Here is a 528,444-nt window from a genome sequence, read left to right as displayed (position 1 = left end):
AATCCATCAGGTCCCTTCATCAGCTGTGCTCTTCCTTAGGGGATGGTAAACAACTCCTGATCATGTCCCTCAATCCCCCAGGGCAGCGCCTCGCACCGTCCCACATTACGGGGTGTCAGGTGCCCTCCTTGCAGTGCTTCAGATTGTGAGGAAATATAGAAAAATTCACAAGTTGTCATCAGCATCTTCACACGTCTCCATCAGCAATCTTGTCGATGTCCCACAAATGAACCTTTTCCAGTGTGTTCTTAAGTTACAGCTCTAACACAGTAAATATGTGCTCACAGACAGCATATACTGCAACATACATTGAAATTGTCACTTATTGTACTGTAAGAAGTCCTTTTTCAGTGCCCACTGAAGACTTTACCCTGTGGGAACATGCTGTGTTCTGCTCCAGCTCCTCTGGAAGGGTGTCAAAGGCAAAAGGAGAGGCTGGGTTGGGGTACACGGTGTAAATAAACCCATATAACCAGAGTGGTGGAGCAGTTAATGTCCAGATAAAAATAAATTTTACCTTCCTGAAACAGGAGTTGCAGAATATCCTGAGTTGGAAGGGACTCACAAGGATCAGAATCAGACTGCTGGCCCTGCACGGAGCAGCCTGTGCAGCCCTGCCAGTGGCTGCGACCATTGCTTGGGGAGCCTGGTCAGTGCCCCCCTCCCCTCTGGGAGAAGAACATTTTACTGATACTCCCCCTGACATTCCAGCCATTCCCTGGGCCCTGTCCCTGCTCCCAGAGAGCAGAGATTGGAGCTGGCCCTGCGCTGCCCCTCGGGAGGAGCTGCAGCCCTGATGAATGTCCCCTCAGTCTCCTCCAGCAGAACAACCCAAGTCACCTCAACCACTCCTTTTGCTTCTCGACCTTTCCCCATCTCTCTACCCCTCCTTTTAATTGCTTTATATCTTGTATTGTGGTGCCCAAAACTGCATGCAGAACTTGAGGTGAGACTGCACCAGCTCAGAGTAAAACGGGAAAGAGCCACCCAGATTTATTTTGTTTTTCCCCAGAGCCTTGCTGGGGGTTTGGGCACACCTGCAGCCCAGGGTGGTGGCACCAGGTGTGACTCCAGCAGGTGTCACTCGCAGGCAGCGGCTGCTGCTGATGGTCCCCGTGTAGTGACCTCTAGAGGCTTCAAATCCTCTCGTGCAGGTTCATGGCAGTGTCAGGGTTTGTTGTTGTTTATTGTGCTGAAGCTGAATAGCAGAGTGCTGCAGCGGTAAACAGGGAGCAGCCGTTCCCCCGCTGCCCCTGACAGGTCAAACAGCACCCCGGGATTCCAGGATATGAAATCTCCATCCCACAGAGGACTGGTAGAGCGGATCAGAGATGAAAACTAAATTAAGGACGCTGAAAGGAGCCCACAGGGCTCCCACATAAACACTAATCTCTGCAGCTTTTACTTCTCAGCTCACAGAGTCTTATTCCACACTCCTCCCTCCTGCCACTGCAGGATTCTTGGAGTCTGCAGGGTTGTGTTACCTGGTATTAAACGAGCTGAGGGACTTGTGCTGTCTGAAGATACATGGAACTGTGTCACACATCAGAGGCTGATATCCACGTCTAGCTTCACCTTCTATTTTACCAAAATTAATTTATTTACATTGAATACTTCTATAGCATAGCATAAATAATATAACATCATAACATAACATAACACCATTTAAAAAAAAAGGCAGAAGGAATACATTGCTTGCTGCTTGATTTTTAATTTTCTTTTTCTTATTAACAGAAAGTAAGATTAGGAATGTATAGTGTGTCTGATCACCTGAAGAAAGGGTTCCAAATTTAGACCCTGCTAAATGAGTTTAAAATCCTCTTATGAAATTATCCTTTATTTTATTATTGGACTTTACCGGTAACTGTCGTTTTATGGCTGAAGTGTCCCCTGATGAACTACTATGTGCCCTTTTTACAGTACTTGCAGAAAATCATGCTCCAAACTTGCTTCCCTCATTCTTGCAAGGCAACCTATTGTTTTAAATAGGATTACTCATGCAAGGCAGATTAATTCACCTACAGGAAGAAAGCCAGTGGCGGGGGCCTCGTTTTAAGGAGTTCCCTGCAGAGTAGAAGAGCACATAAAGCTGCTCAAACTGCTTATAGCAAGATCTGGGGAAATTTGGATTGTTAGGGTAAGAATGGACATCCTTAATGAGGATCCATCTCCAATTCAATTAGAGGCAGCAGTGACTCAAGCCTTGGCCTGAGCTGCCCATGCTGGCAGGGTGAGAGGAACAGGGCTGTTCTCTTCATGCCACCTTAACCTGACCCAGCAGGAAGAGTGGAATGGTACAGATGTGCAGGAGGTTTTGCTGCACATTTCCTGCTTTTGACCTGTGCTGCTGGCCAAAACTCAGGGTCTTGTTGGTGGATCCAGATGGGAGGATCTGTGACAAAGAAAGATGTTTCTGATGTGTTTCTGTTTGCTTACAAGAATTCTCGTGGCCCTTTTTTCCTGACCACAGAAGAATTCACACACTGAGAACCAGTTGCCTTGCTTAGAGCTCCACACCTGCTCCCGGCAGCAATGTGACCCCAAATCCTTGTATTCAGTCCAGGTCTTATATCAATGATTGTTCAGGCTCTTTGAAGTTTCCGTTCTCTGCTTGTTTCCACACTCTGTCTCTCTGTCTCTTCCTCCACCTGAACTGTAGCATCCACATGTAACCTTCTTTCCTTTTAATATCCAATCCAAACTGTCCTCCAGAGCCTTCAGGTTCTTGAGCAATCTTGTATTGTGGGTGGCAATAGACTTAATGTCTCCTTCAGCTACCTTAAATAAAGGAATGCAGTTAAACCTACCAATTTCAAGAAGGTTTAACCCAACCTCTAAAAATAAAAGCCTAATGGAGTGTTGCCCTGAGGTTTTCATCTTAGTGAAGACCTCTCTAGATAATGCTGTGAAGTTTGTACATAATGGCATAGAAATAATAGAAGTAGAAATAAAAATAGAAATCAATTCAAAAAACACAGAGCATTTTGCAAAAGATGTCAATGGACACAAAAGAGATTTCCTTTCTCCACTAACAAGGGTAACACATAATATTGCAGCTTTTAGTCCAAAGATTCAGATGTGGCCCAAAAAGTTAAGTCACACTTCATCTGAGTTGCTGAAAAGGAGAAATAAAAAGCAGAACAGCCTCCCTCAGAGGTTGGGATCATGTTTCCTGCTCCATGTGCCACCCCTTGAAGACTCAGGGTCTTACCTGGGTGGTCAGTGGTCCTGCAGGAATATACAGACACAGTCTCTGCAGGTGTGTGAGGTAGCACAGAGTGGCCTTCAAGAAGGTCAAGAAACGAGGATTTACCTAAATGATCCTGTGCCCACTGAAACTGATGACAAAGCACCCAGTGCTTTTAATAAAGGATCAAACCTTCAGTGGTTTGTGGACCAGATACGGTTCTGAAACATGTGGTTTGGCACAGGAAGCCTCTTGGCTCCAAAGCACTCATTTCAATCTGATGAATTCCCACCAGCTCAGGTTAAGGAGCTGCAGCCATCAAGGAGAAAGAGAAAGCACAGGCTACCAGCTCTTGCAGAAGCTCAACAGAGAAATGCACGTTCTATCAGCCAGTAATTTGGAGAAAAGTTATGGCCCCAGGTTACTTCATCTAGTCAGTTATTTTTTAATTGCATGAACAATCTGGTGTGGTGAGAGCAGAGCAGCTGCTGGGGTTTCAGCATCATTCATCTAAAATTGTGCTTGCAGTGGAAACCAGACTCCAGCATTGAATAGGATAAGAAAAGGGTGTGGAGTTTGAAATCTCTTCCATGGCCAGACCTCCTCAGGAAAATGGTGAATTGCCTTGCAGAGATAATAATACCTAGGGATTGACATGGCAAAAGCAGTTGAGAGAATGAACCTGTGATTGCAAGCAGATTGCTTGCTCTGTGTTATTATGGAGCCATTTTCCTTCATCAACCTCAAAACACTTTGCAGAGGAGATCACTTACCAATGATTAATAGTTTAGCATGTACATAGTTCTTTTCTCCTTCACAGCACTTGAGTGTTGATGCATCTTCCTGCTCCTGTGATAAAATGTGTACATTAATGTTATGATTATCTTTTTAAGTGGTGAAATTTGAGCCCTGGGTTTAGGAGTGGGGAGGGGGAATTCCTCCCTCCTCCTTTGGCCCCGTCTTGCTGGCCTTTGCTTGTATCTGGTGTCAGTTGCAAAAGTACCTTATTTTATATCTCTTTGATCAGCCTGGTGGTTAGCTAAATATATACCTGTGGGGAGATAATTACATGCTATCAGTAGTAAAGTGTACTAAAATAATGTACGTTAATTAAAACACTTGCAAAACCAAAGCAGGAATTTTCACAGAGATAAATCTGCTGCAGCAACAGCTGTATCTGAGGCTGCTTCCCAGAGACAAACATGAAAATAGAACCAGGGACCAGTAAAACCCAGTTTCTTCATGCTAAAATGAGAAAAGATATGTACCCAGTGGGAATGGCATGGTGGTATCAGTCCAGAAGGGCAGGGCGATCTGCCTTCATTAGTGGGAGAAGATTGGTGTGATAAATTCCATTTTATCCACGTGTCTGTTTGGCTAAGTGTGAGTGGGCCAGCAGGGGGTATGTACAAATGGGCCTCATATTATCAGGGGAGGATTTGGAGACTAATTAAATTGATGTGACAGACGTTTAAAATAAATCACCTTGTTACCATCTTTGAATCCATTGTCTGTTCCTCCAGCACAATCCTTGTACTTCTCTCTTCCCACATTTATGTCTGATGAAAATAAATGTGGAATTTGTCTCTCTGACCTTCCCAGCTGAAGCAGCCAATGGCTGTTCTCCCTCTCCTACCTTGTTTCTTGGAAGAAGCTCAGTTGCTGACATTGAGCCTCACTCAGACCAAAGACACTGGTGGCTTTGGGACATTATTGCCTCCAAAGCCCTGTGGCACTGGTTGATGATGCTTCCTGCAGATCCCAGACCACAGCCAGTCTCAGCCCAGCACATCTTCCCACTGAGAACTGGAAGGGTTTGTATCCCAGGGTTAGGCAAAGGCTCTTTCTCTAATCCATACATGCAGTTGCTATTGGATTCACAGCTCTGTTGATCACTGGTGAATGAGTTGGTGCTGCTCCATCTATCCCCCTCCATGTGTTTGTTTGCATCATTCTCTCCTGGCACATATCCCTGTGGTTTTGTTGCCATACTTTCTCACAAAAGTGATCCTTTGCATTCCCTCCCCAGCCTGCACCAGATCAAATTCTACCTTTTTCCTAGGTAGTGAAAGTGGCATAACAGATCTGTCTAATCAGGCTTGCCCCATGGCCATGTCATCCTATCTGCTCCTAAAGGAAGGGTGAGAGGGAGATTCCTCTCTAAAGATCAGCTAGAGTCGGGTGGGATTTCAGCCATGAGACACTGACATTCAAGCAGGGCACGTGGACACCCCCCTTCCCTTTGCTCTGCAGGGTGGACTGGGAGGGATCACAGGGGACCAGGACAGGGGAGCCAAGCAGCAGCAGGAAGCATTTAAATGTATTTCATTTCAGGGTGACCTTTAACAGGTGTGGATTTACGGATGGGGAGGGGAGAGGGAAGTAAGCGAGGGATTAAAGGGACTTTACTCTCCCTCCACTTTAAGCACCAGCTTGCACAACATTCCAGGACTGTGAGATGCAATTTGTAGCTGTGTGGCCTTATATCTTCTGCCTCCTGGGTTCCAGACAGGGTCGTGGGTGCCCCTGGGCTTTAGAACTGCTTGGGATTCAATGGAAGGCATTGTGCTGCTGGGTGCCTCAGATACAAACCTGGGGAGCAGGGTGGGGGTGAAAAATCCCCCTCTTCTCTGCAAGAATTGGCATTTAACCTTTCGTGGAAGTGCATGGTTCATGCAAACACAAGGTGTGGGATATATTCCCTGGGTGACTTTGCCTGGAGATGTTCTCTTCTTGATCCAGTGCTGCTGTGTGCTGCTGAAAAGCTGCTTTCCTCTAACCCAGCACCTGCTGCAGTTCAGTGATGGATTAAAGCAGCTCTCCATTTTCCTTATCCCTCTCTGGGGGGAGTTGTAAAGTTTAATTAATTACATTTTGTAAAACATGATGAGATTCTTGGATGATAAATGCTACACAAATGTGGAGTATTTTTTAGCGAGCACTGTATGACGGCTGCAACAAAACGCTTGTTTAATCAAACTGATCTGAGCTGCAAAAAAAATCCTCATCCTGCTGCTATCCAACAGGAATCAAGTACTCTGTCTTTCACGGGCTATTGGTTTTGAGGATCCCAAGACATTTTTCAAAACTTTAGCAAAATAAAAAAGCAAGGAGCATATTTGTGTCTCTATATTTTACAGATCTTTCCCTTTATGTGTGCAGTTATATAACAAACCACTTGGCAACAGGGAAGGATCAGAATGGTGTGGCTGGATGTCATGGCTGTGTGACAGGGTGTGTGTACCTGCTCAGGTATTACTGGGCCACATCAGACACCACACTTCTGGCACTGTATATTTTGTGTTTTAGATGTTTTCCAGTTGTAGTCATGTGAAATCATCCAGGCTGCAGCATCTCTGGTTCCCTCTCCTAAGCAAATAAGGATAAAATGAAGCCTGGGACTGTTGGTCTTCATTGCACATGCAATGTAAACCTTCCCAGGGAACCAGTAGTTTCCATGCTGGAAACTGCAGCCTGGGGTAAGGACAAGAAGGGTGCCATTTAGTTTTTTATCCTGGAATTCTGTTAGGAAAAGAAAGAGTAATTTCTCAAGGTACAAGACCAGTCTTGGGCCACTTGGAGGGTAGAACTTCAGCTTCTTGTGGAAAGCACCTTCTCCTGTTACTGGAATGCTGAAGTGTCAGATCACCAGTGAACAGAGGAGATATGACTTGAAGCAGCACTTAGAGCAGAGCCTGGAAGGAGCAATCTGAGATTTCCATGCTGTGATGACCCAGCCCAGTCCCACAGCCTTGGGGATCCTGGGCTGCTCTCAGCAGAGGTTACTTTGGCTTCTGGCACTGGTGTTGAGGGACTGAAGTGATGGCAGCAGCCAGGCCCTCTGTGTTTCATCCCCACTGCAGTTTCCTTAAAGCTGCTGCTTTCCAAAATTTGCCTTTTCTGGACCTTTCATAATCTCTGCTGCTTTTGGCCAGATGGATTTTTCCTTAAGGGGAGAAGAACAGGAGGAGAATGGCCTTGATATAGATATTGTCTGGCTGTGCTGGGAAGGAAAACGAAGACAGAAGAAATGAGCTGTTGAACCCATGGTGTTATGAGAGGGATGAGTGGGACATTTTAGGGAATAACCAACCAATCAGCCAATCTCACAAGCAATTTGTCTTTCCTCATTAAAAGGCAACACCATAGTGGGAGAAATGTAGAGCCATTCTTCAGAAGATTTATTGCCCTGTAGCATCTGCGCAAGAAAACTCTTAAGTGCTGAGTAGAGCAGGAAATTGGGAGTAGATTGCACAACCTGCAATTCAACAAAGTTCTTGGATCTTCTGTGGAAAGAAAGTGCTGGGATTTCAGAGCTGGCTCTGGCTTGTAAGGCTTGCTCAGTCCTGGGAGAGGCACATTCAGTTAAAGGTGATGGAGGTTTTCTTATTTACTGGTCTAGCTAGTAAGAGCATCCTAGAGTGCTGCCTTAACCAGAACAGATGGAAATACTTCCCGGTGCTGAGATGGATCTAACTGTGCCTATGATTAGTGAACCAAATACACTGATATGAGCTACTGCAGTTCACTGGACCTCTGACAAGAGAGGGGTGCCTGTGTTCCCTGCTGTGAACATATCTCTTTACAGCCCTCTGTATGTACAGCATTTTCTCAGAAACCAGCCTCAGGGACAATTATACATTAATAGCTACTTCTTTCAGAAGCAGCCAGCCCTGCTCCTGAGAAACAGCTATTTTCAGGCAGTCTTGTTCCTGTGGAACTGCTATTTTTAGTGAGTTCTATTTCTGAGGCCAAAAAAAAGAAGAAGAAGCCATTTCTGTATCCCTCCACCATGGCCCAGACCCACTGGCTGTGGTTGACTTGCATTTTGCAATAAACATTTCCTCTTTACATCTCAGTAGCCTGAAGAAAGTGGTTCTCCAGCCATTACAGAAAGCAGCAATCTGAGCTGGGGATAATTATGCAGGGAGGGCTTGTGGGAGGCAAAGCCGTGCTCACATACTATAGATTCCATTAGAAGGAGTAGGGAGATGTAATGGGGCTCTCCTGGGAGATGCAGGACTTTTAGATACCTAATTTGGAAGTCCGTTCTGGTATCCATTTTCAACATCCCAAGAGTAATGATTAATCCTGTACTCCAGGTTTCTCTGAATCAGTTTGTAGCTGTAGTAAATATGGGCTGAACACGATAACGTCACTGGTGCTCTGGGTAAATGACTTGAGGCACGAGGAGCTCAGGGTCCCTGGCCAGTAACTCACTGTGCACCCTCCTCTGGCAGCGACTGCGGCTCAGGAATCTGCCACGGAGATAAAAGAGGCTCTGTCAGAGCTGAGGAATGCGGTGTTTTGCAATATAAGTATCTCATATGCTGAAGGCCCCATAAATGCACCCCAGCAGTGCCGTGTTCTCATTCCTGCAGCATCCCAACAGCTGGGACCTGGAGATCTTCTGTATGTTCTTGTGGCCGTGGCCTTTCAAGGGGTATTTGGTAGATGCAACCACATGAAAATTCCTGTAATACCTTTTTGTTATTTGCGGGTTTAATGCAAATGCTGGTGTCCTGACACAAGGGTGAAGTGAGTCTCACAATGCTAAATCTGTCCTTAATTTCAGCAGTGCCTGAGCAAAGTTCATCTCAGGTGTGTTATGATTTCTTCCCGACAGCTGCTTCTGCCTCTGATCAGTGTGTGGCTGCAGATTAATTTTGTTGCCTACAGAAGCTGTGGCTGCCACATGCTTGGAAGTGCCCAAGGCCAGGTTGGACAGGGCTTGGAGCAACCTGGGATAGTGGAAGGTGTCCCTGCCCATGGCAGGGGCTGGAACAAGGTGAGCTGAAGGTCCCTCCCAACCCAACCCAACCCAACCCAACCCAACCCAACCCAACCCATTCTACAGTTCTGTGGACAGTGACATCAGCAGAGAAACAGAGACTGGAACCACGGCTTGCAGGAGTGTATACACTGGTAGATCTTTTCTTGGCAGGGTGTTGCTTTCTGGATTCAGCAGAATCAGCAGCTTTAGTCTTTGCACAGGGTCACAGCAGTGCTGAAAAGCCCCGCCCGTCCTTGCTCTGGCACCGTTTTCTCAGGGGCTGCTCTCGGAAGACTCTGGGGGTGTGTGTGTGGTCTGAAGGTCACTGTTTCTCGGGAAGAGGCTCTTCTTTCCTGTCTGAATGAGAAGGGGAGGCTGTTGGCAGTTCAGCCTTGTAAGCAGTTTCCCTTCTCTTTTGTGCAGGCAATACTGATGAACTTGGTCTCTATGTGAAGATCATTTATCTTGTTTTTAACCCTCAGCAGGAGAGGAGCTCAGTTGTGTTTGTCCTGTAAAACCAGACACTTCTCCCGCCCTTCTTTTTATAAAATATTCCTACTGTCCTCCCATCTACAGGAAAAGTCATTATCTCTGGACACTTTCTTGAAACCCAATTGCCTTTATATTCTGGTCATAAGCAGAGCATTGTTCAAAGCGTGAGTGAATCGTGGCTGCTTTTATCACAACGAGAGCCCATTACTGGCACTTTTCCCTTTTTACTGCTTCACTAGAGAAAGCCAGGCAAAAAATGGGACAGAAATCTAGGAAATGAAGGGTAATTTACAGTTCACAAAGGAGCAGTAAAAATTAATTAGCTGTCTGAGGATCCGTTCTGACCTGGGCTGTGGAGTTTGTGCCAGCTCTTTGTGTTGCATAAACTGGCTGTGCTGTGCTATGCTGCTGAGATCAGGCTTGTGCTGTGAAATTAAGGCTGTTGCTGAGGTAGAAGCCCTTCAGGGCATGCAAAATGTGTATGCACACCTAATTTGGTGTGCCAAAGAGACATGATGGTGCATATAACTCAGGTCATTACATGCTCAACTGGCTACTTAAGTTGTTCACTATTAGTTGTCACAGTAACTGCTCATGTAAATTACTGATGCAGTTATTCACATAATTTAGCACTGAGCTCCTTTGGAAATCCAGGCCTAATTCCTCCTCTTTTTCCAAGATGGTGTTTGCATGAATGAAACACACTTTACACACCATATCCATATGGTCCAAATCCAAAAAGGGACAGAGCCCCAGAGGGATCAGAGAAGTGACAAGACACTATCCCAGCTGGGCTCTGGGCCAGTTTGGTCCTGCTGTGGGATGCAGGAACTGAGCAATTCCAGCATCTTGCCAATCATGTTGCCAGCCCTCCAGTCAAGCCTGAGATCCCCACCTGGAGAAAGAACTTCACAAATCAGAAATGTCCTAATTTGGATCCTTTTTTGGTACATAATTTTCAAAACTGTAATTTCCATTTGAGAACTATTTGTCCTGATCCTGAGCGTCAGCTGAACTCTTTTTTTTTTTTTTCCCTGTAGTTTAATTTAGGCAGCAGATGCCATCAGAATGTTAATGCCTTCTTAATTCTCACCTACATGCTTTTATTCTTATTAATTTGTTATCTGGGGCTTTAATATTCTATTTTTTTCCTGATTTGATCAGTTGAAATAATTTGATGGCAGCATTTCAACAGGGCTTGCACTGGGGAATGTGTAATGGTGCATCTCCAATGTGTGTTGCTGTGTATCCTGCAGCGTGCTCAGCTGTTGTACTGCCAGAGCAGGAATCATGTGATGGTTTTAGGTGATTATAGATGAGGCCTTACTTATCCCTGCTGTGAACAACTAGAAAGGGAACAAGCTTTAAGGGCAGTTTCCCTGCTTTAGGATTTTGCCCGCTGCAGTCAAGGGTTGGAGATCCGGGAGTGTGATCCCTGTGGAAGCACAACTGAGCTTGGATCCGGCGTGCTTGGATGGCTGCCCAGCCACAGCGGATGCTTTCAGTCAGCACCCTTAAACCACTGCTGTGGGGAGGCCACAGAGCTGCCCCACAGCATTCCCTGTCCCCTCAGCTCAGGGGCTCAGGGATGGCACCTCCAGACTGAGAGCCATGGGGAGTGAGGCAGGGATCATTGCCAGCTGGAGGATGGCACCTCCCAGAACCAGGGCCAGAGAAATGGAGCTGGGTGGGTTCTTTGGTGCTCCCCAGGTGATGCCAGATCCGACTGCAGGGGAGTGTCTCTGTCACTTGGGTGCAGGGAGGCAGCAGGTTTGGCTTCTGAGACAGATTTAGTGAACGTTACCTAGGAAAGGGTGTTCCGAGCTGTCTAGAAGTAACAAAAATAAAGTTAAGGAGTGATAGAGAGAATGAATGGTTTTACTGGTTTAATCAAAACATTTCTGAAAGAAAAAGGAAGGGAAGTGCCCAAGTCCCAGACAGTTTCTCAGTGTGGTTCCCTCCCTCCTGGCAGCAGAGAGAGGGGAGGCCTCAAAAAACTTTACTGCTAATTTGGTACAGCCTCAATAGCCAAAGGAACCCTTGTGCCCTTTAGAGGTTGGGAATGACCCAAATTTACCTACCATGGGGTAAATGAGTGAAGGGAGAGGGGAACTATTTGACCCTTTACCTTATGACAAAGCTCTGCTCATAAAGCATTGGGTTTGGGGTGGGCAGCAGGAAGGTTTTCATCACGGTTTTCATCACGAAATACACAATGAGGTTTTTCTAGAGAGACTCCCATTATGAGAGAAATGACAGAAGAGAAGGAAAGGGGTGAGGATGAATCAACATTTAACTGTGTGGCTTCTCAAGCCCAGTTTCTACAGCATCTTCCCACATGTGCTTACTTAGCACTCCCAGTTGGTGTTTTAACTCTTTTAACTCTTCAGTGTGTCCTAGCAAATCTAATTCTGTGGGTTTGCAAACGCACCTATTCATAATGCCCCTGCCTTAGGTTTGGGAGACAGGAATAAGGATGTGGGATGTGACTTTGTGTTCTTGTTATTGCTTGTTATTTGGGGAATGAAATACAGAATGATAGAATCATGGAATGGTGTGGACTGGAAGGTACCTTAAAGTTCATCTTGTTCCAATCCCTGCCTTGGACACCTTCTACTATCCCAGGGTGCTCCAAGCCCTGTCCAACCTGATCTTGAACATTTCCAGGGATGGAGCAGCCACAGATTCTCTGGGCAGCCTGTGCCAGGGCCTCACTTATGTCTGAGGTTTTCCCTTTTCTGGGGAAAGCAAGGGACCGGGTTCCATTTTATCCCTTCAGTATTTGCAGATACCAGAGGGTCAGAGCAAACATGTCTTTTCACTGAATATTACCTACAGCATGAGGGGTGCATGAAGTTGCCAAAATCACGTGGTTGGCTTTTAGAAGGATTTTAAGGAAGTTTTTAAAGGTGATGTTTGCGTTCAAGCAAGCAGTGGCTGCTTTTGCACTCCCAGATATGTGTCAGCTGAGTCCCACTCCAGATGTGCCTTGTATAGACTGTTTTGAGTAACTGGCTGCTCTGTGTGGAGTTTTACACTGGATCTGTGCTCCAAGCCAGGCAGATTCCAGCCAGTGCTGTGTGCTGGGAAGTTCTGGTGGAGTTTATTGGAGCACAGATCTCTCTCATGCCCAGGCAGCCTGAAGGGTGACTGAAATGGTAACAATCTTCTGAAGGAAAACCTCTGCATTCAGACCAAGGGCTGCATAAGGCAGGGGCCTGGGTAACAGCTGCATCCAGCAGTTTGGTGGGAAAATCTGAGCAGGGTGAAACTGTAGCTTTCATTTGGGCAGATGGAGTCCATCTGTTGATGGGATCAGGGATGGGACAGCATCCTCTGGAAAGCTGGGATTAAGATACTCAAGCGTTGCATGCAAATTAGGCATCAGATTAGGCACATGAGAAGCACAACGATCTTCTGGTATTTTGGTTGGCTTCCAGGTTTGGATTTGGAGTCCTTTATTTCTGGTGCATGAAGGCAGCAGCTGATGTGCTGAGCCTCAAAAGATCCCTCTGCCCGCAATGTCCGGATTCCAGCAGGGCCCGATGGAATGGCAGCACACACCCTGCTCAAGCTGTTCCCCAACTCTCTACCCCTTCCATGGGACAGTGGATCCTTCTGCAAACCATTCCCAGCTTGGACAGAGGTGCCAAAGGACCTTGTGCAGGCTTTGCCCTGCCCATCACGCTGGCAAGGCAGGCCCATTAGGAGGTGACAGCTTTCTGGCTGCTGTGAGGTGCTGCATGACACATCGGGTATTGTGTGCAGGACTTCAAGAGGTCAGTAAGAGCTATCTGAGTCATTCATTACCCACCAAAGTAGGTGAGTGACTGCTGTTGTCCTTATCCTTTTAGAGAAGGATGCTCAAGCACAAACAGGTCAGGATATTTAGTGAAAGTCCAGAAGAAGGAAGTATCACGGCTTAGAAACAGTGCTTGGTGCCGTGCTCAGACAATTATTCTTCACTTTTTTCTCTCTGAAATCATGTACTAAGCATTAGTGTTATTAAGGCTGGTCAGCTCATGCTACATAAACACCATAATGTGAATTTAGTGTTTTCCGCTGTTTTTTGCTTGTCCATGAATCAATCCTGGTTCACCAAACACCTCCCACTGTGTCTGCATGATGAGCTTCCTCTCTTGGTGTTCTGTGAGCTTGGTTCATCCAATTCACTTGGGGTTTTTTTCTCTGATTCTTGTTCAGAGGAACAAGCCTTGCTTTAAAAACAAAGAAACCCTAAATATTTGCTGCTAGTATTCCCACGGGCTGCATGGAAGGATTTATTCTTTGGGCTTCCTGAATGGTTTCTTTGGTTTGCAGGAGCTCTCACATCGGTCCTGAACAATGTTGTTATTTGTGTCATTATTGCATCCAGACACTGGCTTGGGCACCAGTGGTGCAGGTGCTGGACAAACACTGAGCAGCTGGGTGGTCCTTGTCCCAAGGAACTCAGGAAATCAAGGTTTGCAATGTGCTGCAAGTTGGATCTGTCTTCATCCTTCTGGCTCCAGTGCCTTGTGAGCAGTGAAAATCAGAAAGAACAGAGTGAGAAGGTCTGAGATGTGTATTTGAGGCAATCCCAGGATAATGGGGAATAGAGGTATTCATATACATGCACTGGTACTATGTATAAATGAAGGATTTGAAGAGACCTTCTGTCTGTTTGGGAGCAACTAGAATTCCTGCTAAATAAGACTCAGCAATTCGTGTGACAACTAGGGTGGTCTTGATTTTTAACTGATGAAAGAACCAGCCTCTTGATCCTCAGCTTTTCTGCAGTATGTTTCTTTTTCTCCTTTCTTTTCCCAGCCAAATCCTCCAACATACCCAGAAAAGCCTGTTCTTTTCCCAGCTGGCTTCAGCGGGCAGAATCTGTGGCCCTCTCCCATTTCAGGCCCGTTTGACCTTGCCTTGTAACCAGATGTTTCACTGGAGAACATACACTTGGGAGAGCCTGGGTTGCACTCAGCTGCTGGTGACCTCTCTGCCTCAGTCAAGCAGCTGTAAACAAAACCAGCCCAAGAAAAACAAAACCTTTTCTAAACTGAGTTGGCCAAGGACAGAGCTGAATCCAGAGATGCAGATGGCCGTTAATATGTTGATGAGGCTGCAGAGAGAAGCTCATCTGCCATCCTTGTTCCTCCACCATGGGTTTCACTCAGCTAAGGAATTCTTTTTTTGGAGATTACAAGTATTGTTCCCCTGATTGCCAGGAGTTTCGAGATACCTGACACACAGACCCTTTCCAATGATGCCCAAAGCATGTCGTCCTGTCTGCAGCTGTCCATTCATTTGAGTGAATTTTTGACCAACAATATTTAGAAAGTAGTGGCTTGGTGGCCTGAAAGTCTCAGAAGAAGGACTCACAAGAATACCGTAGCAAAATGATGCATTAGGGACATCCTTTCTTTTAGAGGTGTGTTGACATTATTCCCCTGGCATTTTTAGACAGGTTCTCTGCAGAAATGGCTCTGTCTTCTTCACTTGATCAGAAGAAGATGTGAGGAATGTCTTTTGGGGTTAAAGCAGGAGTTTAGATTGTCAGAATGTTGTTCTTCAAAACTGGGAAGTGGCCAACCCTTGGAGCTCCCATTTTGCTCAAGATACACTGGGATATTCATTAGCTGAGATGTGGGGAGAGCCTCACTTGCAAGGGAGCCTCTAGAACAGCATGGGGTCCCCTCATCCTCTAGTGAGAAATTACAGGAGTTGAGAACAGCTTGATTTGGACCCGAGGTTCAGATCTGAGAAGGCTTTTTTCCATTTGATTTGTGCTTGGCAAGATTAGAGAATGGACACAAGATTTGCCTCATATCTCTGAACGGAATTGTTCCCAAGCCAGAGCCATTCTCCAGGAACAGGGTGCATTATCCTGAGCTGAGATCTCTGGGAGAGGGATTGCTTGGCACACTGCGGTACCAGGGGGATGGATGCCTGCGACTGAGCACTGTACACACAGAATTCTGTTGATATCCACATCAGTGATTTCTCCTCCACAAGGGTCAGGCTTGTCTGTCCCTGAACATCTGCTACCACTCAGCAGACATCCACCACTGTGTTATTTATCCAATATTCAGTCTTTTTTCAGAGGAAAATTTGCCATCTCCTGCTCCTATTTGTATACCACTCCACTTTCTACAGCCAAGTACCAGCTTGCTGTAGGAAATGTCGAGGTTGTGTGGCTACAGCCCATGGACAGTTTCTCCTCTGATCCATCTCTGGCACCACAAATAATTTTTAATAACCAGAGTGCTCTTAATCTACTCCAAAGTGGGCTAGACCTGTTTAACCTAATCTGAGTATTAAAACTGGTCACAGTGATATCTGAGCACCTGTGACTTCCTCAGGCCAGCTAGAATTCAGGAATGAGAAGCCAATGGCTTTTCCTGTCCATGCTGTACTGACACATCCCTTCTGGGGTGATTGATACCTTCCAGAGCTGGCATTAGGGTCAGTTACATCGAGGTAAGAAGTGATTAATGGGGCCACAGGGCAGATATTCCTTTCAGATTCCCAAATAAAAGGGTTTTCAGACTCTCCAGACCTTGGCTTCAGAGTCTCAGGGAGCCATTCTTGTTTTGTAAGAGGTTCTGGGAATTGCATTGCTCAGCCAGCTGGGCACAAGGAAAGAGCTGGAAAGAGGAAGGGATCTGCTAACACTATTTTGCCCTCTGTGCTTAGATTGACACTTCGCTATGTTTTAAACATCCGCTTCATCATTCCTGCTGTCCAATATCCCACTATGGCCCCAGCAAGAGCTATTTTAATCCCTCATCATTCATCAGGAGGCCCCTTCCTGTTCCCTTTCTATCTGCTCCTGCATGCATGTGTGTGCATCTCTCCACCAAGAAATCCCCCGGGGTGGCTGTTGTCGGAAAGGTCACTCTGGGATATTCACAAACAGCAGGTGTAAAATTAACAACTGGTGCAATTCCAATCATCTGGCAGGAAGGAAAACATTGGACAATAGGTAGAGCCAGGGTAGAGTTTCCAGCTGAGGGCTCATTGCCTGATATAGGATGGCAGATTGGTGGGCTGGGAACTCTCCTAGGAATGTGAAACCGATAGGGTATTAGCAGCCCCCCTGCCCCTCCAACACAATTGTTTTCAGCTTGCTCAAAAATATTTGGAAATGTTACTGAGTGGGACGTGTGGGCGAGAAGGCATCCTCCAGCCAATCAGCTGGGGAGATTCCAGCCCTCCCCTTGAATTTCAAGCTTTTGTTTTCCCTGATGGAAGGGAAGGTGAATCCTCCATGATTAATTTAGGGATCTTAAAGCATTTTGGATGAGTTCCTGCAGCGCACTAACAAGTGATGCTCTCAAGGATTGCGGAAATTGCTGAGAGATGGCAAGAGAGATGGGTGGATATATGATCAATATGGATTCTGACACCTTATCATTTTTGTTAGTGGAACTGATTTTAGCTGTATGAAACAATGGGAGTTTCACTTAGTAAGGGCATCTGGATGGCACAAATCTTCTGGAGGCGTGAATGGAATAGTAGATCCTGTTAGACCTTGACTAATTTCAGCAACCAGAACGGTGGCTTGAGTTGAGAAGCAGAGGAGGAAGATTTACTGTGCTGTGGATGTGTCCAAGGAAAGCTGGCAGCACTGAACACAGGGAAGACAATGGGGAAAGGCAAAGGCTGTTGAGCAGTTTGGTTTAAATCATGGTGAGCAGAGCTACTCTGCAAGTCTTGAAGTGAGTGCTGTAGCCATTCCCTGCATGGAGAAAGTTTGGATAGAAGTTTTACCTAACACACAGCCTTTCCTCTGCTGGAGTTCAGCATGGACTTCTGGCCTATATGGAGTAAAAGTAAATGTGTGAGTCGCTGCACTTCACAAGCTCATCAGTGCCCACAGCTCTGTGGCTTCTTCAGTCTCCTCTGCCCCTCTCCTTCTCCACCCTCAAAGCTCTCAGTGTGATGTGACACCAGGAACCCTTTGGCAAAATGCTACCACACCACAACCAGAACTTTTAGGCTCCTGTCCAGCTCACACAGTGTCCATCCTCTGTGTAAACTGTTTGGTACAAGCTCTGTCCACCACAACACAATTAGTGCTGGAAAAGTTCTCTCACGGGTCTCAGAGCTTACATTGGGATCCCATTGCTCTCGCTTGGCTGGGATGGCACACGTGGATTGTGCTGATGAAGGGTGCTGGGCTGAGAGGGGCCTGATAAGGCAGTGTGACCCTGACATACGTTGTCAGCAGCGCTGCCATCGCCAGCGGGAGCAGGGGGAGGACTGAAATTCTCCCGTTCAATTGGGCGAATTTGATACCTTCTCGTTCTTGTGTCCTCGTGGCTTGGCCACTTGACATTTCTAAACATTCTCAAGCAAGTTCACTGGAAAACTATCCCATGTCAGGAGCTGGTGATGTCAAGGCTAATAACAGTCCTGGGGTCAAATCCTTCTGATCCTTCAGGCAAGGACCTCAAGATTTGGCTCCAAGTCAACAACAAGGTCTGTCACGTCAATGATGGCTTATTATGAATCCCAGCGCAAGCCTTTCCCAAACAAAGTGCTTTCCTTTGGTTTCCCATGCAGGAAAAGGTTAGCAGTTTCCAAAGGCAGGTTCTCACTTCCTTGAGCAAAGCCAGTGAGCTTGGGACGGGCAACAGCACTTTGCCTTAGAGCAGGAGACAGGTAAATCTTTATCTGGGAAATTCTCTTCCCATTTGGAATGGAACAAGATTATTGTTTTCATTTCTAGGGGTACTGGGAGTTTTTTCCCTGTCTCTGCCCATCATTTGGATGTAACAATATCACTGGGCTGCCTTTGTTAATGTTACAATGGACCTCAGAAAGCCGAACGAGCAGTGCTGGGAAATGCACGGCTGGATGTCGGGGAAGGAGATAGCAGGGATCGGACTGGCTCACACTCTGCTGCACTGAAAAAAGGAATTGTAAATTGACATTCCCTCAGCTATTACTTTATAATCCCAGCACTGTGTTGAGAATGATGCCACTGGAATGGTGTCCAAAGTGATAATTATAACCACTTCCTATTTTTAATTTCTTCTTCATAAGGGACGCAGTGGTCATCATCTGAACGATAACGATTCTGCTCTGCCCTTCCAGATGACAGAACGTTATAAAGCATGGAGTAACAAACACTGATGTCTCTCTACAGACCTTCCTTGTGAACCGAAAACTCTGGTGCTCCCCAGCTGACACACACATACCCCACCAGGTACAAACCTGAGCGCTATGGGAAGTGCTGGACCTGCTTTGCTGTTGGCCTCATTTTGCAAGGGGGTATTTGAATAATGGAAAAATAAAGTGATTTGCTCCATGTCCCTTGGTGAGTCAGTGACAGAGAACAGATCCAGCTGTTTATATCTCCCCATTTTTCTCTGTCAAATGGCCTTTTCTTTCCCTGTATTTTAAGATGCATTTGACATGACGTTCCTAAATACGTAAGCTGGTGTTCAGAATTGCTGAGTCCTCACTAGTTGCCCTCCAGGCAGTACCCAAACAAGAAATCCATGGGGAAAGCTGTCTTGTCTTGAATATCAGCAACTACTAATAGTTATTTCTCTTTATAGACTCATCTATGTTTTTCAGGTGGACTCCAGCTCTGCACACTCATGGAATAAGCACAAGGCAATGAGTACAGCAGTTAGACCCAATTTCCTAAAGGTGACTATTTCCCAGATATTTCCCTCCTAAAAACCTACCTGGTGATAAGAAGTGCTTTGGCTGGGAGGGTTGTGAACATTCTTAGCTGAGGGTAAGCTGGTCCATGTGGTTGGCTGAGTGACCCTGTCCTTCCAAAAAACTCCTGACTCCAAAAAAAAGTGGATTGCTCATTTTGCAAAGCACTTATCTCATGCTGGCTGGCTTCTAGGAAGTTTAAGTAGGATCTTTCTCCACTGAAGGTCAGATTTCACATATCTCCTGAGATCTTAGAACCAGGGTGCTTCTGAAGGAGAAGTAGAAGGCAGAAGACTCTCTGGGGTTAGGAACATCTGAGCAAAACTGCATTTTATGGCTCAGACAGCAATTCCAATTATCCAGCACTTAGGCATTGGGAAGATTGAGATAAGAGGTCTCAGATTTAGCTCCTTTCTTCTCTTTGCAAGTTAATGTGCCACTTTTCTTCATTTTTTTTTTAAACAGACAATCAAATCTATGATAGCAAATTTCAAGTTAAAAGGAAAAAATTGTCTCTGCAGAGAATGGAAAGAACCATTTTGGTTCCAGGGTGAGTTTTGTGATCCACCTGAAGTACGGGTAACTGTCATTGCACACACATTAAACAGAAGCTGGTGAGCTTCTTGCAGGAGGAACTGGATAGAATTCTGTGGGATTTTTTATAAAATTATTTGAGTGCATGATACATACCAAACTGAGCTGCTGTTATGCTTCCATCAGGCTATTTATACACTGTGACAGTGCAGGAACCACGTTTTTGACTTCTGCCTTAAATTGGAAAAGAGTCAGTTGAAAATCATGTAGTTCCTTCAATCCTATGAAAACCTTCACAAAAGCTTTCTGCTCCAGAGCCCCTTCCATTGCAAGGGGCCAGATTTCCAAAGAAAGAGGTGCCATCACCAAGCTGATAGAAGCTGTCTCCCTTCCTTCCCTGGAGTATTTGTAGAGGTCAGTCCCTCTCATCTCCTGACAGATTCCTCAAAGGAGAAATTCCCAGTTTTCCACCTCTCCTCACTGCACAGCCACCCACAAACAGCTTCTCAGTTGTCTGAGTGCTTGTAGATCAGTAGCATATAGCAAAGATTTATGGAGCATGTGCAACCCATACACTAATCCAACAGCACCATGTGGAGGCTTGTGTTTATTTTCTGGGATGGATAATCATCATCTTTTGAAGAGCTTCTTCCTGAGCACCTTGCTCCTGGAAGGTCATCAGTCCAATCCCGAGTCTACCAGAACTATGGCTCAGAACCCTGTTATCCCTCTGTGTGGTGCCTGTGTTTTTCTCACCCCTTCTGGCTACTTCTGGTCACCTGGATATGTCAGCAAAATCTGCAAAGCTGCAGAGACAGCTGGTGTGAGGGTTAGACAGCAGAAAATCTCTGATTCTCAGAGCCTTTGCTATCTGCCCCAGAGCTGATTGAATCTCTCCCCCTGCTTGCCCTTTGTGTTACCCTATGGAGTGGAGAGGAGCAATCCCCTGGATCCAGCGCTCTCCCTGCCCTTCTTTTCCTGCACAAGTTAACTCCCAGCCCTTGCTGCTTCTGCTCCAGCCCCCTTCTGAGCGTGCTCTCATTAAGACCCCAGAGGGAGGAGGTGATGCTCTGAAATTGTCTTAATTGCTCTTGTTTATGCTGGTTACGATGGCAATAAGTTGCCATGCAGAGGAGGCTTTATTCAGATGTGCAGGTTCTCCATTGTTCCATACTTTGAAGGATTGTCTGTAGGCAGCTCCAAGTCATTTACAACAATAGATTAATATGAAGATCAGTAATCCTGGGTGACTCACAGTCACACACATGCGAGACCCGCCAATCGCTGTGACCTGCCACTGGATTTGAGGGGAGGTTGAATGTTGCTGGCATGTTCTTGCAGCATGCTGAGGAGATAATGCTCTGCACTTGCACAGCTTCTGCTCTCCAGGAGCCTTCCAAGCATGAATGGAGAATGCTCTCTTTCTAGGGCAGACAATGACTCTTACACTTGCTGGAAAGCAGGGAACTGGGGCAGAGTGTGTCTTTTGTCCAGTGTAAGTTAACGTGTGCCAAAGTTTAATCGTGGGTCAGGAGTCCTGACTTTTAGTCCCTGATCTCTCTTCTAGGCACTCTGTCACCCAGGGCCTGAGGAGCTTCTTTCATTCATGTTGTGTGCTGCATGTTCTGTGTCCCATTTATCACCCTTGGACACTTCTGTCTCACAGGTTCCTCTCCAGACCTCTGCAGTTCAATGCTGGGATCTTCATTTGGCAGAAACCCACTGGAGACAATGTTGAGACACCTCAGCTGTGGGTTTGTCCCTCCTGTCACACTGTTCACACTTAGAGCTTGTGCTGGGACCGACTGCACTGGACTAGGAGCCCTTTGCTTTCCATTCTTACTTTTCTGGACAATCCCAGCCTGCATCCCACTCTGCCTCACTGATCCACCCTTGACTCAAGAGGTGTGTGTGCCAATTTCCCCCTAAATCCTTGGCTCAGGGATATATGTCCCCTGTATTCTGTCCTTCACCCTGGACCCACCATTCTCCTTCCATGTGCCAGGCACCTCCCCTGTCTCGCTGATCCATCACTCTCCCTGCTGTCAGGGACAATCATTCCCCCATCTTTCCTTTCCCCCATGCCAGGTGAAACAGGAGATGCCTGCTCCTATTTTTTCCCTGTTTGGGAGATACATTATTTAACAGCAGGGAGCACAGGCAGAGCTGTGAGGGAGGGTTGTGCTAGAAGGGATTAACAACTGTCATCAACCTGCTCTTGACTCTAAAGTCCATTACAGAGCCGGGTCAAGCTGTTGAAACTCATCACCAGATTCCTATTTCCTGCCTATTTTCAGTGCTTGGATGCTGACAACAGCCCCATAATTTCCAGTGTCAGGTTTGGTTCTCTGTGTTACCATATTGCACGATCTCCAGCAGACAGACAAGTGCAGAAATTCTTTCCAGCTGAGTGTGAAAAATTGCCTCGCTCAGTCCATCAGTAATGTGCCTTGTTGAGTTGAGCTAATTTTCCTCCCTGTACAAAACAGTGAGGTTTCTGCATAATTTTGTGCATTACAAAAACACCAGATCTCAAGGGCTCCATGGTGGGCCAGGCCCCAAGTGTGTTACTGAGCAATTACTGAGTCTTCACCTGCCTCAAGCTGAATAAAACCTTGAGGGAGCAGCTGAGGACCTGACCCCTGCTTTTCCATATTCATACAAACAGGAGTGAGTTATACTGGGTCAGCAGAGGGCTGATTCAGGATCATGTCCTCTGATCCCAAAAGAAGGTACCTTGAATAGACTAGGAAGCCTTTTCTTCCATAAATATGTATTTAATGTAGAAATATAACTTATATAAATGGCTAGAAGTTCTGTGTAATTAGTAAGCCTCACTGAATTTCTCTTCCACAAACTTTCCCAGGTTCTTAAGTTCACATATATTTTTAGCCTTTTCAGCATCCTGTGGCAAGGAGTTCCTTAGCTTAACCACATCTCCTTCCTTTTGAACCTGAGATCCCCCCCTCTTCCTGGGAGGTTTTGAACCACCCACCTTTCACAGTGGTACACACTCACAAAGATCCTGAATTAGTCATATATTTAGCGTTAATTTGTTTTCTAATATCTCCTTCCCTTTGAAGCCACCATCTGCTGTAAACCTGCCCTGCAGTGTAGGGAAGGAGGGAGGTTTCTCCTACCATTATGGAAGGAGAAACACAAAGAACTTGAAGCTCTTGGGGTGAAACAGTGCAAAGCACCTGCACGAGGTCCCAGTGGCCCCCTGTGGAACAGCTCCCTTGGGGTCACCACGTGTTGCCATCACTGGACGCTGACATCTCCCATCTTTGGAGCAGGCTTGGCTGTGGATCCAGAAGAGGGCAATGGTGACACATCCTCACCGAGGCTCTGAGCACCAAACCCACTGAGGGCAGCCCCTGCAGGAATGGAGCCAGCAGCCAGACCACCTTGGCTAGTGGATCTGCCTGTTCCTGGCTGTTTCGTGGCAAGCAGATTGAAGTGGGAGGCAGCTTTCAGCTACTGTCTCAGGTCAGATGGGACTGTCAGTCAATTGTTAATTATGACTCTTCTTCTTACTAATTTCTCTAACTTCTATCACCATGGCAGCTAACTGCCATGGAAAGACTCAGACAGAAAAAGGAGAAGACAACCAAACTTTTCATAGCAAAGGAACAGGAATGAGCTACAGAGGAAAGGGGGTGGAGGAAGAGATCTGTAAATTGTTTTCCAGGAGAGTCTAACACAATGTTCTGAATCCTAAAATGGCTTTTGTTGAAGGAACCTTAAAGATCATCCTGTTCCAACCTCCCTTCCACAGGCAGGTACACCTCCCACTGAACCAGGTGGCTCCAACACTGTCCAGGCTGGCCTTGGGCACTTCCAGGGATGGGGCAGCCACAGCCTCTCTGGCCAAACTGTGCCAAGGCCTCACCACCCTCACAGGGAATAATTTCTTCACAATATCCCATCTAACCCTGCCCTCTGGCAGTTTGAAGTCATTCCCTTTTTTCCCATTATCACATCTGCTCTGCCCTGACCTGGTCAGTCAATCAGTTTTAATATTTGGTGATGGCTGTGTGTCCAGAAGGGCAAGGGGAGGAAAAATTTAACAGCACTTTGAGCTCTGATTAATTTTTAAACTTCCTGCCTTTCTGCTTATTTTGTAGCTTTTGTTCTGGTGCTGAATGTGTTCTTTTCCCCTTGTGTCACTTCCAGAGGAATACTGTGGAGATGAAATGCCAGCTGGTCATCACAGGGCATTTCACCTGTGGGGGCTGGATGGAAACTCACAGGCTGGGGCCATGCAGAGCCCAGGGACAGGAGGTGACTTCTGTCACTGCAGCAGCTCTCAGGGGCACGGTGACACAGTGCCTGAGTGCATCAATAGCACGGGCAGAGCAGGTTGTGTGGGATCAATAAAACAATGGCCATTTTGTTGCTGTTTTGCACAACGCCACATAATACTCGCTGAAATCACTGGCTGGTCCATTCAGCAACTTTCATTTCTGATTAAGCTTTCCAGCCTGTAGGTATCTTCTCTCACACCTGTCTTACCATTTCCATTTACAAGAGCTTAATTTAGAAACCCATTGTGCTTGGGCCTGCACAGACCAAGCTAATTTATTTTACATAATGCCTCAGCACTTTAGGAATCAGTCTTAAGTCCATCCTGAAGGGAAGGGTGAACTTCTGCTTCAGGTTTTGGATTGAGTTTTGAGAGAAACAGACCCTGTTCTGACAGGGTTCACAGATTTACCGAGACCTTTCCCAAATCACTTACCCTGCTTTGAACCTAACCTTTGAGTCTGGAAAATAATCAATATAACAACTTCCCTTAGCCCTGGTTTTAGGATAAACATAATATCTAGATGGCATCAAAGCCCTTGTGTTCTGTGCTTCAGAAGCAGAATAAAAAGCTGATTTCTGTGCTGGGGGACTTTGGTGCATAAGTGCAAGACGAGGACAGCAGGCAGGTGCAAGTCTGCTGAGAAGGAACGAAACAAGGCAGAGCTGACAGGCAAACAGACCTGGGCACTGCTGCTGTCAGCTTTTCCATCCCATCTCACCGGGGACGTGCAGGGAGAGCGCGAATCTCTCCGTGGGCGTTCGCAGGAAGCGGCCCCCGAGCGCGAGGGAGAGAGGCACGGGACAGGGGCGGCTTGAGAACCCTGGTGGGTGATCTTCCCTGCAAACCTGGGCCACAGGAGACACCCTGAAGGAGGCACAAACGCCCCCCTCCCTCCTCCTTGGCAGAGGACTTGGCGAGATCTGATCTTTTTGTTCGCTTGAGGCTTTTGTTTGTTCACCTAATGCCCCCAGACTTTGCTTCTCGAGTCTCTTCCTTCTCTGTCGTTGTCACTGCCACAGCAACAGGTGAGTTTGAGAAGTCACACGTGGGCAAGATGAGTTGCACTGAGGAAATGACTCAAATCCTCTGCAGACCCCACTGGAGCCAGTAGATCTGAAGGCAGATGCCCTCCATCCACAGAGCTGTGAGCATGGATGAACCATCCAGTGGCTGTGTGCCCTCCAGAGCTCTCATCACCACCAGCCGAGCTCTTCCCCACAGAACAGCAGTGGAGGAAGCTCCAGAAGTGTCGCTCCTTTGTTTCAGTGCTGCCACAGTCACTGACGTCCTCGCTGAGCCTCTTGCAGCAGCAGGCTGCTAATCAAACACTCTGCTGCTGCTGCTGCTCATCAAAACCTCTTTGCTCGCCACTTTGGCATCACTCTGGGAAGCCAACAGAGCGCAGAGATGCTCAATTCCTCCCCCTCCACACACCTTCCATTGTCTTCAGGACTGACAGCTCTGATGTGGAGCAGTGATAGAAGCCAGCTGATGCTGTCAGGGCCTGGTACAATTGCACTGCAGGGAAAAAGGCGACTGGCTCTGAGTCATGGTGGAGCTCAGGATGCCTCGCACACACGCTGTCTCCTGGCACGGCTCAGCACACAGCACTGCACCTCTGGATGCTCCCTCTGAGGAGGGGCTGACCAGAGGGCTTCAGAAGGGCCAAATGCATGGCCAGCCATCCTTTGAGATGCTAGGAAAATTTACAGGGGTTAAAAAAAAAAGAGTTTTTGTAGAATCATAGAATATCCTGAGTTGGAAGAGACTCACCAGGATCATCAGTCCAATTCCTGGCCCTGCACAGACACTCCAACAATCCCACCCTGTCCCTGAGAGCATTGGCCAAACACTCCTGGAGCTCGGGCAGCCTTGGGGCTGTGACCATTCTCTGGGGAGCCTGGGCAGTGCTAAAAGACCCTCTGGGAAAGAACCTTTTCCTGATCTCCAGCCTGAACCTTGGGAGGAGCTGCAGCCCTGATGAGATCTGACCTCTGCTGAAGCCTTTGGTGTGTAAGGAGCAATAAAGGTGTTTGGTTGGTTGTTCCTGTGCTTGACCTGTGATCAGGGGTGCTTTAGCAAAGCATTTGTGCAACTCCTGAGTGGCAATCTAGGAAGCAACACCTCTCATTCAGCTCCTCACATCCCCCATCCTTATGGAATGGGCTGAGTTGCAGTTGAATTTCTGGAAGGCTCCAAAATGAGAGGGATCCAGACTTGAAAATGCGTCAGGAGTGCCAAGCCAAGCCAGGAAGGACATTCAAATAGGGGAAATTGGACTGTGATGTGAACTTCTCAGTGACCTTGAGTAAACTGGCTCAGTGCTGCCCAACCTGCCCAGGTCAGCAGCTGAAATTTCCATTACTGAAAGTAGAAACTCAGGGGTCATTTCTGTTTCATTTCTCACTTTTTCCCAAACATGACATTGAATGAGAGGCATTAGGAGCTCCTCCTATAAATAGGATCACCCCTGTCAAAGCTGGTTAAGTCATACCCAGTGTCAAGCCCATAAACAAGGTGCCTCTCATGCACTGTCTGGAGGGTGCAGAGGGGGTAAAGGGAAGTTTGACAGCTCCCTGTTTGACCACTTTGCATGGGGACATTGCTGTTTGCAAGGCAACAAACATAACCATCCCCAGCTCCCATCTGGAGGACTTTTGGAAGTGGTGCAGAGGCAGAGGAGTTGAGGACCACTGCTCTCTGTTGTAGCAAAGTGAACTCTCCCAGCTCCCAACCCCACAGGTGCTGGGCCCCCCATGGCTGCTGTCATGGCAGGGGTTAAACACCCTGATTTCATCTCTTCCTTCAGGATCTTTCCCCAGTTCTGCCCTAGAAGTCTGGGATGACCTGGAAACCTTTCACTTGTCTCTGTTTCCCTCGGAGGGGGAGCTGCACTTTCCTCCTCCTTCGGAGCGTCCCGGTTCCTCTTCGGCTCCAGGAGAAGCAGCAGTTCCAGTGGCATCTGTGACAAAGCAGCTTTGCCACGTGGGGAATCGGCTGGGGGCACGGCAGCGAGGCCAGAGACACAGAGCAAGGAGGCATCTTTGGAACAAGGGAGGTGTGAGCGTGCCCCCGTGCCAGCTGCAGGGACCCCTGCATGGAGCTGCCTGGGCAGAGCTGCAGGGTCACAGGGCTGTGTGTGGCCGTGCTGGCCCCAGAGCAGAGCACCTCAGGATGGCAGGAGCTGATGGAGGCACCTGAGGCTCCTTTGCTTTCCTCCTCCCCCCGCCAGGAGCTTCTTTCCACCTCTTCACCAAACTTTGTGTGTGTTGCTCTGAGGTTGGGGCTGCTCTGCTGAAGTGATGCAAGTGAATACGTATTTAAAAAAAAAACAATTAAAAAAAAATTAATTTCTGTGGTCTCATTTCCCCATAGATCCACAAGCAGTTGCATCAGTACAGCTGAGGGGGTGGAAAACTGAAGTGGGGGCAGGAAAAGAGAACAAAAACTTTCTAAGTCAGCTTTGAAAATGTTCAGTAACTATGTGGAGACCTACAGCCTCTCCAGTCCCCTCCAGACGTGAAGAGCTGTCTGGTGCTCGTGTGTGGAGACACAGCCAGGGAGCAGAGATGATTTGTTTGAAGCTGAACTGAGAGCAGCTTAGCAGGGGAGGAATCACTACTTGTTCTGAGATAGGCTAATTATATTCTGTGTCCTTGGAAGCCAACCCTTTCCCACTCTGCTTGCATAATAGAGATCCTATAGCTTTGTACAGAAGCACCAGGGTTCCCTCCCATCCCTGCTGCTCACAGCAGCCTGTCCCACTGCCAGCCTCCACCCCAGAAGGATCTGGATGTCAGTCCTGCATTCCCTGGAGGGCTGCTGAAGCACTTTGGATTCCTGGGAGATGGAAACCCTTCTAAAAACGCAGGGTAGAGTTACTCTAATTCCTTGCTGTTGGGGATCAAGCTGAAGCCTGCTGCTTAATGGGGGATAAGTGGATGTAATGCAGTCAGTCAATAACTTTATGCACACATGCAGAGCCCTTTGGATTACTGATTTCCAAAAGGCAGAGTCTTCCTCACAAACCCTGCACCACACTGAGTCAGCCCTGAGCCTTTTGACTTTGTATTTCCTTCTTCACCTGCGCTTTTATTCTTCCTCCCCTTATTCATTTTTTTTTCCCCACTTATTCATTTTCCCCCCTCAGAGAAGTTTTCAGCTTGTCAAATGACTGTCCCTCTCCCTGTCTCTTTTCTCTCTGCCTTTTGCAGTGGGAGGAAAGATAATAATAAAAGGAGCAGTTTTCAAATAAGAAGCCCCACGTGTTACCTGGGAACTGTCTCTCAGCATCCAAATTCCTGCTGGGGCAGAGAGCAATGAGTCCCTGCTGCTGTTTTGTACCCACCAGACACTGTTTGTGTTTTGTCACAAGTTCCTGTCAGGTCTGTCACTTGGTACAAGCAGGACTGACTGGGCCCTTGTAAAGTAGGATTTCCCTTTACACCTCCCTGCTAAGCACTCCTCACTCCTTCCCTTCCTCCTCACAGGGATAATTGCTGCTCCAGCTGCTGCTGTGGTACTTCCCAGGCTGGAGGAATGGCTTTGGGAGTGTTTGTGCTCTAAAATTCTCCTCGTCTTTGGGAGCCCTTTGGTCCTGCCTTATGTCTCTGTGGGGAGGGAAGGCTGAGATGAAGGAGTCACTGAACCTCTCTGCCTTCAGTCCCTGCTCAGCTTCAGGCTGAGCCCTTCACAAGTCCAGCCTTTTTTATGGCCTTATGGAACTGCTCCTAAAAGGAGAAATTTGCAGGAGAATGAGATCCAGACCAAGGAATTCCTGTAAGACCAAAGGACCTGAAATGGCTCCCTTGGGCCCCCCAGATGGGGAGGCACAGGAGGGAATGGCTCACGCTGCTGCACTTATCCCAGGCCTCTCTGCTCCTCCCCAGGCTCCTGCCTAAAAGGATCATCTGACTTTTATGGGGCTGGAGAGACCAAGCAAACAAAGCCTGAGGGTTTAGTCAGCACTGGCGGGTACAGCACGTGCCCTCTCCTTCCTCCCCTCCTTTCTTTCCTGCTGACAGCTCCCCTGATCACTTGTGGAGCCTCTCCTCAGGAATCAGCCTCAGCACTGGGGCAGGAGGGCATTTCTCACCATCCCAAGGGGACGCTGCTTTCTCCTCCCCCTCCAGAATTGTCAATACCTTCTGGACTCTGAGGAAGCTGAGAAAGGCAGGGGAAGAAGGGGAGGGGTGCTGGAAGTGTCTCGGAGCATGGAGATGCTCTGTTGGATGGAGAAGTGACTCGAGCATGAGCCCAAAGGCCTGCAGAAGGACAGGACACTTCCCTCCCTGCTCTTTCCCAGAGCTCTGACTTAGAGCCACAGCCTGTTCCTCCCACACCACCTGTGCTGGGGCTCAGAGGAATTCACAGACCTCAATTTGTGCTCCCCACACCCTCAGGGTCCCCTGGGCTCAGGGTCTGCTGAAAATCTCCTTTCCCTACCCACTGCTGGGTTTTGTTGACTGTAACAAACCTCTCCCTTTGCTGCTGGGTCTGTGCTCTGGGGCTGGGAATGAAGCATTGCTCATCCTGCTCATTCCCTCCTTACAGGAGTTTTGGGAATCTTTGTAAATAAGCCAAGAACATGAGAAAAAGGAATTCCTCCCGTTCCAGGCCCTGCCTGACACTGCACAGATCCTTTGTTCTTGGCTTCTTTCTCCCTCCCAAGGCCTCAGAGAAGTTCTCCCAACAGCACAGCCCCCCTGCTCAGCCTCTTCCACCAGTTAGCAGCCGACCAGGAATAATTCCATCAATCTGCCCATCCCTTGAGGATCTCTTTCCCCAGGTGCTGGCAATGCCACTTAAACACCTGGGGAAAAGGAGCATTCAAGAGCTATAAATATACAGAGATGTTTGTGTAGGACCTCTTTGTTCTTCATAGCTTTGTGGTACTCCTGGTTTCAGCTGGTGCACAGAGAGCTCAGGATCAGCCCTTATTCAGCTTATTCCTTGGAGCCCTGCATTCTGGGCTGTGCTCCCAGAGTGGAATCAGACCTTTCTGGCATCAGTTTTCTCACCTTTTTTTTTTGTGTTTGTTTTTTTGGTTTTTTGTGGTTTTTTTGAGGGATTGTGTGAGGATGCCCCAAAGGCTTTGAAGCCACCCATGGCATCCTGTGATCAGGCCAGGCACGATGGATCCAGGATGGTAAGAAATAGGCTGCATGCGTTGCAAAGGAGACTGTTCAATAAAATAAACATCCTCAAAGGAGAAGGAAAGTAGCAGGAACAAGCAGAAGAAAGGATGTTTTCAACCCTTGAAGGGGAATCTGGAGAAAGAGAGATTTTTTTAAGGTGTAAAATGGTGTCAGTAGGAACACAGTACTGTTACTCCTTTGAAGAGAGCAGTTAGCTGAAAATGGGAGGATGTGGAGTTTTCCCAGTGGTGACAGAGCAGAGGGAGGTTCCTTTGAAGTTTTCTGATCCTACAAAGGAAGAACACACTCCTGCCCACCTGAGCCCAGCAGGAATCAAGCACAGAATCCTAGAATGGCTTGGGTTGGAAGTGACCTTAAAGCTCATCAGGTTCTAACCCCTGCCATGAGCAGGGACACCTTCCATTAGACCAGGTTTCAGGGAATGTGACCATGCTCTGCCCCATCTCTGATCTGGGCCGTGTTCTCAGAGCCCAGCCCAGCTGAGCCTTGCTGCAGGGAAAATTGAAAATTAGGTATACCCAAGTGGAGGACAGTGAAGGGAAAAGGATGTGGTATTCTACTGGCATCTATATTTTTTGCTGTGGTAGCAGGGACTGAGAGCTGGAGGGTTCAGGCTGTGCAGCACCAGGTGGTCTGAGGGGAGCTGCTTCCATCAGCCAGGAAAGGGGTGATGCAGATTTGACACAGAGCTTTTAGTGCTCAGGTACCTTCTGAAAGCTTCTCTGCCCTTTCCCTTTTCACATGGTCACTTATCTCCCCATTCCCTAAGGGAAATGCTGAAGAGAGACCCCAAATCTGGTGAGGGAGCTGCTGGCTCAGTGATGCTGTGCTGGGTTCTGCTCAGGTAGCACAGTGGCTGCAAATTAATTACTGTTAACGATGCCACCTTCCTGAGGAGAACAGCAATTTCTGCAGCGGGCACAAGGCTTGGTTTTGTCGAGTGCCCAGCCTGCAAGGAGGCCTTCTGGCATGCCTGCACTGCCCATGAGCCCATCTGTTCCCAGTGGGAGCCACGGGGCCATCAGGCAGTGCCAGATGGAAGCTTGTTTTGAGTCATGGGTCAGAGAAGTCTATCGTTCCCAGTCGCTTCTTTAATTGACACAGTGAAAGAAGCCACATCTTCCTGTCTGATTCTGACCAGGTCTGTAATTGAATTCAGCTCAACATCTCCGCTTCAGCCCCGCAGGGACTTGTCAATTAATGATGGATTTTTTTTTCTCGCCTTGGGAATTTCTCCTTGCTCCCATTCTTTTTAGTTAATAGGATCCAGTGCTAAACCCAGCAGCAGTAAAATCTCCCACCCCCCGTTTCCTACCTTTCCCAAAGGTGCCTCAAGAAGAAAAGGACTTGGGCATGAAAAGAGAGATGAGTGAACTTCAGGGACTGAAAACATGTGCAGCTTTCCTGTCTTTTGTTCATTCATCCTTCCTCTCGCTCCTCTCAGGTCTTTTGTTTCTCCTTGCCAAAACTGCTTGCGCACACTTCACTCAGGATCTCATGAGACTGTTTTAGAAACTGCAAAGCTGAATTGGATCCTTCTTTTTCCCCCCTTGGAGCACAATGTCTGTTTAACCTTTCTCCCTTGGCATCTGTCTCTCCCAGCAACCTATTTCCAACCCATGGTTGCAGAGGAATCCCAGTGCTGACTGGGTTTGGAGTGGGGGGGTTTGCTGGGGCGTGGGCAGGACTGTGTAATACTGTAGGCTACAATTTCAGGCTGGCTGCAGGAGGCAGATCCATGGCTCTGCCTCAGCCTTGTCTCTCCCAGCCCTGCCAAGACGTAGAGGTTTTGAAAGGCAAATTTGATTTGCACGTCAAACAGTGAGAAAGGACCGGGGTCCTCACTTCTCCGGCTTATTTATCCTCTCCTCATCCCTCTCCCTCTCCCCACACCCCCCACCAGCCTTCCTTTGGCATTCCCAATTGCTGCATTGATGCTCCCAGGCGCCGCGGCAGGGATCTGGGGGTTCCTGGAGTTGCTGGATCCCGTTGAAGATCCTCGCTCAGCCTGGCCCTCGCTGCAGCGTGCGGAGCTGCCCCCGCAGAGCAGAGTTTGCTCCCCAGCTCTCCCACCGGCTCTCCCCCACAGGCACTGACGTACCAGGCTCCCAGGAGGCGGCGAGGGAGGCAGGCAGGGAGGGAGGATGCTGGGGAGAACGTGTCTCCGAGCTCTGACTGCTTGCTGAGTGTGCACGCACGCCGGTGGGCTCGGCAGGGAGAGAGCACAGCGTGTCCCCGCTCCCAGGGGAAGCCCACTGACCTGCTCCTCATCCTCAGCTGCTGGGGATGGGTGGGAGGAAGGGGAAATCCCTCCCTGACCCTCCCTCCCTTGGGTGGACTTCTTGTGCCACTTCTCCTGTGCGGGAAGGGATGAAGTTGCCCAGGATTTAGAGGAGATCTGGGTCTGTTAGGCTTGAGGCCTGCCTGAAGAGCTGCCTCTCCTTCTCATCACTCTGTGATTCTTTCCCAGTTTCCAAAAGCTTTTCTGGTTTGTTGTTGGGCTTGTTTCTTTTCGTTCTTTGATGTTTTTTTCTGCTTCACATGTGGGTCAGACCACACTTCTCTGTGGGGATCCACATTCACTGCCTGGATATTCTGGAGTGGGAGAATGAGGAAGATGCTGATACACAGCTGGGAAGAGCATGTGAACCTCAGGATGTTGCTTCCAGCCAGCTGCTCCTGAGACCATCAGGACAGTACCTCACCTAATGCTGAGGCTGGTTACACCAAGAACTCAGGACAATTCAGCTCTGCAGAGATACCAGTGCTTGCCATGGCTGGCCAGAGGAACAGAATCACAGAGTGGTTTGGGTTGGAAGGGACCTTAAAGCTCATCTCATTCCAACCCCCTGCCATGAGCAGGGACACCTTCCACCATCTAATTCCCTCCTCTGTGTGTGCTGAAAACAGTCCTGCATGCAGGGACAGTCATTCCACCATGTGCTCGTGTCCTGCCACCACCAGCTGTGAGGAGGAGGAGGAGGAGGAGGAGGAGGAGGAGGAGGAGGAGGAGATCCTCATTGTTAGGGTGTGCTGGGACATCACTGGGATCACTGGCTTAGGGACATTTAAGCCTTTGTTTTCTATTCACAGTGTCTCACTTTGCCAGGCCTGGCAGAGAGCAGGGAAGAGTCATCTGCAGCCCGGGCTGAGATCAGTGGGAGCAGGGCTGTCATCCTGCTCCTGTGCAGGGCTGTTCTCACGCCCCATTTCCTTTGTGGACACAAAGAAGAGTTATCAGGAGCCTGCACCTGCTTCCAGCTGAGGAGAGGAAACACTTCTGGAGGGAGCAGAGGGTGGTGGTGGTATCTCAGGAATCCAGGAGGGATCGGGGCTCTGTTGGGCTCAGCACAGCAGAGGTTGATGCTGTGAGCTCGTGGTTGACACTGGAAAAATCATTGCTGTGCGCAGGGGAGGACTCGGAATTGTCATCATCACCCTGATGTTTGTAAAACTGAGCTGCTGGTGGCACTGAGAGCTGCCCCAGGCCACAGAGGATGTGTTCCCCAGCCCATGGGTCAGTGAGGGCTCTCCCTTCCCTTCTTGCCCTCCTGTGCCTGGCTGCTCACTGGTCAGGAGCACCTCGGCCGCTGCTCACTGCCCCATCGCCCTCCCGGCTGCCTTTGGGCTCTCTGCTCCATCCCACAGCAGAGCTTTAGTCCTGGGCACATCCAGTTCTGTCCTGGCTGTGTCCCAAAGGCCCTGGAGAGCCAAAGATGTCCAGGCAGCTAAGCTGCATGGCCTGAGGGAAGGGAGGGCAAATACACCCCAGTTAAGGAGTGATCCTGTTAATGTGGTGCATTAATGAGGAAATTGGAATAAAGGACTTCATCAGAGATGTAAAGTGAATTGGTGGCAGGCTGGAAGTCTCCTAATGAGTGCTCTCCCCTGAGTTTTCTACCCTTTTGTGAAGCCAGAACAAGCTGTTTTGAAACAGTACATTAACTTGAGGCACTAAGAGGCTTCCAAGAGATGGGAGGGGAGGAAGGAGCCAGGAGATGGAAAGGAAGGAGCCAGGAGATGGGAAAGAAGGAGCCAGGAGATGGAGGGAAGCACTGGAGACAGCAATGCTGAGAGCTGCAGCTCAGAGCTCATCTGGTTTCTGAACTCCCCTGTGACTTTGGGCAGGACCAGGAGCCTGGACACCCCAGCACAACGAGATGTTGACTCAGTTCTGGACACCAGCCCAGCCCTTCCCTAACACCAACGTGACCTTGGAGACACCTTCCCACACGAGGAGCTGGGCAACAAGACCAGCAGCTGCCCTCTGGCCAGGGCACCCAGCAGCTGCACTTACCTTTGTGTGATGAGGTTAAATCCCTGCCTCATTAGAGCCCTCAAATGAAGTCCCCACCTTGGTGGATCGATTGCATTTTCCATGATGCACTCGTGACACCAAGGCTGGCAGATGGATTGATGCTGGGAGCCTGGAGCGCTGCAGAGCCAGACCCAGCGTGGGCAGGGCTTGCTGTCAGGGGGAAAAAGGGCAAATTTCCATGGAGAGCAGCATGAGGGCAGGGCAGGAGCTGTGGAGGAGTGGGGGCATGAGGACAGAGTCTACTGGTGCCTCGTGGGGCTTGGTGCTGGCTCCCAGTTCAGATTTCGGGGCTGTTACAGGAGAAGGGTCCTTGTGTGTGAGAAGCCGTGGCAGAAATGGCCTCCTCTCCTCCAGGTGTGTCTGCACTGGGATTAGGGTCTGAAATGGGTTGTTCTTCCTACTGCCCCATTCTCCTTCCCTCTGGGAAGGTCTGGGAGAGGAAAGGCTGAAGGAGAAACCTCCATGGGGTGGTTGCAGTGACACGAGGGTGTCTGGGGCTGCCTGTGCCATGCTGGCCCCTCTGCACAGGGGCACAGCCTGCCCAGCCCAGCAGCCACATGGCACCACTGTCCCCAGGAGCTGCCACCATGCCCTGACTGGGATGGCACCACAAGGACCCTCCAGCAGCCTTGAGCCTTCTGGAAAGATCTTTACAGGTGTGTCCCAGTGGCTCAGCTGGGGACTGGATCCAAGAGAGGAGTGCCCAGGGCCGGGTGTGAGGTGAGCTGGGGACCCCAGGTGCCAAATCACTTCTCTCTGAGCTGCAGCCAGGCCAGGAAAATCTGTGGCCAAAGTGAATCCTGGCAGTCCCAAATCCCAGCTCTGGGATGTTTGTACTTCTGCCAGCTCCCCACACATGGAGGCTTAGAAAGGACCTCTCTGATGAGGACCAGAGACCACCCACCTCACCCCAGCCACCTGCCCCACTCCAGGTGCCAGGGCTAAGGTCACCTCTTCATCTTTCATCCCCATCTCCCTCACCCAGCGCCTTTCCCACCTCCCTCACCCCTCCTTGCCCCTCAGGACCACTAAGCCCACGACCCCCCAGTGCTGGGAGCTTGTTCAGCTGGCTGGAGGAGCAGGCAGGGCAGCTGGTGGGTGGTCAGAGCAGGGGCTACAACCCCTTCCTCCTGCTCTGCAGCTGGACACCACAGGGCTGGGTGATGGGGAGGGGAATGGGACCAGTCTGCTGCATGAACTGGGTGAATTTAACCCTTCCAGGTCAAGCCTGGCTCTCTTGCACAGCTCTATGAAAAATCAGAGCCTTCTGTAGAGCCAGCCTTTCCCAGCCCCCTCCCTGGGAGCAGGGGGATAATTGAGAGGAGCAATCATAGCCCTAAAACCATTCCTCACCCTCCAAACCCAAACAGCTTCTGCCTGCAGGGTGCCCACATTGCTGCCGAACCAGACCTCCTGGGTGCTGGCTGTATTTCCTTCCTAAATCTGTAACAGCACAATTTGTTCAATATATCTGGCATTTAAAAAAATGGGATTTCTCCTGTTAATCCCACTGCAGAATCACCCAGAGGTGACCTGGGGGCTGTCACAGCCTCGTACTCAGGCAGAGGTGGAGGAGTGGGCTCCAGGCAGAGGCTGTGCCCACCCCAAGGCGTGAGGGCTGAGTGGGTGCCTTGGAATAAAACACAAAAGCAACAGGAGGAGGGCAAAGCTGACAAAAATGCCCAGAGCAGCTGTGGCAGTGTGGGCAATGCGGTGACACCACAATTGGCTGTCACTTATTTTGAGGCTTAGCATCTCTGGGTGGTTTAAGAAACCTTGTTTAAGAAACCTTGTTTTTCTGTCCCAAGAGCGCTCTTAGGAGCTGAAGCATTTGTGCAGCCCAAAAGTCTCTGACCTGCTGCCAGCAGGGATGCAGGAGGAAGCCCAGGGAGCAGGACAGACCCCTTGTGAGGAGTCTGTCACATTTGGGCTGAAAAGCGCTGATCTAAAGGGAGAGGAAGGAGGATGCTGTCCTGTGTCTCTGGCTCATACAGGGAGCAGTTTAAGGGGTTGATCCCCACCCTTGTGAGCTCATCCCTGGCCTGGAGAGCAGTGAGAGGAGAGGGCACACTCTGGTGTGGGTGCTGCCAGGGCACTGGGGCTGTCTCTGTGCAGGCAGAGAGCTGAGCTCTTTGTTCATCCCTGCTTCGAAGCAAGAGAAAAACACTCCTGCCGAGTGCATCCAGAAATAACCCAGGCCTCCAGCAGCCAAAAAGCTTCCAAGGGGGAATTTTAAAGTGCTGGGAATTTGGCCTCTCAGCCTGTGCTTGGGGCTCCTCTGCTGTTACAGTGTCCCAGGCAGGGGAAGGCAGACCCTGAACTCAGCCCTGCTCCTGAGGTCCAGGAACCCTGATCTCAACAGGGAACACTCCTGGGTCACCCCAAGGCCCTCTCAAGGTCCTCTTTTCACCCCAGTCTTTTCCAGCACCACCACCACAGCTTCTGTTTGAAAGAACACTGGTGATGGGAACTTTACATGTTGGATATGTTCCAGGGGTCATTGAGCACCAAAATACCTCAAGAGCCCCTCACTTTGCTGTGTGCCTGAAGTGAGGCCTCCTTGCAGGGCCAGCCCTGTTGCTGGTGTGGCCAGGATTTGGGAATCTGGAAGGGGAATGCAATAAGGATGAGAGGTTCCATTGCCTGCAGAAGGGAGGAGCTGGGGGCATTTACAAACAGGCCTTCCCTGTCTCTGGGAAGGACAGCAGATTCCTGCACTGTCCATATGGGATTTGAGTCACATCGCGAAGAGAACGATCCCTCCTGTGACACATGTCAGAGGCTGCAGGGAAGATAATGCTGCTTCATTGCTCTGGCCCCACTGTTTGTTCACCCACAGGGATCTCCTGGCCAGCTTTTCCATGTGTCAGCATCCCCTCAGCACCCCAGAGCAAGGGCATCGTGTGGCAGATGCTCCATGGAGGGACAGACACCTTGTCATGGAGCAGCAGCTCTGCTCCAGCTCCATCCCTGCACCTGGGGCTCTAACCCAGCACATCACTCAGACACAGCACCCACAGGCAGGCTGCAGCTACTGGGGCCCTCCTGTGCCCCTGATCTGATCCTGCATGCCCCAAAGTGCCACTCTGGGGCAGGACACCCACGGGGATGACCTGAGTGCTCTGGGCACACCAGGAGCTCGCTGGAGATGCGTCGGCTTGGCAGGGTGGATCCCCTGGTGGATACAGGATCATCTGTTTATTTTAAGTTTTACAGGGGGCATTTTCCCTTGCCAGGAGTTGGAGAATAGAGGGCCTGGGTACCATCTGCCCAGGGGACTGGTGAATCATCCTATTTTCCAGTTAACAGCACTTGTTTGCTTTGGGAGATCTCCAAGTTAAGGGGGAAGAAAAAGAAAACCCAGCCCATGGATCTTTTCCCACACAATAAGAAAAATGCCTTGTTTTCTTTTTTTTTTTTTTTTCCCTTTTTTTCCCAAAAGCCAGTGTCAACTCTGCTTTTACTTAGCAGTGGGCTGGATAAAAATAGACAGTGAAGTCATGACGCCTTCGGAAGAACCAGGTATGGCCTGGGGAGAGGGGGTGAGAGGAGACAGGCTTTGGGGACAGGGACAAAATCCAGCATGATGCAGGCAGAAAGGCAGGGTTTGTCCCTGGAGAGCTGCTGGTTAGCCCAGAGTCTTGTGATTTCCCTGGCACGTTGCTGGGAAGGGCAGGAGCCTCTCTGGTGGATGCTCCAGAGTTGAAGCTGCTGGGATGGGGCTGCAGCCCAGAGAATTCCAGGAGCTCAGCTCTGTGCAAAGCTGAGGCACTCTGGGAAGCAAGGGGAAGCAGCAGGGAATGGAAGCCAAAGGGTTGTGCTCCTGCTTTCTCCAGGACCATATAGCTGCTGCCTTCTCTCAGTTTTCTGCTCAGATCTGTCTGTTCCTCCCCTTTGATCGCCTTGCCAGGCTGAGAGCACGCTGGGCTCCTTGCAAGGAGCCAGGTCCTTCCTCTGCCTGGCAGAGACTTTGATGTGTCCTACTCAGGGCAGGGGCCCTGGAAGCCACTTGGACACCTGGAGCATGAGGAGATGCAGTTGGAGACCAATTCTTGGTTCTGCTGGTGCTGGTTTCCTGTGGCAAAACCTTCCTGAGGCTGCTTCTGCAGAGCTGGGGCACATCCTGAGCTCAGCCAGGCTGGGGTGGCTGCAAGTAAAGATCCTCTGGGCCAGAGTCTCTGATATTTCAGCACCAAAGGACAAATCAGAGATGTGAAGGCAACTTTCCAGCTACACAAATGGATGTGAGAGCCCAGGGCTTACCACAGAAATGCTGAGTCCCTCTGTAAGCTGGTTTGTCTCAGGCTGAGTGCTGAAGAAGACCCCAAATCACTGACTGCGGTGTCCCCTCTGTCACCACACAGCTCCTGTGCTGTCCTGCCAAAGCCACTGCCCCAGCTTTGGACCTTTCCAACCCAGCACCTGCTCAGGTCACGACTGAAATGAGTTTGGCTGGCCCCAGCACGCCCTGCCACAGGTATTTCTGCACATGCTTGGAAGCACCATGGAAGCTGCAAGGCGATGCCAATTTTACATAGCAAAAAGCTGCTGCCCAGCAGGAACCCTGGGCCCTGCCAGGACCAGGAGAGATGGAGCTTCAGGCTTTATATTTTCAGGATATAATGTGAGAGGGTTTTGTTTTGTTTTGGTTTTTTTTTGCCCTTCTTCTTAAACAAATTCAAACTTTCAAGGAAAAAAAATAATCCCTGTGGAAACTTTAGCCTCGCCCCACAAAGGAACCTTCAATCAACAAGAAAATTCACATGATAGGGAAAAATTCACAAAATAGGGGAAAAAACATGTCCTTTTCTGTTCCACCTGCTCCTGAGCCATGGTTTGTGTGCAGCAGGAGGCTGGAGAGGCGCGAGGGGAATATCTGCATTTCTGTGGGATCAGTCACTGGAACCGGCATTAGCAGGGAACAATGGGCTCAGCCCGGGCCGGCCGTGCCAGGGCGGCTCCACCGCAGCTCCCGGGTTTATTTCTGTCCGGGCTCGGAGCGGGGGCGGCGGAGATCAGGTGACAGTGCCCGAGGAGCGGCTGGCATCGCCTGTCCTGCCACCGTGCGAGCACATGGCACTGGGAGCGGGAGAACAGGGATGGGGAACAGGGAACAGGGAATAGGCAGGGATGGGGAACGGGCAGGGATCAGGGAACAGGGAACAGGGAGCAGGGAGCAGGGAGCAGGGAGCAGGGAGCAGGGAGCAGGCAGGGATGGGGAACCGGGAACAGGGAGGGATGGGGAACAGGCAGGGATCAGGGAACAGGATGAGGGAACAGGCAGGGATGGGGAACAGGGAACAGGGACAGGGAGGGATGGGGAGCAGGGAACAGGGAATAGGCAGGGATGGGGAGCAGGGGACAGGGACAGGGAACAGGCAGGGATGGGGGAACAGGGATGAGGCAGGGATGGGGAACAGGGAACAGGGAACAGGGAACAGAGAGGGATGGGGAACAGGGAACAGGGTCAGGGATGGGGAACGGGTAGGGATGAGGGAATAGGGATGAGGGAACAGGGAACAGGCAGGGATGGGGAACAAGGAGCAGGAAGCAGGCAAGGATAGGGAGCAGGGAACAGAGAACAGGGAACAGGCAGGGATGGGGGACAGGGAACAGGGAACAGGGACAGGGAGCAGGCAGGGATGGGGAACAGGGTACAGGGAACAGGCAGGGATGGGGAACAGGGAGGTGAGTGTGGCACTGCCAGAGGGTTCAGCCCCTGCTGAACATCACCTGGAAACAATCTGCAGCACTGGAGAGTTTTATTTCCCAAGGGGCTGAGAAAAGAGAGGAGCCTGGAGTCAATCAAAGCCTGGGAAGTGTGTGGGAGCAGCTGTGACTGCAGGGAGCTCACAGGGTCTGTGCTGCAGGGGGAGCAGAGCTGCCCTGGGCTCTGGGGGCACGGGGTGCAGAGGGCTGGGGTCTGCTCAGAGCGTGGCTCTGGGGTGGGAACACAGCAACAGGACATTGATTTCTCAGGTGTGGGATGAGGGTGCTGTGCCCCAGCTGGGGGTGCAGGTATGTGTGGCATCACACGTGTGACCACTGTTCAGAGCCCTGAGCAGCATCCCACAGCCCAGGGTGCTGTGACTCCACACACAAGCCCAGCCTGACCTCAATGGGAGCCAAGTGCTCTGTGGCAGAGGCTGGGGCTGTTCCAGCTGTGGTCTGGGAGCCACACACTGCAAACACCCCCACTATGCAGGCCATCCTGCAAAGAATCCCCTTTTAAATCAATCCCAGCACATGGTGCCAGAGTGGAAGGAGCCTGCCCTGCCCCAGCAGGTCATTGCAGGCTTGGCTGAGCTCCTTTCCTCTCGAGGGGATCTCTGCCAGCATCTCGGAAATGGCCCTGGTGGGATCTGCAGCCCCAGCACAGCACTGGCAGTGGAGGAGCTGCAGCTCAGAGCAGCAAATCCCTCCTGCAGCAGGATAAGGATGGATGATGTGGGAGCATGTGGAAATCTGGCAAAGGATGCATTGAGCCTAACTCAGCTTCCAAGGGTCTGACCCTGTTGGTGCCTTGCAGCTGTGTCTCCCTGGATCCCTGGGAGTGTCTGGACATCTCTGATGTTGAGATCAAAGAGCCTGTGTTCATCCAGAGGGCTGGAAACACATGGTAGAAGGGATGCAGGCACAAAGCACTGCCCTGTTCTGTACTCTCAGCACAACCCTTACCTCGCTGTGTGGACAAAGGACACACACACACAAGAGCAGTAAAGCTGTGGGTATCACCTGAGGGGGAAGACTTCCAGACTGCTCTGCTGGGTGATATTCTGCAGACATTTAACAGGAGCTAAATCCAGCTGGGATTTAGCAAGGTCTGATGCATCTCCCCATCTCTGGACTGTCACGGCCAAGGCAATGTGACTTCCTGGGCTGATTAGGGAAAGTGTCAGGGACCTCACAGCCAAGACTGACAGGCCAGGGCTTCTCCTCCCACTCTGCTGTGTTTCACTAATTGCACCTCTGCCTAATTAAAAATCAGTGATGTGGCTTTGGCAGCTGCAAGTCAGGTCCCCAGGTGAGCCCGGGGCAGAGGCTGGGAGGTGGAGAAGGATGGAGCCATCCCTGGAGCCTGGCACATCCCCTGCCATGGCTGGGTGCTGCAGAGGAGCCAGACATCCAGGAGAGTCCTCCTGAGGAGCCACAAAATCAGAGTCCACCTTGCCAGAGAGGTGGGGCAGCTGAGGGTGTCCCTGAGCTGTTGTTGAACAGGAGGGAAATGCTCTGTGCCACTGCAAAGTCCCTTTCCAGGTGGCAGTGGTGGCTCCCGTGCCACGTGGAGCTGGGGCTCTGCAGCAGAGACAGCAAACCCAGGATGCTCTGGTGAGCTGGGCATGCTCTGCCTCTCCCAGGGGACAGGAAGGGCCAACTCCCTGCCAGGCACTTAAAATCAGACAAAATAAAAGCTGGGTGATCTATAGAGGAGCAGGCTCCTCTTGGCTTGTTGGTTGCTGATCTATCAGCTCTTTTTCCTTCCTTATTTCCACATGAGGAAAAAAGTTTTGTTTCAGGTGCCTTCCCATGGGATAATAATGTCTCCAAGCAAACTCACCCTGGGTGAAGGCAGGAGGAGCAGCCAGCCAGCAGCACCAGTGTGCAATGTCAGCAGCTCCAGGGCGATTTCATTAATGAGTTCTTGTGCTCTCCCTGCATCAGTGCAGACTCACAGACACCAGTGAATGTTCCAATCCCCTGCCCTGTTCCACTGGGCCAGGCTGCTCCCAGCTCCATCCAACCTGGCCTTTTCACACTTGTACATGCCCTGTTTGGAAATCCAGGGGTGAAGGGGGTGTCTGTCTGTCAGGATGTCAGATAGGGACAGGACAGGTGATGCTTTGGTTGCCCAGGGAAGCTGTAGGTGGAAACAGAGACCTCAGCTCCTCTCACCTCAGGGGCTGCTGGAGTGAGGTCCTGGGAGAGGGTGAGCTGCACAGCAGCCATGTCAAGGGATGAAATAGGGAGAGTTTAGGAGAGGCAGGACACTCTGATCTCTCTGCTGGGCATGGACATCTTCCAGGAACTGGCGAGCAGACTTTGGAGAGAGGCTGGAAGCCTTCAGTGTGGTGGTCTACAAGAGAGCTGGAGAGAGACTTTGGGCCTGGAATGACGGGACAAGGACAAATGGCTTCAAACTAACAATGGGCAGGGTTAGTTGGGCCATTGGGAGGAAATTCTTGACTGTGAGGCCCTGGCAGAGGTTGCCCAGAGAAGCTGCAGTGTCCAAGGCCAGGCTGGATGGGGCTGGTCCAGTGGAAGGTGTCCCTGCCCATGGAATGAGATGATCTCTAAGGCCCCTTCCAACCCAAATCTCCCCAGGGAAACAGGGAGGATCGTGCCCAGCTCCCCTCTCTGGCCCACAGCCAGGGAGCCCTTGCAGATGGAAAGCTGCTGGCTGGGGCTGGCTGCTCCTGATGGGCTAATAATACCCCTGGGAGAAGGTCAGGTGGGCAGCACGGGCAGCTCCCATTTCAGGCTGCCATCACCACCCTCTGCCGCCAGAACCTCCAGAAAACTTTGGGATGTCCTGGAGGAGAGCTGGCAGTGCCACCCCTCCTCCATGGGTGGATTTCCAGGGAGATGGCAGCAGGTGGCTGCCAGGGGGTATCTGCACCGTGGCACAGAGAATTTAACCCCCAGCACCATCCCTGCCCTGCATCCCCCAGGTCCCCACATCCTCCCCTGCTTCCCCATCCCAGCAGGACCTGGCTGGCGCCGAGCAGGCCCCCGTGCTGTCCCATGGCCACAAATGTCCCAGCAGAGAGGGTTTTTCTTGCTGAAAAGCTGCTTAGCAGCTTATGGAAACAATAAAAGTAGTATTATCTTCAATGGTGAGGCAGATGGTTTGGATGATTGGTTTGACTTTTAAGCTGGATTTGAGCTACGGATATTCTGATTTTTAACAATTTTTGGCTGGTCAGACCCTGGCAGCGTAATCCCCAGATTCCTGCTCCCATAAATCCACCCCTCCTGTGCTGGGGGCTCTGGGATGGAGCCCTGCCCTGGGAGGGGCCCTCAGACACCTGCATGTGAGGGGGGCAGCCAGACCCCCCCACCTGGGCTGGAGCCACCAACTGCCACCCTTTGTCCCCTTGACCTTGGGGGGACAATCCCCCCCTGTGCTCCCATCCTGCGTGGGCAGCTCTGCAAATCCAGGGCTGGCAGGAGCCCAGGCCTGAGCTTCTCCCTGCACATTGTCTTTTGCAGAGAGATTTATTTAGTTTTTCTCCTAATTATCAAGAGCTGGGGACTTCCTGCCACCATCAGTGCTCCTGCTCCTGACAGAGCCTGTTCCTGCTGTCGCCCCCGCACCCGGTGTCAGTGTGGGGTGCTCAGAGGTGACATCCTGCCCACCAGGACCTGGCCAGGAGCCTTCTCCATCCCTTCTGCAGCAGGGACCCTCAGCCACCCAGGGATCCCTCCAGGGCAAAGGGATCTGCCTCGCCCCAGGACCCCCAAGCAGCCCCTGGGGTTGCCCTGGAGCCACAGGTTTGGGAAAAAAGGGATTTGGGAATAAAATCAGTGGGGTTGGGGAAGGCTCCTGTTGGGGCAGCTCCAGACAAATAAAATCCATGTATAAATAATAAAAGACATGCAGCAGTGTCTCAGGTAATGAATTACCTGCCCCAAACCCCACAGCTGCCCCACCTGAGAAGAGCCATTACATCCACAACATCCTGTGTATTAGAATGGTTTTTATTTAGCATGAAAATAAAACTCCCGTAAAACAAGGTTCATCTTTGTGTGTATGTTGAAATTGTAAACTGAAAAAAAGAGGAAGACTTCTACAGAGGTCAAAGGTCACCCAAAACATCCCTTCAAGAGAAATATCATCATTTTTCTGCTCCCACTGTGAGCTCCAGTGCAGGTCAGCAGGTGAAGCAGAGGAGAGGAGGGAAGGAGGGATGGGGACAAAATCTGGGAAATCTTTACCCAGTTTGGTTCAGTCCTGCAACCAAAACTCACCCGGATCATGAAACACCAGGGGGAAATAAACCTGTTGAGGAGCAGCAGGGGAGATTTGGGGTCTGTTTGTGAGAGGCACGGGCGGGTCCCAGGGAGGCGCCAGCGGGGATGGAGACGGGGCCTGGCTGCGAGCTCGGTGCCCGATCCCAGCAGCCTTTCCCCTGCCGGCTCCCGCGGGGCCTGGCAAAGCTCTGTCAGAGCTGCCAGGCTTATCTTTAGCTCTGTTCCCTCCCTCGCCCCCGCGCCCACCTCCTCGCCGCGCTCCGCGTCCCGGCCCCCGCCACAACACGCGTTATGTAAGCGCTGCGGAACCATCTGGGGCTGAGTCAGCCACGAACCCAAACGGACAGCAAGCCCCCGAGGCGGGCATGCCGACCCACGGGGAACGAGATTTTGGGCCCCCCCCCCCGCCGGTGCCACCCCGGAGTGTGAGCAGGGCAGGGGACAGCGAGGGACGCCCCAGGCCGGGGGACGGGAGGGATGCTGGGGGTCGTCAGGCAAAGAGGGGAAGGATTAATTACATCCTAATGAGGTGTTTCCAAAATAAATGTGCCAGCTGCAGGGGAAGAGGAGAGGGAGTGTCGGCTGGCTGGGGAAGGGATGCTGATCTGTCAGCTTGAGCACATCCTCTCCATCCTGATAGCCCACGGGAAACCCTTCTCATTTCTCCCCTCAAATCAGCACCACCGAGCCCAGTTTGATTCCGAATTTATTCATCTGGGGTTTCCCACCAAAGCCCAGGGTCAGGACAGGAGATGTCCTTCACCTCCTTCATAAAAATCACCGAATTTCCCTGTGAGCAGCACCTCAGGAGCGTTTGTGACCTGAACTTTCCAGTGTTGTGCTGATTCACAATGGCTTGTCACAAAAAAACTGCCTAAAAGTGACAGAAAAAGGGACGCTGACTCATGTGTTTGCCTTCCCCGAGTGAGGAGAAATGTGAAAGGTGAACAAAGTACTTAGCGGGTGATAATTACATTCTGCACTGAAAAAAGCCAATCCATATTAATAAGCCAGAGTGTTATTGCTAGTAGAGGCATTTTACAATTAAAAAAAATTAAAGTATTTGAGGTTTTTAACCTTGACAGTGACCTGTTAACAACAAGTGTAAGGAAACCCCTAATTTTGTCCCACTCACAATTAAAAATCTGTGTTAAGGAGAAACTCCAGCTGCTGCCTTCCTGGGCTCCCTGCAGGATGCTGGAGGCTGATTCCCTGGCTGGATCCTGCTTTTAGTGGGATGAAACCTGGTGTGGGATGGAGTGGAAGAGCTGGCCCCTCTGGCAGAGCTCTTGGTATTGCCTTTATGGAGGGGGAGAAAGGAGTTGGAGAGGGTCCACCTTAATGTAGGATGAAAAAGCAAATTGCCAGCAGGAGAGCAGAGATGCTGCTCCGTTACTATGGTTACCCCCAGAGACAACCCAGCATCCCTGGGTATCCGAGGTACCCGAACTGGAATGGCACTGGGGCAACTCCTGGGGCAAGGCACCAGATCTGAGGGGTCTGAAGGGTCTGAGCCTCTTGGAGCAGCCAGGATGGATGGAGAAGCAGCATCTCCAGTGGGGCCAGGGCAAAGTTCCTTGCCTTCATCCCTCTGAGGTGAGCTCCTGGTGGGAATTCAGAGTTCCCAGCCCCTCTGCCCACTCTCTGCCTCTTGATGACAGACTGGCTCAGCCACATTTCGGTGGGTTTGAGCAAAACCCATTCAAGCTGGTGAAAAGACACCCAGCTTTTTGGAGGCCAAAAACCTCTGCAAGGGCACAGAGAGATGCTCTGATCCCCTGAACCTGAAGGGAAAGAGGCAGGAGGGCAGTCAGTGAGAGCTGGTGCATTGCTGAGTCCAGAGAGGGTTTTAGCCCTTAAAGACATCTTGAATATTAGAAGTGGAGGTTGCCAGCTAAGAAACAGCCCCAGACTCATTACACTGGTGCCCATCACTGCTGAAAATGTCCCAGCCAGGCCTGTTAGATGTAAGCAAGGTCATTCCCCTCAGAGGCACCCACTCCTTCCACCCCTCAGTTCAGCTCTCAAACACGAGGATGGTTGGACTGGAAATAAAGCAAGGACCAAACACCCTGGCAGCACATTTCCCGTGGTGTCAGCATCAGCTCAGCTCCCTGGGGATTTCTGTACAAGAAGCAGCCACTGAGGGAGGAACTCTGGAGGCAGTGGGAGCCATCCCCAGGGAGCTGCCGGCTCCTGAATCATTAAATGCTTCCACAAATGAAGCGCTGGGGTTTGTAGTGCAAATGCTGTGTGAGGAGTCAATGCTGTGTGAGGAGCCTCTGCTGTGTGAGGAGTCAATGCTGTGTGAGGAGTCAATGCTGTGTGAGGAGTCAATGCTGTGTGAGGAGTCTCTGCTGTGTGAGGAGTCTCTGCTGTGTGAGGAGTCTCTGCTGTGTGAGGAGTCTCTGCTGTGTGAGGAGTCAATGCTGGGTGAGGAGTCAATGCTGTGTGAGGAGTCTCTGCTGTGTGAGGAGTCTCTGCTGTGTGAGGAGTCTCTGCTGTGTGAGGAGTCACTGCCTCATGGCACAGCAAACCCCAGCAGCAGCGGAGGCACGGCAGGGAGCCGTGGGAAGCTGCTGCACGGGCCCGTGCGTGTCCCCAGGCGATGCTGCCAGAGCATCCCCCACCTCCTCCCTGGCATTTTCCTTGCCGAGATCCATCCCGTGGTTTGGAGTAGAGTTTTTCCCATCTCCTCTCCTCCCTGCCTCTAACAGGCCATTAGTATCCCCGAGAACCCCCCGCTCCTCTCCTCAGCAAGAGAAAAGCTTCCAGAAAAGCATCTGGTCCAGATTTAAAGGCATTAAGAGACAGAGATTGGTGGCTTGTTCTAATAGCTAATCATTATTAAAAGATCGCTCCTTATTTCCAAGATAGATTTGTCTGGCTCCAGCTTCCAGGAAGAGATGGTTATTATGGCTCTCCCTGCTAGATTAAGTTACCTCTTTGTACCAGTGTATCCTCCCCGTGACAAATGCTGTAATCAAGTCACCTCTCAGTCTCCCCCTTTGCTAAATTAAACGGGCTTTGCTCTTAAATCTTGCTTAGCCCCAGCCCCCTCTGTGGTAATTAGAGTGAGTGGCTGGCAGGGATTTTTTTTAAATGAGTAAAAAACTTCCTTATGGAGAATGGGATGGAGCTGATGGGACCCAACAGACCATCACTGGTGGGTGGAAATGATCACCTGAACTGGATTCAGCCCCTGCCCAGCCTGAGGAATGATGATGGATAATTTCCCCAGGTTATCTCAGTACATGAGCCCCGTTCCCTGCGGCAGCCGGGTGTGAAAGCCAGGAGGAAAATCCAGGATGGCAAATGCAGGGGCTGTGTGTCCAGCAGGCCATTAACCTCTCTGTGAATAGCATCTCACACTGTCTCCGCTTTCCTCCAGCCGTGACCATTAAAGACATTCAAACTGTCACTTGGACGTGGTCTGATGTCCCCTGAGGTCCCCACAGGAGGCAGTGCCTGTAGGAAACACATCCTCCAGGGCCCAAGGGGACCAAGGTCGCTCTGGGAAGATTTGTTGGGTCGGTTTTGGATGGCTGGGCTCGTTCTGCCTGACACATTTTCCCATCTCCGGGCTCCCTGCATGGCTGCACTCTGTTCCTGTGGGCAGAGCCACTGGAGCGAGTGCTACCCAGGGAGGGGCTGTGTTTGGGGGGCCTCTGCAGGGCCCCCCCCCGATTCTGAGCATTCCTGCAGCAGGGAGGAAAATGATCCTCCCAAGAAAAATTCAAATGGGTGTTTTCTGCTCCTGCCTAGAGGCAGCAGGATGGATATTTGCTTAAAGGCTCTTAAAAATAATCTCTCTTTGTCGTGCTGGCCCCAGTCTTGCTCAAAGTTTGCTCCACATATCCTGTGTGTGTGACAACTGACAGACTTGGAAACACGTTGGAAGTTGGCTACAGGCAGACACTTCACTATGATCTTTAAAATATACAGCATGACGCGAGATATTTTAAATAGATCAAAATACATTTATTACATATTTATATTATTTTCTCTAGTCTATTTATATCTTTTGGAGACTCTTATATATAATATATATAATATATTTAAAATAACATAAAATTGGCCAGTTTTGTCATCTGAAATACATTTTACAAATATATATATACATTGTCACATATATCTCAAATATATGTGCAATGAGACAGAGAAACACCGGAGGTGGAAAAGGTACAGATCCTTCATTGCATCCCTCAGCTTCTCTACCACCACTGCCCCAGCGAACAGACTCAGCATTTCATCCCTGGGAAACCAGTGCTCCCAGTCGCCAACCTGCCCTGTGAACTGGTGCCAGGCCTCTGTCCCCAAACCCACGTGGGGCCGAGCCTGGGGGAGCACTGGGTGTGTTTGGGGGGAGATGGAGGGGACAAGGTGCCCTGGGATGGGCAGCAGGACAGATGTGCACAGCTGGTGGGCGAGGGGATGGGTGGCATCGGGTTGGGCGCTGCCCCACGTCCTGTCCCCGCTCCTGGATCCTGCCTTGTGCCAACCCCCCCGTGGCAGCATTCCTGAATCGGGGGGTGGGAGAGCAGGATGTGGCCGGAGTGCTGGACACAGCCACAGCTGCCACACGCTCGTTTCTGTGTGCAGTAAATGAGAGGGGACACACACACACACACACACACACAGAGGGGACTCTTTTGGTTGTCAGCACGAGAGGAAAGGGAAGAGCAGGAGGGTTTAAAAATAAACGTATTTGTTCTGCCTTATTAAAGATAGAAAAGGTGGCTCTGAAATCATCTCCTACAAAAGGTTTGAAGGTCAAGCAGGCACCGAATCGCGAAAGGTTGAGCGCTAAGTGATTGTCCCAGCCCTAAAAGACAAAGTGCACTAAATTCGGTGATGAGAAGCTAAGGCTCGTCCCGATGGCCCCCGGCCCCCCCCAGGGCACAGGATGCTCTTCCCAGAGGTGGATTTGGGGTGTGGGGACGCTGCTGCTTGCTGCCCTCACTGGGGAGCTGTTCAGGGTGAGGCCAAACGGGAGCAGGGCAGGTCCAGCCCCGACCCCCGGCTTGGGGAGCTGCTGCTGCTGATCCCCCGAGCCCCAGCCTGGGGCAATCCCTGCGGGATGCTGGCCAAGGGGTCAGCGGCTCCCTCCTCCCCAAGGATCAAGTGTGACACCGGAGTGAACTCCGGGGCTGGAGCTGGCTGGCTGAAGGAAATGGCCGGCGGCTGTTTTTGGTGGGGGGCACATTTCACCTTGCTCCTCTCCCAGCCCCTTCCCACAGGGATTCCACTCCACAAAAACCCACACCCCCAAAGCATCCCTGTGCCTTCCCAGCCCTCTAAGGAAATCAAGGGCTGAACTTGGGCTTTTCCCACCTTTTTTTTGTTTTCTTTTTAATTTTTTACTCCTTTCTTTCACAATTGATGGGATTTAAGCTATGGCTGGGCAGCCTTCCCAATGCTCCCTGGTGGAAGGAAAAAAGACCAGGAGCTCTGAGCTCTCACAGGTAGGCAAAAATAATATTTATACACTATGTACCGGTGTGGTCCATGGTCAGGACAAGGACTATACAGTAGATATAGGACATCTCAGCAGAGCTAGACCCTCACTAGCAGGGCTTGGGGCAGGGCGTGTGTGAACAGGGGCAGGGAAGGTCCAAAATCCCCTCACTGTGCCAGCCACAGGTGTTCCCTGTCCCAGTTCACATCCTCCTACACAGCAGTTTAAAAATACATCTGTATATATTATTCTATTCTCCCAGGTAACACTGTACAATCATAGAAGTTTCTTTAAAAGCAATAATTTACTTAAAGACATCTCTATTTCTCTTTTGTTTTTATACAAATATTTACTGTGATATATATATATATTTATAAAGAAGTTAACCCTCTGAGAACTCTACAGCAGCAAGATGTGCACCTTTTATTTTTTTAATAATTATTATTTATTCAAAAGAACCTAAAACCACTTAAAAGCATTTGTTTTAAAAAAATAAATAAGTAGTGCTCACACAAAATCTCTCTGCCCCCCCCTGCCCCATCCATCCTTCCCACCCCCCAGATGCTGTGGTGCAAAAAGCAGGGGGTAGAAGCATCCCCCCAGGAGCAAAGGGATTGGAGATGGGATGGCATCCACCTTCACTGCCTTAGAAACATAAATGTCATGGCTGGAGCTCAATGGCACCTCCCTACGTGTCCCCACTTGTGGGGACAACACATTTGGGGCACTCAAATGTGCTGAAAGAGCTGCCTCCCAGTGCTGCCCCTGGAGAAGGTTTTCTCCCAGTGGTTTTTAGAGGAAGCCAAGACCAGAGCAGCAGTGTGGGGTGATGGTGACAGACACTGGTGGGAAGAAGCTCTGCAGGGATGATGTCCTGGTCCCCACCGCGGTGCTCGGTGGCACAGGGACACTGGGGGTAGCCCAGAGCCCTTGGCAAGGAAAAGATGGGGATGGGGACACAGGACAAATCCTGCTTCTGCCACCCATGTTTGGACACACCACAGCAAGTCCTGACCCCAAGACACAGCTTCCCTGGTGTGGGCTGTGGGGGAAAAGCACCGGGAGCCCATCCCAGCCAAAGTGCTGTGGAGGACCCCACTGCTGAGCCCTCTCCCCAAGGGCTCCATGCCCAGGGTCAGATGAGGGATGCCCACAGGTACAAAGCCTTTCCCATGGCCACAGGGAGCAGGGAGCCAGAGTTTGGCTCCCAGAGCACCAACGAGCAGCATAGCCAGATGAAGGGACCCACAAACTGCACCTGCCTGACTCCTTCCCTCTGTGGGAGCAGGGCAGGAGCAGAGGGAAGCACCCTTCCCATGCATGGGGTGCTCTGCCCTGTGCCAGAGCCAAAGCTGAAGCAGGTTGTCACCAAGGCCAGCCTGAAAGGCGGTGGATGATGGGATGAGGGTGCTGCAGAGCAAGAGGGGGGATGCAGGATGGGGGCTGTGGAGAAGGGCTGGGACACGGGATGAGTTCGCATCTCTAAGGCACAATCCACCTTGAGGCTGGGACACAAGGATGGGCTGAAGCACAAAATGGGGTGATTTTCTTGACTGGCATCTGTTGTTTTGGGGAGAACATCTGCCTCTGAAGCAGGACTCTCTGGTGGATTGGGAATTCATAAAGCCCAGCCTGGCACGGACACAGCTCCAGGACTGGAAGTGCAGCCCAACAAGATGACTTTCCCATTGATTTCCATGTTTGAAAATATTCTTCAAGGAAGAAAAATACCTAATTGGTCAGAAAAGTGGGGAAATACCCAATTTTGAGAGCTCTCCACTCTCATTTTTGTGCTTTTCACTGTTATGTCCCTGTTATGGTGAACGTTATGAATTCCCCATCAGAGATGTTGGGGGAGACCCAACACTTCAGCAGCTGAAGTTCCAGACCCCATTTCCACCCCAAAATCCAACATTTCCAGAAATTGGCTAATTACCATGTTTACAATGCTTTTTTCTCTCACAGCCCTGCTTATCCTTATTACCTCCTTTGTCAATAATTCCACTACTTTCTTCCACTGCCACGAACCTACAGTCACTTACACCTGCATATGAAGCCATGCCAGTGGTAAAAAACCACCCCAAAATTGGATGCAATCTTAACTTTTAGCTCTTGCATTTACCCAACAAGTCACCCCCCTCAAAGGACCCCGGTGGCTTCTTCGTTCCCTTGTTCATTTTTAAAAAATACTGAATGACTTCTTTCAGATTTAATATTATTATTATTATTGATGTTATAATTATAATAATAATTATTATTATTATTTTGGTAAACAGTCTCCCAAACGGTGCGGTGAAAATATTAAAAACCCTCTCACCTCCCTCCCCCGTTTTTTCCCAAATTAAAAAGAAGTACATTAATGTTGCATGTTATTTCAAGTGTTGTTCTTGTGCAACTGAACCAGACCGCCTGCTGAAGGAGCAATTGTTTTGTTGTTGCTGCTCAGTTAAAAAATAAAAGGAAATGAAATGAAAAGAAGAAAAGAAAAGAAAAAAGGAAAGGAAAGGAAAGGAAAGGAAAGGAAAGGAAAGGAAAGGAAAGGAAAGGAAAGGAAAGGAAAGGAAAGGAAAGGAAAGGAAAGGAAAGGAAAGGAAAGGAAAGGAAAGGAAAGGAAAGGAAAGGAAAGGAAAGGAAAGGAAAGGAAAGGAAAGGAAAGGAAAGGAAAGGAAAGGAAAGGAAAGGAAAGGAAAGGAAAGGAAAGGAAAGGAAAGGAAAAAAGAAAAGAAAAGGAAAGAAAAGAAAAGGAAAAGAAAAGAAAAGAAAAGAAAAGAAAAGAAAAGAAAAGAAAAGAAAAGAAAAGAAAAGAAAAGAAAAGAAAAGAAAAGAAAAAAGAAAAGAAAAGAAAAGAAAAGAGTAAGATTTGTTTCCTGATATTTCCTCTTTTTGGATCTCGCAGTGCTCGGCTCCAGGAAAACGCTGGCGTTTTCCCCACGGGGAGAGCAAAGCCCCACGGGGCCGTGCGTGGTGAGCACCTGCCCACGCCCCACGGACCCTCCTCTCCTCATCCTTCCTTCTGTCCATCCATCCATCTGTCCATCCATCCATCCATCCATCCATCCATCCATCCATCCATCCCCCAGAGCCGTGGGCCCTGCCGCGGGCGCTGGGCGCGGGGGACGCGCCGTGGCCTGCCACCGTCCCCTCTGCAGACCGCTCAGTGGTTATTGCGATGAAACTGAAAACTATGAACGATACTAATTTCTCAAGCATTCCTATGGCACTTGCATTGTTCTGCATAATTTGAGCGGGTTGTAGGGGAAGAGATTAGAGGAGGAAAAAAAATACCCTTGGAAAAGTCAACGGAAGGACCAAGAGTCAAATTTCTGACTCCCTCCTGTACGACCGCTGATCCAACGCTATTGTGGCTTGAAGCCTGTCGAACTCGTGCCTGTTGTCCGGGCTGAGGTCCTCCAGACCCCGACTGTCATCGTCTTCCTCTTCCTCGTCGCGGCTCATGAAGGCCAGCTCGTTCTCGTAGCAGAAGGAGTTGGTGCTGGGCAGCAGGAATTTGTTCTCCACCAAGTCCTTGGCGCTGCAACGGGGCGTGGACGGGACCTCGTAGGTTTTGTGGAAGTGGGAATAGTCTACTTTGTACTGGTTTTTCTCCTCAAACAAGACGGGCTCGAAGCGGTGGCCCCACAGTATCTCACTGGCCAGGTAGGAGCTCCGAGCTTGCGTCGTCATGGCTGTGGCCTCTACCATGCCCTCCAGGATGACGACGATCTCAAAGTCATCTGTCTCCAAGTCCTGGCGGCTGATCCCGAACAAGGGGCTGTCTTCGTTGATCTCGTGGAGAATGGTAATGGGAGACACCAAGAAAATACGGTCCAAGCCTTTATCAAACCCCACGTCAATGTCTATTTGGTCGAGCGGGATGTACTCCCCTTCCTCTGTGATCCTGGGTTTAATTAGCTGAGCTCGTACGTGGGCTTCTACTATGTGGCTTTTCCGTAGGTTCCCAACTCTCCACATCAGGCAGAGTTTTCCATCTCTCATCGCCACTACTGCGTTATGGCTGAAAAGTAATGTCTGGGCCCGTTTTTTGGGCCTGGCCATTTTTGCCATTATTGCACCAATCATGAAAGAGTCGATTATGCAGCCCACGATGGACTGAACCACCACCATGAAGACGGCGAGCGGACACTCCTCGGTCACGCAGCGGAAGCCGTACCCAATCGTTGTTTGGGTCTCGATGGAGAACAGAAAAGCAGCCACAAAGCCATTGACCTGCAGAACGCAAGGCTTGAAAGTATCATCTCCACCCGGGTTTTCTAGGTCTCCATGAATGAGTGCAATTAGCCAGAAAATCAGCCCAAACAATAACCAGGACACCAGAAATGCCAGGGAAAAGAGCAAGAGCATATACCTCCAGCGGATGTCAACGCACGTGGTGAACATGTCTGCAATGTACCTCTGCGGCTTGTCATCCATGTTGGTGAACTCCACGTTGCACTGACCATTCTTCTTTACAAACCTGTTCCTGCATTTCCTTCTGGTGTGGATTTTCCCATTGCCAAAGCCGTTGATACCTGGCATGGTGGTCAACCTCAGCCCGTCTTCCTCGGAGGACACGATGCTGTAAGGGTTGACTCTGCCCGTTGTCATCCCTGAGCCAAGCCCACAGTGAAGGTGAAGGGTCTTGCGACTCCCAGTGTCCCCCTGACCCACCCCTGCCCACCCCCCAAATTCTACTGCGGTGGAAGAGAAGTCCCAAACTTCCACGTCTTGGCTGCCACGTCACCACGTGGATCCTGTGAGAGGCTCTGCAATGAGAAAACAGAGACAGGGCCGTTACCACTCATGGCACAGGGACCCGAGGGGCTGCTTGGCCAATGGTTCTGATGAGTGACAACCTTCTACACTGCTCTAATTCTCCCTTCCTTGGCTGGGCTGCTCTCAAAAAACACACCGAGGAAAGGAGAAGGTGTTAGAGTTTCTTCTTTCATGATACGAAGTGAGTGAACAAATCCTACTGCATTTGTGGGACACTCAACAACTCCAGCAGATGAAAAACCTGGAGAGTTTCTCCACTTCACTTTTCCCACGAGCTCTGCCACCAGAGAGGAAAGCAGAGAGGCTGAGCTGTTCTCCATGGGACACAGATACCAATAAAGGTACTCCTGGAAGCAGCTCCATCAGTTCACATTGCCCGTGCCAGATGGATCAGTGCCCAGCCCAGCGCCGACCTCAGAGCACCAGCTCTTCTGGGCTCGAGGGAAAGCACAGGGAGATGTGGATTTAACCTCTGTCCCCCTGCCCGGGGATGGGAGAGGACAGAGCCAACAAGCATCTGGTTGGAGAAGGCCCCGGGAAGGTACTTGCTCAGGGCAGATCTCCTGAGGAGCAACTTTCCCAACGTATCCATTGGGACATGGAGCCATCCACGGTCACAGATGGGTTTAGCTGGCCAAGTCTCATGAAGGAACAACTGCCACTGGGGAATGGGGAGCTGTTTTGGTCCCTTCTGGAAGGCTCAGCTGCAGGGTCAAGGACCTACACTCAGCTTTGCTTGGGAGAGAGGTGACATGGACATGGGAGAGGCGGCCCAAGCCCGGTGGGCTCCCTGGTGGAGATGAGCATGAGGTGGGGGTACCCACTCTGCCAGGCTGCTGAACCCCCCCAGCCCCTTGTGGGGCTGCATCAGGGAGTGGACAGGACTGTGAAGAAGCCATGTGGCACATCCCAAGCCCCTCAAAGAGATGGCACCACGGGAACTCTCCACACATGACCCCCTGGCACAGGCCACCCTATTATTTAGCGCCATAGGACGCACCACTGAGGCTGGAACTGCCTTGTTGGCGATGAGACCTGCACCAGGGTGAGGGGGGAGTGGGTGCAGAGCCCCCTGTGAGAGCCCAGCTGTGCCTGGAGCACAGAGAAGCCGCCGGGCTGGACAGGCTGTGCCGGATCTGCCGGCCCGATCGATGCGCTCGATTCCTGCAATCAGCTCCAGTGCCCGGGGACACGCTGGGACAAACACACCCTTTCCATTACACCGTGTCCAGGGCCAGCCAGTGCCAGGGAGCACTGCCAGGCACAGCCTGCCTGGGGCTGCATCATGGCAATGATACCCTGCACTGCCTTTTACTGAAATGCTCCCCAAATCCAGCCTGAGAATCAAGAAACCCTCCAGAAGCACTGCACCACAAGCAGGAGCACTAAAGCCTGCCCAAACCTCCCAGATGCTGGACACAGAACCAGGTGGGCCACCACCTCATACCAAACAACACATTTTGTCCTGCTGCAATCAAAATACAACCATTTTTAACCCCAAAGTTGATTTTTTGAGAGCCACAGTGGTTTGTTGGCGTCTCAGCAGACCAAGGGATTGCTCACACATTGAATGAGAGCCTCTCCCTCCTTGGAGCCACAGGGGAGAGTAAAATATGCACAAACAGTTAATATTAATAGTAAATATTTACAATATTATAGTCCCTGGAATTGAAACAGGCCCAAAGTGGCCTTGTAGAGCTGATCTGTCAGGCCAGCTGCCCAGCACCAGCCTGGTCTCCCACCCCGAGTCTTCCTCCTGTCCATCCTGGCTGCATCCATTAATGTTTCTCCTCTTTTTTTAAAATGAGATCTGAGCATTTTGGACCAGAAAAGGCAGCTCTTCTATCACCCCTCTGGCTCGCCCCAGGACAATACACCAAATGCTTTTGCCACAAGAGGAATTTAGAGTTGGGTTTTTTTAATTAATTCTAGATGCATTTGAGAAGTGAACAAAATGCAATGAGCCCCCAGTGACCTGTGAGAGGATTAGCTGGGGTCTGGATTAACTGTGCTGGCAGGGGAGCTGTGCCCGGGTGACTGCAGGGGCAGCAGAGCTGCCCTCACCTGTGGTGGAGTTTCCAGAGTTTCCAGGGACCCTCAGGCTCCTCGTCCCCATCCCTGTTCCCCCCTGCCTGCACCCCCTTCCCCATCCCTCCCTTCCTTCCTTCCTTCCTTCCTTCCTTCCTTCCTTCCTTCCTTCCTTCCTTCCTTCCTTCCTTCCTTCCTTCCTTCCTTCCTTCCTCCCTCCCTCCCTCCCTCCCTCCCTCCCTCCCTCCCTCCCTCCCTCCCTCCCTCTCTTTTTTCCCTTTTCCCCTTCTTTCCCTTTTTCCCTTCTTTCCCTTCTTCTCTTTTTCCCTTTTCCCCTTTTTCCCTTTCTCTCCCTTTTCCATTTTCCCCTTTTCCTTTTTCCCTTTCCCTATCACAGAGTTTCAGGGATCCCTCTGCTGCGGGGTGATGCCAGGACAGACCCCAGGAGCCGACTCTGGTTTGGGTACGGGGACATTCTTGTGACACAGCCCCTTTCCCATCTGGGACCCCACATTCCCGAGCCCTTCCCGGAGCTCCTGGGGGTTCAGACCCTCCCCGTCCCGGGCCGGCAGCGGCAGCCTGGGGAGACAAATAAAGCAGCTAAATAAAGGCAGCAAAGTGGATGTGCCGGAGCAGGCGGCCGCCCGCGGCTCGTCCTTTATTTAGCACAGTTTTGTTTGGAAATACACTTTCTCGACTTCGCTGAAAGCTGAATTTCTGGTTTGGTTTAAATTTGAAGGCTGGAGCCCCACGCTGCCGCTGCGGGAGGCTCGGGCTGGGAGAGGGCTCATGCAAACACACGGGAAGCCGTGGCTGGACGGGCTCTGACAGGGCACCAGCGGGGACAACATCCCCGTGGCCACCCAGCATCTCCTTGGCTCCGGAGCGCATCCTCCAGCACCACCCTGGCACCTCCCCACAGCCAGAACTGCCCCAGGGAGCTGCCAGAGGTGATCTCGGAGCTACATCCCCCTTCCTTTCTGCTTCCCAGGAGTCCCACAAACCTGCCTACCACAATTTTCCCGCACAGGAACAAAAATCAAAGCTTCCCTGCCGATGCCGTTAATCCCAGCCCGGCTCCAGCGCAGGCAAACCCCGCTGGGTGCGGGGCGGGAGCGGGGCCATCCCCCGCTGTCGGTGCCACGCGTCCCGGGCAGAGCTAACAGCGTTAACGTGTGGGAAACAAACCAGGCTCATAATTCGAGTTTCGGGAACTCGCGGGCCCGGCTCCCCGCGGCTCGGAAGGCAGGAGTGCCCCAGCTAATGAGCTGACAAGAGAGGAACAACTCCTGCCACGAAACTGCAGCGACCCGGCTCCCAGCGCGGAGCGGATCCCCGCCGAGAACCCGAGTGTCTCCAGCAATCTGCCAACTGCACACTTAATTTTATTTATTTTACTTTTTGTCTTAAAAGGGGATGTTAAATGTTACAACAATATTCGGGACAGCCAGCACTGCTGGGAAAATGCGCTGGGTGCCGGGGAAGTCATTCGTTAGAGCCGGCTGAATGTGTCAATGCCATTTATCATCACACCTTTCCTCTGGAGAGGACGCGTTTCGGCTGGCACCCGCCTCTCGCACCCTCCCAGCGTGGATTTTCTGTCCCATGGGAGTGTGGCACAGCTCAGGCGGGGCTCGGAGGAGCTGAGTTTGGGGACGCTGAGTTTGCAGGTCCCCCGCTGGAGGGGCAGAGAGGGGAGCGGCGGGGAGGGGATGGCGTGAGCGGGTCACGCTGGGCGCTGCTGCCTGCCCCGAGGCGGAGATAGCGCTGCCCTGCTCCGGCAGATAACGCCGCTATCTCCCGCGGCGATGCCCTTCATGGCCCGGCAGCAGCACAGCAATGTCAGCGGCGAGGAGGGAGCTGTGTGTGCGGCCGAGAGAGCCCAAATATCCCCTGCTCACCCCGTCCCGACAAAGCCACCCCTCACCGGGCACCCACAAACGGAGGGGAGCCAGCTCAGGGGCTGGAGGCCCCCCCAGGCATGCCAGGGCAGCAGCAATGCCTGAATAACTCCCTCCTACAATGCCCTGTCTTTGAGCACTGCCAAAAAATGAAGGGTCAGCACAAGGCAGGCCAGGTCAGGACATATAAAGAATAAATGAGGATAAATGGCTCCCTGTTTCCACTCCACTGCTGGGGAGGACAGGAAAAAGGTTCCCACCACAATGCATCCCTAATGAGAAAAAACTGCTCCATTTTGGCAAGGACATGGGAGGAAAACAGCCACGGGCACACACCCCTCCCCACAACACCCATGCACTCCCTATTTCCAACAAGCAGTTGAGAAATCGCTGTCTGCAAGCCTTGGTGGCACATACAGAAGGGAAACTGAGGCACGTGGGACAAGGAAGGCCCTTGGTGGCAGGACCAGGGTGCCTGGAGAGATGCTGGCTCATCCCTGTCCCCCTGAGCCACGTGTGGATGCCACGGGTACGGGAGCAGGAAAAAGGGCCACGTGCAGCATTCGTCACCACTGGGGCCAGGTGGCCTCTGTGGGGTGATGGGCTTGTGCTTAAGCACCCTAAAACTCCTGCTAGATGTGCCCTGGATCAGAGAGATCCTGGGAAAGAGCCTTTCACAGGCTGTACTGAGCGTTCATTTGGCCCCAAACTCCATGGAGCACCCCAGTCCAGCTGTGTCTGTTCCAGCTCAGCTCCCATCCCTGCTCCAGCTCCCATCCCTGCTCCAGCTCCCATCCCTGCTCCAGCTCCCATCCCTGCACTGACAGGGCCCCAGGGCTCTAAAGCCACCCCTGCTGCCTCTCACTGCTCCTGCTGCAGGACAGTGCCAGGGGGATCTGGGAATGCCACAGCACCCACAGTCACCCCAACCCCCAGCCAGTCCTGCTGCCCCCCAGCTCTTGAAACCCCATCTCGTTCTCCTGGAAAACTCAGGCTGTTTTTCCATCCCCTCACATCCACACACCTGAACAGGGGGACATGGCTGGGGGGAAGGATGAGGGCAAGGGGGTCACAGGCCTTGGCAGGGACCACCTGCACCAGGGGCTGCCAAAGGATGCCCCAAAACCCAGCCAGCCTGCCCTGTCCACTTGCCACCCACCCAAACCTCTGGGGTACCCCCTTTCCCCTCTCCACAGCCCCCTGCAGGCCCCCACAGCCTCCCCAGCTGCCCTGGCTCAGAGTGGGTGTAAATATCCCAGGAAATCAGCCTGGGAAGGGGCAGAGCCCCAGCTCCTCCCCAGGCAGGGGGGCTCAGCCCGGTCCCAGGGGGGTCAGCCCTTACCTGGTGTGTGCCCGGGGGGACCCCGGTGCTCCCCGGCCATGGCTGCAGGGCACAGGGTGCCCCAGGCCCTGCTGCAGCCCGGGCAGCAGACAGAGAGTTTTAATTGAATTTCTAGATTATCCTGGGGGAGAAATTGTAATCTCCTTAAATCCAACCTCTGGTCGAGTCCCATAACCTACTGTCCTGCGCCTGGGAAGGGATTTAGTGAGGGGGAGGGGAGGTTTCCCAGCCTGCTGATGCTCCAGACCCTGCACCCAGCAGGATCTGACCCACAGGACGTCAGAGATCCGCTCCCAGCAGCCCCAGGGCCCTGCAAATTGAAGTTCTGCAGCAGTAATGCCCTGTCCCCATGTCCTGCCATGGTGACAGTGTCCCAGCAGCCTCAGGAGCTGGTGGGGTTGGGGCTCTGGTGATGGAGATGGCTGGGCCTGGGTCAGCAGGGTCTTTGGAGGGTGAAGAGGAGCCCCCCTGGGTGGGACTCCTTGCTGGGGGATGTCCAGGGTTTAGAACTAAAATACTACCCAGCCCAGCCATGCCCAAGGTGCCAGAGGGTTGTACAAGTCCCCAGGCAAATCCTGTTCCCTGCCCAGGCTGTGGTGGTGGCCTCCCTCCCAAAAAGCCATCCCTGGATCTTGGATGTGCTGGTGACCTTGGGGTCTCTCCATCACATGGCCCTGGTCCCTCCTGCATGCTCCCAAATCCGGATACGTGCTGGGCTCCAGCTCCATTCCCAAAGCTGCCAGGACTGGGGCTGAGGCAGATGATGGCAGGGCTGGAATCAGTCGGCCACGCTCCTTCCTGCCATAGCAGGGGTCTCTGCAGGGACACAGATTTCCATTGGGAATGGCAGGTTCCTATCCAGCACATGCCAAGAGGCTCAGGGGAGAGGCAACAGCCCTGCCCCAGCCCTGGCCCTGACCAAGGGGGGAGCATCCAGCTGCTAAAAACCACCGTGGGAAGAAAGGGAAAAGCCAGGCAGAAAGGGCAAATGTCTCCAAGTGGATTTTGTCACCAACCAGACAGAAATGAGCTGAGGGATGCAGTGCTGAGGGCTTCCTATCCTGAAGGTAACACCTGTGGTTGGAGGCATCCCTGGGATATCACAGGCACGGATTATTTCGAGAGCCCTCTCACACCTCAGGGTCAGAGGCAGGAGATGATGGATCTGGATCCATTCATCCTCGTCCAGCAAGACTAACCCTGTACCTCCTGCTTGCCCAGCTCCAGTGGAGGCCTCTTTCCCAAATCCCATCACTCCCAAGGCAGGTTTCAGTTGTTCTCACCTAACACAACCCCCCCACTCCAGGGAAATCGCCGGTGTGGGCAGAGCCCGTGCCCAGGAAATGTTTATCCTGAAGGCACAAACACGGGCAGCTTGGGAGCCACGGAGCTGCCAGCCAGAGCCAGGGGCTGTGGGGAGAGCGATGGCAGCTCCCCACGGTGCCATTCCAGCTGGGAATCTGCTTGGAAAGGAGCGGCATGACCACGAGGACCAGCTCAGGGCACACACATCGCTTCGGGCCAGGAGAGGTGGGATGAAAGCAAGGCTGAGCCATCAGCTGCTCATCAGCACCCTCCACCCTTTTTCGGACCTTAAACCCACTATCGTTCCTGCTCCATCAAAACATTAACAACTGTTCAACTTGGCGAGAAATCCAGCCCGTGTCCCACTGTCCCAGGCAGTTTTCCTGGCTCCATGGCAGTGCCAGGGTAAAGCTGTCATTTCTGAAGTGCCGTGTTTCCAGCTCTGTTTGCCACTGCCTGGGTTACGGCGCCAGCAGAGCCCTAAACGTGACTGGTACCCCCAGGAGGAAGGAAGCGGGGAGGAAGAACATGCCCGGCTCGGGGAGAGCCGCCCTCCAGGCTCTACTTACCCCGCGGTGGCAGCGAGAGCCGCGGATGCTGAGCCCGGAGCCGGCGGCCGAGGGAGCGGCGGGGACTTTGCCGATGTCCTGCCTAATTGCTGCCGAGCTCAGATTACAGCCTCGCTTCTTCCCTACATGTACAGGCGATGGCACCTCGGCCGCGGCCCCGGGGAGCCACCGCCAGCGAGGGGGATGTGCACCTTCAGTGGCATTGCCAAGGGGCAGGGGGGGCAATCGCCGTGCGACAATGGCTGGGAGCCCACGATGCCTCAGCGCTCCAAGGGGCGGTGGAAGAGAAGCAGCCCGGAGGGGATTTCAGAGATTTTTGGGAAGTGAAGGACCAGCCAGAAGGATGAGACGCATTCCAAACTGGTGGATCAGACAGTGGTGTCGGGCAGTCGGTGTTCCAAGGCGAGACCACTTTGTTCTTGCTGTTTAATGATGGCCGTGACACAAACCCCATCTTCTCGGGAGAGGATGAAAAATCACCCTCCTTTTCTGCTGGGGATGTCCAGCTCCCCTGGCACACTCGTGATGCTGTCCAGCATCTTCAAGACAAAAAAGGCCCTTGCACTGTTTTTGCAGCTATTAGTTTTCCTCCAGCACATGGCTCTACCCGCAGCAGTTCATGAGTTTCAGTGTCTTCAAAATCCTGTAAGGGCTCCCTTTAAAGCTCTCATTCCTCAGGCAAAGCCTGGTGGGAGGAAATCGTCTTCCCAGGGGGTAACAGGTTTCTGTCCCAATGTTTCTGCCTTTTCAACGCTTCTTTGCTGTCACTGGAGAGCTGGACAACCCCAAACTTCAGACATGACCCCAAACCCAAGTAGCTGAAGGGCAGCAAAGGCAGGGCAGGGTATTTTGGGGACCATCTTTATCTGCTGCATGAAGATTTAGCACAGGCATTGCGTAACGCTGGGGGGGTCACTGCTCCCGTCCCCTCTCGCTGTCAGAGATCAGAGACTCAATTAATCCTCCCTCATTCCCTGCCCATGGGGACCAGCCATGGGTGCCCTCTCAGCCTGGCCCTGGCAGCAAGAAGTCAAATCTCTGCCCGACGTCAGCATCCGCTGATGTTGGTAGCCCAGAGCCTGGGGGTGATGTGATGTGATGTGATGTGCTGTGGGACACTCCACTGCCACCATCCCAATGGTGGCACCCATTGCCACCACCCAGGGCTCACATTGTTCCTCCCAGGCCACCCACCTTGCTTGGAAAGCCCTGTTCAAATTGAGGTGGCCATGAAGGAACCAGATGGACATCCCTAAAATGATTCATTATTTCTGGGCCCCAGCCTCGGGTTCTGTAGTTAAGGGGCTCAGCAGACACAGACCCTGTGGCAGAGATCTGGGCATTTAAGGCACTTAAAAGGTCATTTTTTAAACCATCAAGGTTTGGTGCACATCTGCCTGTGTTCCCCCTCTGCTCCTATGCACAGAGCAGGTCACTGGTGGGTGGCTCGCTCAGGCACACACTGCAGATCACAACAGCAATGAAGGGATCCCTATTTTTTTTTGGCCAGCCCTAAAATAACAACCCCCACGTGTGTCCTTGTGCAACCCTACAATGAACAAGGCGAGTGCAAAGCCCGGCGTTGGCGAGCCCGGGCACTGCTGTGTGCACACATGGGCTGACAAGGAGAAGGGCACCAGCAGGCAAACCCAAAATGCTGTCACAGGAAGATTTGGGGAGGTAACAGTGGTGTCATGCTGCTGCCACCCAGAATAGACTGCAGAACCCCTGGGGTCCTGGTCCTGCCCACCAGCATCCCTTGGGCAGTGAAAACAGGCATCACACAGCATCCTGGCATGGCTGGGAGGCCGTGCTGGCAATGGGAGGGCACAGAGCAAAAGGACCCCGTGGCTGGGGCAGGGGCCAAGTCTGGTGGCACTGGGGAGGATGACAAGCCTGGTGGCATTGGGACAGGGTGACATGGCCCTGGTGAAGAGCCTCACGGAGAGTTACACAACGCTGCCCTTGGCTGTGTGTGCCGTGCGCTCTCCTATCGACACGGCCCCGGCCGCCCTCCGACACCCCCGGGGGGAACAGAGCCCTGCAAGTGGCACAAATGAGAGTGCACGTGAGCAGGGGACCTGCTCAGCCCCCCCTCAAAGCCTGGGGCTCCTGCAGTGGGCAGCAGCCATGCACCAGCATCCCACTGTCCCCTGGCTGGGCTGTGGGGGCAGGAGGGCTTGGGGAGCAGGGGGAACAGGGCAGGCACCCACCCCCAGCATCCTGCTGGGAAAACACGATGGGTAAGGCACTGCATGACCCCCACCCAGGGACTTTTAGGGCATCAAAGACCAGCAAGAAGGATGCAACAAATTGAAACCTGGGGGATGTGATACCAGATTAGGGCAAGGCAGTAGGTGATGCAGGCAGGGCCTTGGTTCTTTGGTCTTGCCACTTAAGGAAGCCTCTGACCCAAAACCACCCTCAAACCTATTTCAGGAGAGGAAGAAAAAATGCCCCTCTTTTTCTGTTGGAGGGGAAAAACACTCTCTGCTCCCATAGGCAGCAAGGAGCCCTCCCCTCAGCACAGCAGCAGGAGAAGCAGGGATGCTTTTGTCCATAGAGGTGGGGAAACTGAGGCACGGTGTCTGGAGAGGCCTGAGCGTGGGGACTGGCAGCAGCCCTTGTCATCACCTTCCCCCCTGGCTGGCCTGGCCCCAGGTCGAGATATTTATAAAGCCGATAAGGGAGCAGAAAGAATTTTCCAAACGCTGAAGTTACGTAACCTCTCCTCGCCCTCCACGGACATCGCCTTCAGTTATAGGCTTGATCTGGGGGGGAGCCCTCTGTGGTGGGGCTGGTGGGGGGCATGGTCACCCCAAAGGGTCACCCCAAAGGGTCTCATCCTCCTCTCCCTCACCACAGAGAGTCCCCAGGGCCAGGCACCAGCCTGTGCCACCGGGTCACCCTGTGGAGCCCCATGCCTGAGAGACCCTGATGGTTTTGGGGCCAGTCTCCCCATCCTGTGTGGGGACCCCAGGTTTTTGTCTGGGTTCTGGGTGGCTGAGCCCCCCAGGTGTGCACACTCCTGGAGCCTCCACCCCAGCACGCGCTGGATGTCAGGACAGATGACAACCTGAGCACAGCTGGCATTGCCATGGTGACAATCAACGGCTGCTGCTGGGAGGACTCATGTGGAGGTGCTGCCCCAGCACCTGCCCCCCAAAGTGCTGACCCCCACCCCAGAGACTGCAGGCACCCCCTGCCCTCCACCAGCCCCATTTCCACCACTCTTCACCCCATTGCACCTCACAGGCAACTTCCAAACCCTTCTCCATCGCCTCACAGCTGCCTCCAACCCCACCATCTGTGCCTCAGTTTCCCCAGCACTGTGCTTGCTATCCCAGGGGAGGACAGAGCCCCTTCTCTGGGATATTTTCCTGTCGCCCAACTTCGGCCAAGGCTGCGGAGTTGGAGGGATGCTGAGCGAAGGCTCCGTCGCTGTGGCAACCCGCGGCGGCCGTCTCCAGGCGACCGCCCAGGGATGCTGCAGAGATGCTCTGGAGGCAGAGAGAGAGGGACCAGGGCGGTGGGGGATGTATCCATAGGGATGCCACCCCCCTACTCCCCTTCCCTACCCAAACCACAGCCTGGGTCTTTGTCACAGGGTGTTGAAACACCCTGAAAACAGACACTGATTTGACTCAGGCAGCTGGCTGAGCACCGACGAGCTCATGGCAGCACAGGCTGGCTGGTGGGTGCACCAGCAGGATGCTCCCGGGTGGGAGCAGGGCCACTGCACTTCCAGGGACACCTGCAGAGCTGTGGAAACCATTGCTGGAAATAAGCCCGTTAGCTTCTTAACCCTCATTAAGCAGCTTAGGGGGGACACGCGCCCTCCTACGCAAACCCGGAGGCGGAGGAGGCCCTTGCCAGGGCGAAGGGGTGACGGGATCTCGGGGGGTGCTCTGGGGGTGCCACGGGGGGCACGGGCCCGTCCCTCCCCTTGGCGGGAGAGCTGCTCTCCTGCGCCCAGCCCCGCTGCTGCTCCTCGCCAGCCGGACCCATCGGCAGCTCCTGGCGGCGCAGCGCAGCGGGCAGGGATGGTGGGGATGGGGATGGCAGCGCTGAGCAGCGGGCAGGGATGGTGAGGATGGGTGTCACACCCGTGTGACGAGTGTGGGAGGTCTCAGCCGCAGCCCCGCCGGCGGGGGGAGCGGGTGGCGGGGACGGCCCGGCCAGCGCCCGGCACCGCGGCTGCGGGACGGAGCGGGACGTTTCTAATCACTCCACTTGGAAACCGTCCCGTTTTTACATTTGTTAAATTAAAGGATGTCAGCGTCGATGCCAAGCCCAGGCTCCCTCGGAAATTTAAACTAATGACAGCGAAGAAAATGAGCTGAAACCAGAGCACAGGCGCTCCCACGTTATCCAGCCGCACCAGCCATCTCTGTGGCGGGGTTTACATGGCAGCTTCCAGAGCGCCAACCACCACAAAGATCTCAACTTTCTGCCCCAAAATCCAACCTTGCCCACTCTGCTCGGCCAGAAGGTGCAGTAGGGACAGCTGGGCAAGCCAGGCTGTTGTGCTGGGGGCCCCAGAGACCCCCAACCTCCTCCAGCCTCTCAAAGGGCAAACATCTCCCTCCTTCCAGGGTGCCGCTGCCCGGGGCAGTGGGATTTATGGGAGGGGCAGATTAGCGAGTGCGATGTGCGGATTTCTCCAGCTCTGACGATTCCTACAGCCGGCTCCATCCTGCCTGGCCCTGTGCCAGCAGGCAGCGGGGTCCTGGCAGAGCAAGGGGGCCCCTCGCTGCCCCTCTTCCCCACGGAAATACCTGGGCTCAGGCGAGGGCTTCGCTCCCGGCGCTCTCCAGGCTCCGCTGGGATGGTTTTGTGCTGCAGCTGAGTAAAACCACAGAGTGGTGGTTGTATGGGTTGTTGTTTTTTTTTTTTTGGTTTTTTTTTTTTCCTTTTATAATTTTCTCGGCGAGATAAAATTAAACAAACAAGCCCTTCTGGGAGCAGCGCGAGGAAGGGAGCCTGCTTCCCTACAGATGTGCGTGTCCTCAGCTATTACAAGCACCGAATTAAGCTTTCCCTGTGGCTGGGACATTTGCACAATCCCACTCGTTCGCCTCCTGCGGTTTCACTGGTAGGAGACTGGCTCACTCTGCAGCCTCCCTCCCCATGAGGTCATTACCCAAACACCTATTTTTCACAAAAACATTGAGAATGTTGGGTTTTTTTCCTGACCTCACCATCTTGCCATCAAATTAGAGTGGTTTGGAGTGCAAGGCTGGGAGAGATCAGCGAAGCAGAACGTGCTGAGGAGAAATGAATAGAATAGAATAGAATAGAATAGAATAGAATAGAATAGAATAGAATAGAATAGAGATGCAGACAGACATTCCCCAGGGGATGGGGCTGCAGAGGAGGGGGAAAGCTGTCGGTCAGGAGGGGAGTGGGGTCTCCCAGCTGCGCTCCAAGCCCCGTCTGCATCCCCCAAACCCAAAAAGGAACAATGATGGCATAAGACTTGCAAACACACCTAAACATCCCAGCTTCATCTGCCTCAGGAGCCAGCACAGAAGCGTTGCCATAGCTTTGAGGACCACCGGTGGGTTTTGCAGCACAATCTGGACCAGGGATCTATGCAAATCCCCAAGGCAGAAGAAGTCTTTATGGAGGCATATGACAACCGAAAAAGAATAGCGCTCAGTGCTCTACTCCCACACGCCACCCCCCAACTTCACCATCATTTAAATCAGTCTTAAGTTGGAAGAATTCAAATCAACACTGTCGTCACAGAGCCAAGCAGAGAGGTGACACAACTTGGATGCTGCCAGGGAAATTGCCCCCCTGAGACTCCAAACTCATCAGCCCATCACTTTTTTTTTTTTTTTGAAACCCCATCGAGGAAAACAAATGAACTGGCAACTTGCTGCCCCCAGCCCTCCATTGCCTCTTGCCTGGGCTGCTGGAGAGGTTTCCAACCAGCCTTCCCCTGGGATCAACAGGAGATCAACCAGTGGGAGAAAAAAAATCCAAGACATGCTGTTGAGGCTAGAGAGATGCAGTTGGAAAAGAAATCAAAGCTTCTAAAGAGAGAGATGCCAAGGAGATACGCTGTTCCCAAGAGAAACAGGACATTCCTCTCCCAGGGGGGGAAAATGAGGAGGAAGGCTCGTGCCACCTCTTTCAGCTCCCTGGCATAGGTGCTCAGCAGTCTGGGCACAGCTTGTCCCTGCTGTGCCACACTGCAGACACAGATGGCATCACAGATACTGATTTTTTATTTTTTTTTCATGTGTTTTGTTGGGGTTTTTTACCCCAAAAGCACATTTTCATTTGGGGTAAAGGTTGCTGGGTCCTGACAGACCCAAGGCAAATGTGGAGCCACTCTTTGGGTTTCTGGAGACCTCCCTGCCTTTCTGCACCACGCAGAATCATTAGGGTTGGAAAAGGTCTCCAAGACCACCCAGTTAACCCAGCACTGCCATGGCCACCACTAATCCATGTCCCCAAGTGTCTCATCTGCACCTTTAACCATGTGCCCAGACCTGCTGCTGTCTCAGGGCATCAGCAAAATCCTCAGGGCTCTTATGAGAGTCACAAAGAGAAGAAGCCGTGGGGGAAAATTTATATTTTGCTATTGCCAGAAATGCCAAAATCAGATCCTGGCTTAGTCCATAAGGGGAAGGATCATCAGGTTAGATTTTCCTTACAAAACATGTTTGAGTTACACAAGCAATGGGATCAGGCTGGAAGCAAGCAGGTGAGATCATCTCAGCGCAGTCCTGGTTGATCCCCTGAAACCACCCAGTTTGGCTGGTTCAGCACAATTCCTGCAGCAAATTGTTCCTGCAGGAAGTTTTATACCTGTGCCCTTGGGCTAAGCCTTGACAGCATCTTTCACTGGGAACAAGGTGCCTGACTCCTCAAGGCAACACCTGGGGACCTCGGAGGGAGAGGAGAGTGGGAGCAGAGTTGGCCTGGCTATAAATAATCCCATGGAAAGGAAACAGGAGAAAAAGCAGCAAACAGAAACCAATAAATCCAGGGACACAAATTCAGCCACTCTGTGTGAGCAGCTCCTTGTACTCCATGTGATCCCATGGAATCAGGCACAAGAGAAAATGGGATCCATTGCAGCTCAACAGAGCAGGATCCAGCCCAGACATCACCTTTCCATGAGAAACACATGGAAACCAACCCAGAGCCCAGTGTGCAGGATGCAACACATGGCCTGTGGCAAGACCTCATCCACTCTGCTCCATTAGGAAAGATGAAGTTGAGAAAGGGGAGACTTAAATAAAGGAGAGTTAAATTACAGAGAGTTAAATTAAGATGCTTGTTGGACCATGTTAACACAGAGCTGGCCTGGCTCCTGGTGCCACCAGCACTGAACACCCAGCAATCCCTTCCCCAGCAAGCTGGGAAATAGCCTGTGTTTAAGGCAATCATTATTTGCAATCTGTGATCCCAGAGAAAAGGGCAGAAAAAGCAACTTCTCATTTTCACCAATAAAAGAGAAATTGCAGAAGCTCAGCAAGCACAGTGGCCAGCAGGTCACAACCAGCAGTGCAAGAGTGATTCATCCTAAACGAGCCACATTTAGTCAAACTAGCCTAGAATAAGGCAGGGAAAGAGCCCAGAGTTTTCCCTGCTGGTACCTGCCAGTTATTCACCCATGGGAGCAACAGGGCCAGCAAACAGGAGACAGAGCAACATCATCCCCACCACTGCTGTCCCCTCCAGCTCCAGGACAATCAATTAAAAGCTTCAATCCCATCTCCCACACCTGCATACTGCACAAAAGCCCATTAAAGAGGGATTTTTCCCCTCTTTTCCCAGCCTGTCTTCCCAGAGCACATCAATTCCCAAAGGTGCTGGAGGACCAAGGGTCCAGGCACCGCTCCACAGCATCCACCAGGCTGGTTCTCCCCACAAAACCATCTGAGCAGCTTCACTTTGGCTTCTGTGTAACTTATTATTGAAGCTGAGCAAATAATTCAGGGCAAGAGTTCCAGGAGCAACGTTTTGCCTTTTCATTTTCCGCTCTGGAGCTGTCTGCAGTTTTCCCAGAGCTCGGGGATGATTTAAAGACCTGTCTCCGGACGGGAGCGTCTCGCTGCGACGCCGGCTCCCAGTGTTTGATGGCCCGGATTTCACGTGCGTGTTTGAGGACACGCTGGACACATAAGGATGGATGAGCCTTTCCTGGTACCCTAATTAGATGAGCAGCATTTGCAAGTGGGTTCTGGGGATTTTTTTTTTTGTTGTTTTTTTTCTGTGCTGTAGACCTGCAAACACTTCAGCGCAGAGTTAATGACCGCCTGTTCGTTAGGCAGGGCTCGGCTTTGCTTTGTGGTGCCTCATTTTTCCAGCCAATGGTGCCATCCTGGACATGAGAATTCCTTGGAGCATCCTGTTCCCAGCTCCTCTTTACACCCCAAACCACTAAGGATGTGGGAAAGGGGGATGAGACCATGGGCAGAGCCATGGGGCTGCCAGGCTGTGATGGCTCTGACCTTCCAGCCCTGCAGCCATCCCAGGAATTTGCCTCCTCATTAGTGGAAAGGTTAGGGAGAGGGGATCAGCTCTGTGCAAACTCCCCGTGGTGCTCATGTGACACAGGCTGGCAAAGACAGCTTGCCCCTATGCTCAGGCAAGTGCCAGCCGAAAGAAAAGCAGGGAAGAAAAGCAGAGCCACATTCCCAGGCTGCAGAACCCAAATCAGAGGTCCCCATACTTGGAGTAGAGCCTGTTCCCCTGACACCGTCTGCCTGTCCCTGGGAAGCCCATCTGTCCTCAAGGCCATATGAAATGCTGACTCCAAGTGCCTCCACCCTTTTCCTGGAGGAAAGGGCTGCTGTCAGCTGCTCTGTGACCCCAGACTCTCATCAGAGAAGATGAAGGGGCTGAGAAAGGGACACCCCTCCTGAAGATGCAGTGGGAGAGATGGCATCAAGGACAACCCTGTCTCCTTCAGGGGCTTGGCCCTGGAGGAAGGTTTGGGCTCCCAGGATTGGGCCAGGCAGCCGCTGTCACTGAGTTTGCTGCTTTGAGGATGGAGCAAACCGACGCCATTGACCTCCCACTGTAAAACCCCTCAGAGCAGCTCATGTGCTGGACAGAAGGAGCCATTTAATGCCCCCCCAGCACCTGAACATTTTGGGGCCATCCCAGGTGACCAGGCCTGGGGCTCCATTAGTCCTGGTTGGAAACCCCTCTCCGGGCCTGAACAGCTTTCTCCTCCCATTGCGTAATTGCACTTTGTTGAGCAGACCCAGCCTCTGGCAATACATTTTCTCCAGCCTTGCTGCTTTCCTGTAACATTTCCCTTATTCCTTTCACTCTCTCAGGACAGTTGTTGAAACACGTGGAGAGGGAGAGGAGAGAAAAACCCAATGCTTGTCCCTCACGTAAAGCAAAACCCCGGATGGCAAAAGGGGGAAAAAACAGGGAGTGGTGTCAGATACCTCTTCCCAATCCATCCCCTTCCAGTTTGCCTGTGGGGGCTTGACAAAAGTGCTTTTTGTGTGACAAAATGATTACAAGGTGCCGAGGCAGTAAGGTGCACATGGGCTTCTTTCCTGCATTTCAAACAAGGCGGGGACATGGCTGCACTTCTGGAGGGGTCACAGCGATGGGGGTGAGGAAGGAGGAATTTGGGAAGGGGAGGAAGGAGGGGAGGAGAGATATTTCTTCTTGGGAAAAAAGCAAGGATGGAGCAGGTGAGAATGTGTGTGATGAAGCCAAAGGCAGGTGAGGCTGAAGATCCACGATGGGTTTGGGTTTGGGAGGACGCTGGTGGCGGTTTGGGTTTGGGAGAAGCTGCAAAGCGGGGAAGGGAGAAGCTGCAGCCGCTGGTCCCTGAGCAGGGACAGATCCTGTGGCCTTGCTACGAGGTGGGGCAGCGGCAGCAGCGGCAGAGGGAGCGGGGTTCAGCTCCGGAGGGATGGGAGCACGGACCGCACGGAGCAGAGCGCGGGGCCCGCGGCGCGCTCGGACCCGCCGTGCCTGCAGGCGGTGGGTGCTGGGCAGCGGGGAGGAGGAGAGGAGGATTTCAGCTCCCAACTCAATCTGTTGGAGAACTTGGCCTGCTCCCCGTCAAGCTGAAAATAGCACACGTGTAAGGACGTGCACGCAGTGCTGGCTGTGTCCTCGCCCAGCGCTTCCTTCCTGCTGCGCTCCCCGCAGCGCCCGCGCCTCGGACCCCGCAGCGCCCTGAGCCCCCCACGGGGGCCAGAGCCGGGGCACGATGCTCCTCAGGGCATCCTCATGCCACAAATCACGGGCAGCGCACAGATGCAAGATCCTTTCACCTTCAGCTGCTTTTCACGTGTCCGTCCGGCGGCGGCTTCCCCGCCGTTCTCATCTGGAGCGGCTCACGGCGGGAGCTGAGCTTTATTAGAAACTGGCATCTGGCTTCAGCCCTCCCCGCAGCCCCCGGCTCAGCCTTGGCATCGGGATGGGGCAGAGAGCACGCACCAGTGCCCGGGCGGCAGGCAGGGAACTTCCACAAGTCCCCGGTTTTTCTCCTGGTTTTATCTGCGAGCTCGTTATTGGCGATGGGAGAATGCAGCCCCGGCGCTCCGCTGCGGGAGCCTGAGCTGCCCGGCCGGGGTCGGGCCCCAGCCCTCGGAGGGACGGGGAACCAGCAGAGCGTGCTGCAAGCTGGAGGATGGAGATAACCCTGGCGGCAGCCAGAGCTGATTCCTGCAGCGGAGAGGGAAGAAAAGAGGCTGAGCTCCCCACGGACATCAGGCACAGGAATAATGGGAGAGCTTTGTCGGGACGCCGCTGCAGCTCTGAGCACAGCTTGTGCAAAGTGCTGCTCCCCTCCCATCCCTGCTGGGAATACCTCTAAAGAAATGTTCCTCTAAAGGGCAAATACCCCGGGATGGAGGAAATGCAGGAAGCAGCCTTATGGGGCAGTGGCTGAGGGATCTAGGAAATGCAAAAAGCAAATTACACCAGGGCTGGGAAGGGAGATACAGGGACATACACGGATGTACAGGTGATGGAGCTTGGTGCTCGGAAGAGGGAGTTGTTACAAACACACGGGTGGTTCTGTGCTCGGGGCAGTCAGGGTGGGCTGTACACAGCCCGTGGGGTGATGCCCTGTGCAGCAGGAGCCAGCAGCCCTCCAGATTCCAGGCTGTCCCATGTCCCAGGGCACGGCTCCACAGAGCACCCAGCAGGACAGGCACTGCCTTGTGAGAACACCTTTCTTCCCCCACATCTCCACTCTGCCAGGGCTCTGCTTTATGCCAACGGTGGCCTCATGGTGCAGCACTTGGCTGGGGACACCAGGGAATATCAGTGGCTGGGCAGGGACCAAGACCACACTCACAGCACTCCAGATCTGCACCTGGGCATGGCCAAAACCTCTCTGCTTCCCAAAACCCTCTGAGGAGCAGCGTTAGCCAGTGTGCGGTATCAGCTCTGCTGAAACAAAGCCATTGTGGTTGAGGCAGGATCCTTATTAATCCTTTCCTCTCTTTAATTTCCATTTTTTTTCTCAGTTCCCTTCCCCATTGCTCAGGCAGGGCTTGGGTAGGGCCCTGCTGCTGCCAGGCTGTGTCCCTGTGGCACGGTGCCCCTGGTGCTGGAGCTCTGTGGCACAGGGAGGTGATGGGGATGATGGGGGGCTGCATTTGGGGTGGATGGGGAGATCAGAGGCATGCAAAGTGAAGGGAGGCATGGACAGAGCAGAGAGCCCCAGGTGGAGGGGAAGGGGAAGGTGGGGAGCACCCAAATAAAGCCCCATCAGCACCAGGCAGTGGCTGGGAGGGGTGCACAGGTGGGTCCCAGCCCCATCCTCCATCCAGCTGGGGGTGGAGACAGGAAACTGCCACTTATGAACCAGCTTTGGTGAAAGATCCCAACTTCCCCCCAGACACCATTCCCAGGGATGGAGCACAGGGAAAAGAGCGGGACAGGACATCCTCAGCACCCACAGAACACAGAGATCACCTTTCCCACCTCTGCCAGCAGCACCTTCCTCAGCCACCCGCCACCAGCACATCTCCTTTCACCCTTGGGTCATCACCTTCCTCCCCCAGGACCCTGAAAAGCACCATGACCCCATTACAGCCCACATCCAGCACTCCTGCAGTCCCCTCCAGCGCCAGCCCTGCAACACCAATTGCCATTGATGCCACCAGCATGTCCCCAGCTCCCAGGGGACCCCAGGCAGGGCCCAGCACCCAGAGCCAGGGTGGCTCCAGGCCCTCCCACCTTGCCCACCCTTACACAAACACCCAGGCCTGGGACTGTTTGTGTTTGTGCTGCCTTCAGCCCTGTGCTCCTCAATCCTATTTGCATAACAAATAATTAATAACAATTAATGACTGGGAGAACGGTGTGGGTTGCCAGATTGTGCTAATTAGTGAACAAACACCATTGCACCAGGCAGGCATCACAGGGCCCCGTGTCCTCACCAAGTGTGGGATGGGGACACGATGGGGACAGTGTCCTGTGGGAGTCCTGGCCCTTCTGGAGAGGGAGAAGAGGAGGAGGAAGAAGAGGATGAGGAGGAGGCAGCGCTGTGGGTGGTGGTGGGGTGGGTCACTGGTGCTGCCAGGTGGGTGCCTTGACACAGCCCAGCTCTGTGCCCACACATGTGGCACCCCATGGCACCCCACAGCACCCCACAGTGTCCCACAGCACCCCACAGCTTCCTACAGCACCCCACAGCACCCCACAGCATCTCACAGCATCCTACAGCACCCCACAGCAATCCCACAGCACCCCATGGCATCCCACAGCAATCCCACAGCATCCTATAGCATCCCACCACATCCCACAGCACCCCACAGCATCCTACAGCACCCCACAGCATCCCACAGCATCCCATCACATCCCACAGCACCCCACAGCACCCCCAGCTCGCTCTGTGCCCTCATTAGAGCCGGGGACAACACTCCCTAATTGTCTGCCGATGGCGCCGCTGCACATCATTAATGAGCCAGCCAGCACCGGCTCATTAAGGCAAAGCCTTTGCTCCGGCAGCTCCGCAGCCAAACCGTGCTGGGGACACTCTGAGCACGAGGTCCCTTGCAGGTGGCACCCCCTCCCTGGGCCAGGGGCGCTGAAAGCACCAAGAAATTCCCCCCCGTGCCACCGGTGCTGGAATGTGGGGATGTGAGCGGTGGGATGGGATGTTTGACCACCTGGAGCAGCCTCTGCCTGCAGCTCACACACCTGCAGCTCCCGGGGCTGGGAGCATGAAAGGGGAAAAGGAGAGAGAAAAGGAGGAGCAGGGGAAAAAACCAAACCAAACAAACAAACAAAAACAGTAGGGGAAAAGAGAGGAGGGAGACAGAAAAAAAATAAAGGAAAGGAAAGAAGATAGCAAAGAGGAAAGAGAAGGGGAAGAGGGGGAAAGGAAAGGAAAGGAAAGGAAAGGAAAGGAAAGGAAAGGAAAGGAAAGGAAAGGAAAGGAAAGGAAAGGAAAGGAAAGGAAAGGAAAGGAAAGGAAAGGAAAGGAAAGGAAAGGAAAGGAAAGGAAAGGAAAGGAAAGGAAAGGAAATCAGGTTCTCTTGTCTTAGATCTGCTCAAGCACTGAGTGCTGGTCACACATGGGAGCCCTGGGAGCAGTGGGGTGCTGGAGTGAGCTCGTGGGTCTGTGTGGCCAGAGGCAGACGGGGAGCAGGGGATGAAGCAGAGCACAGCCCTCTCTCACTCCCCTCCACGAAACTCTGCAGGTTCCAACTCAATGACCCCAATCCCTGCAGTGTCCCAGACAAGCCCTGGATGCCAGCAGAGCTCTGGGACCTCTCAGCCTTGCTCCCACTGCAGCCCCTGCTCTACCCCGGCAGAGCAGAGCTGGGTGCAGTGATGCCTCACTGCCTCTCCTCTCTCTCTGTAATTCCTTTGCTCTGCTGAATTGCTTCCCCTTCAGCACCACACACAATCCATTGCACTGTAATTACACGGGAATTTTAATATCTGGTGTATTTATAAGATGCACTTAATTCATCAGCCCCTTTAGGCACACTGTCAGTGCAGCCCTCAGCACGGTGGGAAGGATGACTCGCTGTCAGATGCAGATTAGCTGGCCCATGTGTGTGACGAGCTGGAGGGTGTTCTCAGCCCAGCTGAGATCCCAGCCTGGCTGGGGAGCAGGATCCCACCGAGCCAGGTGCCCCAACCCTCCAGGGGATTGTGCCAGGGCTCCCCTGCTCTGCTGCAGGGACAAAGCAGCACAATCCAGAGACTTCTCCCGAACATTTGAATCACCCAACAGGTTGGAATTTGGCAGAAATGAAGGGCCTGCGTTGGGGTGAGTTTCATCCCTACAGCCCAAGCACTGGGGGTTCCCCAAGTGAGGTGAGGGACCCACATTCAGATCCCAAAAAGAAAGTAGCCACTACCGAAGGCTTATTTTTCCTGGCATTTGTTTTGGTGGCTCCTTTCCAGCCACATCCTAAAAGGGAACCAAAGGCCTTTGAGCCTCTTGCAGGGAGCACAATGCAATGATTTTCCCAGCCCAGGCAGGAGGGATGAGCTCACTGGTGTCCTTGGTTCCCCCTGGCCCCGGGGTGTGGGGTCCCTGTGCCGAGCACAGCGTGCGCCCTCCAGGAGGGCACAGGGCACCCAGCAGGATGCTGGGGGTGCTGGGGCTCCATCCCACCAAACCCTGGCAGAAATGCCAGCTGAGCCTGGGAACGAGGGGCAAAGGGGGAGAGAAAAGGGTGGTCTCACTGCCTCGGTCCCTGGGGCCACCCTGGCTGTCACTGATGGATGACACCATGTATTTCACACTGGGATTTCCCACAGCCCTGCAGTGACACACACGCTGCCCTGCCGGGCACCCCTGAGGGCAGGTGGCACTCACAGGTGGTGGCATTGCTATGAGGCACCATGGAGGCACAGCCCAGCTGCTGGTGGCACTGGATGGCCCTGCACGAGCAGGATGGGCCAGGGACCCACCAGGTCCCCACAGCACTGGGTGACCACTGGGACACAAACCCTCCTCCTGCTTGCAGCGAGCTCTGCTGGAGCAGAGCTGGGTCAGAGTGGGACTGTGGTGACATCTCAGCTGCAGAAGGACCTGCAGCAGGTGCCACCTGAGCCCCTGGGCTGCTGTCAGCACCCTGAGCCCACCCACAGCCCCCAGGGCTGGCTCAGATCCCAGGTGCACCCCGGCACTTGGCAGTGGTCAGGCATGGTGACACACTGGTGGCACACTGGTGGCACATTGGTGACACACTGGTGGCACACTGGTGGCACACTGGTGACACACTGGTCCCCTGTCACACCACGGCCTTGGCACAGCCTGGCAGGGAGGTCTCTCCCTGCAGTTCCCTGCTCTGCACCCTGTGGCTTCCGGGGAACTCAAGCTGGGGACACGAAGGGCGCTGCAGCCAGCCTGGTGTCCCCCCATGGCCCTTGGCGTGTCACACACACCCAGAGCTGCCCCTCCCTGTCAGGCTGCTCCGAGTGCCAGCCCTGAGGGGGGACACCAGCTCTGGGGGCTGAGCTTGGGCTCAGCTGGGGCATCTCCAACCCAGGGTTCTCTGAGGAGCTGGTAATTCCCCATCCCCTCCCCATCCAGAGGGTCCCTGGTACCTGCTCCCCACAGGATGTCACAGCCTCCTGCCTCAGTTTCCCCACCTGCACAGTGCTCTCCTGAGAGGGGAGAGGCAGCACTGTGAGTGGCAGGAGGGTGCAGCAGGGACTCCAACCTCACCTCTGGCTTAGGACCAGGGCAGGGCCCTCTCTGCTGTCCCCATCCCCAACCCCTCCTTCCTGCTGCCACCCGGGGGGAACTCTGACCCCCAAGGTCACTGCCAGAAGGGACTGTGAGCAGACACCTCAACCTCACGCTCAGCCAGCCCTGCCAACCACCCCCTCCAGATGCTGGCCACTCCCCAAAGCTCAGCTCCCCTGCAGGTGTCCCCCTCCCTCCCCCCTGTCCCCAAAAAGCAAATATCCAGGGAGCCGGGCTCGCGCTGCAGCTCCGCTGGTGGCACTGGCGCTGAGCAGAGCAGACACTGCAGCACGGCCGTTACGTAAGCCCCAGCCAGCTCGGGGGATGTAGGACACCAGGGTTGTCCCCCGGCCCCCCCCGGGGCTGCCACCCCCACCCCGGGGCTTGGGAGTTTGGGGGAAACCCCCCCCAGCTCGGCCCACGCTGCAAGGAGGGGCTGGGGTGGCCCTTGGGTTGCTGTGGCCCTGCCGTGGGGGACACGGTGGTGGCACCGGGGTGGCACTGGGGGGACAGGAGGGTTGGGCTGCTGTGGGGCAGGGAATGGGGCGTGGGAGGGTGGGATGGGGCTGGGAGGCAGCGGGTGCTGCACTCACATCCCCCTGAGTCCTTCTGGGCTCTCCAGGGCTCACCCGTGCAGGTGAGGGCTCAGGGAAGGAGCCAGGGTCAGGCTGTGCCTCCCGGGCTGTGCCTCCCTTGGGGTGACTCACGGAGCAGGATGCAAAGGATCCAGCCCTGATCCCAGCCTGCTGCATCTGCATCCCCATCCTCACAAATCTGGAGGATCAGCATCCCTAAGGACAGCCTTCCTGGGGCCAGCATCCCTGCCACAGCATCCCTGTGACAGCATCCCTGCCATCAACCTCCTTGGGATCAGCGTCCCTGGAGCAGCATCCCAGAGAGGAACACGCCTGGTGCCTCCAGCACAGGCTGGGGAGCCACAAGCAGGATTTCCCAGAGCTGGAGGGAAAATCCTTCCCCTTCAGGACAGCCCCGGCCCCACCTGCCCTGCATCCCTGCAGGGAAATGGAGGTGAGGGGTGGCACAACCGGCATCTCCCATCCCCAAACACCCATCCCCTGTGCTGGGGCACGGCCAGGGGGCAGGCAGGGCTGGCAGCACTGGGGCTCCCCCAGGATCAGCCTTATCCTGGCTACCAGACCATCGGGATCCCAGCAGCATCCCCGGCCTTGGTGCAGGATGGGGACCCCAAAAGCCCCCCATTGCCCAGTTAGGTGATTTCTCTCTGGTTTTCTGTCAGGCAAGGTCTGGATCTGGCCATTCTGTTTGAGGATGTCAGGGACGGGGAGAAAAAAGCCCAGGCTAAAGGTCCCAGCAATGGGAGATAGCAGAGCAGGAAATTAATGTTAATTAATTCATAATGACGCTGAGATAGTGATACCAGATGCTTCAAAAGTCCAACGGGGGAATCTGAGAGAGCTTTGCAAGAAATCCATCGCCCACCGGCAGTCCTGCCTCACTGCAAGCTGGGAACGAGGGAATGAGCTGGGAACTGGGATCAAGCTGGGACTGCAGGACCCAGCTGGAACCAGGGAACAAGCTAGGAAGGAGCCAGGAATGGCGAAAGAGGGGCACATCCCTGTGAGGTGACAAGCCCACAGTCACCCAGAGCTGTGCAGAGCAGCACTGGGACCCTCCCTGCCACCACACTCCCACCTTTCTCCCTGGCACCCCAACTCAGAAGCTGGAGTGGAGCTGGAGGGATGAGACACCCACCAAGCTCCACTCCCTGGGGCACAGGGGCTTCCCAAGACCCTTAATGCTCTTTTTTTCCTCTCCTTTCCTCCATTTCAGGCACACCAGGGCCAGGGCAGGTGTCTGGGTGTGCACTGGGCACTCAGGGGGATGGAGGGACAGCCTCATGATCTGGGACAGGGACACAGGTCCTTTGCCAACCAGTGTCTCCACACTCATGAGGACAATTTCTGCCTCCTCATCCATGTGAGCCAGCCCTTGCCCTGCACTGCCAAACCCAAAGGGGGCTGGATTTCAGCCAAGGGGTGCAAAAGAGCCCAGAAAGGGGCTTGAGCCTGGTGCCACCTCCCAGGGCTGGGGATGCCAGAGCCTGTGCTGGGAAGGGTGCAGCCATGAACTCTGCAAAACCCCCAGGCAAACCCTGGGCTTGGGGCTGTTTGTCCTGACAGGGGGATTGCGCTCCTTGCACAGTGATCCAGCAGCTCCTGCACCCAGAGGGGACCCTCAGGACAGGGCCTGGCAGTGGCAGAGCAGGGTGGCACGGCCGGGGCACGGCGCTGCCATCACTGCTTACATAAGGTGTCCCCTCCAAGTGCCACACACCTGAGCGGTGACAGGAGAGCAGGACAGGACTGTCCCTCCAGCAGCCCCTGCCAGGGACAGCGCTCCCACTCCTGCTGCAGACAGCACCCCCAAAACTGCCAACCCAGCCTCCCTCCCCCTGCACAGGGGTTGGGTGAGGCTCCCGTGTCTCTCAAGCACATTCCCACCCTAAGAGCCCCTAAAGCTGACAGGACTTGGGTGGAAATTCCAGGTTTCAGCTCGGGGTGCAGCTCCTCCGAAGTTTATCTGCAGCAGGAGCATTTCTGCTCTGCTGCTGGTGGAGCTGCCCCAGCCAGCAGGGACAGGGGAGAACCCCACTGTGACACCACCAAAAACTACAGAGCACCACGGCACCAGAGTCAGGGTGACACCAAAATCCCACCCCAGCTGGTCCCACGGGAATTGCCATAACCCCCCCCGGGTCTTTCCAGCGCTGAGGAAAAAACTGCTTTGACTTCACAGGCAAAGCAACTCTTTTGGGTAAAGAGCAGCAGAGGCAACACAGAATTTCAAAGTGTGTTTTGGATCAGAGGCAAGAAGTAAAGTGGCCTTTACGGTGCCTTCCCCAGCAAAGCCAGAGCTTTATTAAGCTTATCTGGCATGGATGGGAACGCTCGCTGTTCTTCCAGGCCTGAAAAGAGCAGGCAAGGATTTTCTTTTTTTTTTAATTTTTTTTTTTAGTCTTGTTTTCATTATTTTCTGGTGGCTTCATTGCTTTGTGCTCACACAAAGGGAATTTCACCTGCTGTTCCAAACAAAAGGCCCTGGAAAGTTTTGCATAGAAGGGGATGAGGGGAAGAAGGTTTGTAGAAGCAAAACGAGTTGTTGCAGGGATTGTTGTGGATTTTTTTTCACAGTGACCTGTAAAACATCCCCAGCTCTCTGCTGCTTGCAGAAGACCTGGCGCCGACATGTGAGCGCCCTGTCCCCAGCAGTGTCACCCCTGGGATGGGAATGGGGAGGTCTCAGAAATTGGGGTTGATTTGGGGTGCAGAGGGAAGGCAGCAGGACCGCTTCCCATCTTTTTCACGGGCAAAGTCACGCCACGCTTTCTAAGAACAGGAAAGAAAAGAACCCAGCCCTCGTTTGCTGACACCACAGCAAAACAGGTGGTTCAAAATCACAAGTGCAAAGGGGGGGAATCAAATAAACCCTATTTGGTGATTTTGTGCTCATATTCACTGCAAAACTGTCCGGGAATGCTGCTAAATACACACCATTTTCCCTCTCACACTCTTTGCTCTATAATTAAGAGAGACTTCTAAAAATACGAACGGCCTCGAGCACCCAGTGAAGGCGTGCAGGTGCTGCTAACTGGAGGCACTTTAGTACAGCTCATTTTCTGGACAATTTTACTCGCCTGGCTCGTGCTCAGCGCCGATACTATTACAGTGATGCAATTATGCTGCTGCTGCTGCTGCTGCTGCTGCTGCTGCTGCTGTTGCTGCTGCTGCTGCTGGGCTCGGCTCGCTCGGATTTTTCCCTGTGCTTTGCAGTTTGCTTCCCAAATCCCCCCAGCCCTGCAGCTCCCGGGCTCACCCCAAGCGTGTCCCCGCCGGCAGGGCCCGGGGAGTTGGGGATAGGAGGGTCAGGAGCTGTGTGTGTGTCACACCAACATGTGAACATCCCTGTGTGGGCACCGAGGGGCACAACCCCGCGTGGGCATCGCCCAAAACCGCTGCTGTGCAAAAGTTTTGGGTGAGGAAACGAGCTGGCCGGGGGAAGCGAGCAGAGGGGAGCAGGAGCACGGAGAGGAACCCAAAAAGCAGCAGCAATACCCTCAGTGCTGGCTGGGCAGGGAGGGGGCCCCATGGCACTGGCACGGTGACGCCGCTTGGCAAAGCATCCCCCCCCCCCAAAACTGGCATTTGGGGCACAGGGGTGAGGGGGAACTTTCCCCGTGGAGCCGGCGCTGCGAAACTTCCCCGTCTTATTTCTCCATTAGGGCTGCAATAGGTGGAAGTGATTGACTCACTATGAGACTGCTGTTTTTGCCTCTGACTTGGGATTGAGACGGAGCTGGAGGAGCCGTGGTCGGCAGGCACCGGAGCCGGCACTTACCTCTCACTGCATCCAGCCCCTCGGGCCGTGGGGCTGCAGCTCCTGGAGAGTTAGCTGGCAGGGGACCCCACATCCACTCGGGTTTCTCCCAGGACCGACGTTCGGCTGCTGCTGCTTCTTAGGCACAGACCCAACCCCTCCATTCCAACCACAGGGGGAAAAAAATAATCTTCTTCCAAAAGAGAAAAAAAAAAAATTAAAAAAAAAAAAAAAAAAAGGAGGGAGATTAAAAAAAAAAAAAAAAGGGAAAAAAAAGCAAACTCGCTTTTTTTCTTGGTTCGGTTTCCCCGTGGAGAAAAAAAGAAAAATAGATAAATCCCAGCGACCAAGAGATCCAGACTCAGGTGAATTTAGCTTCAAACTCCCTCTGCGCTTTCAGAGCCTTCACCCTCAAATGGGCTCTGGAAGATGCTGGGGGACCCATCGTAGCCAAAGTGTCATCAAATATCCTTCGGGCTCAACTCCGCTCCTGCCCGGGGAGGGTGGACTTCTTCCCTTCTTCCCTGCTTGCTGCGTGCTGTGGAGTTGGCAGGGACCTGCCTGTTCCAGCCTCAGCGTGGAGGGTGGGTGGGTTGGTTGGTTGATGTGGGTTGGTTTTCTCTTTTTTTTTTTTTTTTTTTTTTTTTCTCGCCGCTATTGGTTTCCTTGCTATCTGATCCTGAGCGAGCGCTGCAGCTCGCCGCTTCCCTGCTTTTTCCCCCACCAGCTCCCAGGCTTTTTGACAGGGAATGAAACACAGACACCCAGTGAGACAGGCTCCGGCTTCTACAAAGCTCCACTCCCTCCTGCTGCCTTTGTCCGCGAACAGCAACTCCTCCAACTCTGCCCGTAGACACGAGGGAACCTCTGCATCAGCACTTTCCTAATGGCTGCTTCGCCCCAGCCCTTCGGCCCTTCTGCTGCTGCTTCTTCTTCTTCTTCTTCCTCCTCTCCTCTACCTTGATGGCTTCCGCTGGCTTTTTCTAGCCCAGCCCCAGCTCCGGCACGCACAGAGCCGGGAAGCAACAGCCCCTTCCCGATGGATCCAGCTCAGCTCCCCCGCGCTGCTCGGGGGACAGCAGCCCTGCAGCCCATCCTCATCCTCGCTGGGCACCCTCCATGGAAAATCGATGGTGGGACAGCGTCCCTGAAGGCTTCACTTTGGGCCGGTTTAAGGGGCAGGGGGTTGTGTGTGTGTGGGGAGGGGAGATGGGGGCAGAGGGAGGGCTGAGAATTGGAGCCACTTCTTTTTATTGCGGGCGGGGATTATTTTTATTTTCTTTTCGAAAGGTTGACTGGAGTCCAAGTTTGTTTCTTTGGTGGTGAGCATTATTTTAAGCCTTTCGGGAGGCTTTGGGTGCCTCCAGGTCACACTATCCTTATAACAGCGAGGCCTTTTTGGACAGGGTCAAAGTGAAACCTTCCCCCGCGGAGGGGAGCGGGAGGCACAGGGATGCTGCAGTGGGCTCACAACCTAGGCTGGCTCCCAGCCAGAGGGAGATGCAAACCAGCCACCGTCTGTAATTTTTGCTACACTTCCTCCACACTCGGTCACCCGCGAGATCCCAGGGCTGCTGCCTGCTCCTTTTTTGGGGATTCACAGGCTTTGTTCAAAAAAAAAAAAAAGAAGAAGAAGAAATCACAGCCAGGAGACCTCCAGCCTCGCCAGCGATGCTCGGCGCTGCTCAGCTTGGCTGTCACGAGCTGGCAGGTCACAGAGAAAACATAAAGCCCCACAGAACACGGCACATGAAGAGGCTGCCTCCTCCCCTGCCCTTTGGCAGCCTCTGCCTCACTTTTCCGTGGTTCCCACCACAAGTTTGGGACCAGCAATTCCTCCCTCTCTCCTTCGGCAGCATCCTGGAGCAGCGACTCTCCTGGTGCCCAGCTCCCATCCTCTCCTGAGCTGGAGCATTGTTTGTTCCCTCACTGCTCACAAACACCCCAGAGCACCTCAGGGCAGCGCTCCCAGCGCTGCCTCCGCTCCCCTCTCCACCTTGGCTTGTCCCATCTCACCCCATTCCACAAGCCTCAGAAACACTGAATTTCAACCAACACCAAAATCCCAGGATGAAAAGCACTGCAGGGCCTTGCCCCAGCCCTGATGGATACTCAGTTAACAGCAGGGATTTGGGATTTGCAGATCAAAGGGGACACCAGCTCACACACTGGGCATGGTGGTCCTGTAAAGACCACTCAGAGACATCCTGACCCCAAAATACTGCTGCTTTCTATCTGTCAGGCAGCTTCTCACATGCCAGCTTGCTCCTCCTCTCCTGTCACCCCAGCATGCCCATGGAAAGATTCCCAAATACCTCCCTGCCCCAATGCCCAGCCAGAGGTGCCAGACCAAAGTTCCTGATGCTCCCTTCAAAAATAGATTAAAAGATTGGCTGCAGAGCTGGGGTGGAAGTCTGACCATGAGCCAGGGGCACCCACTGGGTGAGGGGAGCAGCTTCATGGTCTCCAAGAGTGGGGCTGGCTGGGAAGGCTGGGAGGAGCTGGGCAGCCACAACTGGCCAGGCTGGTGTTCCCATCTCCTGCCCATGCTGGTGGCTTATCCCTCTCTCCCAAGTTTGCTACAGGAAATGCAAATGAATAGCCTGGGACTTCCATCCTGGTAAGCCCCAGATTCCCTCTGCTTTTGGGGAGAAGTTCCCCATGTTTTTCCACCAGGGCTGGGGAGAAGCTCGTTGTCCCCTTCTGTCGGCACAGAACCGCAGCCCTGGGGACCCCCATGTCCCGTGGGCTCCCAGCCAGGGAACAGCTCCAGCTCCAAGCTCCCCCTGCCCCAAACCACTCTTTTAGGAATTGTCCAGGTGAGGGGAGGAGGATGAGGGGAAAGGAGGGTGCACCGAGCCCTGGTGAGCGCCTGCAGCGAGCGCGGCTGCGCGGGGCCGTGAGCTCAGAGTCAGCGCTGAGCCATTAGGGCTAATTTAATCAGGATGGATGGCCCGATTGGAGGGCTGCCGTCCATAAATCCCCCCCCTCCCGCTGCATTAATGTCAGGGCTCCCAGAGGAGGAGGCCGAGGGGGAGGCGGGCCTGGGGAAACGTGCTAAGTCACCCATCCTCCTGGTGGCCGCTCTGATCGGGTGCCACCAGCCCGTCCTGCACACCCTGGGGACACAGCCCATTGTCCCCAAGCCCTTCCAAAAACCTAGCAGCTGGGTTGCAAGCAAACTGGGTTTGCTGAGCACCAAAAGGTGCAGGGTTGCTCACAAATGCCGCAGGGCAGGGTGTGCTCCCATGGGCATCTCGCCCATTTGCTCCAATGGGTTTTGCAGCAGGAGGAAGGTGGGGTGCTGGGGGAAATGGGCTTGGAGCCCCATTGAAGGCTCCAGTGTGATAACTGGGACTTGGAAATACAAGCTGAGAAAGCCCCAAGGCTGATGGATGCAACAGCCACCCCAGAGCCCAGCAAAACATGCAGAACTCAAGCCACACCAGATCACAACACCACTGCAGGACACCCCTATGGAATACCAGCTCCTCTCTCCCGGCACCCCACTCCCTTCCCATTTCTGCTCCAAAAAAGGCCATTTGCAGGCTTTTGATGACCCAAAACATGTCCCTCCATCCACTGGGCAGTGAGAGGCACACGTGCCAGCTCAGGAAACAAACCCTCATCCATCCAGGTCAAAAATAGCCCTGAGCTTTGCCACGGCCACGCCTGGCCCTGGCGCTCCAGCCCCATCTGAGCTGGCTCCATCTCTCCTGCCCAGGCTGACCCCCAGCTCCCAGCCTGGGCATGGGTCCGGCTGTGCCATCTGCTCACGGGCATGGGGTGCCCACCCTGCCAGGCCACGCCGTTGGCCAGCAAAGGGAAGCAGGAAGCCAAGTCCTGGTGGGATTTGGGAAGAGAGCGGGCCAGGGGATGCGGCAGACGGAGGGGAGGAGGGATGGCACGGGCTGTGGGCACTGCTCTTGCCCCTGGAGTGCTCTCAGCAGGGAAGAAAGCAGGGGTGAGAGCCCAGGGCAGAAGAGATGTTTGTGTTACCAGGGGATCTCAGCCTGGGAGAGCAGGCAAGGATGTCCAGGAGCAGTTGGATGATGGAGAGAGGGATGCTCAGACCTGCCCTCCACATCCAGAGCATCTCAAGGGCTGTGTTGGCACAGAGGGAGCACAAAAGAGCTCAGGGAGGTTGACCCCAGGGCAGGAGGAGCAGTGAGCTGTGGCACCGCCATGGATTTCTCTGGAAACAGAGGAATGCACATCCCTGTGCACCTCTGGTTTCTGGCTGTGCTTCAGCAAGACCAGGAGGGACAGAGAGCAGGGAAGGAGCCCAGCTGGTGGCAGGAGGAGCACAGCAGCTGAGGTCTTTTGATTGTGGTGCTTTTTTGGCACTAAGAGTGAGGTCTTGGAGGACCAGAAACTGCTGATAGGGACAAGAATTGGCCATTGCCATGCAGGGATGTGGAGCAGCACTCCATAGGTTGGTTGCATCATGACCAGCAGGTCTTGCTCTCTTGGCTCAGCACCTTTGTCTCCACTCACCCAGGAAGGAACAGCAAAAGCAGGATTTGGCCTGAGAAACCATCAGCCAGGAGCAATAATCTGCTCCATGAAAAGCTATGGAGCAGGTGAGCCATTTCTCCCCAGAATGGCTAGCACAGGGGGAAAGAAAACGACATTTGTATTTCTGCCAGTTGACAAAATGAAATGCCACTTGTAGCCAGTGAAACTCTGCAGATTTTGCTAATGAAGGACTGCTCCATCCAGCTTCCAGCTGGATCTCAGCCCCAGCCACAACACGGACACTGGCAGCATCCCCGTCGCATCCCAGCACTGGTGCCACAGCTCAGGCTCCCTGCAAACCCAGGCTCTGCCCCACAGCAGGGACACAGATCCCCCTGCCAGGTTTGCTCCCCTGTGTTTGCCCTGGGGACTGTGCTGCTGGGGTGGCACCGTGTCCCTCGGGAGGCTCTAACACATCCTAGGAAATTTTCCCATTCTACTCAGTTTAATTTCACCCATTAGAGCTTGTTTCAGCAGGGTCCCGAGGGAATGTCACTCCCCAGCATCCTCCTCTGACTCTTCCTCTGCTTCTCTTTTCCCTGTGCACACAGCTCAGCTCGGGATGGCTCAGCCTTGCTCCTCCATGAGCAGTGCTGGTCCAAACAAGCACAACCTCCATAAAACTTGCACCTCCCTCCACAGTCCCAGAGGATTTCCCAGCTGGTCATGATACACATTTAGGAGTTGAAAGGTGCTGACCCCACCCTGCTGCACACAGAGAGGTCAAGCACTTGAGGAGACCTTGGCCAGTGCATTTCATCATGGCCAGAGGTGGGAGCCTGCTCCTTATCCACAACTGAAGAGCAAAAATTGAGCCAGTTTAGGAAAATCGTGCACCCTCAGAATGCCACCACTCCAAGACCAGGCCAGAAATTCCATGACTTGGGATCCTGACTGGAAAAAAACATGAAAAAGCAGGAGGAAGGAAGCTTATCTGCTGCTGTCATGGCCTGCAGTGTTTGGGGGGAGAATTTGGGGCAGCAGGTGGGAATTCCTAGACTTTGTGCACAATCCCAGTGCCAGCTCCATGGCCCGGGCCAGTTGTGATGAGCACAGCTTTGGCTTTTTACCACAGGATCCTCCAAAAGAACAGCAAAGAGCAGCTCCCCTGGGGGCCCACAGCACCCAGGAGAAACCATGGAGCCCTTTCAGCTCTCCTCACTCCACAACCAATGCTCAGCTCCCCTTCCCCTCAACCAAAGGGTGAGGGAGGAGGAAAAAGCAGCAGTGATGAGGTGCTCCCAGCAGAGCCCAGGCTGGACACCCTGTGGGTCAGACAGGCACCTCACACGACCCAGAGGTTTGGCTGCAGCCCCAGAGCCCAAATGGCTGCTTACATAAAGGAGCTGAGGGCAGGCCCTGCAGGACCACCAGCACAGGCAGCAGATGCTCCCAGGGCAAATCCACCCGCCCGGGCAGACGTCACCTAATCAGCACGCTGGCTTCCTCCCAAGGCACTCCTGGGCCACTCTGTAAATATCTTATGTAAGCACCCCTGGCCTGGCTGGAGCCAGCTCAGCCATGTCACAGCCATTCCCTCCTGACAGAGGCACTAGAGGAGGCCTGGGGGGCCTGAAGGGGCTGTCCCCATCATGGACCTGGCAGATCCCCTTGGTGAGCCAGAGGAGGCTCCAGGGAAAACTCTGGTGTGTGGAGAAGAATTGCCCGTCCCCAGAGGCAAAAAAGCACCAGAAGAAGGGGTCAAAATGGCAAATCACTTCTGCCCCCAGGCTATTTGTCCTCCAGGATTTGGTAGCTGAGTGCAGGGCTGGAAGAGCGCAACAGGCCCTTCCTACAAGGGCAGCCCTTCCACAGCTGGCTGGGCCCTAAGTGCCCTCAGTGATGGAGACACCACACCAAGCCAGGAGACTCTGCCAGTGCTCAGCTCCCACCACGGGGGGAATTTCTCATCTCAGTCTCCCCCAAATTTCACAGCACTGCCAGAGACAAGACAGAGAGAGAGAGAGGGAGAGAAATTCCTCTTTGTCCTGAGCAGCCTTCTGGAGACAGCTGGAGTTGGGAGGCTGGAGAGAGCCCATGGATGGACACAGCAGGGGTAAAACCAGCTGGGCTGGGGCATGAGCAGGATGCAGAGGATGGGTAACCTGTGGGCATCTTCAGCACTGAAGCATCTTTCCAGGCTGCTCAGTGAGGTGAAAACCCAGGTGAGGGCTGTGCTGGCAGACACTATTTCCTCCCTCTCTCCGGGCTCTTCAAAGGATTTACCCACAGTGGTTTTGGCCAAAGAAAATCCCAAATGAGTGAGATTTTGCCTTTACCTGTCAGCACCAGCCTTGGGGGACTTGCCCATGCCTGGGACATCCCCTCCTGTGCCAAACCAGGTCACAGCGAGCTCGGTGGGGTCAGACATCAGCTGGAGGATGCTCGGAGGCACAGACAGCGGGAGGCCGAGGGATCAGACAGGACACGACCCGCCCCAGCCTCCTGCTCCCTTTGACAGGTCACTTAAACACTGAAAACCCGCCCTGTCTTTCACAAGAGGCATTTCACACCCGCCCCCGCTGCTAAATAAAGATGCTGCACCTCCCGGGGCCGCGCTGGGCACCGAGCAAGGTTAAATTCATCCCTGCAGAATCAGCACCAGCAGCTCCTCCATCAGCACGGGAGCTCCAGGCTGAGCTGGCCGTGCCACCAGCAGCCCTGGGCTGGGGAGAAAAGAGAGGCAGGCAGAGAATTTGGGTCTGTAGCTGGCAGAGGGGAACATATGCACAAATATTTGTGCTGTCCTGCTCCTGGCAAGGCCTCTGTGCCCGTGGCTGGCAGCTCTCAGGGTTTGGGAGAGGGAAAAGGGGTCCAGGCAGCAGCTGCCCGTGGCAGCCCTGGGATCTGGGTATGGCAATAAAGGTAAAACTTGAGGGATTCCCCAAGTCCTGTCCCCAGGCACGCAGCACTAAGTGACACTGGGCAGCTGCAGGCAGCAGAGCCAAGTGGAATTGGAATTTATAGAGTAGAGAAACAGTCAAAACTGGCACAAACCCCCCAGTTTTCACCCTCTGCTCAAAGCCTTGAGCAGGACTCACAGCAGACACCAGGGCTGTGCCAGGGAAGCCAAGAGGCCAGGCTGAAACAGAGCTGCATTTTGGGATCACCTGCCTGTGATGGCTTTCTGGAGGGTGGAGTCTTAGAAAACAGAGGTTCAGTAGTGCCCAGGGCCAGGGAGATGAAAGGCTGAGCTATTCTTTGGGTTGTGGACCAAAATAAAACCATACATTCATATGGAAACAAATTATTTTTAAGTGAAAGACTAAATTATAAAGGTTTTTTTCCATGAGCCTCAAAGCAGTTTGTTCAATCCAAAGGGCACCAACTCCCCACCAGGTTTGTTGCACTCATTTGTAAATCACAGTTCTCCTGTAGATAATTTAAAAGACGTTTTCCAAAGCAGAAGAGGCAATTAAAAAAAAAAAGAAAAATTAACTCCAAACAGAGCATTCTGACTCTCCCTGAAAATTTCACGTTTCCAAAAAGCCAAGGTAAAGCCCCGTGGTGTTCCCAGTTGTTTCTCTCCCCCATTTTGAGCAGTCACATGTAATTCCTGAGCTCTGCATGAGTTTGGGATGGGTGCCAGGCTCTGCAGTGCCAGTGCTGAGCACACACAGCTGCCAGCACACCCCGGAGCAGAGCCCCAGCACCCAGCAAACCCCAGGGCTGGGAGCTCCTAAAGGGCTGGGGAAATACCCTTTCCCTTTTTTTTGGGGTGTTCATCCCTGTGGGGTGAGCCAGGGAATTCCATTTGGGATGCAGGGGTGGCACAGCAGATCCCATCAGGTGATACCTGATGCTCTGGGGTGCTCCATTGCAGCAGCTCACAGAGGTGACACAGAAGGGCTGAGTCCCACATGGAGCTGCTGTGGGGCTTCCTAAAGCCCTCCTTTTCAGAGGGGAGCTCAGCCCTCTGCAATGCTCAGGTGGCACATGCACCTCACATGGGGATGCCAAAGCAAGGTGAGGTGGGACAGCCAGGCAAGGTGTGATCCAGCTCTCTGGGAGGACAGGAAACTCCTCCTGCTGCTAGAGCAGCCCATGCCTCAAATCCAGTGCCACTGGGATGGGAATTTGGCTGTCAGCAGCTGTAAATGCCCAGGGCAGGGCAGAAATTATTTATGTCCTTCCCTGAGGCCTGCAGCCAGCAGGAGGGCACTGCCTACCAGGCCAGCACTTTGTGCTTCCCAACGAATTTGCTTCTTAAGAATTCCTTTTTTTCTTCCTCTCCTCCTCTCCTTTCTGGATGATGGATGATAAAAAACAAAGCAGCAAAACCTTCCCAGAGCCCAGTCCTGAGTGACCCCCAAGCCCCCACATCTCCCTGGATGTCAGCAAGGTTCCAGTGTAGATTTTTGGCTTGGTTTATCAGGGATCAAACTGTGCCTCTCCCCAGGGGATCTTCCACTTCTTCTCCATTAAGATAAAAAGGAGAAAAGTTTTAAAAGCCCACTGTTTAACAAGGCAGCTGCAGGGAGGCTACTCCACTGATTGAGTTTTTACCTGGTCCTTACAGGCAAGCTCAAGTACTTAACATAGAAATGAGGTTTAGTCACAGCGAGGCATTTGGGATTAGAGCTGGCTGGAGGAACTCTGATGAAACCACGTTCCTTCAGAATATGCACTCTTTTCAAAATTGAAATGTTTTGTGAGATTGAATAGGTTTAGCCAGAAGTTCATTTCCCAAAGAAAATCAGGGAGAGGTTGCAGGAAAATTTGTAGAATGAAAAAAGATGTTCTTTTTCTTTTGAGCCATGCTGAGGTGTAGGTTGTTGAAGAGGATGGATTTTTCTTTTTTGTTGTTGTTGTTGTTTTGAGGGTTTATTTTAAGTCGTGTATTGCTCAGGGAGGAACCTGAAGAACTATTTTCTCTCTAATGACAAGTTTACCCAAACTCAGCAATTCCCTGCTCCCTGCTGGCTCACAGACTGGTGGCCCTGAAGACATTTATGGCTCTGCGAGAAATCCTTGCTACCAGACTCCAAGGACAGCACGACTCAATAAAGATAAGCTATCAAATCCCACCTGGAGTGATCCTGGGGAGGCAAGGGAAACCAGGCAGGACCAGGGCAGGCAGCACAACTGCAAACAGCATCAATGACCTTCACTAAGGTGAGTCCCCAGCAGCAATTGGGAGTTTCTCACCCCAGCCCCACTGAAAAAAAAAAAAGAAAGGATGGGGCACCCCTCAGCATGGAAAGAATGGGTGAGTGATTTCCCTATGGAATGACAGACCGTGGGGGTTTCTGAAAACCTCTTGGTTTCAACTCTCTAACTGTTCTTTTGCCAAAATCTGGCATTGCTGCTGTTGGATAAACCTGTTACCTGACTCTCTTGGTAAAGGTTCACACTCTTGGGTCCAACAGGTAAAACCTCAGGGTCAGGGTTTCATTGGGAAATGAGGATCCACTCGGTTTTTGGGCTCTGGTTTGATCATCAGCTGGGACCAACAATGGCCTGGGCTTCTCCTGCTCTGAGGCAGCATCCTGGAGCACCTGCTTAGCAGGTAGGGGAAGGAGCATTGGGATTTCCCAGTGTTAGAGCCAGCAGCAAGTCCCAGAGCAGCCACACAGATTTTGCACAGCCCTTCCCTGTGATCACACCCAAGGGGCTGCAATCACCTCCAGGCTTATTTAGGATATGCCAACAGCCTCCTCTGCTCAGTTTCAGGAGGCAGGAACTCCAAACTCCCTTAGATTGGCAGCAAGTTGGTGTCTCAGCAGCCCTGCCTGGAGCAGGTAGGCTCAGAGCAGACACTTTCCCAAGGGTAGGAGTAACAGGCAGAGCTGTTGGTGCCAGTCACAACAAGGGATCCCTGTTACAACTCAAACTACAGCCCAAAACATCCTCCCCAGGTTGTTGGGGGGGGATGCCAGCTATACAAGTGGATTTTGGAGAAACAATCAACAGCCCACAGTCCCAAGCAGCAAATTCCCAGTTTTCCTCCAGCCCTGTCACAGCCACTCATCACCATCCGAATCCAAGGAGGGTTTGTGCCTGACCTCAGCCTGGGGGTGTCCAGGAACCCTCTGACAACTGTGCCTGTATCCCCAGCTGTGAGCAAAGCATCCAAACCCAGCAGTACTGGGGGGGCTTTGTTTTTGGGATGAGAGGAGCTTTATAAAAGACTTCCTCTCCCTCTCCCTGCCAAGCGGACATTGCCGGCTCCTGCCGTCACATCGTGCTCTGCACACACACACACACACAGAGATTTCTGCCCTGGCTTAAAAAGAACATTGTTTGCAGAACAGAGCGAACAACACGTGAAAAGGAGAAGAGGAAAAAAAAAATTAAAAAAAAAAAAAAGATCTGTGATGTTTGCTGGAAGAAAAACCCACTCATTTGTTTGGACAAGGATTCTCAGCACGTACAATCTCAGGAACAAAAGGAGATGCTTGCCTTCTGCCGTGTTTGTGGGAAGAGTCCTGTAAATATTATGGGGTGTTTGTGCTGTAGAGATGATCTCCAACCCGCCCTCAGAATCTCCCAGCACCCCCAAAATCCCTGCTGGGGGGTCCAGCCCTCACACAGCCCCACAGATCCGGACCCTGAGCCCTTCCCTTTATATTCAGTAGCAGCCTGTTCCAACAGAAGTAACAGCAACACTGAAATTCCTTTGGGAAGAAGTTTTGGGAAGAAGCACGGCTCCATCTGACCTTGCTGGTACTCAACAAGATGTAGGTCAAATATTTTAATTGCCAAGTCACTAATCCCCCACGCACAGCTCTCCAGTATTTGCACATTGCTGCGGACTTACAGCCTTTGGAAGCCTCGGGGGGGAAAGAAACAGCGGCTGGATTGATGGGGAAGCAATTCCTGCTGAAGCACAGCGCTGGGTACAACTGCTTGGGATGAATGGCTGTGACTGCAGGGAGAAGGGAGAGGAGCAGGGGGGAGTTGCTGCTCCACCAGCTGCATTTCCAGTTGGAGTCAAAGCTCTTCCCACCTTCGCAAGGCAGCATCCCTCAGCATGGGAGCACGACTGTCCCAGCTGCACAGGCAGCACTGAATGCACCCCTGGAGCCTGCCCGCTCCCACTGCTGCTGGGGAACCCGGAGGAAGGCAGGGATTTCATTTGGATGAGAAATCAGAGAGTGAAGCAGCGCGGCGGCGGGAGCGCCTGCAATGCAGCCACCTCCAGGCTGCAGCTCCTGACACCTGAGACTCCTCGGGCAGGCACAGGACCAGCAAATGCCTCCCTGCTCCCCAAGGAGTTTGAAGAGACTGAGTGTAATTGCCCGTGATGGAATTTGACTCACACACACAAAAAATACTCCAGCAGGAATCGCAGCTCCTGGGTTGTGCAGGGACAAGGAAGAGGACCCTGAACTGCCAAGTTCAGACCCCGCCATGCTGCATAATCAAGTTCAGAAATCTGTCCTGGAAATCTTTAAATTAGCACCATTTTCTACCCCTTGCTGCTGCTGGCATCCTGCTCTGGAGCTGCCTCCTGAGGATGCTCCACTCCAGGTGTGCTCGCCTCAGGGTGGGCTCCCCACCTGCTGGGACACACAAAGCCTCACCTTGGGGCTGGTCTCCCAGTCAGGCACCACCAGCATTAGCTCAGTGACAGCATCTCCAGAGAGGAAAGGGAATGGGCACAGGGGAGTGGGATATGTGGCGTGGAAAACCTCCTATTTTCAGGTCAGAATTAAAAAGGCCAATTACATTATCATCTCTCAGGTACAGGAATAGTCTCACCCACTCAAACAGGGCTTAAATACAGGAATAGTCTCACTCACTTAAACAGCAAGACTGGCCCAGAGCAGGGACGTTGCTGCAGCCCTGAGCACAAATGGGAAATTCTGATGAAGGCAGAGGTTGCATCATTAAAATGGAGTGAGGTGGATTCTGCCTGTATATCTGCCCCTGCAAATCCCAGAGAAAAGATTTTCCAGATGAGGTATTCACATTCCTTTCCCTGCTGTCCCATTAAGGAACACACAGTGCCCCTTTCCCAGAGCATCACCCAGGCATGCAAGAGGCAGGTTTAAAGCTTTGGGACCCAGGGCTATCCAGGGAAGGAGATTTCCTGGAGAAAGAAAAGACTCTGGGGCTTTTACCCCCATTTCCTCTATTTTTCAGAGAGGATGTACCTTTGTTTTTCTGTGGCAGAGGGAAAGCTCAGGGTGGGACAGCAGCAGCCCATTGGATTTGATGCACAGCAAAAGGAGTTGGGTGTTTTTCCTTGGCTGCTCCAGGTACTTAAGACACGACCCTGTCTGCTGGGGCATCACATGGACACACTTCATATTCAGTCTCACTTTCACAAATAAGAAGGAAATTTTGATTTTCACTATTTCTCTTCCTTAGACTCAGCCACACAGGAGAGTTATCCCCAGTATGGGGACCCAGGAGCATGGAAGAAGCTGTGGCTGCTGGGGTACAAGGCTCATCCCCCTGCTTTGCTCCATTCCCCCCACATCTGGCCACTGGAAGGGAACTGTTTGTGCAACTACTGCCCAAAGCATGCCCCATGGAAAGCAGGGAACAGGTTGCAGGGGATGCTGGCCTCTGGAGCAGTGCATAAAACTTCAGTGTGTCCCACAGGGACAATTATCAAGTGGGAGAGTCAGTCTTCCCAACCCAAAGCCATTAATTACAAAACAGGGAAGAAGGCTTAAAGCTCTTATGTTTGAACATGTTAGCTCAGCCCTTTAGGGAACTCCTGATGTGCTAGAGCATCTAATCTCTGCAAATCACTTTTATTCAGCCTTGCTCTGGGTTTTCCTTTTTAATCAACTTAATCTTTATTCATGAGGTGTGTTACTGCATTATGGAAACGCCCAGATTCTAAACATCAGGCTCAGGGAACGGAAATTGAGGAAACTTGGTGCTTGCTCCAGTCAGGGCTTAAGGTCTGGAGCAATTTATCTGGTACTCGTGGCAGGCCCTAGAACTCCTCCATGTCCCAGCAGGGAGGAGGAGGAGGAGGAGGAGGAGGAGGGAAATAGCCCAAGTTCTGCGAGGACAAGCACTACACCCCAGGGCTGGCACGCAGTGAGCAGCACGTCTCGTTGCTATATTTAATCAGAGAGGTCCCCACTCACCCAGCCTCGATGATAGAGCCTTTTTCTTATAGACATATAAAAAAATTATAATAAAAGATTCTGTGAAATAAAAGTAATAAATTAAAGGGATCAAAGAACCGAGTGACTGGCGAGTGACAGCAAAGTGAGGCAAAGAATAAAGGAAGCGTTAATGGGATTTCAAGGGGAGAAGGAGGGCAGGAGGGAGGATTTGCTCCAGAGAAAGCAGAGAGCTGTGGTGGCAGGACCCCATGACCTGTCCCACATGGGATCAGATACTTATCCTGATCCATCCCTCCTCAGGCAGAGTCTCATGAGCCATCTGTAAATGGGGATGTGGGCAGAGCAGAGTTTGACAACCAGCACAAGCTCCTGGGAGCAGACTGGGACACAGCAGTGCTGGCACTTCTGTTTCGGGAAGGCAGGAGCAAGTTCAATGTCTGCTTCCCTGGAAGCAGAGGGCCATCATTTGGGGATGGTCTGAGCAGGACCCCATCCCCACAAATCAGAGCAGCCCCAGTTTCCCCAGTGCAGCTCTCAGCAGCCTGGAGTGCCCTCAGTCTCATCCTCTGAGGATCAGCTCCCCCCCATCATGATCCAAAGGAGCTAATGGGATTGTAATTCTTCTAATGAGCTGTAATTAATTAATTACCCTGTTAGCACAAGAGCTTTACATTTTTTGGCAAGCACGGTGCAGTTTTGTAGCTAGAGGGAGGCTCTTCCCCAGCACCATCAGGCTCCGATCGTGGCTGCAGACGAGCTCATTCCCCTCCACTTCAATCTGACACAGTTCCCTTTGGGAAAGAAACTTGGAAGCAGCCACACAGCTCACAGTTCTCTCCCAAATTACAGACAACCAAGGCACAGACATTCATCCAGAGGGATCACAAACATCTCCTCTCTTAGTCCTTCGAGAACATCCATCCCCTCTGGCAAACTTAACCAGACAAACACACCACGGGCAGAGAGCAGGAGATACCGAGACCCTCCGTGGTCCCTGCAGAGCAGGAATATGATGTGGGAAATTCCAAAAAGCACTAAGAATGAAGCCAGAGCAGTGTCTGAGCTGTGTTGCTCAGCACAGCAGCCCTGGGATGCTCAGATCCAGGATGCCCAGGATGCAGGATTGTACCTCTGCACAGCAGCCACCTCTTCCAGCTTGGCTTCTCCATTACCTCCACGTTTAATAATTAAAGCATCAGTGTAAAAGCATTAAAGTTTCAGGGACTGACACGTTCAGAGCAAGATGAAGGGCTCAGGGATAAGTCAAGTGCTGCTGCTGATTCCCCCTGAACAGCTCAGTCCATGAGGAGCAGCTCCCTGCCCCTCTGCCCCCATGGATATGTCCTTTTCTCCTCACAAACCCTTTCTTCCCAGATCTGCTTTCCAAGAGCATCCACTCCAGTCTGTAGGGGAGATTTGCTCATCATCGGGTGTCTCTAAAAAAATCCTAATAGAGGGGGGCCCTTCCCAGGGAGCCTGGCTTTTTATAGAGCGCACGGCTCTGCGCAGAGCCAGCTCCGAGCAAGGGTTACCAGGTACCTTTGGCTGGCTGTGGGGGCGGAACAGGAGGGAACAGGAGGGCTTTCTGCAGGAGCAGATGGAGCTGCCATGCCTGGGAGCCAGCCCAGCCCTGCTGCAGTGACAGACTGTCCCACGCCACCTCCCCCAGAGATGCTGCACCAGGACCCCCTTGAGGGAACTGGGGGAGGCACCGAGGGGCTGAGCACAGGCACAGCTCATCCCACCACCACCACCAGGCCCCACACCAGGCAAGCCTTGCCCAGCATCCAACCCACCCCATTTGTTTCCTCCTATTTATAACCAGCAGGCTGGGAGGAGGATGCCTCTCCTCTCATTAGGTTGAGCTGGGCAAGAGTACACCATCTTCCCTCTAATACTCACACCAGTTAAGCTAATTGCATCCCCCTGAGTAGCTGATGCTGGTTCCCTGATCACACAGCCCAGGGTTCTGGGTCCCTCTGCATTTTGGGGGTTATGAGCCCCTTGAGTGTAGGATGGAATCCCCCCAGATGAAACTCTTTAGACACATTATTTGCTCCTAAAAAACCACTGAATCCAACCATAAGGTTGGGAACAGAGCTCATCCCTCCATGGAGTAGCAGAGATTTGGGGTTGGTGGAGCCCTGCCGATGGAATAGCAGGGCCAGGAGAGGTTTGGGGCTGATAATGCAGGCAGGAGTGCTCAGCCAGCCCCTTCCCTTCCTGCCTCTCCTGCAGAAATGAAATGCAGTTTGCATTTGGAAGCAAGGATGAGCGGGGCCATCTGAGCCCGGGCTGCCACCGGGGCTGGGTGTGCCAGGCCATCAATCCTCTGGTGACACTGCCCGGGCCTGGACACAACTGAGCATTTCCTTGATTAAAAGAGATGGGGGAATGCAGCACTGGGTCCCAGCAGAGCCAGGCAGGGCTGTCCCCCACCATCAGCTCCCCCATCACAGGTGACAGCAGGAGCCTGGCGGGTCCCACCTGCCATCCCACACTCCCAGGGATGGCCCCTCCTTGCCAGGCAAACAGAGGTTGTTCCACCCACTAATCCAGCATCTGCTCCTCTGAGGATGCTCCTGCCATTTCAGAGCTTCTCCTGGTTTGTCCCCTGCCTTTTCAGGCACTGCAGACACAAAAGACCCCGTTCTTTGTGCAGTGCCACCAACCAGGTGCACCAGCCCCCCTGGGTGCAGCCCTGGACTGGGTCTAACAATGCCACAGGTCACCCTCTTCTTTACCCCCAGGTTGTTGTCCCAGTTTCCAGCCTTGTTTCACCACTTTTGTATTTCAAAGAGATTTTTGGAGAAGTTTCTTTCACGGCAATGTTTTCATAGAATTCCAGAATGTTTTGAGTTGGGAGGGACCTTAAAGCTCACCTCATTCCAACCCCTGCCACGGGCAGGGACACCTTCCACTATCCCAGATTTCTCCAAGCCCCATCCAGCCTGGCCTGGGACACTCCCAGGGGTATTAATGTGATGCACAGGGATGTCCTGCTGCAGGGTCACCTTTCTCCCAGACTGGCCCCATTTGTGCTGGTCCCTCTCCTTCACATCCCTGGAAGCTGCAGCCAACTCCCCAGGGACCCTTCCCAGGTCCCTTCTCCCACTTGTGTTGTTCTTGCACCTGCTTTAGTTTGCTCAACACTAAATATTTTATTTATTACCTCTCTGGAAAGTTACTGGGGAGATTTCCCAGAATAGGAAATCATCAGAGCTGTGAGCTGCTCCTGGGGGGTGCACCAAGCCCGGGGATGGTTCCAACCAGCTCCTTAGTTGTGCTTTGAATGTGTTTTTTAATATCATCCTCATCCCTTTTGATTTGGTTCTTTGACCAAGCCATGACTCCAGTGGCACTGCCAAGATCTTCCCAGCCATAGGGAGGGTGGTGATCCCTCCCTATGGAGCTGTTTGTCCATGCTCTGCTCTTTTGGGAATGCGGTGCTCCAAGCAGAGCAGGGGTGGCAGGACCCTGCGGATGCCTGAGGACACCCAGGAGCAGGGATGGCTGCAGGGAGGAGAAGCAAGGCTGCTGTCCCTGAGCGTGGTGGCCCCACAGGCTGCCCAGGCTGCCCCAGTTCCCTGTTCCAGGTGTCAGGATGATAAAGCCCAGCCCAGCTCCCCGGAGCAGGCGCAGCTCCCATAATTAATGGCACCGCCAGCACTTCCCTGCCGGGCCATGAATAAAACATCGCTGCTGAGGACCCAAACTTTGAAAAATCTCTCCTTTTTTGCCTGTTAATTATATTTGTCGGGACACTGTGATTTTTTTTTTATTGTCTCCTCCTGCTTAATCTGGGGGCTGGAAGTGAGTTTGGGGCCCATTCTTTCAGACTGGCACCCCGTTTCCTAAAGGCATGGCATAACTGCCAGGGAGATTTCCCACCCCCCAAATTCCCTGCCCTCCCTTTGGAAAAGGGTTCACCTCTGCATCTTCAAACCTGCTGGATCTCTAGATTTGCTGCAACCATTGGAATTTTTTATGCATTTCTGGGTTTTTCAGCATCCAAGAGCCCCTCCTGGAAACCAGCCTCTCCAGACCCTTTCCAGCTTGCAAATGTTTTTGCTACTTATCCAGGCTATGGACATGGAGCTCTCCATTTTCCTCATGAAGATGGGACTGTACCTTTTCCCTGACCCTTTTAATCCAGAGAAGGAGGGACAAGACAGAGGCACACGTCAGCCAAGGGAGCCCAAGCCCCTCAGATTAATTCCTGGCATGAGTTTCAGCACATCTCCCTGTCTCAGTTTCCCCATTTCTCTATAAAATCCTCAAAAGGCAGTGGAGGTAGGGGAAAACCTCACAGGGCTGGGAACAGCTCAAGGGGAGAGAGGAGGCTGCTTACAGCTCTCAAACCAGACCCTGAACATTTTCCTCTGCTTAGATATTTCCTCCATCCCAACTAACAACTCATCATATCCATCCCTGCCATGCCTGCAGCAGGCAAAGATTTGCACTCCTGAGTGATTTTGGGAGGCTGAGCCCATGTTTGTGCCACGAGGCAATCCTACCCCAGAGAGCAGCTCCCACCACTGCTTGGCTTGGAATGGGAGCAGTGTCTGAGCAGGAGAGAGATGTTGCCTGCACATATCCAAGTCTGAGCATCTCCCTGTGTGGAGAAAGGTGAAATTCCAGCCTGGCTTTGCTGGCTCTGATCCAGGAGCTGCATTAGCAGGGCTCTGTCAGGTCAGAATCAGACTCAAAGCCAGTTACTGCTGTTGCAGAAGTGTCTCAGCCACCCACAGTGCTGCAAGAGAGGATGATTCCCTGCCCTGGAGCCTGGACAGAGGCAGCAGCAGCTGAGCTCAGGGCTGTGCCATGCTGGGACACTGCAGCACAGTCCCTGTGCAGGTGACAACAGCCAGGCCTGGCATTTCCACGATTCCCAGTTGGATTTTAGCTGTGGGCCTGCAGGTCCTGCAGGGCTGGGTCCCACAGCTCTGCCCACACCATCCCCAGACCAGGGGTGTTGGGGAAGATGAAACAGGAAAGCCTTATAAATATGATTGTCTGGCAAAAGATTTGGAGAATATGGAAACTATAAGTGAGATTGAAATGAAAGCAAGCTTTGAGATACTTTAGTTACTGAACAACTGGAAAACAATGGTGTGGCCACTGAAGGTGATCCCCTTTTGATGGAACAACACCCTCTGCTTGCAGACAGCTCCAAGGGGCAGAGCAGACCCTGCCAGCTTGGCAGAAGGGGCCCAAAGAGGAGTTTTTAGGGTTTAAAATGTAACACAGTATGGTAATGTAATGATTCTTATAGGCTGTATGTAAATGCTATAGGATTTGTATATTGTACTAGATTGGTTAGTGAGAATTAGAACATTCAACACAGAAGAAGATTTATTGTACTGGAATGGGAACCTCTCTCTCTTACCCTCTTACTCTCTCATCCTCTCTCCCCCTCTCTTCTCTCAGGCCTGCTCTGAGCTGTGGCTGCAGCTCCCAGCAGGGCCCTGCACTTGGCCCTTTGCAATAAACCCCAAATCCCAAAAGGCCCCTGCACTTGGCCCTTTGCAACAAACCCCAAGTTCCAGACCTGGCTGCAGAGATCTCTGCTCTCCATCCATCCTGACCCGCCTGCCCCCGATGCTCCCACAGAGGGGGATTTGCAGCAGAGGCTCTGGGACACAGCAATTTCCTGCCTGAGCAACAAGCTCTGTGCTGCTCTCTGGATCCTCTGCCAGCCCATTTTCTCTCCCTGGGCTCCTTCCAGCTCGGCCCAGGGATGCAGCCAGCACATCCAACCTGCTTGGGATGGATGCAGCCCTGGCTCAGCCCATCCTGCAAGGTGCCTTCTCCTTCCCTTGCATGTCCCAGGGGGCCTCCTCTGCCTGTCCTGCTGTGCTTCTGTCCTCCTGAAGCTCCTGGGAATGTTCTGCTCCCGGTGAGATCTGTGCTGTACCTTTACAAGCTGGAGTGGAGGTGCTTGAAGTGCTCTCAAAGGGAAGAGCTGGCACCTCTGGCACTGGGAAACAGAGCTGCAGCCACTCCTGAGTGCTAAGGAGGCTTCCTTGGTTATTTAAGAGGGGTCCTGCAGAAGAAAAGGATCTTCTCACAGCTTTGTTGCCACAGTGAAAGCCTAAATCAAGTAAAGGAAATCGATTCTGCCAAGGTGGAGTGGAAGTAAGAGAGAAAAATGACAATAATCTCAATGGGACCACTAAAAATCCCCTGGAGCTCTTCAGCAAAGCAGAGATTAGCAGGAGGATTTGCAGCCATGCTGGAGGCTGGGACTCAGATCTGCTGCTGAGGCTTTGCATGGGTTTATGGGTGAATGGCTTCATCTCATCCCACCCTGTTTCCCTGTCTGGGAAGCAAGGACAGTCTTGATTGCCCAGAAAAAAAAAAAATAAATCTCCATTTCGTGGTGATTGTGAGGCCTTTTGAGATCTCCCAAAGCAGGGAGAGGCCATGGGGAGGCAGAGTGGGACACAACGGGGTGGTGGGGAGCCATGGATGTGATCTGTGCTGCTTCCTGCATCAAACTCTTCCCTCAGGTCCTTTAATCAGCCTCAGTTAATTGCTCATTTGATGTCTCTTGGAGCTGCAGGAGCTTCTGGCCACCCCAGCCCCCTGAGACACCAACCCCCACCAAAAGCAGCCTCATGCCACACACAAAACCAACAGATTCCCTCCTGAGCCAGGGATTTTTATAAGGCAGCGAGACCAGGACCACACACAGGGCACATGAGATGAGTCTTTGTGAAACTGGACCATGAGATGGCCAAGGTCCCACTTCCAGGGATGCCAAGGTGAATCCTTCCCTGCCTCGGGGCCCCAGGGCACCTCCCTCCATCTCCACAGAGATGGAAATCAGCCTTCCCCATCCTAGAGCCCTGGCAAGGGCTGGGCTGTGCTGGGCACTGGCACCAGGAGGCATCAAGCTTTCCCAAGCCCTCCTAACACAAATAAAACACAGGGATTTGAACTGGCCAGCAGAGATGGACCTGAAGCAATCCCACAGGGAGGATATTTTTATAAGCCAGGGCTATGAGAGAAAGGGCAGGAAGCCTGACCCATCACAAATCACTCTGCTGTCACTTGCTGTAATCTAGAAATGCTCTGTTAAAAACAGGAGCAGCCCCAGCTGCAGGCAGTGACCCAGAACGGGAGGAGGGCAGCTCAGGCTGGGATCTGCTGCCAGGGAGGTGAAGTCTCTGAGGCTGGAAGTGCTGCTCTGCTCTGCCGTGGTTCATGGGGCTGCCCGTGGCATCTGTCACCCGCAGCCAGCACAGGGCAGTGGGGCAGATGTGTCCCTCCCTAATGGCTGCCTGGGCTCAGTCTCTAAAGGGCTCAGGACACAGCTCCAGGTTCCCAGTTTGTCCCCAGAAATGCCCTCCCCAGGCAGAGCAGGGGCAGGCAGGGCCCTGAGTGCTCAGTTTGGGTTGGACCTGGCGCCAATGGGGTTGGGAAGTTTCCTCCTCTGCCCTCAGCTGTGGCCATGAGCACCTGTGGCCACCACTGCAGCAAAAGACATCAGCTAACAGGGATTCACCTGAAAAATGAGGTTCTGGGGCAACAGCAGCACTTTGTCAATTCAGCACAAACTGAGGCAATAATTACAGGGGAGCAAAAATTAATTCAAGGGTATTGAAGCTCTTGAGGGCTTCCAAAAGGTTTTTTTCCTTGGGAGATGCAGATTCCCATTTACTTTGAGGTTTTCCAGGTGAGATCTTTGACAGCATTTGAACATTTTCCATGTGAACATTTTCCATTTGAACATTTTCCATGTCCAAACCCAGCTGCTCTGATCACAGGGCATGGAGCAGCTCAAGAAGCCCCTGAGAGAGGAGTGGGAGTCTCCTCCCTCCCTCCTTCCCTGGCTCCATCAGGGTTTCCAAACCACAAAACCAAATGTCCTGGACCACCTTCAGCCCCAAGCACTGGGCAGAAGATCTGGTGATGCCAGGAACATCCTGGACATGGGGAGAGCCTGGAGCAGGGTGTGGTGAGGTGCCCCCACCCCAGGGCCCTGCTGCTCCCTCCTCTGAGGCCAGTGCACACCAGCTTGCTCAAACAAAGCCCATCTGTGCAGATTAATTACCAGATGATGTTTGCTCTGTGGCAGGAGCTGATTGGCTGATGGAAGTTTAAACAGGATGGAGAAGGGAGAACAGAGCACGGTGTCCTAGAGATGGAACAGAGCCCCCGGGTCCCACCCAATGGCAGCAACCCCTGAACCCCGCACGCTGTGAGCACCCCTCTAGCACAGACACAGAGGTGGCAGCCCCAGAGAACCACCAGCCCCAGGACAGCCTGTCCTGCAGGTTGCAGGGACACAGAATGACCTGTCCACACACAGGGAACGAAATCCCCGTCAGTGTCCAAAGGTCCAGGGAGTCCTGTCAGAGACAGCCCAGCAACAGCCCCCAGGAACACCCATGGAAAAGCCTGTGGTGAGATGGGGGAGGACAGAGCAAGGAAATCCCCTTGCAGAAACAGTTCCTACAAAAACAGACTCCAGCTCTGGCCTGGCTGCCCAGCTGGGAAGAAAAGCCCTGTTTGGGGCTGGAGCACATTGCTGCACCCTGAGCTAGACCAGGAAACCACCCTGAGTCCCTCTAAGCACTGAGGTGACCCTCAGACCACCCCATCCACTCTTCCCTTCGCTGCTGGGGGCAGATGAGGAGCCCAGGCAAAAACCCCCAGATTTCCTCCCAACCCTTCCAGGTCCCACAAGAGATGGCTGGTTCACCCCTGAGCCTCTAGAACACTTCCAGCACAGGTGGACTGCTGCAGATCACTGCTTTGAACCTCCAAATGACCCTTCCTGGCAATCAAGGAGCCTTCTGGACCTCAGTGGGAGGTGAAACAAGGCTGGAGCAGCTGCACAGGCTCGCCCATCCTGTCCCATCCCATCCCATCCCATCCCATCCCGTCCCATCCCAGACTCACACTCAGCTCCTGAGATGGCTCCTGGAGCTCTCCTCTTGCTCCTACCTCCCAAGCACTGGTGGAGGAAGGTCTCACCTCTTCTTTGGAGCCAGCCCTCACCGCCCTGTCCTGCTGCTGGAGCCCAGAGGGGACCTCCACACCTCCATTCCTGCCATGGGGAGGCTGAGGAGCCTCGGCAGCTCAGAGAGGACGTTCCCCACGGATGGACCCAGAGCAGGGAAAGGGCTGGGGAAGGAGGAGAACCTCCCTTCAAGCCAGCGACGCTTGCTCAACCACTGGTTAGTGGCTCCACAGGAAACACCTTGCCATGCTCACCTGGAAAGACATGTTCCCAGTGAGGCAGGGCTGGCAGGGCAGGGAGGGACAGGAGGCTGCAGGAGATCCACCCCTTGGCACAGGCAACCTCCTCTTGGCCACAGCTGGTGAGGAGAGGAGGCTGCCAGCAAGGCCTTTGTGCAGGATGGGGTCTGCTGTGGCCATTCCTGAAGGTAAAATGGCTTTGTCATCCAGGACTGATCCAGCCTGGGCTTGCTCCAGTGTAGCTCTGGTGTTCTAACACACCTTTCTGCTCCTCAGTTTTATTTTAGACTGAAGCTGGGAGGTCACACATAAGGCTTTTGGAGAAATGCTTCTCCCTACCCATTCCTGAGCTGCTCCAGGACCAGGACCTACAGGTTGACAGCATGCTCCAAGTCCAGGCTATGGCTGGTAAAAACCAACAGGGCTGAAAAATGGGTGGACTGTGAAGATGTTTCCAAGGCCAGGCTGGACAGGGCTTGGAGCAACCTGGGGCAGTGGAAGGTGCCCCTGCCCATGGTAGGGTTGGGAATGAGATGATCTTTGGGATCCCTTCCAACCCAAACCATTCTGTGGTTAATTCAGCTCCTCTGAAGTTTGCTTGATCTTTAGGGCGTGGACAAATCCTGGGGGTGTCAGGATGCAGAGGTAAGTGTTGGGAAGGACCCCAGGCTTCACCATAAGCCCATCTGGACACCTCAGCACTAGAGAACCTCCCAGGAGAGCTGTCTGAAACTGTCACAAAGAACTGGGAACAGCAGAAACCTGGAGCAGGAGGTTGGGACAACATCGCACCCAAACAGGTCCTGCCTACTTTGTGGAGAACAACCCAAACCCGCCTGTTGGAGTCATGGCAGAGCTGCTGGATGACAAGGAGTAACCACCCAGCCTTGTCCCAGCATGGAGCTCCTCCATGGCCACCTTCTGCTGCCAGTGTCCATGGACACTCTCATGGACAGGTGCTGGATGTGCCTGCCCTGCTCCAGCACACAACGCTCTGCCATGGGCCCCCCTGGAGCACAGGGCATGGTAGAAGGCTCCATTCTCTGTCAGGAGAAGGTTACTCAGAGTAAAAGCATGTGCTCGTGTGTCACCCAAACAAACCCTGTGTCCTCCTCCCACCACAGGCCCCGCAGAGCCGGGCGGGATCTCCAGCGCTCACCACAGCCACGCCAGCCTGTCCCATCACACCCCTCCAAGGAGGCTCCACCACGTCCCTCAGAGCCTGCTGCAGGAGAGGAGCCCTCCCTGGACGTGCCAGGAGCCATCTCAGCCCCGAGGGATGGCTCTCTCAGCTGGCACCAGCCTTACCTTGTGACAGGGCCACCCCTTGCCCTGCTGTGCCCTGCCGGTGACAGATGCTCAGAGCAAAGCAGCACAGCTCCACTGGCATCAGGGACACATCAGAGCAAAGCAGCACAGCTCCACTGGCATCAGGGACACAAAGTCCCTGCCCATGATGAGGGGCTTGGGACTAGATGATCTTAAGGTCCTTCCAACCCAAACCATTCCATGATTCTGTGACTCAAAGCCATTTTCCAAAGGCTGGTCTCACCCTCCCAGGTAATTTCCATGCTCAGACCCCTCTTCAGATGCTGTTTCAAAAGGGCCACATCATCTGCCTTCCCACACCTCCATGAGGCCCCATGCCTGCTCTGGTGCAGAGCCCTGGCTGCTCCAGGCTCAGGAAGGCTGAGACATTAAGTGGGAAAACACAGATTTTTCAAGGGACTGCACCAACACAGGTGAAGCAAAGCCCAGCCTGGGAGAGCTGCAGCTCAGAGCAAGCCAGGAAGAATTCCTCTCCAGCCACACATGAGGGAAGGGGAGGAGGAGACCCAGGTGAAGCTCAGCATGAAGCATCATCTGCTGCGTGGCTTTGCAGGATGTCACCAGTTTTCACAGGCCTGATCAAATGGAGATCTCTGGTTTGTAAACACACAAGGGTGTCTGGTGAAATCAAAGGGCTGTGGGCCCAGGGTGAAACACTCCCATAGCCATGAGTCAATCCATAGCGTTGCTGTGGACAGGAAGCTGGTGAGTCATGGATCACAGCCAGGCTGGAGGTGACCACCCAGAGCATCCCTGTTATTTACAGCCACCACACTGATGTGGGCAGAGAGACCCCAGCAGCTGCCCCAGGCAGGGACAACGTGGGGCATTCCCACCATGTCACCTCCTGCGTCCCCAGCCTGGATTCCCAACCCAGAGCTGGTTCTGGTGTGCTGGATGTGCCCCCTTCACCCAGCTAACACTCTCCATCCAGCAGCCAGCCTGTGCTAAAGCCATTGCTGCCAGATGCCTCAATACAGAACTTCCCAAGCCTCTCCCTCCATGGGCACCACTCTTGGAAAGAAACACATGGAAGAACAAACAGAGTTTGCAGGGGGATTTCTCACATAATTTATCTGCAAATCAAGTGGCACCAAGGAGATGCAGGAACTCTTGGATGAAGCCTTTCTTCCACCTTGAAGGTTTGGCTTTGCTGGCTTTGCCAGCCAGACCCCACCTGGATGGCTCAGGACTTTCCTCCCGTCTCCACAGCCAGCCTTCATCCTCAGACTCATCCTCCAGCCCCATCTGCAGCCTCCTTGGAGACATTTGGGCTGTGCCTCAGCAGCGGGGACGGAGCAGCTGCGAGCACAGCATGCAGAGCTGGGGGCCAGCAGCAGAGCTTGCCAAGAGATCCGAGGAAGGGCTGCTGGTGAGGAGCTGCCCTTTGCTTCGTGCCTCCCTTCCGACTGCCTGGTGAGCTCAGCCAAATACCATTAAAGGTTTATCCACACGCTGATCAACTTATCTGCCTCCAAAGCTGGAGCCAGATCGGCCTCCAAGGGGAGAGGTGGTGGATGTGGCACCATCTTCCAAAACAACAGAGGATGAGCAGGAGCTCCGAGAGATTGGCCAGGACACTCTGGGAAGAAGTGGTGATGCCTTCAAAGTGGAGAATGGGTTGATAAGGGGGGAGTGGGGAGAGACATTTTAGCTCCTACCGGGTAATTATCACCCGTGGAAAGCTGAGGAGTTAGCTGGTGGGAGGGAAATTACAACCTATCATAAAACCAATCTCTCCCAAATCCAGTCTCTTCAGTGCTCAGGAGTGTTTGGTCTGGTTCCAAGGCTCGGCTCCTGGAGGAGTTTGAGAGGTCCCTCGACAGAGCTGCAGCCCTCTGCAGAGCAGACACCACATCCCTTTTGTTCGGAGGAGCGCGGAAACGGGAACGCGTCAGGTGAGGGCCTGGAGGAAAACAAACGGCTTCATTCAGGAGAACCAGTCCTGGGGAGGGGAGAAAGGGACTTAATTACAGTAAGTCCCTTTACAGCAAAACTGCCAGGTGCTAAAAGACTTTTTAATTTAGCAGAGAAAGGCAGATCAACGCCAAGCATCTGGAAGCCGGAGACGGAGAAAATCCAATTAAAAATCAGGCAATGCTGCGAGTAGAGCAAGCCATGAAGTGATGGATTATTCATTCCATGATGTCTTCAATTCAAGAGAGGGGCAGAATAATCGATCCTTCCAGCACTTCCACACTGTTTGTTGATGATGAACACTCCAGCCATCCCAACTTTTGGGAGCGTGCACATTCCACTGCGAGGGCCAGGCCCAGACTTTGGCAAACTGCAAAGTTCCCATGGATGATGGAGGACAATCCACCAGCCCTACTAGGTAAGTTGTTTTATGCTTGGAGGCATTAATAACCCAGAACTAGCAGCCAACTCCATGGAAACCAACTGGTAGTCAGTGACAAGTTCTCCTGTTGCTATAGGAACAGGGCCCAAACAAATAAAAATTACCTATAATTTCTCCTCCCTAAAGTTCTCCCACATTACATTTCCATAGCAACTAATTAGCTCATTATTGATCAGAACCAAACCAGTGGAGGTGAGAACCAAGCCAGTGGACCAGTGGAAGTGCCTGGCTGCCATGGGCAGCTCCATCCTCTCTTGTGGTGAGCTGAGATGAGCCTTTGAGATGGTTTGTGCTGGGTTGGAGAGGAAAAGCTTGAACAGAGGAGCTGGATTCCTCTCAGGGCTGGATTCCTTCATGCCTTCCCCAGGATACCTCTGATACAAATATCACTTGCTCCCTTCTATTTCTAGCTGTCACCTTACACCTCAGGGTTTCTTCCCTCGTTGTTCCTTTCCAGTCTCCCCCCGTCTCCTCCAGGCCCAGAGCTGCTCTGTTGGACACCTGCTTGTCTTGGCAATGTTCTCTCATCCTTCTGGCCAGGATATCTGAGTCTCTTGGCTTGCTGCTACCTCTCCTGGACCAAGCCAGCACACTGCAGGGTCCTTGCAGGAGTCTCTCTTTCCTCATGTACCCCCACAAATACAGCCCTGCATCCTCCTCTGGCCGTTCTCCGTCTTAGATCTCTTCTCTCTCCACCCCTGGAAGTGTCCAAAGACAGGCTGGATGCAGTTTGGAGCAATGTGGTCCAGTGGAAGTTGTCTCAGGGTTGGAACTGAATGATCTGGAAGGTCCCTTCCAACCCAAACCATTCTCTGGTCCAAGGAGATTGGGTGCATTAAACCACAGGGCTGTACCCTGCAGACAGCAAGGAGGTAAATTAGCCACAGCTCAATGGGAAAAGCTGCTGTAGCACCCAAAGCAAGGGAAACAGAGCTGTGCCAGGTCAGGGAGAGCTCAGGCAGAGCAGGAGCACCAAGCCTCTGTGCTGAACCTGCCAACCCAGTGCAAGGTGATCTTGTGCAGTGGCAGCCCCACATCACAGCACTGCAGGGGTTGGGTTGGGTTGGGGGCCCTCATCTTCTCCTCCCCTGGGCGCTGGGGTCAGCAGGAAAGGGGCACTGGAATGGGGCACACGGGTCAGGGTGGAGGATGCTGTTTTCATCCCAGTCTGGGGGGAAATTCCTGCTGTCTCAGCACACCCAAGGCCTCCCCTGCTATGCCCAAGCCCCTGGCAAGGACCAAGGGATGGAGGAGAGGCTGCTGCTCGCTCTGCCCCTCCTGTTTTGGTACCCCCAGATTCACAGACACAACAAACACCCCATGAAGCACTTTGCTGGCAGAAAGGCATCTGGAGCAGAGGGCAGCACAGCTCTGCAAGGAATATCCCCCCATCCCAGGGGCTGCACTTCCAGCTGAACTCATGTAAATCACACATGAATCTCTGTGATTAATTGCTGCCACCACACACGTGGCAGATGTGCAGAGAGCTGAGCACATCCCTGCACAGACTCCAGGCAGGGCAGGGTGAGGCCAGGCTGGGTTCCAGCAGTGCTGGGGATGCTGGATTTGCTCCATCCTGCAGCAAGGTGGAAGGTTTTGCCAAGGAAATTGCCTTTTTTTAACCAAAACCAACACAACCTGCAGGGTTCAACCCCCACAGGGACATTCAGTTAATTTACCCATCCCCAAAACGTGACTGACCCCAGGGTGGACAGAGCCTGGCTGCTGTGTCACCTCCCTGGTGTCTCTTGAGGACCAAGTGGCATCACCCAAGCCCCTGTCTCTCCTCCCTCCTCCACCAGCCCCATTTCCACCTGTCCCATGGGAATCTGATTATCAGCAAGAGCTCTGCCACCGTCAGATGTGATCAAAACCACAATTCAATTAAATGAGATTGGATTGAAAGCAGAGGGTTGGGAGGAGGCAGGCACAAAGACCCAGAGTGGGAGGCCATGCCCCAGGAAAGGAGGCTGGGATCTGCAGGATCTGCAGGATGGTCACCCCAGGTGAAGGAAAAGCCAGGATGCAGCTCTGACCCTGGGATGAACTCCATGCTTTGGGGGCAGGAGCCTTTGCCAAGTCACTCATCCTCCTTCTGGAGGATCCTGGATAGAGTAAGGTGAGCCCAACCTCCTGAAGATGCTTTTAATTCTTTCTCATCTCCTGAAATCAAATAAAATACCAAATAAGAAACTTTGTCATCTGAGCAGTAGAAGAGGGGGGGGAGAAAAAAAACCCAGCCAAACATGCCTGGAGATGAAAGGGAATTGTAGATGGGTTTCATCTCTTGCTCTTGTAAGGAACGTGAACATAAAAAAAAGGGAGAAACAAACAAAAAAATCCCAGACACGGTTAATGAGCTTTGCATTTAAATGTGCCACCAATGTCACTGCACAGACAGCTCCTGCAAGGTCCCACGTTCCTGCTCACCCCAGACAATGGGTCGGAGCAAACATTGGGTGAGATTAAATTCCACTGGTGTTTAGTAAATAAAACATGCATTTCGAGAAATCAGGGAAAAGTTTGTTAAATATTTTAGTACATCTGGTCTCCCCACCCGTACGCGGCCTTACAAAAATGTTTTGCATATTTATTTTAGCATGCACTAGATTTATTTAAAAATAGCATCACCAGCACTGGAAACAGCCCACTTGCTTTTCATCTAGATCTTTGCATTGAATCAATGAATCCAAAATTAAACAAGGTTGGGTGAACTAAATCTATAAAAGGACCTATTTGCTGATCAATACAGGAATGGATGCCTGGGATCTCTTTGCTGGGTGAAATATGAGGACTTACGAGAGAGAAATTGCTTTTGTTATTATATTTTTTAAAAAATTCAGATTTAATCTCCCCACATAAAAAAATTATTTATCGGAGAGATGCTTGGTCCTAAATAATTCATGCTGGTTGTATAGTACCCAGAAGACAGAAGACTCCTGTCTTCCATTCCTAATGAGAGGGAAAAACACCTCAAATACTTTTCTTGGATTCACTTTCATCACTGCAGGGAGATTAAATTCTACTTGGCTTCCAGAGGGTGTCCTCCCCCAGGGGAGCAGAGCCCCCCAAATCACAGAGAAACCACAACGTGCTCTGTGTGGATGGAGAAGAGCTTCAGACACATCTGGAGGCCAAATTTCAGCTGCCAGTAAGAGACACCTGGCTCTGGTGTTGAGGTTCAAGGTATGACTTTGGTGACCAAGGAGCCAGGACAGAGAAGGATCATCCTGAAAAAGCTATCTCAATATGAATAATACAATTTTTTATATTTAAATATATATATATAGTCTATAATATAAATTCATCCTTTCCAAAAGAGGGTGAAGCCACCCTGGGGGCACTGAGCCTCCAGTAAAGCAGAGCTGGAAGAGGAACAAAGTCAACCCAGGCCACCACAGCTGAAGTATGTGGGAAATACAAGCTGTAACTGTCAGTGGAAGTTTCCCCTGGCCAAAAACAGGAACAGAATTTGGGCTGAAGTGTGTGGATTTGGAGAAAAAAAAAAAAAAAAAAAAAAAAAAAAGAAAGAAAAAGAAAGAAAAATAAAAGAAAAAATAAATAATTGGCCTTTTAGCCCATCTTGGGCACAAAACCTGGGGCTGGCTTTGGGAGTGCCTTGCATGGCTGTTTGCTCAGCCAAGTCCTTTTCTCCTAAGCCTGCTGCAGGAATTGATCCACAAAGGGTTGTACCTGCTCTGCTCTGAATAAATCTGCATATCAGCCTCTTCCATGAATGAAAAATGCATGCACCAGTAAATCTGAGGTGAAATAGAAATAATACATCTGTTGTCAGCAGCCTTTTCCTTTTTTTTTCGGCTTTTCTCTTCCACAAGTTTCATTAAGAAGAGACACATCAGCTGAGATAAAGCTGACACCACCAGCTCGCTGATTGCTGCCGACGCTTCCCCGTTGCTGTGACGATGGATTGCTGCAGGAGCGCCCGCCCCGAGCAGGCAGGGAGGGTAAAATCCCCTCCCTGGGCTAATCCTGGGAGAAAACAGAGCAGGAAGGGAGGGTAGAGTCACCTCCCTGGGCTAATCCTGGGAGAAAACACGAGGAGGCTGCGAGGCCATGGCAGGGAATGTCCCCAGGCTGTGGTGAGAATGGGGACACGGGGGTGGCAGGGGTGTCCCCACCTGAGAGGGGCCAATGGGCTTCCTCTGAAGGACAGGGGAATGAGAAACAGCTGCCCCTGGCCAGGCACATCGTGGATCCCAGGGACAAAACTCAAGGAACAGCCCCAGCTCCACCTTCACCTTCATCCACCTGCATCATCCAGCCCTTCTCCAGATCAGGAGCTGGCAAACCCGAACGGCTTTGGGCTCGTTGCACTCGGGCCGTTTTCTCCCTCGCTGGAAGGGCTCCATGGTGGGAAGGTGCAGAGGGACCCAGTGCTTGATCCCCACTCAGCTCAGATGATTTCAGCCCTCACTTCAGCAGGGCAAGGCTCCCAGCAGCCATCAGCAGGTGGGACAGTGACAATGGCAGTGCCAATGTCCCCGTGCTGTCCCCTCACTGTCCCTGCCTGGCCCACACTCAGGCTGGCAGCTCGCAGCACGCTGCAAAGAGGCAACAGCTGCTCCCCGCTGGCCCAGATCGAAGATTTTAATTAAGGAGAAGATTTGGGGGAATAAAGGGGAAGATCTCTCTCAAAGCTGTAATTAAAGAAGCTCAGGGTGGGGCCCGATGATGGCAAAGGACACATCCTGCTGCTGCTGGGGCTGAGGGAGGGCAGAGTCCCCATCATTGCCCCCCTCCCCGAGGGGAAGGATCCCCCAAATGCTGCTCACAGAGGCTGCTCTGCACCCCAAAAACAACCTTCCAGTCTCGGCTGAGGTTCCCACAGGGCTATCAGGTGCTCCAGCCTAGAGCAAACCCAAATTCCTGTGGATCCCACTCTGAGTTATGGCAAAGGAGAGGGAGAGGCTGGAGGGTCCTCAGAGCTGAAGGTCCTGACCCCAGCTCGCCCCCTCTGAGCCAAAAGGGGCCAGGTCAGAGCCCAGGAAAATTTTGGGAAGTGGGATGCAGTCAGCAGAACCCCCAGAGCACTTTTGGGCTGTTTGGAGAGGTTCCTCAAAAGAGGCACAGAGTAAGTTTCCAAAAAACCCCTATGGAAAACAGCGGGGTGAGAAGACAAGCTGGAGGCAGCACTGCCTGAGGAATCCCAGTGCCATCCCTACCCCTCACGCCAGCACAGCCCTGGGAGCCACCAGCACCTCCCCATTCCTCCTGCCTTACCCCAGGCTCCCAAAATTCCACCAACAGCGCTGCCGACCCCTCCCGCCCGCCCGGGGTTCGGGTCCGTGCCCGGAGCGAGCCGAGCCAGCCCGGATCGATTCCCGGCAGCTGCTGGGTATTTGCAGAGCCATTGCGAGCCCTGAGCATCATCCCTGGGGCTGCCTCTGCCCGGGATGGGGCAGCAGCACAGGAACCGAGCACCTCCTGCCGCAGCCAGGGCTCCCCGATCCGCAGGCACACCCTGGGGCATGCTCGGGATCATCCATCAGCTCCGGCGTGGAACGGGACCTGTTGCAGGGATGATGTTCTGCAGAGCCCGAGCAGAGGGTCGGCATGACCCGGGAAATGCTAATTAATCGCTAATTAATTAACTGAGTGGAGCACTGGTGCTCGGAACAGCCGCACACCACTCGTGGCAGCTTCGGACCCGAGCCGGAGCTTTTGTCAGAAACCTCGGGGTTTATTTATGAAATCCCAGCTTCAATCAGGGGAAAGGAGTGTATCCCTCGAGGAGAAACAAGCAGCCCCGAGCGGGGAGTGACACTGAGGAAAACACAGCTGATACCAAGGTTTGCTCATCAAGGTTTGTGTCTCCTGCTCCACCCGAGATGTAAATCGGGTGCAAAAGCCACCGTGGCTCGCCAGGCTCCTCTCAGCCCCCTGCCTGTGTGTGCCTGCAGCTCTGGAGACAAACAGCCTGTTCCAGCTCCGCTTGGCATTTCCACAAAGGTTAACTCAGCGTGAGAGGGGCCACAGCCGCCGCTCCGGGGCTGGAAAAGCTCCGGGAAATCCTCCGGGGGACCGGGGCTCCCTGCGGGGCAGGTGACCCCCCCGGTCACCCCCGGAGCGCTGGCGTCGAGCTTTGATATTTTCAGGCTTTGCGCTGCTGAGGCTTCCTCCTCCCACCCCCACGTTCCCGCCTCGGAAAAATCAATAGGAGCTTCAAGCTGAGAGGGAGGGCTGGATGGAGGCTGGTGTTGCTGGGTGAGAGAGGAGTTTTCCCCCTGGTTTGGGGCTCCAGCAGAAATCACCCCAGCTTTCCAGCACCCTGCTGATGGGGAGTTGGTGTTGGTCCTGTGCAATTCCCAGGGGATGGAGCAGTGAAGCAGCTGTGCATGGATGGGTGGCACAGCTCACTCCATAAGTACACAAACTCTGGGGCTGGGTGTGCAAACCAGGCTGCTGGGACAGGCAGAAAGGGCTTGGAGATGCTTTGTCCGAGCCAGCAGTAAAAACAAAACTTAGAAACAAACTTAGATCAAGCAGGGACGATCAATTATCAGAGGGAAAAGGCAGGGCACCAACACACCTGGATACCAGTGGTTCAACCAAAGTTTGGGCTCTCCTCACCGCAGCACAAGCCACCTACACTCCTCTCTGGAGAGGAGAGTTGGGAGACATCCCCAGCAGCTCCTCATGGGCAGCAAAGGCTTCTGCACCCAGTGCACCTCATTTAAACCCTTCCCTCCCAGCTGGGCTGCACTGGTCCCTCTGGGTGCCGGCTGAAACGATTTTAGAGCCTCTGGCTGGGCCAGGAAAGGCTGATCCATATTCCTGAGGCCTCATTGCTATTCTGCAGCTTCAGCTCATTAGTGCTTAGGTGCTACAAGAGCTTTGGAAGTTTCTGGGTGAGGCAGCTATTAGGGGAGGATTGAACACGTCTGGTACAAACCCCTGGCCTGGCTGAACTCGCTAATTTACACTATCGAGCGACAAGGTGCCCACAGGCCACCCGAACCAAAAAAAAACCACCCCTGTCCTAGATACGGGCTCAGCCACCATCTGAAAAAAAAAAAAAAAAAGGAAAAATTAAGCAAAATAAATAACCCTCAGCCCCAGAAAACTGGCTGCATCATCACACCCCCTGCTAATCCATTAGCCAGCCCTCCTCCGCACACGGCTCTTAGGAACAGCGTGAGCTCCAGCTCAGGAGCTCCTGGAGAGAACCACCACAGAATGGAGGCACAGAAGGGTTTGGGTTGGAAGGGACCTTAAAGATCACCCAGTTCCAACCCCCTGCTATGGGCAGGGACACCTTGCACTATCCCAGGTTGCTCCAAGCCCCATCCAACCTGGTCTTGGACACTTCCAGGGATCCAGGGGCTGCCACAGCTTCTCTGGGCAACATGTGCCAGGGCCTCACCACCCTCAAAGCCAATAATTTCTTGTGTTTCAAACCTTTATTTTCAGTTTGAACCCATTACTCCTTGTCCTACCACAACAGTTCCTGATGAACCACCCCTGCAAAGGGCCAGTATGACCAGTACAAACACCTGCACTGTACTGGGGGAGCACTTTGGGGTCTGCCCTTTTAGAGGGACTGCTTGTAAGGCTTTATAAAGGGAAGGCCTCATAAGATGGCTCCAAGCCTGTTACTTAGGCCAAGGAGAAGGGAGATGTGGGAGAGTGACTGAGCTGGAATAGGGGTACAGAGATGAGAGAGATGAGAGAGACGAGAGAGATGTGACAGATGTGCTGTGTGACTGCCACATGTCCACATCACATCCACTTCATGGTGTATGGTGGTTGGTTGACTTGGGCTTGTTGTGCCTGAAAACCATGTACCCATGTAAACATGTTGTGCCTTAAAACCATAACTGGCTAGCTGCTTAAAAAGGCCAGGGGTTTGGCAGTGAAGAGCCCTCCTTCACACCTGCCTGGGGTTTTTGGCAGTAAAGAGCCCTCCTTCACACCTGCCTGGGGTCTCTGTGTCACTCATTATCACAAAATGCTCCCAACACCTCAGCACAGGGCAGGGAGAGCTGTTGGCCCTTCATCTGAGCAGGACTGAGCTGCTGCAGCCCTGATGCTCCCCATGCCCCTGCCTGTGCTGGATGTGCTGTTTTCCCTTCTCAGCAGCAGGAGCTGTGTCCTTTCCACCCAGGTTTGGGCACTGCCTGTTTGCTTCTTGTGACAGTCCCACGGGGGAGTCACCAGGCAGAAATAACCAAATAACCTCTTTTTGCCTCTGTTTGAGACAAATGGGGGGGGAACACCAAAAACACCTTTTCTCCTAATAAGGGAGCTCAAAGTGATGAATTTTCCACTTCTCCTGAAGTTCTTCCCTCGGAGGCACTGATGCATTTTTAATGGTCTCGATGTAGCTATTAAGCTGGTAATTGGAACAGAGCAGGCTCCAGCTCCCAGCAGGTCGGGTGTGTCCCCACACCACACGGATGGGTGTTCCTGGGGTCCCTGTTCTCCCCAGCACCGCTGACCCCCTCCTGGGCCCCATTTCCAGGCAAAGCATCACCACCAAATCCTGGTGCTTGAGGAACGCGGTGACCCCGACCTGATCCTGCCTGGCTGACAGGGAAAACACTCGGGAAGGGAGCTGTTCCTTCCTCCCAGTGCCCCGCCTAATCTGCAGCTCCATCCCCCATGGGCACGATCCCCCGGACACCCCTGCCCTAATCCCGGCCGAGGGAGGGCTGGGAAGTGCCGAGAGGGGAGCTTGGGATGGAAACGGGGGCTCTGCCGGCTCCCGCCGCCGGTGGGAGCTCATCCCTGCGGATCCAGGCTCATCCCGCGGGGTTCCCATGGTTATTCACCCCCGTGGGTCCAGGCTCATCCCACGGATCCAGGCTCATCCCGGCTGTCCCAGTGGATGTTCACCCCTGTGGATCCAGGCTCATCCCGTGGGTCCAGGCTCATCCCGGCTGTCCCGGTGGATGTTCACCCCGTGGGTCCGGCTCATCCCTGCGGATCCAGGCTCATCCCAGCTGTCTCGGTGGATGTTCACCCTCTCAGATCCAGGCTCATCCCGTGGGTCCCGGTGGATGTTCACCCTCTCGGATCCAGGCCCATCCCGGCTGTCCCGGTGGATGCTCACCCTCTCGGATCCAGGCCCATCCCGCTGTCCCGGTGGATGCTCACCCCTGTGGATCCAGGCCCATCCCAGCTGTCTCGGTGGATGCTCACCCTCTCAGATCCAGGCCCATCCCAGCTGTCTCGGTGGATGCTCACCCTCTCGGATCCAGGCCCATCCCGGCTGTCCCGGTGGATGCTCACCCTCTCGGATCCAGGCCCATCCCGCTGTCCCGGTGGATGCTCACCCCGGTGGATCCCGCTCGGTGCCGGCGCCGGGCGCTGCCTCCCCCTCGCGGCCGCGGGCAGCGCCTGCTGCCCCGGGACCCTCGACTCGAGGGGATCCCCGGTCCATGGTGAGCATCCCCCTGCCCCAGAAGCCACAGCCTCACCCTCCTGCCCGGCCCCAGGAGCAGCAGAGCCCTGCGGGGAGCCCCTGGCAGCGCTCCCGGGGCTGCCACTCCTGGGATGCTGAGCTGGGGTTCCCGGGCTGTGCAAGCCCCAGACTGGAACCAGCAGCCCTCCCTGCACACCCAGGCCCAGGGGGGCTGCTCCAGGGATCCCATCCCAAGGGTCACAGCTTGTACAATCCCCAAATCAGCAGCAGCATCACCCCACACTATAGGGAGAAAGCCAGATTCCCCTCCAAGCTGCTGCCCCAAACAGCCCCCAGCTGATGCTCAAACAGCAAGAGGAGACAAGAATCAGGTTTGAGGGTGAATTTTATTGGAAATAAGGATGGGGGTTGAGGGGTACAGACCATTCCCAAAAATACAAGGGGAGAGGGGCTTCCCATGCGAGTCAAAATCCTCGCCCACCTTAAAGCCAAGCTGGTTCTCACCAGGGAACTGCCACTGCAGAGGGAATGAGGTGGGACAGGGGAGCAGGGAGGTGGAAAGGACACGGGATTTGGACAGGTAAGACCTGTGTAGGATGAAGCAGAGGAGATGGCACAGGGAGGTGTGGTGTGTTGGCCTCCTCAGCAAAGCCTCAGCTCATCCCCAGGGGCCCAAGCCCACCCCAGAGCCATCTCCCCTGTGTTTGAAAGGGCAGATGCTCCCTTATCCCAAAACACAGAAATCAGGACTCTCTCCAGGAGGAGAAATGCAGAAAAAAATAAAAAGCATGCAAAAAAATTTTTTACAAAAATGAACGCCATTCCCCAAAGCACCAAAAAAGGGTGAGATAAAGGAAGGGGAAAAGAATTTAAACAGAGAAGGGAGAAAACCCAGAAGCTTAACTCAAAACAAAAATAATCCAAAGTAACCAACTATGAAAAAAAATTACAATTGTACATCTCAGCAGCAAAGCTGTCAAACCAAGCAGGTACAGGTGAGTGTCGGGTGGTTTGCAGAGCAGGATGAGGAGGAGGGAGACATGGAGAACATCAATCACTTCCTTATTTTCCATCCAGAGGTGGGCTGGGGGGTCAGGGTTGAACTGAAGCTGAACAGGGTTTGTGCAGCTCCACCTGGGCTGGGTTCCTCAGGGCTTGTGGACTCAGGGAGGGGGATCAGAGGGATGGCACAGGAAAAGCCTTGGCTGTGTGATGCATCAAGGGCTGAAAACCATTTTCCCCAGAGCAGCTTCCCCAGGAGCAGCTGGTGGGGATGGATGGCGTGGAGCACCCCAGCTCCCAGGCAGGGGGTCCCCAGCACTGCATCAAACCCTGGACTGCAGGAGGGGGGATAATGAATTTAAGGGAACATCACTCTTCATTGAGGGGGACCCTGAACACTGGAAATTCACCCTGAAATTCAGACCTCCAGGGCATGAATTTCAGGAATAACATTTTTAAAAGATTCAGTTAAAAAATAGATGCATTTCTTTAAAAAAGAAAGAAAAAAAGTCATCTTAGGCCAGAGTGTTTTCTAGTGACCCCTTCCCCACCTGCCCAAATTTAGCCAGAAAAATTGTTATTACGCCAGATCTGCTGGCCACATAGACATCCACACATTCATCATTGATTTAAAAATATATAATATATATAGAGCACACATACACACACACACAAATATATATTAGAAAAGAAAAAAAAAATCCTTCAGAAAAACTCAATTATTAAAAAAAAAAAAAAAAAAAAGAAAAAAAAAATAAACAAAACCAAAATCCACAGCCGGTGCGTTTATCCGTGATCATGTACAGTAGAAGCCAGAAACCCCTCCTGCCCCCCTGGCTCCTCAGGCTGGGAGCTTGGGGAAACACATCAGGTTTTCACAGTGGATTTGTCAGCAGAGAAGGAGCTGCTCCTCCCTCCTCCCACACAGAAAGGGCTTTAATTTATAGCGAGTTAGATCAAACCTAGGAAACACGTTACAAAGTCCATCATATATAGACATCAAATGTACAAGAGCCCCGGGCCAGTCTCTGGGGTTTGGCTCTCGCTGGCACCCGCAGGGGTTGGGGACAGTTTGGGACGCCAGGGGTGCGAGTTCAGCCTCTGGAACAGCGTCACAGTGCGAGGTCTGACAGCAGCTCCAGGCTGGACAGCAGATGGAGCAGAGACTTCTCAGGGAGCCAGGCAGGGTGGAGGCAGCCAGGGCTGAGGAAGGCGATGCCCAGGGCAGGGATGTGACTCCCAGCCCACAGGGAGGACAGGCAGCTGCTGTGTCTCCATCCCCTTGTGCCCCCCAGGGAAGGGATGGATGCTGGGTGAAGCCCCACGGGCAGGTGGGCTGCAGCTTGTGGCACAGCGGGCTCATGGAAAAATGCCTTTTTCTCCCTCTCCTCCTCAAGAGAGCAGCATTGATTGAGGGAGAGGGATGCCCGAGCTGGTGCTGCCTCAAAGGGTCCTTAAGGTGTTGAGCCAGGCATTAAAACATTCCAACAACATTCCTCTGGTGTGAGCAGCAGCCCAGGGAGCTCCATGAGCCCCTAAAGCTGCGTGGGCTCCTGGGGGCAGAGAGCCAGGCACAGAGAGAAGGCAAGGGAGACCAGACTCCAGGGAAGGGGCTTTGGGCAGGCAGGAGAGGAGTGGGAGAAGCACAGCAGCACTGATTCTCTCTGTCTTCCCCTGACAGCAGAGAAACACAACCCCCTGTGCCGTGCTCTGGGTACTGGGGAGGGGAGGTGGCCTCGGGCACCCACTGCTCCTCTCCAGGGACCTCCTGAGCCTTCAGAGTTCCTTGGCTTGGCTGGGAAGGTGCTGGCTTCAAAAGGCTCCTCCCGGGGGATTTTTTTTCCTCAGGGCAAAGAGAAAAGAGATTTTAATGGGGCCAGAGATGCCCCCAGGCCGGGGAGGTGGATCTGTGATTTGTGCAAAGCACCCTGAACTCGAGTCCTCGCTCGCTCTCCTGCGGGGAAGCCGGGATGGAGGGACTGCAGGGAGCTGGGAGCTGGGAGTTAGGAGTCTTCCCCGAGGATCTCTGTCACAAAGGAGGCCATGTCAGTCTCTTTGGTGTCGTGCAAGGTGAAGAAAGGGTGTTCCTGCCAACGAGATCAAAGAAAACTTCAGCTGACACCACAGACCCCGGGGGGATGTCAGGCAGCTGGAGGTGGACTCCACCCTCCTCCCCAGACACCATTCTTCAGCTAAAAGATGAACTTTGGCATTTCTCAGTTCAGCCCCAGCAGGACACCCCACCTTGGCAGCTGTACTGCCATCCTTCCAGGTCTAAACTCTCCAAGAGCAGACAGGACAGAGGGACAAAACAGCTGGAAACCCTGACCTTAACACCCATGAATCAACACACCCTTCCACCCCTGACACACTGCACCCATCCCACTCCATGCCTGAAAAATCACCCATGTGTTGTCCCATTTCCCTGCTGGACCACTGACTTGAGTTTCAAAACTGGGAATAAAGACCAGCAGAAGCAGCTCTGCACTCACCATAAGTTCTAAATAGTTCATTCGCTCGGCTGGGTTCTTCCTTAGGCTGGAACAAAAAAAAATGGGACAGAAAGGCTGTAGGATCTTTTTGTTTTGCTGAACGTGGTCTGTCATAGGGGATCTCCCCTTCCCATGGGCTGCACCCATCCCTCTCCCTCCTTGCCTGAGCAGGTTTGAACCACTAGCAAAGCAGCCAGGCAGGTGACTGGGGAAGGACAACTCAGTGTTTTGCCACAAAAAGCACCAGCCAAGCAGCTCTGCAGTCTGCCCCACACGGAGAACAACTGGGAAGGGGAGGATATGGTTTCCCAGCACCTGCAGGGTGAGCTTGCCCTTGTCTGGCAGCACCCAGGGAGCAGGGGACACCCTGGGGGAGCAGCTTCCCACAAACCCACAAAGCAGCTTTCCCCCAGGGGCTGCCAGCGGGTGGTTCTGGTTTCACTGCCACTTTGCCAGAAAACACCAACATTTCAGCAGCAGCGACAGGAAAAGGGGAAGAGAAACCTCTGCACCTTCCAGCCTGCCTGGGTGAGTCAGGCTGAGAGCAAAACCAGTTTGGGCAGCGCTTCCTGCCATGCTGAGCACCAGGTACAGCGAGGAGGGCAGAAATGGGCTCCCAAAGGACAGCAAAGCCAGCCCCACACTTCACTCCAACCCCCAGAGATCAGGGCTGCTCCTCAGGCAGGCTGGGAGAGCCAGCAGTCCCTGCTGGAGCCTCACCACTGTGCTGTGAAGTCCACAAACTCCTTGGAGAAGCGTTCAGGGGGCAGCTGGGGCGAGGGCTCCTCCACCACCTGCTTGAGCTGCTGGAAGGGCGTCCCCCAGGACTCGTACGGGAAGCGGAGAATGGCCAGCTCAATCTGGGGTGGAGGCAGGGACACGTGAGAAACACACCAGGAACAACCCCACCATGCCCAGACAGCTCAAATTCAAAGGAAAACCCTCTTTCCTTAACATGAGATACACACCAGGAACAGCCCCACCATGCCCAGACAGCTCAAATTCAAAGGAAAACCCTCTTTCCTTAACATGAGATACACACCAGGAACAGCCCCACCATGCCCAGACAGCTCAAATTCAAAGGAAAACCCTCTTTCCTTAACGTGAGATACACACCAGGTACAGCCCCACCATGCCCAGATTCAAAGAAAAACCCTCTTTCCTTAATGTGAGACACACACCAGGCACAGCCCCAGAATACCCAGATTCAAAGAAAAACCCTCCTTCCTTAATGTGAGACACACACCAGGCACAGCCCCACCATGCCCAGATTCAAAGGAAAACCCTCTTTCCTTACAAACCATTTTCAATTTGGGTCATACCACCTTTTTTTCTTTTTTTTTTTTTTAAATATAAAGACCCAGAGGCCAAAAATACTTCCTTTTGAGGTTGGTTCAGCATATTAATGCATTTACAGGAAGTCACAAAAGATATGTAAAATGGGATTATTTAAAAAGATAATAACAGCACACAGTTTCTACACTGGCTTCCAAAGTGCTCTGCTGGCCCTAAGGCAGCCTCTGGGCCTTGGGCTGGCACTGCCTGAGCTAAACACACAAAAAATCCACAAACCCAAGAAAAATTAAGCGCTAGAACATAATTTTGCCAAAACCAGCTCAATTACTGGGTTCTTCCTACAAGTCACCTCTGCTCCATCCCTCATTTAAGCAGGAAAAAGTCTGTCACAGCTCTTGGGTAGTGTCCTCATGCCAAGGATCAGTTCCTGTCTCAAAATGGGCAACAGAACCTTGAGACCTGCCTGGTAGGGTGTGATGAGATGGGAGAAATAACAAACCTGAAAGGACAGAGACTGGGACAGAGCCCAGCGTCCCTCCCTGCCTCTGGCTCAGGCCAGGGGAACTCAGTTCCTGCTGCTTCAAAACTGAATGAAGCCACCAGCCCAGGAAGGCCTGGAACAGCCCTGCAACTCAATGGCCCACAAACTGTCTGGTCTGAAATCAATCCAACTCCTTCATAAAGAAAATAAACCTAAAAAACCCCAGGAAGCCAGCCCAGGAGGAAGACACAAGAAGGAACCAAACATCCTGGGGCTCCATTCAGCTGCAGGCTGGCCAGCTTCCAGCAAGGTGTCCTCTCCCTTCCAGCTTTGGAAAGGTTTGGATATTCCATCACTCAGAGTCTCCCATCCCACAGCTTCCTGCAGCTCAGATGACATTCCTGATGACATTTCCAGTCAGCCAGACCAGCTCTGCCCTGGCATGGGGACACCAGGCAGAGGGGCTTGGGTTTGGCACTTGGGTTTGGATCCCCACGCTGGGGAAAAGGGAATATTTGCCAAGACACAGCATACACAAACATAGGGATGCAGCCCCCAAAACAAAAGCCTAAGAGGGCACAGGAAAAGTTCCTGAAAATAATCCACCCTCAGAGAGAGTCTCCTGGAAAGCAGGAGCTGTTTCCCAGGCAGCATCCCTCGGAGCAGCAGCTGGGATTTCCTTTGTCCACTGGCGCCAGAGGATCTCAGCTGCTTTCTGCAAGATCTGCTTCTTGCAGGAGGCAGATAAACCATCCCAAGCAGCTGCAATTTTGGAACTGAAAGCATTTCCCCTTCCTGTTGGCTGCTCTGAGCTACCCCGCAGGCAGGATTTGCTGCAAACCACACACAGCAGCTCTCACTGCAGCAGGACTGGAATCCCCTGCAAGGCTCTGGTGACTTGGGGGGTGAAGCAGGAAGGCTGAGCCCCAGCTGCAGCAAACCCTGCTCCAGTGACTACCCCTCAGCCAGCAGGCAGAGAGCTGCAGGGCAATTCAAAGCCAGACTCTTGGATACTCAGCGTGGATATTCATTGTTATCCTGATATTGCCTGCTGGGAGCCTGAATTCCCTGGGTAATTAACCTCATTGCCCATGTTCAAATTGAGTCCTGCTTGATGGGCACCCACCCAGCTGCCAGTGCTCCCAGCAGGGTACAGCCCCACCTGCCCAAACCCCATCCCAAACCCTGGGCTGCAGATCCAGATCCCAGCCCTTGGTGTTACCATTGTGATCCCAAGGCTCCAGACATCTGACTTCACGTTGTAGCCCTTCTGGTTCAGCTCAGGGTTTATTCTTTCTGGCTGTAACAGCAAAATGGGAGATGTTACCACTCCTGCTTTCCCAGTGCAAACCCCACAGAGCACATCCCTGGCTGCAAAAGCCAGGCTGGGTGGATTTCCCTGGCTCATGTCCTCAGGGAGGCAGGGTCTGAGGTTAAATCCAGCTCTGATGAAAGCCACATCTTGCTCCACACAACTCACATCAACTCTCCCTCTTTGCAGGGGAGTGAGGCTTGCATGATCCCTCCCCCAGGAGCACACACTTCCCACATGGATGCCACAGCTGGCAAAGGGAAATTCATACTGACTTGAGGATGAAACTAAACAATCCTGCCAAGAAAAGCCTCAGCACTTTCTATCCAACAAGGAGCAGTGCCACAACCAGTTTTGTGTCCTTCTGCAAATGGAAGGGGCAGAGGGAGAGTCACTGTGGGATTAACACAGAGCTGGGCTTAAAGGGAGGCTCTGCTGAGTCAGGGAGAGCAGAGCACTCCTGAGTGGCTTTCATCTCAGGCTGGAGGGGGAACAGGCTGATTTCTGAGCAGCAGCCTCTTACAGGCAGGGCTGAGGCTGCACAGGGGTTGCACTTACAGCCATGTAGGGTTTGCAGCCAGCATCCATGGTCTTGGCAACAGAGTCCACCAAGTAGCCACTGATGCCAAAGTCACACATCTTCACGTGGCCCTCCTTGTTGATCAGCACGTTGGAAGGTTTCACGTCTAAGAGGAAATGCAGGAGGGAAAGTTGAGCTTGTTCAGGGATATTGAAGAGTCTGAGGCAAAAATGGCAATTCCCTGCAGGCCCCAACACAGGGGAAGGGAGACAAAGCCCCTCCAGTCTTATTGCAATAAAAGTTATTCACAGGACAACCGTGTCCTTAGGGAGAACAAGTCCCCTCTCCAACCAGGCAGGTCAAAAGGTTGAAATAAAATGTTGAGGAGTTTATCCCCAGCTCCTTAGGAGAGATTGATGGGCCCAGCACAGCCTTAAAAGCACAGCTCTACCAAATCTTCAGGAGAGTTTGACTCATGCACATCCTGATCTGTCCACAACTACACAAGGGACTTCACCAGGGTGGAGAGCAAGACCTGGGTGTTACAATTCCCATCTGTGATTTTTTAAGGTCTCCTTCAGCCCTCACTTTGCTAAAACTACTCAGCCAGGAGGATTTGGGGATTTTTATCTCCAAGAGCTGCCTTCAAGGCATTTCTGTACTCCAAGAGGGACAGAGATGCTCATAAAATACAGGTGGTGAGGAATTCTGTTGTTACATTCAACCCTTCATCTGGAAAGGAGGAAGAGAACAACATCCTGCAGAAAGGGAAGCATCTCAGGAACAAGCATCTAGATCTGTTCACCACAGTCCTGAGCACCAGCAGATTCCACTTTAGGCATCCCACAGGGACACAGCACACCTGGAAAGGTGCCCTCCCCTAACTTGGATCTCCAACCACACTCCACTAACCCCATCCAGCATTTACCTCTGTGGATCACAGACAGTTTACTGTGCAGGTGCTCCAGAGCTCGTACAATCTGGGGATAAGAGAGTGGAAAAGCACCCATCAGTCACAGGCAGCAGCAGCCTCTCACTGCAAACACACCACAGCCCTCAGCAGAGGCCTCCAGCAGGCTCAGGGGATGCACAAACCCATCTGAGAACCCAAGAGCCACTCACAGACACAGCCATTTTCCCCAAAATGTCTTCAGGGATGGTTTTCTTCTTCTCCAGTACTTTCTTGTAGAATTTATCTAGGGAAGTGTCCATGAGTTCCATGCAGATCCACACGTCACCCTGCGGATGGAGAGAAAGCAGCTGAGAGGGAATTCCCTGGAAACCCAGGGGAGATAAAGGGCTGGGCTGAAGAACACAGAGGGGTGTTTGGGGACAGTTTGGTGCCTCCAGTGCAATCCCACAGCCCCAGGTGGCCCCAGGCACCCAGCAGGTCAGTACCTCACGGAAGAGGGCTCCGTAGAAGGTGACTGTGTAGAAGCAGTCAACTGTCCTCATGGAGATGTCCAGGTCCATCAGCAACCTCTTCTGCTCCTGAGTGTTCACAGTGGCTCGAATCCTCTGAGACAAACATGAAACAACAAGAGTTTGGTGTGAGTGGGGTAACCAGATATCAGATATTCAAACAATGGAAGATATTAGCAGATATTCAAACACTTGGTTTAGGTTGGCTAACTGGCCAATGTGCATGGCTAAAAGCAAGCAAAGCAAAAAGGCATAACTATAACTTCTGATTGAGCTCCTTGAATCCCCCAGCCTGACTCAGGACCTGCAGTCCTGGGGCCAGGGTGTTTTATCCTTATTTTGCAGCCAGCAGCACCCAGGAGGAGACGCCCAAATTGCCTCTGCCAGACAGAACCTTAACGAATGCCAAACCCTTGGCACGCTCTGCAGAGGGTGCAGGGCCAGGCCAGCAGCCTGACAGGCACTGTGCCACGCCAGCCCTGCACTGCAGGCACCAATCCTGGATTCCCAAGCCTGTTAACAACCCCACTGTGCCCAGCCAGTATCAGCACAGAGCCTGCACTGGCCAAACCACACCAGGAATGCCAGAGGCTGCCAAACCTAGATAAACCCACCCTGGTTTTGTCACAACCAGTGGAGCTCAGCAGGTCCTCTGCTCCCTTGGGGCTGTTCCTCGTGGTCCCCAGCCCAGCCAGGTGTCCCAGCCCAGCCAGGTGTGCTCACCTTCACGGCCATGATGGTGCCGCTCTGCGCGTGCCGCACTTTCTCCACCACACCATAGGCCCCGCGGCCCAGCTCTGAAATGCTCACCAGGTCATCAGCTTCCACCTCGAAGTTCTTTAGGGAGAGAGGACAAAATGGCATCAGGGAGAAGCAGGTTTATCAGCAAGGACATCAGCAACACTGTCAGCTCACTGGTGCAGAGCGTTTCGACAATAGAGGACTGCGGAGGCACCACACTTGGAGAGGATGGGGGTATTTTTGGCTCTGTTGAATCACAGCCCAAACCCTCTCACCCCACACTCACCAGGGTTCATTTAATTCCCCCTCTGTAGCTGGAGATCAGGGCTTTCATCCTTTAAGCCCAGGGAACGTTGCCACTACACAGGGCACCAAAGGTTGGTGCCTCACTCCCTGTGGGGGATTACCCACCAAGGGTATTTCTGCAGTTGCTGAACTATCTGCAGGATTTTAACAGCTCCTGTGCCAAAATGGGCAGCTGTCAGGAGCCTCCACCAACAGCCAGGGATCCCTCACCTCTCCCCACATCCCAAAAATCATCAGTCACAAAAACCCCTGTGTGTGTCTAACACCACCTGTGCAAAGCCTCTCTTAGATGGGGTGCACACAGCAACTCCATTTCTAATTACCAGTGAGTTCACACAGGTTTCACCCACTTTCAGTACCTTCTCCTACCACCACAAAGCTGCCAGCAAGGTAAAACCTGAGTTAACACCAAGAAAACAACTACCTAAGCTGTGAAAAAACCATGGCCAGTGCTCAGCCCAGCGAGTGGCTGACACTGCAGGGAGCCAGCGAGCTCCTGCACCAGCCACAAACAAGTTTCCCTAAAGCCACGTTCCCCTCTAATTGCTGCCTCTGCTGGGCAGGGCACCAACCCAGTGACACACGGGCTATTTTTGGATGCTGCATTCATGGCTCCTAATAAGTCACAGCCTCCTTCCAGCCAGCCTTTATCCAGCTTTCCTCCGGTCTCAGGGAACGAAAATAATACCAGGATGCCAAAGTGCCCCAGTGGCCACAAAGGCAGTGAGGGTGGGAAAGGAGCACGGCACAGCTCCGGATACGGAGCTACGCCCTGAGCAGGGAGAGAGGAAACGGCCTCTGGCTGGGACATGTGGCTGCCAGCACTGTCCCCTCAGCACAGGCAGCAGCCACCAGGTCTGCCCGACCTTCCTGCCAGCCCTGGTCCCAGCCAGATGTGGCTGTGGATTGCAGCCAGATGTGGAGGGCTGAGCTCAGCCTGAGCTGTGCCCTGGCCTGCACAGGAAGGTGCCGGCCCTTTCCTGGGCAGGACGTGGATCCTGAAGTGAGGAGAGCACAGGCAGACGGCAGAGGAGCAGAGCAGGCTCGCAGGGGCCTCCAGGAAGGATCTGGTGGTGCTTTTTGGACACGTGTTCTGCAGTTGTTCCTGGTTATTGTGTTTTTCCTTTCCTGGCATTTGCCTCAAGGCTCCCAGCATGCTCCAGGAACCAGCACTGCCCTGCCCAGCAACAAGAGGTGATGGATGCACCCAAGGAGCCCTCCCAGGACAATGGGATGCATGGCATGGCCTGTGCACATCCCAGGGACCCGAGGTCACCACCCACCTCCACTCCTGAAGCTGGGCTCCTGCCCCAGTCCTCTTCTCCACCATGTCACTCCAAAATACCCGGACCAGACCCTTCCTGCAAACACTGGAGCAGGCAAGGAAGTGACTCCAGAGAGTTTTCCCTAGGCTGCAGCACTGTCCCCTTGCACACACAGTGCCCAGGCTGTCACAGAGAGCATCTCTCCCAGAGCTCTTGCTAACTCAACACCAGGCCCAGAAAACAGCACAGGCAGCAGGATTGTTCCCTGGACCCAGCCAAAGCTTCCTCTCCTCAACCCTAATCCTTGCACTGAGGCCAAGGGACCCAGATCCCATCAGCCAAGCCACCTCCCAGCCTGGAAGGGTCCAGATATAGGGCTGATCCAATGCAGGGTATTTTTAGCTCGTTTGCAAACAGCTTCTGCAGCCCCAAGAGAGCCCATAACAAGAGAACGAAATAAAAGAGGGACAGTGGCTATTTCCAGCAGTGCTTTTCATCAGGTCACTAGGAAAGACTGGAGAACCAGAGAGAAACTTTGTGCCCAGCTTCTCCTGGGCCTCAAGCAGCAACACAGGCAGGATAAAGGGACTTGGTTTGGGGCAGTCTGAGAGCTTGGTGAGGCCACCCTCGTTTAGGACAGATGGGTTGGATCATCCTAGAATGGTTTAGATTGAAAGTTGTACCCCAGGAGGCTGCACTCCTGATCTGACAGGTTGCAAGGCACAATCCACAGAGCTCTCCATGCCCAGGGAAAACCAAACTGGAAGGAAGCAAAAAAAGAAACCCCATTGACACGTACTTTATCTCCAATGGTAATGAAGGCCCTGGAGTCCAAGTTCCTCGGGGGCCTGCAAGAAATGAGACAGAGTCAGGAGAAAGCCCAGCTTCATTCACCCTCTTGGCCAGAGCCAGGTTTCACATTCCTTTGAGCACTTTCAGCTGCTGCTTTCCCCCTGTGCCTCGCTGTAGGTTCCAACCAGCCCCCTCCAAACACCCACAAATGCTTAAATCGTGCCAGTAACGCCTCACCCCACACCCACGGGGCACAGTGAGAACCCCAGGGAATCAGCCAGGTGAGACATGCACCAAACCACCAGGCTGTGAAACCATTCCTGCTCAGGAGAGGAGCCTGAGGAGCCGAGATGAGACGTTTCTGTGGCAGAGCAGCTCAGCTGTCATGTTTTGACAGGCAGGTGTTGTACCAGCACAGCCACGTAGCCCGAAACGCACGCGAGGGAACAACAGGTAATTCCTCCCCTGTGAGTCATTTGTGTACACTCTGCTGCCTGTTCCAGGCAGGCAGAGCAGGCAGCACTTTGGTGTCACCCTTTGCACAACACCAGGCAGGTGAAAGTTGTCCTTTATGGCTTTTTTTCCTTATTGCTGCCCACTTCCCATTCTGGGCAGCACGGTACTTTTAGAGCCACCACGAGTGCTCTGCCCCTTGTGCCTCACTTCTGGGTTCTCCCCATCCCCTGGGAGCTTCTAAAGAGCAGTGATTGCCCAACTGGTTTAGTCTCAATTCCCACCAGAGCAGCCTCCAGCTTCAAGGAAGTACTTTGGGCTCTGAGCAAAAGCCTTGCACTGTGCAAATATTTGCACTGCAGCTTGAAAAGGAGGGGAGAAAAGGAGCAGTGGGCAGCTTGCACCAGACTCTGGGCATGCAAAGCCCTGCAGACTCCAGCATGAGGCCTTCTCCAGGGGAAATTCAAACCCTGGCAGGAGCAGAGACAGATGTGCCCGTGGGGGAAGGAGGTGGCTGTCACAGGCAGGGCAGGGCAGGGCTGTGCGAGGCTGCACAGCATCACTGGGGGAGCTCCCCTGCCTCCCTCTTTCTACCTGGGGTTTTCAGCAGTGATCTTTCCCTTTTGGGGACTCCACTGCTCTCCTGGAGTTCTCTAGAACAGGTTTCTGGAGCACACAAGGCTCAGCAGTGGTGATGCAGCCCAAAGTGTTTTGGAAGAGCACCATGGAAGTGGAATTTTAGCAGTCTGCTCTTTGTCAAACCAAGCACAGCTACCCTGGGCTCTCCCCCATGGCATAACAAGCATCAGCAGCTCAAAGCAAACAGGGCAGGGAGAAATTCCAGTGCCCTGAGATACTGCTGGGCACTGGCCCCAAACAGCACAACAGTGCAGGATGTCTGTGTCCTCCTTTTAGCAGGGTAAGGAGCTGCAAACAACTCAAACTAAACCTGATACTCAGGCCGTGTAAAACACTCCCCCAACCTTTGTGCCTCTGGTTTCTGTCGTGGTCCAGCTACCACCATTTCTCCTCCCCTGCATTAAAATTCTTCCCTCAGGCAGATTTACTCTCTCTACCACATCTTTGCCCTTTGGCATTGGCAGAGCCATGGCAGAAAGACTGGGGAGAGCACCCCAGAGGATTCTGAGTCTTTGCCTTTGGGACATTTCCTATCCAAGAGGCACCTCCCAGAGCAACACACGTGTGCAATTCCTTCTCATCACCCACGAGCCCCAGCTTCAGAGAAAAGAACAACTATGCTGATTTTGGGAACCCTTCACAGGCCATTCCCCTTGAGAAGTGCCAAATGCAGCTCTGGAGAAGCTCTAAGCAGCAGAGATCCTTACGTGGTGTTGGCCACGGGTGGTTTGATGGGGACACATGTGATCCTCAGATCCCGTTTCTTCTTGCCTTTCACTGCAAGAGAAGATGCACACGTAAGGTGAGCAAATGGATTTTTGCTTTTTTCCTTCAAGTACCCTTTTCCCAGCAGCCACTAGGCAGGAATGCACGGCTTGGACCCCTCACCATGGTCAGCAAAATGCCAAGAAGGTCCCAGTGACCACCTGCCCAAAATTTCAGGCAAGAGCCAGAGCACGAGTGGGTCTCAATGACACTGTCGAGCATTGCTCTGCAGAAATAGCCAAGGGTGCACTAACAGACCATTTTCCAGGTCTTGCAGCCAAGCACTGTACCCCAAAAGTGCTCTTTACCCTCCATGGCCATTAACAGTCCCCTCTCTTTGGGATTTAAACCCTTTCTGGGGTGAAAGCTGCAATTTCTGCTGGGCACTTACCTGGTTTGTGTGGCTCCAAGGATCCTTTGGAATCTGAAAGAGAAAAATGAGACAGCAGCTCAGCCTCCATGCTGCAGCCAAGGCAGAGAGCAGCCCTGTGCCCCTCATGGCTCATGGACCCAGGAGAGCTCCAGGAGAGGGAGGCAGCTGGGCTTTGGGAGCACAGCCAAGCCTGGCCCCATCCCTGTTTCTCCAGCCACAAGAGGTCCCCACGCCATTAGTGATGTGCAGGGCTCCCAAAAAAGCATTCCCTGTCCAGAGGCTCCTTGACCCCCAGGGCCCCAGCCCCAGCCTGGCCTTCCTGGGAAGAGCCAGAGCTGGATCTGGCATGGAGAGCAATGACCATGAGACATCCAGCAAAAATCCAACAAAAGCACTCCAAAACCCAGCAGAAGCAAGGGGTTGGTCCCAGCAGGAGAGGGGACACCCCATCGACAACAAATGGAAAACAGGGAAAGACCAGACATGAGCTGACTGTCAGCCAGCAGTGAACCCCTCACAAATCTGGGTGTTTGAACAGGCTGAGGCACCAGGACAAGGCACCAGGAGTGACTGGCAAGAGGATGCTCTTGTCCCCCTCCTCCCAGCTCCAAACAGCACTGAGATAACAACACCCACTGCTGCAGAGGGAAACAGGGCTCAGGCAGGGCCAGAAACCTGCAGGTGAAAATTCCATCCCTGAGAAAACAAACTGACCCCAAGGGGCTCAAAGTGCAGCAGCTGAGAGCATGGAGGTCCTGATCCCTCCCAGGAGAGACAAGGAGGCAGCTGCACTGTGCAGCTAAAGCTGCTGTGGCTGCACAGAGCTGGAGGATCCATTAGAGAGCAGGAATACCAAGGTGTGCTCCAGGCATGGGGCTGGGAGCAGACAGCTCAGCGTGGCCTTGGACAGCCTTTCAGAGCAGCTCCTACCTGCCTGGCTGCTGGGAGCAGGCGTGTGGACAAAGTCCAGCACTCCAAAGGCTGCCAGGGAAGGGAGGGGAGAGCGAGGAGCTGGGATTTCAGCAGGAGACAGCACCGTGCAACAGCTCCTGCAGCTGCAGCAGGACAGAAGGGAGACACATGCCCAGCATGTCCCCAGCTCTGACAGCCCCCAGCCCTGTGCCCTGCCAGCTCCAGGACAAAACAGGTGCCTGGGACTCACTTCTCCTGCCCTGTCCTTCCCCAAATGCAAACCTCACTGAGGTTGTGGGTCAAAACTGGTCTGCAGCGTACTGCAAAGGTCCCACCTGCAGGACCATCCCTCCCTGCTGAGGGAATCAGCACAGATCAGCCCACACCCCCACCTTATCTGCCACTTTTCCTGCATCAGAGCTGAGCCAAAGGCTCCAAGACCAGCACAGTTTCCATGATGTGAACTTCCAGCTCAGTGAAACCAGCACACGAGCCACTCCACCCCAAACCCATCCCTCTGGGATGGAAACCACCTGACCATGTCAGAGCAGTCACAAGTTCTAATTTGTGAGCCTGCAGAGTTTCCCTTCCCCACTGCCCACCCAGCAGGGCTGGAAGGGGCACTATGAATAGCCCCACACACCCACGGATGGCACTTGGCAAAATACCCAGTGGAGCAACGACGGGAGCAAACACAAAACGGAGCCAGAGGAACGATCCTGTCCGTGGGTTCAGCAGTGCCTCCCCTTCCCACTCCCAGCTTCTTGCTACTCAGTGTGGGAAGAATCCAAGAACAGAATCTAGAAACTGGGGTCCCCTGAGTCCTTCTGCACTCAGCTGGGGAGTTGCTGTGGGCACCCATCCTATGCCAGGGGATGGATTTAGCCCCGTGCTGAGCGTTTCACCCCCAGGACCTGCTCCAAAACTCAGACTGCTCTCTGCTCCACACACAGCCCCCCCTCAAGCAGTTACCAGCCAGACCTCCACATGAAGCCCTGAAATCCCCCCATGCTGGCTGGGATTCTGCTCCATCTGTTTGCTCTCCCTCTCCCCAATTGCCATAGTAACCCCGCAGAGCCGGCACAAAGCGCCTTCTGTGCCATCAGCAGCTCCCCTGGCACCGTGGCTGTGACTCACAGGGCAGCAGCAGGGTCCCCAGGCACCCAAGCCAGGCCTCTGCAGGATGGCCTGAGCCCTTCCTCAGCCCTTCTGGGGTTGGAGGGAGCAGGGAGCACCCAGTGTGGGGTTGGGAATCACAGGGTGCCTTGTCCAGCGGAGCCCGAGCTTGCAGGCAGGATTTGCAGCATGGGATACCAGGGCAGCAAGGGACACAGAGATTTCCCTGTTCCAAAGCCCCTGCTCTGTACAGGAGAGTCTTTTGATGTGCACTGGCCATGAACTCTGCTGTCACAGGCACCCTGCACACATCCCTGTACTCCCAAACTTCCACCCTTGACTTCCCAGAGGTGGAATCAGCAACCATCCCTTTCCCAGCCTGTCCTGCTTAGCCCCAAAAAGCATTTCCTAGCTCCAGCATGAAAAAGCACTGATTAAAGCAGGGGTATTACACCAGCACTCCCAGACTCTGCCTGGGCCATTTGTGAAGGGCAGAAAACCCAGCTCAGCCCATTCCTGCAGGAATAAAATCACCCAGGATGCTGCCCTGCAGCCAGGGAGCTGAGGCAGAGGTTGGATTCGTTTGTTACAGCTCTCCTAAAATTTGACACAAGATTTCCAGCTCCCAAAGGCTGGCCTGAACTACTCCTTGCTGCAAGCTTCTCCCACTGCTTGTGGCTCCAGTGCCTCTCCCCAAGGAGAGTCCATGCCCCGTTCAGGGTGAATGAGAATGCAGGAAAAACTGGGGAAGGGAATAAGAAAAAAAGGGAAAAAAGAGAGAAGCAGAAAGGCAGTGGGATGGGCATGACATGACCCTGCAATTCAAGCCCTTCAGCCCCCGCAGGCAGCTGCTGTCAGCTCCTTCCCACTGGAGAGTCCCTGGCACTGCCTCTGCTGCCCTTGAGACTCAGCACAATCCCTCCCACATTTGGGATCCCGCGAGGGTCCCCGCAGGAGGAATTGCTAGAATGTGCACAACTGCTTATGTCACCTGAAAACCCTGGAAATGCTCCAGTTTCCCAGGGCACTGGGCTCTTCCAAGAGGGGTGTCTGCAAGCACAAGTTCCCCTCAAGAGATCCCTCTGCAAAGGCCAAAAGGCAGCAGCAGGACAAGGCGATCTGGGGACGTGTCCCGGTTATCCCTGCGAGCTCCAGGGCTCTGCTGCCAGCCCCGAGCCCACGGGATGGCAGGGCACCATTCTGGGCACAGGAAAGGGCTGCCAGCCACAGACACACACAGCACAGTGCCCTGCACCCAGGCAGGGGAAAATTAGCTGACAGAAGTTCCTGGTGCGGATGAAATTGCAACCCACGTGATGCTGCAGGCACGTAACTGCATCCTTTATGCTAAGAAAGGAACCATTTCCTCCTAAAGAGAAAAAAAAAAAAAGCCCAACGAGATTTTTTCTCATGCTATAACCACCACCAGTTAAGAACCACCAGACATTTCCTGGAACTGCCTAATTCAACACCGGAATCCTCATTTTTGCCACCACCAACTTCAGCCCTATTAAGCTGCACCTCTCCACGGGAGGTTTTTCCTTCCCACTCTGCTGGCGTGGGCGGAGAGAAATGAACAGGACAATCTAAAGAACTGCAAATAAAACTATTTGCCTGAGTCGACCTTTGAAATTAAACCTCACCACTGCCTCTCCAGGGCTCTGGTTATAGCCCCAGGTGAAGTCCTGGGCACGGGAGGCTGCTCTGAGAGCTGTGCTGCTTTTGTTAGTGCTGGGGGAAATGTTTTGGATGCATCTCGGTTCTCCTCGATCCAAGGAGGAGAGTCAGATGCCATGGATAGGGCAGAAAGCTGGAGGGTGGATCCCAGCCCTGCTGCAAATAAAGAGCTGGAACACAAAAGCATGAAGGAAAAAAAAAAGAAAAGAAAAGAAGAAAAGAAAGGAAATAAATTGGAGGCAGGGTGCAGAGCAGAGAGGGGAATTTGGGTGCTTGGTCATGAGAGCCAGCTCCTCAGAAGCACACTTTGTGCTGTTTTCCACTGTTGGGAGTGGAAAAAGCTGTCCATGGAAGTGGAAAAAGGGCTCTCAACCTGCTGAGAGCCATCACTCATCAGCCACTGAGGTCCCGCTGCAGAGGGGCTCCCGCGGGTCAGCGCGCTCCGCACTTCTGCAAAACTGCCAGCGAGCAGCAGGAAAAAACCATGCTGCACAAAAAGCCCCTTGCAGCCCCAAAACAGCCTCTCAGCCTGCGCTGAATCAGAGCTGCTGACTGCTGGGGCTGTGGGCACCCACCTTGCCCATGCAACAGGCAGGGGACGGCAACCAAGAGCTGCTGGAAAACCCTGCGTCCCAGGAATGCGACTCCAACCAGAGCCAGAAGCCAGCTTCACCCTCTGCATATTTTCCTTCAGACATGCTGGATTTGATTTTTTTTTTTTTTTTTTTTTACCAATTAAGACGCCAGAGTTTTAACCCCACAAAACATGCAACTTTTCCAGCGCTTTAAAAACAGATCCCCAGCTGCAAAGAGAGACCCCCTGCCCAAGCCAGGAGAAACAAAAACGCGTGGATTGACCCCAGAAAGTTACACAGCCCCTTTTAGCACCAAAACCAGCCCTTTGCTCTCCCCCACCACGTGTTTTGGAAATTGCAACATCTACCTTGCTTCTTGTCCATGGTTTCCCAGAAATGAAGAGCAGCGCCTGCACGCCTGGCACGAGAGAGGGATGGGGGCGGACTGGAGGAGGGAGGGGAAAAAATTCCCGCAGGATCCAGCGCACGGCACTTCTTGCAAGCACCGCTGATTCCTTTCAGTGGGAATGCATGGCCCCAAGCACCCGCTGGCTTCACAGAGCCCTGTGTCCCCAAATCCCAGGGGTCCCCAAGGCTGGAAGCAGCAGCCAAGGCAAGCAGGGGGAATTGGGGAAGGTAGAGCCGCGTTCCCTCATCGGCAGCTGCCGAGGTTGGCCGGACTCAGCTCCGATTACCCTTGAAAGCTCAACAGTTGTAAAAACTGCAGCAGAGAAATAGCAGGTGACGTCAACAGGAAACTGGTGGGGAGCCAAACTCCAGCTCCCGGAGCTGCCGAGGCGCTGGATTGCTAAAGTGCATCCCGGTGGGACACGTTCCCTTCCCACCAATTCAACCATTCCAAGCCAGCCTGCAGGCCCAGGCATCCCAGCGGAGTGACCCTTGCTCCAGGACAGCCCTGGCACCAAGCAGCAGAGCCCAGGCTCGCTGGTTTGGGCACCAAAGGGGTGCTGGGATGGAAAGAGGTCACGTTTCATTGTGCTGCAGGTGACACGTTAATTGCTCTGCCACTAACAACTATTACCACAACAAATAGTAGAAATATTGTTCCATGACAATGCCAGCTCGGAGCTCAGCAGCTATTCCAGGGTGACAACCGAGATGGTAGCAAAATATAAATTGCTGCATGCACTTGGCTGGGAAATAGCAAGGGAGAGTGGGAAAATAAAAGCATTCGTTTCTCTGCAAGCACGTGCAAGAAAAGCCACGGCCAAGAATTGCTGCTCTTGCCCTTTCCCTCAAAGCCACTCCAGCAGAAGCCAAGGCTGATGTTCCTGATCAAAGCCAGGCTCAGCTCTGACAGGCTGGAGTTTTGTTTTCGATTTCCCTGTCAGCCTGGAGGGGAGATACTGTACCAGATTCTTTACCTTAAACTAATTATAGAAAATCTACCAGTGCTTTGCTGCTGAGCTCTCTCCCGACTCCAGGCTGTGCTGGACCAGGCACATTTGCAGGCTGAAAAGTCAGAGGTCAAGGTAAACGCACATACCAACATAATGAGTGGCTCTAATTTTAAATAGTGTTTATGTAAGCCCCAGAAGGACTGCGGAAGGTATTTTCTCAGGCTCATTTCCACTCCCAGGGTATAGTTTCAGGCACAGATCATCAGCACATAAAGGATGCTGACGCAGGAGCTGCTCTTGCAGATGGCACTGAGAGCCACCAGCACCCATCCCCAGCACTCCAGGGGACAGCAGTGCTGTGCTGCCCTCCCATCACTCACTCTATCAACAGCTAATTCCCTCTCACCCAGACACAGACACTCCAAGGATCTTTACAGACACCCACAGAGTCAGAGCTGCTTTGGAGCAGAAAGTCCCTAACCCAGCAGGTGGGATGGGAAAGAAGATTTCCTTTGAATTTGTCCCGTTGGGTTTCAGCGCCTGAGGACCAGGGGTGGTATAAAGCTGAGCTTCCTGACATCTCAAAAGCATCTTTAAAAAGTAAACAAACAAGGGGAAAAAAGTGAAGAAAGAAAAACAAACCCAACCATCCTTTCAAGTCTCACTGTTGGGAACTCTTTCAAAGGTTTGCTGGTGCAGTTGGAATAACCAGGCGTGCACCATTTGCCAGAAATTATCCAGTCCTTTATAGGGCACAGGTAACCCCAGGGGAACAAAAAGCATCAGGTGGTGTTAACAAAGCCTCCCCATGAGGGATGTCACCCCAAAACAGGTGAGGGATGCTGGGAGAGCAAATCTTGGGAAGAATTCAGGTACTTGCACAGGGTTGGGTATGCCAGGGCAGAGCCAGGGACAAGGATGGCTCCCATCCCTCCCAGCAGCCTCCTGCCAGGGGGCTGGCTTGAATAAGGGGAAGAGCACACCCACAAAAACAGCAATGAGCTCAAACAGTGCCCTGCCAACAGCGGGCCCCTCTCCCCACCCTTCCCCTGTGGACACTCAGCCCCTCCCGAGGCCACTTCAGTTAAGGCTGGGTCACCATCACAGCCAGGGAGTGGAGAAAGGGACGAGCTGCTTTGCCATGAGCAGCAGAAGTGTCCCATTTGGGGCTGGAAAGGAGCTTCTTATAGGTGTATTTGGGATAGGCCACAAAATTAAATTACTTCACGTGTCCCCTAAGTAGAGTTGCTGCCTAACCACGGGGACAGTCTGATTTTCATGGAATACTTCATTCCCTCTGCTCAGAGACAAGCCCATGCTGGCTGTCCCATCCCAGCACCACACTGCCTGATGAGCCCAAATCTCCCAGGAATGGCAGCAGCTTCCCTGGTCAAGGCTGCAGTGCAGGCACTGCCCCAGTCTGGGATGTGCTCACTGTCCACACATCCCATGGGAATGCCTCACATGCCCCACTATGCATGGGACACTCAGGCTGGAAACTCTGCTTGAAAACAGAGCCTTTGAACTGAATCCAGGTGGAAAGGGAACAGTGTTATCCTTCTCATCCCCTTGGATGGGGCGTGACATGGTCCATGAGGATGGGGACAATCAGAGCAGGACGTCCCAGCCACAGTGCCACCAGCTCTGGATGAGGCTGTGCAAGGGAGAAGGATGTGACATCCCAGTGTGTCCAGTGAGGAATTTGGGGATGGGCACTTCAGCCTGAGTGTCTGACAAGCAGAGGCACTGGCACAGCCACCTCTGGGGCTCGCAGCCACGCCCGGGCTCTGTGCAGCAGGCAGATAAGGCTGGGGCAGCCCCGGGAGGGAGGATGTCACCGCCCAGCCGCATTCCTGATGTATTTTTAGGTTACCTGCACAACCTCGAGGGCTGGAAAAAAACGTTTGATTTCGTCTCCATGTGTCAGCCTGCCCCGTGACAATGGAACACCAGGGCTCCACTCCCACATGTGACCAGAGGCCAGACTCCCCTCAGGAAGCTGAGAAGCCCCATCTGGCTGACACTGACACGGTGGCATTACAGGACACAACAGGTACATGCCCAGAGTTGTGGTGCTCTGCACCAGAGCTTGTGCAGAAGCCCTGTGCAAAGGTGGGGACAGTCCCAGGGGCAGCTATTCAGAGCAGGCACCGAGCTGGGGTGCAGGCAGAGCATCCTCTGGGACGGCCACTGCCTCCTCTGCATCCCTTGCTCCAACTGGATTTTCTCCAGTGGCTGAGACTGCACCTCTTCAAAACTCAGCTTTGTTCTGGAACAAAGATCTGGAAGGAATCCCAGCCCTGATGCCCTGGGATTGTCAGGGGAAGGCAAAGGAGAGAATGCTTAGGGAAAGCAAAGAACACACTAGAAGAAAAAAAAGCCAGATACATCATCACCTGTGCCCTTCTCCTTGCCAGCAGGTACCAGCATCACCCCTTCCTTTGATTTCTCACCCCGTAGGCTAAGCCATGAAAAAACAAAATCTGCTTGGAATTGATGTGACTGGCTAGTGACAGTTTCCTGATGGGAGAGAAAACTCAAACTGTCCTTGGAATAGATCAGCTTGACAGGAGGCACAGTGGGAAAGGGAATAGTTTGACTTTGTAATTGTCAGCAGTAACTCAACTCCTGCATCAATAGACACTTTTTCTACCCAAACTGGCATCATTCATGTACTTCCAGGTGTCCTTGTAAACTTATCAAGAGAGCAAAGTATTCCCCTCTCTGCTTTTTAAAAAAAAAGAAAAATTAGGGGAAAAAAAAAGATTTCTACCATCCTCCCTCCCATTTGCTTTGGGCAGGGATAGAGTGATGTCATCTCTGCAAATGATGTAAGAGAGTAGACACCTGCTATGAAAATGGAATTTATGGAGGTGAAAAAAACCCCCTTCACATTCCCAGCTGCCTGCTCTGGGAGAGAAGAAGAAACAAGAGACTGACCCAGGTGCTTCCCTGGCCCACAGACTTCAGGCAGGACTTTTGAGAGCAGCATCTGCACTGGGGAACAGCCAAGCAGCTGCTCAGAGGGTTCACAGTGACATTATTCCCCAGGGACCTGGAATGCTTCCCACTCCCAGGGTGCCACCACAGCTCGGGTGGACAAAGCCTGTGCTCCCTCAGAGGAAAACTCCTGACCTCCAGCACTGAGCCAGCACCACATCTCTGAGGTGCAGGAGTGGAGAAAACCTTGGATTATTTCATTTGGAGCGGGGTGCTGTTCCAGCAGCTCACAGCTAGCAGCAGGAGAGTGTTGCAGTACAATTCCCTGCGTTTCCTGCTGTCCCACACCAAATTTTTGCTCTTTTTGGTACATATTCAGTGCCAACCCTCTTCCCTGCCTCTCTCACCCATCCCTTCTCTGCTCCAGGGAACCAGGCAGGAGACACAAATACAAAGAGAGAGCTCAGCCCCACCAAGCTGGACCTGCAGCCTCTTTCCCTGGCATTACCCACACCACCCTTATGACCCATTCCTCCTGCCCTCCCTCCCATCACTGTTCCTCTGCCCCACAGGACTGCATCCACACTCCCAGAACAAACCCCACATCCAGCTGGTCCATGAGAAATCACCTGTGAACACTTCTCTCCTTTGTTCCCTCACACTCCCTGCTGCAAAGCCTAAAAAATGCCCCCCAGTTAAAGGCTGGAACACCAGCACACTGCCAGCCCCACTGCCCAGCATCACCCTGGCTCTTATCAAAGGCTGTACCAGGTCTGTGTGGGGAAAACACTTTTATTTTCTGGTGGATTTGCCCAGTACCCACAGGGCAGCTTTGATTCATGACAAGGAAAAGCTCCACAGGAAACGTGCCCACAGCTCAGCGGTGCTTTGCCACCACAGCTGCTCCTCTGGGTGGGATTGATCTTCTTTCCCCTCCTTCTGTCACTCTCTCATATCCACCCTATCACACTGCACTTTTTCCAGGGTTCAGGGAAGTGAGAGTTGCAGGTTTTTCCTGGTAAGGGCAGATTAAAGAGCTCTCCATCCCAGGAAGGCAGAGGTCTCCACAGCCGGGCTGGTCCCGACGCATCCGGCTCACATCCCAGCTCAAGAGCTCGCAGTGACTCAGCCCAGCCCAGCCTGCAGCTGTCTCGGGGCACACTCAGGGCTTCCAAGAACCATTTCCATTTGAGTAAGAGAAAATCAATTTTTAAGAAACCCCTTTTCTCTCAGAAGAGCAAGCCTCACATCCGTGTTCTGGGGAAAGGAGCAGCGCTCTCTCTGCAGGGTGAGGTGTGGAGAGGAGCTGGAAGGAGATGTGTGAAACATCAAACCTGTCTGAGATCAAGGGAAACACACCCTGCCTCCTGTCCCTGGGATGCTTACACATGGTTTCCCTCACTGAGCTGAGCCTGTAAAACCCCCTGGGGAAACCCACAGTTACCAAACACAAAACCCTTTGTGGATCCAAAATTAAGGGGAAACTCTTGCAGGTACCTGGAATGTACACAAAAACATCACACCTACAGGGGAGCTACTGGAGGAAAAGCTGAGTGGTTTTCAAGCACCTTAGCACAGCACACACAAGGCTGATAAGAATTAGAAATTCACCCACAATTTCTGCTTGGTTATTTCTGGAGGCACCTCCTCCAGCCCTCGCTTCACTCTCGTCACCCTTCAAGAAACCAGGCAGGGACAGGTGTAATTAATACCTGCAAAAAGCTGCTCTTGGGTAAGAAAGCAGCATCAGTAGAGCACAAGAGGCAGCCCCAGCACAGCCCTGCAGGTATCCTGGGCTCTGAGGACTACCCCAACCCTGGCTGGCACCAGCCATCCTCTAGCACCTGATGCTCAAAGCCAAACAATTGCAGGGATCAACCAAAAACCTGAGGGAAACAGGCTGCAGATGCTAACAGGGAGTGAACACAGGGAGCTGTACAAGCAGATCCTCACAACACCCACCACATCCCTCTTTTTAGCAGCCTTAAAGCAGTGTGGAGCTGCTTCCAGACTTAAGGAAAACGGGCGCTGCCAAAGAGAGGCAGACAGAGCTTGGCACAGGGGCTGGTCAGGTCCAGGCTGGTCCTCCAGCAGCATCACCACCCACCAGCACCTTCATCCCTCTTTCTGCACAATTACATCTTATTTTTTATTTTCCTGACCACCACAGGGGTGGCAGTCAGCACCACAGGTGAAACAGGTGAGGATTTAGCACAGAGTGGAGGATTTTAGTTCTGGGGACACCAGGGAAACTCAGAAGTCAGCTGAGCACACGTGCACACACACACGGGTGTCTCACACTGCCCTGCCCCGTGCCAGCAGGGATTTTCTGGGGCTTTTACAAACAGGCACGTGGGGCTGGGCTTGTCACCTACCCCCGAGCACCTTTCAGAGGTGTTTGGAAGGTGACAAAGAGCAGCCAAAGCCACGAATCAGCACGAGATCATCTCAGCTTTGGCCAGGGTGCAAGTTGGCAGCAGGTCAGGAGAGAAACCAAGCGGTGCAGAGCAGCAGGGGATTGTGAACTATGCAGAGCAGCTTTCCTCAAAAGCCCTGACCATGAGCACATCTGGCCCTCAGCACAGGAGCCACGTCACCTTTGGTGACAAGCTGCAAAGACATCCTGGTGTCTGCAGCACAACACAGCCCTGCAGCCATGCCCCCAGCGCTCAGGGCTGATTCAGAGGGGCCATCCCAAGGGCTGCACACTTTGCTGCTTCATCATCTCCCTCTCAAGCCTCAGCTTTCCCACTCCCACACCAAGCAATCCAAGATCTTGGTGCTACAGCAGAAAATTCCTCCATCCTGCAGCGTGTTTGTCCTTCACCAGCTTGAGCAGGGAACAGTCTCTGTTGTGCAGCAAGAGGGAGCATCTGCTCCAGCTGTGCCAAACGCCCTCCAGCCAGCAGGGTCAGGCTGCTGCCATCTCCAAGCTGCTGTTAGCACAGCCCAGTGCAGGCATCCACAGCAGCCAGCCCAGTGCTGTGTCAGCCATCCCCACGGGACCCCAGCTAGGAAGGAATTCTCACACACACTCACACACACACACACCACAGAGCAGTTTCTAACTGGCCTGCAAGCCCAGACAAGCTGACACACCCCAGATAACCCCGTCATCCTCCCCTGAACCACCCCAGCCCATCCACGTAACCAGCCCCGCGTGTCTGTGATCTGTCACACACATGACTGTCACCTGCCAGGCCCTGCAGGACAACTTCTTCCCCTCCTGTCCCTCTGTCCTGCACTGCTGGTCCACAGCCATCACCCACGGATGCTGAGGGAGGATGTGGCTCTTGATGCTGGCAGGACCCCATCCCAGCTGCAGGGATTTATGCATTCCTCATGAGAAAGCTCCAAGATGTTTAGAAATTAAATACAAAAATTAAAAGCTGCTTTTTACACTTCCTAAAAGGCACTAGCACAGCAGGAGAGGAGGCAGCAGGGATGAACACTGGTGACAAGGGGCACTTGGTGCTCAACAGGCAGATCCCAGGGAGAAAAGGGTCCAAGCCATTCCCAGAGAGCTGCATCAGGCACGAGCAGCTTGGCTGATGCCAGTGCCAAACCACAGCTAAGGTTAGCAGCCTCTGATGGGAAATTACTTGTATCGAGCACTCTGGAGGGTTCTTCCTTTCCAAACCCAGATTTGTCTTTGGTGGTGGTGAAGGGGGAGGAAGGGTGAATGCTCCACAAACAACTTCTGGTAAGTGTTGTCTCCTCCTCATCCTGCCTCCTCTTACAAGTTATGCTTTTAGTGGAAATTTATCTTTTAATTTTTTTTAAATAATTTCAATTGAAATGATGAAATTAAGGCTTAGAGCACAGATCAACTCAGCAGTGCCCCTCCCTGGGCACAGTGCAGGCAAGAGGAGGGAGTTTGTGGCAGCTCAGTGGGTGCTGAAGGGGCTCCAGCTCATCCTCACTTCACCCCACTGCAGGTCCCCAGCACAAGGCAATGATTTCCTTCCTCCCCTACCCACTGGGACCCCCAAATCCTGCCCTTCCCCTTGGCCACACCATAACCCACCACATCCCACACAAGCAGCACCTCTGCTCCAGCATCTTGCTGGGCAGAGAAATGGCTGCAAGAGAAAGGAGCACACAGGGAGCCCTGTCCCAGCTCCAAAAAAGGGAGCAGACTCAGATCCAGGGCAAACTGAGGCCCACTGGGGCCACAAGGCAGCACTGTGACATCTGAGCTTGCTGCAGTTGTGCCCAGTAATTCCAGAGTTCCTCAGCACAACAAACACTGGGACTCACAGCACTGCCACAGCAGCACTGCAGCATTGCCCCCACACAGCTAAGAGGCTGTGAGGAGATGAAAAATCTCCCAGGTGGAAAAAACCAACAGAAACTTCCAGTTTCCATCATTAAAAAAAAAAAAATCCTCTCTGCCCTTTCCCCCACTCCAAATCCCTGACTAAGACCTGACCTGTGCTACAGAGGTTTGTCAGCAAGAGGCAGCGGGTAGATCCAGCTCCACATGAACCCACAAGCCATCCTGAGTCATGCCAGCAAAACCCCAAACTTTTTGTTGATAGAGTAAAATCACCTCCCCAGCCAACACAAGTTCCTCTCCCAGCTCTTTGCCCAGCAAACAGCCAGCCCAGGCTGTGCCTTATTAACCAACACAAGCAAAAAACATCTTCTGCCCAAAAACCCACAGAGCCCCACACCTGCAGAGGTGTCCTTTTGGGGCACAAAATCACCAGTACCAGAAAGCTGCTCCCAATGGGAGCCTCTACAAAGCACAGATGAGTTTCTTCCAGCAACAACAACAACCTCTGCAAACAAACTCCAGCTCAGCCCTGGACCACGGCTCAGAGCTGGAAAACAAAGGGATCAGCCTGCAGTGAGACTCATTATCCACTAAAAGAAAAGCAGGGAAGCATCCCTCCAGGGAGGGAAATGGATTTCTGAGGCACAGCTAAATATTTATCACATCCAGCATGATATTTTCCAGGCACCCACCGTTGTGGCAGCAGAGGAGGAAGGCAGGAGCAAAGTGCTGTGTTTGCTCCAGGATCGTTAACAATTAATTGGATTCGAGCTCCAGGATGCTCTAACTCAAATTAAATAATGGCTCCATGGGATCAGAGCTCCCACCTGTCCCAGCACTCACACCCTGGGAACACCAGGCTGGTTGCTGCTCTGCCTGGACAGCACAGGAGCCCAGAGCCAAAGTCCTGCTTCAGCAGGTCACGACCCACACGTGTATTTTTGGCAGGGCTGCCTTTTTTTGGGGATGGCAGCTGGAAAAGTGTGAATGGCAGATGAGACAGTGCTGGATTCACAGACTGAATTGCATAACAGTGGTGTGCTCCCACGGAGGGCACGGCCAGGGCACGGCAGGGACAAGGCACCACCACTTATTTACCCACCCAGAATAGATGTGCCACGAGAACAAGCAGCAGTTCATCCCCAGGCCCTGGCATTTCTCACTGCTGGTTTTTCCAAGCCTCTGTGGTAAAGCAGAGCTGCCTCCCCAGAGGCACAGCCTGGCTCCAGACAGATCCTGATCCCTCTCCCCAGCAGCACCTCTATTCCCAAAGGACAATCTCCCTGCTAAGGAAAAACACTCGGTTTTGAATTACTCAGCCATCGGTGCTGGGTGAGCCAGGACAGGACAAGCAGGTTTCCCTCCAGATCCCACCATGCACTCACCCACCCTCCCTCCCTCCCTGCAGCTGCTTTTCCCAGCAAACCCCAAAATTTTGGGAAACAACTGTTTCCCCACTAGCACGCTCCTGCCTGTCCCTCCAGGAGGGGCTTCCCAGGCATCAGGGGCCACTCAGGGCACAGCCAATAGCCCCAGGGATGGGCACAGGGATTTCCATGTGCAGGGCAGGCAGAAGATACACCTTGAGGCCCAGGGAAAAGGCAACAGCCTGGTTTTGTATCCCCAGAGTCTCAGACCTTGCATCCTCCACTGTGTTTCTGCACCCACACAAAGGCTGAAAATTCCCTGAGGCTTCAATCCCCTCCTGCTTTAACCCTCTGGGATACAACACCCTCCCTACACAGCATCCATTCCCTGAAAAAGGTGGAATCTTTTGGAAAAATCACACCCAGCCACATGCTGCAAGCTGCAGACAGAGGCTGTGTCCCTTGCAAAGCTCTGCAAGGAGGACACAGGGACAGCTCCAGAGCTTTGTTCCCAATCCCTTCCTGCAGTGCCACCCAGGCCATGAGACACAACTCAAGGGAACTTGGGTGACCTGAGAAAACAGGGAGATTTTGCATACATGAGTAAACATCAGCCTCAACAGCACAAGATAACACAGGAGATGCTCTCCCACATACAAGATCCTGTGAGATAACTTGGATCAAGCAGACAGGAGCGATGGGAAGAGGAAGAAAGAAAGCCAAAATCCTCCCTAAGCTCCACAAAATCCCCAGAAGGTGTTTATCTCCCAAGCTATGTTTAGTGCAGAGCAAAGCCCCGGCACAGCACCATTCCTATCGCCGGTGTCACAGCCAGCCACGTGTCCCAAAAACCTCCCGAGGCAGGAGACAGCCCTGTGACTAAACCAAAGTGATGGCAGGTGAGTTTTGGAAGGCATCTGTCACAAAAAGAACCAACCAAGAGCCTCAGCACAGCGGCCTCTGTTTACAACCCTGAGCAACACAAACCCAAGGAGAACCAGCAAGGGAAACCTGAGATTTTTCACTGAAATTCCCTAAGGAAAACCAGGGAAATTCAGCTTTAATTCAGGCTGCCTGAAAGAGAGGGAAGCAGCTGCCATGAGCAGCAGGTGCACACAGCCAGACCTGCGAGCATCCCTGGAAAAACCCCCTGGGAGGCAGGTGCAAGGCAAGGAGAGGCAGGATGAGAGGAGGCAGATGTGTGCCACACACTCAGGATCCACCCTCGTGCTGCTGCTGCTGCTGCCCTGGTGGAAGCAAAGGAGCTCAGGTCACACAGGGACTCGGAGCTGCCAGCACACGTGTGACACCTCGAGCACAGCACACCAGGCTAACTGCATGAATGAACCAGTTCATCACAACCAACAGAAACCTGCACGCACAGAGCAGCTCCAAACCTCCTCTGAGGAGAGCACCGTGCTCCCAGGTGCTCCTCCAGGCATCACCTCTTGCTGCTTCCCCCAAAATCCTCCAGGCTCAGCTTGAGCATCATCTCCCGTGGGGCACAAGTGGTCCCTGGGCCAGGCTCACCTCGTCCCTCCATGCACACATCCGCTGGTCCGGCACAGGCAGCCGAGGAAAGGTGTGGGCTCAGGTGTCCCAGCCTTTTAAGAAGCCTGGATGATCCCTTCCAAGGCTGGATGGCTGGAGGCATGTGCTCCTACCTGTGAGTCAGCAGCTCCACTCAGCAGCTCCGAAAAATCGCTGCTGATTCACCCCCTGCTTACACAGCAAACAGGAAACTCAGGTCCACATTCCCTCCGGATAAGACACGGATCGTTTAAAATCGGGGGGGGAGGAAAAGAAAAAAAAAGTCACGGGAGGCGCGTTCATCTGCTCACATGGCTCCTGACTTCGAGTTTCCAGAGCATCAGGGAAAACCCCTCGAATTTTATTCCGCTGATTCGAGAGGCGGCAGCCACACTCCGAGCGCTCCCTGCTCCGCCCGGTGTGCGGATGGGGCCGGCTCCGGGGAGCACCGGGACACCGGCAGAGCCACTGTCGCCATCCATCCATCCATCCATCCATCCATCCATCCATCCGTCCATCCGTCCCAGCACGGCCACCGCAGGCCGATACCTGCAGGCCGGTGCTCACCTGGCGATGGGGACACCTGAGTCACGGCCGTGCTCCACAATAACCCCGGTGACACACGGTCACGTTCTCCGGCCAGGACCGCGGGAAAGCAGCGAGGCAACCCCGGCACACGCCGGCATCGGCTCCCGGCCGTGCCCCAACACCGACACGAGGCGACACGAGGCGACACGAGGCGACACGAGGCGACACGAGGCGACACGAGGCGACACGGCCCACGCCCGGAACCTCAGCCCGGTCCTTCCCACCCGGCTGAGCCACGGCGAGGGCTCCCAGCCTAGGATTCCCGAGGAGCGGAAGCTCAAGGCAGGGAAAACAAAACTCGCCTGTTTTTATCGCTGTCCCCACGCCAAACGCAGCCTCGCCCCGTCCCCCGCGGCCCCTCCGCGCATCCCCGCTCGCTGCCCCGCGCATCGCAGCTCCGGCCCCAGCGACGCCGCCGGGTTGCGGAACCACCGGGGCCCGCGCAGAGGAAGCCGCGGGGAGCCCAAGCCCGGCGGGTTGAGCACCATGCCCGGCCCCGCGGTTCCCCCCCGGCCCTCCCGAGCCCGCTCGTACCTCTGGGCAGGGACATGGCGCTGTACGAGCCCGGCGGGCCCGGCCCGAGCGGAGCCCGCGAGTCCCGCCCGCCGCGGCCCCGCCGGCAGCCGCCCCGCCGGGCCCGCCCCCGCGCCGCCATTGGCCAGCGCCGCGTAGGGGCGGGGCTAAGGCCCCCGCGCGGAAACGGCTTTGCGGTTCTTGGGCGCGACTGTGAGGGTGAAGTGAGGCGGGCGGGCGCTGCTGCCCCTCAGGAGAGGTGGCCTCGGTGTCACCGTCGCTGGTGTGGCCCCTCCGTAGAACCCGTGGGGTTGGAGCGTGGAGCATCCCCGTCCTGTGCTGCTCCTCGACCCGCGCACCTCAGCTGTCAGCTAAGGATGGCCAGCTCGCCACATCTCCCGTGGGTCCCTCACGGGTGGCAGCGGTGTGTCCGGCTGGGAAATGGACGGGGAGTCAGGGGAGCGGCTGGAGCTGGGCCAGGGAGGGTCGGGTTGGGTATGAGGGAAAAGTTCTACCCCCAAAGGGTGTTCGGGCACTGCCCAGGCTCCCCAGGGGATGGGCACAGCCCCAAGGCTGCCACAGCTCCAGCAGTGCTTGGAAAACGCTCCCGGGCAGGCACAGTGTGGGTTTGGGGCCTGGAGTGGGACTGGGTGACCCCTGTGTGTCCCTCACAGCTCGGGACACTCTGTGACTCTGTGGTTAATTCCTCTCTGAGTCACTGAGGAATCAATCCCTCCTAAACGTGGCACATCCCGGGGTAAGGATGCTCCCACAGCCCCCCGAGCTGGGCTGCAGGCACAAGTGCTGCACAGGATGTGAGAGATGCAGTCAAAAAAGCAAAAAAAAGCAGATTCCAAGTGCCACTTTCTGGCTGGAATTCTTCGTGTGATCCGTAAAGATGCAAAGGAGGGGTTGGAGGGGTGGCAACTGCTGACAGCACTGGTGAGATCACAGCTGCTCTGCCACAGCCAGCTCGCAGCTTTGCAGAGCATTTGGGATAAATTTGAGGACTGGAAAAACCTCCTGCAAGCCAGGCAGTGGAAGGGAATCACTGCCAGAGGGAAGGAGCTGGAGGGGTTGGGATCTGTGGCTGCACGGGTGCCTCAGGCAGAGCTGCGATCCAGCACCAAAGGCACCAGATCCAGCTGCACACTGAAGGTGGAAGAGTTCAAATGGAAAATAAATTACAGGTTTTTAATGGGGAGAGCAATTACCTTCCCCAGAGACGTCGCAGATTCACCACCTTTCAAGTCTTTCAACACAGACGAGGAGGAGTCTTTCCCAAAAAAAAGCCACTGCTCCACAGCCCAGCCACGGGTCATCAGCTGATGCAAGAGCTGTGGGTGTCACTGCAGGGCTGGGCAAGCTGAGGGGCCCTTTCTGACATTTATCCACATCTTGGGTAAAAGATCTTGCTGATCTTGGAATCAGCAGCGGAGTTTGAGCTGATCCACACAGCTCTGGGCTGAGGCAGTGCTTGGGTGTTGGATAATATTTTTTTTTTGGCCCAGAGATGGGGCAACTGAGAGGCATTTGAAAAAATTTTATTCTGTTTTCAGTCTCGATGAGTACTGAGACACAAATGATGTAAAACTCAATGCCATCCTATCAGAAGCTAACTTATTTCTTGGTCACAATACTTTATAAATGTTTTTCAGCCTGTTAGCTTTTGCCACACAATGCTGCTATTACTTTTACCACAAATCACTTGTATTTTTCCCCCACTATGGCCTTCTATTCTATGGCCTTGAATTCTTTACAAATCCCTTTCCCACAGGGCAGCAGGAGCTGAAGGGATGAGTAAACAAAGGCTGAGCTACATGAGATGGTGTTCAGGTGCAGAGAAGCTGCTGGTGAACTATTCTTTATTGTGAATTTAGATGTTGCTGCTTTTCCTGTTGCAGCTGCCAGCACAGCCACCTCAGGCACTCTCAGCTCCTGTCACTGAGAGCTCCGGGGTCACAGATGTGATGTGTATGTGATATGTGATGTGTGTGTGATACATGATGGAGCACTTCTGCTCTGGGAGAGCCAGAGGTGTTCAGCTTGGACAAGAGAAGGCTCCAGAGAGACCTCAGAGCCCTTTCCAGGGCCTAAAGGGGCTCCAGGAGAGCTGGAGAGGGACTTTGGAAAAGGGATGGAGGGACAGGACACAGGGAATGGCTTCCCACTGCCAGAGGGTAGGGATGGATGAGATATTGGGAAGGAATTCTTCCCTGTGAGAGTGGGAAGGACCTGGCACAGGTCCTGGAAGTGTCCAAGGCCAGGTTGGATGGACTTGAAGCAACCTGGTCCCAGAATAACATAGGAGCCATGACCTGGGGCTTCTCCCAGCAGAGCCGGGCACAGGCAGGGCAGAGCACAGGGCACAGGGCACAGCACAGGGCACAGGCAGGGCACAGCACAGGGCACAGGGCACAGGCAGGGCACAGCACAGGGCACAGGGCACAGGCAGGGCTGACCACAGGGCACAGGCAGGGCACAGGGCACAGGCAGGGCACAGGCAGGGCACAGCACAGGGCAGCAGCCTGGGCCCTGCCGCAGAGCAGCCGGCACCGTGGGCAGACCCGGCACAGCGGCCCCAGCCACCCAGAGCAGAAAACCTATGCAGGGCTAGTAAAGGACCAGTAAAGGACCAGTAAAAACCAGTATGGGACCAGTATAGAACCGGTATAGAACCCGTGCAGAACCAGTGCAGGACCAGTACAAATCCCAAGCAAGACCAGTACAGAACCAGTGCAGGACCAGTACAGAACCCGTGCCAGACCAGTACAGAACCAGTGTGGGATCAGTACAGAACCCGTGCCAGACCAGTACAGAACCGGCACAGAACCCGTGCCGGACCAGTACAGGACCAGCACAGAACCAGTACAAAACCAGCACAGAACCCGTGCCGGACCAGTACAGGACCAGCACAGAACCAGTACAAAACCAGCAAAGAACCCGTGCCGGACCCGTGCTGTTCTGGCGGCCGCTGGTGGCGGTGCCCGCCCGCGCGGGGGCGCCGGGCGCTGGCTGCGGTCCCCACGGCGGTGGCGGCGTTGCCCCTTTAAGGGCCGCGCGGCCGTACCAAAACAAAAGCGCGGCGCGGCCATTGGCTGCGGGGCGGGCACGTGCCGCACAGCTGGGGCTTCCTGCGGCCGGGGCCGCGCCGGGCCCGCCCGCGTCTCCGCTCCGGCACCGACACCGACACCGATACCGGAACCGACCGCGGTACCGGCACCGGCACCGGCACCGGGCCGCCATGGCGCACTCGGCGCCGCTCGGCCTCCTGGAGCAGGGCTGCCCCATCCAGGTGGAGCACGATCGCAAGCGGCGGCAGTTCACCGTGCGGCTCAACGGTAAGGGACGGCGCTCGGGGCTCCCCGGGACGTTACCTGCTGCCCTCCGCCCGCGGTTCCGCCTCGCTGGGGACACAGATTCCCGTTCCTTTTCAGTTCTTGCTGTGCCCCCCCTTCGCCCCCCCCCCCCCCGTCTCTCCCCCCTTTTCCCTCCCCGTTCCTCCCCCCCTTTTTCTTCTTGTTCCTCCCCTTTTTCCGGTTCTCACCTATTTCCCCCGCTCCCTCCTCCTCCCGTGCCCTGTGTCCCGCTGCGCTTTCCCCCGTACTCTCCACCCTGCCGCGGTATGACCCCACCAGTGCCCCCCGCCCCCTCCTGCCCCCAGAACCTTCTCCCAGGGGAGGTGCGGGCATCGCTCGGCTCCCTCGGCTCCGGCCGGGCTGTGGAGCCCGATGGTGGCACGGGCAGGTTGGGGGCACTGCCTTGGTGCCCCCAGCAGGTGCCTGTGGGGGATGTGGGGGTGCCAGCTCTGGGGACATTCCTTCAGGGAAACCCCTCGGGAGCTCCAGCAGGGTCTGTGCCGCGGTTCTGTAGGACCAACGACATGGATCCAAGCTGCCACAGCCACCTGTGGAGCTCTGGTGACACGGTGACCCCCGAAAAGCTCTGTCACATATTGGGTGGAGTGAACAAAGGAACAAAAAGTAGATGCCACTAAAATTTCTCTGTGGTGCACTGATTCTTTCCCAGCCTTCATCTTGATGGTTAATTACAGATATTCAACCATCCCAGCATCTCTTTCCCATCCATTTGTTATGATGAGAACTACTCTGGGTATAGAACTACTCTCGATACAGAAGTTGCAGGGTAGCTGCCTTTAAAAAAAAATAAAAATAAAAGTGTAGTTCAGAAATCATAGGGAATGCAGGAGGCTTTGTCAATAAAACAAGAATAGTCCAGATTTTATTTTAGACTTTTCTTCCTCCCCCCCCACCCCATTTTCATTTCAACCACTAATTACAAAGTGCAGGCTGGAGCTCGGCAGTGGTGGAGCGAGGAAGGAGGAGACGGGTGCGGAGAAAACAATTTCACCAACTGCTTATTTCAGCCTGAGATCAAACAAGATCCCAGGTGCCGGGTCCCCACTGCCACCAGCAGAGCATTGTCCCAGCCAGTGAAGTTGGTGTGTGCAGGAAATAGAGGGGACAGCCAAGGGTCAACAATTATTAGGGAGACATAATCTTTTATTGTGGTTTTCTGGATAAAAGCTCTGGCAGCCACACCACGGGCCCAGCAGCATTTGGTGGCTGAGCAGGGATGAGTCGTGACTGGAGAGGGTGAACTTTGAGAGGGAGAAATTCAGCTGTGGGAGTCGTGTGTGAATCAGCACAGAACCTCCTGATTCAGGAGGGGGTCCTGGAGTCACAGAATCCCAGAGTGGTTTGGGCTGGGAGGATCCTAAAGCTCATCTTGTTACAGCCTTGGGCAGGGACACCACCTGTGTGTCCAGACATGGACCAGGCTGCTCCAAGCCCCATCCAGTGTGGCCATGGCCTCACCCAGGTGAATCCCCATGACCAAGGTTGTGTTTTCTCTGGGAGCTCAGGGAGTCTGAGCCCTTTTTTGTGAGTTCAGCCCCGCCAGGCTGAGCAGTGTCCTGCTGTGCTGGTGTCTGTGCTGCTGTGCTGACTAACATCCACGTGGAGTGGGTGACCCACCTCTCCTCCTCCTTGTTAGGCCCTTGCTGGTAGCAGCCAAGCCCTGGAAGCTGCTCAGGAGATAACATCTCTGTGGGAGTGCATGGCTGGGTGTTTATTTCCTGCACTGCTCTTTGTCCCTCCTGGCATGATGAGCATCACTGGTGTGGAATGCCCCGGGAGGTTTTCCCTGCAGCAAGCAGGGAATGACAAGAAATGGGTCAGACACAGATTTTGGCATCAAAGTCACTTCCATGTCCCTCAGAGAGCACTCTTGTCCCGTGTCACTGAGAGATGAGCAGCACTTTGTGGGCTCCAGGGTCAACTTTCCTGTGATGTCCTAATTTCTGCTAAATGTCAAGTGTGGATGATACAGCATGGATGCACCAGGCACATGGACCAAGCAGCCAGACTTTGACAGCTGGTGGTTTATGGTGGTGTGATGCTGGGTAGAAAACTTTGCATGGTGATGAATTTCTGGAAATCCCAGGAGCAGGAGGCTGAGACAGTGAAAGCTGTGAACTGGTTGTGAAAGTGTTCATTTGCAGCATCATCCTGTGTTTGCCTCTGCGCCCCTGTGTGACCTCGTGTCAGGACTTCCTCCTTGTGCACAGGGAAGATGAATTGCACTCGAGTTTTTTCAGTTTTTTGGGGCTTGCCCTGTCTTCCCTTTCTCTGCTGGTTCCTCCCCTCTCTCATTGCTGCAGTAGCTGCTAAATCTCTGGTAGGAACAGCTGCTTCATTTGAACACGTTCCCTTTTCCCCTGCATCCCAAATGAAGGAGCATTTAGAAGCTGAAAGTAAAGCTGATTATAACCAGACCTCACTGAGCCTCGTTATCCCTCGAGAGGAGGGCAGAGAGACGCCCAACTGGATTTGTAATGGGTTAGGATGTGACTAACAGCCTGAGCCAGCCAGAAACCTCCCTGTGCAGAGACTCTCTTGGAAAACATCAATTTGTCAAAGCTAAAAGCTTCCATGGGAATCATATAGGCTGGTTTTGTCAGGAATAGTTGGGTATTTCTTTGGGTCTGAGATGAAATTTCAGCTCAAAACAAGAAACTCAAAGGGACCCCCCTGTGCCAAAGCAGTTGGCTGGTTGGTCCAGCTGCTGGCACAGATGTTTGGGGCAGGGGAAGAGCTTTTAGCAGCAGCTGCTGTCTCTTCTTGATGCCCATCACACCCATCAGGCTCACCACGAGCATGGAGCAGCTCCAGTTCCTCAGGGATGCTCGGGCTTCTCACACATTCCAGCTCCAACACTTCTGCTGGCTGCAGCACACCACACTTCCCAAACCTCCCACTCCTCCCCAGCTGCACTAGGGCAGGATTTTGGCTGGAAGCTCCTGCTTTGCCCACTGCTGATCTGAGTCTCAGGAGCTCCTTGTCCAGGAGCCCAGGCTCAGGTTTATTGGGAAAACTGGAGCAGGTCATGCCTTGGAGCTTTCCTGCCTGATGGGCAGGTGCTTTCAGGAGGGGAGAAGGTGCTGAGTTTGCAGCAGGGACCAGGGGATCTGTAACCAGGCCCTGCATCAAAGACATCCCCACTCCTCCTGTGCCACAGGCACCTCCAGAGAGCTCCTAAACAGGAAACTGCTCCAAGCCAGCCCCCCCTGCTGCCCCTCCTGCCAGGGAGGCCCCTCCACGAGCCCTGTGCTGTCTCCTCTCTGGCTGTTGTGCTCTGTTGTGTTTTCTCTCCCTAGTAACGTGCCAGTAGCTCCCTGGGGAGTGAGGCCAGCCCATGGCAGGCAGAGCTCCAGCCTGGGATGCACGAGCTCCTCAGCACTTCTTGTCCTCTCAGCCCACCCCACACACAGCTCTTGCTTTTTGTTTTTCCCCACTGTTTGGCTCAGCAGCAGCAGACCTGAGCTGCCTCCTGCTCCTGGGAGCTGGGGCTGGCATTTGTTCTGTCCCCCTGCTCCCAGGGAATGGCTTTGAGCAGTGTCCAAAGGGGGCTGGGGCACAGAAATTGGCCTTGCAGGCAGCAGCCAGGCCCTGCCCTGGTCCTGGGCACACAAAGGGGTGTCGTGGGCTGGGGCTGGTGCAGGGGACAGGGACAAGGGACAGCCCTGCAGTGCTGCAGCCTCCCCTTGTTGGGTACTTTGTGGATGCCAGGAGAGGGGGGCAGTGAAGGATGGGCTGGGCTGGGGGGTCTGTGTCCTCCCAGATGCCTGAGGTGTCCCTTCCTCAGCTGGGCTGGGACTGGGCTCTCTGCTGTTCCCCCAGCCTGGGCACTTGTGTCTGGCTTCAGGGCTGAGCCCACCACTGCTCCTGGTGCAAGCAAACCTTCCATGGAGAGCGAGGTTACAGCTGCTCCCTTGCCCAGTTCCCAGCAGAGCTTCCCCTCCCCTGTGGCCCCTGGGAGGGGGTGAGCAGGGCACCAGCTGTGCTGCCATGGCTGCCATCCTGCTCCTCTCTGGCTGTGCTGATTTGCATCGACTCCACTGCCTCAGTGTCACTGAGTCAAACTCCAGGGCAGGCTGTCTGTGCCCAGCTGTGTGCAGGGATAAACTCCTGTCCCAGAGCCCAGGGGTGGCACAGGCTGGCAGGAGGTGTCTCTCATGCCATGTTCTGGGGGGGTTCTGCTTGTGCTCCCTCTCTTTGGGGGGGATTGCACCAAACTGGGGCTGGAAGGGTCAGCACAGCCCCCCCAGCTGCTCTGGGAGCTGCCCCCATGGCCAGGGCAGCACACAGCTCCAGGGTTGGCTCTTCCCAAGCCATGGCTGGGACCTGCAGGGCCCACACCACACCCTGAGGCACGAGGGTCCTTGGTTTTGGGTGCTGTGCCACTGAGGTGTGTGGATGTGATCGTGCACTTGGCTGAGCTGGGATGTTTTTCTGAGCTGGGCCCAGTTTCCAGCAGCACTGACTGTTGTAAAGTCAGGCTGGTTGTAAAATCCTCTCTGTGTGTGTTCATCTGTGCCCTGGTGGCACTCTGCAGCTCCTGTCCTGGCTGGGTGCTGCTGTGGTACAGGGAATATCCAGCAAAAGCCTGTCCAGGACATGTCTGAGATCCTCCAAACACTCCAATCACCTCCTGCTTTAAAATGCATTTGTGTCTTTGATACTTCTAAACAGATCATATATTTTAAAGTGTATTTAAAGAAAAAAGATCTTTTGTTCTGTGGTCAATTTAGTTTTAAACTCCTCAAAGCTTCAGGCAGAGGCTATGGAAAGTTTTAGCCTGGGAGGAGAGTGGGGTGGAAGGGCTGGAACGAGTGAAAGCTGCTGCTATAAGATCATTTTACAGCCTTTGGTGCTGCCAACTCTGCCCTTGCCACCCCTGAGAGCTGCCACCAAATGATCTGTGAGGGTGAGGGCACCTCATGCCCCAGCCTGGGCAGGTTTCCCTCCAGGTCTGTGCTTCACCCGCTCCCTTGGCTTTTTTGGGGTGCCTGGATCCACATGGAGAAACATTGCAGTGCTCCCTCTTTTCTGCCTGGGGGAAACTCAAAGCTTTTTGGTGAGCCAGAGCTGAGAGGGGCAGGACTGAAGCCTAGAAATACTTGGGGGAATGGCAGGGAGGGAAATTATTTATGTCCACCCAAGAACAATGTTGGCACAAGAAGGAGTGGGCAGAAACCAGCAGGAATAAACTCGGGCTGGAAATGTGAAGGTTTCCATCCAGTGTAGGAGAATGGAGTGTCTGCATAAAAGGAGCAGGAATAAAAGCTTGAGCTGCTTCTCTGGAAACACAAAATTCCAATGGGCTCCTTTCTAGTTTCTCTTGAATACAGGGGTGAGGCAAGCTGGGCTGGAGTTGTCAGCTGAAGTGCAGTGAAATGGAGGGTACTGAGCTCAGCTAAAGCTCATCCTGAATGCAGGTGAACTTTGCAGCCCTTCAGCCTTAAAAAAACATCAGAGAGAAGGAAAAGTTCCCATTATTTTAATCAAACTTGTCTCTTTGATTGGGATCTTGCATTTCTGAAACTCACTTTTAAGCACAGAAACTCTCTAGAAATGAAACATTTGCTTTTGCACTGAAGGCTCAGTTTCTGTGGATGAAACCAGAGGGCTGTTCTGACTCCTCTGATTTATACATGAGCTGAAACTTCTTTTTTCCTGTAACTGAGCTGCTGTGAGAAAGGTCAGGCTGTTGAAACAGGAAGCCTGTGTGTGTGTACATGTAAATTTGTGTGCACAGCCCCCCTTGCACACCTGTGTGTGCTTTCCTGTGTGTTTGTGGGATTCATCTTTCCCAAAACATGTCTAGACAATGCTGCAACACCAGGCCAAGGAGTTTTGTCCTGTTTTATGTGCCACAACAAAAAAAAAACCCTGTGCTGGAGGAGAAATTAACTGGCTGTTACCTGGGTCAGCTTTGTTGGTTTTCCCCCTCTTCTTTTTCCTCTCCCCCACCATCAACACATCTCCTCCCTCCCCACAGCTGCTTTCCCACCCTAAACTTGTGTTGCTGGCATCACTGATTCAGAGCTGGGTCAGAAACCTGCTCCTGCTCCAGGGGCATGGAAAGGCCCTGGGGGGACCAGTGAGGACATCCAGGTGTCACTGAAAGAGAAGCCACCACTGAAACCCAGCACCAGAGCCATTCCCGTGGCATGAGGGATGATGTAGCAGTCCCAAAACTGCCTGTCCTGCTGGGGACATCCCAACCCTCAATCCTCTCTTCCATCCCCTGCTGGGGTCTCTCTGGGGACATCCCAACCCTCAATCCTCTCTTCCATCCCCTGCTGGGGTCTCTCTGGGGACATCCCAACCCTCAATCCTCTGTCCCATTCCCTGCTGTGGGCTCTCTGGGGACATCCCAACCCTCAATCCTCTCTCTCATCCCCTGCTGTGGGCTCTCTGGGGACTTCCCAACCCTCAATCCTCTCTTCCATCCCCTGCTGTGTGTTCTCTGGGGACACCCCAGCTCTCAATCCTTTGTCCCATTCCCCACTGGGGTCTCTCTGGGGACACCCCAACCCTGATCCCTCTGTCCCATCCCCTGCTGTGGGTTCTCCAGGGACATCCCAACCCTCAATCCTCTCTTCCATGCCCTGCTGTGGGCTCCCTGGTGTCACCCCAGCCCTGTCCCCTCTGTGCCACCCTCAGGTTGCCACGACAAGGCCGTGCTGCTCTACGAGTACGTGGGGAAGCGGATCGTGGACCTGCAGCACACGGAGGTGCCGGACGCCTATCGAGGGAGAGGAATTGCCAAGCACCTGGCAAAGGTACAGCCCCAGCCCCCCAGAAGGGCAAGGTGCCCATCCTGCTGCCATCCCAGCTGTGGATAAAGATCCTGGCTGAACCAGGCCCTGTCCTGTTGGAATTGTGTGTGTGCCCTGTGGGAATCCTGCTCTGATGGGAGATGGGGTGGCTGGAGGGGCAGATGGAAATCTGGGCTCAGACATTCCTGGGTTTTCTGGCAAGAGGAGCTGGGTAAGTGTCAGCAAATCCAGCCACTCCCCCAAGTTCAGCCCATTCCTCCTCTCAGCAGAAATCCCTTGTGCAGGGGCTGATGGCTCAGCTCAGCTCAAGCTGGACCCCTCCTCTCAGACCTTCACTGCCCTCATGAGCCCTCTGCCTGCTTGGGCTGTGAGGGGGAGCTGGGGAGCCATGAGCACAACAGTGGGGTGCTGCCTTGGGGTCCAGCTGCTCCCTGGCCCTGTAAGCAGGGACAAAGGGATGATGAAGGTGGCCTTCACAGGATGGGCTGTGTCACCTGCAGCACAGCATCCACGGGGCTGGATGTGCTGAGGGTTAAACTGGGGACTCTGTGCTGAGCTGGTGGCTGTGGCAGGACAGCTGTGCCTCTGCCTCCACCTGTCTCACACAGGGGGTACCTGAGGGACTCCTGCTGCTTCCCCCATCTGGGTGAGGGGTACAGGTCTCCCCTGAGGCTGGGGGTGTTGGTTGTGACCCATCTGATCTGCACTGCTTGCAGGCAGCCCTGGACTTTGTGGTGGAGGAGGACCTGAAGGCGCACCTGACGTGCTGGTACATTCAGAAATACGTCAAGGAGAACCCTCTGCCGCAGTACCTGGAACATTTGCAGCCTTAAGGCAGGACTGCTCCCTCACCAGCACACCTGGCCCTGACTGTTCAAGGCGGCCTTGGCTTCTCTGCAGTCTCAGGAACCCCCTTCCCACACTGGCAATTCCCGGTTTTTTAGCGTGTCCATGCGGTGTGTGAGTGTGGGCACCACCTCCTCCTCCTCTGTGCCCACGTGTGAGCATGACCACAGCCCCTGGGCCAGGCTGCTCTGGGCACACAGGGTGCCCACCAGTGCTTTTCCCAAGCCAGGGGATAGAAGAGGGTGAACTTTCCACCAAACTCCATCACAAGGCCAGGGCATGACTTGTTCTGCACCTCATCCTCTCCCCCCTGCTTGGCAACAGCTCTGAACTTGCTGGGGGATGTTGGTTAGGGCTGCTCATGGGCTACCAGCCCCCCCTTGCTCCTGGCAGCTGGGGAGATGCTGTGGATTCAGCTTTGTGGGACAGAGGGAGGTGCTGGAGGAGCCCCAGCCCTGTGTCAGGCTCATCCCCTGCAGCACCTGGTGGGCACCAGGCCATGTCCAAGGCCACCTGCAGTACATACCAGAACGTGTGGACCATGGTGGCACCTCAGGGGCTTTGCTGCCCTGGCTGTGGAGACACTGGGATGGTGACACCCTCGAGGCTGGAGACAAGAGCTGTGTGAGGAGTGGACTTGGACTGCAGAGGCAGTGGCAGAGTCTGTGCAGAGGAAGAAACGTGGCTGAGTTGCAGATGCTGCTCCCTGGAGATGCCAGCTCCTGCCCAGCTTGTGTACACAACCCTGAAGTGGCATCCCAGAGGGTCATGGATGGTTATTCCTGTCTCCCTGCCCTTGGTGTGGGCACAGCCTGCTCGGGAGAAGAGACCAGCCCCCCAGCCAGCCTTGGCCTGAGCAGTGAGGGACATCCCAGGGCACCAGAGGGGTTTCCTGCATCTGAAGAGGAAGGCTCCCTCCATCTCCCTCTCCTCCATCTCTGCATCCCTGTCAGTGCCCCAGATCAGCCCGACCAGGACATCCTGAGAGCAGCAGGGTGAGGCCTCCAGGACCTGCTCCTGGCCTATCTCCAGGGTTCAGTGCTAGAGGTGCTGCATCCCTGTGGATTCCAATGGCTCCTCCTTACAGCCTTTGGGAAGAAGCCCTGGCTCATGGCATTACCTGTCTGCTCAGGGCCCCCTCACAGCTCCAAGCTCAGGGCACTGGCAGCATCGTGGGGACCTTGGCCAGCAGCAGGAACACCCTCATTTCGTGCTCTTCCCTCGGTGGATGATGATTCTGTAGCACAACCCAGCATTGCCACCCTCAGACGTGGAGGTGACACCACGATGGCAGGGCACTGCCAGGCTCCAGCTTGCTGCCAGTCCTGCCTTGCCTGCATTTTCCAGGGCCTGAGCTACACCTCAGAGCATCTCACACTGAGCTCTCAGGATTTTGGAGTGTCCCAAGGCAGAGCTGTGGTGAGGGAAAGATGTTTTCAACACTCCCAGCCCTGAGCAGCCCCTGGGGGCTGCAGCCAGGCAGGACATGGAGAACCTCTCACCTGGAGACCAAACCCAGGCCTTGCTTAGCTCAGCAGGGACTAAAGTTTACAATCTGTGCCACGGAGTGACTGAAGCCCCAGGTGAGAGGCAGCTCAGCCCTTTCCCAGAGCCCAGCACAAAATCCATGGCAGCAAAGGCAAAAACTCCTACAAACTTCTCTCCTGGCTGGGGTGGCCAGAGATGGAGACCCTGTGCCAGGATTTCAGCCTGAGCTGTCCCTGGCCACCAGCTCGAGGGGAACCCTTGCTGCCTGCCCGTGCTTTTGGGCTGCCCATCACCAGCACAGCACAGCCAAGCCCTCTCAGGCTTCCAGAACTCCCAACCTCCATCCCTGCCCTGCACACTGCAGGCTGTGAGACCCCTGCCCGTGCCCACCACCTGTGCCAGGGGGCAGAGCCACCTCTGCCCTGTGCTGCTCAGGAAAGGCTTCAAGCTCAGCCCTGCCTCTGCTTCATTTCTGCCCTCCTGCTGCTTGTTTCACCCAGGCTGTGACCTTTAGGGTGGCTTCGAGGGACTGGGAAAGGGTGACAGGTAACAAACTAAAGGGGCTCAAGAAGAAACGTGGGCTGCTAAATGTTCCTTCTTTAACATGCACAACACACTTCAACACATAGTTACAGGAGCAAGGCTGGCTCTGGTACTGCTGTGATGGCTGAACCATCCCTCCTCTTGATTCCAAGGTGAAGCTGAGCTGTTTTGTCCCCTGGAAGCCAAGATCAGACACTTGTGTCTGTGCCACCGCCGGGCTGGGTGCGATGCTTGAGCTCTGTCCTGCTTTAGTGCTCATTTCCACTGGGTGCAGTCTCCAGCAGCCCCCTGATGTGTCAGCTCAGTGGAGGGTGTGCTGTGCTCACACTCTGGGCAGAGCCCCATGCCCAGCCTGGCTCTGGAGCCCCTGTGCTGCTCTGGCAGGAACCTCGAGCTTCCCTGGATCCCCGCAGCGATCGCTGCCTTAACTCAGCACAGCTCCCGGTTCTGCTGCTGCTTCCTTCGAGGTGCTACAACCCCCTGGTGTCTGAGCTGGCAGAGACCTGTGCCAGTGGCTGTGCCAACCATTTCTCTACTGTGTCCCTGCTCTGTCCCAGCCTCCCCTCCTCCTCGATGCCAGTGAATAGCAATACCCGCAGCTCACCAGCGATGAGCCCACGGTGCTCCTGTGACCCTGCATGGCTGGGTGGGACCTGCCTGGGGGTCCCTCGGTGCTGGGTAACCCTTCCCTGCCTCCCCACCAGCTGCCTTTTCCCAGCTGGTCTCTGCAGAAAGGAGCTTGGAGTCCTGTGCTGCCCCTTGGTGCTGATTAAGCCTGGAGGAGTTTGGGATTTTGGACTCTCCCCGGGCAACAGGAGTGTGGAAGTGGTTTGGTTGAATACTGAGCTCCCCAAACCCGTTTGAACTACAGACCTGTGGTGGGTGGGGGAATGCAGGTGGCTGTCAAACCTGCTTCCACAGCCCCCAACTTGAAACACCCCCTCCCTCATCCGCTCTCCAGCGTTGTCTTCCTCTGTCCAAGGTTTCCGTTCTGTTGGATTCGGTGGTTACGATGTGCCTTTCCTTCTCAGGACCTGTTACAAACGACCTTTCTGCTCTTGTTTATGTTTAACATTTATCTTGATCCCTCCCTCTGTCATACTATAAAACATGAACATAATGCATGGAATACAATACAATAAAAGTGTGGCTTAACTGATCTGCAGTGGCTGTGCTGTGCTGGGGGGACCACATGCTCCCACTGCAAAGGATCAGTAGGTAAGGGGTGAAAGGATTGTGTTTTATTTGAGATCACAGGGCTGGCTGACCTGGTGGTGACTGTGCAGAGCTCAGGGTGAGCAGGATCACAACTGGTTCCTCTCCTTTGCCAGCTGATCCAGCCCTGCTCACCTTCACCATTCCTCCTTGGGATTTCAGGCCAGTCTTTGGGAGTTGTCCTGCAAATGAGCAGACACTCAGTGTTTGTGTCCACTGCTTTAAGATGGATATATATCTATTTGCTGTGCTTGTCCAGAGCAAGGTGGGCAGGCAGGTGACTCAGAGGGACACAAGGCACTTCCCTCCTGGAGCCAGCACTCCCCAGGGCTGGGAGCACAGCCTGGGCACTCAGGATCCTAGCAGGGCATTTGTGTCACTTCCCAGCACTGTGAGAAGGCTGCAGAGGCTGAGTTTGGATAACTCAGATTGCCAGGAAGGTTGGTGTGGGGAGCAGTTATGATTTGATCCAGCGTGACAAGCTGCCCCTGGGCTGCAGCAGGAGCGTGGGGTTTGCTGCTCCCGAGGGACAGCACGGCCGGTTGGGATCTGTGGCCGGGCTGTTGCTGGTAACACACTCTGTTTACATTCCACATTCCACACAGTCCGTGCTCCGGCCTGTCCCAGCCCTGCTGCACGTTCTGCCGGGCTGGGCACGCTTCCCAAACACCTCCTTGTTCCCGTGAATGCAGCCTTCACCTCCCCCGAAACAGCTGCCCCCCAAAACACAGCTGGGAGGGCAGCGCTGGGGGAGGGCCTCGGCATGCCTGGGGAGGTGGAGGCAGCCAGGGGTTTGTTCTTACAGTCACATTACATCACTTGGGAATAATGCTGTCAGAAAGAGGGTTTTGTAGGAACAGGAGTTGCAGAGGCAGCGCTGTCAGGCTGGAGGAGGGCTCTGAGAAAGGAGGGGGTGTGGAGCGAGGAGCTGCTGTTTGATAAGGAAAACTTAAAATTCCTGATAAAAAGGCTCCTCTTCTGGGAGGAATCCAGCCCGGAGCAAGAGGGAGCCCTGCAGAGGCTCAAGCACCCTGGAGAGACCATCCAAGCACAAAACCTTCTGATGGATCCACAGGAGCTGGGAAACCTCTGGCAGTACCAAAGCTACACTGCAATTCTAGAGAAGCGTTTGGTATTAAATGTTATATTGAATTAATGATCTTGAGGTCTTTTCCTAAGTGATTCTGTGATTTATTCCTCCTCAGAGATGCAGCAGGGGAGTCTCCCCATCCACTGCCCCTATTTCGAGATTGATTCAGGGGGCAAAATTCACCCCCAAACCGCACCGCCTCTCCTTCCAGGGAAGTGCTGCAGAGGGGATCCTCCATCCCTAGTCTCTCCAGGGAAGGAGCCCCCTGGGTTTTTGGGATCAGGAGGCGATGCTGAACGGCGCCCACCCTGGGCAGCCACATTTCCTTACGGCGGGGCCGCGGGGCAGGCCGGGACTCGCCGCCGCGCTCCTCCCACGGGCTGGAAGATCCCGGGCGGCGGGGCTGAGCCGAGCCGAGCCGCGCGGAGCCGCTCCGCCGCCGGTGACGGGGCTGTGCCCGGGGGTCTCGCCGGGCTCTCACCGCGGTGCCCGCCTGGCCCCACCGCCCCCGTGCAGGGGACTACACGCCCCAGAGCCCCCCGCGGCCGTGCGGCGGCGCGAGGCACTGTGGGACTTGTAGTCCTTCCGCTGGCTCAGCCCCACCCCAAGCAGCGGCCGCCGCCGCCCCCACGCACTACATCTTCCGTCGGGCATCGCGGCGCGCCCGCGGGCCGCCGGCGGAGACATTTGCGAGGCGAGTGTCTCCAAGATGGCGGCGTGGGGAAGGAGGCGCGCGGGCCCCGGCAGCACCAACAGCGGCGGCGGCCGGGACAGGTGAGGGGCGGCCGGGCGGCGGCGAGGGGCGGCGGGGGCTGCGGGGCCGCACCGCCCGCGGCGGCCCCGCGACCTCGCGGCAAGGGCGGGGGCGCCGCGAGGGGAGCGTGGCCGGGCGGGGCGGGCGCGGGACGCGGCCGCGCTGAGGCGCGGAGGGGCCGGGGGCGCTCGGCGGGGCCGGGCCCAGGGAAGGTCAGCGCGGCCCGCGGCGCGTCCGGGGCAGCGCTGCCCGCGGCGGGATGCGGCGCTGCGGGCCGGGGAGAGGAGGGCCGGCCCCGGGAGGCTCCTTCCGTCCACGGCTATTTTTAAAGGCGGGGAGGGAGCGGCGAGTCCTCCAGGGTGACCTCCTTCTGCCGGGGCCGCGGCGGGCACGGAGCTCGGGACCGCGCTCCGGCCTCTGCCGGCGCGGAGGAGCGGCCGGCACAGGCTGGAAATACCCACGGAGCAGCGGTGGAAGTTTGGGAATCGCAACTTTAAAATGGGGAAAAGAGACGGAGGGATATGTCACGGAATCAGTTAGGTTCGAAAGACCTCGGAGGTCATCGAGTCCAACCTGGGAGCGATCCCCACCCCGTCACCCCGAGCAGAGCGCTCAGTGCCACCCAGTCCTTCCTTAAACACCTCCAGGGACGGTGACTCCACCACCTCCCAGGGCTGCCCATTCCAGTGTTTAATCATCCTTTCTGTGAAGAAATCCTTCCAAATGTCAGTCCTGAACCTCCCCTGGCACAGCTTAAGACAGTGTCTGGTCGAGCTACTTTAAAACCTGTGTGCACAGCCCTCCACCTGCTGAAAATGTCTGGGTTTATCCCGCATTTCCTGACGTTGGCATTTTTCTGTTCTGCCCCAGGGCTGACTGATGTAACCGGCAGCTGCTGAAAGCTGCTGCAGTGTTCTCTGAGTTTTTCTTTGTCCTGCTGCCTCGCCTCGAAACTCTGATATCCCTCTTAATTAGAAACTCTGATATCCCCCTTCATTTGTCTCGTGGCTTTTGCTTCACTTTGTTCCCTTGCTGTGATCCAGCAGCGTTTGCTTTGATGCTGTTGAATCCACCCGGCCAAGGAGAGCCACAAGTAGCCCTGAAAATTCTGGCGCTATTGTGAACTGCAGGAATGCTGCCTATGTTCAGGGAATTCAAAAGTAATTGAACTGGAAGGGCCAATGGAATTCCTGCATCAGCGTGGTTTAAATAAACAGCTAAGAATACCACAGTGGTAAAACTGTCTGCACCCAGGGCTGGCACTGCCCCAGCATGGGAGGTGTGGAGTTTTCATGTGGCAGACGTGTCCTCCCAGCAGAAGGGAAGAAACAGAATATGGAAAAGAACACTTAATAACTTCAATTATTCTTCCAGGGTGAAAATTGACGCAGACTTAAAAGTGAGTTGTTACTGTGTAACTTCATCTGTAACCTGTACAATAATCTAATTGTTGTTTGAGGTGATCTTTTTTTCAAAGCTGTGATTGCTCTTGATCTTATGATCAAAAATACTCCTAAACACGAGTCACTCCATGAACCTGCTGCTTTTGTTATTTTTCCTTTGCCAGTGAGAAGGGTATGGAAGAGAACAGAACAGCACATCCTCCCCTGAGCAGCGTTTCACAATCCCCATCAAAAGCTGGTGGTTCTTTAGGTGTCACCCTGGACAAACGTGGCAGGAGGAGAATTCCACGAGGTGTTGGGTGATGTCAGGGAGGTGCTGCTCCTTCCTGGCAGCTGCAGAGCAGGAGCTGTGGATGACTGGGCCTCTGCCTGTGCCTCAGTGGCTGATCCCAAACCACCCCTGCCTGTCTTGCCAGGCTGCTGCAGCACCGGTTGAGCAAAGGCAGCGCTGACAGACCTGATGTCATCACATGATGACATCTGCTTTTTATAGGCTGAATACAGTTTTCTTACTTGGGCAGGATTCTTGTCCAAAGACACGTTCCTTTGAACTGAATGTGCTGATCCAGTTCTCCTGGTAGCTGAGCTGTTTCAAGGAGGGTTTGTAGTTGTCAGCCAGCCGCTCTAAAAGGCATCTGTGTGTCGGAGGTGGTGTGAGGAGACTCAGTACTGAATCAAATCCTGTCTGCTACGAGAATACAGCAGCTTTCATTTAAAATTATTTAAAAAAAAAAAATAGACCAGCATATCTGTGGAGACTGAGTCCCTTCATAAGTGGCTTTATTGATACTGAGAAAGCTATAATTGGTTAAAAAGTGCTTTCCTTGCTAGGAGTGAATGTAAGGACATTAATTTCAAAGGATGTTGACTGTGAACTCCAGCTGGCTCTAGTGGTGAAATAATAATGTTAAATAAAATAACCAAAACCACTGAAGAGAACCAATTAAATATTTGTTTTTCTTCATTCTGGATAGACTCTTTAATGGAGCCTGTCTAAAGGGAATTGTTAATCTGTAGACCAAAACAACTTTTTCATACAGAACAGACACAGGATTGTGTGGGGTGTTTCTGTACAAAAGGCAGCCTGGTGCCCGCCAGAGCAGTGGACAGCATGTTGTTTGTTCCCCTGGGAGATGTTCTGACAAACTCTGGAAAGAGCAGCTTCCATGTCATCAGCACTGCCTGCACTGGTGCCCTCACAGAGCTCCCCTTTCGCTGCCTGCACTGCTCAGATTTCTGTGCTCTGCTTGCAGCAATGATTGACCTATTTCCATCAGCCTGGCTAATCATTAGTTGACTTAAAATTGACACCTCCTTGTTGTCTGGGGCTGGATTTGTTGTAATGGTCTGGTGATGTTTTCCTTAGAGTTCAGGTAATGTTGTCCCTCCCTAAGGCTGCTTGAAGAGCTTCCCAATGTTCTCCTGTCCTTTTTCCTATTTGAATTAAAGGTGCATCTTTTGAATTCAGGTCTTACTTTATTGCCCTGCATTTCCTGTTCTTCCTCTGCTTGAGTGCCCTTCTTAAAGCCCCAGGCCTGACAGCCCTGGCTGAGGGCTTGAGCCTGGTGGCTTGTGGGGACCTTCAGCAGAGGAACAATTCTCCAGGTGTTCAGGGTGGGATGTGTTTGTGCTTTCTGTGCACCATATCCTGAGTAGAAACATCCACTGGGGAATATGACTGGGAGGTGGAATATTTCCACTGAGAATTAAAGCCAGGCCACAGCTCATTTCTTAATCTTGGAATTCAATTAAATTTCAGGAAGAATTTATGTTGGAGGGAGGGAAGTTTAGTGTTTGGATTTGTCAAGCCTTGACTCTGTTGACTTCCTCCAGCTTGCCTGAGATGCCAGCAATGCTCCCAGACATGCTCTGGCCATCTCTAATGTCCTTTTTCTGAGATCTTGGAGAGCCAGCACAAAACCCCTCTTGCACTGCTGAGCTGGGCTGTGTGTGCTGCTGGTGACCAAGTGTTATCACACTGCTGCAAGCTTCTTCTTTCTAATTTTTTTAACTACTTATCAAACTGGTCTCCATTTTCAGTTAATCTGATTGTTTGGTGCTCTGAGCAAAACTCTTGCCCAGGAGAGAAAACTTTACCAAAACTTGACCTGCGTGTTATGGGAGGGGCTCAAAAGAAGTTTTATTTTTGTCCAGAACTGTACTTGTGCAGTTTAAGATTATTTCCAAGTGTGATTTTGAGCATTTGCAGAACTGAGATAGTTGGATAACTTGAAACCCTCACCAGAAGTCTGTCTGGCAGGTGCCATTAGGCTGAAGGCAGCAAACTCAGGAGGCTCAGTCCTTCTCCCTGCAGGTGGGCAGTGGTAGGAGGATGCTGAGGGTTCTCCCAGGATGTTTTCCCCTGCCTTGTTCCCATTGCTCTGTTCCTTTGTTTCTGCTTTTGCCACTTGGCACCTGGCAAAACATGGCACCTGGCAAAACATTGTGCCTCCTCTTTGGAATGTTTCTTATTTCTTCATCCATAACGACTATCCAACTGAAATTTCCACTTACCAGGCAGGCTGCTGTTTCCAGGAGCCTGCTTCCAAGGTGGAGGCAGAGAAATGGAGCCACTCTGAGGACTGGAACTTCAGAAGAAATTGTTCCCTGTGATGGTGGTGAGGCCCTGGCACAGATTCCCAGAGAAGCTGTGGCTGCTCCTGGATCCCTGGAAGTGCCCAAAGCCAGGTTGGGCAGGATTTGAAGCAATTTGGGACAGTGGAAGGTGTCCCTGCCATGGCAGGGAGTGGAACTGGGTGGGCTTTGAGGTCCCTTGCAACCCAAACCATTTCAGGATTTGATGAACTGCTGGAGCTGCTATTGTTCACCCTCTCCTGGTGCTCTCCCATATTCCCATGTTAGGAAGACAATCCAAATGTAATTTGAAGCTTGCTCTATAGCTAGCAGACACTTCTGCCCCTCCTGCTGCTGCAGCTCTGTTAACAATGGATTCCTTATTTTTAACTTGGGCAATACCAAAATTTGACATTGTTGAGTTTTAAGTGATTTACATCTTGCTGTGCTGAATAGCTGAGAGTTCTGTCACATCCTCCCATCCAGGCATTCATTCAGCACCAGGAATGAGACACTGAAAGTTCTCAGATGTAGAATGCCTGAAACTGCAGTAGAACAAATATTTGGATATAAGGCCTAGAACTATTCCTACAGAAGAGCTCTACAACTTTTTAACTGTGCCCTCTTCTTTGGAGTGGGGAGACAGGTCCTGGAAAATCATTTGATTGAATAATGTTAAGAACTGCTTTTAGGCTCCAGTCTGGTAAACAGCCTATCAGGCTTCTGAACACCTGGCAGCATTTTATGTCTTCTGGCATTAGGTGCTCTCTGGTTATTTACTATTCTTTCAAGTAAAATGGAGTTTATATCAAATCCCCACTCTTGATAAGTGGTGGATGCCAGCTCAGAGTTGCTTGCAGAGCTCTGCAGTTGTGTTTGTCATGGCCAGGGTGGGTGACAAGCTCCAAAAGGCAAACTCCAGAGCCTCCAGTGTTTGAGCAGATGCAGTTGCTTTGACTGGATTTGTTGGTGTGCAGCTGCTGTGCTCAGTGGAAAGGCTGTGTCAGGAGAGTTGTGTCTGTGAAGTCCTCAGCTGAAACCTCCTCAAGCCCACATATCTGAGTCTCTTTCTGTATCATCTGAAATCCAAACAGTTTGCAGCTTCCCATGCTCCAGGGGCAGCCAGTTCTTGTGTGGAAATAATACATGATACCCACTTCCCTGTGCAGAAATTGAGACTTGCTGCCTGCTTTGCTGACTCTTCACATGTCCTATTTCAGCAGATATCTTTTTTGGATTGGCTGTTTTGCCATTTGCAGCTTCAGCACTGTGATAGAGATTTATTCTGATTTTAGAGGACTCATTTGCAGAAGCAGCACAGTTGGAGGGGAGACTCTTTCAGGGATGGAGCCTTTGTGCCGTTCAGTTCCCAATAAATTTTTATTTTTCCCAGCAGAACATACTTGAAATTCTGCTTGTTTTGGCATTGGAGGCCAAGAAAACAAAGCATGTGCTTTTCTCAACTGTATTGTTATAAAGCCCCAGAGCCTGGCAAGCCAGAAAATTCCAGAGGAGATGGGCAGTGCTGCCTCTGGCCAGGCTGTGGGATTCCTGCTGACAGGTGGCTGTTTGTGGTGTGGCTCTGCTTGTGCAGTGATGCTGAAAGGAAAAAAGGCTGTTCAGAGGGAAGAACAGGCAAGACTGAGCAAGGAGAAACGAGGCTGAGGGTTGGTGCCACCTGTCCTGGTGCTGGGCCTGGAGAAATCCCATGTAGGTACTGAATCCTAGAGTTAGAAGCTCAGCTCCCATGGCTCTTGCAGAGGCAGGGAAGGAATGGCCTCACTTCATCCCTGGAATGGCCTCACATCATCCCAGTGGTGACAGGGAGATGTGGAATGACAACTGTGCTGTGCCCAAGCCTCTGGGAAGTTCTCTCTTGAATTTGGATTCTCCTTCTCTATTTTGCCCACCCATCTGCATGTTCCTAGGTATTACAAAACACTGAAAGTGCTCCTTGTTGGGAATATTAATTTTGTCTGGAAAGTTGGGTTAGCAGTGGGTTGGCTTCCAGCTTGAAAATGCCTTTCAGCAATAGCTTTTCCATGAAGTCATTATGCCCTAGTGGTTTCACAAAGTCATGGGTGGTGGTGTGCAGTTACCTTAAGCCTCTCTATGTCTTTTGCAATGAAACTGGACTTTTGATTTGGAAGAAGCTGCACTTGGAGGAGCTGTTATCAGGGAGAAGAATCCTTGGCAGAAACCATGACCAGCTGTGTCCTTGGTGTCAGTGTAACACCTGCTTAACTGGTTTCTTGTTAGAAAATCCTTATATAGATCCTGTTCTTAATTTTTTTTTTCTCTAAATACCTCTCAATTCACTGCAGAACATCAGAGCCCACCACATCCTGTGCTGAAAGGGTTAATGGTAATTTTCCCAACAATATCTAACAACTCATTGCCCTAAAGAAGCCCCCAGCATGCACAGAATTAAGCTGGACTTTTATTTTTCTTTCTACCCATGAACAGGCCAAGGGGGAAATGCACTGCAAGAACTCAATAACTACATTGTAAGTTGAGTTTTCCTTGTAGGTTATATAAATTCCAGCTGGACTTTTAATGAAACTGCTTATGACTCTGCTTTGGGAGAGGGTGGTGCCTCTCAGGTCCTGCTGGTTGGTGTCTGCTGCTGTTACAAACCCAGCCATGTCTGCAACAGCTTGTAATTTAACAATATTCTTGATTACAGCTGGCCACTGCTCAATCCCCTTTGCAGCCTGAGTGGAGCTGCACATTAAGGATAATGTTTGGCAACAGCAGCTTGTGAATGTGTATTTTTCTCCCTTTTTTTCCAGTGCATGCACATAAGTACCAGTGCACTAATGGAGCAAAAAGTGCTCATTCTGTTCTCCACATCAGCAGTGTGTTCCTCCTGATATCACGGGGGTCTGAATGCTGTTGGGATGAGGCTGTTTTGTCTGCTGTGATTAGGTCAGATGTGTGATTTGTTCTCTTTCTGCTAAAGGAATCTGCTAGATATTTTTATCTTTGCTAGGCCATGTGCTCAGTTTTGCTCTGGTTAAGCACAAGTATGCCAGAAATATTCATTTCTGCATAGAAGAGAGGATTTTGCCTGGTTCTGATGGACAGGTTTTTACCCTTTCTCAGAGCAGGTGAACAGTCATAATCCTATTTCTTAGCAGTCTGTACATGAATGTAGCTGCAGATATAAGGTGATGTGGTGAAGAAGGTGGAGGGAAGGTGGAAATTGATGTGACATTAAGTAGCTGAAAGCTGCTGCTCCAATACAAGTTCCCTGAATCCCCTGAGTAGGAAATGTGCTCCCAGGTGAAGTGAGCAGCTCTTTCTTCACTGTTTGAGCAGTGCCTGGGTTAAAAACTTGTTCATGTCTTGCTTTGCTGCATCCCACTTCAGGAGAGGCAGGGAAGCGTTCTGCCACAAACTGAATGCTCTGCTGCCTTCTTCACCTTCCCTTTCAGCAGCGTTCCTTGGCCATCCTTGTTGGATCTACCATGGATTTACTAGGCTGTGTTAATATGGAGGACTAAATAGCAAGCTGCATCAGAAAGCAAATGTATTCATCTGGAGATGTTTCCTCTCTCCAAACCTCCCAGAGCAGCTTGTCCTCCTGATTAGTGAGCTGCTTGTCTTGGTGTCTATGAAAGCTCCTGAAGTCTGTGGGGTTTGTTCAGTGATGTGTCGTGGTCACTAAAGTGTTAGTGACACTTCTGCTTGGGTAACAGTGTGAGAAACCATTTCAGGACTGCTGCAAGACCCTATTTCTCAAATTGTTCTAGGTCCTCCAAGTTAGGAAAAGGTAAGAAAAATACATTGCCTTCTTTCAGGATGAATTATTGTACAGCAGGAGTAATCAGCTGATGTGGAATGAAGCTTGAGTTGAGAAGCTGCTGGTTGTGAAACAGGCAGTGACCTTGAGGGGCTGCCCTCACTTGGGGCGCTTTTGTCCTGCTCTCCCATCCGGGTGGGTGAACAGCCTTGTCCTTCAGCCCTGTAGTTTTAATTCTTCATTTCCCCTCACCAGGGTGACCTTGTCCTCCACGGACTGTTACATTGTGCACGAGATCTACAACGGGGAGAACGCTCAGGACCAGTTTGAGTACGAGCTGGAGCAGGCGCTGGAGGCGCAGTACAAGTACATCGTGATCGAGCCCACGCGCATCGGGGACGAGACGGCGCGCTGGATCACCGTGGGGAACTGCCTGCACAAAACGGCCGTGCTGGCAGGCACCACCTGCCTCTTCACCCCCCTGGCACTGCCTGTAGATTATTCTCACTACATCTCCCTGCCTGCTGGAGTGCTGAGCGTGGCTTGCTGCACCCTGTACGGGATCTCGTGGCAGTTTGATCCCTGCTGCAAGTACCAGGTGGAGTACGATGCCTATAAACTTTCGCGCCTGCCCCTGCATACGCTCACCTCGTCCACTCCCGTGGTGCTGGTGAGGAAGGACGACCTGCACAGAAAGAGACTGCACAACACGATAGCACTCGCTGCCCTGGTGTACTGTGTAAAGAAGATCTATGAACTCTATGCTGTATGACTTCAGCAGGGAAGAGAGAAACCCACAAAGACAAGTGTATTAAGACTCCCACAGTAACATTTTGTTTTTCCTCTTTGAGAAGCGGTGGAGACTGGGAAGGATTTGGTTTGATAGAGCTGTTATTTTTCAAATAACGTATCACTGGTGCACCAAGGTTTTTCAGCTCTTCGTTACACTTGAGATGTGGATGTGTGGTGACTTGAGATCCGTATGTTAGGCCAGGGGAGTCCAATCCAGCAGCAGAATGTCAGTGAAAGAAAGCAATAGAAAGAAGGGGTGTGAGAGCTGCTTTCTTTTTTTTTTTTTTCTTTTTTTTTCTTTTTTTTTTTTTGGGAAACATTTAAGTATATTGTTTAATTGTATTACACAGAACCAGCCAGAAGTTATCATTGACCATTAAAGGATGAGAATTTCAAATGCTCTCGCTCTCTTGTCACTGTTATCAAAGTGATGTCACTTCAAGTGTCCAGGTACAAGCACATTCTGCTCAGTTCTTGTACGAGTTCTTCCTAAGGTGGATACATCTCTGAAATGCCTTGGGGGCTGCCAAGATGGGAGTTCACCTGTCCTACCTTTGTGCTGTGCCCTGACCACACAATTCCACTGCTTTTGCCTGGAACACAGGAGCTGCTTGCTCCTGCTGCAAGGCATCCACGAGTGCACCTTGTTACCTGAAATTTTAGAATTCAGTCCTGTGCATTATTCCATTTTTTAGCTCTAAACTCAAAATCTTGTTCTTAAAGTGGGAAGCATTTACTCTTCTGTGACATCTGCCAGTTATTTTTAAAAGATAGGGGCTTGCTGTCTGTAATCTCCTCCCACCACATGGGGAATAGGTGTGGCTGGCGTTGGCAGGGCCAGCTTGGCACAGCTCCAGGTGTTACATTTGAAATAGGAGAGCAAAGGCCTGCAGTGAGAGCTGCCCGTGCACTGTGTGCTCCCTGCTCCAGTGGGAGCTGCAGCCTGACCTTCACAGCTCAAACACCGACCTTGACAGGGGTCAGGCCCCAAATTCTGCCTTTCTGTCTTTATCTCTCCAAACTGCCACAGCAGGCACCAAGGTCTCCCTGTCCTCACCTCCATGGGCTGTTCTGAGCACGGTTCTGACCTGTGCTGCTCTGCTGGGGCAGTTTTTCTGTGAGCAGGACACACATTTTGTGTGTGTGCTGGGCAGACTGGGATTGCTGGGTGTCCCAGCCTTGAGCACCAGCACAGGCAGCTGTGCCTGACGGGGCTGGAGGAGCTCCAGTGGCACTGAGACATTTCTGGGTGGCAGCAGCCCTTTGTACAGTGCTGAGCTCTCTCCCTCCAAGGTTAAAAGAAGCTGGGATCCAGAGCATCTATTTATAGCAACAATGTACAGTTGTCTTGGCAGAGAGGAGGCAAAGAAACGCAACCACTTCATCTCTCAGTGGTCAGGCCAGGCTGGGCAGGCTGCCCTCCCACCCTGACATGTTTCCAGAGTCCTGCTGGATGGATTTGAAGCCAGTGGCACATCTGCCACAGCTACTGCTGCCTAATGCTACAGAAGGCCCTGAAATACCTTTGTGCTGGCCACACCAAAGGTGTTCCTGATCTTTTTTTCCTCAATGCAGAATTCTCAGAGCTGTTAGTTCCTTTCCTGCATCAGACCTCTGGGGTCCTGGTGCTTTTTTGTGTTAAGCTTCCCCTGGTCTGGAATGATCACTATGGCAGGTTCCTTAAATGCATGGCTGGCATCAGAGACTTGAGTTAAAAATTAGCAAGTTTCCTGGGGTCTCTTATTACAGGAGGAAAGGTGAAAAGTCAGCTTAGCTGTCACAATGGCTAGGTCTGATTGAAAAACACAGCTGTTACTCCATTCTGAGGTGGAGGGGCAGGGGAGCTTGTTTTCCAAGGAATCTCAGTGATAACGTAGCTAAAATGCTTTTTAACATTCTGGTTGTTAGTCAGTCAGGGCTGTAACTGTGCAAGGTGACCTGGGAGAATGAGAGGGGTCTTGAGAGGTATTTTTGTACATGGTGAAAGGGTAAAACAACTTCCAGAAATTCCCATCCATATGGAGTGATGCTGTATCTGCAGTCCCCAGTGCCAGTAGCTCAGTGGAATCATCAGTGGCTGGGGACAAACCTTCCTTCAGAACCCCCACACTTTGCTGTCCCCCCTGCCCGTTGTGGACGTGCTCTGGAATGTGCAGCATTCCCCTCATCACAGAGAGGGAATTTACCTCCAAAGGGAATGGCTGCACTCTCAGCAACCTCTGCCTCGGAGCTGTAGCTCCCACAGGAACTCCCCACACTTCATTTTCCCCTCAGGCCTGATGTGTTTCACCCTCAGTGCCCTGGATGGGAACACAGAAATGCAAAGCAGCCCCTTGGTCCTTCCTGGGTAGCCACGACCTGGAACACCAGAACATGGAGCAGCTGAACAAGCCTGGCAGGAGCACTGTATTTCACCAAGGAACCGAGGAGCTGAGCATGGGAAACACAAAAGGAAAAGCACAACTAACACCAACACTCCCCTTGTGGAGAGGCACAGAAGGTAATGCCTTGCTTTCCTCTCTTAACAGGAAAAAAGGTGTCTACACCTGAAAGCTTCACCTTGTCAGTCCAAGCCCAGGCCTTTCTGTGACACAGGGAAGGTGGCAGAGGATGGATGTCCTGACAGAGCAGCAGCATTGTCACCATTAAACACATCCTGGTTCTCAGAGGTCGTTTATAAATCTGTAGTGGTTAAGAAGAGGCTTTTGGAAGCAGAAGGTCCTGCTGAGCCTGCACACCCATATCAGAGTTTGTGTGACTAATCCTCTGTCTGGATTCACACTGTGCAAGCTAACAGGTCCATAAAGAGGGCTGGGATAAAGCATGTTGTTCTGCAGCTACTACTGGTACAATAGCACCTTGAGGGGTGTAAGGAAAAACAAAACCCTCCTGCTTTCCCTTCCTCTTATGTGCTGTGAGGAGCTGGAGTAGACCAAGGGATTCATTTCATAGCAATGTAATTTATTTGTCATCAGATGTGCACTCCCAGGCAGGACACATGGAAAATGCTGGCAAGTGCATGGAGGGGCAGGAGAGGTCTGAACCTTAGTTCCTACTAGTAGAGTTTATTTCAATTTTAAGATTATTTCTGTCCTCTATCTGTGCAGCAATTCCTTTTTCCTAATGGTGCTGGTATCCCTCACATGAGGAGAAGGGCTGAGGAATGGAACACAGCACCCTTCAGGCTGTCAGGCTCCCTGAAGTGATACCTGAACAGGCAGGTATCATTCCCCAATGGATGTGATCCTAATTAACATCCGTGATTGCTTTAAAGCAGATGAGAACAAAGGGTCTGTCTGCTACACTCTGCACTTGACACACATGGATTCTTCTCTAGTGCCAGAGAGTGCCTGGCATCCACAGGATCACACCTGCTCTGTGCTGCAGGTGGCCCAGGTGTGCTGCTGTCACCTGTGCAGTGTGTCCTGGCAGCAGCTGCCTTGCTGTGCTGTTCTACCTGTTCAGTGCTTCCCTGCATTCCTTGGGCTGGGATCCACAGAGCTGTCACTGCAGAATGAACTGTCCCAGTCCATCAGCAGGGCATGATTCAGACAGGTAAAATGATGCCAAATACACCCAAATTGTACATCAGTTACTTCTTTAAAAGTGGCACTGGACTGAGCTTAATTTATCAGCTGACTTGGCACGTTAACAGGAAGAGCTGTGAAGTTTCCCACTGCAAGCAGCATGTCCTGGATCAGACTGGAAGGAGTGGGAATGAGACACTGATCACGAGAGCTCCCAGCTGAGGACTGTATTTCACAGGGGTGGGGACAGCCAAGGGCTGCTCGTGTGAAGGCAGAACAGGTGGGTTTTATTTGTAGCAGGCCAGTAAAGCTGAGCATGCCTGCAGTGAGGTGAGGAGTCTCCCAGCCAGGGCCTCCCCAGCTGCAGTGTTCCCCTGAGCCCTCCCCTGCACCTCAGCTCTCCCCCATTGTCCAAGCACCTTCCTTCTCCAGCTGAGGTTTAGGTGCTGTCTTCCAGCAGTGTGGGGGAAACCACTTCCCAGTCTCCATGCAATGGTAAACAGCTTTTTGAGGAAGGGTTTTCCTGCAGGAGCACCTCCAGTGATGTCCCAGCCGACTGCAGGGGCTCAGCCTCTCCCTGCTCAGGCCAGCTGAGCTCTAAGAGCCCTTTGCTTTTCTCTCCTTTTTTGCTCTAGATGCCATTAAGGTGAAGAACAGCCTGGGGCAGAGGTTCCTCAGGTAGACAGCCAGGCAGGGGGTCAGGCCAGCCACAAGCACTTCCTTCTTCTTCTGTCCCACTGCATTGAGAACCACCTGAGCCACCTTGGCCGCCGTCTGTCCCTCGGCCGTGGTCTTGTCCATAACTGCCAAGGGAAAGCTGAGTGAGCACCAGCAGCAGCAGCAGCAGGTAAACCCCACTGAGCACCTTTCCTAGGAGTGCTCTAACTGCACGTGGCTGCTTGCTCTGGCTCTCACTCCAGCTGGGTATGGGAGCACAGGCAGCTGTTCCTCATGGCTGGCCCTGAAGGCAATAGTTGCTGTCTGGAAAGGTTCAATTTTGGGGCTTGCTGTTCCTACCCTACATCCAGAGTTGCTTTTTGATCCTTCAGGGCTAACCTGTGGCCCCACCAGAGGCCGTGTGTTGCAAACACACCTTATGATGACATGGAGATGCTTTGGAAAGGGCAGTGAGGGGTATCTCACCTCCATAGCGAGATCCATCCGCCGTGACAGCGTTGAGGGACAGGTTGGTCTGGATGTAGCCAGGGCTCACAACTGTCACTTCAATGTCATACTGCTCCACCTCTGCTCGCAGACAGTCAAAGAAGGCCTGGGTAGCGTGCTTAGAGGCAGCATCTGGAAAACAGGACAAGGACTGTGCACCAAGGAGAGGAGCAGGCTGGAGGAATTTTCATTTTCTGAATGAGATTTTCACTACAATGCAGCCACTCCTCAGCAAGAGCTGCTCTCCAGCCTCTGCCTTTGTTTTTGTTTAGTGAATGGCAGCAACAGGTAGTGAGAGTCAGAGGCAATTTAGGAAGACAAAATGTAAACTCAAGTTCAAAACTGGCTGGGATCCTGAGCTTAATATCACAGCCCTGCCAGAGCACTCCAGAGTGAGCCCAAGCTGCCTCCCAGTCCTGATAAAGGAGACCCAAAGCCTCTGGAAGGCACAGCTGGCTGCCCTGCACGTGCTGAGCACCAGGGACTTGCAGAGCAGGTTCAGGGCTTGGCTGCACAAAGGAAGAGCAGATGACACAGGCAGGCACAGCAGGGAAGCGTGGCCTAGGGCAGGATTTTCCCCCATGAAATGATGGCTGAGTGACTCCTTGTGCTTGGTCACTGCCTGTGGCTGCCCCCACCACACCAGCAGCACCAGAGCCAGCTCAGCAAGGGCTGAGGGCCCTGCAGTGATCCAGGCAAGGGCTGAGCTCCTGCTGCCACATCCACAGGCTCTGGTCCCTGGGAAGCAGCCTGGGAGCTCCTCAGAACACACTTTCTGCAGCTGGACCCACACCACCTGCAAAACCCCATGGCTCAGACATTCCAGGCTCTCCCCTCCTCAGCATCATTCCTGACCCACTGCATGCCATCACCACTCTACTTCTGGTGTTGACTTTCAGTGATTTACAGATGTTTGTGTGTCTGCTCTCATCTTAGTTCATCCATCTTTTAAAAGGTTTTTTTCTCAGTAATCCCACCAATATTTCTTGTCATAACTGATTTACCGTGAAGAGTTTGCTGGATCAAGATTGTTTAGGCTTTTGTTCTGGCATTGTTTGTACCACAGCACTTCATAATTTATTAAAACCAAAAATTCCTGCTTTCTTAGAGGAGATAATGCAGACAAATGACAAGGACAAAATACCATTAAATTATGGAATTATAATGACTCTCAAGATAGGACAATCAAGCTGTTTTCAAAACATATTCTCCATCCCTTAACAACTTTAGGACAGGGCTAAGATTTTGTATTTAAGAGTGCTGTCAGTGGTTTGCAACCCCTCTGAGGGTGATGCACAGCTCTGCCTTCCCTGCACACAGCCAATTCCATGGAGAGCTAAATGTGGAAGCAGGAGCCAAGTATTTATTCAGCCTGGTGCCCCAAATATGTCTTTCCCATCTTCTGTGGAGGTACTTACATGCAGATCTGAAAGGAATGCTTATTTTGCCTTGCACGCTGCTGATGGCCACAATGTGGCCTTGTCTCCTCTTGATCATGGAGGGGAGAAGTGCTAGCAAAGGACAGAAAAGACCCATTCAGACAACACTCCTGCCATTGCTGCTGTCAAGAATCAAAGCTTTCAGAGCACTCAGAGATGCTGAAGGGAATTACAAGATCCCTCTTCAGTGCAGGGGTTGGGACAGTGCTTGGGGCGCCTCTGACTGAAGCTGTGTCTGCCTGGGAGGGTCACCTGTGAGGAGATTCCTTGTGCCAGAGGCTGCACAAGGGCTGCTGTGGTGGCTCTGATCTCCCACACAGTGGGCAGCAGGATTTGCTTTTCTTGCCACCAGAACACCTTCCCATTTCCTGCAGCTGACACGCTCCAGGCTGATCTCTCTGTGTGACCAAAGCTTCCCAGGAAAGCTGCAGCTCCACTGGAACCCCCCACCACATTCTGTCAGGGCAGACAGGATAACTGGACCTCTTCCCAAGCCCCTGCCAGGCTGAAATCAGGAGATGGAACCAGGGATCATCTCCACTGGGGCATTTCCCACACAGTCATGTCCTCAGGCCTGCCCAGAACCCCAAACCTCCCTTCAGCCTGTGCTGTACCAGCCACAATGACATCACAAGCAAAGCTGTGCTCAGCTCTGGTGGTCTGCAGAGGCATCAGCCAAATCCTGTGGGTCACAGGTACCTTTGGTGAGGGCTACAGGTCCAAAGTAATTTGTTTCCATCACTTTTTTATCCACATGCAGCCCTGTGTCCACGATGGTGCCTCTGAAGCTGATGCCAGCGTTGTTGATCAGGATGTCCACGTGACCCAAGGCCTTGAGGATCTCCTCAGCTGCATTCACCACAGCCTTGGTGTCTGAGAGGTCAAACACCACAGTGTGAGGCTCGTGTGGCTGTGAAGAAACTCGAGTTAGCAAAATCCAGTTCAGTGCTGGGTGTGCCAGCTCTGGGATCCCCCAGCTCTGGAAGCACAGGAGCAGGGCCATCCAGACCCTGTTCCACAGGGGGAATTCATGGCACAAGCAGGTTGTGCCCCTGTACCCTGTTCCTTATCCCTGAGCCTAGCAAAGGGACAAGGGAGATCTTCCTCAAGTACTAAAGTTTCCTGTTGTCTTATTAAAGAAAATGCATCTGAAAAAGGCAAAACCTAACCCATGTGTTTTCTGCAGGAGCCAGCAGTACCTTTCTTAGCCACAGTCAGCAGGCATAGGCATAAAAAATAAAAACAGAAATGAAGTCACTTTTCTAGATTTGGTGTATGAGGTGCAGGTGTAAGAGGTCTGGACACTCTGCCCTCGTGTGCTTTCACTTCCATTCCTAGCCAAGCTGGCTTCTTTTAGGGGTTTTTACAAGGAATGACCTGCCAGCTCAGTGTACTCCTGTATCAGCATCCATCCCTAACCACAGCTATTGCTCAAGAGAACAGCCCACAGGCAATTCTGTAACTCCTGTGAGAGCCCAAGCAGAAATCCAGGCCAGGTGAGCCCAGGGCCTGTCCTGGTGCCACACTCACGTTCTTGCGGTGATTCTTGACAGCACAAAGCTCCTGCACCAGCCCCTTCAGCTTCTCACTGTCTCTGCCACACAGCACCAGCCTGGAGCCAGCTGCATGGAAAGCTTTGGCACATTCTGTGGAGAAGCAAGAAGAGAGAAAAGTGGGCATGTGAATATCAGCCAAAGGACAGATCCACATCAGCCCTGGGGACAGCTCAAAGTGCTGTTTGCTGCAGGGTCTTTATTGCAGGTGGCTTTATTGCTGCTGTGTGGTGGCCAGGCTGACTGACAGAGAGGACACAGCCACTCCCACTCTCCTGGGACTGTGACAGACACATGAGGCAGCTGCTGTGCTCACAACATTCTGTGCTGGTCAGACACTCACTGTGCTCTTCACACATCCTCCCCCTCAGCTGGTCACATTTGCCTCTTTGTTTTTGACCACAGTTACCCTGTGTGTGTCATCTAACACAGGTCTTAGGAGTTTCAGCACCTCCAGAGGTTCTGGGAGCCTGGGCTTTAATGCCTTCATCAAGGTGATTCTCCTCATGGGGAAAAGCCTGGAGAAGGGATGCCAGGCCATTGTCCTCCTAATTGCATGTTCCTGTCCCCTCTGGGAGCCAGAGGGACAAACTGCTTGTTTGCACAAGGGGTGACAGTGGATGGCAGTGAACACACAGTAATTAGAGGTGGTCTGGTGTATTAATAACTAGGAGTAAGGGGAGTTGTAGAAGATCTTGCAAATGAGTCAAAAAGGGAGGAAACTTTACAGTACAGTGGTGGAAGTCTCTACACCCCACAGCACAGACAGCTCCAGCTGGAAGGTGTCTCCTGGAATGCTAATTTCCTCTCTTCTTGATGAGAAGTACAAGATCCTTTACCACTCCCACTCTTTGGTTGAGGCAGGCAGAGAGAACCAGTTCATCTCCTTTGGCCAGTTCCTGAACACCCCTGTCCTTAGGGACAAACTCACATGCAAAGGCAGCATCAATTAAAGCTCTATTTGTTCTAGAAATGTACTCATCCTAATGAGAGGCCTTGATAGCAGAGAGCACCTTGTCTTCTCTTCAAGCAGCTTTTAAAGCAATTACTGAAAGCAGAATTAGAGAATGTAGCCACTGAAGCAAAACATAAGTTTCATTTGGAAAAAAATACTCCCTGGTGTTAATAATGCCAAGAGTTTGACTTTAGAGTGGATGGATTTGTACCATGACAGGTACCTTAACTTGAGGGTGAGGGACAAGGAGAAGGAGTGGAAAGTTTTGCAGAGCAGCTGGAATTATGTGAAGGCAGAACACAATTTCTGGGGGGTTTTAAAGAAACAATTTGGCTTCCTGGCTTTTTCAGGATTCAGGGAAAAGACCCCTGACAGCACAAGAACAGCATCTAATTCCTTGTTTGATGAGCTCCAGTTTATACAAGGTGATTTAAATTTTCTGTACCAAATGTTGAGACTTCCTTGCATATACATCTACAAGAAGAATCAATCAAAATTACTGTCTGAAAGGAAGGATGATAATGCACTTTTTTGACTTCAGGGACAATATGTAATGATATGGAAGAATCAATAATTTTATTTACACAAATTAAATCGAAAAATAAACCCCAGAAGAAGGTAGTTTATATCATGGCAGCCTTACTGGGAGCTGTAGTTGGTTCAGAGCTGGAAAAAGCCATTTCAGCCCTTCTTGCCCACCCAGGTGGGGCAGCAAGAGCTGGAGCTTCATGCACAGCACAGCAGTGACCTGAGAGCTGTGCCCAGGCTGCTCTGCTCATTTCCCTGGCATCTCCCAGGTGCTTATTGGAACAGGAATGGTCTCTACCAGGCTGGCAGGTGCTGGCAGAGTTGATTGAAACCAAGTGGTTATGACTCAGGTGGGAGCTGCGTGTCTCAAACTCAGATCAGCAGGAACTTTCAGCTCATTCCTGCTTTGCTCCTGCCACAGCCCCCTGCCTGTGCTGCCCTTGGTGGGCTGTGTGTGTCCATACCTTTCCCCAGGCCAGAGGTGGCCCCTGTGATCACCACCACAGCCTCCTGCAGGTAGGTTCGCATCCGCACCCACTGCAGCAGCCGGAACAGCGCGAAGATGCCCAGGCTGCCGAAGAGCAGCGGGATGATGACAGTGCTGGTGAAATCCATCAGCTTCCCTTTCTCAGCTGTCTTCCTAGAGCCACAGGGTGAGAGGAAAGAGAGCATTTCACCATGAGGAAAATGAGCAAAGGCCTGAAAACTACTTTCAAATTATTCTTCTTAACTCTGCCTTAGACCACCAATAAACCACCAAGGTACCTCTGTGTCTTCAGCAGGTTTTCTCATCCCTTCATTCAGGTTTTGGAAAGTTCACATCAGTCCCCACTTTTAGGCACTGAAACAGTAACGAAGTGAACATCCCAGCAGGACACTTGGTATTGCATCCTGTCAGCTGTCCCATCAGAAACTTGGGTTCAGGGATGCTGTTCCCGTGTTTTGCCCTAAATTCACCCTCTTGTGTGGAAGTTCCTCAGGGCTGGGATATTTCTCCACGTTCTTCTGATTGTATAAAACTGTTCAGATTTCTCTAGAACAGCCAGTACCAGAGTATCTACAAGCCAGAGATCAGTTACTGTGTGTTATCCCAGATGGATATAAGCCAGTCTGTCTTTTGGAGGCTCCAGGTTTTCTCTCTGAGCCAGTAATTTGCTTAACACACTGAAATCTCATCCTGGGATTGGATTCTGATACCAAGGCATAGCCCTAATCTCCTTGCTAAGCCATTCCTTCAAGAGAGTTTATGTGACAGCTTACTAAGGGCCAAAGAGCAAGTGGGACTCCTGTGAAAAGGCCACTAATTTTCCCTCTGTATATCCCTGAGCTTTTATCAAAGCTTGGTGTAAGAGTACAGTTAATTACAACCCCTTCCTGAAATCTTCTGGGTCACACATGAAGTCACAATGAAACATCAGGGTATTTTCCCTTCCCTTCTTCTTTCTCATGCAGGCAGAGTTTGAACTCTTGCAGTCTGAACTGCAAGACAGGCCTTTACTGGGAAGATACTGGGAAATTCTGGGCACACAACTTGTGTTCCTTCAAACACAAGGAGAGCATGAGAAGCAGGAAACAAGAGGTAACTACAATGCTAAGGCAGAATTCAGTGTCACTGAGGGGATGGCAGAGGCTCTGCATGCCATGGAACACAGCTAATGTGGAAAATGTCAGGCTCTTCCAGATACCCATCAGGGGCTTGGAGAGAATTCCTCAAATAGCTGCTCAGTGAACAGCTTGCTGAAATAGTAGTGAACTGAATAAAATAACTATTTCTGGGGTTACAGCTGGAACACAATAAAGTAACATATAAAGACAGCTCTAAATAAACCTGGCAAGGTCTAAAAACAAAACCACCAAGGTAGAACACAAATCTTCTTGGGGTCCTTTGGAGCTTCCCATTCCCAAAGTGACTCCTGTGTGTCTCAAGTCCTTCCTGGTGGGATGCAGTGTGGATCATGCAGGGAGACACCAGAGCAGCAGCTGCCCAGGCACAGGGAGTGTGCCCAGAGTGGGAAAGCAGAAACACCAAAGGAGGATTCAGCTCAGGCACTGCACAGCATCTTATTCCTGCACCCGAGTCTGGGAGTGCACACAGGGTGTGTTTGGCACTGGTCTGCAGCCAGGGACTGGGACAGTTCATTTGGCATAAGATAATGGATCTTCCCTGGAATAATTCCTGTGAAAGAGATGTTCTGACACAAGCCCACTGGATTTTCAGGCTGGATGAAAAGGTTCTCCTGACTGGTTCATGCTCAGCAGCTGCCTTCTCTATGATTTCCCTTTTTTTGCTCTCTCAAAGGTCTCTTGAGATTCACAGCACAAAGTGTGGGCAGGGACAGCAGGTGCTGTGCTGACATTGGGCTTACAGGACATTCTGGAATAAAAAAAAAAATCCCCAGCCCACATTCAGGCCCTTTCATTATTTCCCAAGTGGGAGCTGACAGCTGCACTGGCACTTCCTTCATGAGGCACTGGAAAAATCTGGCCCTGCTGTGGTTTCAGTGAAATGCAGGTGCAAAGGTAACTGAGAAGAGGGGCCTTTCCTGACACCTCTCCTAACTAAAGCACACTGAGATCTGACAAATATTTCTAATCTTTTATTGCATTTCTTTCCTTTTTCTCATGCTATACACAGGAACTGGGCAGATTGTCCATCTCTGCCTGAGGGCTGCAGCAAACCAAGAACCCAGGCAGGAGCAACAGCTGCTCTGGCAGCTCCCAGGCTGGAGCCTGAGCCAACAGGTAACAGCTCTGGGCAGGGGAAAGATGGGATGGGGAAGAGAAGGAGAGGAGCCAGAGAGACAAGGATTTGCCAATCAGAGATGTAAATCCCTCTATATATTTTAATATATAATTTATATATCTTTATCTATATATTTATGTATATTATATATTTAATATATATTATATATAATTTATATATTATATATAAATAATATATTATTTTATATAATATATAATTTAATCTATAATATATAAATATATTAATATATTGGTTATATTATATTATATTATATTATATTTATATTTATATTTATATTTTTGGGGGAATGCAGATGCAGTGCCTTCTTCCAAGGTGCTCAAATGGCCTCTTATAAAAAAACCCCAAAACAAAGAAAATCTCAGATCAGTCAGACTTGAGAGAGAGCACAACCCAGCTGAATAAATCATTTGGGACAGAAAAACTTCTGTAACACTTCAGACCCACAGCAACAAGTTTTGCTTTGATTTCCTGACCTGCTTCTATCACAACCCCAACTTTAGGTGACACTGAAGCAGCCAAAGGCAGCCCAGAGCAGGAAATGCTGTGTCACACTGAAAATGGGGGTGAGGGTGGGGGACACGTGGGGGCCACCCCTCATCTGAGATGCATTCACCATCCCAGGCCTCCTGCTCCAAGGTCTGAGACCCCATCATCACCTCTGTTCAGTAATTTGGGTATTCAGGCTGAAAAACCCCTCTGTTTTTAACAGGTAATGTTTATTACACCAAGTTTCAGCCTGGGAGGAGCCTCTGCTCATTAACTGCAACCCAAGTCCTGCAATTCCCAATTCTCCATCCCAAAGGGCAGGATTGGGACATGCAGGTTACCAGAGAGCAGAAATAAGAACACTGATAATGTCAGCAGATACAGGTGACAGGAGACTTTTTTTGAAACTTTTTAAATCACATTTATCCACTTTAATTGGATTAATGTGATTTATTCCCATAGAATAAATTACAATCATCCAATTAAAAATAAACCCAGAACTTTCCCTTTAAAACAAAACTGGGTGTTCTCCCATAAAAGCCAGGACAGTGGTTTCTCAAAGAACAAAGATTAATGACCTTATTCATTAATAAGGTCAAGGGTGCAAAGATGAGAGCAGATCCTAAAGAACCAAACCCCTGGAAGCTTCCCCAAACAAGGGGGGAATAAAGCTGATTGTGCAGCTCCAGGGTCCCAGAATCACATTGTCCTTTAGGTGACAAGTGGCACCAGCTGGGAGGCTGCAACCCCAAACCCAACGGCTTGAGGGATAAAAGGAAGGGGGGGAAAAACTGGTTTTCCTAAGGAAAAAAGCACAGCCCCTGTGGGCTTGAGTGAGAGCTTTAGTCTGAAGAAAGCACAAGGTCCTACCTGAGAAAGGAAGGGGCTCACCAACAGTGGCTCTGAGCTGGAGCTGCCTCGGTGCTGCCTCAGGACAGCCCCGAGTTAAATGTGGAACTGGCAGCGATCCAAGCAAGTGTCCAATGCCAGCCCAGCCCGGGCTGCCTCTAAAAACAAACCCAGGGAACACAGCCCTGACCTTTCCAGGGCACGGGGAATTCAACCCCCACACCGAGAAAACAGAGTGAGCTCAAACGCTGAAAGCAGTAAAAACTGCTCAGGAGGAATGCAGCAACTGGGCAGAGCTCCTCATCCAAACAGGGAGCAGGAGGAGAGAACAGCCCAGCTGGAATTTCCAAAGAAAGCTGGAATTCCCAAAGCCAGCCAGGCATTACCTGAAGCATCAGCCTCTGCTGGATCTCTGCAGTCCTTCAGTGCATCCTGCCCGAGTTCTTCAACCCAATGTGCAGCAAAAAGGGAAAAAATTTGTTTGCAGCACCCAGAAACCAGCCCGGACTTGAGGAATTACCTGGAATCCCACCTGGTCTAGTGGAAGGTGCTGGCAGGGGTGGAATGAGAGGGGATTTAAGGTTCTTTCAACCCGAGCCAGCCTAGGATTCTATGAAATCGTTTTCTCTTATCTTCCTGCCCCTTTTACTCAGGTACAAAGTGTAATTCCAAAGTGTAATTCCTCCCTCCCTCCCTCCCACACGGAATTCCTCCGTTGGTGTTCGGGACAGAAACAACGGCGGCCTGATCAGAAAACTCAAACATTTGTTGTTCCAGACAAAGCCTTTTGCAGACATTTACCAAATCAAGAGCCACCTAAACCTCCGTGAGACCATGACGGCCGGCTGTCCCTGATTTATCTGTAATTGGGTTTTTAATTTATCTGTAATTGGGTTTTTAATGTCGGTACCAGCGGTGAACTCTGTCCCGGAGAGCGCCTGGCGTCCCTGCGCGCTCCAGCGCCGCCTTCCCCCAAGCTCTCCCGCGCTCCCCTGAGCCCCGCAGCCCCCCGGCCCCTCCCGGGTGTCCCCCCCGTCCCTCCCTGTCCCCTCTGTCCCCACCTGGCCGCCGCCGTCACCATGGCCACCGCCGGAAGTGGGCCCGGGTCGCTTCCGCCCGGACTCCTCTCCCCGTGACGCCAACCGGAAGTGGCTGTGGGAGAGTAGCTGCCCTCACCTGTCCCCCCGCCTGTGCAGCCCCTCCGGAAGCGGCGATGCAATCAGAGGTTCCGCCCTCTCGGGGTCCCCGCCGGGTGGGTCTTGCCCTCAGTCCCAGAATCCCAAAATCCCGAAGGGGTCAGGCTGGAAGGGACTGTGGGGCGTGGGTTCAGCCTCCCTGCTCAGGGCCGTCCCAGAGCACGGAACAGGGTTGCTCTGGAATATGGCCGGTGAGGGAGGGAGGCTCCACAGCCTCTCCCCTCAGAGCTCGGGCACTGTGACATCGGCACAGGACACCCCAAAATCCCCTCCTGAGGGTGACACTGGCACAGGACACTCCCAAAATCCCACCCTGAGGGTGACATTGGCACAGGACACCCCCAAAATCCCACCCTGAGGGTGACATTGGCACAGGACAGGACTGTGCAAGGTGTGACTGTGAGAAACAGCAGTAAATTCCTGTAAGAGAAAATAGACATTTCTGCAGAGCCTTTTTCAAATCTGTGATGGGGAAAAACCCAAATTTTTCTGATTTTCCATGAGCTCTGTGCAGAAATAGGGCTTGGATGTGCAGCTGTAAATCCCCTGGCACTGATAAGGGCACAAACCTGGCCCCACTGATCCCAAAAGCCCAAAGTCCAAATGTGTCAGGATTCTTGCCCTGAGGAAGGAAAGGCACAGGGCATTGCTCTTAGTGAAGGATTTTGTGAGGTTTTTGTGATTCCATTTACAGAGGAATCAGAAATACTGAAATGTTTCCAAGGGTATTTAATCCCAGATGTCTTTCCCTGTGCTCAGCAGAGAGATAAAGGACAGGGTTTTTGCAGCAGTTCTTTGAAAGGTGGTTTTATCATCCATTTTTATGGTAAGTTTTTTCTGCTCATCTCTTCTAATAGGGAAAACACTGAAATTAATTCAAAGCTTCAATGCTGGTTCATGATTAGTAAGGGATCAATATTTCAGGGAAAAAATGAGAAAATAATTCAAAATCTTCCTAAAAAATTCTGTCTGAAAGGAAGGATGATAATGCACTTTTTTGACTTCAGGGACAATATGTAATGATATGGAAGAATCAATCATTTTATTTACACAAATTAAATCGAAAAATAAACCCCAGAAGAAGGTAGTTTATGCCATGGCAGCCTTACTGGGAGCTGTAGTTGGTTCAGAGCTGGAAAAAGCCATTTCAGTCCTTCTTGCCCACCCAGGTGGGGCAGCAAGAGCTGGAGCTTCATGCACAGCACAGCAGTGACCTGAGAGCTGTGCCCAGGCTGCTCTGCTCATTTCCCTGGCATCTCCCAGGTGCTTATTGGAACAGGAACCTGCTCAAATGCTCTCTCCCAGGCTGGCAGGTGCTGGCAGAGCTGATTGAAACCAAGTCCCACAGCAAAAGCTCAGATTGGAGCTGCAGCTGCAAAGTCAGTGGAGTAAAGGTTGACTTTGTTGCTTTGACTGGGATTCAATTTCCTTAGGTTAATATAATGTAATTAGCAAGAAAATCACCTCTGATTTAAAGCTGCTCATTGACACATCATGCACTGGGATTAGAAGATTTACTGATGTCAACATGTCTTTGTTCTCAGAACCACCAGTGAAGACTCTCCCCCAAATCTAGGACTGGTTTGCAGACTGGGCAAGCCCCAACCGGTAAATGTTGGCATCATGTAAAACTATGCTTGTTGGTTTTATTTGCACTCAAATCTCTTTCCTTTCTCATTTTGTCAGGCCACAACTGCAGAGGGCTGGAATCCTTTTAGCATGTTAACACTTCCTTGACAAACATCCTGCTGTTCTGTTGCTGCCCTCTTGCAGTGCAGGAGCTCATTCTTGACGGGGAGAAAAGAAAAAATCTCCAAACTCAAGGATTTGAGTTTGCACTTGTGTTTGGTGACATCTGCAATCACTGAATGCAGATCTGCAGCCTTTTAACCCTAATCTCTAGGGCAGCAATTTTGTGCCCTAGTTCCTGTGGGCTCTTATTTGTCATTTTTTTCTTTTTCCAGGAGTATAAGATGCAGCTTCTTTCTGTAAGAAAAGCTTTGGTTGCTTACCCTAAGAGCAAAGATCTGGGCAGAAATCCCCACAGGGTAACAAAACCCTTCCCCAGGGAAAACATCCTTGAACTAGCTTGAACTGAGAGTTCCCAGTTTCACAATGCCTGTGGCTGGGAGATGTAAATGTTCCAAGGGCTGTGGCAGGATTAAAGATTTTCTTGTCTCAGCCTCTCATAGAAGGGTGCAGACTCTCATCCTCCCCTCCCTGCTCCCACACTGGAGTCAATGAAAACATTCTGGGGTGGTAGGGGGGGGGGGGGAAAGCAGACCTAGGATGGAAAACAGACAAATAAGGGCTTCTCAGGGCTTTTCCAGTTCTTTGCCCCTGCAGCTGTTTGCAGATTTGTCTGTGTCCCTTTCAGACAGTGACCCAAGAAAATGTTCTTAACTTTTGCCTCAGTTGTAGTTCTGGTTTGGACCTGGGCTCTGACTCAAGGACATCAAACTCCTTTCAGAGAACTTTCTGGGTACTTGGTCACTATTTCTCTCAGCTCTTGTCTCTGGGAGAATTTTGCTGCAGGTTCAGTTCAGTTTTTTTCCACCACCTGAGTATTATTTTTCTTTCCCAGCTATTTTCTATAAGGTTTGTTTGTAATTACTGTCTCCTCCAGAGCCTGCACTGCAGCATTTCCAAGCTCAGTGTGAGAACAGTGTAGACTTAGTGAAACTGCATTTCTGATGTGTGATCGTGCTGCAAATCCCCAATCCTTGCAGATAACCCAAGAGCTGGGGAAGAGGGAGAGGCAGCAATCTCCTCTCCTCCTGCAGATCCCCACACTCCACAGCCACTTTAATGGAGCTGAATGCTTCCAGGGGAGAGAGTGATGTTCTGTCACACACAGAAATGGCAAAGCTGAGGCACCATTTCCATAAATAGATGCTAATTGTGGTTGTTTTAATTGATGAGAGAACCTACAGGCCAGCTGTACAGAAGTATTTCCTACCTGCAGCTTCACTGCTCTCACCCAGCCCTGCCCTTCCCTGCTGCCTTTACTTGGTTTGGAGGAGGGAAAGCAGGACCAGGCTGAGGGTTGGGCCCCCCAAGAGCTGTAAAGGTGCAGACACATCTGCAGAGGAGAGGAGAGCCCACCCCTGTCTGGGTTTGGGTGGGTCAGGAAGGAGTTAAATGACAGCAGAGGGAGAGGCTGTGCTATTGTTCAGGCATCCCTGGGTCCAGGGTGGCTGATCTCTATTCCCGGATCTGCCTCTGGCTTCCTGCACGACCTTGGACCGCTCCCTTACCTTTTCTTTTCCTTAGCTCCCAAACTACAACATGGAAATCCTTCTCTTCCTGTGGTGCCTCGTTCCCTGCAGGATTCAGGGGGCTGAGGTTCTCTGGTGGGAGATCAGGGGAGCACAGGAACGCGTTTCCACTCAGAAAGATTTAAGGAGAGAGCAGCAATTTTTGGGGCATGTTCCTGATCGTTCGGATCCAGCACGAGCTGTTCATATTTGGGTGATTTTGGGGTTTTTTAGCAGCAAACTTGTGGTGAAAGGCAAATGTTGGTGCAGCTGCCCAGAGCGCTGCCAGCTGCAAGGAGCCTGTTCTTCACTAGATGGTGCTTTGATCAAAGATTTGGATAACCGCAGTTCTTTCTGCACAGAATTTCCTAATTTTTTCTTCCCCAGTCTCCATTCCTGCCCCTTTTTCTGCCTTTAACACCACGGGGGACACTTAATGATGCTGGATATCGAACAAGGCTAATCTGTGGTACTGCAGGCTCCAAGCACCCACCAGCCCGCCGGGCTCCCGGGCTTTGGGGTTTGAAGTGTGGATCAGCGCTGCTGGGCTGTGGCAGAGAATTGAATTCTTTCCGTGTTTTCTATTCCCATAAGGAAAAGGCTTCAAAGAGCAGGTCCCCTCCCCCTCTCTGCTGGTGAAGGGCATTTAGGGAAGCTGGGAAAGAAATCCAGCCCTGACAGACGCATTTATTTAACAAACCACTGCCTTTCCCTACCTTAGCAGAAAACTGGGTGTTTTTTAAAAAGGTGATTGCTGCTTTTATATCCATTTTTGTATTCAGGAGATGGTTACCTAGCCAAGGTCATTGCTGCTGCATGCCTGGATCGAGCAGCGAGCAGCTCCTCTTCGTGAATGAGCGCTGCTTTCAGTGGGGCTCCCCCAAGGAAAAAATAGGAATTAGGCTTGGATCTGGGCAGCACAAGGTCCCAGGCTGCTGCCGGGCAGAGAAAGCCACAGGAACAGCGTCCCCTTTTCCAACGGCAGCCGAGGGGATGAATGAAGCTGTAATCAAACATTTCCTGTGCAGACATGCACGGGGCTGGGCTGGGCTGTGACAGCCTGTTCCAATCCGGCACACACGGGGAGAACCAGCGGCTGGGCCCCCGCCACGTCTCCCTGGGGCTGTCGCCTCCCTGGGGACGGTCCCTGCAGCCCCAGTGGTGTCGCCAGTGCCTCGGTGCCAGGCGGCTGTGCCAGTGCCCGCGGGCACCCCGGCTCTGCCGGCGGGTCCCATCGCGCACAGCTCCCTCCCCGCTTTGGCGAACGTCGATGAATGGGCTGGGGCTGGGGCTGAGGCTGAGGCTGGGGCTGGGCTGGAGATGGGGCTGGGGCTGGGTGCCAGCTCTGACCCCACAGCCACGCTCAGTCACAGCCCCAGACCTCGCTCTTGCCCCCAGCACCGCCCCGGCCGCTGCTGCCAACGCCAAGGTGGAGGGTTCGATCCCCGGCTGGGCCGATCACGTCCGAGTCGGGCTCGGTGATCCCTGTGGGTCCCTCCCCGCTCGGAATTTCCCGGGGTTCTGTGCCTGCAGAATCCTGTGTGTGCCCGCAGCACCTCACTCCTCACATGCAGGACGTTGCGCTCATGGCAGCGATGTCCCCACAGCAGGGACACAGCGATGCCGAACTGCAGTGGGACACAAAACTCCTCTGGGGACCGGGGCTGACACGGATTTCTGTGCCATTCCCCTGTTAGCGTCCCACTGCACATGCATTTGTTCATCGTTATTAAGATATTGATGCTGACTAAAGCCTGACCCTGATCACACAGAAATTCACCCAGTGAGAAGGGGGGACAGGGCATTTCCTCACATCTCCCATCTGGAGAGCAAACCCCTCTCCCAGTCCCTCCTGCCTGACAGGGAAGGGGTTTGGTGACCCAGGAATTGCATCACTGGCGCGTGCAGATTTTTTTTGTTGTTTTCCCCCTGAAATGTGCTTGTTTTATTGTTTTCCTCCGATGGAATTTGCCAGCGTGTCCCAAATTACGTGGTTCTGAGATGTAAAAGCAACATACCTGTGTGGGGGAGAGAATGAGTGGTTTGCACTGTGCAAGCTGGCTCTTCCTTCCCTCCTCCCTTCTCCCCACATCCCCATGTGCTATGGAGCCAGCTGCTCCCGGAATAGTTTGGGAATGAAATGTCACCATTTGAAACTGGTGAGTCACACTTTTGGGAGGAGGGGAGGAGAGAATCTGAAATCTTGCCGTGTGGCAGAGCGTCTCCTGGTGAGTACAGAGAGATTTTTAAAACCACAGACTCCCTGATGATGGAGTTGAGGGGCTTTGAACAGAGGCTGCTGGGTGTGTCCACGCTGCTTTTTTTTTTTTTTTTTCTTTTCTTTTTCTTTTTTTTTTTTTTTTTAGTAGGATCTCAAAATCTTCTGCAAACTTGAATTTTCTTCCCCAACATGCCCATTGCAGCTGGATGCTGGTGCCTCCTCCAGCGGCCCTGGGTTGTGTCTGTCTGACAACACACCTCCAGTGACTCTCTTAATTAAGTCTCCCGCACTGCTGCGAGGTGTGTAATTACAGCGAGACCTGACTTAAGCATCCACTCGAGGGACTAACAAAAAGAATTCTTAACCAGAGCAGGGAGGAACAGAACTTTACTGAATAAATTTTTTAAAATATATTTTAGGGGAAGTTTATTAAACAAGGGAGGGTAGTTATTTTGGGTTTTCTTTCTCCCAAAATAAGGATGATGCCTTTAATATACTGAGCATTAACAAAATCAGCTTTTCTTTTCCTACCAAAAGCATACTTGATAAATTCTGTGTTTTAACAGAGATTACTATAAAAAAAGTGTCAATTAGTGCAAATGGTGGCAACGATCTTGCAAAATGAACTACTGTTTATCAGAAGCTCAGCAGTTTTCCTCCTCTGCCCAAGCCCAGTGACAGATTATTTTAGTGAAAGGGCAGCCCTCAGGATTGCAGTTTTAGGGTGCTGTAACCACCTGGCAGCTTGGCCTCGCAGGTCCCAAGATCTGTAAGTCTGGAGGTGGCTGTAACACTACTGGTGCCTCCCAAGGAGTGCAGCAGTTCCAGGAGGGTGGATTTTGGCTCTTGCTGGCCCAGCTCGCTGTCAGAGGTGCCAGTCCTGCCCCGAGGTGGCAGCTGGGCTGTGCATCCCCAATCCAAGCCAGCAATCATTTCAGGTTCTGCTGCTATTCCGAGCATTGTGGTGACACGGGGAGATGTGCCACCCATCCTGCAGCCCCAGTGATCTCCAGCTGAAGGCCAAGGAGAAGCTGGAAATAGGAATAGCAGAAATAGCCCCCAGAGGGGCTGTCAACCCTCAGGTCCCACCTTCAGTGGCATTCTGAGTTCATGCTGTGAGTAAAACTCCCAAATTGCTCACCAAGCTTGCAGTCAACTTGGTGGGGATTTTGCAGGCATAAGGCCCTGGAGGGTTTGATGCCATCTCTGCTTTATTTGGAAGACTGAGCTCAGAGCAAGATTTTATGAAGTGTGCATTTCTATCTCAAATTCTAGATAGCTTTAACAAGAAACCCACATCCTCCATTGTCACTGGATTTGACAGAAAACCCTGGCTGCAGAAATTTGCTGCAGAGCCTCAGATTTTCTTTAATACAAAATAAAACAGCCTCAGAGACAGCATTGAAAAGTGAAATCTGGGTTCTATTCCACGTGCATTTTCTCAGCAGAAAAGCCTATTTATTTTCTTAAGTGTATCACTGTTGTCCTTTTTTCTTAAGTCAGACTGTCACAGTGATTTTGCACTGCAGGGCTCCTCAGAGTCCAACCAGCAGCGCTGCAGGAGCTGAAAGTTGCAGCAGCAATGCAGGAGTGAGCCAAAGAGCCAGGTCAGAAAAGAGAACCCCTCTGGGTACCTGCTGCACCCTCAGGTGGGAACTTGGAGCTATTCCAAACCAGCAACTCCTCAGAGATGGGAATGTCAGTGGATTATCAATTCTGAGACATAGTGACACCATTTTAGTGCTTGGTGTTGTCTTACCTATGTTTGTTCTAGCATGGGTGTCTGTCTGCTGGGTTTAGCTCCCCAGATTCCTGCTGGGGATTCCCTTTAGCCTGCAGCTTCCTGCAGATAACTCCCATGATAATGCTGGGAATGATCAGTGCAAATACTCCCTATGGAAAAGCAGCTTGTTTCTCAGAATGAGATTATTGTCCTTTCAAATAGAGTAACAAAAGACAAATTTACTGAGTATACAACTCACTGAAATACTGCATCTTTCAGAGATATGTGATGATTTCTTTAAAACTTGGTGGATTTTTGCCCAAATCAAAGGATTTTGTCTCATCAGCTACAGTGGGATTTCCCAGAGGGCCTGAGACAACACATCCTCAGCCTCTTGGACCTTGGCTGAACTGATACATAATGTGTGGAAGTCTTCCCAACAGGAACAAGCAACCCTAGAAGGCCAAGATTGCCACTGATCTGGTTTTGGGGGAAAAAAAAAAAAAAAAAGACAACTGAAATGACGTTGGACATTCATTAGCAGAGCATTGTCAGAACACAATAGAAGAACAGACAAAAGCCAGTCCAGATTCTGTGGTATTTCCTAAAGGGCTCCCTCTGGCACATGGCTATTCCCTGCCAATCCTTCTGTATTGTTTTTGATAATGAAGAGAAGCTGAACAGATGATTGTTGTATTGTCCACTAAGTGATTCATTTACATTAAATAGTGCTCCAAAAGTAGGCTTTGGGTGGACTTTTTTAGTCACTTCAGTTATTTATTTATACAGTTTAATTACTGTCTTTTAACTCTCCACTGTAATAATTATTTCCTGATTGCTTCAGCTAAATTACTCCTCTGGAGTCAGTGGTCCAACAAGCCCTGACATGAGAGGCAGCATCCATGCATTTTCAAAGGAGCTTAATTTTGAATGGCCACCTCCAGGGAAGTGCTCCTGCTTGGGGAAGGTGCTGAGATTCTTGAGCACCTGCAGGTCCCTGGTGTCCCTGGTGCCTGGCACTGAATGCAGCAGGAACTTTTCTGCATAAACCATCTCAGTTCCATGAATTTCCCTGTTAACCTCTCAACTCCTGCTATATCTTCACCAAGGTTCTTGATTAACCCAGGGCTTCCACTGCAATTTCAGACTTGTCTTACAGAGGTCAAAAGTTTTGGTTTGGTTTGGTTTGCAAATGTGACAGATGTTATGTGCTTGAGGCCATGTTGTTGGAGGAGATCTTCAGTGTGAGAAGATATTTAGCCCCAAATCCACATCCAGGGCTGCATGACCACTAACTGGGATGTACTAATGGGTGGGGGAGAATGACATGTACTGAAGGGCTCTTTGATGGCTTAAGAATTTGAGGAAATCAACACTCCAGGCCTTTTGATCTCCAGTTCTCTGAGAAGCTGCATGACTTTGTTGAGTGGCTGCAGTTGCATCTCAAATTCCCTGATTTTGCAATTTTTCTCTCCTCCTTATTCCATGTACAAGGCAGGGAAGCAGGGACACAGAGAGAGGAAGGGAACAGTCCCAACAGTGTTGAGCTGTCCATGTCATGTGGCCCCAGTTTAAACCTCCCAGGGCAGAGCAAGGCAGCCTTTGCAGGCTGGCATTTCCTCAGTTCCCTCTCCTTCCATTTGGGAAAAACAAACTCGCCAGCCCTGTGCCAAGATCCCAAAGAGAGAACAGAAGTCTGTTTTGATGAGTTTAGATGCCTGTACCTGCCAAAATGAGGCAAGATTGACTTTTTGTAACCAGTTTCCTACCAACTTCTCAGCCAAATGAACACAGAGGACAAGAATATTCCAGTTCCACTGTAGCCTTCCAGCTCCTCACCATTCCCTACTGCTCTGGCTACAGAAACTGGGCAGAAGCTGCTGTGTGACATCCTAAGATTTAGGTTTCTGTTTGTGTCACATTTTTGTTACCCAGCTTCAGAAACTGCCTTTACCTGACCTGTGATTAAAGCAAACTCCCCACCCTCGGCATCTGCCTGAGCTTCAGCCTTCATCTGGGTTATGTGGCATCATCATCAACGAGGAGACTCAGCAGACCCAGAAATCAAACCCTCCCTGCATAAACCCACCAAGCAGTGCCAGGGTTTCCCCTGCTGGCTCCCACTTTGCCCTGCAGCGTTGCTCTCCCCGTGTTCCTGCTGTCCCAGGGCTCCGTGCTCAGTGGCAGCCATGGAATCCAACCCTGCATTAGCAGCTCCATAATAGCTGTGCTCAGTGGAACCCAGCTCCCCTCATTAATCCAGAAAATGAGAGTTGTTTTTGTACATTTGAGAAGCTAATTATTTAAGTGCTGGGAATTAAGGCTCATCAGATGCTGGTGACTGAGTTTGGCTTTGCATCCCAGGGGATGGAAGGAGACCAAGGGAAGCTGGTTTTGCACAGGTGAGCAGTACAGCAGCTCACCAGCTGGGAACAGATCCCTGCCTACCTGATGCATAAAAACCCCTCTCTTTGTACATCTCTGTTCTTCCAGACATCATCCAGTGACTCAGAGAAGCTGTGGATGCCCCATCTCTGAAGTGTTCAAGGCCAGGTTGGACGGGGCTTGAAGCCACCTGTTCTAGTGAAAAGTGTCCTTGACCACAGCATGGGGCTGGAACTGGATTATCTTCAGTATCTCTTCCAAGCAAAATCATTCTATGATCCTGTGATTCTTCCCATTCAAATAAATTTTTCTAATCACCACTGATCAAGTAATCCTATATATAAGATTTCATTTTTTCCTACCAGGAGAAGGTGTGCCCCACTTGAGGTTGACCTAACCTTTATATTTTGCAATAAATCAATATTGCCTTGTCTCAGGTGGGTTTTTAGAAAATGAAATGAGCTCACACCATTTTTTCTCCTATAATCAGTTGTCCTTCAGCCTTACCTTTGACCACCATACTCAGAGAAAGGTTTAGATAGAAATGCTGCTCCCTGACCTATGAAGGGACCTTCCAGTGCCTTGGGAAACAGGAGATGAACTGGGTGAAAACCCCCCTTGTCTGTGAGAAACCACAGATGAGGCCAGATCTGCTGTTCTAAACAAAGTTTTTACAAGAGAATGACTTGCAACAGTACATGGGTGCTTTTGACATTCTTCCCAGAAAGTGACAGAAAATCTATTGATGCTATTGCCAATAACTATAGGCTGAGGAACAGGGACTTGGTTCCTGGATGTCACTGGATGGATCCCCTCTTCATTACAAGCAGCTTGCCAAGGACAAATGTTTCATTTCTTATGGAGATAGCCAATGTCCTGTGTTGTCTTCAGAGGCTGAGGGAGTGAACTGCTCTGTGTGTTCACTTGAAGCCAGATGTTAAAAGTATTGTCTGGATGTAATTGCTTTGACAAATAGCAGGAATGACATTTTAGCTCCATTCAAGTCGGTGGCAAAATTCCTGTTGAGTTCAGCTGGGGCCAAGATTTCACCCTCTGACAGCGCTGACGGGAAATCTAACGAGGGATCTGCAGAAAAATAAGCAGAGGCATTGTGTTTTTCTAGGACTATTTTCAATCCACAGGCCATGAATCCTTGGAGTCTTGTGCACTGCTTTGAAGAGGTCTGCAAAAGATCTCAAAGACAAGGAATTTTAGAGTCAGTACCTTTAAATTTGCTATACGGGGGCCATGAATCCAAAGTCAGCTTTAACCACTGAAATCCACCTGTCTGTGCAGCCCTGGGACTGACAATCATCCTTCTGGCAGGATCTGCTCAGCTGAACCAATCCTTTATCATGGAATGTTGTGGATTCAAGAAACCACTGTGTCCTAAGCTAAGACTGAGCCATGTGGAAATCTCTGCTCTGGCACCTACCAGGTGCCATTACCGATGGACTGGGATGAAAACCAGGCTTTTTAGAGAAGCTGGCATAGCTGGGACTTTCCAACCCCTTTGGTTTTGTAGCAAGGTCAGTATTCCTTCCCCAAGATAAATGACAGGTACCAGTGTTCCCCTACAAACCTTCAGGTGTCTGAGGTAACTCAGCTGAACTTCACAGGGATTCAGAAGCAATCAGCTTCAGGCAGAATCACACAATGGATTCTGCCTCTGGTATCTCCAGAGCTTTTAGCCCTGCAGCCAGACATTCAGCCTCATCTGCTTTAAAGCCTGTGGATTAAGCAATGGCAGTCCTACTTGCATGGAAGTTTACAATGCTTGGATGACAAAAGAGTTGAGCTCAGGGGAAAAAAAAATCCTGAAGATTAAAAATAGGGTAATTTTTAAGAGGTAATAGTGTTATTTTTAGGCTTTGAAATATTTTTCTGTGTGTGTTTAGGTAAGCATAGTAGTTCTGTAAGTTCTTTCCTTTTAGAATGTGGAAGAACTTGTATTTTTAGAGTGCCTGAAAAAAAGCAGGAGAGGTACTAAGGAATCTTCCCATATTCTGTACTGGTTATTAGCATGGAGAGCCTTTGTGCTTGCAGGAGCAAAGCTCCTGAACACCCCCTTTCAATTCCACTTGTGGAGCCAGGGCCTTCAGCCTCTTGCAGGTCCAAACTTAGGCCAGCTCCACTTGTAATCCAGGGTTATGGGAGGAATCCTACCCAAATCCTTGATGCTGCTCACACACCTGGACAAAGGGAAAGGTTCCTGTTTACCTAAGAATGAAACTGGACATTTTAACACATATCATGGCAGAGCATGCCCAGGTGATGAGGTGACAGCTGATTCATGGCTATCTAGAGGAGCCTAGAAGTGCCACCTTGGGATGACATGGATAGAAGAGGCAGTTACTCTGCTCCTCCATGTGAAGAATGCTGCTTCTCCCCAGCTGAGCTATCATGGAACGCAGATGCCTCTCTGGAGGAAGACTTTGCTGCACATTTGCAGTGTGTTTTAGCTACTATCAACATTTATATTCCACTGGCATTTGAGGGTAAGCACTAATTAGCATAATCATCAATGCTTTAAAATTAAAAATTCTTCTAAGAGACACAGGAGAGAATGAAACTGCTTCTTCCCCCCAGAGGCAAATCCTTTCCCAAGCTATCTGCTGCACCAAAAGGTTTTTTTCTAGAAACATTCCCAAGCTATGCCCAAGAGTGAATTAAACTACAGCAAACTTGTAAACTTGTGTGTGTGTGTGTGTGTGTGTGCAGCAAGCAGGCCCTGATTTGACAATTACTACCTGACAAAATGTTGTCACTGTTTTCCACTCCTGTTTTGTTTTGGCTGCTGCTCTGTGCTGTTGTGTCGCCTTTAGTGTGTGGGCTGCAACAAGCAAGAAGTGTTTGTACAGTTGGAAGTTTTTACACTTCATAGGAAAGATTCTGGTGTCTTCACAGGACAGAAAGCAAAGGGTTTAATGACATGTGTAGAGTTTTGCCTCAAGCCCCCCAAATCAGGAGCTGGCCTCAAAAAAATCTCAAAAGCCACTGTTTTCTACACTGTTCCTAAGTGGATTTTTACTCTGGTTCCAATTTACCACAAGAAGCCCAAGTTGAATTTCTAGCATAAGTAAACCCCTTTTATGGAGATAAGGTGCCAAGGGAACCCTGGGGGAGCTTTAAGTTTGAAAGGTAACACCTACACTTTGGAAATGTCCCCTAAGAGTTGATCTTTAAATTTCTACATTGCTGCCTTTGGGAAGTTACAGTGGCTCTCACCAGGTGGGGTCCAGGATGGGTGTCCTCCATGTGGGATCCTCCATGTGGGTCCTTTGTGGCTCAGAGGATGCTCCTCACACCCTCAGCAGGGTCAGAAACCTCCAGGACAAGAGTAGGTAACTGTGCTAATTGTTCTGGAAGTGGCCAGAGAAAGATCAGTATTTTTTCAAAGGTTCTCTCTTTGAAAGAGAACCACTAAAATATGTGTTTCTTAAAGCAATTGTATTTAAACTCACAATTCTTGTTATTTCTGCATAAGACAGCACACCCTAAAGGGAGTAAACACAGGGACTCTGCAAGACAGAGTGGCAGAGAAATCTCTGTGAAAATTTCAGAGTCTGTAGGACCTTGAACATATGTATTGTCTCTTTGGTATCCTGTTTTTTCAGTGAGATGGACTTAAATTTCATTGGCAGAAATTCTCTCTTTTATCTTTATCTCCTGTTTTGATGTGGTAGCCATGGAGAAAAGCCCCAGATTAGTAACAGTAGGTTGGTGCAGAATAAGAATAACTTTCTGCTTGTATTTAGACTGTAGCAGTATCGGAGGCTTTGTTTAATTGGAAATATTCAGAGAATAATTATTAGATGCTGTTAGGACACTAATCACCCATCCTGTTCCCTTCTATGCACCTTGAGCTGGTAATCCTTAACTTCCCTCTTTTCTGAGGGTGGTTTTCTCAGGGAAGGGGCCTGGCTCTGACTCCTGCTTTTGAAAACTGGTTAATTCTCCTGGAAGTTGGGTTAACACGGGAAGGACGTGCAGCACCAATTGCTGTTCCCATTCCAAGGAGCTGTAGGCTGCACTGTGATGACTTAATAGGTCTAATGATTACACAGGGTCAAAGAGAGGGTACAGCCTCCCTCCACATTCCACTCATAATCTTCTGAAACATTCAGTGCAATTTGTGTACACAGCGGGATAATCGGGTCCTCTCCTGGCTCTTGGCACCTTTATTTTTCCACCTGTGGGGCAATTCCAGGTTTATCACTGGAGTATAATCCCCAGACTGGGTGGAAGAGGGATTTCTGGGAGAGGCTAATAAGTAGTGTGAGCCACGAGGAGCAGCAATTACAGGTGTCCCACGCAGAGGGACAGCGTGTCCTGCTGCTGCCTCAGCCTGGGGGCACAAACCCAGCTCTTTGCTCAGCCCTGCTTTGCCACCAAACCTTCTAGCTACGTACAGATCATAAACCAAGCTTCCTACTATTTACCTTGCTTTCTTTTTAAACCAGCAGCACCTCTGGAGGAAACGGAAAGTCCTCAGGTGACTGTCACAAATTTTTGTATTTATTTCTGGCAAGCTGCAGCAGCAGGTCAGGAAACTGGACGCTATGTGGGGATCTGCAAGGTGAAGATTTCAAGGTTGCAGCTTCTGAGGAATGGGATTAGCATGCACTGAAAAATGGGATTGGTGAAATAACGTGGTGGCACTTTGCCACTTATTTCCTTGTTGCACAGCGTTTGCAGTGATTGTCTAAGAAGCCTCTGCAAAGCCTCCACTCTCACTCTTGAGAAACCACGGCATAATTCCCATCCTTTCCCCCCTGCCTCACTCCATTATGTAACCCTATAGTGTGTGTGGCATACGAGCTGAAAACTATGTACAGATCCCAACATTTTTCACTGTCCTCCCATTTCCTTGTATAGGAAAAAGCTGAAATAACACCAGTTCTGGTTATACACCGCTTTTGTTTCTTCCCTGTGGAACACCAGGACGCAGGCTGGCGGTATGGAGGGGCCATATATGGTCCTGGGAGCCGGTCGGAGCGTGGCGCGGAGCCCTCCCAGGAGCCCGGGGATCGCTCTCCCCTCAGGAGACCCCGCTCCCCTCAGGAAGCCACTGAGGGAACGGCGAGAGCGGGACCAGCGGATGTGACAGCAGCGCAGGCCGTTCTGGTATGGACCGCCCCCCTCGCGGACGCAGCCAATCCGCTCTCCGCTTGCAGCGTGACTGACGTCCATCCCAACCAATCATACTGCCGCTCCCAACACATAGACCCCACCCTTTATGTCCGTTGGTCAGATGAGCTGTTAATCGTCCGGGATGTCCCGCCTTTTTCCGGCGGGGGAAATGCTAGGTAGGAAGGGTGGAGGGGGAGAGAAGAAAGGGAAAGGAACCAATGAGACGCTAGAAATGAGTAGATTGACAGGCGGACGGACCAATCGTCGCGCTCCTTCCCCCCGCCGCTCCCACCCTCGCGGGCGGCGGGGCAGAGGGGGCGCTCCTCCCGCACCTTCCCCGTTGGTCTATCCCACTCCGGGCCGGGCGGGCTGGGTTGAGTGAGCGGCTCGGACCATTGCTCGCGGCGGGCGGGGGGGGCGCGGGCGAGGCGGAGGAGGAAGGAGCCGGCGAAGGAGGCGGGGGGGCGGTTTAAAGGGACAAGAGCCGTGCGGGCGCCGGCGGGGGAAGCCGGAGCGGCGGCGGGCGGGGACTCGCCCCCTTCCCCACACACGCCCGCTCTCACCGCGGCCGGGGTCGTCGCCGCCAGCGCCCCCATCCCCTCCCTTCCCCTCCGCCCGCCGCTTCTACAGCGGCCTCTATGAGGTAGAAGGGAGCGGCGGCCACTCCGGGGGCGGCAGCGGCCGCTACAGCCGCCGCCTCCTCCTTCTCCTCGCCTCAGAGCGCCCCATCTTTGTGTGTGCGGGAGAAGGGCGGGAGGGAGTGCGCGCTGCCCGCCCGCCGCGCTTTGTTCGGAGCCGGGGGGCCGTGGCGGAGCCCCGGCTCTATGTGCCAGCGGCTCCCCGGCGGCGGCGGCGTGAGGGGCCGGAGCCCCTGAGGGCGGGGGGGCCCCGGCCCGTGTCGGTGCTGCGGGGCGGGGGAAGGGGCCGGCTCGCTGCCCGCCGGCCCGGCCCGTGTGCGGGCGGATTGATGTGGGGGGGTCTGACATGAGTCCGCCGGCGGCCGGGTGCTGCCATGTGACCGGCTTCAAGGTGGAGAACTGGAAGCAGAACCTGCGGGCGATTTACCAGTGCTTCGTGTGGAGCGGCTCGGCCGAGACCAGGAAGCGCAAGGTACCGGGGGCGGCTCGCATCCACCCCCCTTCCCTTCCCTTCCCTCCCTCCTTCCCTCCCTCCCCGACCCACCCGCCGCCGCCTCGGGGAGGGGACGGGTCCGGTCCCCCTGTAGCCCTCCCTCCTTCCCTCCCCACGGGGCAGGTGGGCCCGAGCTCCCGCACGCGGTCCTGGGGGGAGGGAAGAGGAAGCGCTCGGTGCCTCCGGGATGGCGAGGGGGGGCACCGGGATGGAGGAGGGAAGCAGCCCCGGCGGGGCCTCCCTCCCTGCCACCTGCCCCGGCGGCTTTTCCGCAGCGGGGCTGTTCCGCAGCGCCGCCGCTTCCTCCTCCTCCTCCTTCTCCTCCTCCTCCTCCTCCTCCTCCTCCCGGAGGTTTCCCGGAATACCGGGGGGAGGGGAGGCCCGGGGCACCGGGCACGTCCGGCCTGTGGCGGAGCTTTGTGGAGCCCCGCGGGGCCGCGCCCGAGCCCGGGGGGCTGCGCGGAGCACAATGGCTGGGAGCGGGTCCCGGCGCCGGGGGCTGCGGCTCGCTCGGTTATGTGTGTGGTTTTCCTTAAAAAAAAAAAAAAAAAAAGCTGCTCGTGCTGATAATCCACTTGGAAAAGGAGATTCCTGCTCTGGTGGGGCGTGGGGAAAGGAACTGGCTCAGCCTGGAGTACAGGGAAGGGTAGGAGGGGTTGGCGCCTGGGAAAAATCCCTGTAATCCAGGCAAAAAGCAGGAAGAGTGCTTTTCCCCACCTATCTCCTGTAATAACATCCTTATACACATGTATGCTTCTGGAGGGCTGCTCTATGTACTGTGCAACTAATTACTGTTTTTCCCTAGAATCAACTAGTTTTTACTTCAAAGTGACTTGGCAGATTTCTGTCAGTCGTCGCATTGGTGGCTCAGGAGGGGAAGGCAGCAGCTACACGGAGCAAAACTTGGGGTTTGGGACAGCACGGATTGTGTTTTTGTTGGAACAACCCATTGAAAACTTTGTGATCCCAGTGCTTTGCATTAAGCTGCTCAGCTTATTATTCATAATAGAACTAGAGCATGAAGGATGGACTTAAAGGGTGAGGTGCCAAACCATTTCTCTGTGCTCAGTTCATGTTCTCAGGATAATCCAGTTTCCCAATTTTTTTACCTAAAGAGGAAAAAATGGAATCTGAGAAGAAAAACGTTTTAAATGGATTTAATTACTCGATAGCCTTGCAAGGTATAGCCAGACTTGTTTTAAATACCTTACAATTCCCTACGGGTCAATATTATGGAGTATATTAGTCAAAATCTGGGTTTATTTAGCCTATAGCATGTTAAAATACAAATTGGGATGTAGTTGATGGTGCTTTCAGCTTAAATGGAGAAAAAATAGTGTCTGTGCTGTGGAAGAAAAAAATGGCAAGTGAGGTATGAAGATGTCTCAGACAAATATAAAGCAAGTGCTATGTGGAAGAATGAAAATAAAATTTCATTAGCAGAATTACCTTTTTCTAAATATGGAGCATCCTGTGTAACCTGCATACCTCCTGTGTGCTGCAACAGCTTTTTCCTTCCGAAATCTAATGCAGGGATGTGTTCATCATTGCTTAAGAAAACAGCTGAAAATACAGAATATTCCATTGTAATCAATCTGTTCTCACTTCCTCTTTGCACAGCCAGGCTCGTAAAGCAGAACAGGATTGTTTCAAAATTATCTGTCAGCCCAGGAAAAACACCAGTTTTCCTAGTACATGCTAAAAATGCTTTTCCCCCCGCTTTTTTTTTAAGCAGGTTGCCAGTATGAAAACAATTGGGTTTCTGAATCCAGCCCACCTGAAATATGTGGGTGTACATGATCAGTATGGGGGATCATTTTGGGTAGCTAAATTGGGATTCAATTCCCTATGTTTGTAAGGATTGAAGAAAGTCTATAAATGACATTTATGGTACTTTATTCACTCCTTATGTATATGAACATGAGACCTTCTTCCATGGAATTTTAATTCACTGAAATTCCCTGTACATATGTATGCCTGACAGTTTTACATGTAAAATTAGGAAAAGGGTGTTTTCTGTTTGGTGGTGTATTTATAGTCTAATAACTAGAAATAAAATTACCTAGATAGTCCATATAACTCAAAAGCAATCCTTTGTCCTTTAATAGTTTACATACACATATATTATGTATATGTGTATATATATTTTAGGAGCAAGCTGCGACTGCTTAAGAGCACCTATTCATTGGTGAAGATTCTTCTTAATCCTAATCAAAGAAATGATGAGGCTAAATTAAAGGTTTATTAGCAAGTGATGTTCTTTTTATTGCCTGATCGAGGACAGTCACATTATATGTTTATCACAGGAAACATTCCATATATGTAATTGATCTTTATGGAAGGCACTGGGCAGTTTAACTGCTGCTCAGATGAAGGTAGGTGTAAAAATGCCTTGGCTGTTGGTGAGAGCCAGATGTAAATGGTTCTGGTTCTAGAATGGTAACTACTATCCCTCCTAAGCCTGCCTTGAAAATCCAGGGAGCAGTGGGAACTGCAGGGGGCAGAAAGGGTCCGTTCTCGTGCCGTACCTCCACCGCGTTCTGCCTTGGCAGACCATTTTAGTGCTGTGCTGGTCGGCTTTAATACGCACCTTTTCTGTGAATAAGCTTTTACGAGCTCCAGCTCACGCTTCAGTTTGCTTTACAGCCAGTGCTTCCAGCAGAATGGCTCTAAAGCCTGCTTTATAGTGGGAAAGCTGTCTCCTGAACATGTATTTCAATCCTCAGTCAGAACCAGGAGGTGATTATGTGTGTGTCTTTGTAGGCACTGGGATTCTGGTGAAGATTCTCGGTGTGTTTGCTCCCGAAGCGTTGGCTGTGCTGGGATTGGAGCTGTCATCACGGTGCATTGTTGTATCCACAGCGAGGAGCGAGGCTGGGACTTGCCTCCTCTCACTGCATCTTGGCCACACTCAAGTGCAGCACTTGTACTGCTGCTCTAGGCACAGGGATTGTCGTGGTGTAATTGTGTTGCTGGTGGTGAAGCCTAAGCAAAGACAAAGCTGTCATGCTGGACAGTGGAACGGGAGATGACAGAGAAATCCAAAGACTGACTCTTGAAATGATAGTTATTGTGATTAAATGTTGGAGCTAGGTTTTAGACCTCGAGTTGTGTGTAAAGTGACATAAAATTAGGGTGGACTTTTTCATTGTTGGGACTCTGACTTGTAACTCTTGAGTTTTAATTTGCCGTAGTTAGAATCTGTTTAATAACCTGATGGCAAAGCTCGTGTTTCTGTAGGTCATGGACTTTACCTTGAATATTTTGATCTGAAAATTACCTCACACTTAATTAAGTAACACTCTAGAAGAGGTCCTTAAATTTGTCACCACTACTCCTCATTCAGGAATTACAGAGCAGACAGAGGATGCTGAAAAGGTTTGTGCCAGACCTTCGTGTCAGCTTTTTCCATTTTTTTTCTGTAGGATCACACTTGAAACACTTGGCTTATTCCTTTAGAATTACAGATGAGAAAAATCTGTTTTGCAGTGCTGAATGTAGCTTTTGTCCCCATCAGTGAGCAATTACACATGTAGATGCATCTTTGTGTCCAGGAGTTGGTAAGTAATGGTTTCATTGCTGGAAGGGCAACTGAATTTATGATTAAATTCCCTCTTCCTGGACTATACGCCTTGGAGGAAAACTGTCTCACTCTGAATGGTTCTTACTATCACTGCCCTGAAAAGGCTCTTGATGATAAAAGTCAACTGGTCATTGTGACCAGAGTTGTGATATGCACAAGGTTCTGTGTGGAATTTCAGAATGTTTGTTCAGTGCTTCAGCCAATAGATCAAAGAATAATTGCCTGTCAGGGGCTGTGCTCTCATTGACAGCAGCTGCATTCTGGCATATTTCTGCCTGTTTGAGAGCTTCTCTTGTTTTTCCCATTATTCTCTCTTTACATGGGTCCTATAAACCAACTGATCCTTTCAGATATGAAGAAACATTTGCTTTTATGTGATGACTTTTCGTCAGGTATCATTCTCCCCATGAACTTGTGACTTCAGTGTGTGGCTCCTTGTAATATTTTGACAGATAATCAATTCTTAGACTTAAACCTGAAATGACTTTGGTTCATTTCCTAACTTCCAAAGTTGAAAAGGTTAAAATAACTTAGCAGATAACTGCCATGTCATGTTTTCATGTTTTTCAGTAGCAAGCATTGTGGTTCACAGTCTAAATCAGTGTGTCATGTTCTTGCTAAAGTGACCTTGCAGTCTTCAGGGTAAGCTACTGGTGGAACTTCTCATCTTGTGCCTGTTGAGGCACGTTTGCTTCCCAGGGGCCTTGCCCCATGTACCTGTCCAGGAACAGGGAGGTGTTGCTTAGGTGATTTGCTCTCTACTGTAACAGACAGGCCAGGAGCCTCACCAGGCTGTGCCACCTTCACAGGCTTGGTCTTTGGATTGCTTAAATGAACGAGGAAATCTTAGCTTGTTTTTCTTTAACGTTTTTAGCGTGTGCACCAAACTTCTGGATTACAAATCCTGTGGAGCACTTGAAAGAGGAGTCCAGGACTCAAGAAGCATGTCTCTTTTTCAGCTGTGTACTCTGCTGTGGCTGCCTGAGCGAACTGTGTGACTCAGGGAGGATGTAAGGATGTTCTTCTTTGCCATGTGCTGTGGGAACTGCCTTCTCCCTGAATGCCCGTGAGAAGTGTCAAAGTCAACTGCAAGCTTCATTGTTCAGGAGGTCTCCAGTTTCATTCCTGAGCAATCTTCCTTAGTTCCTAACCACTAAGGATTTAAAAGGTCCTTAGACCTGCTGAAGGTAACGTTCTCTTTCTCTCAGTGTGAAGACATGACCTTTGGTGTGAGAGATACCCAGACATGAGATTTTAGCTCTGAAATTACTCAGCAGAGCCTGGTGTACATGGGATATGCCAGATTGAGAATGCTCCACTGAGCTTATGTCTCTGGTGCTGAAGAACATAATACAAGACCTTCCTCTTCCTCGTGGTGCTAAGCCCTATTTTGTATCCTGTTTTGTGGGGTTTTTTAAAATCACTTGTTGGTTTCTGGGCCAAAGGTTAGGAATTAGTCCTGCACCATGAACTTGAAGATGGTGAAGAGCAATTTTTAAGTTGTGGGATCTGAGCCATCAGGACTTCTCTGTTTTTTAACATGAATGGGAGCCACAATAAATGCAGTTTTCTTCCTACTTGTATTTGTTCCCTTTTTTAGAGCAAGAAGATGGATCTGCACTCGCTGATGAAGGAAAAAATAGGGATATGTTGGACAAGAAGGCTTATTTCTTTTTTTTCCTGTAGTCTTATCAGCAGTCAAAGGTTTGCTCATAACCAAGCTGTTTGTCAGAGTAGCTGTAGCATCTCTTTAATTTTGTCTGCAGTCAACGATTTTATTTGCTTAATGCTGAAAGCTTTTAAACTGAAATGACAGGGAGTAGTGTGAAGGTGAGCAGGGTGGAATGGCTTTGTTTGATTTGCTGGACTATGTGTTGAGCTTTATTTTAAGCCATCAAAGCTTTAAACCCCAAACAAAGGTTAGGTGATAGCCTCATTTTTGTTTCAAGCCTTAATCTGTGGCGTTAAGGTGAAACCAGAGCTGCAAATTGCTTGCAAACCTTGTACTCTCCTCCTTTCATTTGAGGATTTTCTGTTTCAGTAACTGGTGTAACAAATTTTGAGGCAAATGTTACTGACTGGTAGTGGAAGTTTTCTGCTTGTGAATTGCTGACTCTCCTTCTCCTGAATTACTGCTCCTTGAGCTGAGCAAAAAGAAAGTGTTTTCCTTTGGGATGGACTCTGGGGATCCCTCCTCATTACAAATACTCTTGCAAGTGTTAGTTTGATTCCCAGTGGTGGCTGATTTGTTTTAAACCAGAGAAACATTAACTCGGTTTAAAACCTTGTGTTTCCCACATTAAACCAAGCACCCACAGTTTTTCCTGTTCATATGCAGATCTATGAATTCTCGTGAAGAAACTGGTTTCTTTCTTTTTCCTGGTAGATATAGGGCTGTTTGTTGTTTTTTTTTTTATTTTTATTAGCCACACCTTTGTTTCACTTGACTGACAGCTACTTTAAAACGGTGGGTTTGGGCTTTTTATTACCTATATTGCCGTGGTTCTCCAAGTGTTTGTAATGTGTCTGTAGCCCACAGCAGCATCCAAGGTGAGGAGATACATATGTCCTCTTATTATACATCAGGAGAAAGGCAGTCTAAAGGTGACCCATACACATCTCACTGGCCTGTTCAAAACATTATTAAAAAAGAAATTATTTTTTCCCCCACCCTGCAAAGAGCCATTGTTAGAACCTTTCTAGACTTGGACAGAAAGAGCTGCCTGGAGCCACTGTCTCAGTCTCTCGTTAACCTGTGGACAATGCAGCAAGTGAGTGAAATGCTCTAATGACATTCCAGTTTATTCTGTTATCCTGGCCTGTGCTGTCAGCAAGCAGGGTTGGAGTGTGGGGAGAGCCATATGTTACCCAAGAGGCCTGAACTGGGAACCTTGCCTTAGCAGAAACGGTTCTAGAAGCTGATAGATCTGTTCTGACTGGATGAAAGCTCTGTCCTGGTAGTTGTATTCTCTTACCTATTGATTTGGCACTCCTTTATGTACACTCGGCTTAATTCAAGCTAAGAACTTCGCTGCATTAGCTGGTAATAGAATCAATGTACAGAGTTACACAGACCTGCATTCTGTTTGGGAGAGGGAGCACACAATGCAACTGGCCCACAGGAACGATCTGTGGTTTACTTTGGTGCTGGAGCAGCTGCCATGGTGCTGATCTCTCTCATTGAAGAGAAAGAATCATTTTATCTGTCTCAAGACCTATTTGAGGATCTGTAAAGTGAACTGTTACCTGACACCAGTTGACTCAAAGTAACCTGAGATTCACTTTATCAGTTGATAACTGATTAGCAGCAAGCAGTCCTGTCACATTCTTTTGAGTGTGGAATACAGCAAATACTCTAGATTTTCCATTTCTCTACTTAAGTAGAATGCTCCTTAAGGTTTGGTTTTATTTTTCTTAAAACCTCTCAGTGATAAGTAATGCTATTGTAAAACCCGGTTTTTTGGGTTTTTTTTTTGCCCATCTCTGCTACTTTTAAAGTTGCTAGAGAGAACTTTTCCCCCTCTTATTCTTCCTTTCCTGTGTTTAATGGAGCTTGAAATTAACGTGGCTCTTCTTGTCTACCTCTTGCATAGTATCACTGGTGATGTCAGCATATCCCTGGTGGGAAATATGTCTGTGAAGATCTACAGTGCACTAAATTTGTCATTGAATAAAAAAATTGGGTATTAGACAAGGTGAAACTTGAAAAAAAGAGAAAAAGTGGATATTGGTAACAAGAGTTGTTTTCAACTACTTAAAATGTAGTTAGTGTCTTTTTAATGAAACTATTGAGGGCTAGTGCAAATTTTCACATCCTGACACAAATTCTGACATTAAACATGACAAATATATTAAATATCCTCATATTTCAAGTAGTGGTGAGAGGCAGCTCACTAACTGACATTGCTTGGTAGTAAGTCTGAAGTCAGAATTGGGATTTGACTGAGCTTAAATGGTCTTGTCCTTGTACCACGCTGGTTTTGCCATGGTTGGTTTGATCACACAGCTGAGCTCTTCTGCACATACATGTAAGATGTGAAAATGTAACTATTCATACATTCAGTGAGTTGTGTTTATGTAGAATTAATATGTAGAGATCATGAATCTACATTTCATTCAAGAGATCATTGGAATATCTTTTCTTTGTCATTAGTGCCTTCACCTGGAGTTCTGTGTTGCAGCTCTTCCCTAGTATATTAAACCATGTTTTCATCCATGTATTAATCCATAGTTTAAAATATATTATATTTAAAAATCACCTAGTTATTAGTCCCTTTATTTTTCTTAAACACATAAAAGAGCCTGCAGCATTTGAATGTAGTTTAGTGATGGGGATGGTGGAGGATCAAACACCCATGTGGCACCGAGTTCCATTTGCCTTGCTTGTCACTCAGAAGTTCATGCATCCAAGTAGCCTCTTTTAAACAGGGTTTGGCTTTGGATTCATCTCACTGAATTGACTGCCAGGGCTTTTATATGTATGTTTTGCTTCTGTTTTTAAAGGGCTTTTGTTTTTGAATCAAGTACAGACTTGAATTACTTCAGTGTTTATCAGCACAAGGAAAGAAAGCAGCAGTTTATAAGCTTTATTTTTGCCTACCTCCCCCTTGCCAACTTCTGTTTTAAAAGTATCTTTCCCTCCTTGTGTCTTTGTACAGCCTGATGTTATTTCACAAAGTTTGTCTAATTACAGTTTGTACTTCTGTCCTCTGCAATCAGCCTCGTTGTTACATTGCAAGTCAGATTTTAAGGGACCTTGTCTACTACAATATACTTGGTAAATAAAGGTGAGATTTATTGCACAGCAGATGTATGACAGCTCAGTGAGTGCAGACAGCTGAGATAGCTGACTGATTTCAGTACCTCGTTTGTGTTAGGTGAGCCTTTGTGACCCTCTGCCCTCCAGGGACAGATGCAAAATTTGTCTTAAGGTTTTATGTTTTTCTTTGCTGTGCTTCATTATTTTCACATTACTGCCCAGTTTTGCCCCTGACTGGATCTCTGTCCTGGTGGCCAGGGTGAAGCTCTCATTCACATTGGCCTCTGTGCATTGCTGACTTCTGCCGTGCTCCCTCAGCAAGCATCCCCTCCCGAGAGATTATTATGGGAAATGTTTATCTGCACGATGAACACTCAGTTCTTTGGTCACTCATGACTACATTTTGTGTTCTTGGTTCTTGATGTGGAGAACAGGATGAGAAATGCCATGAAAATATTTTCAAAGTTCCTGCAGTTCTGTGCATAAAGAGGAACAAGACTTTCCTCTGTAATGATGAGGCTGTTCCCCAAGGAAATTTATCTTATACTGTGTTCAGCATAATTTTGTCTTACTGCCCTTCGTGATGTATTTCCTTGTCACATAGTAGTTCTGCTACTTAGAACTTTTCTTGCTATGCAAGTTTCAGAGTTGCCCCAATAAATTAAATTTGTTTTCTGCATCTCTTTGTAATAATTATGTCCTTACTGAGAGATTTTGGGGAGTAGGAGATGTTTTCTTTGTCTGCCTTAGGCCGTGTACTGCAAAAATCTGACTGTAGAAAAACAGAACTCCAATTTTGCAGTAAAATGAAGAATTACTTTATTACAGCAGTTCTTTATAAAGCAAGCAGTTTAATTCTGTAAGCACATTGTACCCATACACTGAAACTGGCAGACAAGTTGTTTTATGCAGTGGTGAAAAGGATGTTAAGGAGAAGGTGAGTTAGCAAATCTGACAAGTTTTAAAATCTTCAATTGAAATTTGGAAACTAGTTATAGATATGGGTTCCAGTGAGACACAAGTACATGATGGAATTGGTAAATGGTTTGGGTGAGAAGAATGCCAATGAGGTAAAGGACAGGCAATATTTGATTTATCAGAGAAAAGCAAGAGATGTGAAATTTGAACCTTTCTGTGCATTCTCATGGGGGACTGGTGAGTGAAGAACATGAAAACCAGCTCTTCAGCTCTGGGTGAGCAAGTGTCTTTCCTTAACAGTGTAAGGAATTACCAGCTCTGCACATTGCTGCTGTTGTACCATTGCTGTGTCATGTTTGTGTGGTTGTGCCATGAACCAGAAAGAGCAGATAAAGATGAAAATATATTTTTCCTCCTCTGACTGATATTTCACCAACCTGAGTAGTGACACTGGGAGGCTGCATGTGGCAGCTTGAATAAAAACTGCTGCTGTGCTCTGGGCTGTGCCAGTGACAGACCCTGTGTGAGTGCTGTCCTAATGGTGGCTTCTTCTGTAAAGAGTTTCTAATACTGACTTCATCCAGAGGGTTCTGTGGAGGAACCTCTCTCTGGTAGTGCTGCAGTGGGGTGCTTGTACCTGCTGTTCTCACAGGTGTGGGCTGAGCCTGATACATGAAACTTATGTCTGCAAGGAGTGAGTACATTACTCCTGTATGCAAATAAGTTACCTCAGTTTCCTTGTGAAAAATAAATGAATCGTGGAGTGTGGAATGCCTGTAATGTGTGATCAGCTATTACAGTAAATCTACTTTTCATATTATGTTTAATTTAATGAAATGAATAGTGTTTTTCCAAGTAATCAAGTTACGAGCCACTTGTGTCCCTCTTTAAACAGGCCCGTCTCTAAGTTAAGATTTCCGTCTTTTATAATCAACCTCTAGTAAAGCTGATGTAACTTTTTTGTTGGTTTAAAGCATGTGGTCATGGGCCGTGTGCCTAGATCATGCTCCTGCTGCATGTAGTTGGGGATGATGGGATAATGGGACTGTAAATTATCTCTTTATGGTGCTGGTTTTCCTCTGGCCTCCTCCCTCGTGCAGCGTGGAGCAGCCCGAGGCTGTTCCGAGCGGTGCCAGCTGGCTGGAGCCCTGGGGGCCGCTGTGCCAGATGGAGACAGCAGCGCTCCAGTGAAAGCCAAACGTGCTTCCCTTGCCGGGGTCGGGAGAGGTGCAGCCTCTGCAGCCCCGCCAGGGATCGCTGGGCAAGAGCTGTCCTGGGACTCAGTTACTGCTTTGGAAAGGACTGGCCTAGGGCATCTGTCGGGCTTTTTTTTTTGGAGTAGATTCATAATTCAATATTCAGCTATTGAACATTTTCAATGTGTTAGCATCTCCTTTTTCCTGGTTTATGCTTCTGTACTGTATCTGTGAAATGTTCAATTCCATAGCATGTACAGATGCTCGGTTTTGAGACAGATTTTTTCAATTTGATTAAGTGTGGTGGTTCCTGATGTGTTGCCCTGCTTTTTTCCTCACTACTGAAAAATGCTGTCATCCATAGGATACTCAGACTAGAAAAAGCTTGTTAATGCTGATTTTTTTTTTCACTAAAATGAAACAAAAACCCCAAATCCTTCATTCCACTGTCTGAAATGACAACTTCAGATATGCTCAAAAACAAAAGCATCCCTTCATTTGCCTAGTTGACTTTATAGTTTTTATTAAAAAAAATTGATTTCTTAGTATACCATTGAAATCAGTTGTTGGTGTTACTGCATTGAATTCAGCCCTTCCCTGTGGCTTTTTTGTATTCCAGAACAATCTTAGTGTAGATTAACCTCATCTGCACAAGATGTACCCCACAAAACCCATGTGTTTGAATAGTTGCATCTTGTGGAGATGAGGACAATAAATGGGTGAAACTCTTTGAAGAATCCAATTCCCTGGTGGCTGCTCAAACAGGTTTCTTCACTCTCTTGACCCAGAAGGCTTTGTTCTTATTGACCCATTAATGCAGCTCACACTTCTAATCCAGGAACCCAAAATAGCTGCCAAGCCTGGATTTTACTGTGGTGGCATTTGCTGCACAGGTAGTTGGTACAACCCCCCATGCAGAATTGCAGCTGGAAACCCCCCTGAGCTGAGGCACATGAGACTATTTTGGGCAGGTATTCCAAGTGTCTGATTTAAATAAGATAATAAACCCAACTTGATAGTATGTACAAAGGATTTACTGGAAGAACAACGTATTTTGAGTCAACTGTCCCTGACAATCTCCAGAACTGGATATGAGTGGGAATGGGGAAGGAAGGATGTGCCTTGTAGCTCCTTTGCCCTGATGATTGTGCTAGAGGAATGAACTACAAGGAGAATGGTAGTTACCATATTTCAGCCTAAATAGGATTTATCTCTGCTCTTGAAGCAGGAATGATGGTGTTTTTGTGATCTGTTAGGACATGAGTGAGGTTTGGGAGTGATCATTCAGTCTTGTGTTAGCAGGGCAAGTGATTTAAGGCTGAGTCTGTCTTGAAGGACACACGAGTTTGAAGTAATGAAGCAGTGGGAAGAAATGTATGGTGAGAAATAATTTAAAGGCTTTAGATGCATTTCCCTGATTTTTTACAAAGTAGTTTTTTCAAAGTGACCTTCATTTGCAGGAACTGTTTTTACTCAGTGTGTGCTCCTCTTTGCTACACAATATTTTTGCTACCTTTTTACTTGGAGAAGCTTCAAATCACAGGGAATTGGAGGTAATTTCCTAGCTAGGTAGTAAATGACTTGTAATAGCTTCCTTACAAAATTCTCAACACATACTGTTCTCTTAATACTCTTTTTTGCAGGTGTGTTATATCTACTTACAGGTATCTGAAATAAAGCTTTTCAAGGAAATTGTGGCATTTTCCTTTTGTCATGCAGAAAGCTCTGTTCTATGTAAACCCTTGCTGAGTGTGATGCCTGCAAGACTGTTCCTGTCACTTTAAATACTTTTATATCCATAATACTAATGAATAAGTTTTCTTTCAAGATATGAAATCCTTTTGTCCTGCTCTTCCTCAGTGCTAAATCCCTTAACCTCACCAATTCATATGTTTCAACTCACACTGCTTAACTGCTCAAAGTATTTCCTTCAAGTTAAGGTCTTGAAAGTAGAACACATAATATGTGAAATCAACTCTTAGCAGCATTAATGTACTTTTCTTCTGGTTCATGAAGCAAAGAGATTGCATTAGAATTGAAATTGATGATTGGTGGATTTTCCAAACTGTTTATTGAAAAAAAATGTAGCAAACCAGATCAAAGAGCAGAAGTCATGCTTTAGTTCTGACAGTTCTACAGAGCAGAAGATTTAAGTGTGGTGAGTGTTCAGGCAGGAAGGAGATTCCACTCTGTGTTCTTCAGCTTTGTCCTTCACTTCTTCTGCAGTTTTTGCTTTAAGAACTTGTGGTAAGGAGCTTTGGTTCCAGGTTTCTTTGTGGTCAGTTAGCTGGAAAAGTGGAATGGATGACCAGGAGTCATCCATTCACTTCTTAGCAGAGATGGTTTTGATGTAATTTCCTCTCTGACCTTCCAGTGAGGCCAAAGCTGGTGTTGAACCTGCCCTTAGCTCACAAGTAATGGTGAGTTCTGCTGCAGAGCACACAAGATCTGACAGACTTTGTAATGGCCTGAGTTGGACTCAGTGATCACACCAAGCTTTCAGTGTCACTTATTTCACATCAGCTTGGTTTGACTGGGTGCTTCAATGCTTTTGTGCCAAGCAGGAGGATTCTGGTGCAGTTTCCTGATTTTTGTTTTGTATCTGTTCTTTGGAGCAATCCTCTACAACAGACAGTACCTTGTTTTCAATGGCTACTTTTTTTAAAATTCTTTTTTTCTTCCATACCACGAGTTTTCCTTGGTGTTCCTACTTCTCTGGCTGTACTCTGCCTTTCCCCCTAGAAATTATCTGTTTGTTTACAGTTTAGACAAATGCTGCATTTCTGTGCTCCTAATTTCTTAACGTGAGCCCACCCTTTGGAGCCTAAGCATGGAGCACTACTCCTGCCACAGAGTCTGAGCAGACTGTTCCTCATGCCAAGGTTGTAAGTGTTAATCTTGCTGCAGACTGGGGTGATAATTCATTGCTGTCACAGCAACACATGCTGAAAGTTGCTTCTTGCCAGATTTGTTGGCTATATGCTACACTAGAGAAAATTATTTCAAGAGTCTTATTGCATAGCCAGATGCTGCAGAACTCATGCAATCAACCTCCCCTCCCCCCTTTTTATGGCTGCTCTGACTTCAGGGAGGAAAAACTATTATATACTGAAACACATTCCTGTGTAACACTAGTAAAGATGTGGATGAACTTCTGATTGGGGCTAATTTTTCTGGTTTTTCATGCAGGGAAGATCTGGTTTGTGTTCAGGATAAAAAGGAAGGAAAGCTTTTAAGGTAGGGTGAGGGGAATTTAAAAAAGGAAATTTACAGTCTCTCCCCTGCTGTTTGTTGGGTTCTCTGCCATAGTTGGGTGCTGTGGAAATGTTGTTTTCTTTAAGAGGTAGTGACTAGGTTGGCTCAATTCTGAAGAACTGGAGCCTCTGCCATCTGTGTCCTTAGGATCTTTCAAAAGCAGGAGAACCTTTGTGATGTCTGGATATCATCATATCTCAGCACTGGCCTAAAGATGGTGTTTGGTTTAGTTATATATGAGATGTAGAGCCCTGAAGAGGAAAATAAGTGGATTTTTGGTACAGGATCTGAGTCCCCTGTAACAACTTAATATTTGCTCTTACATATGTGCTGTAGAAAAATGCAAGTTATGTAGGGTTTTTTCCCAAGGTATCCATTACATTTTGGGCACGGTGGTGTCTGATTACCAGGGAGGTGAGATTTACTGACTGTTTAGTCAGACAGAAATACATTTTCCCAATGTATTTCCAGCATAAATCTCATCATATCCAGTGGCTGGGCATTGTGTCACCAATAATTTTATCCTCTCTTGTATTTTAAGAGAGGGTGCCATAGAGGTTACATTATTTTGAATATGTTCCCACAGGACAAAATCCAGGTAAAAATGCAGTGTTGGAGAGTTTATTATTACCCACACGTTGTGTGTCATGCAGAGCTCCCCTGCTTTTCATTCCTTGTGCCTCAGTTCTTTGCACTTCCAGATCACAGGAAACACTGCCCTGAAAATGAGGACTAGGAAGGGCTTCTTTGAGACCTGAGCAAATCACCTCTCAGCTTGGCAGGGAGAGCTTTTCAGCACTTTCGGGTACTCTAAGAAGGCCCGAGGCCTCAATGCTCTCAAATGCTTTTTTAATCCCTCTGTAAAGCATAAAGGCCATGTATGTGTCCCCAGAACACCAGCCATGTTTATAACTATGGAGACAAAGCAAGAGATCAGGACTATAAATCTGTACTGGCTCTCCTGGAATATTTTTGCTCTAATCTATGTGAGATTACTGGTGATTTGCAATTGTAATATCCTCCTGAAGAATCCCTTGGTTTTGCTTCAAGCTCTTAACTGGTTTTTCAAGTGCAATATGCCAAGGAAGTTCTGGCTTTTGTTCAGATAAAAGACTTTATAATTCACTTTCTCCCTCATTCCTGCGTTTCCCTTTATCCTGCCGTTGTGGTTTGTGTTTGTATCAGCCTTTCATTTTCCCATGTGCAGGGGCTTTAAGAGCCCAGACAGTTCCTGTTGCTGGGGGAGCCTGCACAGCTTTGGGAGCTGAAGGGAGAAAGGTTGAGTTCCCTGTTCTGTTTCTGGCCTCCACTGCCACATCCAAATGATGGATTGAGGCTCAATCTGTGCATTATAGATGTTGAATTTAGTCCTGGTACTGTTTCTGTGAGTGCAGGAACAGGAATTTGTTTAGAACAAATAGACAGACGAGTTCTCTGTTCATACCAACATTCAGATTGCACTGTGGTTATTTTTAATAGCAAATACAATGTCTTTTTTTTTTTTTAATTTTTTTTTCTTTTTAGCAATGCCAAGCACACACAAATGTCTGCTGCTATGTTAACTTTGGTGAGGGATTTGGGACTTTGATGAGCTGCTCTGTATCAGCTAATGTTTTCCCTAAGTGTTGGTAACTCTGTCTGAGTTTTGGAAGCTGGGACAGGCTAGATCCATGGAAGAATGTGTAAAAATGTGTCTCATCTGCCAAAGAAGATTTGTTAGTATGGTCAGGGCAATAAATAATTTGAAGTTTCTGAAAACTGTTAAGGTTTGTGTGATATGGGGAAGAAGGAAAGCAAATGATAAATGCATAATTTCCCTCTTTCCCAGTGAGACTGCTTTTTGAGATCTTCACATCCAGCTGCTCCCTCCTCCCAAATTCAGTTGCTCAGCTGGGAGACAAGAAGTGTTAAGTTGATCTGTTTGCTTGAACTGATTGATTTCAGACCTCAGTCATTTACAGCTTTGGGGCAGAGCTTGTGGAGCCCTACCTTGTGATGATGTTTCCCTGTTGGAATGCAATGTGGTAATTGCTGAGATTGCATCAGATGGATTCCCTGCTGAAGGGGAAGCTGTGGATTCCAGCAGACCATCCACAGTTCCTTTTGGGTAGAGAACTGAAATTGAGAAGGGAAGGCAGGACCCACAGAGCCCTTGCTGCTGTCTGAACTTGGGCTTCTCTGGAGTTCAGTCTTGTGCTTGATAGAATAATTACCTTCTGACACAACAAAGCTTTCAGTTTCTGTATGGGAAATAAGTTAGTGGAAAATAATGGGAGATGGCAGCCTGTACAACATCTCATAAATAGTGAGGAAATGTGGAAGAGTTGGAGGCAAAGCCTCTTTGTTTTGGGTGGGGGGATGATGAGGAAAGAGTATTTTTAATATATTGGTTGTTTAGGAAACCCCTGAATGAGGATATGGCAGGGAATTCACTACTTGAGTGTGGTAGAACAGCCCAGAGCTCTGTTCAGGTGTGATGGTCCCTCCAGACCTTAGGGAAGAAATGGGATTTCAGGCTGATTCTGTCAGGGTGGTGTTTGGTGGCACAGCTGGTTCTGCCCATCCCAGCAATGTGTTCTGTACACAATTGTTAACATGAGGCCTTGGCACAGAAACTCTTGGCCAAGTTTGAGTTCCCTGAAGGACGTTGGAAAGTCAGCAGGAATCACAGAGTAGACTCAGCTCAGAGGGAAGTTATGGCTCTTCCCTGTGGATGGACCTTCTTGATTTTTGTCCATTTTTAATGCATATGTTAAAATTCAAATTTGAAATCACGTAATAAAGGAAACTTTTTCTATCAGTCTGAAACCCAAACCCCTTTCACTTGGTGCTGTAGTAGCATGGAAGATTCCTTGGTTGTACCAATGCTCATTCTTGGAGAGTCTTGAAGTAACATTTTGGCTGATGGGAAGCCAGTTGGAAATGAGAATTCTTTTCTTCAGTTGGAAAACCAAATGAGTATATCCTTAAGTCCCTCAAAAGCACTGCTCATGCTATCTAATATCTGTTAATCATTTCTTAGGAGAAATTATGGAAATGTTACTCAATGCACTAATTCTCTACAGTGTTTCTAATTACTCCATTGATTATTTTGAAGCGTAGATTTGTGTAAAGGAACACTGGAGTATATTTGAACAAATACAGAGCAATAAAACTGTAATTGTAATTCATGTACATTCAACAAACAAAGCATTAATTTTATTAGTTTTTCCAGCAGTCTGTGTGTTTGAAGTGTGTGGCTGGTTCTTTCTTAAGTCTGTGGCTCATTAAACTTTCTGTACTGTATTGTCTCATCTGTCAGGCAATCTCACATTGATTTGGTGTTTTATATGTACATATTGTACAAGTAATTAATTTTAAAAAGTAAAAAAAATGTATGCAAAGGCTGGTTTAGTAGTTGTTTGCAGTAAAGTTTTACCATTCTCCATGGTATTGTCTTAATCATAAAAGAAAAAAAAATGTTCCTCAGGTTGTTCCAGTCAGTCTGCATTCAGTGACTGAGTTCTGGTCCACTGAACAGTCACTGCTCTGTAATATCAGAGTTAATAATACTGTGACTTCATCTGTTGTTTTACTAAAAATGCCAATAATTATTGTAAATGGTTATGAAATTTCTTTCAATCCCAGTATCTCACGACAGGCTCCTATTAAACTTCATTCTGTATCATGAGAGATCAGAATGTATGATGAGAAAATGTGTTTTGTTATTTAGAATCCTGTAAGAGCACTTACTTACTTCATTTTTGTGATGTTGTCGTTGGGTGGAGCTCAGGGCTTGGGGTTTTTTATTCCTCTAGAAATGCATTTCCAGATGTTAACTTTTGAAAGTCTCAGTTTGAATTTAGAGGTTTTAATCCTTCATTGCAATGCACAGAACCATTGTAGTGGATTTGTTTTTTTGAAGTTTAATTAGGGGTTTTGGTGTGTGTATATATGTTAAAAACCCACACACATATAGTCACTGGTAATTTGCTTAACCTTGGGCAGGAAAAGTGGAGAATGGTAACAGGAGATGCTTCAAGGTGTGTGGTATCCAGTGTAGTACAGAATCTGTTCTTTCTCTGCCTTTTTAAGGCTCAGGTTCACTAATTTAATGATCAATTAAAGAGGCTTCAGGGTCTGCTGTGTTTTGTCAGAGCAGCAGAGCTACACCATATGGATGATGGTTTCTCCCTTTATCCTTTTTTGTAATTTCTCTGGATGTGTTTGGCTGTTGATGTTTGTTGTCTTATTCTCTGATTAAAAGATGAATTTAGTTTGTGATAGGAGTTAAAGAGCAATTTGTTTCACCAATGTGTGTTCCAATTTTCATTAGTGTATTTTTTCTAGTTGGGAGTCTTCAGATAGATGATTTTTGCTTTCCAAAGAAGTTATTTCAATCACATGATTATTATATTTATGCAACTGAAGTTTTCTGTGTTCTGCTTTGCACAAAAGTTCACGTGTACCAAGTACCCTCACACTCTCTTGATAAAATAAGCTCTAAATTATATCTGAGTAATTCTTTTTCTGAAGCCGTCTGCAGCTTTTGCCCTTTTGCTAAATGAAACACTACTTATCTTAATTATTAGTGTTAATGAACGTGGTGTGGGCTCAGTATTTGCTATTGCCAGGTAGAATCTAAGTTTTATGTCTTTTTGTGCTTGGCACATGTGGCAGAGCTGTGGTTCTGAGTGAATCAGTGCCACGTGCCCCAGGAGCTGCTGGCAATCACCTGGAATGCATAAGCAACTTCTCTTCTTTCAAGCATCTTTTGCAGGCACTGGTATTCCTGAAATGCCACGTGCTCCTCATTTGTCAGGTGCATGTGTTCCAGTGATGGCTTATGGCTTCTCCCTCTGTGTTTTTTCTCTTCTTAAAGGTCTCTCAGCTCTTACAGGATCTGCTTTTGTCCAAGGATGCAATGTGAACTACTGGATATCCATGGCATTAATAAATAGATCAAAGCCTCTACAAAAAACCCATGTATTTTCCCATTATACAGACAATTCTTGTGTTAAGGTATTATTTTAATTGAAATTGCAATGTGTCCCTGGTACTTGGTATTTGCTGAATGTTAAGAGTATATAAATTGTGTTCTGAAACCATCTTTGTAAGAAATTAGGATTCAAATTCTGTTTTCTTTGTTCTAAGTAAAGTGGTTACACTTTTTAACACATTCTGCCTGTGCGTGTATATGTACATAAATTGTATTTTCATTTGAGAAGGAAGATTAGTTCTTTCCAAAATGCAGAATTTCCCAAAAGCCAATGAAAGAAAAGGGAGCTGAATGGGCTGAAGCAGTTTTGATCTAGGAAGTTGTCACATTGGGTGGAGTTCTATTTTCCCTCTTTCTTCATCGTATTCCTGACATGTCCACCATGTGGATTTTTTCTCCTTGTTGCTTTTTAGTGTTGTCAGTTGACTTGTGTCTAGCAGAACTGCAGTGATGAATTTGCTGTGCAAACGCTTGTTCCAAGGGTCATGTGGAATATTAACAGATCTGATCTTTTCTCCATGAGTTTTGCCTGGGAGTGGTGAACTGCAAAGTCCTAATGCAGATTTTGGGTTAAACATGTGTAGGTATCACTCTCCCCCCCTCAGTTACCACTGCCATTGCTTGATTATCAGAAATGGGATGTCAGGAAACCCTGCTCTGATTAAGCCTTTTGGCATGTTAATTTCAATTACTTCATTACTGAGGAAGAAGTGCCAGGGAATGGATTTGCAGGACTGATGAAAACCACTTGAACGTGCCTGTAAAGTTTCTGAAAAATCTCCCCTCTCTTAGAGAATCTTTTAATTTCATCCTTAATTTCTGTGTGATTAATAAAAGAATAACTGGATTAATTTATTAACTTTGACAGGCAAATTGTCTTTTACATTAGAGTACTGTTCTAGCTCTCTGGCAGTGGACAAAATTAAATCTCTAGTAGGAGCCTTAATGTCTTCACAAAAAAAAAAAAAGAGGTGGAAAATGTCATGTATTATGTAGTGTGTTACTTTTTCTTGCTTACAGACAGGGCACAGACATAAGGGCTTGTAGAGCACCTGGAAGGTGAGGGGGTTGTGTTTGAATTCTGACCTGGCTCCTGTAAGGGCAGGAGTTAAACTGCTGCAGGTAGCCATTCCTGTTTCTAGTTAAAATCAGGTCTTTGTCACTAAGCTTTATAAGCATTTTTGGTTTGGATGTAGGTTCAAGAAATTCTTTGACATCTTTAAACATTTTGCTTTGCTGTCTTGTAACTTGAGTTGTTGTATTCTGGTTTAAAAAGCATTTTGTGAGGATGTGGGGCAGTGGCACATCATGAGTTCTGAAGCCCTGTCACAAGGATGCCCTGTGAATGAAGAGGTGCTGCCATCGTGTCTGAAATGCTCTGTCCTGGTGCTTCCTGTTCTGCACAACTCTGAGCAGTTCCAGGAGCTGGAACAGTTTTAGGATTTTTGTAGAGTTGAGTTCAGATTTTTCAATTATTTAGGTTTAAAGCTGTGCCCCTTTGAAATATCACTGACAACTGCTTGGAACTGGCCACCAGAGATGGTTCTTGGAACTGCCAGTTGCTCTGTAAGATGAGTCTTTCATGGGTACAGCATTAAGGAGTTGTTCTGTTTTCTGGTTTGTTTGGGTGGGGGTTTTGTGGTTTTTTTGGGTTTTGTTTTTGTTTTTTTTTTACTTTTCACACACTCCTGCAGACACAGGATTTGATGTATTTGGTAGTATAAAGGCAGATGGATTTTTATCTCGCCAGGATTGGGTAGCACTTCAACTGAAATATCATCTTCCTTTTTCATCTTTTATATTTTAATAGAAGCTTTAGAATTTCATGTAAACTAATCAATTCAGAAAGAAACTGGTGTTTACACAGACAGGTTATATAATGCCCACATTATGTTTTCATGCTTTACATCAAGGAAGGAAGGCTTGCTTTAGTTCCTGCATTTTTAAATTGTATTTTGACCCTTTCTTCTGCAGCCCTTCTGCAGCCCTTCCTTTGGGAAGCAGAGGGAGGTGAGACAGGCTTCTCTCTAAAACATGGCAAGTCAAATGGCAAAGAGTGGAGGTGCCTTGGTTTTGGTTTATTCCATCCTTTAAAGGGACAGGAAAACAGAGAGGGAGATCTGTTGTTGATATTATGAAATAGACTTTGACTGTAATTAACAGCCTGGGAGTTTTTCTGCTTGCTTTTCTTATCCTGGTGTTGCAAAAGCTTTTGCTGTCCTGCTGGGATTTCTTTTTGGAATGCAGAGGTGTGCTCTAGCTAAAAGCATGTGCTTTGCCTAATAAGCTTTCCTATCCACTGAGCCCAGCTGGTTGCTGCAGTCTGCATTTGTTTTGTCTTAACTAATTTTTATAGCCATGCTTTAAATGAAACTAACACTTTTTACATTAAATGACAAACCAAGCACAATGTCCAGAAATGAAACCCAACACTATAATCTACTCATTTCTGCTTTCAATGGGGTAGCATTATATAACCAAGCAGCCTACTAAAAAGGAAGATGTGGAAATAATACTGGTGGGATGTGAATGGGGCTAAGCTGAAGGGATCAGCCTTGGTTGGAGGGAATGCCTACATTGAGTTAAGGGTTTAGCACTTCTCTCATAAATGCAGGAGATGAGTGAAGAGAGTGGGGCCTGGCTGGTCAGCACAAAGTGTTCTTGTCAAGTCTTGGTATCTTTTGCTGTAGGTGATGATGAATGTCAGCAGCGTGTAGCACTTTGCTGGAGTCTCCTGAGGGGTTAACTTCCAGGCTTGCTGCAGTCTTGCAGCTACCTTGAGTTGATAAAAAGTGTGCAAACGCTCTGAAATTCAGCCAAATCTTTCCAATTTGATCCAAATTATGAATGAACAGAAGAAATGTTAGAAGGTAAAATATGAAATAGAAAATCTGGTTCAAAATACTCATGAATCATTGTTTACAAGTCTACAACAGTGACACTGGAATTGTTGTGCAAGTTTGTTCTCCATGAATTTGTGGAAAATAATGTTTTTGTTCAGACTTTGTGCTGAATATGAACATTTTTCATATAGTACTCGTCAAATATACAAAGCTCTGGCCAATTCCTGCTTGGCTGTTAGTTTCAGTGGAGCTTTTTTTAATATGATGGAGCAGCTGCTTGGAAATTAAATTAAAAACAAAAAACAAACCCATAACAACAAGAATAAAACCACTACCAACAAAATATCTCTGTAACCCTGTTTGGATATTTATTCTCACAGATATAAGGGCAGATTTTTTTTTCTTCTAGTGAATTCACATAGCTCAGAGCTGCTATGAGCAGGAACTTGTCCCATTGCTGTGAGTGTCATCTGACCTGCACACAAATGTTCTTCTGGTCCTTGGAGGCAGCTGTGGAGTGGGGTCAGGGTGAAGGTTTGAATCTCTCTGCTGGTTCTTTTTGCTGCTTTTTGAAGAATTGCATTGCAGTGAAGCTCCAGAGCTCTTTTTTATTTTTTCCTTTACACAAATGTCAGTGGACAGATTTAGGGCCTGGATGTCAACTCCATTCACTTACAGGTTTGCCTCATGTTTATTAAACTGTGACTGATCAGAATCATGCTAAGTTTTTTGGAGTCAGAATTACTGAGGATGACACCTCAGAAAGACACAGATAATTGCATTTGCACTATTAAAAAGGGTAGACTTTTTCATGTGACTTAAAAAAAAAAACAAACACTTTTTTTACTTAGTAGCACTCCTTTAGTAATTTACAGAAGAGACTATGCAAAATATCAGGATGAATTTCAGTGTGCTCCAATTAAAAAATGTCAATTCAGAAATTTGTCAGTTTAGGTTGCCTGAACTAAGCAATGACCCTAATATATAACTAATCTATTAATGGCCTCCAGGCAGCTGTAAGAAGGAAATATATGGATTTTTACTTAATATTTGTGGTTGGTACATTAAGAAAACAAACAAACAAAGTGTTGAGTGTTTGGATATTGCTAGGAAAAAAAATCAGATCTCTCTTTAGATGTAGTCAACAAAGTGCAGTGAGGAAAGAATGCAGAACTTGCTTCTATGATGTTGTCATCCTACATCCTACAGCTCTTCCTATAGCTGAAACCTTGTTAAAACACATAATAACCAAGTGGTGTCTTTAATAATCCTGATACCAGTGGGGCACTTTGGATGACATTTTTGTTGCTTGTCACTTCCATAGATGTGATTCCAAAGTTCTCTGTGTGGGAAGCAGCCCTTTCCTGAGCCCTCCTTAAGCACAGGATAGAATTCCCTGTGCCCTGATCCTGAGAGGCAGTCACAGTTTATCAGCACCTCCCTCCCAATTCATTCCTTTGGGAGGAGGGTAAAATGCACATATTTTGCAAAACAAGTGAATGTTCTAAATACATCCCCAAGTGTTAGAACATAGTTTGCTGTGCACTCTGTGGGAAAAGACAGAAGCTCTTTGCTGAGAATCTATCGCCCACCTTCCGAAATAGTTTGTGATTAATGTTTATTCTATTATTGTGGGACTGCAGCAATTGCAAACTCTTTAAATGGATAAAGGAGTAAATCCCTGTCATGAGAACGCTTCTTTCCCAGCTGTTTTTTGCAGATGCTTTCATTCATCATACCAGTTTTAATGTGAGAAATCTAAGCTCCTTTTCTCTTCCAGAACATATTTTATGCTCATATTGCTTTAATAATGTTTTAATAATGTTTTTCTATGCTGACCTGCCTGTCTGTAGAGTTCAGAATATCCATCTGTCTAAATCTTGTCCTCTAAAGGGTGAATTGCAATTCTGACTACCTCTAGCTTATCTCCATAACTTTAGGCTTGCAAATTAGCATAAAAGTTTTGTAGTGAATGAAAGACCTCTTATTTAGCTCTGGTAGCATGAATTATTAATTTGTTTTGTATTAAGGAGTGAGGAAACAGTAAAAGCTTCAGCTTGCTGGATATCCAACACATTCTGTGCAAGCACATTGAGAATTTGTTTGCATTCTCTGGCTGTTCCTCAGCAGTAATGTGCAGGTTGGCTTGGAGTACTCCTGAACATAAATACTCAGGTGCTGACTTCTTAAAATCATAAGTGGAACTAGACCAGCAGAATTTCTAATTTCATATGTGTCATATATAAGAACTCAAAGAAGTTTTGACAAATCAGCAATAGATGTGCCCTATTCAGTGTGGCCTTGGGGTTTTTAAAATCATGGAATGACTTGGGTTGGAAGGGACTTTAAAGATCAACCAGTCACTAATAGATGCCCTCTGTCATTCTACTGCTGCTCATTTTCTACTGTTTGTCTTTTTTTGCCATATTTGTCCCACTGGTAAGCCACACCATGGAGAATCTGTGTTGTAGCACCCTCTCATCCATCTTTCCTACCAGCAGAATTGCTCTGACTTTGATCTGAGCTAATTAAGTGTCTGTATTTTTATGGCTATCACAGAGTAGTTAAAGAAAAGATAGCTGGAATATGTGTGCTTTTCCAAATGAGCCTGTAGGAGTTGTTTGGGCTTTGATCCTGAAGTTTCTTTTTTCTTTCCTTTCTGAAAGGATGCTATCTAGAATATTTCCATCCAAGTACTGTGGCAAACTTGCCAAGAGCATTCCTGTTTTCATAGGAAGAAGAATCCCATTTCTTAGTTTTACACAGGGCAAAAAGTCATCTCTGGGCAGCCTGGGCAGGGTTGGATAAGACTCTGCACAGAATCAGGCAGGTTTGGCTCTTCAGCTTCTTCCTTGAATTGCTTCCCCAGTCACGTGCCCGCAGAAGAGATCAATATGTTACCTAATAGGACATTTAAAAACATTTCCAGGATTTGCTGACGTGGGGGAATGGTGAGGGGAAGGAATAGATTTTGCACTGATCTGAGCACACACTGCTGCGGTCTTGGCAGGGCCCTTGTGCTCATGTGGAATTTGCTGCTGCAGTGGTGCATTGCAGGAAATAGATAAAAATCAACACACAGAATGTATCCATGCTCTGGATATAGCCAGGGAAAGAAAGAGCCCTGCAGTTGAACCTTAAGAAGCTTATGTGTTTTCACAAGGCAAATAGACTTCCCACTGTTCAAAGAATCTTACTAGAGAAGGACACGTGTTTTAATTTGGATAAGGTCCGTTATTTAAATGCTTTAAAAACACAATAGGCTCTTAACTGCATCTTTTATAAAGTACTTGAGAAATCATTTAGGTTTGTGAATGCTGGTGGAGGGGATGAGCACCTACCAAAGGAGAAGCAAAGAGGCAATTTCAGCATAGTCATTTGAATTCCAGAGAATTGCTTTGTTCTTGTTGAAATACAACTTTTTACTACTGTGACTATGTACAGGAAAAGCAGAATCACATTTTTAGAGCATCCTCCTATTTTTTCTTCCAGCTCATGCTGTCTTTTAAATTGCACAACTCTTCTCTTCCTCCCAAGTTTCATTTCAGCCTTGTACCTGTTGCAGAATTTTGTGTAAAACAAAAAATGGAAAAAGTTTAAAAAATTGCAGGGTTTCAATATCCATCTCTTGAAGTGACACACATCATCCAGAATAAGGAGAGCTGGAGAAAAATCTGTCTGTAGAATTAATGATACCTTCTCAGTTCTGTGTTTTGCCCCCAGACATAATTATTAATTTCATCTGGGTTATGTAGTTGTAGATTGACTTGCAGTGTTCTCTTGATGAGAGCCCTTGAACCAAAGTCGTGTTTTTGTAACTTGGATAGACTTTGGCTACAGCATGGTTCTCATTTAACAACATGTCTTCATTTCAGAGTGAATTCAGAAATAAGTATTTCTTTTGACTATTGTCCATGCATGTAATCCCTATCAGATGAAAGGGGGGAAAAGTTTCCTCGAGTTGCTTTCCAGCATGTTCAGTTTCCTTTTTCTCCTCCACAGTTTTTTCAGTTACAGACAGAAGTAGAACTCACTGGGATCGGCAGCAAGCTGCTCACATGGTCATAATGGTATATTTTTATTTACACTCCATCTGAGAACTGTGATGTTATTTAACAGCTTAGGCCATTTCATCTTTAATTATAAATTGTGATATTGTTGTCTTCAAACTTCAAGCAGATGGTCAGAGCCAAGTGTCCTGTTCAGTCTGGGAGAGCTGTGTAGACATCTCCTCTCTGCCTTTTTTTTTTTTTGGTTCTGCTGATGTCTAAACAAACATTTAAAATAACCCAGTTTATGAAGTTACCTGTGATATTCTAAGCACTTAGCAAACTCAAAAATTCTGTAACTAGTGCACAGTTTGCTTGTACAAATAAAACCTTTATGGGTACCCCTGACCTCAGTGGGTCTGAAAATAAAATTTACAATATTGGTGGCATGTTCTTTTAAAGACAAAATTGACATTTCCAATCTTTCTAATTAAGACTTGGTTGCAGGAAGTGAGTGAACAATACTTAAGTTGATTTTTAAATTATTTAAAGCTGATGTGTCAGAGCAGTGCACTGACTCAGAGTAACTGAATCATCCTATCAGCATGTGGAGGAGTGATTTATATGCCATATCATGGAGAACTGTAGAATCAATACCTTCTTTTTGTCTCTTCAACTCTAAGAACACGGCTTTGAAATTTTAATTATTTAAAAATATCTGCAATGTCCCAGCCCCTGTACTGGTGTTTGATGGATTTGTGACAGACTGGTGTCAGGAGCACAGCACAGGGAGTCTGGGAGTAAATACAGACTAAGGAGTGACAGAATTGTTGTAAGGCAGATTTGACCCATTTTTGTTTCTCTTGAGGTGCATGCAGGGTACTCAGGAGCAATAAATGCTCTTGGCTCTGCTTTCCCACTGGCTCTGTCCCCCACAGGGCAGAAGAAACTCCGCTGTTGGAGCAGCCACAGGGTCTCCATCTTCAGCAGTGCTTGGTTTCATGGCCTTTTGTGATTATCTGTTCTTTTTTCCTTTCAAAAAATAGGCCAAGGGAAGCACACTGTTCATCACTCAACGTGAGCTGCTGTGGCTGCTTTAGATCTGGGAGAGAATTGGTTGCAAGATGAATGAATAAGAATAAAAATAAAATTCTGTGTCCAGGCTGTGATCTAAACATAGCGAGGGGAATAGAATAGGCAAAAATTCCCAGAGAGGATTGACTGTTCCTAAAATGTGAATATTAAGGTCTGGAACACTGAATATGTGAGAAAATGTTTAAATTTTGCTTCAGTGTCTTGATCTGTGGCCCAGTGAAGGCATTTGCACTTAATATTAAAAAAATTTCAGTCTAAGGTCTCTGACTTTCCTGGTTTGGATTTGTTTTTTCTTCTTTCCCCTGGTCTGCTGTTAAGGTAATGAACACTGCAAACCTTAACTCAGTCTCGTCACTTTGTTCATGTGTCTGTAAGGGATTAAGGACTCAAGAAAGCAGAGTTTTATTGCAGGAACTGTCACAGATTCCTAAGGCTCTACACAAGTGTTGCTTTCACCTTCTTTCAAGTGCTCTGAAGCACAACCTTGTAAGGAATAGTTTGGCAGAGCTGAGGTAACACTTCTGGAGCACAAACGCTGCTCCTGGGGAACAAAGCAGGTTTTGGTGGCAAACTTGGGCATGGAGGCAGCATTTCCCACATAGAACTGTATTCTCTGGGTAGGCATCTGCAGACCTGCCCAACAAACACCTAAATCTCTGCAGACTGAGAATAAAGTTGTCTCTGAAGAAGGTTTGGGCTGGAAAATGAAGCACGCCCACCAGAAACTTGCAGTAATGATTATAACATGTTAGAAAATTAAATACTTTCTCTTTTTTCTGATGTGTCTAAGCATTATATCTATTTTACACAAAAAGATTTACTTTAAAAGATGGGGAAATAAAGTAGATTTGGTTTGGGAAGCTTTAATTTCCTAATGCTACAAATTTGTACCTGATCAAACATTGCAGGGATCCATAACTCGTGTTTGCTTTAAGACTGCCTTAAGAATCTGCTTCTTTCAGTTGCTTGTGAACACCTACAGGGAAGCAACACCTTCCTTATGATCTTTTAACCTCCCAAGCCTCCCACTGTCTTGTTAGTGTTACCTCCACCATCTTTTCCCCTGTACCTTTGTGGTGGAGATGTTTTGCAGACTGTGAAAGGTAGGAGGTCTTTGGCTTACAAGCTTGTAGCAAAAAACCTCTCTGTTCTCCAAGTGCTTTGATATATTTAGTGTGAGCATAAGAGACAAGACTCCTATGTACCACAGTGGAAAACTTCTAAAAAGATATTTTCCCCTTATAATATACAGTTAAATAAAAATTGTACTTCTAAAGCTATTTCTGAAATAGCTGCAAATGTGGAAGAAGAGTTTGTAATAGCTCAGGTCACTGGATGCCGTTGGCTTTGTGGGGATGGTTTATTTCAATTCCCATTGCCATTGGCTGCTTTGAGGAGCCAGTATTACATGAGAACAGGTTTGTGGGTTTTTAGAACAACTGATGCTCCTGCCCTGTGTGACCTTCTTGCTTTAGGTGGAGCCTGAGCTGGCCCAGGACAGCAGAGCAGGAATTGTTGGACTGAGAAGTGCAGGAGCAGAACATCAGTGGATGTGTTCATTTTCTCCACTGCTATTCTGATGGTTTGATGGTAAACTAGTAATAAGCTGTTCTGACAATTTGGGAAGATTTGGGTGTCAGCACTCTAGGTTTTGGCCTAGTGATGCCTGCTGCTTTCTTTTTTAACTCATTTTGTATCATGACTGCTCACAGCATTGAGAGCAGTTGTTGAACTCTTGCCTTGCTTTAGAGGTGATCCCAGCCAGTTCCCCTGTGTGTGTCAGGCACTGATGTTTGCACCCTCTTCTGCTGGGCTGAACCTGGGCCTGTGGGTTAGCCCAGCCCTGGTACCAATACAGGAATTGAGGGAATTCCTCAATTGCAGAGGGATTGAGATGCTGTCAGAACTATCAGTAACTCTCTGTATGTGCATACACCATTTGTATTGTGCAGGACCATTCTTTCCTATCATTTAAAAAGTGATTGTACTCTTCCAGAAGGAAAACATTCACTGCCTCCTCTGGTTTCTCTGTGTGGTTTGTTGGAATATCAGAGCAAGAATAAGGGGGACAGACCAAGGTTTAGTGTGAATTGAAGGAAGAGTGGCTGGGGACATGAAGATGAGGGATTGTGGATGATGGGGTGAAAGCTGGAGAGATGAGGGTGAGGATAATACAGGAAGGAAGCAGGATAACAGTGGGAGAGAGTGTGAAGGAAGGGGAAAACTCTTGGGTAACCAAGGGATGTTCCTGTATCTTGGGGGAGGAGGAGTGACAGGTTGATTCTGTAGCTGAAATCCTGGTTGAGTTCCCTGAAGTATCCAGCCATAAGCAAGACCTAACTTGCCTTTTTTAAAAGTTGAATGCTGTTTTAAAACAAGCTGGTGACTGTATGGATCCAACTGCTTCTCATTACTCATTTGCAGTATTCTGTTTCATCTTAAGACTGTAGCCTCAAGAGATGTGAGCAGGGTGGGAGTATTATGAAACAAAGTAATTTGATTATTTGGGGTGGGGTAGGAGAGTGGCAGCTTTGTTTTAACTTAGCAAATTGTTTAAAAGCACAGACAGATGACAAGGAGACAGCTAATCTGGTTAAGAATAGCCACTATGGTTTTTGATATTGATTTCTTTCCTCACTCTCTCTTTTAACCTTGTTTTCTTACAACTTTTGAAAAGCCACCTTGAGCTATACTGAACAAATAGAGCATATGGATAAATAGCTTCCTCTCAAGAGGTCATTGAACTACTCTTTCAACTTATCACTAAATTCCTTATACATTCTTCAATTCTCTTAATTTCCATTGCAATAAAAACTCTTTAAAGTACAAACTTTCTGCCTTTTAGCCTAAAATGACCAACTTTTACATGCTTGTTATGTCATGTGTTTACAATACATTTAATGCTAAAAGATTTATTTTTAGCTGGCTCAGTAAAATAGCTGCTTGCTGGAGTTGTTGTCATAGCAGCAATCTTAACAGATAGGCTGATCCTATTTAGCTTCTGCAGCCAACGAGCGGCCGTTAGGCAACAGTTTGACAGTTCTGCAGCATTTTTCTAAAGATGGAAATTGTGCTGGTGGTGGTGAATTTTTTTTGGCCCAACTTTAAAATATTTCTTTCTGTAGGTGTGTGGAGTTCGATTCAACATTTTCCCCTAACAACTTATGATAACTTTGAATACACAACATGTGAGATTCAGAATTTAAGTCTTAATTTGTAGGAGCTTGAAAATAAATTACATGGTGGAACATATTGCAAGCTGCTTTGATGATTTTTTTTTAAAAAGCCAAAAGTATTCTGAGAGAAAAATGCCAGACTAGAGAACAAGATTGTGCATCATTTATTCAGCAGCAATTTTAAGTCGTGGCAGACTGGGCAAATATTACTGAAGAATTTTGTGGGTTGTTTTTGATGAAATGCACTGCCTGGGTTAGATGATATCTTAGGATTTTAGTAATCCCAATTCTTATTTTTTTTAGTATGAAGAGAAAAGGGACTTTCTATATTGACAAGCAAAGAAATAGTTTTCAGATTAGGCTGTAAAATCAGACATACCTCTAAGTGTTCTTTGTAGTTCTAAGCTGTTACAGAATTTCAGTTGCCCTCATACATAGGTCTGAATGTAGTTCTGAGATGAAAAGTGAATTTACTGCAAGGAATTTCTCCTGTATGTAACTTCCAGTCACATGGTATTGAACCTAAATTGCTTTCAATGTGGTTGAGTGAAAGACTTACTCTCAAAACTCTCTTAAGTCTCTTATTAAACAGATAAATTAAAAAAAATTATTGAAGTACTTTAGTTTAATGCTAAGAGATGAGTTTGGATGCTGTTGGCTTAGAGTGCTTCAAATACGATTAAGAGTTAAAAAGTCTATTAAACCTTCCAGTGACTTTTTTAGTCCTTAGGACTCACTTGTCAAAATATATTGCTATCATTGACTGTTGTATCAGGGGTGTGTGCTTATTAATTTCCAATGAATCAGGGCAGCTTTCCTCCTGCCCATTCTGGGTAGTTTTGGGGAACTTTCATTGCTTTCAGCTCCTGGTCCAAAGCCAGTCTCAGAATGGCAGAGGCAACTTCTGTAACTCTGGCTGGTATGGATTTGATACTCTGCCACTGTGCTTTGGACTAATGCAGAAGAATCTAATGAAGGAATCTGGCAGAATCTTATAGCAGAGAAATGAAATATCAAATACCCCCACACATTTTAATGTTCAAGTTATGTTACAGCTCTTGAGAGCATCAAGGAGAGGTTGGTGGTGTAAAAAAGCAGAGTTCCTGCCATGGTCCCACCACCCCAACTCCTGCCTCTTCCCCCCTTAACCTCCCTGCTGGGCAGCTCCTTTCCCTGGGCTCTGCTGTTCACCTGAATCATGAGAGCTGCTCCCTGACTGGACTTGCAAAGCTCTTGGACAAATAGAGGAGTTTCCTGTGTCATGTGCAGCTGCTGGTTTTGCACATGAGGACAGAACAATTTCCCTGCTGTTTGCAGCATTCCAGAGTGGAAGGGAAGGGGTGGCCGTGAGAGCTGTGCCTGGGCTGGGGGATGCTCCTGGCACTCACAATCTGTGTCTGTGTTGCTGTTTCAGGCAAAGTCGTGCATTTGTCATATGTGTGGTGCCCACCTGAACAGACTCCACTCTTGCCTCTACTGTGTCTTCTTTGGCTGTTTCACAAAGAAACATATTCACGAGCACGCCAAGACAAAGCGACACAATTTAGGTGAGTTCCCATCCCCGTGCTGCTCATCATCCTCGCTGTTATCCCTCTCCATTCCAGGCCAGCAAAGTGATCTTTCCTTGTACTTACCTCATTAGGCAGAGAGATTAATTTTATTTGGGGTTTGGGTTAGTTTAGTGGTATTATTCTAAACTTGGTGCTTAAACTTCCATTGCATCACTGTTAAGTTTATCTTCACAGCTTAAAATTTCTTTAGTGGCTTGGTATTTATGAATTAATGTCATATATAAAAATGTGAGGAGGCAGAGTTTTGGTTTATTTTTTTTTTTTAAGTGTTAAAAGTGGTGGGTTTGATGCCTGGAACTAGAACATTTATTTCAGTAAACTTTTTTTTTCAGGAGGTCATGCTCACTTCTTTTATTGCTGAGGAAAACACCCATCATTTCTATCACAAAGAAGGCTAATCAAGTAGCAATCAGAATTATTTAAACTGCTGAAGTTAGGAGGCGGGGGGAGTTCCTTCATTTTTCTGTGTTGGCTTCTTGTTTCTATTGGGGTCAGTAACCTAAGTAGTAACAAAACACTTTAATTCATATGGATTACCTTTCCCTCAACAGTCTCATAAAATGCTGGTTTCAAGGCCAACAAGTTCTGTTCTGTCATCTTTGGTGCTATTTCATGTTCAAAGCCAAAAGCCTTTGGTTTTGTTTCAAATTACCTATTGCTTATAGTTCAGAACATTATTGAGTTATAATGCAAAATCCTCATCCATATTAAAATTCTGTTTTAAAATGGATGAATATATAATTTTTCTCCAAATTAAAATACATTCTTGGTGGAGTTATGTAAGGAACAGGAAAAAAAAGGCATTATTTCATGGCATAAATTTCCTCTTGACCAGCGTGGCCACCATTCCTAATTTAATTTATCCTTAAGTGCTTATGGAACAAACTTTATTTTCCATGAAGACAGAGAAGCTCCAGAAGGCCAACAGAGCTGTGTACTCCTGTGCTTAAGAAATGGGTGTGTAAGTTTACTATTTATGGAAAAGATTATTTAAACCAGCAGATCGTTATAGTTTCTTCCTCCATATGTGTCAGGAAAGAAAAAAGATGAGGCTCAGTAGTGGTATAGTTTAAGCTTGTAAATGTCTTGAAAAACAGAATACTGGAAAATAGTACTGAAAATTCCATCATGGTGTGGCTGAGAGCCCTGGGACTGCTCAGCTCACAGGAGAGGCTCAGGAGAACCTCATGAATGGGTACAAATACCTGAAAGAGGGGTTAAAAGTGTCCTGGGCTCTTTCCTGTGGTGTCCAGGAGGCAAGCAGGACAAAGTGCAGTACAGGAAGCTGTGTCTGGTTATCACAAACTGTGAGGGTGACCAGGGCCTGGAACAAGCTGCCCTGAGAGGTTGTGGAGGGTCCATCCCCAGATTTATTCAGAATCTCTCTGGCCATGGGCCTGGGCAGCCTGGATGTGCTGGGTGGCCCTGCTGGAGCAGGGGCTGCACAAGGGGACCTCAGAGGTCCCTACCACCCTCAGCCATTCTTTGGAAACTGAAAATACCAACCCAACCCTGGGTAACGTTTTTCATTGCTTTTTGCAGAGTGTGATCTCAAAGAGCTTTTCAAGTCAATTCATTAGCTGAATTTTTTTTGGAATCTCTACCAGTGTGGAAGTGCAAATTATTTGAGGTAAACGTGAAGAATTTCTGGTAAAAGGGGTGTGTGGGTGTGTATATATATAGGTAGATAAAACAACCTTTTGTGCTAATACTAGTTTATGGCCACATTTAAGGTTTAAAAAATACTGTGCTAAATTGAGACTGTCAGCAGTATTTACCTGTTTATCTGTGGACACTCTGTAAACACTGTAATATTTTTACCACTAAACTCACCATATTTATGGAGAACCTTTTAAAAAAGCTTTATAATTGCACACATTCTCAGCTGCTGTTTATGTATTTGGGAAGCTTAAATTCAAGTTATTTTTTCTGCAAGACAGAATTTGCTGTTGTCTGCTGTAGTGAATTAGCTTGTGTTTCCTTAAAGGAAAACCAAAACTGGATTGTGGAGGAGGGAGATTCTTAAAAATGCTCTTGCTTAGGGACTGTTGTGGTTATTGTCCTGGTGTTAGACAATTAAGGCTGTGTCAGAAAAGGTATGTCCCAAAAGGAATAGCCTTTAGATAAAAAGGGCAAGAGTTAATTAAGCCAAAGCACAAAATACTTTACTGAATAATCCCAAAAAGGATTCTTCTGCAGCTAAATATAAATTACTTGGTGCACAAATAAACATAATGTGAAGATTGTGCAAATGACTGCTTGATTTCTAGTTTTGGAGATTCCTTTCTTTCCATTTTTTAAATGTATATTTTGGTGTTTAATTTCCAGCTGCATGTGAAATGAGCTTTGAAAATATTTTTGTAGTTTTACTAGTGCTTTTGGTTGCTTTTCCTGCTGCAGTTTTAGTTGGGAAAATAACATCTGATAGGCAAAAACAAGTTAAGTGCTTTGAAATTTCCAAACGAAGAGGAATTCTTTTAAAGCACTTGGTGACTTTTTGCTGAGCCAACATCAGTCTCCATGGAGACAGGCAGGAGCTGCACACTTAATCACAGTTGTAAGAAATACCATGGATTTCAGCTGTAACAGCTGTCTGAGCATGGCAGGGATGTGTTTGCAGCTCTCTGCTGTATTTCAGGAGGCTCCAGCATCACATTCCAGAGTGGTTTTAAATACATCCCTTCCCATCTCTGCCTGCCTGAGCCATATGAATTAGGCACTCACAATCTGACTTTACAGGGGTTCCTGTGCTCTTGGATCTGCCTCCTGTTCAATGTATATTAATAATGCTGGACTTAATTTAATGTGTTCTGTGAGTTGTGGATGTGGGTGATGGGTAGGTGAGGTAAGATCCAGCTCCAGGAGCTGCTTTTTTTATCTCTGCATTGCTCAGTCCCTCTCAGTCAGCCTCCAGGACAGTCTGATACTCCCCCTGGGCTCTGTGTGTCTTTTGTCAGGAGTTGTGAAATGCTGAGAGCAAAGTCCTTACTGAGCTCCTCTGGGATTTTTCCTGGTTTTGATCCTGTCAGATATTTCCTTTTCCCCACCTCTAAGAATCTGAACAATTTTTACCTTTTCTTATTGAAACTTTTGTATGATTCTCAATATCACCATCATACTTCACAGTTCTAATGTGTCCATTTCTGGTGCCAGCCCTTTGGATTAAGAAGTTTGCTGTGCTAATGACTTGCATTCTTAGTTAATACTTCCATGATTTCTAGTTTGTGCTTCTTAACCTGCTGTTCAACACAGAGCTGATATTTTTACTTGGGAGTTAAATTCAGGGACTCCAAGACTTCTTTTCTAATTGGTGTCTGCCCCTTTAGTGGGTGGAGTTTTACTCTTGGTGCTATTGCCTATTTGCTAAGTAACCTGAAATCCTTCTGGAGCTATTTTGATTATCCTAAATGAATGTGTGCCATCAACATACTCTGTCATCTTCCTAAATAATCCTTCCAAATCAGGTTCAGCACCTGGGGAATCTGCTGGTGGATTCTATCCTTGTAAAAATTGATGGTCTCTTCCTTATCTTTTCTACAGCTGCTCAGTGAAGGAAAATACACAATAACTTAGTCCCAGAGTAGCAGAAGCAGGAAGATGTCTGTGAACAGTAGCTCTAAAAGAGAAGAGAGGTTGGTACTATAAAGCTCATCTCAAAACTGCAGCAGTGATTAATATATCAGTTTTCTGACTGGGACTGAAAATTCCTGGGCAGACACCAAATGAAGTTTTAGTGTTCTTTCTGAGTGAATATTTTCTGTTGTTGTTTTTTTAATGCCCACACACTGTAGCTGCAGAAAAACCCACTGCTATAGGGCTTACAATCCATGTATTTCTGAATGGGGTCAAGGAGCTGGAATTAATATTCCACTCATAACAACTTAACATAAAATGCTTTGACACACTGTGGTTCCTGTAAATTAACAGTTAAAAGCACATTTTCTATCTAGATTCCATAGGGACACCAGGACATTTTTTTCTTCATCTTATCTTTCCTGGCTTGGATTCATATGGAGTTGTAGGATGATATTCTAAACCATCACAGAGTGTACAGCACAGGGCTCCTGTACAGTACAACCCATTTGGCTCCTGGTGTTAAGTGGTTTGCAGGATAATATTGGGTGCTTGCCATGTTTGGATTGTAGGCAAAATGAATTTAAACATTCGAATTCTAGATCCATATGGGGCCAATAGGCATCTTGAAGACTTCAGATCCACAAAAACATTTCCCACCTGTTGGCTCCTGGTTTGAAAAAAGAAGTAAAAGCAGCACTAATGGAATAGTTCTGCCTTGAGTATTAGAAGATACTGAATGTGAGAGGGAAGGATAGTGCTTGACTATGACTGTAGTTTTTAATGTGGATTAAAAGATTTTGGCAACAGAAGGAAGTTTGGGGTTCGCTTTTGGTTTTTTTTTTTTTTACCCTGACAGTAAATACCTGGAGTTCTCAATGGCTGGATCAGAATTTAGCAGGAGTAGTCCCTTTTCCACCTCTTTTCCTCCCTTCTTACCAGTTCAGGAATTGTGAGCTGTGGTGCAGGTTCCAGGTGCCAGGAAATCAGGAGGAAGGCAATCAGATGCCTGCTTTGTGCTGATAGATCAGACACAAGCTGCAGTGGAGAACTGGCTGAAGTTTAACAAATCACTTCTTGGGAACCTGAGCCAATTACCTGGAATGAGTTTAATGATTAACACTCAAGGTGAGAAATCAGGCAGCATGAATTAGCTTTGGATGTTGGCTTAAAATGGTCTGGAAGAATTGCAAATTTGGCTTCTTTTGTTACAGAAGTTGAAGGAAATGCAACAGACAGTGTTGATTTGAGGTTGATGATATGGCAAGACTGAGTCACAGAAATTCACAATGGAATTAGTTTCAGTACAGGTAAAAACTGACCTGAACTCTGAGTTGCTGCTGGAGGTTTTTATTTTCTACTTGAGTGCACCCAGTGATCCAAGGGAGATGATACCACAACATGATTCACAAATGTCTCCTATCTGATAAATGGTATCAAATATTATGGTAAAGTTCCATATTTCTTTCCATATATTATGGTAAAATCCCATTCCCACTGAGCAAAGTCAGTTCTTTTCACCTGCATCTTTCAAACACTGAACATCCACGGTTTTTTACCTTGATGAGATGTGTACACTCTGGATGTGGCACACTTCCCTGCTTTTGTTGTATTCCCATCCTGACTGGTCTCTAACATTTTCACAAGGACATCAGTGGATATAGTTGGAAAAATAAAGCACTTGGGCTTAACTAAAACACTTTACTTGGCTCCCAGATACAGTTTGAAGACTTTTTGCTGCCAGATTTTAAACTTGCACTCCAGAGCTGTTGTTTTTTAAAACTTAGTGTTCCTTGCACCATAGATAAAGTTGTTGTTGTTCCTGCATGATCTTCTGTGCTGCCTTCTTGTTTCTCCAGGCTGATAGTTTTATTTTTAAATGAAAAATAAAATATATTTTCATTCCTCTCCTGGGTTGCAGCTGCTTATAATTTTATATGTAAAGGAGTCCAAGGAGATCAGACTTTAAAGGAAGGGAAGCTTGTTGTCAGGACAGAAGGTATAAAAGCAGAGAAAAATGTTACATTCCAGGAGGTCTTTTCATTCTTAAATTGCTCTGCCTGTGATCACCAAGCAGGTACTTTGAATTCCTCAACCAGGAATGTAGATTGATCGAATTTAATAAAATGACATTGTGATTCTTTTAAATTGCTTTTTGTTCTTCCTTGTGAAAAAAGGTAGATTTCTACTTGCTGTATATTTTATTTTCCAAGGGTAATAAATTCTGCCATGTGTATTAAGCTAAAACTGAAGTTCACTGATTTCATCCCTCTGTACCTTCCTGAGAGAAGGGTTGGAGTAGTTTTAGGAAATGCAGATCCTGGAAGTTGGGAGTAGCAGCCATTCCACAGGAGCTTCCTAAAAGAGATGTTCATTGTGAGGAATGTGGGTCATCCTGGTAGACTTGGCAGTGGGTTAATCCAAAACACCTGGGCATTATTCCTAGGTTGGTAGTTCCCAAACTTTTTATGAATTTGAGGCCTTTTTGTTAGTTTTGTGATCTAAAATACCAACACAAATACCAGTGCTGAAGTTTGCTACGTGTGCATTCTCATGCTTTACTGTCGTGTTTTTTATGGAATTTTCTGGCCAGGTGTTTCAGTTTGGGATAGAGCTTCATGGCACTTTAGTTTAAAACAAAAAAGGTTTAGCCTAAGAAAGAGGTGCAATATGTCTCATTGCCCCCAGTCCTTTGAGGGAGAAAGTTTTGTGTGGACTTCGTCCTTGGCGTGTGGTAACTTCAGTCAGTGCTGAGGAATTGCTTGCTTGGGTAGAGTTTCTGCCTGTAAAACAGTCCCTTCAGTGCTTCCTCTGTTCTTCTTCACCTCAAGACAACCAGCATAAGTTTAAGTGTATTTCAAGGGGAAAAAAAAAATCAAATTACATTAACCTGAAGCAATTAACTCCCAAACTTTCCTAGTGGGCTCTTTTCCTGAGCAGCCGTGTTTGGGTTCCATGAGAAACTCCTGCCCTTGCTCCGTGCTGTGGCCAGGCCTGTGAGGCTGCCTTGGCACCGGTGCTTGAGGTAATTTGTCCAAAACCCCCTGCAGTCATTAAAAAGACTTTGGAAGTGTTGGCAAATGTACAACTGCATTGTTCCCATAAGTGTGTTGGAGAGAGGATATTTCCTCAAGAGTCCTTAATCAGGTGCTGGACAATTACAGCTTTAACTCCACCAGTGTTTCTGTGAAACTTTCTGATCCTTTACACCAGAAATTCCTTCTGCTCTCTTGTTGGTTTAGATCTTGACATCTCTATTTCATTGCTCAGGCATGTCAATCCAGGAGGAAAGGAAAAGTAAGGAATCCTCTGAGCACAGCTATGCCTACATGTTCTGATGGTAAATTAGAACTATTAGTGCCCACAGAGTCCTTCTTATTCAGTATTCTGCCAGCCCTGTTCTGTTACTTAGGGGCCTCTTGGTGGGATGTTTTAAAAGTATGTGGAGAATAATATTTGGGGTTGTGTTTTTACACCAATATTTTGGATTTTCTGCAGCTTTTTTTGTAGAAAACTCTGCAGAAGTGGTAATGCAATAAGTAGTGGAGTAAATATTGTAGAACTCTAATACTCTGTAAGTTGTGGTATACCACCCCTGCAGTTGCATAGCGTTTCATTACTGATCCTCCACCACAGCTCAGTCTTGTCTCCTTTTGGAGTTTTCTGCTAAAGGAGTTTATTCAGTCCTCTGAGCATCAGGGTGAAATATTCTGGTGTTGGGACATTGCACAAGGTAATGAAAATCCTGAATTTGTGACTTTACATGAGGTAACAGTCCTTATCCTCTTCCACAAACTCAGTGGTCCAAAGAAGCAAAACAGAAGAATGGAGCACATCAGCAAGATGAAAACTGTTTAAAGTAATTGGGGATTATTGAATAATAGGAGAAATAACAAACAGTTGACATAATCATTGAAAAGGTGATTTTAAAAGAGAGGCAAGAGGAAAAACACCAGCTTGCAGCAGACTAAAGAAGAGGGACAGCAGGTTGTATGGGGGTAGAGGCTGAGAAGGATGGAGGAGATGGGGTTAGAAAGGAACTTTACCAAAAACCCTCACCACAAGCACTGCCCCACTGCCAAGGCAGCACAGAGACTTCACCTGTGTTTGCCTGCTGAGATCCATGGCAGAATTCCTGCTGCATGGCATGTGGTTTGGCTTATGGAGCACTTCAGAGTAATTCCATGCTGTTTCTTGCAGGCTGCCTAATGTGGTAATGGTTTCCTGGGTTTAAAACAAGTTCCCATTGCAGTAAGACTATTCTAATAGTGCTATTATCTGGAAATAAAAGGAATTAAAAAACAAAATAAATGAAAGCTCTACACTTGAGGGAGAAGGATGATGTATTTCTTAGCTGTTTGCTGGTGCAGATTGTGTTTTAGTAAGATTTGTTAGTGCTCACAGATTGTTAACTTTCCTGTGATTGTGGCTTTTTTAATATCTATGTATTGAAAATCAGCAGTTTACTATGATTACTTTGCACTTTTTCCATGGTATATGTTGGAGTAAAATGACATTTCTCAGTTAGGTATTTATTTTGTTTCTTGGCTTTCTTTTGTTTAAGGTTGTGCAAGAAAAATATTTTTAACATTGGTCAGTGTTCATTTGTTTATTCTGAAAGGGTGTGTGAAATGAAAAATTGAGACAGAAGTAACCTGTGGCATAAACTACCCTGGAAAACCTTTCCCCTGGAGAAATAGCTTTGAATTTGCTGTGCTGTCTTCTGTTGGAGCCTTCATCTGTATTTTAAGTAGATCCTTCCTAATTATTTTAATGGCCTTGAAGAGAAATGGCTGAAGTCTTAAAAACAGACAGTTCAGACTCATATATCAACTCTTACAGGGCTGGTTCTGTGTGTGTTGTAGTCAGTCACTGTCCTGATGCCTCTTGGTAACTCAGGTGTTTGAAAGGTAAATTGTGGGTTACAAACAGCCTGAAGGCAGCTGATGCTTTGTTGTCCTGTGCAGTTTTTTGCTGTGCCAGAAGCAACTGAATAACTCGCACTGAAACTGGAAAAATGTCTGGCTTTTTCTCTTTTTTTTTTGTTTTTTTCCCTTCCAGATTCTAAGGTACAGATTTTTCTTCTTTTGTGGACTGCTTGGAAGAAGAAGTGCCTGACTTGGAAGCCTGCTTTAAAATGCCTTCTGGTTTATGAACTCACATCTTTTTTCCTCCTCCCCAACTTCCCTTCTGTTTTGCAGCCATAGACCTTTTGTATGGGGGTATATACTGCTTTATGTGTCAAGATTACATATACGACAAAGACATGGAACAAATTGCCAAAGAAGAACAACGAAAAGCTTGGAAATTACAAGGTTTGGTTTTCCTGCCTGAATTTCTTGTTTCTGTTTTTAATCATACCTGTCCCTCCCATTTGTTCAGTGGCAAAAAAAAAAACACTGAGGGGAAGAAAGAACTCTTTAGAGAGAGTAGTGCAGGCAATGGGAGAGAGATGTTCTTCCTTTCCAGGAGTCAGACTGTGGGTTTAACACATGCACCACACCTAATTGTAGCAAAAATATTTTATCTTTAATTGCAAAAAAAATACAGAAATATCTAACATTAATCCTGCAAAAAACTTGCATATCAAAAGTTAGATCTGTATTAGGTAGAGAATGTAACAGTCTGCTCCTTTAGGCTTATTTACGTGGTACAGGCAATAAATCTGTTCCCCTCACATGAAATGCCACCCTTGTGTGTGATTTTTTTTTTTTTTAACTTTTTTTTGAAATAGATCATTCCAGCTTACTTACACACCTGTGCTTTCAGGGTACACGCACAGTATCTATGTAGAAATATTTACACACAAATATATGTACACACATTTGTTTTATTCAGTTTGCTTTCCCTAATTTTTTCTTTTTTAGCCTTCACCCCAACAGTGGTTTCTCACTACCAGTGTACAATGACAGGTAAGAGGCGTGGGCTGGCGACGCACCTCACTAACAAGCGTCCCTTTGCTGATTATCCTGCCATTCTAGACATGAATCACAGCTAAGAATGCCAGTTTTATCGTGCAAATCGTTTTCCTCTTGTTTGGATATGTTCCAGTGATTGAATAATTGCAGCAGACTTGATTTCATATGCTCTTTCCTTGGTAGAATTCCTCCAAAACAAACCTTTTCTCTCTGTTTTTTTTTTTTTTTTTTTCCTGTTTTGTTTTTGTTTTGGTTTTTTTTTGTTTGGAAAGGAAATATCATTTATTCTAAACTGAGTAGTTTGTAAGCATCAGTTTTAAAAGCTTGTCATCTTCCATTTCCAGTGGCCTCTGGGGGGTACGTTTTCTTAAAGTGGGAAAGTCTGTATTTGAAGACAGATGACTTCTGTCTAGTAATGTCTCTTCTGGAATCCATGGCATCCTGTTTCAATGTGACAGCCTTAGTCAGGGCTGATATGACTTCAAACCATTCTTAACCTCATTCCCAATTTTAAAAATAGCAGCTAACATCGTATTAACGAGAGCTTTTCTGCTGGCTCGGAAGATAGCTGCCTTCACTTGGTTCCTACTCCAGATCCCAGTCTGCTTCCTGCTCGTTCCCTCTTTGAGGGAAGGGAGTCAGGGGAAAGGAGGATAGTGAGTCCTAGAACAAGGAAATACACCTTAAAATCTTTTAATACAAAGCACTGGTTTTCAAAGCAAGACAGAATGGGAATAGATTAAAAAACCTTTCATCCAAGCTCTGCACCTATTCTGGAAACTCCTTCAGTCTGTGTTTGGGCCACCAAATGAATCAGCTGCAACAACAGATCTTCATTATTCCATAGAAGAGGAAACCTCCCTCAGTTTCTTACTTTTAAATATGCAGATTTAAAGAGTAATTTCTTAGTTATCAATTGATACACTTATGCCTTGTGGACTGAGATGCAGCCACTTTGTCCTGCCATGGACATCAGCCTGCTGTAGTTTATATTCCAGGGAATTACAGCTACAAGATTGTTCCATTGGTCATCTTGGACCACAGAGTTGTGTAGAGAAGGTCAAAGAATCACCCAGAGGAACTGTGAGGCAGGAATCCTTTGTACTGATTAAATGACTATTGAATGGCACATTAAATATATATATATATATATAACAAATGCATATTTGTGTGAATCTGCACATTCCATCTTCTGTCCCTGGAGAACTAATCTGTAGTGACCAGTGAAGATGGCAAATCAAGGAAGAGACAACAACACTTCAAATTACTGGAGTCTGCAATGTAGACTTTTTTTTTCTTTAAAGTCATGGCATAGGTTTTTACGTCTTTTACGTCTTTTTATTATGAAACCACATATGTCCTCAAAAATTTATGTAAGGAATGAGAGATGTACATGGGAGAAAATAATGGAGAACTATGGGTTTTTTTCCTTCTCTCTCTGTTGTTCCAATCTCTGTGCTCCCTCCCTCTTGTCATCTCAAAGATCCCTTCTTGCTCCAAACTGAATGTCAAGAGGAGCACAAACCCCAGAGTCAGTGTCTTGGGTTTATATTGCTACCACAGTGTTAATTTACCTCAGATCTTGTTGCCAACTTCAGGAACTTCAGAAGTGAATCCAGTCTGCAGAAACTGATTGGCTTAAAAACTGAAGGGTAAATGCAGAAATGTTCAAATTTGTCTCCACAGTGCTTGAAGGTTGTTAGTTTATACTTTAATAGATGCTCACATAACAACATGATGCCTGGAGAAAAAAACAACTTTAAGAAAACCCCCAAATATCATGAGATTCATTTCATACTCCCGTAGTATTAACTCCCAGTGTGCTGAGTTCTCCAGTCCAGCTGTAGTTCAGGGTTATCTGATGTAACTCTGAATGTTGCAACTTGGCCAGTAATTTTTTCCTTTAGTATTGAAAATTAATAACAGGGGAGGTGAGAATACACAGGGCCCTTTGTTCTAATTAATGTCTGAATTTTTGGGAGAGGAAAAGTTGCAATTTGCTGAAGTTTAGCAAAGTAAACAATGATTGAAAAATTGTGACTTTTATAAAGCTGAGCCTTCATTGCCTTTTCCTTCACTCATCCCTATGCCCCTGATGAATTCTCTGAGAAATGCCAATTTGAGTATCTCACCCAATAAAATAATTTCTTAGATGGAGATTTCACATGCTGACTTGAATCTCTGACTATTTTATAGCAGCATTTTTTAAATTACTAATTTTCACTTTCTAACACTACTTTCCTTTAATTGTAAATGGTGACCTGTGCATGGTTTGCAAATCTTTGTTTAAGGTAGTTTATATTGGAGTTTTTGGCATGCTTGTGAGTGTTATAAAACCTTTTTATTAAACCTCTTTCCTTCTTTGTCTCTTGGTTATTTTTTTGTTGTAGTTTTTCATTTTTAAACATCAAACCATTCCTAATAAATGGCTTTGCCTTTTCCAAATTTTCAAGAGTAACATAACCTCAGCATTCCTGCTAAGTTATATAGCTGGAATGGAACAAATTTTAATTTCTGTGTCTGACTTAACTTGTGCTCCTTCTAATGAAAGGCTTCTGCAAGAATGTTTTCTGTCTGGTTTGCTCTGTTTGTGGCATTAATTGCACATGGTGTTTTGTTTCCTTTCATTTCTTTTAAATTGAACAAATATTTCATTCACCCAGAATCTTTACAAGTAATCCAGTCTGTCATGTTTGACCTTACTTAGAGTTGCTCTTGTGACATGCTGTAGTCCCATCCTCTACAGTATTTAAACTATATAATTATATTTAGATATATAAATATATATTAATAGTGCTGCTGATATATGTGGAGCTATTGCATGCCTAAAGTGCACATGTGTTTCCAGGTATGAATTTTGTTGTATTTGACTTAAACCAGGACTTAAACATATCCAAGGGGTTATTTTTTAATTGTTCTCAGGGTTCATCACACTGACTGGCTGTGTTTGGCCATGTTTTAACTGTAGTGAACCCAAACACAGCAATTTACAGCTGCACAATGCAATTGCTGCTGCTAACAAGGTGTTACCAATGAATTTATATGAATTCCTAAGGGAGCATTACAAATATGAGCAGGGTTGCTGGAGACATCCAGTGCCAGAGCTGTTGGAAGCCAATGTTCCATCCCTGTGAAGTGTCCATCTGTGCACCTCCAAAGGGTCTCTGCAGACGTGCAGTGTGTCCAAAGCATTGCAGCTGTGTTATCTCATCAGTCTCAGTCCTTCCCTGCCTTTTCTGTTTTCCTGGGTGTGTAGCTTGATGCTGAACCTTGGAAAGGGAAAGGAAAGGGATTCTGGTATTGTCCCTTAAGTTCCTTGCATAATCTGTTGTTGAATCAAATAAAGTGAGAGATGGGTGTATTTGTGTAAATAAGAATTCTCTAGTCCTTGAGAATCTAAAAATGAGACCTTGTGTTAGTAGAACCTGGAGGGTCAGTAGTAACTATGAATTGAACATTTTTGGGAGGGTAGTTTCTGACAAGCATAGCTATTTCTGAAAATGAAGATCAAAGAGCTATTAAAATTTAATGTATATTATGCAGAATGTGTAAGCCTCCAGCTATATTTTTCTACTATCCTTTTCATATGTATGATTTATAATTTATTTTCTGTAGCAAAGCACTGCTTCTGCTCCATGCATTCTGTGAAAAATAACTCTTAATTGACTTTAATTCTCAGTTTTAGAATAGACTGCTTGCCATCTTATAATTCTTTATTTTTAATGCCAAGATGCCTTTGTGACTCACAATGATTGACCTTGCACAGCAATTTCTGTGCTACATAGAAAGCTGCAGCAGTATTGAGCTGGTCAGCACATGAGTCTTCACTGTTGTGTTTTTCTTGTATCAGGTTTGCACTGAACACAGCTCTGTGCTGATCTAAAATCTGGTCTCCATACTACTGACCTGGCTCATTTCTACTGCACTTTCCTTTGAGCAAAAGAAATCTTCTGAAAATGCAGTGTTGGTCTTCAAAAAGAAAAATGACAGATTTTAGCTCATGAGAAAGGATAGTTTAATATTTGGAGAGTTTTGACTGGTTGGTGGAGGGAGGGGTGGTGTTTAAACCTACTACTAATTTCATTTTTAGATAACATTAGATATGTCAACAAAGTGAATGTCAAAAATTAAAACTTGTCTAATCCTTCATTAATAATAAAAGGAGAGGTCATTCTGTGTAATAGCAGATACATGTAGTAACTGTTCAGTATATTGAATTATTAAATTCTGCTGTTCTCTAAAGATTATCTGTCCATTAAGTTGGATCAGTTTAGATTTATTAAATAACTTGGCAAGTTCATCAATGCTGGTTGTGTCATTTAACCTCCTCTGAGCACAAAGAAATGTATTTTTGAGTAATAGCAAGTTTATTCTTGTGCTGGAATTTCTTTTTTTTAACTTAAAGGAGGATTATAATCCAATAATGGGAATTTTATTGGCCTAGCTGTTCTTTATAAGTTAAGAAGTACCTTTGTTTTCTTATGTTAGTTCTTCTTTGTTCAAAAATTTCGTGATACCTTTTCAAACCATATTTTTTGAGAAGGGATAAAAAGCAATCAGTGTCCTTAACTTGTGCATAAATTGTATCTAACCTAATGGACAGCACGTTGAAAGTTTTGACTTGAACAGAATTTCTAATCCTTTTACTAAAGAACTTCCTGAAACTTTGTTTTATCTGCTTAGGCATTGGAGAGAAGTATTCAACATGGGAGCCGACCAAGAGAGAGTTAGAATTGCTACGGCACAACCCCAAGCGAAGAAAAATAACCACAAACTGCACCATAGGTGAGTTCCAGAAATCCCTTCTGGAGCCAAATTATCACTGATTTGTATGTTCCAAATTCTGTGCTGTTTTTCATTGGTAATTGTGGTGGATTTCTGTAAGCTTTAGAATAACAAAGTCAGTTTATTTTACATTACCTTTTTCCTGCTGTGGAAGGATATCTGCTCTGTCAGTGCAGGTACTGCTGATGATTGAGCTGTGAAACAGCTACAAAACACAATCCTTTTTTTGACAACTTGCTTGTAATGAGAAATCACTGATACTATCTCAGCTCAGCCTTCATCAGAGATCCTGTGCAGGGATGTGAAAGGAAATCCTGTAGCTGGTGCATCCTTGACCAAAGCAGTCTGTTGGTAAATCTGGTTTAGCAGAAGCAGCACATTCCTACTTCGTGTTTTACACTCTAAATGGGATCTCTTCAATTTTGTATGAGCTCTGAAAAGTGATTTTATTTCTCCAGTGGTGTCAAATAGCAGGTTTGAAATGCATCTCAAAGGTTTAATGCTTAAGAGTTCAGTGATCTGGAGCAAAGAATTCTCTGAAATGTGTTCATCTGCATCTGGCTGGACAATGTTTGGGTAAAGGTGATAAAAATTAACAGTTCTCCCAATGTTTTTCCTGCTGTTTTTAGGTTGGGTAGCAGGGGGTTAAAATTAGCTCCCTGAGAAGCTCTCATTAAGATTATTGGGCATTTTCCTATGCTGTTAAATGCACAATAACATTTTAATGGTGAGGTTTGGAAAAAATGGTTAATGGTACATGATTGTTAATTGTACAAGGTTGGAGGTGTAGCCATAGACATTGCAAGTAGGAAACTGAATTTTTTTCCAGAGTTTTAAAGTTCTGTACTGTTTCATGGAACATGTCACGCTTTCAGCACGTCTGCATTTGTCAAAATACACTGAACATACTTTCTAAAGCTTTCTAATGTCATGTTTCTAATGCAGCAAGTCATTTAATCCAAAGTATGTGTATATTTATTTGGAAAAAATGGACTGAGAAGCACAGAGTAAGTTGAAAATGTATATAAAATGGTAATTCTAAAGAACCTATGTTTTCAGAGTCGTGGGACAGAGAAGACAGTTGGAAAAACATCTGGACTTTGGAAACTTTAAACAGCCTAGGAAAAATTAACTAAGCAAAGATTGCTTGCATCATGTTCACATTGGGATTTGTGTTCTGAGAAACTCCAGTATATTTTGTAAAGAACATTACAAATTAGTAAAGATAATAGAGCTGGGGAGGGGGGAAGAGGTTCGATAAAACGTTGAAGGTTACCATGACCTTTGTGAAGAACTGAAGCACATTTCAGTGTTTCTCTTTGCAGTCAGAAGGAATGCTCTGCCTGCTCTTGGAGGGTTTGGAATCTTTCAGGCTGTTTAAAAAGGCCGTGGCTGGTGGTGTGAAATCTCATCTGCGCTGCCTGGGCGGGAGAGCTCCGGGAGCACGGGGACAAGGCACTGACTGATCTCTTCACTTCTGCAGGCCTGCTTTTAAGGGTTTGCCTCCTGAGCCCTGGAGCTGCCTGTGTGCTGAGATTTAGAAAGTAAAGAAAAAAAATCAAAGCACCCAGGAGCCATAATGCAGTTTTGGGCTGCAGTTAAAAGCAGAAGACTTGCTTTCTTTCACAAAAATACATTGGGGGTTTAGCTCAAGGAAGAAAAGATCTGCCATTGTCCTTGAGCCTTTTCTCTCCACCTAACCTGATGCTAAATATAAATCTGCTTCAGAGTCTTTTTGCCTTCCCTCCCCTCACTTTGACTTGTCTGTTTGCAGTTTCAGATCAGTGAAGAGCCTATTTGCAGACTGAAATGCTGCAGTAGCTGGACAGTCTCATTTCTCTCTTTTTCTAATACTCAGTTCTTTTGAAATCAGGTTTTTATCAATCCCATAGCAGATATTAGTGAATCCAGTTTATCTTCTGAGGTAGGTAAATGGCTCAGAGAATAGGCATGATGTCCAGTTTTATTGGTTCTGGAAATGAAAATGATGCTGATAACCATCTCTGATAGGCGCTGCACAGCTGTTGAGCACTTCTGTTTACACAAGAGTCTGTTAAAACATAACCAGCTGCCTTTTATGCATAAAATCCTCTTTTCAAAGCTGTTTTAAGAGGAAGGCCAGGGAGAGGTTTGTGGCTTTCTATCCTACCCCAGAGATCCACAGATATCATTTGGGTGTGGAACATTTTGCTGCTCTGCCATGACCTAGAATGGTGGTTGTGCCAACATTTGTTTCAGCATTTGTATAAGACAATTTATCAGTGTTACAACTAAAATACATGGGACAAGAGACTGAAACCTGGGCAGGTGTGGCCTTGAAAGTATGTACAGAACTTGTATTTGAAGGATCTGCATATGATTTTGAGCCTTGAATATAAAATACATTAAACTGGATGTTTTTCCTATCTAAACCACACTTAGGTGACACAATATGTTTGTTGCAGTTGCCTGTCACATCTGTATTATGTGCATGACACTCATTTAGGTGGATGTTTACTCCATGGCTGAGCATTCTGGGTACATGAAGGGAATTTTTTTATCCCAGATTTGTAGCAATCTCATGGTGCTTCTCAGAACAGCTGGATGTGTCTGCTGCTTTTTGAGCTGTTTGAACTTTTGTACAGCTGCAGGATCTTTTGTCTTTGATCAGCACCATGAATTAAAACTGAAGAATACTCAGACATGAGATGAATATCTTATAATGGAGACTTGAACTGGTAGTTCACTAGAGGAAATAATGTGAAAAACTCACAGCTTTTGATTTTTCTACTTGAGTGACAATTTGAAACCCATTGAAGGAGGAACTTCTTATTCACATCCTCAAAAAAATGAGGAAAAAACCAGAAATCCATAGTTTTTCTTTGATGCTCTTTAAAATGCTGTGTGTTTCCATCTCATAGATACTTTTACCATCTAGTAAGAAGATAGTGCAGGTAACTTGACTTGAATCTCTAGTTTGCCATTGAGCAAATTGCTCTTGAAATGAGAACTCACACTGGGCACTTCTGCAGGCTGTGGAAACTGTGCTGATTCCTGTCTTTTGGGATGTACAGGGTTGTTCCCAGTACTGCACATAAGGACCTTCAAAGTGACTTGCAACACACTGTTAACCAAGTGGAAACATTGACTTGTCTTACAGGCAAAAAGCCACGATGAGAAACCCTTGCAGTGTGGATTTTGTGTGGGACATTTCATGTTCTGGTGTCCTGACTTGACATTTTGATGGAGCTTCTGCATTTCAGGAGATTCAGGAGGAATGTCATGTCCACTCAGACCATAAACGTGCTCTGTGGAAGCTGTGTCACCTCAAGACATTCTCAGACCTTGTTCTGCCTCCAACACTTGAATGTTGATTTTTTTTTTTCATTGTGTTGCCACAGCTTTTTCCACAGTTCAGATTGAAGGGATGGCATATTGTGGGGAACACAGAAATTTCCCAAATTATTTTGCTCTCAGCAGCAGGACTGGGTAGTGTCTTGGACTGTTCAATATTCATAGAAATGCTCATCTTGATTTTGGCTTGAAACTGATGTTTCAAACATCCCATAAACACAAAAACTTTTACATGGAAAAATTAGGTAAGACTTAACAGCTATTAAATTAGATTCTAACGTTGTAAAAGAAAAAAAAAATAATTTATTCAGTCTCCTCTTGTCTGTAAAGTGGCCTCCCTCTGCAGGGGAGGGAAGGGACAAAGCTCCACATTCACAAGCAAATTATTTGTTAGGGAGTTGAACCAGAAGTGATACAATATCTTTTGGGAACTATTTTCCAAGCTCTTCTTGCTCTGCTGTCATTAATACCCCCAGCAGATCCATTCTCCTGAGTATATGAAATATTAGCTTGGGATCAGCTGCTCTCTGATTAGCATATGAAGTGACTTTGTGGCTAAAGATGGGTGTATTAACAATAGGCAGAATTAGACTCCCAATGCACATGGGTAATTAGCAGCAGCCACCCGGGATTCCCATTTGCAGGGTTGCAAAAAGGCAGAGGGGAGACAAACCTTTCCAGGAGACTGAGCAAATCCTCCTCACCAGGAGTGATGGGATGGAGAGGTCCAAAACCAAACCTGCCTGGGATTAGCAGGGGGGTTTGGCAGCTGCAGCGCTGAGCAGCCTGATGGGCCAAAGAGCATCAGTGGAATAAATATTGCAGAACTCCTGTGTGAAGGTGGCAAGGGAAGAGGAACAGTGACCTGGAAAATATTTCTGTTCTCTAGACAAGCCAGCAGAAGCATTTTTGCTTCTCTTAACTTGGAAGTGTTGAAGGCTGCATTAGTACTTGGATGTTTTTTGTGAATGTAGCAGCACTCAGGTGTGCTTCTTCTCCTTGGATGGCACTTAAGGGAGTTCAAGTGGAAAAGTGGAATGAAAAATATGGTTTGGTACAGCACCACATTTTTAGCTATGGCTTTAAATTTAAATTACTGATTTGTAAGCAGTAATGCTTTGATATTTGAAGTTATGACTGCACACAGTGCATCCTGAATAGAAATCTCTGATTCTTAAATTCCTTTAGATTGCTGTGTGATGAAGGAAAGAAAACCACCTTTAAGACTACTCAGGTGAATGTTTCCTCTTTGGCTTTCTTTATATTAACTTCATTATTAAAATGGTTTTCTTGATGAAAAATTGTTTCTTAAAAGGTTGGATTGGTAAAATAAAAAAAAAAGATACCTTCATATCAATAGAGAAAACCTTCTGTTCCTGTTTTACTTTGTCACGAGCTTGGCATGTCTGACCATTGTGTAATACATTTCTTAGGTCTAAAATTGATAAAGCTGATCCTAAAAATAAATTTTAAAAGCCCTTTCCTCTTAAAGCTCCAGGGAATTCTAAGAAAAATTAGAGGGATGTGAATATTTTAAGAATTCTAAAATACAAGTAGTGATTTGCTCTCTAAAGTTTGTAGAGCTGTACTGTCTGAAAATCTTGTTAAGCTTCCTAAATTTAGCTCTTTATCAAATATAAAATAGAAGCTTTCCTCTGCAAAAGGCTTTGTGAGGAGAAATTCCAGATTGGATGCTGCAGTTGCCTTTTTGTGTATTGACTGTCTGGGAACTTGTCACCTGGTTTTCCAAAGCTGGTGCCAGAAAGCAATTTGCATCACTGCAGTAATGTCACTGTGTGTGGTTTATCTGCACAGCAGTTGATTATCTGTGATTTAATTGTTCCTGAATAAGATTAGGAACATCAGAGTTATCAGTGAAGTCCCTGCAGCATTTTCCTGCTTAGAGTGAGCAAACTTTTGTTGTAGAAACTTTTGTTAGTCAGAGATCAGTCAGCATCTGAAGAGCTGACTGATGAACAGCACTTCCTCAGAATGCCTTGTTGCCACCTGGCCAGCTCCAGTGAGGAATCAGGGGGGTTCTGATCTTGTTACCTCAATATTTGTGTGAATTTTAGACCCTCTTTCAGGAAGATGAGGAGCTGATGTCACTATAAGTGTATGAGCTGTCCTGTTGATGTTTTCATTTCACATCAGCTAAAACCCCTGCAGACTGTACAAATTGTATGTGAAATCAGCAAATTGCAGTTGGGGTTGAATTTTTCTGTTATCCTGTCTTGGAAAATTGCCATTCCTACTTGCATAGAAAATACTTTAATTTTGTAACTCTAGGTGGCTCTCGGGGATTGGAGGCAAAGGAAGATATCCTGTGTGTGTTTGCACAATGGGAAATTCCTTAGAAGACAAGGTTGTTGATCCAGGGCTTGGATCATGTTCCAAACTTCTAACTGAAACCTGATTTTCCTGCTCTGGACTTTTTAGAAGTAGATCCATGGTTGTTACTGATCCAGACACATTATTTTTAGTTTACAGACAGTGTTTCGATTTGATTTTCCTAAACTGTGCTCTGCACTTCTTCAGGTGAAACTTCATCACTTCAATCCAGTTAAATAAAAAGCAGCCCAAAAAGCCCTTCTTTTTCTTTCCCCTCATAGATGCTGATTTCAAGTGTAAAATGTTTGCTGACTCAATTATTTGTCCTACCTCTTTCTCTACTGGTAGTTAATTTTTTCCCTGTGCTGTGTTTTCTTCACTAAGTCATTTTGTAAACTTCAGTATGCAGTCAAAACAGCAGCCTTTCAATAAAAAATGCAGTTGGTATCAGTGACTTTGTCATCTGTTTGAATGGGTTTTTATCAGAATCTGAATTTTCTTACCAAGGAAAACCCAACAGCAGCACTTAGCCAGAATCTCTTTATGGCCCTCTGAACAGATCCCTTATTTAGATGAGGTATTTGTTGTTACAGATATGGAGGTTGGGAATTAGCCCATGGAGCTGTAGTGATTGTAGAGAAATGCCTGTTGGCTTGTCATGGGCAGAGCTGTGTCCTTAGCATGACAATCTTCATTTTCTTATGTTTAAAAAATCATAGAATCACAGAATGGGTTGGGTTGGAAGGGACCCTAAAGTTCATCCAGTTCCACCCCCTGCCATGGGCAGGGACACCTTCCACTATCCCAGATTGCTCCAAGCCCTGTCCAGCCTGATCTTGGACACTTCAGGGATGGCATCCATAGATCTCTCTAGCCAACAGTTTGAAATAAACCTTGATTTACCACTGTATTTTCACCTGATGAACTCGGTGTCAGCACAGCGAGCATGGCGTTTTCAACAAGGCCAATCATCCCCATCTCAGTTTTGTTCTTTTGTGGATTGCTTTTGGATTATATTTACTCTGACCTTCCATTCTGCTCTTTCCTGTCTGCTTCCAGAGTTGGCTTTATGTGGCCAGAAGGTAGATACAGTATATAGTGCAAGCAGGAATATGCATAAACAGCATGTGGCATGGTTTGTGTGTTGTGGATTGTTGGACGAGCTCTGTGCCAGTTCATCAACAATAATTTGTGCATATTAATATATTTGGATGCATTTAATTTCATTGGCACTTAGCCTGCTCCTTAAGTTATTAATTTGTGAAATCTGTTTGGAGGAAGGGTAAAAACTTGTAGGCAGCATATGGTGTGATATTGGGGGGAAAGGACGGCTGCGGGTGTGAATTTTATTTTGTCAGTTTGGTGGGAGTACCTCTTGTTCTTTATGGGTGCCATCTGCACAAGGCTCTCTCTGCAAGCCTTGTGCTCTGTGCAGAGCACAGAAGAGCTCGCTGAGCTTTTAACTTTGGCTGCTTTGGGGGAGGGCAAAGAGAATATTTTATTCTGTGCCACCTTTTGAAGTGTTTTGTTTTGTGTAAAAGCTTTTCTTTTGCCAGAGGAAAACACCTTGAAGGGTCTACAGCTTAACTGGCTGTTAAAGGCCGTGTCATAAAGCTCTGGATCCATCATTCAGGCATTTTCACAAACATATTTCCTGTTCTTTGCCTGCTACTGTTACTTTTTTGATGCTGGATATCTTCTGTCTATTCTTCCTGACCTTCCAGCAATTATGAGAATAATCATTATTTTCCTGCTCTGGTTCTTAGGACTTCAATGTCTTGAACTTTATAAGGTCTGTGAGACAGGGCAGCTCCTGGTTGCTTTGAGAGCTTCTCCATAGCTTTATTCAACTTTAAATTTGTTCAGCTTTGTATATCTGACTATACAACAAGCACCACAGTTGAGAGGTCTCTGGCTTCAGCAGTAAATGAAGGCATTTTGTTCAATGCATATGCTTAAATGTGACATTTCATGTTGTCTTTCTGCTTTTCAGGAATAGGTGCCTTTTTGTTTCTGAAGCTTTTGTTGTGACATGCTTCCACATCTCCAGTGGAATGAATGGCAGGGGGTTGGAATTTTGAGATCTCTAAACTCTCTTCCAACCCAAACCATTCCAGGATTCTATGATTCTGTCTTTCTCCTCCAGCCAATTGATCTTCATATTTTACAGAGATCATACAATCCTTTGATATTTAGTAACAGATTTGATTATGTGGTTATTTCCAGTGACATGTTTCCTTCTCCTGTGTGTACATTCCCCAGTGCTTGCTCAGTGCTCAGAGATCCTGACAGAGATTGGATCAGGTTGAAGCACAACAGGCAGAATTTGTTCAGTGGGTCTTGATATGCCAGGACAGGAATTCAGAGAAGTTTGGTTCAAGTTCTACTGCAGAATTTAATGTCTTTTTCAGCTTCCTCCATTTCAGCTGAGAGAATCAAACAGCGAGATTGTTGCTGTGGATGATTACATGCTGTGTAGGTTTCTGGGTTTGAGAACATGCTGCATTGGTTTCTTCCTGACACCTGAGAGAGAAAAACAATTTCACAATGCAGATGGTCAATAAAAATGCTGAAATACAAAATTACAGATCTAAAAACTGGCATTTTCCATGACCTTGAAAGGAAAAAAAGCCTTTTTTTTGTAGAGTGCTCCTGGGTCCTCATCTTGTGAAATGATTTACCAATAGGTTCCAAACTACTCTCATGCAATGCAGAGATCCTTTCCTTTAACTCCCCTTTTCCTTTCCCCCACATTTATTTTAAATTTAAGCTTGTTGTGGGAGACAGTAAATCCATATAGATAGAAAAACCAGTGATAACCCAGTATCTTGGACGAGTTGTCTCCTCCCTCATTTTGGAGCTTTTGTAAAGCTGTTGCTGTTTGCAGCATTACATTCATTCTAATTCAGAAGCTCTAGCACTAGGGGAGCTTATCTGTAGGTCTTGTTGTATGTGTATCTTCCATGTTAATGTTGCTGCAGTTCTTAGTTTGTTTACAAAGATGAGACCCTGGAGCACTTCAGAATACAAGAGGCATCAGAGACTATTGCAGAATCTCATCATTAAGGAGATTTAAGAACAATTCAGAGAAACATTTGTCAGGAATAATACAGGTACTGTTAATTCTGCATTGAGGTATAGGCACAGATCAGGTGATATCTCAAGAACTTCTGCAGCTGTTTCCTGTGATTTTAGTGCAAGATTCAATGCATTTTTCAGTGGCTTGGTCAAAACCCCTCACTTTATTTTGTTTTGGAAACATGTTTCTTAATTCAAATTCAGAGGGAAGAGATACTTGCAATCCCTTGTCTTGCTTGAAACAGCTTCTCTATTTACACAGGCCATATGAAAAATTAACCTTAAGGGGTTTGTTTGTTTGTTTTTTTGTATTGCCAGATATTTTAGGATTGCTGACTCATTTTACCAAGCTGAGGGTGTGCACACAGGAGCCAATTGCCACCAAATCAGAAGGAGGAGAACTTAAAGGACATCAAGTGCTCCTGTCCTTCCTGTCTGTGTGCTTGGTCTTAATCTGGGCATGCAGCCACTGCAAAGTAGTGACAGGCTGTAACCTCACAGCCCACACCATCCAAGGAGATCACTTGCTTTGTGTGAAGTGCTCTTAGCCTCGAGAAACAGGAATAAAACCAATCCTAGCTGAGCAGTAGCCCTCAGAGAATCAGGAACACGGTGCTTGCACACTGCTGAGCACACAGAGCAACCCCAGGAAATGAAATCTCAGGGAGTGTGCCCTAAGGCAGGGAATGGGAACTCGTCTGGGCAGTGGAAGGGCTCCTGTTTTGGCATCATCAGTTTGGGAATTGGCTCAAAGATGTACATGTTGGAAGTAGAGTATAGAGAGTACTTTGTGTGTCTGGCACACTGTGCACACTCAGGAGTCATTTCTGGCTCGGAGGTTTCATCTGAGCAGTAATAATATAAAATGATACACTTGGTGTTGGCTCATGCTCTTGGTAACTTGTTTGATGTGTTTGCTCCAGCAATGTCACTTGCCCTTAGGTTCTTCCAACAATATGTGTCCGAGTAGGATGTGTGGAAAGGCCAAGCTGTTGCTCTGGGGCAGGATCTGTAGTAAAGCCATCTTTGGTAGTCATTGCTTAGAGATGTCATTTTGCTCCTAAATCTGGCAAAGGACAACCTTTCTTGAATCTCATCTCCTTTTGTTGCTGGTTATTTCTGTGTCATTGCTAGAAATTCTTTGTTTAAATAAATTACAAACACATATCTCCTATGCTGAACCCTGGGTCCAGTGTTGTGTCAATGTTATGGAGTTGATTTTATTTGAAGGTGCAGCACAATACAGGAACTCCATTGAGCTCCTCCAGAATTGATTTTAAACTGTCTTGTTAGGTGCAAACTTAAATTTTCCTTGACACACAGTAGCATGTGAGACACAAAGGTAATGAATACCAGACCCCCTGGATCTCTTTGCATTATCCTGTGACTCTTCTTGTGCATTACTAAATGGAGAGAGTGATGCATTGAGCCACAAATGCAGAAGCCCATGCACAGAATACCTATGCAGTCTAAAAATAACATTGAGGAGAGTTGGCAGCCCTCATTCCAGCAGCAGTTGTTACCTGTTCTCCAGCCTTGCCTGAGTGGCAGCAGGACAGGTAATTTTGGTTTCCAGAGCCATGAGGCTGAGTAGGGATCCAGGAATGAGGATCTCATTCCTGCTCACTGCTCAGCCTGTGGCTTTTAGCCACCTGCCTGCATTGGGAGTTGGTCACAGGAGAGGGGATGAGGGGTGGCTGGTTTTGGGAGGCTCTGACAGCTCCTGCATCCCTCTCTTGTTCTGGCACTGTCTGTGTGTCCTGGCCTGCTGTGAGCTGGGTGAAGCTGCTCAGGCACTCATTGCTGTGTGCAGGAGATGAGTTCAGTTCATCCTTTCTGTGACACCACTTCTGCAGTTGGCATCAGGTGGGCTGAGCTGTCTGTGGAAATGCCCTCACCTTCCTGCCAGAGCTGGGCTGAGTGCTTTGTACCAACTGTAATACCAGTCTGAGCAGTCTCAGGGTGAGACACAGGGAAGGATTCAAACACCTCTCCTGAGTTAGGTGCACTGGGCAGACAGAGCTGCCTTTGGAACCACTCCAACCACTCAGAGTCCCAAACTCCCTCATTGCAGTGTTTTCTAACTGAGACAATTATTTTTAATATCTAATTAAATTTTACTTCTTGTGAGCTCAGTCTTTTTTTATTATAGCTTTGGTAGGTCACAAGAGTTAATTACAGTCTCATTGTAGTGGCCTGTAACATACTTGAAAATTGTCAGCCTGGCTGTTCCTCCACCAACACTATCTGGTTTTAATTAATTAACTCAGCCAGTGGATTTTTCAGTTGTTTCTCCAGTCTCAAATATTAATTCCATACAAATTTTTATTCATGTTCTTGACTTTGCATAATTTCTTTTTAAAATGGGTGCTCAATTCCAGACACCATGCAGCTGAGGTTTACCTGTCACCAGAGCAGAATGACTTCCAGGCCTTCTCCTATTCCTGTTAAGTTCCAAAATGCTGTTTGTAGAAGTACAGCTCAAGATTAAGTTGTTGAGGCTGAGTTACTGTAGCCATTGCTCCTTATTTGGTGTTTGTCTGCTTAATTTTTCCTTGTTTCCTATTTTGCAATTGTTTTTATTGAATTTAATTGATTTCAGATAGTTTCTCCCCTTTAACAAGTTGCTCTTGAGTTATTGTTTTGTCTTCCAATTACATTTGCACTGTCCTGATGTGGTTTGTCCCTTCTCTAAGTGTGTATTATGTGATGTCACTGAAGCTATTGAATAAGAATAGTGAATGCAAACAATTCCTTGTCAACTAAGAGGGGTGGGGGCAAACTAAATGCTGGAAAAACATATTTGGTGTCTCAGTAAGTGCTGTTGTTTCCATGTGTGTGGATGAGCCAGGTCCTCTTCATGGATGTGCTAGAAAATGCATTAATCTCTGCTGCTGAACTGCTGCAAATCTCACTGTGCATCTCTCCTGGCAATGTAATGCAGGTGGGTTGTTGCCATTTGGTAACTTTTCATGGGTTTATGGATATTTTAATGGAGGAAAAAGAATAAAAACATTCACTTTTGAATGGCAATTCTAACACAACATAAAGAATAAATCTGGAAGTCTCCTAGGAATGCTGAGGTCACTCCAGAACTGCCCAGTTGCACACAAATATGCCAGAAATTATCCAAAAAAAGACTTGAAGTTGCCCTGTGAGCCGGAATAAAGTATTTGAACATGCTTTTAAGCATTGGATTTAAATCAAAACACATAAGGTAAGATTTTTCTTACAGACTGGGAAATATGATCACTGTGTTGTTTTGTTTATTTTGAACCACTTAAAATCTGGAAGGTGGGAAATTAACTCTCTTTTAGAAAAACAAAACCACCCTTGGCCAGGAACGAGTACCTTAGGAAAAGCGAGTACATGCCAAGCACCCGGTTGAGGTGCCAGCCTGCATTCAGTGCTGGGACACATTCCCCTTTTGGGTCTGGGTTGTCAGCTGCTCAGGTGGGGTGTGAATTGTGTCTGGATCACACCTTTAACAGGACTGCCTGAGCCGGGTTTGCCTCGGGGTAGAGCTGTGTTAACAGTGAAACAGGTCAGTAAGGAGGGTGAATTCCTCCAGCTCTGTACAGCAGTGACACACCAAGGCTGAGAACTTTGGGGTTTGATGATTCAGCCTTATAAACAGTCCTTGTCTTCTGGTGCTGCTGATACATCCAAGGAGGAATAATGACTATATTGTGTTCTCTCTACAGTTAATGGTTTTGCAATACATGTGCCACTCATGGCATATTCTTCTTCCCTCCAGTGTAGCAGCTCCTGTAGTTGGACTCCAGGGTTCTCAACCAGATACAAACTCATGGACAGTTTCCTTTTGTACGCATAAGCACATTTTTTGCTATTGAGCAATCTGTTACTTCAATAGCAATAGAAAAAATGCAGTGATCCAGAAACTTTTAGCTGGAAATGGGAAAGTTAAAGATGGGGTTTCATTTAAAATTCAAATACTTCTTTTTCCTATGATGACTTTTTTCATTTCAGAAAGCCTTTTCTGATTTATTTGTGTTTCTGCTGTGTAGGGGTGGCTAAACTTGTAGGTTTTGATGCAGTGCACAATGAAGTGCATCTAAAATAGTCCTATAATTTATTTTCTCTCTGTTTACACGAGTTATTTTTCATAGTCTTATGCTGACTGCTTCTGGACTCAGTGTCTTCTGTATTATCAGGACTTTCAGATGAAGGGGCTGGTTTTTATTTCATTCCTGTCGATGACAAATGAAAATACTTATAGTTAAAACAGGAAAAAGAAATCCAAATTTTTATAACAATATTATCTAAATACAATGTCCTCTGTCATCCTCTCAGACTCCCAAAACTGCAGCATTCAACATGACTTATGAATCTTGATATGCACACACATATCTATGATATTCGAGAAATATTTTTAGATAATGGAGTGATACAGTGAAATATTCACATATAGAATATAACATATGTAGAAAAAACTGAAAAATTGTATTGCAGATCTTGTTTTCTAAATTAAGATGTATTGCTCTAGAACTCAGTTCTGACTTGTGATTTAAAAGGCTTAGCTTAAAAGTTGGGTAGAGCAGAAGAGTGAGTGAAACACTCCAGGTTATGTCTGTTGGTGATTGAATAGCTCAGGGGGTGAGGTGGATGGGTGGTGGTGGTGGGACAGCTCAGGGGAGGTGATTTGTTTCCAGAGGGATTTACAGTGATTCAAACTGAGCAGTGACTGACCTGGCAGCCCTGAATAGCTGGAGAAAAGGAGTCAAGTCAGAAAAATAAAAAAGAGGGAGCCATGAGCATGTTTTCACCTGGTTCAGCAGTAACCCAACAAGGGAAGATTATTGCCCTGAGTGTTCATCTCCACTTCTTTGATCTGTCGTGTAATCCCTTGCTTGGTATTGCTGTCAAAACTGCTCTATTGAAAAAAAGATCTACTGATGAACCAATATTTTCTGCTTCCTCTTCTCCCTACCAAGATGATATTTTTCTTTCTGAGTAGATTGCATGTTCTGTGTTGCTGGAAGTAGTTGAATTGTTCAGTTAGTTTTTAAGATCATGTGGTTGAAATTTCTTCATTCAATTTGGCTGTGGCAAAAGTTTCTGTAGCTTTTTCTTAAACAGTTGTCAAAACAATTTAATACCCAAATGTGTTATTGGTAAGTTTGTAAAAAATGTTCTGTAAGAACATCCAAAGAAAAAGTTATCATTCATTTGCCTCAGTGTTCCTTTTTACTGTGGGTTTCAGTCCCTGAGGAAGGATGCTTAGCTGAAGTGTTGGGGAATAAATTGACCAAACTGCATGGCTGGGGCTTTTTTGGTACTCACGTGATCATTGGTGTCACAGAATGTGATGAGTTTTCCTGTGTAGACTTGTAATTTCACATATCTGTATACTGCTGCTTTCTGAAATGAGTATTTTTGTATTAACATTTCAGAAGGGATTAGCTTTGGAAAATAATTGCTGTCACTAACCCCATTAGCAAAACTGCTGCTCCAGGCATGCAGGTGGAACAGCAGCTCTGGGTCTGACTGGGCCAGTGTTTGTGGCAGCTCCATTCAGGTCATGTGTGATGTGTTCTACAGCCAAAACCTGAGAGCTGAGAGAATTTGGTTGTAGTTGTAGGTGCTGGGAAGTAGGGTCATCCTCTTCTGAAATACTTTCAGAAAGATGCTCTTAAATGTTGTTGCCAGCTCTTGTTGGATGGACATAGGATGAATACCCAAAATTATTCTAGAAATCTTCACTGCTGTGCTGCACTGTTTGTTTCCAAGTGTGATGTTGAACTGCCTTTAAATATTTCAGTGAGCTCTTCCTCAGCTTGCACTGACTTGTGACACTGTCTGATGGAGCTGCAGGGAAGCATCAACACCAGATGGAGAGCTGGGGGTAGGGGACAAGGATTGCTCTAAGGTGTTGCCAACCTGGGCTTCCTGTAGAGAGGATCTCAGGCTGGCTGTGCTTGGGTGCATCTGAATCATCTCCTGGTTGTCTCACCAAGGTGCATTGTCCACTGACTGCTGCTCTTCCTTACAGAACCTTCATTCCACTAAATCCCAGGTTTCTGCATGGGAACATCTGTTCAGACTGGTTTGTTTGCTCTTTCCAGTCCCAGCCCAAGCCTGGGTTTAGAGGCAAACAGAACCTCCTCAATGAGGGCAAGATTGGGTTTTCTGTATTTGATATTCATGTGTGGTCCTCTCATTTCCCTGCTTCCCCACCTCTAATAGCTGTAGAGTTGCATTTCATGGAGAAGTGGAATTTCCTTATCTTGTCTTGGATTTTTCATCTCCCCTGCGTGGGTGTACTGGCAGGACCAGTGCTCTGGATCTCCCTGCATCCCAGCAACCATTGTTGCCCAGTGTTGCAGATCTATTGCTTTGAGCAGTGGAAGAACAGAACCCACTCCTGGAAGAAGATGGAAGAATTGAAGCTGACAAAGGTAAGAACCCAGCCAGAGCCCAGTCTTGAGACCAAATGTACAGAATTTCCCAGATAGGTTTCCCTGTGCCCAAGGCATTGCAAAAGTAGATTTCTTGCCTTTGCTTATGCCCTGCCTGCCCAGCTTTTGTCAGAATGAGAGGAGTGTTTGTATTCCATGCATGATGATTAAAGGATATTTCCTTCTTTTATGATTATACCATACGTGACAATTTTGTCTTCTCAGCAACATTAATTGATTCCAATATTTACAATTGTATCAGCATGGTTCAGAGCTAAAACTTCTTTCCTGTGAAATACGTTTACCACAACAACACACATGCATGTGTAGAAAATATTAACTATCTCACAGGTTGCCCTTGCTCATTTCAGAACAATTCATAAGAAACAAAAATAAAGACAATGCTGTGAAGCACAGCAGAAGTTTGCAAAGTCCCAGAGCTTTGTTATTAGACTGTGACACTGTGTTCTGATTAGAGCCTGGTGGAGACCACTGTTGGTGCTCTAGCATGAATGGACTGCTGCATGTGAGGTTTTGGCACATTATTTTTCTGTTAATTTATGACCCACATGTTGCAATGCTTGACTGTTCCAGCAAAACCATGCCAGGCTTTATTAAAGGGGAGGGAATAGGTGTGGCAGGCACAAAGCTTTTACATTCTCAGTATGTTATTGACCAGAGTGCTGTACAGGCTTTAATTTTTAGCTGTTTTTCTTTCCAACAAAACTCATTATTCCCCATAAAAGTTAAGCACAAGAGGATGTGTTGTTCTGAGTTCTGTCAGCTCTTAAGTTTACCTACATCAAATTCTGATGTTTTCCAGTGTGCTGCAATTACTTATGCAGTACCTGAGCTGTAGTTCCTCATACCTGTTTCATTTCAAATACCAGTTTAAGAGACTGTACAGCAGCTGCAGTCATTGCTCCCACAAGGATAAGACTGATGTGTGCTGCTTTCCTTTTTCTCTTTTCAACTGAGTAAGTTCTCATGTTTTGCTACAAATCACCATTTTCTGATTTTTATTGGGGTTTTCACATTTCAGTCTTGTCTGTTTTGCAGGTTACTTTGTCTTGGTTCATTCAATTGAAGTCCCAGCACATGAATTGCTCCATTTAGATCCATGAAAAACTGACAGCAAAGACCAAGCAAGCAGAGTAAGCCAAGAACATTGTGAGTTTGATGCCTGAAACTGTCTCCTGGTGGCAACTTAAAGGAAGATTTGATTCTTGTGGTCACAGGGAAAGACGGTCCAGCCACAGGCATGTAATAAATGATGCTTAATAAATGATTCCAAAAAGCTGCCTTTATGTGTTTGCTTTTGTGACTGCTCTATTAGACACCAAAAAGTGCTAGGGGGAATCTCTAGATTTCCTACTGGTTTTCCTCTAGTTTTCTGTGCTGAACAGGCTGGCTTTGAAATCTGGTGCTAACCAGAGGGAGAAATAGGGAGAGAATAGAATCTTCTGCTTCTCAAAATGCATGTCAGGGAGCCTTCCAACCTCCTGTGAGCACAGCCTTGATTTGAATAAATCCAGTCAATTTTAAATGGCAGAAAACGAGGGGAGAGGTAGGCAAGAGGTACCAAAATGTTTCTCCACTTGCACAGCACGACCCCCCTCCTGTTGTGACATTGTTTGCAGAGACACAGACTGGGAATTGAAATAGGATTGTGGACCAAGCTGAAGCATCACACAGTATTTCAAGCTGCTCCAACAAATTAACTATTTAACACTCTGCTAATGTTGTGCACACACTTACTGCCTCCCAGCATGAGAATCAAGCAAATAATTGCAACAAGCTTCTGCCCAGTAGAAGTCACTGTAATATAATGAGAAACTTTTTCCTGTGAGTACACAGAAGGAACAGGAAGCTGTTGGAAGCAGGTCGATGCTGCTTTAGATACAGGAAAAAGGATCCAGGAGTGCTCTGTGTTCCTGCACTCAGCTCCGGGTGCAGTCCGAGCTGCTGTGGTGCCTGTTCTCAGTGGTAACATAGCAACTGGACCACACCCCCTCCTGCTGCAGGATGCTAAAGAGCCCTTGGAGCACTATCTGCTGTACTGCACGGGAACTGCAGCACTTCTAATTGCCACAGCACTGCCAGCTGAGAGGTTTTTTCATCCCATGGAATAACAAGGAAATTCCTCGTTCTGTGACTAGTAATCCTGTTGTGATTTCTTTCAATGTTGCTGTAGTAATCCTATTTTTATTGCAGAAGAGGACTGTGTTGATTTTAAATCAATACCAGAGTTGTATCTATCGGTGCATTTTATCTCATTTCAAAGTAAGTTGTTGATTAAAAATAAGCATTCTTGGCCACCTGATGCTCTTCTTGTTTAGTGCTCCTGTATGGTGGTATTATGTTAATATTTTGGAAGAATACTCAAGGATTTGAGCATGTTTTTCTTCTCACTTAGACCTTGCAAAATGACTGAAAAGCTTTCCCCACTCCTAACCTCTCTTCTGTTGTGCAACAAAAGAGCTTTCCTTTAAGCATCTTGGTTTTCAAGCACAAGGAATCGTCTCTGGGCATTACTGAAGGTTTGACTTAAGGTGTGATGAATCCTCTTATGCCAAGTTGAATTTTTTGATGTATGCTGTAGATTAATGTTTAATTTACCTAAAAAGAGTGTGGAATTAGTGTTGTTCAGAGTTTCTTTTTTGAAAGTTGTTCTGTTCAGATCTTGGGTTTAAAATCTCAGAAGTCTGCATTGGATATCACAGCCTGACTTGGTTGCTGTTTCATTCAATACATTCAATACAGGGCTGCTCCTTTGCTGCCTGTATTAGAAAGATGATGATTATAACAGTACAAGAACCTTGTTCTGGCTTCATGACCTGCATGGGGGAAAGCTTTTTAAGCAATCTGAAAACTTACTCACTGATGTCTTTAAATGTATTGGTTTCTTACTGTACTGACTTAGCAGTTGTTGTCATTGCACTTCGGTATCAGTCTTGGGGAGGGACATATTTTGGTGACATATGGTACAACAGCCATTGCAAAATAATGGTATTGGTGTTGCTGAACTTCTAGGTTTCCTTATTTCTTAGAATTTAAAAAATCCTAGTGTAGTTCAGAAAGCTTCTGCAGCTTCTTGTGACTTGAGTACAAAATTACCAATAGCCTCCCTGAACCAGTATAAAACTGTATTTGGAGCTGTGCATGTAATATAGTAAATCCATGGCAATATTGTGAAAACTACATAAAAATGCAAATCTACCGGTTTTTTAACTTGCTAATGCTTATGCATCCCCTCCCCCTTTCTGTCTTTATAGGTCTACGAGGGCTAATCAATCTTGGGAACACATGTTTTATGAACTGTATTGTCCAGGCACTTACCCACACTCCACTGCTGCGAGATTTCTTCCTCTCCGACAGGCACAAATGTGAAATGCAAAGCCCCAGCTCATGTCTGGTCTGTGAAATGTCTACGCTCTTTCAGGAGGTGAGTGCTGTTTGCCACAAAGCATCACCTTGCTACAGGTGCTGTTTCTTACCCCAAAAGGATTTGTGTTCTATTTGCAAATATAAAGGGAATGCAAGTCTTGTTTCCCCTCAAAATGTAGCAGAACAGAGCTGTAAAGATTGAGACCTGGCTGTCAAAAATACCCAGCTGCTGAAAGGGAAACTAATGGCTTTTAAGTCCTATTGTGAAGTCACCCTTGTTTAGGCAAAGCTGGTATTGGAAATAATTACAGTGCTGCCTGTTCTTCTGAGACTGATCTGGGAATCCTTAGTCTTAAAGATGAATGTGTGCTTTAATTAAAGGTGCAAGTTGTAACTGGAAAATATGTCATGAGCTCTTCAGGTGATAATGGGAGTGAGAATAAAGCAGTAGTATACATCCTTGTGGTTTAAGGTACTGGATTATGTAGGTCTGTATGAATATTTTAAAGATCTCAATTTAGTGCTTGTTCACCAGCAGAAATATCTTTTCTGTCATCTCTTACATGCCAACCCAGTAAGGGCCAGGAAGGAGGATAAAGAGAAGTGAATGTGTTGCTACAGTTTGTGTCTTCCCTGTACAAGCTGCACTTCTCTCCCTTTCCCACTCAGGAGCCTTGCTTTGTTTGCAGTGTGTCTTTTCTGTAGGTCTGGTTCCTGCTGTGTGAGACAAGCACAGGCTTTTCCTTAATAAATGGTCCAAGAGCTTTATTATCTATCATAATTCCACATCAGTATTGTAAGGACTGTGGGTGGACATGGGCTCCTAGTTTTAAGATGTCTTCCAAAACAAACCCAGTTTTGTGCCTTTCTCTCAGTGGTAGATCTGCTTTCTTGGTAAGTAAAATAAAACCAACCAAAAAACCAGAAAGAGCTTAGTGTACATGCTGTCATGGAGCATTTAAAATTGCTGGAGATGTCTGTACACAGAGCAGGTTTTCTGTGGATGTGCTGTCATGGAAGTTGATTCTGACAGGGACCAACCTAAAATAGCTTTCCCTTTATCTTGTGATTTTCAATTTGATTTTACTCCGGTGCCTTTTTCACCAGAGATGATTCTTTTTGGTCACTGCAGGTGAGTTAAAGATACATAAAAGAAGGTAAAGCCCCTTTAGTTGTTCCAGTACAAAGTTGTTTTCTGCTTATACTCAAGACTTCTGAGGATTTGCAACATTTCATTCTGCTAATCAATCATTAGCTGTATATTACATTTCTTATTTTTTGTTTTCTATTTTTCAATTGTTCTGAGTCTGTCAGGAAAGGAGGGAAAAACAAAAGGCAGGCAGACCAATAGGTAGCAGCTGTAGGATTATTGAAACCAGATGTGCAGTTAAGTGGGGAAATATCACAATGCCTAGATAAAAAAATCAGTCATGGTATAGAAATACCAGTTTCTGTAGACTGTTAATAGAGAAACTTATTTCCTTCTTTAAAAATAAGGAACTATTATATTCTTGCTATCCTTTCATCAAATAGTGATATAAAGTCTCACACTGCTGAACATCACCACACTCTATTTACACATGCATTTTTTTTAAAATCCCTTGGGAAAGGGGAAATGAGTGTTACATTACAGATTGAGAGGCTGCAGGAAAGATCAAGGCTCTCTAGGTAATGATTTTTGTTTCCATTTTTGTGTGTGGAGCCCTGTTGATGGCTCAGGATGCCTTTTGCTCTACTGTGAGCATGGAACAAAGAACAGGCTGTTACCCAAAATGGGGCTTAAACACAGCATTTGTGTTATTGTGTTAGTTTCAATTGTAATCAAGTTTAATTTCATACACAACTTTGGGAAGCTCAGCCTTCATTTTCAAGTCAAAATTCATGCCTACACTTGCATTAGTTCTATTAATTAAATGTTCTGCAACATGAGGGTGTATGGATGAGGGAACAGCCATATCTGTGACACCAGACTGTGCAGACAGCAATAGTCCCTGTCCTTATTTCACATTAAATACTGCAGCCATGTGCTGTGGGAGGACACAGAAAGTGACTCAACCTCCTAGAAGTAAAACTGGAGCTTAATCCTCCTAAGCAAAGCTGTTGGGTCTGTAACCAACTTGGTATATTTAAACTCAAAAGCAGTAAATACCTTGTTGTGCTTCTGGCTCTGTCAGCACCCATTGTACAGTTCTGTTCCCAGTGAGTTTTAATTTCTTTGCATTCAGAATTAAAACAAAAATCTTGCCATTTTTGGAGCAGACTGGTTATGTTTCATGTCCCAGCTCTATGCAGTGGTTGAAGTGAAGATTCTGTCACTGCCTTTGCAGAGCTGAGGTCTGAGCAAAGGAAGGCAAACCAGGAGATCTCAGTGCTATGGCTGAGAATTCCTTTGTAATTGAATTACCAGGGAAACTTTGATTCAGGTTCTGTCTTGTTTCTACATAGCTTTCCCACCAGGATTAACTGGTGTGGTTATCCCAAAGCATCTTACCCAGGGACAAACAATCAGGGCAAGGGTTAATTTCATCTCCCCTCCACCCTTCTTTTCTGAAGGTGTGATCTTAGGCAAATGGAATGCCAGGGGATCTGGAGAGTGCCTGAGTGGGAGCTCTCAGGGAGGAAAAGAGAGACTGTTTTGAACATTAAATAAAACTTACTATATATAAATAAGCAAGTTTTGCTCTTTTGCCTCTTAAACAGAAGTTAGCCATCCCACTTTATTTCTTTTTTGTTTAAGATCATGTAGTTATATAGGTTGAGTGATTTCTCTGTGATAAATAGGAAGCTACAAAGTTCTTCCACCTTGAAGTAGGTTGGTGGTGAGTAATGACTGTCAGATGGTTCTCAGGACTGAGGTGTTTTTTTCCTGGTAGCTTTTCTGGCAGACACACCAAGCATTGAGCTCTGTTTGTTTTAAAAATACCTGACTGCATCAATTAACATTCTTCTTTGTGCTACATGAAACCCATTTCTCAATAAAATCATGACATGACTTACACTGCATAAGAAAAGGAATGAAAAGGATTTGGGAGTAACAGATAGTGGTGAGGCTGGGCAGGGGGAAGATGGAACACACACAATCCATTCATTGAGCCTTTTGGCTGAAAGGGTTGGATTGGTGCACTCCTTTTTGCCTGCTGGTGTTTGTGTGAGGTTGGTCCACACCCTAAAGTTCATCTAAATCCTTTCCAGAATGACCACTCAGGAAGGTGGGAGTAGATCTGTGTCTCACATGCTCTGTGACTGGGATAGCAGGAATGGGAGAGGAGCAGAATGCAGTGCATCCACTCAGAGGTGGAAGGAACAAACCCTGCCTTTTCCCCATCATTACTCATCCCTGTGAGCCTAGCACAGCACACAGCACAAGCATGGGAAGAGTTGAGAAGTGAGGACCAAGAGGGAAAAGGAGGAGATGATTTATGGCTTTGATATCTGAAGATGATACTGTGGAAGTGACTTATGTATAAAATAAGTTACAACAAAGGTACTAGAGGGGAGAAAAATGCAGTTAAGGCTCTTTACATAGACAGAAGCCTTGCATTTTGTCATGGAAAATACAGAGCTTGTGCTGGTTTAGTAAAATTTGGTACTTTCCCCTGAAATAAGTGTAGAACATAGAGAGTTCATGCAAGCAAAATGTATTTTGTGATTCTTTGAACCATTGTTCTTTGGGAAGCCTCCAGAAGGTGTTCTCCTGCATGTGTTCCATGTGTTGCCCAGTCCTTTCATCCATTGTAAATTGCCAGAAAATTTGAAGTCTTTACTGAGAACCAATTTCCAAGAGTAGTTTTTGAATTCTCAAATTGGACTTGAACCTGGTACAGGATTTCTGCCAATAAACTCATAATTACAAAGCTCAGAGACTGTTCAGTAGATACATGTGGAGGATAAATCAAATTTATAAATCTGTTCATTCACATAATTGAGAAACTTCTGTGCATGTTTTTGGCAGGAGGAGGAGAAATAAGTACAGATGTGTACAGTGGGGTCTTGTTTTGTTTAAAACCTCACTGTTTTCTGTATGTTTTTTGTAACAATAATGCAAATTACAAAGCCTATAGTCTTCTAAATCCTCCATAGATTCTTTCTAGAATGCAACAGCAAGTGTTTCAAGTGGAAAAACGAAATTAGTTTTACTTGGGCTGTGTAAGAATGGAGGCTTAGAATCCTGGTTGGTTTGTTCCTTTCTCCCCCCTCCTTTTTTTTCCTGGAATAGCAATTAAGCAGTGTATTACCCAGCACTTTGAAATTGCTCAAACCAGTTCTCTCCAATATAAACAACTGATACTGCTGAATTGAAAACAAATTTAAACAAAAAAAAAAGTTTAAATTATGTTTGGAACAGTTAACAGTTGTTTAACAGCTGTGTTTTAAAGGTGACTTGCAAGTACATCATTGTTTATATTTGCACACTTCAGTGAAAAGGTTGGAATAAAACTTTACATGGACTCTTTTCCTTTTTGTGGACTGGAAGTGCTCTGATAGGCTGCTTTTCCCAGCAGCAAGGAAATGACAGAGATGGGATGGATGTTTTATACATTCCAGTTAAAATATTGTTATTGAATGTGCTCAGATTCTTTGTTATATTTAATACTTATTTGAGCAGTGAAGCTTTTCCCCCACTCCACATTCCTACCAGGCAGGTTTCTAGTTTTTTGTGTGATAATAGTTAATAATTTGATAAAGCTTCATGTCAGATCCTCCTCATCCTACTGAGGCAGCAGAGAATGTAAAATCTGCTGGCAGGCCTTGTGTCTGCAGTGGAGTAATTACATGGAGTGCTGGTGGTTAAAATGACCAGAGAGCTCTGGGACTAATTGTAAGGAGTGACAGAACAGGGAAGTTTTATTGCTGCAGTTCCCTGAATTATGTTGAGCAGCAGCTGCATCAGCAGATTTCAATTACCACACTCCTGCTCCAGGCCCTCAGTGTCATCCTTGTTGGCATCAGAGTAACTATTGATCTTTGTATTTATAGGAGCATTTTGTGGTGGTTGGCTGCAGAGGTGCAGCTTCTTGGTAGGGAAAAGTGGAGATTGTGAGGAAGAAATTTCTGTGGGAGGAAATACACTAAAATCATGTAGGAAACCCTACCAATATGAGGATTAGATGAAGATTGTGCTGCCTTTTGCCAACTTGTCCCTTAAAATACAGTGTTTTCTCTCAGCAGGTTTGTAGCACAGTGCCTGTGCTTGGATTTACATAAAATGCTCAGAGACTGTGCAGGGAGAAACTCAGGGCTGGGGAAGGAAGCTCACTTTTCCAATAAGGATGAGAATTATATACTGCTGGGGGTTTAAATCTTGTTTTTTGTTCTGTGTATTTGCCCCTTACTGTCTTCTGTTTGGAAGAGTAACTGAAAAGAAACTGTCATGGATTTGATAGGATCTTGGGAAAACATAATTGTGGTGTTGCAGGCAGCCTTTACTGGCAGATACCTTTGCTGAAGGTGAGGGAAGGCAAAATGACTCACAAATGTTCACTTCTTAAAAACAAAATGTTACTCTGTCAAGTGAATAAACTCCTCTGGGCCTTTTCTGACTCCTTTAGGGATACCACGAGCATCCCTGCTTTGCTTTTGGAACTGGTGTTACTGTACAGGGATAAAGGAAGGGCTGAACTCAACCCAGGGAAACACAGACCCTTAGCATGGGTGGCTTTTTTTGGCATGCTTCTTTGGGGTGGGTTGGTTGGGGTTTTTTTTGTTTGTTTGGGTTTTTTCATTTGGGACCTGGCTAGTTTTTAATTTTAAAAAGTTTCTGTGGGCAGTGTCCTCCTGCCTGTGCTGATTTCCCTCCCCAGCTGTGTCACCCCCAGCAGCAGCAGCAGTGTTTGACATCAGGCTGTGCTGACTGAATAATTCATCTGTGCAGTCTCTAATGTGCTTCTGGCAGAATCACCTGGGGCAGTTTTAGTCACTCTGGAGCCAGCTCATCAGATTTTGACTGGAGCAGATGCAGGAGCTGGTCCAGCACCAGATTCCCAGGCAGGGGACACCCTGCTGGAGCAGGGATGGCAGCTGGCTTTGGGGATCACTGACTGAATGGGGACCTTCAGCTCTGCAAACAGCTGGCTCAATAAAGTTGTTTTTAAAGCCTTTTACAGTAAAAGGCCAGTACTGGCATGAGGCTGCTGCCCTGCTTAGAAATTTTTCCATAAAATTGGAGTGTGCACAGCATTTGGATGCAGAGTTGCCACGGGTCAGGGATTGGCTGACAGTCAGCATCTAATATTCTCATCTTCAGTGTTTGTTCTGATATGGGAGGAGGCATTTCATTCACCTCATTTGTGAATTAAATTGGTGATCCTTTTCAAATGCAGGATTTTTTTTCCTTTCCTTCCTCCCCAGGCTATTTTAATAAAAGTCAGTGGTATCAGTAAGCAAATTGTGAGTGATGTTTGTGTCTGCCTACCCCAGTCCCTGCACCCCCACATTTTTCAGGCTAATCCATCACAAATTGATGGAATTTCAGGGGAGAAAACTGAGCTGCTCAGTTCTGAGATCACTTCTCCAGTAGTCTGTGACAAAAGTTGTCTCTCTCCTTTATTATTAAGGCCATCAGAATTAAACTGTTTAAATTGATTTGACTAATTGCTCTCATTTGACTTTTTAATAATGCAATGCACTGAGGCTGTGCAAGCTGTTAACAGTCATGTCCTTCTCTTTGCTTTGAGCAGTTTTACTCTGGGCACCGATCTCCTCACATTCCATATAGGTTATTGCACCTGGTATGGACTCACGCACGGCATTTAGCAGGGTACGAGCAACAAGATGCACACGAGTTCCTCATTGCTGCATTAGATGTGCTACACAGACACTGCAAAGGTAAGGCTTGTCCTGAGGCTCCAGTCAACAAGGATTATTGCATCCAAAGGAGGTAGAACCATCTCTTCTTAAACCAAGTCTAGTGCCAGTGCAGCACTCTTAGCAAATTCCTTTAAAAATGTTCGGTAGACTTCAAATATTTAGAAATAAATAAACCATCCCCACTGTCAAAAAGTACCAAGAGTTAGAAGCAGACAAGTCTGTACATTGGTTTGAATCACCATCTTGATGTTCTCTTATTGGTTGTGAGTCACTGTCTTTTCTTTTAAATTGCCATTTTAATTCTATTTATACTTTCAGTAGTTAGAACAACTCTTACTCAGTGTGTCATGGGACTGATGAAAATAACGTAGGGTAGAGGTTATGTCTTAATACTTAATACTATTATTCTGCTTAAATATGATTCTGTTGTATTTCTGATACCAAATTGCTTACAGAAATGTGAATAAGGAAGAGCAATGGGTGGCTGTGGTATCTTGTTTTATTAGTCTGTATAGAACAATACGTAATTGTACAATACAATAAAACTATTCGGTATCGTGCTTTTTGATGTGAAGTATCTAAGTCTTGATTTTGTAATATCATATGAAATTATGTATTTTCTGTTTGTTAGCTGAACTGAAAATTTCCCAATCCGCCGATGTTTGCTCTAACTTGATTCACTTACTGCACCAGTGAAATTTTTACTATTCCTCCAAGGGAAGGCAGAAGAGTTGATGCTAACAGAACAAACAAAAAGTCCTTGGTTATCAAAAAGAAGATTTAAGCACTCAGCTTTGCTCAAGGAAAAGCACTTAGGGTTTAGTTTTTTGGCTTATCAGAGGACTGTCCAAGGGAAGGCTGCTGCTGCTGCTTGTCTGAACCATTGTGAATCTTGCTTTTATCTCTGAGCTAGCCCTGCATGGCAGCAGATGGGCTTGTTCACATCCATAATTGGTGCCTCCAAAAGAATCTTCTCCAAAAAAAGTATTGCTAAGGACAGGAACACACAGAGCAGTTCCTTTGTAGTTATTAATGTCTGTCATTTGACAACCACTAACTGGATTTCAATAATCCAAATTAAACTGGTGTGGAAGTCCAGTAAGGAACAAAATCTAACCAAATATTGACTTCTTAACTCTGAATAAATTCAGCTGCAAACAGAAGCACTTCTTTGTTCATGTTAAATTTTTGAACCATTGATCTAACAAATCTTGAAGTTTTTTCATCATCTCTGATATAAGATAATGCTCATATTTCTTCTACACATCCTCATTAATTAATGAAGGAGTATTTGTGTCTCAGAATTGTAAAAAGAAAAACTTGGAATAATAATGGTCCCTGAGCTCTTCTCAAACTGATAAAGAATCTGAAAAGACTTTAGAAAAAAAAAGTGGTTTGACTTTAAGAATCTTCCTTGATATCTCTTCTAATTTCTTTTTCTGAAGAAATAGAGAGTCTTTTATTAAATCATAGTAAATAATCTATACCACATCAAGGTAATTTAAAATAAGCGGTTGAGCAGTTGTGTGGGAACCAAACAAGTTAATCTAAAACAGAATTTCAAGTATAGTCATGCAAAACCACATTTGGAATGAACTAGTTTTCAGTGTAATGAGAAAGTTTTCCCACTTGTGTATCCACACAGACACACTTGCATGTGAAGTGTGCAGATGTAAAAATATTATTACTAATAGTGAGAATATGTCCTACAGCTACAATAAGCAAATAATGCCTCCTCTGCCAATATTAAATATTTATTTTAATGAACGAAAAAAGCTTTTAAAGCTTCCAGTCAATAGTAATGAAGTTTTACAATTAACACACGGTGAAATAAAATAAAGTCATGGGGGAAATTCTGCTCCAGTTTTTGGCCATTATTCATGATCACCAAGGCTTCAGGCACCAAAGTAAATGAAAGTATTCCTTAGGTGTAAATATCCAGGGATGTTTGTTTGGCTGCCATTAGTCATTTATCCTTTTCCATTCTGTGTACTCAGCTGTCTAGGAAATCTCTTAGTGTAAGTGAAGACAAAGCTGTGAATATTTGTTGATTTTTCACTGCCTAAATTAAGAAAAATACCTGATTTTGATGTCCATTTAAAGATACATTTTGTAATCCTACAACTGCCCTGAGATGATTATGTGGGCAGGCCAGGCCAGGCAATTTTGTTTTGATTTGGTTTGTGTTTTAAATGCTGGTTGAATCTATACTTTGTTTTAGTGGCATCTGTGGAGTTTTGGAGGGCCAGGATACCTGTCTGATGTCCATGTAAATCCTGTCTGAGGGGTGATAGATGTGCTGGCACTGTTGGGTTGAGCTGTGGCATCTGGGCAGGGCACATTCTAAACCCTCAATGGGCTCCTCTGTGCTGCTGGAGCAATAAAAAATATATTTCTGAATAAAAGGGGACAAGTGCATCTTGCCTGTGCATCACTTTTTCATTTCAACAGCTGGAGGCAGGTGATCTAACTGGAAAGTAGTATTTTAGTGGAAAAAATAGTGTAAATAATCTGTATTTCTGCCCAGGCTGTGAAGCATTAAGTGAGCTTTTAGTCAACATGACAGATGCATCTCTATCCCCAGTGCTTGGGATAAATTTGGGGTTCTGATTCTGCAAACTTCCACACCAGTGAGCTTCCAATCATGCAGACACTTTTCAGTTTCCCACCTTTGTCTCAGACATCTTCAAGCTTGGGGAAACTTAGACCTGAATTACTGTTCTCTTAAAAGGATCAATACTGCAAGTCAAAAATTACTGTTCTGTCCAGTGGCAGCACTGCTGTGGGGGTTTCTGTACTCATTGCAGAAGCAACAGCACTCAAGTGGCAGAGATGGGCACTGGTACACAAAGGTTCAAAAAGCAAGATAAAAAAATAGAAGTAATCTGTGGTTTTATCCCAAACTTGATTCAGTAGTTTTAAAAAAGGGAGAGTACTACCTTAAAGCTGATTATTCCTCATGTATTTGGATTTCTTGAAGCATTTTGCATTCACCTTTAACAAGGAGTGCTGCAAAACAAATCTGAAGCCAGAAAAAGAATGGTATACTGAGATTTGGGAGGAAAACACTGCCCTGCTCTGTGAATTCTGTATGATATTCTTAGGAATTGATAGAGCATATGCTTGTGAAACATGTCATCTGCTCTGATCCATATAGATTTGTGTGTACACTGCTTTGTCAGAAATAACAAGCACTTGTTCAGAACACCAGGGACCAAAGCAAAGCAGAAATATTAACATTAATGTCTTGTTTTGATAAATACCTCTTTTAAAATCTGACAATTCCTGACTTCCATTTCTCATTTAAAATACAGAATGAAAGATTGAGGCAAAACTTGTATTTTTATATCAAAACCAAAAGCAGTCTTAAAATGTTGTGTATTTTTAAGCTGTTTTTACTGTGTATTATTTACCTTTAGTGGTATATTAAATGCTTATTTTGAAATAGATTAACATGCTTAGTTATTTCACAGACACAGTAGTAACCTGTGTGGGGTTTTTTGAGAGTTGCGTTTAATTTGAGTGCAAACTCCTAAATTCAATTTTCAGCTATTCTCATAATCACATTAATATGTACATTGATGTATTTTTAAGTTTGCTTTTAGTCCTGTGCTGACCATTCTTAAAAGCTGCTGATTTCCCTGGGCCAGATTTAAGCCCCAAAAAAATATCTGAGATTAAAACCTCATTTGGGAGACAGAAATGTTGAAGGGAACCTTAACTTGAGCACAACAATCTAGCAGCTTCTAGTTCTCAGCTGCATAATATACCTCCCCTCAGCATCTGTTCCATATTGACAAGTGTGTGTAGGTGGTAATCTTACTCTTTTTTCCCTCCTCTCCAACCAAATGTCATGGGAAATAATGTTGAGTGGGTAATACCCTTCTGTTTTGCTGGGAACAAGCTTGCAGGATATTCATTTGAGACCCTCTCATCACTGATCCTAATTGACTTGTGTAATTGAAAAGGGAGAGCTCAGTTCTCTCTGTGGGAGGAAATGCCTGTCTGCTGAAGGTGTCCAGCTGGGATGGTACCTGTGATCCAGGGAAAAGCTCTCAGCACTGCTTTCCTCCTCCTGCCCCCTCAAAACAAAGCAGAGACAATGTTTGAAATGGGCAGATTACAAGGATGTGGTAGCTCTTTAAAAAGGAAAAGTAGAGCTTTGACTAAAACCCAGTTAATTCTATTTTGAATTTTTTTTTTCTTTAATGCTTGTGAGTATAAGTGAAGCTTTTTCTGTAGGTGAAGGATGCCTTGCACAGTCTCTATCCTGTATGCCCTCTTCATTAGCTTAGCATAATTGAGCCCTTTAAAAGCTCTTAAGTTCAGTGAGATTTAGCTGAAATTCCCATCAAGAAACACCTCAGACTGGGTGTGATAACCCCCAACTTGAACCTCATACACTTGAAATCTAATTTTAGAGCATTTTCTTCAAGAGTCGTTTTAAGGAAACAATGTGCTTTTCTTGGCAATTCAAACAAAAGTTTCTAAAGCCTAAATCTGGCAGCTGAGGGAGAACTTTCCTCAGGCATTTAGAATCTAATTAACTCAAGTGGCCCATTGCAGCTTAGTAGGTATCACCTATGACTGCTTTTCCACACTTAGTATCCAGTGGAACCTTTGCCAGATTATTATATAATACTTTTCAGCATAATTCTAAAGCTTCATTGGGAAAAAAATACAATTCTATCTGTTCCTACTACAAGAAAACTCCAGCTAGAGCACCTTAAATACATAAAAATGGTCTATTGCCCTGCTTTTAGAAACTTTTCATTTCTTCAGGTGTTTTTTTTTGGACATTCTTGAGTAGAAAATAATTGGTTTTGAGAAGTAGCAGAGATTTGAGGAGTATTTCAATATTTCAATCTTAGCATCTCGGTTTCAGAAATCAAATACTTCCCAGTAAGTTAAATACACTGGGAAACCTGTCCAAACTTAATTCTGTTGTAGCAGTTGCTGTTGAAGGAGATGGAAAAACATCTCGAGATGTATTTTAAAAAATAATTAGCTGGTGCTGTGTGGTAGTTGGTGAGTGCATCTCTGATTGCAAAGCAAGCCCAGTTGCTTCTGTCCTACCCAAGGAAAATAAGGAGTGGACAGTCTGGGAATCCAAGGAAAAGGGTGTCATTCCTACTTCACCTTGGGGAATGGAGGGAGAGGGCTTTGAAGCTGAGAACTGTGTGCAGAAGTGTTTAATACTCTGGTTATTTAATACTCTGGTTATTGTGAGACAGTTGAATTGGCCTAATCTCAGCACTCAAGTCCTAAAAATGACACTTTCCCCCTGGGACCTGCAGTGACAGTGTGTGATGCCTCAGAGATGGGAATGTGCTCACTGTGCCCCTGGAGAAGCTGGAGGAGGACACAGCTTTACCTCCTCCCTTCAGATAAGGACATCTTTCATTTTCCCACTGATAAAAACCTTATGGAAGGTGCACATTGATGGAGACAGTGGGCTGGGGGTGAAGGGCTCTTAACAAACTCTCCTCATTCTACTCACAGAAGTTGACTGGGATAGAAGTCAAAAAGTACCATTTGCTGCTGTGAAATTTAAATATCAATTTTCATGAACCACCTTGGCAACTCCTTTGTCTGAGGAGCTGATCTTTATGCCAGGCAGTGCAAAGCAAACCTCTGTAAAGGGAGATACCCTGAGCAAGGGTTTGGCTAAGAACTTCTATGGCTTAAAGCTTCACCTCTACATTTAGTCACCTTTTGGTTATCTTCTATATTTTTCAAGGAATTCCAATCTTGTTTCCTTCAGTGCACAACTTCTGCAGGGTTCTGTATTATCCTTGTGAACTTGCAGTGTAAGTTTGAGTTAGAAAGAGTTACTGGAGACACAGTCCAAGACAAACCACTGTTCCCTCCAAGGATTTTTGACTTCTGAGCCTGTGTTTGCATTCCTGCAGGTGATGATAATGGGAAGAAGGCCAACAACCCCAACCACTGTAACTGCATCATAGACCAAATCTTCACAGGCGGACTGCAGTCGGATGTTACCTGTCAAGTCTGCCAGTAAGTCACTTCTCCTGATCCTGATTCAAACCTGCACCCCCTCCAGTGCAGTGCCCTGAACCTTTCCTCTCTTGAACACCAATAAATCTGGCAAAACTCCAGAAGGACAAGAACTGTGGTAGTGCAGCACCCTGAGGCTCCAGCACAGATTTCCCAGAGCAGCTGTGGCTGCCCCATCCCTGGCAGTGTTCAGTGCCAGGCTGGATGGAGCTCTGAGCAGCCTGGTCTAGTGCAAGGTGTCCCTGCCCATGGCAAGGGCTGCAATGAAATGATGTTTAAGGTCTCTTCAGCCAAACCATCCTGGGATTCTCTAATTCTATCATTCTGTCAGCTAAATGCAATCAATTACCAGTTAAGTGTCACATAGTAAGACATACCTAAAAAGCTGCCAGGGAAGTACTAGAGGCTTATGCACACAAACCTTTTACTCGTCTGGAAAAGGTTTTTTTTTTCCAAGTTCATAAAGAAAATACTTCCAAGATCTCTTTGAATTTCAAAATACATCATTGCAAATACATTTGAAGAAAATTCCGATATAGAACCACATTTTCTTTCAGTCAGGAGCCTCATATATTAATATATTATCAGGAGAGAGGTTTCAAAGAGACTGATGCCTAATGTAATCTCAGGTACCAGCAAAAAGCCTTTACAAGAGTATGGAAAAATGTATTTATTGTCCTACTCTGTACTGGAACAAGTTGACTGCTCTTTGGACATGTTTGGTGTTGCCATAGTGCAGAAGTCAGAGTTCTTGTTTTTTGTTCTGCCTCACATTCTTGCTGTCCTGCACATGGGCTGGGCTTGTTTGAATCTGCTTTTATTCTCAGTTTCCTGGAGGGATTTGCAAAAGATTTACTGTGAGGAAAACATAGGAAATTTTGTTCTTTGCCTGGTAGAGCCACAGAATCCTTATGTGATAATGCAAAGCTTGATTTGTTATGACACAATATTAACATTGATGAAACTTTGACAAAAGAAGTTTCCTTTTGAAATTGACAACTTTTGCACAAATGAAGCAGAGGGAAAAGGCAGAATATTGAAGGCTTACTGAGATTGCAGAGTGAAAGACACTGGTTTTAGGGGAAGAGAGAACTCAAAAAATAAACACACCAAGGAGCTTAGACCCCTGAACTTCTGTTAAAAATATGGATGCTGGAAGAAAAGATTTGAGTCAATAGCAGTTAAAATTTTGAGCAGCTTTTTCCACAGTCTGGCTGTTGACTTGTCTTCAGCTGTCTTTAGAGAACTCTGATGGAGAACACGAGCTACTGCTTGCTGCAGTTACTCTTTGGCCTCTCAAATCCCAAAGGCTGGAGGAGATGCTGAGAGGAACTGCAAAGCTCAATTCAGTGCACTGCTGGACAGCAAGAGTATTTTTCAAGCCTTCTCTTTTTTGAGGTAGCCTCAAGCACAATCTTCCATGTCTTGAGCAGACAAGACCAGCTTGCTAACTAGTTGGATGGCATGTAGCTGTTGTCACAGATGTTAACTGGTTTATACTGGTCAGTAGTGCCTCTGTCTCAGAGCAGCTCTGCTTTGAGTCTCAGGGCTCCAGTGAGTGGGAGAATGTCTTAAATACTTTTATTTTGCTTTTAATACATCGCGTACATTTCCCCAAACATACAGCTTTTAAATATGCAGGGAAACGATCCACTGTGGGCACACACTCTGGAGCAGCTCTATTTTCTGTCATCTCTGAGTGCCCTCTAGGGGTGATGGAGATCCCAAAGTCCTTAAAATTAAGCACCTGGAGTGCACCCCAAAGCGAGAGAGAAGCACTTCATTTGGCTTCCTTTAAAGGGGTGTGTATGGTATTTTCTGGGGCCCCCATCGTGGGGAGGAAAGAAAATGATGAATCTGACTCCATGTTCTTAGAAGGCTAATTTATTATTTTGTGATCTATATTATATTAAAGAATGCTATACTATGCTATACTAAAGAATAGAGAAAGGATTCAGACAGAAGGCTAAAAGATGATCATGAAAAACTTGTGACTCTCTCCAGAGCCCCAACACAGCTGGATGGTGATTGGGCATTAAATCAAAACAATTCACATGTTGAATAAACAATCTCCAACCACATTCCAAAGCAGCAAAACACAGGAGAAGCGAATCAGATAATTATTGTTTTAATTTTTCTCTGGGGCTTCTCAGCTTCCCAGGAGCAAAATCCTGGCAAAGGGATTTTTCAGAAAATATGAGGATGACATGTGTGGAACCATTCGTGTCCCCACAGTGGCGTTTCCACGACGATAGACCCGTTCTGGGACATCAGTTTGGATCTGCCAGGCTCCTCCACCCCCTTCTGGCCGCTGAGTCCGGGCAGCGATGGCAGCGTGGTCAACGGGGAAAGCCACGTGTCGGGCACCACCACCCTCACAGACTGCTTGAGAAGGTATTGATTGATTAAAAATATGGGTATGGATCTAGTTCTGAGATCCAACTGTGACAGACAAAAACTCTCCAACAGCTTAAAGTTAGAAAGTGTGTGTTTATTGTGGGATAACTCCCAAATACACACCACAATTTACAGGTGATTACAGGGTCCTTTTATCTATATGAGTATTGAATACCCAAAATGCAAATGGTTAAACAAATACAAAGAAAAAAAAAAAAAAAAGAAAAACCAGAGAATGATGGCACATAGGCCAAGTAAAGGAAGTCTTGTTAATTAGTCAGGAAGCTGTGATGTCATTTAGTGCTGCTTTGGCCATAGTCAGAGTGAGGGTGAGGGACAAACTGACACAGTGTTGCCCTCACATTCTTCATTTCATGAAGAAATTTAAAATGAAAATTTTAATCTATACTTTGAAATATTTCATCTCAAAAATCTTACTTACAAGGCAGCCTCTGGGGAAATGGTTGATTTGCTTTTTGAAAATTTAAATTTGGAGGAAAGGACTCAGGAAGGAAAGTCCATGGTCCTGGCCTTTCTGTGCTGAGTTTCTGGAAAAGAGGGATTTTGCTTTAGTTTGTAGTGAGAACATTGAGGTAGTCCATTTTCTGTGAGCACTTCCCTGTTCCCTAATGGTTTCTTCCCATGGCTCCTTTGAGCAGTTCTGTCTGAAAATTTTGAAAGAGATTTTTGTCAACAAAGGTTTTTTAGAAGGGTATCTGTATTTTCCAAAGAACTTTGTGTTTACAGGCCTTTCCATCTCAGAGCTTTGATCCCAGCCCTGGAGGGCTACAAGGTAGGATAGTGTGTTGCAGAAGAGTGTCTTCCATATCAATGTTTTTGGGTTTGAAAACAAAAGATCTTTCTTTGCTTTCTGTATGAAAATGAGCTGCTCTGCTGTAGGAGATGAACTGACACTGAGCTCCTTTCTCAGCCACTGATTCACTTCAGTGCAAGTCAGAGCAATGATCCATGTCACATTTGGATATCTGAGCCATGGCACTTTACATTATTCTGGTTTGATTGTAGGTTTTTCCAAAATTACACAAAACCCACTGACTCTTGTCTCTTGTGGTGCCAGTGACCCACAAGTGAGAGCGTTTCCAGCACATGTCAAAAACCATCTGATTGTTTTGTGCATTCCTTTGCTTTTCAATATTTTTTTAGGTTTACAAGGCCAGAACATCTAGGAAGCAGTGCCAAAATCAAATGTAGTGGTTGCCATAGCTACCAAGAATCTACCAAACAACTCACTATGAAGAAGTTACCCATTGTGGCCTGTTTTCATCTCAAAGTAAGTTCACAGGGGGCCAACAGAGCAAAGGATGTGATTTCCTCTCTGAGAGGATGAGCTGAATTCTTGGACATGTCTTCTGGCTTTCACTGACCAAACTTTTATTATATAAATGAATATAAAGAACATCTTGCCTTGCCAGCTAGGTTTTCTATTAGGATAGTGTTACATTATCTCTGATGTAGCTTTGCAGTGTGTCTGGGGGAGGTTAACCAGCTTGAATCTAGAGACAGGATGGAAGGCTGGTCCAAAACCTGAACCAGCACAGAAACCAATCTCCACTTACACCCCCTCATCCTACATAGTACAATTTTTACACTTTCACTGAAAGATTACCACTGTATTGAAGGAAAAGCATGGAAAAGTTCTGAGGCAAGTCAAGTGTGCTCCACTCCTTTCCTATACTTAGTTCAGTATTTGTGTTATTCCAAATGACTGAAGATTTTTTGGGAAATAAATAACTTTCCCTAAGTAATTGTGTTGTCCTGTCTATGCAAAATGCAAATTTCATTTTGTGTGTTAACGCAAGAGAGAAACACAAAAGATAAGAATTACAAAAGTCTCAGCTTTTCACATCTGGATCTGTTGCTAGGGAATTGTTACAGCACCACAATTGGAAAATAATTAACTTGAAGTGTAAATAGAGAGGAATTTCTGAGAAATGGAGAGGGAAGCTGCCTTTATATAGAAACTCATTCATCTCTTTCTGGTATTTGTTCCTGATCCAATTTAATGTTCAATGAAGGAGATGAGGAGAGGGTGATGGGTATTGCAGGCCCCTTTTGGCTGAGGGACAAGGCTTTTTTTGTTAGCATATTCCATTTTTTGCCTTAATTTGAATGGGTATTCCTGTGTAGGCTTGACTCCTATCACTTGGGATGATGGGATGGGTGGATTCAGAGTGTGAATCTGAAGGCAAACTCTGTTGTCACCAGTTCCGTGAGCCAGGGTAGGCAGCAGCCATGGGTTTGAATAGCCCTGGTGCAAATGAACACTGCTTTGGGTAAAGGCTCTGTGTGCTCTCCTTGTTTAATATATTTTTTCTTTGATGTCAGGTGGGAATAGGTTTGTATGCATAGATATCAAGGTAAATAATCTAATTAATACTGTGTTAACATTGAGCCCACCAATGGTGGTTTTTTCCCCTGCGAGAAATGTGTTGTTATTTACATGGACATTCCCACAGAGCTGGTAGGAAAACTCTGGGGCTGTCCCTGCATAGTGACTGCTAATGTGCTTTCATGGCATTGTTTCTAAGCTTAGGACATTTATAAAAGAGATAAAATTTACCCTTTCTCTAAAGAAGAAACCTCTTGCCTTTGCCTGCAGCGGTTTGAACACTCAGCCAAACTGAGGCGGAAGATCACTACGTATGTCTCGTTTCCACTGGAGCTGGACATGACACCTTTCATGGCTTCCAGGTGGGTTCCCAGTCCAAAACTCCCCACAGAGCTGGGCAGAACTGGTTCCCATTCACACACGTGCAGCACAAAACATGGAGCATTCTTGAGGGTACAGAACAGTGTCTGTGGGGACACTTCTGCCATGAGCTTCTCTGTGGAAGGTGTAGCTTGTCTAAACCCATTTTTAGATAAACTGTTCACTTTCATGTGCCTGAAAAGGGTTTATATTTAAACATTGTGATGGGGTTCTTTAATTAATGTGTGTTATGTTTCTGTTGCCTGTTCAATTTATAGACCCAGATCCATCCTGCCTTCAGATCCCTGCTTTGGTCCCATCCCCTCAGTGCCCACCCACCTGCCATCCTGTGCAGTTGGCCAGAACAGAGCCAGCCTAATCCCTAACCAGTATTCCTGAAGTTATAAAAATCCTTACTTTTTATTCCTGCACATAAGCAAATCTGGGGGTTTTTGTTTAGTACCTTCATGTTCTGTTTAGAGAATGCTGCAAGAAGCAAAAACATAGTCCAGATTAAAATAGAAACAGCAAGACTTCTCCCACCTCCCAGGTTTGTGGAAGACGTGGCATTTATATAAATGCACCTTTATGAAAGGAATTTAATCAGCTTAATTAAAAAGTATTTGTCAGACATTCATGCAAATATGCAAGAGGATATTCAGATTTAATTTATATCTGAAGCAGTGCAGAAAGCCCCAAACTGTGGTATCTCTTAACAGAGAGACTCTGTTTGATGCTGAAATTTTACTTATAATTCCAAGCTTTGCCTGCACTTCTTATTTCCCAGGAAAAAAAGTAGATGCTTCTACCAAGAGAGAAAGAAGAGCCCTGAAGCTCTGTTAAATACTGTTATGTTAAGAATATATGGTTTATTCCAATATATTTCTGAGACTTCCTTGTTCCTCTGTGGTGAATTCTCCCTGGATAGAACAGGCTCTGCTGATGAAAGGTATCCAGCATAATGGAATAGAGATGGGATAATCAGCAGGCATAACTCAGTAGTCTGAATTTCACCAGCTAGGAAATCAACAGCATAATCCTATTGCTGCTGTCAAAACACAAAATGAATTCAGAAGTCAGAGCCAAGATGATTGACCCATTACAAGATAAAGGATTGATGTAATTAGATAATTTCCTGGGTTTCAAATACAAATCTTTTCTTAACCTGTTTTGAAGCTTTTTGGATAAAACATTTGACGTAAACAGATGTGTATTTGCAGCACTGGAGCCTTGACCAGGAGGAGAAATGGTGTTTGTGATGTAGCACTGCTGTGAGAGCAAATAAAGCATCTTTAGCATCCTAATCAGCCCTTTGCTGCTCAGCTGGAATAAGGACCTGGATTCAGAAAACAGGCTGTGTGTCATGTCAGAGCCATTTCCTGGGTTTGGGGAGCCACTGCTTTAAGTGACTGGATTTTTGTGTGTGTGTGTGTTGCAGTAAAGAGAGCAGAATGAACGGGCAGTACCAGCAGCCGACGGATAGTCTAAACAATGATAATAAGTAAGTGGTACATTCCATGCCTCCTATTGTGAAAGGTAGTTGCCTTCTAGAAGGAGATAGTGTTGCTTTATATCCTGCAGTGCCAGTGCATTACCATATCTGACAGCACAGTAAGTCTGGAAGGTTGCAGAGCAAAGCTTCACTCACTGCAGTTCCTGCCCTTCTGTTCCAGAGCTGAGGGTGATGCCCTCAGATGGTCTGTGGGCAAAATGAAATGCTGTGGTCACAATGTTTATTACAAGGGATGGGTGTTGCCTTGAAATATTCCTCTTCCTATTGTAATGGCAAAGGGAGTTCCAGCTCCAAAGTCAGGAGGAGGTGATCCCAGTAATCCTGGGGTCTATTGGGCAGATATTGATTCCAATCAGAATAAATGATGGACTGGTGTGGGACTTGCTCAAGAATGTAAAGGGGGTGTAATTGAAACCAGTATCCTTTGCTTTATGGGAATAGAAATGGTCACACAAACCTTACTTGTTCAGTTAAATAAGATTACAATTTTCATTGCTGGAATCACACAAAGATGTAAAATCAAACTAACCTGGTCTTAGAGCAGGTGTCACCAGGCAGGTACCAGGCAGATGTTGTGTGAGCCCAGAGCTTGCATCATTAGATGTAGAGTGTTCAGTAGTGCTAGAAAAGGTCTGAAGGTAACACAGCTGATCACTTTTGTGGTTTGCACATGCCTTAACTTGGAGAAATTGTTAAAAATTAAGCAGATTTAGGTAATGAGAGCAAAGACTTCTGGATTCCTCAGGGATCTGGGTGCCAGGGAAGAGCTGGGGCAGAGTCAGAAGGCTCCAGCTGGGACTGAAGTGTGCTGTGCATCCCAGATGGATTCAAGGGCTCCCCTAGAGAGGGTGGCTCTAAATCAGTGGCTCTGTAGGCAGTCAGTGAATAGGTGCCTTGTTGTGGCACCACTGTGTCAAAGAGTTCTATGAATTTTCAACCTGAGTAGGACAATATCAAGTGAGATTAGAGAGATTATTTTACCATTGTGTAGCTGTGCTTGTGTCACACACAAAGTGTGAGGGCAGCATTTTATAAAAGAGTTAAATAGAGTGGAAAATGCTTGAAAAAGAGCCACTAGTGTATTTAAGACTGGAAACAAAATCTTACCTTAGAACAAAAGAGCCAAAGACTTCAGTCTTGCACTTTTAAAAAAAGAGAGGGGGAAAAAAAAAGAGAGCAACTTGCTTATCAGTATCTTTTTTGGAACAGAGGTAGGCCTGCAAGTTTTCAGGCAAATGCACAGCAGCATCTGAGAGCTGGAAGTTGAGGCTGAATATATTCAGTATTTCAAAATAAGTACAGGCTTTGCAGATTAAGGGCAGTTAATCAGTTCAGCAGTTTATCATTAGAAATATCTAAGATTACCTCCTTCCCATACCTCAGATGCATTTTTTCTGGTTCACTAGAGTAAATCAGGAAAGTAGAAGGTCAGACTGGATAATCAGTGTTCCTCTTCAGGAATGCACCAATATTGATCTATTTTAGAAGCAAATTTGGTAGCCAGTATTGGTAAAGCTGACAGTGATCACCAGACTGGAGAGTTGCAGAAATAGCAAGACAGGAAAAGAGAAATTTTTCCTTTTTTTTTGCCCTGGGCAAGGCCACCCTCTTCCCAGCTAGTGTTAGAGCTGGTATTTTACTGATGGATCAGATCCTTCACCATTGTTACATGTGCTTATGAACAAAAGTTTCTGCCTGTGTGAAATGTGTGTTCTTTCCCCCTTTGGATGCACATATTGATGGTCTGTTTCCTGTCCCAGGTATTCCTTGTTTGCAGTAGTTAATCACCAGGGAACCTTGGAGAGTGGGCACTATACCAGCTTCATCAGGCAGCACAAGGACCAGTGGTTCAAGTGTGATGATGCCATTATCACCAAGGCAAGCATTAAGGATGTGCTAGACAGTGAAGGGTAAGTGGTCCCCTGGGAAGGGGAAAGGAGGGCAAACTTTCACCTTTGTTGGATTTTCCTTACTTTAAAAAAACCCTTTTAATCATAGAGAAGGATAATTTCTCTCTTGAATATCGCCTGTAACGCTCAGTGCTTCAGCATGGAGACTGCACAGTTCCATTTATCCATGATTGCTTTATAACCCTGGATTTGCTGAAGGAAAGGAAGGGGAAGGACAAGGGACATCAGGTGACTGCAATGTCTGGAACTGCTGCTGGTGTCCAAACTCCTGCTAATGGAAGGGATTCTGAAAACCAGAGTGATGTGATCACCCAGTTCAGGAGCAGTGCTTACCTCTATGACACAATGCAGTCTGTGCCTGCAGAACCTTTGGATTATGATGAGTGTAAAAGATTGGATGAAAATCCATTAAGGAAGTGCTGTGACCCAGAATAGCAAGGCTCTATGGGAGGCAGGTAGAGAACATGAGCTGTTTCTTAGCTCATGGCTTTAAATTAATCTCAGATTGACATTATGGCTTCTGATATTTATATTACACAAGCTTTGGGAGGACAGAGCAGTATCTTTCAAGGAAGCACCGTGGTGTTCCTCATTTGAGGGAAGCACTGGGGACTGGTTTATGTTCCAAGAAAAAAGCAACTTAAAATCTAAAGTCTTTATTTTGCATTTTCCACTATGGACTTGGTACTGCAGAGATAAGTCTTTACCATTCCTGTTTTAATTATTCATGACATTTTCGAGAATTGCTGCAGGCACAATGTTCAGGTTGTAATTTTTTTTAATAGATTTTCCCGTTTTTCCTTTTTTTTAAACTTCAATCGGGAAGTAAAAACAGAAATCTATAATACCTGAATTTTAGTGTTAAATGACTTGACAGGGAACTTCTGCTTTGAGGTGAGAAGAGAAATGAGTTTGTTGTAATTCAGTAACACATGCCTGGTGCTCAGGTGGGGTTATGCCCATGGAAGAACCTGCCAGAGGCAAGGAGGAGAGGATGTACAACACAGCTATTGCCCATGAAGGCTGGTTGGAGCTTTGATGCATTTCCCTGGTTCAGATAAAGGCTGACACAGTAGCTCTGCATCTTGTGAGGGAATCCATAGGGCTTGGATGGAATTATAACAATAGGAGCATCTCAGAAGTGCTCTGAGGCTGTGTCAGGGTGGGTAAGGGTTGTGTGGAGATCAGTCCCCCTGTTCTGTGTGACTGCTGAGGGGCTGGGCTCCCTGCTGTACCAGTACACACACAGCAGTTGGGGTCAGGAGGAACTTCATCCTTTAAAACACCAGATTTGAGTGCAGACTGACACATCAGATATTTGACTGGGACATGAGTGTTCACCCACATGGCTGCTGCTTCATTTTGCTTCTGTTCCAGTAAATGGGAGGCAGTTTGCAGTAATCCTGATCTGATCTCTGGTAGTGTGACTCTGAAGCAACAGCTGTACCTTAAAGCACCTTTATTTTGTGTCACATTTGTGTTAAATGGTTGCTGCCTGTCTGAGCACCAACAGAATCCAATCTTCCAGAGTTTTCAGGTCCTGAGTAGATTTTACAAGGTTTGACTCTTTCATAGAATCATAGAATGGCCTGGCTAAGAAAAGACTTAAATCTCATCTCACTCCAACCCCCTGCCATGGGCAGGGACACCTTTCACTATCCCAGGTTGCTCCAAGCCCTGTCCCTGGCCTTGAACACTTCCAGGGATAGGGCATCCATGGGATTCCTCTTTGGGTACAGCTGTTCAGTTCCCTGAGTTGCTGGTAAAATTATGTCAGCTGGCTTCCCTCCTTCTCATCCCTGCTTAGTATCCCTGGAATCGCCTCAAATTGAAAAGAAAACCAAAATTAACAGCCCTCGTGTCTTATGGTTGCATCATTGGAAACTCATCTGCTTTGGCACAGAACTGCCACTGTCCCTCTGCTCTCTTGCAGATATTTGCTGTTCTATCACAAACAGTTCCTGGAGTATGAATAGCCTTATCCAGCAGCTTGTCAGATGTAAACAAGGAAGAAACAACTCAAGCCTTCTGAATCGACACACAAACCTACCTGAAATGAAAAGACCCATTACAAACCAACTCGCACTGAGCTGTAACAGGACCTACTTGACACTGACTCACAGCCTGGAGAGTGAGAAATGAACAATGTCCAACGTGTGTGCAGTCCCACGAGGACAGAAAGGGGGAAAAGAGGCTGCAGTCAGTCACTTAACAGAGGAAATATAAAATGAAAGGAATGCTCTGGGTGGGGGAAATGGGAGCAGAGGAGTCCGGGCACTGGTACATCTCCCGTGTTCCTCCAAAAATGTGTGTGGGAAGGCAAAGGATTCTACCCTCATCTCCATAAAGCATCTTCTCCATTTGGTGCTTCAGCTCCAACGACCAATCATATAACAGTTAAAATTAAAAATCCAAACCCATTTTTTTATGCATATGGGTCTGAAAGCAGTAGAGTGGAGGAGGAGGGGATGAGACAACTAAAGGACTTTGCAAGTATCTTTTTATTTGTGAATTTTAGTTATTAAATAAATACAGTATGAAACTATTAGGCTCTTTTTTTTCCAACAACCATAAAAGAAATCCTGGATTGTGGGACTGAAGCTGCAGTACTCAGACAGGTTTTCAAGCATGCCTGCTTGCACAGGTAATGTTCAATGCCATCGGACTGCTCATCCAAAAGCATCAGCACAGATTCTGTTGTTTGAGCCCTTTTTTGTTTTGTTTTCTATAAATAGCTATTTTCTTAATTTTTTTCCTTTTATTCCCTTTTTTCACGAGAATGAAATTCATAAATGCAACCATCAGTAAAAATGAATGAATTGGTGTGTTTATACTGTAAGAGTGGTCTTGGTTCTTTTTGGTTTTGTTTTGTTGGTTTTTTTTTTTTTAATCTTGTGAATAAGTTTGAATTTCTCAAAAGCGCTTATTTTGTTGTTGCTGGCTTTGGTTTGGTTTTTTATCCCCCCTGCTGCTTTCCAAAGGTGGATTTATATATATCTGACACTTGAGAGAACCTCAATGGTGAAAAATGTACCATCTGTTGGGAATGGTCGCTGCCGGGGCAGCTTTGAGCGATGGATCTGCTGCTATTGAGCCCTTCTGCAGTGCTCTAAGTAAACAACACATTTTCCTGGTATGTGCTAGGCTGGTATTGGTTCCTTGTATCCTCCCACATGGATTAACTCTTCACGTGCTCTTCTCCTCTTGCAGTGGCACAGTCTGTCTGTGTGTTGGAGTGCTCAGCTCAGCTCTGGGGCCTTTGCTGCCCCTCTCTTGCTGTGGGGAGGTTCCAGCAGGAGCTGCTCGTGCTGGATCTCACTCTCAGGAGCTTGGGCTAGGGGTGGAATCACAGCCTGGGAGAGGAAACCTTCAGAACAGAGCTAAGAGCAAAACCAGCTTTGTTCTCCCATGTGGAGAGGCTGAAGTGTCAGCTGGGCACTGTGTGAATTGCTGCCACACCAAAAGTCACAGAATGGTTTGGGTTGGATTTTCAGCATCATCTTGTTCCAGCTCCTGCCATGGGCAGGGACACCTTCCACATTCCCAGGGTGCTCCAAGCCCCATCCAACCTGGCCTTGGACACTTCCAGGGGCAGCCACAGCTGCTCTGATCTTTAATCTCTGCATAAATCCCCAGCCAGGCATTCCTCAGCTTTGCCAGTGTGGAAAGGCAGGGAGGGATCTAAACCTTTCATTCTGTGCTCCAGGAATGAGGTACAGGTGTCTAACACAGTCTGATAAGCAGAAAAAACCAGGAAAATAAGGAAATTGAGTGTTTGGGTTTAAATGCCCATCTTGCAGGAGCAGCTGAACAGGTGGAATTCTGATTTGCAGGCAGACTGGAACAGTACGAGGAGGTTTTGTACATCTGTGACAGGGCACGGAGGAGGAAAGGACAAATGGAACATCTCGAGCCAGACCCAGGAGCTTGGGTGTGGTGCGGGGGTGCCCCGGCGCTGCCGAGACCATCGCGTTCCCTTGCCTATGTGACAATTTAATTTCCATTGGTGCTCGGTGCCGCCCGCTCTGAGCCGAGCATTCCTGAGCAGGAGCCGCAGGAGAGGGGCCCCTCCTTCCCCGAGCGAGCGCGGCACCGTGCGGATGCTCTCCGTGCTGGTTAATATGGTTAATAATGCAGCAGCTTGCGGAGGAAGGCAGCAGCGAGCCAGCCCTCATCCTCCCCAGCGCTGCTGCACCGCATCCCGGCCGGACCGGGACTGCCACCCCGCGGCGGCCGACGGCGAGCATGGTGAGGATGATGAGGGTGAGGATGACTCCGGCGCTGCCTTCGCTTTGTGGCGCCGAGCTCCGAGCCTTTGGCTGCCCTTTTAATGAATTCTCTTTTCCACAGCACACGCTCAGCCGGCGGAGCTGCTGCAGCCGGCTTTGTTAAGCCTTCGGGAACAAATTGTTTAGGGACGAGGCAGCCGTATAAATCACCCTTAATTTTTCCTCCCCGCCCATCTGGTGGAGAGGCTTCTGCTCTGTGCGGCTGCACCGGCGCAGATGGTTCTCGGGGGGAGCTTTCAAGGCTCTCTTTCTAGTTTCAAAAGCAGAATTCTTAGGGTATTAAAAGGTCTATTATTCTTTTCTTCCCCCCTCTCCCCCCTGCCAGCCCAGCCCCCGTGTCCCTGCCCGAATCACACCAGGTTCTATTTCCAGCAGCAGTAAATCCACGCCGGTTCCGAGAGGAGGGGGCAGCATTTTCCCTTTTCCTATAAAAATGGGAGAGCAGCTGCTGGCGTTGGAGCAGCGCTGCCCCTCCTGCTGCTTTCTCTCTCTCACACACAGCCCCTCTCTCCCCTTCAGCCCTGCAGCTCCTGCACTGAATCATTCCTGGGAGGTTCCTCCGTGGAACTCCCTCGGCATCGCCTGTAGGAAAACGCTGGAACAGCCCAAGGGAGGGTGAGCAAAGGCTCCCTGATGTGCTGACAGCCAGCAGTGACAGCTCCTCAGCCGGGGGAGCACTTTGGGCTTGACTTGTTTATTTTGAGGTACATTTCCTACCGGCACAGCCGGGTCTGTTGGGAGGAGGCATTTGCAGAAATGACTGGAAACAAAGAGTGGTGCAGCCATGCAGGCTCACGGTGGGGTGTGTTCTGTTACCTGCCAGCAGTGAACACAGCTCTGCAGGGGACACAAAAATAGCCAGAAAGTGCTTTTAGCTACATTTTCATGTCCCTCAGCCTCTGGAGTAGGGATAAAGCTTTGCCTGATGCTGGTGCCTGATGGAAAAAGCAGAAATGTGAGAATTGGTTAAACCCTGGGCAGGGGATCCTAGGCTCAGAATCAGTGTCCTCAATTCCCAGTGTGGTTGGACTTGTCCCATCTGGAATTGCTGGTGTCCTGTTCATAGTGTCCCTCTAACACTGGGACTGATGTCTCCAGCTATGATCCTTCAGAGCTGCTGGCCAGTGGCTGTAAAATGCCAAAATTCACTGATTCCTCTTGGTTCTCCAGCTAAGGGTGTTTGTTATTTTCCTGCTAATTTGTTCAAGTTGCTCTCTGTTACCTTTTCTGTGCTGATAATTGCAGTTACATTCCCACAAGGAGCGGGGGGTGAGGGACCTTCCCCTCTTGTGTCTGGGCAGGACTTGGCCTCTGATGAGTGTTTTCCCCAATTTTTGAGACACCACACAGTGACAGGAGGAGCAGCCCTGTGCCAGCCCTGGCTTTGCCTGGGTGTGAGGTGAGTGATCTCCTGAGCCAGCTGGGGCTCCTGGGGCCACACAGGGTGAGCTCCTGCTCTCACTAGCACAGGCATGGCCCTAAAATCCTTCTCATTTGAATAATTGATGCCTGTTGATCCTCCAGGGATGCCCTAATTGCAACACTGGTGGCACGTGTTCACTAATTCTGTCCTGTTTTTAAATAAGGTTCTGAATCTCTGTGTAAGTGCCATGGCCAGGGGTTCCTGGAGGTGGCACCTGAAGGTCTGTAGGGCACCAGAGCTGGACTGGATCCACGTGTCCCCAGGAGCTCCCTGCTGGAAGGGGCAGCCTGGGGAGGCCCTGGCTGCTGCTGGTTTTCCTTCTCCTGAATTCCCTGTCCCTGCTGGGAAGTTTGGGCAGAGGGGGCACAGAGCTGGGGGCACAGAGCTGGGGGCATTGCCAGCCCTGGAGCCAGGGGAGGATGTGCTGGTGCTGCCCCAAGGTAAGTGCAAAACCTTCACCTGGAGCAGTGGAGCATCCAAAAACAGGATGTGGAGCTGGGGAGTGAGTCCAGAGAGCTGCTCCAAGGGCTGGAGCAGCCATGGAGCCAGGCTGGGACAGCTGGGGGTGCTCACCTGCAGAGGAAAAGGCTCCAGGGAGAGCTCAGAGCCTAAAGGGGCTCCAGGAGAGCTGGAGACTGTGGGAGCTGAGGCAGCAGGAAACCACAGAGCTGAGAGCAGGAGAGCAGAGGGCCCTGGAGCAGCTTGCCCAGGAGGCACTGGTGTGAGAGGGGAGGCCAGGAGGGGTCTCCAGGTGTGCTGGGACATAGAGAAGGTCTGGATGTTGTGAGGCCCATGGACTGTGGGAGGTGAGCAGAGTGAGAGGCAGCTCAACCTCCCAGGTGATGCCTTTGTTAATGATAAGGAAGTATTTATATTTAAAGGAAAGTGTAATATAGAAGGGGTAGAATCTGTTATAACTCTGCTCATGTTTTCTCCAGGTGTCTGCTTTCCCAGCACCAGGGTGTACATATTTTGAATTACATTTATTCTTTCAAGTTTAAAGCTCTAGTTTAAGACAGTGGAGGGGATGAGCTCCTACCAGGAGTGATTCCTTGAAAAAAAAAAAATTCCTACAGTCTCCTTTAGTGGAAATGAGAACTTCAAATTACACATTGAAACCCCTATTTTTCCGTGATAGCTTTCAAAGCCAGGTTAGATAAAAATATTCTCTCAAAGCAGCTTTATCTCCAGCTGATTCCTCACTTTTACCAGCTCTTCAGAATAACCCAGGTCAGATATACATAAATCCAGTTTTCTAGAAAGTTCTCAGCCTTGGATGAATTTTCATATTTAAACCCAGTTCCATTGAGGGTTATGGTGCCTGTCCCAGCTCCTCATGGGCAGCATCGTGTCCTGGTCCCGAGGCAAAGCCTCACCATGACCCATGGCAGTGCTGGAAGCTGGCACTGGAGCTTCCCACACTGGCTCCTTACCAATTTCACCAGTAAATCCTTGGACCCAATTCCACATTTGAGAGGTTTACAGCTGTGGTGAACATTGTTCTGATTGATGAAGGAATCTCCAGGCAGGGAGAGGAGAGCAGGGATCCTTTGCAGGGATGGTGGTGGTGGAACCAGGAGGAAAAGCCCCTATGAGAGATGTCCCCAAGGGCTGGGATGCACCCAGGTCAAGCTGGAGGATGAAGTCAGATGCTGCTATATGGGAAGTGACTTCTTTCACTGGGAGTGCACAAGAATAACGGGAATTTGGTTTCCTGAGTGGAAGCAAACAGCTCTGTGCAACCTCCAGCCCTGTGTCCTGCAGCCTGGGCTGGGCAGAGGCTGTTCCAGAGGGTGAAGCAGCTTTGGTTTGGGGGCAGGGAGAGCATCCCTCCACTGTGATCCCGTGCTGGAACCCCTGTGTGGTCACACCATGGGTGTCTTCTCCTGGGCAGGGGAGCAGATGATCTTGAAGTGCCCATCCTCAGGGCTGGGGAGGGCCCCGGCGCTGCCCGTGCTGCAGATCCCAGAGAAGGAGGGAGCTGCCCTTTCCCCAGGCTGGCCGGAGCTGCTGGGGCAGGGTTTGGTCTCTTGGACAGCAGAGCCATGTCCAGGGAAGCAGAAGCCACAGGTTTCCACTGGCTCTGGGATTCTGATGCTGGTGAATCCCTCAGCAACACTGCCGGCTTCCACCAGCCCATCTGTAAATAAACTGCATCAGCTGAGGGGCCCAGGAGCAGCTTTCACCTGGGAATGCCCTGGAGTGCTGCCCTAGAGCCTGTGAAAAGCTGCTCCTGGACCTGGAGAGGACACCCAGCTCCAGCATGGACTCACTGCACCACCCAGAACACCCAGAGAATCTCTCCAAACCTGGTGGCTTATCTTAAAAATGACCCCTTGATCCCTGTGTCCTTCAGCAAAGCAGTCAGGAATGGCCTGAGGGACAGTCCCTGGAGTGACTCCAGGTGTCCCATGGGCTCATGGGGTCTTCCTCTGTGATTTTTGACATTGATGGCTTTGAGGTGGATGTATGTAAACATGGGTGTGTGTGATGTGTGTGCAGAAACAGGTAAGTAGGCATTTTTTCCTTTGGAAAGTCAGCAGAGAAGAAACCACCTTTTCCATGTTGAATTGTTCCACGTTATCCTTTCTCTTTTTCTCCTTAACACAAGGACTTGTGAAGTCCCTCTGGCTGCAGAACTAAAACTGGGGTTTTGTGGGACAGGTGTTCATTTTGGAAGAGGGTTGGCTTTTGTTTTCAGGTGTTCATTTTGGAAGAGGGTTGGCTTTTGTCCCCTCAGCCTCTGGATGGAGACTGGAGAGGTGCAGCAGCTCCAGGAGGGAAGCTGTGCCTGGGAAGGGAGTGACTGAATGGTCAGGGTGGAGAATCGGGCACAGGGCTCCAGTCCTGCTCCTCTTCCAGGCTCACTCTCATTGTTTTTGCTTTTTCTCCCTCCCCTTTAGGAAATAGCTTGTCACAAACATCTTTTATGAAAAATCCTTTCCTTAGGATTTTTCCTCCTGAGAAGCTGAGAGGCCTCAGGAACAAAATGTAACCAACGGTTATCTGCTGCTGTGGAATGCAACAGGTGCATCTGGGATTGGTGTCATGTTGGTTGTTTCTAATTAATGGCCAATCACAGCCCAGCTGGCTCGGACAGAGAGTCTGAGCCACAAACCTTTGTTATCATTCTTTCCATTCTATTCTTAGTTTAGCTAGCCTTCTGATGAAATCCTTTCTTCTATTCTTTTGGTTTAGTTTTAATGTAATATATATCATAAAATAATAAATCAAGCTTTCTTGAGTCAGACCCTCATCTCTTCCCTCATCCTCAGACCCTGTGAACACGGTCACAAACAGCTCTGCTCTCTTCTGTCAGCCCCAGCCTGCCCCCCAAGCTCCCCCGTGTCCCGGTGTCACCCACCTTTGGCAGGGTCCTCCCTGCAGTGGCAGGGGGCAGCGCTGGGCTGGCAGGAGCCGGGCTCTCCCCTCCTGCGCAGGTGGCTCCAGCCCAGGAGCAGGGAGCAGCCCAGGCTGGCGAGGCAGAGCCCCAGCAGCAGCCACAGCGCCAGCCACGGCTCCTGCTCCGCGCACGGCTCCGGCTCCAGCACGGCCGCGGGCGTGGCTGCGGGCGGGACAGACAGACAGACAGGGCGGCTCAGACACCTCTGCGGAGCCTTTCTGGCAGGGACAGGGCTGCTAGAGCTGTGCCTGCGCTGGGAAGGAGTTTGGGAGCAGCTCTGTCTGCGTCCCCTCTGTCCCCTGGCACTTCTCCTTGGTGAGGTGGAGGAGATTCCTTCCCACATCCCATTCACGCCCTCCCACATCTTCAGGGATCATCTCAACCCCAGGGAAGGAATTGGGGCTCCTTGGTGAGGTGGAGGAGATCCCTTCCCACATCCCATTCACACCCTCCCACATCTTCAGGTGGGTGCAGGACCCCAACCCCAGGGTAGGACTTGGGGATCTTGGGGCTCTCCCCTCCTGCTGCCCCTCCCTGGGGCAGCTCAGCCGGGTGGGACCCACGGCTGCCAACTCCCCCCTGGCCTGGGAGCTGCCCAGCCCCTGAACACCAGCACAGGCAGGGGAAGGCCAGGGTGGGATGGAGGAAATGGGAAATGGGCCCTGGCTGCTTTCCCCAGCCCGAGTCCCAGGACAAAGGGGGGTTCTGGTGGCCCCTCCCCAACTCACGCTCGCAGGACGGGGCACATTCCTGGGGGTGCTGCCCACACACCGAGCTGCACCTGATGCATCTCTTCACCAGATCATCGTAGTAAAATCCCGGTCTCTTGTTGCAGTCCATGGACTCTGGGGAAGGAGAGGGGAGGGAGATGATCACGGTGTCCTCAGCACATCCCCCCCGCCCCAATGCACGGCAGGACGAGCCCAGGTCGCTGCTCTGGCAGCTCAGGGGGGCCCTGCCTGCTCCCCACGGCCCTGCGGGGCTGCCAGGGGCACAGACCCGGGATCTGGGGTGCAGAGCTGGGCCAAGGCCTCTGCTGGCAGCTGAGGGGAGGGGATGGGCTCACCCAGCCTGGGGGCTCCTGGCTGCTGCTCTCAGAGCTGCTGCTGCTGCTGCTGCCCTGGGGCTTGCACAGCTCTTGGGACACACCAAAACCTGCCTCAGGATGCCAGGAACGGCATCTCCTGTCCTCAAGGAGGAGATGTTCACCTGTGGCTGCTGAATCAGCCCTGGATGGGTGAAGCCACCTCAGCCTGTGACTCCAGGAAGGGTGCTGGCACAGGGCTGGGCACCAAAGTTCATTTATCCCTTGTCCTCCTTTGAGGTGTTTTCAGGACACCTCAGGGCCTGTCCCAGGCCAGGGGTTTGTCATTATCCACATCCCTGCCTTTGGAGGGTGGAATAGGGAATTCCCCAATAGGGAACAGGAGTGCAGGAGTGCAGGTGCAGCCTGGTGACCCCAGAAGGGAGCAGAGATGCAGGGCCCTGGTCCTGAGCTGTTGCCAGCCCCAGCCCATCCCTGGGGAGCTGTCACATCCCCCTGTGCATTTGGCCTGAAGCTCTGCAAGGCTGAGCTGGCTCTGAGCCTGCCCTGGGGCTCATCCCAGGCTCTGATCCTCCCTCCCAGCTTGGCCCCATCCCTGACCCTCCCACGCAGGGGCAGCCCAGCACTCACCACACACAGCATCACACTTCCTGGCCAGGGACTGCCTGCAGGCCAGGCTGCAGGGGATGCACTGGGAAACGAGGGTGTCCCAGTACTCCTGGTCAGTGCAGTTCCTCATGGCATCCTGCCCCGCTCGTGGCCCATCCATGGCTGCAGAGAGACACAGGGGGGTGTGGGGTGGCCACCACAGGGAGCTCTGCAGCCACCTCGTCCCTTTCTGGGGCTGGGACCCTGGCAGGGGGATCCTGGCTGTCCCTCAGCCCTCTCTGGTGCCAGGCTTGAGCAGGAGCACACAGCCAAATCTGCTTTTCAAGCTGTGTGTGCGTCCTGTGCCAGTCCCAGGGGACACACAGAGAGCCCACCCTGGCCTGGAGGTGGCCTTGAGCTGTGCCCTGGGGGTCTGGGGGTCCCTGCACCTGCCAGAGGGAGCACTGGGGACTATTCCTGTCCTTACAGGCTTTTCTGAAAGTACCAAAACCACCACCTTGTGTGTCATTCCTGCCCTTTCTCTTGGGTGTTCTGGTGTCATAGTGAAACCAGGCTGATGTGTAAGACATCTCAGAACAGAAGAAGGAGGGAAATCTCCCCAGGAGACTTTAGGCACCAGTTTAACCAGTGCCAGCTGGAGGTAGACGTGCTCTTGTCCCTGTCACGGGCTGCTTGTCCCATCCTCTGCTGCCCCAGCGCTCCCAGTGCCCTTGTGCACTGGATGTGATGCCAGAGGCATAGGAGCAGCTCTCAGCAGCATAAAAACCATCCAGAGCTCACATTTAGAAGCATTGGCTGGCTGATAACAGCTCCTGTGCTGTGCCACATGCAGGGGCTGCAGCTGCAGGAAGCTCAAACCCAGCAGGAGGGGGGCAGTGGTGGCCATGAGCCCTTTGCAGCCTGAGAGGGCCCCGAGAGCCTCATCCCTCCCCAGAGCCCTCCTGGAGCTGCAGCTCTTTCCTGCAGGGTGGGAGATGCTGGTGCTGATGGGCCCCAAGGGCTCAAGGCTTCCCCAAGCTGCAGAGTCATCTCTGCGTGCCCAAAGGCTGAGCTGCTGCTTTGGCAGAGCCAAAACTTGGATTTTTATAGAGAAAATCCCCTGTGCTCCTCCAGGCTCTCTCCTCTCTCTCCAGGACTGAGATTGGGCACTTTGCTCATCTCTCCTGCCCCTGCCCAGCCAGAACCTTCCCTGCAGGATGGGCTGTGTCCTGCCTGGGGCAGCACAAGAGAAACCCCCCCATTCCCAGGGAAAAATCCTCTCTGCACTGGGATGCTGCCCTGACACTCCCAGCTGTTCAATTAACATTGCCATAAAATTAAATAATGACTTTCTGTGGAGCCTCTCTCTGCCCTCTACCCCAGGGCAGAGAGAGGCTCAGGCCACTGCTCTCCTCAGGTGCTCTGGGACCAAACCTGGGCTTTGCACGCAGAGGAGCCCCCAGGGCTGGCAGGAAACCCTTTGGGGATGGGGCTGAGCCACCCTTGGCCTGGGTTGGGGTTTCCCATGGGATAAGTGATGGGAGGCAGACCTGGGGCTGTGCTAAAGCTGAGGGGCTGCAGGAGATGTTTGGTCTCTTCTAGGACAGACCTTCCCCTCCCTGGGGAGTCCCAAGGTACACGTGGTGCTCCTCAGCTCTCAGCCATGGATTTTCCAGCAGAGCCAGGTGAGTCTTTCCCTCTGCCTCTCAACCACCAGGACCCTCTGAATTCCCCCACAGACCCCTCATGCAAGGCTTTAAGCAACCCCAGGACAGGGGGGAATGGCTTTTAGCTGAAGGAGGGTAGATTGAGATAAGTTATCAGGAGAAATTCTTCCCAGTGAGGGTGGGGAGGCCCTGGCACAGATTCCCAGAGCAGCTGTGGCTGCCCCATGCCTGGAAGTGTCCAAAGCCAGGTTGGACAGGGCTTGGAGCCGCCTGGGACAGTGGAAGGTGCCCCTGCCATGGCAGGGGGGTGGGACTGGATGAGAATTCAGCTCCCCACCGACTCAAACCATTCTGTGCTTCCCCCTCCAGCCCCACTGCAGGGTGGGAGCTCTGAGCAGAGCCTCCCCTCCCTGCTGGCCCTGGGAGCGTGCCCAGCCCCTGCCCTCAGCCCAAAGCCCTGAGCCCACCCCAGAGCCCCTCCATGGGTCACTCACATCTGGCTCTCCAGCAGTGGCTACTCCCCCTGGGCTCCAGCCATGGCCCCTGGAGCTGCAGCACTGAGCCCTGCCTGGCCCGGGGTTATTATTAGAGAGATTTGGTTAATGCCTGGCTCTGCATTTCCTGGGGCTTCCCCCTGTCCCTTCCATGCAAATTGGCTGCACACTCAGAGCCCTGCATTGGCTCCTGGGTCCCCGGGCTGCTGGGGACAGCGTGGGGGACACTGAGGGCTGGTGTGTCCTGGGCCAGGTGGGCACATTTCAGAGGGTGGAGTGGGAGCTCTCAGCACCTGCTCCTGCAGCAGAATCCCAGAATCACAAAGGCTGGAAAAGCCCTCTCAGACTGAGCCCAGCCATGTCCCCAGCACTGCCATGCTCACTGAAGAGCCACGTCCCCAAGTGCCACCCTGAAACACCTTTCAAATCCCTCCAGGGGTGGTTCCACCGCTGCAGCCTGTGCCAGGGGGGTGTTGCCTTCAGGGAAAGTGTTTCACCCTGCCAGGAAAGGTGTTTTACCCTGCCAGGACCAGGCACTGCTGGGAGCACCCATCCTCCCCATGTCCCCAGCATGGTCAGCACAAGCCACTGTCCTGTCCCCTGCTCACAACTCACAGAACGTGTGAGTTGCCTTAAACACTGATTTTTTTTTTTTTTTTTGTGAGTTGCCTTAAACACTGATTTTTTTTATTATTTTTTTTTTCCTTTTTTTTTCTTTTTTTTAGTGAGGCATCCTAAACACTGATTTTCTCAGGTGCCTCCATATCTGGGAGGCAGGAGGGCTGTGCTATGCCCTGCATGGGCAGCTGAGTCCTGACTGGGCTGGGGGCACAGAGCATTAATAACTCATTAATAGCACATTAACGACTCATTAATAGCACATTAACGACTCATTAATAGCACATTAATAGCACCTCTTGTTTTCACAGGGGCAAAGAGCCACCTCTGCCCTGCTGTCAGCCTCCAGAGGTTTGTCCCTGCTCCTGCAGGGATGCTGGGCACGGTTTGGCAGCACACGAGGTGCTGGCACAGCCGTGACTCAGCTCAGCCCAGAGGGACCTTTCTGCAGAAGCAGCTGAAGGAGGAAGGAAGCAGCAATACCTGTTACTAAAAGCATTCGTGGAGCAGCACCAAGGGTTCCTCTGTTTGGTTCAAAAGCTCCTGATTTGTGCTTGCCACGTGGGGCTGGAGAGGCCAGAGGATGTTTTGCTGCCGTGTCCATAGCAGGGACCCTGGAGGCTGATCCTGCTCAGGGGGAGCAGAGCCCAGAGGAACCCAGCACCTCGTGTTTGGATGTGGCCCATGAGGTCCCAGATCCTGAGGGAGGGTGGGAAGCGGCTCTGGCACCATCCAGAGCATCTCAGGGCTTGGAGCAAGGACCAGCAGAGGAGGCACCACGGCCACAGGGACACTGCCACACGGCCACATGTCGTGTATCTGGCACAGAGGATGAGATCACTGCTGTGCTGAGCCTCCCCCTGGGAGGGAAATCACGATTTTGGCATTGCCTGAGCTGGGTGAGTGTGGCAGAGCAGGAGATGGCCCTGCAGAGGCGGCCCCAGCCCACTGCTCTCGGGGTTTTGCAGGGGAAACTCACCTCTGTAAATAGCACCAGAGACTCGCAGTTTCCACCCTGGTGAGCCCTCGAGAGGGAAGTGAGAAGCACTTGGGGGTGGTTTGTCCCTCCTGGCTGAGCAGGGAGCAGGCAGTGTGTGCTTTCAGCTGTACAGCTCTGGGCTGGAGCCCCATTTCCTTGGCTGTGTGCCCCAGTGCCTCACCCCCGGTGCCCCAGACACCTTCACCCCCTCCTGCAGCCTCTGAGGGCTCTGTGGCTGCCCAGCACCTCCAGACACGGTGCCCCATGAGCTCCTGCCTCACAGCCAAGGCAGGGGCTGCCACCCTGCCCTGCCTGGGGTTGTTCCTGTGCTTTGGGCAGCCACCACCAGGGCCCTGTTCTGGATTTCTGGATTAAACCCTTCCTCTGCTGAGTTCACTGGTTCCCATCAACCAGGATTCTTACAAACCAGCAGCTCCCTGTGCATCCTCCCAGTGCCGTGCATCCCTCTGGTGGCTTTGCATCCCTCTGCATCCCCCTGCATCCCCCACATGCTTTTGCATCCTTCAGTGCCCATCTGCACCTGGCTCTGGAGGTGCCACACTCTCTCTGGGGTGACAGAGCCCAGTTTTTTCCTGACAACAAAATCTATTTTTCTGCTGGGCTCTTGCCCCCGTGGCAGTGCTGAAAGAACTGCAGGTAGCAGGCAGACAGGGTGGGCAATGTTTGGCTCTGAAGCTTTTAGGGGATGCTTTGCTGGGATGATTTCCTCCCCTCAGCCCAGCTGCTTTTAGCAGTGCCGAGGCTTGGGCAGGACGTTTGCTCACACACCTGCTCCCTTCGGGACCTGAGAAAAGGGGCTGAGAGGGAAGGAGGGGAACAGGAGCCCTGGGGGAAGGGGAGGAGGAGCCTTTTTCGGCCGAAACTGCCGGCTGCGGGTCGGGCTGAGCGCAGAACGCTCCCAGGGCTCATTTCTGTCACCCCAATTCCCCGCGGGACACCGGGGCCGGGATGTGCCTGTGCCGGGGCATCCCCCGGTCCTGTCCCCGTCACCTCACGGCACAGCCAGAGTCACCGCAGGGCTGTCGCCGCTGTCACCGGGGGGCCCTGGGGGCTGTGCGGAGCCGTGACCGAGCTGCGGCACTGCCACTCTGAGGGCCACCCCCGGGTGCCCGGGCTGTCCCCGCAGCCCCAGGGTGCAGCTCCTTGTCCCTGCTGCTCTCCGGAGCTCCTGGGCACGGCTGTCCCCTGGCTCTGTCCTGTGGCTCTGTCCCCACGCTCTGTCCTGTGTGTCTGTCCCCACGCTCTGTTTCTGTGTGTCTGTCCCCAGGCTCTGTGCTGTGGCTCTATCCCCAGGATCTGATCTGTCCCCAGGATCTGTGTGTCTGTCCCCTGCTCTGCTCTGTGTGTCTGTCGCTCTGTGCTGTGTGTCTGTCCCCAGGCTCTGTGCTGTGTGTCTGTCTCTCTGTTCTGTGTGTCTGTCCCCACGCTCTGTTTCTGTGTGTCTGTCCCCAGGCTCTGTTCTGTGTGTCTGTCGCTCTGTGCTGTGTGTCTGTCCCCAGGCTCTGTTCTGTGTGTCTGTCGCTCTGTGCTGTGTGTCTGTCGCTCTGTTCTGTGTGTCTGTCGCTCTGTGCTGTGTGTCTGTCCCAGGCTCTGTGCTGTGTGTCTGTCCCAGGCTCTGTGCTGTGTGTCTGTCGCTCTGTTCTGTGTGTCTGTCCCCACGCTCTGTTTCTGTGTGTCTGTCCCCTGCTCTGTGCTGTGTGTCTGTCCCCAGGCTCTGTTCTGTGTGTCTGTCACTTTGTGCTGTGTGTCTGTCGCTCTGTTCTGTGTGTCTGTCCCCAGGAGATGGCACCCTTGGCCAGCCCAGCCCGGCTCCCGCTGGCTCCGGCTGTCCCCGCACCCGGAATCCTCCAACGCGGCCGCTCCAGCGCGGCCAAAGGGAATCACAATTTATGGAATGGTTGGGGTTGAAAGGACCTTAAAGCCCATCCAGTTCCACCCCGACAGGCACAGAGACACCTTTCACCACCCCAGGTTGCTCCAGGCCCATCCAACCCAGCCCTGGACAGGTCCCTGTGCGATGCGGCCCCCGGCTGCTCCTGCCCCTTCCTGGCACCTCTGTTCCAGCACCCCCAGATCCGGGGGGTTCAGGGCCCCCCTCTCAGCCCACGCTGCTCCATTCTCCCTCTGCTCCTCATCCTGGCACCACCCCTGGGGCATCACCCCAAGGATGCTCAGTGCCCAGCGGGGTCTGGGCACCCTATGCCAGGCTCTGGCCCTCCCAGAGGCTGTGCCAGAGCTGTGGGTGAGCCCTGGGTGACCCAGGCTCCAGAGCAGCCCCTGTGCATCAGCAGGGTGGGGCTGCAACAGCCTCCTTGCCAAAACCCAGCACTGATCAGGAAAAGGGAAGCATTTTACCAAATTTTACCAAATTTTACCCAGGCTGTGCTCCCCGAACCCAGCAGCCAGCTGGAGACCAAGGATGGCCAGATGGGAAAAGACCTGGGCTGGCCAAGGTCTGGCACAGAAATGAGGAAAAAGCCCTAAAAATGTGTAGGGAAGGAGCAGGGTTCAGTGCCAGGGCTGTGTGCTGAGGTGTAAAGCGTGGGTGGTGGATAAGGGAGATGAGTCAAAGAACAATCTTTGGCCAGAACAGCTGATCTGATTACGTGGAGTTTTGACCTGGTGGGAACAACTCCTCGTCCTCACTGCTGAATTCTCTCTGGAGAGGTGCTTTCCTGGCAGAACCCTCATGGGAAGGGGTTTGCAGCCTGCCCAGGAGCTCTGCTGTTAATTTTTAACTCTAAAACCCTGGGGAAATTCCAGAGGACTGGAGGGTGGCCAGTGGGAGTCAATTTAATATTTAAAAGGGATAAAAGGGCTGATCCTGGGAATTACAGGCCAGGTGAGGCTGATCGCCGTCCCTGCACAAATTATGGGCTGGGTAATTGAGGATGGTGTCAGCCAAAAATTAGAAGCTAAAAATATAATTAAGGTCGTTAGCTTGGTTTCATGGATGGCAGCTCCTGTCAAGTGAGTCGGCTTTGGTTTTTGGCATGACTCTGGGCTGGCTGATAAAGCTAATTGTGCTGCTGCATTATAATGGGTTTCTCCAAAGTATTTAATTTAGGGCCATGTGACATTTTCATTTGTAGGACTTGCATTATATGGAGCCAGCAGAGCAGACATCCCACGGCTGCGCTGGCAGCTCGGGGCAGTGGCCGAGGGGGCTGAGAGCACTGGGTTTGCACAGGGTGGTGTTTTCAGCAGGGATGCTGAGGTGAGAGGGGGGTGGCAGGGCAGGCAGCCTCACAGGGAGATCCCCTCTGCCCTGCCCAGCAGCCAAAAGATGGGGAAAACCAGGTGGGAGCAAAAGATATGGATTTTCCTGCTAAAGCACAGCAAGGGCTGATGGCAGCAGCAGGCACTGATAACCCAGCTGTGGATGTAATTAATCAATTTTAGGAGTAAGGTATGAACTCACAGACATTTGGCATCTCTGGACAAGAGGAAAGTTCTGCATGGTGGGACAGGATTTGTTGTGGCTTCTGGGACAAGCTCAAGCCTCTGCATGCATGTGCAGCTTGCTCTTGCTCTGGACCATCCTCATGGGCTCTCCCAGCCCCATGGAAGCTGCATCCTCCCCTCTGGACTGCATCAGCTGCAGCTGAGTGCTGTGGGTTTCCTCCAGTGCATCATTTGGGTCCTTTTAGTTTTCCTAGTGGGAAAAACGGGATTGAATGGGGCTTGGAGCAACCTGGTTTAGCGGAAGGTGTCCCTGCCTTGGGACAGGGGGTGGAACAAGATGGTCTTTAAGGTCCCTTGCAGCTTGAACCACTCTGACTCTGTGACAGCCAGGCACAGGGGCCTTTCTCTCCATCCAGGAAGGTGTTTTTCACCCCATGTGGGTTTCCCCCCTGTGGGTCTCACCCCATAAGACACACGGTGGCTCGAGGGGCACCCAATCCTCCTTTGGTCAATGTTTCCTTTGCCATTCATTCCCCAGGCAGGGCTGTGGAAGGCTCTGGATCCCTGCAGATCCCCAGGGGCTGCATCCAGCATCCCACAGGATGGGATGCTCCCACTCCAGGTGGAGCAGGGCAGGAGGGGGGAGCCCTCTCAGCCCAACCCTGGGCCCAGTGTGGATCCCAGGGCTCGCCCGCTCCGAGCCGTGACTCCTGCCCTCTCCCCCGGGCATCCATCCATCTGTCTGTCTGTCTGTCTGTCTGGCACCGCGGTAATGACGGCGGGCTGGCGGCACGGCGGCATTCAGGGACTTGCCCAAGGTCCCGTGGGGAGCGATGGCCGCACGGGAGGAGCGCCCGGCTGTGCTGCTCCTGCCCGGCCCTGCGGAAAAAATGTGAAATGTGCGGCACCAGGGCCGGGAAAACACGGCAGAGCCACGGGGCCGTGTCCCCGGAGCGGTGACATCCCGTGTCCCCGGAGCGGTGACATCCCGGCGGGCAGGGGCAGCCATGGAGCTGCCGGTGACAGGAGCAGGGGCTGCTCTCCTCTCTCCGGGGGGATTTGGAGCTGCCGATCCCTTTCCGGGAGGGTTTTCCAGGTGCCTCCCCAAGCTGGGGCAGGTGAGTAACAGCTCCTGCTCTGCAGCTTGTTTACCTGGCGCTGGGGCTTCTTTTTGGAAGGCTGACTCACCGCAGCACCTTCCCCCTCTGCCACTGCGGCTCCCTGACAAAAACTTTCCATTTTCCCATTGTTTTAATTGCCCTCATTTAAGAAAACTCCTCCGGAAAAAAAACCGGCTATGGGTTGGAGAGACACGGCAGCCCCAGCCGGGCATTGCCACAGCGATGGGATGGGAGGGGATGATGGGGTGGGACGGCCACCCCATGGCACACCTTGGGGACCTCAGCGCCAGCACCTGGGGCACACAGGGGATGTGGCAGCGAGGTTCCAGCAGCAGCGAGCATGGCACACGGGCGGCTCGGCACGGCTGAATGCGGCCCGACAGGTTTGTGCAGGAGCCCGTCCCGTTCCGCTGGATTTTTGGAGAGGCTGGAGCCAGCCCCGGCGTCCCGCGGGGAGCTGCGGGCTCCGAGCACGGCGCCAGGTCACGGCCCCGGCCCACGGGGCAGGCACAGCCTGCAGGGACTGCTCTGTGCCCTCTGCCAGCTCCCTGATCCCTGGAAACAGGGAAGGAACAGCCCCTTCCCTCCTGGAGGCTTCCTGCAGTCTGGGGGTCCATGCCCTGAGGAGGTGGAGAAGGGCTGGGGACCAAGAGGACACGTGGAGGTGTCCATGGAGCTGCAGAGGGGCTTTGGATGGAAAAGGAAATGTTGGGCATCTGTAGGAGCTGTGGGATGCCAGGTCCTCAGGAAGCAATGCTGGAATAAACCAGCATTGGGGATGGAAGCAGGGAGGGAGCAGAGCTGGTTGAGAAGATCATCCACCCCTCTCCACAGAGCAGAATTTCCACAGTCGTGTGCCAGGTGAACCCTGGACCCACCGTGAGGGCAGCAGGGTCTGTACATTCCAGAGGGGAAAATCCTCTCTTCCTGGGGTAGGGTCATGCTGCTTTTATAACATTAGGATCAAGGAAAAGGTGGGGAAATCCTCCAAAACCAGTGAGGTGTGGGGGTCTGGTGTCACCCCCAGCCTGGGATCACCACGTGGGCTCAGATGCATTGGGGTCACTGGTGCTCTGCTGTCCCATCCCAATCCGTGGCACACGGTGTGTGCTGCGAATGGCCCTGGCAGGAGGGAGAGGGATGATTAAAGCTGCCTTTGATGAAGCAAAAATTAATAAACACGCAGGCAATTGTGCTGGGCTCTATTTACTGGGGATGACAGCGCGGAGCCGGCGTGGCGAGGCCGCCCAGGCCAGGTCCCACATCAAACACCAGGACAGCGCCAGGCGTGAGGGGACCAAGCCATCACCTCCTCTCTGACGGGTTTTTCCTGGCCCCAAAAATCCAGGAAGATCCACGTGCCTGTTCCTCATAGCAGGGCCCCATCCCACACCGGTTGGGAGCCCTGGGATGAGCAGGAGATGCTCTGTGCCATGCTGAGGTTTGACTGGGGTAGGGTGTGCCACTCTTGGGTGCATTTTGGAGGTGACATTTGGCACCTCTGCCCTGTGTCCCTGCGCCAGGGTCAGCGTTCCCAGCTCTCTCCTGAGCCAGTGATGCTCCACAGGCACTGAGGTTCCTTCCTTGGTGCTTCTGTGCAGAACCCAGGGGCAGAGCTGGGAGGCCAAGCCTGTGGCCTCACACTGGGTCCTTATCAGCCGGTCAGGAATATTTACCTGCCGGTTTCCACCGGATAAAAATTCACTGGACAAACAGGAGCTCCCAGCTGGCCCCAGGGCGGTGGCACAGCAGGGACGTGGCTGAGCTGGGATGTGCACCCCTGTCCCTGCTTCATCCCCGCTCTGTCCCCAGTGCTGCAGGTCACCGAGTGCCACAGGAGTGTGAGGGACATTGTCCCCACCTAATCTGAGTGCCCGAGAGTTGGTGACCCCCGTGTGCCCTCATGTGCCAAGGCTGGGGACAAGGCCATGGATTGTCACCCCGTGTCACCATGTGTCTCACAGCTGGGGATGGGCTGTGTGGGGAGGTCACTGTGCTCTATGGGGGCCACAGGACAATGCTCCTACACGGGCTGAGCCGAGCTGAGCTGGTCCAGGACAAACTGAGCTGAGCAAAGCCCAGCTGAGCTGAGCTGAGTTGAGCCATACTACACTGGATTGAGCTGAGCCGTGCTGAGTGAGACAGGCTGAAGAGAGCTGAGCTGGGACAAGCAGAGCCAAACAAACCGGTGCCAGGCTAAGCCGAGCCGAGTCTATCTGTGCCAGGCTGAGCCAAGTCATGTTGAACTGACTCGGGCTGAAGGAAGTTGGGCCGGGCTGAGCAGAGCCGAGCCGAGCTAAGACACGCCTCCAAATTGTGCTGGGCTGAGCTGAGCCAGTCTGTGCAAGGCTGAGCCAAACCGAGCTGGGCCGATCCGATTCGAACCAAGCTGGGCTGAGCCGAGCCGGGCCGAACGAAGCCGGGCCGGGCCGAACGGAGCCGGGCCAATCTGGGCCGAGCGGAGCCGAAGGCAGCCGATAGGAGCCGAGCGGAGCCGATGGGGGCCGATCCTGCCCCAGCTGTCAGCGCACCGCCCCTCCCCCTTTCCTCTTTTCCCATTGGCCAGCACGGCCATCCGTTAGGGGCGGAGGCGCGTTTCCATTGGCGGGCGGGCACGTCTGTCCGCGCCGCGGCCCCGCCCCTTTTTCCGCCTGGCTCCGCGGCGCTGGAAACTTTGCGGGCGGCGCAGTCGGGAGCGGCTCCCGCAGCGCCCGCACGCCCGGCCCCGGCCCCGCTCCCGCGCCACACCGACCCCCGCGCCGCCCCTCACCGTCCCGCCCGGCCCGGCCCCGCACGGCGCGGGCAGCGCCGCCCCTCCGCGCTCCGCCGCCGCCGCCCGGCCATGCGCGCCCGCTGAGCCGCAGCAGAGGCGGCCGCCCTGCGCTGCGCTCCCTCTTTTGATTTTTTTCCTGCCGTGTTCCTCGGGGTTCTGTGTCGGTTTTTGCGTTCGCGTGACGCCCCCCGCGGGCGCGGGGCGGCGGCGATGGGCGCGGCGGCGGGCGGGCGCTCCGCGGGGCGCTGAGCGGGCGCGCAGCGGGCGCGGGCCGCGCCATGGCCGCCAAGGACAATCCCTGCAGGAAGTTCCAGGCCAACATCTTCAACAAAAGCAAGTGCCAGAACTGCTTCAAGCCCCGCGAGTCCCACCTGCTCAACGACGAGGATCTCAACCAGGTGGGATCTTACCCCAAAACCCACTGTTTTCCCCCCAGAATCTACCGCGGCGTCCCGCCCCTAGGGCGCTCTGGGTCTCCATGGGGTGTCCGCTGGCACCGTGCGTAGCCTGGGGTCCCACAGGTACCTTGGGAGCCCCCCTGGGTAGGTAGGTTAGGGTCCCATGGGTGTCCCGATGGATAGTATAGGGTCCCATGGACATCCTAGGGTCCCACGGATAGAACGGGGTACGGGGCGTGCCTGCTGTCCCCGTGGTTGGCACAGAATCCCATGGGATCTCCAGGGGATCTGCTTGCTGGACACTGATATTGTAGGGTCCTGTGGGTGCCTGCGGCTCCCACAGGTACCGTGGGATCAGGTAAGGAGGGATGCTGTGGGGTCCCATGGATAGCACAGGGACCTACAGGTATCCCTGTATTCCATGGGGTGTTGTGGAACTCCAAGGGTGCTCCCATGTCCCACAGGGTATCTAGGAACCCCATGGATGTTTGCTGATCATACAGATACCCCACGGACCCACAGGTATCCATGGGTTCTGTGGGGTGTTCTGGAGCACTCTGGTCCCATAAAGTGTCCAGGAGTCCCATGGGGTGCCTGCTGACCCCATGGGTGGTGTGTGGTCCTGTGGGGTGCCTGCTGATCCCACGGATAGCACAGGGACTCACACGTGTTTGCGGATCCCGTGGGGTGTCCAGGAGCCCCATGGTTGCTCTCTGGTGCCACAGGGTATCCAGTGATTCCAGCGGGTGCCTGCTGGTCCCATGTGGTGCCTGCTGACCCCACAGATAGCACAGGGACTCACAGGTATTTGTGAAGCCCATGGGATGTCCAAGATCTCTTTGGGTGTTCTCTGGTCTCATAGGGTGTCCAGAGATCCCATGGGTTGCCTGCTGGCCCCCCAGATTCCCATGTGTCCCACGGAGCACCCACAGTGCCCACTGGTCCCTGAGGCCATGGCTCACCCCAGTGCCACCTCCTCTGGGTCCTCACCCCCTGAGGCCATTTGGGGTGATCCCGTCCCCTCCTGGGGTGCACGGCAGCAGGTGAGGGGTGTCCTGTGAGCTCCATCAGGCGATCCAGAAAGTCCTGGGAAAAACTCGGTTGGAAACAAAACGTCCCCTCCTGGACGTGCCGGACATGATCCCCCTGCCCTACACGCCCCTGCTCTCCCGGGGACATGGGAAGGGGACCCCAGCCCCTTTCCGGAGAGGGCTGGGGGGCTGCCAGGGCTGGGCCTTCCTCCTCTTCCTCCTCTTCCTCCCAGGCCTCATGCAGGCCCAAGCCCGGCGCTCCCATGGCAGGGGGTGTTTGGCGCATGGGGGGCGTTTTTGGGGTGTGGGGGTCCGTCCGTGGTGTTGTAGTGAGGGGAACAGGGCCGCCCTCCCTCCTCCCACACCTTTCTGGGCCAGGGCTGCCATCCCCGCTCCCGATCCTATTATGGCAATGAGATCAGACATATTGCTGCGCTCGCTGGGGGGGCGGCGGAGGGGGGGGGGGGGGGGCATCGTGAAATCTGAGGGCTAATATGGAAAAAATGTAACTGGAAAAAAATGCCGTGGTGTGTGCGGGAAAGGGGCGGGCGGCGCGGAGCGTCGCGGCCGTGCCCAGACAAAGGAGCCGTCCCGGAGGGGGCTCGGGAAGAGCCCCCCGCTCCCGGCCGGCCCCTTCCCGCTGCCCGGGGATTGCGCTGCCTCCTGGTGCAAAGCTTATTTACTTTTGTCGGGGGGCTCAAAGCATCGCACGCAGCCCGCCGTGGTGCCTGCCTGCCCTGCCACGGCGGCCACCCACCTCTCTGGGGACGTGTTTCGGGCAGCCCCTCGTTGGCTTTGTTCCCGTCGGGGTGGTGGGTGGCCCTGGGGGGCCGCCCCGCGTCCGGTTCCCATGGGGTCGGGGTCAGCGCCGTGGCCGGATCCTGGCCGTGCGCGGGGGGCTCCGGTTGGGAAAACGGCGCAATCCTGCTCGGCTTCTCCCTTGCAGCTGGGGTGAAGTAATCCCGCTTCCCAGATAAGATGGTGGCTGTGGTGGTGTGTGATGCACGCACGCACCTCCCGCCCTGCCCGCAGCTCCCCGTGCCCAGCGGCCCCCCGAGCGCGGCCACCCCGGCGCTTCCCCGCCTCCCCTCCCGGTTTGTGCCCCGTTTCGCAGCCTGGCTGGATGTGGGGGTGTGCTCGTTCCGAAGCACACCCAGGAATAACGGTTCATTTAACAGCTCTGAATGTTTCTGCCTTTTTCACTCAAACGTTTTGGGTTGGGGGGGGGTCCCACTCTGCAGCGTGGGGGCTCAGTGCCCAGCATGTCCTGTTCGCCCCGTGGACAAGGGACAGTGTTGGTGATTACCTAGAGCCAGGCTAGGAAAGTCTTTTGGAGTCATCTGACCTTTGTACTTGGCTTGGAGGAAAGGTGAAGGTACTTCACACTTACGCACTCGTGTCCCTTTTGGATTTTTATTAGATAAAAATACCTGCGTGCGTGTCAGGAGCTGCCCCCGCTGCTTCCCGGGATGCTGCAGGGCGCTGGAGCCGCTCGGGGCAGAGACCCAGAGTGTGTTTGCAAAGAGTCACAAATATTTAGTGGTAGTAGTGGATTTCCGTCGTACTCGGGAACCGGCTTAGGAATGGGGCTGGGAGGGGGGAAATCCAGCCCCAAACATCAGGATTAATGAGCTGGAGCTCTCTAATAATAATCAGACTTAGCACTTCCAACTTCAAAGGGCTGTGCGGACGCTAAGTCCCTAATCCCGGGAGCGCTGCGTTCACGAGTTGTTTTTGTGCGTGGCTGTGCTGCCGGACGGGGCTCGGCGTGATTTGGGGCAGCTTCTTGTGGTCCCACCACCTGTTGGAGACGTGTTGGTCCCCTCCCAGGGCTGCAGGTGGGAGGTGATGTGCCCTTGCCCCCCACAGTCTGTGTTTGACCTTCTGGGGTGCCCACACAGCATGGGAAAAACTGGGTCAGTCGGCGCAGCTGTTCTCCCTTGGGGAAAATCTGTTGCTGTGGGTAGTGGGCTGTCAGATCCCTTGATCCTGTGTGGTGGCAGGATCTGGCTGCTGGCAGACATGGTGCTGTTGGTGGCTGTGTCGTGGCTGTGCCACCCACCTGTTGCCAGCTTGTCTTATGCTGCTCCTTTCCCATCCAGGCAGAAATTCCCTTTTTGTGGGAATTTCCACTTTCCTGGCAAGACATGCCCATGCTGGCACTGCACGGTCCCTCTGTAACCACCTGCAAACCTCATATGGAGCTCGACTTTCCAGAACCTGCCCCGGGAGAATGGATGGTTCCCAGGGTCCCCCTCCTGTCTCCATGAGAGAGCCTGTCCAGTGGGACTCTTTTCCCAAGCAGCCTTTTCTCATGGGGGTGTCCCCATGGGGTCCCTGCTGTCCACACTGGCTGTTCCAGGCCAATCCATGTCTGCACACACATTTCCTTGGTCTGTGAGATGAAGCTCCCAACAACATGGGACAGGCTGGGAATTAACCTAAAAATTTTGCCTGGCCTGAATTGGAAGAAGAGCAGAGTGTAAAACAGTTGCTTTTAATTTTCTCCATGCATTTGCTCTCTCGGGGAGTGGGGACTGGCACAGATAGAGGAATTTGAGGACGTCTTTCCAGCTACCAGTGTCTTTTTTTTTCCCCTCTTTTTTTCTTTTTATTAGACATCATGGCATAGATGCCCAGAGGACCACCCAGTTAGAAAATAAAGCTCACAGACTTTTCCCACTGCCTCTTCCTGTGACACTCCTGCCCAGTGACAGGGGGTGGTTATTTCCATCCCTTCTCCATTGGACATTATCACTTTCCTACTGTTCTGGATGCTGAGCAGCTGGTGGCCAGCAGCCTTGAGGCTGGAGTGTGTCAGCATTGGGTCACAGGCTTGGCTTTGCTCTGGGACATTGCATCCATAGGGCTGGGATGCCCTGTGCTCCAGGGGTCTTGTCCTGGCTCCTTGCATTGTCCAAAGGGTGACAGGGTGAGGGATCATGTCCCGGCCACACTTTTCCCTCCAGCTCTGCTCCTTTTTGGGAGGAAAAGCCCCCATTTTCCTGGAAAGCAGCCCCCGCGCTTGCATTCCCTGCTCCCCGCTGCTTGTATCATGCTGCAAAAATCTGCCTCTACTTGACTGATTATTAGCACTGAACAGGGGGAGATTTCTCTGCAAATGTCAAATTTGCCTCTCTGGGTGGCTGTGGAGGTCAGGGACTTGGAGGGCACAGCCAAGGGGGCTTGGGGGGGCAGGCTCATGGTGGCTCTGCCCTATGGGCAGCATCCCATCCTTGGGCAGTGACGTGCAGGCAGGGAGGGCAGCGGGCACTTGTTGGGAAGTTGTGTTGGATGCTTTGGGCTGCACTTGAACCTCTGTCTGGCCCAAGGGAAGGGACGTGGTGGCGCCTTTGGGTGCTGGAGAACCGTCCCCTTTGCTCACACTCACTTGCTGCTGGGTTTTTGCATGGCGCCGCACCTTATCTGCGCCGGCAGCCGACGGAGTGATAAATCCCCTCTCCAGCACTGTGGAGAGATGTTGTGGCTTCTCCCAGGCACTGAGGCAGGCCAGTGGTGGGAAGTGGTTAGATATGCCTGCTGGCTGCCAGGCACACCGCCTCGGGGCTGCTCGAGAAGGAGCTGGAATTGCAAAGTCCATTCTGTCCCACTTTGTTTTGTTGCTGTTTGGCCAATTCCCCGTGCATTCTGCAGCCGGGCTCGGCCAGTTCTTGCTCTGACTGCCCCAGGCGATGGCAATGCTCGGACCCAAGCACAGCCCTGGGACCAGGGGTGTTTGCAGAAAGGGGCTGGCTGTTTGCATGAAGGGTAAATTCAACCTTTCCTCTTCCTGTTCCTCTGGTTGGTCAGTCACTCCCACTGCCCACACAGCAAAATGTTGTGGCAGCTCTGTCCTTTGGGATTTGTCAACACCTGGGTCAGTGGTAGCGTCGTGCCAGGAGGGCTGTGCCATGCACAGTGCCCACCAGCTGGTCCGTGGCAGTGGCACTTGGTGCTCCTTGTGCCCCAGGTCTAGTCTGTCCAGTCTGGTTTGGCCTTGTGCTGCATGTGGAGGTGTGTTGGTGGTGAAATCCTGGCCTGGGATTTGCAGCTCTGGCAGTGGCCGACTCATGCCTGCCTTGTGCAAATGTGTTTTGGCAGAAGAGCAGGATATGAATGGAGAGGGGACTCTCCCCATCATCCAGGGTGGCCTCCAGGAGCTGCCCAGGTCTCATCCTGGAAAAAGCACTGTCTGGGCTGGACCCAGGGGCAGTGAGCAGCCACTTGGATGAGGAGCTGGGGGATGGGAGAGTGTTTTTGCTTCAGGAATGGTTGTGGATGCTCAGAGGCAGCACTGCAGCCTCCGCGCTGGGGTTTGGCGTCACCAGGTGACAGACAGCAGAGGGGAAATGTTGTAGAAGCAGGAAAACAGGGATGTAAGCAGCTTAACTACTGAGGCTGGGATTCATCCTGGCTCTGGGGATTGCTGCTGGAGCATGGATTTGCACAGCAGTGTTTGCAGAGCCTCCCGACAGCCGTGGTCACGGGTCTCTGGTGGGTCTCCATCTGCCATCCCCCTGGGAGCACATAGAATATCAAGTGATGCCTGTCTCAGTTCCTAGAAGCCATGCTGTGGGCAGGAATGCCTGCTTGGCTGTTGCATCCTATTCCCTCCCTGAACACCGTGTCACCTTCCCCATTCCTGCCCAGTGACGGCTGCTCCGACTCATCCATCAGCGATGTTCTCTTGGCTCCAAGGTGTGCAAAACTGAGAGCAGAGCGGAGCTGGAACGGCCCAGATTTCCTATTTTGAGGTTGCAACCACAGTATTTGTGGTGACTTTCTCCTTGAACTGTGCCAGAAACGGGTCCCTGCCTCTGGAGAGCTCTGAGTGGATCAGGAGACAGCACACAGGCAATGATGACCTTACTGTCCCCCCTCTCTGAGAGCTGTCACCCCGTTGTGCTCCCCTGGGCGTGGGAAGCAGCAGGCACTGCTGTCAGAGAGGCTCCTTTGGTGAATGTATTGGGGCTGACCCATAAAGGTGATGGAACAAGTTCCACCTTGGATCCACCCCCAGCCTGGGTGGGTTGGGTACATCATTTTTTTGTGGGGCTGCTGGAAGCCCTGGCATCACTTCCCTGGTGCACAGGGCTCCCTGCTCCCAGTGCTGGAGGCAGAGCCTAGAGCTCCGATGCAGCAATCCATTTTTCTTCCCCTTCCCGCTCAGTTGCCAAGCCTGAACAAAACAAGCCCTGCCTCCACCCGAGACAGGCTGATTACGTCTGCCGGCAGCCTAAACAGATTATCCCTCCCGCCACGCGCTCCGAGCCAGGAGTCTCTGCCGGCAATGGATTCGGGCTTCCCTCAGAACATGTGGGGTGGGTGGGCACTGGCTGTGGGGGCATCCCAGCCCACCCAGGTGTGCAGCACCCCAGCAGGGATGGGGCTGCTCTGCCATGGGGTTGAGTCTGTGCCCTAAGAGGGGATGTGGGTGTTGGTACAGCTCTCCTGTTCCACCCTGTGCAGTGAACTCCTGCAGCACTGTGAGGCTGGTGCTGTGTGGCTTTGCTGGGTCCTGTCATGCCTGGCTGGTTTGTGTGGGGAGGGAAGAGCTGAAGGTACCATCAAAAACACAGGAGGTGTGAAAGCCTGTCCGACAGGCAGCTGCTTGGTGTCACAGCCCACCTCCAGCCCTGTGACTTGGTGCTCCATGGGCTGCCACGCTCCTGTGACCCATCCTGCCCTCTGGAAGCGGGTGCCCTGTGGCCCTGGGGCTGTGCAGGGGTTCTCGTATCAGCCTGGGCTTTGGGAAGTGATGAGTGGCTCTGCACGTCCTTCAAGCCCAGTTCCCCATCTGCTGGGAATTGTGTTCCCAGTGCTGGTGGAGCTGGTTGGGGTGGTTTGTCCATGCCTGGGCAGCATCAGCACAGCAGCCTGACAGCTTTGTGTAAACCCAGCTGGGGCCGCTTCCTTCTCCGCTTCCTCCCACCCGCCGTGCTGCCGGCACTGGGCTGGAGGCAGCGTCCTCCCCCTGGATGCACTGTAGGGCTGTGGGCCGAGGGGATGGAAGCAGTGGCTGGAACAGCGACCTGAGAGGCAGGTGAGGTGCTGGTGTGCCCCACAGCCCAGCTCCAGTGCCAGATCAAAGGTGGGATCCGATACCTGGGCACTCCCAGAGGTGTGACAGGAAGCGGAGCGGTGACGCGGGGACGTTTCTGCCTGAGTCAGCCTCCAGCAGTCCCAGGGATGGAACTGGGCACTGTGGGGCTGCAAATGGGCCACACCTCTCACCTGATGGTGGGGTGAGCGTCACCCCACCCCAGCTCCATCCGCTCTCCACTCTGCTCTCCCACAGCATTTTGTGGCTCACCCTCCGGCCAGGTACCTTCTGGAGAAAAGCAAAGCCACCCACCCAGTGCCTGAGCACCCTGTGTGGCTGCTACCTGTGGAGAAACTACGTGGAGCTGCCCTTTGGATATCACCGGAGCTGCCAGGAGGCAAGCAGGGCCCTGCGTGGTCAAAGGCATCCTGGGAACCCTGGGGTTGTTTCTAACACCATCCCTAAATGTGAAGTTGGACAAATCTCCTTGGAAGAAGGAATTTTTGCTCGCAGGTCTTGCTCAGTGCTGGTTGTTGCATTTTCTTCCTCTTGAGGAGCTTTTCAGAGGAAGCCAAGCCAGTGGAAAGGACGTGTGATTCCAGCTCCATCCTGGTGCTCCAGCACCTTCCAGGACCTGCCTCCCACATCGGGTTTATTTTAAACCTTGCTTCAGCACGGCCATTCCAATGCAGGTGTGATGAGCTTATTTCAGACACTTCGTGTGCTAATTCATATCCCTTTCATTTAGGCTTGTATCTCTCTGGGCATTGCTTGGTTTTAGCAGGAGCTTGTTTTGGTTTGGCTTTAAAAAGCACTGCTGCGTGTTCATTTGTTGATGGGTGGAACCAGGCTGCCCACGCTGCCTGGCTCTAATTCATACCTTTCAGCTATTTTGGTTTCAATATCTGGAATTGGATGCTCCTGCCAAAATAAGTGTAGCCCACTGGTGGTTTTTTTATGATGCTGGTACAGAAATGACCGTGCTCTGTGTTAAGGGTGTATATTTCAGGTGCTTGGTGTTTATTTACAGACAGTTTGAGCTAAAATTGGAATGGCTGAAGGCAAATTAATGTCTGCTGGGGGGTGTGAGCCAGGCTGAGGTAGGGCAGGACTTCATGCCTGTAATACTGGGTTAGGGCTGCTTGCTGCTGGCCCTGGTGATGATGTCCCCTGTTGGTTTCACAGTTATTTTGTCCCTGGTGTGTCACTGGGACATGCCTGCTGCTTGTCACACAGGCTGGATGCTGTGGGGAGCTCAGAGTGGCTGGGGTGGCTGCAGTGCTGTGGCTTGTGTCAGGGAGAGTTTTTCTCATGGGGCTTTGCTGGGTTGAGCGCTTGGTCTTGGCTGGGAGCTGCGCTGGGGCATAGAGGGGAGAACTGGGGGATGGAGGAGAGCTGAGCCCTGTCCGGAGCATTGCCAGGGTGTGCCCTGGTGTCATGATGCCAAGCGTTGGGGACATCAAGTGCTGTTGTCACTGTCATCCTCTTGTTCCTGCATGGTGGAGACCACTCCTAAGATCTTCGCAAGCCCCAGCTGCTCAGCACTCACCCCAAGTTCTCTCCCAGGAATTCGGGGACCCCATTTCTTGTCACAGTGACCCATTGAAGGGTCTCTGACGGGTCATCAGTAGCGATTTGCAATTCTGCTTTTCCCCTATAAAACACAAGAGACATTTGGGATGTCTGGCTCTTCCCAGGCCACACGGGTGGCCGTGGCCACATCCCAGCAAGGCAGGGAGTGTTGGGATCCCCCGCTCCCTCTGGAGCCTTCCCATGGCGTGGGCACGGATGCGTCACGGGCGGCTCTGGGTGGGGGCGCGGGGCGGGGTGTGCCGGGGGAGTGGCAGAGCCTGGCTCACCTGCGGGGCGCTGCCGGCGTGGGCGGCACGGAGCTGGGCATGGAGCTGGGCATGGAGCTGGGCACGGAGCTGGGCACGGAGCTGGGCATGGAGTGGTGCCGAGCGGCTGGAGGTGGCATGGGGGCCATGGGCGAGCAGGGCACTGGCATCCAGGTGAGCTGGGCAGGGGTGACGGGAGGCTCCAGGCCCTTTGCCAAACCCAGGGAGGGTGGTGGTGCACACAGGTGCCTTTCTGTGCCCCCAGTGGGGTCATGGGAACAGGTGTAGGGGTGCCCTGGGCCCCCATAACGCCCCCGAATTGGATCCCAATCCAAGCGCTTTGTTTTCATTGGTTTGAATCTCATTTAAAGGGGAAAGGAAGGAAGGTCTTCTCAAATCATGTTTACCCAGCTGCTGGGAGAGCAACACCTCGAGCTGGTATGTCATATTGTGGAGGGGATAAGAGATTTTGTTATTTCTTTTCACTTTATAAACAGTAAAAGGTCTCCTCCGGCGTGTTTCCAGTTTGCTTACTCAGTGCTTCATGCATTTGACAGTTTCTGGTGCATAGGCAGTTTCTTCTATTGTTTGCAGGGATTTTTCCAGAGGGGAAACTTTTTTTTAACATTACAAAACCACACAAACTGGCAGGAGGAATCTAGGGGAGGTACTGAATTGGAAACAGTTTTAAACTTTAAACTTTAAACTTTAAGGAACAGAAAAGAATGAAAGCAACAAGATTAATTGAATCAGTTAGAGAAGAGCTGGGAGTGTGTGTGTCCTTGTGACTTTTTGGCTGGGCCAGGATGGACGTGCGTGGATGTTCCATGGTGGAAAGCAGTGTTCCCAGACCCAGGGTCTCCTGAAGCTGGCTCTGCTCTGGATTTCCACCCTCCTGGTCTCTCTTGGTATCTGTGGAGCCGCCTTGCTGGTGTGGCAATGTCTTGCTACTCTTGCAGCAGGATTTGGCCCCAGCCCTTGCCAGGTGTTGGCTCATCGTTTACAGCTTGACAAGGCAGCGGGAGCGGTGCCCGCAGGAGTTTGCGTGGGAGGACATGCCCGGTGCCCATCCCCATCCCACCGCCTGCCATGGCGTGGGTCAGCTTCACCCTGGCCACTTCTGCATCCAAGCCATCGATGGAAAGAGCCTGGATATTTTATTTTCCACTGACATACGGCAGTGCTGCAAGGTTCTTTCCGAGTATTCTTTCCCTTTCTCTTCCCGGCTGGCTGAATGAGCTGTTTTCCCTCCTCCTGGCTCTGACCTTCCTGTGTGCTCGCTGGGGGGAGCGGGCTGGCAGGGGCTGCCCTGCAGGGAAGCAGGAGTTGGATGTGCACAGCACGGGAAGCGGCTGGGAGCTGGAGAACTGCCAGCACTGGGTAGTTTTTCCTCTCTTAATTAACGAACGGAAAACATCGAGCTCTCCTTTGGAGTGTGTTTGTGCTTTGGAGTAGAGGCACGCTGCCGATGGCGACGGGAAGAGCCGCGCTGGGGATGGGCTGTGCCGCTCGGCAGCACCCGGGAGCTTGGTGCTCCGGGCACGGTGCCATGCAGGAGCAGCTGTGTTTGGAGTTTGTGCCTGGGGTTTTGCCTCCTCCCGAGTCCTCGTCTCAGTCCCATTGGCACACAGTGTGTGTCACACCACGGGTTGCCATCAGACACCACGTTCCCTGCGCTGGGAAGGCTGAGTTTGCCTGCGTGCAGGAGGCTGAGCTCACACAGCTGCCTTTGTGCTGGGGCTGCTGCAGTTTCCCGTGTCCCTGACCATCGATTCCCTGTGGTGCTGATCTGTGTTGAGCCGTTTTCCGCTGTGAGTGAGTGTTCCTGTGCTGTTTCTTTGCAGGCCAAACCCATTTATGGTGGCTGGCTGCTGCTGGCCCCGGAAGGAACGGACTTTGACAACCCCGTCCATCGCTCCCGGGTAAGTGAAGCTGAGACATCCCCTGCCCATGACGTTGGTGGGGGTGGCAGGAGGGCATGTCCCTGCCCATGAGGGTGGCTGTGACCCTGGGAGTGCTGAAGGCACCTCCATGCTCCCATTCTCTTGTGCAAACCAGGAAGCTGGGAGATGTTTCTGGCAGCAAGGCTGGAATGCCTTCTCTGGGATGCAAGGTCTCCTGTGCTGGGCAGCAGCCTGGGGCACTGCAGGTGCGGGTCAGGCTCAGTCTGTGCAGTTTTATTGCTTGTTGCTTTTGCTTTTTGATGTTTTGATGTTGCTCTGGTTTGTCTGACACATGCCATGCTGCCAGGAAGGCGCTCAGGCCAGTGGGGTGTGGGCTGTGTGACTCTGAGCTGTGCTGTGGCCATCAGAAAAGCACCTAGTTTTCCTTTGGGGCTTGGAAACAACTACTTTATTTTCTGCAGCTCATTGTGAGCATGCCCAGAGCTTTAGAGGGAGGCTGCATCCCATCCCCTAGTGTGGATATGCCGATGTCAGGCAGGTCCTGCAGCAAGGAAGGGGCTGAGTGGTGGTTCCCATTTGCTCTAACCTGCAGAGCTCTGAAGCCAAGTGCTGGCAGCAGGCACCTGCAGACAGAGCAGGACACACTCAGCTCCTTCCCAAAGGGGTTTTCTCATGCCTGGCAGAAACAGCAGCATCCTGTGGGGTTGGAGCATCCCCCACTTTCCTGTCCTGGGGGGTGTGAGGCTCAGAAGGATGTAGTGAGGCTGAGGTCCTTTCACTGCTGGCTTGTGACAAGGACTTCCAGCCTGTCCTGCTTTTCTTGCAGGGAGCTTGCTGCTGAGCTGCCAGGATGGGGCTGTCTTGTGCGTGCAAGGGATGGCAATGGTCCGTGAACCCTCTGTCACGCAGCCAAAATGTTCTGGGAGCTGTTTGTAATAAAAAAATGGCTCCTGAATGAACAAGAATTGGGTTCTGAGTTCAGCCTGGGGTATATGGGTCATTATTTGGAGTCACAGCTTGTCATAGGCTTGCTGGCCTGACATAAAGGGGACATGGGACCTGGCTCTCCCCAGAACCCAGGCTGCCTGCTAAGCTGGGGCTTGTGGAGGTCCACAAGGTCCTCCCTAGTTCTGCTTGTCCCTGAGCACCCTGGACTTTGCCTGAAGGGCTGAGAAAAGTGAGATAAGAATTGCTGCACTGGGGCTATGAATCCAGGACTTTTTTATTTCAGCCTGCTCAACCAGTTTTTGCTCTTGGCCGAAAACAACCTGGCACACATGAAAAAAAAAAAAAGGCAGTTTTCCAGCCAGATCAGTTCTCCAATCTGATTTACTGTGCAGCTGCAGAGGCAGCAGTGCCAGCGTGGTGCCAGGATTGCCTGGGCAGAGCCATGCCAGGAGTGCAGCCACCATCCAAACTGAGCTCATGTGCTGCTGGGGGACATGTGACATGACACCCTGTCACTCTCCAGCACTGGATGCTGGAATAGATGGTGCAGGATGAAGCTGAGGGCTCAGAACATTTAGTTTGGGGATCCTTCTGGTGTCCCCAGTATTTGTGGCATGAACCTGAGTTATGAGAGGTTTAGTTTGGATATTAGGAAAAGGTTCTTCCCCCAGAGGGTGATCAGGCTCTGAACAGGCTCCCCAGGGAATGGTCAAAGTCCCGAGGCTGCTAGAGCTCAAGGCAGTGAGCATTGGGCAATGTGGGCTGATGCACACAGACCTTTGGCAGAGCCCTGCCAGCTGATGTGCAGCTCCAGTGCTCCCAGCAAGGCCCAGGGGCTGGTGGGCACTGCCATGACCCACCTCATGTCTTCTCTTGCAGAAATGGCAGCGTCGGTTCTTCATCCTCTACGAGCATGGGCTGCTGCGCTATGCCCTCGACGAGATGGTGAGTGCTGCCTGGCTCTGTCCAGGTTCTGGGGATCAGCTGGGTTATCTGCTGCCCTTGGAGTGCTCTGCCAAGCTGGAGGAGAGTTGTGCTCGCTGGGTTTGACTCTGTGCCAGGCTGGGTTTGTGTGGGAGCTCAGTGGTCACTCTGCAGAGGACGGGTGGGTGTTTCGGAGGCACGTGAGTCCCTCCTGGCACGGGATTCCGCAGTTACTGACAGATCCCACAATGACAGGAAGTGCTGGAGGGGGGTCCCCAAGGTTGTTCCCCCTCCTTTTTGCCCAGTTTCCCGGTGCCAGCTGGGTTTTGGTTGTGGTGAATCACCTTGGCAGTGTCTGAGAAGGAGGCCCTGCCTAGCGATGCCCGTGGAAAGTAGGTCAGCTGGAACGCCTTCCCCCTGCCCACCCGCCCTGGAGCTGCAGCTTGTCACCAGCCCTGCTCCCAGCAGTAAAAGGGGATCAAAGGAAGGCAAACCCATTCACTGGGAGCTGCAGAGTGGGGCTGAACAGCCCAGTAGGTCAGTCCCAGGAGCACCCAGGACTGCTGCTCTATCCTGCTGGCTACAGGAAGCTCACGGGAGGGTCCCCAAGGCTGAACAGGCTGGCACAGTGGGCACCCATGTGCTGGGATCTGCCTGGGCAGGAGGCTCAGGAAGCCAGCTGGAGAGAGCACACCTGTGGGACAGGGACACATGGGGACCTGTGTCTGTGGTGGGGAGGCTCCCTGCGAGGTCAGTGTGCCTTGGTCCTCCTCCAGCACCTCCTGTGAGGGCACCGTGGAATGAGGAGGCTCGGCGAGTGTGGCTCAGATTTCATGCTGTGTTTGTTTGTATTTTTACTTGGGGTTGGTCCAAGTGCCCTAAATAATTTAAATGTCTTTGGTAGGAGCAGTGGAGGCTTTAATACATTTTCAGTGTCAGCAACCTGGCTCTGCACTGGGCTGCTTTTTCCTGTCCTACATTGACAGGAGGGTGCTTTGTGTCTGGGTGGAGCAGGGAGATTGCCCAGTCTGAGGGTAGAGGTGCAGAAATGCTGGGAAACACAATCTGGAATATTTTTTTGCTGTTCTGCATCCTGAGGAGGTTGAGCTCCCCCAGGTTCTGCCACATCTGGGCAGAAGCAGACAGGCAGTGCCCCAGCCCTGTGCCACAGGGGCCAGAGAGCACCCAGAGGACAGCAGGAGCATCCTGCAGTTCTCCAGGCACCTGCTGGGCTTTTTCCCCTCGAGAAGGGAGAAAGTGGAAAAATACAGACAAAAAAGGGAAGGTACACATGTGCAGCATGGGATGGTGTCCTGGGCAGTGTGACAGCCCTGTGCTGGCTCCTGGACTCGCTGCCCCATGGCCACTTGTGGTGTGATGGATCCCAGGAGAGTCTGATGCAGCAGGAGACCTCCCAGGCAGTGGCAGGCTGGGATTGAATGGCTCTGCTTGAACCTTTCAGACGTTAATTTTGTGGGTTTGGCAATTTCTGCTCTTATTAAAAGTGGAATTGGAGGAAGGAGTGAGCCTGGGAGGGGAGTCCTGGGCTGGTGATGCTGGTGGAGACGTTCCTGTGCCTGGCCAGGGAGGTTCTGCTCCTGGCTCCCAGCAGGTTGGAGAGCAGTGGGGTGTGGAGGGGCAGCTCAAAGCACAAGCCCAGGTTGAGGAGACCTCAGGGAGTCCCCAGAGATGTTGGTGCTGTGGTACTCAGAGACTGTGGAATGGGGCAGCACTGGGCACAGGGAGCCTTTTGCCAAGGGATGGGTAAAGTTTGGTGTTGGATTGGAGCATTTGGGCATGGAAGGTGGGACAAGCAGCCCCAGCTGTCCTGCTTGTCCTGTTCTCTCCTGAGACCTGCCCAGGGATATCCCAGAGCTGATCCTGAGTCTGTGCTCCTGCTTGGCCACCTTCTTTCTCTGTGTCAGTCATTCTGTCTGTCCTTGCTCTGCCATAGTTCCAGTCTGAAAATGAAAACAAAATGAGTTCTGCATGATGGCTGCATTGGGGAGAATTTGCACAGGCTCTGGACCTTCACCCCCTCAGACCAGACTGCGCTGCCAGACTCTCTCCCTGGGGTCTCCCTTTCAGGCTGGGTGCAGTTGGTGGCACCCAGATCCAGCCTGGCCACTGGGAATGCCCAGGAGATCCCAGCCCCTTCCCCTCTGCAGGGACCATGCCAGCAGCTGTTCCCAGCTCTGCTGAGCCCTGCCTAAGCTGAGCCTGCTCAGACGTGCAGAAATTCCTGCCTCTCAGCTGTGGGTGGACGTGGAGGGTGTGTGATCACTTGGGGATGCCTTCCCATCCTGAACATCCACAGTTGCACCCCGATGGTGGCTCGCTCCTACTGTTTGATAAACATTAATGCTGGGACTGATGATGTCAGGGCTGGTGCTTCTCTGCAGCAGCTGGAAGATGACAAAGCCACTCTTACTGAGGGAAAGCAGGAAAGGACAGGCTTGGGGTTGAGCTGCTGTGTTGTGAGTGTCCAAGGACAAGTTTCAGTTCTCCTGGTAGAGCAGCCTGTGGTCTCCAGTGCAGCCACTGCCGTGGGAGAGCAGCCCGGCACTGCGGCGCTCTGGGAGGTTCTGGTTGGGATTTGGGAGCTGCCACAAGAATAGTGCAGGGCTCAGGGGCCAGAGCCAGCGAGTGGCAAGTGCAGAGCTTTTGCCTGCCTTTGTTTTGATTGCTGTGATCTATAATTAGCAGCCGAGGTCTCTATAAATAGAGCCAGCCTGCGTGGGAATGGAAAGGCAGGAGGGGTTTGTGGGGATGGAGAGCTCTGCCATGTCCCTCCCTGGGCCTGCAGGTGGGCCTGGGGCCTCAGCCTCTGCCTGGGGATGGATCCAGCCCCGTGCCTGGGGCAGGTCAGAGGAGTGGGTCTGGATCTCCAGGCCAGCTTCTTAATGAATCACTGCATATCCAAGCCAGGCCTTGTGTCTGTGCCTCAGTTTACCCCCATGCTGCTTCTCTTGAGCTGGGATTTATACTAGGTTGGCATTTTGCATCCTCCCTGGGGATATTCTCGTGTCACATCAGGCTGCCTTTTGGTAGCTAAGACTATTAATTTAGAGCCTTTTTGCTTTGTGCATATGTTAGTTTGAAAACAGGACAAAATTGAGGCTTGTCTGGGAGCATCTCAAACTCACTGGTGCTGTGGATGAGAGGCAAGGTGAGGGCATCTTCTGATTGGGCTCTTTTAGTTTCCCTGCAGTGATTCAGGAGGAGCATTCCTGTGCATGAAATACCCATTTTGCAACAAGCTGACCTCAGTCTGTCTGGCACTTCCCAGCTTGATGAAATGTGTGAGCTCTATCTCTACCTGTTACTTGCTGGAGTCAAATTGCTTTGTGAAATTGGGAAGGGATCTAGAAGGATGCTTGAATCAGTAGTCAGCCACCTCAATACCAGAGTTTGCTGGGGTTGGATGGTTGTGTCCTCCATGGTGGTGTTGCAGACCCTTCCCAAACTCACAGCAGGGTGGTCCTGCTCCTACATCAGGAACTCAGATGGATCATAATGTCATTAACCTCAGAACAATGGAGCAGACATCTCTGCTCCAGCCTGTGATGGCAGGGAGGGAGGTCAGCAGGGAGCTGGGAGCTGATGGGACTGGGGTGAGCTGGAGAACGAGGCCAGCCTGGCATCTGGGAATGGTTAGGGAGCAGAGGGACCCCTGGGCTGGGTGTATAAATAGGAGAAGAGAGGCCAGCTCAGAGGTGGGAGGTCTGGCACTACACAGCAGGGCTGTGGGGTCACATCTGGAGACCTGCTTGGCCCCATTCCTGGCCACAGAAACCTAAGGAACTGATAAATGGGTAAAAAAGGAGAGTGTTGTAAGCATTGGTGGCAGCTGGAGGGGGATCAGAGGAAGGGATGCATGCTTGCTGATGCTGTGATCCACAGACCTGTGTGATTATTGTTTCCTAATTCACCCCCCTCCAAACACCTCTTTATTTGGAGGAAAGGGGCATTTTGAAATGTCACTGTCAGCAGAGCTGTGCTGTGTTGGTTTTCATTGTAGTTACCTCCTTTGTCATCTGTATTGTTTTAGGAAGCCAAGAGCCCGTGTGTGTGTTTTCCCCCTCCTTTTTAGATCAAAGCAGTTTACTTCAGTTTTGGCACAGAATTGAAATTCATTGGCAGGGATTAAAAACAAACCTTAAACATCCTGGCCTCTCTGTCCTTACTTTTTCCACACATTTTGCCATTTAAGTGTTTCCAAGCTCTCCCTGCCCCCTCCTCCGTGGGAGCACCAGGCTTTACAAACCCCATTCCCCTCATCCCCAGTGGTTTCCCCCAATGGACACAATTTTGCCAGTGCCTCTGTTTGCCAGATCAAGACTTTCAGTTTCTGTTTAGCATAAAAAAGCTTTTGGCTTGAATCAAAGTATGTTTGAAATTTAAAGTAAGCAGAGACAGAAAGGCTGGGTGGGAGTGACTGTGTGAGGCTCAGACAGTGACAGGGACCCCCCATCCCAGTTTTTTTCCTGGATGTTGTCAAGTCAGGGTGGATGATGATCTGTGAGGTTTTATGTGGGATATTTGGTGTGTATGTCATAGATGATGCAGTAGCAATAAGGAAATGATGGGAAAATTGGGAAACAGAAATCCTTTCTCCTTTGGGGAAGCTGGGCAGGAAAGGGACACCAGGGAGAGGGGACATGCTTGTGACTGCTCTAGGGGAGCTGCAGAGAGAGCACAAGTGCTGGTGACTGAACAGAGCTCAGAGATCTTTGAGGAATTTTGTTGTGTTTAATTTTCAATACCGATTTGGGGGAAAAAAATCCATGAACCTACAGGGAGCCCTGGGAACTCATTCCCCAGGGCATTGCTGAAGTCAGGACCAAGCAACCTCGAAGGGGGTGAGAGGATCTTCATTTGTGGTTGTATATTAATGTCTGTCTTGATGCTGATGCAAGTGTCATTACTGGGGTTGGGTGTGGGGATCCCATAAGGGTGGCTTTGGGGTGTTCTTGTCTTCCCATTTCTCTCTGCTCCAAGTGTCTGGCCCCAGTTGCTGCAGGAGGTGGGTTCTGCTGTCAGGACACCCGTGGGCTCCTCCAGGAATGGTTCCCTACATTTGCTAAACCCTCTTTTGGTTTGTGTCTTTTAGTTTGGGAAGGTAAAACTGCTGAGCTACAGAAGGAGAATTTGGGAGGGGGCTGAGGGAGCAGGAAGCTCTCCTCCAGGGATGGCTCCATCACAAGTCCTGGTAACTGACAATGGCCAGGGACATCATCAGGGCCCCAAAAGTGCCTGGGTTTATTGTGAGCTTTGGAGATCACTGTTGTCCACATCCAAGCCCCCCAAGAAGGACATTCCATGGCTGCAGGACCCTCTCAGGAGAGGCCCCGGTGTGAAACAATCCGTGGTGGGAGGTTTGGGAGTTAACAGGCAGAAAGAGGATGAAAGTGGAGTTGAAAGCTGGATGCAGCCAGCGACCTCCTAACACAAGCTGCTGCTTTGATGACCTGGCCCAGGTGCTTCCTTCCTGGAAACAACACAGCTCCTATTGTCTTCTGCAGGGCGAGCCACAAAGCTGGAATTGCTCTTAGGCTGAGCAGCAAGGACAGGTTCAAGTGGCTCCATCCTTCTGCTTTTTCCCCACTCCTCGTCCCTCGGGACCTAGCAAAGACTTTTCTGTAGAAGACGTGTGCCAGAGCAGCAAGGGAAGTGAGCTGGAGTTTAGATTGCATTTCTCTTGTTTCTGGGGGGCAGAGTGAAACAGGCACTTGCAGCAGCTGGAGTTCCTTTGTGACTCCTGGACCTGTGGCTTCCAGCCTGGCTGCAGGCTCTTGGTGAAGGAAAAATTGAATCTGCTGGAAAAGGTTAATGTGGGAATCAAGCTCTGATGGCATTTAGGAGGGAAGATGTCAGGGCTGGCAGTGAAATGGCACAGCTGAGGCTGAGCAGTTACCCTGGCATGGGCCCCCTGGTCCCCCCAGGCAGCAGAGGAAGGGGCAGGGGTGGGTGCCTGATCCCAACTCTTTCCAAGCCAGGGCAGTGCTGGGCTCCCAAGCATCCCCCAGTCTCTGGGTGGCCGTGCCAGTGCACGTGTGAACGACCAAACCACCCAAGGAACCAACAAAACTACAATTTCTTTGCCCTGGTGTTGCTTGGTGCTGGGGAGGGGATGTGAAACGAGGTGCCTGCAGCCATGTGGTGGGGATGGGGTTGGGTTTAATTCTTTCCACTGTCAGGTTGGTGAGGAAGGACCTGAAGGAGGCTGTGGTCTGCAGCCTGGGTGATGCTGGGTAACAGCATCCCTTTCCCTGCTCCTGGAAGCAGCAGCATCCCAGCAGCTGGCACATCCCTCTTCCCACTGAGCATCATGAGGTATCCTGGCATTGACTGGTGGCATTCAGTGCTGCAAACCCCTCAGTTGACAGCTCAGAGAGGAGGACGAGGACATGAATGGAACAAGGCAACAAAGCTGCTCCAAAAATCAAAGCGCGTTCCCCCTTTTTTTTTCCCCGGCAGAGATCCTGCATTCATTGATTGTTGACATGACATATGTGGGTTGGAGAAAGGCAGCGGCAGCTTCTGGCAGGGGAGGAAGGGGCTGGGGGGGCCGGAGGGGTTCTGCAAGCCGAGATGCTGATTACCAGGGGCAGCAAATAGCTTGCAGCTGCCTCCGCTCAACACGCTCTTTGTGGCGCTTGCAGCCACTCTTTGGACGCAGCTATTTTTAATTTCCCCAAGCGCGCACAAAGCGAAGGGGGTGGGCGATGCCGCTGGCGTCCCCCCTTCCTGCCCCCGCTCCCACCCCTTTCCCAGCCAGCCCTGCGCTTCCCGGCTTCCTCCCACCCTCCGGGGAATGTGGGGAGCTGCACTCCCTCTTTTTTTTTTTAGTTTTCTTTTTTTAAATTTTTTTTTTTTTTTTTTTTTTTTTTTTTTTTTTTTTTTTTTTTTTTTTTTTTGGGTCCGTGTTAGGAGCCGGCCTTGGCTCCCCCCCCCCCCCCCTCCACCCTGCGGCAGTGTGTGCGGGGAGCTGGGAAAATGCAGAAATAAATAAATACACAATTAGGCAGGCGTCCAGCCGTGGAGGGGGGCGTGCTGCAAAAGGAGACTCCGGCCAAATTTTGGAATGCCTGAGAAAGCGGCTGGAGCCGTGGGCGAGTGCAGGGCTGTGGGCTCCCCACCAGAGCAGAGATGGCTGTGACCCCCGAGGAGGAGGAGGAGGAGGAGGAGGGTGGCAGCTCCCAGCCTTGCTCTTGGGGGGCTTCCCCCCACTGGCATCTCACTGAGTCCAGGACAAGGCGTGTTTGTGCTGGGGCGTGGTGAGAACGGGGGTCTCAGCGTGCTCCTGCCTCGGCTCAGGAGTGATTTTTCCACCAAAACCTGAGTTGTGCCCTCTGTTCAAGCAGTAACACGGCTCGGGGTTAATAAATTACTTATTTGCAATCTTTGTTTCTCTGTTAGGTAAGCATTGGTGAATATGATATTTCTGCTTTATCCTGGGCATGAATTATTCATCAGGTTTGGAGGCTGTAAAAGGGACGTCAGGTTAAAACTTGCGTGGAGACAAGCTGAGGTCTTCAGTGAGGTTTTGTAAACAGCTTTTCTCAGGGTTACCAAGTGCAGGGGTTTTGCAGGAGTCTTCCCCCTTTTGTCTGTGCTGTTTTAAGGCATTTCTGGTGAAAAATGAAAATTTCCAGGCAGATTTGATTATTGGTCTTGCTCATTTACTTACCATGGGCTGCAGATAGATACAAAGTAGATACAAACAAGTAGAAAAAATACAAGATACAAAAGTAGAAAAAAAAAATCAAAATGCTGTTTTTCCTTTATGGAGGACCAGGTAACAGCATGTGAACGTGCTCTTGGTGATATGTATTTTGTAAGATCTTTTTATTTTGTCCTGTTTCTTCAAAGCTGCAGATGAGGCTCTTCCCTGCAGTCACTGAAGTCTGACTGCAAGCAGGCAACGAGATAAAACAGCCAGACAGCTTTGCTGAAAGTTGAAATTACCATAGGTAAATCACGTGTGCAGCAACTTCACTTACCCTTCACCTCCTTCCTGCAGGATCCCATCCAGGAGCTGGTTTGTGGGAGTGTGTTAACAGCCTTGTGCTCTGCTCCTGCAGGCAGCACAGCTCCTCCTGTGCTGCTGCATGTGGAGCTTGGGGTGCTCCAGGAGCTGGGGAAAGCAGGGAAGGTCCCACCTTGCATGGAGGTTTCTTCCCCTCTGTGTTTTCCTGGCGTGCACCCCCCAGCCATGCCACATCTCTGCTGCCATGGCAGATGCAGGGAGGAAATTCTTCCCTGTGAGGGTGGGGAGAGCCTGGCACAGGTTGCCCAGAGAAGCTGGGGCTGCTCCATCCCTGGAAATGTCCACGGCTGGGTTGGATGGGGCTTGGAACAGCCTGGTCTGGTGGAAGGTGTCCCTGCCCATGGCAGGGGGCTGGAACTGGATGAACTTTAAGGTCCCTTCCAACTCAAACCATTCTGTGGCATGACCCTGGGGCTCTTGGCTCTTGCACCCCCCAGGCCTTGGGTGCTGTGGCTCCAGGTGCTGTAGCTGTGTCTCTTCATGATTTTATGGCCAAACAGAGCCCTGGGAAGCTGCAGTGGGGCCGTGGGCTGCTGTTCCACTGTGACCCATGGCTGTCCCCACTCTCCTCCCTGTTCCCTTTGCTGTGGGTGGCTGGTCCTTGGGCAGAGGAGGCAGAGGGAACAGGCACGCAGCGTGGCTTTAGAAGTGTCCCAGCAGCATCCTGAGCTCATGCAGGATTTCCACCTGTTGTGATGGTGTGACTGGAGAGAGAGGTGGGGTTTTGGAGCACACCCAGCCTTGGCCCTTTCCTCCACATTTCATCAGCCCTGCTGCGATCGCATCGATAAAGGCACAGGGATCACCAGGGCGCTGGGGAGCTACTGGGATATAATTAGGGTTTTGGTTCACTTTCCTGGCTGCTTTCCCATTAGGGGAGGGACAGCAGGGATTATGGATGGAGCAGATGTGTGGAGGGAGGGGATGTTTGGCTTGCATGGGTGGTTAATGCCATATACAGGCCAGTGCTGGGGGGGTGAAGTCTGTCATCCCAGGCATGGGGCATGGAGAAACCTTTTGTGCTCATCCCCCTCTGCTGGGATTGCACAGCTGCTCCCAAAGGAGGGGTTGGGAGCAGCACATGGCTGTGAATTCCCTCCTCTCCCTGTATTCCTCTACAGGAGCCAGATGTGAGCAGCAGGTTTAGGCTGCTACCCTGGGACAGTTCCAGCAGCCTTGTGTGTTAATAGTGAATTTTTCCTGGGCATTTAAAGCACTTCTTACCCCAGGTGCCACTTGCCTGTGAACCTGGTGGTGCCTGCCTGGCCAGGACAGCTCTTTGCTGTCAGTGTTAGTGCCTCCATCACATTGTGCCTGTGGCAGCAAAGCCCAGCTCAAGCTGCTGCTGGGTGGTCTCCTTGCCCCACAAGGCATGTGTGTGCCTGTTGTGAGCTGTTCTCCTTGAACTGCCCAGAAGGCTCACATTTTGCACCATTTGGTGGGATAGCCAATGGTCAAAGTTTGAGAAACTCTCTCCAGCCATCACCACGGCTTTTGCGAAGGTCTGCAGGGTCCAGGCTGGTCTGGAAGTTGCTGGAAGCAACGCAGAGTGGGTGTGGGGTTTTCTGTAGAGTGTGGGGTGCAGGATGTAGCTGCTGCTGGGTTGGCCAAGCCAAGCTCTTAGGCTTGGCCAACCCTCACACCTCCAGCTGCAGACCCCCAGGGCCCTGGGAGCCCGGCCTCCTGGTATTCCCAGCCCAGCAGGAAGCTCTGCAAAGCTCATAAGAGCAGTGCTGGGGAATAATGAGATTTCCAGACTAATTTGGCCGGATTCAAGAACTTCCACTGAAGCATCTGCGCCCGTGGGAGTTGCCCAAGCCTCCGGTGGATCTGGTGCTGCTGATCCCCAGGGCTGTTGTCTCCTTCTCTGCAGTTGCTGAGTGCCAGTACAAGACCTGTATTGACAGTCCTGGGGATACCCCACCACAGTGGCTGCAGGGCCTGAAATTATCCAGAGCTCCAGCAATGGTTGTTGGAGGTGGCTCTTCATGGCTGTGATGCTGCTGATGGCTTGGTCTGTCCCTGTGTCTTTGCACTGATGCCTCTGTTTGGTTGTATTTGCAGGAGAGGTTGTGGGATGGCTGGGGAGGAGGAGATCCGTCCCTCCTTTCCCTCTAGGCTGGAAGGGAGATGGGTTTACTTAGTGGGAGGTACAGGGATTTGATTGATCTAATTTTCTGCTTTCTTTGGATGACAATTACCTTGGTCATGTTCCCTCACCCCCATGAAGCAGAAATCCAGTTCCAGCTGGAACTGGGGCTGGCCAACATGGGTAGAGGTCATCCTGCTTCAATCCAAGCTTTCCTCCTCCTGAGCTGTGTCCAAAAGTGGCATCACTGTTTGTATGGCCATCTTGGTGTGTGGGTGACCTTAGGGAGCTGTGGCTGCTGGGGTTTGGTGAAGCCCCTTGCTGCTGTGGAGGCTGTGAGCACTGAGGTGGTGCTGAGCTCCTGCACATGTGTGCCTGGCACACGGTGCAGGGACCACCTGGGACTCGTCTCCTACACCGAGGGGGTGGAGGATAAAGTTGACAAGGCCAATTTGGAACAGTGCAATTTAAGATTCAAGTATCAAGATGCAAATGAAGCCCATTTTTCCTTCCCACCTCCAAACAACTGCAGTTCCCTCTCCAGGAAGCTCCTGTCGTGATCTCTGCACCAAGCTCTGGTCTGTCCGTGGTCTTGCTGGGTTTTTGCCATCGGGCTGATTACCATGACAACTTGCTGGAAGGCTGCAGATATTTGTTTCCCCCTTGGCTGTTGTGCCTGTGCATCTGGGAGCAGGGAAGATGCCACGCTGGCAGCTGGGAGCAGATGGGGTCGGATCTGTTATCATGTATTCCTCCCACCCCCCTCCTCGGAGGGGAGGAGGACATTTTGCATTTTAAATGCATCTAAATCCCATAGAGCAAGAGGAAAGAGTGACTTTTGGGTTTGCAGGGCTGCAAGGTGGTGCCTTTGGCACTGCAGGACTGGCAAATGCCTGTGCATTTCTGGGCTTCTGCTTTGGTCCCCAGAGAGTTGGGATAGGGCTTGAGTGGATGCTCCAGGCTCTTTGTACAACATTTGGCTTTTAGTTTGGTCCACAAACAGCCAGGATGGCAGCTCAGAGCAGCCTTTGGATACCCCACTCTGGTGGGACCTTGCTGTCCTTCCCATCATGGTGCCAATGTCTTCGGCATCTCTCTCCCTCTTCCTCTCCAGCAGCACTGGAAGTGCAGTGTGTGTATCCGTGGTTGCAAGCTTCCCTGAAAGGCTCCTGGATTTGTCCATGCTGCTGAGGACCTAGAGGGTCAGACACCAGTGCTGAGGGAGGTTGAACCCACTTGGTGACCACCAGTGGGTTTGCTGACCCTTCCTGCCCAGCACGGCTGGTTGTGCCAGGACTGGACATGGCTGTTCCCACCATCACAGACCCCTCAGAGGCTGTTCAGCAGGAAAGAGGTTAACAGGAAGGAGGCAGGCTAGGCTCTGGCTGCCAACTCCGACCCTGCTTTGGAGTGGGGAGCAGCTGGGAGCTGCAAGAGCAGTGCGAAAATAGCCTTATAAGGCCAAGAGAAGCTGGCTCCAGCCTCCTCACAGCCCGGGCCGGGCTCGCTCCGCTCCAGCACCCGCTGGCCCGATGGGTGCCCCTGGGGATGGGGCTACAAATGGGATGTGTGGCCCCAAAGCTGCTGCCTGGGCACCCCTGGGATGGGTGCTGGCCATGCCTGGCTGAGGTGGCACTGGGTGGGAGAGGAGCCCAGGGGTGCACACAGTCAGTTTGCAGGCAGCTCCCTGTGTTTAGACTCGCTGTCTGTGGACATAAACACCGACTCCGCTTAAAAGCGGCCCCTGGCTGAACTCTCCTGCCCAGCCCCTGCACTTCACCCCCTTCTCAAGCTGCTCCCCGAGGAAGAAAATTCCATCCCACTGGTAAAAGGGGAGCTGATGTTGTTTTATGTCCTGGTGGAGGCTCAGGAGGGCTCTTAGGGAATGCAGGGACAGGTGTGTGTGGCACTTGCTAACCCATCCCACCTCTTTGGGGTGGGTGACCTGGGGCTATGGGGAATTCCTTCAGCAAAACAAATCCCAGGAGCTGGCTGTCAGCACCTGTGATGAGCAACCCAGGGTCAACAGTGGGGAAATCTGTGGTGGGGCTGGGGGAAGTGGCATTTGTGGCATTTGTCCATCTGGGGGACGGTCTGCATTGCTGGCTGCACACCAGGGCAAGTGTCCCATCCCCTTCTCGTGCTGGCACAGGTTTGTTGCTGGTACAGAGGCACATTGGCAGGTGCCAAGGCCACATCTGCAGAGCACTGCTTGTGCCTCTGTCTGTGAAAGAGGAGTTTGCAGCTGAGAAAGGTGAGCTCAGGTGGCCAAGAAAAGATACCTGCCTCTTGCTTGGATGGCACAGGGAAAGCAGAGCTGCCATGAGGATATGGGAGCACAACTTTCTGCTGCCCTTCGATGGGTGACTCCTCTAGTCCAAGTCTGTCCTTTTGCAAAGCCCACAGAGGTTGTTTTCAACCTCTTTGTCTAATTTAATAAATCCAGGATGCTCAGCCTGCCAGCTGATCTATAAGTGTAATAAATCTGCCCACCGCAGCGCTCCGGTCCCGTTGTGGCCCTGTCGAGAGCCTCGTGCCTGGTGGCAGGAAGCCCAAAAGGCTCATTAAAGCCCTGCTGCTGTGCCAGCCATCCTAGCCTGGCACCTGGGCAGCTCAGGGCAGGCTGAGCCAGCCCTGTGTGTGTGCACAGAGCATCCCCAGCTGGGATTTAGGAGCTGCATCCCCAGCTGGGATTTAGGAGGTCATGCCTCGCCTTGCATGGCTGAAAAGGGGTGACTCTACATCTGAAAAGGCATCTCTGCAATTCCCTGAAAGGTGGTAGCCAAGTGTGGGTCAGTCTCTTCTCACAGCTAACAGCTGGTAGGACAAGAGGAACTAGCCTCAAGTTGCTCCAGAGGAGTTTTAGGTTGGATATTTGAAAAAATTTCTGTAATGAAAGAGTGGTCGAGCATAGGAATAGGCTGCCCAGTGAAGTGGTAGAGTCACCATCCCTGTAAGTGTTCAAAGAACCCACAGATGTGGTGCTTAGGGACGTGGTTTAGTGGAGGACCTGGCATTGCCATGGGTTAATGGTTGGAGGTGTTTCTACAATTCTGTAACTTTTCAAGGAGTTGGTGCTTTCTCAATGGCCTCCAGGTGGAAATGGTGGATGTGGCTCTGGGTTAGGCTCCCAATGCCATGCTGGTGCTGGGAGCTGCGTGTCCAAGCTCTGTCTGTGCCCTTGCCCAGCTGTGGTTGTCTCCATGTTGCCCTGATGTGCCTGTGACAATGTGACAGCAAAGTCTTGCTCCCTTCTGTTTGCATCCTGCCTGGAGCACTGTGATCAGCTGAGCCCAGGCACTGGGATGGGGGAAGCTTTAGCAGGCACAGGAGCTGCATCTGCAGAGCACAGGGGAGTGCTGTGAGTGAGCAGCGCTCGGCAGCCACCTTCATGAATATTTTAGCTGGGAGAATTAACATTTGTCAAGACACATTTATGGAGGCAGCGTGGATGTCTCTTCCCCAGGCACTGCAGGCTCGCTGCTGCTCCAGGGCAGTGCTGGGAGCCAGGGCAGTGCTGCCAGATCCTGAGCCCAGAGTGGGACAGCAGAGCTGTGATCTCCCCTGGGACAGCCAGGCCCCGGTGCCAAGGCAACCAGCCCGCCATGCGAGATAGACAAATGGTTGTGGGTTTTTTTTTTTTTTTTTTTCCTCTTCCCCTCCTGGTTCTTGGCAGAAAGTAAAATGTCCCTTTTGTTTGGTTTCCTCCTCCCCCTGCCCCATCGCCTTTCTTTAAAGGTTGTGTTCCAGATTTCATCAACCCATGTTGTGTAATAGCCCTGGACAACGGGCTGGGCATTGGCCATGTTCCATGGAGGCCATGGCAGAGCCCCTCCTCAGGAGCCTGACCATGGGGTTACCTGCTCCAAAACATCCTGTCTGCAGCTCCTGAGCAGAGCTCCCTTGTATTTTGTATCAAGCTGCTATGATCCCCATGTGTTAGAAATGACAGGGAAAGTCCTTGGAAAAAAAAAAAAATCAGAATTTTAAAAATCAAAATAATCCTGTTTTTCTAGCTCAAATAATCCTGGTTTTCTACCTCAGCCCTGCAATGCCTTATGGAAATGAGGGACTTTGCAGATAAACCCTTTTGATTTACAGCATCAGCTCCTGTACCTAGTAGTTCATCACCCACGAAGCATCCAGCACTGTGCAGCATGATGCAGTAATGCCCTGCTTGGGATTTCTTCCTTCAAGCTTCTGAGAGGTCCCCATTCTTTCTTTCACTCCTTTCCACTGCCCAAGGAGGGGGCTGCTGCAGCTGCTGAGCTCTGCATCCTAGGAGCATCCATCCAAAGATCCCTGCACCTCATCCAGAGGCTGCTGATGTTGTTGATGTGGAGAGCCTGGCATGACTCACAGCCTGGGCACCCAGGGGAGGGAGAGGAGGAGGAGGAAGAGGAGGAGGAGAGTTCTCTATAGGCTTTGTGTGTTATGGAGAGGGACACTGAGCACGTGTGTGTGTCAATAGGGATCTGTCACTCCAGAGGGAAACAGCAACACAATTGTTTCTTGTCTCTGGTTCCTCTGCTGGTACTGGCAGCCTGGAGAGCTGGAGCTGCTCGTGTGATGCAAGTGCTCCTCTTCCTGTGCTGGTGAGGGACAGGCACTGCTCCAGTGACTGGGCTGGAGGCACCTGGTGGCACTGGTGGCCTCAAGGAGGGCTAGTGGTGGTGGCCTTAATGATGCTTCCACAGAGGTACACCCTTGTGTGCTTCCACTCCTACCCTTAAATGACACACCCAGCCACCAGATCCAGTTCTGGGGTAGCTGTGGGCTCCATCCCATTGGCAGCAGCAGTGGGAGAGAGCAAAGGCAGGACCAGTGCCTGGGGACAGGGCTGTCCCTCAGCTGGGGACTGGCAGCATTCAGGAGCTGAGGCTGAGCATCCACTCCTGCCTCACCCAGACACGAAGCCACCCTGGGGTCTGATGCTGGGTTCAGCCTTGTATCAAAGCATCTGCTCTTCCAAGGGCTGGTTGAAATCCCAGCCCTGTTGTTTTGGTGTCTCTGCCATGCAACACTTCTCTGCTTCTGCATTTATTTATTTATTTCCTTCCAACTGCTGGAGCCACACAGTCCTCACCTGGCCAGGGACCAGCTTTGCTCATCCTTCTCCAAGGTTCCCCAGCCTTGAGAAACCCTCCAGCCCAGAAACAGCTGCTCAGAGGTGAAGAAGGGGTCCAAGCCATCCCCTTTTCCTTGGTGCAGTTTGTGTGTGTACACACACATTTCCACCAGGCTCCATTTGCATTTTGCTTCACTTCAAAGTGCCTGTGCTGCCTCCAAGGAAGGAAACAAATGGTGTAAAGGAATTTACATCCCAAGTGAGTGAGGCTGCTGGTCTGTCAGGTTTCATCTGCTGCTGAGGGGTGTGGGGTGCAGGGGAGCTGCAGTGGGATGGAGGGTTCATCCCCGGGGCCGCAGGTGCAAGAGGGTCACTCCCAGCTTTGTTCCCAGCTCTTTCCTGGTGTCCTGGCTCAGAGGTGCAGTGGTGGATGGAGACTCATGTGTCAGGCTGTGCAAGATGCCAGCATTCACCCTTCACAAGGAGGGCTGAGTGGCAAAACCACTTTGCAGGGCCAGCCCCCAAACCGGCTCCTCTGCTGCCGGCAACGCTTCGGTCAGGGCTGGGTGTGGGCAGCAGGAGCAGCCGCCCTGCACTGCCATGGCCTTGCAGGGTGTTGATTCTTCCTCTCCTCCTGTGCCAGCTCCCTGCCAAATCCCTCTGGGGCCTTATAGGGCGTCAAGGGACTGAGTGGCCCAAGATCCCCCTGTGGGGCTCCCTCCCTCCTCCTCACCCCCCTGTCTTTGTTGAATTCCCTGGTGCAAAACTGCTCTGGGAGGGGAAGGAGGTTGGACCTGGACCTTACAGTCCTGGAGGCCTTGGCTCTGCCAGAGGCCAGCAAGACAAAAACTTTTCTAAGACTCCACTTGGAACAGGAGAAAGTTTTTCCGTTGGGTTTTTATAGCTCCCGGAAAGCGGGGTTTTATTTTTGTTGTCTAAGACAAAAAAATCCTCTTAGGAGCTGACTACCCGTGGCAGTGCAGGGCAGGAGGCTGGGCATGCGCCCTGCTGGGAGTCTGGGCTGGGCTTTGCTCTTCCTCCATCCTGGGGGGGTCTCTGGATGCTGATTTCCACAAGGAGAAGAGGAGAGTTTGGTGTCCCTGATGTACAACTGGTCCAGTTCATGTACCCAGTGCTGCAGCACCTGTGATGGCTCCTTGCCACCCCTGGGCTGTCATAGGATGCTCCCACCCAGGGAAAACCTTTTTCCCAGCTGCAGGGAAAAACCTTTTCCTGGGGAAAGAGGCTATTTCCCACCACCCACAGATGGCTAAACTGGGAGCTCTGGGAGACTGATCTGAATTTTCTGGGTTTGTAGGCTGTGGCCATTGAGCTCTCTCCTGTCACCCTTTCTTTGCATGGCACAGGCTGCTTTTGGAGGGGTTTTGCTGGCAGGGGAGCTGGTTTCCATGGTAAAAACCTTAACAGCATCTGCCAGAAATCTGTCTCCTTGTTGGCCCGGCCATCTGGAGGGCACAAGGAGGCTTTGGCAGGGTGAAGAGGTGTCCACAGGCTGCTTTAGGTCCTCTTTTGGTGCTGTTGGCAGCTCAGAGGGATCTCTCCATCAGTCATTTATGTCCCAGGTGCAGGTTTGCCCTGGGGTGCTGGAAGGACCCCGGTGTCACCGAGCCTGGTGGGGACAGGCAGGCTGGGGACATGGGAGCCATGGAATGGCTCGGGGGGGAGGGCTGCAGGCACTGGGGACGGGTGGATACGCTGTAATCGGATGAGCCAGCGCTGCTCCAGATGGACCTGTCAGCTCTTGTCAGTGCTGACACCCCTCTGGATGTCCCTCAGTGTCCTCTTGGGCCACAGGGGCCACCACCTGTCCCACTTCACCAGGTCTCCTTGGAGCTATGAGGCTGAGAGGTGACACTGTTCAGAAAACCCACCAAGCAAGGTCCCTTCCATGCTGCAGTCCCTCCCTGGGAAACTCTGTGGGTTTTTTTAAATTTTAATGGAAAAAACCTGGTGCTTGTGTCTGTCTCTTTATCCCTGAGCCATCCTGTGCTGAGGACAGTGGGACCTTGGTGCTTTGCCACCCCTATCTCCAGGTGCCACCCCACCAGCCCAGATGGCTTGCAGCTGCAGAGCAAAGCCAGCCATTTGGTGCCCTTCCTCAGTGTCTGGGTGCCACAACAGGGCAGCCATCCTTCCCTGCATGTTTGGCATAGGAGAAGCACCTTAGTGGCAGCAGTGGACCAGGCTGGTCTGGCAGGAGCTGTACTGGTTGGTCTGTGTCCCCGAGATGTGTGGCACAGAGCTTTGCTGTGTCTGGTTACCTGTGGGCAAATCATCTTCATGTGTAGGATCCTGGTGTCCTCCAGGAGAGCTTTTAGGGCTCAGCTCTGCACTCCTGTGCTCTTCTCTCCTTAAAGTTGCCCCTTTCTCCTTTCCCTCGCAGCCAACCACCCTCCCCCAGGGCACCATCAACATGAACCAGTGCACGGACGTGGTGGACGGGGAGGGCCGGACAGGGCAGAAGTTCTCCTTGTGCATCCTGACACCGGAGAAGGAGCATTTCATCCGTGCTGAGAACAAGGAGATCATCAGTGGGTGAGTGCAGAGCTGGGGCTCAGCCACTCCCAGGCTCTTCCATTAGCCAGGAGGAAGAGGAAGGTGGGTAGGACCTATGGCTGTGCATACCCAGGCTGATCCTGGGTGCTGGGGTGACCCCACAGTGCTTTTAGGGATCCCATCCCATTTTAGGTATCCAGCCCACTGGTACAGGTCCTGTAATTCTGGGGCTGGCATGTCTGACCCCGAGTGCCATCCACCCTCTGGTCCTCATCCATCCCTGGGCAGATGTGGAATCTTGGGGTGAATGCTCCCCACCTCCCTGGTCCCAGGGATCATCTCACCTCCAAGGGTGGTTAAAATGTCACAGGAATGCAGTGGCTCAGTGACACTGAAGATTAGACCACTAAAATGAGCAAATCAGGGTAAATTTCCCAACTCCAGGTGCTGGGTGGTGACCTAGAAACATCCTCTTCATCACTCACATGGCAGCTGGGATTGAAGCTGGTGCTGGTGAAGGTGCAGAGCCCTGGAGAGCTGAGCTGCCAGCACACAGTGACAGTGTGGCTGTGCTGCTGCTCACCTGAGAGCCTTTCCCACATGGAGTGCCCAGAGCTCAGTGCCTCCCTCCCAGAATCTGACATTTGAAACTCCAGCAGGAAGCTGAAGGGATGAACACTTGCTCTTTCCCACTGTTCCCAAGGCACAGCATCTCCTGCCTCCCCCAGCCCTGGCAGCAGCAGAGTCAGCACTTTCTGCTGAGATTTCTATTTCCAAGCCTTATCTTCGGTCGAGACTCCCCTAGTTCTGCAACTACTTGTTGAAATAGACATCTTTCTACCAAGAATTTGTGATTTTGACCAGATGAGTGTTTTCATGGATTGAAATTTCCCTGCCCTACTGAGACAAGAGAGCACAGGTGGACCTTAGATTGACAAGGCTGTCCTCCCAGCCCCATTCACAGCAATGTGCTGCAGGGGCTGTGGAGCCAGGATGCAGAGCCATGTGGGAATCACAGCACAGGGCAGTGAGCTCCTCTCCTCCCTGGCAGGAGCACTGACTGCCCCAAACCATGGCCAGCCCCATGGCCTGCTCTCTCCACCCTCTCCCCACGCTCTGGTTCCCAGCTCAGCCTTTGTTGCTGGTCCTGCCAGCCGTGGGAGGGAGAGGCATTGCGGAGTGAGGTGGGGCTGATTTATTGCTCATCAGCCCAGCAATGGGTTTTGAAGCAGTGCTTTTGCTCCTGACTGCAGGCATTAATCATCCCCCAGCAGTCCTACTCTGGGGCTGAGCCAGGCTGGTTTTGTTTGCAGTTGCAGCACGACAGGAAGATTTCCCTGGCTGGGGGAGAATTGGTTTCACGTTCATTCTGTGCTTCTGGCGTTCATTGCTTCACCAAACCCCGCTTGATGTTGTCATCTCTGAACACTTTACAGCAGCAGTGTGCAAAGCAGGGGGAGAAGGAAAGGGGAACAGGGACATTTGAAGTGGGAATGTTTCCCAGCGGTGCAGGGATCCCTGTGGAGTTCTCAGAGATGCGGGGGCAGGTTGTCAGGCCACGGTGGGAGGACGCAGGACTTCTCAATGCCAAGTTCATGCTGCTCTTCCTTGGACAAAAGTGCTTTGTCTGCAGTGTGCGGGTGTTGGCATGGCTCAAGGGACGGCCCTGCTGGAGGCTCTGTCCCTCTCCACTGTCTTTCAGGATCCTTGAATCCCTGCCCCATGTCAGCCTTGGCTGTGGCCTCACTGTTGCAGAGAGCAGGGTTTGAGCCAAAGCACCCCGGGGTCATCCCTCTTCTCCTGCCTCATTTTTCCCCCAGGAGCTGGTTGGGATGGTTTCTGGGTATTGTTCACCAAGCTGACCCTGGCCAGGTCAGCATCACTCCTGTCCCTGTGGCACAGACCTCACCTTCTGCTTCTCTGCCTGCAGGTGGCTGGAGATGCTCATCGTCTATCCCAGGACAAACAAGCAGAATCAGAAGAAGAAGAGGAAGGTAGAGCCCCCAACTCCCCAGGTAACCCAGGGACACACACACACACTGTCACCCAGTCCCTTGCCTCCCTCTCAGGGCTGTGGCCTTGCTCTGGTCCTGGGGTAGATCCCCCCAAGCCATTGGGATCACCAGCCCTCTGATGCTGCCTGTGTGGAGGGTGAGAGCTGGGCCAAACCAGGACAGCAAATCGGTGTGAATTAATTCCTGGTCATCACTTCCAGGCTCACACACTCCTGCTTTCCTGGCTGCTCTGGGGCCACGTTCTGCCCCCTGTGTGCTGTTTTGTGGTGCCACCGCTGCACACAATCCTGGGAGTGGCCACAAAGCCGCATGGTCCCCAAGGGGGACCAGGGAGAGGTGCTGTTCATGGGCCTTTTCCTCAGAAACAGGATGAAATTCCATCGGGTTCCAGTTACTCCCTTAGAGATGACCCCAGAGATAATGGGAATGAAAGGAAAATACGAAAGGCCAGGGCCAGGCTGGGAGCTCCGGGGGCCGGAGCTGGGCTCTCCAGGGACCCGCCAGTGGCTTCGTGCTCACTTTGACTATAAATGGTCAAAAGTGGGGCCGGCTCTGACTCACTCGTTCCTGCCTGGCTCCCACGTGGCTGGAATGGGGGACAGTCCCACAGATGGGGAACGTGACCCCAGGGCCACCCTCGTCCCTCGCCGGGGCTGAGAACAGCCGTGTCCCTGAGGCCGCCTGACCTCTGGCTGTGTGTCCCACCACCACAGGGGACCGGCTGGGAGGGCTCCTCCAGCCATGCTGGGGACCAAAACCAGCATCAGGGCTCCCCTGAGCCTTGGTCAGGGCTCCCCTGAGCCTTGGTTTTCATGTCCTCTTTGATGAAGTTCCAGGGATGGCCCTGGTACAAAACTGGGCCATGGATTGGTTTTGTACAGTGTTTGTTTGAATAAGTTTTCATCACTCCACTGGATAAAGATGTTCTGGGCGGTGGGAAAAATGTTAGTGGGGGGATGATCCTTTTTTGCACACCAAGCTGTAAGTCTGAGCCACCCCCTGCCAAGGTCTGGGGTCCTCACAGCCTGGACAACCCCATAAGTGCTGGCACTGGTGATGCTCCAGGGAAAATGCCTCCTCCCTTCATGTCATGAGTTGTCAATCCTCAGTTCCCAAGAAGTGGACTGTTGCATTTGGGGCACCCCAGGGAGTGGATGCAGCAGGGCAGGGATGCTCACCCTGGCCAGGGTGCACCACTAAACCCAGGCTGGCTTCAGGAGGGGGACGGGGTGGAGACGACAAGAGGCGCAGAGCCAGAAAAACATCATTCTGGGTTACATTTCATCACCATGGCAACCTCTTGGAAACCGTACAGGATCTGAGCTCCTGAGCACCAAATAAGGGAAGCGGCTGTGGGAAGGATGCCGGCTCCCCGTGGGCAGATGGGCTCCCCAGGTGCTTGGGGATGGGGACCAGGGACCCTTGTGGCACACTGCCCTCTTGTCTTGGGACAGACCACCCTGTTTTGCTTGCTACCCTTCTTGCACTCTCTCCATCCCATGTCTTCCATCCCCATGGTGCTGGAAAAAGGCTCAAATTCACTTTGCAAAACCAACCTCCATGTGGGAGCTGCTGCTGATGGATGCTGTGCTGTGTCAGGCGCTTAGGAGCAGCCTGCAAAGGCAGAAGCAGCATCTTCCCTCTGTCTCCCACATCCTGCTGATGCAGGTGGCTGGTCCAGGGAAGGAAAGAGGATGCTGAGGAGAAAATGAGCACCAAATTCTCCTCTGTGAAATGGCCTCTCCTGAAATTGGCTGCTGTTCAGCTTGCTCTCCGTGTGCTGGTTGAGAAAGCTTGCATTCTTCCTAAAGATGGCCACACACTAATCAGGCAGTAGATTATGTCTTAGAGCTGCTTAGGGAGGGGTGGGCACCTTTGTGATATAAAAAAAAGAATTTTATATTCTTGCTTTTTCTCACTCTCCATAGCTTTTGCTTGTCTGTGGTACAGCAGACCTTGGTTACAGCTGGATGCTCTTGGAGCATCAAGGTCATCTTCAACTCCCCCCATCATTTTGCATCATCCCTCTGCAAAATCACCAGGGTGGGAGCAATGCAGGGAATACCACTCCTGCTGCAGATTTTTTGGACAGGGAGCGTTAGGTGTTTTCACTTTTCTTTGCAAGCAGGTTGCAATTTTAGGGGGAAAAGGGCAGGTTTCTCTTGCAGCTTTTGCTGTGCTCCAGCACTGGGAGAGACTGGAATGCCTGTGCCTGCCTGCTGCCCGTGGGAACCTGAGGCAGGGTTTGGGGCTGAAATGTGGGATTTGAGGCTCTGCCCTGAGTTTGCACAGGGGTGTGGCAGGCTCAGGTAAGCAGAGCGTGCCCAGACACACCTCATGCAACCAGAGGCTGGTTTTGCTGATTTTGGTGCATCCTGCCTCTTGGAGTTGTTCATACCCATGAGCAGGAGAGAGTTAATGTCTCTGCTCCCTCACAGACTTCTTTTTGGCCCACATCTCTGCCTAATTAAATACATATCTACAAATAATTACATGGGGGTGTGTGTAAGAGATATATAAAGATATATATCCTGAGCTGGTGATTAGCTTTGGGCTTGGATCAATGAAGGAGAGTATAAGGGACCTTGGAGATTGGCCTGATCCTCTGCCTGAGCAGAGTCCCCTTGAGCAGGGTGCCCGTGAACTCTGGATCGTTTACCTCCAACACTGCATTCCTTTAGTGTGAAATTTCCCTAGGGGATTTTTTTTTACAATTGAGGTTATTTGCTGCTTGACATGGCTGTGTGTGGAGCCAGGACACACTCCCTGGGAGATCCCTGGTGGCTCTGGCAAAGCCCTGCAAATGCCAATGGAGGTGCAGGGCTAAAACCCACCTGATGTGGGAGGAGGGGATAGAGAGGGTGCTCTTTGCAGCCCTTGTTCCCAGCTTTCAGTTGTTTGTTTGTGCACTCCTGTATTCCCTTCTGCTCCATGGAAGGGGAAGAAGCAGCTGGAAAACTTCCCACAATCCAAAGGGGAGTTAATTGTCATTGATTTATGGGTGGCTTTAAGAAAGATAATCTGTGAATGCAGAAGTTTAATATGACAACAGCAAAACATCTGCTAATGAACAAAGCCAAGGAAGGAGTTGGGAAAGCTGCTGCCCCTTCTGGGTCACATTCTGAACCTGGGCTGGCCGGGCTGTGGCCACCAAAGGGGCATCATCCATCATCTGATGGGCTCCAGAGCTCCTTGTTAGCAGATGAATAGAATTATGCACTGAAGATGATGGGGGAATGTTTTAACAGGGCGTAAAGCACTGACACATGTCACTGTCCCATCCCTGTCCTGCTGTGACATGTCATGGACAGCACCCAAGCTATGTGGAGCTCACACCTTGGGGCCAAGCCCTTGGGGACCCTGAGAGTGGAGCTGGGGCAAACTCTCTAACTTCCTATGTCAACTGGTTTTTTTAGGAGCCTGGTCCTGCTAAGATGGCTGTGACCAGCAGCAACATTCCCAGCGCTGAGAAGGTCCCTGCCACCAAGTCCACGCTCTGGCAGGAAGAAATGAGGGGCAAAGACCAAGCAGATGGGGGCAGTGGTATTGGCCCAGCCCAGAGCCCCATGCAAGGCCAGGCTGGGGCTGCCAGCTCCATGAAGGACTCCGTGCTGGACAACAAGGAAGGTGAGAGATGAAGATGGATGAGGTGTCTGTTGCCTTGCACCCATGGAGTTGTGGTTGCTGCCAGGCTGGGAAGGACGGGGATGGAAATGGATACAGAGCTGTAACTGCAGCTGCCCATTTCTTGGTTTGAAAGTTCAGATCTTTCATCTGTACAAACCTAGCCCAAGGGTTGGATCAGCATCCCCAGTTCCCTGCAGCTATCCCACCATCTCCATGGGCATGAGGGCTGCTCAGGGTGGAAAAGCCAAGGGTGCAGGAGATAGCACCGCATGGGGCTGGTGCCCAGACCAACTCTGCTCTCACACCTGCCCCTGTCCTGGGTGGAATCAGGGTGTTTCTTTCTTAGAAGCAGAACTTGGACTTGAAACCAAGCAGGGTGACTTCTCTGTCCCTTAGAGGAGAGCTCCATGAACGGGGACCGGATAGACTGCGGGCGGAAGACGCGTGTCGAGAGCGGGTACTTCTCCTTGGAGAAGACCAAGCAAGACTCGAAGCTGGAAGAGCAGCAACTGCCACCCCCACCAAGCCCGCCCAGCCCCAGCACCCCGAACAACAGGTACAGTTATCCCAAATCGCCCTCACAGGAGCATGCCCAGCCCTTTCCTTCCCCAGGTATCCGATCAGGCGACCGAATGATTCACAGCTTCTCTCTGAACTCCTTGGACTCGAAGAGCAGTTGCCCCATGCACAAGGACTCCAACAGCAGAGATGTAGGAAGGGGAGCTGAGAAATCGGGGCGTCCCCTTTCTTTTAAAGCCAGCCGGCAGTACACCACCCTGGCCGACGTTCCCAAGGCCATTAGGATCAGTAATCGTGAGGCCTTCCAGGTGGAGAGGAAGCGGCTAGAGCGGAGAACCCGCGCTCGTAGCCCTGGCAGAGAAGAAGTGGCTCGGCTCTTTGGGAATGAGAGAAGGTAAGGGATGAGTGGCTTATCTCCTTGCATGCTTCCAGCAGCTCTGAGGTTGCGTTCCCAGTGCAGCCTGGATGGAGCAGGTGGAGTTTGCTGGGTGGAGCCTCTTTGTTTTTCAGTGCTCCTGGGTTTAAGGGTGCCCATCCACGCTGACCAGGTGGTGGGATGTCTTTAATACTGGTAGTGGGGAGGTGTCACCCTGCCTGGCTGCTCTGGGGATGTAGAATGATTTGGGTTGGAAGGGACCTTAAAGTTCATCCAGTTCCACCCTCTGCCATGGGCAGGGACACCTTCCACTATCCCAGGTTGCTCTAAGTCCCATCTAACCTGGCCTTGAATACTTCCAGAGATGGGGCAGCCACAGCTTCTCTGGGCAACCTGTGCTAGTGCCTCCCCACCATCACAGGGAAGAATTTCCTGCTAGTATTTAATGTAAAGCTGCCCTGGTGTTGGGTGGTGTTGGATGCCCACCCTGGCGGCACACGCTGGCAGCCAGCACCATTAATTAGGTTAGCTCTCCTAGTGGCGTTAGTGCCAGGTGCCTTACGCAACTGCCTAATGAGCTGAGAGAGGTTTCAAAATGTCACAGCATTAATCTGGGAGAGGAGGGAGAGGTGGGTGCAGTGCCAAGGCAGGGCTCAGTGGGCTGCAAAACAGCTTAGTGTGGAGGAGGACGGGGAGGGCGCCCGCAGCGCACGCCGGGTGCCCTCTGGGCGAGGCCAAGGATGGGCTCCACTCGCCCTGGGAGAGACACATTTGTGCAGTGAGGGCAGTGGAGCAAACTGGGAGACAGGCCCTGGGCGAGAGGGCTGCCTGCCAGTCTGATTTTGCTGCCCTGCTTCTCCTCCGGGCATGTTCTCTCTCGCACGGTTTCAGTAGGAGCTTCTCCTCTGCTCCTTCCCAGCCCCTCAAGCACTGTTTTCCAGACTGGCTTCCTAGAGCTGGGAGCAGGTCTGGGATGTGCAGCACAGCCTTGTGCTGGTGCCATCAGTCGGCAGGACGATCCCAAACCTGGCCCAGAGCGTGTGCAGGGAGTGCTGGACTGGGAATAAACGAGGAAAGCTTGGGTTTGGCTTTGTCTGCCTTGGGAATTGGCTTTTCCCCAGGATGGAGGAGGAGGATACCACCTTGGCCATCCTGGCCAGGGACAGGGCTGAGAAAAGGCTGGTGGCTCTGGTTTTCAGGCTGAGCTGGTGCTGCCTGTGACATTGTGTCCCTGGTGCATTTGCTTGCACAGGATGCCCTGGCCAGTGCCTGTCCCCAGCCTGGCAGAGCAGTGTATTCCTCCACTGCCAAGAGTCCCTTGCTCTGGGTATCCTGCAGCACTGGGATCATCCTGCATGGAACTGGGGAGCAGAATTATAACAGATAACAGGGCCTGGGAGAGGACATTGCTGCCAGAGTCTGTCCTTTTTTAATGTCAGCCCCACTCACTGCCTGCTGGTGGGTGCCTTTTCCCAGGGAAACTCTGTTTTTCCCAGCCTGGCTCGGGCTGTTAACAGTATTTTTGCTTTATCAGTATTGGCGGCAATTCCCCTGCATCAGCCCAGGGCTTTTATCAGAGCAGAACGGGTGCAGAGAGAGGAGCAGGAGCTGCACCAGGCACTGGGGTCTTGCTGCCCATGGGGCTGAACCTGGTCCAGCTTTTGGGAGGGGGGTGATGGCAGAGAGAAGGGGAAGGGGTCCCTACCTGCCAGAGGGTTTGGCCATGGATCACAGCCCACAGTGCTGGAGGAATGTGCCATGAGCAGGGATGGCTCAGTGGGTGTTCAGGGATGGGCACGTTTGTTTTCTCCTCTGGTAACCTGGGAATTGGCCGTGTGGGTGGAGAGGCCCTGTGTCCTGGAGCTGGGACAGCCATGTTGGAGCTCAGTGGACTCAAGAGGGCACACAGACACTGTCCAGTGTTGCACCAGAGAATTAACATTCCCCAGCACCCTGCTCAGCTTGGCCTGGCTGCTTTTTAACTTGAGTTTACTTAGTCCCTGTGTCCCTCTCATTTTTCTCCTCCGAGCTCAGACTGTGCTGTTTGAGGCTGGGCAGATACAATAACTCATTTCCGTGCTGTGGGGTTGGCTTTTCCCCCTGGTTTAACACCATTTGTAATAATCCTTCTCAGTAACCCACTAACATGTCTGGGAACACCTGTCCCATGCCAACCCTAAAGGCACCAGCCAAGCATCGTGCAGATCTGCCCTTCAGTGCAGCCAAATGAACTCACTCAGATTCTGTTGGCATTTTCAGCTCTTCCTCCCATTTTTTTGGTGTGTAAATCAGTGCAAGTGTCAGAGCTGTGGATGGAAAATAATTATTTCAGGTACCCAGTGTTGCATCCTGAGTGCCACACCTGCAGGCTTTGCTCCAGATAAAAACATTTGCCAAGGCTTCTCATCCTGCTTCCTTATCACAAGAAATATTACATGATTTAAGGCCAGGAATTTTCTGTGCTGACCACTTATACCTGACTCTGCCTCCATGCAGACGTCTGAGCTTGCAGCCACTCAGAACCAGGAAAGAGGAGATAATCTCCATGGTTTTGGCAGAGCAGCAGAGTGCGAGTTCCCTCTGCTGGCACGTGGCAGGACAGGGCTGCAGCAGCCACCAGGATGTCACACTGGGCTGGGGGACAGGGATTGAGGCCACAGAGGTGGAGCCATCTCCAGTCTCCCCTCTCAGACCCATCCCTAGGGCAGAAGGGCAGGGGCACCTCTTTGGAAACCCCATGGATGAATCTGGAGGTGTTGCACACAAAAATCACAGCTGAAAAGAGCTGCAGGAATGTCTTTAGACAGCAGTCTCCATATCTCAGAGGGACTCTGCAGCTGCAGGGATAAATTCCTGCACATCTCAGGATTTCTGTTTGACAAACTTGGGGTTTTGTGCACAATTCCAGGGTGCAGCTTGTAAAACCACAGCTTTCCCAGTTGACCTGATGTTCTTCTCACACTGGCAGGACTTCACTGTGGTGTCAGCCACATCTGCTGTAGGAGTGTGGTCAGGGGCTGAGGTGTATTTCTAGCATCAATTAACAGCAGAATTGCCTGAAATTGCTTAAAAGACTTTTCTTGCTCAAATTCCTTCTCTGGAGTTTCTTGAGGTGTAAAGCTCTGCTCTGAATTCTGCTTTTCCCTATACAGAGGAGCTCCTGCTCTCCCAAATACAGGTTTTTTCCCTTGTAAAACTATCCTCATCATTCTGGTGGACCTCTTGGGAAATGCCTCTTTGTTTTCCTGACACTCACTATCTTTCTTGATGCTAAATAATGAATGAATCCAATAAAAATAAAGGCCTTTCTTCCAATCAAAGAAAATCACTTTAATGACAGCTCGTCCTGGTCTTTTGAGCTTTCCTTCCCACTGCACACCCCCTCCACTAACAGCTGAGATCTGCAGCCTGGGTTTAGTGGCCTGGAAAAGATTAACAGCCTGCATGGCCAAGGAATTCATTGGGATGAGCTTTTGTAGTTGAAAAGCACTAAATGGCACCGCAGCTTTTAAAAAGCTTCTTCATACCTGTCCCAGCCTTGTTTTGTCCACCCAGAGCTGCTGTGCAGAGGGAGCAGCTCAATCCAACACGTGGGGAGGGGAGGAGAGCCCTTCCTTCCCCATCCCTCCAGGATCTCTGGCAGTAACCTCTCTGAAATGTTGATCTAATGGGAAAAAAAAAAAAAAATAAATTCTTTCCTGTAATCTGGATGATATTAACCCTTGGGGCTGTGATTTGGTTGCCATGATTTATTTTTCTCCTCCTTTTTTCAATGATGAATGACTGGAATGATTTTGATTTTGTTTTGTATGTAGATGCAGATATATAATTTCCTCTTCTGTTCATTCATTTTCCAGCCTTGTTTTCTTCCAGGTCTTGTTGCTCTCCACCTTCTCCTGCTGTGTTGCTGTGTGACGTGTCCACCTTTACTTCGCCTGCTTCGCTACCATCTCATCTCAATCTCAAGCCGTAGAACAACCTGGTGGTGCAGCCCCTTTCATGAGAAATCAACCTGCTTTTGATTTTGTTTTTATGGTTTTTTTTTTTTGGTTGGGTTTTTGTTCTTTTTATTTTTTTTCCTCTTGATTTGTTTTTCTTCAGACCTTCACCTAATAGGGCACAGACAATGTTAATTCATGGACTTTTTCCTCCCTCCTGAACTGAGACTCAGAGAAGGCTGGGCCAGTACAAAAAGGGTTAAAAGAATGTGACTCCAAAACAGTTCCCTGTCTGTCAGTGAACCCAGAGCATGGATTTATGCTCCACAGCCTGGCCTGTGTCAGGCATCTCATGAGCAGAACATCCCAGGGAAATCGGGAGCTCTGTACGAGCCTGGGATCTACCCACTCCCAGTTTGCAAACTGGGAGGCAGCAGGGGCTGAACAGATGTCCCCTAAAAGCATCAAAGATCTTTAAATTTACAAAGCAACGTCTTCCCCACCAATTTTGTCCCTTCCTCTTTGGTTGTGTCCTGGCAGCCTGGCTCTGAGCAGCAGTGGGGGGCCCCAGCCCCCCAGGAGATGGGATGTGCTCAGACTGGTTGTCTCATTTATAGAATTTGGTGCAAATATTGGTTGAAAACTGAACATCTCATGGTATTTGAACCCTTAACCTGCTGTTCCTCTTTGTGGAAAGTGTTAAAAATGTTTTTATTTTGGATAACCTGTTATCCCTCATGTGGTTGCCATTGTGATTTTCATGCACATCAGAGGCTCATACAGAGCAAGCAGCCTCAAGTTTAGATGTGGCACATGTGGGTCCAAATTTTTGTGTCAAGAAACCACCTGGACAGAGTTTTTTGGGGAGGTTTGAAATGGAACTTTAAGCCTCACAGCTTGGAGCACAGCTGGCATGTGCTGGTGGTGGGTTATTGCTTTATATTCCCAGTTTGTGATTGAAGACCTGAGGCTGATACTTTCCTGAATGCCTGGAAATGCAAAAATGGACATGAGCAGGTTCTTTGGAAATTCCTCTCCTGTGGGTCAGCAAGCAGCTTCTCATGCTGAAACAGCACTTCTAATTCCACCTGTTTGCTTGTCCTTAAGAGAATCCCGTTTGGGTTTGATCCAGGGTTGGCTCCTGCTCCATCCACATTTCTTCATAGTTCTCCATTCTCAGAGACACAAGTGCCATGGGCCACCAAAGCAGTGTCTGAGAGCCCAGGTCGTGCTCCCTGATGTTCAACTGGATTTTCAGCCCAGTTAAGAGGAGGGAAAGGCCCCAGGTTCTGCAGGGAGTGCCCTGCCATGGTACAGGGTGCTCCTTGTCTCCTCAGGTCCTTTCAGCAGGTGCATCCTGTGAGCCAGAACCATGGACATCCCTTGCTCCATGCAGTCCTGTGGTTGTTCCCCATGTGGGGCTGAGTTTTTAGAGGGTTCCTGTTGCAGTGAACACACTGGGAGACCCAGAGCCACCCATTACCTCTGCACCCCAGCTTGATGTGATGTGTCACAGGTCTGGGGTGCAATTGAGAACCCCAGTGCTAGAGAGTAGAGGCAAAGCTTAAGCCAAAGCTGCTCCATAATCCCCCAAAAGAGCTGTAAAAGTCACAGATAAAAATTTTGTGAGGGGTTTCTAGTTGCTGAAGGAGCTGCTAGGTGCAGACCTGAATAATGTGAGGTTTTTCCCCACTTTGTGGGTAAAATGATGTCAGATCAGGGTTTTTACCCTGGATTTGGCCATGTCAGAGCTCACAGAGAAACAATGACCACAAGCCAGGTGTGCATGAACTCTGGGTCGAGCAATTCTGCGACCTTAAACCTGTGGGGTTGTACAGCTCCACCCAGTTGCTGCTCTTGTGTTTAAAGCATCTCTGGTTTCCCTTTTGTCCCTGTTTTGCAGGAGATCCCAGGTGATTGAGAAATTCGAGGCACTGGATATTGAGAACGCAGAGCACATGGAAACGAGCGCGCCGGGCGGCGCCGCCCTGTCCAGCGAGACGCGGCAGGGCAGGAGTGAGAAGAGGGTTTTCCCAAGGAAACGGGTAAGATCCTCAGCCAAGCAATCCTGGAAGATAAAACCTGGAGTTCTGCAGCCCAGGATACAGAGGGTTTAGCTGCAGGGCTTGTCCCTGGATGTGGATTTGGAGTACTGCAGGAGCTGAACCACTGCGTGTGCTCAGTGTGTGCGACTTTTCCTGCTCTGCTCCCTTGGCCCAGGGAGATTGGAGTGGAAAATGAGGCTGTCTCTTCTTTCTTCATTATACAAAGGGAAACTTCAGATCTGGCATGGCAGGATACATCAGGATAGGGTGAAGTAACAAAAGAAACATGTTTGAGAGTCCCAGATTTGCTTGGGTATAATGAGAACAAATGAATGCCTGAAAGGACAAAAAATGTATTGCTAAGGAAATGACACTTGTTCTGAGCCTGAGATGCCCCTTAAATAAAGCAGATTTTTATGCCATGAGCCAAGAGAGCAGGACTCTGTCCTAGTTCCTGCACTGATCTGGGCTAATGCTGTTCACGCAGGACTTCACTTGTGAAGGAGCAGCCGTGGGCTCCATCCTGGACGTGTCTGCGTCACCTCTGTCCCCACACCGCAGGGCAAAGTCACTGGACAGAAGGTCCACGGAGTCCTCTATGACGGTGAGCCACCAGGGGGGTGTCCCCTGCCTCGGGGAAGGACATGAGAGGCCCTTCCCAGCAGGTGCCACAAACACTGGACTGTTGCTGCTTTCCTCACAGCCAGCACATGGGGCATGGGATACACTCAGACTTGGAGCAGGTTCAGGGACCTGCATCAGGGGTGACCAATGCTGAAAGCCTCAGGGGCCCAGCTGGAAAAGTGCCACACTTTTTGCCTGTTACAGAAATTAAAACTCACAGTCTTGTGAGGAGCACTTTTCCTTAGACTACAGCAGCAGCTTGGGAAGCAGACTCTGCTCTGGTTATTTTCCCCTGGAATACCCCATTTCCTCCATGCTTTGTGTGATGTGTCAGGCACTCGTGCTGTGGGTAACCCTAGAAGTTCTGGGGTCACCTCACCTGGCCAGAGCCCCTCTTTGCCCCATGGTGTCCCCCAGCAGAGGCTGCATCAGGGCATTTCCAACTCAGCAGAGAGTCAGTCCAGTTTCTGGACTTGGACCAGCTGCTGTGTCATGACTGTGGTATTTTCATAGGACCACAGAATCCCAGAATGGTTTGGGATGGAAGGGACCTTAAAGATCATCTTGTTCCAGCTCCCCTGCCAGAGGCAGGGACACAGACCAGGCTCAGCAAACACATGTCCCAGTTTTCTAATGCCATTTCCTTGATGTTTATGCAGTTGGAAGTGGGTGTGAGTGGGATGAAGGCTGCAAGGAAGGGCTGAACCTTCCCTCCTGAGCTTTCCTCCCTTTGCATATTTCAAATGCTCTCCAGACCTGGAGGCATGCAGTACAGAATAAACACAAAGTACTCTCCTCTCCCTCACCACCCTTCTGTAGGGACAAAATAAATACACTTGCTAATCTCTCAAATAGATTACAGAGCTACTGTAAATACAAGTTGCATTTTTTGTGGATGGACAGCTTCTGTTCAAGGACTTATCAGAAAAATGCAGTAGCTTGGTGTTTCTGGAGCTTTTCCTGTAGACTTGTGCAGCCACAAGAGTGATTTTTAAATTCCTGGTGGGAATAAAAAGTCAAGAAGTGCATATGAAGTGGCAATGCACATTATCTAGTGAAGGGAAGAAAGTCATGCAGGTTTAGATTAGATATTAGGAAGGAATTCTTCCCTGTGAGGGTGGTGAAGCACTGGCACAGGTTACCCAGAGAAGCTGTGGCTGCCACATCTCTGGAAATGTTCAAGGCCAGGTTGGATGAGGCTTGGAGCAGTCTGGGATAGTGGAAGGTGTCCCTGCCCATGGCAGGGGGTTGGAACTGGATGATTTTACTGTTCATTCCAACCCAAAATATTCTATAATGCAATACTTTACTCTCCCCTGTGTTTTTGTGGTGCAGGACTGGGTTCCCACCACCACAGGATCACTCAAGTATGGGATGTGCTGCCCCACAGGTTTGGTTGAACAGGCTCCCAGACCCAATTTCCACTGCTGCCCTTGCTGTAGCCCATTTCAGATGCTGCAGCTGGGTTTCACACACTGCTGTGTTTTCCTCTTCCACTCTGCAGCACGTGGAGCAGCTGGAGGAGCTCAGCCTCAGGGGAGTGAAAGCATTTCCACCACATCCTTCCCTGCACACAGGCAGGGCTGGGAGGAGGGGCTGGCAGCAGTTATCCCACGCTGTCCTGCTTGCTTTCTTCAGGAATTCAACATCCCCATGCACCCACGTTGGAGGGAAAAGCAGGTGTCATTTGGGTGGTGCAGGGCTCAGATTCCCTGTATTTCCAGCCTTGGGAACTCAGCCTGTTTTGAACCCTGCAGCCTTGCATCAGTAGCACATCGTTTTTCTTTCATGATATATAATAGAGGGTGAAACTGCCTGAAGTCTTGCTAATTCCTTGTTTATCCTTTCTCTGCAATGCTGGTGTAGCAGTAGGAAATTGCAGGAGAAATGGTAGGAAGGGAACAGCCTGAATCAACTGAGCAGAGGTCTCCATTCCTCCTGGGAGCAAACATTTAGCCACCCTGCAGTGTAATGATTCAGCTTGGGGTAGATGACCTTTAAAAGGCCCTTCCAACCCATACTATTCTATGATTCTATGAATTTAACTGGGTTTTGTCTCTTTCATTGCTCTGCTGGGTTTTATCAACTCACTGCTGTTGCCTTCTGGGCACAGACATTTCTTCCCTCTCCTGATCCCTCTCTCCTTTCTTCCAGCCCGACCTGCTGAACTTCAAGAAGGGCTGGTTGACAAAGCAGTATGAGGATGGGCAGGTGAGTCAGGAGAAAGCTCTGCCCTTCATGTCAGTGTTTGGTGCTGTGGTCAGTCCTGTTTCTGGCAGCTCCCTCTAACATCCTGTGTTGGCTGCGCATGGAGCAGCTCTCGGTGCTGATGGAGCCCCAGTGTCCTGGGTAGATCAGTATTGGGCTTCTCTCAAAGTGGGAATTGCAGTTGCTCTGTCCTGGGGAGGTTTCAAAGGTGGATATCATATTGTGGGTTTCTAGGGAGCCAGGGCAGCTTGGATGGCAGCACTGGTTTCATGTTCCTGTTCCCTATTTATTACTCTCGTCTCCCTTGCGACCCAGCGACCTCTTTTGTGTCAGAAATGAGGCTCAGGTAAAGTCTCCTGAGTGCCAGGGAAATGGCAATAAATAAATAAATAAATAAATAAATGGCTCTGAGGGAAGCAGCTGGTGCCACTTCCCTGCTGCCAGTTCCCAAAGGGATGCAGGATGTTCTGCCCTATTGGAGCCTTGGGATTGGGCACTGATGCCAGGGCAGCGTAGATGGCCCTGGCTGTTTGCAAACCACCCCTTCCCTGCATTTCCTTCCCTCCTACTCAGCTCTCAGGGAAAATGAGGGCAGTTTGCCTGTGGCTGGGGCTGGCCCAGGCTCTGCTGTGGGTACCCCTGGGTCCAAGGACACATCCATAGACAGCCTAAGGGGAATTGGCAGCTGGAGCAAGTGCTTTATTGACTGAAAGCTGCCTTGGGTGAGCCTGTGCTGGAAGCATTCAAGAGGCAGATTTGTACAGAGCAAGGGCTAGGAATAGACTCCCAACTCAATTTCTAGATAAAATATGAATGTCTTACTACTTTTTTTTGTGCTAAAATGGCTTTAAGTGCAGTCCCTGAAAGCCTCATCTTGCAGTGGAGCTAATGGGGAGGCTGCCACTGCCCCGTGGCTCTCGTGGTGTCACTGTCACGTGCAGCATCTGGTGCTGTGCAGGCTGGCAGCAAACCATCACTGTCCCTTGCACTGCTGCCTGTTTGGGTTCCCCTTTCCCATGGAGTGGCCTTGATGAAGCCATGTGTGGAGCTGGCAGGGACAGGCATTGAGCTGCCTCCTGTAGGCCGGCTCTGATGGTTGACCTGTGACAAGCAGCTGTGATTGTGGTGGTGGGGAAGGAGCAGGATTGTAACTGCTCCATCTTTGTTGTTTCCTAGTGGAAGAAGCACTGGTTTGTGCTGACTGACCAGAGCCTGAGATACTACCGGGATTCAGTGGCAGAGGAGGTGAGTGTCTTCTCTCAGTGTTCAGCCCATTACAGGGCAGCTCCTGGTGCTCCCAAAAGGATCCTGGGCAGGTCACTGCCTCCCTCAGTGCCCCCATTCCCAGATGCCAAAGTCCTGGAAGCCCCCTCAGGGCTTTGTGCTCCTCAGGGGCCTGCTGTGCCTTCCTGCAAACCCACCATACTTTGGGGCTGCAAAGCTTTGTTGTTTATTTTACCTCTTCCCTCTGCAGGCAGCTGACCTGGATGGAGAAATCGATTTATCCACGTGCTATGATGTCACTGAGTACCCAGTTCAGCGGAATTACGGCTTCCAGATCCACGTAAGGGAAATGTGGGGAGGAGGAAGAGTCCAGCTGCAGGACAGCTGATGGGGATGCTTGTCCATGACAAGGGGAACATCTCCCCAGACACCCAAGAGAGGCCACTCAGCATCCCCCCACAGTGCTCCAGAGAGCTGTGCCTTGGGTTTGAGACCCAGTTTTTTGACTGTCAGAAAAGAAAGGGAGAAAGTGAAGATTTTGTCACAGCCTTAGAGTCTCACCTATGGCAGAATGATCCTGATTGCTGGGAAATGCCAGTTCCCACTGGGAGTGTGCTGGGGAACAGAGGGGCTGGGTTTGACCTCTGTGTGGCCAGCAAGCAGTGCCCTGGCACTGGGGGCTTGGGAATGGGTGCAGGGTGGTCTTGTGGAGTTGGGAAGCTGCTGGTGGGTGCAATCACCTGCTCTGAGCTGTTCTGTCTCTCTCTGTAGACAAAGGAAGGGGAGTTCACCCTCTCTGCCATGACATCGGGCATCCGCCGCAACTGGATCCAGACCATCATGAAACACGTTCGCCCCACCACTGCTCCTGATGTAACAAGGTAAGGGGGGCTGTAGCAGCCCTTGCAGCTCTGTGGTTTGCTGTGCAGGAGTAACTCATCCCTCATCCCTTTTCTTTCCTCTTTCTGAGCCTGTCTGTTCCTGGAAGCTGCAGCTTTTTCTCACATCTCTCTGAGCTTAATTTGGATACGCGTTGTGGGGACGCTGATATGCCGAGTTATTCTTACACGTGCAGATTTCAAAGAGGGTTGAAAATGTGGTTTTAATTTGTGCATAGGAATATGAAACACTGTTCCTATATCAAGGCTCCTCTGGATTCCCACCAGGTATTGTGAAACCACTTGGATTCAGTTATGCTGGGTTCACCCTTTCCTCTGGCTACTGTTCAGCACGAGCTGCCCAGCCCCTCCATGGGTCACAGCAGCAGGAGCTCAGGGTTCAGTTTAGAAACCATTTGGCTCTGATCTATTTTAAACTCCAGCCAGGAAATCATCTTCCCTCCTCTTCTGATCTTGCAGAAAGCTGCTGCAGCTCGTCCCCCTTAAGCTGTAGTAATGCTGGTGTCTCCTCCTGCGTCAGTGCCAGAGGAAGGGGACCTCCTGCGTCACAGAGTACCTTCTGTGGGCGCTTCTGGCTGTGTGTTCAGGGTGTTTGGCCTCCTCACAGCTGTCTGTGCTGGCCACACTCATACAGGCCACTTCTTACAGGCTGTGTGGACACAGCTACACCACTAACTCCATCTCCTGTCCTTACTGTAGCTGCAGCCAGCAGGTTTTTGCCAGGTTTGTTCCTGTGTTGATGGAATGGCTCTTCTCACCCAGTGCTGTTGACCTGGAGGTGCTCGAGCTTCTCCTTCCCCATCCTGCTTAGCCCTCAGCCATTGTTTTCCCAGCCGTGCCCGAGCTCTGGTGGATATCACAGGGGTCTCATGGAAGCCGCCTTTCTCCTCACTCCTGTGTATGTTTGATTTCCATGCAATCCCAGGAAAAACTTCTCTTTGAAACTATCCGTGCTGAAGCCCAGGTTGGAAAACTGTGTTCTCTCCTGTATTAACGTTCTGTGGTTTGTATATCTTGTGATTCACTGCATGCTCCTCCTTTTCTGCACCTCGGATGGAAAGTCCTGCAGTTTCCATTTATTTTTCTTTCTTTTCTTCCCCCCTTCCTTTTTTTTTTTTTTTCCTTTAAATAAAAACCAGAGAGAAGGGAAGAAGCAACCTGGTCTTGACCCTTGATTTCCCCACACTGGTATCTTCCGATGTGACTAGATACGAAGATGAAGACCAAGGAAATTTGAGGGGACCTCTCTGCCTTTAAAGAGCCAGATGTATTTATGGTTGCTCACAGGTTACTGCAGCACGATAGCCCTGTGCTCACTGTCTGCACCTGCTCCAAGCCCACACAGAGTGGTTTCACTTGGCTTTCCCTCTGAGAGGGTCCAGGCGCAGGTCCCTGTTGGGCAGTAACTTGTTCCACTGCACAGACTGTGAGCCAATCCTGAGCTGGGAAAAGGGAATGATGTGTGTGTGCTTCTGTGGTTTCCCACCCAGCTGGTGCCGTGGGTTAGTCACGTTGCTGGAGTCCTGCTCTGTGTGTGCAGCAGGGCTGTGTTCACTGGTGCCTGCCTGGCAGCCCTTTGCAGCAGTGTGGGGTATCCCAGCCCATCCCACCTGGCTTTGGGATGCCGTTGCATTCTGCACCAGGGAAGCAGAGGGTGAAGGGGGCTGCTGGAAGGACAAACTGCCCAAGGCTCAGCATGGAGGGGTGCTGGGTGTTGGCACAGTGGTGGGGTGTTGTGCTCAGTGTGTCAGGAGGGCAGCAGTGCTCACCCACCCCCCGGGATGGTCCCACACACTCCTGCAACCCTCACATGTGTCTCATTAACCTGCTGCCGTGGCTCCACCCAGCCAAACACTCCTTGTCTTGGTTTCTTGAGCCCTAATGATGGTTTACAGTGCTGCATGTGTCAGCACCCGGCATGGGCAGCAGATGCTGCACTGCTCCCTGCCCTCAGCAGTGCCCTGCAATCTGCAGAGGCACTAATTACAGTCTGCTAATGATGATGGGGCAAATAGAAGATACCCCCATGAACGAAAGTGGCTGCTTCAGAACTGGATCCATGTTGAGCTCACAGCCCTTGTGAGGCTGGGTTCCCCAGTGCACCCCAGTCCCCTGCAACCTTTGTGCTCTTCTTGCCACAGCGTGCTCAGCTTGCAGCTTGCACCACTCCCAGCCCTATTAAAAAAAGCTTTTTTATTTTAACCTATGAATACCATTGGAAAGCAAAGATCACCCCCTTCCTGTGTGATATGAATTAATTTCTCTGTGATGGAGGAGATGTGAAATGATTGAGCAGAATTAATAGCCATGGGGCACTTGCAGGAGATGAAATGAGAAACTTTGGGTCAACCTCCTGAGTGTCTTCACTTCGTTCCCAGCAGCCATCCCTCTGCTCCCTGACCCACATCCCCTGCCCTTTGGAAAGCAGCAGAGGAGAAATGAGCTCTGGTGAGAGATGTCACCTCTAGAAATGCCAAGGTTCTTCCATGTGAGATTTAGAGCAACAAAATATCTGTGTCCCAGCACCATATGCAGGCCTCAGGACCCCCATTTCTTTCCTAACACTCCTCTCCATTTTAAGACTCATTCTCATCCCTGCTTTACTTTAAAATGCATCTGTAATCACTAACTGACTCCAGATTGAGAGCCTGGCTTTGGAGTCGTGCAGTATCATGGGTGAGGAGCAGTGACATTTCATCGTCGTGCCTTCCGGGTTTATTTTATTAGCTGCAAGTGACAGCACAGAAGAAGGAATTATCTCTGAGCTGGTTTTAGCCTGTAACTGCCAGAGTCTCTCAAAACCCAGCTCTACTGAGCCTGTGGTTTGCTGCTGGATGACAGTGCATCGGAAGATACTAGCCCACACAGAGCCATGTCTTCTGCTCCATCCTTTGTTTTGGGCATATGCACATCCATGAGGTTCTTGGCTGGGGGCTGGGGTGTGTTTCTGAGGTGGGAGAAGCCGTGATGCTGCTGCTGCTGCTGCTGCTGCTGTTGCTGATCACAGCAGTCCCTGTGCATGTGGTCCCGTGGGTCAGAGTCTGTAGTGAAGGGCCCAGTGAGCTGCTTTCCAGATCTTGCACAAAGCTTGTTGAGTCCCTGCTGGAGGCTGGGGATGCTGTGGTTGTATTGGAAGGAGGGAGAGCCAGGAGTCAGCCTGAGCAGCAGGACTGTGCCTTGGGAGGCAACTTTTGGAGGTTTGGGTAGCAAAGAGAGTTCAGCAAGTACCCACTACTCCCTTGGGACAGGCTTCCTCCACAGACTTAGCATACTGCTGTTTTCTGGTTTAATTTTGATCTGCATGTTACAGGGCTGGCATGTCCGTATTTAATAAGCTAATACTGCATTATGGATTATCTGTAGGTTAGAAATGGTATTGCCTTCCCCTATTAACTTTCCCTTGCTTGATGAGTATGTCTCCCCCCTCAACCCACCACCCTCTAACTCAGCACTAAAAACCATTCCTTGCTTGAGAAATTGGCATTTTCAGTGATTTCTGTGATGTGTTGAATAATGTGCTCTCCTTGCTGCACTCACCCCTGCCCATTGCAGGGGGCTGCCCAGTGCCAGGGGGGCTGCCCATGCTGCCTGTGGGGCTGGGTGCCCCGGGGAGGTCTGTGCCTTCAGTGCAGATAGTGGCACAGAGAAGTTATGGACCCATTAATACTTTTCCAAGCTGAAGGGGAACCTTAGCCTTGTTTCCCAAGACTCTCAGAGCTGCTCTGTGCTTCTCCACCCCACAGCTCCGAAGCCAGCCTGGCTTTGGTGGGATTGGTGGCATCTTTCCCACAAGCACGTGACTATGGCCATGCCAGCCGGGGTGTGCATGGAGCCCCACAGCCTGGGGGCTGGAGGAGCTGTTGGAACCTCTGACAGCACAGTTTGGGGTCGCTGCCTCAGCCATGGTTTGCTGCTTGCTCATGGCCACCAGTGTGGCTGCCGAGGAGGAACAAGGTTGGGATCAGCCACTCTCCGGGTGCCAGGGTGTCCCAGGAGCAGCTGGGGCCGCTTGCACCAAGGCTTTGCACACCAGCACATCCTGGGCAAGGGCAGCAACAGCTCCTGCGCCCGAGGGGAGATGGAGGGGCAGGGGCACCCACGTGGCATTGGCTTGGGCTTCCAGCAGCCCTTTCCCACCCGGCTCTTGGAGGCATGCATGGCAGCGCCTGGCTGTCTCCAGCACCCACTGACGCTTTCCTTCACCCTCTCTCTGTCCTCACAGCTCGCTGCCGGAAGAGAAAAGCAAAACAGGCTCTTCCTTCGAGACCGGTCCAAAGCCGAGCGAGAAGCCGGATGCGGAACAAGCCGAGCTGGACACGGAGCAGAAGCGGAGCCGTGCCCGGGAGCGCCGACGAGAAGGACGCTCCAAGACCTTTGACTGGGCTGAATTCCGCCCCATCCAGCAGGCCCTGGTGCAGGAGCGTGCCAACGCTGCAGACTCCTCCAGCAGCAGCGGCTCGGCCGCCTTCCCCAGGGACGCCGGAGCTGCTGACGCCGACCCCGGGGAGCTGGAGCGGGAGCGGGCCCGGCGGCGCGAGGAGCGGCGCAAGCGCTTCGAGATGATCGATGCCGTGGACGGGGCAGGGTCAGAAGAGGCGCTGAGGATGGAGGTGGACAGGATCCTGCCTGTCCCTGCAGACATCAAACCACAGAACGTCCACGTGGAGATCGAGCAGCGCTGGCACCAGGTGGAGACCACCCCGCTGCGGGAGGAGAAGCAGATCCCCATCACACCCCTGCACCTCGCCCACACCGAGGACCGGGAAGAGGGGCTGACGAAGCAGCACCTGACCACGCTGCTGGAGAAGGAGGTAAAGGGGTGTTTAGGATGCAGGCTGCCTGCCAGAATGGCCTTCAGGCCACTGGGGTGTCTGTAGGGAGCCTGATATAGGCTTAAAAATAGCTGTAAATATTCCTCCTTCATAATAGCAACTAGTAGGGGTGCTGTAGGTTCCTTGGGGAGCTGGCAGGGCACAGATCTGAATCTATTCATGTTCAGCCCTGCCAGCAGCTTTCAATTTTCCCACAGTTGCAGAAGGGGCTGTTCTTATGGCCTGGTAATTCCTTACTCCTCCCAGCCCACATAGCCTGATTTGTGGTGGTTGTAGCCAGCCTGTCTCTGACAAAATGGGTACAAATTCCAGCTCCTAATCCTCTGTGCCTCTGCAGCTATAGACACTTGTGTCTGCATTTATAAACTGCCAGGAGCTGTAGCACACAACACAAAAGTTCCCTTTTTGTGGGGCCTACATCGAATAGTCTTAAGATTTTTGGAAAAGAATGGAGGAGACTCGGCTCACTTGGAAGAGTTCTGTGCCCTGGATAACAAAGGTTGCTGTTAGCTGGGATTAAGGTGCATTAGTGGGAATGAAAGGGGTAACCTTTTCTTATGGAGTAACCAGGAATATCACCGAGCTGAACTGGGCTGGGATTTGCCAGGGTCATGCCTGGCACAAGCTGGTGCCGTTCATCCTTTGCGGCAGTGAGCTTTACAAATTACACTATTGCACAAATAAGTTCTTTCAGAGGGGAGGGATTTTCCTGGCAAAATGAAATCCAGGTCCCAGAGCAGAGCAGAGCAGCGGTGCCATCAAAAGCTCCGTTAATTCTGCTCTGTGTCCCCTCCGAGCCACTTGTTCCTTATGGCTGATCCCCTGCCCACTCCCTGGACGCTGTCTCTGTTCATGTCCCTTCAGCTGGAGCAGAAGCAGAAGGAGGCCCTGGAGCTCCTGGAGCAGAACCGGCACCTGCAGGATCAGCTGAAAGTGGCTCTGGGCCGGGAGCAGAGCGCCCGGGAGGGCTACGTGTTGCAGGTAGGAGAGCAGGGAGGAGATGGAGATCCATCTTCCCTGTGCCCCAGGGATCACTGGTGGGCTTCCATCTTCGGTGTTCATGGGGACATCCTGGGTGACCACCACTGAGATCCCAGAGATTCGACCTTCTTGCAAACGTGGCTATTTCTGTAGCACTACCAGAGTCATCTGCTTATGGAAACCTCTGATCTGGGATGGAGTAGAAGGTAGCATTACCTGTTAGCATTCCCAAGGGAAAACAAAACAGAGCCAGACAGATGGGACTTCAGTGAAGTCCACCTCTGATGCATCCCATACTGTGTTTGCCTTTACAACAGCTGTTTCTCCCTTTCTGTGCCCCAGATTCTCCCCTCAGGCAGCGGGGTGCCCTCAAGGCTTTCCAAGCATCCTATAGCCCACCAGTTGTTCCTGGCTGGGGATTTTGTCTTCCCATTACAGAGGCAAACACAGGACACTCAGATGTATCTCCTGGGCACATTCCCTGCAGCCAGAGTGGGATTTGCCCTGGGATGACCTGTTACCTTGGATCACTTTGGTGGTTTCTGCTGTCACAAGATTCCTCAGCAAAGCCTTGAAATGAGTTTTGGAGGATCTGACAAAAGAAACAGGATGGTCTTTGGGAAAACCTTTCCTCCCCTCATCCAAACAAAGCAGGTTTTTTTCCAGCCCTTCCTCCGGGAACATCCATGCCTGGGGAAAGTTGTGGCACCTGCAGGGCAGCTCCTGGCTGCTCTCAGGGGTCCACAGTCCTGTTCTGTGCAAGGGCAGCATTTTGACCTGCTCAAATCTACTTGACCAAACTGGCTGTGGATCAAAGTGGCTGCGTGCTGCCGGATGCTGCGCTCCCACGGCAGCAAAACCCAGTGTCAATGCCAAACCTTGCATCCTTATTTCTCACAGGAAAATTTTCCCTGAAGAAGTTGCACAGGCAGTGGAGCCAGCCCAGGGAGGGGGATATCTTGCCTTCTTTGCCCATGATCTCCCAGGAGGAGTAATTAATTCATTTCTGGAGTCTCCGAGCTGACAGTGCCTGCTTGGAGGAGTTCCATTTTCACTTGGCAGAGCTGGAGGAGTAACTAAGTCCCACTTCCCTGGGGTAGAGGTGTCTGACCTCCCTTTGCCTGGAGCCTGGAAAAATCAGGGACTGGGGATAAAAGCTGGATGCTGAATCCACCATCAGATTGAAGTTGGCCACAGTGCCTCGATACGAGGAGGGGTGGTGAGGGGGACAGCCTGCAGAGAGGCTGAGCTGCAGAGAGAAGTGACCCAAACTTGGACCTGGAAGTTGGAGAGGGTTTTTGGAAAGGTTGGAGGTTTTTGCCTGCTCCAATCTAATTGTTCTGGGGATTTCCCTTGTGTTTCTTGGGAACCAGAGGGATTAAAGTCCTATTGTAGAAGGGAGTAACCCCACCAAACCCTGCTGGGGTGGAGAGAGTGGAGCCACTGGGGGAATTCTGCAGCCAAACATCACAGCATTTTTTGGACAACCCCTCTGAATTTCATGCTGCCCACCCCATCATCCCTGATTTTGGGGAAGTTCCTGCATTGTCTATTAGGAGGGCTGATAGAGAAGCCTGACTGCTGCCAAGCCCATCCCTCCTGAGCTGCCCGGGAGGCACCAACCCCTCCTTGGCAGCCCAACCAGCCCCACAGGGACCCCCATGCACTGCCTGTTCCGTGAGGCAGTGCTGAGCCACCCCTCCAATGCATGTGCCATGCACTGAAGCCTCTCTGGCCTCGTGTAACCCCTCTCTTGCTCTGAGCTTCCTCGGGATGGGGCACCCTAACCTTGATCCCTACTGGGAGAAACACCAGGAGCTCCTGCTCCTGGCAGATGGGCTGGAGACATCACCTGCTCCGGCCACTGTGGGTGGGAGGGGGCACATACTAACCTGTCCCAGACAGATATTCTTGCATGTTTTTGGTGTAAAGCATGAAATTTAACTTAACATAACTGAGTGTCACATCTGTGGGCTTTCCTTAATCAGCAACCAGAGTACAGCAAGGCAGGCCAAATTCCTAAGCTTAACGCTGTGCTTCTCTCACCTCTTCCTGTCTGTGTATTTTCTTTTTTAAGATACATAATTTCTGTCGCCTTTTGCATGACGCTTTCTGTGAGTTTTCTCTTTGCATGCTCCATTGCTTTGGTTTGAATCTCACAAAGGTTGGTTTCTTTCATTTTTACATTCTCATCACACCTTTTCCTTCCCTCCATTTGTCGGGCTTTTTATTTTGTCCTTTGTTGGTTCATTTTATTTTGCAGGTAGAGAAATTAGATCCTCCCTAGCCCTAAGCTTTAGCATAACAGCATCTCTCTAAAACCATGAGCAGCCACTCAGTCCTGTTTGGCCAGCACAGAAATGACATCGCCACCACGATGGCTGGCCCGTCACCCCGTGTATGGGTGGGATGTGATGTCATTTGCTGTCACCTCACTTTCTGTTGTTGCTTTTGGTCGGTGGACTGTATTACCTGAACTGTGCACTTTTTGTTTCACAAACAAACAAACAGACTTGCTAAAAAAAAAAGCAGTTCCTTTCTCCTCCACCTTGTTTCACCTCCTCCTCCTCATCATCCTTGGCATTTTTCTTTTGTCTGTCTGTCTCCGTTTTGCTGCTGGTGTTTCTTTTTCATTGTTTTTTTTATTCTGTTTGAGTTTGGGTTTATTATTTTTTTTTCCATTTAGCCTGTTACTGTACAGCTGTTTTGATGTTGTGGTCAGTGTTTTCTGTTACTGGAAAGCAGTTGTCGCTCATTAAAAAAAAAAAAAAAAAAAAGTTGGTCAAACAAACCAAATTGTGCCAAGAACAAATCATCCCAATTGGAGCAGTGAGTAGCAGCCAAGTCGCTGTGAGGAACTTTTCCATGGCCTGCCTGGCCAGAGGTGTGACACTCAGAAGGGAGAGCCAAGAGTGTTACTAATCTAGTATTTAATCAATTTTTTTAAGACCGAGGTGGCCGCCTCGCCATCAGGTGCCTGGCAGAGGCTTCACAAAGTCAACCAAGACCTCCAAAGCGAGCTGGAAGCCCAATGCCAGCGTCAAGAGGTGATCAATCAGCAGATTCAGTCGCTGAAGCGCAGCTACGCCGAGGCCAAGGACGTGATCCGGCACCACGAGGCCGAGATTCAGAGCCTGCAGGCGAGGCTCAGTAACGCGGCGGCCGAGCTCGCCATCAAGGAGCAGACCCTGGCCAAGCTCAAGAGCGACCTGAGGAGCGAGAAGGAGAAAGCCAAAGAGCAGCTGGAGGAGTGGCAGCACGGCGAGGCCGCGCTCAGCTCCCAGCTGAAGGCCAGCGAGCAGAAGCTGAAGAGCGCGGAGGCGCTGCTGCTGGAGAAGACGCAGGAGCTGCGGGACCTGGAGATGCAGCAGGCGCTGCAGCGGGACCACCAGAAGGAAGTGCAGCGGCTCCAGGACAGGATCGCAGACCTCAGCGGGCAGCTGAACGCCAGCGAGCAGGCACGGGTCCTCATGGAGGAGAAGCTGCAGAAGAACTATGAGGCTTTGCTGGAGAGCTGCGAGAGGGAGAAGCAGGTTTTGATACGGAGCCTGAAGGAGGTGGAGGAGAAGGCCAATGAGTACGAGAATCAGCTGCAGAACAGCGAACAGCAAATGGAGATTCTGCAGAAGGAGAAGCTGAGCGCCAAGTTCGAAGGCAGCGAGCTCGTCCACCAGCTGGAGGAGCAGCTGGCCATGAAGGAGGCCAGCATCCAAAAACTTGCTGAGCACATCAAGGAGCTCGAAAGGGAGAGAGATCAGATCAAGTGCCGGTTCCACGAGCTCATGAATCAGGTGGCTGAGTCGGATAATGAAGTTGCAAAGCTACAAGCAAAGTTGAAAATGGAAGAGACCAACTACCACAATCTGGAGCAGTCGTTTGAGGAGGTGTCGGATCAGTTCCGGGGGGTGCAGGAGGTGCTGAAAGAGAAAGAAGAAGAGCTGAGACATGTTAAGGAAATGCACTTGAGAATTGTGGAGAAGAAAGATCAAGATCTCAGTGAGGCTTTGGTTAAAGTCGTTGCTTTAGATAGCAGTTTAGAGGAGGCTAAAGTAAAGCTAAAGGCCAAGGAGGAGGCTTTAAAGAAATTAGCTAGTGTGGGCACAGGTCCATGTGCTGAGGAGGCAGAAGACCTTGGCCCCAGTCTTGAGGTGGACGAAAGTCATCCATCCCAACTGGGGCAAACTCAGGATGTCCTCCCAGCTCTGACTTACGCACTGAAAGAGGAGGAGGATGAGGTTCTTGAGACCAGTCAGAGGCAAGTGGAGGAATTTGGCTCCCCTTCTAAAGTTGTAGAGCTCCAGGACCAAGAGTTGGTTCAGAAAGCTTTAGCAAAGCCTGATGTAGGAATCATGGGGGCCAAGAGGCAAAGGATCCGTTTTTCAAGCATCCAGTGTCAAAAATACATCCATCCAGATGGATCAGAGAAAAACTGGACAAGCAGTACCTCTTCAGACACAAGCCAGGACAGATCTCTGTCTGAAGAAAGCATGTCCTCAGAGCCAGCTCTGGGTTACCCCTCATCAGGGACCAGTGATTCTGAGACTTATCTCTCCATCATCCATTCTCTGGAAACCAAACTGTACATTACAGAGGAGAAGCTCAAAGATGTGACGATGAAGCTTGAAAGCCAGCACGGCCATAACCAGGAGACGCTCATCGCCCTCCACCATCAGTGGGCCAGCACGGAGTCCCAGCTGCGGGAACAGCTTCAGACCAGTTTGTCCCAAGTCAATGCTTTGATCTCACAGCTGGAGAGCGAGAGGCAGGAAAAGTTCAAGCTCATAGAAAGTCACGTCAGCGAGCTGGGAGGTTTCCAGATGAAAAACGATCAAGCGCTGACTTGCTTAGAGAAGTGCAGGGAGCAGCTGAGATCCCTGCCCAAATCAGACAAGGATAAAGAGGGTGATTTGTTCCTTGTTACTCTGTCTAGCATGGAAACAACTTTATCAAATGCAATCCAAGCCTTGAGCGGAGCACCAGTCCCATCAGAGTATGAGCAGAGTGAAAGCCTCACCACGGAGAGCCCCGCTCCAGAAGGAGGGGATCTGGGAGAAGAGGAGCACATCTCCAAGGAGCAGCAAGCAGATGTGTTTGACACCGGCCAGCTGAGGTGGCTTTCTGAGAGGGTGGCATTTGAGGCCTCTCTTATCAACCAAATAGCAGAGTCTTTGAAAAACGCGAGCTCTGAGATAGCCCAGCTTCTGAGAGAGATCCAGGGAACGGCCGAGGTGGCTTTGTTGGAGCCAGCAAGTGTTTCTCATACAGCCAATGATTTGGCCAGCGTCCTGTCTAAAAAGCTGCTGCTGGAAGGGGAGTTTTGGAGCCAGGTGGAGGAGCTGAGAGCACACTTGGGCACTAGAGAAGGAGAAGCTGAGGGTAAAACAGAAACAAGTTTGGGCATTTCCCCATGTTTTCTCAGTGCTGTAGCAGATGCTACATTGATCAAGGCAGAACTTGGGTTTGTTGCAGAGAAAATGAGAGAATCTTTTCATCAGAGGTTAAAAGCAATTGAAGAAGAGCTCCATAATACCAAAACAGCTCTCCAGCAGCACAAATGCATGTTGGAGGAGATCATCAAAGCATACAGGACTCCTGAGTTTGATGGAGTTATGCACCAGATTTCTGAAGCACTTGAAATACAGAAAGATGCTTCGGAAAGAACCCAGATCTCTTGGGATGGGAGCCGTGTCCAAATGGTGCCGTGCCAGGAATTAGCCAAGGTGGAGGAGACTGGCAGTGCCCCAGACCGTAGTAGTGAAGCTCTTGTTTCCATTCAGGAAGATCTTGCCCAGCAGCTAAAGGACAAATCCAATGTTCTGAAGGAGATATCTGTTGCCTTACTCTCTCTGCCTCCCGAGGAGGCCGTGAGAGACTGTCAGAAGCTCCTGAAGATGTCCCAGAGTCTTTCCTACCATTCGTGCATGGGAGACCTGGAGCGGTATTCGTCTCTGTTAGTCCACGATGCCATTGTTCAGGCTCAGGTTTGTTACGCCGCTTGCAAAGTCCGGCTGGAGCACGAGAGGGAGATGAAATCCTACAAGGAGTCCCTGCAGAGCATGGATGCCCTGTGCCAGGAGCGCGTGAAGACGGTGTCTCTCCTGCGGGACGAGTACGAGGAGCTGCTCAGGAAGCAGCAGGGCGAGTACAGCGAGGTGATCGCCGTGCTGGAGAGGGAGAACGCCGACCTCAAGGCAAAGGTGTCCCAGCTGGACAACCAGCGCAGGCTCCTGGAGGAGGAAGGGCACGAGCACAGCAAGAGCTTGAGCGAGCTGCAGGGGCGGTACGAGGAGGAGATCCGAAACGTGATCGAGCAGCTCAACAGGACCGAGGATGCCCTGAAGGCCGAGAGGGTGGAGGGGCTCAACCAGCTGGACGCCGTTGTCCGCGACAAGCAGAACATGGAGCAGTATCACCTGGAGCAGATGCAAACGCTGGAGGAGAAGTTCCAGGCCAAGATCAAGGAGCTGCAGGTCATCCATGGCGAGGAGCTGCAGGCGCTGCAGGAGCACTACAGCCAGAACCTGCAGCGCCTGCAAGAGACCCTCGATGAGTACCAGAGGCAGCACCCGGAGGCGTCCCCCGCGGTGGCCCCGGGCTCTGGGGACACCTGGGTGGCTGGAGAGGGGGGTGGCACCGGGCAGGACCCCGGCAGCGACCCGGACTCCATGCACGGCCTGAGGGAACGCATCCAGGAGCTGGAGGCCCAGATGAACGTCATGAGGGATGAGCTGGAGAACAAACATCTGGAGGGGAACGCTTCCACTTTGAGGGAAAAATACCAGAAAGACTTTGAAAACCTAAAGGTCTTGATATGTTTAACACTTACTGCCTTCTGCTGCTGAGCGTGTGGGAGGGCACGTGCAGTCCCAGGGTTTTCAGCCATCCCCTGAAACAGCCAGCATGCTGAAACAAGCCCCAGGGTATTATCCAGGCCTCTGTAAAGCATGGTGTTTCCTTTTCCTCCATGCTAGAGTATTCTAAATGCATTGCTCAGGGCTTGGGAAGGTGGATTTCGGGAGGTGGTCTTTGTGTGGAGAGGGAGAGAGAGAGTTTCAAAGTAGCTCGATAACATCACACTCTCCTTCAACACGAAGACCTCAGTGTTTCTCCTACATTTTGTTTGTGACTTCCCTCTAAAAGCATTCCTCAGCTCTGTCTTTCCCAATCTGATCAAATCTCCAGTCTGTCTCTGCTGCCTTCAAAAATGCAGGATGAAATGGAAACTTGATGCTCTCAAAATGTATGTTCCTAGGGAAAGTAGCTGCAAACAGATGCCAAATTCTGTAGCAAAGCAGATCTCCACTGCAGGAGGCTGCAAGGACCATGCTGGTGTTGGACACAGTAATTCTGTACACAACAAAGAGTGCACAGTTACAGAACATCCAGGTGAGGTGCAGAGAAACCCACTGGCAATGAAATACCACCGTTCAAATTGCCCCACGAGTCAGGCTGGCTGTAAAACTGGTTTGAGATCATCCAGCATCTAAAAAAAAATGGGTTTGGTGGTTTGCTTTTCCTAGGAAAGCATTCCCAGTTCAGAAGTGAGTTTAGGGCTGTAGAGGACTCTGGCAGCACCATGGGAGGCTGCCAGGTTGAACAGGAAGGCAAAAGGGCAGCGATGCAGAGGCTGTGCCAGTGAGGCTCTCACAGACCAGTTGCTCTTAAGAATCAGCAAAAATGTGGGAGAGCTTGCTTCCAGCCACAAGATCCAGCACACATTTGAGCTGGAGGTGAAGTGTGGCTCAGCTCCAGCCAAAAGCTGGTTTTAGCCTGGGAGAGCAGTAGTTTTGCTGAATCCCATTGGAATTAAGCAGTGCTGGTCAGAAAGCCAACCAAGCAATTGGAAGCCTGCCCTGAATGTGCTCCATTCTTCTCTTAAGAACCTGATGGAGAATGTAATATTAGTAGCACAAACATAACTCCTCAACCTGGAGAAGAGAAGGCTCCAGGAAGACCTTGGAGCCCTTTCCAGTGCTTAGAGGGGCTCCAAGAGAGCTGGAAGGGACTTTTGACAAAGGCATGAAGTGGCAAGACAAGGGGGAATAGCTTTTAGATGAAGGAAGGGTATGTTTACATTTATTATTAGGAAGAAATTATTCCCTGTGAGGGTGGTGAGGCCCTGGCACAGGTGGCCCCAAGAAGCTGTGGCTGCCCCATCCCTGGAAGTGTCCAAGACCAGGTTCAAGGCTTGGAGCAACCTGGGATAGTGGAAGGTGTCCCTGACCATGGCAGGGGGTGGAACAGGATGGGCTTCAAGGTCCCTTCCAACCCAAACCATTCTGTGATTCTATGAGATACTGATTTGTACATGTGGATTTATGGCAATGCATTTACAATACATTAAATAGCGAATCTGCAGCCAGACCTGTGGTAGAGTATGCACCTTTTTCTTCCAAAATTCGAGGTGTTTCAGGAGTTGGACTTGATGATCCTTGTGGATCCCTTCCAACTCAGCATATTCTATGATTCTGGGTGTAATGAAGAATCCTGCAGGGCTGCTCTGTGCCACAGCCAAGTCCAGGCAGGTTCTGGCACTGAGTTAGGAGTCTAAAAAACCAAATAAACAAACAAGGCTGGGAAAGTGAAGAATGCTTCAGGATTAAAAATTAAATAGGAGGGAAAAACCCACCAAAGCTAAAAATTGGAAATGAGGATTAGGTGTAGGTAACAGAGCATTAGCCAAGAAGGTGATGCTGAGGGATGTATGTTAGTGAGGGTCAGTAGTGTTGGACTGTCATGAGCACTTTTGCCACTGGGTGAGTGAATTTGTCCCCCTAAAATTTCCCATGGGGTCCCAGAGGTGACAGTTCTCACTTTGCATGGAAAACACTGGTGTTAGTCAAGGGGAGCTCAGCTGAAATCAGGGAATAAAGCCAGCCTGTGTCATTAAGGGGTAAAGCCCTGTACAGTGCTTGGCATCAGGTTTGTCCCAAGCTGCCTGATGGGGCTCAGCACCTTGTCCCCAGTGTGTGCCCCTTCTTCCCTCGTGGCTTGGGCCTGCCTGTGGCTTTGCTGCTCCTGTCCGTGTCCTGCAGCCGTGTGTCCATCCAGGATCTGATGTGCTTAGGCTGGCAGCTGAGCTGGGAACCAGAAGGACCAGGCAGGAATTCAGGACCTCACCCCTGGTGAATCCCGACTCCCCAAATTGCTCCTCCTGTGTCCTGGCTCGAGTTCTTTCCTAGTAATTCAATTAGCAAGTAATTTTCCCTGCAGCATTTATAGCAATACTCGGTTGGGAATTAAGATCCTGTTGCTCTCACGTCATCTTCCCTACACCCAGAGGTTGAAAAAAACAGGCATTGAAAAGAGCAGAAGGGGCACAGAAGGGTTTTTTTGATTGTTTTTTTCCATATATTTGCATTCCCCAACTGGGTGTGCCCCTGTGCATCCTTTTCCCTGGAGCTGTCAGGGGTCAAGCGACTGCAGAACAAGCCCTGACCTTTGCGAGGTCCATCGTGCTCCTTGGCTGGGGGAGCAGAAGATCCCTGCTGGACCTGGGGAGCTGAGCTGTGGCTCCTGGTGGGCTCCCCACCGCCGTGGCACCAACCCTGTGCTCCTGGGCCAACCCTTTCCCCTCCTCCCTTTGCAGGCAACATGTGAGAGGGGCTTTGCAGCCATGGAGGAGACGCACCAGAAGAAGATCGAGGACCTGCAGCGGCAGCACCAGCGGGAGCTGGAGAAGCTGCGGGAGGAGAAGGATCGCCTGCTGGCAGAGGAAACGGCTGCCACCATCTCAGGTACCAGGGGGACCCATGGTGGGGCAGGACAGTGGTGGTGGGGACACGGGCGTGGTGTTGGCTGCATTGAGGAGCAGAGCAGGGATGGGGTGAGGGCTGGGTGGGCTGCACAGGGAGATGGGAATGGGCTTGTGGGAAAGATGTTTTTTAGGTGGAGGTTCACCTCCTGGTCATCCAGGTTTGGTGCTCATCTCCTGGTCTTTCTCCAGGCTTGGTACCCCTGTCTTTGGTTGTTAGACAGTCTGATCTGTTTTGCATTCCAGCTCTGAAAGGCATTAGTGATTCCTGTGTTAAATTATTGCCAATTCCACACTGAATTAATTCTTCAGTGCCCCAGGGAATGTTGAAACACTGGAGTTCAGGGGCTCTACATTACGAGTCCCACAGTCCAGGAAACAATGTGTGAAGGGGACAATCATTTGGACTCTGTTAAAAAGCAGGATTTGCAGAAGCCCCTTTGCAGCTGGGGCACAGACTGAAAGGGCCATGAAGCAGTGGGAGATTTGCAGGGATGTTTTGTTCCTTTAAGAAATGAACAAAAACCTGGCTGTGGTTGGGGGTGCTGGGTGCTAACCCTGTGCTGCCCCTCGCAGCCATCGAAGCCATGAAGAACGCGCACCGGGAGGAGCTGGAGCGGGAGCTGGAGAAGTCCCAGCGCTCCCAGATCAGCAGTGTCAACGCCGACATCGAGGCCCTCCGAAGGCAGTACCTGTAAGGCCATCCCTGTCCTCTGTCACCATCTGGCAGGGAGATCATGTGTGGGGGGCCCTCCTCTCCCATTTGATTCTGACGATGAGTTTGGGGTTATTTCAGGGGCTTCTGCATCCATCAGAGCCTCCTGGTTGCCCGTAATCTTTCAGGCTTCAGGTCAATGTCCCCACATTATACAAAATAGCTCCTTTATGGTCCCCAGAAGTAGCAGATGGGCAGCCAGTGCTGCTTTTCATACAGCTGCAGCAGCAGGGTTGTTCAAAAAGTGAGGAGGAAGCTCTGAGTTTTCCATGGCAAGGCTGTCCTCCCGTGGGAGCTGAGCAGGGCTGCCTGTCACCTTTATCAACCTGGATACGTCTATATAAGTTGGGGAGGTGTGCAAATATACCTGGTCCTGAGTGCCCAGAGCAAACTTAGAATACTGGAATGGTTTGGTTTGGAAGGGACTTAGAGCTTATCTCACTCCAGCCCCTTGCCATGGGCAGGCACACCTTCCACTATCCCAGGTTGCCCCAAGCGCCATCCAACCTGGCCTTGGACACTTCCAGGGATCCAGGGGCAGCCACAGCTTCTCTGGGCAACCTCTGCCAGGGCTTCCCGACCCTCACAAGGAAGAACTTGGCATTGGTAGATTTTGGTAGATCTCAGCTCAATTTTTGGAAACCTGAGAAAGTTCTGCCACTTAATCTCTGAGAGAATGACATCCTGTCCCTTTTGGTGCCCAAACATGGCTCTGCCAGGAAAGGGAAGAGTTGACTTGCTCTGGGCTTGAGTTTTTTCCCCAAAGGGAATATGCAGTCCTCATCCTTGGTGCTTAGCTCCCTGTTGGGTTGTCCTGGGAGGCTGAAGGAAGAATGGGGATGTGTGTGTGTGTGGGGAGGGCACTACCCCCAGGTGTGTTGTGCAGGGAGGAGCTGCAGTCGGTGCAGCGGGAGCTGGAGGTGCTTTCGGAGCAGTATTCCCAGAAGTGTTTGGAGAACGCGCACCTGGCGCAGGCGCTGGAGGCTGAGAGGCAGGCCCTCCGCCAGTGCCAGCGGGAGAACCAGGAGCTCAACGCCCACAACCAGGTGAGGCTCCCTGCCCTGCCGACCCTGAGCTCCGTGCTGAGCTGTGGCCCTGCTCCTCCTTCCCACAAGGGCTCTCCTCCTCTCCCCAGGAGCTGAATAACCGCCTGGCTGCGGAGATCACGCGACTGCGGACCCTGCTGACCGGGGAGGGCGGGGGAGAGGCTGCTGGGTCGCCTCTCACGCAGGGCAAGGACGCCTACGAGCTGGAGGTGAGCTCTGCAGAGAGGCACGTGGGTGGGCACAAGTGCTGTGTACCCCAGCACACAGCCTGGGAGAGAGTCACAGCTGGCAGGTGTCACAGCCATCTGTCCCCAGTCGGCTCTCATGGCTGGTCAGCACTGTTACCATGAGCTGTATGAGGCCAGGAGATTCTGGGGTCCTGATCTCCTCACCATGTTGAGCCAGACACTCGCTCTTCCTTCTGCAGCCCCTGCTTGTCCCTGGGGTGCAATCCATGCAGAGCAGTGGGGGACAGAAACTGGGGTGTGCAGGGCATCAGCACCAGCACTGCGAGCTTGGGCGAGTTCCCCAGAGGAGTTTTCTTGTGAGAAGCAGAAGATGGATGGACCAGAGGCTTTGTGGTGCTGGCATGGGGCTGAGTCTCCAGCCCTTGGCTTGGCTGCTCTGGGTACAGAAGGTGTCACACTGTGTCTGCTTGGGTGCAAAGATTCTGGTTTTTGTTCCCACAGGTCCTGCTGCGGGTGAAAGAATCCGAAATCCAGTACCTGAAGCAGGAGATCAGCTCCCTCAAAGACGAGCTGCAGACAGCACTGAGGGTAATGCCAGGGGTGGTTCTGCAAATCCTCTTACTGTGCTCTGCTCCTGTGTCTGTGCTTAGATTTCAGCCCATTTACACCTAGATTTGAAACCATATTTAATTTTTCTCCTGAATGTAATTCAATGCCCATTTTGATGTCATCAGTAAAGCATTCCATGTATCAACTTAAGGCTTACCCCACAAAGGAGACAGTGTGGGAAAACATCCCTTTCAGCCTGATTTCCCCATTTACTGTCACATCAGATCAGATTTAACTGGCACAAACAATCAGTGTTAGAGATCTGCCCAGCCTCACAGCAGTGGAACTGGTTTGCTCTGGACAAACCAAAGCCATTTCTGGGAATTCTACTTGAATTCTGTGTCTTGGCTAAAATGAAAAGCCACTAAAGGCCTGTAGCTGAGGGGCTGCAGGCACGGGCAGCACTGTGTGCTGGCCCTTGGCTCTCAGCTCTCTGCCTGTCTCCGTTCCCTGTTGGAAGCAGCTCCGAGGGCGTGAGCTGCCCTGGCCGAGCCTCTCTCCCGCTGCCTGCTCTTCTTCCATCAGCATTTGCCAAGCTCCTCTTGAGTGCATCCACAAACCCCTGGGCTCCAGCTGTCTGTCTGGCTCCATGGGGTTGTTCTTGTTCCCTTGCCAGGATAAGAAATACGCCAGCGACAAGTACAAAGACATCTACACGGAGCTGAGCATCGTGAAGGCCAAGGCAGACTGTGATATCAGCAGGTTGAAAGAGCAGCTGAAAGCAGCCACAGAAGCTCAGGGAGAGAAATCCCCTGTGAACACCACTGTATCGGGATATGGTCAGTCCTCCTCCAGCAGCTCCAAGCAGTCCTGGGTGTCCCCAGCTAACAGGGAATCCTGGAGTACAAACCCTTGTGCAGGAATGGGTCTGAGTGTAGGACTTGGCCTTCCAGCCCAAAGCTGATGGGCTTTGAAAGCCTTCTGGGGTTTTGCATCAGGAAAACCTCGTGATGCAGGGATGCCCAAAAGCCCCCTCTGCCCTTGGGGCAGCACTAAGAGTTGGGCTCATCGGGGCACTGTCCTGGGCTGGGAGGGCACAGCCTCAGCCCTGTCCTTGCAGGAAGGCAGTAGGCACCAGGCTAATCCCACTTCTTTTGCTTCTTCCCAGATATTATGAAATCAAAAAGCAACCCTGATTTCTTGAAGAAAGACAGATCCAGTGTTAGCCGGCAACTAAGGAATATCAGGTCAAAGGTGAGCTCAGATGTCCTGCCCAGTGGCATGGCAGTGAGGAATGCCCAGCATTTCTCTTTGATGGGGATCCCAAATGGGAAGAAATGGGCAGGGGAACAAAATTAAGAATTTCCCAGCCACTAGTCTAGCCTGGATGGTTTTTTACTGCAAAAGGACTGACTGTGCAGCCAGGCAGGGCCCATTCCCCTACTCCAGACCTTGCTCAGATGGAGGCACAAAGCTGCTCCCTGGTTGGGAAAAAGGCTGATGTTCTCCTTGTTCCTTGGTCTTTCACAGGAGGACTATTCCAGTATCTGCTCCTTCTTTTCAGTTGAAATATAGGTGGAAATGTGCACATCATTCTAGTTGTAGTGTTCATCACTGCAAGATTTTTTGTCTTTATGTGTATCAGCAATGTCTGGGTCCTGGGCATATTTAACACACACTTTGCTTGTGTGTTAACATGGTGCAGATGGCCCTGTGCTTCTGTGGTCCTTCTGTGCTTGCTGTTGATCCCAAAGCCCAGTGATGCTGTGCCAAGCTCTCCTTGGCAGCCAGTTCCATCATATGGGACTGGGGATAAGGAAGGGCAAATAATGCTGATCAGGAGTCAGCATTAAACATAGGGCAGTTGGGAGGAAGCTCAGCATGAGCAAACCTGCTTTGCCTCTCACCTGGTGTCTCTTGCTGATGTTTGAAGTGGTTGAGCCCTTGTAGGGCAGGCAAAATGCTTTGAGCTTGGTGCCCACATGGGGAAACACTTGGAGCTCTACGAGCAGCAGCTCCTCAGCTTGGGGTGTCTGCACTGCACCCAGTGAACAGAGAAGGACTTCTGCACATTTTGGGGCAGCCCAGACCTGCTGGGCCACTCTGATGCTGGGTTTCCCTTCACCACTTCAACTCAGATCACTTTCTGTGTGATCCCCATGTGTGTTGCTTGGTAGGGAAGGAGTGGAGAAGAAGCAGGGGCTGTGCCAGGGCATCGCTGCGGGACGGGGGGGCTGGGGCTGCACCAGCGCAAATTCATGTGGGATTTATGAGCTTCTTCTTTTGTTTTTTGTTCTTTTTTTGTTTGTTTGTTTGTTTTATTTTGCTTTTTTCCTTCAACAGTCCGTTATTGAGCAGGTCTCATGGGATAACTGAAATGAACCCGAGTCCAGGTTCCCTGCCACGTAGGTAAACACACGGCACCCGCCCACGGCCCAACCTCTGCATGCACTGCTCACACCTCCGTGCCAAACTAGAGCCCTCCTTCTCTCAATGACTGACTGACAGGTTTAGTCACTGCTAATTCTTCTCCTGGGTGAAGGCAAAGGGGAGGGGACAAGTCAGTGTACCCAAGATCTGTGTGGAACAAAGTCTCTCTGCCTCTTCCCTGGGGGATGTGGCTTTTTGTCTTCCTGCTCTTCCCACCCTCACCAACACAGCTCATCGTCACAGAGAGGATTTGGACATGGTGGAGCACGTTTTCTGTTTACTGTGTTGGGAGTGTGGGACACTGAGTGTGCATGCCTGAGTGACTTTGCATGCCTCAGACTAAACTCCAGCACTGTCCAGGTCTCGTAGGAAACACCTGTTTTGCTGTTAGCCAGGTGCAGGAATAGTCTGGGATGCCTTTAAGTGTACTTCCCATAACAGCCTGGAGCATGGAAAATGGTCTCAGCCACCTCAGCTGCAGAGGGAATGTCCTGGACTGCTCTGATTTCCTTTACCCACAGTTGCTGCTTTTTCAGGTTGATCCATGCCTGAGCAAGAGTTTTCCTTGCCCAGTAACTTTCTCCTCCTGCTCTCCATCCCTGAGCCTCCAAGGCTTCCAAGCTCATCCAGCAAAAGGAGGGAGCTGATAAGAAATGAGGCTGATTCTAATGAGCCAGATATCTCCATTAGCTGGAGTAATAGTGAATTTCCTGGCCCATGGCAAGGACTGAGGTGGGAGCACCTGCAGAGGCAGGTTAGGAGAGGGGAGCTCCCAGCACGGTGGGTGGAGAGCCCCAGGAAGTCTGTGGAAGATTCCTTTATCACAGATATCATCCTACATTAGTCTCACTTCATCAGGCTCTCCTCATCAGCAACTGAAATGGTTTTGGGACTGCCTGGGGGCTGAATTTGCTGGAATTTGTGCCATCAGGCAGAACAGGCTGATGACTCCTGGTGTCTCTTTCCATCCACTGAGAAATCAGATGTGAGAACTGGAATGCATGAGCTGCTCCCATTTAAGGAGGCCCAAAGTAAACTTCCTTTAGGAAGTGTGTGCTCAGAGACTCTCATCCCAGGAGACTCTGCTGCCCCTTGGAAAGAGAGCACACAGCATTTGGAAATTCAGTCCAATTTAGTGCTTTCATTTCCATGCTGCCTGGCAAAGCCCTTCTGTGTTCGTGGGCCTGTGGGAGGAAAAACATTTCCAGAAATACAGTAACCATGGGAATCTGCACAGCCTTGGGGCAAGTTTATCATGGAGTCCTGCCTTGATAAATACATGGGAAGGAAAATGCAGCCCAAAAGTCCAACCTGCTGCTGTGGCAGAACAGTCCCACAGCCAGGGAAGGGAGGTGGCTGCCTGATAGTAGGATCATGGAATCACAGAGTGGTTTGGGTTGGAAGGGATGAAAAACCATCCAGGGTTCCAACCCCCTGCCATGGGCAGAGATACCTTCCACTGTCCCAGGTTGTTCCAGGCCCCATCCAGCCTGGTTTTGGACACTTCCAGGCATCCAGGGGCAGCCACAGCTTCTCTGGACAACCTGTGCCAGGGCCTGCCCACCCTCACAGGGAAGAATTTGTTCCCTATATCCCATCTAACCCTGCTCTCTGGCTATGGGAAGCCATTCCCCCTTGTCCTGTCACTCCAGGCTCTCTCCAAAGTCCCTCTCCAGCTCTCCTGGAGCCCCTTTGGGCTCTGGAAGGGGCCCCAAGGTCACCTTGAGCCTTCTTTTCTCCAGGCCAGACAATCCCAGTTCCCTCAGAATTTCCTCCTAGGAGCTGATTTCCATCCCTCCAGTCTGTGCCTTTGAAGGTGCCAAGGCTTGGTCTGTGAAGTGAATAATGTTCAGCTGCAGCATGAATTCCTTGCAAGTTCCAAGGCCTGGGCTGGCAGGCAGAGCTGTGGGGCTGGGACAGGCAGTGGGGCACAGAGGGGCAGAGCCCTGGCTATGGGGGCTGTTTTAGGGATGGGAGGTGGCTGTGCCTCCTCATCTACAGGGACAGCTCACCACTCAATGCTTTGCTCTCCTCAGTCTCTCGTGCCACAGGTTTTGGGCTGCAGGAAGGAGGGTGCTGGCATTAGGCTGGTGCATCCCCTCAGACTAGATTCAATTTAAAGCTGTCCTACAGGAGTCAGGCAATTTGTTTCTGGGTTTCTGCCCCTCTCAGTACTGTGCTACTGAGTCCTCATGTGTAGCTGATGGATTTTACAATTCCAAATGCCAGGGGGCTGCTGGCCAGCTGAGAGTTGTGCCTTGAAATCTGGATGCTGCATGAATTGGATCAGCCATCAGAGCCTGCCAGGCCTGAGCAGCATTTAGGAGTCCTCTTTCTAACTGTGGGCTGTCCCAGGGTGGGGTGAGAGAAGGGGTGGGATGGTCACTGGCAGCACACAGCAGTTTCCAGGGTTTCCTGAGCAAACCCTGCACAGAGTGGAGCCAGGACTGTCCCCATGGGTGCTGTATGGTGGGGCAGGCAGGGATGGACCAGCCTGCAGGTCCTGCTCAGCATCCTGGGGCTTCAGCACAGCAGATCCCAGCTGGCCTGCCTGGGGCTCCCCTGCTGGAATTGCCCCATCCAGCACTGCCCTGTGAGCTCTGGGGTGTCCTGATTTAGGGCAGATTTGGGAGAGAACCTCCAAAGGGGTTCCTCTAGAAAGCAGATTCAAGTGGCCTCTCCCCCATCCAGTTTGGGAAAATATTTCTGCATGCTTCTTCTTCCCCCCCTTCACTCTCAGAACCGGTCTGTAAGGTGCAAAACTTATTTCTGGGCTAACCAGACGAGTGGGGACACGAGCACCATAAAGTCACCCCAGCACAGGGGGTCATTCCCCAGTCAGCTAATCCTGCTTGCAGCATGATGTGCCTCTCATTGCTTCTGGTTCGTCGCCTGGTTCATCTGCAATCTCACCCTGTCTCCAGGCAGTAGCTGCCCTCCATAACCGTGTGTTCTCCCTCAGCATGTCCCACTAATCCTCGCCCAGGAGCCCATTCCTGCTGCCACGGCTGGGCCCGAGCGCCGCCCGCGCCCCAACTCCGCTCTCTGTCTTTTGTCTCTGCCAGAGTCTGAAGGAAGGCCTGACTGTGCAAGAACGCCTGAAGCTTTTTGAATCCAGGGACTTGAAGAAAGACTAGTTCTCCCCGCTCCGCTTGACCACGCGCACCTCCCAGCTTGAGGCAGCACAGCACCAGCACCGTTTGTCTCTGTTCCTTACGATGTCCTCGCTGTCGTTGTCCTGACGCCCCGACGGGACCCGGCGCCGCGGTGGCGGTGCCTCCCCTCGCCTCCCCAGCTCCTTTCCCTGCTTGTGAGATGCTCCAGAGACTCTGAGAGGGAGAGGAAGGGATTGGAGTGGGGTTTTTCCCCCCGCCCTCTCTTCGGCGCTTTGTAGGAGAATCCTTTCTTTACTGTAAACCATTACACTAAGTGTCAGTATTAAGGCTCAGCAGCCTGTTCATAAGCTATAGCTCTGTCGGGAAGAGCGAGCAGGGCCTGGGTGGTGTCAGCCACACCGAGCTCTTACTGCTGTCTAGAGACCCCGTGCTCAGAGCACACCAGGAGCCTGATCCAACCATTGACCTCCACTGCATTATTGCACCTACAAGGGGGGGAAGCTGTCGGGGAGCGCGAGTCCGTGCCGGCGCCCGCAGCCTGGAGGTACCACACTGACATCTCGCTGGACAAGGATGCAAGAAGTGATTCTCCTGCCCCGTGACTGTGCCGTGTCCTGAATGTAGGTGCCACCGAAGCCTGGCAAGCTTGGGTGGCTGCCCAGGTGGTTGTGGATGGGGAGCTGCAGCTACTGAAGTGCACCATCGAGTTGGCCCCGCCGGCGCGTCCTCGCTCCCGTCTCGCTGGTGGCCGGAGTTGGTGTTCAGGGGCCGAGCTGTAAGATCACTTTCTTGCCTCTGTTAGATCAAGCCCAGCACTCTTCTCTTTTTTTTTTTTTTTCCTTTTTTTTTTCCTTTTTTTTTTTTTGTTTTTTTTTGCTGTTACTCCCTTCCTCTCATCGAATCCCGTGTATCCCAGGGTCTGTGCGCATGTGAAACTCCCTTTTCCTAGTCAAAGGAAAGTAGAGTAGAAAGTAGAGCCAATATTGACTGAAAATGCACAGTGCTCAATGCATATAATGCTCCTTTTTTACCAGCTTCTTGAATTCAACTCTTCTTGTCAGCAGGGCAGCTCCTATTTTAATTCTTTAATCTTTTCCTGAAATAAAGATCTCAAAACCAGTATGTGCTTCAGACCTTCTCAGTCCTAATAGCTTCTGTATTTAAAACATACAATTTAGCACCATGAGGCAGATAAATGCATACAAACCAGGGGATGAGGAGCTGGTAGCACTAGATGGTCACAGCCAGCTGAGCAGAGGCTTCCTAGAAGAAGCTGCTTTGCGGATGTGGAGCTTCATCCCTGGATAAATCTCAAGATGCCACCTGGAAGGTCACCAGGGCTGAAGGAGACTCTGGCACATTGGCTTCCCAGCCTGCTTGGGTGCTGAGTGACCTCTTCAGGCTGGGATGTGGAAGATGTCTTGGCCTTCACCCGGAGCAGAGCTTCCTCTTGTTCTTCAGGCACGCAGCCAAGGTTGAGGCCAGCAGCTCCTGGTGCTTCCCTGCTGGTTTTGGGTCTGGTGCTTGGTACAGGTGCAGCTCTCAGAGCCCCACGGGGCTGGTGAAGCCCCCCCAGTCCTGCCAGGCTGGACCACGGCAGCTGCCAGAGTCACCTTCATCCTCCTGCGAGCAGAATCTCTTTTTTCCAGCAGCACCCTCAGCAGGACACGGTGTCACTGGACCATGGTCAGAGTCAGGCTCTTGTCCAGCTTGTGAGGCCTTGCTCTGGCCAAGTGTCCAGCTTGGCACCTCACAGCAGGACTGGGCAGCTGGTCCTGCCCAGAGGAGCCCTGGTTGTCCCCAGGCAGGATGGCAGCACCTTGCAGGGGGCACAGCAGCTGCTCTGCTGGGATGCTCTGTGTGCATGGAGGTCCTGGAGCTGGGAGCAGGGCAGGAAAGGTGCTCATCCTGTTGGACACAAAGCCCTTCCCTCGCCAGCAGTGCCCTCAGGTGTGTGCATGGGCAGCCTCTGCATCCCTGAGGATGGAAGCTCACCACAGCACTTCCATGATCTGGAGAACCTGGGGGTTCCTGCTGTGACCCACCTGGATCACCTCAGGCTGCTCTGCTGTCTGTGGTGAGCTCTGATCTCCTGGCAGAGGCCGTGGGAGGCAGCAAGGATTTGGGATGGCACATGGGCCTTGTCATTGTCACTGCTCTTCTCTTGCAGGGTGTCACTGGCTCTAGGAGAACCCTCCTCCTCCTCCTCCTCCTCCTCCTCTTCCTCCTCCTCTTCTCTTTAGACTTAGGGTGGGATTTTGTCCTTTTTAGCCAACCAAGCAGAACATCCTGGTCTCCTTCTTGCCATGTGGACCCTGCCCTTTCTTAGATTCCCCAGCAAATCCTGCTCATGTGCTCCAGCTTGTAGGAGCAGACATTTTCCATGGGCTCCTCTGGAAAAGTAAATGGAGAATCTTGGTGAGCTGTACAGACAGGGCTGAGCAGTGGCCTTGGCATCGTCAGGATCAGCTGCACCCTCTGGGGCAGTGCTTGGGAAGGATGTCTGGGGTGTGTTTAGGGTGGGAGCTGTGAATTCTGGGGGTCACTGAGAGGAAGAGGAGGAAGGAAGGTCCCTTATGCAGCCAAATGTTCTGAACCCCTGCTGAGGGTCCTGGGCTTGCTCTGGCGAGTCTCAGCATCTCTCCAAGGCAAGGGGCAGCACTTCACCTGCCTTTTCTGTAAAGAAAAAGAACCTGCAGCACCAATAAACAGCCCCAAACTGAAACGTTCCTGCTGTAGAGCCCAGTACTTGAAAATAAAGGGAGAAGTCCTTTTACTCATAGCAGTGATACTCAGTCACCCTCCTGCCTCTTCCTGCTCCAGGCTTCATCCATCTTTTGGGATTATCAGTGGCTATTTAAATTAGAAAGTGTGTGGGCAAGCTGCTGCATTCTGCATCACTCCTCACTATTGATAGCACCAAAAAGGGAGGTTTAGGAAAACTCAAATGCAGCAAAGGCACAGGTCTTGGAGCCTTGTTGGCTCCAAGTAATCTTATTTTTCCTGAGTAAAGTTTTCCTCCCATTTGCACCATCACCCCTGAGCCAGACAGAATCCTTCTTTAAATGTCACCTTTTCTTTGCCCATGTATTAAAAAAAGAAGCAAATTGTGTTCATTTGTTTCAAAAATAGAACGGCTTAGAATTGGTGCTGGCTTACAAACCAGAAAATTCCCTTTTTTTTGGTAGAACTAGGCTGCAGTAAAAGTGCTCACATTTTGTACCTGCTCTATTTGATGGCACTTCCACAAGACCTTTGCATATTTGTCCTGGTTTGGATACTCAATTTGTTGTGGACACTCAGGCTTGCCTTTGCTCTGTATTTTTTCCATTTTTTTAGGTAAAAAGAAAAAGCTTTCTTATTCTTCTTTTTTAAAAACAAAAGTAATTTAATACCTGTATAGTATTCCAAGCAGTGCAGTGTAAATATTTATTCCTCAGCAGTTTGCAGAGGGTTCTCTTTTGTGACTGAGTTGTGGTTTGATTTTTAAGTCTTGTTTTAGCACAGAGGCCCCTGAGTGGGTTGGGAGAGGAGGAACAAGTGTAACGTGTCCAACCCACCCCACCTGCCCTGATAAACTGCTTTTTTTGGGGTTTGAGGACTGTTATAAAAAACCTTTTCAAACCTTTTCTGCTGATCTATGCCTTTAGCTTTGAAGGTACCTGTCTGAAGATTGTGTACAGTCTGTTTGACCACTGTAACTTTCTTTGCTATAAATTTGGGGTGTTTTTTTCCCACTCAGAGGACTCAATAATCTTGTGTTTGATAGCAGCATCAATGCTGTGCATGTGCAAATTGTGCCCTGTTTTTACAGAGAGCAGCCACAGCCCCCCCTGCACACACACCCATCCCACAGCAGCCTGGCCACGAGCTGAACTCACTGTGTAACTTCCAGCTGGTGGAACTACAACAAGGAGAGCCAAGGCAGTGCTGCAGAACCTCAGTGTGAGGCTGCTGAGGAAACAGAGGGTGTGGGATTTAATAGAGAAACCTGACAAGTTGGTACCAGCTGAACTAACCCAGCTGGCTCTGAGCTCGTGAATAATGGGTGCAATTAGCATTATTTTCTTCATGCTTTCTTCACCCCGTGTGCAGGACAAGAGTGCTCACTGTTTGTTCTCACCTAGAGAAAGCAAAGCATGTAAAGTACTGGAGACTGTGGTAAGTAGGAGCCAGGAATCCTCCAGCTTGGCCCGTGTCCCCCTTCCTGGAGTTCTGGATGACTTGAGAGTTTAAAGAACCATTTGGAAGGATGGAGGTTTGGGGGAAGGAAGCTCTGTGAGGCTCAGGGCGGTGTCAGATGTGGCAGTTCAGGTGTTAAGGGCCGGTTTTCCTCCAGTGGCCTCAGAGCAGCTCGGCCTTGGCTCAGTCCCGGCAGAGCTTCACCCCACTGACAGCAGTGGGGACTGGTTCTGGGTCTCATCTGTGCCCTTGTCTGGGGACAGCCCGGGCCCTGTGAGCACTGGGGGTGGAGGGTTCATGTCCCAGGGCTGTTTCTGTGATGATGTGACAGAGCAGCCGTCCCTCAGCTCCAGCTGTGCCCTGGGGCGGCGCTGGGATGCTGCAGCCTCAGCATCGCCTTTTCCCCTGCAAAGGGCAAGGGTGTGGAAGGCTCCTGTTCCTCCACGTGTGTGAATTCCTGTCCCCTTCCCTTCTCCCTTCCACTCCCAGTTTATTCTCCAGTGCTTTTGTAAGAGCCACCATTCCTGATCAACTGCTCGCTGTAATAGAAACGTCACCTTTTCTCACTGTATTTATTCCTTACAAACCTTGTATGACATGCTAGGCTCCCCTGGATGTAGCTGATCATTTTTACTTTGTAAATATAATTACCTAACTTTACATTAACTATATGGTAATAAACTATTTTTGCACCACCCTTTGCATGGTATGTGTGACAGGTTTATTTCTAAAAAGAAGAAAGAACAGGGCAGAGGTCAGAGCAGGAAAAGGGAGATGGTTTTTATAGTCAGACTTCACATAGGAAATGCAACAGGCACCATTTTAATATAATAATATTAATTGTTATATTAAATATAATAATATTATTATATTTAATATAATAATTAATATTATTATATTAAAATGTATAATATAATATAGTATATTATACATTAGCAATAATATATTTACTAAGTAGTTTAAATCTAGTGCTGCTGAACGGGATTTATTGGAGAATGACCTTCCCTAGGTGCTTCCATACAGGTAACATCATTTTCTTTCCCCCATGAGAGCTTTCTCAGAACAGATCTAAAATCTGGGGATGTCCATGGATCATAAATATCTTAATAAGGATCTACAGGAATTGGAATGAAAAAGTCAGATGAGGCTGTTGATGTTTCCAGTGAAAATGGTTTATTTAACAGTGCCAATCACAGCACTACTGGTAACAAAAATGGCAACAGAATATAAAAACCTCTTTTCATTTTGAGAGATATTAAGGCACTTTCTATTCAGTATAAAACAATTCTTACATAGACACTATTTTAAGTTTGAAATTCTTAGGTTTTTACATCATCTTTGTTCCACACTGAGCTGTGGGGACAGAGATGTCACCTCCCTCCCCTTGCTGTCCCCAGACAGACAGACCATGACAGGTGTCCCAACACCTGAAAGAACCAGGGGGGCTTTCCAGAGCCCACCTGAAGTGCTGACCCAACTCCAGCCGTGTCTGCTCTCCAGGTAAACCCTGATCCCAAAGAACCATTTCTCTCATTTCCTTCCAGAGCTCCCTATGCTTCCTTGCTGGAAGAGAAGCTGTGCTCATCTTTTACACCAGAGCTCTGCCAGCCTTTAACCAAAAGAAACATGTACACAATCAAAACTTAAAAATTGTTGCTATTTCCCACGAATTTCCTTTTACCAACTTTCAACAATTAATGCCAACAAGAAATGTAACCAAGGCACTTAATCTATAGAAACTCTTAACTCTGCTGTAGCCCTCTTATCTCTTCCTTCCTTTTCACTGTAGAGGAGCCCTTGGGCTACAATTCCATTTGGAATTGGCTACAATTCCATTCCATATCCCAAGTTGAAAAATGTTCCCTTTAGCACTGAAACACAAGCTCAGCACTGTAGGAACACACCTGCTCTGCACCAGGGCACAGGAACAAGACTGCCCAAAGTTTTAATGCCTACGGATGCAGCTCTGTCACTGTCACCCTCACAACCAAACAGCTGTGTCATTCCCTCTAGCACGGGAATGACCCACAGCAAGGGATCTGTGGCATTTTAGGGCAGAGAACACTTCTCTGGAGATATTTACCAAAGTTACACCCAGATGGACAAAACAATGATATCTATACATAATAATAATAAACTCTGTGGGTGTTACCATGCTCCACTAGCCCTGTGAGGCAGCTCTACCATTTACTGCCTTTCAGAAAAAAACCTGTAATTGGCAGGATTGTACTCTTCCCAAATCCTTTCAAACTCCTCCTGGAAAGCCTTCACATACTCGGCGTCCTCCACCACCAGGACATTCTCGCGGTTGCTCTGGATGGCCTGGGTGGTCCAGTTGAGGGAGCCTGTGATGAGCATCCTGCGGTCCACGATGGCGAACTTGTGGTGCATGTAGCCGCTGTGCTGGTCGTGGCGCACCTGGATCCCTGCAGAGACACACAGACACAGACAGACACACAGACACACACACACAGGGCCTGTCAGACACAGCGCGGGGCTCCCCGGGCCCGCAGTGGGGCAGGGCCGGTCCCGGAGCGGGGCTCGCCCCGGTCCCGCCGCGCTCACCCGCGTGGCGCAGGCGGCCGATCTGGGAGCCGTGCAGCCCCATGTACTGCGCGTCCGTCACCAGGCGGACGCGGACGCCGCGGCGGTGCAGGAGATGCACGGCTCGGGCGAGCTGCGGGCAGGAGAAGGAGAAGAGGCAGAGGTCGAGCGAGCGGCGGGCGGAGAGGAGGCGGCGCACCAAGCGGCTCAGGGCGGTGTCGCCGCTGGGCAGCGGGCACGGGCAGGGCCGGGCGGGCGCCCCGGGCTCGGCCGCCTCGGCCAGCAGCGCCTCGATGCAGCAGGGCCGCGAGGGGAAGAACAGCACCTCCCGCACGGGCCGGGCCCGCCGCCAGGCCGCCACCGCCAGCGCCACCGCGGTCACCGCCGCCGCCGCCAGCGCCCCCGCCGCCCTCATGGCCCGGCCCGGCCCGGCCCGGCCCGGCCCGAGCAGCCGCGGCGGAGGCGGGAGCGGCCCGCGGGGAGGAGCGGCCGCCACACGGGGCTGGGCCGGGCTCCCAAATCCCGGCAGCAGCGACCCTGCCCCAGGCCCCGGACCCTTCCCCGAACACCGACCCTTCCCCAGGTACCGGAACCCTGACAGCGAACCCGTCACCGCACACCGAGCCCGTGCAGCGGATGCTGCCAACACGCAGCACATCCTTTAACCACAGAATGGTTCGGGTGGGAAGGGATCTCAGAGATATTCAGTTCCAAGCTCGTGCCATGGGCAGCGACACCTTCGGCTATTCCTTCCCAATATCCCGTCCAACCCCGCCCTCTGGCAGTGGGAAGCCATTCCCTGTGTCCTGTCCCTCCAGGCCCCCATCCAAAGTCCCTCTCCAGCTCTCCTGGAGTCCCTTTAGGCTCTGGAAGGGACTCTGAGGCCTTCCTGGGTCTTTTCCAGGTGAACACCCCCAGCTGTCCCAGCCTGTCCCAGAGCAGAGGCACTTTAACCTTTGGAGCATCTTTGTGGCCTCCTCCGGACTCGCTGCAGTAGCTCCACGCCCTTGTGATGTTGTGAAGCCCAGAGCTGGAGGCAGCTCTGCAGGTGGAGTCTCATGAGGGTGGAATAGAGGGGGACCATCAGCTGCTGGAGCCTGCCTGGCAGAGGGGACAGGGGTGGCAGAACTGGTACCAGAAGGGTTTGTCTGTAACTGCAGGCAGCAGTGACCCAGCACTGGCTCCATCACACGGCAGCTGCAGCGCTCACCGCTCCCACCTCGCTCCCAGCTACACGCAGTTCAGCCAGGCAGAAATCACAGTGGAATAAAGAATTATCCTGCCTCGATCAGTTTGTCTCCGAGGCGTATCGTTTGGAGGGAAGGAGGGTGCTGAAAGATGTCTGCAGACATGATTTTTTTGTTAATTAAGTTGTGCACATTCCAGCCCTCACTGACGGCAAAGGGAGCACCCGCGGCCTCACCTGCGAGCTGCAGGAACCTGCCCAGGCAATCGTTTGGTAATCCCACGTACAGATGTGTTCTGGCAGGCAAGCACAGCTGGGTGTAGCTTCACTGACTTGGCAGCTCTTCCCCCTTCTTTCCTGTGGGCATTTTTATAAGTTTTAGTGGTTTCCTTGCCCTGGCTCAAAACCGAGTCTGCTTGTCCATGAGAGCCCATCAGGTCAGGATGGAAAGGGATCAACGTCCTGCACAACTCACCAGGAGCAAGGGAGAAGCAGCAGCCTCGGGCTCGACCTTGTGACCAACCCTTTTGCTGTTCTGGAAGGAAGCACTAGGTTAGCTTTGATGCTGCATTTCTTGGGAGAGCTGTTTTTTTAAAAGACAAATCCAGTTGGGCAATCAAGAAGGTCTCAATGTCAAATGATGTCTCACCTGCTCTGTTACACAGCTCTGGACTGGACCAGAATAATTTTAAAATAAAGATTACTAGGTCAGTCTACAAGAAACTAATACAAAAATAAGAGGAAAAGATCAGTATTAAATTCTCTACATTAGATCTAGGCTAAGGATGTAGGAATTTTGTGGATCAGCTGCTGCTTTCCCCCACCACAATACAAACACACACTGAAAATAAACACAAAACCAGGCTTTGTTCATTTTACAAAAATAGCTCTTATGAGATTTAATGCCTGTCTCCATTTTACAGATGTTCCAGACAAAAATCAACCTCCATATTTTATATATAAGAACAGAACTTGTGACAAGCTGGAACATCCTCTCTGAGCTTGAATGAGTGTAGAAGGTCACCTGGATAAAACCTGCCTTTAGCTTGTTCAAAACATCTGTGGTAATGTCAAGTGTTCCCAATAATGATCCAGAAAAACAAAAAGAAAAGACATAAACCCCAGACTTCACAACAGAAACAGAGATTCCTTACAGAACAGCTAAGGAATATCTGGTTAGGTAATTAAAAAATGCACCAATGTTTTCAGGAACTATTAAGCAAAAATGGCTACTATAGAGTTATATAAGGGAGCACCTACAGGTTGAATCTCTTCTGCTTTATTAGGAAGCTAAAAAAGACAGAAGAGAACCTTATCCTGGCAAGGTTATCTTCATTACCTGGAAGTTCTGCAACCACAGGCAAAACAAGGCAAGTGTTTTCCCCTCTGAGAGGCAAGCAGGCTGCATTTTGAGACTTCTTATTTTACAATTCGCCCTCCCAGACAAGATTTCCAAAGCAAATGCTAAAACCGTCTCAAGTTAAGATTATAAATAAATAAAGAGGAGTGACAGGACTCCCATGGGATATCCTGACTTATGCTACAGCAGAAAATAGTCTCTTAAATCTGAGCACAAAGTGGTTTGAAATAATTTACATGTGATCCATACCCTGTGACGTGCCTCTTATTTTTGGTTCTTGTTCTCTCAGGCATTGAGGAGATTTATGTGGGATTTCAGTGAGATTAACCATATGCACTCCCAGGAGTTCTGGATGTTGTCACAGGCCTGCCAAGCAACCTAAAGGTGAGGCCTGCTGCCACACCATGATGCTTAATGAGGACAGGATGAGATTTTAATTAATTTAGCTGATTCTTTGAGCGTTGCTGTGTTTTAGTCTTGAGTGTGCACGTCTAGATTGAGAGCTGAGTTCCTGGGGAGACAGCAGCACTGTGGATTAGCACTTATTAGTCCAGTCTCACAGCAAGTAGAAAAGACTCAAGTCACTCTTCAAGTTGGTTTGAGGACCAGGAGAATAGTGATGAAGCCTCACTATCCACCTAAAGCACAAGCTGCAGGCTCAGCAGAGGTAACCAGGGGTCCCTGCCCTTCTCTGAAGGCAGCAGGGGAGTTGGGCACCTTTAATTCCGGCACTCTGAGGACGTCGGGCTGCGAACTGTTGACATCAGGTGGGACTTGTAGGTCTTGCTCAGGCCGGTCATCCAGAACTTGAGAAGTTTGACATTGTCCTCCTCTGCAGCTCCCAGAATGCTCAGCAGTTTTTGGGTATCCTCCTTGGGTCTGCTGTCCACTTTAGTGAACTTAAAGAGGACTTTCACTTTACTGCAGGAACAAGAGATTCCTGTCATTATCAAATGGACTCACACGCCATCAAACAGGGAACAAAGAGGAGCTGGAGCTTCTCCTGGCACCTACTGCAACTAAATGTTAATAAAAGCTTCAAACCAGTGTTTCATTGAAACTATTCTCATGCTTTGATAGAGAAGGGTGATTATTTAAGGAGATGACTCATTTTCAGTAATAACGGGCATATTTCTAGTTTGGTTTTTTCATTCTAGCAGAAAGCAGAACAATTAATTGTGACAACTGGGAGACACATCCAGTGCCCTTCTGCCTTCAGGTAAATTCACAAAGTCATGATGTTGATGACTTATTCACATGACTGACTGGTCTTCCTTTACAGCTACCTGCACCTCTGAAATGCAGAGCCTGAAGGCAGAACCCGGGCATGTGTTTGGGTGTCAGCTGTGCTGGGCCATGGCCACACTGACAGGCACAGAGGGATCTGCAGGTTTAATCCTCCTAACCTGGGTGAGGCAGGCAGGTGTTGTCATGCAGGTAACCTACAGATGTGTGAACTGAAGCATAAAGGTTAAGAACTGCTGAAAGCCAAAAAGAGAGTGAGGACTAGAGTAGGAAATTCTTAACTCCTGACTTAATTTGTTCCTGTAAATCCAACTGAACTGCAGCAGAATTCACCTGACTGAAGTGTGTCCTGCACTCTGCTGTTGCTGCTCCAGGAGCAGCGCCAAAGCTGCTCCTCTGAAAGCAAGGGAGCTGTACTTACTTCATCCACTCCTCCTTCAGGCAAACAAGGCACTGATCCACAACATCCACAGAGAGGTTCTGGTTGGTCAGGGCAGCTTCGATCTTGTTCAAGATTGTTGGGCCAACTGCAGGATCAGAAAAAGGGGGAAGGGTGAGAAAGAGGACACACAAGCTAAAGGTTACTGCTTACACCTTTATGACTAATAATTGTTAACTACATCCCCCAGTGGCCTGCTGGGATTTCATTTCCATGGAAGAGCAGCTAAAGGTCATCTTATTAGAAAAACATCTGAGCTAAGAAGCAACATGGAGTTTAGTGAAGGACCCTGGGACATCCAAACAGGTTCAGGGGTCTTTGTTTTTTCTTCAGACCCACTTTTAAACTCCTGCTTAGCTTTGGTTGTGCCTTTATCAAAAGATCATTAAAAACACAAGGTTATGAAAAGACCTTCATGCTCCTTTGTATGATATACAAACATACATATAAAAATATAAACCCTCAACTTATACTTGATTTAATGTTCTTGTTAAGGGCAGTTCCAGGATGCCCAGTGAAAAAATAAACCAGCAACTAACCCAAGGCATTCCTGGACCACTTTTTGGAAGTTCCTAGGAGACTTTTTTCCCAGCAGTCCATGGCCTAGTAAGTTTGATGCTGTGGTGGGGAAAAGACCTTGCAGTGACTATTTTTGTGCAGAAGCTTCTGGACATGCCACTGACTGGATGGAAAATAAACTGGTGTATTTATACATGTGGGATCAACAACAGGAAGAGCACTGTGCAGGGAGCAGCAAGTCTCTGCTTTGCATCTCTGTCTTCAGGGACCAAGAGGAAGGATGAGCCATGTGCTGTGTCTTTTGAGACACTCAGTGAGGCAAATTCATCTAAATTAAGACTTCCCAGAAAAGACAAGACAGACTGATGGACCTGACTCAAATCACCTCTAGGTGCAAGTGTTCCACTGCTGGAAGGAAGTAGGTAAAATTAAATAGAAAAGTCTGGGTATTTCTCTATCAGTGATATTTGACTACCAAGTGGAACACGGAAAATCAGTGATGTCATGGTCCTTACAAGTTAGTCTTACTCAAAATAAACACACAAGTATTTCAGGATTGAAAGTGTTCACTGTGGGTTACAGAATGTCCCTACAATTTTTCTTATACCTATGTTACAGAATCTATTTCTCATTTATGAAAATTAACAGGCAAAATGCTGATCTGGTAGAGCAAATCTTTTATAACTGAACAATCTGTGGTGAACCTCACCTCAAGCAGCTGAACCCCAGCTGAATACTGACCTGGCTTCTACCCAAACCTCCTTCAGGGCCAGTTAAAGATCAAGATGCTCTTTTAATCTCAGTGACAGAGGCTCTTTCTGCTTCCACCACCCACCTCGATCTGCTGCCACGGGGCTCCCACTGGTGACAAGGAACTCGTACTTGTTGAGGGACTGCTCATCATCAAACAGGGTTGGGTAGAGGCTGGAGCGGGTGGCAGCACGGACTTCCACAAGGACTGCAAACTCTGCAGCAACAAGAGCCCAAAAGAGCATGAGCTGTGCTAGCCCAGATTCTAAAACACAGCTACAGACCCTGCTTGGCCTAGAGAAGGTGTCACATCTTTCAGTCACTGAGCAGGCAAAGACATGGGGAAACCAAAACGAAGTGGTTCAGGCTTTATTTCATGCAGCCAATACTTATTAAAAAAAAAAAAAAAAAGTAGTGTTCTTTAACATGACTAGGGAGAGGAGAGGGTTCTGCAAGAGGCTCTTACCAGATGCCAGGATGTGGGGAGGGATGTGGACGTGTGGGCTCAGGCCCAGGAAGTTGCAGCGATAGGCCTCCTCGTACTGCTCGCTGTAGGGGATGATGCGCACACACCCGATGGGCAGCATCGTCTGCAGGGGGAACCAGCCAAGAGAAACTCTGGAATTCAACAACCAACTACAATTCCCTCCCTGACCCCCAGGGCTAAACCTGGAGATCAGCTTCCAGGCTAAGACATGGAGCACTGCTTAGGCAGATGCTCCTCATCTGGGCAATCAAAGCAACCCATTCAGCTTGAGAGCCCCTGCAGTTGCTGAGGACAAGCAAGATATCCAGAGGTTGAGGGGATTCTGTTTTGTGCATGTTTTTTGGGTTTTTTTTTGGTTGCTGTTTTTTCAAAACCACATAATTTAGAACACACTCTACACAAGATCACATGTTGGGGCAGATCATTATAAAGGCTGGAGTACTAAAGAAATACATTTAAAATATGCAGCCAAGAAATAAAGGAAAAGGTTTCTACCCGTAGGACATCAAAGGCAGACTGGACAAGATCCATATCCTGAGCTTTCCAGATGACCTGGTTCCCCATCAGAACATGCCAAGCCAGCATTCGGAATGCTGATGCCCCAAGAACCTGGGGAAAAAAAAAACCCAAACCATTCTGCACTGGTTATAAACATGAGTGATATGTCAAGTTTGCCCTGTTAAAAACATGAGTGACAGGTAGGAAAATGGCTAGACCTGAACAGCAGGAACGGACATGGAAATTTAGCACATGAGCCTTGGACACACGAACCTTCCCCCTCAGCCAGGTCACAGGAAGCACAGGAGAAAAGCAAGAACCATACAGAGTAATTTTTTCTATTTGTAAATTATTTTTCCCTCTGAAACACTTTTTTAAAAAGCAAATATTACTTGGCTTTGCAGGAGCTGCAGAACCTCTGTATTAAATTACTGTCACCGCCCTTGGGAAGAAGAAAAGTGCAGAGTTTGAGAGAAATCATCTGACCCCACCCCACATGACTGATGATCACCAGAGGCCCACGTGAGGAAGGGAGCGTGCCCAGAGATGCAATTCACATCATGTTCCTGGCTGGGCAGGCACTGTGCTGAACCACAGCACCAGGGAATGTGCAGATTGCAGGAAATAAACGTATCTTTTAAAAAAATAAACGTTATCAGGAGAAAAGAGCTTGTGAACTCTGCAGCCTTTGTTACCTGTCTCATGTGCCTGAGAGAGCGGAACACAGACAACCTTCTGTGAGCCACGTTCCAGCTGTTGCAATCTGGCACCAGAGAGGTTTCAGGGGAGCTTTTGGACAGTTCCTGCCCTTCCACAACATCTGGCTGGGAAGAAGGCTTCTCTTCTTCCTCAGAACCGTCCCAGCCTTCTGACTCTTCTTTCAGATCTAAAAAAAAAACAAACCAGAGGGGGAGATTGGTCATAAAAATTGCTGCTCTCTAGGAATGGAAAGTGGAAAGTGCTCACATGCTGCAGCCATGTGATTTTGGGTGTATGTGGGAAGAGAGAGCTCAGAACACAGTAACTGAAAGTACTGGCAGCAGCACAGACACACTTAAGTGTTAATTCAGATAAAAAATAACTATTCAAGGGTCAAGAAGGAATTTTCATTCCCTACAGAACTGAAAGTCACATTTTTTGATCAGCTATGTTCTCTATTCTTGTTTTAAAGGTTATGGACAAAGCTTTTCTAGATTCTAGTCTACATGGTTAATAAAATAGTTCAACACAGGGAAAAAAACCCAAATAAACTATGATCCTTTACTTTTAGAAAGTTTGTAGAAAAAGAAGCAAGAAATCCATATGTTGTGACTGCACATCCTTCTGGCTGAAGATTCACTGGGAGGGCCAGCCCAGCCACAGAGAACAATAATCTTGATGATGCAACTCTGCTGCTCAAGTGACAAACACCACATGCAGAGAGCCTTTGAGGTGCCTGGATTTCACATTCCTGTCAGAGCCATCTCCAGATGGGAGAGACTACCAGGAAGGTGAAGCTGATGAGCAATGGCTGTGCTTAAGATGCTGATCAAAGGACTCAGTGTTTCATCATTCAAATCATTCTCAGAAGGTTTTTGCAGCTCTGGAAACCTCTGTCTCACCTGCAAGTTTTTCCATCTGAACGAGGGTGTCTTCTGTGGGTGCTCCCTCCAGAAGCTTCTCGGTAAGCCGGCTACCACAAGCCTTCAGCAGCCTGGAGACATTGAAAGGAAGAGAAGCAGAGTCATGCAGCTTGCCAGGTGCAACAATCCAGTAAGAAACTTGATATCATGATGTCAAACAAAACATCCAAGCACTGACCACTTTGTGCTACCTTTCAGCTCATCCCTGTGCTTTCCTCAGTGTGGGACTATCGGCCCGTCTTACAATCCCTGCCACACAAAGTCACCCAGACCCCAGCATTCTGAATTTCTTTGTGCAGCATGCTTATCTCCCACCCAAATCACATGCCAGTGTTGCAACCCTCCCTGTGGCATCTTTCCAGGGAAGTTTATTGAGCCAGGCAGGCACTGGAGCAACTGGACTCTCTCAGAGCCCCACGGCTGCATCTCCCACGCTGCTGATCCAGCACAGGGGCACTGCCAGGTGAACCTCCATGGTCTGTGACCTGTGAATTCCAGCTGCAACACACTGGGGGCAGGAGCATCTTTTATTCCTTTCTTCCACTGCAAAACCTTTCCATCTGCATAGCCATGGCTTCCATTAGTATTACCTCACAGCAAAATGACACTTTTTTGTCCTAAAGACATCAGTGTTGGCGCCTTCCAATTCAGATGCTACTTAGCAAAGTCTGGGTATTACCTCAAAAAAAAAAAACCACCCAAACACTCAAATCCCATTCCCACTGTTTCAGGCAGTATCCTCCTGAGGAGGGAGCTGCCCAGGCTGAGCCCAGCAGTGCATTACCAAGCGAAGGAGGTGTGCAGGCAGGCCCAGAGGTTCTCGTCGTTGGTCAGCGAGGTCAGGGAGCGCGCGGCGTTGCCGTTGCGCTGGTGCAGGAAGGGGGTGAAGGCCGTGTTCATGCGCTGGGCACGCTGGGGGCACCCAAACTGCTCTGCTTCAAACACCTGCACACACAGCAGGAACAGCTCACACACTCAAAGAGGTTCAGTGTTTGCAAAACTCAGGCAAAAAAACCCCCCAGAAATACCAAGTGAAAAGGGTGTGTCACACACGCTCGTCCAGTCATGGGCAAACAGAGAGAAAGAAGGGACACCTTATTCTTAGATGGACTGAAACTATCATTAAGTAACACTTGTGCTCCAAAATCATTGTCCTTCCCAGATTTACTTAATTACATTTGTAACAAAGCTGCTGTCTACAAGGCCTGTGAAAAGCACTGAGTGTTTCAAATTCCTGTTCCTTCTCTCCTACATCCCCAGACACTGAATCCTGGAATGGTTTGGGTTGGGAAGATCAACTTGTTCCAACCCCCCTGCCACAGGCACCTGCCACCTTCCATGAGATCAGGATGCTCCAAGCCCTGTCCAACCTGGCCATGAACACTTCCAGGGATGGGGATAAACATCCCTGGAGCCTTGTGTCAATCTTCATGACCACCCTGAGCCTTGTGTCAATCTTCATGACCACTCTGTCAAGAGCTGAATCAGCTTTTTTATTCAGCTGTCAATCAGGGATCATGATGCTGCACTGACACTGAGTCACAGGGACTGACCCACCTTCAGTGCTTTGCCCTGGAGCTCATCAATGATGCCTCTGATTTTTCCCAGCAAGAAAGGCCAGGAGTTGATGAGGTAAATCCGGTCCATCATGATGGTGATGATGCTGTACCAGCGCTGGAAACCTCGGGCCAGGCTGTCTTTGATAAAGAAGGTGTGGCTGAACACAAAACCATGCTGCTCATCTCCAAAAAAAATAGGGCCTTCACGTCCTGGGCAGACCTGAAGGGAAGGAACACACACCGAAGTTATTAAACACATCACAGAGTAACCAACTAAACAGCTCCCTGCACTTTGACACCCACTTGGTGAATAAATGAAGCCTTTTTACAATACTATCCCAAAAGTGTGGTCAAAGCCTTCCAGAGATATTCTACAAACACTCCAAATCCTTCAATTTAACTGTATTTTAAGAATTCAGCCTCATTCAACTACAATACTGAGTATCCAGAAGGACTTTTGCTGATTCTGACACACAAATGTTCATTAATCTGTGAAGTTTTTCCTTCGTGTCTATTAGAGGATGAATATTAATGGTCTATAAAGGGTACTCAACACCACATTCAGAGGTCTTTACAAAAACCAAGTTATCTTACAATGACAAATAATAAGCACAAGGAAAAAAGCAAGGAGGGCCTATTTTTAGCCTCACAAGGTGAGAAGGAACTCTTGAGGTCATCAAAGATCAAGCCAAAAAATACCACCAATCCTGCAATAAACAGACTTCTGTGTCTTTCCCCCTGGCTCCCTCCATGTTTCAGTCTGCACAGAGCAGGCAGGAGCAGCAATGGAACATCTTGGGTTTGAAGCATTTCCCTGTGCCCCGAGGCAGGTACCTCACAGCTGAGGCTGCGCACGCAGGCCTGGCGCACGATGCTGAACAGCTGGGGGTGGTTGGGGTGCTGGTGGCTGACGTACTTGATGGAGGTCTCCTTGTCGTGGCTGACATACCCTGGGTGTCCTCCTGCAAGAGAGCGGCAGCCCTGAAGGCAGAAAAGCAAATCCAGCCATAAATGAGCGTGCAGGTACCTCGGGTTTCCAAAGAGCTCTGACTGTTCCCTCCAAAACACTGCAAAATGTCATTTACACACACAGACAGGAACACAAAGACTCAGAAGACAAGGAAGGTGAGTCAGGGTCAGGATTTGAACTCAGCTCCTCACACAAAACTCTGATATACTTTCTCTGATCTTATGCTCATTTTCCACTATTTAATTCCACTGTGAACTTGGTGCTGGTAAAGTTCAGTTACAGCAGCTGTGAAACCAACTGGCCAAGCAAAACTGGCCACAACTGAAGGGAAAGTAAATAACAGATATATCAGAGGAAGTACTGATAGAAAACAAGAATGAGAATCATAGAATTGTTTGGGTTGGAAGGGACCTTAAAGATCACCTCATTCCACCCCCGGCCATGGGCAGTGACAACTTCCACTATCCCAGGTGGCTCCAAGCCCCATCCAACCTGGCCTTGGACACTTCCAGGGATGGGGCAGCCACAGCTTCTCTGCGCCAGGGCCTCACCAAGCTGACAGGGAACAATTTCTTTAGTATATCTAACCTAAATTTCCTCTCTTTCAGTTTCAACACACTACCCCTTGTCCAATCACTGCAGTTCCAATGAACAGTCCCCCTCTGGATTCCCTGCAGGCCCCTTCAGACACTGGAAGGTTGCTGTACAGTCTTCTCTTCTCCAGGCTGAACAGCCCTGAATGACTAAGAATATGTATGTTTCCTATTGTTTTAATTGTGTTTGCATTTTTTTTGCTTCCTAACCAATACTGCTCTTAAAATTACTATTAATAAACTATCTGACCTAATCTAACAAAGCAAACGCTCTTCAAGGATGAGGAAAGCATTTCAAAGACAAGAGAATCACAGATCACAGAGTTCAAAGAGACCTCAGGGTCCTGTCAAGGTGTATGTGTTCAACACCTCCTTCATCCTCTTGTCATGGATCATTAGGATTAGAGTTAGGGCTAGCTTGCAGTTTATGGGGACTTGGAGACCTTCTGGCACTGACACATACAAAACCAGTGCTGTTCACATTTTTATTTGTCTCTAAACAAGTCAATTTACATCAGAGAATCCCAGAGCCCTTTAGCCAAGCCAAGGACACCGATTTCCCCACTTGCCTCACACATGTCAGATTTCTTTGGCCCTGGGCTGCTGGAGTCGGCGCTGGCGCCTTCGGCCGGGCTGTGCGAGCGGATCCTGCTGCTCATCTGAATCCCCCCTTCCTCCTCCTCGGCCTGCTCGTTCTGCCCGGAGATGTCCCCGCTGCCAGCGCCCTGCGGGAGCGGCGAGTGCAGCACCTCGGTGCAGAACAGGGTGCGAGGGCCGTGCAGCTCACAGAAATGGCACAGGGCCACGATGGCGTTCATAGTGAGGGCTCAGCGCAGCCGCCAGGCCTCCTGCAGCAGGGACAGAGACACGGTCAGCACAGGGACACCACGGGATCTCACTGCTGCCACTGCTGCTCTGCATCACACCACGAGCAGCTGGACTTAAGCTCAGCCTGAGACTGAGACCATCGAGTCCAACCTGTGACCAATCCCCACCCTGTCACCCAGACCAGAGCACTCCATGTCCAGTCTTTCCTTGAACACCTCCAGGGATGGTGACTGCAACACCTCCCTGGGAATTCCACCGATCCAGGACCAACCTTCTGTTTGCTGATGGGATGGCCTTGAACAACCCAGCCTGCCATGCCCAGATGCTGGACACTGATCCAGGACACCTCAGGCCCCACGGGGGGAATGGGGCTGGACCAATCCCTCATGCCCAGATACCTCCAGTATCACAGGAACAGGTTCAGGGAATCTCAGAATGGTTTGGGTTGGAAGCAACCTTGAAAATCATCCAATACAACCCCCTGCCACTGACAGGTACACCTTCCACCAGACCAGGTTGCTTCAAGCCGCATCCAGCCTGGAGCTGGACACTTCCAGGGATCCAGGGGCAGCCACAGCGTCTCTGGACAACCTGTGCTAGGGCCCCACCACTCTCACAGGCCAAATTTCTTCCCAACATCCTATCTAACCCTGCTGTCAATTTGAAGCTGTTCCACCCTCTCCTGTCACTCCAGACCCCTGTATATATCCTTTCCCATCTTTCCTGTAAGTTCTGTTTAAGTACTAGAAGGGCACAATTAGGTCACCCTGAAGCCTTCTCCTTTCTAGATGAACAATCCCAATTATTCCAGCCTTTCCTCAAAGGACAGGTTCTCTTCCCCCCTGATCAGCTTGGTGGCCTCCTCTGGATCAAGGCTGAGCTCGCACAGAGCAGCCCTCCGTGCCCGGAGTCTCAGGCCGGAACGGGCCGGCCCTGCTGAGCGCCCACGGACCCGAACGCCTCAGGCCGTGCCGGACCCGGGCCGGCCTGTCCCGCCGGGTCCAGTGTCCGGTTCCCCGTGCCCCGTCACCCCCGGCCCGGCCCCGGTTCCCGTGCCCGGAGCCCCCGCTCACCGCGGCTCCCCCGGCCCGTCCCGTGTCCGCGGGCGCCTGACACCGACTGACCCACAGGCCGTACCACCCCCACCGCCAGCTGGGGGGGGACAGGCATAGACAGCTCCCCGCCCGCGCGCCCGCCGCCGCTGCGGAGAAGCGAGAAGATGGAGAACAACGTAAAAAAGAGAGAGAAAAGAAACCCGTTCGTACCGCGGGACTGAGCTGGCCGTCCCGCCGCTCTCCCGGGGAGCCACCACCCCCCGGCTGCCGCAGTGGCTCGGCCCAGGGCCGCCCTGTCCACAGGGGCCGGGCGGAGCCATTACCTCAAAGGAGGTGGGGTGTGAGGAGGTCTGGAAGACGCATCCTCCCCTCCCGCGCTACACCTGCCCAGCTGTCACATCGCAGAGCGGAGCAGAGGTCTCCGATCACGGGGGACACGAGAAGGGACGAGCGACAGCCAGCGACCCGCATGTGCCACACGGGGAGCGGGCCGCGCTCCCCCGCGGGGTGGTACGGACCGCGCTGTGGGTCACGTGATCCGCTGGCTCTGGGAGGGGAGCCGGGGTGGCCGCGGGCGGAGCCCCCGAAGGAACCGGGACCGGGACGGGGATCGGGGTCGGGTCCGGGACAGGGACCGGGACGGGGTTGCAGTATGCCGCGTTAACGAGCTTCGCCATCAGCTGCCGCAGAGCCCCTTCCCGGGACTTGCCCTGGCCTCAGGGCGGTGCCGTGTTCCCCGCAGGCTCGGCGCGATTTCTTCATCGGAGACTCAGCACCCACCGTCTGTGTTAATTCCTTAAAGTGCTTAGAATGTAAGATTATGGCAGATGAAGGTTTCGAAATATTGTCGTTTAACGATTTATAAAGCGGCTCCGTGGAAGTGTTTGCGCACGTACAGCCCGGGAAGGGCAGGGGAGCAAACGCCCAAGTTAAACCTGTTCAGGCTCTTCATTTCCATTAAACTACTCCTGTTTCTCTTCAGGGTATCAAGTTTAAGTATTAAAGGATTATTTACCTCCAAGAATCTATGACGGAAAGCTAAACCAAGTTCCTCATGAACTGTTAGGCTTCAAAATAATAAAGTACCAGATTCCTCCCTGCTCCTTGGAGTTGCCCCTTAAAGAGCTTTAAATACCTGAATCTGAACAAAAGTAGTAAGTTTTCAAGTAGATAACAGCATAGATTATTCAACTGAGTAAACTTTAATCCCAAGAAAGAGCAGCTATTGCTGATACCACTACAAGACACACCTCTGGATCCAAGCACAGCCACACATGGACTAATAATTATGTCTCTGATTAAAACAATAGGCAGATGATCAGCAAGATGGATTATTACAGAAACACCGAGCTCAGGGATTCAGACATGAATCCCAGAATGGTTTGGGTTTGAAGGACCTTATGGACCACCCCATTCCCAGCCCCTGCTGTGGGCAGGGACATCTTCACTGGACCAGGTTGCTCAGAGTAAAAGTGTTCCATCCAAAATCCCAAAGCCTATCTCAGACAAGGACCTGCAGCAGCACTTCCCAAGAAAGACACTAAAGCAAGATTGTTTCTACTTGGAGTTGCTCAGCAGAGCTCTGAGAAGCCACCAGCGAGGCCTGAACACCTCTGGAGCAGAGGGCACTGCCACACACAGCAGCCTCCCCAGTCAGCCAAAATCACCTCCTGAAAAGCAACCAGAACAAGAGATCCCCCCAGAAAAACTAAGGAAACCCCAAATACAAAAGACCTACAATCTCATTTAAGACAAACTAAGAAGGACTGGTTTGTTATCTTTATTTTCCAATAGCACATTTAAACAAGTTGTCAGGACTAAGCTCTCCACAGGGAGAACATTTCCTAGGTTATACAGATGGCCTGTGACAACACAAACACGGGGCTGTGGCTGTGGGACACTCAGGGGAGCTGAGGAGGAGGAGGAGGCAGCTGGGGTTACACCATGGAGTGATGGTCACACACTGGGGCTCCTCAGTGGCACAAAACCAGCACTGGGGGCTGGACACAAACAGCTTCAACCATTCCTTCTTAGAAACATTTCAAACTCTCACTGTGACTGGCCTAGAGACCCCTCCTGTGGCTAGGAACTGCAGCTGCACATCTAACACTGCCTTCAGAAGTGCATTTTGTGTCTTTGCTAATTAAAATGCATCAAAATCAAAGTCACATATCAAAGCATGCACTCACTATTCCCTGGGCACATCTTGTGACCGTGCAGCTTGGGAAGGAACAGCCACAGGACCTCTGAGAGCCCAAGCTGGGAGCAGCACAGCACGCAGTGTTCCTAGATTTCAGCAGAAGTCCTTCCCTGCAGTAAATGCAAATTAAAACCAGAAAGCCCGAGTGTTCTCGAAGCCTCTCAGCTGACCACAGCCCAGGCAATTAGTTCCAAGACTTGGCAGGAGCTGCTTCATTAAAAATCTGACTTAATTTCAGTGCTATCTCAAGACGTGCAGATGCCAGGCCATGTGTGTTTATCAAAGTAGGACTTAAAAGCCCTTCCCTGGAGCACTTTTGGTGAATGCTTTATCTACTGATTCTACAGGTGGGACCTGACTTCGAATTTCTAACAGAATTCAGACATTAACAGCACAACTATCCACGCCAGAAAAGGAACCTCAGCAGTTCTCTAAAAGCATTTGCCCTCTTAAAAATCAGATATGTAATGGAATATATCACTTTTAACTATTACACAGCTATTTTTGTCATCCTTTTGATGTGAGCATGGATTTGTTTTATCTACTTTGGGCAAGATAAGAGAAAAATCTAAAGCTATTCACCAGCTGCATAGATTAGTTTGCTTCTATTTCCACAGCTGGAAAACCATCCTGCAGATCTCAGCAGGTAAATCCATGCTCACTAACAGGAACTAGTAAAAATGGACATTCTTGTTTTATTTCTGACTCCATGACAGCATGCTGAATACCTTCTCCCCTGGCAAGGGAGCCACTGGCAAGGAGAGTTGAGCCAGGCACATTTCTGGATGGGTGGGGTTTGGGGTCAGTGTTTGCAGTCCCTTCTGTGAGTGCCACATGTGGCTGTGACAAACACCCTGTTTTGGGCTCGAGCCACAGCATCACTAATTACTCATTAACACTTCCATGGGATCAGAGGGGAAAATGGCCAATGTTCAGCATTAAAATCACTGCAGGATTAATTAGGATAAAAACCTTCAAAATCATAGATCTCTTCTAGTTAACTCACAAGACTTGTGAGTTATGATAAGCCCCAAGATTTTGCTTAAAGATCAGATATAGAAGTTGTCCCAATGGAATTCTCTCAGGCAGGAAGTGATGAGCTGCTCACACTGTGGACCTCCACTGTGTTCAATACTAAACTGCTGTTTTATACTTTTAAAAACATCCTTCACCACCAACCACAACCTGGGACACCTCTGTTCACCACAAAGCAGCACCCTGCTGCCACAGAGGCTCTGCTAAACTTGTGACACCGGTTTTAAGTGAAAATCCCAACACTTCTGTATCAGCACTGGAAGCACAAATGGAATATTTTCAACCACAGGTGACCTCAATACATACAAACTTCACACAGCAAGAGCCAGAAATGCTCAGCTCCCACCTGGAAAAAAGCTGGCAGGGTAGCAGGAGCAAGCAGCTCCTGGTCAGGTGGTTCAGTAGGAAGCAGTGGCTGCTGAGCTTCTCATTTTCTGACTTGATGACAGGTTTATTTCTGCCTGACAGGAAGATGTTTGAACAGTGAGAATCTTCAGATACACAAGAACGACAGAAAATTAAACAACCCGTTGATTTAAGGGGTGAAGCACTTTAAAGAATCCAATAACAAAGTTTAAAATAGTAAATTAAAAACCAGGTACCATTCCAACACATTATATCTGAATAAAATCCTGCATTTTGAGAGCTGTATAGAATTCTATTTATGTTCCATGCAGAAATACTGGTTTCCACCAAAGAAACTATCAGCCTGTTGAATACCTTCATGCCAGTTGCACAGGAACAAACATTTAAATTTCTTTCAGTGTAAACAACTTCCTATCTAGAATCCTCCAGAACACCAACGTTTTCCAAATATCCTTTTGTTTAGGTCTAGTAAGTTCCATCTAAGAGCAAATAATATTAGCAGATATTTTGCAACAGAAACTTAAAATCATAAACAGCTGTCATGTATGTTTTCCATATATGATTCCTACTGTGCAGCAAACTTCCTTACAAGGACATGTTGATAGCCTCATCCTTTTGGGAAGAACAGTTCTTATTTCCTCATTTAACAGACAGCACCAGCTACATTGGGCATATGCAAATTCCCTACATTATGATTTGCTTGAACTCCACCCCTCTGCCCCTACCACACATATGATAAATCTGCACTTTGAGCCAACTTTAAATACAGAATAATGAACCAATAATTATCTTGTCAGTGAACCAACACTAGTTTGTATTCTTCCCTGAATAACACTTTCTTTTGCAGAAGAGAAGGACTGCTACAGAAACACGGCAACATTCAAACCCTTTAAAACAAAAGGTAGATTATTTAATGCATTAACAATGTTAATCTGAAGATAAATAAATCCACAACAGACTTTCAAGTTTCTTTTGAGATTTCCTTTTTCTTTGCAGAGAATATTTCTGATATTATACAGTACTGAGAGGGTGTTCTTTTATTTTCTTAATGTCCAGGTGAAAAGCAAAGCTCAGTTCTCTCTGCTCTCTTTGTGGAACTCCTCAATGCCCTGCTCCAGGCGTGATTCTTTCATAAGCTTTTACTTGAAAGCGGAGTGGTGAGCAACATTAATTTCAAGAATAACTGGATGGTTTGGTCCCTGAGTCATCTTCTTGAGAGCCCATACTCTGAAAGGGAGAGAGTTAGTTCTGTTCAGAAACAGGTCTGCAGGCTTGACAATGACAGTTCTTTCAAGTGAACAGGCAGGAAAATAAAGTGCCTATGAAATAACATGCACTTAATTTTCTGGTTGAAATCACTGCAGGATTAATTAGGGAAAAGCACCTTCAAAATTAATAAATTATCTTTACGATGTGTCATGATGTTTATGCACATATTATTAATAATGTGTAATGACAACACTGTAAATGCTGACACTCAGTACAACACACTCACTGCACTGAATGAATCTCTTACAAGACATTAAATCCATTACCTTCTGCACAAACTGAGGGTTCACAGTGATCTCTTGATCCATGGCTTTCAGTCGTTCATCAAGCTCTATACATTTCAGCATCTTAAAAATATTTATGAAATTGATTACTGTGTCTAGCTTGTACCTGATCTTCAATAAATTTCATAGCTGTGCCATGTAGAACTAATAACTTTTGCCACCACTAAAGTTCCACATCAAAATGTTCTCATCCCTCACCTCCCGAAGAAAAGTGTCAGACCATTTTTTATTCCCTTCTTTGATCCATGTCCCCCTAACACCCCTTTTTAAGGCCATTGATAGAGAGTCCCCCGAGGCTCAATCACCTTTACCTACAGGCAGGTTATTGAGAGCCAATGGAAGCGACCCTTAAAGTTTAAAACTCTAAAAACAATCTTTCCAATCCATTCAAGGATCTCCCCATCACCAACAGCAAGCAGCCAGTCTCCTGAAACAGCTCAAGCTGTGCAGGACAAAACAGGGAACACACTGACAGAAAGTATTAATCTAAAACCGATGAAAATACTGTGAAATACTCAAATAGTGATTTACAGTCCTCACTCTCTATATCTAAGTTACTACACTGGCTTCTGCCAGCAGCTCTCTGATTACATACTAAGGTTCTTTGGTAAGAATTCGAAAAGCAGTAAAAGATTTACCTCCTGATCAATGTTATGAAGCATAGCTGGATTGTTATATTTTTCAGGATTATCATGGAAACAGACCATACCATCTTTCTGATTAATACTTGCAAAGATTTCACCATCTTCTATCTGAAATGACAGAGGGTTTAATGGAAGTTATCACAAAGAACAGAATTTCAGGTAACTCTTTGCGGAATTGTTTTTAACTTGGTTGTTTTTATTTCCCACAGCTTCCCAAATCCACGATTCATGCCTTATCTGACATGGAGAACAGCTTTTTAGATTTTTTGAGAACAGTCTCAACACCACAGCAAACTGCCAGCATTTCCTCCACCCTGCTCAGGATGTGTGCTGCCAACCCAAACACTAATTTTGGGATGGCTTACCCAAGTCAGAGGCCTTACCATGTGGAGGACGTATTTTTCTGCTTCTTGGGGCCCCGACAGCTGCACTCGACTTGCCATGTCTTGTAATGACAATGTTAAAAACGTCTGAAATGTACAAAGTTTTCAAGTGTTAAAACTGGATGTTAAGGATTTTATTGTTGAAGCTTCATGGCCTATGTAACCTGGCTGTGGAAGTCTGATGGGAAGGAACAAGTGGAACACACAATTACTGAAGGGCTCGTGAGAGTGAGTCAGTTCTTTCTCCAGACATTAATTTGTTATACTGAGCACGTATGGAGTCATTACTGATTCCTGCAATCTCATTCTACACCAGACAGTCCTGACCATGTCCAACCTCTTTCTCTCACCTTTTTACACAAAAAAGGTGACTCTCCACCCCTTGAATTTCCTTCAAGAGATGCATATATAAAGGTCCTTATGAGATTTTTTTTTTACTGCAGCAAATATCATTTGAGCTTGCAAAAAAACTGCTTTCCCCAATCACCTTTCAGGATTAATCTGATCTCTCAGCTGAAGGAGCAAATCACTTCAGTGCTTCTGGTTTTCCTTTTATTTCAGACATTTCCAAATCTGTCCAATTCACTCACTCCTTTCTAATGAAGTGGCCTGTAAAGTTCAGTTTTCCTATTTTTTGAATAGGGATGAAGGTCACTGGGTTGCAGCGCTCACTTTTTTGATTATCTACGAAAACCTCACGGGCAAAGCCCCCTGACAAACAGATTGAATCACCTTTTAAATAATGCATAAGCAGCCAACTGATTTGTTTTCCTATACAGGACATTCTCCTTTGTTTCAGACACAAATCTCAGTTTAAGTAATTTCTCTGCCACATTACTATGTTATCATTTAGCTCTAAATTGAATATATTTCAGAAATACACTCTCAGAAGAAAACTGCTCAGTTTCTCTTACCTTGGTTAGCCTCTGAATATTCTTTTTGTAGAGAGATGACAAGCATTGCTTAACCAGCCCCATATTGTTATCTCTTGTGAAAGTTTCACTGTGTTTGTTCACCAGATTTCGAAGCTCCGAGGGTTTATTGGTTGAATAAACTTGTGCTAATTCATGGTAAGCATTGCTAAGAGGCTGCAATTAGAAAAATGAGAACCCTCCTTGAAGAACACAGTGTTCACCCAGCCTCACAAAACCTATTCAGTGCTCCAACATTAGAAGCCATGCAGGCATTGAAGTAAATTGAAGTAGCTTGGGCATTTCTCATAAAAAACCAGTGTGCCCATACGTGGCTTTACAGCAGTGACAGACCCCATAACTAAAATCTGTATTACTGCAGTGTAACATTTAATAAGCATCATTCCAGGACCTTTGTGTGACAGTTTTACTTACAGCAGTGTGAAAAAAACTCTCTCAACTGATCAGCTGAGTTTGAGGTAAGTATTGCCCGTTCTGTCCTCTGAGACATCCATCCCTGACCACATCGGGTCACAGCATCGACAGCAGAGACTCAGAGGGTGAAACCAGTTCACTAAACTACCTTAAAATCTTTTCAGTTTGTTTATTAATCTCTGAAGTTAGAAGAATTTTGGAACTCTCTAGAATCTTGGTTACAAATCAACAAACTGTTTAGAAGTGTGTTACTTAGGATCAGAACTCTCTCAGTAGCAGTTTTGTCCCCCACCCTACACCCCCTAATCTGAATGCTTACAGACTCCAAACTCGCAGTTTTTTCAGAAGCTTTTACTCTTTAAAAAGCTGGTTTGGGAGTAAACTGTTTAGCAATTTGTGCTTCAATCAGATGAAGTTACAGGTCAAATCTTTTCCTAATGACACTGGAGCTTGAAAGCCAATTGAAATCTGAGTATTTTTTAAATTTTAACATAAAAAGCTATAAAGAGATGTTCAGTATCAGTGAAAGGAATATTGATTAGTACTATTCAACCCTGAAGTTTTGTCAGATTTTAAAAACATGTATCACTGACATCACACAATCACAGGATGATTGTATGGTTTGGGTTGGAAGGAATCTTCAAGTTAATTTCACTCCAAACCCCTGCCATGGACAGGGACACCTTCCACTGTTACACATTTACAAATTCAGATTTATTAATCTATTATTTAGATGCATTTGCAATACTTACCTTAATGAATCTACCAACTATCTGGGAAGTGTATTTTGGTAACTGCTGAACTTTACCAAGTAGTATCAAAGAAACTAGGATATACTTTTTATATGATTCCAACATAATATGACTGACTGCCATGGCTGGAGTAGTTATTGCCTAAGCAAGAAAGAAAGAAATGGAACAGAAATTTAGTCTGCTTACTGGTAGATCCTGGTAGTTACTGCATGAACAAAAAACTCAATTTTAAGCTGTATGTAGAAAAGATACAGTGACATATAAAATTCTCCTTGAGCGCTGAAGCTTAACTAACTTCTGTCAAAATTAATTATCCAGACATATGCAAAAGAAAGGAAATTTTATACAAGCTACTCAAAACATATCACATTCCAGTGGTGCCTGTCTTAAAATAGACCTGCTCAGATAGAATCAAAACTTCCTTCCTTGGAATGTATCTAAAGTTGCACCAGAAATCATCTGTAGCTACCTGTGAACCTGGATTTACACAGACCCTCAAAGAGGTTTTATAAAGCTGTTACATTATCAGAGGTCTGCAGAATAGGGAAAAGGGATTTTAGTTCATTATGATACTGGAACTACTCAAGAGCTGACCCTCATTAAATGCTGCACCAATTTGTTTTGCACATTTCACAGCGTTTCTCTCATAGCCAAGATTTTCCCAATTTTACTATTTTTGTTTCCTTCCCAGATAAAGCAAAACCAGCAAAATATTATAACAGCATTGAAGAAGTCTAACTCCTCTCATAAGAGTAGCAAAGGCCTTAGCAAAACCACTGGACTATTTTTTAAGGACACACAACTGTGTGTCAGCCCATGACCTGTTTCTGTGCTGCACTTTCAAGCAGGCAGCTGAAAAATATTTATAGTGAGATAAATTTAGCATCACTCTTTGAGGTGCACAGCTTTATGGTGCAATAAGGCTGTGAGAGACTTTTTTAAAGGAAAACAGCTCCAAGGACAGTCTGCTTGGGCCAGTTCAAAGGTGCTATGTTTTCTCAGCACTGTTACCCATCTACTTTTGCCTTTCCAGACATCACACTTCAGACTTATCATTTCAAGTTACCTGTTCATAAAAGTAGAGTGCTCTTTCAAAGTTCTTTAGCCCAGTGTATATCATCCCACCATAGTAGTAGTAACATAAAAAGTGCTTCGCATCATATGCCCCATTCTCTTTACAAATATCCATCATGTCCACATCTAGATACGGGAGGGCAGGTTTAAAGCATTTTGCTAACAAACAGAGCTACAAGAAAATAAATCAAGTTTTCATAAATTAGCCATTTCCATTCAAGTTTCCATGAGAAGGAATTGAAACTAAATTAGTTAGTACTACTGCATAAATATCACTCTCCCATGAGTTAAGAAACAGGGTATGTCAGTAGTGGAGTAACACAAGTTGAAAATCTTTAACACAGATTATGAACTGTTATGAAATTATCTGACTCCTAAAGAAATTAAACTCTGACAAAGCTGTTTGAAACTCCAGGACTGCCAGACTACTGTGCTGGCAGCACTAAATGTTGCTCTGAACATTCCTGTCCAACCCTGAATCCCAGGAGGCAAGAATGAGACAGAAATACAAATCCAGGCCAAAGACACTTAGACAAACATGACTTTTGTCTTGAGCAGCCTTGAGCAGACAGTAGCTGGATATTACACTGATACCCCCCAAGATAAGTTCAGTGTGACTTTCAGCCCACAGAGAAGGGATGCCAAAGGAATTTCTGAAGTCATCAGCAAAATCAAAGATCTGAGGACATGCACTGAACATTTAAAATTATTAATTAATATGTATATCAGATATGGATTTTGTTTCAGTAGATCATATTATTTAATGCTGGAAAAAAAACAAACCAAACAAAAATTCAGTTGAAAATCCATTCTTACACTACAATATGCGAACATGCATTTCCTTGAAATTTTATAGGTATTTTATAAGCTTTTATTCTCACAAAAAGCCCTTCTGATGCCCTTACCTGGCAGAGATCTGCGTGTATTGAGGTCAGCTGGTTTGTGTTCATCTGCATCTTGTCTATGGCTTGTCTGAGAATGCTAATTCCTCGCAGGGGCTGTCAGAAATTACATCTCTTTCAGATAATTTCTCATAGATGGCAGCACATTGGATCTTATGTTGACACTTACAAATGAAAAATAACACTAATTGACAGGTTCCATTAAGTAATAGTTAACTTGAGGTTCCTTTTTTGTAGGATTTCGCAGTCTCTTGGAAAATAAAATTAACCTTGGCTATACAATTTCTCTGGATAAAGTCCTCAATTCTGCTCCACAAAGCCAATCTCACCAAGAAAACAGTAATCTGTATCAATAAAAAACCCTCCTTGATTCCATGACTCCATCCAAACTCCCAACAAATACTAAAGACAAGGTTCTCATTTCACTCCACTTAGAAGCAGAGATCAGATCTGGTCTGTCTCAGGCTAGACTTCACCAAAGTGGCCTGGAAAAGTCAGGATTTTAGCAACAAAATCACTGGTCAAGTATTTCTTAATCAAGTTTCCTGCATGTTTTAAGGCATTTCATTAAGAACATTATGTAACACCAGTGAGAATAACACTGAAACTAAAATCACTGACTCACCAGGGCTAATAACCCTTGCAGCTCCCTCCTCTACCCATGCATTGTCTGAAGAACATTCTTGGTACTACAGATCTCCTATTTTGTGAGGGAGAACATGTTTATAGGTGACTTTTCTCCCCACAAAATTATCTTCCTTGGGTTTTCCTTAGAGAAATCTTAGAATTTTGAGTCTGGTTTATTACCTTTCAGTAAACTTACTAACTAAAGAGCTGCACAGAAATACTTGATGTGAAGTTAGTGGCAAATCTTTATGGAGTAAGAGGCTGGTAACACCCTCTTGAAGCCTTGGGTATGGAGTAACTTATTTGTACTAGATGAAACTTGCTCACCTGTTTTCTCTCCACAAGGGCATTTGTTAACTGGTGGCACAGGCCAGCAACTAAACACAGTAAAAAACAAACAAGAAAAACACCTCAGTGAAAAATCAGTATTGCCAAACTATCCAAAAATATATCAAGTCTGGAATTAGGCTTAACTTACAAGTGTCTGTTGCATATCTAATGTGTTCTCCATTGCAAGTGCTAATAAAAAGCTGCACCTGTGAGAATAACGTTTCGAAGTCAGGGATGCTGGGCATAGAAAACTTCACAAACCTGAAACAAAGAAACAAAAGGTTTTTCATTTATTGCTTGGAGGTTCATAAAAAGATTCATTTTCATTGCTAAGTCTCTGCATGTAGGTGCTTGCAAACAAATCCAAAGTGCTTATGAGACAGGGCATAGGATTTCCCCAGTATCTGCACAATAACATCTGAAAACACCTTTTTATGCACAACATAATTCTCAGTTTAGTGCAAACCACAATGGCAAAGATCATTTTCAGTATTATCAGTATTTTGTTTTGAAAGAGTAGCAGAACAAGTGCTAGAATTCTGATCTTTCCCTTAAAAGAGAATTTTACAATAGCAGTGAAACCTGCAGATAGTTCACCTAAAGTCAGTTCAAACAGCCAGTTTGAACTTCAGGACTAAATATCTTTACCTTAATTCAGCACCCCCAAAAGCAATTCAATTTTATCTTAAACTGCAGACAGCAGCAAGAGCCTCAGTGCTGTCTTAAGACAAACAGCCAAGACCCATGATAAAAGCCTGTTTTTTACTGGAATAAAACATCTCGCTCCATGCTTACAGCTCAGTGAAAATATGCCCTGAAATAAAGTTTGCAAAGCTCATTCTATATATTTTTGCTGAACACATATGGAAAAACACCTGTCATGGAATCCCAGAATGGCTTGGGTTGGAAGGGACCTCAAAGCCCATCCAGCTCCAATCCAGGCCATGGGCAGGGACACAATCCCAGGGTGCTCCAAGCCCTGTCCAAGCTGCCCTTGGACACTCTCAGGGATGGGGCAGCCACAGCTTCTCCAAGAACTTGTGCCAGTGCCAGGACAAAAGGCTTTGCCTGTCTGACAGTTCAGCTCATTGCCTGAAGTTTAGCATTTAATTTAAAAAGCATTTAATAATAATGCTTTTTAGCATTAAAAAGCAAGCAACACTTACAAGACAGCAAGAACACCTAGTGAGTGTTCCTGTACATCCAGGGCACCGAGCACTGTATCCAGATGGGAAAGATTTTTTGCTAGCAGCTCTCCACTTTTATTGATCAGTTCACAAAGCTGGGTCATTTGCCCTGAAAAATAAAAAGCATTGTTGTCAAAGCCTAATTAGAGAACATTCACCCATTCCCACACCTCTTTATAATCTGCTTCCTCATGTAACAGCAGGAAATAATAGATTCACCCCAAGTTTTAATTTTCTTTAATAAAACAGGCATTAATTTTCTACCCACCACATTTTTTTTAATATAAAACAAACACCAGAGCTTGTTCCTTGCTGGTCCTCAAGCACTACCCAACTTTCAGGTCTGCTCATAAGCATTTTTTTGAAGTAGACATTAAAGTTACAATTAAGTACCTACAACAAAAATATTTAAAAACCTGTCCTTAAATTTACTTTGTAAAATTAAAACTACAATGTTATATGAAAAGTGACTACTTTGAATGAGGAAGGCATGGCAAGCCCCAAAACCTTTACAAAGAAAGCAGATTCATTCCCATGAACTGCTTTCAAACTCTTCCTCCCTGGCAATTAACTGAATGAATTAAAACTATGTCCTTCTGAAGCAGAGTATTGTTTCAAAGCAGAGCATTGTTTCAATTTTCAATCCTTGCAGATTAGAGAGAAAAAACAGACGTTCTCTCACCCTTAACAAAAGTCTCCATAAAATGAGGAATAGTGCCTCCATTCAGAGAGATTTACACTACCCTCAGCTCTCTGGCCTTTTCCTTTGAGAGAGGAAAAGCAGGGAAATTCTAGCAATGAAATGTTAGTTTTGGAGTGCCAGAGGGATCAAAAATTCCAAATGGGGGACCAGAGCCCAGAAACGCCTCCTAAACCATTCTCCTCCCTATGGAATTTTGAAAAGGCATAAGCATGGGAAGGAATGGGGCTTGTAAATCTGTCTGTGCTTTGGTCATGGTGCTCAGGCACTGCAAAACCCTAATTCTGGTGTCCTCCCTGTTCCAGAAATCCAGCCCTTCTACAGTTCTATCACTTAGCATTCCCTTAAAACCCCAACACAAAACAAACCCCAAACAGACTCTGAGCAAACTGTTCTAGTGGAAGGTGCCCCTGTCCATGGCAAGGGTTGAAAAGAAATGGCCTTTAAGGTTTCTTCCAAGCCAAACCATTCTGGGATTCTGTGATCTATCCCTCTACCAACACGTACACTGAACAATTTACAGTCCAAGCAGAAATTCCAGCACCAGGCCCAACTAAATGTCCCTTCCTGTCACCTCCCAGGTGGCCAAATGACAGTCAGGAAGTACACACATTGCTCTGAGTGCTCTCATCAGGCTGCTGGCTCTGGATTGACTTTCACAGAATCCCAGAATGGTTTGGGTTGGAAGGAACTTCAAAGATCATCTCATCCCAAACCTCAGCCATGGGCAGGGACACTCCCACTGTCCCAGGTGGCTCCAAGCCCCGTCCAGCCTGGCCTTGGACACTTCCAGGGATCCAGGGGCAGCCACAGCTTCTCTGGGAATTCTGTGCCAGGGCCTGCCCACCCTCACAGGGAAGGATTCTTTCCTAATATCCAATCTAAACCTATTCTCTCATTACTATGAAGCCATTCCCCCTTTCCTGTCCCTCTAGTCCCTTATAAATAATCTCTCCTCATCTTTCCTGTAGCTCCCTCCAGATCCTGGAAGGTCACAGTTAGGCCACCTCAGAGCCTCCTCTTTTTTCCAGGCTGAACAATCCAGATTCTCACAGCCTCTCCTCAAAGCTCCATCCCTCCAACGATCTGGGTGGCCTCATCTGGACTTGCTCCAACAAATCCATGTCCTTACTGTGCTGGGGACTTTCTCACAGAGAGCATCTCCCTGGCTCATCCCTAATGGGAGAACTTCCACAAGGCAAACCAGAGCCTTCTGCATCCCCAAAACTCTGTGACAGAAACTTCTCCAGATCAACTACAGAACAAAGATCCATCTTCCATCGGGTTTGTACCCACGCCCTGCAGATATAAATTGTCTCTAAAGTAGAAACACTTTGTATTTATTAAGTGGAACCAGAGTAAGAGAAAGTTGGAGCTCAACCCAAGAACTACAAGAGATAAAACCTGGGGCCATGGTGGGAAACATCAATTTTTGATCAGATCTGGGAGAAAACATCCCAGGCAGAGACGAGTCAGAACACATTTCACAGAGCATCAACAGAGAGGGAAAGTTCAAGAACCAGGAAACGCTGCGCCCACACACAGTAAAATTAGGAATTTGGCAGTGAAAGGGAGGAATTCTAAGCGTGATTATTAAAACCCTCTGTGGACACGTGGGTACAGTCTCAGATCTGTCACACAGTTCCGTGGTGGGGCGGGACTCTCTGGCCACGCTCTGCTTTGCAAACGCAGAGCACAGACACTGGGACAATTCAGAAATTTATTTTAAACCGCACTCATCACAACCTGCCCGTTCCTTAGGGAGGTGACAGGCTGGGCCGCACAATCCCATTTAAAGTCCTAGCGATAGTCGCTCCTCCCCCTATTTTAAAGGCTCGGATTTTGGCAGGATCGCCGGTGCGGGCTCCGCTACCGAAACCACCCCTGGGAGACCCACGGAGCTCCGTGAGAGCCCCGCCGGTCCCCCGTGCCCTGTCACACCTCCGGGAACCCTTCGGGGCTGCCTCGAACTGACCCCGGCCCGGGCCCCGCCGCGCTAGGGGTGCAGCGCCCCGGACCCGCGCCTGAGGGAGCGCCGTGCGAGCGGCCAGGCCCCGGCCCGCCGCCCCGCCACCCGCGCGGTTTGACGAGCTCCTTCGGTCTTCGCCGTCCTCCCTCGGCCCCGCGGGCCCGCCCCGTCCTCCCGGTGGCCCCGGCGGGCCCCGTCCCCCTCACCCTGGGCCGAGAGCTGCCGGACGCTGTTGACGAACTGCTCCAGGGCCGACGCCATCTTGGCGGCTCGCGCCGCGGCCGCGCGCGCCGGAGGGGCGGGGCGGGGGGAGCGGCGCGCGCCGGGAGCCGCCGCCCGCCGCCCGCCAATCAGGGGCCGCCGCGGGGGCCGCGCGACGCCCGCCGCCCGCGCGCCGCTTCCGCCACCTCTCGCGAGAAGCGCGGTCGCTATGGCAACCGCCGAGCCCGCGTCAGGCGCGCGGGAGGGGCCGTGACTCAGCAGCGCCGGAGGGGGGGCGGTGGTGACGTCACGGCGCGTCAGCACTCCGCGACACGAGGCCTTGCGCGACATCGGCGACATTGGGGCCTCGCGACATGAGGGCCCTTGCGATAGGAGACCCCTGCGACACCGGGCCCTCCGTGACACCGGGCCCTCCATGACACCGAGCCACCCGTGACACCGGGCCCTCCCCGACACCGGGCCCTCCCCGACACGGGTGGCCGGTCCCTCCCGCTGCCCGAATGGCCGCGCTGCACCAGCAGAGGTTTAATCCCTTTTGTCCCCTCTGGCGGGGCCTCATTGCGTGGAATGTGTGCTCTGGTGTCAGGGAATGGGATGTAAATCCCTCAGGTTAATACGTGTTCTGTATTTTCCATCCCTCCGGAGCTGCAGCAGCGTGTCCCAGAGCTGTTGCAGGCAGGGAATGTGTCGGTCGTTCGGTATCCATGAAGGTGATGGAAGCCTGAGTGGAGATCACAGAATTGTAAAATATCCAGAGCTGGAAGGGACCGTCCAGTCCAACTCCTGGCCCTGCACAGGACAAGCCCGAAATCCTACCCTGTGCCTGAGTGCGTTCTCCAAATGCTCCTTGAGCTGTCAGGCTCTGTGCCCTGACCACTGCCCTGGGGAGCCATAAATTTGCATGCATTCCCTCCCTGCTTAGTCAGGAAAACCCAGCTGTGTTGAAATCCCGTTCCTCACAGGAAGCAAAACGCCTGCGGTGCAAGTGAAAGCAAAACACAGACCTGAACTTGACACATTCCCCTCCCAGCCTCAGCTGAGATCACCATCGTGTCCAGCCAGTTCTTCCTTCCTTCCTTCCCTCCCTCCGTGACCTTCCCTAGGTCACCCGATCCCAACAGCAGTTTGCCCTCTCTATGGATCAAGGACAATACATTCCACTTGAAAACATTCTGGACTTGAAAAATTAAGTATTTTAGAATCTTATTATTGCTGTCGAGCAGAAACTTTTATTTCCCAGCTCAGTGGTTGCCTAATCCTGTCGTTACCACTTGGAGAACTCCCTCTTCTCCATCAGCTTTAACCCCCAAAGTGGTTTTTTGAACAGATCTTTGGTGTCTGGTCAGAACACCGAGCCCTTCTTGGTACAGTGCGTGCTTCTTTGGGCTCCGGGGATCGGCTTTTAAGGGTTCCTGTCACACGGCTGTCAAAGAACTGTCAGAAACGAGTGCGTTTCATGCAGAAAATCACCATTTTAACGTGTGTCCCCAGATGTACCCACCACCTCTGCAGGCAGACACGGGCATGGGGAGGGAGTGGGTATCTCAAAGACTGACAGCGAGGGAAACTGAGGCAGGGAGGGGAAGAGCAGCGGTGCCGGGGCAGCCTTAAGGCAGGCGGGCGGCGGAGCCGCTGCGCTGTCGCAGGGCGCTTGTGCCGCTTTAAGGCGGTGCCGGCGCTCCGGGCTCGGCAGGCACCGGGAAGAGGAACTGGGCTTTGCACTGCCGGGTCGGGGCGAGCTCCGCTGTCCCCGCTGCCCTCCCGCCGCCGCTCCGCGCTCGCTGCCGGGGAGGGATGGGGCGGGCACGGGGAGGACGCGCTGGGGGCCAGGACGGGTCCCTGCATCCCCCCCGGCTGCCCCTCCGCTCCCCCGTGCACCCCCCGGCCGCTCCTTCCTCCTCCTTCCTCCTGCTGCAAAGGGATGCGCTCGGCAGGGCTGCCCGCTGCCTCGGTGCCTGCTTGAAATAGAGGCCCCCCCTTTGCTTGGAGAGCCCCCCAGCCCTGCTCTGAGCCCCCTATCCCCTGCCCCGAGCCCCCATCTGCTTCTGGGAGGCCCCATCGCCTGCTTCAAGCCCCATCCCCTGCCTCAAGCTCCTCAGTCCCTTTCTCAACCCCCTATCTCCTTCCTCAAGCCCTCTTCCCCTGCTCCAAGCTCCATTCCCTTCCTCAAGCCCTCTTCCCCTGCTCCAAGCTCCATTCCCTTCCTCAAGCTCCTCATCCCTTTCTCAAGCCCCTTTGCCCTTCCCTGAGCCCCCTTCCCCTGCTCTAAGCCCCATCCCCTTCCTCAGGCTCCCCAGTCCCTTTCTCAACCCCCTTATCCCTTTCCTCGAGCCCCCTTCCCCTGAACCCCCTTACTCTGAGCCCCCATCCCCTTGTTCAAGTCCCCCATCCCTTTCCTTGAGCCCCCATTCCCTGCCCCAAACCCCCATCCCCTGCCCTGGCCCTGCTTCCCTGAGCCTCCCATTCCCTCCCCTGAGTCCCCTGCCCCAAATCCCCCAGATCCCCCCTCCCCAAATTCCTCTCCAGGATGATTTTGCTGAGCTGTTTCCTGCACCTGCGGCCCCGGCGGGGCTGCGGTGCCTTGGCCGGGCTGGGCCGGAGGCTGGGCCCCTCAGCCGGGTCCCGCCGGGCCCTGCGGGTGCTGGTGGACATGGACGGGGTGCTGGCCGACTTCGAGGGAGGCTTCCTGAAGAAATTCAGGGCCAGGTACCCCGACAAGCCCTACATTGCCCTGGAGGACCGGAGGGGCTTCTGGGTGTCGGAGCAGTACGGGCGCCTGGGACCCGAGCTGAGTGTGAGTTGTGCTTCCCCCGCGTGGGCTTGTCCTCCTCAGGGACCCTCTGAGCCCCAGGTCATGGGAACAGTGCTGTTCCTTGTGGGGGCCACCAAAAAGCTCCCACAGGAATACAGGAGGGCATCCAGTAGTGGGTTTTTCCCCATAAATCTATTTTTTTTCGTGCACGTCTGTGTCTTTCTTAGAATCCTAGAATGCGTTGGGTTGATAAGGACCTTAAAGAGCATCTTGTTCCAACCTCCTGTCATGGGAAGGGACATCTTGCACTAGACCAGGCTGATATGATGGTCTAGTGGGCTTTTTCTCTGCATGCCTGGATGGAGACAGATGCAAGGAAAGGGGGTATTTCAGAACATCTGTCTTGAAATACCCCAGATTGTATAGCTGGGTTTTTCTAGCTCTGATTTGGATTGGTACCATTCCTAGATGGATTATTTAGCTCCTCAAGAGCAATGTGAGGGGTGGGATGCAGAAGAGCGATTCAGAACAAACCAAGCAATTGTTGCTTCATTTGAAGGCTTACTTAAGGTTAAAACAACCCAAGCCCTCCCATGCCAGAAATTATTATATTCAGTTTAATAATTAAAGCTTAAAAGCAGAAGCTCTCTCAATGTTGTAATTTAGCATTCAGCAACAGGCTGACTGCTGTAGAGAGTTGGTTTCTGCCTCTACAAATTTCCCATCCCAGTGGATGTCTGTGGTCTCATCCATGGGTTACAGTTGCACTGGCTGAAATGGGTTATGGTAAATAAAAGTGTTCCTGTTGTTAGGAGTGTGATGGTTACAGGGAAAGGAGTGGGAATAAGGTCCAGGGCTCTCCCATGGGCAAAGTCCTAAACAGCTTGATGAGCTGAAGGAATAAAGTGTCCTTCCTGGCTGGGAGTGGTGAGAGGGAAGTGCAGGACATCATTTGTGCAGTAAAGCAGCTGCTCTAACCCCTGTTTGGCAGGGGTAACACATGATAACAATTTTTTTCTTCCTTGATCCTAACTACTTTGGATGTGTTAAATGAAGTGAGCTCATCTTGTGTCTGCTGTGATCATGTAAAACCACCAAAACCTTGGGCTGAACAAGTAGCAAAACCTGCACTGTCTGACCTCAGGGCAGTCCTGGTTTTCCCCATGGTTTCAGGGCAGGGCTGAAGTGAGTAGGAGCTGCTAGAGACACGTGGGCCATTCCAGTCTCTGGGACCAGAAAATAGGAGCCAAAGAGTTCAAGGAGCTGCAGGTCCCAGCTCTGAAAGGGAGGGAGTTCACTTGCAATGCAGCAAGCACACAGACCTTGAGGGATGGAGAGCCCTGGACAGGCAGGGAAATTCCTTGTGGGGCTGAGGGTCTGTCCTGGCCTATGGTGGGATTCCCAGCCTGGGGGATTTTTCCATCTGCTGGTCAGCATGCTGGTCACGGTGCCACAAGGAATTTTTCTGGCTCTGGGAGTGGAGTGGGTCTTTTCCTCAAGCTGAGCATAGTTCTCCCCTCGTCAAGCTTGATTGCAGAATGCTTTTTGACATAAGTGGAAGCGGGATAGCTGTGGAAGTGCTGCTGTAAGAGAACACTTCAGTGCAGTTTGAAGTGCTCTGCTGCACGAGGCTGTGTTTCTCTGGGGTCTCTCGTGCAACTACAGACAATATCTTAAAAATAAAATCCCATTACTGCTCAGTCTGAGGCAGATCAACTGGAGTTTGAAGGTTTGCATGGCCTCCTGGCAAACTTTCAGGCTGGCTGGTTTTGCCATGGAGCCTGGAGGCATTTCTGCATCTGCAGCTCCTCAGCTGCACCACAGCACTGGGGCTTGGCTACTTCTGCTTCTTCCCAGCTCTCCTCCCTGAGGAGACAGTGTTTGTGCAAAATAATAGCTTTCCTTGGCACCTGGCAAGCTGTTAACCTGTTTGAGGCAGTTCAGGGGCTGCTGTTCCTTAGAGCTGTGCTGGGCCCATGGCAGGCAGCCCCTGGACTCTGCCCTCACCCCAAGGTTTTGCTCCCTGTGATCTCCTCTCTGTTCTCCCTGTGCCATACCAGTGCACCCAGGCTGCTGTCCTGGATGTTGTGTTTCAAATCCTTGCCTGGAGATGCTCTATTTGCCTGCTAGACCTTGTCCAGGCTTCCCTGAGGAGGAGCATCTGCATTCATCCTGACATGTGGTTCCTCCTGTAATGTTCCTGCTCCTGGGAGAGCAGCCTGGCTGCTATTTTAAGTGATCTCATGGACACAAATAGGCCAGACTGCACCTGTGCCTGAACAGCACCATGGTAGAGCAGGGCCACCAGGCCATGTCAGCTGGATCCACGTGGATCTGTCCTTGGATGGGTTTGGTTTGGATCTGGATAATCTCTGGTGTTTGGCCTTACAGGAAGGTGCAGCTCCCTCTGTGTTGTGGGGCTGCAGAGGCAAAACCAACCCTGTTTTTTTGTTCCATCTCCAATCTGGATTGTATGGGGTGGGTGCAGGGTGGTGGGTGGGGAGCAGAGGCACCCACAGAGGCAGAGGGGGTGAGCAGGAGGGACTGGAGCTGGTGCTCCCACTGTTCTCCCTGTCCCCTCCTCTGTCCTAGCAAAGGGTGAGGAGGATGCACATGCAGGAAAAATTGCAAGAAGTGCAGTAACTGCTTGCTTTCCCCTCACAGGAAAAAGCCATCAGCATCTGGGAATCCAAGAACTTCTTCATTGAGCTGGACCCACTCCCTGGGGCTGTGGAAGCTGTGAAGCAAATGGCAAATTTGGCAGAGTGAGTATGAACCTGTCTGTGGGGATGGACAGAGGAGCAGCTGTGTCTTCACTTCCACCTCTTGGCAGAAGTGCTGATACAACAGCAGCATTAAAAATAAATATCTCCCAGCCATCAGGGATGGGAGGGGAGAGAGGGCTTTGACTCCTGGAGCAGTCACCTAGAAGATCAGCCATGTGCAGCCTCTTCCCTTCAGCTCTCTGCTCCAGCAAAGGTTGTGAAAAGGGGAATACAATTGTGCTGTGGGATTCTGGGAGATGGGGGATTAATGTGTTAAATCTGTTTGATCTGTGTGTGGTGGGGGTTGGCTTGGGGCTGCTGCCTGCTCTGGCCCAGAATGACACTCTGGCCCTGTTTTTCTCCTTGTGGCAGCACTGATGTGTTCATCTGCACGAGCCCAATCAAGAAGTACCGGTACTGCCCTTATGAGAAGGTGAGCAAGCCCAAATCCCAGCTCCCCCTCCCATCCACACTGCCCAGTGAAAGGTGTCTGACCCCTGCATGCCTCTGGCTGTAAAATTTACCTGTTCCATCCATTTGCATGCAATGAGGTTCTTGGTCTTAGTCTTTCATCATGACATCAAAAGCTGCTTGGCTTTCAAAGAACTTTTACTCCAGCAGCATCCAAATCCATCCCACTAATGAACTTAATTAAGAGAGATATTCTCCCTGTGTGGGGGCCAGGGCTGCCTTCACTCCACCCCCTGCCCATCCATCAGCCCTCCCTGAGCTCACCAGCCATCTCTTGCCTTCCAGTATGCCTGGGTGGAGAAGCACTTTGGCCCAGAATTTCTTGAGCAGATTGTTTTGACACGAGATAAGACGGTGGTTTCTGCTGATCTGCTTATAGATGACAGACCTGATATAACAGGTAAGGGGTGAGGGTGAAGCACTGACTGGAGGCAGCCAGGGATGGGTGTTGGTCTCTCTGTGCTGTTTGACTTTTGTAACTTTGGGGTCTTCATGTTGGAGTAAAGTCAACTTCAGTGTCCCACGGAGTTGTCCAGAGCACTGACCTTCCTTCCCTTGCAGGGGCAGAGCAGAACCCCAGCTGGGAGCACGTGCTCTTCACTGCCTGCCACAACAAGCACCTGCAGCTGAAGCCCCCCAGCCGCCGGCTGCACTCCTGGGCTGATGACTGGAAGGCCATTCTGGACAGCAAACGCCTCCCACCCGGCCAGGCCACCTAAACACCAGCCCCCAGGGCCACCTGGGGCTGCAGCCACCTGCCTGTGTCCCTGTGGAGTCCTGCTGAAGGCCACAACCACGGATGGACAGACAGACAGAGGCTGTCCCTGCTGCACAGAGGAAGAGGAGGGTGAGCTGAAGCGCCACAGTCACCTGGACTTGAAAAACAGATCCCAGCCCAGCCCAGCCCAGGATTGTGCCTGTGGACCCAACAGCCTGGCTGAGGGGGCATTGCCCTCTGTGCTGCATCTGCACCCCCACAGGGCCAGCCTGGTGTTCCTGATGGACAAGGTCACCCTCAGGGTGTCACTGCCCTTGCCTGGGGCCCTGCATGGCACAGACCAGCTCTGCACCTCCCCTCCACGGCATGGCCAGGGATCATGTGCTTTGTTTAGCTCTTGTTTAGCAAGGTTTCATCCCAAGGGGCTGCCTCAGGAGATCTTTCCCCCTGGCAGTGCCTGGGTCTGGGGAGAGGGGTGGCTGGAAGGGCAGGGAGAGCAGGCAGGGGCTGTCCAGGCTCCCTGCACTGGGAATTGTCACAAGCACATCCGTGGACGCTGTCTGCAGTTCTCACATACTGCAAGGGAAGATGTTGGGGGGATGTTGCTGTTAAAGACTGGGGAGCTGTGCAGGTTTCAGCCAGGGTAGAGTTAATTTTCTTCACAGAAAATAGAGCCCCATACAAGCTGCTGTGAAAAAAATTAACTCTACCCTGGCCAAAAGCAGCACAGGAGCCCGTGAGAGGTGCCCAGGGTGGTTTGTTCTGCAGCTCCACCATGTCCCAGCTCTGGGTGTCTGGGGACAGAGTGCTGCCAGCCCCACTCCCCTGGCTCTCAGCCCCTGCAGAGGTGTTCAGTGCCTGGCTGGTGCAAAGGGATCACAGCTGGACCAGCCCCCTCTGCCAGGGCACAGTGCAGGGGCTGCTGAGCTCTGGGAGCAGCCAGCTCTGCTGGGAAGCTGCAGTTGGCCCCCAAAAAGGAAGGGTTTAGACCAAGGGGCAGCTCCAAGAGGGTTGGTTTTGGCATAGCTGTGCCCACAGCCTCTTCCTCCCTTGTTTGTCTCATTTTTGCTTCTCTGAGCCTGCAGCAGTCCAGCCTTGAACTTCAGCCACCTGTCTGGCAGGAGAAAGCTGCTGCTGCTGCTGCTGCTGCTCCTGGCCTCAGAGAGACATCCCAGCTGCTGGGAGAGCCTGGCATCCCCTCCCTGCCTGTGGCACTGCCACAGGGCAGCCACAGCCTGGCTGTCCCCAGCGGGAGCTGCTGCTGAGCCACCCCAGGCAGAGCCCCAGGGATGAGCTGGGTGTGTCACTGCTGACACCACAGAGGCCATTGGCCCCCACTGCTGTGTGTCCCCACGCTGTCCAGGATCCCACTGCCCTCCTGGCCCAAGGACTTGCTGGCTGCAGCAGTAAAATTCCCCCACTTGGACACTTAACCCCCCAGGCAGAGGTGGTGGCCAGGGCTTGGCTGGGATTTGCCACCCTGAACCCCGTGCTCACACCTTTGCTTTGCCTCTCTGCTCTCCTGTGGACCCCCATCAACAAATGGACACGAACTTGAAGCTACATAACCAACAAATAATGTAATTCAGCAGTGGCAGCCAGACCCCTCCTGTACCCAGGAGCTGGAGGGGTTCTGGAGTTGGTGCTTTGGAACCTGTGCCTTCCCTGGGTGCTGCAGGGCCAGGGATGGGGCCTCTCTTCACTTGGGGCTTGCCCTGTTTAGAAAGTCAGCATGGTTGGCCCAGGGCAGTAGGACTTACATACCACAAGCATCTTTTTTCTTTCTTTTTTTTTTTTTTTTTTTCATTTTTCTTTCCTGTTTAAACCACTGTGTGCTTCTCTGGGCAGTGGGTTTGGTTTGGAGGGGTCTATTTAGGATGTGCAGCCCCCTGGCCAAGAGCTGGCTGGGGGGTTTGCAGGCTGGGAACTGGGACAGTGTGGGAGCACCATGGGCAGCTTCTGCAGCTGCTGAACATCAGGAACCCCCTGGCTCCACCAGCCCTCCACCAGCTGTTGGCCCCTCTGTGCAGCCAGGGTGACCTCATGGGGTCCAAGCTGGTTTTTTTCTGATGGTACCATGTAAATATGAGCTGCCCAAGCTCCCCAGAGCCTTCTCCCTGCTTATTGAGCCAAAATGAGCTGGCACATCTCTCCAGCAGCTGCCCAAACCTCTCATCTTCCCCCGAGGCTGGGGCTGACCCGAGGGATGTGGCTCTCTGGAGCCAGCAGGACTTTTCCCCGTGGTGAGATGTGATGCCAGAGATAAATACACCACACCAAATATACTTGAAAGCAGAGCTGGAGTTTCTCATGCCTGAGGCTCCAGCTCCATGCACAGAGATCCTGAGCTGGTAGCTGCACTGTTTGCTCCCACACTCGGGACCTGGAGGTGACTCCATCGCTGATGGATCGGCTCGTTCGTCCTTCAAGCCTGTCTGTGTCCAGCTGAGATACACAGAGCTTTTCTTTTTGAATGTACATCTATAAACCTGAGGCAAATGAGGAACACTGCAATAAACACTGGGTTGTTTGGCATCCAGCTGCCTGGAAATGGAGTTTGGGGTTTGCAGTTTCCCAGCCGTGGCTCTGTGTGGGGATGGGCAGGTTTGGGAATGTCCCCTTGTCCAGAAAACCTGGAACCAGCCCTGCTGCCCTGGCAGTGCCATCACCCTGTTAGACACAGTCTCTGTGGACAGAAATAAAGCCACCAGAAATAAAGGGGTGGTTTGGGGTAGAGTTATCTTCCTAAAGATCTTTTCTAATAAATAAAGGTGTGAAGTGTGTGTCCTGTTGGGCCACAGAGCAGAAGCTACAAAAGGGGCTGGGACTGCCATGGGCTGCCTCTCCCTGGGATTTTATGCCTTATCCATCACTGCTGGCTGCTCCACATCCACACACTCCTGTGAAGTGTCTGTGGACTCCCCTCCCTGCTGTGGGGCTGTGCCATGAGAATCCCTGTGCATGACCAGAACCTGCACACTGTGAGCAGTGCCATGGCCCAGCTGGACACACGGGACCAGAGCCAGGGAAGGAGGACTGTGGGATCATCCCAGCAGGGCTGGGAAAATCAGAATTACAGGGCAGAACCTGATTGTGTGCTCCTTGTACTGGCCTGGCTCCAGGATGGGACACAAGGGGTTACCAGGGTCACACCTGTAGTCCTGCTGGAGCTGGGACACCAAGGGACTCCTGGCCAGCATGGGGACAAGGTGATTCAGCTGCCAGCTCAAACAGAACTGGGTGTACACCTCCCCAGGATGCTGCTGTGGGGCCCATAGAGCTGTTCCAGGGCTGGTTGAGCAACAAGCATCTCTCTGCCCTTCCAGCTGCTTTTTGGGGCTTCCTGGCAGCCAGTGTTGGGCCACAGCTCCTCCTCCACCCCCCCTGCCCTGGCCTTCACTGGAGGCCTCAGCTCCCCAGAGGAGACCCCGTCCTTCCCTGGCCCAGGGATGGGGACAGGGGGTTTGACATCAGCTCTGCCTGAGCTGGGGCTGCTGGATGGTGGCACTGGGACCAGTGTCATGTTTCCAGTACAAGATGGGGCAAGTTGGAAGGGCTGCATCCTGATGGAGCATGATGAACTTCTGGTCTGCAGCTGTGTCTGTTCTTCCACGCTCTCCTACGTGGCTTTTTTTCCCTTGAAAAGCCTCAGGTTGCAGATGTCACATAAATTCCAGGTGATAAGCAGTTTCCAAAGCAGGCAGAGGCAGAGAGGAGGGGTAAGGAGGTGGTACAGAGGGCACAGGGCAGTGCTCAAGGTGCTGGTGGGAGCCTTTGCACCGTTCCCATGGGCAGGAGCTGCTGGACAAATGTGCAAACACTCACCCCCCTCAGGGGATTCCCCCTTGAGAGCATCCCACTTGTCCCCAGCCCGAGCTGGCCCAAGGCAGCAGGTCCTGGCAGGGTGGGAACAAGCGATGCTCGCCCCAGGTCCTGGAAGCAGTCGCCAGTGGGTGCTCATTAGCTCTGGTGCTCATTAGCTCTGGTGCTCATTAGCTCGTGCTCATGTTGGCCACTGCCCAAATACCTCGGAGCAGTGTGAAATCCCAGCGGAGGGGAGAGCCAGGAACGCAGGGGCAGCCGGGGCCAGCCCTGACGCAAGGGCAGCGGGTGGCGTGGGACAAAGCCAGGGCAGGGACGGGGCTGGAGGGAGGATGAGTCACCCAAATACGCAGGAGGGGAAGGAGAGGAGGAAGCGATGGAGCAGCTGGAGGCAGCTGGATGGGCTTTGCTCTGCCGCCGTGCCCAGTTTGAGGAGAAGAGCGGGATGGTGCCCCAGGCTCACTGCTGGCACCAGGTTTGGAGCCCGGCGGTGCCAAGGCAGTGCGGGCAGGGCATCCGTGTGGATGGGATGTGGATGGAAGAAGAATATCCACTAGAGGGGACTGTGTGATCGCGTGTGGAGCTGCCAGCCTGCGCTCAGCACCGTGTGCCATCCCTCCCTCCAGCCGTCCCGGTTATCCCAGCCCCGGCTCCAGGGCTCCCTCCCGCTGGAGGCACCGATTACCGGCACTGGGTGATGCTCCAGGGCTACCGAGGGGCAGCCACAGCCGCCAGGAGAATCAGAGAATCATGGAATGGTTTGGGCTGGAAGGGATCTTAAAAACCATCTCATTGCAAGCCATGGGCAGGGACACCTTCCACTAGCCCAGGTTGCTCCAAGTGCCATCCAGCCTGGCCTTGGACACTCCCAGGGATGGGGAAATGTTCTGGGGTGGTCTCCATCAGCTGCTGAGCCTCCTCCCAGCCACTTGCTCTCTCTCCAGCTGGATGGGGCAGAGAATGGGATGGGCAAAAACATGAATGACTTGTGGGTTAGAAGATGAGCTAGGCACCTATAGGGTCCATATAGAAAATATCCCTGGAAAAATCACAGGCTGAAGCCCCCTGACAGCCCAGGGCATCCCTCCTGTCCCTGCTCAGCTCTGGCCCTGCTGCCCCCTGGGACCCCACAGCTCTCCCAGGGCTGAGATTGCTCATCCTGCCCCAAAAGCCTGAAATCCCCCAAGGAGCTGGAACACGACTTTGCCTTTTCCTTTTGCTCACTCTGAAGCCAGAGGCTGTTTTGGGGAGCAGAGTGGGGGCAGATCTGCCAGTGGGGAGGACAGGGAGACTGGGGTGGTTCCTGGTGGGTTTTGCTGGCCCTTCCACCCTCCCCCAGCACCATGATATGATTTCCCTCCAGGTTGGATTAATGGGATTTGCTCCTCAATTTGTGCACAGGGACTTGAGTAATGCACTCCCCAGAGAGAAATCAACTTCCCTTGCCCCAGCAGTGCTGGGGAGGCCAGACCAGAGCCCACATGATAGGCTGCACTGGCTTTCTCCTGTCCTTCAAGGCTCCCACACACATTAAGCCCGTCCTCCTGGCAAAAATCTTGCAAAATGTTTATTTGTGACTATGTTAACAAACATGCCTGGGGAACATGTTGTATTCAGACGTGAGCATGCCACCTTCTCCCTGCCTCCCTGGGGCCAGGCCTGTGGGCAGTGAGGGGCCAGGGCTCAGAGCTGCCAAAATCCAGCTGACGCTGCACTTGGAGCACCACCGGGACCGAGCACGAGGCCACCAACCACCAAACCTGCCAGCAACATCCCACCAGTGCCTTTTTCCTGGAGCTTCCCAGCTCATGGCTTTTTCCTGGAGGTCCCCAGCTCATGGATGCAGCTGGGGGAAGGGTCTGACCTTGTAGAACCCTGGTGTCCTGCAGCCAGAGGGACGTGGACATGAGGGCTCCAGGGATCCTGTCCAGCTCTGTAAACACCCGTCATAGGGGAGGGCACTGCTGTCAGGCCACACTGTGGGCAGAGACCTCACTGGAGCTGAGCTTGCACACCCCACACCACCCTGAGCTCATCCCTGTCCCTCACCTGTCCACTCCTCCTCAGCTGCTGCGTGCCAGCAATGATCCTGGGATGGAGAAGGTGCCCTGGAGAAACGGTGCTGCTCCTCTCCCAGAACACACACACCCTCAACACACACTATTTTAAACTCTAACTTGCCAGATTTGGGGTGAACTTGTGTCTGGGTTCAATACTCCATGCACCTGAATCTGCTTTCAGCATCTCCAGGTAACCAGGGCTGGAGCTGGGTTTGTTTTCCTGAGATCCAGGGGAGGGAGATGAACAGTAATTATTGAAGGGCTGTAGCTCAGCATTTGAGGGTCTATGGAGCTATAATCAAGCCTGTGAGCCCCTGTGTGCCCATGGAATTTTTCCATCATGCCATCCCAGTGGGAGCCTCAGCTGGGCAGCACCTGTGCTGCCCTCACATCCCTCTGGTGAGTCACCCAACAGCTTCTGGGGATGGCTTCAAAACACCAGAGAGCTCAGGGAAACTCCCAAAAGTGCTGGGAGATGCACTGGCAGCAGCTGTGGAGGCTGGGAGTTGGCTTCTGTTCAGTAAAAGCGAGGCAAGAGGGCCCTGTTGTGAGTGCCAGGGGATGTGTGAGGATGAGGAGCAGCTCCTGCTGCATGGGCTGAGCCCTTCCCAGGAGAAGGGATGGGAAAGGCAGGGACTGGGTGCTGCAAAGCACCTGAACACCACACTGCTGCCACCCAGGCAGGGCTCAGTGCTGTCACCAGGGCTGGAGCTGGATGGTGTTTGAGGCTCCAACCCAGACCATTTTGTGATCCCACTGCTGAAGGCTCCATCCAGGTGTGGGCAGCAGCCAGACCCAGCTCTCAGCCAGCTCCCCACCTCAGTGGGACTGGGATGGATCCCTGGTGCCTGTGTTACCCTTTCTGTGCCCACCTGCACGAGGCTTTTGGCCAGCTGGGAACCCCCTGGCCCAGTGCCCCAGCCCTGCTTCCTTCCCCTCCCAGTCACAGCCATGCCAGGTAAGGACTCCAAGAGCCCTGAGGAACAATCTCTGAGCCTTTCCAGGTGTTACCACCCCTCCTCTTGCAGGCATCTCCTTTGCTCTCAGTCCCAGACCCTCTGGCTCTCACAGCCTCTGGAAAAGCAAACTCATGCCTTGGGTGCCTGTTTTAGAACAGATTTTCCTTTTCCAGTCTAGCAGAGCTGTCTCACTGCTGTGCTTTCTGCTCATGCATCTTGTCCACATCCTCTTTTATCCCAGGGAAAATGCTCCTGGGTGGCTCCTGGGGACAGGCACTGGTGCCAGTGGCAGCCTCAGCCACCCTCAGAGCACAGGGGATGTTTTGGGACTGATTCCCTGCCCTAGGGCCAGTTTATTCTCTGTAGGACATACCAGTCTGCAGGGAAATGTCTGACTATCAACGTCACTGGCATCTCCTCACTCCAAAACTGATCTCTGGGTTGCCCACAACCATTCAGATGATGAAAATGGAGGCACAGAATATGTTCCTGTATAGTGGGGTTGGGACTGCCCACACCTAAGGGATACAGGAAAATTGAGAGCTGAGTGTCCCACCCTGCCCAGCATGGACAGAGCCCAGCTTTGTCATGGGAATTCATAAAAGAGACCACACAAAAAGGCAAAGCTTCATTTCTACTCCTCCTGATGTGGCCACAGGGCAGAGCCCCTCATGGACAGGGCTTTTGCCAGTGTTTTGTAGCAGAAAGGGTTTCAGAAGTGCCTACACCTTTAGGGCTGTACGTTCCCAAGAAGCCATAAACCCTCCTGCACCTGTCCCCAAAAATCTGCAGCAATGCAGCCCCAGCCATGACCCAGAGCCCCCCCAGCCCTAGGGACCCTGCTGTTTTCCACCCTGTCCTGCTTTGCAGTGTGCTTGTGGAACACATCAAACGTGCCTGGAGGAGCATTTCTGGCCCAGCACCTGCCTTCCCCACGCAGCATTGTTTCCCCAAAGCCCAGGAGAACAGCAGCAGCTCCACAGGGTCTGACTCCAGCCGGCTCTGTCCTGCTCTGAGGTGGTTGTTTCATCCCAAACTAGCTCGTTCTTGCTGCTTTTTTTATTCTTGCGTTCGAAGGAGGAAGGGGAGAACAAAACAGCCCTTGGGGTGAAGTTACCTCCTTAATTAACAAGGCTGAGAGCTTTGCAGAGATTGTGCAGAAGGAGAGAAAAATAAGGAAAACTGGGCAAAACCAGAAAGGCTTGAGTTCAGTTGTCAGACCAATTAACCCAGATCCACACTCTCCCCCTGGATGAATTGCTCGTTACTACGTAATTGCTCGGGCCCAGCTCTGATTGAGAGAAATTAAAATCAGACATTTAACAAGGCAACCTGGTGTGGAGATGGGATGCAGGAGCTGTCTGGGGATGCCATTCACAAGACAAAACTGAGGGAGAGCCCAGGCTTGGAGGATCTTGCTGAAATCAGCATTATGTGCACCATTTGCACCATCCTGGACTCCAAACATGGCTGGGCTGGGGGATAATTTGAAAAGGCCCTGGGAGATGGTGAGAGGAGGAAAGCTCTGATTTAGCCAAGCATTTCAGCTTCTGCATAATTGCAATCTAGCTGCAGGTTCAGCTCAGCTCAGTGCAGGATTTAGATGAAATATGAGATGTGCTCAGTCAGGGACAAAGTGATTCAGGAGCTCTTTTGTCTAAAGAAAAAATAAAATTCTTTGCAAACCCTTCTTGACTCTATGTTAGGACCCATCTGCCCAGAGAAGAGGGAAAATTCCACCATTATAGACTTTTAAATATAAACCTAGTGAAACAAAAAAAGCCACTAATCCTGATAAATCAGCCTAGGAAAAGCAGCCTGTGCTGCAGCTGAGCACGTTCTTCCATGTGTAGGGCTGATGAGTTCACGTGCAGTGGGAAATTCAGACACAGTGTTTGGGAAAGCTCAGTGGTTTCAATATTAGCTTAAGAGTAGGCAAACATGTTTTGCTGCTGCTGAAGGAGAAGGGGATCTCCTTGTGGGAGCATTGGCCTTTTCCATCCCCTGTGGTTCCATCTGCCTCTTTTCCTGCCTAGGAATTATCTGTAGAGCAAGGGAGGGCTGCAAAAAAGCCCCAGGCATGGCTGCACCCCCAGCAGCACTGCCCTGCTGTGCTGAGGTGTGATCACAGCTCTGCTTCCAGCTGCTCACCCTCCTGGCTCACCCTCCTGCAATATCTGCTTTTCCCCCAGGAATTTTTGGGGTGCTGTTCCTGTGTTTGGCTCATGCTGGGCTTCAACCAAGCCCCAAGACCTGACCTCCATCCTTGGCTAAACCCTGCTGCAGTCTGTGCTTGTTGTGCAATAATCCTTAAAGAAAAAAAAGCCCTGAAACCCCCCATTTCAGCAATTTGAGCTTATCCTGGTGTTTGGTGCCTGCAGTCTCAGCCACACGTGTCCCTGGAGCCAGGACAGACACCCCAAAGGGCTTTAATCCCATCTGCTTTATTTTTTATTAATGAACCAGCTGTCCCAACAAGTCATAAAAACTACCACGGGCAGGGCAGCAAAGGATGAGAATAGCCCAAACCAACTCTACACCTCCAACTGGAAAACCCCAAAGACTCCAGCAACACGTGTCTGAAGGAAAACCACCGGTGCTCCTGCCACACCACGTGTATTTATTGACACAGAAAACAGCCACCGTGTGTTTTCCACCTCCAGGCTCAGCCCACAGCCACCAACACCCTTCAAACATCCCTTGGTGGCATCCAGGAGAGTCTGAAGGGTCCTTCCCTTCCTGGGCAGTTTCATCTGAGGCTGAAACGGGCTCAGGATTTTCCTATGAAGGCACTGGGATTAAATTAAAGAGGATTTAAGCAGATGGTCGGTTCTCTGCCCATGGTAGTTGGCAAAATGGGAACCATATCACTGAATTGTCTGCCTGCACTAATTAATGTTTGTACAGAGCTCTGCGCTGCAAACCGCTGCCGACGTGCTAACTGCTATCATTAGTATTATTACTAAGCTGTTTATGCCTGTTCCAGTGCTTTCTCTCCTCATCCCCAAGGGCTTTGCCTCTTTCCTGTGCAGATGTGTGGGGAGAGGAATCAGCCCTCTCAGGCTGTGCTGGCTCTACCCCAGGCTCCCATCCCTGGTTTGTTGGTAAAACCCTCTGGCTGTGCCTGCAGCTCCATGGTGAGGGCAGGAGGAGGTTCTGCCCAGAGATGGGGTTTAGCATCGTCCTGCCCAGCCCTGGGTGAGGTGGTTGTTTCAGTGCCCCTCCTGATTGCAAAATGGACTGGATGTTGCTTGCCTGCCTCCTTTGTGTTCCCACAGGGAAAAGCTTTTCCGTGCTCTTAGGGGCTCTTCACATCCTTCTCTGTCACTGCATGGCAAAGGGGTTTGTAGGGGAAGGGAAGGATCACTCATCCTTCCTAATGACCTGAGAGGAGGCTGAGGAGCAGAGGAGTGCAGTGATGGATGAGCTCAGCCATGCTCCACGACAGGCCTTGTCCCTGTGCAACAACCGAGCAGTGACGTCTGCTGCACGGGCAGAAGGGACGCTGCAGTCCCTGCAAACAGCCGTCCTGCAAGGCAGTGTTCTGCAAGGCTGGAGGATGGCTTCTCCCCTTCCTGCCCAGTGAAGCTTTTAGCAGAGAAGCAACTCACCAGAAATCAGGGATGCTGCCTCTGGAAAGCTGTGAAAGGACAAGCATCTGCTCACACGTTCATGAAGCAGCAAACTCCCCCCACAGACACACTCAGAGCTCAAGATCATGGAATCATGGAATGGCCTGGGTTGGAAGGGACCTTGAAGGTCATGAGGTTCTAGTCCCCTTCCATGGGAGGGGCACCTTCCACTATCCCAGGTGGCTCCAAGCCCCATCCAACCTGGCCTTGGACACTCCCAGGGATGGGGCAGCCACAGCTTCTTTGGGCTGTTCCTGTTCCAGTTCCAGTCCCTCACCAGGCACAGATCTTTGACCTGATCAATGTTTCCAAGACATTCCTGCTTGGGAATCCTTTGCTCATTAAACCCAACCAGGCAGAACATTCCTAACCATCCCCACTGGCATCTTTCAGATACCAGAGTGTTTTTTGTGACTTGGTCGGGAAAGAAACTGCCCAAACGAAGAAACTGGAGCAGTCCCTGAGAGGAACCAAATGAAATACAGAATGCAGGGAGCCAGGTTTCCAACTTCCTACAGCAACATGGCAGGCAGCATTACCAACCTTGCTCCCTCAGGGTGAGGAAGGCACTCTCACTGCCCAAACAATGAGGTGACTTGGCTGAGGACTGATGGGATGCCTCCAATGGGAAGTTTAGGGCGTGAATCATCCTTATTTTTCCCCCACAGCAAATGCATGAGATGAAATGAGATTCAGAAAGTTGGATGTGAGATGCAGGCAGAGCAGACGGCTCCTGGAGTGAGAACAGGGATTACTCCAGCCAGGACAGGCTCCACTCTTGCCCTGAGCCAGGCTGCATTTGCTTTGCAGAGGTTGTTTAGCCCAAACAAAGAATTGCAGAGAAAAACAGCTCCGGCAAGCAGGCCATCAACATTTTCTGCGTGGTTTGAATTATCCATGACTTTTGACCCAAGATTAAATCTACTGTGTAACTGGTGGTTATATATTGAGTCATATGAGCAGCCTAATCACAGAAACCCCATGTTCTCCAAACAGCCCGAGCCCTGTCGGGGCTGACTGCGAGCCGCTCACGTTTCCCAGCCAAAGCACCCTGCAGCTTTTGCATCATCCTTTTAATTCAACACTTAAAAAGCATTTTTTTCATCCCACCGGTATCTCAAGCCCAGAACAAAACAAACCCAGCCACACCATGAGTGGCCAGCCCAAGGAAACCAGATTTCCCAGGAAGTTTGGCCTCCGGGCGGCTGCTCCGGTGGCTGATGGAGGGCTGGGCTCACGCTGCAGCGTTTTTCTCAGCAGGGGCTGTCTCGCCTCTCTATCCTCCATCAGCAATTCTCCTGATGCGCATAGAAATTGCCTTTTGACTTCTACCTCCAGTGTAATTTGGGTGAAAATGAGCACAGGAGTTGGAAAGTGTTAGTGGGGGGTATGTGGCACCAAAAGGGGCTCTGCTGGGGCCCGGCACCGTCTTTGAGACACACTGTGAACGCAGCAGGGCTTGGCACAGCACGGCCCTGGCTCTCCCCAAACTAATTTTTAGCTGTTTGCACCTGCCTTTCCTCTCCTTAGGGCTGTGGGAGGCTGAACTGCTTCACCTCTCCCAGAGAGCCTGGCTAAGAGCCGTGGAAGGCTGTTATCAGCCACAGGGATCGGTATCACTCCTGCCAGTACAACCCTGCGGGCTCATGGGGTATTTCCCAGAACCCGTGGCTGGGACGGGGCTGGCACAGCCCTTGTGTGCTGGAACTGTTTGCCATTCCTCTGCACAGCCAGGCTGGGCAGCAAGGCCGGCCTGGGGAGGACCCAAAATGGGAATAATCCAGGGTCTGCCCAAACTCTGGTGAGTGGGGAATGTGTTGGAAGACACTTACATTGTGCAGGGGGCTGCCATGAGCTCACACACACTGGGCTGGCAGTGGGGACCTTGCAGGAGCAGGGCACTGAGGGATGCATGGGGGCCGTGGAGGGAGTAGGGTGAGGCTCACAGCCTCAGATCCATGCTCAGGGCTGGGGGAGAGACACCCAGCTTTTTGCAGCAAAGGCTAAATCCTCTCTTCCCTCCTGCAATAATTCACTGGCTGGTGGCAACCCAGATGGAAGAGTGTGACCTCAGAACGGGCTGGTTGTCAGTCTGGTATGGAGCTGCTCAAGAGGCATTTCAACACCAAAGGCTCTTTGTCTGGAAGACCAGCCACTGTCTCAAATTGTCCCAGGAGGGATGCTGGTGATGCTGTCCCAGGTTGAGAGGGGGACAGCTCCATCCTGACAGCCCCAGAACCCACCTGGGGTCCCCAGAGGAAAGGGATCTCCAGCATTCCCCCAGGCAGCGCTGGCTTCAGTGTGACCCCACACATCCCACCACTGCAGTGTCCTCCAGCTCATGGCAGACCCCAAATCTGCACACCTGATCCCACTGCAGGGACCTCTCCACGTCCCTTCATGTTGATCCTACACCCCCAGGAGAATGCTCAGCTTCTTGCTGGTCTGAACTGGTGCAGGCATCAGTGCTGGGCTTTCACCTGCTCTCGGTCAAGGTAGTTCTGCATCGCTTTGCAGTGAAAATAAAGAAACAGCTCGAGGGGAAAAATTCCTGGTTAGTAAACAGAGCTGGGCAGCCACAGACCTCTCACCCAGGAGGGGAGGAGGAGGGCAGAGACAGTCTGGGAGAACCCAGGGTTGGATTTCAACACTCTGCAGAAGACAAGATGCTGTATTGAATGTATTTAATTGTCTGGGTTGCAGGCCTGCATGGATGAGGAGGAGCTGGATGGGAAGGGAGCAGTGACAGTCGAGGAATGAGAAGTGGCTTGGATTTGGAGCTGGCACTTGGGGCTGGCTTTGCCCTCTCCCCTCCCTGCCTCCCTGCAGAGGAGGGTGGTGGTGTAAGGAGAAGAGGTGCCCTGAGGGCCAGGGGTGTCCCAGATCCCAGTTACTTGGGAGCCCTGTATTTTCACAGCTCCTCTGCTTTGTGTTATTGCTGAGTGACTCCCCTGAGTCCAACGCCACATCTGCTGCCACTCCGCATGACTTGCTTTGTCTTTGGGTCACCTGCTGTACCCCGTGGCAGTGCCAGCTCCTGCCATGTCCCTCCTGGATGTGGCAGATGAGCAAACTTCTGAACTAGAGCCAAAGATTCGCATTTGAAATTCTCATGTGTGTTTTTTTCCACGAGGGGAACGGGTGACTGAACACATGCACACTGTCACCCATCCTGTGGATGCCACTGCTGTCCTCAGGGGACACTTCTCTGACCTCAGAGCTTCGTCCTGCATGGCCAGGTAAGGTCATGCTGGACCAGTGCCGGGGCTCCTTTGGTGCTGGCTGTGACAGCTCTATCCCGCTCCACCTCCACCATAAATCATGGCAGGCTGTAAATCCCTGCCAGCACTCAGGGACCCGTCCCTGGGGAGGGCAGCAGTTCAGCCCTGAGGCAGCAAAAACAAGGATCGTGTTTTTCACAGGGACAATATCACCCAGAGGCACAAACAAGGCCCTGGAGCAGAGGGTGTTGGCACTGCAGCACCTCGGGGCGGCACCGGTCCAGCCGGACCCGTGCAGGGACAACTCGGGGCACAAACCTCTGGCAGGGCACACACTCCCAGCTGAATCTGGTCCCTGACCTGACTTCTGCATGAATCCTCATGTCAGCACAAGGAAAAGGAGCTGAGCAGGGCAATGGGGACACAGGGCAGGAATACATCGTGTTTGGGGGTTCAGGGAAATGCTGGGTATTCCTGCCCTGCAGAGGGACTGTGGCCAAAGGGGACAGGGATGGAGCTGCCCTGGGTGTCCCTTTTCCAGCTCTGTGCTTTGCAAACCCCAATGTTCCCAGGCCCATAGCTGCTCCTGGCCTGTGGGGACCTGTCCTCACTCAGCCTTGGTTGGGTTCAGCCAGGAGAAGAATTTGGGGAGATTTTGGGCCAAACACTACAGAACACACAAACAGCCTCACCCTGGCTTTCCATGATACAGGCAGTTGAGATCAGGTTTAGTTTTCCTAGTAAACTCCTGAGATCCCCACAGCAGCAATTTTGTGGGAATCTTGATTTTCTTTAAAAAAAAAACCAGCTTTCCTGCTGTGACAACTGCCACAGGAAACCCAAGACTGCAAAAGGTGGTATGAATTTGTCAGTGAAGAGATTAAATGGGATCTCAGCACACAAAGGGGGCAGAAAACCATGGAGGGTGACCAAAAGGGGCTCATGAGAGTTACTGGCACAATCCAAGGATTTTCTGGGAAATGCTGCAGGAGCCTCTGTGTACCTGCACGTGCACCAACGTGGCAGGACCCATGTGATTTCTCATCACTGGCCACTCACAATCTCTTCCACAGAAACCAGGCAGATTATTTCTCCATTTGTGGGTGTGGGAGGTTGATAAGGAGCAGGGCCAGGAAGCAGAGAGACCGAGTTTTTTGTCCTTGGGGTTGTCCCAGGGCAGGTGGTGGGTGACAACAAAGTGCCAGATGCCCTCCTGCCATCAGGGGTTGTAGTGATTCACTTTTTCTTCTAGAAATCTCCCTTGCCACACCAGAGGAACAAAATACCCACAGCAGATGATGAGGGTGCCCACCTCATGGGTGATATATTGAGCAGTGAACCACTGCCAGCCCTGTGCAGGGAGAGACAGCCCAGAGCTCTTCCTGATTTTGGTGCAGGGTCACATTGTCCCCAGTTTCTGTGACTCGGAGTCCCCTTACCTCCCCTGGTAAGGACCAGCCAACCTGTTCATGGTGGGATGTGGGATTCAATCCCATTTTCCTCCATTTTGTGAGCATAAGCATGGCCTTGCTGCCAGTCCCAGCTGCTCCCTGCCCTCCTGTCCCCAGCTGGTCGCTGCCAGCAGCTCCTTGGTGGCCACCAAGGGGTTTTAGAGGTGAGATAAGGTGCAGGCACCTGGAATCCTTGTGTGCTGGTTTTCTAGTTGAGTGCCCTGTGCTACCCAGGGCAACAGTCACATTTTTCATGGAGCAGCACCACAAACTCCCTGACCTCCCTGGGCTCCCCAGAACATGAGCACGTGGTGAGAGCCAGGGGGGTTTCCAGCTGAAGGCTGACTGAGAGCTGCTCATCCCTGCCTGTGCTCCCAGGGGAGCTTCCCCAGCCAGCCTGGCTGTGGGAGAGGACAGGAACAGCTTTGGGATCTGCCGATGAAGGACAAAATGGGACGGATGCAAAGGAGCAATGAGGTTGCCTGGGGTGTCAGAGCTTGGTCCCCACCCCCACCACAGCCTGGAGGCTGCAACATCCCAGGAACAGCCTGAAGGTCCCGTTCCAGCTCCCAAACCGAAAACAAAAGTGCGTCTTGTTCCCATCCTGTTTTCAAAGCCAGAAAGGTCGGGGCCATGAGAGCCCTGCCAGGCTGGGCAGCACTGCCAGCTCCCGCCGCCCGCCCCGACCTCGACTCCAGCAGGGACAGAAGTGTCCCACTGCTCCTCCTGGACACAGCTCCTCGCTGGCAGCACCGGGATGGTGACAGCTGAGGGTGTCCCCAAACGTCTGTGTTTGGAGAATCATGTGCCCAAGTTCATGTTCTTGTTCCTGCTCCTTGCACTGTGTCAGGAGAGGGAGGGGAAGAAAGATGTGGAGCTGCTGGAGCACATCCAGAGAAGGCCACAAAGATGCTCCAGGGGTCTGGAGCAGCTCTGCTGTGGGGACAGCTGGGGTGAGAGAGAGCTGGGGGTGTTCAGCCTGGAGAACAGAATGTGACAGGGAGACTTTAGAATCCCTTACAGTGCCTAAAGAGGCTCCAAGAGAGCTGGAAAGGGACTTTGCATAAGGGCATGGAGTGACAGGACAAGGGGGGAATGGCTTCCCACTGACAGAGGGCAGGATTTGATGGGATGCTTGGAAGAAATCCCTCCCTGTGAGGGTGGTGAGGCCCTGGCACAGGCTGTCCAGAGAAGCTGTGGCTGCCCCATCCCTGAAAGTGTCCAAAGCCAAGTTGGATGGGGCTTGGAGCAACCTGGGATAGTGAAAGGTGTCCCTGCCCATGGCAGGGGATTGGAACTGCATGACTTTTAACGTCCTTTCTAATCCAGGCCGTTCCATAGTTCTGTGGGTGGGAATGCTGTGTCCAGGAGGACACACTGTGGAACCCCTGCACTCAGCACAGCTCCAAAGCCTTCAAAACCCTCCTGCAAAACACCATCAGCTCCTGGGAGTTTCTCTGCCACTGTGAAGGAGTTTCCTAATTCCCCTCCAAACTCCCCAAGCCCTGAGACTTTGTTTTCATTTAATAGGGCCATCATTATGGGGGCTGGTGCTGCTGGCATCAAGGGCTCTGTGGGCAGCACTCCTGCTGGGATGGGTTGAGGAGGAATGGAAAGGATCCATATGTCAGGAAGAACAGCATGGATCTGCCATTGCCACATCGGGCTCTGAATGATCCCACTCATCCCCGTGCCCTGTGCCTGCACTGCTGCTGCTCAGTGGAGATTATTAACAGGGAAAATCGTTAGGCACAGGGCCGGCAGCTCAAGGGACACGCGAGTGCCTCTGTCACTTGGAAATCAATCCCAGCCATCCGCTCCAGCTGAGCTTCCTCCACTCCAGCCTGGCTTGAAATGACAGCAGTTTCACTCCATCTGGGAGGAGGAGGAGGAGGAGGAGGAGGAGGAGGAGGAAGGGTGGTTTCTCCCGCTCTGGTGCTCACTGGGATTTGCTGCCTTCCGGATATCAGAGCAAACAGCTGTGTTTTGCCCATGGACCTCAACCACACCCGAGCTCTGGGAAGAAAATTCTGCACCAGAGCCCTGAGGAGGAGGCAGAGTTTTGGGCTTTAGAGCCAGAAACTGGAAGGGACAGGTTGTGAAGGGGCATCACAACCTGCTCACCCCCTCACTACCCAGGCGTGGAAAGAGGGTACAGGGACCTGTGGGCTGAACAGACAAAGGTGTTAGCACACCATGGAATTTGTACTCTCAGGGATAGTTGCCATGCTTGACCTTGTGGCAAGCAGAGGCTTTTTGGGCACCCCATGCCTGTTGTTCGGGAGCAGCACACCCGACAGCCGGGTCCCTATGAGCAGCCCGTGTCCCCAAGGCGAATTTGGCATTCTTGCTCACAATGTATTGACATTCATTTTGACCTTTTGAATCACAAGGATGTTCTGTCCTTCCCAGCCAAGTACAGGCTGGATAGCCCGTGGGTGGATTATACTGTATATACAGTGCTGCAAATAGGGAGCTGGCAGGAGAGAAGTGTTTGTGTGCTCGCAGGGGTGCGGCGGTGCTGGGATGAGGACAGGGAGCTGCTGCCAGCTCCCGGTTTTCCTGCCAGGATGCCTGAGCGGATGTGGCACCACGGGAGGAGGACGGAGGTGGTGGCAGGAGAAATGCCAGCGGCTGGTTTGGTGGGGGAGAAGGGATCCTGCTAAAGCGGGAGCCGCCCCCTCGCCAGCAGCTCCCGACTGCTGCCGGATCCCCGCACTTCCCGTCCTCCAGCTGACTGCGCCTTTTGCATTGAGGGAACATGAAGAACTGCAATTAGGAGACAACATACAAAATCGGCCACGAGCGCCCAGCTGGCTCCCGAAGACACTGCTCTGGGTGATCTTGGCCACCCAAATCCTTCTCTGGACAGCAGCAGAGGTGGGTTTGGTACAAAACCTACCCCAGCCTCAAAAGCTTGAGCTGGTACAACAGTCAGGGTTTCCCCAAAGGTGAAAAATCAACATCTAACCCATACCCTGGTACAGACCACATCCTGTGCCCTGGGATGGCAGCACTGGCAGGGAATGGAGCAGAGAGTGGGGTTCAGGTGCCTGAATTTGGGGGTCATCATCCCCATCATCCATTCCCCACACAGCCCTTAGGAGCCGGAGCAGGTCCCTGGCTGGGGCTGCCTCCTCCTTGCTCTCTGCAGTTTTGGCAGAGGGCTGCCAAGCCTGGCCAGCAAGCAGCCTTTGCCACAGGGCCAGCTCCAACCAAGGCTGTCAGAACCCGGATCTGGCCACCCTGCAGCCCCATGGTGCCAGGAAGGCCATTGGCTTCATGCTCCCAGCCCAGATGCGTCACTTATCTCTCCCCTTTCTTGCCCTGATACATTTTTTCCTCTCTCTCCTTTCCCAGCCAGCTCCTAGGACTCTTATCTCAAACACCAAACCACCCCTTCCCAAGGCAAACTCAGCACCATCTTTTGCAAACTCATTTCTTGGGGCTTGTGTATTACACGAGGGGCACAAGTGACAACCTGGCAGCCAAACCCTTTTTCCACATGGGTGTCCTCACACCCCTTCCAGCCACCAAGGCAGGAGGGTTAATTCAAGGGGTGCTGCTCTGAGAACAAGGTTTGCACTTGACAGTTGTCTGCAGCTGGTTTGTGGAGAAGAAGGGAAAGCGAGTGAGGTGCAGAGCCCAGGGCTGAGCTGGGAGCTGTGGGATGGGATGGATGGGATGCACAGCCTCTGCTGACGCTGCCTCAAGCCCACATGTTTGTGAGCATGAGCAGAGTGGGAATGCCACAGCTGGCTGCTCAATACATCCTGCAGCACGGAGCAATTACCAGCAGCCATTCCAGGTGCCAGATGGGGTGCAGGGAGAGAAGCACTGCACTCGTGCCTTGTTCAAATGCCGTCCCTGCTGCCAAGCCAGCCTCGTGCACTTGAGCAGCCCTGATCTGAGGTGGTGGATCTTGCAGAGTGCTTGTTGGTGGAGGAGAAATCAATGCCCAGTCAGGGGTTCCTGCCACGTGGCTGCTTCATCCAACCCATCGCATGGGGGAGAGGGTGACACTTGCTGTGGTCCTGGCCAGCCGTGTGTCCTGGCAGCATGGAGCAGCTCTGCCTGAAGGAACAGCATGGGGAGGCTGTGACAAACCCTGCTGCCTGCAATGGCATTGCCCAAAACCAGGGAGACCACCAGAACACACACAGCTCATCACACTCTGAGCAGAACTGCACAGTAACAAAGCAGCCTGGCAAACCGGCGCTGTGGCCAGCGTGTGGACTCTGCTTCAGGTGCCCAGATCCAGTCTGGTTTGGCCTTTCCTGCCTCAGAGGAGCTGCTTTCCAGCCCTGAAATAGTAACTCAGATGATGCTCTCGGCAGCTGGGGATGATGATGCAAAATACTCGTTATCCAGCAGGAACAATTAGACTTATGGCAATTATCTCTGCAGTTGCTGAGAGATGCCGGAACGGGCCAGCCAGCAGCCAGGTCCTGCTGTAATCCCTGGGAGGGAGAGATGCAGTGCCCACCTTCCAGCAGCTGCCATTGCCATGGAGGGCATGGAGCATCCCAAGAGCTTCCTGCAGTGCCAGCTGGGCTGGTTTTGCATGGGAGTGAGGGCGAGGTTGGGTCAGTGTTTACCTGAATGCCAAATGTCCCTCTTTAATGACATTTGTTTGCCTTTGGATCAATGATGAATGAGTTGAGCCACACTGGGGTAAGAGGATGAAGAGGATGGTGTTAGGGATCGAAATGCTTTGAGTGATTCTCCAGCCTCCTCTCTGCTGGATGCCCCCACAAGAGAAGCCAGGATGGGCACAGCTAATCCACAAAGTAGAAAATGGCAAAACCTGGCTCCAGGCTGGATCGAGCCATGGATACCTGGTGGTCACTGAGATGGGCAGTAGCTGCTGAGCTGGGCTTTAGGGCATATTCCTTTGGGAAAAAAAATCAGGCTTTTGGCTGAGAAATGCCCATGGGGTAAAGGCAGAAAGGACAAATTCACTCATTTCTCAAGTCAGAGCAACAAGGAGGGTTTTTTCTTTTCCCCCTTGACATTGTTTGAAAACCTTATTTTGATTCCCCTGCATTTGCTTAGAGCCAAACCCCCAAACCAATCCAACCCCAATAAAACAACTCCTCGTTGGATAAATCAGTGAGCAGCCAGGATGGAGAGAAAGCTTTTGGGCAGGATGGGACACGGCTGAGCATTGGATCACCAACTGAAGGAATGCACAGGAGAGAGGGAGTAGGAGCTGGAGCCTGTTCTGGTAAACTTCTAAAACTTTATCTGAGACAAAAATGTCACCACATCCTGGCCTTATTTGTGCCACAAGAGTCAGCAAACTTCCCAGGAAAGTTTAGCTCCCTGGTCATCAAAACCTCCCTGATATGCCTTGTTTATTAGCAGCTAAACATTAAGCCTTTGGCAAACAGGGATCCTTGGGGCCAGGGACACGTGACTATGACAAGCCACTCATGGGTGCCAGCGCCAGAACTGGGTGGGAGCTGCTGGTGTGGCTGAGGAGGGGGACAGGCTGCTCCAGGGGGAGGAAGGCAGCATCCTGGCAATGCCCAGGGCTCACAAAGCCCAGGGTCAGGAGGAGAAAGGCTCAGCAAAACACTGCTCTTGCCATGGCCCTGCAGAGATGCACCATTCCCCAGGTCAGGAGAAGGATTAAATGGTTTCTCACTGGAGCTGGAGGGAGACTTTTCCACCTTCCAAGATATGTCTCCCACAGTGCAAGTGCTGCCCCAGAAACCCACTGCTCTACCATGTAAAATTATTCTTTGAGGACACCTGACTGATCTTGCAAAGCCCATATAAATTTTGTCTCATTTCAGTAATTAGGCCAATTATAGCAAAATGTTGTTTGCAATTCAAGTGAAGGATGGGCTAAAATCTTAACCAGATGCTTTTTCTGTGGTGCCAAAATGAAGTCTGAAAAAAGCTCATTTCCTCTCCCCCTGTGTTAAGTAACCCAAGAGAAATATTTTGAAGGGCTCCAGCATCAGGTAATGGCTTTTTCTGCCACACTTGAAGGGACCCTGACAAACACACAAACAAAGCCTGACCCACTTTGGAAGAATAAGAACTGACTCCAAGAAAGGGAGCTGGGATTTCATTAATGTCCTTAATGTGACCCCATTAGTGAGTGTCTACTGTGTGCATCCAGGTAAATTTATCTGTCCTCTGTGACACCCACAGTGTCCTTGTGCAGGGTAGTGGTGCCCTGGGATCCATGGATGCACAAGCACAGGGACACAAGAGCACAAGGATGTGCCCAGAGATGCACCCAGGAATGCACAAGCACACAGGGATGCATGTGCACAGGGATGCACACATAGGTGCTGTCCCAGTCCAACACCATGCTGGGTATGCATCCAGGAGCTCAGGAGAGAAATCCTTGCTTGGGCTGAGCCTTGCCCTTCAGTGCAGGCTCTTGCAGCATGGCTTCAAGGCCACGATTGCATATTGAGAGTGAAACTGTTGCTGCCTCATGTTTTTGGCCGCACGTGTTCGGAGCCTCACTCATTATTTCTAAATAATGGCAGGGACGTTGCTGACTCACCACACTGCAGCAGGAGCCAGCAGGGATTCAGGGCTGCTTTTGCCCAGTGGTAACAAGGGCACTTCTCTCTGCAGGCATAGGTTTCCTCAGGGACACCCCAAATTCACACTCCAAGCTCCTCTCTTGCTCCTGCAAGGTGACATTTTCCCCTTTGCCCTGAGTGGAAAACAGCTTGGAGTGTTCAAGGCTGGCTGTGGGATGATTCTGCAGGGACTGATGGCTCCCAGAACTCAGCACTCAGAACAGTCACAGAGCTGCCCAAAGGAGACAGGAGCTCCAGAGCCACCTGCAGCTGGAGCTGGGCCAGGCTGCGGCCGCTCTGCCTGCGTGTTTTCCTCGATCCATGTTTCTGCGTAGCTGATCTTGTGCAAGAAGTCCTCAGTACTCCCTCTGCCCACGAAATGGCCAGGGTGCCTCCCCTGGGGTGGCCTGGGCCAGCCTCCGTGTTTGGTCAGCACTGGGGTGGCATTGGAGAACATGGGGAGGTCACTGCACACTCCCTGTGGCCTTGAATCATCCCCATTCATCTCCTGAGGCACTGGCCTGCATGGCCAGGCCAATGCCCTGCAGTGACACCCAGCTGCTGCTACAGGCAGCCTGGCCAAGCCTCCTGAGCCACCTCTTATCCCAAGCTCTGTCCTGCACGCTGGGCTCTCCTCGAGGGTGGCATCTCCTGGGTCAGGGGATGATGGCCCTCCTCCCATGGCAGCCCAGTTTCCCCAGCACCAGTGGCTCCAGGAGGCATTAGGGTGATGTGGATGTCTTTGGTGCTGCTTCTTTAGATCTTAAATCTCAATGGCACCTGGGGCACCAGCAGCCCTGGGAGCATGTGGGAGCGCAGGGCTGAGTGTTGGGGCAGCCAGACTCCAGGGCCTAAACCCCTGTGGTAAAACATGGTTTCAAAGGATGAAGCTTGGCTTATGACCTGCCACTCCCATCAGCACCTCCATGAGAAGACTGAGACACCAGAGCCTGAAATGATCCCAGGAGTCAACACAGGGCAGAACCCAAAACCAAATTCACATCTGGTCAAAATTAGGGAGATCTTAGCCACAAACCTGAGCAATTGCAGGATCACAGCCATGACCTAACAAAAAGGTGCCCCAACCACAGCCATGTAACTTCTCATTCCTATCACCCCCTCCCAGGTGGCCACAACACCTCCCTGACTGAGCAATACAGACTTATCCCACCACGGCAGCTTAGCAAAACTGAAACAGAAAATTCAGTTGATGATACAGTGCAGAAGCAGGAGGAAGAGATAAAGTTCAACCTGGTGATAGCCACATAGTAAAATATGATAACAGAGCTGGTGGCAACAGCACAACAAGCTCCAGATGGTCCAACAGCAAGAAGTGGAGCCCAGTGAAATGTCAGACCACCAATACAAAAACATCAAGTCATTGTAAGGAAATAGTGAAAGGCACAGAGTCACCTGGTGCTGAATTAAATAACTGGTGGTAAATACCTCAAAAGTTCCCTTTGGAAGAGGACAAGAGGTACAATCTGTACAGAAACGACAGGAGAAGAAAGAATAACATTGGTATCATAAAGAAGCAGGCAATAACAAAAGATACTCTGGATACGGATTATTTGATCAGCTGGGTTTTAGGATAATGGGTTAATGAAATGTCTGGGTGAGCAATGAATGTACACAGAAAATCAGATGGTTTGGAAACATTCACACATTTCAGACACTGCCTGTCCAGCAAATGAATTGTACAAAGAGCCACAATTAAATTGAGGAACAGGTCGATCATTTGTACTTCAAGTTTATTACCAAATCCAGGGGGAAATTATTCATTTCATTCATCACTAAGTGTCTTTGTTCCTGCTTTAGCTGCCTCACATGGAGTTTTCACAGGTTGCCCATTCAAACCTTTCTGCTGAGGAACTGATAGCAGGTGAAAAAATCTAAAATGAAAACTGTGAAACACCTTTGCTGTCCCCTGGACTTGCCACAAGACACGACAAGCCCCAAAGGACAGACATGGGTCACCTGGGGGAGCTGGAGGAGCTGTTCCCACAAGGAAGAGAAGGTAAAAGGCAGGGATACAGCATCGAGGTAAAGCTGTGTTCCAGCTCTTTGGGAACACAACACTGCAAATAGAAATGGAAAGGCAAAAAGAAATGCTGATTGACAGCACTTTAGGTACTGAATGGTATCTGCATGTTGTCACCTGCTGGAACAACTGCCTGACTCAAACATCAGAGGCAGGCATCCAGCAACCCAGCAATTATTGCTGCCCTCCTCCAGAAAGCCAAGGGGAGAATTAAAACCAGCACAGTACAGAGGGAAGTGTCCCCCACAGAGCCTGAATCAACTCCTGCTTTAGAAACAGCCCTTAAAAAGAGGCAGAAATGAACCATTCAGCCCCATCTGAAGGACACAGCATCCTGTGCCTCCTGCTTGGCTCAGTCAAGGGCCATAAATACCACCAGCCTTCCCACAGGGATCTGCTCAGTGGAACCTGGGCTCCCCCAGGCTCCTTTGCACATTCCAGCATCAGTTACTGAACCAGGATCTATTCCTGACAGTAGGAACAAAGTGAGCGATTGCATCTGCTATATTTAGAGCAAACAGCCAATATCCCCCATTTAAATGGTTGCCAGCATTCTCATTAGATGTATAAATAGCCTCTGTTTGTTTTCAGAAAGAAATTGGTTTAAAAAAGAAAATTGCCTTCCCAGTCTTCCTCAGCCTATAACCATTGAGCAGGGAGGCCTATTTCAAATGAAAAATTAAATAATGCGTTTTGTCTAAGCCAAACCAGGAAAAAAAGCTCTCTCAGCTGTGGCTGGTATTATCCATGCTGTGATGCTTTGTGTGGGTACAGGGGTTTGAACACAAGGGCAGCACTTCACTGAAGCAAACTGAGGCTGCTTGGTGCAGAGGGGCATCACCCTCCCTCTCCCAGCCTTGACCACTCACCATCCCGTAGGTAGGTCAGTCACACCAGAGCTCCATTTCTTCACAGAATCCCAGAATGGTTTGGGTTGGAAAGGACTTTAAAGATCACCTTCTTCCAGTCCACTGCCATGGGCCACCTTCTGCTAGACCAGCTTGCTTCAAACTTTGTCCAGCCTGGTTTTGGACAATTCCAGGGATGGGGCAGCCACAGCTTCTCTGGGCAACCTATGCCAGGGCCTCACCCTCAAGGGAAGAATTCTTTCCCAATACCCCAGGTAACCCTGCCCTCTGGAATGGAAGCCATTCTCCCTTGTACTGTCACTCCAGTTTTTGTCCAAAGTCCCTCTCCAGCTCTCTTGGAGCCCCTTTAGGGAGTGGAAGGGACTCTCCCGAGAGCCCTCTCTTCTCCAGGATGAGCACCCCCAGCTCTCTCAGCCTTCTCCCCCTTCTTCTCCCTCTCCCAGCTTCACAGCAGTCCCAACCCTGACATCACACTTCTCTTCTTCCTCCAGATTCCTCCAGTCTCCAGCCCAGGCTCTCATCCAACACTCCAGCTTGCTTTCCCTCCAACTGATGCTGGCCATGCTTCCTCCCTTGAGCAGAAATTCTGGTCCCACATAAACATCTGTCCTTAAGGCACTTCAAGGATCACAACCTCATCATCCAGCCCATATCATCCCCATTTGCATTAAAGTCAAACTGAGGACTCCAAATAACAAAAAAAATATGTTGAAAAGCTGGGATGTAAGAGACAGCAAAACCCTGCTGTGGTTATATACACAGAATAATGCAATTTCCCCTTCAGATTTGGCTTGAAAGATAGGGAGGTATAGAGACTTGGGACACTAATCCAAATGTGCTGAGGGGCTGGGAGCCATGGCCAACCCACAGGTAACTCCTGGGACTGCTGGGTGGTTCCTGGGATCCCTGGATGGTTCCTGGGATCCCTGGATGGTTCCTGGGACACATGGATGTTTTCTGGAACCTCTGGGTGGTTCGAGTGGTCCCTGAACGGCTCCTGGGACACCTGGATGGTTCCTGGAACCCGTTCTCCTCACCCTGACCTTGGGGTGCAGGATTTCACAATCTCTCTTTCCTCCAAACCCCCACCTGCTGTGTGGGGCTCAGGCGGGAGGTGGGATCATTGTGGGGGTGTCAGGGGGATCACTGGGGAGTGTAGGGGGGATCACTGAGGGGTGTAGGGGGGATCACTGAGGGGTGTAGGGGGATCACTGAGGGGTGTAGGGGCATCACTGGGGGGTGTAGGGGGAAGCAATAGGGGGCACAGGGATGATCACTGAGGGATCTCAGGGGGATCACTGCAGGTTTCAGGAGGAATCACTGAGGGATCTCAGGGGGATCACTGGGGCACAGGTGGGATCACTGTGAAGGCACTTAGAGGGTATCAGTGGGGTTTTTGGGGGGGATCACTGGATGTTTCAGGGGGATCAGTGAGGGTCTCTGGGGGATCACTGGAGGTTTCAGGAGGGATTACTGAGGGATCTCAGGGGGATCACTGAGGGTCTCAGGGGGATCACTGGCGGGGTGAAGAGGGATCACTGCTTCACAGGCGGGATCACAGTGGAGGCATTTAGGGGGGATCACTGGTGGTTTAGGGGGGGATCACTGGGGGTTTCGGGGGCATCACTGGAAGTTCGAGGGAGATCTCTGGAGTCTCAGCAGGATCACAGTGCGGGTGCAGAGCACAGCCCCACACCCCAGCCCTGACCGCTACCCCGCTCCAGGCTCCGTGAGGGCCGCGGCGGCGGCTCCGTGCGGGCCGTGAGGCGGAGCCAGGCCGGGCCCGCCCCGCTCCGTCACTGCCGGGCCCGCCATGGCGTCCGGGCCCGCGGGCCGCGCCGCTGAGGAGCCGCCGCCGCCGGAGCCGCCCGCCGAGCAGAAGCCGCCGCCGCTGCCGCCCGCGCAGGAGGAGTTCTCCTTCCTGCCGCTCGTCCACGACATCATCAAATGGTAACGGCGGGCACGGCCACCGCAGCTTCCCGCCCCGCCGGGAGCCGCGGCCCTGCCGCAGCCGCACCGCTCGGACGGTGCTGCCTCACACCGGAGCTCTCGGGGGCCTGCGTGAGGAGCGGGGCTAAGGGGGGCCCTCGCCGGTGATGTTCTCCCAGTCACAGCATCCGCGGGGATACCCTGGATAGGGAGTGAGGCAATGGGATGCCCCCTCTAGTGATGCTACCCGGCTCCCAGCATCGCTCTGGACAGGGAGCAGAGTTATGGGGTTTCCTCTAAGTTGTTTTTTTCATCCTTAGCATCCTCACAGTGCCTTGAACAGGGAGCTCAGCTGTTGGGAGAGCTCAAGTGATGCTCTCCCAGCCCTCACTTCCCCAGGATGCCCTGAAGAGGTAGCAGGGCAATGGTGTCACCCTTCTAGTGATGCTCTCCATCTTCCCAGCATCTCCTTTGCCCTTTTTATCTCAGCTGGAGTTCCTAGGAAGAGTGTTGGAGGGAGCTGGCACAGCCCCAAGCACATCTGCACTCTGAGTCCTACCTGGGTGGTGTCAGGGTCACCTGAGCAGTGCAGGTGCTCCCATGGCCCAGGTACACTGCCCCACCACTAACCCCAGAGCAGGAGCACTGTGTGTCCGCTGGGTTATTGCTCCAGAGAACTCTACTCTTTGGCTGATAACAGCCTCAGGAAGTACAGGCAGTGTGTCAGGAATGCAGCCCATTTCTGGGAAGTTGTAAAAAGGGGGATGGCTTCCTCGGTGGGACATACACTGTTCTCTTCCCAGCTCAAGCTAAGCACTGTACAGGTGAAAGGTGCTGGTACAAGAGTGCTGAGAACTGATGTATTTCTGGGCCAGGATAACCCCTCCAGAGAGGCTTATCTGAATTCCCAGAAAGGGGATGTCTCAGCCATGGAAATCCATCCAGGCAGGCTCTGTGCTCTCACCTGAGCAGGGTGAGGCAGTGGGCATGGGAAGCATGAATTGCTTTCTTCTGCCCTCTCCCTATGCACTCATTGAGGAGCTGATTTGTGTCCTGCTGATGCTTCACTTGGAGCAAACATGTCTGAAAGGTGAGGGATGTTGATCCTTAATGGCTCTGCAGCCCAAGCAGCCCAGTCCATTGCCCATGGCAATGAATACCTTTGACACACCAGTCCTGAATGGGCATAAGAACACAAACACTGTAATTTCACTCAGTTTCCCCACTGTGTTAGCTCTAGGCCATCCAGTTCCCCCTGACCTTGATTCTCTCTGATCTGTGCAGACCACGGAGTGAGGCTAAATCCCCTGCCAGGTGTGTGCCTGTACATCACCAGAGTGGGCCATAGCCACGGGCTGAGACCTCCCAGGCTGTGATGTGTCACTGATCAGGCTGTAGTGACTCACAGATGACAGTCCCAGGGATATCTTGTGCCCTGTCCCTCCGAGCCACCCACTCCTGCTGCCCAGCTGCCTCCCTTGGCTTGGTGTGTGGCGTTTCCTGGGCAGCTCGAGCTGACTGTGGCAGAAAGGTGGCACCAGGGTGGCCAGCGGTGGGATGCTGTGCCTCCTGTCCCTGACAGATGGCAAACGGGCTGTCCTCTACCTCTGCCTCGAGTAGCAGAGCCCAGCCCTGCTGTTCTGACACTGACTCAGCTGTGAGGACACATCTCCAAGGTGACTCTGTGCTCCAGAGCGAGGATGTATCGCCTACATTTGCTGACATTCAAGGATGGGTGCTGTTTCCTGTTGTTTGGGTCTGGAGAAAGTTTTTCTAAACAGAGTCTGCTGGTGTTTTCAGCCTTGCACAGTCAATGGCATCACTGCTGAGGTCCCTCTGTGTGGCTCTACCAATGGTGGGTTGTGCTGGTGTGGTGAAGGGCACTGTGCCTTAGGGCAGGTTTTGTGCCCACTGTATCAGCACAGGCTGAGGTTGGATGCTGTGTTGAATCCTGTGTTAGTGCAGGCAGCTGCAGGCTCTTCCCACACCTTCTCACTCCTATCTCTCCATGAATTGCTTTGGTGGCTTGAAAACTACCCATCAGGAAGAAAAAACCCCACCAACCCTGAAATATTTACCCTTTGCATCAACCAGGCAACAGGCAGCTGTCAGTTCTCTTTGAGTGGGGAAGGAGATGGGATGTGGGGATGACACCCCTGTCAAAGCCAGCCTGCAGCTGTGGTGGATGAAAGGCAGTGTCACCCCATCCTTCCCCAGATGTGCCGTGGGGTTGGTTGTGTGTCTGTTTCTGTATTTTTCCACTGCCAACCTGGCCCTGAGTGCCTGCATAATGGGGAGACATTATAGTACCAGCTGCAGTTTTATTTAGAAGGGAATAATGAATATTTTGTTCCAACTGGCTTTTGAAACAAGCGGCTGCCATCTGCTTAAAAGTTTTGCTCTCAGCCATGTCACGATTCCCCAAAGTTATAATCGAGCACCTCTCTGCCCTGGTCATGCCAAGCAGATTTATTTTTAGGTCTGGCTATTGAACAGGCTCCCAGTTTTTCAAAGACCATTAGAATCCTGCTCTCCCTGTTAACAGGCAGCCTGGAAGCGGGGACTTGCTTTTGCCTGGAATCAGTAAAACTTCTTGCTGGTGCTAACAAAGCTGAGTCAGATACTAATGAGGGTTCAAGGGCAGACGCTGCCTCAGACAACACTGAGCCTTGAAAAGCACAGAGCTGGCTGCAGAGCCAATTCTGCTGCTCTTAAAAAAAACACCCCAAACCAACCCAAAAAAAACCCCCGCTGCTTCTCTTTTATTAAGTAATAATCCCCAGAGACTCATTTTAAAGCTCCCAAGTACCATTTTCTCTGCCTTTGGACACTCTCTGACACTTTGGGGAACAGTTTCTGTTTTCTGCTGTCGAGCTGTTTGGCTGCATTGATTTTTTTTGTATTATAGCAGCAACAGGTCACGGGTGAGACTGAGATCTTTTTTTCCAGGTGACTACACACAACACATATGCAATCTTACCTTCCCCAAAGAGAGGTACAGGAGTTCAGAGGGAGAATTTAGCTTGCTCCAGGGTGATGTTTGAAAGCTGCAGAGCAGCTCCTAACCTGATTAATGCATCCTGAGGTGACTGGATTGTGTGCTGGAAATTTGCAGGATACCAGGTTGCCCCATAGCTACCCAGTCTATATCCATATGTGTCATTTTATTGGGATAGGTGAATCAGGAGTGTGTACCTAGATACCAAGAGCAATTTTCCCAGTGAATTCCAGTTTAAACCTTGGTTGCATTGGAAATTACAGCGTTTTCAGTAGGAGAATTCTCAGTGTCTCGATTTTCTCTCCTCTACAGCATGGACAAGGACAGCCAGGATGTTCACCAGGTACTGAACGAGCTCAAGAACAAGTTCCAGGAGATGAGGAAGCTGATCAGCTCCATGCCTGGCATCGGGGTGAGCCCAGAGCAGCAGCAGCAGCAGCTGCAGAACCTGCGGGAGCAGGTCCGGACCAAGAACGAGCTGCTGCAGAAGTACAAGAGCCTTTGCATGTTTGAAATCCCCAAGGAGTAGGAAAGACACAGCTCCACTCTCTGGGTCTGAGATCCCTCCTGTCCAGGCTGAACAGGGTGGCAGAAGTTGACATTTCTTTCTTTAGGTTTTGTGGTTGCAGGGCACTGTGCCTGTGTGCACCGTGGGTGTGTGACACTGGGCCAGGACACCGTGTGCTCTCCTGAGAGGGTGGCAGCAGCACGTTCCCTTGATCAGCTGCAGGACTGTGCACTTATATATCCCATCTCCTGTTTTCTCTCAGGGTGGGGTTCTTCTTTTTTACATTCAAACAAGCAGGAGACATTTTGCTTTATCCTCACTAAGGGTCAAAGTACCTGCTGGTGAAAAAGGGGGCATTTCTGCAATTTGTTTTTTTACTTAAAAATGGCCAAACATCAAAAGGGAACATAAGAGGGAAGCATGAACTGGTTGGCCCTGCTCCTGGAAAGAGTCTCTGTACACTTTCCATTCCCTGTGTGTTGGAAGAGGAATGATTACTTCAGTTACTTCTGTATTTCTCTTTTTAAACAATTGGTGGTTGTGTCTGAGATGAGTCAAATAAAGATTTATAAGTTCCAAACTGCCCCTCTTGTGTGTTCACCGAGTGGATGTGGGTGGAGCAGGGGCAGGATGTTGGCAGCACATGGGATCCTGAGCCCAGCTCCAAAATCTTTCCCTCTTAAAACAGAGGAAGGGCAAGAATCAAAACAAAGGGCACAAATGATAAAAGCTTTTAGTTATTCCATATAAAGCCAGGCTCAACAGGACAGGTAAGTTCCACATCCAGGGGCTTCCCACAACCACAAACATTTGAGCAGCTGGAACAGGTCATTCTGCTCAGTGGGATGTTTGCAACTCACCTGTAGCTCAGAGATTTACTCTGTCCCCACTGAGATACTGTACTAGTACTTTCTTTGGGAAGGTGCCAGTGTGTAAACTCTGAGTAAAGCAGAACACCGAGATAAACAAAGCACAATGTACACATTTTTTTATTACCGAAATTGCCTTTCCACCAGCCATTGCCTGTCTCAGTTCAATAAATTCCTGTGTCTCATGCCTGGACGATGTTTTCCATTCTTTTGCCAGTTGCTGTTCCTGTGAAATCAGGCATAGGCAGAGCTGGAAGAAACAACTTGTTGCCAAAGAAATGTCTGGCACTTAGCTCAGGAGCAAGTTAACTCTGTAAACTTGAATCCAAGTATCAAGTGAAACTGAGAAGGTTTGCTTTGCAGCCTCACTCCCCCACTGTTGTTTTGTGGCTCGGTATGATTTTTTTTTAGCCATTAATATGTACTAAATACAAATTTGTACTGCTGCATGAGGGGGAAGCGGAGGTTGAAAATGAGCTTTCTTTGAAGAGCGCTCCCGTTTCCCTTTCACTTCTAGCAATGATTACTGCAACGTGTTATTGGGAAGAGATTAAAAACCATCAGATGTAAAGGTGACCTTTCCAGCAAAGTACTTCCTTTACTCATATTGCAGAGTAAAAACAATATCCCAGCTGGGGTGCCAATGAATCAGTCTGTGTTGACATCATTAAAGTGCGCTTAGTTAATCGGCAAAGAGCATGAAACACAATCAGCTCTTTGGAAGGGAGTGATGTCAGTCTGCTGGGTGACTGCAGGCAGTGACATGGCCTGCCCGCCGTGTCATGGGGCTGCCAGCACCGTCACTCTCAGCGTAGTGCAGTGAGGAAAGAGTGCTGGCTCGGTGACCCCTTGCAGCGAGCAGCTCCTGCCCGGCCCCTCCTTACCCTGTGTGGCAAAACCCAGAGGCTTGCAGAGGCGGGAACCTTTGCTCTGGGAGTCGGGGAAAATGGGGCAATGCAGGGCTGGAGTGACAGGCTGCTTTTGTCACCTCAGAGCTCAGGCCTTCTCTTGATCAGGCTTTGCTATGGGATAGGGCAAGGAAGCAAAGGCAAACCCACAGGGGTAATTTTTAAAAAGATTTTATTAATTTGTAGAAAAAATAAAACATCAAGTTTCACCCACGGTAGAAACACTTGAAGATTTTTTTTTTGTTCATGTCAATGACAAACAATACCTACATAAAGTGCCTATTATTTTATTTTGTAAAACCCTTCCTACCCCCCCCACCCCCCAATCTTGCAAATCAAACAAGACAAATGTAAACAAGAGTCAGTTTTTTGGTCCATCGGGGCTGTAACTCTGCAATGTCTTTGCAACAGCTAAGGAGTGTCTTCTGCATGTGTTTTGCAGACACAGATGAACACACAACACAGAGCCAGAGTCCGTGCACAGCTTCTCAAGTTGGAAAAAAAAAAAAAAATCAAGAACCAACCCCAAAGCCCCAGGCAGACGCTGACCAGGCCCCTGCCCTCCCTCGTGAAGGCAGTGCCTGAGGCTGGGTGGTTTGGGAGGGAAAGAAACACCAAGGTCTGTGCCCTCCACACTCACCCTCCCACCTGGCTGCCCAGCAGCTCACCCTTTCCCTGTCTCTTTGCCCAGAGGAGGAGGCTGTTCCCAGTGACATCCCCTCCTGCCCTCCAAAGCCTCCCCCTTCGCATCCCTCGCTCCCAAAATCTCCGGGGAGGGAGATGGTGAAAGAGGGAGGAGGGAGGCTGGGGGAGAGGCGACGCCCTCTCTGCCCGGCCGGGCACCTGCCCAAAGTCAATTCGGAAACGAGCATCTTTCCCCCCTCCTTTCCTCCTTTCCTCCTTTCCTTCCTTCCTTCTTCCCCGCGGCGAGCGGGGGCTCCTAGCTGATCACGCAGCGATCCTTCTCCTTGCCGTGCCCGCCGCCGATGGCTTTCTCCCGGATGTACATGAGGTCGCTGTGCACGCTGGGCCGCCGGGCGAAGGGGGCCACGATGCCGTACGCCTCCTCCGTGCCGCCCCGGCCGCCCTCCTTCAGCAGCTTTTTGCCTTTCAGCGCCTTCTTGTGCAGGATGTCGCAGTACTGCACCGAGACCTTGCGGTGCAGGTCGGGGCTCATCTCGCTGGGCAGCTTGGCCATGGCGAAGAGCGCCTGGAACATCTGGTCCAGGCTGCTGTTCCTCTTGGCCGAGATCTCGAAGTAGGCACATTTTTTGGGGTCCCCTCCCACCAGCTGCTCGATCTCCCGGGGCTGCACCTCCCGGTAAAAGTCCCGGTCGCCCTTGTTGCCGCAGATGACCAGGGGCACCTCGATGTTCTCCTTGGTTTTGTTCTTCAGGCACGACTTGGTCTCCAGGATTTGCTGCTTCAGGCGCTGCACCTCCTCAAAGGAGTCTCGGTTGTCCAGGCTGAACACAAGGATGAAAACGTCTCCTGAGGACAAAGAGGGAAGGTGAGATGGTTGCAGGGATGGGGACGCAGAGAGACCCACTCCTGAGCCAAATACAGGCTTGGAGAGAGAAGGACCAGGCAGCACCAAGACGAGCTGCCCAACCACTTGAACACTCAAAATTGTACCTCCCTCCTCCCAGGACTGCAAAACCATCCCCAAACTGAGCAGAAATCTGGCACAGGGACCTCCTGACAAGTACCTGTGAGGATGGAGAGGCGACGCATGGCTGGGAAGGGGTGGTTGCCCGAGGTGTCCAGGATGTCGAGCTGGTACACCTCACCACGGATGCTGTAGAACTTGCGGTGGAAGTCCTCGATGGTGGGCGTGTACTGCTCCTCGAAGCGGCCGGTGAGGAAGCGTGAGACGATGGCCGTCTTGCCCACCTTGGAGGAGCCCAGGATGACCATGCGGTAGCAGTTCTTGGCGGGGATGCTCAGCTCGGCCTCGCTGGGACACATCTTCTTGATCATCGCTGCCAGTTTCATTGACGCCGGCAAAAGCGCAGCTTGCGCCGAGAAGGAGAAGAGGAGAAGGAGGAAGGCGCTGCCTGCCCGGCTGCTCAGCCCCTCTTCCCTCTCAGGAAGGGTCGGTGTGAGCTCTGCACGGCGGCCGCCGCGTTATATGGAGCCGGCAGCGACCGCCCCTCGGCGCGTCACGGCCCGGGGCGGCGGCGGCTGAGTCAGCGCCCGGCTCCGCGCCCGGCCCGGCCCGCGCCCCCCGCCGGGCTCCGGGCTGCGCGCTCCGCTCCCGTTCGCAGCCCCGTTCGCGCTGCCGGGGCTCGCTCGCCTGGTCCCGTTCACAGCCCGGCTGGGGCTCAGGGTGCTTGGCAGCCCCGTCCCGTTCGCAGCCCCGTTCGCGCTCCCGCTGCTGCGCAGTCCGGTCCCGTTCCCATCCCGGTTCGCACTCCCGGGGGTGCACTGACAGATCCCGTCCCCATCCCGGTTTGCGCTCTCGGGGATTTACAGCCCGGTCCCGTTCCTATCCCGGTTCGCACTCCCGGGGGTGCACTGACAGATCCCGTCCCCATCCCGGTTTGCGCTCTCGGGGATTTACAGCCCGGTCCCGTTCCTATCCCGGTTCGCACTCCCGGGGGTGCACTGACAGATCCCGTCCCCATCGCGGTTTGCGCTCTCGGGGATTTACAGCCCGGTCCCGTTCGCAGCGCGGTTGGAACTCTGGTTCTTCGAACTCCCGCTCGCACTCCCGGTCCCTTTCACAGTCCCGATTGCAAAAAGATCTCTTAGAATCTCAGTACGGGGTCCCTGTGCTTTGTACCCGTCCCGTTCTCAGCCCGGTGCGGGCTCCCCGCAGCCGGCCCGCGGTTCCCGGGGCCCGGGGAGTGGGGTGACCCCGAACTTCAGGAACCGGGGGCGAGGGGTGCAGAGTGTCCCACGCCACTCCCTGCCGTGATTTTGCTCCGGTTTACATTTGGCCGGTGCAAATGCCCGAAAAACGGGAGAAAAACCCCTTTCGGTGCGAACTCCGACGCGCGGGGCCGGGAGCAGAGAGAAGTCTCGGTCAAGTCTCGGTCCCAGCGGGGGCTGCAGCGCGGGCTGGGGCTGCGCAGTGACACCTTGGCGGAGGCTCTGAGGACGGCGGCTTCCCTTGACCCCTGCCTCGACCCTGATTCAGGTCCTGGTTCCTGTCCCGATCCCGGTCCCAATCCTGGTCCCGATCCCGGTCCTGGTCCCGGCGCCGGGCGCCGAGCGGTGCCGCTGCAGCGCCGGTTCTGCCCGCTAGGGGACAGGCGAGAGTCCGGCCGGCGGCAGCGCGGGCAGGGCCGGGAACGGGAACGGGAACGGGGATGGAAATGGGAATGAGAATGGGAATGGGAATGGGAACGGAAATGGGAACGGGAATGGGAATGGGAACGGGAACGGGAATGGGGATGGGAATGGGGATGAGAATGAGAATGGGAAATGGGAATGGGAATGGGAATGGGAGCAGTGCTATACTGGGGGAACTGGGAATGGTCAGCCTGGGGAATAGAAGGTTCCAGGGAACCTTAAAATCCCTTCCAGTGCCTAAAGGTGCTCCCAGAGAGACGGAGAGGGACTTTGGACAAGGGATGGAGGGACAGGACAAGGACAAGGGGGAATGGCTTCATGCTGACAGATGGCAGAATTAAATGGGATATTGGGAAGATATCGTTCCCTCTGAGGGTGGTGAGGCACTGGAATAGGTTGCCAAGAGTGGCTGCACCCATTGCTGAAAGTGTCCAAGGCCAGGTAGGACAGGACTTGGAGCAATCTTGTTTAGCAGAAGGTGCCCTTGCCCATGGCAGGGGGTGGTACAAGATGAGCTTTAAAGTCCCTTCCAACCCAGCCTGTTCTATGATAAAAATAAAATAATAATTTTAAAATATATATTCAAAAAACCCAACTTACAAAAAAAATATAAAATCTTAGTAAAAGGTGATGCTTTGATAAGGTTCAGAGCAGCAGAAACCTCACCTATAACACAGAGAGGGACCTCAGGGACAGCCAGAACACACAGGCTGGGGCAGAGCAGTGCCTTTCATCAGCACCACTTGGGAAATGGATGGTGCTGAGCTTCTCATCTCCCCTGAGCGTGGTGTCACCCTTGGATATTAATTTAAACACCCTCAGAAGGCTTACAGAGGGATTGTGGTTGTCTGTGGCTGTCTGGAAGGGAGCAGCAGCTCAAATAGCCCTGAACAGCCCCTGATGTCCCTGCCTGCAGGGAAACATCCTGCCCAGAGGCACAAGGACACTTGGAGGGGAGAAAGTGGGACAGTTTCCTGTGTTTATCCATCTGTGTGTGAGACAGCCAAGAAGTTTAATAGCCGAACACAAAGCCCAAGTGTATCACCCCAAATAACAAAAAGACCATTTAATTGAAGCAGTTGATGGAAAACAACAGGGGGAATAGGAAGTGGCAACCTCTGGAGGACAGACAAATCGAATCTCTCGATCAGCATTTATTGCTGGCCGTACAACTATTAATAGAGTCAGGAACAGGTAAAAATAGCCTGCTTGATACCTGCTCCTGGCTGACAGGAAAAAAAAAAATCCATTTTCTCCTTTTAAACAGTTCTTTGGGCAGAGCATGCCATGAGACAGATGTGCCCTGGGATCCTGTGGGCTTGGTGGAGTGGGGCCAGAGGCAGGGAGCCCCTGACAGCAAGGACAGGGTGCCAGGGGCCTGGGGTGGGTGGAGAGGAGCTGCTGGTGCTGGGAGCTCTCAGAGAAGAGGCCGTGGGCACTGCCTGTGCCCTCCCCGAGCCCAGCTCCCCACGGAGTCACGCAGAGCCCGAGCAGGGAGCATTACACAGCATTAGCTGAGTCCTCCCAGGCTCATCCACAAACTCATCTCCTGTAGGAGCAAAGCCCATTTGCTGGGAGCCGCTGCCAGTGATTGATGATAAAGGATCCACTCGCTGCAAGGCAAAGCCTTCCCACAGTTATGACTCTTTTACAAATCACCACCTATTTCTGACCTGACTGCAAATAGCCCAAGGCTTAAAGCAGAGGCAGCTAAAAGGGCATTTCCCCCACGGCTGCCAGAATTCATCCCTGCTATTTGTGGGATGTTTTGCTCCCTGCCTGGTTTTGGAGGATAGAATCCCTTTCATGCAGCAGCTCAGCACAGCCAGAGCCACAGGCAGGATGCTCTGCATGAACCCCAGCGACACCTTTAACAGAATCACCTCCAGCACAGATCAATCCTTGTTCTCTTGCTACTTCCCTCCCTATTTTCACCCTCCTCGGTTTACCAGCCACCTGCCAACCAGCAAAACCCACCCTGTGTCCGTGAGCAAGTGGCTGAGGGAAGGAAATTCCACGAAAGTCACACAAACATCCCGGCGACAGAACACGAGGCTCCCCAGGGCCTGCCTTGGACGAGCTGTGCAGCAGCAAAACAGAGCTCACAGCAGCAGCACCACGGCAGAAATGTGGGAAGCAAAATGTTCCAGGAAGCAGGAGCGGCACCGGGGTGCCCGGCACAGGCACAGGCGAGCACAGGATACTCGGAACAGGACAATTACATCAGAACATGAGCTCGGTTTCTGAGTGTGCTGCGGAGCTGGGAAGGATCATCCCCCCGGGGCCGGGCTGGCCTGGGTCCTGAGCAGTGCAACAGGACTGGGAGAGCCATTTGTGTCCTCCCCACCTGGCACGGGCACGGAGAGGGGCACATCCCTCCTGAGCTGCTGAGCAGACGCTTCACACCCCACCAAGGGCTCATCCCCACTGCAGCAGCACGCGGCATTCCCAGCCTCTGGAGCAACCACGCACATGGAGCCAAGCCCAGCTCTCCTGGCTCCCCAGTTCCTGCTTTTCTCCCCCAGGACTCTCCTTTGGACAGGGCCCCTCTCCCTGGGGCTGTGCAGCAAGCTGGTGTCCAGCTCCTTACCCTGCTCCCAAAGAACCAGTGTGGGCTGTGCTTTCCCAGCAGCTGCTGGTGAACACCAGGGACTTGTGGGCCCCCAAATCCTGCTCTGGCTGCTCCTCTGGGGTGGGAGAAGGAGTGAATGGCCAGAGGAAGAGGGGAGCAGCTGGGGAGGGGAGGGAAGGGAGGCTTTAGCCATAGTTCTTGCTTGTCCCCCTGAGGAAAAGCATCTGATTAAATCAAGATGCAGAATCCAGGGTTGCTATTCATCCCCTATATTATTAGCTTGTCTCATTTTATTAAATCTCTTTAAGGCTTTTCAGAAGAAGCACGTAATTCCCAAAATATAATTTTTCCCAGATGAGATATGATGCAGAAGCTGCTCCTTCTCTGGGGAATGGGGGGTGGCTTTATTTGCTTCCCTCCCCCACCCCCTGCTTCTTCAGCAACACTTTTCATGTCTCTTGATTCCTTTTAGCACTTGGGATTTGATTAACAGAGAATCTGAAAGCCTGGGATGTCTCAAATCCCCAGTTCCTGGAGTTACCCAGGCAAGGAGTGGCAAGAGGTCCCTTGAGACACCATCCCTGTGCTCAGCACGGTGCAGCTCCGAGCCAGGAGCACCTGGAAATCCCCTGCTCCCAGTTTCCACCTCCTTTCATCCCATCCTCTTGCCCACAGGTCATGCAACGTCCTGCCAGCATGAACAAAGGTGTCTCCATGTCCTGGACGTGTCCCCAAACTCCAGCACCTTCTGCTCCCTCCTAAAGAGCAGAGTTTCCTTCAGCTCCTCTGGGATTAGGGAGAAATTGTCACCTGTAACCAGAGACAGGCACCAGCTGGGCTTGGGATACAAGGCAGAGGGGAGAGGGGGGCTTGGTGACCCCAGTGGAGGCCTTGCTGTGGTTTCAGGAAGGTTCCCATGGAATGGAGATGGTTGGCAGGGCTGGCAGGACGGAACGAGAGCCCAGGAGGAGGCAGGAGCTGGGTGGGCAGGAGCTGGCTGAGGAAGGGGCAGCAGGGCTGGGGGCTCAGAGCCTGGAGATGTTTCCTGTCAGGCCCCACATCAGCTCCTGAGGGATGGAGGGGCTGGGATTTGGGGAGTTGAGCAGGACAAAGGCTGAGCCCGTGGCCAAATCCAGGACCCTCGAGGCTCCCTCGAGGCAGAGCCTGGCCCTGACATCTTGCCAGGACTCTGGGGGCTCTGAGCCCTCCTGCAGCCCTGGCTGGGAAAGGAACTGTGCTCCGTAAACAGCTCCTCCCGTCGAAAATGCAGCATGGAAAAAGCAGCACATTCCTGCCATTCTTCTCCTTTGAAACGGGATCCAAGGAGGATCCGGCTCACCGGGCTGTCTGGGGCGGCTTTTGAGAGTGAAAATTAAAGAAAACAGCCCTGGTAACTTGTCCTCTGCCTCATGGCAGGAGCTCTGTGCGTAAGGGCCCCCGGAGTGAGGGTGGAAATGGGCTGGGCTGGGCTGGATGGAGCCTGGGGCAGGGGACAGTGCCCACGGGGCTCTGCTGCTGCTGCTGCTCTCCAGCACAGGGGGAGATTGCAAATCTCTCCCTGGACACCAGTGACACCTGCATCCCACACCCCTGAGCATGGAGCTGCCAGCAGAGCCCCAGCAGCTCAGCCCTGGGGTGCCCATCCTGCCCATGGCATTTCTTTGGGCTCCAGCACTGGGGTTTCCCACATGGGAACAGTTTCCCACCAGGGCGTTCTACCCATTGCTTTGCGAGCAATTAAAATCCAAATTGTTTTCCCTACACAGCAGGGCTAGAACAGGCTGGTTTATTCCCCAAAGAATAAATGATGCAAAGATAAATTCTACCGTGTCCCCTTTATTGGGGATCCCTTAATCCACTTTCTCTGGATTAAGGGATCCCCAATAAAGCAGTGCCCAAACTGCCCCCAAACCTCAAAGCTCATCTTTGCTTTTACATCAAATCCCAACCACTGGCAAAAAAGCCAAGGCTCTGCCTCAGTGCTGGGATGGGTTTGGGAGCCCTCAGCAGAGCCCTGAGCCCCTCATTCCCTGCCACCTTCCCAAGCAGCCAAGGTGCAGACTCAGCAAGCGGGAGCGGGGTGGGAATGGAGGATTCCCGGTGCTGCCAGCGCCACACGTGCCGCCCTGATTGCAGCACGTGTTTATTCTGTGTGTGTTTGTCACCGTGTTTATTCTGTGTGTGTTTGCCACGTAAGGGCTGATGGCTGTCCCTGCCCTGGGGCAGGGCAGAGCAGCTTCCCTGGGCAGAGCAAACACGGGGTAACAGGCAGGCACAAAGGAGAGAATGGCCTTGGGAATGTGTCCCTGTGAGATCTGGGAATGTGTCCCTGTGAGATTTGGGAATGTGTCCCTGTGAGCCTTTGGGAATGTGTCCCTGTGAGATCTGGGAATGTGTCCCTGTGTCCCTGCTCCTGGATGTCACCACCACCATCAGGGAAAGCACTGCAGGATGCAGCCTGCACCTCCCAAAATGTTCCTGGATGAAGCATCCTGTGGATGAGCTGGTCCTGCATCCCCATTGCTGGGGTGTTTATGGTAGGGATGATCCTCTCATCCCAAGGAATTGCCAGGTGCACTCCCATGGAAGGCAGATGTGTGTGTGGGAGCCATGGAAACAACCATGCAGAGAAAACCTCCATGAGGGTGGGCACAGAGGTTGTCTGCTGGGATGGGGGGAGCTGAGGCAGCACAGAGCAGTGACCTGGGTGACCCAGCTCTCCCTGCCAGGTTGGAGTTGAGATTTAACTAATTTCTCTTTTCCTGGTGTTTGCTCTGGAGAAATATCCCAAACTTCAAAGGAAGTGTTATCTGTGGCGTCAGCACACGGCATCACGTGAAGCGATGCCCAAGGCTGCAAACAACCTCCCTGCCAAGCTCCAGAGGGCCCAGAATGCCCCATCCTGGATTCTGAAGGCATGAAAATGGCCCCATGACCCCATTTCCAGGGACCCCATTTGGTCCTTGATGTCTCTGCAGGGCTGGGGCTGCATCCAGCTGCTCCTGGGGGTCCCACAGGGCAGGTCTGTCCTTTGGAAGCAGCAGGACTCACCTTCTGGCCCTGGCCAAGAAATCCACCCCTGCATCCGTGCAGGATGTGTCCCAGCTGCAGCCAGGGAGAGGGGAGAGAGCTGTGACACCACTTTGTGCTCAGCCTGAAGGTTTCACCCCCTCCCTGTGCAATTCTTGGAAATATTGGGCAATTGGAGAGGAATCACTTTTTTTTTTTTACTTATAACCAAGGAGAGTCCTGTAATTCCTTGTTGTTAAATACCATAAAACAACATAAATTATGGTGTCTCTGTGCTTTCCCCCCTGCAGCCCTGGGGAGCAGCACAGCAACACCTGGGACTGGTCCTGGCCCCTGCCCCAGGGAGAAAGGTGGGCTCAGACCCCACGAGATGGGCTGGAACATCAACTTCCAGCTCCTCACCTTCAGGGAACAGAGCAGGTGCCTCTAAAATATCAAACTCCAACTTTATGGCAGCCAGAACCAGCTGAGTGAAGGCAGAGACCTTTAATCCGTGCTGGCTGCTGTGGGAAGAGCTGCTAAAACCAGGGATGTGTCTGGCACAGCCCCCCAGAACCCCCTGTGCTGGAAATGGCAGATCAAGGGGGAAGGAGCCTGTGAGGCCATCCCAGCACCAAATCCTGAGCTCATGGGGTGCTGTGGGCATGGCATGGAAGCAGCTCCACCACTGGGGTTCATGGTGACACACACACGATTTAGGAGGCTGATATTGGCTGGGGAGGGGAATGGTACCACTGGGGTCCCTTCTGGCCTTGCAGAAGGGACTGGGAAAGGCACACATGGTCCCCAGACTGGGAATGAGACAGCACAAATGCAGCCCTCGCTGTGTTCTCATTAGGAATAATTCTTCCCGTATGAGCACGTGCTTCTTCAGTAAATACTGATTTCACTTATCAACAAATCCAAGTTTATTGACATCAGAGACTTTGAGCCAGGACTGGCAACTCTGACATAAATTGTCTGAATAATGCAATGTATCCTCTCCTCGATGGTTGCTATGGGTACTGGGCCGGTTTAGCCTCCCTCTATAAACATTAGCTGTGAAGGGAATGTGGAAACTTATCTAAAAATAAAATACTATGCCCAAATCTTTGAGAGGAAGGTGGTTGAGATGGCAATAAAAAAATAAATCTCTGTGTAATGGTTCTGAAGTGATGAAACACAAACACAGCATTTGTGAGCCCTTCCGGAGGAAATGGAGGCCGGACTGAAAAGAGACCAACACTTTTAATTCTGCTGAGCAATGCCTGCAGGGTGAGTTAATTACAACGTGTAAAAGCAAAAGGAAATGGAACCGTTTCATGGAGGTGACACTGAGAAGAGGGAGGACCCTCTGAGGAGGGGACAGTGGTGCTGAGATGTGGTGCCACCTTCCAGTGCCCCCACAGGAGCCAGCAGCAGCACAGCTCCCTTCTCCAGCACCTGCTCCTTTGGTCATTTACAGCTTATTTCTCAAACTGTTCTGGGAATCTGTGAAAACAGAGCCTGGGGCTGGAGCATCACCTCTGGAAGCTTTCTGTTCAAGGCAGGATTCAGCACTGGATCACAGTTTTGGGACAGGCTGGTGGCAGGAGCAGAGGGGCACATCTGTACCTGGCTGCTGCACGGTGGGGAAGGCAGAAACAAACCTTTGCTTCTCTTCCCCTGCAAGACCGTGGCAAACAGCTGGAAGGCACTGGGTGGTGGGACAGGCAGCAGGACCCAGGGAAAAGGAGGGGCTGGGGCATCACCATGGCCTGGGTGGGGGATCTGTGAAGTGCAGACAGGGATTGACTCTTCCCCTGGGTCCTCTCCATGCTGGGGCTTCCCCACAGGACAGCTGCCATCCCTGCATGTCCCTGGGCTGTGCTTTAGGTCATACATTCACACTCCTGTGCTTTTCAGTCACTTTTCTCAGAGCCTTTGCAATAGTGTGGAGATGCTGCAGGGCTCTGCACAGGTGGGAAACTGCAGCTCTGGATGGGGAGGCTCCTTTCCCAAAAAAGAAGGGGTTGTTTTTTGGGTTTGCAGCAGGTTTTGATGTTGTTGAGCTCACAGCAGTCTCCCCTGTTCCTTCCCCATCTGTGTTTGAATCCTCAGGGGCTCCTGAGCTCTCTCCATTGCTGGACCTGAGCTTTGTCTGCTTCTCGTGGCTCTGAGGCTGCACCTTCCGATGATCTTCAGGACCAGCTGGAGCTGGTGCTTCCATTTGCTCACAGCTCACTCATGAAAGGCCCCTGGTGTTTCCATCATTACCCTGCTTTCCCTCCAGTCCAAAGGGAATTCCTTTTCACCTGCAGGTCTCCAGTAATCGGTGTGGGAGAAGAGGTGGGGAGGTCCCACCCTGTGGAGCTCCTGGGAGGGCATCAGGAGCTGCAGAGACCTGGACAGAGCCCTGGGGACAGGGACCTCCATCTCCCATGGCTGTGGCAAGGAGCTGCCACCACGCTCAGGCTGTTCCTCTGGTCACTTCCAGTGCTGCAGGGAGCTCAGTCGGCTCATTAAGGGTTGCTGGGTTAATTAGTAGGATACATCTCAGTAGGAAAATGGGCAAATCAGACAGTGTGGGGACCAGAGAGGCACGGGTACCCCAGAGAGTGCCCTGCAAAAGACAAAGGGACAAGAGTCCATTGGGGACCTCAGTGGTGCCACAGCAGCTCTGTCACAGCAGCACAGTGCTGCCAAAACTTCAGCAGTGCCCTGGGATTGTCCCAGCTCCCCAAAACCCAGCAGGCAAATGCACTGAGGGCTCCAAGGTGGCAATGAACCCCCAGGAAAGGAGCCTGGCCAGGAGCTTGTGCTGTTGGAGAAGCTTCTGGCCCCCCAAACAAGCCTGGGCTGAGGTTTTAGGGTGAGCCCACTGGCAGAAATGTCCCAGGCTCAGGCAAGGAGCATCTGGAGCAGGGAGCTCTGATTTCCCTGAGGGATGAGCAGGCACACATGCCCTCTCACACCGTCCCTGCCACTCTCTGGAGCACCTGCCATGGCCAATAGTTGTATTTTTCTGCCTGATTCAGATTAAGCCTGGAGCCTCGAAGCTTCCCAGCAATTTTCCCTCGCACTGATTCTCAAGTGTATAATCAAAACAATTTGGGGGCTGCTGGTCGGGTGCCAGGAGGCGGACACGACTGCTGCTGTGAAAAACCTCCCTGCCTGGGATCCTGCACAGCCTTGAAGCTCAAATGCTTTGAGGAGTGTGGGAAGGGCTCTGGAGGAGCCAGGGAAGGCAGGGCTGGGCTGGGGGGTTCGTTGGTTGGGGGGTTCAGCAAAGCAGCCCCTGAAATGCTCCCCTCAGCAAACGTACCTGGGGCTACTTGCTCTTCACTCCCTTCTGCTTCCTCCGATAGATTTCCTCTGTGAAAGGCCTGCAGTTGGCAGGATGGGAATTTGGGGAGAGAGGGGGGCAGAGACAGAAGAGAGGGGCAAGAGAATGGAGGAAGAATTAAAATCAAGGCTATTGAGTGCTCACCTTTGGGCCTACAAAATTTGTCCTTCACGGGTTGGCACAGCCTGACTATTCCTGAGCTGTGGCAATCCTGGTTTCAGCCTCTCTGGATTGAGGAGCAGCTACAGGAACCATCCCTGTGCCAAGCAGGACAGGGCTCAGCACACACCCAGGCTGCCCCTCGTGCAGACCATGGCTCTCTGCATCTCCTCCTCCCTTGCAAATACAAAAGACCTTTCACTGCTGAAGCACAACTGCTGCTTCTGGGAGTTATTTTGTGCTGCTCCATCCTGTGCTGCTGACTGGGCTATTGTGGTGCAAAACAGCAGAGAAGCCCATCCAAGGAACTACAAAATGCAAGGGCTTCTTGGAGGGGCTCTTGTGAGGACACAATGAGTCCTCTCACTGCCTTCCTTATTGTTCTTCTATAGACAGAATCAGGCACCCAAAAGGAAAAAAAAGGCCTCATTTTGATAAAAATAAAAAAAACCACACAAATGTTCCTAGAACTCAGCAAATAGCTTCAGAGTGGAATCTGCCCATTATCAAAACAATTGAAAAAAAAAAATTCCTCTGTTTTCCTTCTTCCCCGCTGAATTAATTGGAAAAAAAACATTTCTACTTGTGCAGTTCTCTGAAACCTTGAGAGTTAAAGCTGGTAGAAATAATTAGAAGCTCTCCAGTTGTGCACAGCTACTCACCCCTCATACAGCACAGCAATTGTGTAGGAAATTGCCACTACAGCTGTCAGCAAAAGGCCAGCTGGGCTGGCGTGCCTGTTTTGAAAGAGAAGGAAAAGATCAGGTAAGTACATGGGCTTATGCAAGACCTGGTTGAGAAAGTGAAATGAGACACTGGGCTGCAGAGAGCTCTTGCTCACTCATTAAATAGAAGCAAACAAAAGGGTTGGGGTTTTTTTTGTGCTTAATGTTAACTGTCTTAGACAGATGTTACTTGGCAAAGGCTCTTCCCCAGCCTCCTTCAGTGACTTCTTTTAAGTCTGATCCCTGCACTTCTCTGCTGTGAGAGCTCCTGCTTTGATGCTAAATCCTGAGATTATGGGGCTGTTTAAGGGCTGAGCAGCTGCTGACACACAGCTGCAGCTCCCAGCCCCTGCTCTGAGGGACATGGCTGGTGTCCCAAAAGGTGCCACCCAGGCTACAGGGGACACCAGGCAGCCAGAGCAGTGTGTGGTGGCTCAGGCAGTGCAGGGATGGGGATGGGAAGGGATGGGAAGGGATGGGAAGGTCCATTCCTGCCCTGGGAAGGGTGCTGGGGTGGGTGCTGCACCAGGGCTGGGTGCTGGAGGCTTGGTTCACTTTTAAACCCATTTCAAGGTGTTTCAGGAATGTGCCCTCCAGCCAGATGTCACCAGGCACAGCATGGGGCACTGATGGCACCACTGCTCCTCATGTGTGGTTATGGGGAGAGATGACCAAGAACTGAGGACACAATGGAGATGGCTGCTCCTTTTAGCAGAGGCTTGGGGACCACAAATCCTCCTCACCTCCTGCTCTGAAGAGAGATGTCACAGAATCCTAATCATGGAATGGCTTTGACTGGAAAGGATCTCAAACCTCATCTCATCCCACCCCAGCCATGGGCAGGGACACCTTCCACAATCCCAGCCTGCTCCAAACCCTGTCCAGCCTGGCCTTGCACGTTTCCCCACCAAGGACCAGTAAATACTTTATTTGCTGACAGCCAGCTCTCATCCCTCTCAGAGCTGCCACCAGCTGTTAAAGGCAATCACCAGTGTCCTAATCAAGGGGGACAAATAAGATAAGCTTTAAAGTTTCCTCCAACCCAAACCATTCAGTGATTTTATGAGGATGAACATCCCACAAGCCTGGTGGCAAGGTGACTTGTGCTGCTGGGAAAACACACCTGCACAGAAGATTGAACTGCCTAAACCTCATACTGGAGCCACTTTCAGGTACCACCCAGCCCCACCAGTCCCTGGAGAGGCACCCACAAATCTCCACTTTTCACCATTTTCATTCTGCAATAACTTTTTTCCCTCATTAGGAAGCTTCGGGCAACTTCCTTCTCTCCCAAGCCCCTGCTATTACATGCTTAGTCATGTCTCCTTCTTGATTCCTATCAGAGAGAACAAATTTACATGATTGTTTGTTGACAGCAAGACCTCTAATTGCATCATTTGGCTGCAGCTCCAGCTCTGATTTACACAGCCTGTTGATGTGAGTTAGAACACTTCCCTACCAGAGGCACACAAAGCTGTCCCCACACGGTGAATGCTCCATTTGTCTGGCAGGAGAAATGAGGCTGCTCAACACAGGTGATGAGCAGCATTTGGGTGAACTGTTCCTGTCCTCTTACGAGCCTGACCTACATATTGGGCCACATCTGATTGTAGCAGCAATGATGAATCAGTCAGGAAGGGTTTGCTGTCCTGCCAGGACTTTGTTTTGGGTAGGAAGTCTGTCTGTGCCCAGCCTTGCTGCAGCTCCCCATGGCTGTGGGTTGTCACCCCACTTGATGCTTTTAAAGCTGGACTGGAGTCAGAGGACAGGCTGATGTGATGTGTTTTCATGCCTTCTGGATGAGCATGGATCAATCCTTTGGGTTCTGATGCCATGATAGGGAGTGTGATGCATCCCCAAGAGAGGACAAATGTGCTCTGTGTTTTAGGTCTGGCCAGAATCAGAAAGATGCAGGATTCCTCCAGCATCCCTCCTGCTGCCACTGAGATGGGACATCAGCTCTGGCCTCTGAGGGAGACACACCTGACATCTCCTGAAAGACCTCAGGAGAAAGTGTGGACCCCAAAGAAAATCAGCCAGTGGAGGGAGTCCAGAGAAGGGAACAGAGCTGGGGATGGGTCTGAAGCAGCTGAGGGAGATGGGGGGGCTCAGCCTGGAGAAAAGGAGGCTCAGGGGGAACCTTCTCACTCTCTCCAACTCCCTGGCAGAAGGGAGAAACCAGGGATACAAGCAACAGGAAAAGAGGAAATGGCCTCAAGATGCCCCACAGGAGGTTTAGGTTGCATAATGGGAAAATTTCTTCCCTGGAAGTGCTGTCGAGCCCTGGCACAGCTACCCAGGGCAGTGGTGGAGCCACTGGAGGGATCTAAAAGCCATGTAAATGTGGCATCTGGGGACATGTTTTAGTGCTGATCATGGCAGTGCTGGGTTAATGCTTGGACTCGATGATCTTACCATTCTTTTCCAACCCAAATGATCTGTGACTGTATGAACTGAGGTCCCAGGGAAGAGAAACAGCCAAAAGCCACCGTGAGAAGGGCTGTGCTGAGCTCCCCCCAGGCAGGTGGGTGGTGTCTTGGTGCCACTCTGCACAGCTCCAGCAATTTGTTCACAGCAATTATTTGTCACGCCTCGCTGGCCTTAATGGTGGCAGCTTTTAACGAGAAAAAAGAGGCAATCACTGCTGTCCTGAGCTGCCTGCAGCTGCTCCTGCCCAGAATTGTGCTGGAAGAGCACAAGGAGAGGGGTGAAGAAGGGATTCTGCAACAGAAACAGCTCAGGAGGTTTCAGTGGATTCTGCAAAGCTTTTAGGAAGCAGTTTGAAGCTGATTTTAAAACAAATAAAGATCTCCTTATAATTCCTCCTGGTCAAATCCCTACGTCTGTGCTGCTGTGGGGGTTGTGGTGTGGTGTGGGGGGACTCATCCTGCCCCAGCTCTGCCCCACTCCCCACAGCAATATAAACATTTCCCACAGCAATACAAACATTTCCAGGGTGCTGCTGCAGACCCTGTGGCAAACAGCACTGCCTCCCTTTGGCATTTAAATCCTGCACCATTTCCCAGGATTTAAACCCCATCCAGTGCCAGGAAGGGAAGCAGCCTCATGCAGCCAGCCCTGACAGCACCTGGGGGGATTTCAAGTGCAGAACTAACAGCAACAAGGCTCAGTGGAGACAGGAGAGAAACCATCAGCTTTACTTATTACCAGGGGCTGCACACATGGCTGAAAAAATGACCAGAACGTGGCAAAGCACTTCATTTTTTCCACCCAAGCAGAGGAGAGGTGGTCACAGTCAGGAGCACCAGTGCAAAATACCCAGTGATAACAGCCTGCAACACTCCATGGGCTCCTGAAGTAACACAGCCAGGGTTTTGTTTTTTTTTTTTTTTTTCTCCTGGGCAAATAAATAAAATGTGATATTAAATGAGAACCACATCAAACTTGTTAGACTGAATAGAGTCTATTGCTCATTTGCTGCTAAATTACAGCCTATTCATTTCCTCCTAAGCAGGCTATTAAGCTGTGTTGGAGCACACAAGGAGTGTTTCGGAAGTGTTTTCACCGTGGGCTGGGGGAAAGGGTGGCTTGGCTTGTTTTGCTTTTTGCAGAGTAATTGCAGGGTCACACTGCTCCCCAGTACCAGTGCCCTGCCCCTGCAGAGTGACACCCTGCATGAATTTGGCCCTGAATGTTGATTTTTCCACGTGCAGAGCCTGCCAAAGACCTTGTTCACTGCAGAGCATTCACTGATCCTCCTCTCCCCAGCACTTGGCCGCTATTTATTTTTCTACAACAAATGCTGCGAGTGTTTCGAGACAGCACAAGATTTTCCACGCACAAAAATAACCATGGGGGCAGAAGTGAGGGCAGGCTGCACCTCCTCTGCCATCACAGAGTGTCTTTTTGGCCCCAAATGCACCCTGGCACCCCATGCCCTGCCAAGAGACCCCAGAGTGACCCTACAACAGAGGTGTGTGCAGGGGCATGTACTCACATGAGGGACCAGCCCAGGTAGATGGCTGTGCTGCCCCAGTACATGGGGTTATCCAGGATGCTGAAGGGGAAGCTGGTCACTTTTTCCTCCATCAGGATGCCAAAGTAATCACCTAAGAGCAAGCAGAGAGGTTCTGGTTAGGCTCCATGAAATTGGGATTCATGGGGGGCTTTGGCACATTGATACCTTCCCTGTGCCACAGGGCATCCCTGGCAGGGTACGCAGCAAAGGGTTTCAGCACTGACTTCCAGGCTGAGGAAACAGCAACAAAAAAGCTGTTTGTTTACTCTATCAGCTTTCCCAGGAATGGCTCCTTGCCCACAAAAGGCTCCTGCATTGCAATGAGGTTGTGGCAGCCACGTCCCTCATCAGGACACAGCTCTTGAGGTCCCAACTGGTTAATTCTGGTTTTCTCATTTGTAAAATTGCCTGTCAAATGCCACTCCACGAGGAAGCAAGTGCATGGGATCAAATCCATTTAATGTAAGAATAAACCCAGTGCTGTGAAATGGTGTTTGGAGCTGTTTTCATCGTGACCACCACAACCAAATGCCCTCATCCATATTGTCACCCTTATCTCATAGTTCAGAGAATTTCTCAGAATTTCAGAAAATAGCACCTCTGCCTACAAAACACTCAGTTATTGGCACAATGATGATGATGATAATGGGTGATTGTCATCTGTAATGAGGAAAGCTTTCAGAACTGTCAGCATCCAACCAGCTTCCCATCTACCTTGGAGTAATCCTTCCACCCTCCTGAAAGGAGCTTGGGAAAGAAATGACAAGGAGATGTGCAGCTTGTGAGCAACATTTCAGAGGGGTAAAGGGCCAGGATGCAGATCTGGTTCTGTTGGTCTCACAAGTGAGACCACAAAGCACCACACCTACATGGCTTTTTAATCCCTCCACTGCCCTGGGCACCCTGTGCCAGGGCTTGACAACCCCTTTGGTGAAGAATTTTTTTCCTGACATCAAATGTCAACATCCCCTGGCACAATCTGAGGTCATTTCCTCTTGCCCTGTCCCCTGGGAGCAGAGCCTGACCCCTCTCCGGCTGCACCCTCCTGTCAGGGAGTTGTGAAGAGCCAAAAGTTCCCCCTGAACCTCATTTTCTCCAGGCTGAGCCCCTCCCAGCTCTCTCAGCTCCTCCTGGTGCTCCAGACCCTTGCCCAGCTGTGCTCCCTTCTGCTCCATCCATGCTCCATGTCCACAAGCACTGGTCCATGAGGAGCAGCCTCCACCCCGGGCTGAGCTCCCAGCTCTGCTGCCAGCCCTTCCCTGACCTTGGGCAAGGCTCCTCTGTCCCTCCAGGTGCTATTGTGCACTGATCATAACATCAGTCTTTCTTAGAGCACAGAGGGTGGTGAGGATTAATGTATGGTGAGAAAGTGCTCACAAATCCAGATGAAAGGCATTACAGGAGTGCAAACTATTCAAGGTTATTATTATTACCTGGATCGTAGTGTAATTTCTTTGACCTCACATGGTGCTAAAACATTTATTTCTAAGGATAAACAGCCCCTGCCCAATTACACAATGCTTTTGGGTTTTAACTGCAGGCCACTAAGTGAGATAATTGCCTTGTATTCATACTATATATTCTCACAGTTACTTGGCAATACATCTCTGAGATTGTTCTGGTACAAAGAACACATCACCCCCTGCCACAGCCCGTTTCTGTGCTTTCTTATGTGTCAAAATGCTTCATTATCCCCTGCCCACCCTCGCCCTTGAGCTGAACACCTCATTCCCCACATGGCCCTGGCACTGAGGAGGTTCACACAGAGCCCTGGGTCCGTGGGGCTGGCAGGGGTTTATCAGTGCCCAGCCCTGGTGGGGCTGTGCGAGCCTCCAGGCAGGCTCCCCACGAGCAGGAGCACACAGGCAGCTCCCCAGGAGCTTTTCCAATGTAATCTCTGCCTCTAAACCTGCACAGGTCAATGAGCATGACCACCAGAGAGGTGGTTTCTACGTGTTTATGTGCAGGAAGGTGCTTAGGGACAGGTCTGTGTGTGTGTGGTGTTACACAGCATCACCCTGGGCATCTCCTGTGCCTTCACTGGGCCCTCAAATCAGGAATCAGCTCCTTGCCAAGCTGAGGCACTAAAAGGAGCTGGTTTTTGCTGGAGGTTTGTGCAGCCATCTCACAGCTCAGGGTGGGATCACAGCAGCAAAAAGCCACTCTGCAGGGTCCTTCAGAATGCCTGGAGCCTGACCTGGGCTGGAGCTCCACCTCTGCCTCACCCCAGAGAGCTGTCAGCTTCTCCAGGCCCAGCAACACTTTGGCAAAGTCAGACTGACTTGAAATCTTGGTTAGTGCTGGAAGAAATGTCACTGGGGTATGAGGCAGATGGGCTCAGACAGGCAAAGCAGCCTCTCCACATCCTCAGCCTTGAGATAAGCCCAGCCCTCATCACTGCGTTTTTTGGGAAACAAGGCAAAGAAGGAGGGTGCTGAAGTGATGCTGAGGTGATGCCTGAATCCCAGTGAAGGCACAGGAAGGGGACAGGGCACCAGGGATGGCTCTGCCAGGGACAGGGGCCACATCCAGCTGCTGCAAGCAGCATCTGGAGCTGGTGCTGCTGTGCTGGAGATGGGGTGGCACAGCCAGGCTGCTGGAGAAGGGTGACTCACACAGCTCCCACTGCACCACTGAGCCCACACTAGAGAGACAAAGTGTTCTGCAGCTGCTCCAAAGCCTAATGTGCTGTAAGGAGAGAATTCAACAGGAAGCCCTGTGCCCTGCCTGGTTCAGCTGTTACTGCTGTAGAAAAACCCACAAAGGGTCAAATCCAGCTGCAGTAAGTTTTGAAGTGCCTGTTGTCAGAGGCTCTCTCAAAACTTCTCTTGAGCTCAGATGTCAGCAGTGAGAAGAAGCTGAATTCCTCTCCTTGCCAAAGCAGTGCAGCCCTTTGCTATGTGGAGTCCTTGCTCCTCCTGCAGCACCAGGGCAGCACTGAAATCCTGCATGGATGTTGGAAATACCAGCCCTGAGCGAGTCCTGAGCAAGAGAATATCCCACATGATATCAGAGATCTGCAGACCTGTTGTCTTCCCCTTGGCTGGGCAGCAAACCACGCTGAGGGACACTCTGCTGTTACCAACCCAAGGATGGAACCTCTGTGGGGCTCCAGCTGGGCCATGCCTGAGTCCTGCAGAGGTCCTGAGCCAGCCTGGCTGTGCTGGCATGTGTGCCATGTCCTCACCCTGACTCAGCTCTGCCCTGGTGCCTGTCCTGCCCTGCTAGCAGAGAGAGCTCCTTGCTGTGCCAGTCCAGGGCAGGGAGGATGGAGCAGAAATGCCTTTTATGGACCCCAAGCACCCATCTCTGCCCTGCCTCAGGGATACAGATCTGAGGGCCAGGGCCCTCTCACCTCTTACGCCGAGCCTGACTCACTTGTTTGCTTTTTCCCAGCGGTTCAAGGCCAGTGGATCCTCCTGGTGGGATGAATCAGGCTTTACGTAAACAACTCCAGATCTGGCTGAACTTCAGGAGCATTCAAGCAGCTCTTGCTGATGGGTACTCCTGTGCCTGGCCCTTCTGGACATGTCTCCAGAGGCACAGCATCACTTCAGGGGCTGCTGGGCATTTTGGAGGATGCTGAGGGACAGGGGTGTGACAGGGGGCCAGGAGTGAGGCTGCACACAGAGGGTGAGGGCAGATGTTTAGGAGTGCTGAGCTCTATTTCTGGCAGCAGGATTTTGGCCAACTCAACACATTTCTTTGCAACTCCACTTGAAACCAGGAAGGCTTATTACATCCCTCTCTTCTTCCTAGCGACGCCACAGGAGCTAATTGAATTTGGTTTGTAAAGCACTTGCAAAAGCACAGCCTAAATGAGGTGTCAAAGCTGGGGCTGTGATTATTTCAGCCAGCAGGAGCTGCCCCTTTCCTTGGATATTTATTGTTCCTGTCTCTACTTTATTTTTATGAATTCCACACATACTGGCATGTTTTCAAAGTCAACAATGCTAACAGAATTACGCTCTAAATGTGAAAGCAGGCACAGTGGAAAATGCCTTCTGCCATAAAGCGGGAGATAAAAGGATCTGTCAACGAACATCAGGTTTATTGCAGAGGGGAGAGCAAACAACATCCTGCTCCAGCACGTGTGATGAGCAGGTGGGTGCTTGGAGCAGGGCTGCTGGACAGCTCACACACACTATGCCAGTGCCACTTGTGAGGTCATGAATTTGGGGTCCCTTTCTGGAGGGTGTTTGGGCTGGCAGATGAGCAGCTGTGCTCCAAACCTCCAGGTTTGATGCTGGAGATGATGGGATTTGCTGTATAGAACCACAGTGCCATCCCCTCTGTGGTAACAGCAGGGTTGGGTCCTGCTTTGGTATCATAATGACAAATCTAACAAGGACAAGGAAAGTCCTCCAGGACTCTGCCCTAGCAGGAGATCCCTGCAAGGATTAAATGCACTTTCTGGTAAAGCTGCTGGATTTTCAGTGCTTACCTAGGAAGGTCCCAGTGAATCCCAGTGCTAAGAAGCTGGAGATGACAAACAAGGTCCCTACAGCTGAGATGGCCAAGCCTGAGTAGTAGGTCCAGTGGCAGTCCCAGCCCTCCAGCTTTGGCTGGCTCTTCATGGCTTCTGTGAAGCTGTTGGGGAGACAACAAGGGCTGTTAAAAGCAGCAATTCATAATTAACAACACTCAGGTCTCCCTGGGAGATGTGAAGCTTTGGGAAGCTGCTGAGGAGGTCCCTCTTCAGATGCCTTTTTCCTACTCAACCTCCCAATGGGAGAAGCAATCAGCTGAAGACTCTGAGGAGCCAGGGCTTGATCTGGGGCAGCTATTTCTACTCACAACCCTTGCTCACACCTGGAAATACCAGTCCCACTGACTTGTGATATCAAATGCTTTGCCTTATTCACCAAATCCCAGTTTTCATCCTGACTGAGAGCTCTGGGACAGACGCGCTTGCAAATGCTGGAGGCTGCAAGGGCTGGAAGGGTTGGGAACAATTGGCTGGATTATCTCGTGTTCCCACCCCCGTTCCCCTCCATCAAAATATTTTGCAGCTTTCATGTGTTAGCCACGTGCCCAGGAGTGATTCACGGCTGGAGCCTGACAGCCAGGGGGAGGATTGGAACAGCACAAGGAAAATACGAGAGACGAGGTGTTCTCGAGTGCGAGCACAGCTCCTCCCTCCCAGGCTGGGGCAGGCATTCTGGGCCTGGCCTTCCAAATACTCAATTTATGATTGGAATAATGGTGAGCCCTCCCTTCAGCCCCCTGAGCTCTGCCCAGGGCAGGGCTTGGCAGGCTCAGCATGGCACACGGCTCCCACACGAACGCGCGATGACAAAAGAGACAATGCTGTGATTAAAAAACACCATTAATAACACGAGAGGAGGTAACAGACCCACAGAGCTTTACACAGTGTTTCTCCACATGTTGTTGACACATGAGATAGGAAACTTTGAGCCTTTTTTTAATGAGTACCCTGGAGGCTAAAATTCAAGTGGAATAACAGCTCTGCTGCACCTCTGGCCACCACTGTCTGTCAGGGCCAGGAGTTATTCCTGCCCACAGTCCCGGGCTGCTCAGCTGGAAAGTGCTTCCATAATGCTACCTGCAGGGCTTGGGATAGCTTTTTTTCCCTGGTGTCCATCTTCCCTAAGCCCTGCAAACCTCTGGATTTTCCCTGTTGCCCAAATAAAAGCCAAGAGAGACAGTCCTGCCTGCATGGCTGAAGGCCAGGCAGCTGGAACCACATCTTTCAAAGGATTGATGGCAAGTTCATGCACCAAACAAGCCCAGGATAATACTTAACTCTGTGGTTTAGGAACCTGGATGATATCCTTTGTTCACTTTGAGCTTGCTCCCACTAGGCTTTCTATTGTGGAGGAGTTTTTAGGACCCCAGAACAAGACATTCAATCATCAGTTTGGATTGGAGCAAGGAAACAAAACATGGAATAAATGTAATACACTTAGAAGTGAGCAAAACCACAGCATCTGGGTGATTTACACTCTGGAAATTACAGGGAAATTCCTTTTCCCAGGAGCCAAGCACAGACAGAGGAACAACAGCGTGGCCCCAGGCAATGTAGACACAGTCCCCAGGGCTGGCCCTCCTCCAGGGCCCAGCACAGCTCCCTGTGCTCACCAGGCTCACACTGCCTTAGCTTAAAATCATTTCCGATGGGAAGACGCAAATCTGGCTGTGCAGGGAAGCAGCAGCAGCTGCAGAACCCTTTGCATCATCTCCGTGGTGGTTATTTTTAAATGACACAAGTCTCCTCCAGGAGGAAGCCAAAAAACCCATGTCCCTGCTACCAGCACTGCCTGGGTTTGGGAGGAAAGCGATGCCCCTGAAGGGATGTGCCCTTCTGCCCCAGGAATCCTGGCCTGGCTGTGCACTCAAAACACACCCTGACGTCCCTGGGGATGCTCTGCAGCTCTTTCCTCACACGGAAGAGGATGTGCCTTTCACAGCATGAGGGTTTGGCTCCACATCTGGCCAGGACCTATCCAGAGGGCACCAGCACCAGGAAGGATTTTACAGCAGTTTGCTGATCCTCAGGGAGGCAAACCTGGGACAGCAAGGCTGTGCTGGGAACACACCTGGATCCCAGGCATTGGCAAAGAGATGGCAAAGCAGAAAGAGGTACAGCAAGAGCAAAGCCCTCAGAGCCTGCTTCTTGCTCTGGATGAGCTGGATCCACACCCTCTCACATCCTTGGGGCTCCTCTGTCCCATGCTGATGACCTGACTCGGTCTCAGAACATTGAACAAAGGTGGCTCCAAGAACACAAACTGGTTGGGTGGGAATCAGCACTGTAAGCTTTGCAACCACCACATGGCTTGGTTTGTTTTGGCAAAGCTGTCTCTCCTGCTCCAGATGATCCCATCCTTCCTTTCCATGGTCGGATAGGCCTGCATTAGTTATTCTCATCAGCATGTCTTGCTCAGTTCCCTGCTGTCTGGCTTACAGCTAGGGAGGGAGGTGTTTGCACGGAGATAATGGACTGCCTTTCCCTCTAGGAATGGTTTATATCTTCCTAAACACACTCTGTATTTGCATTAAACATGATGTGCTCAGGAGTTTTCAGAATTGGTAAATAAACCTTTTAAGCATTTATGACGCTGGGCCGTGACAAGCAGCACGGAGCCATCAATTATTGCAGCATCCACCATGGTGAGGGAGCCTCCCTGGCAGGGAAGGACAAGGTTTTGGGGCATTTCCCTTGCTAGGGAGCTGGTCTCCTGAAATATGACATATTTCAGTCTGTCATGAAACCAGTCCCTTCCTTCACGTGCCTCTGTTGTCACGTTGGTGACAACATTTATTTCAGGCTCAGGACAAGGCAGCAGCGCAGCTCAGCATCCAAGAGGACATCAATTAGAGCCAGGCTTTGTCCCAGTACCTGGAACTGCATTCTGTGCTGAGCTGAGCCATTGCCATGGTGAGGAGCATCCACCCCTCCTCCAGCACAGGGGAGGGTGGCGAGGCTGAGACCTACTTTGGTCACATCCCTGGCTGCTGTCATGAGGATGCCTGTCCCCATGGCAGGGCTTGGAAGACACCCTCAGCTTCTGCAAAGGGAATGGGGCTTCCCCTGACATCTCCCCACATTTTCCAGTTTGAAGCACGATGCCAGAGGCACACATTCTGCACCAGCTGGGAAAAGCCCAAATCCTTCAACTCTGCTCTGGCCAAAGTGGCAGATTTGGCTAATTCCTGGCAGGATAGGAGTAGCCAAGGCAGTGGGAATTGTTCTGCCCACCCTTCCTAAAAACAGAGGGGTGCTTGCTCAGACACTCAGAAGTCTTAGCAGCGCTCTGTGGGAATCCCAGGATGGTTTGGATTGGAAGGGACCTTAAAGTCCATCCAGTTCCAAACCCCTGCCATGGACAGGGACACCTCCCACTATCCCAGGGTGCTCCAAGACCCTTCTAACCTGGCCTTGGACACTTCCAGGGATGGGGAAGCCACAGCTCCTCTGGGCACCCTGTGTATCCTCATAAAACATTTCCTCATAAAAAATTCTTCCTTATATGTAGTCTGAATCTCTCCTCTTTCTGTCTGCCACATAATATACCACATGAACTGGAAAACCACTCAAAGTGGCTCTGCACTGTGGGGATGGATATGTCACACCAGTGGGTTCACAGGAAGAAAGTGGGAGTGAGGGAAAGGGGCAGCAGATCCTCAGGCTGGGACACGGACAGGATGTGCAGCCAGGTTTGCACAGCAGGTGCTGATTTATTCAACCAGAAAACTCAACAAGTCCTAAACACATCCCCAAAGGCCACGTGGAGCAGGAAGAAAACACAGAAACACTGTACTAAAAGAGAAGCTGAGGTTTCTAGGTCTTGTTGGGGACATCTCCCAGTGGCCCCCACCAAGTGCATTTTGTCATCCCTCTCCTCCAGAGGAGGACAAAGACCTCGTCCAGCAAACTGGGTCGCTGCAGGGAGCAGCCCAGCAGTGCTCCCTGACTGATCCCAAAAACCAGCCTGCAAACTGGGGCTGAGAAGCACAATTGGAGCAGAATTGGGCCAGGGGTCAGCAGGCAGCAAGAAAGCAGCAGTGGAACAGGCAACCAGGGTTTTGGTGACAACAGCCACCACTGCAAGGTGCCACAGTCACCATGTGGGGCATTGGTCTGTCCCCCATGCTGGAGGTTTTGTTCTTCCTGGCTAAAGGAGGCAACGGGGATAAAAATTACCCAGTGGTGCCCAGCAGCACAAGCTGCAACAAAAGATCTTGTTCATTAGAAAACAGCAGCCTCAACAACACTGAAATCGTCCTGCCGATACCACTGGCAATTGTCAGCCCGGTCATCATCCTCACAGCTTCTTCTGCCAATAATGACTTTGCTTTTCTGACAGCACTGGGGTGTGTGTGTTATTTAGGTCAGCTGGGGGCTGTGGCAGCTTCTCCCCCTGCCTTACATCTGAGCTGTGAGGTTTCCTCATCTGGATGCCGTGGGCAGGAGGTGCTGTTGGTTCCCTGGGGCATTTCCTGAACAGGTATCAGATATTTCTGGCACTGTGGCTCAGAGGGGGGCACCAGCTCTGTCAGGCCACGCTCAATTCCCATCATCAACCTTGGTCACTTCTGCACACAGGGCCCTGTGGTTCTGGGATCAATGCCATTTACAGCACACTCATGCAGGTGCCAGCTCACAAAATTAAACAGGATTGAGAATAAGGTGAGAGGCACTACCTGGCAATGACAAATAACCCCTTTTCTGTGCAAAATCCCGTCCCAGGGCAGATGTATTTTCTTGGAAGCATCAGGTCCAAGTGAGAAATCCACACAGGAGTCAACATCCAGAGTGTGGCATCAATGCAGGACTTGCTGCCAGTGGCACTGGCTGGCACAGCCTCTGTGGGACTCACACTGAGACACCCCAACACCTGCAGCCCCCCAGTCAAGGTGTGCACGTGGGTGCTGCCTTTAAGCTCAGGCAAACATCCTGAGACCCTTCAGGAGGGCGGCTCAGAACCTCCCAGTGCACCTGCCCAAGGGTGGGGAGTGTGCCAGGGTGTGCCAAAGGCAGTGCAGGGAGGTTTGGAGGCAGTGCCAGTGGCTAATTGTGAATAAACTGATGCAGGGAAAGATACAAACAACGTGGTGAGGGAGGAGAGAGAGACAGTGGATGTGAGTTTGGAGGACGGTGAAGGTTGTCACGTCCCATGTCACACAGATAACAGCCACAAACTGCACACAGTTCAAAAGTTCAGGAGTTGTTTTCACAGATTAAAACCTCGGTGATGGAAGTTCCTTGCTTCTTGCAGAAAGAAACTGTAGTAATGAAAATAATCATTGCAGCAAAGCAATTAAGGATGCTTGTCTTGTGCACTTGACTAAGCAGGTCCCCTCTGGTCACAGGTCAGTTTGGATTGCAAGCCAAGGCTGATAATGAAGCTGAGAGCTGGGAAGCATCTAATTGCTTAATTGAGCACAAAGACATCCCTTTCTTACACACAAAGCATCCTTTTGGAGCCAAGCTGGCACAAGAGCCTCAGGGTGCTGTGCTGAGGAAGGAGCCCAGCACAGACCCCACGTGGGGTGGGTGGTGATGCAGAAACACATCCTGGCTCCCAGGTGCTGTCAGCTAAAATGCCAACCCACCCCCAAGGTTCTGTCTGCTCTGCCCTCCTCTCCTCCGCCTCCAGCATGGAGCCTTTCAAAAACTCAGCTGCAAAAAGGAAGGAGGCTTTTAAAACCAAAAGAAACATCCCCTGGGCTCCTCATCGCTCCCTGGCAGCCCCCACCCACGTAACAAGTCCCCAGAGCAGGAAAAGAGGAGTTTTAAAGGCTGGATCACAGTGCTGGAGGTGGAGGGACCCCTGAGGCTGCCTTTTTGCTCACTATCAGCAGCCCTCATGCTCTGCACAAGCCACCCTGGCCACCGTGCCAGGCACAGCCCATGCCAAGGGATGGTCTCCAAGGGGCTGAGGAGCAGAAAACCTGCTCAGAGAATAAAATAGAGGGAAAAGCAAAACAGCAAGAGCAGGTTAGACATGTCTCTCCCAGCATCACTGGTCACTGAGATGACATTGACTGCGTCACACGAAGCCCCTCTGGTCAGTGGAGGCCTGGGCTGGCCCTGGCTGGTATCATCCTGCAAGGCTAAGGGGCAGGATGAAGCCTTGCCAAGCAGCAAAAGCTCCCCAGGCTGTAGCAATAAGCCTTGGGCAGCCCTGGAGGGCTCACTGAGCTGGGAATGGAGGCAGTGAGGCTCTGGGTGTGTTTTGGGGTAACTCCAGCAGTTGCTGCTCTGATGATCAGCCTGGAACCACCCAATCCCCCCACAGTTAAGGGCTTGCCTTGCCAGAAGAGCCTCCAAAGCCTGCAAGCCATCACTCAGGCCAACCTCAGCACCAAGGAAAGGGGAGGGAATGACCCAACCACGTGGAAACATCTGAGCAAAATAAACTTTCCATTGCAATAACCTGAAAGACTTTGGCCCATCAGGATGGACTGTCTCATCTGTGTTCTGCTGGGGCTGAGCTGCCCCATCTTCTAGAGCCTCTCCTTCAAATCCAAGGTGCAGAGGGGGCTTTTGCAGTCCCTGGACTGACCTTGCTTTTTCCTTCAGGGCCCAAATGCTGGGCTGAGCCAAACCCAGTGAGTCCCACAGTCCCCACAGACTCATGACACAGAGCAGAGCCAGCCCTGGTGGGGCTCTGAGGGCTCTGCAGGGGCAAAGTGTGACAGTGCCAGGACACACGAGGCCACTTTGGCTCCCCCAGCAGTTCCCTCTCAGTGCCTTGCTGTGACCCATGAGCCTCATTGACCCAGGAGCCAGCAGGACCACTGGAAATGAAGATTGTCCCTCCACCAGCTGTGTTTTTAATTAAAGGCAAGGACAAGGCTTTGCATTGCTTCCCAGACAACAAGTGACTATGTAATTTGTGCAAGAGGCTGTTGAGACATTCTCCAGCAAAATCCAAGCCTGCTGTGTCACTAAGACATCAGCAGCACACACACATGCCCTCTGCATTCGATTATAGCCTTGCTCACTGCAAGCTTTCTTTCAGTTTCTGCCATCAGCAGTGGCTGGGACAAACACAGAAGGGCAAGGGCAGGTCCTGGTGTCATTTCCAGGAAAGCAGAGCTCTTAAATACATGTGCAAATTCCAACCTGAGAACTCTGCGCCTGAGAAATTACCCAGAGTACTAAACAACCCATTAGCTGTGACCCTGGTATAATTGAACCTGGGAATTTAGTGAGTTGGTCTCTCCTAACAGCAGTGGAGATAAAGCCAAGCAGATCACAGATAAATTGCTGGCATTGAGGAAATCTTCTGCAGTAAAACCTCTCTGCTGCACTGGGAACGTTAAAGGACATATTCCCATGGAGAATGGTGTATCAGTCATACAATACTATTAGCTAGCACAGGTAGTGTTTAGAGATAGCAGATAAGAGTTTCAAGAGAATGATTGTTAAGTGCACAGGTAATCCTGCTCTTCTGCACAGGAAACTGCGGCTCCTTAAAAGCAGCTTTCATTTTGTTTATGATTTTTACAAGAAAATTAAAAAATTCTGCTGTTACATATGATCCACCCTGTGTAAACAGCCCTGCCACCTGGGCTGCTCACAGGAGAGAGGAAACATCCCCAGGGAGCAGAGCAAGGTAACCTGGGACACTTAACGACCGCTGAAACCGATGGCTTTGCCTTGCTGCTGCATCCCTCATCTTTATTACAAACCCTGGAATAAAATAAATCTGCTGCTGCCTGAACTTATCCAACCATGGAGAAGCGATACACTGGGGTTGGATTTAACACTGCTGAGCAAATGTCCCTTTTCCCCCCTCACTCCAGAGGGGCATTTCTGTGTAGCAGCAGGGTGAGCTCCTTACCAGTGGCTGCGCACACAGTTCAGCAGCAGGATCACAGCACCCAGGCAGTAACAGGCAGCACGGGGAGAGCCGAAGGTTTGGCTGAGTGCTCGTGTCTTGTGCTCCCATCTGGCTACCTGCAGAGACAAGGGAAAACAAAGTGGGTGGTTGGGGTGCCTGGAACACGCTGCCCCAGGAGCACAAATCCCACGGCCTTGGCCTCGTGCGCTCAGAACACTTTGTCTGTGTGGCTTTGTGCAAGAAACAAGTGGAGGCCACTGATGGGACATGGCTGGATCAAGCCTGGGGATGGGAGCTCTTTCTCCCACCTGGGCCAGACCCTGCTTGCATTGCACATGACCTTGCACACGAGGTCAGCCAGCAGCACCAAAAAAAAGAGGCTCAAACAGGCTCAACAGGCTGAAAAAAAAGGAGAAAAAACAAACCAGAAAATACCCTACACATCAGTTTTAGGGAATACAAGGCTTGGATATGTCTCCAACAAGGCTGAGAGCATTGCTAAGGCCGTCCCCTGGCCACCAAAAACAAGAGGCCCCTACCATGGATCCTAATATTGCTCTCCTGAAAGGAAAGCAGATCCCTGAGTAGGGGATGCACCACAGGGATGCTCAGCTCTCATTTTCTGGGCTGTGGCATCTCCCACAACCAGTTTCAGGGGTTCCTGCCAAGAACAAGTTCTCCCTCTGCACATCCAGAAAAGTTTGCAAGCTCTGCCTCAAACTTCCCCAAGACAAGATCTGCCAGCTTTGCCCAGGGAACTGCTGCCACTTTAACCAGCTTAGCCTTCATTAGCACTCAGCAATTGTAGTCATTCAGGTTTAGTCTGCCCTCCTCAACCACCCCAGCCGGTGGTGACAGCTCAGGACTCTCACATCCACACACAGCATCCCTGGGGAGCTGTTAGCATCCTTCACAGCACACTTTTCCCTGGTTCCCATGTTCAGCTCCCTGCTCTGCAGATGCTGATAGGCCCCTCCCAAACCGCCCCAGAGATGAGCAAGTGCCCTCTCACCCTAGGGGCTGCTCCCAAAATCTGCAGAACCAGACCCATCCCAGTCACCAAATCCAGGCCCAGAAGTCCCAGCTGATAAAAACCCTTACAGCTACTTTATCCTCTACCTTTCCTGCATCCCTGGGAAAGCTGCCGCTATATTTATCGCCCTCTCAGGCTCCACTTTCAGGCACCAAGCCGGAGGTTTGGATCAGACATCAGACCCGAAATTCCAGCCAAGGAGAGAGAGCACACCTGGGCAATGAAGCAGGAAGTGGGAGTCAGCAGAACATCTCGGCACCAATTTGCTTCTCAGACATGGCTGGCACTTGATTAGCTTCAAATGCACTTCACTCCCTCGCATGGAGCCTGGGCAGCTTTCGGGGGCACCTGCAACCCAGCTCTTCATCTACTCTGAATGTATTTGGTAATTTATTGGCTCAATTTGAGCAGAAAAAGGCAGCTTTGCAGGTCTCGCTTTCTTCCCAGGCTGTTGCAGAAGCACAAAGTGCTGCTGGTGGAGGGGGACTGCTGGCTTCAGGAGGGGGGAACGATGAAAACCTCTGATAAGCAGGGGCACTGATTTCACATGCTGAGAGCTGATTCAATTAGTTATGCAATGATTGCTCTGAAATTACAAATCCACTCATGACAGAGAGAGCTGCTTCACTGCCTTTTTCTGGCTGGTATAAATAGTTTGTATTCTAAATTGAATTTAAAACACCGTGCGTCACGCTGCTGCTAAAATCGGAGCTGCTGTTTGAGTGCTGAGAGTGGAAAAAGAAATATAAGGTGCATTACCACCTTTGGAAAGTAAAAAGAAGTGACCATACAGGTGACTTGAGTCACAGATGGAAAAATGCAGCCGCATGCCAGTTATCTGTACCAGCTTCCTAATTCCCTGGAAATTATTCTGGCAGCGTTTGCATGGATGGCAGCTCCTGGCTTGCTCAGGGAGCTTTGAAGAGCACCTCAGCGGCAGCAGAGCTGAAGGAGAAGGAGAAGGCAGAGCCCCTGGGATCAGAGGGAAGAGCTGGTGTGCTCCTGGGAGCCAGGGAGGCGGTCACTGTAATTACCCTCACCTTTAGAAAGGCACATCTGGGCAGCAATGCCGGGATGAGGGGCCGTGCTCCCGAGCCCTTCAGGCAGCAGCTGCCACGGCTGCGATGGGATCACTCCCAGCACAGCCCAGTGTGTGCTGCATCACACAGCTGGGACTGAGATGCCAACTCTTATTTAGCTGTCACAGCCTTCAGATGGGACCCCAGGCTCCTTTTCAAGCCCACACAGGAGCCATCCCAAGCAAAGCTGGGAGCCAGAGCGAGGCTGGAAGCGGCAGCACCCACCGGGCCCTGCGGCGATATTTCAGTAACAATTAATTAGTTCCGGTTCTGGTTCTATTCCTTGAACAACTAATTAGTTCTGGCTGGGTTCTAATTTTCTAATTTTAGTCATTTTGAGCTAATATTAGCACTCAATCGACCCACAGCTACGCAGCAGCCTTAATGGCTTTATAAAATCGTGAGCTGATGTGTTATTATTTACTGTGTGATGGATGCAAAATGCTTCCAGCATCTTCCACAGCCGTGTGTGGAACAGAGCAGGGCTGACATCAGCAGTCTCCCGGGAGGCTGCACCCATTCCTGGTGTGCTGTTTGCCCTCCCAGCTAAGGTGGGCACTGTGCTGACCATGAGCAAGCCCCATGTCAGGGGCTGTGTGTCCTGTTAAAGGAGAGAGAGGAGCATTCTTATTTTTCTTCCAGCTCCAAGTTTGGAAATGGAGTTAATACAAAATTTCCTGACTTACCCAAGGGTCAACGCAATAGAAAAAATTCCTCTTCCAAAGCTCCCAGCACTCTGCTTTCACTTTAGGATACTTGGTGAGGGCTGCAAGTAATTTTTTTAATGTTTCCCCCAGTGCTCGTTATTGAAATAAATCAAGGAGCGGATGTGGCTGCAAAGCCAGGGATGCTCTTGGGTCCCATGTTCTGCCTTTGGCAGGCCATTCTGGGGGCAGGCTCAGCTGGCTGATGTTCCCAGGGAATTGCTTCCTTCTAGACGTAAATTTGGGGCTGATTTCTACGTAACCGATCCAAGACATTTCCCCAACCACTCGGGCAAGTGCGTAAACAAAAATGAAAGCACAGGCACACATCCCCAGTGCCTGCCCCGATGGAAAATGGAAATGCTCTGCATTTCCTTCTCCTTTTTTTGGGTAGGCAAACCACGAGCCACCTCGTGAAAGGCCACAAATAACCATTCAAAAAGCAATTTCATCTCAGGAACCTGCCTCCGCAGCGATCAACGGGAAATGCTCTTTCCAGCTCTATGTGCATGGCAAACCATGGCCTCTCATTAATATTTAGTATTTGTTTGAAGGAAATTGATTCTTTTTGTCTGCCATCCAGGGAAGCTGCCTTCTGAACACGCTACATTTTAATTGCTCAGTCCCAGCTCTGAATTAGAGCCTTTGTGCTGTTTCATGTGACTCCACTGCTATATCTGGCTCGCCCCAGAGATGGGCAAGGAAACCAGATAGCCCAAAGGCTCAGGACAAAGGGACACCTTGCATCTCAATGCAAATCAGTCATTTTATGTCCTCACATTGCCCCATCGCCATGGTACCCAAAGAAAAACGTGCAGTGACTGGTGAATTTAGCCTTGCGGCACTCCTGGGAGCCTGGGATGGATTAGCAGCTCCTTTCAAATCATGGGAAACTGAGGCACAGGAGGATTGAGGTGAAAGTCTGCTTCCCAGCTCTCCAGGGAGCAGGATTGAGGGGCTGGGTCTCTGCAAAATCCCATCATCCACCCAGGGAGAGGCTCTGCACATTTCTTAGGATGCCCTTGCCCTGGAGAAACTGTTGGCATGGAAATATTCAGTGTCCAAGTCTGGGATGGAGAAAAGATGACAGTGTACAGGATGTCCTCCCTTTACATACCCATCTCACTGCATTTGACAGCATGAAGGATTTTCCCCCATCCTATGGGGTTAGGAACCCTGCTGAGGGGTCCATAAGTCAGAAATTCCATGAGAAGTCCAGAGGAAGAACAACGAGCTCTCCAGGGCACATCTGAACCCCAGTCCCAAGAGGATGCAAGTTCATAAGGCAAACCCTGGATATATATAGGTGATCCAGCCCCAACTCAATAAAAACCTTCAGACAAAACTGACCTGAGCAAATTTATTTTCATAGAACCACTGAGTGGTTTGGGTTGGAAGGGACCTTAAACTCCTATTATTCTACCTCCTGCCATGGGCAGGGACATCTTCCACTATCCCAGGCTGCTCCAACCTGGCCTTGGACACTCCCAGGGATGGGGCAGCCATAGCTTCTCTGGGCAATCTGTGCCAGGGCCTCACCATCCTTATAGTAAGGAATTTCTTCCAAGTGAATAAATTTCTCCTTCAGTCTGACCTCTCCTAGGCCAGCCATGGGATAAGTTCTCCCCTGGGGTGCCAAGGCAGGAGAATCCCCGACTCTGGGCTTAGGTGGCTCCATGTGAGCATCTCCCACTGGGAAAGACATGCCCCAGCTGGCTCCTGACCTGCTGAAAGAGCAGGAAACCTGATATTACCCTTACTGCACCCACAGAGACCAGAGGCATCGACCTGCTCCTGTTACGAAAAATCCATTTTTCCCTTTCTGATTCCCTGTAATCCCTCATTAAAGCATAAGGACATTCTCTGCTCTCTGTCACTGCTTGGATGCTGGAAAACAACCCTGCTCACAGATGCCACATTTATCTAAAGACAGGGAGGACAAAGATAGACCTGAGCACCCGGGGCCTGGTTGTGGTGCTCCCAAGAGCAGGCAGGGAAGCAGAGCTGGAAATGCAAGCACTGGGGCTGGCTGGCCTTTGCCAAATGCCAGAGGAGCCAGCCCTGCTGGCTGTCCCAGGTGGCTGGGGAGGAAATGAGTATGGCCTGACCTTATCCCTCCTAACTCAGGGCTCGAGCCCCACTGCAGCCAGCAGCACCCAGAGCAGACAGAGCAGTGCCAAAGGGGAGCACCAACAGCACCAGGGGGACACTGTGGCCACTCTGACAGCCTGCCATCACTTTAGCTGAGCGAGTCCCTTCTAGGTGAGGAAAATTCTGTGTTTCCAGGAGGTTGCAAAGCTTAGGAGAGACAGGAAGGGAAACTGCAGGATTGCTCCTGGGGAGGATCGCACATGATCACCCCATGGGGTGTGTGGGGCTGTTCCTGCAGCTCACCAGGACAGCACTGAGCCCCTGGCACGGGAATGACACCACCTGAGGCTGGCATGTGCCCATGTGCAGCAGCCACATCAGCTCACCCCAGCACCAGGCACAGGCTTTCCAAAGGCATGTGCAGAAAATGCCCCGGGGACCTGCGTGCCACTGGCAGCAGGAACATGATTAGCAGGAGCTCTGGGCAGCGAAGGCAGGAGGAAAAGAACAGAACAAACCACGGTTTTAATTTGTACAAGCTGGTAATTATAGTTGCTATCTGTCTGAAATCTCTATTGAGTTTATTTAAATATGTTCTCCGTGAAGGCCATTCAGACAGGAATTATCAAGGTGTTGCAGCAGAGGAGATAATGCCATACAGTTTTCAACAGATCAAGGGCTGATTAGGAGGAATTAATTAGCTGCTTAAACAGTCCTTGACTCGCTGCAGCAATTAGCTGTCACCTCCCTGCAGTCACGTTCCCAGCACAGCGGTGCCTCTGATACAAAGCACAGAACTCCTTCCCTGAGTGCTGGTGGGAGCACCAGGCCAGCCCTGGTGGGCACATGGCCCTGGGAAGGGGTGCTCAACCCACAGGAGCCCCAAAGCCACCCGTGGGCAGGGCCTGGCAGACAGGCAGGGTGAGCTGGGCTGTGGGGGCTCCTGTGTGCCCACCCCAGTGCCCATTGCTGGGCAGTGATTCCCAACACGGGGGTGTCTTCCCTCCTCCAGCCTTTAGCAGGCCAGTCCCTCAGGCATTCCCCACCCACCACCTCTTCTGGGCTGGGAACCACCAGCTCTCAGCTGTGCGCCTCCACTGGGGCCAGCAGATCATCCAGCAGCCTTTATCCCCCCTGGTGTCCCTTTGGTGGGGTGGGAGCATCACCCCTCACCTCTGCACTAAACCATGGAAAGCTGACACTGCGGAGCTGGAGGCTGAGCCACCCCCACTGGACACTGCCCAGGAGGAGAAGCTGGCACTTGGGGTGACCAGGAGACCACCACGAGGCTCTGAGCCCCTCCTGCCAGCACAGAGCCCTGCAGGAGCTGCTCACAGCTGCCAAGCTCCAGCCAGCATCCCAGTGGGCTCCACTTTGCTCAGCTGCTCCCTGCCTGCGCTAGGAAAAACTCTGGCAGCTTTGGACTGCCTGATGCAGAGACTGAGTTACTTCTCTGAAGGTTTCTCAACTCACAGGCTGTCCATTACAGAGAGCCATCAGATGGTAATGCAGCCTGAAAGCTTTTTAGCAAATGATTAAAGCCTTGTGAAGTTCCCCCACCAAGAACTGGAGCAGCAGCTTCCAGTTCATGCAATTAAAACATTGAACTGATATGAGAAGAGACAAGCAGCATCTTAATGGTTTCACGTGAGGCAAACCAGGCTGAGGATTGTGTCTAATAGAGCTTATAAAGGCTTTTTCATGGCAATACCCCAAGAAAAGATGCACCCAGAGATGGTTTGATGGCAAGCAGGAGGTGCTGGGGACAACAGGTGACAGTCGGAGCCCATGCAGGTGGAGGCAGAGCATGGCAGGGACTCTGGAAGCTCCAAGTGCCCTGGTCTGAGGGCTGGCAAGGGTCCCAGGAGATGGGGACAGGCTGGCTCATCCAGATCCCCCCAGCAAGCTACACCAGTTAAGTTTTTCCCCTTTCCCACTGCCTCACTGGTGTGATGGCAGTAAGAGCTGTCAGGGAGCCACAGCTGAGCAGCACAGCTCAGCTCCTCCACGTCTGCCAAGGGCTCTCAGTTTGGAAAGGAAGGCGTCCATTTGACGCAAGGAGGATTTTTCCATTGCCTTTCACTGGCTCTGGATGGGGAGTTTGTTGTTTGTTCCAGCCAAAAGAAACAGGAGAGGGATTTTGGAGAGACAAGGCGATGTGTGGCCTGGCTGTGCAAGGACACTGAGGTGAGGAGCAGCCAGCTGGAACACTGGGGCTGCACACCCAGGTGACAAAGAGCTGCACAGAGGGAAAAACCACAGGTTTGCAGGCTCTCACAGTGGAACGTGGGGTTTGGAACACACAAAGGGCTTCAATAAAAAAGGAGAACATCCAAGTGCTGAAGAAGAAAACTACCCAGAAGCAGAGAGCAGGGTGGGCTGCCCTCCAAAACCGAAAAGCTGAAGTGAGATGAGACAGCATGACAAACCCTCACTGTCTACAGTCCCCATCATCCAAACCAGCAAGTTAAGAGGATGAAACACAAGCTGGAGTGCCTCTTGTAGTGACTCTGTCCTCATGAATGCTGCCAGTGAGGAGGTCAACAGGGTCCAGTCTGAGCACTTTGACACGGGGAGAAGAATAAAGCGACTCCACTTGTAAAGAAGCGGAAGGACATTGAAGTAACCCAGCCTGCCTCCACCACTTTTAGCCTAAAAAACAACCCTCCCTGCACCCATGCCTAGTGAAAGTAATTGGACTGAAATGGCACAGGTCACCTCAGCTAACAGCCTTGAGCTGGGGAAACAAAACAAGGCTGCAGGTAAACAGATAAGGGTTTCATAAAGACTAGGTATGCTTTACCTCAGAGTTATCCCTCCAGATTACCTCCATATGAGCCTTTACCTTGAATCCACTCATGATAAAGAGTGAGATAAAAAATTTCATTTCTCTAATAGCGTTTATGTGATTTGTCAAAGTAGGATCTCATTAGCTGGCTGCAATGAAAACAAGCCCTTGCTTAGTGTATGCCAAGGCAGCCTGGGTCCATCCATGTTCCATGAGCCACATCCTCTCCTCTTCAATAAAAACAAAAATGACACAGAATATGGGCTGTATTTGCTAGCAATTTCCAACACAAGATCCGAACAGTTTCTCCTCAAAGCAAAGAGCTCATGATTTATGTCCAAAGAGCTGGAAGCTGAAGGCAGGTGATTTCAATAACCCAGAACGAGCTGTGTTAATTAATTCTGAGAGTGGGCATGGGGAGCCCTTATGATCAGCTCCCTGAGAGCGAAGGGGAAGGGCAATGTGCTCCCACCACAGGGAATCAGGCTCAGCCCAACCCCATTTTCCCAGCCAGCAAATCCCATGGAAAAACTATCTGTGAAATAATGATTTCTCCAGAGCACAGCACGGGATGGGGAAGGACCTTTCCAGTCCCAGCCTGGGCCGTGGAAGGGATGGCCCAACAGTGGGAGGGACACGGGCTGCATGGGGGAATGGGGAGCAGCTGGGACCACACTCAGCTCTTCTAAACCAGGAATGCAACCAAATAAAATAATCTCCTGAGATTAGGGAAAGGCAGAAACTGCCCCTCCACAAATATGTGGGGCTCTGCTGGAGCTCAGAGGGAAGGCAATGCTGCCAGATGAGCATCTCGTGAGCAGGACGGTGAAGCATTTTCCAGACTTCTTTTCATCTTCCATGCCCAGATGACTTGGCCCACACTCAGCTTCCCACTGCACACAGTCCCCATCCAGAAAACCACAAGCCTTGTATTTTCACACGTTTCTCTGAAGCTCAGAGTGTTTTCCTTGGGGCAAACAGATTGGAAACAGGCAGCCCATAGCAGGCACTTTCATAAACAAACCAGAAGCAAAGGTGTGTGCCAGTCTCCTGAGTGACTGAGAACATTCTACCCACATCACATCCTGTATTTGCATGGGATTTTTTCCTGTTGCTTGTACTCATGCAGCCCTAAATAAAGCAAAGCAGAGGAAGAGCCTGAAGTGTTCTACACAGCTGCTTTCATTGAACCAGGCCCTCTACCAACAGACCCATTTTCAAACAAAGCGATCCAACAATAGCACTGACGATGTTTGAACTGGCACGGATTTAGGAAGACAAGCTCTTTGCTGCACCACACTGTCAGCAAGGACTCAGTACAAATGCCACGTTACAAGATAAACATCTCTCCTTTTTTATTTTTTTTTTAAGACCTTTTACTTTCTCCCCTCAGTTTGGCTGCGTTATTTCCAAACGAGGCCCTGGATCCTGAAGGATCACAGTGCTGAGGTCAAGTCCCCCTGAATTCACTTCAGAGCCTTGGGTTTGGTTTAAAATGTGGAGATAAAGCTTTATCTGCATCATGAAGGATCTATTCTGCTCCTCAAAGCTTCCCAGTGCTGCTTCAAACCTCCAGTTCCAATTGCTATTATCGTTGCAAATAAGGTCAGCCTGATTAAAAAGCAGTTATTCTAGGTGGAGTAAAAATGCTCAGTCTTCAGTCAGAGTGTGCTATGTAGGAAATATCCTGTTCCTGAACTGAAACAAGCCTTCACGGGCTCCAGGTAAAAGAAGATTGAGGTCACCTAACAACTGACATTACTTGCAGCCTCTGATTCATTGCAGAGACTGTGTAAAGCTATACTGGAGGTGTCAGCTAAATCAGGTGTTTCTTTCTCTCCTGCATGACCTGTATTTAATTGCAGATACAGGTTCAGGTACCACTGTGAGCAGCCAGTGTCCCCAGCCAGCCAAACCTGCAGATGTCACACTGCCTGCAATTGAAAACTAGGGCTGGATGCTGCAATATTTCAATTCAGACAATTACTCAAGGAGCTGTGGCCCATGGGAGTGAAAATACTCTGGCTCTGTTGTCTTAAAGATTAAATCTGAAGCTCCAATTCACCCAATGTATGAGTAAGAGGGAGCTGGCAGGAGAGAAGGGGATGGAGAAAGGCTGTGGGTGACAGCAAGCAGCAGCCTCCAGAGACACAAACCCAGCAGCACAAAAACACCCAGCCCCACAGAGAGGAAGATAAAGCAGCTGAGCCATCCCAGCACTGCCTGGATCCTGTGTTTGATGTGAAGGTTTTCAGGACTGGGCATTATCTTTGCAGTTTGCTCTCCTTAATAGGTTTGCTTGGATTCCAGCTCAGCCCAGCTCATTAGCCACACTGTTGAATCCCACACTAATTCTGCATCCCTTCTACTACTACAGATAAATAACAAAATTGCCTCCACGCAGGGGTTGTTTTCTTCCTCTCTCCCCCTTATGCAGGTCTGGTAGCATCTCATGTATCTGTTAATGAAGTCCATAATATCCAGAGTTTCCCAGCAAGTAAAAATTACAATCATTAGCCAGTGAGTGATGAGACAAAAACACCATTTCTGCCAGGCTGGCAGTAACAGTACAGCAAGTACACATCCCAAAGAGCTGAGCCTTGCTCTCCTGTAATGTGGTACCCAATGTTCTTCATTAGCACCTCTCTCTAATAGAGCAAGGCAGCGTCCTGCAGCAGGTCACAATTACACACAACAATTAATTCAGGGAGAGACAATGACAGGCAGCACAGAGGAACACTCTGCAGAGGGGTGGTAAAAAGATGAAGTGGAAGAGGAATAGGAACATTTTAAAGCCCTGACTGAAACCAAAAACAAGTAGAGGCACAAGTGACAGCATGGAAGAGGAGCCACGGCTGGTTTCCTTGAACACGACTTAGTAATTTTTGTTTTAAATAGAAAAGGAACACAGCAATTACTCTTTTGGTCACAATACTCCAGTGACCAGGACCAACAGGCTCAGACCAGGACTTCTTGTGCTATTTGCAAACAACACACAAAGCCAACTCAGCTCCTCCCAGAGCTGCAGCCTCTCTCTTGCTGCCCTTTTGTGAAATTAGGGTTTAATTCTCTAGAATAAGTCTGCTAATAAGGAGTCCCAACACACCCATCCTCTGGACAGCGTGTACCCGCTCATCGTTCCCCCAGGAGCTCTGATGGGAGGGGGACAGGGAAGGGGGGAGAAGAAAATAAATCCGCCTCAGAGAGCACAAAATGCAAGAGAAATCCAATACTCCTTCACAGAGGAGTGAGAGGTGGTTGGAATAGAGGTACTGGCTGCACTGGCCATGCTCAGCAAAGCCCTGATTTCATCTGGAAGGGCCTCCTGTCCTCTCCCAGCTGGACAGATCATGTTCCACGCTCCGTGTTAAGCTCCCCTGGGAACATTTCCCACTGAGGACACGCATGTTTGTGATGCTGCTGTCGTGGCAGCAACAATAGAGAGGGACAATGTGATCTTTATGTAACTCGGGCTCTGTTCCCCTCTGCCCAGGGATGAGATGTTCAACACACGGGCACAACAGGTAACAACAGCATGAAGGGTTAAACACAACCAAAGGACCCCTCTGGTGTCAGCACTGGGGTTCCTCTGGGTGTGGATGGGTGTAACCACGTGCCCCATGGTGTTTGCTCATCTGTTCAATGCAAGAAAAGGAACCCAAAGCTGAGTGAACACTCAGTTATCCTCAGATCCTGTGATCTGCATGCCAGGGGAGGGAGCTCCTTCCCCTTCCTGCAGCCTGAAAGCCCAGTGCTGGGGTACACACACCAGCCCTGCATCCAGTGCTCAAAGATTCTCACAGCCTTTTGCTCCACAAATTTCTACTAGAGGCCTGGACAGAGCTGGAGGAGAGAGGCTGAGAAAGTCCTTCCAGATATGGATCTACTCACATCTGCACCAGTGGCCAAAGCTTAATGGATACAGGAAGAAAAGTAATGCTCCTCATTGGGCAATGCACCCGCTTTGGCTTCCGAGTACATCAGTCTCTGGAAAATGATTGTACAACAAAATCTCGGAATGAAACTCATTCAGTGCTGCTCTCCAGCCTTGGGAATGAAATGAGTAAGTCTGCAGTCATTACAACAATGTCCTGGTAAAAATAAACAGGAAAGGGCACTTAGTAGGAATGCTTCATAGTTAAAAATACAGTATCTCGTTTGAGGTCATTCTGGCTTTTTATAGGAACAGGCATGTGTGCCTCAAAGTGATCAGATTGGGTATTACTTCCTGTTACAGATGGACACCTCAGTCACAGACAGATGGACAAGGTTCTCTTCCCCAGTCCAAAACCTTACCTGGAATGATGCAGATTGAGCATCTGCTACTGGGCTGGCAGCTCTGAGAGAAGAGGCAGGAATTGAACACCTGACTACATGGGGGGATTTGGGCTCTGTCTTTCCTTCACTCAACAAGACTGACAAGGAGGATGCCCAACTTTTTCAATCTAAAAGGTGCAAAGAAGAGGTTTGAGCCAGGGGTGGTCACGCTGAGCAGCAGGCAGGCACAGAGATGATGCTGGACAAAGGGCAGGAGGCAAGAAAAGCGGGCAGAAGAAGTACTGTAAAGGATCATAAAAGCTGCATGTACACTTTCCTTCACAGAAAATGTCTTTCTGCTTTTATGGCAAGGAGCTGCTACAATTACAGCTTCTTTTATAAGCGAAGCAGAAACCAGATAATGAGCAAACCTCCCACGGTACAAAGGAGGTGACGAAGGCGTTCTGGGAGCCCTGATGGTCAGGCTTCCCTGCAACAGCCAAAAGCACAGAAAATTGCTAAAACCCATCTCCATTTCACCCTCTTCAGGGCTGTGAGCTGTTCATAGCGTTTTTCTTCCCCAAAGTACAAAAAGGATCACACCAAAAATGTGCCTATACAGATAGCAAGTGAAAACCCTTCAGCCAGACAAAGCAGAGCTTGCACATGCAGACCTGCAGAATGAGCCCACAGCTGCATCATCCCTGGTCTGGGGGAGTAAAAAGAGGGAACAAAAAAAAGTTTCACAAAGGAAAAACCAAGTAAGACATTGTCCAATCCAGGTGAGTCTGTACTTCACCACAGACGTTCAGGATTTCAATGACACATGGGAAAATCAAGAGCTCCCTCTGGTCCTTGACCTCAATACCCACTGGACGAGCAGAGCAGTTTGATGAAGCCATGTGCATGTGCAGGTGTTTTCTGGAAACCAAATTTTTTACTTCCTAAGAAAGTTGCACCTCATTCCTGCATGGGAGCAAGCACAGAAGTTCAGGTAGTTTGGTAGGGAACAGGAAAATTCAGGCAGCAGCTCCACAGCCCTTGCCCTGGATTGGGGTCACCCTCCAAAACCAAAACCCCTTGCCCTGTACAGTCAGTGCACTATTGCTCCTTCTGCCACATATCAACCAACCCAGGCACACTCTTGTGTCCACAGCTCATGTCCTTCATCAATGAAATACATCAGCACCAGCTTCCAAAACTCAACTGTTTTTCCCTGGCTATGGGTACAGGGGTTTTAAAGCTTTGTCAGGATCCCTTAGGAAGGGGAATGTAAGGGGGCTGATGCAGGCAGGCAGACTGGGAGGCTGCACATACTTGTTTACTTTAATTAAGATGAAGTTCCCAATATTTACAAGGAACCAATGTCCAACAAGCACTGCTTTGACCAGGCTGCTGAAATATCTGCTGCCACACTCAGGAGAGCAGGGATGTGGGATGCTCCTGCCAAGAGCCATTTCCAGCTGCACATGTCACTGAGGTCATTAGAGAGGTGGAAAACACATGGAGGGTTTTGCTTTAGTGATTTACTAATCTACTTTCCCACCCATTTGATGCTGCCCTGTGAGCAACTGGAGATGTGTCCTCCCAGAGTTTATCCAGGAGGGAAAAAGTAGGGAAAATGAGGTGGCATTTTCTTTGGGGTGCCACCAGCCTGCCACAAGCCAGAGTCAGCACCCTCACCATGAAACCCCAAGGACTCCCTCCCCACCATGAGTCTCCAAACATGCAGAAGATGCAACTGCATCCTGCTGGAAGCACAGCAGTGGGGCTTACAGAAATAACCTCCCAAGAGCACCCAGCACACTGCGTGTCTGCGTTTCTCCATCAAAACAGCCTATTTTGGGAGATCACATCCTTCTGGGAACTGGGCAGGCTTCTGCTAAACAATCTGTGCCATGGCACAGCTGGAATACACCCAGCTCATGTCTGTGACTGTGGCAGGCCCCTGCCCAGCCCCTGGGTCACTGACATTCCTGGGGTGGCAGGGGGTTCCTCCCCTCCAGCAGCTCCCAGACCCCAGGCTATGCACAAACACCGCCACAGCCCAGGGCCACACAGGAGGAGCTGCCTCTTCCACACCTGCTGGTCTGAGTAGATAAAACCAATTTCTTTTTTGCTTCCAGCTGCACCTTTTCCCTTGCCCCGTGAGACACAGGTGGCCACAGACTTGCACGTGAGAAGGCTTAGCAGCAGGATGGCAGGAGAGGGATGGAGTGGGATGGAGAAGAAAGGGCCTCTTCCAGCTTCCAGGGTCTAAAGATAATCCTCTGATCCCATACAGAAACAAGACTCTTGGCTTAAATATTTTTTTTTCATCTTTTGTGTGTGTGCTGACTTACTCCAGCAGGGCTGCCAGAAGCCTGCAGTTTATTTTTAAAATACTAAACAAGAGAAGTCCAGTATATACAACAAAGACCCTAAGTTTTCACAGAAGCACTCTGCAGATGCTAAAAAAAGGAGGTTGCTTATCAGGTCAGCTGTGAGGTGAGAGGCAGAGTCTGACCTTGGTTTTGAGAAATGCTGAGCTGGCACGTCACAGACCAGCTGGATCCCAAATTCACTCTAGGAACAGGCACAGAAATGGCTCAGCTTCCCAAGCACAGCCTGCCTTGGCAGGTACCCGTGCACAGTGGGTGGGCAGCTGCTGGAATGACTGTCACCACCTCACCCAGAGCCCTGAGACCGTGCCCAGCTCGACACACAGACAAAGCATCTCAGCTCACAGCTGCCTGCCCAGGCTGGGCTCCACCATACCCCACCACAGGCAGCTCAGCCTGCAGGGACACCATAAAAATACATTGCACAGCTTCTTCAAGAGGATTCAGATGAAAACACCACCACCTCCAGCTGTGAGGCTGTGGGAAGCAGTGCTGGGACAGAGGATGTGCCTCTCCCTCGAGGTGACAGCGCTCCTAATTGTGCCAGTCCAGCCGGCACGCCGGAGGGTGCGACCCAGTTCTGGTGCTTGTTATGAGGCTCACAGCGGTGCCAACACGCTGGAAAAGCTAAATTTAGGAGACAAACAGGCCTGGTGTTACACACCCAGGCAGGACTGGCTCTGTTACGAGAGCTGGAGAATCGATGCCACCCGCTTCCGTGCGTTACAGCGGCGCTGCCGGAGCGAAAGCGTTACCGAGTCACTTGGAATAAAATTGCCACTAAATGCTATTTGGGAGATGGGAAAAAAAAAAAAAAAAGAAAAAGGCAAATCCTCACTCTTTCTCAGCTATTGTAGGAAATGAAAATGGCTATTGCTGCCTGGTAGAGAGTCCAATTATGAATAATGTGCGTTCTCTCCCTGCACAAAGGATGAAAGGCATCAGAGCTGGTGGTGACATTTTAAGACCGGAGATGTAAGAGCGAATCTGAGCCCTGTTGCAAGCCCAGCTTTACCCCAATAAAGAAACACTTTCTGCAGTCAATTGCCTTGCAGCGTAGCTTGAAGCCCTGCTATTGATCTAGCATCTGTTATAAGCAGATAATCATCGCCGCTGTGCCATGGCTGCTATGATGGGGTCTAAAAGCACTTTCCAGAAGCTGGTTGAGGGCTGTTTTCTGCTCTCCCCTGCAGCTGCAGGAAGGCAAAGGTTTGTGGGGGAGCCCACAAAAGTCTCGCAGGTTGACAGAATTTGAAGGCCAGAAAAAAAAATATTGAATTCCCTCAATTCATTCATCTCCCAGTGCTGTAAACTTCAGGTGACTGAGGTGCACTCCCTGCAAGGCTCTGCTGCCATCCCAGCCCTCACACAGTTATTTTATACCCTGCAATTTCCTTTCCCCAGCGAGGTGCTGACACACCACCATCAAGCCACAGCTCAATCCTTTCCTTCTCTAAGACAAGCAGCGAGAGCTGCTGAAATCTCCCAGCATTAGGCTTTTTTCTCCTGTCCCCAAAAGGTTTCTCAGGCTTTGGCTCAATGAGGTTTGAATCCTGGCATCTCCTGAGCTTCCATCAACTTCCTAGCACCATGGGGATGTTTTGGGCCAGGCACCTTCCTCCAAGTTTAGCAAGAAGTGGTCAGAGGTAGGTGAAATCAGACTGCCAGGGTCTGCAATCTTCCCCCTCCCTTCCAGTGCAAGCACTTCTTACCCACTAGGCAGATTCCTCCAGTCTCCAAAGAAGGAGAAAAGGATGGGAAATTAAAAATAAATGAACCAAGAGATACACATCCATCAGGAGCCAGGCGTTGTCAGCCCAGGTCCCTGTGCAACTACTTCTTTAATCAAAACCTCATGCAGCTTAAAGGCTTGACAGAAGTCTAGAACAGAGATCGTGCTACCCTGAGCAGGAAAAGCTGCAACCTTGAAGAATAAAATCACCGTCTGATGGGGTCTATTTTCTTTAAAATCACGCTAAATTACGCCAAGCCTGTTCCTAGCTGTGACATTTGAGGTTTCACCCTGCAGATTCCTGTGAGACACACGGGTGTCTCTCGGGGGTGACCAGAGGTGATGGGAGGAGCGAGGGCGCCAGCTGAAGATGAGCCATTTCTAAATCAGTCCATGACGCCAGACCTAAATTTTTAAGAGGCTCAAATCAAGAAAAGATTGCTGATGGATGCACTCCCCACTTCAAACTCACTTGCGTGGTGATGGACGTCAGACTGCCGGCCTCATGGCCATGCCTGGCTGCTACTGGGAGTGACAGAAACCTTCCAGCTTTCTAGAAAGTCCTCGTGTGCCAAGGCTCAGCCAGCTCCTCAGAGCCTGCTGCATGCAGGTTATCTGCCTCTCTTGGCTTGAAAATGTTTGTCCCTGAGGAGTTTTTATTTAATGCCTTCCTTAGTTACCAAGGGATGAGAAGTTTCTCCCATCGTTCTGCAGCTTTCCAAACACAGATGGGATTTATTGAAGTTCCTGCTGCTCTGGCCTCATTAATGTTTTATGGCACAGCTCCAGAGATGTACCTGCTCCTTGCTGGGTGCCCCTCTACAGCCCCACAGTGCCCAGGTCTCCTGGCTGCACTGAATATCCTTGGGGAGTTTTAAGTGATTTCATTCCCAAAACAACTCTGCTGCTTCCTTTTGAGACCTCACCTGCACCCTGCTTCCTGTGGGACCACAGCTCCCAGCAGCTCCTCTCATAACAGACACAGAGGGTAGGAAAGCAGAGACAGCAGAGAGGAAAAAAATATGAGAAAAACAAGAATAATGCAGTAACACATCCAGGCTGTGCCATGAACAACATAACCTGTCCAGGGAACAGACAGGATTTTAACTGTCATGAAGGGGGTGGAAGCAGAAGAGGGGGTGCAAGCCCGGGGTATGGTGAGGAAATGCAGCAGGTGGCCCTGGGGAGACATTGCTGGAACCCTCCTGCACATGCCTGCAGGGAGGAAGGAGGGAATTGCGAGTCCTCAGGCCCTCTGGAAAAGCTTTTCTCCTCTGCAGAGAACAGGAGGGAGCATCAGCACAGCCCAGCTGGAGTCTGCAAATTGCCCCATTTAGGCTCTGGTCCTCAAAATTGCTCTTACCTAAAGTAGATCCACAGACCTGACAAGCATCACATTTTTCTCTGGAGGCCACACTCCTCCACAGCCTCCAGAGCCTGTGCTTCATCCCCAAACTCTACAGGTTTTGTCCCACAGAAACATGCCTGGTGCTCACCAGGTCACCTTGCTGTGATCAAGGCCTTGGGATGTGCCTCTCCACGACCCAAGCACTGCATAGAGCAGGGTTTCCCCACCACATATTTATTCAGAGGCACTGCACAGCAAGGACAACCCAGCACCAAACTTTGGAAGAGGCAGACCTGGCTGGAGTTCAGCAGAAACAGAGAATTAAGACACTGAACTAAATCAATGCATCCCCACCCAATTTCTATCCAAATCAGGTATTTCATGCACAGGAGAGATTTTGACCAGTGTCCCACTTTTAGCTACTGAGCAGAGAGAGCAAAGAGTGCTTGGCACTGTGCAGAATTCCAGTCTTTGCACTGAAGCTCTTGGAAACCCAGAGTAATTCAGATGCAGAAGCAATCTCAGCTGCTGGGAAGGAACTCAAACAGCCAAGGACAGAGAGAGCCTGTGCAGGGATGCAGGGAAAGAAAGAAGAGCTGCTGGCTGGGTGCAGGGAGGGGACAATGACCACATGGATAAAAGGATGGGGAGGAGGTAAAGGAAGGAGGTCAGGGAAAATCCACGGGTAGCCAGGGCTGCTCTTGCTGAAATGTACCCGACAGTGGGGGCTTGTTTAGGGCTGCAGGACCCACAGACTGCCTGCAAGAACCTTCCAGCATTGCCTGGTGTGAGCCACACACTGGGACTGCAAACACCAGGGAGATGCTGGGGGGCTTGAGCAGAGCAAGGATGGAGGCACACGGACTGCAAGACCCACCCGGCCCATTCCAGATGGAGAAACACGGAGTGCCACGCTCAGAGCTTTCCCCAGCACTCAGCTCAGGCTGCTCACTCAAACCTCCTGCTCGTCTGGCTTGGAGTGCCACCTGCTGCCAACGGTGCCGTCCTCCAGTCCCTGCGAGGGGACAACAGCAGCGCAGAGCAACAAACTTCCTGCTCCTACATCGGCTTTCCCGGTCCTCTAACAGCAGCCAAACTCCTGATCCAAAAAGCAACGCTATTTCCCAAGCTGCAGGCGTCCCACGAGTTGCAGGCATAGCAGCAGATGCTAATAAAGTACTTTTTTCTTTGCCTTTCATGCAGTTTCTCGCTGGAGCCAGCCTCTCCCCCCAGAGACCACATCCTGAATCTTCTTGTTCATTGACTCTTTATGCTAAATGATGACTCTGCAGTCGAAATAATGTGGCATATTCCAGCTCGCATTTCAGACACCGTGAGACTTTTTAATAACGAGTTGCATGAAAAATTAGAGAGGCTGCAACAAAGAGCTCTGACAGAGGTTTCCAAAGTGACTCACAGCCAGCAGAACCTCCCTTTTCCAAAGCCCAGTGTGAGACAATCTCAAGAGCCCCCGCACTCAGAGAGAGAGGAGTCCTTCCCCTCTGGAAAAATAAGGCCTTTTAAAGGAGAATTCTCCAGGGAGAGAATCCCTGCAGGGAGGTTTGGTGGGTGGGTTTGGGAGTCGTGGCTGAGATGACATCCCATTCCCAAGAGTGCTCACAGGGGTGTTTCACCCCACACCTCAGCTGTGCTGCTGAGGGTGCTGCAGGGTGGGAGTCACCTCATCCTGGGCTTCCTGCTTGGCATATTGGCTCTGGAATGCTCTAGGATGGGGCTGGCAATGACTCCTGCTGGTTTTGCAGGGAGACAGCAAACCACAGCAGTAACAGGCAGTGGAGGTTTCTCCAGCCTTGGCTCCCAAAGCACTGTGGCACCCACAGCCACAGCAAACATCACCCATGCGCAGGTATCCTGCTCCTCCTAGGGCTGGCTTGCTGCCAACCCTGCAGCTCTCTGCCAGGCTTTGCAGCATGATGGAGGAGGAATTTTTTTCAGGACAACTTTTGGCTGACTGTTTTTGCTTCCTGCCATCCACAAGAGCAGCTGCCAACATATTTCAAGGGGAAGCAGCAGGCAGCATACCCAGTGCAGCCACCCTGATGGGGATTAATGCCATTCATGCTCAGTCCCAGTAGTGAGCAGTGCCTGGCTGCTGGGTGGGACATGTGGCTGAAGGATGGGTTTGATTGCTCTGCTCCCTCTCCCAAGCTCAGCTCCAAATTCCTTCTGCATCCTGAGCTGGCTCCCACCTTCACCTCCTCTGTGACAGCCCTCACAGTGACCCCCAGCCCCAGGAGCTGCAGCACAGCCCCCTACTCACCCACTCCTAAGATCTAATTGAGCACAATTCCCCCCACCCAGCCCAGCAGACTTTTCAAAAGAGGTTTTTCCTCCCAAAGGAAGCTGGGAAAGGAATGCTGAGCGTAAAGGAGCAGCTGGCACAAAGGCAGTTCTTACCACATTCCAGAAGAAAGGGTTGAAGGCTATTGAGAGGACAGCCACAATGAAGCCAGTGTCAGTGACATCCACGTAGCCAAAGAGCCGCACCATGGCTGCCACATCCACCTGTGGAAGAAGGGAATGGTTACTGCACTTCACCTCAAACCAGCTGCCCCAAGGGTACATGAACCTCTTATTAGCCCTAAGCAATGTGTTGTTACAGCTTGCAAAGTGCTGTGTCAAGGTGCAAAGCCCAGAAAAAGGATGGGGACTTCTCCAAGCTGATCCCCCAAAACCTCAGGGGCATGGGGCCCTCCAGGAGCCCCACGCTCACAGCGTGCCCAAAAGGACACAGGATCAGAGGTGACACTGCTGCTCTGAGGACGAGCACCACTCCTCAGCTGCCAGCTCATGAGCGTTTTAGGAGGGGGAGCACCATTCCACAGCATCTCAGCATCCCTGGGGACACAGGGCTGTCCCAGGGGTGCTGGTCTGCATGGAATCCCCCACCAATGACCTGTGTCAGCTTCAAACTCATCTCCCATAAAGTCAGAGTGATGCAAACCCCCTCCACAGCAAGGGGGAATGCATTTGCACTGTAAGGAGCTGCAAAAGTACTTCCTGTCTTAATGACAACAACAAAACCCCCTTAAAACTCGCTGCTCTCCTTTTTAAAAAGAGAGATTTTTCCCCAGACAGCTCCCTGACATTGGCAGTGTTTTTACGTGCAGTAAGCCACGCTGCTTCTCCCTCCACACTCCCTCTCCCTGTGCTGGTATTTGGATGAAAAATAGCCAGTGTGCTTTTTTTTTTTTTTTCCTTTGGTCAAAACCTTTGAAAACAAAAAACAAAATAGCCCATCCCAAGCCCAGCCCAGCCCTCACTGGAAACAAAACCAAGACAACAACATTGAGACGTGGAAGGATTTTGCTTCCCCAACACAGCTGTGTTTTCAAGACCTTTGGATGCCAGGGGACAGGCACAGCTCGAAAAGGTATCAGGGAGGGAAATTCCCACTGGCTCCTCACAGGCTCTTGGGAAGAACCAGAGCCACAGTGTCATCCGTGGAAAGGGGCTGGTAAACCCAGCACTCTCCTAGCCCAGAGAAAAGGCTGTGGGAACAGCTCCCGTGCTGGCCCAGGGCACATCCAGCCTCTCCAAGCGCCTCCTGCCCAGCCATGACTGCCCAAGGTGCAAAGTGCAGGAGCAAAGACTGCACAGCCCTGGGCAAAGGGGGGATGGATCCTCACTGGGGCCCACAGCTGCCCTCAAACCACCACTGCCCCAGGTCCTCCAGGCTCCTTCGTCCGAGCCCTGGGGACACAGGTGCTGGCAGAACAATGGGAACAGCTCCCATGGCCTGTTCCAGACACATCTCCCCCTATTCCCACCCTCCACAGCCTCTCCTCCCCTCCCTGCACCCCCGAGCAGCCCTTCCCCACCAGACCTCATCCCTCCAAACTGCCAAGCCACAGCCCGAGCAGCTGCTGGCACCGGGGCCGAACTGTCTAATCCCGCTTCAATTGCAATCCCGTGGGACCAGGACAGCTTCTTTCCTCTCGTTTTGTACGCCGCTGAGCACAGTGCTAGCACGGGCTGAACAAAAGCTTCTTGACCTACTAACTCCTGGCAGGCACCATCGTTAACATCGCACTCACCTTCTTTTCTCCTGCTCAACAACCAAATTCGCGGCTGCCAGCGGGAGGCAGATTGGCCTGTGCCTGGCTGTGTGCTTCTCGGGATAAAAGGGGAGCCCTAATGGGATGAGCTGTCTCTGCGAGCTGCTGGGACAGCCACGTAACAGGCACAGAACATTCAACTTTGCCCCCTCCTCCACGCTGGGGGAGATCAATGACCGTGGCGAGCGGTGCCCGCTTGATCAAAGCCCCGAAGTCGGGGAGGCTGGGAACAGCACGGGCAGCTGGGTGAGAGCTGTACAGGTACCCAGGTGAGAGCTGCACAGGCACCCAGGTGAGAGCTGTACGGGCACCCAGGTGAGAGCTGTACGGGCACCCAGGTGACAGCTGTACGGGCAGCCAGGTGAGAGCTGTACGGACAGCCAGGTGGCAGCTGCTCGGGAACCGGGTGGGACATGAATGGGCACACGGGGAGGGCTGTACGGGCACCCAGGTGACAGCTGCACGGGCACCTGGTGGGACACGAACAGGCACACAGGGGAGACTTGGGGAGAGCAATACAGGCACCCAGATGAGAGCTGCATGGGCACTTGGGTGAGAGCTGTATCGGCACCTGAGTGAGAGATAAAAGGATACCTGGATGAGAGCTGCACGGGCACTTCAACAAGAGCTGCGGGGGCTTCCGGGTGAGCAGCTGGCAGCACCCCCGGGCATCCCCGCAGTGCCAGCGCAGCCCCTGCCTCCTGCTCAGGCCGTGCCGTGCCGGCTGGGGTGGCACCGGGTTGGGCAGGGCGGTGCGTGCACATGGGGAACCGGGGACCGAGCATCCCGAGGCCTGCTGCACCTGCGGGGGCGATTCCCAGCGGATCTGCCGAGCCCCGCGGCGGCCCCGGGAGGGCGGGGGATCCATGCCCGGGCTCCCCCCGCTGCCCCAGGCCGGGCCCTCCCCGGGGCCCTCCCTCCCGCGCCCGGCCCGCCGGTACCTGGCCGTAGTCCAGGCCGCCCAGCCCCTCGCAGCACTCCCGCGGGAAGCGCCGGGCCCCGCCCGCCGCCGCCTCCTCCCGCCGCCCCGCGCCCGGCCCGCGCCGCCCCGCCATGGCCGGGCGCCCCCGCCGCGCCCCGGCCCGGCCCGAGCGCAGGGCCCGCGGTGGCGCTGCCGGGAGCCGCGGTCCCGCCCCGCCGGGAGGAGCCGGGCCTGGAGCCGCGGCGGGCCCGGGGCCTGCGGGCCGGGGGCAGCACTGACCTCAGGCCGCGGGTGCGTGACCGTGTGGGGCCGCAGCCGGACGGAGAGCGGCCCCGCGGCTGCACTTGGAGCCTGCCCGCGGGAGCGGCGGGAGCGGGCGGGACGGACCCCCCGGGGCCGCAGCGGGAGCGGCTGGGAGTGGGACGGCCCTGGTGGGAGAGGGAGCGAGAACCGAGTGGGCACCGCTGCTGCGGGGGAGAGACCGCACTGCCAGCCCCCATCTGTCCCCTGCCAGCCCTGCCCGTTCCCTGCCAACTCCCGTGCCTGCCCCTTGCCTGATCCCTCCCCGTTCCCTTTTCCCTGCAGAAACCGTGACTGTCCCATGCCTGGAGGTGTTCCAGGCCAGGCTGGACTGGGCTTGGAGCAACTTGGCCTAGTGCAAGGTTTCCCAGCCCTTGGCTGGGGGTGGAATGAGATGATCTTTAATGTCCCTTCCAACCGAAACCATTCTATGATTCCATGATTCTGTGATCCCTGCCCATCCCCTGCCCTGTCCCAGTTCAGTGCTCACACCATGGCCAGGAGCTGGGGAACAACTGCAATGGTTCCCTGGCACAGGAAATTAAATGCCACTTGACCAGTATTACTCATTCAAGGGAAAAATCTAAAGCTACCAAGTCTAAATGTATTTTAAGGACAATTCATTGCAGCCTTCTGCCTTCAGCAGGGCAGTATATTTTTTTTTATTGCTGTTATTATTACTACTCATGTTATTTTTTTACTTCAGTCCTCTCTAGGATGTTTCTGGTTGGTGCACCTCATGGGCTGCAGTCCTGGACCTGTCTGGACAATAGGGGATTATCATCCCTGTAGACCCCTGAAGGTCTGTGCTTTTGCAGATCCTGCTTTGCAAGGAAATAAATTTTCTTCAAAAAGGAATTTGGTGTGAATGATCTGCAAGTGTCCCTCCCAGAGGTCTCATGGGAGCAGGAAAGGGACAGGATATCCGAGTACTCATGTCCTGGCAGGCACTGAAAGCGTGCATGAGTGATGGCTCACTTGAAGCTCTCCCCAGGGGAATGGCCTCTCTGGAGGATACACTTCAGCAGACCCCAGGGATCCCAGTTTGGCTCCAGGGGAAGCCAGCCTTCCTTAGTTCTGCTGCTCCAAACCCCTCGGGGCACCAGCACATCCCCACCTGCACCGTCAGCTCCGGGGGTGTGACCGGGCCCGGGGAGCACATTCACGGCATGAGCTGGGCTGGTTTGGGCTGAGGCACACACCGAGGCACTGTGGGTGGGAGCAGCGTTCCCCATGGATGATCTCCAGCTGCTTGCAGCCTCTTCTCCCCCGCGCTGGATGATTTTGCTGTGCCAAGTGTGTAATTATCGCCTCTGCCATCTCGCGGGCTGGGCCGCGGGAGCAGGTGGGAGGATGTTTGTTCTGAGTCCCACCAGCTGGGTGCTGGGTGCTGGAAGGGTGATGTGGATGAGGTGGGGGAAGCGGCGGTGGCTGGGATGTGTGAGATGCTAATGTCCCTCTCCAGGAGGAATCAGCAGGGAGAAATCTCCCAAGTGTCCTCCTGGCTGCAAGGGGAGGGCATCCTGGTGATGCCAGCGCTGCCAGCTGGGAAAGGACAAGGGTGTTGTGGCACAGTGGGGGCAGGAATGGGTCTGGCTGAGGGATGGATGGTGAGGAGGTGCAGAGGGATGAAGTGTCTCACTGGATCTTCATTTAGGGTCAGCAGAGCTGGGCAGTCATGGAAATGTCTCTCCTGTCACCCCAGTGAAGGCACGTGCTGCAGAATTCAGTGTCCTGCCACCAGCTCAGTTGTGTTTGGGGCAGCAAATCACACTTGAGCCTCCTTGCCATTTCCACTGCCAAGTTCCCTGCCCGTGGAAGTTTTTCCCTGTAAGAAGGAAAGAAGCTGTTTGTGGCAGTGGAGCCCCTCTGTGCTGGCCTTCATCCCACCTTGGACACATCCCTGCAGCTGTGAAGGAGACAAAGAGGGCTTTCTGCAAAGGCTGGATTTTATGTGCCCTCCCTCCCCTTCTCCCCATGGCATGCCTTTAATCCAGCTCTCCCTTTCTGAGCACCGAGCTCAGGAAGAGGACATTGCCCTCAGCTTTCCCAAGTCCTTTATCAGCATGAACTCCCTCAGTGCCCCTTGAAATCCCACCACGGTCCCAAGGGGCCCCTGATGAATATGGAATTGCATCATGGTGAAGGATGCTGAATGTGTGTTAGCAGGACACTGTGGCTTGGCAAGCTGCACTTTGTTCAGGAGCATTTCAAATTTCAAACACAACCCGGGAAATTCCCCACATGTGGAAATCTAGGGCAGGGAGTGTTGTTGGATGTTTTTCCCTCAGAAATGGGACATTGATTGGGAAACTGCAGTCCGGTAACTTCAGCACAGAGGGACAGCTCTCCTTACAAGACCAGGAAAAATTTTCCAGGCCAAATGATTGGTTTCCTTGCTAGGAAAAGAAAAGACAAGTCTTATTCCCATTCCTTTTTGTCCATGTCCCTGTGTCATGGTCCTCATGTTCAAACCTGCCCTGAAAAAAAGCTGATCCCTGTGGGTTTGGCCCTTGCAAACCTGCAAGGGCCTGTGCTGATGGGTCATGGAGATCAAGGACAGAGCATTGAAACGTGTGGTGAAGAACAACAAATAATGCTGGAGCACAGAGCCGAAACCTTGGGGAGAAGCAGCAAAACTGCATTTCCTCCTGTGTCCCCCATCAGATAATGTACAGTTACCAGCGGTGTGGTGCTGCAATCCAGACCTGCAATCCTAGTGGAAATCCTCTAGTGTTTGTGCTGGAGGTTAGTTCTATTTATTTTCTGATGAATGATTTACTTGAGTAATTGGCACACAGCTCCCCTATTACAGATCATAAAGAATTAATCACGAGATTTTCAATGCTCCCCTATCAATTTTATTAGGCTTGATTGAGCGTAGTGGATTGGGAGCATATGGTATGTGAGGCAGACTCTGCTCCCAGTTACACCCTGGTTATGCTGAGGACTTGCTCAGCTGCTGATCCCTGTAAATCCAGAGAGACAGCTGCTCCTTTCCTCCTTCCCATGCCCCCACTGTTCCTTGAGTTCCCTTAAATACCCAGGGATACAGAGAACAACCAACACCACCTCCACGTACCTAAATTCTCCAAAAGCCTGAGATGCTCCCAAACTGGAAGCCAAGTTGGGTAGAGAGAGGATGCTTTTGCTTCCAGCTCGTCCATGTACCAGCATGAGCCAGAAGCTGGAGCCAAAAGCTTGGGAGCTCCAGCTCTGCCCCTCGAAGGGGACGTGTCACAGCGTGGGAGGCTTGTCACTGATGAGAGCTGAGGGTGCCTGTGTTGGCGTCAGGGAGTCCTGCCAGCCAGGTTTGCCCACGGGAGATGCTTTCTTGGAAGAATTGGCAAAAAGAAGTCCTAACACCTGCAGGAGCAGGATGACACATCCCTGCCCCGAACCAGCAGCACAGCGTGATTCCCTGGAGCAGAAACCTTCTTAAAAGTCACATCCCCTGTGTGACTCCCCTCATGCAGAGAACCAGGGAAACCTTCAAAATTTCCATGTGGAAAGTCCTCACAGTCCTTCCCTTGCTTTTTGCCTGTGGGTGTTGTTACCATGCAGAGTCGTGATTTCAGGGAAGGGGATGGTGCAGGGCCCTGCTCCAGCTTGTGGGCAACGCTCACCTTGGTGAAACTGCTCCCAGCAACACCAGTATCTCAAGAGGTATTTACAGGAGAGAATGGGAACTTTGGGAGTAGATGGAGCTACTTGCATAAGCCCAGCTGATCCTGAGCTAGCTATCCTTGCAAAGCAGCCAGTCTGGCTCAGCTTCAACCCTCATCCCCATCTGCTGCCTCGAGCAGCTGCATTGAAGGGCACTGAGAAGTTATTGCCAGTAACCATTGGCAGGAGCCAGTGTGGAAACCTCCCTCTGGGAGAGCTGACCTGGGGAGGGAAAATCAGGAATGCAGAAGAAGACAGAGCAGGATCTGGCTGTTACAGCCAGAACATTTTATATGCACACGGTGGTGGTTCAGGAGCAGAGTGAGCAGGACTTTGCTCAAGGGTCTTGCCCAGCTTCAGTGTGCCCAGTCAATGGGGCTGCCTCTTTCTGCCCTGCCCCTGCTGCCTGCACCTGAACCAGCTCTCCAAGGCTTTGTGGTGTCCACGCTTCTGGGGGAACATCCCTCACAAACCCCCAGGCTCTGGGAACTCCACGCTGACTCCAGGTGACCCCTCTGTTGAAGCTGGGTCTCGCCCGGGTGCTCTGCCCTGGCACAGCCACAGCCCACACTGCTGTGAGCCAGGGCACTGTGCCCTTGTCACACTTCAGTGGGGTGAAGCACACTGGGAAGAGCCACACACAGAGGCATAAAGGTGCATTTTTCCAGCCTCAGCATTCCCAGGGAGCTCCAGTGCCCCTCAGAGCCTCGCATGTGATGGGCACTGTGGGATGGAGCAACTCCCTCCAGAGGAAGCCAGACTGTCAGAGGAGCTTCCCAACACCTTGCTCTGAGCCTCGTGGAGATAACATTTAGGGAAGGATTCTCAGAGCTTCCCTGCTCCCCGAGGCCACGCTCATCACCAGCATGTCTCTAATGAAGCGGAGGCTTTGCTTTCTGGGATCAATGAATCCACCGATCGTGACCTGTCTGCTAAGTGGGAAATCAGGTCTCTCCCTCCCCAAACTCGTCTGAGCTGGGCTCAAACAGCAGGTTCTGTCCCCAGGGTTACTCTGTGTCGCTTAATTGCAAACCCTGAGTCTGATTAGAGAGCAGCAGCGAGGGTGTGCAGAGTTACCACGGAGCAGCGGCTGCTTCCCCAGCCTGGGAGATGGCTGCAAAGAAGGAGGACATTTTGAGGCTCCAGGTGGGTGGAAATGACCCAGATTTCCCTTTTCCAAAAGGTCCTGACTCTGCACAGCTGGTTGGAGGGTTTACTGCCAATCTGCTCTCCCCCAAAGCCCTAAATCCCTCCAAAGCACTTTTCATGGGGACAGATGCTTTAAGAGAAGCTGAGGCTCCCCAAAGCAGAAGGCAGCTGAAAAGGTCACTGCTACCAAGTTCCCTGGCCACAGGCACGTCCCATGACAGACGTGGGAGCAGCCCCCATTGCCCCTGGGTCCATCCAAAGTGGCAGAACAGTTTTCCCTAATGCTTTCTGCCCCTACAAACCACCCTGTGCACCCCCAGCACCTTTTCCCATAAGGTGTAAAGGGCTGAACCAACCTCCAAAAAAATTCCCTGCACATCAGCAGCATCAGGGGTGAGGTGCATTGCTCCAGACATGTCTAATTAGGGTGTCCCCATTAGCTGAGCCATCCAGATGCCCAATGCTCACTGCAGCATTGAGGAGGGGTGAGCTGGATCCATCATATGGAGGGGGCTGAGTCACAGCACCAAGCATTCCCTCCGTGGCCATCTCTCATCCCTCACTCTGCTGGTGCCTGGCTTTTCCCAGGCAATCAGCATTGCTCTCAAATGTGAGCCCCAGGAGGGCTGTGGGGAGAAAAAGCTCTCATTGAGGACTTGGCAGGGAAAAAAAAGCCTGGAAGCGGAGGCTGCTTCGTGCCAGGTGTGATGGCCCCTACAGCAAGTGCCACAGAGGGCTGGGCTCAGAGCCTTTTCAGAGCATCAGCCCTTCCCTGAGTGGTCTCTAAAAGCTGTGGGGATGTGCTCTGCCTTCAGGCTGAATCCACATGGAGGACTCCTGGGGAAGGGCTGACTGCAAGGCAGGGACACAAGCATGAGCTTGTGGGGGCCAGGAAGAGGCTCCATGGGGACACACAGGTCTATCCTGAGGAACCACAGAGCCAGCTATAAATACCTCCTCAGAGCATCACTCCCCCTCCTCTTTGATGTTTTCCTGTTATTTGCTTCAAACCCACTCCTGCTGCTGTTATTTTTATCTTATCTCTTCTTTCCCCCCTGCTTTTGTGTCTGTTTACGAGCTGCATCACAGAAGGGTTTCAAAAGGAAGATGGAAAGGCAGTCAGGGACCCTGGGAAGAAGGTCAGAGACCCCAGAGAGAAGGCTGGGGACCCCAGAGAGAAGGTTGGGGACCTCAGGAGGGCAGAGGCGCTCCAGCTGCCAGCATGCTGCTCTCCAGCAGGACACAATGGGAAATCCAGAATGTCCCTGTGGGACTGACGTGGTGGGGGACCCAAACTACTCCCCATTGTGGGGAAGGGGCAAATGGAGTCTCCTGCTGCTCTCCAGCGACCCACATCTGTCAAATATGCAGGAAATTGGTCTCCCTGTGATACCAAGCCCCTGCCAGAGCTGGAGGAATCCAGGCAAGCAGCTCAGAAATTAATGAAAGTGGAGGCCGTGTGAGTAGTCAGACACAGATGAGCTTAACTCCCTTAAATGAATTAAAAATACATCACTCCTCACCAGTGTGAGCCCAGAGCCACAGCAGCAGGAGGGGAGTGTGAGCTGTGAGTGCCTTGGCCCCCAAACTGAGTAACCAGGATTTCTGCCATGATCCTCCCATAGGCAGACTGGGAGCTGGGTGCCATTATTGGGTCATGATTCAACTCAGTTCAACAAAAAGAAACTGCTGGAGCCAACTTTATGCTTCTCTTCCTTCACCTTTTCAGCCCAAACTAATCTTTTATTGTATAAAACAGCATGAAGCAGAAGTTCTGGGGTTTCCCCACCCAAGCCAAAGCAGACTGTTTACCTTTTTTCAAGTTTAAGATGTTGAATCCCTTTAGTGCTAAAGAAAGATGCTGTCCCAGTTCCCTCCTTCATGCATCTCCCCTTCCCACCTGGAAGCACCAAACTCCAGACATTCCCTTTGCCGGGGTGCCTTCCTGTAGCATCACCCACTTGCCAAGAATTGGGGTATTTTTGCAGATTCCCATAAAAAAGGGCAGCAGCTGGGATGTGGGCCAGTGCCCAGGCAGGGTTGGGGGGCTCCCTGCCAGCCCTGTCCATTGGGATGGGTGTTTCCTGCTGTGGTTTGTTTCTGCTGCTGGAGAGCCCCTGGGAGCCTGTTTGGACATCAGCTAACAGGGAGAAACGGAATGCAAAGGTCAGGGAAGGAAGGGGGAGAGGCTGGAGAGAAGCTGGGAGCATGGGGCGGCCCCAGCACCCACTCAACCCCACAGCAGAGTGTGGGGTGTGGGAGGGGGAAAGCCCAGCTGGAAGTGTGGCTGGAGCAGCAATGAGAGCTTCACCAGCAGATGGGTTTAGTGGGGGCTGCCATGAATTCCTCAATATGGGCAAAACTAAAAATCCCAGCAGGCTGCTCCTCTCCAAGGTGGGCAGGCGTCCAGGGCAGCCTCCTGGCCAGGAGTGCAGGGAGGTCATGGCTGGCCCTGTGGGGTCTGTGAGCTGCTGAGGATGGGAAACCACAGCCAGGGGCTGCTGTGGCTCTGAGCCAGGCGCTGGGACCCTCCTTGGGGGCTCCCTCGCTGCTCCAAGGATGCTCCAGGGGAAAGCAGCTGCCCTGGGCTGGGAAAGTGCTGAGTGACTCTGCAGATGGGCTGCCCCTGTACCCCCAGAGACCCCACTGCTGGCACTGACCCTGGTGTTCAGCTGCCTCTCCTCATACCTTGGAGCTGGCTTCACCCTGGGATCAGTGCTGGGCTCAAAACAAATCTTGGCTGCATGGAGGGAGAGTGGCCATGTCCCAAAGCTGGGAGGAGCACACAGGACAGCCCCACCTGGGGAGAGAAATCCCCTCCATGCCCTGTGCTCTCCTTAAAGCCAGGCCTGGCAGGGTGGGTGGGTTCTCCCAAGTGGGGATGGGTGCTCCCCTGGTCAGTGGGGACAGGGACATTGTGGGGACACAGACAGGATCCAGCCACTTTCCAGCACTTCAGTGCAGGACCTAAGAGTGCAGTGGGTGCAGGGAAGGGGCTTGGGGCTGCAGCAGCTGCCAAGGTGCATCTTGGGGTTCCATGATCAGCCCTAAACCTGTCCCTGCTGAGCTCTGGTGCAGGGAAGCTGCCTGCAATCCATCACCTCTCGTGGAGAGGAAAATAGGCTTGGGGGCATGCGGTATGGGTCCAGGGCACGCTCTCTCTGCTTGGCTAAAATGACACTAATTAAGCCCCTTGCAGTGTGTAAAAGCTATTCCTACAGGGCAGACAATTAACCTTGAAACTTGGCTTTTAGTGCTTGGAGGGGAGCGAATTTTTCATCCTGTTATTTCCCTGTGCTATTAAGCTAATCCTGGAGACCGTGAGGGAGAAGCCTGTGACACGTCTGCAGCTCCCAGCCTTGCCAGGAGCACAGTGTGTGGCCAGCAGCCTCCTGCTCCATCCCTCCATCACTCTCTTATTTTCACCCACGGCCTCCAACAGCATCACCAGCACTGGGGAAGCAGGGATGTGACCAAGGGCACACAGCAAGGCTGTGCCATTGCATGATTATTATGGCCAGAAGTAAATCCAGCCTCCTGTGAGTGTGCTAGACACAGAGCCAGCCCAGCCTTGACTTTTCAGGGAGTTCCCTGTGAGGCACAGCCTGTTCCCAGCTCTCCAAGGCTGTGGCTGCTGGCATGGCATTGCCTTGGCCCAAGCTTTGTGTGAGAAGTTTTGTTCTCCTGGAGGAGAAAGGGAAGGATGAGAGAGGTGGAGAAAGTGGGAAGATTTCATCTGTGAAGGTCAAACCCTGCTGGGGGGCTGGGATGTCCCTGGGATGCCCTGTGTCCTCCCCAGAGCTCACAGTTCCTCTCCCCCCAAACACAGAGAGTTACAGTGCTGAGCTTGGGGACACTGGGGACAGGAGCTGGTGGCTTGCTCTGATCCTGCCCTCAGCAGAGGGGAAGGAAAAGGGAGGATGGATAACCCACAAAGTCCCCTCCATGGGCTGCCACACAAGCACCAGCACACACAACGTATTTAAGCACTAAATACCAGTCTTGGGGTATTTATTACAACAAGCTACAAAAAGGAACTGGAATGGTAAAAATCCCTCAGGAAGAGAGCCCTGGGAGGGCCCTGCAAGGTGAAGAGTGGTGGGAATTGGGGGGTCTGTGGGTCCCCCTAGTCCAGGAATAAGGACAGAGCATCCTGGTGATGGTGCTGCCAAGAAGCAAGGGCAGGTGTGGAAGATACACTGCTCCTGGCAGCAATGGTGCCAGGAATGCATAAACCAGCCTTTGGGTGCCCAGAAAACATGGGAGAGGCATCCTTCAGAAAGGTTTTCCCTGTTTTCAGCAGCCCCTTTCGCACCGGTGGGACCTGCAGACCCTCACACCAAGCTGAGCATTGGCTGCTCCGAGCCTCACCCCAAAAGAGCAGCAAACCTCCTACCTGAGCACTCCCCTGAGAGCTTTTTCCAGCTCTAATTGGCCTTTCCATGGCAGCAGGGGAGGCTGCAGCACCCCTCGAGGAGCAATTTTCCATGTGGGAGCTGTTTCCCTGCAATGGCCTGGTTTTAAACTGCTTTCCTCTTTTTTTCTTGAGGGGGTGGAACATGATGGAGGCTGGATAAAGTGACGGAAGGGAGAGCTGTGCCATAAAAAATCAGTCTGCTGCTAAAGCTGGTGAAAAAAATGATGCTGCAAAGTGCCTTTGCAGTTGTTTAGTCATGTGTTAGCCTGGCTGAGGGGTGATTTGTGTGGCCGAGCACCAGCTGCAGAGCATCATGTAGGGCAAAATGCCCTGAATGTGTGCAGAGACCGGAGGAAGGATCAGGAAAGGAGGATAAGAGAGTACTGAGAGATTTTTTTTTTTCCTAGGTGATGTTTTTGCTTTGTGTGTCTCACTCTCCCTTTTAAAAAATAACCCTCATCTTCTTCAGGGCTCCCATGGAGGTAAATTCAGCTCCTGTTGCCTCACAGCTCTTCCCTCCCCAGGAACCCTGCCCATGGAAGTCACTTTTCCTGCTGCCCTATTGTTTCTCACACTAGCTTTAATAAAAAAAAAAAAACAACAGAGTAGGTGCCTGGGTAGCAGATGGGACTGGCTTCTCCTGGCTGCTGTAAATCACAGAGGAGGTTTCACCTTCCTGGGATGGAGCTCTGGGAGCACTGATCCTGCTGGAGTCAGCCACAGGAATGACAGCACTGGCTGCCAGTGCCACCACTGCAGGAGGAGACAAACCAGCCCCCTGCACCTCTCCTGCAGAAGTGACCAGGTCCTAATGGGATTTCTAAATCACCACTGAGCTTCAGAGTGTCCTTCTGCTGGCATAAATCAGCCTGGCTGGAATCACCAGTGCTGGGCTGATTTACACCAGGGAGCTGGGGGGGGAGAGGCTGGAGGGTTCATCTGAGTGTCCCTGTCCTCTGAGCAGTGGCAGGAGGCCACAAATCATCTGGGGGCCATGGAAATAACTCAGCAGCCTGAGATTGGGTGTGAGGGTGAGCCATGTGAGCACAAAGGGCTTTCAAGGTGGATGGGGGAATGAGGAAGAGAAGAGAAGAGAAGAGAAGAGAAGAGAAGAGAAGAGAAGAGAAGAGAAGAGAAGAGAAGAGAAGAGAAGAGAAGAGAAGAGAAGAGAAGAGAAGAGAAGAGAAGAGAAGAGAAGAGAAGAGAAGAGAAGAGAAGAGAACCACTTCAGCTGGAAAGGACCTACAGTGATCCTTTGGTCCCACAGCCTGACCACTTCAGGCCTGACCAAAAGCTAAAGCATGTTATTAAAGGCACTTTCCAAATGCTTCTTGGACAGGCTTGGGACATTGAAGGAAGGAAGCCTGTTCCAGGGTTTGACCATTCCCTCCAGAAAGAATTTCAAATATCCAGTCTAACACCCCCCACAACACAACTTTGCACCATTCAGAAGTTGGACTTGATGATCTTGGAGGTCTTTTCCAACCTTAATGATTCTACAATTCATTCCCACACATCCCATTGCTTGATCCCAGGGAGAAGAGCAACCCTTGGGCACCTCCCAGGCCCGCTGAAGGCTGGGTTCCTCCAGGATTTTGGGGTGTTTTAGCACATATCTTGTTGATCTAGCAGGAGAAGGAGCGTGGGCCGTGCAGGACGGGCTGGGCAGCCTGGGGCTGTTTGCGATGGTTCCGAGCGGCTGCTCTGCTCTGCTCACTCCAGAACTGGAAGGGATAAATGTGGAGGGGAAGGCGTGCCAGCCGACTGAGCTGTGATGAACCCGGCCTGAGCGCTGGGCTGTGACAGAGCAGCGGCACCCAGGGGCTCACAAGTGAGCCGGGATTTATCGGGATCCGCAGCTGCGCACGGAGCCACCGTGTCCTTGGGTGACCATTACCTGTCCCCAGGGAAAAAACCTGGGTAGGTTCTGTGTGCTGCCAGGAGCCACCGTGTCCTTGGGTGACCATTACCTGTCCCCAGCCCGGGGGAAAAAAGCTGGGTGGGATCAGTGTGCTGCCAGGAGCCACCACGTCCTTGGCTGACCATCATCTGTACCTGTCCCCAGACCAGGGGAAAAAACCTGGATGGGTTCTGTGTGATGCCAGGAGCCACTGTGTCATTGGCTGACCATTACCTGTCCCCAGACCGGGGGAAAAAAGCTGGATGGGTTCTGGGTGCTGCCAAGAGCCACCACGTCCTTGGCTGACCATCAGCTGTACCTGTCCCCAGGGAAAAAAGCTGGGTGGGATCAGTGTGCTGCCAAGAGCCACCATGTCCTTGGCTGATCTGTACCTGTCCCCAGGCCAGGAGAAAAAAGCTGGATGGGTTCTGGGTGCTGCCAGGAGCTACCACATCCTTGGCTGACCATCAGCTGTACCTGTCCCCAGCCCGGGGGAGAAAAAGCTGGATGGGATCAGTGTGATGCCAGGAGCCATTGTGTCATTGGCTGACCATCACCTGTCCCCAGACCAGGGGAAAAAGCTGGATGGGTTCTGTGTGCTGCCAGGAGCCACCACGTCCTTGGCTGAGCATCAGCTGTACCTGTCCCCAGCCCCAGGGAAAAAAGCTGGATGGGTTCTGTGTGCTGCCAGGAGCTACCACGTCCTTGGCTGAGCATCAGCTGTACCTGTCCCCAGCCCCAGGGAAATAAAGCACCTGCAGCCTTGAAGGTTGCTGTAGCCCTGTTGAGGTGCACGTAAATTACAGGCTGCTGGGTCTCACTGAAAAAAAGCGGGGTTAGATTAGATAAAAGGGAGATGTTTTTACAGTGAGGGTGGTAGAACGCTGGCATGGGTTGCCCAGAGAATCTGTGGGTGCTCCATGCGTGGAAATATTCGTGCTCAGGTTGGATGGGGCTCTGAGCAACTTTATTTACTTAGAGATGTCCCTGCTCAGTGCAGGGCCAGGACTACATGACCTTTTAAAGGTCCTTTCCAACCTAAACAAGCCTGGAATTCTATTTGATAAAGTTCATGCAGGACTGTACTGCCTGCACGTGCTGAGCTGGGTTGGGGCTGGGCAGGTCCTGACCTCACACACAGCATTTTGTGCCCTGATGGTGCAGGACAGGCTGTGGGACCAGCTCAGTGTGGGAGCGAGGGCTCCTGCTCTGCACAGGGATATCTTGGCAAACTGGGTGCAATTCCCAAGGTTAAAATTTGTCATCGTGCCAAGGACAATGCCTGGGAGGGGGCAGGGGCTGCCCTGGGTCGTGCTGCCTTTCTCTTTGATCTCCCACGCTGGTTTGAACTGCTGCCTTCCACCAAAACACCCAGGATGGTCATTTGACCTATTTTTATTTTACTTTCCTCCCATCCTGTGCTGCAGAAAACCCAGAGCAGCCTTTCCCTGAAGTGTCAGCACTTTATCCAGCACAAGTCCCAACGTGCTTCCCTAATCACAGACACACCAGCAGGATTCAGCTCCCCGGACTCATTTCTATCCCTGTGCTTCTTGATGGCACTGCAAATCCCCACGGTGGCTTCTGGGGTCAATACCTGCAGCAGAAATACCTCCTTGCCTTAAGCAGCACGTTTTTATCCCAAGACAGTGTTTGTTTAGTGGATTGTGATTCTAATTCAGCATATGGCACCAACAGCTGCCAGCCCTGAGCCTTATCTCCCTGCTAGCAGGCGGCACTGACCCGATCTGACCCTGGGCAGGGCTCAGCCTGGCACCCAGGGCTGAGGGTGAGGATGTCCCCTGGCAGGACCCTCTGTGTGGTTGGCACCAGGCAGGTCTGGCCAGGCTGGGAGTCCTGGGAGCCAGAGGATGCTGTAGCCCTCCCCGAGGGTGCAGAAGCCCCATGTGAAGATGCTGAAGCCCCTTCTGGAGATGCTGAAGCCCCCCCCGAGGATGCTGCTGCCCACTCTGAGGACGCTGCTGCCCAGGCTCCGCTGCCCGGGCGCTGCCAGGGGCGGCCCCAAAGCCGGGCAGAGGCTGCCACTTAGTGTCGGAAGGGAGCACGGCTGCTGCAGGGAGCTGGCAGAGCGCCGCCGTTGGGGACAGGCCACTCCTCTGCTCCCGGGATGCGCCCGAGCATCCCTGGGTGAGCGTGCTCCCATCTGACGGTGGCTCTGCTGATGGAGATGATGGAGCTCGTGCTCATGCATCCCTTGTTTGTCCCCTTGGGGTGCAAGCAGAGGTCACCCCCCTCCCCTCCCAGCCCTGCAGCTCCAGAGGGCTGAGCTGGTCCTCACCCCTGCCCAGGCACTGCCCAAGTCAGCCACACCACAATGCCCAACACAAATCACAGAATGGCTTGGGTTGGAAGGGACCTTCAAGTCCACCCAGTTTTACCCCCTTTCCACGATCCCAGGCTGCTCCAAACCCTGTCCAGCCTGGCCTTGGAAGCTTCCAGGGATGGGGCAGTCACAGTTTCTCTGCTCAACCTGTGTTCTAAGGTCTCCCTAGAGCCTTCTGCTCCAGCTGCTCTCCTGGATGTGTTGCTATTTAAACAATATCACTTAGACACCTTTTCCCTAGAGAACGTGACAGCAAGGCACCCAGGGGAGGTAGGATCCTGCTGTTGTCCTTGGCTCTCCCCTGCCTCAGTTTCCCCTGACTTTACAGTGGTTCAATGAGAAACAAGCCCTCCAACCAGCCCCTGGGGTCCCTGAGTGCTGGATCAGGCCCTTGGCCATCTGGGGAAACTGAGGCAGGGCACAGCCAAGGAGGGCTGGGTGGTCCTGGGCAGCTCCCACCAGCCCAACCCTTCTGGCTGCTGTCATCTCCTGCTCCTTCCCCTGCCTGCAGCCTGATTCCCCGGGGACGGCGGCGGCAGCGCGTCCTTCCCGTGATGTTATATTAGCTTAATAGCATTTTTCCACTCCATTTGAGAGGGGAATTTACAATGATCTCCGATTAGGGCAGCCTCAGGAATGTCTGTGATTAGCACCATCAGCTCCCTGGCCACTCAGGCTCACCCTGCCCCGCCCCGGGTCCAAGGGCTGCAGGTGCCAGCTGCCCTCTGGCCACTCATCACCCCACAGAGCAAAAGCTTCCCTGGGCACCCTGTGCCAGGCCTCGCACCCTCACAGGGAAGAATTCCTTCCCAAGAGCCCATCCATGCCCTCTGGCAGTAGGAAGCCATTCCCTGTGTCCTGTCCCTCCATCCCTTGTCCAAAGTCCCTCTCTAGCTCTCCTGGAGCCCCTTCAGGCCCTGGAAGGGGCTCTGAGGTCTCCCTGGAGGCTTCTCTTCTCCAGGCTGAACACTCCCAGCTCTCTCAGCCTGTCTCCAGAGCAGAGATGCTCCAGCCCTTGGCCTCCTCTGGACAAGCTCCAGCAGCTCCACATCCTTCTGCTGTTGAAGGCTCAGAGCTGGAGGCAGCTCTGCAGGTGGGGGTCTCACCTGGGCAGAGCAGAGGGGCAAAATCCCCTCCCTTGACCTGCTGCTGCTCCCCAGGACACAGATGGCACCCAGGAACAGGTTCTGCAGTCACAGCCCTGCTTGCAGCCCCCCTGGCACTCCAGCACAGGGGCAAGCAGACCCTCACTGCCAGCAGCCCCATCCCTGGCAGCCCCTGCCCTCGGGAGCACCAGCGACTGCTCAGCCCTGGCCCCTCCTCACCCTGAGCTGCCACTGCTCTCCCCTCTCCTCTGCCACAGCCGGTTCTGGGATCACTTACCAATTAGTGTGGCCTGCTCATTAAAGCTCATTATCTGCCAGTGTGAACTTGGATGGGATTGTGAGGCCTGGCGGGGGATCAGAATTCTCCTTTTTTCCAATCGCATCCCGCTCGGCCCCCACGCTCCGGGAGCAGCCCCGCGGCTGCACCAGAAGGTTGGGGGATATGGTGCTGCCTTTTAGAGGGGAAAAAAAGTGCCCAACAAATTAAGTCGAGTCCTCCACACAGCAGAGAGCGGTTGCTGCTCCACATGGATGCTGTGATGGAGCAGGATGACGCCTGGGTCTCTGTCTTCCGTGGATTTCCAGGAATCTGGAGGTGCACAGGGGGGCAGGAGGGGATGGCAGGACTTTTTGTCCACTGTGGGATAACAAGCTCAGCCCAGCTCCAGGAAACAGGGCTGGCAGTGATGGGAAATATCAGCTGTCAACCACAGAAATTAGGTTTCTTCTCCATTGCTGGGAGGGGCTGGTCACAGAGGTGTCTTGGCTACTTCCTGGTTTTAAGTGCAAGGATAGAGGGGAAAACACAAAACCAGTCTTCTCCCACTGCCTCAGTGGGTGTTTTGAGTTAAACAGGTGACAGAAAACCCAACAGATTTTATGGCTTGGAGGGAATCACCTCCACTCATGGAAGGAGATTTTGCTTCCTGGCTGTGATCTGAGCTGGAGTGCAAAAAATCCCTGCAACCCCATCCTGCCCCACTGCACCCCAAGCTGTCTGTGTGGGACTGGCTCTGCTGCCACCACACACACCCCAGCCTCTGCCTGGCTCTGGGACACTGTGCCTGGGGGGGTGACATGGACCCAGATCTTTGGGCAGGGATGGGAATGTTGCTTTGCAGCCACAGGGGCTGGTCCTGGGCATCCTGCAGCTACAAGACAAACAAGCCAAAGTCTTTCTGTGCTGGGAAAATCAATCCCAAATGCAGCCTGGTTTCATAAGAACCAGGAGCATGGGAGTGGGAGCTGTGTCTTTCCAGTGCCTCCTTCCCCTCTTTCCCAAAGCTGTCCTTCCCCAGGGACACACCAGGTCTGGCTTTCATTAGCGAATGAGCCTGTTTTGGTGAATGGCTCTTGTCAATATTGATTAAATTCCATCTTCCCATGTGCAGACAAATCCTCTCGCAGTCCCTTCAGCACAACCATCCTAAAATAACTCAGTAACAAGGCATGGTTTAACCCTTCCCTTCTCCTCCAAAAAAAAACCCCCCTAAGGTGAAATCACCCACTGACTGCTCCTTTGTTCATCTCCCGCATGGAACCACCCAGTAACAAGACAAAAATCCACCAGCCAGTGAAAAGCAGCTGGTCTAAGTTCAAGCCAAAGAGCCTCAGCTTGTGCGAGCCAGGGCTTTAGCTCAGGCCAGGCTGGGAAGGCTGCGCCTACATCATTAACAAAATCCCCAGCAAATGCTCCCCGTGGCATCCAACCAGCTCTCCAGGGCTGCAAATTGTGCCCAGGAGTGTATTCTTCCTCAGCTCCTCCTTGCCAGGGTGCCTTTCACTGCAGACATCCCTCTGCCTGCATCCCACGCTGCCCTGGATTAACCGCCTCTTTTATTGCTGCCAATTACTGGCAGCAAAGCTGCCTCGGGGATGGAGGATGTGAGATGGGTTACACCTTCCCGGCCTTAATGACGTGAGGATTTGCAGGCTGGAGCAGCAACCTCGGCTCCCCACGGAGCAGGGGATCAGCACACAGACCCCCACAGCGCTTCCCTGCACGTCCTCTGCACCCCACTGCTGGAAGCTGCACGGGCTGTTGTGGGGACAGCTGCATCCCCGAGCTCTGGCATGGGTCAGAGAGGGGGGAGATGCGCGGATCAGGGGATGGGAAACGCATGGATCAGGGGATGGGAATGCGATGCCCATCCCTGGTGACCCAGAGCTTCCCGCGTGGGTGGGAGCGGAGGCAGCGCCGGGCTGCAGGCAGCAGACCACACTCGACTGCTGCTGAATGCTCTGAGGCTTCACACTGCGAGAAGAATGAGCAGATAATAGGATTTTCCATCTCTTCAAAGGGCACTCGAGCCAGGCCCCGGCGCTGCGCGCAGCCCTGGGAAGAGCCGCCGGGAAGATCCCACACCTCCCAGCCGGCGCCGCAGCCACGGGGATGCTCCCAGCTGCAGAGCAGCCTCCAGCCTGCGAGTGGGGACTGGGAATGGGCATTCTGGGAGGGCAGAGAGCTGGGAAGCACCACGGGGATTATCACAGTGATACCCAGCCAGGCGAGGCAAGAGAGGATGAGATGCTGGTGGTGCCACACTGGGAGTCAGGGGAGGGTTCATCTGTCCCAACGTGGTGTGTTTTTAATGGAATTATAGAGTGCCTTGGGTTGGAAGGGACCCTAAATCTCACCTCATTTCACCCCCTGCCATGGGCAGGGACACCTTCCACTATCCCAGGTTGCTCCCAGCCTCATCCAGCCTGGCTTTGAACACTGCCAGGGATGTGCCATCCACAGCTTCTCTGGGCATCTGCGCCAGTGCCTCACCACTCTCACAGGGAAGAATTCCTTGTTAATATCCAATCTAAACCTCCTGTCTTTCAGCTTAAAGCCAGGAACAGCTGCTGTGCTGCAGAAGCGAGCAGGAAAGCAGACACTGAGCTTTCCACTCGGTGCTTGCAGCAGCCAAGGGCATGGCAGGCTCACACCTCTCTGGGCACACACTGGCACCAGCCCAGGGCAGAGCAGCCTCCCCCGGGCAGCCCTCGGCCCCTCGGTCCCTTCCTGCTGCACAGGGGCAGCCCAGGGACCATCTGGAGCCTCATTTGAAGAGCTCCCACGTCCCCGCGTCCCCGCTCCATTTCTCCTCGGATGGCTTATCAGCAGTGACTTTCCCGACAGCAATCGATAGAAAACATTTTATCACCTTCCCAGGCGGCAGGATCCGTGGAGTGGGTCTGATTTCTGTTTCTATGGTGACATCTTCCGGGCTTGTGAAAGATTTTGCCTTTCTTGGTTGTTGTTGGGTGGTGGAGACGGGGGGGTGGGGTGGAGGGGGGGCTGGTGCTATTTTTTTTTTTTGTTGTTGTAGGTTTTGCTTTTTTTATTATTATTTTTTTTTTTAAATACCATTTTCAGCACACCAAGGAAGCTGCCAGCCAGCCAAACGCGATGCTCGCAGCATACCCACAGCAATGCTGCTCGCTGGGAGGGGCCCCAGGGCAGCTTTCATCCCCAAAATGCCTCTGAAAGCCATTGAAGCTCGAACTGGGGCCGTCTTCCTCCTTCCCTTATCCCAGGCCCCCTTCCCACCCCTCCGGGCTTCTCCTGCCAGGCCTGGAAAAAGCCACTCGGCCACACAGCAGGGATGGCCTCAAGCACAAGTGACTGCTCGGGGCGTTTTGTAGTGCAGCTGATTTTGCTCCTCAGCTCTGCTCCCTCCTCCTTCCCCTTCCTTTTTATCTCCCTCCACCTGCTTTGGTGGAGGAGGAGGGGGTTTGTCACCCTGCTCTGCCGGCTGTGGTGGCCCTGGGACCCGATCAAAGGGACAAGGAGGGACATGGGCGGGGGGGGGGATAATTTCTTATCTCTGGGACATCTCCTGCATGCAAATGGCCTGGTGCTTCTGCTGAGTTATCAGCACCTGAGGATCTCACCGACTGCCTAATTAATGTCTGCAGTTCCCTCTCCTCAGAGCTCCCAATACCCCATGAACCACATTGCTCCTGCCACCTGGCCCTGCCAAAACAGTCCATGTGCTCCTGCTGGGAGCTGGAGGGAGGGATGGGTGGGTGGATGGATGGATGGATGGATGGATGGATGGATGGATGGATGGATGGATGGATATACAGGAGGGGGACTTTGGACAAGGGCATGGAGTGACAGGAGAAGGGGGAATTGTTTCATGCTGTTAGAGGGCAGGGTTAGATGGGATATTGGGAAGGAATTTTTCCCTGTGATGGTGGTTGCCAGAGAAGCTGTGGCTACCCCAACCCTGGAAGTGTTCAAGGCCAGGTTGGACAGAGCTTGGAGCAAGCTGGGATAGTGGAAGGTGTCCTTGCTCATGGCAGGGGGGTGGAACTGGATGGGTTTTAAGGTGCCTTCCAACCCAAACCATTCTGGGATTCAATGATTCCATGAATGGATAAAGAGAGGGAAGGAGGGAGGGAGTTGCCCTGTGCTGATGCGTTTAGCAAAGCAGCCACCACCTCTTCAGCCCTTGTGGATTGGGAGCCCAAAAGGAAGCCCCCTCCTCCACTCCTGAGTCCCCAGTGTTGCTGAACCCATGTCCTTACAGCCAGGGGAACAGCTGCACATCCTGGTGTGACACCAGCCGTGCCACCTGGCCTGGGATGTGCTGCAAGAGCAAGTGCAAGGGCAGGGACTGGTACTGAGCAGCTGGGAGGGCCGAGGTGCTGCTGACAGCATCAGTCCAGGCTGCCAGAGGGGGGTTTGGAAGGCACTGCCAGCTTGGCAACGCTCTCCCCACACCTTTCCCATAATGATCAAGCCACACTGCTCTATTTAATTAATGTTTCTCAGTGGCACAGCCTTCAGCTACTAAAATAAGTAAATAAAATAAAGCAGAGGTTTCTTCTGGTTTTTTGTTTGCTTTTTTTTTTTTTAATAAGGGGAAACTCCAAAGCTCATAAAGTTGGAACCGTGTCCTGGCATTAAGTGACAGCAGGGGATCGCTCCTTGCATCGGGCACAGACCCAAAGCACTTAAAAGCAAGGGCAGGAATGGGTAATGCAAGGCTGCCATCCCCTTCCCCAGCCAAGAGAAACGCAGTGTCCGTGACACAGATCAGCACCCCTTCATATTTCATCTCAACGCAATGCCCTTATCTTTGACCCAAAATAAAAATTATTCCTTGCTCAGCGATCTCAAAATACAAAATTATCTACGCGTGCACTAATGCCACGTATCAATCAACTTCAAATGCAAATCCCCACAGCGTTTAGCCCTAATTTTACCATAAAAGGATGGGTCCACGCCAAGCACCTCGCTCAACATTATTGGAGGGAACGGCAGCTTCCATCAGCAAATCTTCTCCTGGTCATTGACAAATACTTGGATCCTCAGCTTTTCCTAATGGAAACAATCTGGCCAGTTCCTGAGAAAGGGTGAAGCACGGAAGGAGAGCAGCACATTCTCCTCTCTCCCCCTTTTCCCAGCCTCTCTCCTTAAAAACCGCTTCAGATCTGGAAGCTGGTGCAGAGATGGGCGCTGGGGAAGGAGAGCAGAGCCAGGTGGGAGCAGCCAGACAAACCCCTCTGCTCTCTCTGCAAGGACCAGCATCATCAGCCTCAGTGGGGAGAGCCTGCACCCCATCCCTGCTGACAGCAGCGCTGC

At 50.7% G+C, this 528,444-nt stretch overlaps 15 protein-coding genes and 3 long non-coding RNA genes across 39 annotated transcripts; 9 read left to right on the top strand and 9 right to left on the bottom strand.

Moving 5' to 3' along the window:
- Window positions 1–48,363: 48,363 nt before the first annotated feature.
- LOC139598013 (ATP-sensitive inward rectifier potassium channel 12) lies at window positions 48,364–107,095 on the bottom strand. 3 transcript variants are annotated; one of them, XM_071443873.1, is made up of 2 exons: window positions 106,965–107,095; window positions 48,364–54,627 (listed from the first exon to the last, which is right to left on the bottom strand). In XM_071443873.1, exon 2 carries the CDS (start codon window positions 54,467–54,469, stop codon window positions 53,180–53,182), a length of 1,290 nt encoding a protein of 429 aa, XP_071299974.1. In that variant the 5' UTR covers window positions 54,470–54,627; window positions 106,965–107,095; the 3' UTR covers window positions 48,364–53,179. The 3 variants fall into 3 exon arrangements, with proteins under 3 accessions (XP_071299974.1, XP_071299973.1, XP_071299975.1); XM_071443872.1 differs by lacking the exon at window positions 106,965–107,095 and adding an exon at window positions 81,827–82,936; XM_071443874.1 differs by lacking the exon at window positions 106,965–107,095 and adding an exon at window positions 66,561–67,038.
- A 96-nt stretch (window positions 107,096–107,191) lies between these two features.
- Window positions 107,192–111,715, top strand: LOC139598020 (uncharacterized). The gene is made up of 4 exons (XR_011681792.1): window positions 107,192–107,313; window positions 107,648–107,795; window positions 107,925–108,232; window positions 111,579–111,715. It is a non-coding gene; the product is annotated as an uncharacterized lncRNA (long non-coding RNA).
- A 6,293-nt stretch (window positions 111,716–118,008) lies between these two features.
- On the bottom strand, window positions 118,009–148,487 carry MAP2K3 (mitogen-activated protein kinase kinase 3). 2 transcript variants are annotated; one of them, XM_071443875.1, is made up of 13 exons: window positions 148,380–148,487; window positions 131,519–131,551; window positions 131,070–131,139; window positions 129,278–129,326; window positions 126,890–127,003; window positions 126,143–126,262; window positions 125,867–125,983; window positions 125,673–125,724; window positions 124,783–124,910; window positions 124,135–124,212; window positions 121,856–121,995; window positions 121,136–121,181; window positions 118,009–120,730 (listed from the first exon to the last, which is right to left on the bottom strand). In XM_071443875.1, exons 1-13 carry the CDS (start codon window positions 148,393–148,395, stop codon window positions 120,647–120,649), a joined length of 1,047 nt encoding a protein of 348 aa, XP_071299976.1. In that variant the 5' UTR covers window positions 148,396–148,487; the 3' UTR covers window positions 118,009–120,646. The 2 variants fall into 2 exon arrangements, with proteins under 2 accessions (XP_071299976.1, XP_071299977.1); XM_071443876.1 differs by lacking the exon at window positions 148,380–148,487 and adding an exon at window positions 136,149–136,485.
- Window positions 148,488–151,457: 2,970 nt separating this feature from the next.
- Window positions 151,458–162,541, top strand: NATD1 (N-acetyltransferase domain containing 1). The gene is made up of 3 exons (XM_071443883.1): window positions 151,458–151,699; window positions 158,390–158,508; window positions 159,222–162,541. The coding sequence occupies exons 1-3, from the start codon at window positions 151,603–151,605 to the stop codon at window positions 159,336–159,338; spliced, it is 333 nt and encodes a 110-aa protein (XP_071299984.1). The 5' UTR covers window positions 151,458–151,602; the 3' UTR covers window positions 159,339–162,541.
- Window positions 162,542–164,312: 1,771 nt separating this feature from the next.
- On the top strand, window positions 164,313–173,352 carry TMEM11 (transmembrane protein 11). 2 transcript variants are annotated; one of them, XM_071443879.1, is made up of 3 exons: window positions 164,631–165,840; window positions 166,009–168,532; window positions 172,419–173,352. In XM_071443879.1, the coding sequence occupies exons 2-3, from the start codon at window positions 168,177–168,179 to the stop codon at window positions 172,933–172,935; spliced, it is 873 nt and encodes a 290-aa protein (XP_071299980.1). In that variant the 5' UTR covers window positions 164,631–165,840; window positions 166,009–168,176; the 3' UTR covers window positions 172,936–173,352. The 2 variants fall into 2 exon arrangements, with proteins under 2 accessions (XP_071299981.1, XP_071299980.1); XM_071443880.1 differs by lacking the exons at window positions 164,631–165,840; window positions 166,009–168,532 and adding an exon at window positions 164,313–164,461.
- Window positions 173,353–176,694: 3,342 nt separating this feature from the next.
- Window positions 176,695–187,340, bottom strand: DHRS7B (dehydrogenase/reductase 7B). Of its 2 annotated transcripts, none has more exons than XM_071443877.1 (7): window positions 187,282–187,340; window positions 182,586–182,761; window positions 180,616–180,731; window positions 179,785–179,995; window positions 179,065–179,157; window positions 177,626–177,778; window positions 176,695–177,285 (listed from the first exon to the last, which is right to left on the bottom strand). In XM_071443877.1, the coding sequence occupies exons 1-7, from the start codon at window positions 187,299–187,301 to the stop codon at window positions 177,080–177,082; spliced, it is 975 nt and encodes a 324-aa protein (XP_071299978.1). In that variant the 5' UTR covers window positions 187,302–187,340; the 3' UTR covers window positions 176,695–177,079. The 2 variants fall into 2 exon arrangements, with proteins under 2 accessions (XP_071299978.1, XP_071299979.1); XM_071443878.1 differs by lacking the exon at window positions 187,282–187,340 and adding an exon at window positions 186,607–186,671.
- Window positions 187,341–202,515: 15,175 nt separating this feature from the next.
- Window positions 202,516–291,353, top strand: USP22 (ubiquitin specific peptidase 22). 2 transcript variants are annotated; one of them, XM_071443870.1, is made up of 14 exons: window positions 202,520–203,245; window positions 234,473–234,605; window positions 243,404–243,517; window positions 244,070–244,114; window positions 248,804–248,905; window positions 267,342–267,511; window positions 274,131–274,278; window positions 280,173–280,278; window positions 282,514–282,672; window positions 283,840–283,966; window positions 285,296–285,387; window positions 286,824–286,886; window positions 288,659–288,808; window positions 290,742–291,353. In XM_071443870.1, the coding sequence occupies exons 1-14, from the start codon at window positions 203,120–203,122 to the stop codon at window positions 290,782–290,784; spliced, it is 1,578 nt and encodes a 525-aa protein (XP_071299971.1). In that variant the 5' UTR covers window positions 202,520–203,119; the 3' UTR covers window positions 290,785–291,353. The 2 variants fall into 2 exon arrangements, with proteins under 2 accessions (XP_071299972.1, XP_071299971.1); XM_071443871.1 differs by lacking the exon at window positions 244,070–244,114 and having other exon boundaries at window positions 202,516–203,245.
- On the top strand, window positions 264,075–266,378 carry LOC139598021 (uncharacterized). Its single transcript, XR_011681793.1, has 2 exons — window positions 264,075–265,043; window positions 265,126–266,378. It is a non-coding gene; the product is annotated as an uncharacterized lncRNA (long non-coding RNA).
- Window positions 291,354–295,486: 4,133 nt separating the features above from the next.
- On the bottom strand, window positions 295,487–313,055 carry TNFRSF13B (TNF receptor superfamily member 13B). 2 transcript variants are annotated; one of them, XM_071443881.1, is made up of 5 exons: window positions 312,821–313,055; window positions 299,599–299,739; window positions 298,652–298,768; window positions 297,885–298,085; window positions 295,487–296,660 (listed from the first exon to the last, which is right to left on the bottom strand). In XM_071443881.1, exons 2-5 carry the CDS (start codon window positions 299,735–299,737, stop codon window positions 296,386–296,388), a joined length of 732 nt encoding a protein of 243 aa, XP_071299982.1. In that variant the 5' UTR covers window positions 299,738–299,739; window positions 312,821–313,055; the 3' UTR covers window positions 295,487–296,385. The 2 variants fall into 2 exon arrangements, with proteins under 2 accessions (XP_071299982.1, XP_071299983.1); XM_071443882.1 differs by lacking the exon at window positions 312,821–313,055 and adding an exon at window positions 301,718–302,479.
- Window positions 310,506–383,652, top strand: MPRIP (myosin phosphatase Rho interacting protein). Of its 7 annotated transcripts, none has more exons than XM_071443866.1 (26): window positions 310,509–311,032; window positions 321,789–321,866; window positions 323,676–323,741; window positions 341,335–341,486; window positions 343,378–343,462; window positions 346,879–347,089; window positions 347,486–347,645; window positions 353,826–353,967; window positions 354,455–354,571; window positions 356,746–356,802; window positions 357,976–358,044; window positions 358,274–358,363; window positions 358,795–358,904; window positions 359,848–359,886; window positions 363,145–363,733; window positions 364,619–364,735; window positions 367,684–371,538; window positions 374,325–374,472; window positions 375,066–375,183; window positions 376,091–376,250; window positions 376,340–376,459; window positions 376,940–377,026; window positions 377,664–377,826; window positions 378,156–378,241; window positions 379,331–379,392; window positions 382,483–383,652. In XM_071443866.1, the coding sequence occupies exons 1-25, from the start codon at window positions 310,913–310,915 to the stop codon at window positions 379,361–379,363; spliced, it is 6,972 nt and encodes a 2,323-aa protein (XP_071299967.1). In that variant the 5' UTR covers window positions 310,509–310,912; the 3' UTR covers window positions 379,364–379,392; window positions 382,483–383,652. The 7 variants fall into 7 exon arrangements, with proteins under 7 accessions (XP_071299964.1, XP_071299969.1, XP_071299965.1 ...); XM_071443865.1 differs by having other exon boundaries at window positions 379,331–379,396; XM_071443864.1 differs by lacking the exon at window positions 379,331–379,392 and having other exon boundaries at window positions 310,508–311,032.
- A 4,213-nt stretch (window positions 383,653–387,865) lies between these two features.
- PLD6 (phospholipase D family member 6) lies at window positions 387,866–389,917 on the bottom strand. Its single transcript, XM_071443862.1, has 2 exons — window positions 389,281–389,917; window positions 387,866–389,141 (listed from the first exon to the last, which is right to left on the bottom strand). The coding sequence occupies exons 1-2, from the start codon at window positions 389,915–389,917 to the stop codon at window positions 388,903–388,905; spliced, it is 876 nt and encodes a 291-aa protein (XP_071299963.1). The 3' UTR covers window positions 387,866–388,902.
- An 856-nt stretch (window positions 389,918–390,773) lies between these two features.
- FLCN (folliculin) lies at window positions 390,774–412,688 on the bottom strand. Of its 6 annotated transcripts, XR_011681788.1 has the most exons (14): window positions 402,389–402,516; window positions 401,057–401,335; window positions 399,759–399,905; window positions 398,923–399,144; window positions 398,150–398,310; window positions 397,345–397,436; window positions 396,439–396,629; window positions 395,741–395,854; window positions 395,225–395,348; window positions 394,844–394,975; window positions 393,472–393,577; window positions 392,523–392,726; window positions 390,921–390,980; window positions 390,774–390,802 (listed from the first exon to the last, which is right to left on the bottom strand). XR_011681788.1 is itself a non-coding variant. In XM_071443857.1 (12 exons), exons 2-12 carry the CDS (start codon window positions 401,303–401,305, stop codon window positions 392,525–392,527), a joined length of 1,740 nt encoding a protein of 579 aa, XP_071299958.1. In that variant the 5' UTR covers window positions 401,306–401,335; window positions 412,629–412,688; the 3' UTR covers window positions 391,294–392,524. The 6 variants fall into 6 exon arrangements, 5 of the variants coding, with proteins under 5 accessions (XP_071299958.1, XP_071299959.1, XP_071299955.1 ...); XM_071443857.1 differs by lacking the exons at window positions 390,774–390,802; window positions 390,921–390,980; window positions 402,389–402,516 and adding an exon at window positions 412,629–412,688 and having other exon boundaries at window positions 391,294–392,726; XM_071443858.1 differs by lacking the exons at window positions 390,774–390,802; window positions 390,921–390,980; window positions 402,389–402,516 and adding an exon at window positions 405,952–406,040 and having other exon boundaries at window positions 391,294–392,726.
- COPS3 (COP9 signalosome subunit 3) lies at window positions 406,860–417,792 on the bottom strand. Of its 2 annotated transcripts, none has more exons than XM_071443860.1 (12): window positions 417,645–417,792; window positions 414,749–414,878; window positions 413,731–413,843; window positions 413,580–413,629; window positions 412,629–412,721; window positions 411,716–411,895; window positions 410,650–410,790; window positions 409,466–409,639; window positions 408,552–408,638; window positions 408,163–408,276; window positions 407,507–407,587; window positions 406,860–407,198 (listed from the first exon to the last, which is right to left on the bottom strand). In XM_071443860.1, the coding sequence occupies exons 1-12, from the start codon at window positions 417,697–417,699 to the stop codon at window positions 407,145–407,147; spliced, it is 1,272 nt and encodes a 423-aa protein (XP_071299961.1). In that variant the 5' UTR covers window positions 417,700–417,792; the 3' UTR covers window positions 406,860–407,144. The 2 variants fall into 2 exon arrangements, with proteins under 2 accessions (XP_071299961.1, XP_071299962.1); XM_071443861.1 differs by lacking the exon at window positions 417,645–417,792 and adding an exon at window positions 417,445–417,585.
- Window positions 417,793–418,002: 210 nt separating this feature from the next.
- NT5M (5',3'-nucleotidase, mitochondrial) lies at window positions 418,003–426,901 on the top strand. The gene is made up of 5 exons (XM_071443853.1): window positions 418,003–420,454; window positions 423,077–423,177; window positions 423,550–423,610; window positions 423,934–424,048; window positions 424,210–426,901. The coding sequence occupies exons 1-5, from the start codon at window positions 420,188–420,190 to the stop codon at window positions 424,365–424,367; spliced, it is 702 nt and encodes a 233-aa protein (XP_071299954.1). The 5' UTR covers window positions 418,003–420,187; the 3' UTR covers window positions 424,368–426,901.
- A 23,846-nt stretch (window positions 426,902–450,747) lies between these two features.
- MED9 (mediator complex subunit 9) lies at window positions 450,748–454,987 on the top strand. Its single transcript, XM_071443852.1, has 2 exons — window positions 450,748–450,922; window positions 454,212–454,987. Exons 1-2 carry the CDS (start codon window positions 450,786–450,788, stop codon window positions 454,426–454,428), a joined length of 354 nt encoding a protein of 117 aa, XP_071299953.1. The 5' UTR covers window positions 450,748–450,785; the 3' UTR covers window positions 454,429–454,987.
- Window positions 454,988–456,339: 1,352 nt separating this feature from the next.
- On the bottom strand, window positions 456,340–458,307 carry RASD1 (ras related dexamethasone induced 1). Of its 2 annotated transcripts, none has more exons than XM_071443851.1 (2): window positions 457,894–458,307; window positions 456,340–457,604 (listed from the first exon to the last, which is right to left on the bottom strand). In XM_071443851.1, the coding sequence occupies exons 1-2, from the start codon at window positions 458,177–458,179 to the stop codon at window positions 456,697–456,699; spliced, it is 1,194 nt and encodes a 397-aa protein (XP_071299952.1). In that variant the 5' UTR covers window positions 458,180–458,307; the 3' UTR covers window positions 456,340–456,696. The 2 variants fall into 2 exon arrangements, with proteins under 2 accessions (XP_071299952.1, XP_071299950.1); XM_071443849.1 differs by having other exon boundaries at window positions 456,974–457,675; window positions 457,894–458,305.
- Window positions 458,308–466,291: 7,984 nt separating this feature from the next.
- PEMT (phosphatidylethanolamine N-methyltransferase) lies at window positions 466,292–508,450 on the bottom strand. 2 transcript variants are annotated; one of them, XM_071443848.1, is made up of 8 exons: window positions 508,261–508,450; window positions 505,399–505,506; window positions 485,568–485,683; window positions 477,695–477,840; window positions 473,230–473,341; window positions 469,209–469,283; window positions 468,367–468,427; window positions 466,292–467,664 (listed from the first exon to the last, which is right to left on the bottom strand). In XM_071443848.1, the coding sequence occupies exons 2-7, from the start codon at window positions 505,489–505,491 to the stop codon at window positions 468,373–468,375; spliced, it is 597 nt and encodes a 198-aa protein (XP_071299949.1). In that variant the 5' UTR covers window positions 505,492–505,506; window positions 508,261–508,450; the 3' UTR covers window positions 466,292–467,664; window positions 468,367–468,372. The 2 variants fall into 2 exon arrangements, with proteins under 2 accessions (XP_071299949.1, XP_071299948.1); XM_071443847.1 differs by lacking the exon at window positions 508,261–508,450 and adding an exon at window positions 508,001–508,149.
- Window positions 508,085–509,139, top strand: LOC139598004 (uncharacterized). The gene is made up of 2 exons (XR_011681787.1): window positions 508,085–508,272; window positions 508,988–509,139. It is a non-coding gene; the product is annotated as an uncharacterized lncRNA (long non-coding RNA).
- The last annotated feature ends 19,305 nt before the right edge of the window (window positions 509,140–528,444 follow it).

The sequence above is a fragment of the Agelaius tricolor genome, unplaced genomic scaffold, assembly GCF_023055355.1.
Source record: "Agelaius tricolor isolate 1412-34295 unplaced genomic scaffold, bAgeTri1.0.p SCAF_19, whole genome shotgun sequence".
Taxonomy (NCBI): domain Eukaryota; kingdom Metazoa; phylum Chordata; class Aves; order Passeriformes; family Icteridae; genus Agelaius; species Agelaius tricolor.
Note: the sequence above shows the minus strand (reverse complement) of the source record. Positions and strands in the feature narration are given on the sequence as shown.

Coding starts and splice junctions, on each gene's coding strand:
- LOC139598013 (XM_071443873.1), bottom strand. CDS start 54,469: ATGACAACGGGCAGAGTCAACCCTTACAGCATCGTGTCCTCCGAGGAA.
- MAP2K3 (XM_071443875.1), bottom strand. Junction 131,140..131,518: donor CTTGGAGCCACACAAACCAG/GTAAGTGCCCAG, acceptor CTTCTCTTGCAG/TGAAAGGCAAGAAGAAACGG. Junction 124,911..125,672: donor ACTGTCTGTGATCCACAGAG/GTAAATGCTGGA, acceptor ATTTCCTCTTAG/ACGTGAAACCTTCCAACGTG.
- NATD1 (XM_071443883.1), top strand. CDS start 151,603: ATGGCGCACTCGGCGCCGCTCGGCCTCCTGGAGCAGGGCTGCCCCATC. Junction 151,700..158,389: donor GTTCACCGTGCGGCTCAACG/GTAAGGGACGGC, acceptor TGCCACCCTCAG/GTTGCCACGACAAGGCCGTG. Junction 158,509..159,221: donor TTGCCAAGCACCTGGCAAAG/GTACAGCCCCAG, acceptor CACTGCTTGCAG/GCAGCCCTGGACTTTGTGGT.
- TMEM11 (XM_071443879.1), top strand. CDS start 168,177: ATGCTGAGGGTTCTCCCAGGATGTTTTCCCCTGCCTTGTTCCCATTGC. Junction 168,533..172,418: donor CTGGAAGTGCCCAAAGCCAG/GTTGGGCAGGAT, acceptor TCCCCTCACCAG/GGTGACCTTGTCCTCCACGG.
- DHRS7B (XM_071443877.1), bottom strand. CDS start 187,301: ATGGTGACGGCGGCGGCCAG. Junction 179,996..180,615: donor TCAAGAATCACCGCAAGAAC/GTGAGTGTGGCA, acceptor GTTTCTTCACAG/CCACACGAGCCTCACACTGT. Junction 179,158..179,784: donor ACCTGTAGCCCTCACCAAAG/GTACCTGTGACC, acceptor GTCCTTTGCTAG/CACTTCTCCCCTCCATGATC.
- USP22 (XM_071443870.1), top strand. CDS start 203,120: ATGAGTCCGCCGGCGGCCGGGTGCTGCCATGTGACCGGCTTCAAGGTG. Junction 203,246..234,472: donor CCGAGACCAGGAAGCGCAAG/GTACCGGGGGCG, acceptor TTGCTGTTTCAG/GCAAAGTCGTGCATTTGTCA. Junction 285,388..286,823: donor ACACCTTTCATGGCTTCCAG/GTGGGTTCCCAG, acceptor TGTGTGTTGCAG/TAAAGAGAGCAGAATGAACG.
- TNFRSF13B (XM_071443881.1), bottom strand. CDS start 299,737: ATGGATGGGCCACGAGCGGGGCAGGATGCCATGAGGAACTGCACTGAC. Junction 298,086..298,651: donor ATGTGCCCCGTCCTGCGAGC/GTGAGTTGGGGA, acceptor TCCCGCCCGCAG/CCACGCCCGCGGCCGTGCTG. Junction 296,661..297,884: donor CAGGGAGGACCCTGCCAAAG/GTGGGTGACACC, acceptor GTTTATTTACAG/ATGGGCTGGTGGAAGCCGGC.
- MPRIP (XM_071443863.1), top strand. CDS start 310,913: ATGGCCGCCAAGGACAATCCCTGCAGGAAGTTCCAGGCCAACATCTTC. Junction 358,905..363,144: donor ACTGCTCCTGATGTAACAAG/GTAAGGGGGGCT, acceptor CTGTCCTCACAG/CTCGCTGCCGGAAGAGAAAA. Junction 371,539..374,324: donor AAGACTTTGAAAACCTAAAG/GTCTTGATATGT, acceptor CTCCCTTTGCAG/GCAACATGTGAGAGGGGCTT.
- PLD6 (XM_071443862.1), bottom strand. CDS start 389,917: ATGTGCTGCGTGTTGGCAGCATCCGCTGCACGGGCTCGGTGTGCGGTG. Junction 389,142..389,280: donor CGGCCGCCTGCGCCACGCGG/GTGAGCGCGGCG, acceptor GTGTCTCTGCAG/GGATCCAGGTGCGCCACGAC.
- FLCN (XM_071443857.1), bottom strand. CDS start 401,305: ATGAACGCCATCGTGGCCCTGTGCCATTTCTGTGAGCTGCACGGCCCT. Junction 396,630..397,344: donor TCAGATGGAAAAACTTGCAG/GTGAGACAGAGG, acceptor TTTTTTTTTTAG/ATCTGAAAGAAGAGTCAGAA. Junction 395,855..396,438: donor CTCTCAGGCACATGAGACAG/GTAACAAAGGCT, acceptor TTTTTTCCCCAG/GTTCTTGGGGCATCAGCATT.
- COPS3 (XM_071443860.1), bottom strand. CDS start 417,699: ATGGCGTCGGCCCTGGAGCAGTTCGTCAACAGCGTCCGGCAGCTCTCG. Junction 413,630..413,730: donor TAGATATGCAACAGACACTT/GTAAGTTAAGCC, acceptor TACTGTGTTTAG/TTGCTGGCCTGTGCCACCAG. Junction 407,199..407,506: donor ACCCTCAGTTTGTGCAGAAG/GTAATGGATTTA, acceptor TCTCCCTTTCAG/AGTATGGGCTCTCAAGAAGA.
- NT5M (XM_071443853.1), top strand. CDS start 420,188: ATGATTTTGCTGAGCTGTTTCCTGCACCTGCGGCCCCGGCGGGGCTGC. Junction 423,611..423,933: donor GGTACTGCCCTTATGAGAAG/GTGAGCAAGCCC, acceptor CTTGCCTTCCAG/TATGCCTGGGTGGAGAAGCA. Junction 424,049..424,209: donor TGACAGACCTGATATAACAG/GTAAGGGGTGAG, acceptor CTTCCCTTGCAG/GGGCAGAGCAGAACCCCAGC.
- MED9 (XM_071443852.1), top strand. CDS start 450,786: ATGGCGTCCGGGCCCGCGGGCCGCGCCGCTGAGGAGCCGCCGCCGCCG. Junction 450,923..454,211: donor GTCCACGACATCATCAAATG/GTAACGGCGGGC, acceptor TCTCCTCTACAG/CATGGACAAGGACAGCCAGG.
- RASD1 (XM_071443851.1), bottom strand. CDS start 458,179: ATGAAACTGGCAGCGATGATCAAGAAGATGTGTCCCAGCGAGGCCGAG. Junction 457,605..457,893: donor TCGCCTCTCCATCCTCACAG/GTACTTGTCAGG, acceptor CGCCTGAAGCAG/CAAATCCTGGAGACCAAGTC.
- PEMT (XM_071443847.1), bottom strand. CDS start 508,114: ATGGCGGGGCGGCGCGGGCCGGGCGCGGGGCGGCGGGAGGAGGCGGCG. Junction 485,684..505,398: donor ACCCTTTCTTCTGGAATGTG/GTAAGAACTGCC, acceptor TTGTCTCTGCAG/GTAGCCAGATGGGAGCACAA. Junction 469,284..473,229: donor TACCTGGGCTGGTCCCTCAT/GTGAGTACATGC, acceptor CTTTCAAAACAG/GCACGCCAGCCCAGCTGGCC.